Below are 539,121 nucleotides of genomic sequence, written 5' to 3'. Positions count from 1 at the left end.
TCAATTGAATCTCCCCTCAACCTCCTCTGTTCCAGGAGGTGTGGTATATCAGAGAGTGTTACAGCGAGGCGTGGTATATCAGAGTGTTACAGTGAGGCGTGGTATATCAGAGAGTGTTACAGGGAGGCGTGGTATATTAGAGGAGGCGGGAGGGTCAGGCCAGCCAAAGTACGTCACCTCCGACTGCTATCCAATGAAAACTGGTAGAAAATCTGCAGTTGTCGCCATCGGCTGTGGGCAGGATTGATTTGGATCTGATTCCGCCCGCATTTGAACACTGCTGAAGGTCACGGGCCAGGGATTGACCACTTGGTCGAGATATTGGCCGTTGGGTTGCCATGCCAACCCTTCAGGACTGACCTGGAGTCCCCAGGAATTGAAGATTAATCTCCAGGACACTGCCGCGAGCAAAAACCCAGGAGAAAAATCATCAGGGTATAACATTTTTGTTTTACATTTTCTTCAAACACTTATTAGTTATATTAATTGGAGATGGGGGGGGGGAAAAGACTGACGGAAAGTCAAGAATGATCTAATTGGGTAACAGAGTGTTCATTTTGCTAGTTTGCCGTGGGACAGTGGGGCGCCGCGAAGGTGGACATGTCGGGCTACCAATGGCGTGAGCGTGAGGAGTGGGTGGGGGGGGGGTGATTGGAGGCAGGAGGTCTTGTGACAAAACCTCCAGGAATACACCCAAACAGAATTGACGACCCTAACTGGGGGGCCCTCAGCAGCTGCAGGTTAATATTTCAGCACAAGTAAGGGAAACAAACTGGACAGAGAAAGTCCAACCAATGTCTCATAGTAACATGACCGCCATTTTGGAATCGATCCCCAAAAGCCTCAGTTCAGCCTCATTTGCTGGGTACCACATCATTTAGCAACTCTGGTTTTCTTTTTGTTATCGGTGACAAGAGTTCAGTATCCAGTTGCGATTTGTAAAATAATGTGTATATAGTAACTTTCAAGGATTTTGTACAGGATAAGGCCGTTTTTGCTTCGTTATTTTTTTTCCAACCAATTTACAAAACGTGTTTGCAGTCATACTTTTAAACTGTCAAAGCTTGGAGCTTGAATGCGATTTTTTAAATTTATTTTAAAAATAATACGAATAATTTATGCGCACCTGTACCTAACGCAAAGCTGTTGAGCCTCCGTGACCGACATGTTTAATCTCTGTATCAGCTGCTCAACAGCTTTAAGTTGAAGGGGAAAAAAAAGATGCTGACAAGTCTTGGGTAAAGGCTCGCATTAGCCGCGACTGTGTGCAGGTTTAGTACATTCATCGTTACATATGCCATGGGGCATCCATTTATTCTGCAGGGATTTTTTTACATTTAGATTCCAATCCTCTTACATGCATCAAAGGGTATGAAGGACTGGACGAGCCGATTAAGCAGCGCCTCGATTTTAAAACTTTGCTCCTTGTTTTCAAATGCCTCCATGGCCTCGCCCCTCCCTATCTCTGTAATCTCCTCCAACCCCACAGCCTCCCAAGATGTCTGCACTCCTCTAATTCTGCCCTCTTGAGCATTCCTGATTATAATCGCTCAACCATTGGTGGCCGTGCCTTCAGCTGCCTCGGCCCCAAGCTCTGGAACTCTCTCCCTAAACCTCTTCGCCTCTCTACCTCGCCTCCTTTAAGACGCTCCTTAAAGCTGACATCTTTGACCAAACTTTTGGTCATCTGCCCTAATTTCTCCTTATGTGGCTCGGTGTCAAAATGTTTTGTTTGATTACGCTCCTGTGAAGCAGCTCAAGACGTTTTGCCACATTAAAGGCGCTATATTAATACAAGTAGTTATTGTTGATGAGGCCAAGATTCCTGTTTCCATCTTCATAAAGGAACTCCATCCTAGATACAACAATCTGTTTTGCAGATGTTTAAAAGGAAGAATATTTTTTCCATCGGGCAGTAAATCGTACATAGATTAAATTTTGAGACCATGGGGAGTTTGCAGCTTCAAATATTTTGAGCTAGTATTGTGGAGCCGTGTTGGACCAACACTGTATTTAATCAGTTTATATATACTTTAGATGTAATTTTTACTTTTTTAATGTATATTTATACTCTTGCATTTAAATAAAACCCAGGTGTATTAGAATGTGACCTTTGCCAGTGACCCCTGTTTTTGTTTGTGTAAAGTCCTTACTCAACAGCATGAAACCACACGAGGCACATTCTGGGGACAAGGTCACTCTGTGACCTTAACTCTTTATTCACAGGACTCCAAAGACGATGACCCTGCGTGATCAGGTAAGGAGTGTCTCCCACAAGTTCACCCCTTGTGGTCAAGATGTGCATCTAGGTTGAGTGCATACAGTGATACAGTGGTGTTATATTGTGGTTACATACATGACAGTTTGAACACTAGGAGTTATCTTCCTAAAACTGCCACACTTGTTTTGTTATCGCTACTCCAAACCCCCCACTCTTCCCCCACCCAGTCCTTTGACATTTTTTCTTAAAGATATTGTATCCAATCGTTCAGATCCCTCTTTTAAGAGTAGGTGGGCTTGATAGTGTGACCTTAAGGGCCACAATGGGAGGGTACCCTCTCATTTTAAAATGGTTTGGATTCTACTGTACCCTCTGTTTGAAAAATAATCTGATAACCAAGGGTTCACCTCATTAACAAAGGATATAATAGCAAGGCACTCTTTAAAAGAAGTCCTGATATATGCCACACCCCACCCCTTTAAAAATGAATCAGTCCCTCCATTTAGAAAGGATCCTGGGGTCGATAATAATGTTCCCCATTTAAAAGGGTCAATGATAATGAAGTTCCCTATTTAAAAGGGTCAATGATAATGTTCCCCATTTAAAAGGGGCAATGTTAATGGTTCCCGATTTAAAGGGGTTGATGATAATGAGTTTGCCTGTTTAAAATGGTTTGATAATGAGTTTGCCTGTTTAAAAGGGTTTGATAATGAGTTTGCCTGTTTAAAAGGGTTTGATAATGAGTTTGCCTGTTTAAAAGGGTTTGATAAGGAGTTTGCCTGTTTAAAAGGGTTTGATAATGAGTTTGCCTGTTTAAAAGGGTTTGATAATGAGTTTGCCTGTTTAAAAGGGTTTGATAAGGAGTTTGCCTGTTTAAAAGGGTTTGATAATGAGTTTCTCTGTTTAACGGAGATGCACAGGATTCCGTGCTAATCTGACCTGTTCCTCACACTGCTCTCGGCTTCAATCATGCAGCCAGCTCCCTTCCTGTCGTTGCTCGGATGCCGCTGTGGAAGCTGAATGTAGCCATTGTGTGAAAGCCTGTCAGCTCCAATTGATGCTGTGAAGGGCAGAGTCTGCCCAAGAGCTGCTGTCGCCAACATAACACAAACACCTATTGTCCTCTTCACTTCTTTACGGAACTTGAGTGAGCGAATCCATTTTGAAGGAAGTGTCCCAGAGCCGGTGGTCTGAGACATCACAGAGTCTCCTTATTGTTCTGCTCGCAGCTGCCAAGTTCGAACAGTCACAACACTTTGTTGGAAGGAGTACTCACTTCAGTCAATATTGACCTTAATGTGCTTTAATGCCATGGTGTTCCTGTAAAGCTTACTTGTGAAGATCAAATGGATTTGCGGGGGACTGGGGAAAGGACTAGGTGGCACAGTGGCTTAGGACCCCGTCCCGGATTGGCACCCCACCCACCACCTTAAAGATTCACTCCCTCCACCATTGGCGCACCGTGGCTGCATGTGTACCAGCTACAACATGCACTGCAGCAACTCGCCAAGGCTTCTTCAACAGCATCTCCCAAACCCGCAACCTCTACCACCTAGAAGGACAAGGGCAGCAGCCGCCTGGGAACACCATCACCTGCAACTTCCCCTCCAGGTCACACACTATCCTGACTTGGAAATATATCAGCTGTTCCTTCATCGTCATTGGGTCAAAATCCTGGAACTCCTCTCCCTAACAGCACTGTGGGAGCACCTTCACACACAGACTGCAGCGGTTCAACAAGGCGACTCACCACCACCTTCTCAAGGGCAATTAGGGATGGGCAATAAATGCTGGCCTTGCCAGCGACGCCCACATCCCGTGAATGAATAAAAAAAAGATTGCGAGGATGAGACTCTCTACCGGCCACAGAAGTCTTCACCAATTGACTTTAAATTGCTAATCCACTCAAAAAGACACTGGGGAGGCTGATTTGGGACTCAGTTGTATCACACTGGTTGTGTGCTTGTAAAACGAATTGGCACAAAGTTAAGGTGGTCGGGCATAAATTGCAAGACCAACAGTGTGGGTCATCGATAGGGCAACTGCATTTCACTGTGTTAGGGTTACACCCCTAACCCCTGTACGTTACCTGTGAGTGCTTGATACTGACACTTGAGTGAAAAACCGGGGAGGAGAGAAAGGTGATCCATTTTACAGCAGTGACATGCGCTACCTTGAGGGGCCACAAAGATATTTTAATGCCAATGTGGTACACATTGTAGGGAAGAACAAGAAAAAACTCTCATTTCTATACTGCCTTTCATGTCCTCAAATACATCCCAAAGTGCATCACAACCAATGAATCACTTTCACTAAATATATTCAAAAGGGAGTTACATGAAGTCCTTACTACTCGGGGGATCAAGGGGTATGGCGAGAAAGCAGGAAGGGGGTACTGAAGTTTCATGTTCAGCCATGAACTCATTGAATGGCGGTGCAGGCTAGAAGGGCTGAATGGCCTACTCCTGCACCTATTTTCTATGTTTCTATAAGTGCAGCCACTGTTGCTATACAGACAAAGCTGACAACCTACATTTATATAGCACCTTTAAAATGCCCCAAGGCGCTTCACAGGTGCATTATCAAACAAAATGTAACACTAAGCCACATAAGGAGATGTTAGAACAGGTGAGGTTATCCACTTTGGCAGAAAAAATAGAAAAGTAAATTATAATTAAAATGGAGAAAAATTGCAAAGTGCTGCAGTACAGAGGGACCAGAGGGTCCTTGTTCATGAAACACAAAACATTAGTATGCAGATACAGCAAGTGATCACGAAGGCAAATGGAATGTTGGCCTTTATTGCAAGGCAGATAGAGTATAAAAGCAGAGAAGTCCTGCTGCAACTGTACAGGGTATTGGTGAGGCCACACCTAGAGGACTGTGTGCAGTTTTGGTCCCCATATTTAAGGAAGAATATACTTGCATTGGAGGTTGTTCAGAGAAGGTTCACTGGGTTGATTCCGGAGTTGAGAGGGTTGAGTAGGTTGGGCCTATACACATTGGAGTTCAGAAGAATGAGAGGTGATCTTATCGAAACATATAAGATAATGAAGGGACTCGACAAGGTGGATGCAGGGAGGATATTTCCACTCATAGGGGAAACTAAAACTAGGGGACAGAATCAGGGGCCACCCATTTAAAACTGAGATGAAAAGGAATTTCTTCTCTCAGAGGGTTGTAAATTTATGGAATTCTCCGCCCCGGAGAGCTGTGGAGGCTGGGTCATTGAATATATTTAAGGCGGAGATTGACAGATTTTTGAGCGATAAGAGAATAAAGGGTTATGGGGAGCGGGCAGGGAAGTGGAACTGAGTCCATAATCAGATCAGCCATGATCTTATTAAATGGCGGAGCAGGCTTGGGGGGGGGGGCAGGTGGCTTACTCCTGCTCCTAATTCTTATGTTTTTATTGTTGAGTATTGAAGAACTCCACGAGGCTGAGTACTGTGAGCTAAACTTAGTGTGACCTTTGTCTTCTTTATTACAACTCCAGAGTGCCTAAACAACATGGCAGCCAACCTTTTATACTGGCCCTGCATGTATGTGTGTGTGACCATTAGGACTCAAACAGTCGCGCCCACTGGTGGCAAGTATTACATAGTTACATTTATAACACTTTTATGTGACCAAAAGCTTGGTCAAAGGGGTAGGCTTTAAGGAACGACTTAAAGGAGGAGAGAAAGAGAGGTGGAGAGATTTAGGGAGGGAATTGCAGAGCTGAGGGCATTCATTGAGTGAAGTCCTTTGAGATGTTGTAATGTGATAAAATGCTAAATGAGCACATGAGCCCATAAGTCTAGGCTGACACTCCAGTGCAGTACTGAGAGAGCTTCCATTGCACTGTCAGAGGTGCCATATATTGGATGAGACGTTAAACTGAGGCCCTGTCTGCTCTCTCAGGTGGATGTAAATGATCCCATGGCACTATTTTGAAGAAGAACAGGGGAGTTATCCCCGGTGTCCTGGCCAATATTTATCCCTCAATCAACACAAGAAAATCAGATTATCTGGTCATTATCACATTGCTATTTGTGGGAGCTTGCTGTGCGCAAGTTGACTGCCTAAAGTACATCATTGGCTGTAAAGCGCTTTGAGACGTCCGGAGGCCATGAAATGCGCTTTATAAATCCAAGTCTTTCTTTAAATAATGCACATTTCTATTGCTCGAGCAGTTGGTGATGTCTTTATCAATGGCCCAACGTCTGCGTACAGGAGTCATAGATCTAAACAGTCACAGATTGCATTTCTCACCCATGAAATAAGTACTGTTTAAAGCAGAAAGAGCACCTTGTAGTTAATAACTAACCACCCCCCCGCCCCCCTTTCATGATGACTAGTTATATCTGAAGATAGCGATCATATATCATGTGAATTGGGGGTCATTTTGGATGATACTCAATATTAACTCAGCCACCTTTTCTGATTGAAGTCAATGGAAACGGAAATTGGAAGAGGCGTTTAATGGACGGTCGAGCCGATAGTGAGTGTTTCACACCAGCGCCCGAAGTCAGAATAACCATCCACCACCCTTCCCCGCCCCCCCCCCCCCCCCCCCCCATTAGCATTGATAAGGATGGGCCATGACAGCATCAGAACATTGCAGGCCACAAACTCCAAAGGGCCTTAATAATAACATGCCAGTCACCTGCTAATTGCCGCAGATATAAATTGCAGGCGAGCCACCTACAGAAATTACAGAAACTCGTGGATTTAGGGCTCAAAACACCTGGAACAGTCAACCGTCGATGCACAAGACAGCACGTGAGAGCAGCCAATCTAACAGCCCTGGTTCAGTGCCTACTGTACACAGAGGATGATAAATCCACAGTATCTCTGGTAGGTAGCCAATATGTGCTGTATTCAGGAAGAAATCCTTCCTGTGCTGGACTACTAAGGATATTTGCAGGATATTCATTTACAAGCAAAGCAAATGGACCTCCAGAAGCTAATTAGGCAGAAAGTTATGTTACTAATTAAATTGTGCTCATCCTTTAGATGACCAATTTAAGATGGAAAGATAATACCATATTATTATTATTATGATAAGGGTGTGTTTGGCTCAATGGCAGCACTCCTACCTCTGAGCTAGAGGATTGTGGGTTCAAGCCACACTACAGGGACGTGCACAAAATCTAGGCTGCCACTTCAATGCAGGACTGAGGGAGTGCTGTGTTTTGGATGAGATGTTAAACCAAGACCTTGTTGTTTTTTTTAATTTATTCATTCACAGGATATGGGCATCGCTGGCAAGGCCAGCATTTATTGCCCATTCCTAATTGCCCTTGAGAAGGTGGTGGTGAGCCGCCTTCTTGAACCGCTGCAGTCCGTGTGGTGAAGGTACTCCCACAGAGATGTTAGGGAGGGAGTTCCAGAAATTTGACCCAGCGCCGATGAAGGAATGACGATATATTTCCAAGTCAGGATGGTGTGCTTGACTTGGAGGGGAATTGGAGGTGGTGGTGTTCCCATGCACCTGCTGCCCTTGTCCTTCTGGATGACAGAGATCACAGGTTTGGTCACGTCTACCTGGTCAGATGAACGTAAAAGATTCTGCACCGTTATTTGGTAAAAGTGAAGTTCCCCCGGTGTCCTGGCTAACATTTATTCCTCAACCAACACCACTAGACACAGATTAACTGGCCATTTATAATTCATTGGCTAAGAAGTCCTTCGAGCTGTCCTGAGGATGAGAAAGGCACTATATAAATGCAAGGAAACTACTCATTTGAATTGCCAAAAAAGGGAGAAAGAACAAAAGGAAAAAAGGTAAAGATTTGCACTTGAATATAGTTTTACCATATTTCTCAAAGATCTCAAAGCACTTCATAACTTATACTGAAATGCAGCGGCTTTTTTAGTGGCCAGCACCACCCTACATATTTGGACATTTGTTTACAAGGTTATCTAGAGGTGGGAAGAGTCCCAGCCCCAGTGACTTGTCTACCTGTCCATCTCCCATCAAAGAGGCAAGCTGACCAGTCTATCATTAACAGTGTGCTGGAGTACTTTGGATTTGCCTGGCTCAGATTTCAGATCAACATATCTATCAGAATGGATCGACTCATTTCCAATTTCCCATCACTATGTATGCTATCTTGAGCCAACTTGGCCCCAAAGTGATTACACTTATTCCTTCAAGCTAGATTGGCACTGTTTGACCAATGGAGTAACAGAGCATGGAAAATAATTATGTAGTAGTTGGTTTTAGCACCGAAGGATAAGACAGATGGCTTTTTGTAGCCTCCTCTTGTTATTCCTGACTAGAGTGCAACTCCAGCACTCTTTTCTTCCCCACACCATCATCCCCTTAAACAATGCATCCGTGAGGCACTGTGGGCCATCAGCAGCAGCAGAATTGCATTCCACCACAATCTGTAACCTCATGGTCTGGCCTAATCCTCACTCAACCATTACCATCAAGCTTGGGGACTAACCCTGGTTCAATGAGGAGTACAAAAGTGCATGCTAGGAGCAGCACCAGACCCCTAAAAATGAAGTTCCAACCTGGAAAAGGTGCAACACAGGACTACATGCATGTTTAACATTGGAAACTGTAGACAGAGCTCATCAATCCAATAACAAGTGCATAGATCAAAGCTCTGCAGTCCTGCTGTATCCAGTTGTGAATGGTGGTGGACAATTAAACAACTAACGGGAGGAGGAGGCTCCATGAACATCCCCATCCTCAAAGATGGTGGAGCCCAGCACACAAGTGCAAAAGACAAGGCTAAAGCATTTACAACCATCTTCAGACAGAAGCGCTGAGTGGATGATCCATATTGTCCTCCTCCTGAGGTCACGATCACAAAAGCCAGTCTTCAGCCAATTTGATTCACTTCACATGATATCAAGAAGCGGCTGAGCGCACTGGATACAGCAAAGGTTATGGGCCCTGACAACATCCCAGTTGTTGTGCTGAAGGCTTGTGCTCCAGAACTAGCCATGTCTCTAGCCTAACTGTTCCAGTACAGCTACAACACTGGCATCAACCCGACAATGTGGAAAACTGCCCAGGTATGTCCTGTCCACAAAAAGCAGGACATATCCAATCCAGTCAATTAACGTAACCATCAGTCTACTCTCAATCATCAGCAAAGTGATGGAAGGTGTCATCGACAGTGCTATCAAGCAGCACTTACTCACCAATAACCTGCTCACCGATGCTCAGTTTGGGGTCCACCAGGCCCACTCGGCTCCAGACCTCATTACAGCCTTGGTCCAAACATGGACAAAAGAGCTAAATACCAGAGGTAAGGTGAGAGTGATTGCCTTTGACATCAAGGCAGCATTTGACCGAGTTTGGCATCAAAGAACCCTAGTAAAATTGAAGTCAATGGGAATCAGGGGGGAAAACGTTCCACTGGCTGGAGTCATACCTAGTACAAAGGAAGATGACTGCGATAGATAGAAGCCAATCATCTCAGCGCCAGGACATCGTTGCAGGAGTTCCTCAGGACAGTGTCCTAGACCTATCCATCTTCAGCTGCTTCATCAATGACCTTCCCTCCATCATATAGTCAGAAGTGGGGTGTTTGCTAATGACTGCACAGTGTTCAGTTCCATTCGCAACTCCCCAGATAATGGACATAAGAACATAAAAAATAGGAACAGGATTAGACCAGTTGGCACATCGAGCCTGCTCCGCTATTCAATAAGATCATGGCTGATCTGATTATGGACTCAGCTCCACTTCCCTGCCCGCTCCCCATAACCCTCCCTTGTCACTCAAAAATCTGTCCATCTCCGCCTTAAATATATTCAATGACCCAGCCTCCACAGCTCTCTGGGTCAGAGAATTCCATAGATTTACAACTCTCTGAGAGAAGAAATTCCTTCTCATCTCAGTTTTAAATGGGTGGCCCCTGATTCTGAGACTATGTCCCCTAGTTTTAGTTTCCCCTGTGAGTGGAAATATCCTCTCTGTATCCACCTTGTCGAGCCCCCTCATTATCTTATACGTTTCGATAAGATCACCTCTCATTCTTCTGAACTCCAATGTGTATAGGCCAAACCTACTCAACCTATCTTCATGTCAACCCTCTCATCTCCAGAATCAACCTAGTGAACCTTCTCGGAACAGCTTCCAATGCAAATATATCCTTCTTTAAATGCGGAGGCGAAAACTGCACGCAGTACTCGAGGTGTGGCCTCACCAATACCCTGTACAGTTATAGCAGGACTTCTCTGCTTTTACACTCTATCCCCTTGCCATAAAGGCCAACATTCCATTTGCCTTCCTGATTACTTGCTATACCTGCATACTAACCTTTTGTGTTTCATGCACAAGCACCCCCAGGTCCTTCTGTATGGCAACACTTTGCAATTTTTCTCCATTTAAATTATAATTTGTTTTTCTATGTTTTCTGCCAAAGTGAATAACCTTACATTTTCCCACTTTATACTCCATCTGCCAGATTTTTGCCCATTCACTTAGCCTGTCTATCACCCTTTGCAGATTTTTTGTGTCCTCCTCACAATTTGCTTTTCCACCCATCTTTGTATCATCAGCAAACTTGGCTACATTACACTCGGTCCCTTCATCCAAGTCATTAATATAGATTGTAAATAGTTGCGAACCCAGTACCGATCCCTGCGGCATCCCACTAGTCACTGTTTGCCAAGCAGAAAATGGCTCATTTATCAAAACTCTCTGTTTTCTGTTAGTTAATCAATCCTCTATCCAGGCTAATGTATTACCCATTTCCTCATGCAGCAAGGCCTGGACATAGAAACATAGAAAATAGGTGCAGGAGTAGGCCACTCAGCCCTTTGAGCCTGCACCGCCATTCAATGAGTTCATGGCTGAACATGCAACCTCAGTACCCCATTCCTGCTTTCTCGCCATACTCCTTGATCCCCCTAGTAGTAAGGACATCATCTAACTCCTTTTTGAATATATTTAGTGAATTGGCCTCAACAACTTTCTGTGGTAGAGAATTCCACAGGTTCACCACTCTCTGGGTGAAGAAGTTTCTCCTCATCTCGGTCCCTTATCCTTAGACTGTGACCCCTGGTTCTGGACTTCCCCAACATTGGGAACATTCTTCCTGCATCTAACCTGTCTAAACCCATCAGAATTTTAAATGTTTCTATGAGATCCCCTCTCATTCTTCTGAACTCCAGTGAATACAAGCCCAGTTGATCCAGTCTTTCTTGATATGTCAGTCCCGCCATCCTGGGAATCAGTCTGGTGAACCTTCGCTGCACTCCTTCAATAGCAAGAATGTCCTTCCTCAAGTTAGGAGACCAAAACTGTACACAATACTCCAGGTGTGGCCTCACCAAGGCCCTGAACAACTGTAGCAACACCTCCTTGCCCCTCTACTCAAATCCCCCCGCTATGAAGGCCAACATGCCATTTGCTTTCTTAACCGCCTGCTATACCTGCATGCCAACCTTCAATGACTGATGTACCATGACACCCAGGTCTTGTTGCACCTCCCCTTTTCCTAATCTGTCACCATTCAGATAATAGTCTGTCTCTCTGTTTTAACCACCAAAGTGGATAACCTCACATTTATCCACATTATACTTCATCTGCCATGCATTTGCCCATTCACCTAACCTATCCAAGTCACTCTGCAGCCTCATAGCATCCTCCTCGCAGCTCACACTGCCACCCAACTTAGTGTCATCCGCAAATTTGGAGATACTACATTTAATCCCCTCGTCCAAATCATTAATGTACAATGTAAACAGCTGGGGCCCCAGCACAGAACCTTGCGGTACCCCACTAGTCACTGCCTGCCATTCTGAAAAGTACCCATTTACTCCTACTCTTTGCTTCCTGTCTGACAACCAGTTCTCAATCCATGTCAGCACACTACCCCCAATCCCATGTGCTTTAACTTTGCACATTAATCTCTTGTGTGGGACCTTGTCGAAAGCCTTCTGAAAGTCCAAATATATCACATCACTGGTTCTCCCTTGTCCACTCTACTGGAAACATTCAGGCTTGGGCTGATAAGAGGCAAGTAATATTCACGCCATACGAGTGCCAGGCAATGACTATCTCCAACAAGAGAGAATCTAACCACTACCGCTTGACATTAAACGGCATTACCATCGCCAAATCACCCACCATCAACATCCTGGGGGGTCACCATTGATGAGACATTTAACTGAACCAGCCCCAGAAATACCATGGCTACAAGAGCAGGTCAGAGGCTGGGTATTCTGTGGCAAGTGTCTCACCTCCTGACTCCCCAAAGCCTTTCCACCATCTACAAGGCAAAAGTCAGGAGTGTGATGGAATACTCTCCACTTGTCTGGATGAATGCAGCTTCAACAACACTCAAGAAGCTCAACACCATCCAGAACAAAGCAGCCCGCTTGATTGGCAGCCGATCCACCACCTTAAATATTCACTCCCTCCACCACCGGTGCACCATGGCTGCAGTGTGTACCATCTACAAGATGCACTGCAGCAACTCAGCAAGGCTTCTTCGACAGCACCTCCAAAACCCGTGACCTCTACCACCTAGAAGGACAAGGGCAGCAGGCACACAGGAACACCACCACCTCCACATTTCTCTCCAAGTCACACATCATCCTGTCTTGGAAATATATCACCATTCCTTCATCGTCGCTGGGTCAAAATCCTGGAGCTCCCCTCCTTAACAGAATTGTGGGATTACCTTCACCACAAAGCCTGCAGTGGTTCAAGAAGGCGGCTCACCATCACTTTCTCAAGAGCAATTAGGGATGGGCAATAAATGCTGGCCTTGGCAGCGATGCTCACATCCTAGGAATGAATTAAGAAAATGAGATGTAAGAATAGTGAAAGTAATAGAGCAAACAACAGACAAGGAAATAGGGTGCATGAGCCACAAATTAGATGCAGAAAGAGAATAAAGAGAAGCAAAGAAAGATTAGATTAAGAGAGAGAGAAAAGAAACAGAAAGGAAAAGTAGGAATAAAAATTAAAAATGTATTAAACCTCTCGGAACAATTTGTTACCTGCAGGAATGAGACTCCACCGTTTCTGGGAGTGGCATTGCAGGAACTTGAATCTCATCCTGAAAAGGGTCCTTACATCATGAAATACCAGCCCTAACTTACTGCGGCAAGTTTAAATCGTAGTTATTGCGCAAATGCAGAAATTTGTTGACACCCATGGGAAGGTTGGGGGCGAGCTCCCATTTCGCGAGCCCAACGGCACAAATCGTCCCGGTTGAGAAAGCGGTTAAAAAAGCGTACGCAATCCTGGTCTTCATAAATAAAGGTATAGAGTACAAAAGCGTGGGTATCATCATGAACCGATATAAAGCACTGGTTCGGCCTCAACTGGAAGGAGGTGAAGGCCTTACAGAGGGTGCAGAAAAGATTTCCGAGAATGATTCCAACAATGAGGGACTTCAGTTACATGGATAGACAGGAGAAGCTGGGGTTGTTCTCCTTGGAGCAGAGAAGATTGAGAGGAGATTTGATAGAGGTGTTCAAAATCATGAGGGATCTAGACAGAATAGATAGAGAGGACCTGTTCCCATTGGCGGAAGGGTCAAGAACCAGAGGACACACATTTAAAGGGATTGACAAAAAAACCAAAAGCGACATGAGGAAAAACCTTTTTACGCAGCGAGTGGTTATGATCTGGAATCCGCTGCCTGAAAGAGTGGTGGAGGCAGACTCAATCGTGGCTTTCAAAAGGGAGTTGGATAAGTAAATTAAGGAAAAAATTTGCAGGGCTACGGGGAAAGGGCAGGGGAGTGGGACTAGCTGAGGTGCTCTTGCAGAGAGCCGGCACGGGCTTGACGGGCCGAATGGCCTCCTTCAGTGCTGTAACCATTCTATGATTCTATAACTTGTGGCAATTGGCAACTCGCGGCATATCTCTCACTCGCCATGAGTTGCTGGGTTATTTACATGTAAATAATGACGTGAGCATTTAACTTTCCCAGAAAATCCTGGGCCATTATTACTGAACTTAATTTGTGTAGAATCAACGTCAATCTCCGAGTTGCAAAAGAAAGATGTGACTATTTCTGGAACTTCCTGCAGTGTTAATGCAAGCAGCCATTTCCTGCCGATTAAAGTCTGTTAATAAATCCCTAGGTCACTATCTGAGCCACTCTCTGCCACTACATCCCACTAAATTAGTCGTTAAAACACCATAACGACTCAACAGGAAATTTCTCTTCACAATAACTCCTAACTGGGGCCAAGGTTGAAAACAGGCTGTCAGAGTCTTCGGATAGTTAAACAGGCGTGAATTAGCAGAGCTGTTCAACCTGCATCTTGTCAATTGGTGCGAGGCGCAGGTACAGATTTGTGGTAATACAAAACAAAATCCCATTAAGTAAAGTCTTGTAGTGTCCATGTGTCACACTCCCCCTTGGTCACGAGACCTCTGTCACCAAACCTTCTGTCTGGGACCAACTGTGGAGGCTTCATTTGAAAATTACTTGTGTCACAAAAAAAAATAGTTCATGGTGTATGATTGGGGGAAGGACCAGTGCATGTTTGACAGGAGAAAGTCTCCTGTCTAGGTGTCTTTGGCTCAGTGGTACCACTCTCGCCTTTGAGTCAGTAGCCCAATCCAGGGATTTAAACACAAATACCAGGCTGACATTCCGTGTTAAACCGAGGCCCCACCCTCCCGCTCGGATGAATGTAAAAGATCCCACGCCACTATTTCGAAGACGAGCATGGGAGTTTTCCCTTGCTGGTATCCTGGTCAAAATTTATCCCTCAACGAGCAACTAAAGTCAGATTATCCAGTCATTATCACATTGCTGTTTGTTGGATCTTGCTGTGACTACAACAGTGACTACACTTCAAAAGTACTTTGTTGGCTGTACAGCACTTTAGGACGTCCTGAGGTTGTGAAAGGCACTATATAAATGCACATCTTTCGTTCTTGCATTCAAGTGGAGGTACAAGGCCTAGCTGCAACTGAATTGTAGGCCTTACAAGCACTGAGCAAAGCCAGGGTAACACAGAAGCCATCTTTCAGTCAATAGAGACGACATGTCTTCGTTAAATGTTTTATGCAAACAGAAGAGGCTCCAATGCCAAACTATTTAGTACCAAGATGGCTGGACTTTTATATTTTCAAAATCACGAGCATTGCTTGAATTTTTAATTAAATAACCTAGGTGATCCATAACGAAGGCTAAGAATTATGGGCAAAGGCCTACAGGACACCACCAAGGTTGACAAGGGGCAAAATGCAATAAGTTAGAAAGTAATGATTAGGCAATGTCAAACGCTGGTTTAATAGCCTGAGGATTGTCAGAGGAAGGGAAGGCAAGAGATGCATGGGGTTACACACTTGTGGGAAAGAATGAAATAGAAAGCAATAATGTGTAATGATTTTGAGCGATGAGGCGATGGCCCGGATTTGGTTAAAGGAGTGGTGCATTTACAAGTGGTTGCTATCAAAGATCTAGGGGCCAGAACATGGTGGCCTTACCGTCGGCTGCTGCTGAGTTTTTTGGGCAGTCTCAACCTCGATGCCAGTTTCCACTAGGTCTCCCGTCGGTGGGAGGGGAGGACCGCTGGGAACCGCCCGCTGACGGCCACTAGCGCGCAAGTCACGTAAGTGGCCTCCCGTCTGCTGAGCTGGCAGATTCCTCCGGGCGAGAGTCAGTGGCAGCAGGGGGATAGACCGTTGCGTGGAGGCAGGTCTAGCCCCAACGGTAATATGAATGCTTGCAAAAAAATGTTAGTTAACTTCTTTTATTTACTTTTTTTATGTGGATGGAGTTCCCTGAAGGTCTTCCAGTGTTTTTTTTTTGTGTAAATTTTTATTTTTATGTGCTCCCCCCTCCCTGGGTCTGACTCAATCCTCCGTGGCACTTTGGCGAGGATTGCATTTGCCCCTGAGATTGAGAGCTCCCGCCAGTTGCCTCCCAGATTCACGGCCTAAGTCCCTCTTTTGCCGCCGAGCAGTCTTTCAAGGACTTTTTTTTACGAAACTCCTGCCCAAAGTACTGTCAGGTATCTCGGCGTTCCTTTGGGTGGCACTTGGGCGGAACTTAGCTTCCACCAAGTTTGGGCCCCTAGGAAGTATGGACGAAGATGGAGACTCAAAATTGTAAAACGGACTCCTAACGGCGCAGTTAGGACCCCTGATTTGCGAGGGAATGAGGCCTAACACCTGCTTCAGCCAGTGGTTAGGCCCCAATGGACTGGTTGTCATGGTTACCGGGGTAGGAAGGCTACCGACCCCATTTTTAGTTCCTCGCTGCCACGGTAATGGCGATTATCCCAAGTGAAAATCAGGCCCCCAACACTTTGGAGCTCTCCAGTGATGGAGCTTGCAGCTGACGTGGTTAAAGTTTGTGCTGATGGGGAAATGCAGTGCGTTGGGCTGACCGTAAGAAGATTGCTGCTTCAGCACATTTTTGTCTTGAAGGCCCCATCAAGCCCTCCGCCAGTTTATTGGAGACCCCGCTGTCATATGACCTCACCCGCTGTACCTTCAACCAGGGAGAAAGATTCAACAACATTTTCTGATTCCAAAATAATAATTCTCTTGGTGAAGGTAAAGATTTATGTGTGCAGTCGTTTGTTTTAAACGTCAATGCTTAAAATATTACTCCTATTAAATTTGAAATGGAAACACTTAAGGAGGTCAGGGTCCAGCTAGTTCCCACCCACATAGGGTTTTAATACTTGGCAATCGGAGAGTGGTATGAGGTGCTTATGAAAACAGAAAGAGTTAGAATTATCTACCAGATTCTATTAAAAATACATTAGCAGTTCTATGGTAAATAGTAGAATTGATATTATCTGTTTTTATTCACTTTATGAAATATAAGCTGCATCTGAACCACACACTCCGATAAATATTGGAGATCTTTATGCTGATGAAAAGTTAGCAAAAACAGATTTTACAGAGTCACCAAGGCCTTGTTAACTTCAGTGGAATTACATTAGAAGCCAGGGAATTTTCAAAGAGGGAGTCTCACCATCACAATCCTTTTTAAAGAAGGAAACTTCACTATCCCAGCTCCTTTTATAGTCTTGCTATTTCGCATGAAAAAGGCTGCGATATTGAGCAAACATGGGAAAAGTCAGAGTCAGTGCAAAGGAACATTTTAAGTAGTTGAAACCATCCATGGTTGAGACAGTGATGGGGAAAATCTTCAGGGGAAGCTAAGATGTCCTTAGAGCTGAGAAGGTTAAGGGGAGATTTGATAGAGCTGTTCAAAATCATGAAGGGTTTAGATAGAGTAAATAAGGAGACACTGTTTCCAGTGGCAGGAGGGTCGGTAAACAGAGAATATAGATTTAAGATAAAAGAACCAGAGGTGCGATAAGGAGCATTTTTTTTACGCAGTGAGTGGTTGTGATCGGGAACACACTGCCTGAAAGGGCGGTGGAAGTAGATTCAATAGTAACTTTCAAAGGGGAATTGGATAAATACCTGAAGAGAAAAATTGCAGGGCCTAGGGGAAAGGGCAGGGGAGTGGGGCTGAAGGGTTATCTTTGTCAAAGAATGGCCTCCTTCTGTGCTGCATCATTCTATGATTCTCGGGCTAGAAATTATGTTTTTGGTGATACTGGGTTTTTCCGTTATTTTACGGCAAAAATACCATTAAAAACATCGCCATTTTTTAAGGGGATAAAATTGGCAAAAGAAATGCATCCGAGGGTAAAAATCGGCGTTACACAAGGATTCGTGGTGGACACCGTGGTCCTCGCCACCTTTAGCCGAAGGCTTATTTTATAAGTCAGATTTATCTGTTTGTCTGTAACACTGCTGTGAAGCGCCTTGGGACGTTTTACTACGTTAAAGGCGCTATATAAGTAAAAGTTATTATTATTATCACTGCCAAAAATACAGGTCCTGGGAGGGGAGAAAACACAAAAAAAATTGCAAAAATAAAAAATCAGAAAACCTTCAAGATACATGAATCAATGTAAAATAATAAAAAAATAAAAACTTCAACTTATCTTTTTTGTAGTTCTTCATACCTACTGCTGCTTCTGGGGCTTCAACGCAGGCTTTTTTCAGACGTTTTTTTTTCACCCTGAGTATGGGTTTGGGGAACAGCCAATTTTAAGCAGTGCGGGTTTTTTTGGCGTTGCAAATGGTCGATCCGCTTTCCACCGATATTTCAAAACCACCATTCGTTAACTTTGGCCAATTTAGGGGGATATCTTTTAATGGCAAACCAGGCAAAATATCGCCAAAAAAACATGCACAGGGCTGGCCAATTTCTTCCTCTAAGTCCCAAAGGAGAACACCTGGCATGGTAAAGGTAAACTGCAATTTTAAATGCCAGGTTAGATGTACAGCAACATCACAATCAGATTCAATGGGCTGAATGGCTTCCTTCTGTGCTGCACCATTCTATTAATTCCATAAATGAAAAGGGGATGGGAACAACCAATGCCAACAAAGGAGATGCAAGTCCAGATAATTCTGAAATTCCACATGGAAGGACTGTATATAATGGCTTTCAAAGATGACAGGGCCGAGGGACCAAAACTTGTGTAAGATGCACCAAGCAAACAATGGGCAATTAAACAGGTGGACCATGTACAGTAGACACCTCAAGTCGCTGGAGAAATACCACCAATGATGTCTCCGCAAGATCCTGCAAATCCCCTGGGAGGACAGATGCACCAACATCCCCAGCATTGAAGCACTGACCAACACTTGATTAGCTCCGCGGGGCAGGCCACATTGTTCGCATGCCAGACACGAGACTCCCAAAGCAAGCGCTCTATTTGGAACTCCTTCATGGCAAAGGAGCCAAAGGTGGGCAGAGGAAATGTTACAAGGACACCTTCAAAGTCTCCCTGATAAAGTGCAACATCCCCACTAACACCTGGCCAAAGACTGCCCTAAGTGGAGGAAGTCCATTCGGGAAGGTGCTGAGCACCTCGAGTCTCATTGCCGAGAGCATGCAGAAATCAAGCGCAGACAGCGGAAAGAGCATGCGGCAATCCAGTTCCACCCACCATTTCCCTCAACGACTATCTGTCCCACCTGTGACAGGGACTGTGGTTCTCGTATAAGGACTCATTTTTAGAGCGGAAGCAAGACTTGTTCGATTCCGAGGGGCTGCCTATGATTAATTGAAACGGGTGGATCAATAGGAGCAACACCTCATTAGTTTAGTTGAGGTACTGCAAGATATTGGACTTCCAGAGGTATATGACAAGGTGCCACATAAAAGATTACTGCACAAGATAAAAATTCACGGGGTTGGGGATGATATATTAGTATGGATAGAGGATTGGCTAATTAATAGAAAACAGAGAATCAGGATAAATGGTTCATTCTCGGGTTGGCAATCAGTAACTGGTGGGGTGTCGCAGGGATCAGTGCTGGGACCCCAACTATTTACAATCTATATTAATGACTTGGAAGAAGGGACTGAGTGTAACGTAGCCAAGTTTGCTGATGATACAAAGATGGGAGGAAAAGCAATGTGTGAGGAGAACACAAAAAACCTGCAAAAGGACATAGACAGGCTAAATGAGTGGGCAAAAATTTGGCAGATGGCGTATAATGTTGGGAAGTGTGAGGTTATGCAATTTGGCAGAAAAAAATCGCAGAGCAAGTTATTATTTAAATGGAGAAAAATTGCAAAGTGCTGCAGTACAGTGGGACCTGGGGATCCTGTTGCATGAAACACAAAGGTTAGTATGCAGATACAGCAAGTGATCAGGAAGGCCAATGGAATCTTGGCCTTTATTGCAAAGGGGGTGGAGTATAAAAGCAGGGAAGTCTTGCTACAGTTGTACAGGGTATTGGTGAGGCCACACTTGGAACACTGCATACAGTTTTGGTTTCCATATTTAAGAAAGGATATACTTTCTTTGGAGGCAGTTCAGAGAAGATTCACAAAGTTGATTCCGGAGATGAGGGGATTGACTTATGAGGAAAGGTTGAGTAGGTTGGGCCTCTACTCATTGGAATTCAGAAGAATGAGCGGTGATCTTATCGAAACGTATAAGATTATGAGGGAGCTTGACAAGGTGGATGCAGAGAGGATGTTTTCACTGATAGGGGAGACTAGAACTAGGGGGCATAATCTTAGAATAAGGGGCTGCCCATTTAAAACAGAGATAAGGAGGAATTTCTTCTCTGAGAGGGTTGTAAATCTGTGGAATTTTCTCCCTCAGAGAGCTGTGGAACCTGGGACATTGAATAAATTTAAGATAGAAATAGACAGTTTCTTAACCGATAATGGAATAAGGGGTTACTGGGAGCGGGCAGGGAAGTGGACCTGAGTCCATGATCGGATCAGCCATGATCGTAGTAAATGGCGGAGCAGGCTCGAGGGGCCGTATGGCCTACTCCTGCTCCTATTTCTATGTTCTTATGTTCTTATATAAGATATGCAATCAACCTCAGAGCCTAAAACTCCAGGACATGTCATTGTGACCTGCTAATCATTCCTGGATCGCAATCCTAGAAAGGTCTTGTTTGGCTTTCCCAATCCTAATCGGTCTCACAAAAAACGAGAATCTTGCCAAATGGTCATGGCAGGGTCAGATCAGACCTAGAGAAGCAAAGGATACTTTTTACAGTACAGAGGAAAGGAGGGAAAGTCCTTGTGTAAATATAAGGTTCTTTCGTCCCCCAAATCAAAATAAAACAAGTGGAATATTTCTTGTCAAGTTGCTTCAAGCAAGGTATTAACACGCAATAAAATCACTACATCAACACACATGTTCTGGATTATGTTGCAACCTCCTCTGGCTTTTTTCCTTTGGTGCGGCTGTATCTCACCAAGCGGATAAAATACTTGATGCTGCTACTTGTCTGGCTCTTTATGTTTCTTACTCACATTTCACAAATTGCATGACCAGATGACTGGATTATCACACAAGGTGGACAGAATTGCTCATCTAATCACTAATTAATGTGCAAAAGGACCACAGGGAGGAGAAAACAATTGTGAAGCTTCACTCTTGTATTCTGCGACGACTCATTAGAACGATAACAACAACAACTCACATTTATATAGCATCTTTAAGGTTGCAAAACGTCCAAGGCACTTCACAGGAGCTTTATCAGACATAATTTGACACCGAGCCACATAAGGCGATATTAGGACAGGTGACCAAAAAATTGGTCAAAGAGTTAAGTTTTAAAGAGCATCTTTAAAGAGGAAGAGAGAGCAATACAGAGGCGGAGAGGTTCAGGGAGGACATTCCAGAGCTTGAGGCCTTGACAGCTGAAGGCACGGCCGCCAATGGTGGAGTGATTAAGAGGCCAGAATTGGAGGCGCGCAGAGATCTCGCAGGGACGTAGGGATAAAATCACGTTACAGTTCCAGCAGGTTTGTTGATCCTGACGTAAATACGGAGGCTCACCTGCAGTCTACTTTTTTTAGTCATCCAAGTATCCGACAGACATAGAAATCCAACACTGTGTTCAGGAGTCTCCAAACTGTGGACCCGCCTGGCTCGGTTGGCAGGTCACTTTGTCTGCCGCAGCTGACTCAGGTCCAATCTTCTGACACATCTTGGGGCCACCTCAGCCCCACTTTATTATTGCACTGATTATTATTAACATGAAGAGAGGACTGGCAAACTAACATAAAACTGAGAGTCGGGATAAATGGGTCATTTTCCGGTTGGCAAACTGTAATTAGTGGGGTGCCGCAGGGATCAGTGCTGGGTCCTCAAATATTTACAATCTATATGAATGACTTGGATGAAGGGACCGAGTGTAATGTAGCCAAGTTTGCTGATGATACAAAGACGGTTTGGAAAGCAAATAGTGAAGAGGACACAAAAATCTACAAAGGGATATAGACAGGATAAGTGAGTGGGCAAAAATTTGACAGATGGAGCATAATGCGAGAAAATGTGAGGTTACCCACTTTGGCAGAAAAAATAGAAAAGCAAATTATAATTAAAATGGAGAAAAATTGCAAAGTGCTGCAGTACAGAGAGACCTGGGGGTCCTTGTGCATGAAACACAAAAAGTTATTATGCAGGTAAAGCAAGTAATCAGGAAGGCAAATGGAATGTTGGCCTTTATTGCAAGGGGGATGGAGTATAAAAGCAGTGAAGTCCTGCTACAACTGTACAGAGCATTGGTGAGGCCACACCTGGAGTACTGCATACAGTTTTTGTCTCCGTATTTAAGGAAGGATATACTTGCATTGGAGGCTGTTCAGAGAAGGTTCACTAGGTTGATTCCAGAAATGAGAGGGTTGATTTATGAAGATAGGTTGAGTAGGTTGGACCTATACTTATTGGAGTTCAGAAGAATGAGAGGTGATCTTATTGAAACATTAGATAATGAGGGGGCTCGACAACGTGGATGAGGAGAGGATATTTCCACATAAGGGAAATTAAAACTAGGGAACATAATCTCAGAAAAAGGGGCTGCCCATTTAAAGCTGAGATGAGAAGGAATTTCTTCTCTCAGGGTTGTAAATCTCTGGAATTCTCTGCCCCAGAGAGCTGTGGAGGCTGGGTCATTGAATATATTTAAGGCGGAGATAGACAGATTTTTGAGCGATAAGGGAATAAAAGGTTATGGGGAGCAAGCAGGAAAGTGGAGCTGAGTCCATGATCAGATCAGCCATGATTTTATTAAATGGCGGAGCAGGCTCGAGGAGCCATGTGGCCGACTCCTGCTCCTATTTCTTATGGTCTTATGTTCTTACACTCTTCAGGGGTGGAATTCATTTTGGACAACAGTGCAAAACAGATGAATTAACAGCCCGTTTATACATGCAAAAGAAAAGCGTGCAGAGTTAAAAAAAAAATTTGTTCTGGGATGTGGGTGTGGCCCACCCCTACTTGACCCTGAGAAGGTGGTGGTAAGCCGCCTTCTTGAACTGCTGCAGTCCTTGTGGTGACGGTGCTCCCACTGTGCTGTTAGGGAGGGAGTTCCAGGATTCTAAGCCAGCACCGATGAAGGAATGGCCGATATATTTCCACTTCAGCATGGTGTGCAAGCTGGAGGGGAACGTGGAGGTGATGATGTTCCCATGCAACTAGAATCATCGAATCATAGAATAGTTATAGCACAGAATGAGGCCTTTTGGCCTGTCGAGCCCGTGCCGGCTTTCTGCAAGAGCACCTCAGCTTGTCCCTTTCCCTGTAGCTCTGCAAATTTTTTTCCTTCAGGTACTTATCCAATTCTCTTTTGAAAACCATGATTGAATCTGACTCCATCATCCTTTCAGGCAGTGCATCCCAGATCCTAACCACTCGTTGCTTAAAAATGTTTTTGCTAATGTCGCCTTTGGTTTTTCTTCTAATCAACTTAAATCTGTCTCCTCTGGTTCTCGACCCTTCTGCCAATGGGAACAGTTTCTCTCTGTCTACTCTGTCTCGACCCCGCAGGATTTTGAACATCTCTATCAAATCTCCTCTTAATCTTCTCTGCTATCTTCTCCAGTCTATCCACGTAACTGAATCCCCAGAACCATTCTTGTAAATCTTTTCCACATCCTCTCTAAGGCCTTCATATCCTTCTTAAAGTGCGGTGCCCAGAATTGGATACAATGTCCAGTTGAGGCCGAAACAGTGTTTTCTAAAGGTTCATCATAACTTCCTTGCTTTTGTACTGTATGCGTCTATTTATCAAGCCCAGGATCCCATATGCTTTTTTAACTGCTTTCTCAACCTGCCCTGCCAATTTGTCAAACATGACTTCCCCTTCATAAATCCATGCTGACTCTGCCTGACAGAATTATGCTTTTCCAAATGCCCTATTACTGCTTCTTTAATAATGGACTCCAACATTTTCCCAACCACAGATGTTAGGCTAATTGGTCGATAGTTTCCTGCTTTTTGCCTGCCTCCTTTTTTAAATAGGGGTGTTTTCGAATCTGCTGGGACCTTCCCAGAATCCATGGAATTTTGGTAAATTACAACCAATGCATCCACTATCCCTGCCGCTACTTCCCTAGGAAGGTCAAGGGGGTTTATCCACCTTTAGTCCCATTATTTTACTGAGTACCACCTACAGTTAGTTAAACTGACTGGTCTATTGTTGCTGGGTTTATCCTTACACCCTAGACTAAATCATTAATATATATCAAGAAAAGCAGTCGTTCTAGTACTGTCCTCTGGGGAACACCACTCTATACCTTTTACACCTGCTGCCCTTGTCCTTCTAGGCGGTAGAGATCGCGGGTTTGGGAGGTGCTGTCGACAAAGCCTTGGCGAGTTGCTGCAGTGCCTCTTATAGATGGTACACACTGCAGCCACGGTGCACCGGTGGTGGAGGGAGTGAATGTTGAAGCTGGTGGATGGGGTACCAATCAAGCGTGTTGCTTTGTCCTGGATGGTGTCGAGCTTCTTGAGTGTTGTTGGAGCCGCACTCATCCAGGCAAGTGGAGAGTATTCCATCACATTCCGGAATTGTAAAACGGGTGCCGATTTGCGAGTCCCCTTTTTGCCTGCCATCCGAGTTGAAATTTGCCCCCGTCACTTGCTCAAAGCAGCCAGCTCAGACACATCTTTCCAGTGCCGCCGAGGATGGACCCTTGCGTGGAGTGGGCCACCGTTCTTCAATTCATTGATCAGCTTGGCTCTGACTGTACAGAGATGGATTTTCTCTATAGCCTGCCAAGCAAAGCTACAAGACCCAGTGCCTGGGTGAAATACATTTGATAGAGCGTTCAATGATCTAGCCACAAATGACACAAGAACAGCATTTCCAAAAGTTCCCTAAACAGACCAGCTACCCGCTCTCCTAACTCAGGAGTGCAGCATGGATCAGAGGCTTCTAAAAAGATGCTTGAATATGTAATAAACAAAGGAGAAAACATAAGATTTTAGTTGTCTTTGTTGCAAACTAATGACCTCATTTCAAATCAAATTTTCAATATTCAGCCCCTTAATTTGATACTTTCCAATATCATTCTCTTTTGGCAAGAGATTAAAGATGACATTTTCTCTGTTGTCTCTGTTGCATCTGGGACTCCTGACTTCATCCTCTCGTGGCTCAGCAATGTTCTGTCAACAAAGACGGGTGATTTCCCTAGAAGGTCAAGATAAACATTTGTCAGATTAATAGTAAAAATGTGTAGGAGCTGAGCAGGCAGGCTTCCACATATAATGTATCTTTTATGATGTCTTGATCCCTCACTGAACTCATTTGTAGATTGCTTTGAGAAATTGGGTAACTTTGAAGGTTCTTTCCTCTCAACAATGCACCATGTTTTGGCTAAAGCCCAACGGAACGAAAGAAAGAAAGAAAGAAAGAAAGAAAGAAAGAAAGAAAGAAAGAAAGAAAGAAAGAAAGAAAGAAAGAAAGAAAGAAAGAAAGAAAGAAAGAAAGAAAGAAAGAAAGAAAGAAAGAAAGAAAGAAAGAAAGAAAGAAAGAAAGAAAGAAAGAAAGAAAGAAAGAAAGAAAGAAAGAAAGAAAGAAAGAAAGAAAGAAAGAAAGAAAGAAAGAAAGAAAGAAAGAAAGAAAGAAGATAGGATATTTTCTTTAGAACAGAGGAGGCTGAGAGGAGACTTAATTGAGGTGTATAAAATTATGAGGGACTGAGATAGAGTGGATAGGAAGGACCACTTTCCTGTAGCAGAGGGATCAACAACAAGAGGAGGGGCACAGGTTAAAATAATTGGTAGGAGGATTAGAGGGGAGCTGAGGAGAACGTTATTCACCCAGAGGGTGGTGGGGTTCTGGAACTCACTGCCTGAAAGGGTGGTAGGAGCAGAAACCCTCAACACATTTAATAAGTACCTGGATGCGCACTACAGGGCTACAGACCAAGAGTTGGAAAGTGGGATTAGGCAGGATAGCTCTTTTTTAGTCAGCACAGACACGATGGGCCAAATAGCCTCCTTCTGTGCCGTAAATGTCTTTGATTCTATGTGTCATATATGCAGACTATAGAAATACTCTCTGTGTAGTCACTGTACAGTTGCATAAGATGGAGACTTGTTTACGTGAAGTACTATCAATAAGGTTTACACTGTTTATATACTATGCTGGCACCACTAGAGGGTGCAACTGGTGGAGACTGGGGTTTCCTGCCCTGGTGGCAGAGGCTGTATAAAAGGGTAGCCACCATGCGGTCGCCTCATTCTGGAGTTACGAATAAAGGATCAAGGTCACTGCAGCTTGACTACAACACATTGCCTCGTGGAGTCATTCATAAGTACATTACAGACACAACAACTGGCGACGAGTATACGGACTTTCACGCGATTATGGCTACCTTTGGCACACTAAAAGACTTTGTAGATTGTGATGATTGGAATGCCTTCATGGAAAGGCTCAAGCAATATTTTGTGGCAAACGACCAGGCAGGGGAGATGGACGCATTGGTGGAGAAGCACAAGGCTATACCGCTAACCAGTTGTGGGCCCGAGGTCTACCGCCTCGTTAGGGACTTGCTGGCACCCATAAAGGCCAAGGATAAGACATACGATGAGCTGACTGAACTAATTCGCAACCAACTAAAACCAAAAGAGAGCATCCTCATGCCCAGGCACAGATTCTACACTCACTGCAGATCTGAGGGCCAGGAGATTGCAAAATATGCTGCCAACCTCAGGAGACTTGCAGCACCATATGATTTTTGTATGCACCTCAACAAAGCATTGAGAGACACCTTCGTTATGGGAATTGGCTACGAGGGCCTACTTCACAAGCTATTATCTGCCGACACCACAGTCAACCTGCAGAAGGCCATCAGCATCAGTCAGGCATTCATGACCTCGACCTGCAGCACAAAGCAAATTATTCATCCTGTGGACTCAAACCCGGCAAGTACTGTACACAGAATTGTGCCTTTCACAGGCAAGACTGTAGAACGTGGCTCTGCTCAGGGCAGAGAGCACAGATCTCAGAGTTCCAGAACTCAGAGTCCGCTGAGAGGTGCTAATCAAATAGCACCATGCTGGCATAGCGGAGGAAACCATAGGACTCACCAGTGTCAGTTTGCTGAGTATGTATGCAAAGCCTGTAACATGAAGGGCCCATCCAGCGTATGTGTAAAAGAAATAGGACTCACTGTCTAGCAGAGGAGTCGGTAGATGACTTTCAATCCAGCGGGGAGCATGAAGATTTGGCCAGAGAGGCAGCTCAGCCCCAAGAAGAAGTGTATGGAGTGTATGCCTGCACCATCGATTGTCCTCCAGTGAAGATGGAAGTCGAGATAATCAGCGTCCCAGTCTTCATGGAAGTGAACACAGGAGCGAGCCAGTCAGTGATGAGCCAGGGTGCCTTTGAGAGGCTATGGAATGAAAAACGACCCGAGCTGGTTCCAGTACAGGAAAAGTTGCGCACCTACACCAAGGAGCTGATCCCAGTCCTTGGCAGCACGGATGTAAGAGTAATCCATAATGGCGTGGTGCACAAATTACCTCCGTGGATTGTTGCAGGTGATGATCTAACGCTACTCGGAAGAAGGTGGATGGGGAAGATCCAGTGGAAATGGGAAGACTGCTGCACTCCAGCAATCGATGTCCCCCATGCTCAGAGGCAGAGCAAAACCTCACCTTCGATTGGGCCAGGCGCCAGAGAACGGACCTGAGGCATAGACCGTCCATCATGACTGCGTGGCAATGATCCGACCGGAACAACCTAAAAGTACCTTCCCGGCTCCAGTGGCAGGACTCCTGGGGAGGAAGATCGAATTCACAGGCACTCTTCGAGCTTTTGTGGCAGAATCGCGGGAGAGATGGATCAAGGCTGTTGACCTCGAGGACAGAGGCAAGGTGGCGTCCCTGCTGCAGCGAGGTGCAGCGAGGCTAAAAAAAAGATGGCGACGGCCATACTACAAGGTGCAACGCTGAGGGACCAACACGCGGTGTCTAACAAAGGATTTGATTGGGGTAAAGCCAGCAGGGCTCTCTTAAAGAAGACTTGCAACCAACTGAACTTAAAGAGACATTGTATGCATGGCAATCAATGTAACGAACCAATTAAGATTGTGAACAAAATGTTGTTGGAGATGTCGGTACTATTCCTAATGTCAAGAACAAAATGTTGTTGCGAGATGTCGGGAATAGAGTGTCCTCAAAAGTAGCAAGCGAGCGAATTCGGGAGGGTAAAGGCGCTGATCCTGATGCCCTGCCCCAGGTGTCCCCACAAGTTATAGGCCAGCGACCTCAGGAGAGTGAAGGCACTGATCCTGATACCCTGCCCCAGGTCTATCACACGCTGCAGGCACCCTGTGGCAATATTCGCCACGGACCTGGAAATGAAAACGGCGCCAATACGCGCAGTTGGCCGCCGTTACCCATCACCCGGGTGGAGACGGCGCAGCCCCCAGACCCAGTCGCTACCTCGGCCATGTCCAGGAGCGCAAGGTCAGAACCAACGAGTTCCCCAAACAGGACCTGGAACAGCCAGGTTCCCAACACCGTTAGAGAGTAGGCCGAAGATTCTGCAGCCCTCAAAGGAGGACAGGGAGGCCACACACATCTGTGGCTCTGCCCACCACTAGACAACGGCAAAGGCCCTGAGTCCTGGCGAGGTGAGCGAACCTAGCCCACCCCGCTAGCAGGGGGCACAGTGCCGCCATCAAACGACTAGGACCCTGTCCGGTTGCTCTGGAACCAGCATCCTCGTATACCTGTACAGAAACCTCAGTACTGACCATGACTGAACCATGAATGCAATCTACCCAATCCTGGCGCAAAACGTAACGAATGTAAGTCACTGAACCAAGGTGTCACAATACAAACTGAGAAAAAAAGGAAAAAAAATTTCTTTCTTTGTACTTGCACTGTGTCTGATCCTGTATGTAATGGGCCAGCAGCATGATCTCGCTGTGGCGGGGCAGGGGGGGGTGGTGGTGACGGGGCAGAAATGGATGTATGTAACCATGGACACACATATGGATCACACCCAGAACCCACTGGAACCTCCACTGCATCATCGAACCATCCAATCTGGTATCCACTACTCAACGTTGTAGAAAAAAGAACTTGGGGCTTAACAGGGAGAGAGCCAAGCCAAAGCACAGCCAAGGTGCAAGGGGCTATTGGCACCTTAAGTCTGGGGAGAGCTAAGCCAGAGCACACAGTGCAAAGGTAATTAGCATAAGGACTTGGGGGAGAGTGATGTTATATATGCAGACTATAGCAATACTCTCTGTGTAGTCACTGTACAGTTGCATAAGATGGAGACTTGTTTACCTGATGTACTATCAATAAGGTTTACACTGTGTATATAGTATGCTGGCACCACTAGAGGGTGCAACTGGTGGAGACCGGGGTTTCCTGCCCTGGTGGCAGAGGCTGTATAAAAGGGTCGCCACCATGCAACCGCCTCACTCTGGAGTTATGAATAAAGGACCAAGGTCACTACAGTTTGACTACAACATATTGCCTCGTGGAGTCATTCATAAGTACATTAGAGACATAACACTATGATTCTATGATTGCGCCAACACTTCTGCCCCAGTTCCTATGAATAATTATGCATAACTGCATAGATGACATTGAGCAGGGAGCCAGCCCAATGGAACAAGCAGATTTTCCAGCCAACAAATACAAGCTTGATGGATGTGCACATTCAAGGTAAGTGCTTGCATATGAGGGCAAATAACAATTTCAGATATTAGCCAAGGTGGAGCCAGAGGAGGAGGTAAGAGTGTCAGCCAGAAATAAAGTGAAAGGAAACCTAATGTGGAGGCACAAAACTGACCCCATGTTTCAGGGATGACTAAATGGGCATGAGAATGGTATGAGGCGAGTTAGCCAATTTAGCATTGAAGGGCACCCTCACCAAAGCACATTAAGGCACCATTCTTGGTTGCAGGTAAAAAGCAGGTTCAGCACTGTGTACCATGCCTGCAGGAGCTGGGAAGCAAATGGAGACGGAAAAGAAAAAAGTAAAGACTTACATTTATATAGCGCCTTTCACGACCACCGGATGTCTCAAAACGCTTTTCAGTCAATGAAGTACTTTTTGGAGCGTAATCACTTTTGTAATGTAGGATACGCAGTAGCCAATTTGCACACAGCAAGCTCCCACAAACACCGATGTGATAATGACCAGATAATCTGTTTTAGTGATGTTGATCAAGGGATAAAGATTGGCCTGGGACACTGGAGATAACTCTCTGTTCTTCTTTGAAATAGTGCCATGGGATCCTTTACATCCACCTGAGAGAGCAGACGGGGCCTTGGTTTAATGTCTCATCCAAAAGACGGCACCTCCGACAGTGCAGCACTCCCTCAGCACTGCACTGGGAGTATCAGCCTAGATTTATGTGCTCAAGTCTCTGGAGTGGGACTTGAACCCACAACCTTGACTCAGTGGTGAGAGTGCTGCCCACTGAGCCACAACTGACACACAAGAAGACAGGGCACTTGAAGTAATCTAATAAGGAAAGAGTGCCCAACATGTATGTCGTAGACAGCTCAGAGAATTGTTCTGCCTGTTTTGCATGTACTCCCCACTCATGCCAAACTTTTATGCAACGTTACAACTTTTCATTGCATAGCTGTACTTCAGGAGAACAGGCCTTCAAAATGCAATGTTGAAGTTTAAATCTTCCCTCAGCATCCAGATACTAGTGCTGGGACTAGTCAGAATTCCTGTTCCAGATCAATCCAGCTGCATGACGCAGAAGCACTTGCGGAATTTCAGGCTGTTCACGGGTGTGTCACTGCATCTATGTTCCTTCAACTTTTCAGCTGAGAGAACCAGATGCCACTTTCAGAATGTAAGGTTAAAATCACAGGTCACAGCCAGTTACCCAAAGGATCTTAGAAGTCATAAGGCATTTTATTAAGGAGCAGTAGTTCAAATATAGTCAAACACAACACACAATCAGGATAGACACAGTAGACATATGACCTTGACAAGTAGCTGGTACTAGTCCGGATCAGACAGACTGCTGGTGGCACAAACAGCTCTTCTCTGCACCATCTGATCTGAAAAGCTCTTTTATCTGAAAATCTCTTTTATTCTCTTTTTAGGGGTGGACCTGGTGTAAAATAATGGACAGGACCATTTAACCTATGATATGTCGAGTTCTTTGCAGCAACTCTTTGGTGAAACTTTCCTGTTCACATGTCTTTCCTGTTTATACTTTCTGAAGGCCCATCTCTCCTGTCCTTATCCTCCCAAGGTTGGAGTCAGACATGCTATTCTTGGCCTTCAAATGCTTGTTATCAGTTATTTATGTCCACGCAAGTAAGTTTAGCTATTGTACCATGGAATGAATCATTAAATGGAAGCCAAAAACATAAGCAAATTCTAAGCATCTATCTAGTTATTCTAACACCAGTCCGAAGAGACTTTTCTGTCTCAAATTTCTTCTTCCAATCCACGATTTCTTCCAATCTACAATTTCTTACAATAATTCAATTTCAATCTGGTGAGTGGCCTTCGCTTGTCAAGCCTCCTGTGACAGGCCCAAGAAGGTCCGATAGAATCTGTGGACCAGCTGACCTGGGTAACAGGGCTGCCCCACCACCCCGTCCCCCTCCCCAAGGGGCAGACAGGCATCAGACGCCCCACTGATGGAAAGCTCTGAGAATCCTCCTCGTCCTCAAACTCTCAGAGGGCCAAAGGGATTGTCACGGAATGCCCCTACCAGTGGGGACGGTTGTAGATTACAGTGAAACACCTATGACTGGTAGGTTGTAACAGGAGCCAAATAAAAAGAAAACAGTGAGGGAAACCGAAAGAGACCCATTAAAAAAAGTCAATGCTTTAAAAGCAATCTAATAGAAAACAAAAGATTACACTTGCCAATCCCAGAGTGAAACGGCTTTAAGAGCTATAGGGTACAGGATGCCATATCTGGTACCTGTGTGCTGACACCCTCCCCTGCTCATTATATTAATGGACACACAGGACATGTCCCAAGTTCATATATTAATGACGTAGAACAATCTTGATCAGAATACTTTCATAATCAGAATCGGCAAACAGAAATAGGAAGATGATTGTCATAGGTCAACGCAGAAAAGTGCGAAGTGATACATTTTGGTAGGAAGAATGAGGAGAGGCAATACAGGTAAGGCGTCAAAAATCCGGAAGCCTCGGCACCAAGGCCGTTCCGGATTCTGCATATTTCCAGACTTCGGAAAGGCATTCCGACATCCCGAGTCCGAAAACGCCTGGGCCAAGGTAGATAGGGGAGGGGTGGGGAGGGAAGGGGAGGGGAGGTCGGGTGGCCGAGGTATTTCTGAGAGTACGGTATTAGATGTATGGAAACTTCCACTTCCATTCTTTCATATTCTTACTAAAACTAGCCCAAAACAGGTTAACTTTATTACATTCCCAAACATGTAGCTCATTATTTCAGACTCTTTTACCAAATGACCTTTTTCGATAATTCCCATTCTGGCAAAGTAACAGGTGAGTAAGCTTTTTTTTCTTTTTTAACATGGAGCAGGTGCCGATTATTGTTTTTATTTATTTTCTGAATGTAGCTTTGTGTTATGTATTCATGCTTGGGGGTCACCAGACACCAGAGGGCGCTGCGGTCGGAGGTCATCGGACTGTACGCATGTGGCATGTGTGCTTGGTCACCTGTATATAAACTGGGTGTCTATGTCATGCAGGCACTCTTGGGCTGGAATAAAGATGGATCAGGTTGCACCTGAGTGAGTTTACAGTAACCAGACTCTTGAGCCATTACAATTGGTGACGAGGTAATTTAAGACCTTCGCATGCACAATGGGCACGGTTAGAATCCTGGAAAGATTCATGGAGGGCGAGGATTGGGCGGATTTTGTCGACCATCTGGATCAGTATTTTGTGGCCAACGGCATGGAGGCAGAGGCCTACGCAGTTAAGCGCAGGGCAGTTGTCCTCATCGTTTGTGGCCCAAAAATTTACGGCCTCATGAAGAATCTTCTTGCGCCTGTACGTCCGGCGGAAAAAGGGTACGAGGAATTGTGTACGTTGGTGGGTAACCATCTGAAGCCACAAGAGGGGATCATCATATCAAGCTACCATTTCTACATACATGTTCGTGCTGAGGGGCAGGTCATGTCAGGATTTGTCGCCGACCTGCGAAGTCTTGCTGAGCCGTGTAAGTTCGGGAACATGCAGGAAGATATGCTGTGTGACGTCTTCATGATAGGCATCAGCCATGATGCGATCCTCAGGAAGCTGTTGCCTGCAGAGACGCTGGATTTGAAAAAGGCCATCGCGACTGCCCAGGCATGCATGACGACGGATGATAATTTGAGGCAGATATCATCGACGAGGCGGAGTTCCACGGCAAGTACTGTAAACAAGATGGCGTCGTTTTCGGGCAGAGCTGCTTACGTGAAACCTGCCACTGCTCAGAGCCCACCAACTGGTTTGAACCAGATTTCACCCTGTTGGCATGTGGGGCCAACCAGTGTCGGTTTAGACAATACTCATGCAATGGATGTTCGAAAGTGGGCCATCTTCATAGGATGTGTCCACAATGGAGCAAGCGTGGTGCGGCTCACCACGTGGTTGATGAGGACCAGTTCAGAGATGGCCCGGATATGCAACCCGAGGAGGAAGTGCATGGACTGTATTCATTCCTGAGCAAGAGCCAGCCGTCGTTAATGTGAAGCTGAATGGCGTGCCTGTATCAATGGAGCTGGACAGGGGTGTGAGCCAGTCGATAATAAGCCAAAGGACATTCGACAAGCTGTGGGACACTAAAGCTGCGAAACCGAAGCTGAGTCCAGTCAATGCCAGGTTGCGTACTTACACTAAGGAACTCCTACTGGTGCTCGGCTGTGCAGCAATTGAGGTGTCATATGACAGTGTAGTTCATGAGCTACCATTATGGATCGTCCCAGGTAATGGTCCAATGCTGTTCGGCAGGAATTGGCTCGAGAAAATCAAGCTGAACTGGAATGATGTCAAGATGTTGTCCTCGGTGGATGATACTTCGTGTGCTCAAGTATTGAAAAAGTTTCCTTCTTTGTTTGAACCGGGCATTGGTCATTTTATGGGAGCCAAGGTGCAGATTCACCTGGACTCCAATGCAAGGCCTGTCTATCACAAAGCTCAGGCTGTTCCGTACATGATGAAGGAGAAGGTTGAAATTGAGCTTGACAGACTCCAGCATGAAGGGATCATATCACTGGCCGAGTTTAACGAATGGGCTAGTCCCATTAGGCCCAAGTTTCGAGCCGCGCCTAGAACGGCGCAGTCCCGACCTGGACGCCCGTTTTTCGTGCCACAAAGTGCGCCTAAAAAAACCTTCCAGATTCTCCAGCTCCCTGCAGGTCGTTTGGAGCTCGGCGCAGCGCAGCACGAGCTGTAGGGGGCAGAGCCAGGTCCCTGCACTGAAAACAGTGCCGGGATCTCTGCACATGCACGCTACAGTAGCTCCAGGTGCCCAAAACTGTGTGGGAGGGGCCCAAAGCACGCAGCCCCTAGCCCTGGCCGAATGGCCTCACTGGGGCTGCGTGAATAAGGCTCCTCCCACGCCCAGCTCCTGCTTCCTCCTGACCTGACTTGACTCCCGCTTCACGCCCCCCGCCTCTGGACCCGACCCGACCCGGCCCGACCCCCTGGACTGGACCCGACCCAACTCCCGCTTCCCCCCACCCCCCGTCTCCAGACCGGATCCGACACCGACACTGACCCGACTCCTGCTTCCCCGCCCCCGAACTGGACCCGACCTGACCTCCCTCCCCCCGACCTGACCTCCCTCTCCCTCCCTTCCCCCGACACGAACTGATGACCAGTTCTACATGCTAGCTGATGGAAAGTCGTTCACGAAACTAGATCTGACGTCAGCCTATGTGACCCAGGAGCTTGTCGACACTTCGAAGAAACTCACCTGCATCAACACCCATAAAGGACTGATTGTCTACAAAACATGTCCTTTTGGGATTCATTCGGCTGCAGCTATATTTCAGAGGAATATGGAGAGTTTACTGATGTCCGTTCCTAGAACTGTCGTATTTCAAGATGACATTCTGGTTACAGGTCGCGACACTGCTGAACATCTGAATAATCTTGAAGAAGCCCTACAGCGTCTGGACAAAGTGGGGCTCAGGCTGAAACGCTCGAAGTGTGTATTCATGGCACCTGGTCGAATTCCTCGGGAGGAAGATTGCAACTGATGGCATCAGGCCCACTGATTCGAAAACCGAGGCCATCAAAAATACACCCAGGCCTCAGAATGTGACGGAGCTGCGTTCGTTCCTTGGGCTACTCAACTACTTTGGTAATTTCTTATCCAGATTGAGCACTTTACTAGAGCCACTGCATGTGTTACTAAGAAAAGGCAACAACTGGGTCTGAGGTGCGTCTCAAGATAGAGCCTTTGAGAAAGCCAAGAATCTGCTATGTTCAAACAAGTTGCTTGATCATTATGATCTGTGTAAGCTGTTATGTATGCACTAGACCGGAATGTACCTTAATTCTGTATATACGATACCTGTACACCAGAGGGTGCTGCTGCTGGAGACCGAAGGGTCACCTGTACACTGCAGGTAACCAAGTATAAAAGGGAGCTCACCTCTTGGTGTCCTCACTCTAGGAGTTGCAATAAAGGACTACAGTCTGTACAGTTCAAATGCCAGACCTCTGCCTCATGGAGTCATTAACAAAGTGCTTACATATTTGTCTGTTGGTCAGTACAATATAAGCGTCTTGTATTGGCCTGTGATGCTTCATCATATGGGGTTGGCTGCATACTCCAACAAGCAAATGAATCGGGCAAGCTACAACCTGTTGCGTATGCTTCGAGAAGTCTGTCTAAAGTGGAAAGAGCTTACAGTATGGTAGAGAAAGAAGCTTTGGCCTGTGTATATGGGGTAAAAAAAATGCACCAGTACCTGTTTGGTCTTCGTTTTGAACAAGCCACTCATTTCATTGTTTGCGGAAAACAAAGGTATTACTACCAATGCATCATTCCGCATTCAAAGGTGGACATTGACATTGTCTGCCTATGATTACGTCATCTGTCATAGACCTGGTACTGAGAATTGTGCCGATGCACTGAGTGGTCTGCCCTTACCCACAACTGAGATGGAGATGCCTCAACCTGCAGATCTACTGTTAGTAATGGATGCTTTTGAGAGTAAAGGAACCCCTGTCACTGCTCAACAAGTTAGGATCTGGACCAGCCATGACCCTATTTTATCGGTTGTGAAACGGTGTGTACTCAGTGGTGATTGGTCTGCCATACCTATGGAGATGCGTGAGGAGACCAAACCTTACAACCATCGCAAGGATGAGCTGTCCATTCAGTCAGACTGTTTACTGTGGGGTAATCATGTAATCATGCCTAAGAAAGCTCGAGAAAAATTTGTACGTGAACTTCATAGCACTCATCCTTGTATTGTTATGATGAAGTCCATTGCTATGTCTCATGTATGGTGGCCTGGAATTGACTCTGATCTGGAATCATGCGTGCATCAGTGCAATACTTGCATGCAGCTAAGTAAAGTACCAGCGGAATCTCCGCTGAGTCTTACGTCGTGGCTATCCAAACCATGGTCATGTGTCCACATTGATTTTGCGGGCCCGTTCCTCGGAAAGATGTTTTTTGTTGTAGTAGATGAATATTCTAAGTGAATAGAGTGTGTTATTATGTCATCCAGCACATCTTTGGCTACCATTGAGAGTCTTCATATCATGTTTTCTACTCAAGGTTTGCCTGACATTGTTGTGAGTAACAACGGATCTTGCTTCACAAGTCTTGAGTTCCAGGAGTTCGTGAAACTCAATGGCATCAGACATGTGAAATCAGCTCCATTCAAGCCTGCTTCTAATGGTCAAAGCAGAACGTGCCATTCAAACGATCAAGCAAAGTATGAAACGTGTAACTCAGGGCTCACTGCAGAGATGGTTGTCATGTATATTGTTCAGTTACAGGTTAAGACCTCATATGCTTACTGGGGTTCCTCCTGCTGATCTACTGATGAAGAGAAATCTCAAGATCAGGCTTTCTTTTGTTCATCCTGATTTGAATGATCGTGTTGAAAACAGATGTCAAAGTCAGCAATGGTGTCATGATTGTATTGCTGTGTCGCATGACATCTCGGTCAACGATCCTGTTTATGTAATGAACTATGGTCAAGGTCCAAAGTGGATCACCGGCACTGTTATAGCCAAGGAGGGTAACAGAGTGTTTATCGTCGTGCTCAAGAATGGGCAAACATGCAGCAAACACCTTGACCAGGTTAAACTGCAGCATACGGATGAACTGGAACCGAGTGAAGAAGATGCAGTCAGTGACCAACCAACCAATGTTCTCTCATCACAGGACTCTGCTGACATTCCTGACTCTGAACCTTCAGTCTCTGATGTGGTCATGACCACTCCCATCAGATCGGCTACTCAGCCCTCAGTCTCAACGGACTCAGAACGCTCGCCCAGAGCCAAAGTTGAACTGAGACGATCAACTCGTGAGAGGAAAGCCCCAGACCCTCTTAATTTGTAAAAAGACTGTTGTTAAGATTTTAAAAGCGGGATGTTGTTATGTATTAATGCTTGGGGGTCACCAGACACCAGAGGGCACCAGGGTCGGAGGTTATCGGGCTGTACGCATGTGGCATGTGTGCTTGGTCACCGGTATATAAGCTGAGTGTCTTTGTCACGCAGGCACTCTCGGGCTGGAATAAAGATGGATCAGGTTGCACCTGAGTGAGTTTACAGTAACCAGACTCTTGACCCATTAAACTTTGAGGTGGGGAGTGTGTCAGGAGGCTAAGGTGGGGGGAGGTCGGACGGCTGAGGTGGGGGTGGGGGGGGGGGGATCGGAGGTCAGGCGGCCGAGGCGGGGGGCTGAGGCTGGAGGAGGTCGGGCGGCCGAGGTGAGGGGGGGGGGAGGGTCGGAGGTCGGGCGACTGAAGTAGGGGCCGAAGCAGCTGGAGGTCGGGCGACCAAGGCGGGGGGCCAAGGTGAGGAGCCGAAGCGGCTGGAGGTTGGGCCGCCAATGGCGGGGGGGCCGAGGTGGGGGGAAGGTCGGGCGGCCGAGGTGGGGGGGGGCGGGAGGGTCAGAGGTCGGGCGACCGAAGTGGGGGCCGAAGCGGCTGGAGGTCAGGCCGCCGAGGCGGGGGGCCGAGGTGGGGGGAAGGTCGGGCGTCCGAGGTGGGGGAGCGGGAGGGTCGGAGGTCGGGCGGCCGAGGCGGGAAGAGAAGGCGGGGGGCCGAGGTGGGGGGCCGAGGCGTGGGGAGGTCGTGCGGCCGAGGCAGATTTCGGAACATTTTCTGGTTTCCGGATAACCCCGCCATGGATCGGCCTGGTGTCCGGATTCCGGAACATTCCAAATTTCGGAATTCCAGATTTTCGATGCTGTACCTGTATAAACTAAAGAGTACAATCCTAAAGGGGGTGCACGAGCAAAGAGACCTGGGGGTATATGTGCACAAATCATTACAGAAAGCGGTTAAAAATGCATACAGGATCCTGGGCTTGATAAATAGAGGTATAGAGTACAAAAGCAAGGAAGTTATAATGAAGCTGTATAAAACACTGGTTTGGTCTTAACTGGAGTATTGTATCCAGTTCTGGGCACCGCAGTTTAGGAAGGACGTGAAGGCCTTAGAGAGGGTGCAGAAAACATTTACGAGAATGATTCCAGGGATGAGGGACTTCAGTTAAGTGGATAGACTGGAGAAGCTGCGGTTGTTCTCCTTAGAGCAGAGAAGGTTGAGAGGACATTTGATAGAGGTGTTCAAGATAATGCGGGGTCTAGATAGAGTAGATAGAGAGAACTGTTCCTATTGGCAGAAGTGTTTGAGAACCAGAGGACATAGAATTAATGTGATTAGCAGAAGAACCAAAGGCGTCATGAGGGAAACATTTTTTACCCAGCGAGTGGTTAGGATCTGGAATCCACTGCCAGAAAGGGAGGTGGAGTCAGATTCAATTGTGACTTTCAAATGGGAGTTGGATTCAAACCTGAAGGAAAAAAATTGCAGGGCTACAGGGAAAGGGCAGGATAGTGGGACTAGCTGAAGTGCTCTTGCAGAGAGCTGGCACGGACTCGATGGGCTGAATGGCCTCCTTCTGTGCTGTAACCATTCTAGGATTCTATGACTCTCTTCTTTGAGTAGTGGTGTGAGATCTTTAATAACCACTTAAGAAGGTAAACAGATCAGGACCATTGGATGGCACGCCCGACAATACAACATTCCCTCAGCATTGTACTCGAGTGTCAGCCTAGACTGCTGTGGGGCTTGAAGCCGCAAACTTGTGGTCCAGGGATGAAAGCGCTGCTAATTGTGCCACACATCTTCATCATCTCACACCATCCCATCTTAGAAATATATTGCCATTCCTTCATCGTCGCTGGGTCAAAATCCTGGAGCTCCCTCCCTAGCCGCACTGTGATGATGATGGTGGTGGGAGTACCTTCACCACAAGGCCTGCTGCGGTTCAAGAAGGTAACTCATCACCACCTTCTCAAGGGCAAGTAGGGATGGGCAATAAATGCCGGCCTTGCCAGTGGCGCCCATATCTCAGCAACAAATTAAGAAAATGAGATGTGAGGATAGAGAAAGAAACAGAGCAGACAACAGAGAAAGATATATAATGAATTAGTGTCAAATTAAATGCAGAAAGAGAAATAAAGAGATTGAAAGAAAGATTGGATTAAGAGAGAGAGAGAGAAAGAGACAGAAAGGAAAAGAATAAAAATTTAAAATTTAAATTTATTAAACCTCTCGGAACAATGCACTATCTGCAGGAATGAGACGCCACCATTTCAATTGTTCCCTTTTCTGGGCTGGAGAGGTTGAGCGGCATTGCAGGAACTGTGAAATACCAGCCCTAACTTACTGCGGCGAGTTTAATTCATAGTTACTGCGCAAATGCAGCAATTTGTTGACAGTCATGGGGCGGTTGGGGGCGAGTTCCCGTTTTCGCGAGGCTAACGGCGCAAAGCGTCCCAGTTGAAAAAGCGAGTAAAAAAGCAAACTTCATAAATAGAGGTAGAGTACAAAAGCGTGAGTATTATGATGAGCCGGTATAAAACATTGGTTCAGCCTCAACTGGAAGGATTTGAAGGACTTAGAGCGGGTGGAGATTTACAAAAATGGTTCCAGGGATGAGGGACTTCAGTTATATGGATAGACTGGAGAAGCTGGGGTTGTTCTCCTTAGAGCAGAGAAGGTTGAGAGGAGATTTGATAGACATGTCTGGAAAATTATGAGGGGTCTGGACAGAGCAGATGGAGAGAAACTGTTCCCATTGGTGGAAGGGTCGAGAACCAGAGGACACAGATTTAAGGTGATTGGCAAAAGAACCAAAAGCGACATGAGGAAATACTTTTTTACACAGCAAGTGGTTAAGATCTGGAATGCACTGCCTGAGAGAGTGGTAGAGGTAGATTCAATCACTGCTTTCAAAAGGAAATTGGATAAGTACCCGAAGGAAAAAAATTTGCAGGACTACGGGGAAGGGGCGGGGGAGTGACCAGCTGAAGTGCCCTTGCAGAGAGTCGGCATGGGCTCGATGGGCCGAATAGCCTCCTGCTCTGCTGTAACCATTCTATGATTCTATGATTCTATAAGTTGATAGCAGGGTCTGTGAGATGTTGGGGCTTGGATGGACATAAATTGGATAAACCACAATATACCATCCTAATAGCACATCAGGCTCCGTTTATTTCTGTAAATTCCAATTTCCCTTTTTTCTTTGGCTTGGCTTTTGAGGTTTGAGATTGTTATGCTTTCCTAAAATAGTTTTTTAGTCTTTAAAGAACATATGCCAGATTTGAATGATGAAGATCTTTCAGCTCATTTGGTTTCATCCTTCCAAAACTCCAACTCTATTTTCTTTCTATTATAGCACTGAGGTTTTTTGGCCTCAAACACCTTTCCTAGCTGCTTATTCCCGTTGGTGATCACCTTCCAATCAGATATGTGTTTGATCTTCACAATCCTAACCCTGCGCTGTCTTGTCCTGCTGTCTTGGTGCATCTGTAAGTACAGATTCAGCTTCTCTTTCTCCATCCCATTAAGTAGCTGATACATCTCTATAAGATCCCCCGAGATGCCTCTTTAACAGACGTCGCTTTTAAGGTCATTCCTCACAACTTTTTCCTCTGATATCAGAGATCGGTCTCAATCGCTCTCTTCATTTTGCCAAACTCAAAACTAACCGTGAACTGTCTTCATGAAGAAGTGTTTGTGACATTTGCTTTTTTTTAGAAATATTTGCTTGGCTCACTGCTAAGTCAGAATGTTGTGGGCTCAAGTCCAATAGAAGACTTGAGTATATATAATCTAAGGTGACACTTCAGTGAGAAAGAGCTGCATTGTTGGAGGGGTTGGCATTTGAACACAATATTAAACCATGTCTGACCATTCAGGTGGATTTAAAAGATCCGTCTTTTGGAGGAGATATTATGATGAACTTGTACCGTTGCCCTGGTATACTGTATATTCTGTGTCAGCTGTGGCTCAGTGCATAGCACTCTCACCTCTGAATCAGAAGGTCGTGGGTTCAAGACCCACTCCACAGTACAGTGCTAGTGCAGTGCAGTGCTGAGGGAGCGCTGCGCTGCCAGAGGTGGCAACTTTCGGATGAGACGTTAAAGCGAGGTTCCGTCTGCTCTCTCAGTTGGACGTAAAAGATCCCATGGCACTCTTTCCCATTGTCCTGGCCAATATTTGTCCCTCAATCAACATAACAAAAAAAACAGATTATCTGGTCATTACCATATTGCTGTTTGTGGGAGCTTGTTGTACGCAAGTTGGCTGCCGCGTTTCTCATGTTACAACTGTGACGACACTCCAAAAGTACTTCATTGGCTGTAAAACGCTTTGAGACGTTCGGTGGTTGTGAAAGGCACTATATAAATGCAAGTCTTTCTTTTATCCAATGACAATTTTTCAAAGCAGAGCAGAGAGTTTTCCTGGTGTCCGAGCCAACATTTATCCTTCAACCAACGTCACCAAAACAGGTTACCTAGTCAACCATCTCATTGCTGTCTTTGGGACCTTGCTGTGCACAGCTTGAAAAAAGATAGTGACACTTCAAAAGTAAATTCATTTACTGCGAAGCACTTTGGGACGTTCTGGGGATGTGAAAAGTACTATGTAAATTAAATTGTTTCATTCTACTTTTTATTTGGAGAAAGCGAAGATCAAAAACAGCTGTGCAGCTTTGCTGCCTTGATGATACCATGCACAGGGGAGGCAATGCTGCAATAATGAGAAGTGATCTTATCGAAACATATAAGATTATGAGGGGGCTTGACAAGGTGGATGCAGAGAGGATGTTTCCACTGATAAGGGAGACTAGAACTAGAGGGCATAATCTTAGAATAAGGGGCTACCCATTTAAAACTGAGATGAGGAGGAATTTCTTCTCAGAGGATTGTAAATCTGTGGAATTCGTTGCCTCAGAGAGCTGTGGAAGCTGGGACATTGAATAAATTTAAGACAGAAATAGACAGTTTCTGAACCGATAAGTGAATAAGGGGTTATGGGGAGCGGACAGGGAAGTGGACCTGAGTCCATGATTGGATCAGCCATGATCGTATTAAATGGTGGAGCAGGTTGGAAAGGCCATATGGCCTACTCCTGCTCCTATTTCTTATGTTCTTATGACATCATTGCACTGTGTGCTTGAAAAGAGATTTGTCAAGCACTTTGTCATGAAGAGACTGCCCAATGAAAATTGCAATGCTGTCAAAAGTCTTTGGGTTGAGCAGAATGTGCAGGTCTGTTTAGAGTTAGATTCAATGGGCCCAAATTTGGCCAGTACAGATTTCTGACGCACTCACCAGAGGTGCGCACTTTTGTAGAACTCCAAGGGCACCAAAAATCTTCGGGCCTAGTTTGGCTGCTCCCCTGTCTCTCCTCCATGGTGGCGTAGCGTGGCAACTGGATTCAGGGGTGGAGCCAGGTCCCGGTGCTGTAAACAGTGCCGGGACTTCTGCACATGCACGCTACAGTGTGCGCGCATGCACAGTAGCTCCTAGCCCCCCAGAATCTGAGTGTGTGTGATGCAGGCTGTGTGGGAGGGGCCGACGCTCGCCGTCCCTATCCCGGGCCGAGTGGCCTGCCGCACGAGGGCTACAAGAGACAGGTTTGTGGGGGGAAGAGTTTTGATGGGGGTGGGGGGGAGGGGAAGAGTTTGGGGGTGGGGGGAAAGGAAGAGTTTTGATGGGGGGGAAGGGGTAGAGCTTTGATCCGGTGGGGGGGCAAAGAGTTTTGATCTGGCGGGGGAATGGGTAGGGGGGAGAAAAGAATCTTGAAAGATTTTCCAATATTAATATGACTAATGGAGCGAGCAAGACACATCTGTTGGAATATGCATCGGAAAGAAATTTCTCATAAAAGAGGCTCAATTAAAATAATTACATTTACCACAATTAACTTCACTGGCAGTTAATTGTGAGTCTGGAAGTTATTGAAGAAGATGCCGTAACTCCCAACAACAAACTCATAACCTCTCCTGTGTTTCAGCTCATCAGCAATGCTTTGGACTTCGAGCCACCAACATATGTGTCAGTAACAGCTGTAGCTCATTAGATAGCACACTCGCCTCTGAGTCATTACTGTTGTGTATGGAGAAAGAATCAGATTGAACACAGTGAGCTCAAAGTAAAGTGTGACCGTAGTCTTTTATTGCAGGTCTCCAGAGTGCCTCTCCAACCTGTGAAGCCTCCTTAAATACCTCTGCTCCCAAGGGATTATGGGATCCTTTGGGAATCCAAGGGATGAGCCCTCTGGTGGCTGTACAGAGTAAATACAAGTTTACATATATAACAACAATCCCCCCCCACCAAAGTCAATAGTGTAACTATTTACAATGTGAGTCGATCTGGGGCCCTTCTTGCCCTGGTTGATCGTCTCGGTGTGAAAGCTGGTGTAGTTGAATCATTTGTTGGGCCCTCGCTGGGCTGCTATGCAGGTGTGTTGGGCCCTGCTGAGATGCTGTGGATGATGGGTTCTGCTTCGTGGTCAACCGTGGTGCCGGTTGCCACTGGTGTGTATGTTGGGGGATCAAAAAAGGTAGGGTCCAAGGTGGATTGCTCAGGATAGTCCGTGAATCTGAGTTTGGTTTGGTTCAAGTGTTTCCGGTGAATGAGTCCATTTGAAAGTTTGAGCCGAAACACCCTGCTCCCTTCTTTGGCCACGATAGTGCTGGGAAGCCACTTGGGACCTTGTCCATAATTTAATACAAATACAGGATCATTGATTTCAATCTAGCGTGACACTTTTGCTCTATCATGGTATGCACTTTGATGAAGCCGCCTGCTCTCTACCTGTTCATGTAGATCAGGGTGAACTAACGAGAGCCTTGTCTTAAGTGCTCTTTTCATGAGCAGTTCAGCAGGTGGGATCCCAGTGAGTGAGTGGGGTCTTGTGCGGTAGCTAAGCAGGACTCGGGATAGGCGAGTCTGCAGTGAGCCTTCAGTTACCCTCTTCAAGCCTTGCTTGATGGTTTGCACTGCTATCTCTGCCTGACCATTGGACGCTGGTTTAAACGGGGCAGATGTGACATGTTTGATCCCGTTACGGGTCATGAATTCTTTGAACTCAGCACTGGTAAAACATGGCCCGTTGTTGCTCACCAGGACATCGGGTAGGCCGTGTGTGGCAAACATGGCCCGCAGGCTTTCAGTAGTGGCAGCGGACTTGCTAGCCGACATTATCTCACATTCAATCCACTTGGAGTACGTGTCTACAACCACAAGGAACATTTTACCCAAGAATGGGCCTGCATAGTCGATGTGTACCCTAGACCATGGTTTGGAGGACCAAGACTATAAACTTAGTGGCGCCTCCCTGGGTACATTGCTTAACTGTGAGCATGTATTACATCTGTGAACGCAGGACTCTAAGTCCGCATCGATACCCAGCCACCACACGTGGGATCTGGCTATCGCTTTCATCATTACGATGTCTGGGTGGGTACTGTGGAGGTCATTGATGAAGGTTCTCTGCCCTGCTTGGGGACCACTATTCGATTGCCCCACAGAAGGCTCACTCTCAAATGCTTCCATAACCATGGCTAGATCTGCGGGCTGCGACATTTCCACCCCCGTGGTGGGCAATGGCAGCCTACTGAGAGCATTGGCGCAGTTTTCTGTGCCTGGCCTGTGGCAGATGGCGTAGTTGTATGCGGACAATGTGAGCGCCCATCTCTGGATGCGGGCCGATGCGTTGGCATTTATCCCTTTGCTCTCAGAAAACAGGGATATAAGTGGCTTATGGTCATTTTCCAATTCGAATTTTAGCCCAAACAGGTATTGATGCATTTTCTTTACCCCATAAACACACGCTAACGCTTCTTTCTCAATTATGCTGTCGGCTCTTTCAGCCTTAGACAGACTCCTGGATGCATAAGTAACCGGATGCAGTTTCCCGAAATTATTAGATTGTTGCAATACACACCCGACGCCATATGACAACGCATCACATGCTAGTACCAAACGCTGACATGGATCATAAAACACAACCAATTTGTTTGAGCATAAAAATTTTCTCGCTTTTACAAAGGCATTTTCTTGGCTTTTGCCCCAAAGCCATTTGTCCCCTTTTCGTAATAAGACATGCAGTGGTTCTAACAGTGTGCTGAGACCCGGTAAGAAGTTACCAAAGTAGTTCAGGAGTCCCAGAAACGACCGCAGTTCCGTCACATTCTGTGGCCTCGGTGTGCTCTCGATTGCCTCTGTCTTCGCGTTGGTGGGCCTGATGCCGTCCGCCGCAATCCTCCTTTCCAGGAACTCCACTTCAGGTGCCAGGAAAACACACTTCGAGCATTTTAACCTGAGCCCCATGCGGTTGAGTCGACTAAGAACCTCCTCCAGATTCTGCAGATGCTCGACTGTGTTCCGACCTGTGACCCAGATGTCGTCCTGGAAGACCACGGTGTGCAGGACAGACTTCAGTAAACTTTCCATGTTTCTATGGAATATCGCCGCCGCCGATCGGATTCTAAACGGGCATCTGTTATAAATGAAGAGACTTTTTTGTGCGTGTTGATGCAAGTGAGGCCCTTCGATGATTCCTCCAGTTCCTGCGTCATGTAGGCTGAAGTCAGATCCAGCTTCGTGAACGTCTTTCCTCCCGCCAGCGTTGCAAAGAGGTCGTCGGCCTTTGGTAGTGGTTATTGGTCCTGCAGGGATAAACGATTGATAGTTACTTTGTAATCGCCACAGATTCTGATGGTGCCGTCTTCCTTAAGGACTGGAACGATAGGACTGGCCCACTCATTGAACTCAGTCGGGGAAATTATGCCCTCTCTTTGCAGCCGGTCTAGCTCGATCTCTACCCTTTCTGTCATCATGTACAGTACTGCTCTCACCTTGTGATGGATGGGTCGCGTCCCCGGAATTAGGTGGATCTGCACTTTTACTCCTTGGAATTTCACGATGCCTGGTTCAAATAGCGAAGGAAATTTGTTTAAGACCTGGACACACGAAGTGTCGTCAGCAGGCAATTGCGCTCAGATGTCGTCCCAGTTCCAGTGTATCTTTCCCAGCCAGCTCCTGCCGAGCAGCAGGAACCATCGCCCGGTACCACCCAGAGTGGTAGCTTGTGCACCGCTCCATCATAGGAGACCTTTACGGTAGCACTACCGATTACAGGTATCAGTTCTTTCGTGTAAGTTCTTAGTTTCATGTGAACTGGAGTTAAGACTGGCCTTGAAGCTTTGTTGCACCACAACTTTTCGAAAGTCTTTTTGCCCATGATGGGCTGGCTCACGCCAGTGTCCAGCTCCATTGACACCGGGAGTCCATTTAGTTCAACATTCAGCACTATCGGGAGACAATTCGTGGTGAATGTGTGCACCCCATGTACCTCTGCCTCCTCGATCTGAGGCTCTGGTTCATCGTGATCCTCCGTGGATCTATCCTCCTCTGCAACATGGTGGTTTGCAGGTTTAACAAGCTTTGCAGCTCGCCTGCACATTCGTTGGAGGTGTCCCATTGTTCCACAGCCCTTGCAAACGTACTCTTTGAATTGGCATGAATGGAAACAATGATCACCCCTGCACCTGCCCTGTACGTTACGATTCGAAAACAACATCACTTTGTTCACAGTACTTGTAGCAGCGCTTGTGTGCTGAGAGATTTGCTTCATATTGTCACTGGAGGCAATGAACGCCTGGGCTATCACTATGGCCTTACTCAAGGTTGGGTCTCTACAGTCAAAAGTTTGCGAAGTATGGTTTCATGGCCAATGCCAAGTACAAAAAAGTCTCTGAGCATGTGCTCCAAATGTCCTTCAAATTCACAATGTCCTGCAAGGCGTCTTAGCTCGGCGACATAACTCGCCACTTCCTGGCCTTCAGAGCTTTTGTCGGTATAGAACCGGTATCTCGCAATCAGAACGCTTTCCTTCGGGTTCAAATGCTCTCGGACCAGTGTGCACAAATCGTCGTACGATTTCTCCGTGGGTTTCGCTGGAGTGAGCAGATTCTTCATGAGGCCATACGTTGGTGCCCCACAGATGGTGAGGAGGATCGCCCTTCATTTGGCAGCGCTTTCTTCCCCATCTAGCTCGTTGGCCACGAAGTATTGATTGAGTCGCTCCAGAAAAGTTTCCCAATCATCTCCCTATGAGAATTTCTCCAGGATGCCCACTGTTCTCTGCATCTTTGAGTTCGCTATCTGTATCTCATCGCCAGTTGTTGTTTATGGAGAAAGAGTCAGACTGAACACTGTGAGCTCAAAGTAAAGTGTGACCTTAATCTTTTATTGCAGGTCTCCAGAGTGCCTCTCCAACCTGTGAAGCCTCCTTAAATACCTGTGCTCCCAAGGGACTATGGGATCTCTTGGGACACCAGGGGATAAGCCCTCTGGTGGCTGTACAGGGTAAATACAAGTTTACATATATAACAATTACCACCACTGAATCCCCCACCGTCAATATCCATGGGGTCACCATTGACACAGAGCTGGACCAGCCACATAAATATTGTGGTAACAAGAGCTGTGTATTCTGTGGCAAGTGTCTCATCTCCTGACTCCCCAAAGCCTTTCTACCATCTACAAGGCACAAGACAGGAGTGTGATTGAATACTCTCCACTTGCCTGGATGAGTGCAGCTCCAACAACACAAGAAGCTCGACACCATCCAGGACAAAGCAGCCCGTTTGATTGGCACCCCATCCAAAACCTTCAACATTCACTCCCTCCACCACCAGCGCACCGTGGCTGCAGCATGTACCATCCACAAGATGCATTGCAGCAACTTGCCAAGGCTTCTTCGGCAGCACCTCCCAAACACACGACCTCGACCATCTAGAAGGACAAGGGCAGCAGGCACGTGGGAACACCATCACCTGCAAGTTCCCCTCCAAGTTACACACCATCCTGACTTGGAAATATATCGCCATTCCTTCATTGTTGTTGGGTCAAAATCCTGGAACTCCCTCCCTAACAGCACTGTGGGAGTACCTTCACCACAAGAACTACAACGGTTCAAGAAGGTGACTCACCACCACCTTCTTGAGAGCAATTAGGGATGTGCAATCAATGCTGGTCTTGCCAGCGCGGACCAAATCCAGGAACAAATTTAAAATAAAGAAGGCTGTGGGTTCAAGTCCCACTCCCAGGACTTGAGCACATAAATCTAAGCTGACACTCCAGTGCAGTGCTTAGTGAGTGCTGCACTGTCGGAGGTGCCATCTTTCGGATGAGATATTAAACTGATGCCCTGTCTGCTCTCTCAGGTGGATGTAAAAGATCCCATGGCACTATTTCGAAGAAGTGCAGGGGAGTTCTCCCCAGTGTCCTGGCCAATATTTATCCCTCAATCAACATCACTTAAACCGATTAGCTGGTCATTATCACATTGCTGTTTGTGGGAGCTTGCTCAAATTGGCTGCTGCGTTTCCCACATTACAACAGTGACTACATTTCCAAAAATCCTTCATTGGCTGTAAACGCTTTGAGATGTCTGGTGGTTGTGAAAGGCACTATATAAATGCAAATCCTTCTTTCTTTCTAAACTTTCTATTTTGGAAACTAAATCGAAAGACAGCAATCTCATCAACAGGTTTCTAGCCATCAATTTGCCCCATGATCCATTTTAGAAACACAAAATAAATCATTTTTACCTCTTTGTTAAATCATGATGACGTTGGGTCAAAGGCCATACATTGAGAAAGAACTTGCATTTATATAGCACCTTCACACCCTCAAGGCATCCCAAAGTGCTTCACGTTTGAGCAGTTAATCTGTTTTAATCAGGACATTCTGTGGCGTGCATTCTATGTACTCAAATCTCTGCTGCTCTTCTCCAAGTTATCATGGGTTCTTTTGCACCCACCTGAACAGGCAGATAGAGCCTTCATTTATCAGGTTATCTGACGGACAGCAATTCAGCACCTCCCTGTAATGCACTGAAGTGTCATAGATCATGCACTTACCTCCCTGGAGCCACAACCTTCTGACTCAGAGGTGAGGGTGCTAACATGAAGCCAAACTGACATCAGCGTTTCAGATCGCCACAGATAACTCCTTCACACCTCCCAGTGCAGCTGGCTCCTTACCAGCAGCTCCAATGGGATTATTTTAAAAGTCTTGTGCTTTATCATGTGTCCTGGCAATGTCTCAAAGCGCATCACATGCAGTAAATTACTGCAAAGAGCAGAGACTGCTATTTTTGTCGGCAATCGCAGCAGCCAGTTTGTGCACAGAAAGATCCCACAAACTGCAATGAGGTGACTGGCCGGTTGATCGGTCAAAGGGTGATGGTATTGGTTGCTGGGGGAAATGAGGAGGGAAACATACTGCTGGCACGGCACGCCCACCATCCAAGAACCAAGCCATTACCACGGAAACCTCAAGGCCAAAGGATGTGAAGTCATCGAAGGGCTGAATCCCCAAAAGGTTGATGTGATTGACATTTAAAGGATTGGTGCTCGCAGGGAGAGCTGGCCAGGAGCAAGCAGCCCTGAACTTCTGCCCACCAATTTGAATGCTGGGCTGTGATCTGCTGGTAGGGGCTCCCAGCAATTCTCACTGCTCATTGGAGCACTCGACCGAGGCATCAGACCCATCAGCTCAGCACGATAGAAAGAATGAAAGAACTTGCATTTACATAGCGCCTTTCATGACCTCAGAACATCCCAAGGCGCTTTACAGAGAATGACAGTCTTCTTTTGAAGTGCAGTCACTGTTGTGATGCAGAAAAACCGGTAGCCAAATATGCGCACAGCAAGCTCCCACAAATGGCAATGTGATCATGACCAGATCAGCTTTTTTTTCGTGGTGTTGGTTGAGGGTTAAATATCAGCCAGGGCACCAGGCAGAACTCCCCACCTCATCTTCGATATGTGCCATGGGATCTTTTACACCTACCTGAGAGGGCAGACGGGACCTCAGTTTAACGTCTCATCTAAAAGACGGCACCTCCGACAGTGCAGCACTCCCTTGGTACTGGCACTGGAGTGTCGGCCTAGATCATCCATTAGTTCCATTCTCCACATTGAACTAAATGGTGGGCTCTCAAACTTTCCACATTTTGGCCAGGGTGGATGGTGGTGGGGGGAGCGAGGATGTAGGGCGGGGGGGGAGAGAGGATGTGGGAGGTGGTGGGGGGGGAGCATTGATATCATGGGTTGGATACTGAGTTTTGCCATGACCAAGAATGTAATCATTGGAACAAAGTGGGATCCATACATGGAGCCTGTTTTTCATGGTCTTGTTTTTCAGCCCGAGTACGCCGACTACCATGAGGAAGGGAAGGGAGGCAGAGGGGAAGTTGGGACCCATGATTGAACTGTATAAAACACTAGTTAGGCCACAGCTGGAGTACTGCGTGCAGTTCTGATCACCACATTACAGGAAAGATGTGATTGCACTAGAGAGGGTACAGAGGAGATTTACGAGGATGTTGCCAGGACTGGAGAATTTTAGCTATGAGGAACGATTGGATAGGCTGGGGTTGTTTTCTTTGGAACTGAGGAGGCGGAGGGGGACGTTATTGTATAAAATTATGAGGGTCCTGGATAGAGTGGATAGGAAGGACCTGTTTCCTTTGGCAGAGGGGTCAACAACCTGGGACATAGATTTAAAGTAATTAGGGGGAGCTTTAAAGGGGATTTGAGGGCAAATTTCTTCACCCAGAGGGTGGTGGAGGTCTGGACCTCACTGCCTGAAAGGATGGTAGAGGCAGAGATCCTCACCACATTTAAAAAGTACTTGGATGTGCACTTGAAGTGCAGTAACCTGCAGGGTTACGGACCAAGGGCTGGAAAGTGGGATTGGCTGGATAGCTCTTAGTCGGCCGGCGCGGACACAATGGGCCGAAATGGCCTCCTTCTGTGCTGTAAATTTCTCTGATTCTATGATTACAAGCTGATATGTTGAGATTGTGACATTCCTACTTCGAGATCTGTTGCACAAGGTGAACAGTGGTACAGCTCAGTGACAGGACCACACGAGGGAGAAGTCGACAGTCCTTCCGAACACTTCCCAAAGTACTGCATCTAAAACCAGGATGAGAAGAAGCACGAGGATGATACAGGGGACTGTTGGGGTGCTGCATCCTGCGATAGGATACTTCTCAGAATCACACACAGATTGGGAAACCCGGGGAAAAAGGTGGCCGTGATTGATAGCTAACGGGGCTGCGCTATGGGGAATCAGTTGCTGGTTGTCAGTTCATAGCCCTACATGACTTCCCTTCCGGGATCAGCTGATTGATGAAGTGTAAAGCAAAATGTTGTGGAAGTATTCTCTCGCAGAGGGAAGGAGAAAAGGTTAACCTTGCTTTTTTGCGGGGGCGGTGTGGGAGGAATCACAAGCTGAACGTTACTGGTAAACCAATCTGTCGTCTTCTGGTCCCACACGGTATCATTTTCCACCTAGTAATGATTGCCCTGGAAGCAGATTCTCTGACACTTATTTATCACAGAGGCACCATGGCGTCTGGCTAACAATATAACTAGATGTGACACTCGAAAAATGCAGGCCCCAGCCTAGAGAATCTGCTTGCAAACTGATGTAATTGCTGCATGTGGCTCAATGTCATATAAAGAAAGAAAGATGTGCATTTATACAAACCGCCTTTCACGGTCCCAAAGTGCTTTACAGCCAATGAAGTACTTTTGGAGTGTAGTCACTGTTGTAATGGGGGAAACGCGGCAGCCAATGTGCACACGGCAAGCTCCCCCAAAGAGCAATGTGATAATGACCAGGTAATCTGTCTTTTAGCGATGTTGGTTGTGGGATCAATTTTGGCCCAGGACAACAAAAAGAACTCTCCTGCTCTTCTTCGAAATAGTGCCATGGGATCTTTTACATCCACCTCAGAGAGGGCAGATGGGGCCTCGGTTTAACATCTCATCCAAAAGACAGCACCTCCAACAGTGAAGCACTCCCTCAGTTCTGCACTGGGAGTGTCAGCCTGGTTTATGTGCTCAAGTCTCTGGAGTGGGACTTGAACCTACAACTTTCTGACTCAGAGGCGAGAGTGCTACCTATTGAGCCAATCAGCAAGCGGATCTAAATGCATGGGCCCCTCGCCACAAATATGGAAATGAGACACTAGCCTCAAAATATTCAGGCCTCCAACTGCTTTCATTGGACGTACAGTGGACAGATATCTAAATCGGCTCCTTCCAGAGAGAGAGAGAGACTTTCAACCTGTGGTCGATGCTGGGTTCAAACAACACCAACAGCAAAATATAGCATCTTTACCGTAGTACAAACATCCCAAGGTGCTTCATAGGATTGTAATCAAAATAATTTGACACCTATCTACAGAAAGAGTTATTAGGCCAGAATTGGAGGAGTGTAGAGATCACGGAGGGTTGTAGGGCCAGAGGAGGTAACAGAGGATGGGCAAGGCAATGGAGGCCATTGAACACAAGGATGAGAATTTTTAAATCCAGGCGTTGCTTAACCAGAGCCAATGTAGGTCAGTGAGCACAGGATGATGGGTGAACGGGACCTGGTGCAAGTTAGGACACGAGCAGTGGAGTTTTGGATGAGCTCATGTTTACGGAGGGTGGAAGATGGGAGGCCAGCCAGGAGAGTGTTGGAATGGTCGAGTCAAGGAGGGAACAAAGGCAGCGGATGAGAATTTCAGCAGCAGGTGGGGTGAGGCAGGGGTGGACATGCTAACCGCAAACCCCCTGCACCCACCCCCCAGTTTGTCTGGGTGACCTACTTCTAACATAGAGCTGGCATTGAGAGGTCAGTGCGCTAACCCAAGGCACCACCTAGACTCCATGAGAGAGATTCTTGGGATGGGGGGATTGTCCTATGAGGAGAGATTGAGTAAACTAGGCCTATATTCTCCAGAGTTTAGAAGAATGAGAGGTGATCTCATTGAAACATGTAAAATTCTTACAGGGCTTGACAGGGCAGATACAGGAGGAGTCTAGAACCAGGGGTCACAGTTTCAGAATAAGGGATCAACCATTTTGGACTGAGATGAGGAGAAACTTCTTCACTCGGGGAGTGGGGGTGGGGGGTGAATCTTTGGAATTCTTGACCCCAGAGGGCTGTGGATGCTCAGTCATTGAGCACATTCAAGACAGAGATCAATGGATTTTTGGATATTAAGGGAATCAAGGGATATAGGGATAGTGCAGGAAAGTGGAGTTGAGGTCAAATATCAGCCATGATCTCATTGAATGGCGGAGCAGGCTCGAGGGGCTGAATTGCTTACTCCTGCTCCTAATTCTGTGTTCTTATGAGAGAGAGAGAGAGAGTTTCACCCATCCACCTGGGCTTAGGTCAAAGTCGGGTGTTATTGTTAAAAGGGCCACGTTGTAACCCCTAGCCATTGCTCCGTCCTAGGAAAACTTATTTTGAAAAGGTGCAAAGGACAATAAAGGAACGATGCTAAATAAAACAGTGCACAGCCTGTACGGCAAGACAATGCTTGGCTGCAGTGAGCAAAATTCCATCATATCCAAACCACTTCATTTTATTAGGGTTTTATTGGTGATAAATCCAGGGAAAGAATGTATCTGCTTACCTCAGAGGAATAATGCTGCCCAAAAAATGTATTAAGATTATTTGTTAAAAGGAGATGGGTGGGGAGTGGGGGTGTATGCGTCCTGACCCAGAATAATTCAATAACATCCTGCATGCAGTCAGCAGGGAAATAATTGGAATATAAGTGGATGAGTTGCTTCAAGCATTTATTCACCAGCCTCGAAAATATTATCTCCAGCTGTCCAAGGTTACTGTGCAACTTGTCTCTCAGCGATGTCACCACGATGCATCGAATAATTTACTGTGTTTGAAAAAGAAAAGTAATTACACTTGTTTTCTCTGAGCCGTTTTTCATTTCCAAGTTGCCGTGGCGATTTTTATTGCCCTGATGTGACAGGCCTGCGTTTAACTGAACTCATTAAACAGGGGTCACTAGCTGGCTGTTGTGGAATTTATGGGGCTGACGTGGGGGAAGCTGTTGAGATAGTGACAGGACACAGCTGGAACTGGCCGTATCTCTTTCACTTTCCAATGCTGGCCCATTCCTGCTGTATCGAGCTGATGTGGGGAGCATTCCTGCAGTCCGAGACAGAATGGGGAGCTCAATGCCCTCCGCCCAGCTCCGCCCCCACAAGCTCTAAAAAGAAAGAAAAACTTGCATTTATATAGCGCCTTTCACGACCACCGGACGTCTCACAGCGCTTTACAGCCAATGAAGTACTTTTGGAGTGCAGTTGCTATTGTAATGTGGGAAATGCGGCAGCCAATTTGCACAAAGCAAGCTCCCACAAACAGCAATGTGATAATGACCAGATAAACTGTTTTTTTGTTATGTTGATTAAGGAATAAATATTGGCCAGGACACCGGGGATAACTTCCCTGCTCTTCTTCAAAATAGTGCCATGGGATCTTTTACATCCACCCGAGAGAGCAGGCGGGGCCTCGGTTTAACATCTCATCTGAAAGACGGCACCTCCGACAGTACAGCACTCCCTTAGCTCTGCACTGGGAGTGTCAGCCGAGATATATGTGCTCAAGTCCCTGAGAGTGGGACTTGAACCCACAACCTTCTGTCTCAGAGACGAGAGTGCTGCTCACTGAGCCACGGCTGACACTATAAAGAGGCACAAGGCCCCCCAATTCCTGCCTACGTGCAGTGTGGTAGAATTATGTACAAACAGGAGTGGTAAATTCGGCCCCCCGAGCCTGTTCCACCATTCAATTAGATCACGCTTGATCTGTGTCTCAACCAGCCTTGGTTCCATACTCCTTCCTTCTATTACAACAGTGACTACACTCCAAAAGTACTTCATTGGCTGTAAAGCACTTTAAGATGTTCGGTTGTGAAAGGTGCTACATAAATCTAAGTCTTTCTTTCTTTCCCAACTCCTAAGCTGGAGCTGTTTTAGTGTTCATTGCAAAACTGAAGAAGAAAGGAATACCTTCATTGTGGTTTAAAACCATTTTATAATCAATAGCATTTAATACCTCCGACCATCTATCTTGCACACTGTTTGCTTGTTCTGTCAATAATGACTGTGAAGCGAATGTCTCTAAATTGCATACTGAAAATGTAGTCCTTTAACAGAGAGGGAATAAATTATTATTTAATCTGATAGTCGTAGTACTAAATAAAGTCAAACTATTGTTATTTCTGGCTCTCCAGACTTTGTTTGTCTTTATGTGAGGATGTTATGGCCACGTTCCTGCTACCACAAAGGCTCCATTCTGAACTAGACTGGGGGGTGGGGAGCGGGTACCAGCCCCTCTGCCCACTGCCAGCCCACAAGCCAGGTACCACCTCCCCTGACCAATATTTGAGATGCAGTGGATACGGGCTCTGCCCCAAATTCCTATTTACCTCCCCCCCCCCGCCACCACCCCGCCTCCACTCCATGGGCGATCCACCCATTGTTACACCTTCTCTCCCATTAGCAATTTCAGGCCCTCACTGTCTCGGCTCTCACACGGGGAAGAGCCTTGGGGTGTCTACCATCAGAAGAGGGGAGGACATGTGAGGGAGGTGAATTCAATTGAAGTGACTTTTTTCACACGTAAAGCTCCAAAATATGATTCTGACCTACACTTGAATTCAGGAGCCTTTTTGTCCCTGTTTCGGTGCTGCCAGTGTCTAATGTCCAATGTCGGTGTCTTTCAGATGAGACTTTAAATCCTCAGGTGGATGTAAAAGATCCTATGGCAAAATTTCGAAGAAGAACAAGGGAGTTATCCCCAGTGTCCTGGGTCAATATTTATCCCTCAATCAACATAATAAAAACACATTATCAGGTCATTATCACATTGCTATATGTGGGAGCTTGCTGTGCGCAAATTGGCTGCCGCGTTTCCCACATTACAGCAGTGACTACATTCCAAAGTACTTCATTGACTATAAAGTGCTTTGAGACGTCTGGTGGTCGTGAAAGGCACTATATAAATGCAAGTCTTTCTTTCTTTCTTAATGGCCTGTCCACCTCGGTGTTCTGGTCCTACAAAGGATGAATTCTCCCACCGCTATACTTAGTCCTTCAACCAAAGAAATCTTAACCTAGGCCATTGGCATCTGCATGGGCCACATAACATAAACCCATAAGAGGCTAACTTCTTTCTAGTTGGCCCGCCCTAGCTTGATGTTCCCTCCCCTCCACCCTTCTACTCCCATCCTCCCCTTGTGCTTCATCACCGTTCAAAGCTCAAATTAGCAACCGAGTTGGGACGTTGCAACCAACAATAGCAGGCTGATCTGACTCCCAATTATAGATGAATTAATTATAAAAAAATATTATTGCATTGACATGATACTTTATTATTTCTTTGTCAAACCATCACAGCACTTCAATGAATTATATTTTGAAGTGCAGTAACTGTTGTTATGTAGACAGATGCAGCAACTATTCCCAAGTAGCAACATCTCCCAAACAGCAATGAGTTGATAGTCTAGTTAATCTGTTCCTTTTTTGGTGGTATTGGTTCATGGAGGATGCTTGTCCAGAATGCTGTGGGATACTGGGTTTCATAAATAGAGGCATACAAGCAAGGAAGTTATGATGAACCTTTGGAAATCACTGGTTTGGCCACAACTGGACTATTGTGTCCAATTTTGGGCACCACACTTTAGGAAAAATGTAGAGAGCGTGCAGAAAAGATTCACGAGAATTATTCCAGGGATGAGGGCCTTCAGTTACATGGATAGATTGAAGAAGCTGGGGTTGTTCTCCTTAGAGGAGAGAAGGTTGAGAGGAGATTTGACAGAGGTGTTCAAGATAATGCGGGGTCTAAGCAGAGTAGATAGAGAGAAACTGTTCCCATTGGCAGAAGGGTCGAGAACCAGAGGACACAGATTTAAGGTGATTGGCAAAAGAACCAGAGGCGACACGAGGAAGAATTTTTTACGCAGCGAGTTATTAGGATCTGGAATGCACTGCCTGAAAGAGTGGTGGAGGCAGATTCAATTCTGGCTTTCAAAAGGGAGTTGGATTAAAACCTGAAGGAAAATGGAGAAAAGGCGGGGAAGTGAGACCAGTTGAGGTGCTCTTGCAGAGAGCTGGCATGGGCTGGATGGGTTGAATGGTCTCCTACTGTGCTGTAACCATTCTATGATTCTCTTCTTTGAGTAGTGGTGTGAGATCTTTAATATTCACCTAAGAAGGTGGACAGATCAGGGCCATTGGATGGCACGCCCGACAATACAACATTCCCTCAGCATTGTACTCGAGTGTCAGCCTAGACTGCTGTGGGGCTTGAAGCCACAAACTTGTGGTCCAGGGATGAAAGCGCTGCTAACTGTGCCACACAAATAAGGAGCAAATCTTCCACTGACTTTGTCTCCTTCTTTGTGACTCTGAGCCAGAAGGTTGTGGGTTGATGTCCCACTCTAGAGGCTTGGGCACAAACATCTAGGCTGACGCACCAGTGCAATGCTGAGGGAGTGCTGCACTGTCGGAGGTGCCGTCTTTTGGATGAGACGTTAAAGCGAGGCCCCGTCTGCTCTCTCAGGTGGGTGTAAAAGATCCCATGGCACTATTTTGAAGAAGAGTAGGGGAGTTATCCCCGGTCTTGGCCAATATTTATTCCTCAATCAATATCACTAAAAAAACAGATTATCTGATCATTATCACATTGCTGTTTGTGGGAGCTTGCTGTGCGCAAATTGACTGCTGTGTTTCCTACATTACAACAGTGACTACACTCCAAAAAGTACTTCAATGGCTGTAACCCGCTTTGGGGCATCTGGTAGTCTTGAAAGGTGCTATATAAAATGCACGTCTTTCTTTCCTTACTATTAACACCATCACCACCAACCGATCAGTACCAACACCAAACACATCACACCTGACTGGGTTTTTATAAAAGAAAAAAGAAAAACTTCCATTTATATAGCGCCTTTTAAGACCACCAGACGTCTCAAAGCGTTTTACAGGCAATGAAATACCTTTGGAGTGTAGTCACTGTTGTAATGTGGGAAATGCGGTGCCAATTATATAGAATTTACAGGCCAGAATTTGCTGGTATTTATGCTTAACACAAACCTCCTCCCACCTTACTTTGTCTAGCATACCCTTTGATTCCTTTCTACCTAATGTGTTTATCTATCTTCCCCTTAATGGTATCTATGCAATTCGCCACAACCACTCCCTGTGGTAGCGAGTTCCACATTCTCACTCTCTCCGGGCAAAGAAACGTCTCCTGAATTCTTTATTGGATTTATTACTGACTAATGAATTGCTTCTTCCTCTAACTTCCAATCCTTCAATCCCCACAATAAGGACTTCACGGAGTTCCCGCTGGAAACCGGACACTGAATAAAGCTCAGCTTGGAATTCTAATCCAACTCCAAGTAGTCTGCAGTTATCTAGAGACTACTGGGCAAAGACACACTGCTGCCTCTCCCTTCTTTTGAAATCAAACCCAAAGACCTCGGAGGATTTAAGAGTGTGGATATTACATCCCCAGACACTGTCTCTAGTCCTTCTCACTTTGCCAAAAGTAACATTCCAGTGCAATGGAATTCGGCTGCCTGATTCTTTAAAAACCCACATTAGATCAGCGATTTGATGTGGCAACGAGCAAATATCTTGTCATAATTAGCAGGATAAACAAACAGGCTCATCGGATTTTCGCAGACCGATAATTCCAGGATAATTCATAACATACCAGACCGCCTGCCAATAATCTGCCCCTTAACGCACTTCACTGCTGCAGTGAACCAGGAGACTTGAGTCCATTTACAGCTCGAGGAGAAAATGATGCACGGAATTGGGGAAGCTTGAGGAAACCGTTATCCCATTTAGGTTCAATGATCCTGGGATTCAGGGCCTGCAGTTATTCGAGTGAAGTGTCGAAGGCAGAACACCAATCAAACGGGCTAATTAAAACTGCCACTTACATGAAGCTAACTAGAGCAAGACGGGATGGATTTTTCATTAAACACTTCTGTTCTCACAAACTCACAAATCCAATAAGGAATTCAGCAGAAACTTCTTTGCCCAGAGAGTGGTTAGAATGTGGAACTCGCTACCAAAGGGAATGGCTGAGGCAAATAATCTAGATGCATTTCAGGGAATCTAGACTGTGTACAGTTCTGGCCACCATATTATAAAAAGGATTTAGAGGCACTGGAGAGGGTGCAGAGAAGATTTACAAGGATGATACCAGAAATGAGACAGTATACCTCTCAGGAAAGGATGAGCAGGTTGGGTCACTTTTCTCTTGAAAAAGAAAGCTGAGGGGTGACCTAATAGACATCTTTAAAATTATGAAATGTTTTAACAGAGTGGATACAGACAGAATGTTTCAACGTTTGGGGAAGAGCATAACTAGAGGCCATCAATATAAGATAGTACCAAGAAATCCAATCGGGAAATCAGAAGAAACTTCTTTATCCAAAGAGTGGTGAAATGTGGAACTCGCTACCACAGGGAGTAGTTGAAATGAATCGTATAGATGCATTTAAGGGGAGGTTGGACAAGTATATGAGGGTTATGCTGATAGAATTAGATGAGGAAAGACGGGAGGAGGCTCGAGTGGAGCATAAATGCCGGAATGGACTGGTTGGGCCGAATGGCCTGTTTCTGTGCTGTAAAATCCTCTGTAATTCTATGTAAATCAGGCAAACAGCTGCCTGAAGGCTCAGTTGGTAAATGCAGTGTGGTAACTAACCCATACCGAGCAAATAAAAAAGCCTCAGATTAAATTCCCGGCCTTTGCTGTTTTTGCCAATTACAGCATTTGGGGTACAACCACTGACACAGACTGTTACCTCAAGAGATGTGAAAGATCAGGCCCGGGTATCTGCTCCTGAGTGTGGATGTCTGAATGTTAAGGAGGGGGAGTTTCGGCTCGGCTGAGATGTCCAAATTCTGGCCTCTTCAGCATCCCTGATTTTAATCGCTCCACCATTCAGCTTTTAATAGAGTGGATACAGAGAGAATGCCTTCAGCTGCCTGGGCCCAAAGCTCTGGAATTCCCTCCTGTAATATATGCACCAGTGAGTATGCTCACAGGTTTTTAGAGCTATTGTGGGAGCAGCTTAGCCACGAGAGATGTGAGCCTGGTGGAAGGAGGTGCTGCAATTGCTGCTGCTGCCTGCAACCTGAGTCTCCAGAAGAGGAGGAAGAGGCCAGATGGACAGTGGGTATCCAGGAGAGAAAGGGGAGGCCTACTGAAGCAACATCTGGCGAGGGAGGAAGAGCTGCAAACAACATTACTGCTATAGAGTTGGAGAGAGGGGAAAGAACAAGCTGCAGAAAAGAACACCATTACCTGTGTGGAAGGAGGGAGAGCCATCTACAACAATCTACAGCTGGGTGTTTTTGGTGCACTTTCCAAAAAGACTTTGATTTGTAAGTGGGGGCGGGGGGGGGGGGGGGGGGTAGGAAAGAAGATCATTTAAGAAGGCCGAAACATCGTGGGGGATGTGTAAGTGTGTGGGGTTCTTGTGTATAACTAGGCCCCACACACCACTGAAAACACCCCTCCCCCATTGCCTGGCACGGGACAGTTGGAGCTGCCTGTGTGAAGTCCTTTTTTTCCCTTAATTAACATCGGTGAGACCTGGTGGAGGACGGTGCCTGGGTAGTTTCAGCTGTCCAGGTGAAGACATCTTCTCCCCCCACCAGAAGAACATCTATAAAGACTTTTTTTTGACATCAGGAGAGTGCACCCCTGCAAGAACCCACCCAATGCTGTGAGGGGCGACCCTGCCCTCGCAGGCGCCCTCCTTCCCAACACCCCCCCACCCCTCTCTCTCTTTCTCTATCTCACTCTCTGTCTCTCCCCTCTCTCACTGAGAGGCCTCTTTCTCTTCTTTTTTAATTATTAAATTAAAACAACCGAGCAGAGGGGAAATGGTCCCTCCCCCATCGTTAACAAGCAGGGGAGAGGTGAGCCTCATTAAGAGCTCCCTCTGCTCAATTAAGGAGGCCATTAAGACCTTCAGGCCTGAGACATTGGGGTGAGTGTAGCCCTTAAAGGGACCCTGACATGGCGAGTCCATCTTCGCCGGTGGCGGGGTCAGCAAAAACGTATGAACACGTGGCAGCTGTTGCTACTCCTGCTGCCCTACCACCTTTCAGGTTATTGACCAAAAAGAATGGGGTCAAGAGCTACACTCACCCCAACATGACTATTGAGGAGTGCGTGAGGGCAATGGCTGGGGTAGTCGGCCTCTGCGGCCATTGTCGCCGATTCAAAAATGTACGGGAAGGCGGTGTTCTTCCTGGGGTCGGAGCGGGCGGTGTCCCAGGCCCTTAGTAAGGGGCTCACGGTGGGCAGGACCTTCCTGTCGGTGGATCCTCTCAAGGCCACCATGCAGAGACTAGTTATATCTAACGTCCCGCCCTTTGTTCCCGGTGAGCTTCTCCTCCCCCACCTACGTCAACTCAGGGAGGTGAGGTCAGGGATAAATCCCTTACCGCTCGGCTTCAGGGAGCTAGCCTCCGTCATGTGTTTTCCTTCCGCCACCAGCTTTTCATCTAACTGGGGTGGGAGGAGGTAACGGAAGGAGTATTTGGCGTGGTCCACGAGGGGACAGCCTAATGCATCTTCTGGACATGGGACGGCGTGCGGTGCCATGCCTGTAAGGAGGTGGGGCATGTCCGCAAGAACTACCCCATCCAAGGCAACCAAAACACCCAAAGCGGCCCTCCCATTACCGTCCACGTGTCAGGAGCCATAGATGCGCGGGCATCGTCGGGGGCTAATGACATCATGGCCTCCGGCGGGGGGGAGGGAGAGCTTCCATGCAGATGGAAGACGCGGAAGAAAATCAAACACCAGCAGGCGAGTCCCCTCAGCGGGCCAGAAAGCCCAATCATTGTGCTCGGCCCCTTAGTACCACCAGCGAGCGCGGGGCATTCCCTGCCCGAGCCCGAGCCCTTGACCATACCCGCTTCTGCGGCGAGTTTGCTACCCGAGGTCGGGCTCGGGCGTGGGCAAGAAACCCAGAATGAGGGAACAGAGGTAGAGGCCTTGGCAGATATGGAGGTCTCCCTGCCTCTGCATCCCTCCGGACACAAAAGAAGGCGTCACTCCAGGGAAACGGAGGAGGACCATGATCCCTCCGTGGAGGAGTTGGTGCCCGATGCGTGTCCTGCGTCCCCCAACACCACTCCCAACGCACGCCGAAGGCGGGGGGGAGTCTGTCCCTCGAGAGGGTGAGGCAGCCAAGGGTGTCCAGCCTGAACCTCCCGGGCAAACATAGAAACATAGAAACATAGAAAATAGGTGCAGGAGTAGGCCATTCGGCCCTTCGAGCCTGCATCACCATTCAATGAGTTCATGGCTGAACATGCAACTTCAGTACCCCATTCCTGCTTTCTCGCCATACACCTTCATCTCCCGAGTAGTAGGACTACATCTAACTCCTTTTTGAATATATTTAGTGAATTGGCCTCAACAACTTTCTGTGGTAGAGAATTCCACAGGTTCACCACTCTCTGGGTGAAGAAGTTTCTCCTCATCTTGGTCCTAAATGGCTTACCCCTTATCCTTAGACTGTGACCCCTGGTTCTGGACTTCCCCAACATTGGGAACATTCTTCCTGCATCTAACCCGTCTAAACCCGTCAGAATTTTAAACGTTTCTATGAGATCCCCTCTCATTCTTCTGAACTCCAGTGAATACAAGCCCAGTTGATCCAGTCTTTCTTGATAGGTCAGTCCCGCCATCCCGGGAATCAGTCTGGTGAACCTTCGCTGCACTCCCTCAATAGCAAGAATGTCCTTCCTCAAGTTAGGAGACCAAAACTATACACAATACTCCAGGTGTGGCCTCACCAAGGCCCTCTACAACTGTAGTAACACCTCCCTACCTCTGTCCTCAAATCCCCTCGCTATTAAGGCCAACATGCCATTTTCTTTCTTAACCTTCAATGACTAATGTACCATGACTCCCAGGTCTCGTTGCACCTCCCCTTTTCCTAATCTGTCACCATTCAGATAATAGTCTGTCTCTCTGTTTTTACCACCAAAGTGGATAACCTCACATTTATCCACATTATACTTCATCTGCCATGCATTTGCCCACTCACCTAACCTATCCAAGTCACTCTGCAGCCTCATAGCATCCTCCTCGCAGCTCACACTGCCACCCACCTTAGTGTCATCCGCAAATTTGGAGATACTACATTTAATCCCCTCATCTAAATCATTAATATACAATGTAAACAGCTGGGGCCCCAGCACAGAACCTTGCGGCACCCCATTAGTCACTGCCTGCCATTCTGAAAAGTACCCATTTACTCCTACTCTTTTCTTCCTGTCTGCCAACCAGTTCTCAATCCATGTCAGCACACTACCCCCAATCCCATGTGCTTTAACTTTGCACATTAATCTCTTGTGTGGGACCTTGTCGAAAGCCTTCTGAAAGTCCAAATACACCACATCAACTGGTTCTCCTTTGTCTACTCTACTGGAAACATCCTCAAAAAATTCCAGAAGATTTGTCAATCATGATTTCCCTTTCACAAATCCATGCTGACTTGGACCTATCATGTCACCTCTTTCCAAATGCGCTGCTATGACATCCTTAATAATTGATTCCATCATTTTACCCACTACCGATGTCAGGCTGACCGGTCTATAATTCCCTGTTTTCTCTCTCCCTCCTTTTTTAAAAAGTGGGGTTACATTGGCTACCCTCCACTCCATAGGATCTGATCCAGAGTCTATGGAATGTTGGAAAATGACTGTCAATGCATCCGCTATTTCCAAGGCCACCTCCTTAAGTACTCTGGGATGCAGACCATCAGGCCCTGGAGATTTATCGGCCTTCAATCCCATCAATTTCCCCAACACAATTTCCCAACTAAATAGGGGATGGGGAAGAAGACATGTCTGTTGAGGGGGTGGCGCGGGACCGCCGAAAGAAAATATCGCCGCCGGGTCGAGCGTCCTGGGGACCAAGACAGGCGAGGCCGAAGAGGCTGAGTCCATGCCTGGTCAGTCAAACCTCAACATCCCCCGAGATCTGCTCAAACTGGCAGAAAACGAATGCCAGGAACCCCCGCCCGCTGGGTCGGAGGGTGGTGGCGGGGAGGCTGAGGAACCCCAATCTCCGTCCCTGATGTTGACGCCGGGGGAGTTGGAGGAACTGGAGGTGTTTTTCGGCTGGTTTTCTCCATGCTCACTGGTGCCTGGGGCGGAGGGGGTCCCCCATCCGCTGCTGCTTCCCGATCCAGCATCCTAGCAGGATCCCAAGGAGGACTCCTCTGCCAACGATCCTGGGAGTGGGATCGTGACAGAGGTAGAGCCGGATAGTGCGGCCGGGCCATTCGCCGTACCTCATGGCGGTTGGTGGACTGGCGACCTCCCGGAGGAGTACAGGGACTCGGGGTGGGCGCGGGAGAGGATTTAGAGTCCATCGCTAGCAAGGCGATGGATCTCCTTGTGGCCGCCGCCGAGTCGCCCCTCATTCCTGCCAAGGAACTCCTGGATTTTTGTGGTCACCGCAATAAAGCCCAGCTGGCCCTGGACAAATGGTCCGAGCCGGCGCTGCTCATCATGTATGTCCGTGCCACAGTCAAAACCGTAGGCGCAGATAGGGCCTTATCAAATAAAGGTATTCTTAAGTTGCGCCGGCTCAAAACGTTCCTCACTGGGTTGCTGAGGGAGTGGAGGTCTTTGCACGACTCCGCTCCCTCCCCATAGTAGGTTAGTAGAAGTTGCACTATGCTCTTGTCATGAAGATAACCATAGCCAGCCTCAACATCAATGGCAGCAGAGAGGCACGCCGTAGATTTAATAATTTTTTTGCTCCTAGGGAGGGGAAATATGCCATGTGCTTCCTGCAAGAAACCCACACCGTTCCGGGAGACAAGGCCACATGACTCCTAGAATGGCAAGGAGAGGTCCACATGAACCATCTCACTGCCACTTCCTGTGGGGTGGCTAGTTTGCTGGCCCCACATTTTCAGCCGGAGATCTTGGGGGGTCAAGGAGCCTGTGCCAGGCCGCTTGCTCCATGTCATGGTTCGCCTGGGGGACGTGCTGCTCAATTTAGTGAATATGTACGCCCCCCAGCCCAGTCCGCAGCAAGTACACTTCTTCGAAGAAGTGTCCATTCTTCTAAGCTCTGTCGACGTCGGTGACTGCATCGTCCTCGGGGGGGATTTTAACTGCACCCTCGAGGTGAGGGACCGCTCCGGTGTCCCGCAGAGCATGACAGCAATGGAAAAGTTGAGGGGCCTCGTTGGGCCTTCGAATTGGTGGACGTCTGGCGAAATCTCCATCCCGACTCCAGCGCCTTCACTTGGATGAGGCCTGGAAGAGGATGGTCCAGAATCGAAGGCCTGTACATATCCCGGGTGTACGTCTCCTGGGTTCCGGTGGCTTCGATGCGGCTGGCGCCGTGCTCGGACCACCACCCGGGGGTGGGGTCCGTCCACTGGCACTGTAACAACCTGCTGCTGGAGGACGAGCGGTTCCAGGATTCGTTCCGTCGGTTCTGGTTCGACTGGAGAAGGAAGCAGGGGGGCTTCCCCTCCTTGAGGCTATGGTGGGACGTGGGCAAAGCTCACATCCGTCTTTTCTGTCAAGAGTACGTAACGGGGTCGACCAAGAGGCGGGAGGCCAGGGTGGGGCGCCTGGAGAAGGAGGTGCTCGACCTGGAGTCCCGTCTCGGTCAAGTCGTCGAGGACCTGGCCCTGTGGACAGTGTACGAAGCGAAGAAGGCCGCGCTGAAGGACCTGCAGCTTGTCGGGTCACAAGGCACGTTCGTGAGGTCGCGCATCCGGTTCCTCCGGCACCTAGACCGCGGCTCCCCTTTCTTCCACTCGCTGGAAAAAAACGGGAGGTCCATAAGCAGCTCTTGATGCTGCTGGCCAATGACGGACCTCTGATCTCGGATCCGGAGGGCATCAGTAACAGGGCTTTACGGGGCTCTGTTCTTTCCGGATCCGTCCAGCGAGGAAGCGTGCAATTTTGTGGGAGGAACTGCCGAAGGTCGGCCCGGAGAGCACCGAATATCTGGACGCTCCGCTAGACCTGGCGAAGCTGACCCGTGCCCTCGCCCGGCTCGCGAGGGAAAGTCCCCGAGGCTGGACGGGCTGACCGTGGAGTTCCACAGGGCGTTCTGGACGTCCTGGGGGGCAACTACGCACAGGTCCTGGGGGAAAGTCTGGCGACCGGGGAGACGCCCCTCTCTTGGGGCAGGGCAGTCATCGTCCTGCTGCCTAAGAAGGCCGATCTCTGCCAACTTAAGAACTAGCGCCTGGTCTCCCTCCTCAGCACGGACCACAAAATCTTCGCCAGGGTGATGTCTGCTCGCCTTGGCACCATGCTGGACCACATGATCCACCACGACCAGTCCTACACGGTCCCGGGCCGGACAATCCACGATAACATCCATCTGGTCCAGGACCAGGTCCACCATTCCCAGAGGGCTGGTGTGTCGGTCGCCTTCCTTTCCCTAGAACAGGAGAAGGTGTTCGACAGGGTGGACCACGAGTATCTTTTCGGGACTCTACGCGCTTTCGGGTTCGGGACACATTTTGTTGCCCGGATCCAACTTTTGTACGCCGCCACGGAGTGTCTAATTAAGGTTAACGGGTCTTTGATGGCGCCCCTTCACTTTGGGAGAGGGGTGCGCCAGGGATGCCCCATGTCGGCCAGTTATATGCCACCTGCGTGGAGCCTTTCCTGCATCCCTTGCAGACGAGGTTGATGGGACTGATTCTGCAAGGGCTGGGCGAGGAGGTCGTAATCTCGGCTTACGTCGATGACGTGCTCCTCATGGTCGAGAATCTCGTTGACCTGCGGAGGATGCGTGAGTGCCAGGAGATTTATTCGGCTGCATCCTCCACCAGGATCAATTGGGAGAAATGTTCCGGACTCCTGGTGGGTCAGTGGCGAGTGGACTCCCTGCCAGAGGAGCTCAGGCCTTTTGCCTGGAGCACAACCCATCTCTTCTATCTGGGAGCCTACCTTAGCCCCGACGAGGAAGCCTGGCCGGCGAACTGGCAAGAACTGGGAGCTAAGGTCGCCGCTCGCCTATGGCGCTGGACAGGACTGCTCCGAGTGCTGTCCTACAGGAGTCGAGCGCTAGTCATAAACCAGCTGGTGGCCGCTACACTGTGGTACTGGTTGGTCACTTTGTCGCCTCCCCCTGCGTTTGTTACCAAGATACAAAAGAAGCTGGTCGACCTCTTCTGGAACAACAGGAAGCACTGGGTCTCTGCTGCGGTTCTGAGTCTCCTGCTTAGGGAAGGCGGTCAGGCGTTGGTGTGCGTCGGCACCCAGGCTGCTACTTTCTGTCTTCCGACCCTGCAGAGATACCTGTACGTCGAGCACCCTCCTAGATGGTGTGCGCTGTCGACATATTTCTTCCGCCAGCAGTACTGCCTCAACTACAACACGCAGCTCCTGTTTGTGAACCTGGGAGGCATCCGGACCGCCATGTGGGGGCTGCCTGTCTTTTACCAGGAACTCATCAGGGTCTGGAACAGAGTCACCACCAAGCACAGTTCTCCACCGTCTGGAGTGGCGGCTGTCCTGCAGGAACCGCTGCTCAGGAATCCGTATCTCCATGACCGCAGTTTTAGGTGGCAGGCGGACAAGAGGGCTCGATGGCGGAGGAGCGAGCTGGATGGCGCCAGACGAGCTGACACGGCGCCTATCCTGGGCCAACGTCCGGCACGCGGCCAATGCTATCGAGTCGCTGAAAACAGCACTGGACCCTGACTCCGTTAGGTGTGTCGAGGAGGCTCAAACATGTGGGGCAATCCCGTCTGAACTGACCCCCGTCTGGATGGAATTCCTCATCGGTGCCAAGCCCTAAACCTCCCTCGGGAGCTGGCGCCTCACAACTTGAGCCTCCTCCAGAAAATCCCCTCCGTGCCTTTCAGTTCTGCGCAGAGGGGATTCCTGTACGGGCTGCTCTTGCACACTCTCCAATTTGCCATCCTCGTCTGCCGTCTGAACACGCCATGGCGCACCATCTTGCCATCCGGAGGAAGCAGGGGTCCCCAATGAAGTGCTCTCTACGTGGGAGTCCTCCCTTTATTTATTTGGGACTTGGCCTGGAGGGTATTGCATGGAGCAATCCCACGTAATAGGTTTTTAAGTCGGTTCACGGACTCCCAGGCCGCTTGCAATTTCTGCGGTCTTGAGGAGTCTGTGTTCCACATCTATGTTGAATGTGCGAGGTTGCAGTCCCTCTTCCAATACTTGAAGGGGCTGCTCCTCAAATTCTGGTTGCACTTCAGTCCCACGCTCCTGATCTTTGGGCATCCTGTGCGGAGGGGAGCGGGCAGGTCGGAAGGCCTCCTTGTAAGCCTGGCCAAGGTGGTCATCAATCGGTCCAGGCAGCGGGCGGTTGAGGGGATCGTTCGGCTCGACTGCCTGCCTCTCTTCCGCGAGTACATTCAAGCCGGGGTGTCCCTGGAGATGGAGCATGCGGTATCCATCGGTACGCTCGCGGCCTTCCGCGAGAGGTGTGCACCGGAGGGACTGGAGTGCATCATCATCCCCAACAACCAAATTTTAATTTGAACCAATATTGTTAAAAGTTAATTTGTTTAATGTGTCGGTTTTGGTGCCCCCACCTCCTTTAATTAGGAGGCACTTGATTTAAATTTGATTTACCTGGTGGATGAACTGGTAATGTATAGTGTGATTGTTAAACATTTTGCTAATAAACCACTAGTTCTTAATAGCAATGTGTTGCTATGAATTCTTAAGCAAAAACCCGTGAAGCAAATACATTACACCTCCCTTAAACCTCTCCGCTTCTCTAACTCTCTCTCCTCCTTTAAGACGCTCATTTAAACTTACCTCTTTGACCAAGCCCTAATATCTCCTTGTGTGGCTTAGTGTCAAATTCTGTTTGATTACACTCCTGTCCTGTGAAGCACCTTGGGACATTTTACTACATTAAAGGCGCTATAAAAATGTTGTTGTTGTTGTCCCTTATGGTGGAGTTGCCTGGCGATGCAGGCCCACACATGGTTACCATGGGTGTAGTACCAGAGGGCTTTTGACACCCAAGTCCAGCACGAATCATCGCCATCAGAAGGGAAAGAGGAAAAGGAGAGCAAATTAATGAGGTGGGGCCGGGGGGGGGAGGGGGAAGGAACAATGGTCCTAATTGTAAAGGACTAATTAGGCCACAGCTAGAGTACTGTGTACAGTTCTGGTCACTGTATTACAGAAAAGATGTGATTGCACTAGAGAGGGTACAGAGGAGATTTACGAGGATGTTGCCTGGACTGGAGAATTTTAGCTATTTGAGGAAAGATTGGATAGGCTGGGTTTGTTTTCTTTGGAACCGAGGAGGCTGAGGGGAGACCTTATTGAGGTGTATAAAATTATGAGGGGCCTAGATAGAGTCGATAGAAAGGATCTATTTCCCTTAGCAGAGGGGTCAACAACCAGGGGGCATAGATTTAAAGTCATTGGTAGAAGGTTTAGAGGGGATTTGAGGGGAAATGTTTTCACCCAGAGGGTGTTGGGGCTCTGGAACGCACTGCCTGAAAGGATGGAAGAGGCAGAAACCCTCAGCTCATTTCAAAAGTACTTGGATGTGCCCTTGAACTGCTATAGCCTACAGGGCTATGGACCAAGAGCTGGAAAATGGGATTAGGCTGGATAGCTCTTTGTCGGCTGGAGTGGACATGATGACTGAATGGCCTCTTTCTGTGCTGTAAATTTCTCTGATATTGTCATAGAATCATAGAATCAGTTACCATAGCAACCTCCCACATGTGATAAGGCCCAAAGGCCACAGACTGGAAAATAACAATTTTGTTAAAAATGGAGAGATTTCCAATCTGTGTGTGATTTCTTTATGCAGTGTGTTAAATAGCTGCTTGGAACTCTGTCAGAATCACCACACTGCCTCCCTGAAATCCAACCCCAAGAGAAGATTTACAAAAATTGCCTGTTTCGGAGCCTGGAGACTTGTTTTTCCAGTTTAAAGTTACTACCCTTATTATTTGCAAGAAAAAAAACCCTTGTGAGATTTATTTATACAAAGCAGAGATAACCAGCTTGTCTGTCCTCAAAGAGATCACGGCTAGGGCAGCACTGCAGGAGCTGCTCACTCATTTCGGTCACGAGACTTCCATGACATTAAGACCATCCAAAGTCCAGGGTGTCCTTGTACACCAATCACAGAACGTTAACATGCGGGTGCAGCAAGCAATTAGGAAGGCAGATGGTACACTAGCCTGTACTGCAAGGGGCTTGGAGTATGAAACTCTTGCTGCATTTATATAGGGCTTTGGTGTGACCACACCCAGAGTACCGTGAAAAGAGAAATAGAAAGACTAGAATTTATATAGCGCCTTTCACGATCTCAGGACGTCGCAAAGCACTTTACAGCCAATGAAGTACTTTTGAAGCGTAGTCACTGTTGTAATGTAGGAAACACGGCAGCCAATATGCGCACAACAAACTTTCACAAACATCAATGTGATAATGACCAGATAATCTGTTTTTAGTGATGTTGATTGAAGATAAGAATATAAGAAATAAGAGCAGGAGTAGGCCATTTGGCCCCTCGAGCCTGCTCCGCCATTCAATAAAATCATGGCTGATCTGATTGAGGGATAAATATTCGTTGTAACTATTTGTACTGCACTTTGTTTGACAGACATGCGTCTGTCAAGCCCCGCCCCCGCCATACACAGCACCTGAGGCTCCGACTCTCTTCGCCCCCCCCCACCTCCGACTCTCCCCCCGACTCCCCCCCATCCCCGACTCTACCCCCCGACTCCTCCCCACCCCCGACTCTTCCTCCCGACTTCCGACTCTTCCCCCCCCACCCCTGACTCTCCCCCCCACCCCCCCGACTTTCCCCCCCACCCCCCCGACTCTCCCCCCACCCCCCCGACTCTCCCCCCCCCACCCCCGACTCTCCCCCCCCCACTCTCGACTCTCCCCCCCGACTCTGCCCGCCACCCCTGACTCTCTCCCCCCAACCCCGGACTCTCTCCGCCCACCCCGACTCTCCACCCACCCCCGAATCTCCCCCCACCCCCGACTCTCCCCCCCCCCGACTCTCCATCCCCTCCCCTCCCTCCCGACTCTCCCTCCCCTCCCAACCGACTCTCGCTCCCCTCCCGACCCTTTCTCCCTCCCCTCCCGACCCTCTCTCCCTCCCCTCCCGACTCTCTCTCTCTCCCTCCCCTCCCGACTCTCTCTCTCTCCCTCCCCTCCCGACTCTCTCTCTCTCTCCCTCCCCTCCCGACTCTCTCTCTCTCCTTTGCCTCCCAACTCTCTCTCTCCCTCCTCTCCCAACTCTCTCTCTCTCTCTCTCTCTCTCTTCCATCCCGACTCTCTCTCTCTCTCTTCATCGACTCCTGACTATCTCTCTCTCTCTCTCTCTCTCTCCCTCCCCTCTCGACTCTCTCTCTCTCTTTCTCTCTCTCTCTCTCTCTCCCTCCCCTCCCGACTCTCTCTCTCTCTCTCTCTCTCACTCTCCCTCCTCTCCAGACTCTCTCTCTCTCTCTTCCTCCCCTCTGGATGCTCTCTCTCTCTCTCTCTCCCTACCCTCCCTACTCTCTCTCTCTCCCGCTCCCTCTCCTCCCGATTCTCTCTCTCTCACCCCACCCCCCCAGCCTCTTTCTCTCTTTCCACCCAGCCTGCCCTCCCTCCCCCAACTCTCTGCTCCCCTTTCCTCCTCCCCGCCCCCGTCGACTCTCGCCTCCCCCCCCGACTCGCTCCTCCCCACACCCCCCCGACACTCTCCTCCCCCCAGCCTCCCCCCCGACTCTCTCCTCCGACCCCTCTCAGGGGGGCCTGAGGCGGCGGGCGACGAGCAGAGAAATGACATGGGTGCCGAGAGGATGGGACAGGGAGAGAGGCTGGTGGGGAGAGAGAGAGAGAGGCTGCGGTGGGGAGAGAGAGAGAGAGAGAGAGTGAGAGAGAGAGAGAGAGAGAGAGAGAGAGATGCTGGGGGGAGAGAGACTGCAGGGGGCGCGGCTCGGGGTGGGGGTGATCGGAGGGGAGAGAGGGAACTCGGGAAAGACGGATCACGTTCTTCCAACCCCCTACAAGGGACATCGTTTGAGTGGATGAAATGCAGAAGTCACGACATTGTCACTATTCACTTCATACCCAATAAACCTGTTAACAATCCGTACACAATGCCCCATCTATGGTGGTGGTAGGCGGGGTGAAAGGATGCATTTGTGCTAGGGTAAGGCACTTTGGCTGGGGTAGGCATGCATTTGGACTGGGGTAAGGCACTTTGGCTGGTCCTTGCTGTCTTCTGGGGTGCTCTGCCCTCTGTCACTTCAGGAAGTCAAAGTGGATTGAGTTACAATTTGCAAAGTCAGTGAGACCTTGGGATGGACGGTTCCAATTACACATTCCTGTGGAACTTCAGGGTGTGGCTTATCCTCCAAGGGGACCAATCATAGACAAAGGGTGGAGCATGGTGACAATTTTTGCAGTACAAATAAATGCACCATGAATAGTGACCAGGACACCAGGGATAACCCCCCTGCTCTTTTTGGTCTCCTTACCTATGGAAGGATATTTACCTTAGAGGGACTACAGGAGGTCATGTGATGAAACCTTCAGAAATACATCCAATCAGAGTTGGCTACCCCAGGAGAGACAGACAAGCGTTTTGAGATGGTCCCTTACAGTGCGGTCTGAGGGAGCTGGGTTTCTGATGCTCGTTTTACAGCCTTGGGCAAGTCAGTAACACTGAGGCGATTGTACAGTCTCTTCAGTGGTTCTTATGAAGCTTAGATTCACACATGCCAGAAGGAGACCATTCGGCCCATCGATGCCTGTGCCGGCTCGTTGAAAGAGCGATCCAATTAGCCCCGCTCCCCCTCATTCTTTCCCCTCGCCCTTCAATGAGTTAGCTGAAAGCAAACAGAAGCATTATTTTTCATTTGAACTAGTAACACGGCAATCATTGTCAAACATTCCACACTACAAGAGAGGCTCTTGGGGCTTATTAGTCTGGTGCAGAGGTTAAGTGGCTCTAGGCAGGAATTCTTTCCAATGTCCACGGTTCTCTTACGCCAATCTAATAGGTTTCATTCTCTGTGACAATAGGAAGAGGGCCGTGCCCTCATTTGTCAGTTACGTGTCAATTACAGCGTTGACTGCCAACAGATCCCAACCATAAACTGACTACCAGGAATGCTTGAGGTTGCATGAAAGGAATTCCATTGAAATAAATTGAGATGACAATCTGCAGATGACATTTTCAGCAAAATTAACAGACACATTTTGTGTCTTACTCCTGTAGGGCAGAAGCTCATGTGGAGCACGAAGCTCATGTGTCAGCTGTGACTCAGTGGGTAGCATGCTCACCTCTGAATCTGAAAATTCTGGGTTCAAGTCCCACTCCAGAGACTTGAGCGCAAAAATCCAGGCTGACACTCCAGTATTGAGGGGGTGCTGCACTATCAGTTTTGCCATCTTTCGGATGAGATGTAAAACCAAGGCTCCGTCTGCCTGCTCAGATTGATGTAAAAGATCCCACGGCACTATTTCGAAGAACAGCAGGGGAGTTATCCTCGATGTCCTGGCCATTATTTATCCCTCAACCAACAAGATTATCCTATCATTCATCATATGCAGTCCCTCGGAATCGAGGAAAACTTGCTTCCATTCTTAACATGAGTTCTTAGGTGGCTGTACAGCCCAATACGAGAATCACAGTCTCTGTCACGGGTGGAACAGATAGCCTTTGAGGGAAGGGGTGGGTGGGACTGGTTTGCCGCACGCTCTTTCCGCACCTGCACTTAATTTCTGCATGCTCTTGGCATTGAGACTCGAGGTGCTCAGCATCCTCCCAGATGCACTTCCTCCACTTGGGGCGGTCTTTGGCCAGGGACTCCCAGGTGTCAGTGGGGATGTTGCACTTTATCAGGCAGGCTTTGAGGGTGTCCTTGTAACGTTTCCTCTGCCCACCTTTGGCCCGTTTGTCGTGAAGGAGCTCCGAGTAGAGCACTTGCTTTGGGAGTCTCATGTCTGGCATGTGAAAATGTGGCCTGCCCAGCGGAGCTGATCAAGTGTGGTCAGTGCTTCAATGCTGGGAATGTTGGCCTGGTCGAGGACGCTAACATTGGTGCATCTGTCCTCCCAGGGGATTTGTAGGATCTTGCAAAGACATCATTGGTGGTATTTCTCCAGCGACTTAAGGTGTCTACTGTACATGGTCCATGTATCTGAGCCATACAGGAGGGCTGGTATTACTACAGCCCTGTAGACCATGAGCTTGGTGGCAGATTTGAGAGCCTGGTCTTCAAACACTATTTTCCTCAGTCTGCACTGGTGCACTGGAGGGGGTGTTGAATCTCATCATCAATGTCTGTTCTTGTTGATAAGAGGTTCCCGAGGTATGGGAAATGGTCCACATTGTCCAGGGTCGCGCCGTGGATCTTGATGACTGGGGGGCAGCGCTGTGCGGCGAGGACAGGCTGGTGGAGGACCTTTGTCTTATGGATGTTTAGCGTAAGACCCATGCTTTCGTACGCCTCAGTAAATACATTGATTATGACTTGGAGTTCAGCCTCTGTATGTGCGCAGATGCAGGCGTCGACGACGACCGAGGTTGGGGTGGTCTTGGACCTAGCCTGGAGACGACGAAGGTTGAACAGGTTCCCACTGGTTCTGTAGTTTAGTTCCACTCCAGCGGGGAGCTTGTTGACTGTGAGGTGGAGCATGCAGCAAGGAAGATTGAGAAGAGGGAAGAGGGTTGAGGCGATGACGCAGCCTTGATTGACCCTGATCCAGACATGGATTGGGTCTGTAATCGATCCATTGGTAAGGATCATGGCCTGCATGTCATCGTGGAGCAGGCGGAGGATGGTGATGAACTTTTGGGGGCATACGAAACGGAGGAGGACGTTCCATAGACCCTCGCAGTTGACTGTGTCAAAGGCCTTTGTAAGGTCGAAGAAGGCCATGTATAAGGGCTGGTGCTGTTCCCTGCATTTTTCCTGCATCTGTCGTGCTGTAAAAATCATGTCCGTTATGCCCCGTAGGAGACGAAATCCGCACTGTGACTCCGGGAGGAGCTCCTCAGCCACAGGGAGAAGACAGTTGAAGAGGACTCTAGCGACGACTTTCCCAGTGGCTGATAACAGGGAGACTCTGTAGTTGTCGCAGTTGGACTTGTCCCCTTTTTTAAAGATGGTCACGATCACTGCATCTCTGAGATCGCCCGGCATGCTCTCCTCCCTCCAGATGAGAGAGATGAGGTCATGTACTTGTGCCTACAGTGCCTCTCCGCCATACTTCAGTGTCTCAGCGGGGATTCCATCCACTCTTGTAGCCTTGTTGTTATAATGCTGTCTTACAGCTTTTTCTACTTCATGCAGTGTTGGGGTTTTACTGAGGTGGTGACGGGTAGCATGCTGCGGGCTGGAGTCGAGAACATTCGAGTCATTATCGCATTGCTGAATGTGGGAGCTTGCTGTGCGCAAATTGGCTGCCGCGTTTCCTACATTACAACAGTGACGACACTTCAAAGGGTACTTCATTGGCTGTAAAACACTTTGAGATATCCGGTAGTTGTGAATGGTGCTATATAAATGCAAGTCTTTCTTTCTTCTTAAATGCCGGCAAAGACTAGTTGGGCTGAAAGGTCTATTTGTGTGTTGCAGACTTGATGTAACTGTAATGAATGTAATGACTCAAAAGGCTTGTTACTGTAAACTGCCTCAGGTGTAAATCTGATCCAACTTTATTCGCGCCCAAAGTAACCCGCGTGACATGGTACCCGCGCTTATACACCAGTGACCGCGCACGTGTGCATACAGCCCGATGACCTCCGACAGTGGTGCCCCCTGTGTCTGGTGACCCCAAGCATAAATACATCACAACATCCCCTTTCAAGATCTTAATATCAGTCTTTTTACAAATTAAGATGGTCTGGGACTTTCCGCTCACGAGTTGATCGTCTCAGTTCAACTTCAGTTCTAGGCGAGTGTTCTGAGTCAATTGTGATTGAAGGCTGAGTAACCGATCTGATGGGAGTGGTAATGATCACATCAGAGACTGGAGGTCCAGTTTCAATAATGACAGCAAAGTCCTCTGATGAATGACCATTGGTTGGTTGGTCACTGACTGCATCGTCCTCAAGCGGCTCCAGTTCATCCGTGTGCTGTAGTTTTATCTGATCAACATGTTTCCTGCATGTTTGCCCATTCTTGAGCACGACAATAAACACTCTGTTACCCTCCTTGGCTGTAACAGTACCGGCGATCCACTTTGGACCTTGGCCATAGTTCAGTACATAAACTGGATCATTGACAGAGATGTCACGTGGCACAGCAGCACGATCATGATACCCTTGCTGACACGATCAATCAAATCTGGATGAACAAGAGAGAGCTTGGTCTTGAGACTTCTCTTCATCAGTAGTTCAGCAGGGGAGACCCCAGTAAACGTATGAGGTCTGGTCCTGTAACTGAGCAGTATACAGGACAAGCGAGTCTGCAGTGAACCCTGAGTTACACGTTTCATACTCTGCTTGATCGTTTGAACAGCACACTCTGCTTGACCATTAGAAGCAGGTTTCAATGGCTGACCTCACATGTTTAATACCATTGAGTTTCATGAACTCTTGAAATTTCAGACTTGTGAAGTAAGATCCGTTGTCGCTCACAACAATGTCAGGCAAACCATGAGTAGCAAACATGACACGAAGGCTCTCAATAGTAGTTGTAGACATACTGGATGACATAATAATACACTTTATCCACTTTGAAAATGCATCCACCACAACAAAAAACAACCACAACCACAAGAAAGGGCCCGCAAAATCGAACTGGATTCTCGACCATGGTTTAGATGGCCACGACCACTCAGCGGAGATTCCGCTGGTACTTTACTTAGCTGCATGCAAGTATTGCACTGATGCACGCATGATTCCAGATCAGAGTCAATTCCAGGCCACCATACCTAATCCCTGGCAATGGCTTTCATCATGACAATGCCAGAATGAGTGCTATGTATTTCACGTACAAATGTTTCTCTGCCTTTCTTATGCATAACAACACGATTGCCCCACAGTAGACAATCTGACTGAATGGACAGTTCATCTTTGCAACGGTTGTAAGGTTTGGTCTCATCACACACTTCCATAAATATTACAGACCAGTCACCACTGTGGACACAACGTTTCACAACCGATAAAATAGGGTCATGGCTGGTCCAGATCCTAGCTTGTTGAGCAGTGACAGGAGTTCCTTCACTCTCAAAAGCATCCATTACTAACAGTAGAGCTTCAGGTTGAGGCGTCTCCATATCAGGTGTGGACAAAGGCAGACGACTCAATGCATCAGCACAATTCTTAATGCCCAGTCTATGACGAATAACATAATCATAGATAGACAATGTCAGCACCCACCTCTGGATACGGGACGATGCATTGGTATTAATACCTTTGATTTCCGAAAACAATGAACAGAGTGGCTTGTGATCTGTTTCGAGTTCAAAACAAAGACCAAATAGGTACTGATGCATCTTTTTGACCCCATACACACAGGCCAAAGCTTCTTTTTCTACCATGCTGTAAGCTCTTTCCTCCTTTGACAAACTTCTCAAAGCATATGCAACAGGTTGTAGCTTACCCGACTCATTTCCTTGTTGGCGTAGACAGCCAACCCCGTATGATGAAGCATCACAGGCCAATACAAGATGCTGACATGGATCATATTTAACAAGCAACTTGTTTGAACAGAGCAGATTCTTAGCTTTCTCAAAGGCTCTATCTTGAGACACACCCCAGACCCAGTTGTCGCCTTTTCTGAGTAGCATGTGCAGTGGCTCTAATAAAGTGCTCAATCTGGTAAGAAATTACCAAACTGGTTGAGTAGCCCAAGGAATGAACGCAGCTCTGTCACATTCTCAGGCCTGGGTGCATTTTTGATGGTCTTGGTTTTCGAATCAGTAGGCCTGATGCCATCCACAGCAATCTTCCTCCCCAGGAATTCAATTTCAGGTGCCATGAAGACACACTTCGAACATTTCAGCCTGAGTCCCACTTTGTCCAGCCACTGTAGGACTTCTTCAAGATTGTTCAGATGTTCAGTAGTGTCGCGATCTGTGAATTCCAAAAGGACACCTGTTATAGACAAACAGTCCTTTATGGGTGTTGATGCAGGTGAGTTCCTTCGAAGTGTCGACAAGCTCCTGTGTCATATAGGTCAATGTCAGATTCAGTTTAGTGAACGACTTTCAACCAGCTAGCGTGGCGAACAGGTCTTCAATCTTCGATAACAGGTACTAATCCTGTTTTGAAAATCAGTTAATCATAACCTTTCGGTCTCCACAGATCCTGACAGTGCCATCACTCTTCAACACAGGAACAATAGGACTGGCCCACTCGTTAAACTCGACCGGTGATATGACCCCTTCACATTGGAGTCTGTCAAGCTCAATTTCAACCTTCTCCCTCATCATGTAGGGAACAGACCGAGCTTTATGAAAGACAGGCCTTGCATCAGAATCCAGGTGAATCTGCACCTTGGCTCCAGTAAAATTACCAATGCCCGGTTCAAACAAAGAAGAAAACTTCTTCAAAATTTGAGCACATGAAATGCCATCCACCGATGACAACGCTTTGATATCATTCCAATTCTACTTGATTTTCTCGAAACATAGGAACATAGAAAATAGGTGCAGGAGTAGGCCATTCGGCCCTTCGAGCCTGCACTGCCATTCAATGAGTTCATGGCTGAACATGCAACTTCAGTATCCCATTCCTGCTTTCTCGCCATACCCCTTGATCCCCCTAGTAGTAAGGACATCATCTAACTCCTTTTTGAATATATTTAGTGAATTGGCCTCAACAACTTTCTGTGGTAGAGAATTCCACAGGTTCACCACTCTCTGGGTGAAGAGGTTTCTCCTCATCTCGGTCCTAAATGGCTTACCCCTTATCCTTAGACTGTGTCCCCTGGTTCTGGACTTCCCCAACATTGGGAACATTCTTCCTGCATCTAACCTGTCTAAACCCGTCAGAATTTTAAAAGTTTCTATGAGATCCCCTCTCATTCTTTTGAACTCCAGTGAATACAAGCCCAGTCTTTCTTGATATGTCAGTCCCGCCATCCCGGGAATCAGTCTGGTGAACCTTCGCTGCACTCCCTCAGTAGCAAGAATGTCCTTCCTCAAGTTAGGAGACCAAAACTGTACACAATACTCCAGGTGTGGCCTCACCAAAGCCCTGTACAACTGTAGTAACACCTCCCTGCCCCTGTACTCAAATCCCCTCGCTATGAAGGCCAACATGCCATTTGCTTTCTTAACCGCCTGCTGTACCTGCATGCCAACCTTCAATGACTGATGTACCATGACACCCAGGTCTCGTTGCACCTCCCCTTTTCCTAATCTGTCACCATTCAGATAATAGTCTGTCTCTCTGTTTTTATCACCAAAGTGGATAACCTCACATTTATCCACATTATACTTCATCTGCCATGCATTTGCCCACTCACCTAACCTATCCAAGCCACTCTACAGCCTCATAGCATCCTCCTCGCAGCTCACACTTCAACCCAACTTAGTGTCATCTGCAAATTTGGAGATACTACATTTAATCCCCTCGTCTAAATCATTGATGTACAATTCCTGCCGAACAACTTTGGACCAGTCCTGGGACGATCCATATCGGTAGATCATGAACCACACCATCATATGACACCTTGACTACTGCACTGCCGATCACTGGTATGAGTTCTTTAGTGTAAGTACGCAACTTGGCACTGACTGAACTCAGCTCAGGCTTCACAGCCTCAGTGTCGCATGCTTGTGAAATGTCCTTTGGTTCATTATCGACTGACTCACACCCGTGTCCAGCTCCATTGCTACAGGCACGCCATTCAGCTTCAGTTTAAAGATTATCGGCTGGCTCCTTCCCAATAATGAATACAGACAATACACTTCCTCTCCGGGTTGTGTTTCCGGGCCAGCACTGGACTGGCCATCATCAGCAATGTGATGAGCGACAGCACGCTTGCTCAGTTATGTGCACATTCTCTGAAAATGCCCCACTTTCAAATAGCCATTACAGGAGTACTGTTTAAACCGACACTGATGAGGCGGATTGCCCCCACAACGCCAACAGGGTGAAATCAGATTCGTACCAGTTGGCGGACTTTGAGCAGCTACAGGTTTCACATAAGCACTCGAGTAAGCCCTACCCGAAGCAGCTCCGCCAGACAACGACACGATCTTGTTTACAGTACTTGCCATGGAACTCCGACTCTTCAATGATATCTGCCTCAAATTATCATCAGTCATCGTGCATGCCTGGGCAGTCGCGATGGCCTTGCTTCTCTTCGGCCAATAACTTCCGAAGAATCACGTCATGGTTGATGCCTATCACGAAGAAATCTTGCAGCATGTCTTCCAACAAGTTCCCGAACTAACACGGCTCAGCAAGGCGTTGCAGGTTGGTGACAAAGCCCGACACATCCTGGCCCTTACCACAAACATGTGTGTAGAAGCGATAGCGTGAGATGATGATCCCCTCATTTGGCTTAAGATGGTCACGCACCAAAGCACACAAATCCCCATATTCTTTGTCCGTTGGATGTAAAGGCAAGAGAAGATTCTTCATGAGGCCATAAATTTTGGGCCACAAACGATGAGAAAAACCGCCCTGCGCTGGAACTGCATCAGTCTCTCCCTCCATTTTGTTGGCCACAAAATACTGATCGAAGCGGTCGATAAAATCCGCCCAATCCTGGCCATCCGCGAATCTCTCCAGAATTCCAATAGTGCCCATTGTATATGAAAAAGTTCTTAAGTTACTTCGTCGCCAAATGTAATGAATGTAATGACGCAAAAGATTTGTTACTGTAAACTGCCTCAGGTGTAAACCTAATCCAACTTTATTTGCGTCCAAAGTAACCCGCGTGACATGGTACCCACGCTTTTATACCAGTGACCGCGCACTCGCGCGTACAGCCCAATGACCTTGGACAGTGGCACCCCCTGGTGTCTGGTGACCCCAAGCATAAATACATAACAGTAACTATGTAACTCTTGGATAGCAGAGCTTTATTGATCTCTGTCCTATTATGTATACAAGAACTCCACGAGGCTGAGTACTGTGAGCTAAACTTAGTGTGACCTTAGTCTTCTTTATTACAACTCCAGAGTGCCTAACCAACATGGCAGCCAACCTTTTATACTGGCCCTGCATGTGTGTGTAGGTGATCATTAGGACTCCAACAGTCACGCCCTCTGGTGGCAAGTATTACATAGTTGCATACATAACATCACTCCCCCCATCCCCCTCCCAATGTGTCTTCGGTGCAAGTTATTTACAAGTTGAGGCGATCCGGAGCCCTTCGCTCCCTGGTTGATCGTCTAAGTTCAAACCCTGGCGTGTGTGAGTTGGTTGGACCATTGCTGCACTGCACCGCGGCTGGTCTGACCGGACTGTCAGGAACGGTGGGTTCATCCTCGTGATTGACAGCGAGGTCGATTGCTGGTTGGGTGTGTGTTGGTGGATCATCGATGGTGATGTCCTCTTCAAGTCGTCCCTGTTTGTCAGTAATTCGCAATTTGGTCTGACCTAAATGCTTTCTGCACGTTTGGCCATTTAACAGTTTGATTATAAACACCCTATTCCCTTCCTTGGCCAAAACAGTGCCAGCAACCCACTTGGGACCATGACTGTAATTCAGGACAAACACAGGGTCGTTAACATCAATGTCACGTGAAACAGCCGCGCGATCGTGGTATATGTTCTGCCGGTGTCGCTGGGTTTCCGCCGGTGCCGGGGGAACCCCGGTGAGCGAGTGGGGTCGCGTCCGGTAACTGAGCAGAATGCGAGACAAGCGGGTCTGAAAAGTAGCCGTCCGTCACGCGTTTCATGCTCTGCTTGATTGTTTGGACTGCCTGCTCCACTTGACCGTTAGACGTGGGCTTAAACGGAGCAGACCTGACACACTTGATGCCATTGCCGGTCATAAACCCGTTGAGCTCGACTGGCGATATGATTCCTTCACGTTGGAGTCTGTTCAGTTCGATCTCGACTTTCTCCCTCATCATGTACGGAACCGCCCGAGCCTTGTGATGGACGGGCCGTGCATCTGGGCCTAGATGGATCTGTACCTTGGTGCCTGTGAAGTTGCCGATGCCTGGTTCAAATAGCGAGGGAAACCTGCTCAGCACTTGAGCACACGAGGCGTCATCCACTGAAGGTAGTACTTTGATGTTGTTCCAATTCCATCTAATCTTTTCTAGCCAGCAGAGTTGGGCCATTGCCTGGAACAATCCATAATGATAGGTCATGCACAGCTCCATCATATGATACCTGCACTGCCGCACTTCCAATGACTGGTCTGAGCTCTTTGGTGTAGGTACGCAGCTTTGCATTAATCGGGCTCAGTTTGGGCCTTTGTGCCTTATTGCCCCACAGTTTCTCGAAAGCCTTCTGGTTCATTATTGACTGACTCGCACCCGTGTCCAACCCCATGGATATTGGAACTCCATTTAATTTGACTTTCAGCATTATAGGAGGGCTCTTGGTTGTGAAGGTATGTACCCCATACACTTCTTCCTCGGGTTGAGTTGCCTGTGCTGCGTGATCTGTGCCGGATCAATCATCATCTGCCACGTGGTGAGTCGCAGCACGTTTGCACATTCGCTGGAGGTGCCCCATTGTTGCACAGCCTTTGCACACGTAGTGCTTGAATCAACATTGATGGGCTCAATGATTACCCCCACAGCGCTAACACAGTGCTAATGGATTCACATTCACCCCCGATGGCGGACTCTGAGTCATCACAGGTCTTACAGCCGCAGACGTATAGGTCCTGCCATATGCAGTTTGGCCTGCTAGCGACGTCATTTTATGTACAGTACTTGCTGGTGAGCTTCGATGTTGAGAAGATATCTGTTTGGTGTTATCGACCATGGCCATGTATGCCTGGGCGATCGCGATGGCCCTGCTCAGGTCTCGGGTTTTGGCAGCCAGCAGCTTTCGAAGAATGACCTCGTGGCTGTTGCCCAGCACGAAAAAGTCCCGCAGCATTTCCCCCAACGCAGCTCCAAAATCGCAAGTTCCCGCGAGGCATCTCAGGTCGGCGACATAATCTGCCACGTCCTGGCCCCAGAGCGATGGTGCGTTTAAAAACGATACCTGGCCATGAGGATACTCTCCTTCGGCTTGAGGTGGTCCCGAACCAATGTGCACAACTCTGTATATTCCTTCTCCGTTGGTTTTGTTGGTGCGCGCAGATTCTTGATGAGGCCGTATATTTTAGGCCCACAGACGGTGAGGAGAACCGTCCTGCGCTTGACCGCGTTAGTGTCTCCTTCCAGCTCATTGGCCACAAATTACTGGTCGAGACGCTCGACGAAGGCTTCCCAATCATCACTCTCTATGAATCTCTCTAATATTCCAACGGTAGCCATGGTTGCGTGAAGGTTCGTATTCTGTTACTCGTCGCCAATTATTATGTGTACAAGAACTCCACGAGGCTGAGTACTGTGAGCTAAACTTAGTGTGACCTTAGTCTTCTTTATTACAACTCCATGGTGCCTAAACAACATAGCAGCCAACCTTTTATACTGGCCCTGCATGCGTGTGCAGGTGACTCCAACAGTTGTGCCCTCTGGTGGCAAGTATTACATAGCATGTTCTTTGTTGTCCTCATTTCGATTTACGTTCCGGAGGACTGAGGGTGGGGGTAGGGGTGGGGTGGTGGGGGTGGTGGTCACAATCTCAAGTTATGTAAAGGCCAGAGCTAGGTTAGATGTCAGGAGGTGGCTCGTTTCCCAGAGAATAGTGGGCCCGCGGAGCAGGCTGTCATCTCGTGTAGGGAATGCCGCTTCGCTGGGTTCCTTCAAGCGAGAGCTGGACCTGTTGTTGGTTGTGGTTGAACATTGCCTCGTACAAGAGGTCGCCGCTGTATGACATCAATCGGGGGCGGAGTGGTCGCCTGGACTAATCTCGATCGGCTAAAGGGGAGTCAGCGAGAAATTTTCCAGATTTCCCTCTCCCGGTCCCTAATTGGCCTGGGTTTTTCACCTCTCAGTAGAGGCTCTGATAGGAGAAACTGGCAGGAAGGTCGGCAACCAGAGGGCACAGATTTAAGGGCATTGGCAAAAGAACCAGAGGGAGAAATGAAAAGAAACATTTTTACACAACATGTTGTTATAATCTGAAAGGGTGTTGGAAGCAGATTCAATGGTAGCTTTAAAAAGGCAAATCCTTCCTTCCTCTCTCCCTCCCTTCCTTCCTTCCTTCCTTCCTCACCTCTCCTCCCCTCCCTTCCTCCTGACTTCCCTTTCTTTCTTTCTTCCTTCCTTCTTTTCTTCCTCTTCTCTCCTCCCCCTCCCCTCCTCTTTCCTTACCTTTTTTTCTTTCTTTCTTGCTCCCCTCCTTCCTTTCTTCCCTCCCCTTTCTTCCTTCCCCTCCTTTCCTCCCTTCCATCCTTCCTTCCTTCCTTCCCTCCCTCCCCTCTTTTCTTTCTTAAATATGTGCAGAGTTTTTAGCAGTGCAAACAGGACGGTACAACTCACTGTTGCCCATTAACACTGCTTTAAAAGCAGGAATCATTCGCAAATGACACCCCCAGTAAAACGGTGAGATAACAGAACCAGTGAGTGTGCAGATAACATTTAGGTCTGTGTAGTAATTTAAGTCAATGGATATCCTCTTTCATGATAAACGCCTATTAAGCTGACATTACTCAGAATAAAAATGGAACCATTTACTCTACACCTGTCTTATTCATGGCCAAACTCAATGCTCTGTGACAGTGCCATTCCCTTAATCTCTCCGCAACTTCTCCATTGCAGGCAGTAGGTAGCAGCCACCAGCTAATGCTCTCAACATGATGCTGTGCAGCTCTATCCATTCTCACCGACTGCTCAGCATATTGCTGCTCAATTCAACAGATAGGCATCAGCATTTACTGTTATTGTCTATCACTGTGTACAGCTAGACTTTATCAAAGACATGTTGGCAAGAGGCTAACCATCATCATCATAATAGGTAGTCCCTCGAAATCGAGGAAGACTTGCTTCCACTCTAAAAATGAGTTCTCAGGTGACTGTACAGCCCAATACGGGAATTACAGTCTCTGTCACAGGTGGGACAGACAGTGGTTGAAGGAAAGTGCCGCCCGCTCCTTCCGCTGCCTGTGCTTGTTTTCTGCATGCTCTTGGCGACGAGACTCAAGGTGCTCAGCGCCCTCCCGGATGCTCTTCCTCCACTTGGGGCAGTCTTTGGCCAGGGACTCCCAGGTGTCAGTGGTGATGTTGGATTTTATCAAAGCGGCTTTGAGGGTGTCCTCTGCCCACCTTGGGCTCGCTTGCCGTGTAGGAGTTCCGAGTAGAGTGCGTGCTTTGGGAGTCTTGTGTCAGGCATACAAACAATGTGGCCTGCCCAATGGAGCTGGTCGAGTATGGTCAGTGCTTTACCATGCTTTACATCTGACAATCATTGGGAAACATTGGGAGGCTGCCGTGCTGCCCCTGAGCAGCAAACTGCTGGGGTCTCCCGGCACTGATTCATTTTATGTTTCATATCAGGAGACACAGGAAAAGTTAAAGGGTCAGCCAAGTATTTTGCATTTTCCAGTTTTTTTTTCTAAATTGAGAAACTCAGGCCCACCGTGAAGGACACCACTTAGAAAGAAAATGAAAGACTTGCATTTATACAGCGCCTCTCACAACCACTGGATGTCCCAAAGTGCTTTACAACCAATGAAGTACTTTTAGAAGTGAAATCACTGTTGTAATGTGGGAAACGAGGCAGCCAATTTGTGCACAGCAAGCTCCCACAAACAGCAAGGTGAGAATGAAAGAAAATAAAGACTTGCATTTATATCACATCTTTCACGACGACCGGACATCCCAATGCACTTTACAGCCAATGAAGTACATTTTGAAGCGTAGTTATTGATGTAATGTAGGAAGCAACCAGATAAAATCAGATGTTTCTTTCGTGATGTGGATTGAGGGATAAATATTGGCCAGGACACCGCGGAAATAGTGCCATGGGATCTTTTATGCCCACCTGAGAGAGGAGACGGGGTCTCGGTTTAACGTCTCATCGAAAGATGGCACCTCCGATGGGCTAAAGAGAGGAGGGAAGATGCGATAAATCAAACAGCAGTGAATAGAAAGAAAAAGATTTGCATTTATATAGCGCCTTTCACGGCCACCGGACGTCTCAAAGCCCTTTGCAGCCAGTGAAGTACTAGGCGACACTAAGATTGGGTTTTAAAAGCCAGAAGACTGGAGGAAGATGGGAAAACTGAGGAGTGGAAAGGCTGCGAATGACCGAGTTAGAACCGGAGATGAACCTTGGCTTCAATGCAGCAAGGAGACAGGGAGTAAGAAGTGTGCTTAAGGAGGACATAGTTGCAGCTTCGGAGGAACAAGAGAGGCGAGCTCAGAGGAGCAATGGACAGAGTAGACATCCATCTTCTCATGTTTGCCTTGTGAAAATTGCAGCAGTATGAACAGCCTCAGGGCAGCAAAGACAAGCAGTAAATATTTCACATTTAAACCGAATCTTCCAATTTAACCGCAGGCTCCAAAGCAGGAAGTGCCACGCAATCAGAGTAAATAGCATTGCCCGACTTCCCTTTTCATCTTAATTACAGGATGTGTCGATCCCTCGGAGCAAGCCCCATCAGCTAATTAAGAATGTGTTGCCAAAAACTTTGATAAACGGATAACTGTTCGGGTAAAAGCTGGGTCCAGATTTCCTCAGACCCCCAAATAAGATCAGGCGATTTCAAATCTTCGTCTGGCCTCATCATCATAGGCAGTCCCATAAATCGAGGAAGACTTGTTTCCACTCTAAAAGTGAGTTCTCAGGTGACTGTACAATCCAATACAGGAATTACAGTTTCTGTCACAGGTGGGACAGACAGTGGTTGAAGGAAAGGGTGGGTGGGGAGTCTGGTTTGCCGCATGCTCCTTTTGCTGCCTGCATTTATTTTCTTCATGCTCTTAGCGACAAGACTCGAGGCGCTCAGCACCCTCCCGGATGCGCTTTCTCCACTTGGGGCGGTCTTTGGCCAGGGACTCCCAGGTGTTAGTGGGGATGTTGCACTTTATCAAGGAGGCTGTGAGGGTGTCCTTGAAACATTTCCCTCTGCTCACCTGGGGCTCTCTTGCCATGTCGGAGTTCTGAGTCGAGCACTTGAAACGATCATCATTGAATGGAAACCCATGAAGTGGGAGGGGCGGGGGGAGGGGATGGGAGGTGGGGAGGGGAAGGAGGGCGAGGGAGCAGAAACCCAGGAACAGAGCTGTGAGTTATCAGAACCCTCCAGGAAACCAAGTTGCAGTATTCTGACGCAAGACGGTTGGAAAAACTTCACGTATTCCCTTGAGCATAGAAGATTGAGGGATGATGGAGGTGTTTAAAATATTAAAAGGATTTCAGAGGTACGTATGGGGAAACTATTTCCTCTGGTGGGAGAATCAAGAACAAGGGAACATGATCTGAAAATTAATGCCAGGCTGTACAGGAGTGAAATCAGGACTCACTTATTTGCACAAAGGAAAGTAGAACACCCCTGTGCTCGCTGACCTACATTGGCTCCCGGTTAAGCAATGCCTCGATTTCAAAATTCACATCCTTATTTTCAAACCCCTCATGGCCTCGCCCCTCCCTATCTCTGCAATCTCCTTCAGCCCCACAAATCCCCCCCCCCCCCCCCCACCCCGAGATGTTTGCGGTCCTCTAATTCAACCTTCTTGAGCATTCCTGATTATAATCGCTCAACCATCGGTAGCTGTGCCTTCTGTTGCCAAGGCCTAAGCTCTGGAACTCCCTACCTAAACCTCTCTGCCTCTATTACCTCCTTTAAGACGCACCTTAAAACCTCCCTCTCTGACTAAACTTTTGGTCACCTGCCCTAATTTCTCCTTATGTGACTTGATATCAATTTTGTTTTCTTATTGCACTCCTGTGAAGCGCCTTGGGACATTTTACTGCATTAAAATGTGCTATATAAATACAAGTTGTTGTTGTAGAAATCTCTCTTGCAAGAAACTGTGGGTTCTGCGACAATTGGAGCTTTCAAGACTGAGACAGAGTTTTGTTAGTTAAGGGTATCAAGGGATATGGAGCAAGGGCGGGCTAACGCAGTTGAGGTACCGATCAGCCATAAACTAGTTGAATAGTGCAGCAGGCCCGAGGGGCTGAATGGCCTCCTCATGTTCTGACTGTTCCTAGTCTGGTAATGTATTTGCTACATGAGTTCTCTGCTAAGAATTCATAGCAACACATTGCTATTAAGAACTAGTTAGTTTTTTAGCAAAGGTTTAACAATCACACTACACATTACCAGTTCATCCACCAGGCTCACAACCACCTGCCTCATCGTGAATCCCCTGAACCAACTGGCTGGGGTTTTATTGAATCATGTGAACATCACGTGACTGGCTAAGCCACTCCCAACTCAACAGCTCTACAACTCTTTTGTTGCAAAACAAAATTAAACAGTTAAATCAAGTGCCCCCTGATCTGAAGGACACTCCAAACACTGTTCAAGGTGTTTTTGGGTTTTTTTTAATGTTTTTTTTTGTGGTTTTTTTTTGGGACACTAAAACCATAAATTTTACAGGTGCCCCCTATAAAAGGGGAGGGGGACACTAAAACCGGCAATAAAACAAATTAAACTTTAAAACATATAAAATAAAATTAAAATTTGGTTGCCGGGGGTGATGATGCACTCCAGTCCCTTCGGCGCCCACCTCTCGCAGAAGGCCGCGAGCGTACCGGTGGACACCGTGTGCTCCATCTCCAGGGACACCCTGGCTCGGATGTAAGCGCGGAAGAGAGGCAGGCAGTCGGGCTGAACGACCTCCTCGACCGCCCGCTGCCATCAACAGCTCTACAAACCTGTGAGCAAACTCACAGGTATGTATATTACAAGGCTTAAAAGTGAGAACAAAATGAAACTTCACAGGTTGGTGTGACAAGTACAGGGTGATCCCTCCACAGAATCTTACCATCCCCCTTCACAGCAACAAGACCAGGAACTCCCGCAGTTTGAATCAGAGAACATAAGAAATAGGAGCAGGAGTAGACCATACGGCTCCTCGAGCCTGCTCCACCATTCAATAAGATCATGGCTGATCATCGACCTCAACTCCACTTTCCCACCCGATCACCATATCCCTTGATTCCCCTAGATTCCAAAAATCTATCGATCTCAGCCTTGAATATACTCAAAGACTGCATCTACGGCCCTCTGGGGCAGAGAATTCCAAAGATTCACAACCCTCTGAAAAAAGTGTTCTTCACCTCGGTCTTAAATGGCCTTCCCTTTTTCTGCGACTGTGCCCCCTAGTTCCAGACTCTCCAGCCAGGGGAAACACCCTCTCAGCATCTACCCTATCAATCCTGCTCAGAATCTTTTTCTTTTCAATGAGATCACCTCTCATGGTGGAGGGTCTCTCTCTCTGCCAGACTCTGTCTAACAAAAAGTGGCAGAGGGGAATTGTCTATTGGATTGAGTGGGAAAGAGCTCAGTCCTTTGGAATTGTATATGATGTGAGCTGAAGGGAAATGCTCTGGTTCATTGGAAGTCTGCATTCCTTGGCTGAGACTCTAATGATATTTGGGCTGGGCAAGTCCTGCCAACTGTAATGCTCCATTTCTAAAGTGAACAATCAATAAGCAATTTGTTTTAATTTTCAAAAGTAGCCCAGTTCCTGTCACGCTCCACCGACGACAATTTAACATTGAACCACAGAACGAGATGACACTTTATTCCAGATTGTTTTGTGCTGCTCGTCATGCTCGATAAAAAAGCCCTAAACAGAAAGTTGAAACCCATTAACAAAGTCACCTCCAATCTCCTGTGTTATACCAAGAGGAGGTCTACTTTCGAGCTGTACTGTATTACAAGGCAGGAAACTCCATCATCATCAATTTCCATCTCATTTTATTCTGTTGTCAAGTGATTTAATTGTGACATTATTAATGTTCTATGGAGGGTTTAATTTTCTGCACGCTCAGGTGGACGTAAAAGATCCAATAGCACGAAAAAAGAGCAGGGGGGGTTATCCCCGGTGTCCTGGCCAATAGTTATCCTTCATCCAACATCGCTAAAACAGATTATCTGGTCATTATCACACTGCTGTTTGTGGGAGCTTGCTGTGCGCAAACTGGCTGCCTCATTTCCTACCTTACAACTACAAAAGGTACTTCATTGGCTCTAAAGTGCTTTGAGACATCCTGAGGCCATGAAAGGTGCTGTACAAATGCATCTTTCTTCTTTCTTTCTAAAGAAGTATTTGGATTTAGGAAGTCCATATAAATGCAAGTTTTTTTATTGACAAAGGGGCGGTACTAGGACTACTGCTTTTCTGGACATGGGTGTATCGGGAACAATTTCAAAATGTGCAGATGACACAAAACCTGAAAGTATATTGAACAGTGAGGAGGATAGTGATAGACTTCAATAGTTCATAGACAGGCTGGTGGAATGGGCAGACACGTGGCAGATGGAATTTAACACAGAAAAGTGTAAAGTGATACATTTTGGTAGGAAGAACGAGGAGGCAATATAAAGTTAAGGATACAATACTAAAGGGGGTGCAGAGACCTGGGGGTATATGTGTACAAATCATTGAAGGTGGCAGGGCAGGTTAAGAAAACAGTTAAAAAAGCATACGGGATCCTGGGCTTCATGAAAAGGGACATAGAGTACAAAAGTAAGGAAGTTATAATGAAGCTTTATAAAACACTGGTTCGGACTCAACTGGAGTATTGTGTCCAATTCTGGGCACTGCACTTTAGGAAGGATGTGAAGGCCTTGGAGAGAGTGCAAAAAAGATTTACAAGAATGGTTCCAGGGATGAGGGACTTCAGTTACATGGATAGACTGGAGAAGCTGTTCTCGTGGAGCGGAGGTCAGGACCAGCGAGGAGCAGAGGTCGGAAACGGTGAGGAGCGGAGGACGGAAGCGGGGAGGTCCGGAGGTCGGGTCCAGCGAGGTCCGGAGATCGGAAGCGGAGAGGAGAGGACGGACAAGGCATGGAGGAGCAGAGAGGTCAGAGCCCAGAGGTGGAGCAGCGTGGACAAGACCAAGGGAAGGCGCAGCACGGAACAATAGCGGGACTGTGAGGTCGTGAGGCTCACATTGCGTACTATGAATTCCACGTAGAGAGAGGTCCTGTGGGAAGGAGGAAGGAAGGAGGGCAGTGGGAGTATCTTTGAGTTTGTGTGTATGTATTGGCCCATGTGGCAGAGCCTGGTCTCCAGTCGTCTTGGATCCTCTTGCCACTGGACCAAGACTTTGCTCTGTCAAGCCCGTGTGGTGGCTGGTGTGCAACGGCCACCCCATGGTAAAAGAATTCACGCACAGGCATTTTAAATCCACCATTTAAAATTACTTCATCAGTCACCTGAGGACTCATTTTTCGTGTGGAAGCAAGTCATCCTCGACCCCGAGGGACTGCCTATGATGATGATGATGATGATCTCCTTAGAGCAGAGAAGGTTGAGAAGAGATTTGATTGAGGTGTTGAAAGTCATGAGGGGTCTGGACAGAGTAGATAGAGAGAAACTCATTGGCGGAAAAATCAAGAACCAGAGGACACAGATTTAAGGTGATTGGCAAAAGAAACAAAGGCGACATGAGGAAAAACCTTTTTACACAGCGAGTGGTTAGGATCGGGAATGCACTGCCTGAAAGGGTGGTGGAGGCAGGTTCAATTGTGGCTTTCAAAAGGGAATTGGATACGTACTTGAAGGAAAAACATTTGCAGGAATACGGGGAAAGGGCAGGGGAGTGGGACTGGCTGATGTGCTCTTGCAGAGAGCCGGCACAGGCTCGACGGGCCGAATGGCCTCCTTCTGTGCTGTACCCATTCTATGATTCTCTACGTTCTTTCTTTCCTTAATTGCGAAGCCGCTGGATGCTGGGAATGGGGAACTGTAAGTTCCTGTGAAGGAAGAGCTGCAGTGTTGTTCTCTGAGTTCTGCCGCAATTTTTTTGCATTGTTGCACGCTCAAAACCACTTTGAAAAGATGTGAAGCTGGCCATATAACTGTACCATTAACTCACCCTGATTTGGTACACTGCTGTGTACATTACAACAGTGACCATACTCCAAAAGTACTTCATTGGCTGTAAAGCGCTTTGAGACGCCCGGTGGTCGTGAAAGGCGCTATATAAATACAATTCTTTTTTACTTACTTTTACTGAAATAACAAAGGTGGATCAACAGATGATTGTGGCTGTGGGAGATGAGCTTGTGACTTGGTGAGGTGTGCAATCTCAGCTAGGATCCCCACAGACAGTGTGGCCTAGTGGTTATGGTGTTGGACCAGCAAATCTCGGTGTCCATGAGTTTAAATCCCACCGTGGCAAGTTAAGAAATGTATCTGAGGATCAACATTGAGGAAAAAAAGCCAGGCAAGCTACCAATTCTTGTTAAAACATTTTTTTAACTGCGTCAGGGAAAGGAATCTACCACTTTGACCCAGTAAGGTCTTCTTGTGACTCCAGTCCCACACAATTTCATTGTTTCTTCAGGGACCTAGGCAGCCGCCCAGAAGGACAGTCAGTACAACGTTTAGTAACATGAAGAGAGTTGTGGAAGCATCGTTACCACAAGAACTGAAGGTGTCGGATTTTCATAAAAACCCAACTGGTTCACTACAACAACAACAACTTATATTTAAATAGCGCCGTTAACGTAGCGAAATGTTCCAAGGTGCTTCACAGGTGATAAAAATTTGACACTAATATCCTTTAGGGAAGGAATCCTGCCGTCATCACATGGTCTGGCTGATATACAACTCCAATCCCACGACAACGTGGTTGACTGCGAACTGCCTTCTGAAGTGACCTAATGTAATGTCTGTAAGCTTGTAATGTTTGTAGCTCCACACTATGGATGTGGACGTATTGTGTACTGCAAGTGCAGGGTTAATAATAAACAGAACTAGGCAGATTTCCGGAGACTTCCGAGAGAGCTGTCTGCCATGTTAGGAATCTATGTGTGCTGTGCACTGTGAATATATCACATTTGGCAACGGAAGATGGGATTTTTCGGATGATTTAAAACTTACATTTTGTTGGTGAAGGATTCAGCCAGCCGACAGAGAGATGTTGGAAGTTTCTGTCTTTGGAAAAAAGCTACAAATCCGAGGTAAAATACAGCATATGATGTGAACAGCTAGAGATTAAAATGGCAGGTGTATTGGGACATTTGGGGGAATATAGACACGACCGGGAACGTTTTAAAGCATATGTGGATCAGCTCGAAATGTATTTCATTGCAAATAACATAATCGAAGTTCCAGACAATGCAGTCCAGAACCGGGCTGTGTTGGAACGTAAGAAAGCGATCTTCTTATCGGAGGCAGGTCCGACATTATACGAAATCCTTGTAAATCTGCTTGTGTCTGACGAGCCAAAGGACACAACGCTTAAAGAGATTTTAATGAAGCTGGAGCAGCACTATAACCGCAAACCATTAGAAATTGCTGAAAGCTATCGTTTTGGGATTCGGAATCAAAAGGCTGATGTAAGTATCAGTGATTACATTGTAGCATTAAAAAAGCTATCGATGCACTGTAATTTTAGAAACTTTCATAACCGAGCATTACGGGATCGTTTTGTTTGTGGGATGAAAAATGATGCGATCAGAAGGAAGTTATTGATGACGGATGACTTGACTTTTGAGATTGCTTGTCAGACAGCGAGGTCGATGAGCATGGCCGAACAATATTCCCGAGAATTAAATAATAATTACGGTCGTCAGTCAACCGAGGTAAATCACCTGCAGGTTCAAAGTAAAAGACGGCTATGGCCGAAAGTCTCAGAAACTGGAAATTCTAATAGAGCGTCGACGTCGTGCTATAGGTGCCTGGGACAACACATTGCTCAAAGTTGTCCGTATGTGAAGGCAGAGTGTTTCTTCTGCGGAAAGACTGGGCATCCTGCGAAGGCATGCCGACTGAAGTGTAAACCAATTTTTAAAGCTATGAGTCCAGCATTCAAAGCTATGATTAGAAATCCCAAGAGACTACATAGCATGGAAGAACAACAACAGGACGAGGAGATGTTAGAATTACACGTCATCAGGAGCACGAGGTTAACGGACAGCGATTCGGAAAGCATCAAAATCCACATAGATGTTGCGGGATTCAAGATACCAATGGAAATTGACACGGGTGCATCCGTGAGTGCAGTACCGGAGTCACTATATCATGACAAATTGTGTGATTTTCAACTGGAGAAATCCAAGATAGAGCTGCGAGGCTACTCAGGAGAGAAAATTCCTGTGGCAGGTCGTATCACCGTACCGGTGAAATATAAAGATCAATTTCAGAACTTGCCTCTAATAGTAGTGAAAGGACGAGCCTGCCTTACTAGGAAGAAATTGGTTGAGCTCACTGAAGCTGGATTGGAGTAAGAGTTTCTGTGTGGAAGCGAGATTTTCATCAACGGATGAGGTTATCAAGAAGTATCTGATAGTGTTCTGTGAAATGGGCAGTCCGATCCAAGGCTTCAAGGCAAGTGTCAGGGTACAGAAAGACGCTAGATTGGTTTACTACAAGCCACGTTCCGTACCATATGCACTCAAGGAGAAAGTTGAGCAAGAACTCAAAAGACTAGAGACTGAGAATATTATTTGTAAGATAGATCGATGTAATTGGGCTACACCCATTATTGTCGTACCTAGGTCCGATGGTAAGGTAAGATTGTGTGGTGATTATAAAGTAACCGTAAACCAGGTTCTAGAGGGTAATGTCCCCAATACATTGCCGAATATAGAAGATTTGTTCACAACACTGACAGGTGGTCAGAACTTCTCAAAACTGGATCTTACAAATGCCTACTTACAGCTTGAACTAGATAAGGAGTCCAAGTCATGTTTGACTATAAATACTCATCTAGGCCTATATCAATTTAATAGGCTACCGTTTGGAGTGTCTTCCGCCCCTGCCATATTCCAAAAGGTGATGAACCAGATTTTGCAAGGTATTGAAGGGGTAGTATGTTATTTGGATTACATACTAATTTCAGCACCAAATAGGCAAATTCATAATAACGTATTGAATTAAGTCCTCAAACGGCTAGAGAAGCACAGAGTATGAGTGTCTGCTCATAAGTGTGAGTTATTTAAAAACTCAGTGGAGTACTTAGGGTACAGAATAGACAAAGATGGTTCACATCCAACCATGGAAAAATTGGATGCACCCACTCCCAGGAATGTCACTAAACTTCGTTCATTCTTGAGTCTTTTGAACTATTATGGGAAGTTCCTACCAAATTTGGCTACAGTGTTACATCCACTGAATGAACTTTTGAAAAAACAGGTCCATTGGCAGTGATCAAAAGAATGTGATACAGCATTGAAAGAGTGTAAAAGCAAATTGGTAGAGAGCACCATGTTAGTTCACTATAACATATCTAAGGAGATTAAGCTAGCATGTGATGCCCCTCCGTATGGAGTTGGGGCAGTAATCTCTCATGTATTAAGTAGTGGGGAGGAGAGACCAATTGCTTTTGCTTCACGCACTCTCAGTGCCAGTGAGAGTAATTATGTGCAAATTGAAAAGGAAGCTTTGGCATTAATTTTTGGGGTCAAGAAGTTTCATAAATACTTGTATGGTCGTAAGTTTACCATTGTTACTGACCATAAGCCCCGAACAGCAATCCTCCATCCAAAGTCCCCAGTTCCAACATTAGTTGCAGCCCAAATGCAGAGATGGGCTTTGATTTTGTCAGCCTATACATATGATATTGAATACAGACGATCAGCTGAACACAGTAATGCTGATGCAATGTCTAGATTGCCTTCCCCATCACAAGGTACACCCGATAGGGAAGAAGTGTTTTATTTTTCATACATTGAAGAACTGCCAGTTACAGCTGAAGAGATTGGTAGAGCAACCAAACGTGATCCAGTGATGTCAAAGGTGTATGAGTATATTGCAAATGGATGGCCAAACCAGGTATCAGACAAAGATATTCATCCATTCTTCATTTGAAGGAATGAATTATCAGTTGATAAAGATTGTATCATGTGGGGTGCAAGAGTGGTTATACCAAATAAATTCGGGTCCAAATTATTCGGAGACCTCCATGACCAGCATCTGGGAATGTGTTTGACCAAGAGTTTTGCACGCAGTTATTTATGGTAGCCAGGTCTTGATAAAGATGTAGAGTACATCATGAGTCAGTGTACGACATGTCAATCAGTAAGCAAGCAACCACCACCAGTATCATTACAGCCATGGAAAAGGCCTCCCAGGGTGCGATAAAGGCTACATATTGATTTTGCTGAGTTAGAAGGACAACAATTGTTCATTGTGATTGATAGCCATTCAAAGTGGGTTGAGGTGTTTCCAATGTGGAAAATAACAACAAGTAAAACATTGGACATTTTACGAAAATTATTTTTTTCATTTGGCCTCCCTGAAGAAATTGTTTCAGATAATGGACCACAATTTCGTTCAGAAGAATTTGCACAATTCACGAGCAAAAATGGTGTGAAACATTCCAAGGTTCCACCATACCAGCCTGCTTCGAATGGTGCAGCAGAGCACACTGTACAAATTGTAAAACGTGCCCTCATAAAACAAATGTTAGATCCAAATCCAAGGAAACGACAGTTGTCATTGGATCACAAATTGGCAAATTTTTTGATTACACATCAAAATACTCCTCATACAACTACTGATAGAACACCAGCAGAGTTGTTTCTCAAACAACAGCCACGAACCAGATTCTCGTTGTTCAAGCCAAATTTGGCACAGTCCGTAGAAAAGACACAATTAAGGCAGAAAGAGAATCATGATAGAGGTGGAGTAAAAGAGAGAAGTGTGAAATTAAACCAGAAGGTGAGAGTGAAGAACCATCACCATAAATGGTTAAAGTGGTTACCAGGAAGAGTGGTGAAGATATGTGGTCCTCGCATATATTTGGTAAAGATGTTTGATAATGGACAGGTTAGAATTTGTTCATATTGATCATATTTTACCTACAGACATGGAAGGAGTTGCAGGTGGGAATGATTCAATTATTTCTGACTCATCAGATAGTTGTAAACCAGTAGAAAATCCTAAATCCAATGTACTGGAAACAAATCCAGGAGAGAATCAGAATGAAAGTCTGAGTCCGAGTCAGGAAAACAAAGAGCCTGAAGTTAGAGTGAGTTCAAATGGAAAATCAAGGAAATTCCATGGAGGAAAACGTTCCTCAGGATGAGCCTCGAATGAGTGTGAAATTTACACCATGTTTGGAAGGTTCTGTTCGAGAGCGAAGGTATCCCCTTCGAAACAGAAAACAGGTGGTAAAGTTAAATTTGTAAATATGGAAAAAAAAAGTTTATATCCTGTGTTATGTATAAACATGAAAGTTATGTATGATGTTTGTTATAATAACTTCTTCATTGAGGAGGGAGAAGTGTAATGTCTGTAAGCTTGTAATGTTTGTAGTGCCACACTGTGGATGTGGACGTATTGTGTACTGCAAGTGCAGGGTTAATAATAAACAGAACGAGGCAGATTTCCAGAGACTTCCGAGAGAGCTGCCTGCCATGTTAGGAAGCTGTGTGTGCTGTGCTCTGTGAAGATATCACACCTAGTAAACCATTTAGTTGCATCACACTGCTATTTATGGTCCAAGGAGATGGCCCACCACCACCTTCTCAGGGCAAGTAGAGATGGACAATAAATGTGGCCACACGAATACTGCCTCCACACTGAGAACAATTTTTTTAAAAATCTGTTCAACAAAAATAAAACGATGACCTCAAAAGAGTAAGTAAAGCAGAATGCAGGCAGAAAATGGTTTGCTGGTTTTCACTTTTTATTCAGCTGACAGAAACTTATCAGGTGTTCACTGACATCCATTGGCTTACTTCTCCTGAGGGAGTCAACTCTTGCTGAGGTGCAGTTCCTAGAGGCCAGTGTTTGACAGAGGTCTGAAATCAGCCTCTGGCCGAGGGAAACTGAAACATGGAGCCTACTAAAGAAAGACTTGCATTTATATAGCGCCTTTCATGACCACTGGACATCTCAAAGCGCTTTACAGCCGATGAAGTACTTTTGGAGTGTAGTCACTGTTGTAATGTGGGAAATACGGCAGCCAATTCGCGCACAAGCAAGCGCCCACAAACAGCAATGTGATAATGAGCAGATAATCTGTTTTAGTGATGTTGATTGAGGGATAAATATTGGCCAGGACACCGGGGATAACTCCCCTGCTCTTTTTCAAAATAGTGCCATGGGATTTTTTACGTCCGCCTGAGAGAGCAGATGGGACCTTGGTTTTGACGTCTCATCTAAAAGACGCCACCTCCGACAGTGCAGCACCCCCTCAGTCCTGTACTGGGAGTGTCAGCTTAGATTGATGTGCTCAAGTACCTGGAGTGGGACTTGAACCCATGACCTTCTGGCTGAGAGGCAAGAGCGCTACCCACTGAGCCACAGCTGACACTAAAAGAGACGGGAGAACATTAAAACAAAATAAGTAGATTAAAGGAGACTGATAGAGCCAAAATAAATCCTTAATCCCACGTAAAAAGGATATGTTGCACCGGTTACTGGCCAAGATGTTGCATGTTCATGTAATGCTGGTGATCTCTCAATCAATTCTTTTTTTGTAAGTTAGTTACATCGAGTTGACAGCACAGAAACAGGCCATTCGGCCAAAATGGTCAGCATAGATTTTTGTGCTCATGTCTCTGGGACTCGAACCCAAATGGCTCCGTACGCGCCCCCTCCCACCCCACACTGCAAATCCAGGATTGCTCCTGCATAAAAGGGGAAGGCACAGAGAACAAGTACTCCAGAGGCAGCAGTAGTTAACCCTTCCAATTCTCCTGCGTCGCACACGGGACGCCAGAGTATTGGGCCGTCCCGCGGATGTGCGTGTGTCTGCATCGATGCTGGTGATTCCTGGCATCGCCATCCCCTACCCTCAGAAAACCCCACAGCTGCCTGGAGATTCCCCCTCACTTTCTAGGAAAGCAAGGAAAGACATTGGCAAAACCCTAGAGAGGGAGAGGGAGAACGGAACTGTCAGAGGAGAAAAAAATACAGAAAAAGGAAAACAGAGAGCGAGAAAAGGGGAGATGAGTAAGAAAGGCTAGGAAAGATCAATAGATTAATGTCCATTGGCCATCCCGCAGCAGCCCATGTGACTGATTCCACCTTTCACTGTGCTCACTTTCCTGCAACTGGATAACTGTGGAATGCGACTTGTGGCTGAGACTTTCAGACTTGTCTCATGTTCAGAGCCCCTGGAACTGTGCACTTAGCTCTGACTCTTGCGCGTGATGCCGAATATTCAGCTCCCAATATAAACACAGGATGGGACGGGTGGGGGCTCTCTTAAACCCAAATAACTCCTGGGAGTGCTATTAACCGTGGTCACTTCAGGCCACCATCGCCTCTCAGTCAGAAGGTTCAGGGTTCAAGTCCCATCCCTGAGACTTGAGCGCATAAATCCAGGCTGGCACTCCCTGCACTGTCGGAGGGACTGTCTTTCAGATGAGGCGTTAAACCGGGGCCCCGTCTGCTCACTCGGGTGGCTGTAAAAGATCCCACTGCACTACTTTGAAGAACAGGGGAGTTATCCCCGGTGTCCTGGCCAATATTTATCGCTCAATCAACATCACGAAAAACAGATTATCTGGTCATTATCACATTGCTGTTCGTGGGAGCTTGCTGTGCACAAACGGGCTGCCACGTTTCCCACATTACAACAGTGACTGAACTGCAAAAGTACTTAATTGGCTGTAAAGTGCTGTGGTACATCCAGTGGTTGTGAAAGGCGCTATATAAATGCAAGACTCTGTTTCTTTTGACCATATCCCTCCAGTGCGCCAAGTATTTTGATTCTACCGCGGAACATAAGAATTAGGAGCAGGAGTAGGCTGTTCGGCCCCTCGAGCCTGCTCCGCCATTCAATGTGATCATGGCTGATCTTCTACCTCAACTCTACTTTCCTGCACTATCCCCATATCCCTTGATTCCCTTAATATCCAAAAATCTATCGATCTCTGTCTTGAATATACTCAAAGACTGAGCCTCCACAGCCCTCTGGGGTAGAGAATTCCAAAGATTCACCACCCTCTAAGTGAAGACATTTCTCCTCATCCCAATCCTAAATGGCCGACCCTTATCCTGAGACTGTGACCCCTGGTTCTAGATTCCCCAGCCTGGGGAAACATCCTCCCTGCATCTACCCTGTCAAGCCCTGTAAGAATTTTGTATGTTTCAATGAGATCACCTCTCATGCTTCTAAACTCGAGAATATAGTCCTATCTCTCCTCATAGGACAATCCCCCCTTATCAGGAATCAGTCTGGTGAACCTTCGTTGCACTCCCTCTATGGCAAGTATATCTTTCCTTAAGTAAGGAGACCAAAACTGTACACAATACTCCAGGTGCGGTCTCACCAGGGCGCTATATAATTGCAGCAAGACGTCTGTACTCTTATACTCAAATCCTCTTGTAATAAAGGCCAACATACCATTTGCTTTCTTAATTGCTTGCTGTACCTGCATGTTAACTTTCAGTGATTATGTACAAGGACACATAGGTCCCATGGAAATAACAGTGAGTGTATTGCCAAGACTCCCCCCCCCCCCGCCACCCCCCACCTTGCCCCTCCCCCAAGTGACATCGCGGGGAGGAGAGGAGGGAGCTCGAGACCCTGGGGCTTCCAACTCAAGGAGATTGGGCTGTAATTAGCTGTCACTTTGATCGATTGCTTCCCCTTCTGGTAATTGCGGAGATACATCATGGAAGGCAAACAGAAGGTGTAACGAAAATATTTATTTTTCTGCTTGGACTGGCAGGGTCCAAGGCCCCGGCCGACCTTTAATGGTGAACAGCGCTCCTTTCCAGACTGCGATTTTGGAGAGACTGCTCAGCATTGCCAGGCTCTCACTTTAGGTGCGAACAAGACACTGTCAGTGGGCAGCTGCTCCGCAGTCGCCCTTATGAAACACAACATAAAGAAAGCTTCAGTCGTATAGAGAAAGTATTAAAAAAAATACCCTGCCCCCCACACCAAGCTGTATAAATATATGACAGTGCTTCCAACGAATGTGTTTAATTTTGCCAGAGGTCATCTGACCAGCAAATGGAAAAATAAATTTGATTAACACTTTGAAAAGGAAAGAAAATCTTTTTAAATGGCGTGGCCGTACTTAAAGGGGCAGTTGCCGCTTTTTGACCTCTGCAGTGAGTGAATTGAAAGCGACAGTCGCTCCCAGGCTGACAGTCCATTGCAGTGCTGAAGGGGTGCTGCACTGTCGGAGGTGCTGTCTTTCGGATGAGATGTTAAACCGAGGCCCCGTCTGCTTTCTCGGGTGGATGTAAAAGATCCCATGGCACTATTACGAAGAAGAGCAGGGGAGTTATCCCCGGTGTCCTGGGGCCAATATTTATTCCTGAATCATCAGAACAAAAACAGATTATCCGGTCATTATCAGATTGCTGTTTGTGGGAGTTTGCTTTGCGCAAATTGGCTGCCGCGTTTGCCACATTACAACAGCGACTGCACTCTAAAAGTACTTCATTGGTGCTTTGGGACGTCCGGTGGTGTGACAGGCGTTATATAAATGCAAGTCTTTCTTTCCTTGCTCCCTCATCTGTTTAATTACCCTGACCTGTGGAATTCTCTTCCACAGAAAGTTGTTGAGGCCAATTCACTAAATATATTCAAAAAGGAGTTAGATGTAGCATTCGTAATTCGGTTTTTAAACCACTTTATAAAAGTAACTTTATTTTTATAGCATTAAAATATATGGGATCAAGGGGTATGGCGAGAAAGCAGGAATGGGGTACTGAAGTTGCATGTTCAGCCATGAACTCATTGAATGGCGGTGCAGGCTCGAAGGGCCGAATGGCCTACTCCTGCACCTATTTTCTATGTTTCTATGTTTTAACTAGCTTCCACTTGAATACATCTACGCTATTCACCTCAATCATTCCTTGTGGGAGCAAGTTCCACATTCAACTATTCTTTGGATAAAGACGTTTCTTCAGAATTTCCTGCTGAATTTATTAGTGATTGCCTCACATTTATGGCCCTTGATTCTGGTCTTGCCCACAAGTGGAAGCATCTTCTCTACACTATCAAACCCTTTTATAATCTTAAAGTGCTCCATCAGATCACCCTGCGCAAATTGGCTGCCGCGTTTCCCACGTTACAACAGTGACGACACTTCAAAAGTATTTCATTGGCTGTAAAGTGCTTTGAGATGTCCGATGGTCATGAAAGGTGCTGTATAAATGTAAGCCATTCTATCATTTTTTTTTAGTAAAGATCTCCAGCCTGTTCAATCTTTCCTGATAGATATAACCTCTCAGGATCTCTGAGGTTTGACCAATTTATTTCTTCAGAAGCTTTTGTGAAGAGCCAAAGTCCGCAGTACAGGACAGCACCCTGACCGAAAGGAACACGGTAATGGGAGGAGGCCAGTAAGCCCCTCCAGACCGCTCTGCCATTCAAATAGATTATGGCTGGTCCGCATGCCTCAGAAAAATCTAGCGATCTCAGTAATGAAATTGTCCCAGTGTCCACAGCTTTCTGGGGCAAGGAGAGAATTCCAGACTGCTACTACCCTTTGCTTCCTGATGTCCCTCCAGAACGGCCGAGCTCTAATTTTAAGATGTCCCCTCGTTCTTGATTCCCCACCAGAGGAAAGAGTTTCTCCCTATCAACCCTGTCGAGACCTTTTAACATCTCAAGCACTTGTCCCTGATGATACTTATTTTTTTCCCCCAACGTCCCTCCTTCATTTTCCACTATTTAGATTCTAACTAGCTGTGGGGCGCCTCTTTACGAGTGTCAAAACACACTAACTGTGTGTGTTGCAGCAGCCTTGCCAAGGTTGTGAACTCATTTCCAAGACGTACTGCTGTGCCTGCATGCCAACCTCCCATAAACTATGTCAACAGTTATTCTGTCAGAACAGAAAGCTAACTGAACTATACCTGCCCTGAAACTACCTCGCCGCCCCCCCACCACCGATTCCCTCCCTCCCCTTGCTCTGGCAGGCTCTTGCTGTCAAGGCATGAGTCAAGTGGTGGAATAAAGTGTTGAGGCCATCTGAGGTGAGTTTTGTTTTTTCCTGGCGCTCATCAACTTGAGGAGCCTTAGCATTGGGTGACGGATTACTTGGCCACTTTGCCTACTGCAGTGCATGTGTGGGGCTGTGTCCTGTCCCATAATCCTAATGGGGGGAGGGGGAGGAAGGGGGGGGGGGGGTGTTGGTTGCCTGTTGATTAAACAGGCCCCGATATTAGCCTCAGTCTGCCACGTGAGAGAACCCAGCTTGCATCGGAAAACACGCACTTTGACAAAAAAAATACATGCAAGAATAGAGGGCAGGGGTAAATCCATTAAGCTGGCCCCATCCAGGCATCATGCACACCACTGTCCTCCCTCAAAATCCCCACACCAACCCCAACTTCCAACCCCTTCCCCAGCATGCAACTTCCTGGCACAGACAAAAAAAGGAGGGAAAAAAAAACCCAAACCAATTTTTTTAAAATTCAAGTTCAGGATGTGGGCGTCGCTGGCAAGGCTGGCATTTATTGCCCGTCCCTAGTTGCCCTGAGAAAGTGGTGGTACGCCTTCTTCTTGAACCATAAGTAGAGGTTTGGTACAACTGAGTGACTTGCTGGGCCACTTCAGGGGACAGTTCAGAGTCAACCACATTGGTGTGGGACTGGAGTCACATGTAGGCCAGACGGGTAGAGGACGGCAGATTTCCTTCCTGAAAGGACATCAATGAACCAGCTGGGTTTTTATAGCAATCTGACAGCTTTGCACTCTTACTGTCAGCGGAGTTTTAAAACTGATTCCAAATTCTGAAACAGCCGTGGTGAGTATTGAACTCGAATTCACTTGGATTACGAGCCCTGTAACATAAACTATCACACCCAGTAAATTCAGTAGATACCCCTTTGAAATTCTTCTCCAACTCCCTGAGATAAACCAGTCTAGGAGGGAGGCCAACTAGATCGCAGAGAGCAAAGAGGACAAATTACACCAACTGTTTGTTCTCCTTTCAAAATATAAGGAGATTTTCATTGGTTTAACTTAGCAACAGGTAGAATCACTGCATGTTACAGTGCAAAAGGAGGCCGCCAAGCCAATCACACCTGTGTTGGCTCTCTGAAAGAGCTATCCACTTAGTCCCATTTCCCAGGCCCTTTTAATGTTTTTTTTTTCTTTTTCAACTAATTATCAACTTCCTTTTTAAAAGCTATATGGATTCAGTTTTCACCACTGTTTCTGGTAGGACATTCCATATCCTGACACAGAATGTTCGACTAACCTCTACCTCATTAGCCAGTAAAAATAGTTTATCCTCATTTCCCTTATGTGTCAGCTGTGACTCAGTGGGTAGCACTCTCGTCTCTGAATTAGAAGGTTGTGGGTTCAAGTCGCACTCCAGAAATTTGAGCACAAAATTCCAGGCTGACGCTCCAGTGCAGTGCTGAGGGAGTGCTGCACTGTCGGTGAGCCGTCTTTCAGATGAAATGTTAAACCGAGGCCTCGTCTACTCTCTCAAGTGGATGTCAAAGATCCCATGGCACTATTTCGAAGGAGGAGTTATCCCTGGTGCACTGGCCAATATTTATCCCTCAATCAACATCACTAAAAACGGATTATCTGGTCATTATCACGTTGCTGTTTGTGGGATCTTGCTGTGTGCAAAGTGGCTGCCGCATTTCCCACATTGTAACAATGACTACACTTCAAAAGTACTTCATTGGCTGTAAAGTGCTTTGGTACATCCTGAGGTTGTGAAAAGTGCTAGACAAATCAAAACTGTTCACTATTCTGAACAGTTCTTCACACCTCCTTTTAACCACCTTTGTTCGAATGAAAAAAGCCAATGGGGATAAGAAAATGGGGAGCGATGTCCAGCGGGGCTGCCGACTCACTCCCACCTGTTTTGTACATTGTCGCACAATGTCAGGATCGAACCCAACGTGGGCAGGTGAGCTCTGAACATAGGGCACTGCTGCCCTCCTCTGGAGATTTCTTCATACAACGAGTGGGAATTTTTCACTCACTGTTTCACAATTTCTGTCATAGAAAACTCCCCTCGGTTGGCAGTAGGAATTTGATTGACTTATTGTGGTACAAATAACAGCCCCATCCCAAGCCCCAGCCGCTGTTGTAAAAAATAAATTTAAAGGGACTCCAGCATCTCCACTTCAAATCCCAGCCTTATTGGAGGTCTGCTTTTGGATTTCACACTAGAGAAAAGAAAGAAAGACCTGGGGCTAGAACCTCCACTTTTTTGCATGCTTAATGCCCACTTAACGCCCATTTTACCGCTAAAATGACATATAACGACAATATATCGCCCATTTTAGCACAAAATGGAAACTGACAGGCATTTTTTGAAACTTCTCGCCGAGTGTTACTTTCCCCATGTGCTGAACGCCGGGAAAAAATATTACTGCCCATTTTTTTTGGGCGGAATCATCAGAATGAGCGAATTCAACGCAGCGTTACTTACTGCATGGATTTAACGCCGAGATTCAATAATACCACCCGCCCACTTTTTTTTGTCTGAAAGAGCATATTTACCGAAACTAGCGACCATGAGATCGGCCAGCGCCAATTTAACCACCTCGCTCACATATCACCCACAATATCGCTCGCCCAAAAATAAGCCCACAAAAAGTGAACTAACCGAAACTAATCACAGCGTTATGGACGCCATGTTCTAGATCACATGTCACGTCCTTTAAAAGGCTGCTGTGCTTCAATCTCGGCGGAGTTCGGATGTACTCTGCAGGTCGTTGGAGTTGATGTGAACATCTGTAAAAACATCTTGACCATACTGTGACCGACTGCAATTGAATAGGTGTCTTCGTCGGGACATTCCTTGTTTGTGACCAATCGGTGGAAAACAGAGAGCTACTGCGATGGGGCCTGTCCTTTCTCACCCTCTCTTGGTAACCAATTACATGCAGCAGTCTCAACATCGCTGAAGGAACGCTCCACTGCATTATGTGCCCAATGACAGACTGATGAGGAGGACCAGACGTTACATCCCCCGCAAGTACAAGGAGAAGCATTCTTACCTCGACTTGCCCAACACCACAAAGAGGTTATCACTGAAGTATGCCAGCTGATAAGGGGAGATCTTCAGCCTGCCAGCACCATCAGTACTGCACTGTCCGTCGAGGTCAAAGTCACCACGGCACTGTCGTTCTAAGCCTCGGGTTGTTTTCAGGTCACAGCTGGAGACATTTGCGGACTTTCTCAGCGTGCCATACATCACTACATTAGACAGGTCACTGAAGCCCTGTACGCATGAAGCTTCTCTATGATCAGGGAGGCACAGAGTAAGAGGGCTAGGATTCTCCAGAATTAAAAACTTCCCCAAGGTGCAAGGAGCAATAGACTGTAAGCACATCGCGATGCGGGCACCTTTTCAGGATGCTGAGGTTTTCAGGAACCGCAAGGGAGTCCACTCCCTGAATGTCCAACTGATTGTCGACCACCAGCAAATTATACTGCCAGTGAATGCTCAATTTCCGGGCAGCATCCATGATGCTCACATCCTGCATGAGAGCACTGTATCTGACTTGTTTAACAATCAGCCACAAGGTCAATACTGGATGCTTGGGGACAAAGGATATGGCCTTGCCACCTGGCTAATGACATCCCTGCATGACACCCACACCAAGGCTGAGAGGCGATAAAACGAGAGCCACAGAGCAACTCGCAATATCATGGAGAAAACCATTGGAGTGCTGAAGCAGCGCTTTAGATGCCTGGATCACTCAGGAGGTGAGCTCCAATACCAACCTGAGCAGGTAGCTAAATTCATGGTGGTGTGCTCCATGCTGCAAAACTTGGCTATCAGGAAGGGACAGGAATTACCTGACAGTCCACCTTACCAGAGAGAGGATGAGGAGGACGAGGAGGCGGATGCTGACATCGGCCCAGACAATCAGGCTGACGTTGAAGCCATGCCCCTGCCCCCCTGTAGACCGCATGAAAGGGCCCATGGTTGCATGATAGCTGCAAGAGCCTTATGTCAGGAGCTCATCAATGATCGCTTTGCCTGAAAGAATGTTGGTGTTATTTACAAGGCTGACATACTGCTGAGTGTGCAGGTGATACATCAATGGTGGGCATCACCTTGGTGACAGTTAAAGTTTAAGTTGACTGAAGCTAAGTATGATAATATCCTTTGATGTTAAGGAATCACCAGTGTGTAATGGTGCAGCTATCTGAGCCAATGCGCCACAAGGTTTTGCTAAATAAAAAACATTTAAACCGAACATTAGTCTGAAATCATCAGTATTTCGGTACAAACCAACCCTTCCCCCAATGCCTCCCCCCCACCCACGCCCACCTCTACCCCTTCCCCTCCTGACTCCAAGCCGCCTGGCCGAGGAGGTCCTCAGGCGATGCTTCATTGTGGGGGGGTGGGGGGTGAGGCCGAAGAACTACTTGGACGGATACGGGCGAGGACGGTCCAGAGGTGGGAACGTGCTCCGAGCCAACATACAAACATAGAAACATAGAAAATAGGTGCAGGAGTAGGCCATTCAGCCCTTCGAGCCTGCACCACATTCAATATGATCATGGCTGATCATGTAACTTCAGTACCCCATTTCTGCTTTCTCTCCATACCCCTTGATCCCTTTAGCCGTAAAGGTCACATCTCACTCCCTTTTGAATATATATAACGAACTGGCCTCAACAACTTTCTATGGTAGAGAATTTCATAGGTTCACAATTCTCTGAGTGAAGATGTTTCTCCTCATCTCGGTCCTAAATGGCTTACCCCTTATCCTTAGACTGTGAACCCTGGTTCTGGACTTCCCCAACATCGGGAACATTCTTCCTGCATCTAGCCTGTCCAATCCCATCAGAATTTTATATGTTTCTATGAGATCCCCACTCATATTTCTAAATTCCAGTGAATATAAGCCTAGTCGATCCAGTCTTTCTTCATACGTCAGTCCTGCCTGGGAATCAGTCTGATGAACCTTCGCTGCACTCTCTCAATAGCAAGAATGTCCTTACTCAGATTAGGAGACCAAAACTTCACATAATACTCCAGGTGTGGCCTCACCAAGGCCTGTACAACTGCAGTAAGACCTCCTTGCTTCTATACTCAAATCCCATAGCTATGAAGGCCAACATACCATTTGCCTTCTTCACCGCCTGCTGTACCTGCATGCCAACTTTCAATGAATGATGAACCATGACACCAAGGTCTCGTTGCACCTCCCTTTCCTAATCTGCAGCCATTCAGATAATATTCTGCCTTTGTGTTTTTGCCCCCAAAATGGATAACCTCACATTTATCCACATTATACTGCATCTGCCATGCATTTGCCCACTCACCTAACCTGTCCAAGTCACCCTGCAGCCTCTTAGCATCCTCCCCACAGCTCAAACCTCCAACCAGCTTTGTGTCATCTGCAAACTTGGAGATATTACACTCAATTTATTCATCTAAATCATTCATATATATTGTAAATAGCTGGGGTCCCAACACTGAACCCATGGCACTCCACTAGTCACTGCCTGCCATTCTGAAAAGGACCCGTTTATCCCGACTCTCTGCTTCCTGTCTGCCAAACAGTTTTCTATCCACATCCGTACATTACCCCCAATACCATGTGCTTTAATTTTACACACCAATCTCTTGTGTGGGACTTTGTCAAAAGCCTTTTGAAAATACACCACATCCACTGGTTCTCCCTTGTCCACTCTACTAGTTACATCCTCAAAAATTCTAGAAGATTTGTCAAGCATGATTTCCCTTTCATGAATCCATGCTGACTTGGACCGATCCTGTCACTGCTTTCCAAATGTGCTGTTATTTCATCTTTAATAATTGAGTCCAACATTTTCCCCACTACTGATGTCAGGCTAACCGGTCTATAATTACCTGTTTTCTCTCCCTCCTTTTTTAAAAAGTGGGGTTACATTAGCTACCCTCCAGTCCATAGGAACTGATCCAGAGTCGATAGACTGTTGGAAAATGATCACCAATGCATCCACTATTTCTAGGGCCACTTTCTTAAGTACTCTGGGATGCAGACTATCAGGCCCCGGGGATTTATCGGCCTTCAATCCCATCAATTTCCCTAACACAATTTCCCACCTAATAAGGATTTCCTTCAATTCCTCCTTCTCACTAGACCCTAGATTTTCAGAAGGTTATTTGTGTCTTCCTTTGTGAAGACAGAACCGAAGTATTTGTTCAACTGGTCTGCCATTTCTTTGTTCCCCATTATAAATTCACCTGAGTCCGATTGCAAGACACCTACATTTGTCTTCACTAATCTTTTTCTCTTCACATATCTATAGAAGCTTTTGCAGTCAGTTTTTATGTTTCCGGCAAGCTTCCTTGCATACTCTATTTTCCCCCTCCTAATTAAACCCTTTGTCCTCCTTTGCTGAATTCTAAATTTCTCCCAGTCCTCAAGTTTGCTTTTTCTGGCCAATTTATATGCCTCTTCCTTGGATTTAACACTTACCCTAACTTCCCGTGTTAGCCACGGTTGAGCCACCTTCCCTTTTTTATTCTTACGCCACATAGGGATGTACAATTGTTGTAGTTCATCCATGTGATATTTAAATGTCTGCCATTGCGTATCCACCGTCAACCCTTTAAGTATCAATCTCAGTCTATCCTAGCCAATTCACGTCTCATACCATCGAAGTTTCCTTTCTTTAAGTTCAGGACCCTAATCTCTGAATTAACTGTGTCACCCTCCATCTTAATGAAGAATTCTATCATATTATGGTCACTCTTCCCCAAGGGGCCCCGCATGACCAGATTGCTAATTAATCTTCTCTCGTTACACAAGACCCAATCTAGGATGGCCTGCTCTCTAGTTGGTTCCTCAACATATTGGTCTAGAAAACCATCCCTTATACACTCCAGAAAATCCTCCTCCACCGTATTGCTACCAGTTTGGTTAGCCCAATCAATATGCAGATTAAAGTCACCCATGATAACTGCTGTACCCTTATTGCACGCATCCCTAATTTCCTGTTTGATGCCATCCTCAACCTCACTACTATTGTTTGGTAGTCTGTACACAACTCCCACTAAGGTTTTCTGCCCTTTGGTGCTTCGCAGCTCTACCCATATAGATTCCACATCATCCACGTTAATATCCTTCCTTACTATTGTGTTAATCTCCTCTTTAATCAGTAACGCTACCCCACCTCCTTTTCCTTCCTGTCTGTCCTTCCTGAATATTGAATATGCCTGGATGTTGAGTTCCCAGCCTTGGTTACCTTGGAGCCATGTCACCATAATCCTAATTACATCATATCCATTAACAGCTATCTGCGCAGTCAATTCATCCACCTTATTATGAATGTTCCTCGCATTGTGACTCAGAGCCTTCAGGCTTGTTTTTTTAACATGCTTTGTCTTTTTAGAATTATGTTGTAATGTGGCCCTTTTTGATTTTTGTTCTTGATTTCTCTGCCCTCCACTCTTGCTTTTCTTCTTCCTACCTTTTGCTTCTGCCCCCTTTTTACTTCCCTCTGTTGCTGCTGGCTCTTGTGTGGTTGGCAATGGGGGTGCGGCATCTTGGGGTGCAGTGCCATGCTCCGGGACCGCTGGGAGCCCTCAGCTACCAGTGTTCCTGGCTGCCAGCCCCAGGGCCTCCTCCATCCCTTCCATGTTATATCTTATTTGTTGGACAAAAACTCAGTGCCAACTGTGCTCTTGGTTCTTAGTAGGCTTTTTGCTACTGGTGAATCTCCCTCCCACAACAGCCAGACAAGCACACACAACAGCCATACACGCTTTCAGTGCCTCTGCACTCCCTCTCTGTCTCCTCTTCTGTGCATGTCATGATGACTCTTGACCTCCTGAATCGCGGGAATCGAACGTTGTCATGTTGTTGCTAATGACGGGCACACTTTATGGCAGAAGGTCAAAAAAATTTCATATCGCTCACAGTAACGCCCATTTTCAAAAATGGAAACTAGGTGTTTTGAGAACGGGCGAGAAGCCGGCGATCTGACAAACCTTTTTTAACGCCCATGCTGGAAATAATGCCCATTTTTGGGCGATAAGAACAAAAAGGGAGGTTCTAGCCCCTGGATTTATATAGCGCCTTTCATGACCACTGGATGTGTTTAAACTCGATTTGTTTGTTACAGCTCACTAGACAGGCATTAGGACCCTGCGGGAGCTATTCACAGTTGCTGTAAACATTCTGGTTCATGCTGGTTTGGGACTCCATTTTGGGTTGTTGTTATAAAGGACACAGTTAAATTACTTTACTCCTGATTCAGTTAGTCTGTTTATTTACATACACAACATAATTTGGCAACGAGGATGACTCAAATTAACCTCCCAAACCCCGCCTTTCATTCCCTTAGTACCCCTTTCCTTCTTTCTCTCCATACCCCTTGATCCCTTTAGCCGTAAGGGCTATATCTAACTCCCTCTTTAATATATCCAATGAACTGGCATCAACAACTCTCTGCAGTAGGGAATTCCACAGGTTAACAACTCTCAGGTGAAGAAGTTTCTCCTCATCTCAGTCCTAAATGGCTTACCCCTTATCCTTAGACTGTGTCCCCTGGTTCTGGACTTCCCCAACATCGGGAACATTCTTCCAGCATCTAACCTGTCCAGTCCCGTCAGAATTTTATATGTTTCTATGAGATCCCCTCTCATCCTTCTAAACTCAAGTGTATACAGGCCCAGTCGATCCAGTCTCTCCTCATATGTCAGTCCTGCCATCCCAGGAATTAGTCTGGTGAACCTTCGCTGCACTCCCTCAATAACAAGAACATCCTTCCTCAAATTAGGAGACCAAAACAATATTCCAGGTGAGGCCTCACCAAGGCCCTGTACAACTACAGTAAGACCTCCCTGCTCCTATACTCAAATCCCCAAGCTATGAAGGCCAACATACCATTTGATTTCTTCACCGCCTGCTGTACCTGCATGCCAACTTACAATGACTGATGTACCATGACACCCAGGTCTCGTTGCACCTCCCCTTTTCCTAATCTGCCGCCATTCAGATAATATTCTTCCTTCGTGTTTTTGCCCTCAAAGTGGATAACCTCACATTTATCCACATTATATTGCATCTGCCATGCATTTGCCCACTCACCTAACCTGTCCAAGTCAACCTGCGGCCTCTTAGCGTCCTCCTCACAGCTCACACCGCCACCCAGTTTAGTGTCATCTGCAAACTTGGAGATATTACACTCAATTCCTTCATCTAAATCATTAATGTATATTGTAAATAGCTAGGGTCCCAGCACTGAGCCCTGCGGCACCCACTAGTCACTGCCTGCCATTCTGAAAAGGACCTGTTTATCCCGATTCTCTGCTTCCTGTCTGCCAACCAGTTCTCTATCCACGTCAGTACATTACCCCCAATACCATATGCTTTAATTTTGCACACCAATCTCTTGTGTGGGACTTGTCAAATGCCTTTTGAAAGTCCAAATACACCACATCCACTGATTCTCCCTTGTCCACTCTACTCGTTACATCCTCAAAAAATTCTAGAAGATTTGTCAAGCATGATTTCCCTTTCATAAAATCATGCTGACTTGGACCGATCCTGTCACTGCTTTCCAAATGCGCTGCTATTTCATCTTTAATAATTGATTCAAACATTTTCCCCATTACTGATGTCAGGCTAACCAGTCTATAATTACCCGTTTTCTCTCTCCCTCCTTTTTTTAAAAGTGGGGTTACATTAGCTACCCTCCAGTCCATAGGAACTGATCCAGAGTCGATAGGCTGTTGGAAAATGATCACCAATGCATCCACTATTTCTAATGCCACTTTCTTAAGTACTCCGGGATGCAGACCATCAGGCCCCAGGGATTTATCGGCCTTCAATCCCATCAATTTCCCTAACACAATTTCACACCTAATAAGGATCTCCTTCAGTTCCTCTTTCTCATTAGACCTTCGGGCCCCTAGTATTTCCGAAAGGTTATTTGTGTCTTCCTTCGTGAAGACAGAACCAAAGTATTTGTTCAACTGGTCTGCCATTTCTTTGTTCCCCATTATAAATTCACCTGAATCTGACTGCAAGGGACCTATGTTTGTTTTCACTAATCTTTTTCTCTTCACATATCTATAGAAGCTTTTGCAGTCAGTTTTTATGTTCCCAGCAAGCTTCCTCTCATACTCTATTTCCCCCTCCCAACTAGACCCTTTGTCCTCCTCTGCTGAATTTAAATTTCTCCCAGTCCTCAGGTTTTCTGCTTTTTCTGGCCAATGTATATGCCTCTTCCTTGGATCTAACACTATCCTTAATTTCCCTTGTTAGCCACGGTTGAGCCACCTTCCCCGTTTTGTTTTTACTCCAGACTGGGATGTATAATTGTTGTAGTTCATCCATGTGATCTTTAAAAACTCGAGGTGCTTAGCGTCCTCCCGGATGCTCTTCCTCCACTTTGGGTGGTGTTGGGCCAGGGATTCACAGAAGTGAGGTGAGAGTGACTGCTCTTGACATCAAGGCAGCATTTGACTGAGTGTGGCATCAAGGAGCCCTCGTAAAATTGAAGTCAATGCGAATCAGGGGTAAAAGTCTTCACTGGCTGGAATCGTACCTAGCACAAAGAAATATATACAAAAGCAAAACACTGGGGATGCTGGAACCTGAAATTAAAAACAGAAAATGCTGGAAATCTCAGCGGGTCAGAGACTGCTACCTCTGCGACACCCTGGACCATTCCGCAGTTACCCCCGGCACCCCCTCCCCTTCCCACGGCACCTTCCCGTACAAGTGCAGGAGATGCAACACTTGCTCTTTTACCTCCTCCCTTCCCACTATCCAGGGCACCAGATACTCTTTCCAGGTGAAACAGTGATTTATTTGTATTTCTTTCAATTTAGTATACTGTATTCGCTGCTCACGCTGTGGTCTCCTCTACATTGGGGAGACCAAATGCAGGTTGGGGGACCGCTTTGTGGAGCACCTCCATTCAGTCCGTAAGTGTGACCCTGAACTTCCGGTCACCTGTCACTTTAATTCTCCGCCCCATTCCCACTCCAACATCTCCGTCCTCAGCCTCCTACACTGTTCCAATGAAGCTCATCGCAAGCTCGAGGGACAGCACCTCTTCTTTCGTTTAGGCACTTTACAGTCTTCTGGACTCAGCATCGAGTTCAACAATTTCAGATCATAACCTCTGTTCATTTTTGGTTCCCTTTCCCACCCCCACCCCCACCCCCCCCACCCCACCCCCACCCCCACCCGATCGTATGTTTTTTTTCTCTTTGTCTCCAATGGCAGCTGATAATTATCCTGCAATTCACACCCTATCGAGACTAACCTTTTTCTAACTTCTGCCATTACCATTTCAATTCGGCCCATCATCCATTTTGTCTCTCTAATCTCTCCTGCCTTCCACCCTATCACAGACCTTCCCTTTTGTTCTTTCCTCCCCTTCCCCTTTCAGTGCTCCTTAAGAATCTGTTCATTTTGAACATTCGCCAGTTCTGACCTGAAACGTTAACTCTGTTTTTCTCTCCACAGATGCTACCTGACCCGCTGAGATTTCCAGCATTTTCTGTTTTTATTGCAAAGAAATATATTGCCGTTCCTTCATCGTCGCCCGGTCAAAATCCTGGGACTCCAAACCTGTACACTGTAGGAACTCCCTCCCTGTACACTGTGGGAGTACCTTCACCACAAGGACTGCTGCGGTTCAAGAAGGCGGCTCACCACCATCTTCTCAAGGGCAGTTAGGGATGGGCAATAAATACCAGCCTCACAAGAACGAATTTAAAAAGTGGAATCCCGAAAACCGACACCAAGCTAAAGAAGGAGATATGAGGAGGGGGCGACTTAAAGCTTGAACTAAGAGGTGGGTTTTAGAGGGCACAGGAGGAGAGAGAGCTGGAAATTGGAGAGGTTTAGGGAAGGAATTCCAGAGTTTAGGGCTTAGACGGCTGCAGGAACGGCCATCAGTGGAGGGGCATACGGAGTGAGGATGCACAAGAACTCAGACTTGGAGAAGCGCAGAGATCTTACAGGTTTGTAGGGCTGGAGGAGGTTGCAGAGATAGGGAGGGGTTGTGCCACAGAGGGATTTAAACACAAGAATGAGAATTTTAAAATTGGAGCATTGGAGAACTGGGAGCCAATGTAGGTCGGCAAGGATTGGGATGATGGGTGAGCAGGACTTGGTGAGAAATAGGATACGGACAACAGAGACTACTGCACATGTGGTGAATACGCTGCTGCAAGTGTGGAGAATAAGCGCCAATATGGACTGCTTGGGCTGAATGACCCGTTTCCATGTTCTAATTTCCTCGTAATTCTGTAACTGCATTAATGAGGTATACCCCTACTGAGTGTCATTGACAGTGTCTGTGGAGGGCAGAGGTTTATCATCTGGATTGAACCGACATGGGAGGGAGGGAGCGGGAGGGGGAGATAGGATAGCATAACAACAACTTGCGTTTCTAGAATGCTAAAGGTCCCAAGGCACTTTAGGGAGTAATGTGCAGAGCACGAGATGGGTTGGAGCTGGGAGGAGGAGAGGTAGTCCATTGGAAAGACTTGCATTTATATAGCATCTGTCACGACTACCGGACATCTCAAAGCACTTTACAGCCAATGAAGTACTTTTGAAGTGTAGTCACTGTTGTAATGTGGGAAATGCAGCAGCCAATTTGCGCACAGCAAGCTCCCACGAACAGCAATATTGGACAGGACACCAGGGATAACTCCCCTGCTCTTCTTCGAAATATGCCATGGGATCTTTTACATCCATCTGAGAGCTGACGGGACCTTGGTCTAACGTCTCATCCGAAAGACTGCACCTCCCAACAGTGCAGCACTCTCTCAGCACTGCAGTGGAGTGCAAACTTAGATTTATGCGCTCAAGTCCCTGGAGTGGGACTTGAACCTACAATTGTCTGACTCAGAGGCACATTGAGCCACAACTAACACTGTTACAGTGTTTTAGAAAAAAACAACTGCAAATATTGTGCGAGAAATGTTTGTTTCATTTAAGCAGGTTTAATGCCACCTTTTAACCCAGTCACCAGCACGCACACATCGTGTGTCACACTCCAGATGGCATCTACCCAGATTTCTCTTGGCATTGCTGCCTCAGTTAAGGGGAACCAAATAGGGAGGGGATGCATTATTCCAACTTGTGCTGCCACTCGGGAGCCCCAGTTATCGGGACTGCAAGTCACCGAGAGCCCCAGTCACTGGGAGCCACAGTCACCGGCCCCAGTCACCAGGAGCCCCAGTCACCGGGAGCCCCAGTTACCGGCCCCAGTCACCGGGAATCCCAGTCATCGGCCCCAGTCACCGGGAGTCACAGTCACCGGCCCCAGTCACCAGGAGCCCCAGTCACTGGGAGCCCCAGTTACCAGCCCCAGTCACCGGGAGTCACCGGGAGCCCCAGTCATTGGCCCCAGTCACCAGGAGCCCCAGTCACCGGGAGCCCCAGTTACAAGCCCCAGTCACCGGAAGCCCCAGTCATTGGCCACAGTCACCGGGAGCCCCAGTTACCAGCCCCAGTCACCGGGAGTCACCGGGAGCCCCAGTCACCGGGAGCAGCAGTCACCGGCTGCGCTTGCTGGAAGTTCAGGAGGGCACTGCATACAATTCTCTAACCACCTGCTCTTTGACACTCCTATCGGTCCACTCACACCCCACGTCTTGCCCCTCTCACCCAGATTTTCGATACGCGCTCCCAGGAGGTGCTACCAGGATCACGAATTGCCCATCAAATGTCCACACGGCTCCACAACATCAACAACAACTTGCATTTATATAGCATCTTTAATGTAGTAACATCCCAAGTTGCTTCACAGGTGCATAATCAAACAAAATTTGACACCGAGCCGCACAAGGAGATATTAGGACAGGTGACCAAAAGCTGGGTCAAAGAGGTAGGTTTTAAGGAGCATCTTATAGGAGGAGAGAGGTGGAGAGGCAGAGCGGTTTAGAGAGGGAATTCCAGAGTTTAAGATTATCAACAGTTATACATGGGGCACGGTAGCATAGTGGTTGTGTTACTAGACTAGTAATCCATAGGCCTAGACTAATTATCCAGAGACATGAGTTCAAATGCAACCGTGGGGATTTAAATTCAGTTAATTAAATAAATCTGGAATTCAAGAGCTAGTGCCAGTAATCATGACCATGGAACACCAGATTGTCAGGAAAAACACAACTGGTTCATTAATGTCCTTTAGGGAATGAAATCTGCTGACCTTAGCCGGTCTGGTCTATATGTGACTCCAGACCCACAGCAATGTGGTTGATGCTTAACTGCCCTCTGAAATGAACCAGCAAGCCACTCAGTTGTACCAAACTGCTACGACAAAGTCACCACATGGACTGCAGTGGTTCAAGAAGGCTGCTCACCACCACCTTCTCAAGGGCAATTCGCGATGGACAATAAATGCCGAACTTGCCAGCAATGCCCACACCCCATGAATGAATAAATAAAAAATCTTTAATGTCAACATAAAGAATTTGGGCATTCGCAAATGAGGTTATGGTTATTTATTTTGCTCAGTGGACGCCTCACTTGATACTCTAAGAACTTGCATTCATATAGCACCTTATCATTCAGTCAGGATGTTCCAAGGTACTTCACAGACGATAAATGACTTTTGAAGTGCAGTCCCTGTTGTTTTGAGGGTGAACACAGTAACCAATTCACACACAGCAAGGCCTCACAAAGAGCAATGAGTGACCAGGTAATCTGTTTTTGCGGGGTGTTGGTTGAGGATGAATGTTGGCCAGGACACTGGGAGAACCCCCTGCTCTTCTGCAAATCGTGCCATGGGAAGGTGAACATCCAGCTGAACAGAGAGATGGGCCCTCAGTGTAATGCCTCATATAAAAGACCACCAACAATGCAGCACTCCCCCAGTATCAGACTGAGGTATCCTGGAGTGGGGCTTGAACACACGACTTATCGAACTCAGAAAGAAAAGTGTTACCAACTGAGCCATCAATTCGGGTCTTTTATATCTTGCAGTACAATTCCTATACACATGTTGCGTAAATTGAGTAAGGTATACCCAGCATAACAGAAGAATCAATATTTAACATATTATCATTCCATGAAGTCCCAGTTTAAATACTGCTCCCTTTTTGAACGAGGCTATTCTAACCCCTCTCTCTTACTCCTGAATGGAATTTTTTTTAAATCTCTTCTGTGCTCTGTGATCCCTCTCTCGCCTTTAGTTTCCCCTCTCTCTCTAAAACAACTTCTGTCTCTATTTTATTGATATTACTATAGTCTGTGTTCTTCAGAGTCTTCCTTTGTTGCTCCTGCTAATCTCTGAATAGTCCATCCCCCTCACTATTCCTCCTCCTTACATCATCACCGAGTTGGAATCAAAACCAAGGGGGGGAAATTCAGCTGCTTTGCGCCTCCCATTAGCGCCTAGGGAGGTGGTAACGGGGTGCTAAGGCTATAGTGCCAGTTTAGTGCCGGCGCTAACACTTACCGTCTCAGCCTCTAGCGCCTTGCAGAGCGTGATGTCATAACTTGCGCAGTGGCCCGTTACCGCCCCCCCCCCCGATGTGAAGTTGCCTCCCGCCACCCCTGCTGTATAGCCAAGTGTCAACAACGGCAGGACATGGAGGCACTGTCACCTCAGCTGGCTGTTTGGGGAGTGCTAAAGGCGGTGGTTTTCAGGTAGGCCAAACTTTATTCTTCGCACCAGTCTAGTGCCTACTGAAAGTTTTCGATGTTTCATTGCTGTGCGATGTCCAAGCCCTTCGCTCTCGGAGAGTGTGTGGGCCTATAATGGCAGTCGCGCAGGTCGCCTTGCAATGCCGAGAAGTAGGCCCTTCCCTTTAAGCGAGGGAAGCAGCCTCTGATACCGTTAGCAATGTGCTGCACATTGTTCAGTGCTCTGCCGCTACCCGCCCGCTCTCGCACTTTTTAACGCCCTAAGAGAAGTGGTTAGCGCTTGATTTAGCACTCCACTTTTCCCTCTTGGAGCAGAAAATCATTATCGCCTGGCGATACTTGTCCGAGATTTCAGAAGTTATCGCCCCAAACGGGACGCTACGGAATTTCTAGCCCTTAAATCTTCGACTAGAACTCATTCTATCTGAGGACCTTCAAATCATGGAGCTATTTACTTCCAGCAATTTTCCCTTTGTCCTACAGTCCACAAGCTTTTAAATCCCAATCTTGCCAATATCTAATCAGCACTACTTGATATATCTTGTCTTCTCTCCTACTCTCCGAAACCTTGAGGTTCTCCAACGCGGCATTTGACCTTCACCTAAATTTCTCTATTTTAAAAAATGGCCATGCGTAAGCAAATATCAATTTGGCCGATACCTCAGACAGGCACAATAGGTTTCGAAAGGGGTCAAGTATCCCCACAGCTGGGGCTGTTTTCCTTGGAGCAGAGAAGATTGAGAGGAGATTTGATCTGGATAGATCGAGAGAAACTGTTCCAATTGGCAGAAGGGTCGGAGAAACAGAGGACACAGATTTAAGGTGATTAGCAAAAGAACCAAAGGTGATGCAAGAAAATACTTTTTTATGCAGCAAGTGGTTAAGACCTGGAATGCACTGCCTGAAAGGGTGGTGGAGGCAGACTTAATTTTATCTTTCAAAAGGGGAATTGGATAAGTATCTGAAGGAAAATAATTTGCAGGGCTACAGGGAAAGGGCGGGGGAGTGGGACTAGCTGAGAGTTGGTACAGACTCGATGGGCCAAATGGCCTTCTTCCGGGCTGTAACCATTCTATGATCCTATAATTAATGTGTCTCCGTATATATGTATCTACCTTGCCAGGTTTTACATGTTGGGTTATTCTTGATGGTTGGAAGTGGACTAGAAACAAGTCAATATCAGATTTGTGTGTTCAGTGATATGATAAAACTTTATTGACAGAAACTTTAGACATTGACTTTAGACATTGATACGAAATAATTAAATACCACATCACTGGCTGCACAGTATCAAAAAGGCAGGTGTATTTCTTAAGCCACCATATATTGAAACCAAGGGACTAAGCTTCAGAACCCGACAGTTTACATAATCTTTGGTTTAAGACCGAAAGTTTTGGTGAAATATGGAAAGGTATTAGTGAGTATTTTAGTATCATCATTAGTATCACTCTTCGACCATTGCATATTAGTTGATGCTATGCGTGAGTGTTAGGCCTGTGGATGAGAAGACACTACTGCAAGAGGATCTTGACACGAGTAAGGAATGACTCTGTGTTTGACAAATGGTATGTAACTAAGATCATTTGCACCCTCCATAAACCTGAGCTCATCCAAACCTCTGCTGCCCGGGGCCTAACTCGCATCTAAGTCCCGACAGGGGTACAGAACTGAAGGCTGTTGAAATAAGTAACAAGATCTTAGCGTTCATCGTACACCATTCCCTTAAGAGTCACGAGCAATGCCGTGCAGTGATAGCCAAAGCAAACCGGGGGTATCAGTTTGCATCGCCAAGATGATTCAATATAAAACAAACCGCATCGTTTTGTCCTTCTACAAGACTTTGATTAGACCTCACTTAGAATAAGGTGTCCAGTTTGTCACATCAAATGGTTGCCGATATAGAGGCTTTGGAATAGGTTCAGAGGAGGGCCACAAGAATAAAACACCTTAGTTACCCAGATAGACTTAACGGTAGAAGCTAGGCCCATTTACTGCAGGGATGTGTAGACTCTTGAGCAATCTGATAGGTGTATAAACTAATGAGTGGACTAGACTGTGCAAATACTGACAAATTATTTCAATTAGATCGATTAGGGAGGACCAGAGGACATGCGTGTAAGTTACACAAGGGCAGAGCTGGGTTAGATGTCAGGATGTGCTGCCTTTTCTCAGGGGATGGTAGACCTCTGGAACAAGTTGCAGTCAAAAGTGAGCTGGACCTGTTCCCTGGCAGAGATCACAGAAACCCAAAGGTAGGTGGCATACTGCATAATATAAACCATGGACAATGTCATCTCCTGGACTAGTTTGGATTGCAAATTTTTCACATTATTCCCCCGCTAAAAGTGGACTGGGATTTTTAAAAATCTGCCTTCTTGTCTCTCCCAGATTGCGCAGCTGCTGGTGGATGGGTTGTTGTGAATCATGATGCTGAAGGCATTACAGCTGTGTGGGGCTCCGTGGACCAGGTGGTCTTTTCCTGTCCATCATTACCGTTTGTTCGCACACAACATCGAGGGGCGATCGGCTGACTCAGTGGTTAAGAACGCTGTCCTGTCCTTTATTGAGACCTTCAGCTGAAGCCAGGCAGAGGGCATAGGCTAGGCAGCCTTGTGAGCTATAATGCTATTGTTCCAAGTGTGAGACTCAAGTTTAAATGTAGACCAGGCAGAATGATCGATGGCACAGTGTCCTTCCACCTCCAACATCCAGGTTCAAATACAGTCTGGACAGAACTGAAATGAGGATTTGGAAGTACAATGGGTAAGAAAAGTGCTCACTGCTCATCTAAGATGGGTCCTAACTGAATATGGAGATACTGGAGCCATGTTATCCAGCTCCTGCCAAATACCTGATCCCCTTCCCCATCTGCTCTCTAAGTTTGAACTTCAATGTCCTGTTTGATCCTGAGTTGTACTTCCTGTCCATCACCGAGAATGCTTACTTCCACATCATCCATCTCCATATCACCTCAATCCTCCACTGAAATCCTCATCCATTTCTCTGCTATCTCCAGACTTGTCTTCTCCAACAACCCTCTTCATTGGCTCTCCAAGCTCCAACCTACACAAACTCCAACCTGTCCAAAACTCTGCCAGCTCGATCCTGTCCCTCACCATGTTCCCCATGTCCATCACCTCACCAACCCCCATCCTCAATCTCTTCTATGGTCTTGCTCCAATCCCTCTTTTACAACCTCCATTCCTCCAGCCCCTGTGTGCTCCTTCGGTCCTCTGATTCCAGCCTCTTGCTCATCCCTGCTCCATCAATGATGGAACAGCAGTCTTGGGACTCCCTAACTCACCAATGCACCCCCTCTCCCCCCCGCCCCCTCGCCACACCACCTTGCTAATTCTCCAACTGCCCTTAAAAGCTTTCTTCAAACCTTTTTGTTAAGTTTGTTTTTCTGTGCTTTCAAGTCTAAAGACCCACGTCTTGATCAAATCCAAACCAGGCAGAGATAAAAGGTCAAGCGCCAAAATGATTTATTAGAACGTTAACAAAATGCCTAATTAATTGTCTCTAAATAGCAGGATTTCTTCTGAACTCATTTCCAATAAGCACGGCCATGATTTCACTACAAATAATGCTGCAAAATGGTGCTCCCATGTCTTTAGCATATCTTAAAGCCTCTGTCAGCATGGGGCCTATGCTACTTTTCCTTTTGAGTGCAAGATATCCAGAAATAATTTCCGTCACCAATTTCAGGAGTACAATTGACTATGGGTAAACCAATTTCTCAGCCAAATATATTTTGGATCTAAACGCAGAATTCATATCACAGCTGAGGAAGGCTATTCGGTTCATCTTAGTTCATCCATCCAGAATGATCCTAAAAGGTCCCCCATTGCAGCATCCAACTGGTTTTATTCAGTGCCCCTAGTTCTACTCTTGTGACTTCATTGAAAGTAATGTACAGGGAGAGATGAACAGAGAGAGCTAAATTGAAAGACAGAGAAGGACAGAGACTGAGAGGGAAAGGCAGGCAGAGAGAGATAAATGGAAACATGCATGAGGAAATCCAATGGACCAAACTATCTCCCTCTCCCCCATTCTCCTTAGAGAGTGAGAGAAAGAAACAGAAAGAGATCGACTGAAAGAAAGCTAGACAGACAGTGAGACATGAGAGAGACATATACAGTCAGACACAGACACGCTAAGAACATAAGAATTAGGAGCAGGAGGAGGCCGTACGACTCCTCGAGCCTGCTCCGCCATTCAATAAGAGCATGGCTGATCTTCGACCTCAACACTTTCCTGCCCGATCTCCATATCCCTTGATTCCTCTGGAGTCCAAAAATCTATCTATCTCAGCCTATACTCAACAATTCAGCATCCACTGCACATTGGGGCAGAGAATTTCAAACCCTCTGAGTGAAGAAATTCCTCCGCATCTCAGTCAAGAAAAAACAAGGATGGAGGCAGAGACACACAAGGTGAGAGATGGAAAAAAAAAACAGTAAAAGAGGGTGGGAGGACTTCTATTAAATAACCAGGTAACCGATGTCAGGAAAACTCTCTTGATTTTGATTTTCCACTTGACCAGGCCCCCACTAGTCACCTTGTACCAGCCAGCATGACTATTTCTTTACAAGAGTCTTATTTAACCCCTTTCTCCCAAGTTTCAGTTTTAGCTGGCTGTGCTTGTGGCCGTTACTTTTTTTTTAATCGAAAATACAATTCTTCTGGGATTCCTTCAGAATAAGGGGTCGCCCATTTAAGAAAGAGATGAGGAGGAATTTCATCTCTCAGTGGGTTGCGAACCTTTGAAATTCTCTGCCCCAGAGATTTGTGGAGGGAGGCTGAGTCATTGCATATATTTAAGACGGGGATAGAATGATTTTTGAACGATAAGGGAATCGAGGATTATGGGAAGCGGGTAGGGAAGTGGAGTTGATGCCAAATCAGGTCAACCATGATCTTATTTAATGGCTTGAGGGGCCAAATGGCCTACTCCTATTCCTATTTCTTATGTCCTTATAATTACGCCATTTATCTCATTGGGATGAGAGGGCTGTCCTATGATGAGAGATTGTGTAGATTGGGCCTATACTCTCTGGAGTTGCGAAGAATGAGAGATGATCTCATTGAAACATACAAGATTCTGAGAGTGATTGACAGGGTAGATGCTGAGAGGTTGTTTCCCCTGTCTGGAGAGTCTAGAACTAAGGGAGCATTGTCTCAGAATAAGGGGTTGGTCATTTAAAACTGAGATGAGGAGGAATTTCTTCACTCAGAGGGTTGTGAATCTTTGGAATTCTCTGCCCCAATGGGCTGTGGATGCTCAGCCGCTGAGACAGATAAAATTTAGGACTGGGGCAGGTAAGTGGAGTTAAGGTCGAAGATCAGGCATGATCTTATTGAATGGCAGAGCAGGTTCGAGGGGCCAAATTATCTATTCCTGCTCCAGGAATGTATTTTCCACCCACGCGCCTCAGCTCTTTCTGAGAATGCAGCACTTTCCATCTGAACCGTGTCTCATCCATCCACCCACCCCACCCCCTTGCTTCAGGCCTAGTCTCCCAGCCCCATCCCATTCTCGGCCAATCACCCCCACCCCATATCTGTCCAGATTTAGAATCAGCCGGTGGGCACCAAGTAACCGGCTGCTCTCAGCACATGTTCTAGTCATCCTCCTCAGCAGAAAGTCTCTAATTTCAGGGAATTATTAGTACCAAAGCAGAAATGCCAATACTACATAAAGTTAGTCCCACATTCAGCCCATCGCGGTGCACACACAACTTGCCTCCAACCTGCGCTTTAGTGATCAAAACAGTTTATTGGAAACATGTAATTAAAAACAGTGACAGTTTAGTACCTCAACACGTAACACAAATTGTACCTCACAAATAATAGGGTACCCGTCCCTTCCCCCTGCAACATTCATTATATAACCCAACGGAAAGCCCGCAAGGTGCTGGCTGCAATTATTCTCGGCACGGGCTTAAATCTTGCCCTCGAAGCGGTGATTATACGTAAGTAACCTCTGGCTTTTGACCTTGCTCATGAAGACAAACTTGCCCTCTGTCCTGCACTCTGTGGTGGTTACCTGTCTGATCGGCACCCCGCCCCCCCCTTTCCCCTCCACCCCCCCCAGGCACAGGGGCGACATATGCTGATTCGTAAAGGTGGGGGGGGGGGGGGGGGGGGAGGAGGACCACTGTTCGCTTACGATGACTTTGACTAACACCTTCCAAAGTTTTCTGTCTTCCTTTCACAAAATCGTCAATCGTGTTCAAATAAGCAGATTCACAAAAGTTCGGTCTCTTTTTGATCCTAATGCCAGGCTCAAGTACTGTCCAAGGCACTTTCTCTCAAGTATTTGTTTGCGTGTGCGTGGTATTTCCTTACAATTACTGTGCTGCCCATTCACCAGGAGTTGGATTAGATTGAGATCTGGCTGTCTCGAATGTCCAGAGCGTGGAGTGGCAGGAATTGAGTGATACAATACGGTGCCAGCTTCAACAAGCGACAGGCGTGAAGTATAGCAGCAAGTCCCAGAGGCACCAACACCTGACTACGGGGTCAAACCAAAAGGAAAAGAAGAGAAAGTTTCACTGGAGCATCACCTTCTTCAGCAACTCTCCGAATCTTCAATTAACCCTTTCCAGCCCATATATTTCCAAAAGCTAAACAATATTTCAGTCATTCTATCTGCCATTCGGGAGTGTGTAACTCAACAGCTTTGACTCTGAGGCAGCAAAGCCAAGCGCACGTCGACAAGGTGCTGCTTTGTCCGTGGGCACTGATTCAAGAGTATCTGGGCCTCAGTTACAGAGAGGTGTTATCAACTTCCCCACTTGCGATGCCAGCTTGCACTTTGAGACGTGGGTGGTTTTTGGATTATGTGAGCAACAAAGGGTTAAAAACTCTTGGCCAGCCAGCAAAGCCCTTATCCCCACACTGTCAGTCTTCAGCCTCTTCGGGCAATTGTTCATTTCGTAAAACATACTTTGACAAGAGTTGGAAAGTGGGAGAGACTCTCCCAAGGCACTAGACACATCTATCCTGAAGCCCAAAGGGACAGAGCAAGCCTCCCAAGACCCAGGAGCTTGCTGGCAATCCTAATAAGCCCTAGTACTTATTATTGCTATCCACAGCCTTGAATATAAGAAGTAATTCCTACACACTAGAACATAAAGTGATGGTTGTTAGTGTCATAGTGGTTTCAATAGTGAGGGAAGTGTCCTTTCACTCAGTGGTCCATGTAAACGTTGTGCGGAGAAGGTTGGTGCAAGACGCACCTCCGGGGCATCACCTCAGTCCTTTGCCATCGCTCCCAGGATTGTTCCATCAAATGCTTTGCTCTCTCCTTTCCTCACAATCACTGCACCATGGCGCTGCGGGGAGCCCTCTCGGCACGTGGCAGATCGTGGGTCCGGCGATTCCGTCCCTTCCGCACATCCTGCAGGTGCTTCCACTTGGCCTGCAGACCCCGGGCCGAGGGCCGCTTGTGCTTGGGCTGCTTGCTGCGCCGCCGCCACACCTGGGCGCAGATCTCGTCCACCGTCTTCAGGCTGGGGTGGTCGACCAGCTGCAGGAAGTCACGGTACCACACCTTCTGGTTGGGGAAGGCCCCCGGCGGCTCCTTGCGCAGCAGCTCGTCGGCCTGCTCCAGCCCGATCACCTCCAGCGAGATGTGCATCAGGGTCTGGGTGAAGTCGTGCTCCATGGAGTGGCAGAAGAAGGTGCCGGCATTCTTGCGCTGGATGCTTCGCAGCAACAAGCCTCGGTCGGTCTTGATGATGTATTCGTCCAGCTGAACCTGCAGGTCATAAAACACACACAACTTGAAAAGAGAATAGCTGTTCTGGACCAATTGGAAGAACAATGACTTGTATTTATATAGCGCCTTTAACATCGTAAAACATCCCAAGGCGCTTCACAGGAGCGTTATCAAGCAAAAATGTGACGCCGAACCACATAAGGGAAAATTAGGACGGGTGACCAAAAGCTTGGTCAAAGATGTAGGTTTTAAGGAACATCTTAAAGGAGGAGGGAGAGGTAGAGAGGCAGAGAGGTTTAGAGAAGGAATTCCAGAGCTTAGGGCCAAGGTAGCTGAAGGCATGGCCACCAATGGTGGAGCGATTAAATCGGGGATGCTCGAGGTCAGAATTGGAACAAAATTCTAGCGCAACTTTCTGTCTCGTCAACGGTCTTGTGTTTACGTTTTTACTTCATGAGATTCACCTTTTTTGCTACTGTAAAAACCGGTGTACCACATAATAAGGTTAGAAGGCAACGTTTTCTTGGATAAACATGATTATTAGCGCTCAAAGGTTTTAGGAAATCTGTTTGTATCAATAAGGGGAGATCACTGGTTAGGATCGGGAATGCACTGCCCGAGAGGGTGGTGGAGGCAGACTCAATCATGTCTTTCAAAAGGGAATTGGATAGTTCCTGAAGGAAAGAATATGTGCACAAATTGTTCAAGGTGGCAGGGCAAGTTCAGAAAGCGGTTAAAAAAGCATACGGGATCCTAGGCTTTATAATGGCATAGAGTACAAAAGCAAGGAAGTTATGATGAATCTTTATAAAACACTGGTTCGGCCTCAACTGGAGTAATGTGTCCAATTCTGGGCATCGCACTTTAGGAAGGGTGCAGAATATATTTCCAAGAATTATTCCAGGGATGAGGAACTTCAGTTACGTGGATAGATAGGAAAAGCTGTGGTTGTTTTCCTTAGAGCAGAGAAGGTTGAGAGGAGGTGTTCAAAATCATGAGAGGTTTAAACAGCGTAGTGAGAAACTGTTCCCATTGGCAGAAGGGTTGAGAACCAGAGAACACAAATTTAAGGTGATTGGCGGAAGGACCAAAGGCGACATGAGGAAAGACCTTTTTACGCAGCGTGTGGTTAGGATCTGGAATGCACTGCCGGAAAGAATGGTGGAGGCAGATTCAATTGTGGCTTTCAATAGGAAGTTGGATAAGTACCTGAAGGAAAAATAATTGCAGGGTACGGGGAAAGGGTGGGGGAGTGGGACTAGCTGAGGTGCTCTTGCAGAGAGCCAGCACGGGCTCGACGGGCCGAATGGCCTCCTTCTGTGCTGTAACCATTCTATGATTCTATGGTTAGGCATCAGCTGGCATACTGTGTCCAAATCTGGACACCACACTTTAGGAAGGATGTCAAGGCCTTTGAAAAGGTGCAGAGGAGATTTAGGAGAATGGTAAAGGGATGAGGGACTTCAGATATATGGGTAGACTGGAGAAGCTGGGGTTGTTCTCCTCAGAGCAGAGCAGGTTAAGGGAAGATTTGATAGAGGTTCTGAAAATTATGAAGGGGTTTGTTAGAGTAGAAAGAGAGCAACTGTTTCCAGTAGCAGAAGGGTCAGTAACCAGAGGACTCCGATTGAAGATAGTTGGGAAAAACGATCGTGGGGAGATCAGATGAGGAGAATTGTTCTTTACTCAGTGAATTGTTATGATCTGGAACACACTGCCTGAGAGAACGGTGAAAATAGATTCAATAATATCTTTCAAAGGGGAATTGGATCTATACTTGAAAAGGAGAAATTTGCAGGGCTATGGGGAAAGCGCAAGGGGTGGCGGTGGTGAGTGTGATGAATTAGATAGCTCTTTCAGAGAGCCAGCACAGCCACTATGGGCCGAATGGCCTTCTTCTGTGCTGCATGGTTCTATGGAAGGGGCTGCACTACAATCAAATTAAATTGGAATGTAAAATGGATGAGAATCAAGATAAGGAGCAACCAGAGTGGTTGCTAAGCAGATGATGTCAGAACAGGGCAACGCCTTTTTCTAAACCAATGACCAGTACTCCCAATTATTAAACTAGGTTTCCACAAAATCATTTATTTCAAATTCATTTTTGCTGGATAGCAGTCACTCACCCAATGCTAGTGGGCTTTGTAGAATGATTTAAGTGCAAGAGATGATTTCAAATGGAGATACCAATCCAAACCTTGCGGCCATCTGGATGTTTGCACATTTAACAGAAACGGCATAATCTAGCAAAGTTAGAGACATTGGGACGAGGAAAAACAAAGTGAAAGACGGGAGATTGAAAGGGATATAAAGACAGGGAGAAGCCCCGAGAGAGACGGGCGAATAGATATAGAGAGAGAGAGGGAATGAAAGAAAGAAAGAAAGGTAGAGATAGAAATAAAAAGAGATGGGGATTTGGGGGCAATTTCAACCCTCAGCAGAAACCTGGCGGGCGGGCGGTTAAAAACGCCCTGGATCGACCGAAAGCCGGTATGATCGCAACATCTGTATTTCAACCAGATGTATTGAGCAGACAGCAAGGACACATGCCCGTGAGCCAACAGAGTCTTTGTTTACATGTGCATGTTGCAGCCCAATGATATTATTGAGACCAACGCTGTTTTAAGCTGCACGGCTGCGTCCCGTGCAGCTGGTGAGCCGGCTGTTAAATGCAAAAACCGCGCATGCGCAGATCTTTGAATGGGCCGCATGACCCCACCCCACAAAACATTGATCGAGACCCGACTGTAATTTTAACTCTGGCCTGAGCAGGGGTCTGGGTGGGTGATAGAGATTTAGAGGAAAATAGAAAAGAAAGAAAGACAAATAGAAAGAGAGACAGATTTTTAAAAAGGAGAGAAAATTAGGGATAAAGTGAAATGGAGAGAAAGAACGAGAGGAAGGAAATCTGTAGAGAAGAGAAAACGGGAAATAAAGAGACACAAGAATCGAAAGGTAGCAAACACAAACACAAAGTGAGACAGAAAGAGCCAAGACTAGCTGCAAGATTACAGGGTACGGTAACATAGTGGTTATGTCACTGGACTAGTAATCCAGAGGCTTGGACTAATGATTCAAAGATGTGAGTTCAAATCCCACCACGGTAGCTGGGGAATTTAAATTCAGTGAATTAAATAAATCTGTGTAATGGTGACCGTGGAACTATCAGATTGTTGTAAAAACCCAGCTGGTTCATTAATGCCCTTCAGGGAAGGAAATCTACTGTCCTTACCCGGTCTGGCCTATATGTGACTCCAGACACACAGCAATGTGGTTGACTCTTAACTGCCCTCTGAAATGGCTGAGCAAGCCGCTCAGTTGTACCCGACCGCTACAAAGAAGTATCCTTAACTGCACAATGGACGGCAGCTGTTCAAGGCAGTGGCTCACCACCACCTTTTCAAGGGCAATTAGGGATGTGCAATAAATGCTGGCCCTTGCCAGAGAAGCCCAGATTCCAGGAATGAATAAAACAAAAGGTAACGACATGGAGGTCAAGTGGACGAGGTCTTGGGTCTAATTAGAAAATCCACATAAGGGAACAAGAAAGGTTTCAAATTCTGATGGCTTACATTTTTATTTGTTTCTGTAAACGAGGTGCATTTTGAGGTTGAGGAGTGTACAGAAATCACACACAGAAAAGAGAGCAACGCAGCTTAAAGGTCAAAATCCGATCGCTATCTGGGAATACTGGCCGGGATAGTTGGCTCTTGCATACAGATGTGGAGAATATTTTCCCGTTCTCCGATCCTAATTAACGCTTCGGGAATTGTGCGTACCTCATCTCTCGAACTTCCGGGGCGTTTCTGGAAGGTCCAGGTGACCTGGGCTTGCAGGGATTTGGGGATGCACTCCAGAAAGGTACTGCTGCCCTCCACCCCATACAGCTTCTTCTCTGTTACCCTGTGACGATGGCGATCTATTAAAAAAAATTGTCAGCAATTAAAGCGGCAACACAATGCAATCTAACAACATTGTACCCCATCCTGACTCATAGAATCATAGAATAGTAACAACAACAACAACAACTTGTATTTATATAGCAAATTTAACGTAGTGAAACATCCCAAGGCGCTTCACAGGAGTATTATGAGATTTAAAAATATTTGACACCGAGCCGCATAAGGAGAAATTAGGGGAAGTGACCAAACGCTTGGTCAAAAAGGTAGGTTTTAAGGCGCGTCTTGAAGGAGGAAAGAGAGGTAGAGAGGCGGAGAGGTTTAGGTAGGGAGGCCCAGAGCTTGGGGCCGAGGTAACAGAAGGCACTGCCACCAATGCTTAAGAATAATAAGAACATAAGAAATAGGAGCAGGAGTAGGCCATACGGTCCCTCGAGCCTGCTCCGCCATTTAATACGATCGTGGCTGATCTGATCATGGATTCAGGTCCATTTCCCTGCCCGCTCTCCATAACCCCTTATTTCCTTATCGTTTAAGAAACTGCTAATCTCTGTCTTAAATTTATTCAATGTCCCAGCTTCCATAGCTCTCTGAGACAGCGAATTCCACAGATCCACAACCCTCAGAGAAGAAATTTCTCCTCATCTCAGTTTTAAATGAGCGGCCCCTTATTCTAAGATTATGCCCTCTAGTTCTAGTCTCCCCAATCAGTGGAAACATCCTCTCTTCATCCACCCCGTCAAGCCCCCTCATAATCTTATACGTTTCAACTCTCATTCTTCTGAATTCTAATGAGTAGAGGCCCAACCTACTCGACCTTCTCAACCCTCTCATCTCCGGAATCAACCTAGTGAACCATCTCTGAACTGCCTCCAAAGCAAGTATATCCTTTTGTAAATATGGAAACCAAAACTGCACGCATTATTCCAGGTGTGGCCTCACCAATACCCTGTACAACTGTAGCAAGACTCCCCTGTTTTTATACTCCATCCCCTATGCAATCACTTGCTGTACCTGCATACTATCCTTTTGTGTTTCATACACAAGTACCCCCAGGTCCCGCTGTACTGCAGCAGTTTGCAATCTTTTGCCATTTAAATAATAACTTGCTCTTTGATTTTTTTCTATCAAGTGCATGACCTCACATTTTCCAACATTATACTCCATCTGCCAAATTTTTGCCCACCCACTTAGCCTGTCTATGTCCTTTTGCAGATTTTTTTGTGTCCTCCCATCTTTGTATCAGCAAACTTGGCTATGTTACACTCAGTTCTTCCTCCAAGTCATTAATATAGATTGTAAATACATGGGGTCCCAGCACTGATCCCTGCGGCACCCCACTACTTACTAATTGCTAACCAGAGAATGAACCATTTATCCCTACTTTCTGTTTTCTGTTCGTTAGCCAATCCTCTATCCATGCTAATATATTATCCCCAACTCCGTGAACTTCTATCTTGTGCAGTAATCTTTTATGTGGCACCTTGTCAAATGCCTTTTGGAAGTCCAAATATACCACATCAACTGGTTCCCCTTTATCCACCCTGTTCGTTACATCCTCAAAGAATTCTAGCAAATTTGTCAAACATGACTTCCCCTTCGTAAATCCATGCTGACTCTGCCTGACCGAATTTTGCTTTTCCAAAAGTCCTACTACTGCTTCTTTAATAATGGACTCCAATATCTTCTCAACCACAGATGTTAGGCTAACTGGGCTATAGTTTCCTGCTTTTATCTGTCTCCTTTTGAGCGATTATAATCAGGGATGCTCAAGAGGGCAGAATTAGAGGAGCGCAGACATCTCGGGGGGGTTGTGGGGCTGGAGAATATTACAGAGTTGGGGAGGGGTGAGGCCATGGAGGGATTTGAAAACAAGGATGAGAGTACAGCACAGAATGAGGCTATTCAGCCCATCGATCTGCGCCAGTTCTTTCAAAGAGCAATCCAGTTAGTCCCACTCCCCCGCTCATTCCCCATAGCCCTACAATTTTCTCTCCTTCAAGTATTTATCCAAATACCTTTTGAAAGCTACTATTGAATCTGCCTCCACCACCCTATCAGGCAGTGCGTTCCAAATCCTAACCACTCCTTGCATAAAAAAGTTTTCCCTCACATTGCCTCTGGTTCTTTTACCAATCGCCTTAAATCTGTGCCCTCTGGTTACCGACCCTTCAGCCAATGGGAACAGTTTCTCTTTATTTACTCTTATCTAAGCCCTTCATGATTTTAAACACCTCTATCAAATCCCCGTTTAAGCCTCTCTGCTCAAGGAACCAGTCTACTAAATCTCTTTTGTATCCGCTCCAAAGCCTCCACGTCCTTCCTAAAGTGCAGTTCCCAGAATTGGACACAATACTCCAGCTGGGGCCGAACTAATGTTTTATGTAGGCTGAACATAACTTCCTGGCTTTTGTACTCTCTGCCTCTATTTATAGATCCCATATGAGTCACATAGTGAAAAACGGTCTGGTGCAGTATCATCAAGACCTACTGTGCTGAACTTGCCTGCAGCATAAACAGAGCTATTCAGCAATGATAGAAATGGGCTACTGTACTGTAGAAGAAGTAGAAAGGCAAACAGCCAACTCCTTTCAGCTTGGTGTCTGGCTGAAAGGGGACTCCTCTGATGCATACTGCAGAGGGGCAACCAGCTAGTGTTCCTGGTCCCGATCACTCATCATTGACTCACATTGGAAAGAACATAAGAATTAGGAGCAGGAGTCGGCCATTTGGCCCTTCGAGCCTGCTCCGCCATTCAACAAGATTATGGCTGATCTTCTACCTCAATCTTCCCACACTATCCCCGTATCCCTTTAATCCCTTGATTCCCAAATATTTATGGACCTCTGTCTTTCAATGACTGAGCATTCACAGCCCTCTGCAGTAGAGAATTCCAAAGATTCACTACCCTCTGAGTGAAGAAATTCCTCCTCATCTTTGTCCTAAATTGCTGACCCCTTATTCTGAGTCTGTGACCCCTGATTCTAGACTCCCCAGCCAGGGGGAAACATTTTCTCAGCATTAACCCAGTCAAGCCCCTTCAGAATTCTACAGGTTCCAATTAGATCACCTCTCATTCTTCTAAATTCGAGGGAATGTAGGCCCAGTCTACTCGAGGGAATGTAGGCCCAGTCTACTCGAGGGAATGTAGGCCCAACCTACTCAATGGCTCCACAAATATGTGGGTATCAAGTGGGCACTGGACTGTGATTCCCGGCTAACCCTCGTTGCAGGCGTTCACACATGGGGCAATGTTCCCTGTAAGCTGTGCGGCTGCACAGCACTCCAGGGATCCCACGCAGTCGGAAAAATGCAAAAACTGCGGCGAAAAAATTACAGGGAACATTGACATGGGGGGCAATTGCAACCCAACCCGCCCATTGAGAAACTGGCAGGATTGGGTGCAAACCGCCCGATTTTATTCTCTATTGAAGTCAATAAAGTGTAATATTGGGCGGGGTGTAAAACTGACATTTCACCCCATTCCATGGGTTTCCCACCCCGCAAGTTTGGTTAGTTACCCGCGAAGACTAGGCACTTGGGTCAAGGTAGCCCATTGGCTTCCCATTGAACTCTACACCAGCATCAGCCCAAGCCATCGGAAGAAGAGTGAATTGAAGAGGAAATTAAATTGTTTTAAAACTGCCAAATGAGTATTAGCCTTTCACGACCTCAGGATGTCCCAAAGCTCCTTACAGCCAATGAAGACACTGTTATAATGTAGGAAACACGGCAGCCAATTTGCTCACAGCAAGGTCCCACAAACAGCAATGTGATAATGACCAGATAATCTGTTTTAGTGATGTTGACTGAGGGATAAATATTGGCCAGGACACTGGGGATAACTCCCCTGCTCTTCTTTGAAATAGTGTCATGGAATATTTTACGTCCACCTGAGAGGGCAGACGGGCTTCGGTTTAACGTCTCATCCGAAAGACGGTGCCTCCGACAGTGTGGCACTCCCTCAGTATTAGAGGTTGTGCTCAAGTCTTGGGAGTGGGACTTGATCCCACAACTTTTGGTCATTGAATATATTTAAGACTGAGATAGACAGACTTTTGAACGATAGGGGAGTTAAGGGTAATGGGGAGTTGACAGGAAAATGGAGTGGAGGCCAAGATCAGATCAGCCATGATCTTATTGAATGTCGGAGCAAGCTCGAGGGACAAATTGGCCTACTCCTGCTCCTATTTCTTATGTTCTGACTCACAGGCGAGAATGCTACCCACTGAGCCATGGCTGATGTACACATCTATTTCTCTTCATTGTTAATTCAGAAATGGTGTAACCCAAACAACTGGAGTTCCTGAACTCCAACCTAGAGGAGGATAATCCATATATATGATCCTACCTCCAGAACACAGAGTGTTAGGGTCTCCATTCCGCACATCCTGACGCCGAAACCGCCTGTGAAGAGACACAAGCGTTAGAAAGACTGAGCCAGTCTCGTGGACATGTCTCAAAGCTCCTTGCACAATGAATATCTTTCTGAAGTGCGATGATTGTTATGTAGGCAAATGCGACAGACAAGCTTTCACACAGCAAGATCCCACAACAGCAATTGAACGGATGACCATTTAATCTGGATTTGGTGATGTTGGTTATTTTTTTAGTGATGTTGATTGAGGGATAAATATTGGCCAGGACACCAGGAATAACGCCCCTGCTCTTCTTCGAAATAGTGCCATGGGATATTTTACATCCGCCTCAGAGAGGGCAGATGGGGCCTCGGTTTAACTTCACATCAGAAAGACCGCACCTCCGACAGTGCAGCACTCCCGCAGCACTGCAGTGTAGTGTCAGCCTGGTTAATGCGCTCAAGTCTCTGGAGTGACTTGGCAAATGAAATTCAACAGAGATAAATGTACAGTATTATATTTTTGTAGAAAGAATAGGAAGATCACTTAATACTTGGAGGGTGCGAGTCTAGGTGGGGTAGAGGAACAAAGGGATCTCGGAGTACAAATAGACAAATCACTAAAAGTTGTGACACAGGTTAGCAAGGCTGTAAAAAAGCAAACCAAGCACTAGGGTTTTTTTCTTGAGGGATAGAATTGAAAAGTAGGGAAGTTATGTTGTATCAAACCTATCAGACCTTGGTTAGACCACACTTGGAGTATCATGTACAGTTCTGGTCGCCAAATTATAAAAAGGATATAGAGGCACTGGAGAGGATGCAGAGAAGATACCAGAAATGCGAGGGTATACATAATTAGAAAATGATGAATGGCTGGGTCTCTTTTCACTTGAAAAAATAAGGCTGAGGGGTGACCTAATTGAGGTTTTTTAAACTATGGAAGGTCTTGATAGAGCGGATACAGAGAGAATGTTTCCACTTGTGGGGAAGATCATAACTAGAGGCCATCAATAGAAGATAGTCACCAAGAAATCCAGTCGGGAATTCCGAAGAAACTTCTTTACCCAGAGAGTGGTGAGAATGTGGAACTCACTACCACAGGGAGTGGTTGAAGCGAATAGTATCGATGCATTTAGGGGGAGGCTGGATAAGCATATGAGGGAGAAGGGAATCGAGGGTTATGTTGACAGAGTTAGATGAGGCTCGAGTGGAGCATGGTCTGGTTGGGCCGAATGGCCTGTTTCTGTGCTGAATGTGATCCTATGTGAGTGGGCCTTGAACAGAAAACTTTCTGACTCAAAGGCGAGAGAGCTGCCGACTGACAGTAGGGACACTGGAGTGTCCTTCCGGATGGATGAACTAGGATGGGGGACAAATGACCACCCTCATTAGTGCCGTGTGACAGTATCACGACCCACCATGGCAGTAGCCTCCCCTCTATCCATTTACCGTTTGGTGTTTGCCAGGTATCTGGTGCAAGAGTTTCCATCCCAGGCACAGTACGGATCACGGGCCAGGCAACACTCGGCACAGGCCTTCCCGTAGATGCTGCAGCGCTGTAAAGGCAGCTGGGAGATTGCTGTATCCGAGCCAATATACAGCTGTTGCTGTTTGAAAACAAAACAAAAAAGGCAGACATCTGTAAAGATTAGAGACGGGAAGGATTTAGCCGCGGTTACAAATATCAACACGATTCAGATAATTTCACAACATTTTTGCGAAGAAATACCAGCGGGAATAACAATCAGCTTCTCAGTGCAATGATTTCACAGTCAAACATCAGCTGCCATTGATTTTCTTGTCCCATAGTTCCTGGGAAAAAATGTCAAGATATTGTGCAGCCTGCGTGAATGATTGCCAAGGATGGCCTGATTTGTGCAGATACCCTTTCATTCTCCTGGCTGTGGTGTGTTCTTCAGCCCACAACAAATTTTCTTCTCTCTGATGTTACTGACCCTTGCTGGCTCTCTACCAATGCTGGACGACCGCTCGATTGGGCCACTCGGTTGGCGGGACCCTTGACAGCGAATATCCTGCCCTGACGCCCCACACACACACACTCCTCCAGTCATAGAATGGTTACAGCACAGAAGGAGGTAATTCGGCCCATCGAGCCCGAGCCGGCTCTCTGCAAGAGTGCTTCAGCCAGTCCCATTCTTCTGCCCTGTCCCCACAATCCTGAAAATGTTGTTTCCTTCCGGTACGTATCCAATTCCCTTTTGAAAGCCACAATTGAATCTGCCTCCACCACCCTTTCAGGCAGTGCATTCCAGATCCTCACCACTCGCTGAGTGAAAACGTTTTTCCTCATGTCGTCTTTGGTTCTTCTGCCAATCACCCTAAATCTCTGTCCTCTTGTTCTCGACCCTTCCGCCAATTGGGAATAGTTTCTCTCTATCTATTCTGCCCAGACCCCTCATGATTTTGAAAACCTCAAAATCAGGGGTCAATGGATGGCAAACAGTAGCAGAAACACACTGGTTATTTTTTCCCTTGTCCACTACAGGGTGTTAAAGCTAACTGTTGGGCCTAACTGTTGAATCAACCAACTGTACTGATCAAGGACCAAATCTTTGACCAACCTGACCTTCCATTGCATTTACCCATCAACTGTGTGGCATGCTCAATTAGTATAGCGGTCAAAACCAGAAGTTACATAGAAACATAGAAAATAGTTGCAGGAGTAGGCCATTCGGCCCTTCGAGCCTGCACCACCATTCAATAAGATCATGGCTGATCATTCCTTCAGTACCCCTTTCCTGCTTTCTCTCCATACCTCTTGATCCCTTTAGCCGTAAGGGCCATATCTAACTCCGTCTTGAATATATCCAATGAAGTGGCATAAACAACTCTCTGCGGCAGGGAATTTCACAGGTTAACAACTCTCTGAGTGAAGAAGTTTCTCCTCATCTCAGTTCTAAATGGCCTGCCCCTTATCCTAAGACTGTGTCCCCTGGTTCTGGACTTCCCCAACATCGGAAACATTCTTCCCGCATCTAACCTGTCCAGTCCCATCAGAATCTTATGTTTCTATGAGATCCCCTCTCATCCTTCTAAACTCCAGTGTGTAAAGGCCTAGTTGATCCAGTCTCTCCTCATATGTCAGCCCAGCCATCCCTGGAATCAGTCTGGTGAACCTTCGCTGCACTTCCTCAATAGCAAGAACGTCCTTCCTCAGATTAGGAGACCAAAACTGAATACAATATTCCAGTTGGGGCCTCACCAAGGCCCTGTACAACTGCAGTAAGACTTCCCTGCTCCTGTGGTGTATTTGGACTTTCAGAAGGCTTTCGACAAGGTCCCACACAAGAGATTAATGTGCAAAGTTAAAGCACATGGGATTGGGGGTAGTGTGCTGACATGGATTGAGAACTGGTTGTCAGACAGGAAGCAAAGAGTAGGAGTAAATGGGTACTTTTCAGAATGGCAGGCAGTGACTAGTGGGGTACCGCAAGGTTCTGTGCTGGGGCCCCAGCTGTTTACATTATACATTAATGATTTGGACGAGGGGATTAAATGTAATATCTCCAAATTTGCGGATGACACTAAGTTGGGTGGCAGTGTGAGCTGCGAGGAGGATGCTATGAGGCTGCAGAGTGACTTGGATAGGTTAGGTGAGTGGGCAAATGCATGGCAGATGAAGTATAATGTGGATAAATGTGAGGTTATCCACTTTGGTGGTAAAAACAGAGAGACAGACTATTATCTGAATGGTGACAGATTAGGAAAAGGGGAGGTGCAATGAGACCTGGATGTCATGGTACATCAGTCATTGAAGGTTGGCATGCAGGTACAGCAGGCGGTTAAGAAAGCAAATGGCATGTTGGCCTTCATAGCGAGGGGATTTGAGTACAGGGGCAGGGAAGTGTTGCTACAGTTGTACAGGGCCTTGGTGAGGCCACACTTGGAGTATTGTGTACAGTTTTTGTCTCCTAACTTGAGGAAGGACATTCTTGCTATTGAGGGAGGGCAGCGAAGGTTCACCAGACTGATTCCCGGGATGGTGGGACTGACCTATCAAGAAAGACTAGATCAACTGGGCTTGTATTCACTGGAGTTCAGAAGAATGAGAGGGGATCTCATAGAAACATTTAAAATTCTGACGGGTTTAGACAGGTGGGAACTCGGAGACACTTCCGGTGTCCCTGACGACTACGTGTGTGGGAAGTGTATCCGGCTCGAGCTCTTGACGGTCCGCGTTGCGGAATTGGAGCTGAAGGTGGATTCACTCTGGAGCATCCACGATGCTGAGAATGACGTGAGTATCACGTGTAGTGAGTTGGTCTTACCGCAGGAGAAGGGTCCACAGCCAGATAGGGAATGGAAGACCAACAGGAAGAGCAGTGCAAGAAAGATAGTGCAGGAGTCCCCTGTGGTCATCCCCCTGCAAAACAGATACACTGCTTTGAGTACTGTTGGGGAGGATGACTCATCAGGGGAGGGCAGCAGCAGCCAAGTTCATGGCACCGTAGGTGGCTCTGCTGCAAAGGAGGGCAGGAAAAAGAGTGGGAGCGCGATAGTGATAGGGGATTCGATGGTGAGGGGAATAGATAGGCGTTTCTGCGGACGCAACCGAGACTCCAGGATGGTATGTTGCCTCCCTGGTGCAAGGGTCAAGGATGTCTCGGAGCGGGTGCAGGACATTCTGAAATGGGAGGGAGAACAGCCAGTTGTCGTGGTGCACATTGGTACCAACGACATAGGTAAAAAAAGGGATGAGGTCCTACGAAAAGAATTTAAGGAGCTAGGAGCTAAATTAAAAAGTAGGACCTCAAAAGTAGTAATCTCGGGATTGCTACCAGTGCCACGTGCTAGTCAGAGTAGGAATCGCAGGATAGCGCAGATGAATACATGGCTTGAGCAGTGGTGCAGCAGGGAGGGATTCAAATTCTTGGGGCATTGGAACCGGTTCTGGGGGAGGTGGGACCAGTACAAACCGGACGGTCTGCACCTGGGCAGGTCCGGAACCAATGTCCTAGGGGGAGTGTTTGCTAGTGCTGTTGGGGAGGAGTTAAACTAATATTGCAGGGGGATGGGAACCTATCCAGGGAGACAGAGGGAGACAAAAAGGAGGCAAAAGCAAAAGACAGAAAGGAGATGAGGAAAAGTGGAGGGCAGAGAAACCCAAGGCAAAGAACAAAAAGGGCCACTGTACAGCAAAATTCTAAAAGGACAAAGGGTGTTAAAAAAGCAAGCCTGAAGGCTTTGTGTCTTAATGCAAGGAGTATCCGCAATAAGGTGGATGAATTAATTGTGCAAATAGATGTTAACAAATATGATGTGATTGGGATTACGGAGACGTGGCTCCAGGATGATCAGGGCTGGGAACTCAACATCCAGGGGTATTCAACATTCAGGAAGGATAGAATAAAAGGAAAAGGAGGTGGGGTAGCATTGCTGGTTAAAGAGGAGATTAATGCAATAGTTAGGAAAGACATTAGCTTGGATGATGTGGAATCTATATGGGTAGAGCTGCAGAACACTAAAGGGCAAAAATCGTTAGTGGGAGTTGTGTACAGACCTCCAAACAGTAGTAGTGATGTTGGGGAGGGCATCAAACAGGAAATTAGGAGTGCATGCAATAAAGGTGCAGCAGTTATAATGGGTGACTTTAATATGCACATAGATTGGGCTAGCCAAACTGGAAGCAATACGGTGGAGGAGGATTTCCTGGAATGCATAAGGGATGGTTTTCTAGACCAATATGTCGAGGAACCAACTAGGGGGGAGGCCATCTTAGACTGGGTGTTGTGTAATGAGAGAGGATTAATTAGCAATCTCATTGTGCGAGGCCCCTTGGGGAAGAGTGACCATAATATGGTGGAATTCTGCATTAGGATGGAGAATGAAACAGTTAATTCAGAGACCATGGTCCAGAACTTAAAGAAGGGTAACTTTGAAGGTATGAGGCATGAATTGGCTAAGATAGATTGGCTAATGATACTTAAGGGGTTGACTGTGGATGAGCAATGGCAGACATTTAGAGAACGCATGGATGAATTACAACAATTGTACATTCCTGTCTGGCGTAAAAATAAAAAAGGGAAGGTGGCTCAACCGTGGCTATCTAGGGAAATCAGGGATAGTATTAAAGCCAAGGAAGTGGCATACAAATTGGCCAGAAATAGCAGCGAACCTGGGGACTGGGAGAAATTTAGAACTCAGCAGAGGAGGACAAAGGGTTTGATTAGGGTAGGGAAAATGGAGTACGAGAAGAAGCTTGCAGGGAACATTAAGGCGGATTGCAAAAGTTTCTATAGGTATGTAAAGAGAAAGAGGTTAGTAAAGACAAACGTAGGTCCCCTGCAGTCAGAATCAGGGGAAGTCATAACGGGGAACAAAGAAATGGCAGACCAATTGAACAAGTACTTTGGTTCAGTATTCACTAAGGAGGACACAAACAACCTTCCGGATATAAAAGTGGTCAGAGGGTCTATTAAGGAGGAGGAACTGAGGGAAATCTTTATTAGTCGGGAAATTGTGTTGGGGAAATTGATGGGATTGAAGGCCGATAAATCCCCAGGGCCTGATGGACTGCATCCCAGAGTACTTAAGGAGGTGGCCTTGGAAATAGCGGATGCATTGACAGTCATTTTCCAACATTCCATTGACTCTGGATCAGTTCCTATCGAGTGGAGGGTAGCCAATGTAACCCCACTTTTTAAAAAAGGAGGGAGAGAGAAAGCAGGGAATTATAGACCGGTCAGCCTGACCTCAGTAGTGGGTAAAATGATGGAATCAATTATTAAGGATGTCATAGCAGCGCATTTGGAAAATGGTGACATGATAGGTCCAAGTCAGCATGGATTTGTAAAAGGGAGATCATGCTTGACAAATCTTCTGGAATTTTTTGAGGATGTTTCCAATAAAGTGGACAAAGGAGTACCAGTTGATGTGGTATATTTGGACTTTCAGAAGGCTTTCGACAAGGTCCCACACAGGAGATTAATGTGCAAAGTTAAAGCACATGGGATTGGGGGTAGTGTGCTGACGTGGATTGAGAACTGGTTGTCAGACAGGAAGCAAAGAGTAGGAGTAAATGGGTACTTTTTCGGAATGGCAGGCAGTGACTAGTGGGGTACCGCAGGGTTCTGTGCTGGGGCCCCAGCTGTTTACATTGTACATTAATGATTTAGACGAGGGGATTAAATGTAGTATCTCCAAATTTGCGGATGACACTAAGTTGGGTGGCAGTGTGAGCTGCGAGGAGGATGCTATGAGGCTACAGAGTGACTTGGATAGGTTAGGTGAGTGGGCAAATGCGTGGCAGATGAAGTATAATGTGGATAAATGTGAGGTTATCCACTTTGGTGGTAAAAACAAAGAGACAGACTATTATCTGAATGGTGACAGATTAGGAAAAGGGAAGGTGCAACGAGACCTGGGTGTCATGGTACATCAGTCATTGAAGGTTGGCATGCAGGTACAGCAGGCGGTTAAGAAAGCAAATGGCATGTTGGCCTTCATAGCGAGGGGATTTGAGTACAGGGGCAGGGAGGTGTTGCTACAGTTGTACAGGGCCTTGGTGAGGCCACACCTGGAGTATTGTGTACAGTTTTGGTCTCCTAACTTGAGGAAGGACATACTTGCTGTTGAGGGAGTGCAGCGAAGATTCACCAGACTGATTCCCGGGATGGTGGGACTGACCTATCAAGAAAGACTGAATCAACTGGGCTTGTATTCACTGGAGTTCAGAAGAGTGAGAGGGGACCTCATAGAAACGTTTAAAATTCTGACGGGTTTGGACAGGTTGGATGCAGGAAGAATGTTCCCAATGTTGGGGAAGTCCAGAACCAGGGGTCACAGTCTAAGGATAAGGGGTAAGCCATTTAGGACCGAGATAAGGAGAAACTTCTTCACCCAGAGAGTGGTGAACCTGTGGAATTCTCTACCACAGGAAGTAGTTGAGGCCAATTCACTAAATATATTCAAAAGGGAGTTAGATGAAGTCCTTACTACTCGGGGGATCAAGGGGTATGGCGTGAAAGCAGGAAGTGGGTACTGAAGTTTCATGTTCAGCCATGAACTCGTTGAATGGCGGTGCAGGCTAGAAGGGCTGAATGGCCTGCTCCTGCACCTATTTTCTATGTTTCTATGTTTCTATGACAGGTTAGATGCAGGAAGAATGTTCCCAATGTTGGGGAAGTCCAGAACCAGGGGTCACAGTCTAAGGATAAGGGGTAAGCCATTTAGGACCGAGATGAGGAGAAACTTCTTCACCCAGAGAGTGGTGAACCTGTGGAATTTTCTACCACAGAAAGTTGTTGAGGCCAATTCACTAAATATATTCAAAAAGGAGTTAGATGTAGTCCTTACTACTAGGGGGATCAAGGAGTATGGCAAGAATGCAGGAATGGGGTACTGAAGTTGCATGTTCAGCCATGAACTCATTGAATGGCGGTGCAGATTCGAAGGGCCGAATGGCCTACTCCTGCACCTATTTTCTATGTTTCTATGTTTTTATACTCAAATCCCCTTGCTATGAAGGCCAACATACCATTTGCCTTCTTCACCGCCTGCTGTACCTGCATGCCAACTTTCAAGGACTGATGAACCATGACACCCAGGTCTCGCTGCACCTCCTCTTTTCCTAATCTGCCACCATTCAGATAATATTCTGCTTTCGTGTTTTTGCCCCAAATGTCCTCCTCACAGCTCACACTGCCACCCAGTTTAGTGTCATCTGCAAACCTGGAGCCACTGAATTCCATCATCTAAATCATTAATATATATTGTAAAGAGCTGGGGTCCCAGTACCGAGCTCTGCGGCACCCCACTAGTCACTGCCTGCCATTCTGAAAAGGACCCGTTTATCCCTACTCTCTGCTTCCTGTCTGCCAACCAGTTCTCTATCCACGTCAGTACATTACCTCCAATACCATGTGCTTTGATTTTGTACACCAATCTCTTGTATGGGACCTTGTCAAAAGCCTTTTGAAAGTCGAAATACACCACATCCACTGGTTCTCCCTTGTCCACTCTACTTACATCCTCAAAAAATTCTAGAAGATTTGTCAAGCATGATTTCTCTTGTTGGCCACGGTTGAGCCACCTTCCCCGTTTTATTTTTACTCCAGACAGAGATGTACAATTGTTGAAGTTCGTCCATATGATCTTTAAAGGTTTGCCATTCCTATCCACTGTCAACCCTTGAAGTATCATTTGCCAGTCTAATCTAGCCAATTCGCACCTCATACCATCTAAGTTACCTTTCCTTAAGTTCAGGATCCTAGTTTCTGAATTGACTTTGTCACTCTCCATCTTAATAAAGAATTCTACCATATTATGGTCACTCTTCCCCAAGGGACCTCGCACAACAGGATTGCTAATTAGTCCCTTCTCATTACACATCACCCAGTCTAGGATGGCCAGCTCTCTGGTTGGTTCCTCAACATATTGGTCTAGAAAACCATCCCTAATACACTCTAGGAAATCCTCCTCCACCGCATTGCTACCAGTTAGGTTAGCCCAATCAATATGTAGATTAAAGTCGCCCATGATTACTGCTGTACCTCTGTTGCACACATCCCTTATTTCTTGTTTGATGCTGTCCCCAACCTCTCTACTACTGTTTGGTGGCCTGTACACAACTCCCACTAGTGTTTTCTGCCCTTTGGTATTCCGTAGCTCCACCCATACCGATTCTACATCATCCAAGCTAATGTCCTTCCTTACAATTGCATTAATTTCCTCTTTAACCAGCAACACCACCCCGCCTCCTTTTCCTTTCTGTCTATCCTTCCTAAATGCTGAATACCCCTGGATGTTGAGTTCCCAGCCTTGATCACTCTGGAGCCATGTCTCCGTGATGCCAATCACATCGTATCCGTTAACTGCTATCTGCGCAGTTAATTCGTCCACCTTATTCCGAATACTCCTTGCATTGAGGCACAGATCCTTCAGGTTTGTCTTTTTAACACACTTTGCCCCTTTAGAATGTTGCTGTTCTGTGAATTTCTGGTCCCTCAATGATGAGATTTCTCTTCTCAACTGGCCCACAGTACCACAATGCAAATTAAACTGTACTTAGCTGCACACTATTGTGACCAATGCTCACCATCCAGCATAAAGCTTCCATTCTTATCTTTTTTTTCATATTTATTGGTTCACGGGATGTGGGCATCGCTGACAAGGCCAGCATTTATTGCCCATCCCAAATTGCCCTTGAGAAGGTGGTGGTGAGCCACCTTCTTGAACCGCTGCAGAGCTTATGTTGAAGGTGCTCCCACAGTGCTGACTTTGTCGCAGCGATTTGGAACAACTGAGTGGCTTGCTGGGCCATTTCAGAGGGCAGTTAAGAGTTAACCACATTGCTGTGGGTCTGGAGTCACATATAGGCCAGACTGGGTAAGGACGGCAGATTTCCTTCCCTTAAGGACATTAGTGAACTAGGTGGATGTTTACAACAATCATGGAGTTTCATGGTCACCATTACTGATACTAGCTTTTTAATTCCAGATTTATTTAATCTAAGGATCTATCCTTGGCCCACCTTCCTATTTCTCATCTGCATGCTTTCCCTCGGCAAAATCATCTGAAAACACAACTTCAGGTTCCACATGTACATTGACAATGCCCAGCTCACTCACCTCCATCTCTCTCGTCCCCCCCCCCCCCCCCCCCACTGCCTCTGATTTGTCATGCTGATTTTCTGACATCTAGTATTGGATGAGCAGAAATTTCCTCCAGTTAAATATATTGGGAAGACCAAAGTCTTTGGTCCCTGCCACCAGCTCTGTCCCTAGCCACTGACTCCATCCCTCTCCTTGGCCATTGTCTGAGGCTGAACAGGAATATTCGCAACCTTGACATCCTATTTGACCCTGAGCTTCTGACCTCATATCCTCTCCATCACCAAGACCATCTACTCTGACCTCCGTAAAATCATCCGACTCCACCCCTCCCTCAGCTCATCGACTGCTGAAACCCTCATCCATGCCTTTGTTACCTCTAGACTCGAATATTCCCTCCCACCTTGCACCCTCTGTAAACATAAGCTTATCCAAAACTCCAATGCCCCTATATCCTAACTCCTGCCGTCCCCTTTAACCATCAGCCCTGTCCAGAAACATTTCGATTTAAAAATTCTTATCCTTGTTTTCAAATCTTTCCATGGCCTCGCTCCTCCCTATCTCTGCAACCTCCTCCAGCCCACAACCCTCTGAAATCTCCGCGCTCCTCCAATTCTGGTCTCTTGCACATCCACAATTTTCATCGCTTCACCATTGGCAACTGTGCCTTCAGCTGCCTAGGCCCCAAGCTCGGGAATTCCCTCCTTAATCCTCCCTGCCTTTTTCCTCCTTTAAGACGCTCTTTAAAACCTACCTCTTTGACCAAGCTTTTGGTCACTTGTCCAAATTTCTCCTTATGTGGCTTGTTGTCAAATTTTGTTTGATAATCGCTCCCGTGAAAGCACCTTGGGACATTTCACTACATTAAAGGTGGTATATAAATGCACCTTCTTGTTGTTATCCCAACTCGCCTGACAGCCCTTTGCAAGTTTACTCTGAGGGAAGATTTGCTCAGCTGGCTGTGAGTTAACAACATTGTAAACACAGCAGGAACTCTTCCTGTGGTTGTTCTTTTCTAGGGAAATTGCAAACATGTCCTTTGGCAAAGCATGCTGTGGTTCGCCAGAGATTACAGTCAAAAGAAGTCCTCTGGTGTTGCTTATCACTAGTACACAAATAATCAGGGAAACTCCCTCCCCCCCAGATCCTCCAGCAAAGCTCTCAATCAGCATCGGTCTTCTCATTTACCGGGGATCCAACCTACAATCTGTACAGCTGCAGTATAATTTCCATCCCTCTGTATTCCAGCTCTTTTGAAATAAAGGCGGATATTCCATTAGCCTCTTTAATTATATTTTGTACCTGTCCGAGTACCTCACAATAATACAAAATGGCGTGGAGCTAATTACAAGATCATTAGTCACATTATAGCGCATAAACCTAGAACTTCCGAGTCTTCAGGTTTCACAAATGCTCATTAATTCACCTTAACGGCTGTACTTGAAGTGTCCAACAGAGGGAGCCATTGCATTAGCTTGCAGATCACTATCTCCTTAGGTCGTGCGAGCTAGTTTATTTCTGGTCTCTAGGGTCATTGTGTCCGCCAGGAAACAGTGATCCTGGAAAGACGTCTTACTGCAATTCTACAGGGCCCTGGTGAGATCGCACCTGGAGTATTGTGTACAGTTTTGGTCTCCTTGCCTAAGGAAGGATATACTTGCCACAGAGGGAGTACAACAAAGGTTCACCAGACTGATTCCTGGGATGGAGGGATTGTTCTATGAGGAGAGAGTGAGTAGACTAGAGCTATATTCTCTAGAGTTTAGAAGAATGAGAGGTGATCTCATTGAAACATATAAAATTCTTACAGGGCTTGACAGGGTAGATGCAGGGAGGATGTTTCCTCTGGCTGGGGAGTCTAGAACCAGGGGTCACAGTCTCAGAATAAGGCATCGGCCATTTAGGACTGAGATGAGGAGAAATTTCTTCACTCAGAGGGTGATGAATCTTTGGAATTCTCTAACCTAGAGGGTTGCGGAGGCCCAGTCATTGAGTTTATTCAAGACATAGATTGATTGATTTTTGGATATTAAAGGAATAAAGGGATATGGGGATAGTGCAGGAAGGTGGAGTTGAGGTAGAAGATCAGCCATGATCACATTGAATGGCAGAGCAGGCTCGAGGAGCCGAATGGCCTACTCTTGCTCCTAATTCTTATGCCCTTATGAAGCTTTCGGCACTGACCCCACCACTAGGGGTGCATGCCAAAGGAAACGGAGGGTCAAAGATTGCCTGCATGGAGGTAGGGGGTGTGTCGGGTCCCCTTGGAAACAAGTGACAGGGAGCTCCACCGTCTCCGTCGTAAGGAGGCTGTTTTTTTAAACTGATAAAGCAAACCTCACTGTTACACCTTCAGGGGTCCCAGCCGCAATCCCAGGCTGGACCCAGACGTGGGCTCCACCGTTAGTAGTGAGGGAGGAGGTACACCCAGTGTGACATGGGACACCATCGCCAAGTCCCACTGAATGCATTGGGAATCCCCACAGTAATGTATTTGCTTCATGGGTTCTTTGCTTAAGAATTCATAGCAACACATTGCTGTTAAGAAATAGTTGGTTTATTAGCAAAGGTTTAACAATCACACCACACGTTACCAGTTTATCCACCAGGCTCACAACCACATGGCTCATCGTGGAACCCCCTGAACCCAACTGGCTGGAGTTCTATTGAGTCTTGTGAACATCACATGACTGGCTAAGCCACTCCCAACTCAAAGCTCTACACACCTGTGAGCATACTCACAGGTACATACATTACAGCAGCTTTGGGAGATCCCCAAACCCGAAGCCTCGCAGCACACCTCCCCCCCTCCCCCCTACCACCGCCTCGCATCAATAGCTTTGTGCAGGCCGGCTGGAATCTTTCACCCTCACAGGACATCCAGATCCTTCGGTGCAAGGCCGGGACCTGGTGTTTCCTGGTTCTGGCTTAGCTTCTGCCAGATACCTGCCAAGGATACCACAGATGTAGACTGGAACTCCAGTGCATTGTCGGAGCCCAGAAGTTTTGCACTGATGGCTACTAAAGTGCCCTCTCCTTTTCAGGTCTGTCAGACAACCAACCAGGCCGCTGGAGTTCACCCTGTGCCACCACCAATCGAGTACTGAGAGAAACTTTTAATGACAACCTTTGAGAATCCAGAAACACGAGATAAAGATTCAGCAAGGTGCTGTACTTACTCTTTTTGACGAGAGCTGCATGCTAGTGATAGGCGCCGAGTCCTGAAACAGAAGAGATCAGTGAAGTCAGCGTATGCCCAGCAACAATATCCTCAAACACCAATTCGAATGTGATCCAACCTAACCTTTGGTTCCAGGACTCCCATCACATTCTGGGGAATTCTAATGCATTCCTGGCCTCAGAGGCCGCCTATACTTGACTGCTGTAATGTATAGTTTCATAGCCAATTATCTCCGGTTTTCCTCCCGAGGTCAATTGTTACAGATCACAAAATGTCCTTGTGTAAGAAGTTGAGCCATGTGTAGGACGCTGGGTCACCTGCACACAGCGCTAGCAGTGTACACAGGATTACACCGGATATACATCACAGAAACAGGCCATTCGGCCCAACCAGTCCATACCGGCGTTTATGCTCCACTCGAGCCTCCTTCCGTCTTTCCTCATCTAACTCTATAAGCATAACCTTCTATTCCCTTCTCCCTCATATGTTTGTCTAGCCTCCTATTAAATGTATCTATACTATTTGCTTCAACCATTGCCTGTGGTAGCGAGTTCCACATTCTCACCACTCTCTGGGTGAAGAATTTTCTGCTGAATTCTCTATTGGATTTCTTGCTGACTATCTTATATTTGGCCTCTAGTCATGTGTTAATATAACATGTCAAGTATATTATTGCTGGGGTTTTAAAACTGGTCTGGGAATGTTACAATCTATCTCGTTTCATAGGTAATTTACAAGCATAAATACAGAACCAGAGAGAACATGTTCAAACCAGTGACCAATCTTTACAACCTGCAGCATATGTGTATTTGTATTAATGCGTGCCTCTAAAAACACAGACACACATTTCACCAACTTTACAAATCCCATTTCACGGATTCATTGCAGATCACCATTCCCTCCATCCGCAGCTATCCGAACTTGGACATCCATGTTCAAGGTATACTTCCTTAGTGTTTACTTCCCGGAACTTCAGTTTCGTGGAGAGACTGGAGAAGTGGGGCTGCTCTCCTTAGAGCAGAGAAGGTTAAGGGGAGATATAATAGAGGTGTTCAAAACCATGAAGGGTTTAAATAGAGTAAATAAGGAGAAACTGTTTCCAGTGATAGAAGGGTCAGTAACCAGAGGACACCGATTTCCAAGCTACTGTGTCTGTACCTCAAAGACTTGTGACTGATTCTAGTCTTGACAGAGAGGGGTTAAAAGTCTCCTAAGAGCAAAAAAGGCTAAGAGGAGATTTGACAGAAGTTTTTACAATCATGAAGGGTTTAAATAGAGTAAATAAATAGAAATTGTTCCCACTGGCAGGCGGGTTGGTAACCAGAGGACACAGATCTAAGATGAGTGGCAAAAGAACCAGAGGCGAGATGAGGAGAGCTTTTTTTACGTAGTGAGTTGTTGTGATCGGGAATACGCTGCCTGAAAGGGCGGTGGTAGCAGATTAAATAGTAACTTTCAAAAAGGGAATTGGATAAATACTTGAAGGGGAAATATTTTCAGGGCTGTGAGGGAAAGAGCAGGTGGGAGTGGAACTAATTGGATTGCTCTTTCAAAGAGCCGGCACAGGCACCATGGGCCGAATGGCCTCCTTCTGTGCGGTGTCATTCTACGATTCTGTGTGAAGATACAGATGCAGGTACAAAAGGGTCAGTTTCATTGTGTTGTATCTTACCTTGAAGACTTGCAGTTCTTCGAGAAGAAGCTCCTCCATGTTCTGCCAGCTTTCCTTTGGTACCGAGATCACTTTCAAAACTGTCCCAACATCTAAGAATTCAAAACGGAGAAACAAGATTGGAGATAGCAGCAGCTTGATGGTATTCAGCCCAAACAAAATAAAAGATCGTTCTGAGGCACCTCGCAGCCAGTTAATAAATAAACCCATACCTGTCCCGATAAACATGACGTCGTAGCGGCCATCGCCTGCGTCCACTCTGTCCACCACAATCTGAGTGAAGCTGTAGTCAACGTTGGTCTTGACCAGGATTGGCCGGTGGTTGATGGGGTTGATTGGATTGTACATCAGAGGATGGTTCCGGGCAAACAACACAACCTCGTCAGGAAACTCTTTGGTTGATTGAAAGCCCCCGAAGGTTTTGCTTGGACACTGGAGAGAGAAAAAAACAAGAGAGTCGACTGTCAGAACCTTGAGTATCTCAACCTTCGGGTACTCGAGTGTGATAGCACAAGAGAAACCCAAAGAAAGACTTGCATTTAGAGAGCGTTTTTCACAGTACCGGACGACCTAAAACACTTTACAGCCAATGAAGTACTTTTGGAGTGTAGTCGCTGTTGTAGTTTGGGAAACACAGCAGCCAAATTGCGCACAGCAAGCTCCCACAAACAGCAATGTGATAATGACCAGATAATCTGTTTTCCTAGTAATGTTGATAGAGGGCTAAATATTGGCCCAGGACACAGAGGAAAACTCCCCTGTTCTTCTTTGAAACAGTGCCATTGGATCCTTTACATCTGGCTGAGAGGGCAGACGGGGCCTTGGTTTAATGTCTCATCCAAAAGACAGCATCTCCGACAGTGCAGCACTCCCTCAACACTGCAATGGGAGTGTCAGCCTTGATTTTTGTGCTCAAGTCTCTGGAGTTGGGCTTGAACACACAACCTTCTGACTCAGAGACGAGGGTGCTACCCACTGAGCCTCAGCTGACACTTGCAAACTATTAATCTAGTGATAACTGTAGCTAGTTATCGAAGTCATGGCTCCATTGCAATAGAGTGTGATTTATTTACCACGACTGGAGAAAAAAATGAAAATGGAAATGCAACAAAGCCAGCCACATGAAATCATATACCGCATGTTCCACATCATTATCATGCTCACCCTTTTTCTAAATCATTCTTATTCTATCACGGCTGTTGTAAGGAAGGTGTGGCACTGCTCTATTCAAAGCAGGAAAGTCCCAGCTTGGGGCTACGTTGAGTTAGTTGTTTGCAGCTGGTATAGTTTAGTCAGGGAGGGAGGGGAAGTAAGCCTGGATTGCTGCTCCTCCTTGCTATCCGATGACCTGAGAAAGGCCAGTGCATGGGTAAGGGCTGAGGATAGGCTTAGGTTTGGTCGCAATGTCCCGTAAGACCACAAGCCAAGCAAACAACCCTCATCTGGGCCTACATATGAAGATTTGTCATTTAGGTATGGTACTTAATATGTCCTTACTATACAGTATAAATGCACACGAGGCCCATACTTGAGAGAAGATCACTCTGTGACCGGTTACCTTTATTACCAAGACCTCAAGAGACCGACGGTGGGTGGAGCTTCCCCTTTTATACCGGAAAGTCCAGCTTAGGAGTGTCTCCCACAAGTCACAAGTTCGCCCCTTGTGGTCAGTGTTCTCAAGGTGTACAACTTAGGTCAACTCATACATGGGTTACAATGATAGTTGAATACATGACAGTACTGAAGAACAGCCATCATCCACAGAGTTACATCCCAACATAAGGCAGCACCTTCAGAAGAAGTGGGGGAGATACCAAACTCAATGTGCCAAATGCAACAATGACAACAACAGGCTGCATTCATATTGCACCTTTATAAGGGAATGGAATACTAACGTCAGAGAAGTTAACTCCAACGATTAAGCTGGTCACCAGGAGCAGAGGGTTAGGGTTGCTGCACTAGTTGTGCGATGAACAATATCGGGGGAGGTGCTGTGGGCTCAAATCAAGCGTGGAACGATAGCAGGAAGAATGTGATAGGAGAAAGGATTGAGGGGTCATGGTTCTGGAAAAGAAGGGAAAGATAGAAGAGGGCATTACTGGATGGGATGAAGAGGATAGAGCGGAGCAGGACCCAGAAATGGCCAAAAGCAAAAATTGGGAGAGAACATAAGAACATAAGAATTAGGAGCATGAGTAGACCATTTGGTCCCTCGAGCCTGCTCCGCCATTTACTGAGATCACAGCTGATCTTCTACCTCAACTCCACTTGCCTGCACTATCCCCATATCCCTTGACTCCCTTAATATTCAAAAATCTAGCGATCTCTGCCTTGAGCCTCCACAGCCCTCTCGGGTAGAGAATTCCAAAGATTCACTACCCACTGGGTGAAGAAGTTTCTCCACATCTCAGGCCTAAATGGCCGACCACTTATCCTGAGACTGTGACTCCTGGTTCTAGACTCACCAGCCAGAGGAAACATCCTCCCTGCATCTACCCTGTCAAGCCCTGTAAGAATTTTTGTATGTTTCAATGAGATCACCTCTCATTCTTCTAAACTCTAGAGAATATAGGCCTAATCTACTCCATCTCTCCTCATAGGACAATCCCTCCATCCCAGGAATCAGTCTGGTAAACCTTTGATGCACTCCCTCTATGGCAAGTATATCATTCCTTGGGTCGGGAGACCAAAACTGTACACAATACTCCAGGTGTGGTCTCACCAGGGCCCTATACAATTGCAGTGAGTCGCCTTTATGTTAGACTCAAATCCTCCTGTAATAAAGGTCAACACACCATTTGCGAAGAAAGGATTAAGTCTGGAATGGCAGCGAGTATGAACATGCAAATAGACACAGAGAGGAATATTACAGTACGTGGACCAGTAGCAGAGAGCTGAGCATGGCAGGTTGGTGCAGGTGTGGGTTTCCTTCATTCCTCAGCTGGTCTTTGACAAACTAGCACCATGACTCTGGCACTGTGTGTCAGTTTGAACAGACACGAGACCTGCAACAAAATGGCGTCCGTAGTGCCGGGTTATGCCGAGTAGTGCCAGTCAGGAGCAGCTTTTCTCAATCGATCTTCTCGGCGAGCGATCAGCCCGGCGATGTGTGGGCGATGTGACGAAAGCTGTGGTGGGCGATCACCTCAGCGATAGCAGATTCATGTGCCGAAAGTTGGGCCGGCAATCAGTGGGTGATGCTCCGGCCCAACTTTCCACTTTTAAGCTAAAATGGGCAATAGCCTGCCTATTTGGGCGATAAATGGATGATAGCCCGGCGATCATCAGTGGAAAGTCTAGCCCTAAGTGTTGCCGCCAATGTTCCCTGTAATTTTATTTTTTGGTGCGTGGCCCCTTTAACGGGCTGCGTGGACCATTCAAACCTCCATGCGTGCGAGATTTTGCCATTGGATAGACGGCAAGGGGCCTGCACGGGACCTCCAGACCGCCGTGTGGCTGCGCAGCCCCTTAACGGGAACATCAGTTGCCGCGGCACTAGACGTGGGCCCCAGAGCGCACGTTGTCAACAAGAGCTCAAGAACTCACATCCTGTATCGGACAAGATTTTAACCCAGCTGCAGAAGGTGACCCCTTCCCTCAGGATAGATGCAGAGTGGATGTTTCCCCTTGTAGGGGGGATCTCGAACCAGGGGGCATAGTTTCAGAATAAACGGAAATGAAGAAGAATTTCTTCTCTCAGAGGGTGGTGAATCTTTGCAGTTCACTGCCCCAGAGAGCTGTGGAGGCTGAGTCATTGAATATATTTAAGGTGTTCAAGGATTATGGGGAGCGGGCGGGGAAGTGGAGTTGAAGCCAAGATCAGATTAGCCATGATCTTACTGAATGGCGGAGCAGGCTCGAGGGGCCAAATGGCCGACTCCTGCTCCTATTTCTTGGCCCAGAAATTCTGATCGAGGTCTTCCCATGGGCATACTATTGAAACATTTTTTTAAAATGCACACTTACCTAAAGGTGCTGTGCTCGCTCGAACTTCCGATCCTGAGGCCTTCACTCACTGAGCATCGGAGCGTGTGCACGTTGGGACGTCCATATGCTGGAGCTAGAGTCACATGGCTCTGGGCAGCCTATCAAGGTACAGTATTTTCTCATTCATAATAATGGGAATTCCGTAAGTTGGGATTTCCCATTATTATGAATGAGAAACCCCTCCCCCAAACACACAAAACACTAATAAAAAATAGAAAAATACACCACATATTTAAGATTCATTTAAATTAAAGTTCTTATTAAAAAATATATTTTCCTGATTTTTTAAAAAGTTTTTTTAATTATGCTTTAAAATAAACTTACCATAGTGGGGAGGGTTTTTAAACAATAAAATATGTTTTCGTATGTGTTTATTTAATTTAATTTTAATGTTTATTTATGTTTTTAAACACTTGCGCAAGATTTTTGAAGAAATTTGCTGGGCAAGATATGCGTAACTATCGCAAATCTTGCCGTGCAAGTGTCCTCGCTACCGATATGCGCGAGATTTGTCAAGCCAGAAACTTGACAGATCGGAAAAGTTGGTTTTCAGCGCATGCATATTGCGTGCTGAAAACCGGCTTTTCCGATGCCTACCCGGGTCCGTAGAACCTTCGTACGGACCCGGGACATCGGAATTTTAGGCTCAATATGCTCTTATGATCTTATGAACTCCCCGCTCACGACAGAAAAAAAAACAAAGAAAGAGTTGACAGAGGGAGCAAGAAAAGCAACATGGCAGGACGACGGGATCAAGGCAAAGTTCACAGCACTGCCAAGGCCGAGTTGACCTATGACCTACTCAGGGAACGTGGGCCACTTGAATGCAGGCGACAATGGAAAGCAAGCAGGCCGCCTCTGAAGGAAGAAGCAAGTGTGAGGATCACCTTAACTGGTGCATCTCAACCACCTCGCAATCCCAAATGTTATCCGGGCTCTGTCTTTTTATTGAGCAACCTGTCTGAAGGCCTCACTGACATGGACCATTTTAAACAGTAGGAGGAGAAAATGTGGCAAAAGAAGAAATAGTGATCAGGTGCCGCGTAGCTTGGGGTTTAAATGAGGGTTCTGAGAACCTGGGGGGGTGTTTGTGCACAAATCTTTGCAGGTGACAGGGCAGGTTAACAAAGCAGCTAATAAAACATACGGGATCCTGGGCTGTATAAGTAGAGGTATAGAGTACAAAAGTTACGCTAAACCTAGATAATTCACTAGTTCGGCCCCAGCTGGAGTATTCTGTCCAATTCTGGGCACCGCACTTTAGGAAGGGCATAAAGGCCTTGGAGAGGGTGCAGAAAAGATTTACGAGAATGATTCCAGGGATGAGGGATTACAGTTACATGGATAGACTGGAGCAACTGGGATTGATCTCCTTGGAGCAGAGAAGGCGAAGACGAGATTTGAGGCCGAATGGTCTCCTCCTGCGTTGCACTATTCTATGATCCGATGATGAGGTAGGGAAGACTGAGGGAGGGAAGGAGTTACACAGTTTTGAGCTCCTAGGAAAGAGGGAGTCAATGTGGGAGACTTTGTGGTGAGTCTTGAATTCGACAGTGTGAAGATTAAGGGTGATGGGTGAGCGTGCAGCAAAGTGGTACCAGGAGCTTAGGAGGAACAAGGGAGAAGAATTGACATTTACCGGTGTTTCTCAATCCTCCTTTATTCCTGTGTTTGCCTCTTTTGTCACCTTAGCAAACTATGGTCTGTGAATGGAATAATAAGGAAACCTCTCCATTCAGAATGTTATTGCAAAGCAAACCTTGTATACATTGCCTGCTTGAAGCCTACCTCTCCCCAATGGTATGAAAAGATAAGAACAAGGAAGGTTTGAGAGAAATATGTTAAGTGCACAAGCCATACAAATTTTGTTTGGCAACGATCCTGTGAAACGCCTTGGAATGTGTTACTATGTGAAAGCTGCTATATAAATACAACTTGTTTTTACGTATACTAGTTATCAGAAAAGCTAGTTCAATGGCACAAAATCATTCTAACATTTAGGAATAGAGGACAGGTCACTTAAATACAGTTCCCTTTTAATCTTTTAATCACAGTGTCGGCCGTGGCTCAGTGGGTAGCACTCTCGCCTCTGAGTCAGAAGTTTGTGGGTCTAAGTCCCACTCCAGGGACTTGAGCACATAAATCTAGGCTGACACTCCAGTGCAGTGCTGAAGGAGCGCTGTATTTGTCGGAGCTGCTGTCTTTTGGATGAGACGTTAAACAGAGGCCCCGTCTATCCTCTCAGGCGGACGTAACAGATCCCATGACAATATTTCGAAGAAGAGCAGGGGAGTTATCCCCGGTTTCCTGGCCAATCAACATAACAAAAACAACAGGTTATCTGATCATTATCACATTGCTGCTTGTGGGAGCTTGCTGTGCGCAAATTGGCTGCTGTGTTTCCCACATTACAACAGTGACTACACTCCAAAAGTACTTCATTGGCTGTAAACCGCTTTGACATGTCCAGTGGTCATGAAAGACACTATATAAATGCAAGACTTTCTTTCAACCTCCCCAATACCAGCACTCCCATTTTCCACACCAGTCATCATTATCCATCAGTGCGAGATTGATCAGTGGGGAGGTTTGCTTACCCATAGACCCAAAACCCAGTGGGATCGAAGCTGAGGCAAAAGGGAAAGATCCAAGCCCCGGAATGAGTGCAGTAATGGAGCGTGTGGCTGGTCCCGAGTGCCTGAGCTACCAGGAGATGATCCTTCTGGCCTCGACAAAGAAAAATACGAAACTTGGCTGCTTCCCGGCGGGTCCTGACTCTCTCCAGCCTAGCGGGAAAGGTGCGGCGAATTACCCGCTCAGGCCAGAGTTAAAATTGTGTTCGGGTCCCTGGTGACGTCACGGGTGCCCCGAGCTGCATAATTAAAGAAGGACCCTGCTGACCTAGCTGTCCATGCAGAAACCTGCATCAAAATCAGGGTCAGCGGGATCCAGGTGGCTCGAGAGCGTGTGAGTAAGATTATAGCTTCCCAGCAGCCTTTGTGTCCACCGGCGGGTAAGGTTAAAATAACATCTCATTTAAAAGACAACACTTCTCACGGTAAAGTGTCAGGCTAGATGGCTAGATTACGTATTCAAGCCCTGGAACTGAGCCTTAAACCCACCTCCTTCTGATATGAGGCAAGCATGTTACTAACTGAACAAGGTAACATCTGATGCTTTACATCCTTTGAAACATTGGTCCTGAATTCGCGGCCTCTATGGGCAGGTACAAGGCATGCACATACTCCTAGGGCCGAGCAAGTTCTGGGTTTAGGTATGTGAAGCGCATGCACCTAAATCTGGAACTTGCGATCTGTTAAGAATCCTCTTGACCGTTCGCACTCATCCGAAGTAAAAGGTCTCTGAGAGCAAAGAGTTGGGCCCAACCTCTGCCCACCGAATGCCCCTGAAATCAGCATAAGGCTTTTACAGGACAGGTAAAATACTTTTTTTTCAATAATTTAAAATTCTGTTAAATAAGTTTCGTTTATTTTTAGACCTTTTAAAATATGTAAATTTATTTTTCAAAAAATAACATTTTTGTTTTAAATATTTAATTAAATTCCATTTTGATTAATTTTAATTATATGATTTTAATTTGTTTTTAATTCTAAGCGCTTGTGTGGTTTGGGGGGTATTCTCATTCATACATTCCGTGATACGGAACTCGCCACAAGTATGAATGGGAATACAGTACCCCCTACTTTGATTGGTTGGGCCGGCCCACGTAATCCCAGGGACATGTGCGAAGCGCTTGCGTCCCTGGGATATGAGGGCCTCTGCGCAGGTCTCTGTGAAGAGCCCTAGGACGGCAAAAGTCCCAACCTCCCGGACCACCAGGTAGATTCGGAGAAATTTTTCAGGTCAGAGGCATCTGCACGGGAAGCCTACGACCGCAATTTCTGGCCATTATTGTGTAACCTGCCAGATAATTGGCAAAAGAACCAGAGAAGAGAGGAGAATACAATATATTTTTTAATACAACGTGTTGTTGTGATCTGGAACTCGCTGCCTGAAAGGGCAGTGGAAGCAGATTCAATAGTAACTTCGAAAAGGGAGTTGGAAATTTAAAATTTTGCAGGACAAAGGTCAAAGAACATAAGAACATAAGAATTAGGAACAGGAGTAGGCCATCTAGCCCCTCGAGCCTGCTCCGCCAGTTAACAAGATCATGGCTGATCTGGCCGTGGACTCAGCTCCACTTACCCGCCTGCTCCCCATAACCCTTAATTCCCTTATTGGTTAAAAATCTATCTATCTGTGATTTGAATACATTCAATGAGCTAGCCTCAACTGCTTCCTTGGGCAGAGAATTCCATAGATTCACAACCCTCTGGGAGAAGAAATTCCTTCTCAACTCGGTTTTAAATTGGCTCCCCCGTATTTTGAGGCCGTGCCCCCTAGTTCTAGTCTCCCCGACCAGTGGAAACAACCTCTCTGCCTCTATCTTGTCTATCCCTTTCATTATTTTAAAGGTTTCTATAAGATCACCCCTCATCCTTCTGAACTCCAACGAGTAAAGACCCAGTCTACTCAATCTATCATCATAAGGTAACCCCCTCATCTCCGGAATCGGCCTCGTGAATCGTCTCTGTACCCCCTCCAAAGCTAGTATATCCTTCCTTAAGTCAGTTGACCAAAACTGCACGCAGTACTCCAGGTACAGCCTCACCAATAACCCATACAGTTGCAGAAGGACCTCCCTGCTTTTGTACTCCATCCGGAGAGCAGGGGGGAGTGGAACTCATTGGATAGCTCTTTCAAAGAGACTGCATAGGCATGATGGGTTGAATGGCCTCTTTCTGTGCTGTGAGATTCTAAGAAAGATCATATCGAAAAGACTACACAAAATTAATTCTTCACTGCTTTGGACAGTAGAATAATATCTGTTGGGTATAGCTTCACTCTGAAATCTGTGACTGCCTTCACAATTAGTTCATTGGATTACTGTTACATTCGACTGGACCCTACCATTCCTGGGCGAGGATACGGCACTTTCCCCTGGTACGGCACCCACTGATAGTTTGGCCCCTCCTTGTGCGCGAAGGGTCCCAGGAAAGCTCTGCGAATGTCGTTCATGCTGTACACGCACACAGCTGAGCCTTTGAACACATTACTGAAACAAATGGCGTAAAGTGTAAAACGGTTAGGAACAATGGGACACAAGAGCAGAGTTAAAACTGAATGATTGGCAGTGTCACATTTAGCAAAAACAGTATGCTCCGTCACATTTCATCTTCACTTTTCTTCCTGGGGAATGCATGGCAACACCCCAGAGCCTCTCACTGGACCCCTGGCCACTTTGGGAGGGGGTTGGGAAGCACCCCAGATACACCCCCAGGCCTGCCGAGGGCATGTAAATCATTGGACCTTCCCCCCCCCCCTCACCCCATGGACGTTGGTTGTTTCAGTGGCAGAGGTCAGGACTTGGCACCTACACCGAAAACTGCCACCCACTGGATTTTTGGGCCTGAAATCTTTAATTTCGAACACTATAACATAAGAACATAACAATAAGGAGCAGGAGTAGGCCATCTGGCTCCTCGAGCCTGCTCCACCATTCAAGTAAGATCATGGCTGATCTGATCTTGGCCTCAACTCCACTTCCCTGCCCGCTCCCCATAACACTTGACTCCCCGATAGTTCAATAATCTGTCTATCTCTGCCTTGAATATATTCAATGACCCAGTCTTCACAGATAGCATAGAGAATTCAAAAGACCCATGACCCTCAGAGAAGAAATTCCTTCTCATCTCCATTTTAAATGCGCGACCCCTTATTCTGAAACAATGCCCCTAGTTCTAGATCCCCCCACGAGGGGAAACATCCTCTCTGCATCTTCCTTGTCAAGCCCCCTCGGAATCTTAAACATTTCAATAAAATCACCTCTCATTCTTCTAAACTCCAATGAGTATAGGCTCAACTTGCTCAACCTTTCTTCATAAGACAACCCCTTCATCTCAGGAAACATCCTTGTGAACCTTCTCTGAACTGCCTCCAAAACAAGTATATCCCTCCTTAAATAAGGAAACCAAAACTGTACGCAGCACTCCAGGTGTGGTCTCACCAATACCCTGTATAGTTGTAGCAGGACTTCCCTGCTTTTATACTCTATCCTCCTTGCAATAAAGGCCAACATTCCATTTGCCTTCCTGATTACTTGCTGTACCTGCATATTAACTTTTTGTGTTTCATGCACAAGGACACCTGGATCCCTCTGTCCTGAAGCATTTTGAAGTTTCTCTCCATTTAAATAATAATTTGCTTTTTTTATTCGAGCTTTTCTATAAGCTCGAAATTCCTCCACATGCTAGTTAACCTGCAGAACAGTCATGACCCCGTTGCAATGAGCTACATGTCACAGCCATTAGAGGAACCGGACCAGACTCTAAGCTTTTGTTGGGACCGTGTCATTTTATAAAGAAGGGAGCAAAGCCTCACCGATGGCAGTACACACCAGGAGCTCACTGCCACGTGATGCTAGTGACTCAGACACCTTTTCCTGGCGATTCCGACACGTGTTACATATCAATTCTACATTTGGGTTCCTTAAATCCCCAAACTAGAATCCTTTAGGAATCCCAGACCTAACAGTGGTCATGGTTTTTTGGTCCGGAGTGACTGCTGCCAGCGAAACGGAAACTACCAGAAGCTGCGCAGAAGCATGTCAGGTCCCAAACATGAAAAGTAACGTTCACCACAACAAACGGAGGCGCTGACAGCCATTAACAAATGAGAGTATAATAAAACGTTCACAATCTGACAACGTCCTCGTTAAGTTTTACTGGAGATTTTAACAACTCATTCTGATGAATTAATCACACCGCTGCCACTCTCTCTCTCTCTTCTCGCGTTCCTTCTCCGCACTCCCTCTTGTTTTCCTCCCCACTCTCTGTGTCGAGCGCTCCTCTCTCTATCTGTCCGCACTCTCTCTACTCTCTTTCTCAATGATCCTTTTTCCTGACGATTAAATCCTAACACCCTGTGCCTGCATTCTGTTCACCAGCCGCGTGTTCAAACCACAACAGCCAGAGGAGCTGATAATGATCAGCACACTCCGTGAGAGTACAATAAAACTGACAGTATCTTAATATCACCTTCAAGTCACATCACAGACCTCACAATGTCTGAAAATTCCACTCCTCACCTTTCTCTCTCACTAATCGGCAAAAATTATCAAGAAACCACTGGATCGGCGCACTAGATGAATTGTCTCAATCCAATTCAGCCCCTGAACTGGTTGGCACTGAATTGGTGATACCACTCACTGAGCCTTGGGTTTCCTGGTGTAAGAAATGGGAAAATGTCCCCAAATGTATTCAGGTGATGCTCCTTTGAGACTTGGATTGAGCACCTTGTTGGGACAAAGTGGCAAGAGCATGGGTCAGCATCGGAGCGTGCTATATCTAACTTGGGAGGGAGTGCCAGAGAACAATATTGAGTCCCCGAAACAGGTTGTGTCCCATGTCCCAAGTGTTAACATTCCTCGCCTTGATGAGCATAAAATCTGTCCAGCAAAGAGGAAGTCTCACAATCAGGACCCCTTTCAAAACATAAGATCTCCAGGTTACTGGCTCCGACAGTGTAGGGGAACAGGACTAGCTATTGTAATGTTTTTGCTTCATGGGTTCTTTGCTAAAGAATTCATAGCAACACATTGCTATTAAGAACTAGTTGGTTTATTAGCAAAGGTTTAACAATCACACTACATGTTACCAGTTCATCCACCAGGCTCACAACCAGCTGCCTCATCATGGATCTCCCAAACCCAACTGGCTGGGGTTTTATTGAGTCTTGTGAACATCACGTGACTGACTAAGCCACTCCCAACTCAACAGCTCTACAACTATCTTTGTTGTATCTGTAAACAAGTACCCCCTGGTTAAAGGGGGGGTCACACTCCAAAGACTTTCAGTCAAGTGCCCCCTTGTTTTTTTTTTGAGGGCAACAAAAACACAAATTATACAAGTGCCCCCTGGCTAAAAGCCGGGGGGGGGGGGGGGGAGTGGCACTAAAACCGACAAACTTAAACAAATTAAAGTTTAGACATTAAAATCAAATTAAAATTTGGTTGCCGGGGCTGATGATGCACTCCAGTCCCACCTCTCGCGGAAAGCCGCGAGCGTACCGGTGGACACCGCGTGTCCATCTCCAGGGATCAACAGCTCTACAACTATTTTGTTGTGAACAATAAAATCATTAAATCAAGTGCCCCCTGATAAAAGGGGTTGGGGGGGGCACTCCAAACACTTCCAAACAAGTGCCCCCTTGTTTTTTTTTGTGGGGGGGGGGCGGGGGAGTTTGAGAGCACTAAAAACACAAATTATCCAAGTGCTCCCTGGATGAAATGGGGGGGGGGGGCACTAAAACTGGCACAATAAACAAATTAAACTTTGTTTGCCTGGGGTGATGATACACTACAGTCCCTCCGGCGCCTACCTCTCGTGGAAGGCCGCGAGCGTACCGGTGGACACGGCGTGTCCATCTCCAGGGATAAACAGCTCTACAACTATTAACCTGTATGCATACTCACAGGTGCAGACATTACAGCTATGGTGAAGGCACATTCATTAACTGTGAATTGGGTCTGGGATTAAATGTCATGTATGTGATGAACAATGCGTCAAGTCATTGAATATGAGTTTCCCAACCCCACACAGAGAGCTTGTGGCTCGGTGTTTCTGCTGTGTGTTGCCCTCGGGTGCCGATGAGTCTGCACCAGGTGCTCTCACCTTGAAGTACTGAAGACCGTGTAGACGAGAGGGTTCCTGCGATCTCTTGTCTCGAGGAAGAAGACATCCCCTAGTGAAAAATAAAACATACAAACAGTGTTTTACTCACAGAACAATCAGCGTTTAACAAGCTTTTACAGACTGGAGATGTTCCCACTTCATGGCAAATCTTAAGTGGTCAAGGAGTAATCCAATGGATCAGATCCCCAGGACAACCCCGTTCATTAGCTTCAGCATTCTTCGACCAAATCCTGATCGCCATCCAGTGACCCCCCAGCTAGAAAGTTCCATTGTGTAGCCACCAGGGGGAGTGCTAAAGCCAGGCCATTCAGGAGTGAAACCAGGAAGAGCTTTTTCACACAAAGGGTAGCAGAAATCTGGAATTCTCTCCCCCAAAAGGCTGTGGGTCCTGGAACAATTGGAGCTTTCAAGACTGATATCAATAGATGTTTTCTTTTCCGTAAAGGTATCAAGTGACCTGGAGTAAACGCAGGTAAATGGAGTTGACCGTGAAAAGGCTTGAGGGGTTGAATGGCCCCTCATTATCACATTGCTGTTTGAGGGAGCATGCTGTGCGAAAATTGGCTGCCGCGTTTTCCACATTACAACAGCGACTACATTCCAAAAAGTACTTCATTGGCTGTAAAGCGCTTTGAGATGTCTGGTGGTCGTAAAAGGCGCTATATAAATGCAAGTTTTTCATTTTGTTTTAAAGTGCTTTGGTATGTCCTGAGATCTTGACAGGTGCTATATAAATACATTCTTTCTTTTCTTATCGACCAATTACCACAATATATGGTCTGCGATGAGTTTTTATTTCCATTAAGCCTCTGTAAAATACCATGTTTTTATGCAGTAAATGCACTGCCACTGTTGTGTCGGGTGGATGGAGAGGAGAATACTTTAAAACTAAAGAGTAAAGCTACTTACTCAGCTCATCAAAGTAACTGTCAATCCCTTCACTTCCTGGGACCGAGCAGATTAACCGAGCCTTCAGAAAGGTTGTCCACTTATTCACCAGGCTTCTCAGACCTCCATGGTCATTCTGAAATATAAATGAAACGAATTTAAGATTGGTAACGGCAGCCAAAATGCAACCCCCCCCCCACCCCCCTCAACACAAGTATCTGACATTCACACGGATAATAGTCCGTACAGTCTGACACCGTCCACAGCAGTACTGTGGGAGCCTTCCTCCAAGATGTAATGGACTAAGTGATTGTAGTACGGTGGGAGACTCGCTCAGGCAGGAGCGGGAATTGGAGAGTCAAAATAACAACTTGCATTTATATAGCACCTTTAACATAGTAAAACATAAGAACATAAGAAATAGGAGCAGGAGTGGGACATTCGGCCCCTCGAGCCTGCTCCGCCATTCAATGAGATCACAGCTGATCTTCTACCTCAACATTTTCCTGCACTGTCCCCATATCCCTTGATTCCCTTAATATTCAAAAATCTATCGATCGCTGTCTTAAATATAAATGACTGAGTCTCCACAGTCCTCCGGGGTAGAGAATTCCAAAGATTTATCATCCTCCAAGTGAAGAAATTACTCCTCATTTCCGTCCTAAATGGCTGTCCCAAGGAGCTTCACAGGAAAAGGTTTGGGGAGGAAATTCCAGAGCTTAGGGCCTGGGCAGCTGAAGGCACGGCTGCCAATGGTGGAGGGATTAAAATCGGGAAATGAACAAGAGGCCAGGAATGGAGACACGCAGAGATCTCGGAGGGTTGTAGGGCTGGAGGAGATTACAGAGTTAGGGAGGGGCGAGGCTATGGAGGGATTTGAAAACAAGGATGAGAATCTAAAATCGAGGCGTTGCCGCAAAATATGCCAATGTAAGTCAGCGAGCACAGGGGTGAATGGTGCAAGTTAGAATGAGCTCAAGTTTACGGAGGGTGCAAGGTGTGAGGCCAGGTGAGCATTGGAAATAGCTTCTGCAGTCTAGCCAAGGAACTGAAGTCCCTCATCAGTCCCTGGAATCATTCTCTTAAATCGTTTCTGCACCCTCCCTAAGGCCTTCACATCCTTCCTACAGTGCAGTGCCCAGAACTGGACGCAATATTCAAGTTTTTTTATACAAGTTCATCATAATATCTACGCTTTTGTACTCTACACCATTTGATTGTGAGACAGTGTTCCTGAATGTAAAGCTAGCTCTTTAAGCAAATTGTTTTCTTGCAGCATTCATTATCTGATGTTGAATATACCAAACCATCCGTAAGCAGACGTTAATCTTCTGTGCAAAGTCACCACACTGCTTACATTGCCGTTCAAGGACTGTTCTGCAGTGTTTTGTACCCAGTCCAAAGATTAATGCATAATTAGAATTTTCCATTCCCTACTGAGCGCTCTATTAATAACCCATGCCTTGGTCTGATTCTTTTCTGTAATAATCAGCGTTGTCCTTTCGTAGCGGTACGTTTTTTTTAAACTGAGACACCTAAATGAAGAGACTAGGCCCCATAGTTTTTAAAAAAATATTCGTTCTTGGAATGTGGATATCGCTGGCAAGGTCGGCATTTATTGCCCATCCCTAATTGCTCTTGAGAAGGTGGTGGTGAGCCGCCTTCTTGAACCGCTGCAGTCCGTGTGGTGAAGGTGCTCCCACAGTGCTGACTTTGTCGTAGTGGTTTGGTACAACTGAGTGGCTTGCTGGGCCATTTCAGAGGGCAGTTAAGTGTCAACCGCATTGTTGTGGGTCTGGAGTCACATGTAGGCCAGACTGGGTTAGGATGGCAAATTTCCTTCCCTAAAGGACAATAGTGAACCAGATGGATTTTTCTGACAATCATGGTAGTTTCATGGTCACCATTATGAATACTAGCCTTTTAATTCCAAATGTATTTAATTGAATTTAAATTCCCCTGGCTGGGATTTGAACTCACGTCTCCAGATCATTAGTTCGGAAACATAACCACTACACTATTGTACCCCAAACACCAAGGTTGAAAAGAGAAAACAGGAGGAGAGAGCTTCTTCCTTGTTGAACCTGGGGAGACCTTCAACTCCCAGGAGCAGCAAAGAGGAAAGGGTAGTGCGGCGGGGGGGGGGGGGGGGGTTCAAAGACCCATTGCATGACATCTCTGCCCCCCACCAATCCCCCCTACCCTGGCACATCTGGGATTATGTTCAGGGAACGTAACTGGGCCTGTACCTGTGGTAAATGTGTGACCCTGCGCAACTGAGGTGGCAAGGGCAATCCCGGCCTCCCGTCTCTTGTTTAACCTTCCTCTGGCTGTGGGCTTCCCAACGGAGGGGCATCTGGAGAAACCTAGCAGCAGTGGGGCTTGCCCCAGCATGCTCCATGAACTGCAGGGGTGGCAGAGGGCCCAGAGGTCAAAGGTACGAAAGTTACTACAACGTTCACCCCCCCCACCCCCACCTCTCCAGACAATCTTCAGGCCTCAGGGGGGCTCCTGTTTTTGGCCTGCAGCTGTGCCCCTATTTGCATCCCCGATCCCATTGCAAGGCCCTCAGAAAGGAGGTGGGTACGTTCCGGGGGAGTTCCCAGGGTCGGGTCAGGAAAGGCGTGGACACCTCTTCGCTCACAGGTGGCGATATCCGTCGGCCAATCCCCAGGGCCTTCGGGAGAAAATCGGCCCCCATTGATAAACCAACACATAGGGCTCCCCCTGTTGGCTCAGCTGATTACTGCAGTGAGCAGCTCAGCAATACAGGCTCATTCAGTCCCAGGTTTGATATCTGGACTGTGCAGAGATAGCTGAGCTGTCGGGGTTGCAGTCTGAGTGGTTAGGATTCGAGCCCCTGGGCTAGAGAGGGTAAAAATCATTTGGCATCACAGACTCAAAGATACAAGTCGGGAGTGCAAGTCCCACTTCAGGGACTTGAACACAAAATCTAGGCCAACACTCCCAGTGCGGTACCGAGGGAGTGCAGCATTGTTGGAGAGACCCTCTTTCAGATGAGACGCTAAACCAAGGTGGACGTAAAAGATCCCACGGCACTATTTCGAAGGAGAGCAGGGGAGTTCTGGCCAATATTTAATCCCTCAATTAACATCACTAAAACACATTAACAGGTCAGTATCTCATTGCTGTGTGTGGGAGCTTGCTGTGCGCAAATTGGCTGCTGTGTTCCCTACATCACAACAGTGACTACACTTCAAAAGTACTTCAATGGCTGCAAAGCGCTTTGGGACATCTTAAGATCATGAAAGGTGCAATATAAATCAAAGTTAATCTTTCCTTGGTTGCATCTAAAAAACCTGAGTGTACTGTATCTGTCCAACCCCCAATCTCCTTTCTCAACGACTAAGTGTGTTAATAGCAGCCTATTAAAGTCCTTACGCCAGCTGTGTGCCAGTACAAGAGCATGTTACTACAGCAATCAGCTGTCGTGCAGAACTCCAGGGACAGATCATTAGCCTCAACTATCTAATGTAAACATCGCTGTAAAGCTCCCAGCCGCGAAGGAGCCAAAGTCCCAGGTCGAGATGGAAGGCTCCTTCCCCTACACCCCTGTGATCTTCCTGGGCCTGCTTGGGTAGAGGTACTGTGCCCCAGCTCCAGCGCCAGGCGTGGCTTACCCACCCGACACAGCTGGCCAACGCGCGAGAAGGTGGACTTCCCCAGGTGCTGCCCTTCCACGGCCATTTCTCGGAAGAAGAAGTAGATTTTGTCGTCGTCCGGGTTGTCGCTCTCGGGAATCCAGAAGGATCCAACGAACTTGGGGTCTGCACAGAGAAAGACGATTACAAACTTGAAGCAGTTTTGCTTAAAGAAGGTGGGGGCGGGGAGGTGAGAGGAGGTTAGGGTGGAAGGAGCTGACGGTGAGAAGGTGTATGTTGGAAAGTAGTCCCTGCTCCTGTCTTGCTCATCGCTGCATTTAAAGATACAACTGCCGCGGGCCACTAAACCTCGTGCATTTTAAGCTCTCGTCTGCATGTCTAATTGACGACTGGGTCGTGGGCCTGTTTCAGTTCGTTACCCATAACAGCCAATGTTCCCTCTAATTTATTGTTTTGTGCACAGTCCCATTAACTGGCTGCATGGCTCACTCAAATTTTCGCGCATGCTCGGTTCCTTCTATGCGAAAGCCGGCGAGCGGCTTGTGCAGGACCTCCAGACCGCTGTACAGCCACGCAGCTTAGCGGGAACATTGCTGGGTCAGTCGGAGGCAGGTCCATGCCAATCATTCACCACGTGCCCACCCTCTACCAACCTGTCGGGAGGAAAGTGCTGGAGCCCCTCAGGCAGCTGTCAGCACCTGTGGAGAGAGTGGATAGGTTGACGTTTTTGGGGGTGGGCCCTCCTCGGAAGCCCTTTATCGGTTGCACCTTATTGCAAGGGGGTTGGAGTATAAGAGTATGAGTAAGGAAGTCTTGCTACAATTGTACAGGGTCTTGGTGAGACCACACCTGGAGTACTGTGCAGTTTTGGTCTCCTTATCTAAGGAAGGATATGCTTGCCTTGGAGGTGGTACAACCGAGGTTCACTGGGATGAGAGTACTGTCTTATGATGAGAGATTATGTAGATTGGGCCTATGCACTCTGGAGTTTAGAAGAATGAGAGGTGATGTCATTGAAACATACAGGATTCTGAGGGGGATTGACAGGGTAGATGCTGAGAAGTTGTTTCCCCTGACTGGAAGGCCAGTTAAGACTGAGATGAGGAGGAATTTCTTCACTCAGATGGTTGTGACTCTTTGGAATTCTCTGCCCCAGAGGACTGTGGATGCTGAGTCTCTCAATATATTCAAGGCTGAGATCGATAGATTTTTGGGGTCTAGGGGAAGCAAGGGATATGGAAAACGGATGGGAAAGTGGAGTTGAGGGACAAAAGCAGACTCGAGGGGCCGAATGGCCAATCCTGCTCCTATTTCTTATGTTCTTATGGTTGGGTTTGCGGAGGTGCTGGGGGAGGGGGTTGGCTGGAGGGGCGGGGCGGGGGGGGGGGGGCGCGGGGGGAGGAAGGTGGGCGGAGGGGTGGGGGAGGGCGGAGGAGGGGCGGGGCGGGGGGTTGGGGGGATGAAGGGAGGAGGGTGGGTGGAGGGGAGGAGGGGCGGAGGGCTGAGGGAGGGGCAGAGGGTCGGAGGAGAGGGCAGGGGGAGGGGACGGTGGGAGGAGGGGTGGAGGGAGGAAGGTGGGCGGAGGAGGGGGAGGGCGGGGACAGTTGGCACTCACCGTTCAGCCAGCGCGAGTCGTGTTGCTCGGTCCTGATGGAGTGACGGCGCCCGAGGCTGCGGAAGATGGTGAAATCCCGACCCATCAAATCGGTGGCCACGCCGGAGTACAGCTCCTCACCTGAGGGCAGCACACAGGAGGAAACGTTTTACTGGCGGTGCTCTTGGCTATTCTTGTGTGTAATCATCTCTCGACGCTCAGCGCTGGCATTCAACGGTACGCCATAATCGGTCGCCCTCCACCAGAGGAGCTCAGTCGCTGACTTCAAGCTTCGGCCAGGGAGCCTTCCCTCCCCCCCACCGCCCCCCCACTGAGAAATTCGGGCACCCTCCTAGCCTGATTTTCTGACCATTCTGACGTGCGCAGGGAAGGAGCTGGGGCTCCCTGCTGGAACCAATCACTCGGGCAATGATCCCCCCCCCCCCCCACCACTCGTGTCTGTGGGGTGAAGTTCAGCGCATGCCCCCCCCACCCAGAGACTCTGGGCTGTACCCACCCCCACCCACACCCCAACCCCCCCTCCCGCCATCAGCCACACGCAGCGGAGTGACGTTGTACCGTTTTCCCACAATGAGGTCCCGCTCTGGGCACCCAGCACCAGGCACCTCTTGAGATGTGTCTCAGTAATTTATCCTGCAGGTACTGGGCGGTTTCAGGATAAATATGTGGACAAGGAGGGTCATTTGATCCAACCAGAAAAACCGAACCTCGGAGGTGCCGTCTTTCGGATGAGACGTTAAACCGAGGCCCCGTCTGCTCTCTCAGGTGGACGTAATTAATCCCATGGCACTATCTTGAACAAGGGTCGGGGAGTTTTCCCCGGTCTCCTGGCCAATATTTATCCCTCAATCAACATAACAAAAACAGATTATCTGGTCATTACCTCATTGCTGTTTGTGGGAGCTTGCTGTGCGCAAATTGGCTGCTGCATTTCCCACATTATAACAGTAACTGCACACCAAAAGTACTTCATTGGCTGTAAAGCGCTTTGGGACATCCTGAGATTGTGAACGGCGAAATTGAAATGCAAGTTCTTTCTTTCAATGAATCACAGTGCCCCACTGTCCCTTAAATAATTCCAAAGGACTCGGCCCTTTTGCTTCTCGTTTGTACACTTTGGTCCTTCTGAAACGTTGAAGGTGCTGAAGACAGGTGGAGCTGCTGCCATATTTTCCTCAGCGCGGTCCCTGCCAGGCCTCTGACCACAACACTCCCCAACACACAGCCCTCCCAGACTCTTGCCAGGCATTCACCTCCCAGTCCTCCCTCGGAACTCTCCAGTACCCAGAAACCTGAACCCAGTATTCCCTAACAACCACCTACCCAGCGCCTGATCCCAACATTCAGGAACATCTAGACTCCCCACCCGCTCCCCCGAGTACAGATTTTCCCCCATCATTCAGCGCTCCCAGACCCATGATCCAGAGTTCATGACCCTAATCCCAACCCTTGACCTCCACAATTGCTTGGCTCCCGCCTCCGCACTGCCAGACCCATGAGCTTCGAGCCCCAACCCTGGCTCTCCCATCGGCTGCAACTTAGTTACGATGACTCACCGATCAGAATGGAGGTGGACAGGTGTTTGGCATCGTAAGGGCTTCTCCCCTTGCCATCTTCAATCTGGTTGAAGTCAATCCTGAACTGGTGCTCCTGCAGCGAGACACGTGAAGGGACGTTAACCACAGCACAACGAGAGCAGCACAATCATAGAATCATACCGCACAGGAGACCATTCAGCCCATCGTGCCTGTGCTGGCTCTTTGAAAGAGCTCTCCAACTAATCCCACTACCCAGCTTTTTCCCATAACTTTGCCCTTAATTTTTGAGTAATAAGGGAATCAAGGGATATGGAGATAGTGCAGGAAAGTGGCGTTGAGGTCAAAGATCAGCCATGATCTCATTGAATGGCGGAGCAGGCTCAAGGGGCCGAATGTCCCACTCCTGCTCCTAATGCTTATGTTCTTATGACCTTGCATATTAGTCCTCTTCAAGGATATGCCCAATTGCCTTCTGAACGTTTCTAAGGAACTGATTCCACTGTCCTTTCAGATAGTACGTTCCAGATCTCAACAACTCTCCATGTGAAAACAAATCTCCTCATGTCCCCTCTGGTTATTTGCCAATGATTATAAATCTATGACCCACTTTCCAGAGAAAATAGTTTCTCCCCACTAGCTCGATCAAAACCCCTTATAATTTTGAAAACCTCTATTAGGTCTCCCCTTAACCTTTGCAGGAGTAACAAGGAGATCTACCAGAGGACCAGTATCTCCTGTGATTTTTGTTGGTGCAGCACTGCCCATTTAAGGGACTGCACGGCCCATTCAAAATGCCGCACATGTGCAGTTTTGGTATTGAACAGCCGGCACACTGGCTGCGCGGGAACTCCCGTGCAACTTGCAGCGAATGTTGTACAGAACCCCCCCAAAAAAACACATCCCAACCACATACTCTAAATACAATCCAGGTAAAGCTGCAGGAACCAACTCACAGAGCTAGGAAGATGTGGCACTCTTTACTGCTCATTATCACATTACTGTTTGTGGGAGCTTGCTGTGCGCTAATTGGCTGCCGCGTTTCCCACATTACAACAGTGACTGCACTCCAAAAGTACTTCATTGGCTGTAAAGCACTTCTGGATGTGCTGAGGTTGTGAACGGCGCTATATAAATGGAATTACTTTCTTTCTGAAAATAGAACATGTTTTTGGCTAGAACTCCTTTGGAAGAACCTAGGGGGGAATTGCCCCTCGACCCGATTGGGGGCGATAACCTTCTGGGGCCGGGACTTTTATCGCCCGGCCCAGAGACCCTGCGCCCCCACCCCCGACGGGGAATTAGGCCGTGCGCCCCTCGAAGGAAACGGAGCGCTGCCTCCGGCGTTCTGCTTCCTTGGAGGGGCACTCCCGGGGCAGCAGCGTGGCACTGAGTCCAGCGACTCGCTGAGAAGGTCAACACTATGTGGAGCATCCGCGTAACGCTGCCGTACAGCACGCCGCTCGCCTACCATTAATGGGGAGGACCGCTGTGCACTCTGCAGACCCTTCAGTGGCCACCACTGGGACACCTGGAACGTGATCGACCAGCCCAGCACTCAAAGCGGAGTGCCATTTTCAGCCCGATCCAAGTGGTGTCCGACAGATTAAAATGGTGGCCCAGGGTGCTAAAGGCGTGCTTCTGTTGGTGTGGGGCTGGGGTTTGGGGGGCTGAGGTGTGGGGGGGGCTGGGGTTGTCGGGGGCTGCGGTGTGGGGGGGCTGGGGATGTTGGGGGCTGGGGTTGTTGGGGGCTGGGATGTGGGGGGCTGGGGTGTGGGGGGCTGGGATGTGGGGGGCTGCGGTGTGGGGGGCTGCAGTGTGGGGGGCTGGGGTTGTTGGGGAGCTGGGGTGTGGGGGGGCTGGGGTTGTCGGGGGCTGGGGTTGTCGGGGGCTGGGATTGTTGGGGGCTGGGGTGTGGGGGGGCTGGGGTTGTCGGGGGCTGGGGTTGTCGGGGGCTGGGGTTGTTGGGGAGCTGGGGTGTGGGGGGGCTGGGGTTGTCGGGGGCTGGGATTGTTGGGGGCTGGGGTGTGGGGGGGCTGGGGTTGTCGGGGGCTGGGGTTGTTGGGGGCTGGGATGTGGGGGGCTGGGGTGTGGGGGGCTGGGATGTGGGGGGCTGCGGTGTGGGGGGCTGCAGTGTGGGGGGCTGGGGTTGTTGGGGAGCTGGGGTGTGGGGGGCTGGGATGTGGGGGGCTGGGGTGTGGGGGGCTGGGGTGTGGGGGTGCTGCAGTGTGGGGGGCTGGGATGTGGGGGGCTGGGGTGTGGGGGGCTGGGATGTGGGGGGCTGGGGTGTGGGGGGCTGGGATGTGGGGGGCTGGGGTGTGGGGGGCTGGGGTGTGGGGGTGCTGCGGTGTGGGGGGCTGGGATGTGGGGGGCTGGGGTGTGGGGGGCTGGGATGTGGGGGGCTGCAGTGTGGGGGGCTGCAGTGTGGGGGGCTGGGGTTGTTGGTGAGCTGGGGTGTGGGGGGCTGGGGTTGTTGGGAGCTGGGGTGTGGGGGGCTGGGGTTGTTGGGGGCTGGGATTGTTGGGGGCTGGGATTGTTGGGGGCTGGGATTGTTGGGGGCTGGGATTGTTGGGGGCTGGGATTGTTGGGGGCTGGGATTGTTGGGGGCTGGGATTGTTGGGGGCTGGGGTGTGGGGCAGCTGGGGTTGTTGGGGGCTGCAGTGTGGGGGGCTGGGCTCTTGGGGACTGGGGTGTGGGGGGCTGCGGTGTGGGGGGCTGGGATTGTTGGGGGCTGGGGTGTGGGGGGGGCTGGGGTGTGGGGGGGGCTGGGGTGTGGGGGGGGGCTGGGGTTGTTGGGGGCTGCGGTTGTTGGGGGCTGCGGTGTGAGGGGCTGGGGTTGTTGGGGGCTGCGGTGTGAGGGGCTGGGGTTGTTGGGGGCTGCGGTGTGAGGGGCTGCGGTTGTTGGGGGCTGGGATTGTTGGGGGCTGGGGTGTGGGGGGGGCTGGGGTGTGGGGGGGGCTGGGGTTGTTGGGGGCTGCAGTGTGGGGGACTGGGGTGTGGGGGGCTGGGGTTGTTGGGGGCTGGGGTTGTTGGGGGCTGCGGTGTGGGGGGCTGGGGTTGTTGGGGGCTGCGGTTGTTGGGGGCTGGGATTATTGGGGGCTGGGATTGTTGGGGGCTGGGGTCTGGGGGACTGGGGTGTGGGGGGACTGGGGTGTGGGGGGGCTGGGATTGTTGAGGGCTGGAATTGTTGGGGGCTGGGATTGTTGGGAGCTGGGATTGTTGGGGGCTGGGATTGTTGGGAGCTGGGATTGTTGGGGGCTGGGGTCTGGGGGGCTGGGCTCTGGGGGGCTGCGGTGTGGGGGACTGGGGTGTGGGGGGGCTGGGGTGTGGGGGGGCTGGGGCTGTTGGGGGCTGGGGTGTAGGGGGCTGGGCTCTGGGGGACTGCGGTGTGGGGGGCTGCAGTGTGGGGGGGTGTGGAGGGGCTGGGGCTGTCGGGGGCTGGGATGTGAGGGGCTGTGCTCTACTCTCTCCCACAGCAGCACCCACCCACGAATGCGGCCCCGGGGTGCAGTTACCGCAGCCTCGAGGCAGACGGTTGTCGGGGCCGGAGAAAGGCGCAGAGCTTCGATGAAAGGAAACAGCAGGAGGAGGAGAAATGGAAATTAAAAAGCAAAAATCGAGCCACCTGGACTATATTCAAGGGACTGGGGCAATCTGGGTTTAATATAATAATGAGTAGATGGTTCTGGTACCCATCAGGAATGTTCCTCGAGCTGACTTGGATGGAAGTAAATGGTTCTGGAATCCGTCAATTTAATCCCGAGACATCAGAGTGACAATTTTCTCTGTTTTCCTGTCAGTCTCCTCTCTATCGTTGATGTAGAGGCTCGCCACATTGAAAGTGCTTTTATTAAGTGACCACTTGTGTCTGTTTACACTATTGTGCTCTCCGGGGTTTCTTGACTGCTGCACATCAGAGTCATAGAATGATACAGCACAGAAGGAGGCCATTCGGCCCATCATGCCTGTGCCCACTCTTTGGTAGAGCTTCCCATTAGCCCCACTCCCCCCTGCGCTTTCCCTGCAAATTTGTTTCCCTTCAAGTATTTATCCAATTCTCTTGTGAAAGTTATTATTGAATCTGCTTCCACCGCCTTTTCAGGCAGTGCATTTCCGATCATGACACTTCGCTGTGTTAAAAAGAAAAATGTTTCCTGATGTTACCTCTGGTTCTTTTGCCAATCACCTTTAATCTGTGCCCTGTGGTTACTACCCCTCCTGCCCCAGTTTCTCCTTATTTACTCTATCAAAACCCTTCCTGATTTTGCACACCTCTATCGAATCTCCCCTTCACCTTATCCACTCGCCGGTGCTCTTGCTTGAACTGCGCGGGGGTCTCTGGGCGTTGCTGGCCCCTGACCCCAGTGTCCCTGGCACCTGACCCCAGCGTCCCTGGTACCTATCCCCAGCACATCCCTGGCACCTGACCCCAGCGTCCCTGGTACCTAGCCCCAGCACATCCCTGGCCCCTGACCCCAGCGTCCCTGGCACCTGACCCCTGAACCCAGCGTCGCTGGTACCTGTCCCCAGCACATCCCTGGCACCTGTCCCCGGCGTCCCCGACCTCTGACGCCCCTGGCACCTTACCCCAGTGTCCCTGGCCCCTGACCCCAACGCCCCTGGCCCCTGACCCCAGTGTCCCTGGCGAAGCGGCACTTGTGGGCAACCGTTGCCCATGGCGACACTCACTCCACTAGCCCCACCCTGAAGCTAATGCCATCTGAAGGGTGGTCAGTTATCGGGCAATGCCAGATATCACATTCAGCTAATCGATGCTAATGCGGCCCGCTTGGTGAGACGAGCTTTATCCGCACCACCCACCAGCTCGCTTTAAAGCCCGATGTTAAAACCTCTTCGCCTCTCTCTCCTCCTTTAAGCCACTCCTTAAAACCTACCTCTTTGACCAAGCCTCTCCAAATATCTCCTTATGATGGCTCGGTGTCAAATTTTGTCTGATTTCGCTCCTGTGAAGCACCTTGGGATGCTTTACTATGTAAAAGATGCTATATAAATGCAAGTTGTTGTTGACGTCACCAGATTTGCCTCTTTTTTTTTTGAAGGTTGGCATGCAGGTACAGCAGGCGGTTAAGAAAGCAAATGGCATGTTGGCCTTCATAGCGAGGGGATTTGAGTACAGGGGCAGGGAGGTGTTGCTACAGTTGTACAGGACCTTGGTGAGGCCACACCTGGAGTATTGTGTACAGTTTTGGTCTCCTAACCTGAGGAAGGACATTCTTGCTATTGAGGGAGTGCAGCGAAGGTTCACCAGACTGATTCCCGGGATGGCGGGACTGACCTATCAAGAAAGACTGGATCAACTGGGCTTGTATTCACTGGAGTTCAGAAGAATGAGAGGGGACCTCATAGAAACGTTAAAAATTCTGATGAGTTTAGACAGGTTAGATGCAGGAAGAATGTTCCCAATGTTGGGGAAGTCCAGAACCAGGGGTCACAGTCTGAGGATAAGGGGTAAGCCATTTAGGACCGAGATGAGGAGAAACTTCTTCACCTAGAGAGTGGTGAACCTGTGGAATTCTCTATCACAGAAAGTTGTTGAGGCCAATTCACTAAATATATTCAAAAAGGAGTTATATGAAGTCCTTACTACTAGGGGGATCAAGGGGTATGGCGAGAAAGCGGGAATGGGGTACTGAAGTTGCATGTTCAGCCATGAACTCATTGAATGGTGGTGCAGGCTAGAAGGGCCGAATGGCCTACTCCTGCACCTATTTTCTATGTTTCCATGTTTTTTCAAAGCAGGTGTCACCTGTTTGATCGAAGATCCCCGCCTACATTACGGACAAGGAACTCCTGCACATTCAGGAATAGCAGTGATATTTAGCGGGAAAAAAACGAGAGAGCGCGGAAGCCAAGAGCAGTGGGGACAATTCCACAGGAAAGTCAGCTGGTGTCCTGATCCCTCACCCGAATGGCCATTCACCAAGTGTAAGCCCAGGCAGTGAAGACTGATGTGGCATTTGACCGTACAGGGCAATCACATCACAGGGTAGCGATCAGAAGAAAGCACCTTGGCAGGTTAATCTCCTCCTGAGCCCAAGGGCAACATTGCCAGCTGTAGCACCCAACATAATGACTGAAGCTCGACACCATCCAGGACAAAGCAGGCCGCTTGATTGGCAGCCCATCCACCACCTTAAACATTCACTCCCTCCACCACCGGTGCACTGTGGCTGCAGTGTGTACCATCTACAAGATGCACTGAAGCAACAGGCCAAGGTTTCTTCGGCAGCACCTCCCAAACCCGCGAACTCTACCACCTAGATGGACAAGGGCAGCAGGTGCATGGGAACACCATCACCTCCAGGTTCCCCTCCAAGTCACACACCATCCTGACTTGGAAATATATCGGCGGTTCCTTCATCCTTGCTGGGTCAAAATCCTGGAACTTCCTCCCTAATAGCACTGTGGGAGCATCTTCACCACACGGACTGCAGCGGTTCAAGAAGGTGGCTCACCACCACCTTCTCAAGGGCAATTAGGGATGGGCAATAAATGCTGGTCTTGCCAGCAATGCCCACATTCCAAGAACGAATAAATAAAAAATCAGCCAAGCCCAGGGATTGAACCTGGGAGCTTCTCGCAGGCATGGCTCAGTACTGTACCGAATGGGGCCTTTACCCACTCGACCATTGAGGGAGCTGCACCAGAGCTTATGGTTCCATGAGGCTGGACTGGGCCTGAGCCTGCGTCCCAGGGATGAAAGCAGCAGTCCTCAAACTGCTTGCACTAATCCCACCAGAGCTTTGGGTTGGTTTCCCGCTAATGATTTGCACAATTTGTCACAGCCTCTGATACTGACAATTGCTACCACATTTTCAGGTGTGGTTTATTGTAGGACCATAAAACCAACTGAGCATTTGGGATCCTTGTGTTGCAGGCTCTTTGCGTTATTTGCTCTACATCATATTGTCCATCTGGCTTCGCCTCAAAGTTAGATGGTCGTGGGTTCAAATCCCACTCCAGAGATTTGAACACCTAATCCAGGCTCACGTTCCCAGTGCAGTGCGGAGGGAGGGAGTGCTGCACTGTTGGAGGTACTATCTTTCGGTTAAACAAAGGCCCCCGTCTGCCCTCTCAGATGGACGTAAAAGATCCCATGACTCCATTCAAAGAGCAGAGTAACTCTCCGGTGATTGGCCAATGTTTATCCCACAACCAACATCACTGAAGAAGAAATGAGCTGGTCATTATCACATTGTTTTTCTGTGGAACCTTGCTGTGCGCAAATTGGCTGCTGCGTTTCCCACATTACAACAGTGACAGCACTTCAAAAGCACTTAAATGGCTGTAAAACGCTTTGGGATGTCCTGCGGCAGAGAGAGGCACTATATAAATGCAAGTTCTTTCTTTAAACAGAACATAGTAAACCAATCCTTGTAATGACAGACAAGACGCCTTAATGAAATACTTGGGCGGCATAACTATAGTCATCCTAAAAATATTATGGCAGTTACAGGCACGTTTGTTTGCTCAACATCGTTGTGCAGTGCCCTAGGTATGTAATGGGTGAGTTGCACAGCAGACATATTATTTGGCTATAAAGGGAGGAAGGTAGCACAGATTCTGACACTTGTCAAATAGCTGGTGAAAAGCTGAGGACAATGTGAGTCATTGTTCTCCCCTTCACAAATTTCCTTGCCTCATCTCAGCAAGCTGCTGAGGGTTTGACTGAATACCCAAGCTACAAAGCGAATTGAATCGCATGTTGGGTTCATTTTAGTTCATTCACAAGCGTCATGTGTCAACCTTTTGGGTTGTCAACTGGGTGGGGGGCCAAATGAACATGGTGAACCTGCACAGCAGCCAGCAAGGGGGCCAGAGTGGTACAGGAACCCAGTTAAATTAGCCTTGGCAATGCTTTGGATTACTTTCGTAATGGGTATTCTCTGATCCTCACACAAGTAAAAGCATCCAGCCATCTGTGAGGGGATTTGGGGAGGGATTGGAAGACATCCAGTTCTATAGCGCCTTTCACGACCACCAGACGTCTGTCTCAAAGCGCTTTACAGCCAATGAAGTACTTTTGGAGTGTAGTCACTGCTGTAATGTGGAAACGTGGCAGCCAATTTGCACACAGCAAGCTCCCACAAACAGCAATGTGCTCATGACCAGATAATCTGTTTTTGTTATGTTGATTGAGGGATAAATATTGGCCAGGACACCGTGGATAACTCCCTGCTCTTCTTCGAAATAGTGCCATGGAATCTTTTACATCCACCTGAGAGGGCAGACAGGGCCTCGGTTTAACATCTCATCTGAAAGACAGCACCTCTGACAGTGCAGCACTCCCTCAGCACTGCACTGGGAGCGGCAGCCAAGATTTTTGTGCTCAAGTTCCTGGAGTGGGACTTGAATCCACAACCTTCTGACTCAGAGGCGAGTGTGCTGCCCACAAGCCACAGCTCGCACTAGACAGAGAAAATTTGAGAGAAATGGCTTCCGAGAAAGAGGGAGAGTGAGCAACAAAGAAAGAGAGAGAAAGAAAGCGGGCGAGAGAAAGTGAGAGGAAGAGAGAGAGCGAACCCCTGCTGTAAATAACTAAGTCATCATCATCATCATCATAGGCAGTCCCTCGGAATTGAGGAAGACTTGCTTCCATTCTAAAATTTGAGTCCTTAGGTGACTGTACAGTCCAATACGAGAAACACAGTCCATGTCACAGGTGGAACACAAAGTCATTGAAGGACAGGGTCGGTGGGGAGTCTGGTTTCCCTTCCACTGGCTGCGCTTGGTTTTCTGCATGCTCTCAGCGACGAGACTCGAAATGCACAGCACCCTCCCGGATGCACTTCCTCCACGTAGGGCGGTCTTTGGCCAGGGACTCCCAGGTGTCAGTGGGGATGTTACACTTTATCAGGGAGACTTTGAAGGTGTCCTTGTAACATTTCCTCTGCCCACCTTTGGCTCATTTGCCCTGAAGGAGTTCAGAGTAGAGCGTTTGCTTTGGGAGTCTCGTGTCTGGCATGCGAACAATGTGGCCTGCCCAGCGGAGCTGATCAAGTGTGTTCAATGCTGGAGATGTTGGCCTGGTTGAGGACGCTAACGTTGGTACGTCTGTCCTCCCAGGGGATTTGTAGGATCTTGCGGAGACATCGTTGGTGGTATTTCTCCAACGACTTGAGGTGTCTACTGTACATGGTCCATGAGTCTGAGTCATACAGGAGGGCGAGTATTACTACAGCCCTGTAGACCATGAGCTTGGTGGAAGATTTGAAGGCCTGGTCTTCAAACATTCTTTTCCTCAGGCAGTCAAAGGCTGAACTGGTGTACTGAAGGCGGTGTTGAATCTCATCATCAATGTCTGCTCTTGTTGATAAGAGGCTCCCAAGGTATGGGAAATGGTCCACGTTGTCCAGGGCCGCACCGCGCATCTTGATGACTGGGGGGCAGTGCTGAGCAGCGTGGACAGGCTGGTGGAGGACCTTTGTCTTACTGATGTTTAGTGTAAGGCCTATGCTTTCATTCGCCTCAGTAAATATGTTGACTATGACTTGGAGTTCAGCCTCTGTATGTGCGCAGATGCAGGCGTCGTCCACATACTGTAGCTCAACGACAGAGGTTGGGATGGTCTTGGACCTGGCCTGGAGACCAGTAAGACATCTCTGGTTGAGTTCCTCAGGGGAGATTCCAGGCCCAACTCTCTTTTAATGCTCCAATGCTGGACCTTGCCTTCATCAGATCAGAAGTGGGGATGTTCGCTGATGATTGCACAGTGTTCAGTGCCATTCGCAACTCCTCAGATAATGGAGCAGTCCATGCCCACATGCAGCAAGACCTGGACGACATTCAGGCTTGGGCTCGTAAGTGGCAAGTAACATTTGAATCACACAAGTGCCAGGCAATGACCAACTCCAACAAGCGAGAGTCTAACCACCACCCTTGACATTCAATGGCACTTCCATCGCCGAATCCCCCAACATCCACATCTTGGGGGTCACCATTGACCAGAAACTTAACTGGACCAGCCACATAAATACTGTGGCAACAAGAGTGGGTCAGAGGCTGGGTATTCTGTGGCGAGTGCCTCACCTCTTGACTCCTCCCAAAGCCTTTCCACCATCTACAAGGCACAAGTCAGGAGTGTGATAGAATACTCTCCACTTGCCTGGATGAGTGCAGCTCCAACAACTCTCAAGATGCTCGACACCATCCAGGACAAAGCAGGCCACTTGATTGGTGCCCCATCCACCACCTTCAACATTCACTCCCTCCACCACCGACGCACCATGGCTGCAGTCTACAAGATGCACTGCAGCAACTCGCCAAGGCTTCGCCAAACCCGCGAACTCTACCACCTAGATGGACAAGGGCAGCAGGGGCATGGGAACACCACCACCTGCAAGTCGCACATTATCCTGACTTAGAAATTTATCGGCATTCCTTCATAGTTGCTGGGTCAAAATCCTGGAACTCCCTCTCTAAACACTGTGGGAGCACCTTCACCACATGGACTGCAGCGGTTCAAGAAGGTGGCAGCTCACCACCACCTTCTTGAGGGCAATTAGGGATGGGCAATAAATGCTGGTCTCTTCAGCGATGCCCATATCCCAGGAATAAATCGATTTTGTTTAAAGTGAGATATGAAGAAACCAGGCTTTATTTATCAATGAGTTCACGGATGGTATTTCTATAGTTATACATGGAGAGTAGATGATAGACATCTACCTAAACAAGCTTTTGTCTGGCAACCTGATGCCATAAGGCTCCTTGGCAGACTGAGGACTAATGCACAGAACAATCTTTAGTGGTTCAAATTCCACTATAGAACCCTGAACACGCAGGGCTCGAAAAATTTGAGACAATGTCACCACCTGAGTGCTGTTTTTACATAAGAACATAAGAAATAGGAGCAGGAGTAGGCCATATTGCCCCTCGAGCCTGCTCCGCCATTTAATACGACCATGGTTGACCCTATCATGGATTCGGGTCCACTTCCCTGCCCGCTCCCCATACCCCCTTATTCCCTTATCGGTTAAGAAACTGTCTTAAATTTATTCAATGTCCCAGCTTCCACAGCTCTCTGAGGCACAGAATTCCACAGATTTACAACCCTCTGAGAGAAGAAATTCCTCCTCATCTCAATTTTAAATGGGCAGCCCCTTATTCTAAGATTATGCCCCCTCGTTCTAGTCTCCCCCATCAGTGGAAACATCCTCTCTGCATCCACCTTGTCAGGCCCCTTCATAATCTTATACGTTTCGATAAGATCACCTCTCATTCTTCTGAATTACAATGAGTAGAGGCCCAACCTACTCAACCTTTCCTCATAAGTCAACCCCCTCATCTCTGGAATCAACCAAGTGAACCTTCTCTGAACTGTCTCCAAAGCAAGTATATCCTTTCTTAAATATGGAACCCAAAACTGCACGCAGTATTCCAGGTGTGACCTCACTAATACCCTGTACAACTGTAGCAAGCCTTCCCTGCTTCTATACTCCACCCCCTTTGCAATAAAGGCCAAGATTCCATTGGCCTTCCTGATCACTTGCTGTACCTGCATACTATCCTTTTGTGTTTCATGCACCAGGACCCCCAGGTGCTGCTGTACTGCGGCACTTTGCAATCTTTCTCCATTTAAATAATAACTTGTTCTTCGATTTTTTTTCTGCCAAAGTGCATCATCATCATAGGCAGTCCTTCAAAATAGAGGAAGACTTGCTTCCATTCTAAAAGTGAGTTCTTAGGTGACTCAACAGTCCAATTACAGTCTCTGTGACAGGTGGGACAGTCAGTGGTTGAAGGAAAGGGTGGGTGGGACTGGTTTGCTGCGCGTTCCTTCTGCTGCCTGCACTTTGTTTTCTGCGTGCTCTCGCCGATGAGGTTCGAGGTGCTCAGCGCCCTCCCGGATGCACTTCCTCCACTTAGGGCGGTCTTTGGCCAGGGACTCCAAGGTGTCAGTGGGGATGTTGCACTTTATCAGGGAGGCTTTGAGGGTGTCCTTGTAACGTTTCCTCTGTCCACCTTCCAGCTGGACCCTCGCTTCTCGCTCCCCACGGACGACTCAGCTGCACCAAGCGACTCCCGGCGATCTCAAAGTGCATGACCTCACACTTTCCAACATTATGCTCCTTCTGCCACATTTTTGCCCACTCACTTAGCCTGTCTATGTCCTTTTGCAGATTTTGTGTGCCCTCCTCACACATTGTTTTTCCTCCCATCTTTGTATCATCAGCAAACTTGGTTACGTTACACTCAGTCCCTTCATCCAAATCATTAATATAGATTGTAAATAGTTGGGGTCCCAGCACTGATCCCTGTGGCACCCCACTAGTTACTGATTGCCAACCCGAGAATAAACCATTTATCCCGACTCTCTGTTTTCTGTTAGCGGTGGGCGTTAGGCACGGCCTCAAAGTCTTAAATTCAGTTTTAACGCCCAAAGATGAGAGAACAGCGCTAAAAAGTGGCGTTGCACACTCATCCTGGGACGGAAGCTCAGGAGGCCGACTGAATTTCCCGATGGGAGGCTTCCGTCACGTTAGAAAAAAAACAGGAAGAAAAAAAAGAACTAAAACTTCTCTGATCCACACACACACATCCCCACTCTTAAAATTAATGAAAACATGCAGAAATAAATAAAGAGAAAAACGTACCTTTCTTTCTGGGCGATTCCGCCCAAGAACCGCTCTTTATCCATCACTTTTTTCAAGCTGTACGGCAGCCATACAAAGCAAATATCGCAACAGATGCATCAAATAGGCGTGTTACGCTGGATGAGGTCACCACGCGGGTGACGTTAGCCAGTGCAGCTTTGCCTCTTGGCACCTCTGCCAAGGAGCCGACTGAATTTAGGGCGTGGCTTCGACCCCGCTTACCGTCGACAGTAGGCCTTTGCTGCCCGTTTGCCACTTCTTGTGCGCGGTAACAGGCGGCGTCCACAACCGAATTTCGACCCCATAATCTAGGTTGATACTTCAACAACGACTTGTATTTATATAGTGCCTTTAATGTAGTAAAACTTCCCAAAATGCTTCATAGGAACGTTATCAAACAAAATTTGACACCAAGCCAGGAAAGGAGATGTTAGGGCAGGTGACCAAAAGCTTGGTCAAAGAGGTAGGTTTTAAGGAGCATCTTAAAGGAGGAGAGAGACAGAGGTTTAGTGAGGGAATGCCAGTGCTTTGGGCCTGGACAGTTGAAGGCACAGCTGCCAATGGTGGAGTGATGAAAAACAGTGATGCACAAGAGGCCTGAATTGGAGGAGTGCAGAGATTTCAGAGGGTTGTAGGGCTGGAGGAGCTTACAGAGATAGAGGGGTGAATCCATGGAGGGATTTGTAAACAGGGATGAGAATTTTACATTCTTCAGTGCGCAACTGAGGGAGGTATCATCTTGTGTAGATATAAAAGATCCCATGGCATTATTTGAAGAGGAGCAAGCAAGTTTTCCCCGTGTCCTGGCCAACATTTATCCCTCAACCAACAACACTATAAACCAAAATGTGGTCATTTGTTTCATTGCTGCTTGTGCGACCTTGCTGTGTGCAAATTGGCACATTTCCCTACATTACAACAGTGACTACAAAAGTACTTCATTGACATTAAAGTGCTTTGGGACTTGCTGAGCTCTTTGTGAGCTATAAACAAGGATGCTCTCATCCTCATACCAGCAACATCATCATTTCTCAGTGTGTCTATATGAAACAATTTGCTTGTTCCTTATGACGTTTTTTTTTAATTCGTTCCTGGCAAGGCCAGCATTTATTGCCCATCCCTAATTGCCCTCGAGAAGGTGGTGGTGAGCCGCCTTCTTGAATCACTGCAGTCCGTGTGGTGAAGGTTTTCCCACAGTGCTGTTAGGGACGGAGTTCCAGGATTCTGACCCAGCGATGATGAAGGATCCAAGTCAGGATGGTGTGTGATTGGAGGGGAACTTGGAGGTGGTGCTGTTCCCATGCGCCTGCTGCCCTTGTCCTTCTAGGTGGTAGAGCTCGCGGGTTTGTGAGGTGCTGCCAAAGAAGCCTTGGCGAGTTGCTGCAGTGCATCTTGTAGATAGTACACACTGCAGCCACAGTGCGCTGGTGGTGGAGGGAGTGAATGTTGAAGATGGTGGATGAGCTGCCAATCAATGTCCTGAGAGTTGCTGGAGCTGCACTCATTCAGGCAAGTGGAGAGTATTCCATCACACTCCTGACTTGTGCCTTGTAGATGGTGGAAAGGCTTTGGGGAGTCAGGAGGTTCGCCACATTTGGAGGGAGAGGTCCAGGATGAAATGGAGGTGGGCAAATTAGACAGAGGAGGGGCAGGAGAGAAAGAAGAGTCCAGACAAACAGTTGGCCTTGGTGCCTCAATACACAGTTAGGCATCACACCCAACCAATGGGCAAGTGTCCCAGGCGGCAGTGTGCATTCCCAGAATCTGCCATGGTGCACCTGCTTTTAAGGTTGGGACTTCCTTTGCCCTCATTGCTGGTATCTTCCTTTCATACTTTCACAGCTGCTGCAGAATCTGCCCTTGGAACTTGGTATCGAAAACTCGTCTTACTTTGTCTGGCGCTTTCTTCTCAATATAATTGCCTTTGGCAATAGTAATAGAGTAATGTAGTAATAGAGTCAGGATGGTCAGTGAGAGTGGGATCAGGGTGAGGGTTAGGATCAGGGTTGGGGTCAGGATCGGGGTCATGGTTATAGTTAGGGTTAGGGTCAGGGTTGGGGTCAGCAACGGGGTCAGGATCAGGGTCATGGTTAGGATTGGGATCATCATCGGGTTCATGGTGGGGGTCATGGTGAGGGTCAGGGTCACTGTCAGGGATGTCAATGCGACTGGCATTGGGTCAGGACAGCCGATGGGACCAGAATCAAGCTTAGGGATGTCAGATGGAGCGGGATTAGTGTCAGAGGGAATAGATTAGGATCAGTGGGAATGGGATTAGGGTCAGTGGGAATGGGATTAGGGTCAGTGGGAATGGGATTAATGTCAGTGGGATTGGGATTAGGGTCAGTGGGAGTGGATTAGGGTCAGTGGGATTAAGATTAGGGTCAGTGGGATTAAGATTAGGGTCAGTGGGATTGGGATTAGGGTCAGTGGGAGTGGATGAGCATCAGTGGGATTAATCTTAAGGTCAGTGGGATTGGGATTAGGGTCAGTGGGATTGGGATTAGGGTCAGTGGGATTGAGATTAGGGTCAGTGGGAGTGGATTAGGGTCTGGGAGTGGATTGGCGTCAGTGGGATTGGGATTAGGGTCAGTGGGATTGAGATTAAGGTCAGTGGAATTGGGATTAGGGTCAGTGGGATTGGGATTAGGGTCAGTGGGATTGGGATTAGGGTCAGTGGGAATGGGATTAATGTCAGTGGGAGTGGATTAGGGTCAGTGGGATTGGGATTAGGATCAGTGGGAATGGGATTAATGTCAGTGGGAGTGGATTAAGGTCAGTGGGATTGAGATTAAGGTCAGTGGGATTGGGAATAGGGTCAGTGGGATTGGGAATAGGGTCAGTGGGAGTGGATTAGGGTCAGTGGGAGTGGATTAGGGTCAGTGGGATTGGGATTAAGGTCAGTTGGAGTGGATTAGGGTCAGTGGGATTGGGATTAGGATCAGCGGGATTGGGAATCGGGTCAGTGGGAGTGGATTAGCGTCGGTGGGAGTAGAATTAGGACAAGGCACTCATTTTATCCAGTTTAAGGAAAGAATGTTAAATATTCCTGACAGGATTGGAACCTAACTCCGTCTTGCTGCCGCTCAACCTTTGGGAACACTCTGACTGGATGATGGTCGTTGTGGAAATTCACTAGATCCACTTTACAACTGGAAGCGCCTGATAGCCAGGAGGTGGAGAGATCACAGCAGAAGCACTGAGGTCAGAAACACCCAGATCAGCAGCAAAGCAGCTGCCAACAGCAACACACACACTGCACTCTGGAATGCATCAGTTGCATAATCACAAGCATGTGCTTTATCTATCTATATATATATATATGTACATATACACCCATCCAGATAAACATGGAGAGCAGCACATAGACACATACCACATACATCACTCACATACACACACTCACATACACTCACTCACATACCACATACATCACTCACATACCACACATACATGCACTCACATACACACACTCACATATACTCACATACATCACTCACATACCACATACATGCACTCACATACACACACTCACATATCACATACATCACTCACACATACCACATAAACATTATTGCACACAATGCAGACATGCGCAGATCCACATGCACATGTGCGTGAGGACGCACTAACTGCATTTTGATCGTCCTTTAAAGCACCACTTTACACAGATTGCCTTGGGGTGCCAGGTCCTAAAGGATAAACATCTGTGCTAAAATTTGTCATTATTATTACGAATCGCCTCAGTTCCTGGAAAAACGCAGACATTTTTTTTCCGACCTGCTCTTTTCTGTTGTTACTGTAACTTTCCTTCATTCCAAGGGAGACTGGGGCCAGAGCAATCGTTCACATCACGGATAAAACAAAAAATGCCGGGAAGTGCAGACAGATGCTGAAAACCAGCACGCGCTCTATAAACGTAATAGCATTAAAAAACCACCGGAGGGCAGCACTCACGTCCAATTTGTTGCCAACCTCCACATAGGCACAGGCTGGGTGGAAGGCCCCAGTGCCACAGCTGTACAGGTGGGTCCGGTTGAAAGGATGCAGCACTTTGATGAAGTTGGCGCAGTCTGCCTGCAACAGAAAGGAAAGACAGACATCAGACTGTAATGTAGTTGCTTCATGGGTTTGTTGCTTAAGAATTCATAGCAACACATTGCTATTATGAACTAGTTGGTTTATTAGCAAAGGTTTAACAATCACACTACACATTACCAGTTCATCCACCAGACTCACAACCACCTGCCTCATCGTGGATCCCCCAAACCCAACTGGCTGGGGTTTTATTGAGTCGTGTGAAAATCATGTGACTGGCTAAGGCATTCCTAAATCAACAGCTCTACAAAGCTGTGAGCATTACACAGATGATTGCCGACGCTGTGCACCTCAACCCCAATGCACAGAACCGTAAAAGATAGGGGCAGGAGTCGGCCATTCGGCCCCTCGAGCACGCTCCGCCATTCAACGAGACCATGGCTGATCTTTGACCTCAAATCCACCTTCCCGCTTGATCCCCACATATCCCTTGTACAAAAGCGAATTGCTGTGATGTTGGAAATCGGAAATAAAAACAGAAAATGCTGGAAAACAATATGACCTCATGTAATTCAACTCTATTTAGGTTAAATAATTTGGGGGGTGTTTAGTGGCAGCACAGGTTGTGCACGGTCCATCAAAAGGAGTTGGTTTGAGACGAGCCTTCATAGAAAGGCCTTAGATAGGGTGCAGAATAGATTTACTAGAATGGTTCCAGGAATGAGGGACTTCAGTTACATGGATAGACTGGAGAAGCTGGGGTTGTTCTCCTTGGAGCAGAGAAGGTTGAGAGGAGATTTGATAGAGGTATTCAAAATCATGAGGGGTCAGAGTAGATAGAGAGAAACTGTTCTCATTGGCGGAAGGGTCGAGAACTAGAGGACACAGATTTAAGGTGATTGGCAAAAGAACCAAAGGCACCCAAGAATCTATCGATCTCATTCCATATATCGACATAGCGCAGGAGGAGGCCATTCAGTCCATCGTGTCTGTGCCGCCTCTTTGAAAGAGCTCTCCAATTAGTCCCACTCCCCCCACTCTTCCCCCATTGCTCTGTAAATTTTCTCCCTCCAAGCATTTAATCCAATTCCTTTTTGAAAATTACTATGCCGACCACTCTTCTAGGCGGCGCATTCCAGATCATAACAGCTCGCTGAGTTTTTAAAAAATTCTCCACCACTCCCCTCTAGTTCTTTAGCCCGTTACCCTAAATCTGCATCCTCTGGTTATCAACCCTCCTGCCAGTGAAAACAGTTTAAAACAAACAGCAGTACTTATCCACTTGGCTTCTGGACTATTTGTTCAAGTTGTGATTGTCCCCTTGGGTACTGCTGTATCGCTCAGATCAAACAGATGGGCGAGAGCTCGGTTGGAAGCCGCCCATTCGTGAGGCTGACAGACTATCTCACAGGGAGCGGAGGCCTGAACCGCTCTGAACTGGCTTCTCAACAGAAAGTGTCTGCCAAGTGAGAGGCAATTGTACATCGGCGCTATTCAAATCGAAGAACCTATTTTCCCCTCACTATTTATCATAGCGCAGGGGAGAGAGGGTGTCAGAATTCTCCATTCATAGAACTATGACCGTCATCCTACTTGGGACTTTGATGGAGATGGGGGTTACCTGCATCTAAAAGGCACAAGTCAGGAGTGTGCTGGAATACTCTCCACTTGCCTGGATGAGTGCAGCTCCAACAACACTCAAAAAGCTCGACACCATCTAGGACAAAGCAGGCCGCTTGATTAGCACCCCATCCACCACCTTAAACATTCACTCCCTCCACCACCGGCGCACCGTGGCTGCAGTGTGTACCATCTACAAGATGCACTGCAGCAACTCGCCAAGGCTTCTTCGGCAGCACCTCCCAAACCTGCGACCTCTACCAGCTAGCAGAACAAGGACAACAGGCGTATGGGAGCACCACCACCTCCAAGTTCCCCTCCAAGTCACACACCTTTTGACTTGGAAGTATATCGCCATTCTTTCATTGTCGCTAGGTCAAAAACCTGGAACTCCCTCCCTAACAGCACTGTGGGAGTATCTTCACCATATGGTTCAAGAAGGCAGCTCACCACCACCTCCTCAAGGGCAATAAATGCTGGCTTTGTCAGTGATGCCCACATCCCGAGAAATAATTAGAAAAAAAATAAATCCAAAGCTTTTTTTTTCTGTATTTGACTAAGGATGTCCAGACAAGCTTCAAGTACCCCGATTTTCTATTTAAATGATACAGTTCAGTTCCTTCTCTTTTGAGAAGTGTCAGCTGTGGCTCAGTGGGTCACACCCTCACCTCTGAGTCAGAAGGTTGTGGCTTCAAGTCCACACCAGCGACGTGAGCACATAAATCTAGGCTGACACTCCAGTGCAGTGCTGAGGGAGCGCTGCACTGTCGGATGTGCCGTCTTTCGGATGAGACGTTAAACCGAGACCCTGTCTGCCCTCTCAGGTGGACGTAAAAGATCTCATGGCACTATTTTGAAGAAGAGCAGTGAAGTTATCCCTGGTGTCCTGGCCAATATTTATTCCTCAATCAACATAACAAAAACAGATTATCTGATCATTATCACATTGCTGTTTGTGGGAGCTTGCTGTGCACAAATTAGCTGCCGCATTTCCTACATTACAATAGTGTCTACACTCCAAAAGTAATTCATTGGCTGTAAAGTGTTTAGAGATGTCCGGTGGTTGTGAAAGGCGCTATATAAATGCAAGTCTTTCTGTTTTGATGCCCAAACAGGAGTGGCCAATGAACATACAACGCGTACACAAGGCCGTTCGCACCTCAATGTAATTCAAGGAGAAATGGTGGAGTTAATAATCACAGCCACTTGTTTTCCAGCTCTCATAGGAAAAAATGGGTGGAATCTTGGAACCCGATCCCCAAAAACACATAAAAAAATCAAGGAATTCCATGTGATAAAAATGGAATTCAGCCTAAGTCAGCCAGGGGACCCATTGATGATATATTATTACACGGTTTCAAAGTGTTACAGTGAGTTAATGAGGATATAAAGGCCGGTACAGTGTTGGAATTAAACTTCAGGCTCACAGGCTGAAGCCTGGCCCCAAGGCTGACCACATCACCACCTACACTGTGCGCTGAAATTATACTCTTATGAATTTTGTGCTCATTAAGGTAGAGGATGTTAGTGTCAGGGAGCGAAAAGAAAGAAAGAATTTGCATTTCCATAGTGCCTTTGCTGACTTCAGGATGTGGCAAAGTGCTTTAAAGCCAATGAAGTACTTTACGAGCGTGGTCACTGTGAGCGTAGTCACTGTTGTATCATAGGCCACATTGTCCGCATGCCCGATACTAGACTCCCGAAACAAGCACTCTACTCGGAGCTACGTCACGGCAGGCGAGTCCCAGGAGGGCAGAGAAAACGCTTCAAGGACGCCCTCAAAGCCTCCTTGAAAAAAATGTAACAACCCCACCGACTCTTGGGAATCCCTGGCCCAAGGCCGCTCAAAATGGAGGCGAAGCATCCGAGAAGGCACCGAACACTTCGAGTCTCTTTGCTGGGAGCACGCTGAAGCCAAGTACAAACAGCGGAAGGAGCGCATGACAAACCAAGCACCTCACCCACCCGGTCCTTCAACCACTGTCTGCCCCACCTGTGACAGAGTCTTTAAGTCTCTCATTGGACTCATCAGTCACCTTAGAACTCATTTTAATGTGAAAGCAAGTCAACCTCGACTCCGGGGGACTACCTGAGAAGAAGAAGATTGCAGGGAAGGAGTGGGATGGCATCAAGTAACTCCAGGTCAGGTCTAACAGTCAGATGCAGAATGAAGCCTGGAACATGTGCCTCACCCAGCCTAAGGCACGGCCATCAATGGTGGAGCAATTAAAATCAGGGATGCTCAAGAGGCCAGAATTAGGGGAGCACAGATATCTTGGGGGGGGCGGGGGGGGGGGTAGCTGTGGGGCTGGAGGAGATTACAGAGATAGGGACAAACGGGTTCATTTAAAATTGTGCCCATTGCAGTAATTCTACGCCATCTCAAAATGTTCAGCTACAAAACCACCAGGCTCCCACTGAGAACACCAGTCAGGAACTCATTGCAGAAATACACTGCGTGCCGTGCTTATAGTCAGAAAATAAACTCTGGAGTTCAAGGCCCGAGAGGGGCACATGACGTACAACAGCGCAAATCTCGGAATAGATGTATCCCCTAGACGATACATGTTCAAAAGAAGAGCCCATATTGGAAGTAAGCTCTATCCGAAAGCTTTCCTCATGAATGGATATCTTTGACACTTTGCACCTGGACCGTGAAACTGTTTGACTGAGGGACAGGATGGTTGGCATATTTCTGGAAGCAGTACAAAGAATTGTTGCTCTTGCTGGTCTTTGTACAGGCTGGAGCATTTCGGGCCGGTCCGACCAGCGAGGCCTAATGCTTGGCTTCACCTCGTTCTGGCTCGCGTTTCTTGGTATGTGACCATGCCCCTAGCCCTCTTCTTCAAGCGCCTGAAACTGTGGGAGGCTTTTTATATCTTGAACACAAAAATTACAAGCATGTCATCGGGAGAGTGGTTCGAACGTGGTACTCGCTTGCACAGGGAGTGGTTGAGGCGACTACCATGAATACGTTTAAGGGGAAGCTCATCATCATCATAGGCAGTCCCTCGAAATCGAGGAAGACTTGCTTCCACTCTAAAAATGAGTTCTTAGGTGACTGAACAGTCCAATGCGGGAATTACAGTCTCTGTCACAGGTGGGACAGACAGTGGTTGAAGGAAAGGGTGGGTGGGACTGGTTTGCCGCACGCTCCTTCCGCTGCCTGCGTTTGGTTTCTGCATGCGCTCGGCATTGAGACTCGAGGTGCTCAGCGCCCTCCCGGATGCACTTCCTCCACTAGATAAACACACGAGGGAGAAAGGAATAGAAGATTACACTGACGTTAAACCAAGGCCCCACCTGCCCTCTCTGATGAATGTAAAAGATCCCCCATCACTGTTTCAAAAGAGCAGGGGAGTTATCCCCAGTATCCTGGGCTAATATTTATCCCTCAACCAACGTCACTAAAGAACAGATTATCTGATCATTATCACATTGCTGTTTGTGGGAGCTTGCTGTGCGCAAATTGGTTGACATGTCTCCTACATTACAACAATGATTATACTTGAAAAAGCATTTCATTTGCCAAGGCCATAAGCTGTGGAATTTCCTCCCTAAACCTTTCCGCCTCTCTAACACTCTCTCCCTCCTTTCAGGTGCTCCTTAACACCTACCTCTTTGACCAAGCTTTTGGTCAGCTGTCCCAATATCCCCTTATGTGATTCGGTGTCAGATTCTGTCTGATAATCGGTCCTGTGAAGCGCCCTGGGACATCTTACAACAACAACGTGTATTTAAATAGCACCTTGAATGTAGTGAAACGTCCCAAGGCACTTCACAGGAGTATTGAGATGTTAAAAAATTTGACACCGAGCCGCATAAGTAGAAATGAGTGCAGGTGACCAAAGGCTTGGTCAAAGAGGTATGTTTTAAGGAACGTCTTGAAGGAGGAAAGAGAGGTAGAGAGCCGGAGATGTTTAGGCAAGGAGTTCAAGAACTTGGGGCCTAGGCAACAGAAGGCACAGCCACCAATAATTGAGCGTTTACAATCAGGGATGTTCAAGAGGGCAGAATTAGAGGAGCGCAGACATCTCAGGGGGGTTGTGGGGCTGGAGGAGATTATAGAGATAGGGAGCGGCGAGGCCATGGAGGGATTTGAAAACCAGGATGAGGATTTTGAAATCGAGTTGTTGCTTAACCAGAAGCCAATGTCGGTCAGCGAGCACAGGGATGATGGGTGAGCGGGACTTGGTGCGAGTGAGGACTAGATTAAAGACGCTGTATAAATGCAACTTCTTGTTGAGGAAGAGCAGGCAGTAACCTTGGCAACAATCATCCTTCAACCAACAGCACCACAAACTGTTCATTCATCTCACTGCCCCAGCCTTTGACGAGCTTCCCTTTACTACACCATTTTGTTTCCCATTTCCACGGCACGACACACATCTTCAAGTCCCACTCCAGGGACTTGAGCACATAAATCTAGGTTGACACTCCAGTGCAGTGCTGAGGGAGTGCTGCACTGTCGGAGGTGTTGCCTTTCGGATTAGACATTAAACCGAGGCCCCTTCTGCCCTCTCGGGTGGATGTAAAAGATCCCATGGCATTATTTTGAAGAAGAGCAGGGTAGTTATCCCGAGTGTCCCGGTCAATATTTATCCCTCAATCAACATAACAAAAAACGATTATCTGGTCATCATCACATTGCTGTTTGTGGGAGCTTGCTGTGCGCAAATTGGCTGCCGCGTTTCCCACATTACAACAGCGACTACACTCTAAAAAGTACTTCATTGGCTGTAAAGGCGCTATATAAATGCACGTCATTTTTGCTTTCTTTTTCTACAAGAGCACGTCTATTTGAACATTCCAAGGTGCTGAGTTCAAGGAAGCCCTGCCCAGTCATTGACAAAGCAATAGATGTCCAGAGTGGGTGATTGGCTCACTCACCAGTGGGATGTGTTTGGGGCACCATCGGTGCTTCTCCAGTCACCGCTGCTCCACCCTTGGCCCTTCAGCCGGATCAGATTTTATGGCAGGCGATTTTATGACGGAGTACATGTTTGCACATTGCAAGCTGCTGGAGTAATTCAATCCCCATGTACAGTACCTGCTGTCGCTAATAATTCATCTCAGAGCCCTTGGCTTTTAATCCTAATAGTCCCTTGGCCCTAGGGGAAGAGGCCAGGCCTCAGATTTCATTGCGAGGTTATCGTTTAAAGACGCTGTCCCTTTAACACCCTCCGATTCTGTCTCTTCTCTCTGGCTGCTGCAGAATCAGTCCTCAAAAATATTAAAAGCTCGGGTTGGTAGAAGGGATGGGAGAGACGATGGCCGTGAAATCATGCTCAATGTGGTTGTGTGGCATTCCCCTTGCCTGCTATTTTAACTGAAGGGTTACCCCACCAATTTTACTTTTGAGGTCGATTGATTGAGCAGGGGAATGCTCAATGTAGCTCAGTGCCGCAGCTTAGGCTGGGCGACCTTTCTCCAGAGAAGAGGTGACCTGACAGAGGTCTTTAACATGACGAAGGGGTTTGATAGGTTCGATGTAGAAGATGTTTCCACTTGTGTGGGGGAGTCCAAAATTAGGGGGCCATCAATATAAGATAGTCACCAATAAATCCAACAAGGAATTCAGGAGAAGCTTCTTTACCCAGAGAGTGGTGAGAACATGGAACTCGCTGCCACAGGGAGTAGTTGAGGCGAATAGCAGAGATGCATTTAAGGGGAAGCTAGATAAGTACGAGGGAAAAAGGAATAGAAGGATATGTCGATAAGGTGAAATGAAGTAAGGTGGGAGGAGGCTTGTGTGGAGCATAAACACCGGCGTGGACCAGTTGGGCTGATTAGCCTGTTTCTGTGCTGTAAATTCTATATAGTTAATGTACTCAGCAATGTAAATCCCAAGATTGGAAGCGTACGAGATTGCAACTATCATCCTCTCTTTGCCCCACCACCTCAACTGGTTTAGATAAACAGCAGTGACTGCACTTCAAAATACCTCATGGTCTGTGATGCACTTGCTTTGTGATGTGGTATCTCAGGAATCTTCTCCAGCCCTCCGACCCTCCGAGATCTCTGCACTCCTCCAATTCTGGCCTCTTGCACATCCCGGATTTTCATCGCTCCACCTTTGATGGCCGTGCCTTCAGCTGCCTAAGCCCTAAGTTCTGGAATACCCTCCCTCAACCTCTCCACCTCGCCATCTCTCTCTCCTCCTATAAGACACTCCTTAAAACCCACCTCTTTGACCAAGCTGTCCTGATATCTCCTTATGTGTCTCGGTGTCAAATTTTGTTTGATAACGTTCCTGTGAATTGCGTTGGGATGTTTTACTTCGCTAAAGGCGCTATGTCAGCTGTAGCTCAGTGGGTAGCACTCTTGCCTCTGACTCAGAAGGTTGTGGATTCAAGTCCTACTCCAGCAACTCGAGCACATAAATCTCGGCTGCCACTTCCAATGCAGTGCTGAGGGAGCGCTGCACTGTCGGAGGTGCCATCTGTCAGATGAGATATTAACCCAAGGCCTCGTCTGCTCTCTCAGACAGACGTAAAAGATTCCATGGGACTATTTCAAAGAAGAGCAGGGGAGTTATCCCCGGTGTCCTGGCCAATATTTATCCCTCAATGAACATCACTAAAGCAGATTATCTGGTCATTATCACATTGCTGTTTGTGGGAGCTTGCTGTGCACAAATTGGCTGCCGCATTTCCCACATTACAACAGTGACTATACTCCAAAAAGTACTTCATTGGCTGTAAAGCGCTTTGGCACATCCAGTGGTTGTGAAAGGCGCTATATAAATGCAAGTCTTTCTTTTCTTTTTATATAAATACAAGTTGTTGTTGCCGCTTTGGGTCATTCTGGGAATATAAACATGCACTATATAAATGCAATTTGTTTCTTTCTTCAAAAACATTTGTGGAAGATAAGATCTGTTCTTGTTGCGGTAGAATGGCAGGGAAATGAGAAGAAATGGACGGGATGGGATCAAGTGACGCATATTCCCCATCTCTGTAATCTCCTCAAGCCCCACAACCAGCCCCGCAACCCCCCCGAGATGTCTGTACTCCTCTAATTCCACCTTCTTGAGCATCCCTCATTATAATCGCTCAACCATTGGTGATCGTGCCTTCTGTTGCCTGGGCCCTAAGCTCTGGAACTCCCTGCATAAACCTCTCCGCCTCTTTACCTCCCTTTCTCCTCCTTTAAGACGCTCCTTAAAACCTATCTCTTTGACCCAGCTATTGGTCACCTGTGTTAATTTCTGCGGCTTGGTGTCAAATTTTTATCTAATAATACTCCCGTGAAGCACCTTGGGACGTTTTACTACGTTAAAGGTGCTATATAAATACAAGTTGTTGGTGTTGGTAGGACTAGCAAGTTGTTGGGAAAACTGAAGTGTATTTAGCTTGAACACTGTTGTTGGGTTTTTTATTGCCCCTTATTTCTTTTGATTTATAAAAAATATATTCGAAAGCATCAAGTGCTGACAACAGAAATATTGCTGAGACAACCCCTTGGTGGGACTCACGCTCCTTTCTGGAGTAAAACACTTTCCCTTTATTCAATTGTTCCCTTAAGCCAACCTGATAGAAACGTGACGGGAAAGCATGAGGAGCAGAGCGCATATTCCCATTAAATGTGCGTACTGTAATATCACATCTATAAATTAAACAGAGCCCCACTCAGCACAATAGTGCCCGTGATTATGACGCTCGTAAAAATGTTCTATATAACTCATCAGATTTCACTCCGCTCTGCGGGTAGTTCTCAGCTTCATGCACTCTCGCTCTCGGTCACTGAGCATCCGTGGTCATTAAGTTATATTTCTCATGGTTGGATTGCCAGGTAGAGCCAGGATAATGTTATCTCCCCCAGCTCATGCTGAGCAGGTATGTTCCCATTAGTTCCCAACGTGAAGCCGGCATTCTTTCAAAAACACTTGCCTGTCTTGTCAGCATAGCATTGATCAAGGTGAAGCATGCCTTTCAGTGTGGACTAGTAACCCCTGGTAACAGTGTGGATGAGTGGGTAGCACTCTGGCCTCAGGGTCAGAAGGATGCGGGTTTGAGTCTCACTTCGGAGGCTTGGGCATGTAATCTAGGCTGACACCTCAGTGCAGATAGTGAGGGAGCCCGTTGCACTGCCGGAGGTGCCGTCTTTCGGATGAGGCGTTAAACCGATTCGGGCGGGTGTAAAAGATCCCATGGCACTATTTCTAGAAAGATTTGGATTCATATAACGCATTCCACGACTACCAGATGTCTCGAAGTGCTTTACAACCAATGAAGTACTTTTGGAGTGTAGTCACTGTTGTAATGTGGGAAACAGGCAGACAATTTGCGCAGAGCAAGCTCCCACAAACAGAAATGTGATAATGACCAGAAAATCTGTTTTTTTGTTATGTTGATTGAGGGATAAATATTGGCTCCAGGACATTGGGGATAACTCCCCTGCTCTTCTTCGAAATAGTGACACAGGATCGTTTACATCCACTTGAGAGAGCAGACGGGACCTCAGTCTCATCCAAAAGACGGCAGCTCCGACGGTGCAGCCCTCCCTCAGCACTGCACTGAAGTGTCAGCCTAGATTTTTTTGTGCTCAAGTCCCTGGAGTGGGACTTGAACACACAACCTTCTAACTCATAGGCAAGAGTGCTACCCACTGGGCAGAGCAGCGGAGTTCCCCCTGTTATTCTAGTCAACTTAAATCTACAGAACTAAAAAATACAGATTATCAGGTCATTATCTCATTGCTGTTTGCAGGAGCTTGCTGTGCGCAAATTGGCTGCTGGGTTTCCCACAATACAACAGTAACTATACTTCATTGACTGTAAAGTGCCTTGGGATATCCTGGGATGTCGTGAAAAGTGCTATAGAAATGCAAGTTCTTACTTCACCGTTCTACAGGCCTCTCAGGTTTACCCCTCAGAGGAAAATAAAGCAGATCTAACTCAAACGTATGCGAACGCAACGGAGGAGGCTTGGCCACAGGGCGGAGCGTAATTTTGCCACTGGCTTTCAATGCAAGGAGCATTGAAAGCCAGTGGCATTAAAGATTTGTGTGCACAACCTTTGGACCAGTATTGTTAGTCGAAGCCCACCTACAACTGCTCCCCTCCTCGCCGCCCCCTTGTCCCCAAGATGTATTGTGCTCAGAGCTAATGGAACCTGAAGGGAAGGTAACATAGCGAAAACCACTACATTTTTGATGGGCGGGAAAATATATTCAAGTAGAAAAAGCTGATCCCTGGGAGTGATTAGAGTCTAGCCAAGGGGTTCAGACGGCTTGTGGTCTCAGGGAATCCCACAAGTTGACAGGATGGTGATTGTTCGACAGAAGCGTCAAACAACCAACTCTACCGACGGGTATGAACCCTGGCCTCCCTCCTCTGGGGGCTCCGTGCAGCAACATGGTAAACCCACCTATTTTATATATAAAGAACATGTTGAATCATTTTGCCCAGTATTGCTTGTTGGAAGCCGCACCTATGTCCGTCATTCTATCTCCGACAGACTGCGATCTTGTGTCATTCGTGCCATTCACCAAAACACGGCGGATCCGAGACTGAGTGAAGCTCAGCCCAGCTCGTCCACTTGCCGATAGCTCAGCTTCTGCTGGCAATCTGAACCATTTTAACTTCCTTCCTACTGCCAACCCACATTTCTCTGCACTTCACTGATCAGGAATTGGTCCAATTTGCGTGCCAGCCGTGGCTCAGTGGGTAGCATGCTCACCTCTTGAGTCAGAAGGTTGTGGGTTTGAGTCCCACTTCAGAGACTTGAGCACAAAAACCTAAGTTGCCACTCCAGTGCAGTGCTGAGGGAGTACCACACTGTCGGAGGTGCCGTCTTTTGGATGAGATGTTAAACCAAGGCCCTGTCTGCTCTCTCAGGTGGATATACAGAGGCTGAAATTGCCCCTCTCCGTGGCCGTCTGAAAGTGTGCGGAGTAGGCGTCGTTGCCACTGGCAACTCTTTGTGTTGGTGCACTCCGTGTTGGTGGTGGTGCGTCCGACTTAAAGGGGAGGTGGCGCTGCTGGCGACGCCATTTTATTTTTTATTGTCGGCTGACTGCCAGGTCGGCCCGACAGTTATACCCCACCTGGTTCGGCCGAGCCACCAACAGGCAGCCCGGCACCCCCTTTTGGGTGCCAGGCCACTGGCCCGGCCGAAACCCTCCCTGGTGGCCCAGCGAACCTAATTAAAAATATGCAGAGCCCGCATCGGCCCTCCCCTTTAACTGAAGGGGAGAGACGCCGTGTTGTGTCGGCATGGCGCTGATGAGCGGTTGGGGTGGCCGACCCGGTGGGAGGGCAATTCCGCCCCGCGGCCTCCACAACATCCACCCCGAGCGGAAAAACAACTTCAAAATGCCGAATATCGACGGCGTCTCCGCTGCATGGGTTGCGCAGAGAAAAGGTTTAAAAAACGGAGGGCACTATTTCGAAGAAGAGCAGGGGAGTTTATCCCCGGTGTCCTGGCCGATATTTATCCATCAATATCACTAAAACAGATGACCTGGTCATTATCACATTGCTGTTTGTGGGAGCTTGCTGTGCGCAAGTTGGCTGCCGCGTTTCTTACATTACAACAGTGACTACACTTCAAAAAGTACTTCATTGGCTGTAAAGCGCTTTGGGACGTACTGAGGTTGTGAAAGGCGCTATATAAATGCAAGTTCTTTCTTTCTTTGAAGTTTGCCCGGCAGTAGCCAAAACACAGGAATGTTTTTCTACCTCTGAATTCTCATCCCCTTTCAGCTAAAAGAGGTCAATCTAGACAAGTACGAAACTCTATACTGTAATCAAACGGGGTAAAAATGGTTACCTGGGGCTAATTGGCAGCGTAATGTAGCCATCATCTGCTAGTGGAAGGCACTGTGCAATTAACCCAGCTAAAAGCAAGCTTGACCCGTGAGACAATTGAACAAACTCATTTCCCAATACATCTAAAACGTGCCTGAGTACTGCTGACATCTCTTGGCCTGGGTTAGCTGGGATTAATCAGTAGTAGCTTGGAAACATAGCAATTAACTGATGCTGCAGCTGCAACCTATTTTTTTCTTGGCATTCGAGTGCATTAAACCAGAGGCAGCCTCACAGCGCAGGATGCTGCTCAGCTCCCACATGTAGCCACCACTGCCACGCAGCGAGGTCCCGCATGCCAGTGTCCCACACACACACACACGAGCTGAGAGGCCACACTTCACCACCATCTACAAGGCACAAGTCAGGGGTGTGATGGGATACTCTCCACTTGCCTGGATGAGTGCAGTTCCAACAACACTCAAGAAGCTCGACACCATCCAGGACAAAGCAGGCCGCTTGATCGGCACCCCATCCACCATCTTCAACATTCATTCCTTCCACCACCGGCGCAATGCTTCTGCAGTGTGTACCATCTACAAGGTGCCCTGCAGCAACTCACTTCTTCAGCAGCACCTCCCAAACCTGCGACCTCCACCGCCTAGATCATCATCATCATCATCATCATAGGTAGTCCTTCGGAATTCAGGAGTGGACATGCTTCCACTCCTAAAGTGAGTTCTTTGGTGGCTGAACAGTCCAATACGAGAGCCACAGACTCTGTCACAGGTGGGACAGACAGTCGTTGAGGGAAGGAGTGGGTGGGACTGGTTTGCCGCACTCTCTTTCCACTGCCTGCGCTTGATTTCTGCATGCTCTCGCCGTTGAGACTCGAGGTGCTCAGTGCCCTCTCGGATGCACTTCCTCCACTTAGGGCGGTCTTTGACCAGGGACTCCCAGGTGTCAGTGGGGATGTCGCACTTTATCAGGGAGGTTTTGAGGGTGTCCTTGTAGCTTTTCCACTGCCCACCTTTGGTTCGTTTCCCGTGAAGGAGCTCCGAGTAGAGCACTTGCTTTGGGAGTCTCGTGTCTGGCATGCGGATTATGTGGCCTGCCCAGCGGAGCTGGTGGAGTGTGGTCAGTGCTTCAATGCTGGGGATGTTAGCTTGGACGAGGACGCTGATGTTGGTGCGTCTGTCCTCCCAGGGAATTTGTAGGATCTTGTGGAGACATCGTTGGTGATATTTCTCCAGCAACTTGAGGTGTCTACTATACATGGTCCATGTCTCTGAGTCATACAGGAAGGCGGGTATTCATAGGCAGTCCCTCGAAATCGAGGAAGACTTGCTTCCATTCCTGAAATGAGTTCTTTGGTGGCTGAACAGTCCAATACGAGAACCACAGACTCTGTCACAGGTGGGACAGACAGTCGTTGAGGGAAGGGGTGGGTGGGACTGGTTTGCCGCACGCTCTTTCCGCTGTCTGCGCTTGATTTCTGCATGCTCTTGGTGTTGACACTCGAGGTGCTCAGCGTCCTCTCGGATGCACTTCCTCCACTTAGGGCAGTCTTGAGCCAGGGACTCTCAGGTGTCAGTGGGATGTTGCACTTTATCAGGCAGACTTTGAGGGTGTCCTTGTAGTGTTTCCGCTGCCTACCTTTGGCTTGTTTACCATGGAGGAGCTCCGAGTAGAGCACTTGCTTTGGGAGTCTCGTGTCTGGTATGCGGACTATGTGGCCTGCCCAGCGGAGCTGATCGAGTGTGGTCAGTGCTTCAATGCTGGGGATGTTAGCCTGAATGAGGATGCTGATGTTGGTGCGCCTGTCCTCCCAGTGTAGGTATTACTACAGCCCTGTAGACCATGAGCTTGATGGCAGTTTTGAGGGCCTGGTCTTCAAACACTCTTTTCCTCAGGTGGCTGAAGGCTGCACTGGCGCACTGGAGGCATGGTTAGATCTCGTTGTCGATGCCTGCTCTTGTTGATAGGAGGCTCCCGAGATATGGGAAATGGTCCACGGTGTCCAGGGTCGCGCCGTGGATCTTGATGACTGGGGGGGCAGTGCTGTGCGGTGAGGACAGGCTGGTGGAGGACCTTTGTCTTACGGATGCTTAGCGTAAGGCCCAAACTTTCGTATGCCTCAGTAAATACATCGACTATGTCCTGGAGTTCAGCCTCTGTATGTATGCAGACGCAGGCGTCATCCGCATACTGTAGCTCGATGACAGAGGTTGGGGTGGTCTTGGACCTGGCCTGGAGATGGCGCAGGTTGAACAGGTTCCCACTGGTTCTATAGTTTAGTTCCACCGAAGCGGGCAGCTTGTTGACTGTGAGGTGGAGCATGGCGGCGAGAAAGATTGAGAAGAGGGTTTGGGGCGATGACGCAGCCCTGTTTGACCCCGGTCCGGACGTGGATTGGGTCTGTGATGGATCCGTTGGTAAGGATCACAGCCTGCATGTCGTGGAGCAGCGGAGGATGGTGACGAACTTTTGGGTGCATCCGAAACGGAGGAGGACGCTCCATAGTCCCTCGCGGTTGACAGTGTCAAAGGCCTTTGTAAGGTCGAAGAAGGCCATGTATAAGGGCTGGCGCTGTTCCCTGCATTTTTCCTGCAGCTGTCGCGCTGCAAACATCATGTTCTTTGTGTCCCGTAGGGGACGAAATCCGCACTGTGACTCCGGGGGGAGCTCCTCGGCCATGGGAAGAAGACGGTTGAGGAGGACGCTAGCGACACCATCCAGGACAAAGCAGGCCGCTTGATCGGCACCCCATCCATCACCTTCAACATTCACTCCCTTCACCACCGGCGCACCGTGGCTGCAGTGTGTATCATCTACAAGGTGCGCTGCAGCAACTCACTTCTTCGGCAGCACCTCCCAAACCTGCGACCTCCACCACCTAGAAGGACAAGGACAGCAGACGCATGGGAACACCAGTACGTGCAAGTTCCCCTCCAAGTCACATACCATCCTGACTTGGAAATATATCGGTCGTTCCTTCATCATCGCTGGTCAAAATCCTGGAACTCCCTCCCCAACAGCACTGTGGGAGTACCTTCACCACACGGACTGCAGCGGTTCAAGAAGGTGACTCACCACCACCTTCTCAAGGGCAATTAGGGATTGGCAATAAATGCTGGCCTTGCCCAGCGAGACCCACATCCCAGGAACAAATGTTTTTAAAATTAGTGAGAAGATCTGCTCCCTCTTTGGAGACAGGAGTCATCAGTCCAGGCTGCACCTCACACACCTCTGAGATGCCATTCTTTAAAAGTAGAGACGGCAGATTCCCTGTAGCATAGAATTAGGGTTGGACTTATTCCTGGAGAGTTTTTTTCCATTTGTTCCTGGGATGTGGTCATCACTGGAAAAGCCGGCATTTATTGCCCATCTCTAAATTGCCCTCGAGATGGTGGTGAGCCGATTTCCTTCCCTAAAGCACATCAATGAACCAGCTGGGTTTTTAACGTCAATCCGCTAGTTTCACAGTCATATTAGCTTTTATATTCCAGATTTATTTAAATTCCCCAGTTGCCGTGGTGGGATTTGAACTCGTGTCTCTGTGAACTGAGGTCCTCCACCTTGGGAAAAAAAAACAGTAAAAGGGAATATTATTTGAATGGGGAGAAATTACAACATGCTGCGGTGCAGAGGGACCTGGCGGTCCTTGTGCATGAATCCCAAAAGGTTAGTTTGCAGGTGCAGCAGATAATCAGGAAGGCGAATGGAATGTTGGCCTTCATTGCGAGAGGGATGGAGTACAAAAGCAGGGAGGTACTGCTGCAACTGTAAAGGGTATTGGTGAGGCCGCACCTGGAGTACTGCGTGCAGTTTTGGTCACCTTACTTAAGGAAGGATATACTAGCTTTGGAGGGGGTACAGAGACGATTCACTAGCCTGATTCTGGAGATGAGAGGGTTACCTTATGATGATAGATTGAGTAGACTGGGTCTTTACTCGTTGGAGTTCAGAAGGATGAGGGGTGATCTTATAGAAACATTTAAAATAATGAAAGGGATAGACAAGATAGAGGCAGAGAGGTTGTTTCCACTGGTCGGGGAGACGAGAACTAGGGGGCACGGCCTCAAAATACGGGGGAGCCAATTTAAAACCGAGTTGAGAAGGAATTTCTTCTCCCAGAGGGTTGTGAATCTGTGGAATTGTCTGCCCAAGGAAACAGTTGAGGCTAGCTCATTGAATGTATTCAAGTCACAGATAGATAGATTTTTAACCAATAAGGGAATTAAGGGTTACGGGGAGCGGGCGGGTAAGTGGAGCTGAGTCCACGGCCAGATCAGCCATGATCTTGTTGAATGGCGGAGCAGGCTCGAGGGGCTAGATGGCCTACTTCTGTTCCTAATTCTTATGTTCTTATGTCTCTGGATCATTAGTCCAGGCCTCTGGATTACTGGTCCAATGACATAACCATGATGTTATAGTACCCCGTTAGGTGGGAGGTCGTGTCGTTACAGGACCTCCGACCTCCAACCACCCTGCCTCAGTCAAACAACCTGTTATCCCCATCTCCAGTAATATCAGAACTAATAAACAAACTACAAAGAATGCATAAAGAGAAGGAAGGACAAAAGAGTTTGTAAAATGGAAAAGGGATGTTGGGTGGGTGGGGGTGATGTTATAACCAATAGATAACATGTTGGGAAGTGCGGGCGCAATATCATGATGCTAAAAGAAATCTTACAACAACCTTGACTGTTACCATAGTGACGAGGGTAGATTTTCCTCCGTGGTGCCTGTTCCGAGGAAATAGCGGGCCCCATTTCTCCTTCCCTAGGCCATTTGCCCAGCCTGCGTATGCTCCAGGCTCAAGCCTGGCACGGATTTGGGCCAGGAGGTCCTTGGGGAAGCACAGTTTCGCTCCTGGCCAAACATCAACGTGCGAGTGCCGGTAGGCTATTCGGCTGTGGTGAGCATCATCGCTGTGCCCAATCTGGTCCTCATCCAATATTTTCAGACAACAACAGCAACGCGCATTTATACAGCACCTTTAACATAGTAAGACGTCCCAAGGACCTTCACAGGAGCGTTATCAAACAAAATTTGATGCCGAGCCACATCAGGTGATATTAGGGCAGGTGACCAAAAGCTCGGTCAAAAAGAGGCAGGTTTTAAGGAACGGCTTAAAGGAGGAGAGAGAGGTAGAGAGTCGGAGAGGTTTAGGCAGGGAATTCCAGAGCTTAGGGCCTAGATAGTTGAAGACAAGGCCACCAATGGTGGAGATGCGCAAGTGGCCAGAATTGGAGGAGCACCGAGATTTCGGAGGGTTGTGGGGCTGGAGAAGATTATAGAGATAGGGAGGGGCGAGGCCATGGAGGGATTTGGAGGAGCACAGAGGTCTCGGAGCACTGTAGGGGGTTACAGAAATAGGGACACCATTCCAGCAAGATTCACTGCATAGAACTCACAACTTTGACTCTTTCCGCTCTTGCCTCAGTGCTCGGACAGTATTGTTTGGGTTTCACATCATCTTTTCCATCTTATATTAAAGACCTTGCATTTATATGGTGCTTTTCACAACCTCAGAATGCCCCACAGTGCTTTACAGTCAATAAAGTACTGTTTTTGGAAGTGTGGTCACTGTTGTAATGTAGGAAACATAGTAGTCAATTTACGCAAGCAAGCTCCCTCAAACAGCAACGTGATAATCACCAGATGAACTATTTCAGTGATGTTGGTTGAGGAATAAATATTGGCTGAGGAATAAATATAAACACCGGAGCGAAGTGCCCTGCTCTTCTTCAAAATAGTACCATGGGATCTTTTACGTACAGCTCAGAGGACAAATGGGGCCTTGGTTTAACGTCTCAATCAAAACGACGGCACCTCCAACAGTGCAGCGCTCCCTTAGTAATTGCACTGAGGTGTCAGCCTAGATTACATGCCCAATCTCTGGAGTGAGACTCAAACCCACAATCTTCTGACCGAAGCCAGAGTGCTACCCACTGATCCACACTTAGTAACCAGGGGTTACTAGTCCGTAGTCCTTCATTGGTTGTAAAGCGCTCTGAGGCATCTGGTTGTCTTGAGAGGTGTTATGTAAATGCAAGTCTTTCTTTCTTCTTTCTAATCAAGCACTAACCCCATTAATGTGGTCAATGCAGCAAAACAAAAACATTGCAAGGGGGCAAACAAATGCAGTGTTGCCTGGTGCTGTTGATACGTGCATGCAGTCAACCCACGTCATCGTGTTGCCTCAGTGAGTAAAACAATCAGACTGAGAAGGGATCAGTCATAAAGAGCGTGAGGGAAAGCCACCAGCAGCTGAGTCTGGGAACATACAGGGCCAAAGCGACAGCCACCCTTCTCCCATTCCAGGCAATCGGCAGCCTACCAAACACTGGATCGAGGTTGTGTAGCAGAGAAGTCACTATGGACAACAGGCCGTGCCAGTCAAGTTACTGACTGAGCAGCAACACTCCCTGTGGCCTTTGCCGATGTGGGATTCACTGCCTCCTCTGTTACAAAGCATTTTGTAAAAAGTTTATTTTTCAGAATTTTACGTTCATTTGATGCAGAGGAGATTTGACGGAGGTGTTCAAAATCATGAAGGGTCTGGACAGAATAGATAGAGAGAAACTGTTCCTATTGACAGAAGGGTTAGGAACCAGAGGACAGAGATTTAAGGTGATTGGCAAAAGAACCAAAGGTGACATGAGGAAAAACCTTTTTACGCAGCGAGTGGTTAGGTTCTGGAATGCACTGCCTGAGAGGATGGTGGAGGCAGATTCAATCGTGGCTTTCAAAAGGGAGTTGGATAATTACCTGAAGGAAAAAGATTTGCAAGGCTATGGGAAAAGGGCAGGGGAGTGGGACTAGCTGAAGTGCTCTTGCAGAGAGCCGGCCCGGGCTCGATGGGCCGAATGGCCTCCTTCTGTGCTGTAACCATTCTATGATACTATGTTGGTACATCTGTTGTCCATTTAGCCTCTGCTGCATTTTGAAGGGCTTTGATACAATGAGCCAGTTATGTTCTGGCACAGTAGTATTTATATACTGGTACATTAGTGCTACCCCCTTCCAAAGCATTAAATTTAAAATATACGTCCATCATCCTCAAATCCCTCTGTGGCCTCGCCCCATCAACCTCTGCAACCTCCTCGGTCCATTGAATCCAGCCACCCCAACCCTTGGCTCCATCCTTGATTGACAGAGGGGGCGAAATTGTCCCGCGCCCGGTTTGGGGCGCATAACTTAAATTGATAGAAAATTTAGCGCCCGGCGAGATGGGCCGCTAAATCGCGCGAATTGGGTCCCTAGAGGGAAGAAAACACTGTGTGGGGCGGTAGCGGGGCGTGACTCTCAGCATCGCGCTGAGCACATCAGTGAGGCACTGAGGACACCTGTGCCACACGGATGTGCTGCGCCACGCTGACGCATCACAACGTCCCGCGCCTTCAGTTAAAGGGGCAGGCCATTGCGAGCTCTGCAGCCTCTTTCCTGGCGCCCACTGGGTCACCAGGGAGGGTGTGGGCTGGGCCAGCAGCCCTGCACCCATGGGGGTCATGGGCTGCATGTTGGCCACCATTGTCCCCGCCTTGGTTCGCGTAGCACGTTGATTTATAATAAAAATGAATTAGGGTGGGAAGAGGATCGTGTGCAGCATATTCTGGTATGGACCAGTTGGGCCGAATGGCCTGTTTCTGTGCTGTATATTCCATGCACAACACTTCCATCTCTCCCCTTCATTCTCGCTCGACCACCTTCAAAAACCTTTAAAAATAACATCTTTTAAACCAATTTTTTGGTCACCTGTCCTGGCTCATGTTCCAGGCCTTGTTGCCTGTTCCTTTTATCTTTTTTCCGACCTCTCTGTAAAGTGCCTTGGGGATGTTGTCCATGTTACCGGTCTATATAAATGCAAGTTGCTGCCTGTCACACATCAAACGTCACATTGTAGCGCATTCCCCTAGTCACTGAGTAGCATCCCAGGAATCTGCTAGTGCGAACAACAAACATCGCAGAAATCTTTTGTCAGCTTCCACTGTATTTACAATGGTCTGCATTGTAAATTCTCATCCTTGTTTTCAAATCCCTCCATGGCCTCACTCCTCCCTATCTCTGTAATCGCCTCCAGCCCCACAACCCCACAGATCTCCGCGCTCCTCTAATTCAGGCCTCTTGCGCATCCCCGATTTTCATCACTCCGCCATCAGTGCCCAGGCTCTAAGCTCGGGAATTCCTTCCCAAAACCTCTTTGCCTCTTTCTAGTCCTTTATCTGTCTCTTTGACCAAGCTTTTGGTCACCTGCCCTAATACCTGTGTGACCCGGTGTCAAATATTGTTTGATAATCGCTCCTGTGAAGCGCCGTGGGACGTTTTATTGTGTTAAAGGCGCTATATAAATGCAAGGCATTATTGTTGCATAACTGCAATTTGCACTCACAGAGGTTTCTAATACCATATAGATGTTAATTTGCTGTTCATTAGAGGGTAATCTCACCGTCGTTCTGATTTTATGTCTGGAGAACATTTGGGAAAGTGTAGCTTCAATTCTGGACAAGCTTTTAATTCTATGGAGTCTACAAGAGCGCGACTGACATGTTGCAACAAAAACAATCAAATTACACTTAACCACGATAACTGAATATGATGACATCAATCGCCTCGCAACAAAACCACATGCATCTACTTAATGTTAACAAAATCTGATGAAGCATATTTGATCCAAAAAGATTTGTCGTGATGAAAAACGTCTCATCACAAGTACGCTCGCCTCCAAAAAAAACCTTTTCATCGTTCCAAAGGCTCCAATTTCAGAAATGGAGAGCGGCAAACTGGCTGCGAAATGTGCACGTTTCAAACCTCATCGTGGTCGAAAAACCTTTCCTTGAATTTTTCCTGAAGTGCACCGTCATTAAGGAAAGAAGACACCGACTTTATGGCGTGGAAGGTTCCAGAGAGAATCCATTCAAATGGTGGAGCAAAAAATAACAAACAGAGGTGCCGCACTCTCACTGCAGAGGTCAGTCAGCTCCTCAGGTAGCACCCATCTCTGCCCTCCCTCCCCCCACCCCCCCCCATGAAAGAACATGATATGCATTGTTTACGATGGATCATTTTCAACGGTGAATATGTGTTAAAAGCTTGAAATCAATACTAAACTGCTGGATGTCCTGGCCTTTGCTCTCCGAAGACAGGAAAGCTAAAGACTTCAAAGAAGGGAGGTGAAATGCCACATCAGTGAGGATGAATTCCTGTCACTTACAATCCAGCCCTTAAGTGCTCAGTTGCGTTACCTGGTCCTCCAGACTGCACTTTGATGTCAATATGTGGATGGAGCAGAGATAGTGAGACGTAAAGATTTTTTGAAAAGCGGAAAAGACCATTTCGTTCAACAAGTCCATAATGTTTGACTGATTTCAATCCCACCGTCTCGCCATATCTGTCAATCCCTTCTCTCTTTGTGAATGCTTCTGACTGACTCTTGAATCTATTTGTAACATTCCATTTAGAGTCCTTCCCCCTCACTCACAAAAGTAAAGCGGAAGGGGGGGGGGTGGGGGTGGGAAGGAGAAACATTCAAAATGCGAGCGATGGGTGGCACGAGGGGCACTGAATATTGGAGCTTTGACATGTTGTGCCAATACAATGGAGGAAGGGACATGTCCACCATGGTCTACATTCTGAGCTTCTGATCTCAGCTGTGGTGACATGGAAAGGCAACAAAGCAGGTCAGGAAAGGTCCCCTTCATAAGCACCAATAACAAATGCCAGGATGTTCTTGAGCTAACTCCTAGCAACCAGCAATGATGCAGCTGGGGTTGCCGTGGAGACCGTCTTGGGTTCAGAGGCACCTGTTGTCCCGTAAGGAGTCTGAGCGTCTTCCTTGGATGGGAGTTGGCTCCCGCGGCCCCATAGCTACCTGTACGACACAGGGCTGGAACAATAATATCTTCGCATGATCTGAGCCAGATATTCGTGTCTTTCACAGGTATGCTCCTTCAGTGTCTCCAAAAGGTGGATCGAGCAAACAATTGGTGGGATGAGGCCAAGTTTCAATTGTTAAGCTGGTTTATTTCTCTACCACCAGTTGTAATCAAAACTCACATTTTCCACTCAGCCAGCTTTTTTTTAATCCCCCACATAAAAACAATAATGAACATGCCACACTAGTTTCACCTGGTCAGACCACACCTGGAGCACTGTGAGCTGTTCTGGGCACCACACCTTAGGGAGGATATATTGGCCTTGGAGGGAGCGCAGCATCGGTTTACCAGAATAACATCCGGACTCCAAGGGTTAAGATATGAGTAGAGATTACACAAAATAGAGTTGTATTCCCCAGGATTTAGGTGATCTGATCGAAGTTTTCAGGATATTAAGGGGAACAGATAAGGTAGAAAGAGAGAAACTATTCCGACTGGTTGAGGCATTGTTTAAAAATTAGAGCCAGATCTTTCAGGAATGAAATGAGGAAACACTTCTACACACAAAGGGTGGTAGAAATTTGGAACTCTCTTCTGTAAACGGCAATTGATGTTAGATCAATTGTTAATTTTAAATCTGAGATTGATAGATTTTTGTCAGCCAAAGGTATTAAGAGATTTGGGCCAAAGGCGGGTAAGTGGAGTTAGGACACAGATCAGCCATGATCTTATTGAATGGCGGAGGATACTCGAGGGGCTGAATGGCCTACTCCTGTTCCTATGTTCCTATTTCTCACTGGTGGACTATCTCACTTGCATTTTCAGAATTATCTGTAGAAGCGCTGTCAATAAGATGGTGTTCTCTGGCCTTAAGCCCAAGGGGGAAACCTCCTCTCCCTGCCATTTTCTGCCTTTGCATCTCTCGGCTTATCTCCGGTATCAGCTCTCCGTCAAACCAGCTCCCCTCCCCCACCCAAGAGTGGATTCCACCAGCCTACCTCGGCGATGGGCCCTACTGAATTCAGACGAAGGGAGCTGCCCTCATGTGAGTGATCACTCCACGTTGACCTACCCTCTCATTGTTGCAGCGTGTTGGTTCAGCCACCCTGTCTGAAGTCTAATACAAAAGCAAAATACTGCAGATGCTGGAATCTGAAATAACAACAGAAAATGTTGCCCACCTCAGCAGGTCAGGCAGCATCTGTGGAGAGAGATGGAGTCAACGTTAACTCTGTTTCTCTCCACAGATGCTGCCTGACCTGATGATGATTTCCAACATTTCCTGTTGTTATTTCTGTCTGAAGTCTAGCCTGGTCTTCTGTCCTATGAATTTAAACCCACATCCCTGTCCCATGACAGCAAAGTGAAGCTCAACAATAGCATTTTTAACATAGATAAATGTCCCGAATCCGGACTTCCGAAAACCGGAATTGTACGAAAACCAGACATTTCGGTAAGCGGTGAAGAGCAGAGGATCAGCGGGCGGCATGGTCCAAAGTCCGGCAAAACCCAAAATCTGGCACGCATTCGGTCCCGAGGATTCCGGATTTCAGACGTTGTACCTGTATATATATATATATATATATCTTTTATTGAAACCTATAAATTCTTAACAGGCTTGACAGGAGAGATGCTGAGGTTGTTTCCCCTGGCTGGAGAGTCGAGAACTAGGGGGCAGGATAAGAGGTCGGCCATTTAGGACTAAGATGGAGTTGAGGTAGAAGATCAGCCGTGATCTTATTGAATGGCGAAGCAGGCTCGAGGGGCTGTAATTCTGCTCCCAATTCTTACATTACACCAAGGGCCCCTCACAATGATACAGTCAAAAAAATCCCAAAACATGACAGCAACATTGGCAGAAGCTCTGTTGGCCACGGAAGGTCCAGTAGCAGGAAATTGGAGAGAAAAATAAATGCGGAAAGGTAAACAGCATGAATTACGCACCCAATAAAACAGTTGACGAACCTTCTAAAAGTCAATCAGAACACTAGAATGAAAGATTATGCACAAACATACAAATGTCATCACACAAACCTAGGACTGTGACTCAGTGAAACCAGTCAAACCTCCAGTTTCCTTTACTTTTGCTGCTTGTTTGGCTTGCTCTGAATTGTTCTGGGTTACAGTTAAGCCACATTGAACCAGCCGAAACTTTACAAAACAGAGCTGCAGGGATGAAGAATGCATCACTGGAACAATCAATGAGGTAAGTTTTGTTCAAGAAAGGGAGTTTAGACATTCAAGATATTGAGCAGAATTTTCCTCTTTTGCCAGTCGCGGCTCAGTTGGTTGCACCCACGCCTGAGTCAGAAGGTTGTGGGTTCAAGTCCCACTCCAAAGGCCTGAGCACAAAATTCCAGGCTGATACTCCAGCGTTTCCTATGTTACAACAATGACTACATGCCAAAAGTACTTCATTGGCTGTAAAGCACTTTGAGACGTCCAATGGTCATGAAAGGCGCTATATAAATACAAGTCTCTCTCTTTTTCTTTCTTTCTTTCTTGTGCAGTACTGAGGGAGTGCTGTTCTGTCGGAGGTGCCACCTTTCTGATGAGACATTAAATCAAGACCCCGTCTGCTCTCAGGTGGACGTAAAAGATCCAATGACACTATTTCGAAGAAGAGCAGGGGGAGTTCTCCCCAGTGTCCTGGGGCCAATATTTATCCCTCAATCAACAGCACAAAAAAGAGATTATCTGGTCATTATCACGTTTCTGTTTGTGGAAGCTTGCTGTGTGTGAATTGGTTGCAACTTTTGCTGCATTGCAACAGTGACTACACTTCAAAAGTACTTCATTGACTGTAAAGTGCTTTGGGACGTCCTGAGGTCATGAAAGGGGCTATATAAATGCAAGTTCTTTCTTTTACTGTCTTAGCCAACAGTATCCTCTCTTCCCCCATCAATGTACCATGTATGATATTTTTTTGAACCTATGTTAATTTAATGGCTGTGCTGAACATCATCTCTAGCTGATGCCCAGAGAGAGTTGACAGCCACTGGAAAATAGGACATCGCGCATCCAGTAAAAGCTCTGCACAAATAGTACCAGAACTGCTTCTTCCTTGACTTCACCGAAATATCACCTCAGCCTGCGATGGGAAAAGCCTCCAAAGACCACACATCAAAAATACAAACTGCAAATGGCCCTGAAATTATAAACTTAAAGGAAAAACGGAACTGCCAGAGTTAAATTGGAGTGTTTGCGTTGATGAGGGAAGAGGAGCTGGTGACAGGTGGCTTTGCCCCTCACAATATAACTTTTTTTAGCATAGGTGTCAAGGTCAGAGGTGTTAGTGTTGAAGAACATAAGAATTAGGGGCAGGAGTAGGCCATTCAGCCCCTCGAGCCTGCTCCGCCATTCAATGAGATCATGGCTGATCTTTGACCTAACTCCACATACCCGTCTTTGCCCTGTTAATCCCTTGGCCCCAGCCAATTAGTGCACAGCAAGGTCCCACAACAGCAACGTGCCGAAGATACCAAAGGCAAATTTTCATCCCATCTCGACTGGATTAAAATGCAGGTCCCAGTAATGAGAGGACATTGTTCCAGGCTACTATACCACCCAGTTCCTCTGCTCTTCTCGATGTATGTCTTCAATTACAACCCCTAACACAAAAAGCACTTTCAGTAAATGGGTTCCTGGTGTCTGTGGAGCACAACTTTATAGATAGATGCCAGGTCTTCACTGGTCCTTGTACCTTCAGGCAGTCAATTCCAAACCACCATCAGATCTGGGATTGCAGGTAACGTGGGAAAGTATCACAGTACCAAAGCAATAATTTAAAAAAACACACTATCAAGAATGGCCAATGGAATAAAGTGAGACCTAACAGAATATACGGCTTTTGTGGGCACATCAGCATTAATCGTTATCTGAACCCATAATATGAACGGCGTCGGCACCGTCTGTGTTTATAAACAATTACGCTAACTGGCAACAGGAGCGACTGGTTAAGCATTGAATCCCACAAGATAGTTTTGTGCATTTTTCTCAGTAAAACAACCTGGTGAGGGGCCATTGCTTGTGCTTCAGATCACCACCAGAGATGGAATAGTGGAGGTGGTGAGGAAAAGCAAGCAGTTGCTCTTAGATGCCGCAAAGTTTGGAGAAGTGGGAAGGAGACGGCTTTAGTGTTAAATAGCAACTGATGGGAAATAACGGTGTCTTTTCGCAAGAAATAGGAGCAGGAGTAGGCCATTTGGCCCCTCGAGCCTGCTCCGCCATTCAATAAGATCATGGCTGATCTAATCTTGGGCTCGGCTCCACTTCCCTGCCCGCTCCCATAACCCTTGACTCCCTTATTGTTCAAAAATCTGTCTATCTCCACCTTAAATATATTCAATAACCCAGCTTCCACCGCTCTCTGGGGCAGAGAATTCCAAAGATTCACCACCCTCCGAGAGAAGAAATTCCTCCTCATCTCCGTTTTAAATGGACGACCCCTTATTCTGAAACTATGCCCCCTAGTTCTAGATTCCCCCACAAAGGAAAACATCCTCTCTGCATCTACCCTGTCAAGTCCCCTCAGAAACTTGTATGTTTCAATGAGATCACCTCTCATTCTTCTAAACTCCAATGAGTATAGGCCCAACCTACTCAACCTTTCTTCATAAGAAACTCCTTCATCTCAGGAATCAACCTCGTGAACCTTCTCTGAACTGTCTCCTATGTAAGTATATCCCTCCTTAAATAAGGAGAGCAAAACTGTACACAGTACTCCAGGTGTGGTCTCACCAACGCCCTGTACAGCTGTTGCAGGACTTCCTTACTCTTATACTCTATCCCCCTTGCAATAAAGGCCAACATTCCATTTGCTTTTGTAATTACTTGTTGTACCTGCATACTAACTTTTTGTGTTTCATGTACTTCCAGGTCCTTCTGTCCTACAGCATTTTGTAATCTCTCTTCATTTAAATAATAATTTGCTTTTCTATTTTTACTGCCAACGTGGATAACCTCACATTTTCCCACATTATACTCCATCTGCCAAACCTTTTCCCACTGACTTAGCCTGTCTATGTTCCTTTGTAAATTATTTGCATTCTCCTCACTCCAGGCCACTGGTACAGAATCATGTGTCAACAAGACACGTTCTCCCTCGCCTCCCCTACACCTGGTTGATTTCTCGGAAAGCTCGATGCGTGTGTAGTAAGTGACATCATTGGACTGGACGAAATCCGGAAGTCACGACACTGCTACTATTCACTTCATACCCAATAAACCTGTTAACTACACACAATGCCCCATCAATGGAGGGGAGGGTGGGGGAGGAGGTCAGGAGCCGGGGGGGAGCGGCGGGTTTGAGGAACTTGGGAAGGGGGAGGTCGGGAACCAGGGGTGGTGGAGGGGAAAGTCAAGAATGTGGTGGTGGGCTCGGGAGGGGTGGCGGGGAGGGAGAAGTTTTTAAACCCACAAGGCTGAGCCCTGTCTGCTCTATGTGTGCTCTGTTCTGTCAGAATGGCTCGAATTACACTTTGCAATAAAGGCCAACATTCCATTTTCTTTTTTAGTACTTGATTACTCAAGCAGGCAGGATCTAATTACACATTCCAGATAAACTGCTGGGTGTATCTTGTCCTCCAAGGGGACCAATTAGAAATCAGGCCTTGTCCTCCAAGACGACCAATCAGAAACCTAGGGACCAAAATTGCCCCTTCCAATCAGGAAAGCGGCGGTCATGAGGCGGCGCAGAATGGCCACCGACTTGCCGCCGGGGGGGCTGCCATCTTGTAAATTGCCCTTCCTTAGGAGCGGAGTGGTGTCCGGGACGGCTCCGCCCATTTTCCCGCCGCAGCATGCATGCACCGACCCCTTACCCCCTCGCAAAATTGCCTCTTATCCGAAATTGCCCCTTATAGGAAATTGCCCCTCCCGAGTGTCGCTGCCGCAGACCAGTGCCCCCGACAATTTTTGCTTTCTGTGCACTGTGTGTGAAATGGCAGTGCGGCTGCCATGAAAAGGGGAGGTGGCACTGACGACATGTTTTTTATGTTGGCCGACTGCCAGGTCCGGCCAATAATTATGGGCACGAGCCACCAACAGGCAGCCTGGCATCCCCTCTTGGGTGCCAGACCACTGGCCCGGCCAAAACCCTCCCTGGTGGCCCAGTGGACCTAACTAAAATGAATGCAGAGTTTGCAGTGGCCTTCCCCTTTAACTGACGGGGTGGGATGTTGTGGCGTGCCAGCGCGATGACGTCAGCAGCCCAGCGCTGATGATTGACAGCTGCGGACACTCTGTCCCGCGCCCACTTCCGCCCCGCTAGTGATGGTCACGCCCCTCCGCCCCCACTTTCGCCCCATGGTGAGACCACTTCCACCCCGCTCGGGAAAAAAAACAAGAAGAGCTGAATTGAGACAGATTGGCTGCCGCATCCATTGTGGTGGCCAGAACACTTCAAAAACCATAGACGCGTCCCATTTCAGGCGGAGGTGAATTTCTACCCCCTGGTGTTGGAAATAAACGTGACCTAGTATCTCTTTATGTGACTCGGTGTCAAATCTTATTGTGAAGCGCCGTGGGACGTTTCCTTTGTTAACGGTGCTATATAAATACAAGTTGTTGTTGTTGTAGAATGTAGAAGGAAAGATAGGCTGAGGGAGGTGAGGATTCCCAAATTCAAGCCTTGAGGAATAATGAATTGCAGTCGGAGATAAGTCTTATTTCAACACATCGAGGAAACAATTAGGAGCAACGGTGTGTAGGGAGGTGTATTTGCAGTTTGGTCAGAACAACAAAGGAACTTGCCAGAGACCACACACCACTAATCACATAAGCATCAATAAAATTGAGGGAAACAATGTTGTGATAAAGAGAGTGAGAAAGAGAGAGGGAACAAGACAGACACACACACACAGGTTTTTAAAGACAGAAACCACACTCAAAGGTTAGAACAGAGAGGAGGACAGGGATGTACAAAGGTGGCTGTAATGTATGCACCTATGAAGATGCTCACAGGTTTGTAAAGCTATTGTGCATTATTTGAAGGGGTTGCTCCTCGATTTCTGGTTGCACTTCAGTCCCACGCTCCTGATCTTTGGACACCCTGTGCGGAGTGGAGCGGGCAGGTCGGAGGGCCTCGTAGGACTGCTCCTGGGCCTGGCCAAGATGGTCATTAACCGGTCCAGGCAGAGAGCGGTTGAGGGGGTTGTTGAGCTCAACTGCCTGCCTCTCTTCCATGGTTACGTTCGCACCAGGGTGTCCCTGGCGATGGAGAACGCGGTGTCCACCGGTATGCTCATGGCCTTCTGCGAGAGGTGGGCACCGGAGGGACTGGAGTGCATCATCATCCCCGGCAACCAAATTTTAATTTGATTAAGTTTCCGTAAAAGTTTATTTGGAAATGTGTGGGTTCTAGTGCCATTGCCAAAGGGGGGGGGCGGGGGGGCGCTTGATTTAATGTTCTGCTAAAATAGTTGTAGAACTGTTGCATTGTGAGTGGCTTAGCCAGTCACGTGGTGTTCACAAGACTCAATAAAACCCCAGTCAGTTGGGTCTGGGTCATCCACGATGAGGTATGCAGTTGTGAGCCTGGTGGATGAACTATTAATGCGTAGTGTGATTGTTAAACCTTTGTTAATAAACCAACTGATTCTTAGTAGCAATGTGCTGCTATGAATTCTTAAGCAACGAACCCCTGAAGCAAACACAGTGGCAGAGGGAGAGAGAAACAGAGGCTGTAGTAAAGAGAAAGTAAGAGAGACACTCACAAAGGTCATGCCGGGGAGCGAGAGGGATACATTGAGTGTGGAAAGAATCATAATGAAGACAGAAAGGGCTGGGATAGAGAGAAAGAGAAAAGCAGAGAGAAAGGTTGCATGATAGAGAAAGGCAAGAGGAGGAGGAGGAGGGTGACATGTTGTTCTATAACCTGCCCTACCCAAGTGAAAGGCCTCCCAGATATGGGGGCAATATTCAGGGTGACAGCACTGCCCATTATATCGGTGAATTTGCTGCTCATTTCAACACATATGCAAATCACCCTGTGTCTTGTCACTTTGTTTTGATCCAGACGATTGAGTCAGAAACCCATTATCGGGCTTGCCAAGTGAAAATCAGCAGCAGCAGCAGATACACTGACCCACCGAGGGGAAGAATCCGAGAGTCAATCCCATGAAAGAAAGGCTTCAGGGAAACTGGCTTTTCACATGAAATTAGCAACAATTGAGGTTTTCACAAAAAGAGCATTCCGGGGAAAAAAGGGGAGGGGTGGGGGGAGGGGCGTGGCTGATTTACGGCACAGATTAATGCGTAAAAGGCACAAAGGCCCTTTTATGTTGGGCCATCATTTAATTGGGAAATCTGGGAACCAAACTCCTGGCCTTCAATCGAATCAGTGTAAGTAAAACTTGGTCCCGTAGTCTATGAAAACCAGATTGCAAACCATAAAAACCAGGTATCAGTTCGCAGATGCTGCAATCCCAAGAATCCAGATTTTTTACAAACCGGGATAAAGTTGCTGCAGATGTTGTATTTGAGTTATTGTGCAATGGGATTCTATCACAGTGGCCTTAGTTACTATAGTCCGACCAAATAGGTGCACCTGAAGTCGAGCACAAATACAGTCCCCACCTCGGGTGTGTTGCTGCTAACGTGATTTGCCCGCTATACAGGGTGGGCGGTTTAGAGAGATAGAGCTATTATTATTATTGAACAAGACTGTAGCTAATCCCTAGGCCTGTCAGCCGTGGCTCAGTGGGTGCCCCTCTCCTCGGAGTCAGAAGGTTGTGGGGGTTCGAGTCCCACTTCAGGAACTTGAGCACAAAAATCTTAGCTGACACTCGCAGTGCAGTGCTGCGGGAGTGCTGCACTGTCGGAGGTGCCGTCTTTCGGATGAGTCGTCAAATCAAGGTCCTGTCTGCTCTCTCACGTGGATGTAAAAAATCCCTTGGCACTATTTCGAAGAAGACAAAGGCAGTTATCCCCGGTGTTTCCTAGGCCAATTTTTATCCCTCAATCAACATCACTAAAAAACAGATTATCTGGTCATTATTACATTGCTTTTTGTGGGAGCTTGCTGTGCGCAAATTGGCTGCCACCTTTCCTACATTACAATTAGTGACTACACTCCAAAAAGTACTTTATTGGCTGTAAAATGCTTTGGAAGGTCTGGTGGTCGTGAAGGGCGCTATATAAATGCAAGTCTTTCTTTCGTTTATTGAAGCTGTATCCCCAAACCACATAGAGGAAGATTAAGTGCACAAGGTAATTGGACCTTAACCCGAAACGACTTACTTATGACCATGTTTGTTATTGCAGTCAGCGGTGAGTGGTCCAAGCTGTAACCCGACCTCAGTTCGAGGTGATTACGTAAAAGGAAGAACTTGCATTTATATAGCGCCTTTCACGACCTCAGGACGTCCCAAAGTGCTTTTACAGCCAATAACAACTTTTGAAGTGCAGTCATTGTTGTAATGTAGGAAATGAGGCAGCTATTTTGCACACAGCATGATCCCACAAGCAGCAATAAGATGAGCGACAAATTAGTCTGATTTTGGTGGTGTTGGTTTCGGGAAGAATGTTAGCCTGGACAGCAGGACAATTACCTTTTATCCTCCCCCAGTGAGTACTGTGGGATTTTTTCCCAATCCACTTGAACTACAAAAAGACTATCATCTCATATGGAAGCCAGCATGGGCTCCTCAGTTGCACACTGAAGTGTCAGCATAGGTTACATGACCATAACCTACCACAGGGCTTGAACCTATATAACCTTCTAACTCAGAAGTCGGAGTGCTACTCACTGAGCTATGCATAGTTATGCTACCCCTTGGCAATGATGCAAAGCAGCCTTGGATGCACATCAACATGCAGCGGCTTAAACCCACAGCTAAGCCTATAGCTGAAGTTGGGGGTCCACTTGACAACATTTGGCTCTGCACTAGTATAACACCAGTCTCAAGTTCAAAGACAATTTTAAGAAGTTTTTTTAAGAATAGGCAGGGGGGGCGGGGGGGGGGGTGAAATTGGGCCTCCTGATGGCTTTACGACCGGGCAGGACGATGACATCGATTCTCGCCATATTCGGCGGGAGTTTTATGGTGCTACGGCATTGCACCCCAACCTCTTTCGCCCGGAGATCGTGATGCCATCGGCGAGCGTATTGCCGCGGACCCGAAATTGCCTTCCGCCCCCTGCAGCATCGCCGGGCGTAAACCACTGGCAGCCTCAGGAGGCGTGCATCGGCCGGCCGCTTTGAGGGCGATGCTTAAAGGTGAGGCGGCCGAAATAGTTTAAAAAAATACCTTTTTTCTGCCAGCTTTTTTCGCGGGTTACTGCTCGCAATAGACCAGCCTGGCCCTCTACTTGAATATTGGGCTGATCGTGCTGGATCACCACTCCCTTGGTGGTCCAGGTAGGTACTTTTTATTTTGCAGAGCCTGTGGCGACGGCCTGTCCCTTTAAGGGAAGGAAGGAGCCTGCCAACGTGGCAGTGCTGCACGGCCCAGTGTGCAGCGATGCTCCATCCACCACCCGCCTGCTGCCCATCGCGCTCAAAGAAATACGTGATCAAACCTGCTTCTTGGAGCGGAAACGCCAAACTTTTTTAAAGTTTGAAATAGTTAGCGCCTGGCGCTAAGTTTTCAAACTTTTAAAAGTTAGCGCCCCAAATGGGGCGGAGGCGAATTTCAACCCAAAGGTTCTTTAACCTTTGAAATGCTAGGAAAGAGCGACCCCGCACGTCGTTTCTCTGCAACATTAAAGGTTTGTTGTTTCTCCGAGCTTTGTCGATGGAGATAGTGGAGTCCGCTACCGACGGCATAATGTGGGCCTGGTAACTCCAGTTCACAGATACCAGCCTGAGACCAATATCTGTGGGAAGAGTGTTTAAGAGTGTCAGTGAGTGTCTTCTGCACATGGGCCTTCCAATGGACTTGCGCTAGACCAGCTTTGTTTGCTGGTCACCCGAGTACGCCCCCTCTCAGGATGGAAGTGCGGCGCAGTCCTGAGTTGACCGTCTCCATGCCTATTATGGGATGTTGCATCACGCTCTGTGGTACTCCTGCAAGTAAACACTTTCACATAGAAACATAGAAAATAGATGCAGAAGTAGGCCATTCGGCCCTTCGAGCCTGCACCGCCATTCAATAAGATTATGGCTGATCATTCCCTCAGTACCCCTTTCCTGCTTTCTCTCCATACCCCTTGATCCCCTTAGACGTAAGGGCCATATCTAACTCCCTCTTGAACATATCCAATGATCTGGCATCAACAACTCTCTGCGGCAGGGAATTCCACAGGTTAACAACTCTCTGAGTGAAGAAGTTTCTCCTCATCTCAGTCCTAAATGGCCTACCCCTTACTCTAAGACTATGTCCCCTGGTTCTGGACTTCACCAACATCGAGAACATTCTTCCCGCATCTAACCTGTCCAGTCCTGTCAGAATCTTATACGTTTCTATTAGATCCCCTCTCATCCTTCTAAACTCCAGTGAATAAAGGCCCAGTTGATCCAGTCTCTCCTCATATGACAGTCCAGCCATCCTGGAATCAGTCTGGTGAACCTTCGCTGCACTCCCTCAATAGCAAGAAGGTCCTTCCTCAGATTAGGAGACCAAAACTGAACACAATATTCCAGGTGAGGCCTCACTAAGGCCTTGTACAACTGGAGTAAGACCTCCCTGCTCTTATATTCAAATCCCCTAGCTATGAAGGCCAAAATACCATTTGCCTTCTTCACCGCCTGCTGTACCAGCATGCCCACTTTCAGTGACTGATGAACCATGACACCAAAGTCTCGTTGCACCTTCCCTTTTCCTAATCTGCCGCCATTCAAATAATATTCTGCCTTCATGTTTTTGCCCCTAAAATGGATAACCTCACATTTATCCTCATTATACTGCATCTGCCATGCATTTTTCCACTCACCCAACCTGTCCAAGTCACACTGCAGCCTCTCAGCGTCCTCCTCACAGCTCACACCGCCACCCAGTTTAGTGTCATCCGCAAACTTGGAGACATTACACTCAATTCCTTCATCTAAATCGTTAATGTATATTGTAAAGAGCTGGGGTCCCAGCACTGAGCCCTGCCGCACTCCACTAGTCACTGCCTGCCATTCTGAAAAGGACCCGTTTATCCCAACTCTCTGCTTCCTGTCTGCCAACCAGTTCTCTATCCCATGTCAGTACATTACCCCAATGTCATGCGCTTTGATTTTGCACATCAATCTCTTGTGTGGGACCTTGTCAAAAGCCTTTTGAAAGTCCAAATACACCACATCCACTGGTTCTCCCTGCTAGTTACATCCTCAAAAAATTCCAGAAGATTCGTCAAGCATGATTTTCCTTTCATAAATCCATGCTGACTTGGTCCGATCCTGTCACTGCTTTCCAAATGCTCTGCTATTTCATCCTTAATAATTGATTCCAACATTTTCCCCACTACTGATTTCAGGCTAACCGGTCTATAATTACCCGCTTTCTCTCTCACTCCTTTTTTAAAAAATGGTGTTACATTAGCTACCCTCCAGTCCATAGGAACTGATCCAGAGTCGATAGACTGTTGTAAAATGATCACCAATACATGCACTATTTCTAGGTTCACTTCCTTAAGTACTCTGGGATGCAGACTATCAGGCCCCGGGGATTTATCGGCCTTCAATCCCATCAATTTCCCGCCTAATAAGGATATCCTTCAGTTCCTCCTTCTCACTAGACCCACTGTCCCCTTGTACATTTGGAAGGATATTTGTGTCTTCCTTCGTGAAGACAGAACCGAAGTATTGGTTCAATTGGTCTGCCATTTCTTTGTTCCCCATTATAAATTCATCTGAATCCAACTGCAAGGGATCTACATTTGTCTTTACTAGTCTTTTCCTTATCACATATTTATAGAAGCTTTTGCAGTCCAATTTTATGTTCCCTGCAAGCTTCCTCTCGTACTCTATTTTCCCCCTCTTAATTAAAACCTTAGTCCTCCTCTGTTGAATTCTAAATTTCTCCCAGTCCTCAGGTTTGTTGCTTTTCCTAGCCAATTTATATGCCTCTTCCTTGGCTTTAACACTATCCTTAATTTCCCTTGTTAGCCATGGTTGAGCCACCTTCCCTGTTTTATTTTTACTCCAGACAGGGATGTACAATTGCTGAAGTTCATCCATGTGATCTTTAAATGTTTGCCATTGCTTATCCACCGTCAACCCTTTAAGTATCATTTGCCAGTCTATTCTAGCCAATTCACACCTCATACCGTTGAAGTTACATTTCCTTAAGTTCAGGACCTTAGTTTCCGAATTAACTGTGTCATTCTCCATCTTAATGAAGAATTCTACCATATTATGGTCACTCTTCCCCAAGGGGCCTCGCACAACAAGATTGTTAATTAGTCCCTTCTCATTACACATCACCCAGTCTAGGATGGCCTGCTCTCTGGTTGGTTCCTCGACATATTGGTCTAGAAAACCATCCCTTATATACTGCAGGAAATCCTCTTCCACCGCATTGCTACCAGTTTGGTTTGCCCAATCAATATGTGGATTAAAGTCGCCCATGACTACTGCTGTACCTTTATTGCACACATCCCTTATTTCTTGTTTGATGCTATCCCCAACCTTACTACTACTATTTAGTGGTCTGTACACAACTCCCACTAGCGTTTTCTGCCCTTTCAAATTCCGCAGCTCCACCCATACCGATTCCACATCATCCAAGCTAATGTCCCTCCTTACTATTGCATTAATTTCCTCTTGAACCAGCAACGCCACCCTGCCTCCTTTTCCTCTCTGCCTATCCTTCCTAAATATTGAATACCTCTGGATGTTGAGTTCCCAGCCTTGGTCACACTGGAGCCATGTCTCCATGATGCCAATTACATCATATCCATTAACTGCTATCTGCACAGTTAATTCGTCCACCTTATTCCGAATACTCCTCGCATTGAGGCACAGAGCCTTCAGGCTTGTCTTTTTAACATACGTTGCCCCTTTAGAATTTTGCTACAATGTGGACCTTTTTGTTTTTGTTTTTTGCCTTGGGTTTCTCTGCCCTCCACTTTTACTATTCTCCTTTCTATCTTTTGCCCTGGATCTTTTTCCTTGCTCCATCCGGCAGGGCAGGGCTGAGAGCAGGCAACACCCGGCCAGACTGAAGCAAGTCCAAACCTCAAGCGACCTTGCAGCTGGGACTTACTGCTCCCTAGCCACACAGACAGAATGGCCGAGCCTCTCACACGCACAGAGACACACATACTAACACACACACACAGACACGCGCACACACATGTGCACACGCTCACCTAGACACACGCACACACATACAAACACACACAGACACATATGCACACACACACATACAAACACACACATAGGCACACACATAGACACGTGCACACATGCACCTAGACACACGCACACATACACAGACATGTGCACACACATAGATACACACACACACACACATGCATATGCACACGCACACACATAGATACACACACAGACACACACGTAGACACACGCACATAATCACGCGCGCGCGCACACACAGACACACACACACTGCACACACTCACACACACTCACACACAATTTGTTTTTAAGTGATCAGTGAAAGCGGTTTGATCTTAATTATCAGTGAAAGCAACTCCGCAAAAATGGGGAAGCCTGTCTTCAATTATTTTTTTGGCTGCGGTTAGTTTCTCTGGTAGTTTCGCTTTGCTTTGTTGGTTTAGCTTCACTGAATTTCTTGGGATGACATCACCGTGCCACTCATCTGATCAATCTCCAGCAACCTCGTGTAATATTGGAATATTGGCTCTTCCCGGCATGCGTTTAAGTGAGAATTTCCACCCGCGCACGTCCCTGCTGCCCGCGTACATTGACCGAGTGTCACCGTCCACAGGTGCCACCCAAGTGAGAGCCACCAGGGAGGCGGGGGTAGAGCCAGAACCAGGGCTGGCGTGGCTGTGGCACGTAGCAGCTCACTGAGGCATTGGGTGTGAAATGGGAGTTGCTGCATCAATAATTTCTTTCTCTCTTTCTTGCTTTCTCTCTTTCTGTCTTTCACATGTAAATGGCTCCATCAAGTTGCAGACGCGCTGTGAAGAATTGAAGGGTGAAGGAGGAATGGGGCGGTGGGGGAAAGGGAGGAAAGGAGGAAGGATTTCGGGGGTGGTAAACAGGTTGCTCCTGTGTGTAATGTATTTGCTTCATGGTTTCTTTGCTTCAGAATTCATAGCAACACATTGCTATTAAGAATGAGTTGGTTTATCAATCACACTGCACATTACCAGTTCATCCACAGGCTCACAACTGCATAGCTCATCGTGGATCGCCAGAAACCAACTGGCTGGGGTTTTATTGAGTTTCGTGAACATCACGTGACTGGCTAAGCCACTCCCAGCTCAACAACTCTACAGGCCTGTGAGCATACTCGCAGGTGCATACATTATACTGTGCATCTGCTAACAAGCGTGGAAGCTGCTTGTGGTAAACATGGATAATTTCCCATACCTCGGGAGCATCTTATCAACAAGAGCAGACATTGACGACGAGATCCAACACCGCCTCCAGTGCGCCAGTTCAGTCTTCGGAAGCCTGAGGAAAAGAGTGTTCTAAGACCAGGCCCTGAAATCTGCCACCAAGTTCATGGTCTACAGTAATATCTGTCCTCCTGTACGGCTCAGAGACATGGACCATGTACAGTAGACACCTCAAGTCGCTGGAGAAATACCACCAACGATGTCTCTGCAAGATCCTGCAAATCCCCTGGGAGGACAGACCTCGACCAGGCCAACATCCCCAGTATTGAAGCACTGACCACACTTGATCAGCTCCGCTGGGCAGGCCACATTGTTCGCATGCCAGACTCGAGACTCCCAAAGCAAGCGCTCTACTCGGAACTCCTTCACGGCAAACGAGCCAAAGACAGGCAGAGGAAACATTGCAAGGACACCCTCAAAGCTTCCCTGATAAAGTGCAACATCCCCACTGACACCTGGGTGTCCCTGGCCAAAGACCCCCCTAAGTGGAGGAAGTGCATTCGGGAGGGCGCTGAGGACCTCGAGTCTCATCGCGGAGAGCATGCAGAAATCAAGCGCAGGCAGCAAATAGAGCGTGTGGCAAACCAGTCCCACCCACCCTTACCCTCAACGACTATCTGTCCCACCTGTGACAGGGACTGTGTTTCTCGTATTGGACAGTTCAGCCACCTAAGGACTCATTTTTAGGATGGAAGCAAATCTTCCTCGATTCCGAGGGACTGCCTATGAATGGTAAAGGGAGTTCACACAAAGTAATATAAAAATGTTTCACCATCGGTAAATGTAGAATCCCAGGACTAACAGCTTCTATGGTAGCTGTTCTTTATAATGCGAGCGAAAGGCGGTCGAGGAAACAATGGTGTGGTCGAGGCTGAGGCAGGAATTCTGCGGGCAGTTTGTTATGTGAGCACGAGAGAGCAACAGCATAAAGCGAATCCCTAACTCAGGAGATCAGGAGAAAACGCAACTAAAGTCAGTGTGGAATGCTACAAAAATGCCAGCTGACGCAGGCCCGAAAGCACTGAGCACGCCAAACCTTTCACCAAGTAAAGAATTAGCAGGCTGTGACAGCGACGAGGCCAGCAGGAAGATTCCTTGAAAAGATTCACAGATAGTGTAAAATAATCACCATGGGAAAGCGATGAGAGAAAACAGGGGATAAAACATCAAACAGGCTCAAAGTGGGCAGCTCTAGTCAATAGACCCTTTTAGATGACATCACGTATTGATGCTATCTCAGCTGTCACATGATCGGTGCTGATTTAACTCAACATTTTGTTGTAATGTTTTTAGAAAGGAAGATTGCATTTATATAGCGCCTTTCATGACCTTCGCATGTCCCAAAGCGCCTTACAGCCAATGAAGTACTTTTCAAAGGGTGGTCACTGTTGTAATGTCGGAAACGCGGCAGCACCGGTGTGATAATGACCAGATCATCGTTTTTTTAGTGAAGTTGATTGAGGAATAAATATTGGCCAGGACACCCGGGATAACTACCCCGCTCTTTTTCAAAATAGTGCCGTGGGATCTTTTACCTGAGAGAGCATACGGGGCCTCGGTTTAACGTCTCATCCAAAAGACGGCACCTCTGACAGTGCAGCACTCCCTCAGTGTTGTACTGGAGTGTCAGCTTAGATTTATGTGCTCAAGTCCTTGTAGTGGGACTTGAACCCACAACTTTCTGATTCAGAGGTAAGGGTGATGCCCACTGAGCCACTTCTTAACTTTGCAGTCATTGACGCAGGAGGACAATTTCAGGGATCGCCCCATGCTTCTTTGCGGCACACTGGGTGTCAGCTTGGCTCAGGTGCTGCTGATGGAGTGCTACATTGCCAGAGGTGCTGTCCTACAGTTGGATCATCGAATCATTGAATGGTTACAGCACATCACAACTTCACCTGCGCTCCCGTGCTAGGGCCCCAAGATTCAGGGTTAGCGCCCTAAGAGCAGTGTGGAATGCTTCCCTTCATACTCCACTCCGCTCTTGGGGCACTAAAAGTGAATATCCCGGTTGGTGGCGGTAAACATTACCCAGCGCTAAAGTTAACGCACAGGCGGTGTCACCACCTTAAACCGGGCTAGTAGCAATTTTTAGCCCAGTTTTTTTTTGATTTTGCTGCAGATCCCTAAAATGGCATAGGATCGCGTTGCTAGGAGGCGTGAGTGATGAAGAGTTAACAACTAATCCGCTGACTTCAGTAAAATAAGGAATCGGCAGAAGTAGCACAGCGAGTAGCCTCGATGCATTTGGATTCTCTGCTGAACTACCAGAGTGGGCTTCACCACAGGCCTCACTACTGAACTACCAGAGTGGGCCTCACCACAGGCCTCACTACTGAACTACCAGAGTGGGCCTCACCACAGGCCTCACTACTGAACTACCAGAGTGGGCCTCACCACAGGCCTCACTACTGAACTACCAGAGTGGACCTCACCACAGGCCTCACTACTGAACTACCAGAGTGGGCCTCACCACAGGCCTCACTACTGAACTACCAGAGTGGACCTCACCACAGGCCTCACTACTGAACTACCAGAGTGGACCTCACCACAGGCCTCACCTTTGCTGAACTACCAGAGTGGGCCTCACTGCTGAACTACCAGAGTAGGCCTCACAACAGGCTTCACCTCTGCTGAACTACCAGAGTGGGCTGCACCACGGCAGGTAACACCTGCCTGCATATTACGTTCCAGTCCCTGGGAGAAACCATCGTTAGAAGACTTAACGTTTAGCCTGGGAATCTTGGCATGGGGAGAAGAGGGGCTACGAGAACTACAATGATGAACAGTGAAGTCATCTTCAACCGGGTTAATCAACAAAAGGATTGGAAGTTACTGATGGGTCATGTGCTCTGTACTTTAGAGATGTAAGGTCATACGCAGACAAGGGATGATCAGGATACATTGGACATGCCATATAAGGACATTTTGTTAAGAGATTATTAAGAAACAAACGTATATAAATCAAGTGTATTGTAACGGGAACTTGGATTTGACTCAGAAGATTGAACTCAAGAGCTGTAAACTCCAGAGACATCGTCTCACCAGCCAAGTTTGCTTGGTTTTTAAGTACTTTACCTTATGTGAGGTATTAACGCTACAAATAGGTGGAACTTTGCTTGTGAGCATAGTGTCCTGCTGTTATTGAATTTGTGTCAATAAGCTGTGCTTAGTCAACAGCATGAGGGTGCTGGATGCCAAGTATGTTCGCAACCTTAGTGTCATATGTGACCCCAGGGTGAGCTTCCAACCCATATTCACGTCATCACCTGGACCGCCTATTTCTACCTCTGGAACATCATCCAACTCCGCCCCTACCTCAGCTCATCTGCAGTTAAAACCCTCATCCATGCCTTTGTTGCCTTGAGACGAGACCATTCCAAAGCTCTCCTGGCTGGCCTCCATCTTCCATCCTCCATGAACTTGAGCTCATCCAAAACTCTGCTGCCCATGTCCTAACTCGCACCAAGTCCTGTTCACCTTTCGGATGAAACATGAAACACAGGCCCTCTTCTGCTCTCTCAAGTGGATGTTAAAAGATCCCACAACAAAATTCGAAGAAGAGCAGGGGAGTTATCACCGGTGAACTGGCCAATATTTATCCCTCAACCAACACCACGAAAACAGATTATCTGGTCATTATCACATTGCTGTTTGTGGGAGCTTGCTGTGCGCAAATTGGTTGTCGTATTTCCTACATTACAACAGTGACTACACTCCAAAAGTACTTCATTGGCTGTAAACCGCTTTGTGACGCCTTGAGATCATGAAAGGTGCGAGATAAATGCAAGTTCTCTCTCTCTCTCTGTATATGAAGGCACATCAGAGCAGGAGTAGGCCACTCAGCCCTTCGTGGCCTATTCTGCCATTCAATGAGATTGTGGCTGATCTGTATCCTAACTCCATCCACCAGCCTTGGCTCCATATTCCTTACTTAGCTTGGCGAGCAAAAATCTATCGATCTCAGATTTAAAATTTCACAGGGCTTTTCCCATCGTGGTGGTGGAATAGCCACAGAAACTCTGGATGAGCCACAGAGCTGGTCTGGAAGGGCGGGTGAAGCAGACTCAATTCCCTTTCAAAAGGGAATTAGATAAATACTTGTAAAGGAAATATTTGCAGGGCTGCGGGGAAAGAGCTAGGGCTAGTGGGACTAATTGAATATCTCTTTCAAATAGCCAGCACAGGTACGGTGGGCCGAATGGCCTCCTTCTGTGCTGCAAGAGCCTCCTCCAACCCCTCTTCTTCTAACCCTATCAGCATATTCTGCTATTCCTTTCTCCCTCATTGTAATGTATTTGCTTCGGGGGTTCTCTGCTTAAGAATTCAGAGCAACACATTGCTGTTAAGAACCAGTTGGTTTGTTAACAACGGTTTAACAATCACATTACGCATTACCAGTTCATCCACTCGGCTTACCACTGCATACCTCATCGTGGATGACCCAGACCCAACTGACTGGGGTTTTATTGAGTCTTGTGAACATCACGTGACTGGCTAAGCCACTCACAATGCAGCAGCTCTACAACTATTTTAGTTGTGCACTTTAATCAAGTGCCCCCTGGTTAAAGGGGGGGCACACTCCAAACACTTTCAAACAAGTGCCCCCTTGTTTTTTTTTTTGAGGGCAATAAAAACACAAATTATACAAGTGCCCCAGTACTAAACCCGACAACTTAAACAAATTAAACTTTAGCAACAGCTCTACAAACCTGTGAGCATACTCACAGGTGCATACATTATGTACTTACCTAGTTTCCCCTTTAATACATCTGCACTATTCGCCTCACCCACTCCTTGTGGCAGCGAGTTCCACATTTTTACCACTCTCAGGGTAAAGAAGTTGCCCGTGAATTCCCCATTAGTGACTATCCTATCCTATAGGCCCTAGTTCTGGTCTTCCCCGCAGGTGGAAACATCTTCCGTTACCTTAAACCCTTTCATAACCTTAAAGACGTCCATCAGGTCACCCCTCAGCCTTCTCTTTTCTAGATTTACAAGATTCTAAGTTCACCTCGAACAAGTGCAGGCCTCTGCTGCATTCTTTTGCAGTGAATCTGTACCACGCAAGATGTCGACCTCCCGCCTGCCCTCTGTGTCACCGACCAGCTCAGTCTAGGAACACTACTTACAGTCACATTAATCAGCTTCCTGGAAGTTCGAGGTATCATTCCCCCGTCCCACCCCCATCACCAGATGCACGTGTCCTCAAGCAAGCAGCTGTCTCTTACGTGCTCCTCCCTAGCATGCAGCCTGCTCTGTAATGGGATGAGCTCATTCACCAGGATTGCAGATTACCTCCCCCATGCCCCCTACCCCTCCCCCACACCGCCACCACCAACCTCAAGTGTAATGTCTGGCAGGTGGCATGCAGCAGAATAAGCCGAGAGCATGGATGTTACTACATTCAGCTGTGTAGGCCCCAGAGCTGCAAGTCATTAATTTATGTCTGTAGCTTTGCACCGTGCTAAGTGAGACTAACATAGGTCAACCAGGAGATTATGTTACACCAGGGGCAAGACATTGACATCTCTAGCTTTTAAAGGTCACAAACAAGAACTATCGAAGGCCTGTAGAGGCAAGTAGAATGACCTTCCAGGATGGGGGTCAAGGGAGTAAAGACCCCAAGATTCAGCAAGATGCAGTGAGGTGACACAATGAGCTGAGTAGTCCAAATGGCCTCCTCATCTGAGACTCGGTGAGCAGCACATTCGCCTCTGAGTCAGTAGTTCATGGGTTCAAGTCCCACTCCAGAGACTTCAGCAAAAAGATCTCGGCTGACACTCCCAGTGCAATGCTGAAGGAGCGCTGCACTGTCGGAGGTGCCGACTTTTGGGTGAGACCTTAGACCTCGGCCCTGTCTGCTCTCTCAGGTGAACATAAATGATCTATGGTACTACCTCGAAGAGCAGGGAAGTTATCCCCGATGTCTTGGCTAATATTTATCCCTCAATCAACATCACTAAAACAGATTATCTGGTCATTACTGCACTGCTGTTTGTGAGAGCTTACGGCACGCAAATTGGCCGTCACTTTCCCTATATTACAACAATGACTACACTTCAAAAGTACTTCAATTGGCTATAAAGGGCTTTGGGATGTTGAGAGGTTGTAAATGTCATGTTTGACAAATTTGCTGGAATTCTTTGAGGGTGTAACGAACAGGGTGGATAAAGGGGAACCAGTGGATGTGGTGTATTTGGACTTACAGAAGATTTAACAAGGAGCCACATAAAAGGTTACTGCACAAGATAAAAGTTCACGGGGTTGGGGGTAATATATTAGCATGGATAGAGGATTGGCTAACGAACAGAAAACAGAGAGTTGCGATAAATGGTTCATTCTTGGGTTGGCAATCAGTAACTAGTGGGGTGCCGCAGGGATCAGTGCTGGGACCCCAACTATTTACAATCTATATTAACGACTTGGATGAAGGGACTGAGTGTAATGTAGCCAAGTTTGCTGACGATACAAAGATGGGAGAAAAAGCAATGTGTGAGGACACAAAAATCTGCAAAAGGACATAGACAGGCTAAGTGAGTGGGCAAAAATTTGGCAGATGGAGTATAATGTTGGAAAGTGTGAGGTCATGCACTTCGGCAGAAAAAAAATCAAAGAGCAAGTTATTATTTAACTGGAGAAGGATTGCAAAATGCTGCAGTACAGCAGTACTTGTGCATGAAACACAAAAGGTTAGTATGCAGGTACAGCAAGTGATCAGAAAGGCCAAGATGGATGCAGAGAAAATGTTTCCACTGATGGGAGAGACTAGAACTAGGGAGCATAATCTTAGAATAAAGGGCCACCCATTTAAACCTGAGATGAGGAGAAATTTCTTTTCTCAGAGGGTTGTAAATCTGTGGAATTCGCTGCCTCAGAGAGCTGTGGAAGCTGGGACATTGAATACATTTAAGACAGAGATAGACAGTGTCTTAACCGATAAGGGAATAAGCGGTTATGGGGAGCGAACAGGGAAGTGGAGCTGAGTCCATGATCAGATCAGCCAAGATCGTATAAAATGGCGGAGCAGGCTTGAGGGGCCATATGACCTACTCCTGCTCCTATTTCTTATGTTCTTATGTTCTTATAAATGCAAGTCCCTTTTTTACTTTCTTAACTCAAATGAGTCCAAATATTCAGGCAGCTAATGGAAAGCCAGAAGTTTGCAGCCTGAAATCTGGACAATTGCTGCCTATTGTCCCAATGTGCTATAATTCAAACCTATAAAAGCTGAAAATCCATCACCCTATCAACTGATCCACAGCCAGTGTGTGGGAGAGGAGGCACTGCTGGAAACCCTAAATATGCAGAAGATGCTTTCAGTAGAAGGAGACACAAAAGGGGATGAGGGGAAATATTTTCATCCAGAGGGTGGTGGGGGTCTGGAACTCACTGCCTGAGAAGGTGGTAAAGGCAGAAACCTTCATCGCATTTAAAAAGTACTTGGATGTGCACTTGAAGTGTCATAACCTACAAGGCTACAGACCAAGAGCTGGAAAGTGAGATTAGGTAGATAGCTCTTTGTCGGCCAACATGGATACGATGGGCTGAATGGCCTCCTTTCGTGCGGTTTGGTTAGGTTTGTTGATTTTTTTTTCTTTATTCATTCACGGGATGTGGGCATTGCTGGCAAGGCCTGCATTTATTGCCCATCTCTAATTGCCCACAACCGAATGCTTGTTAGACCATTTCAGAGGGCAGTTAAGAATCAATCACATTAATCCAAGGAGAAGGGCATTGTAGCAGGTCATGGAGCATCTGCGTAGCCCCCTGGGACTGCCCCAACGGAAGTGGAGCACCGGAGACAGCGCTACACTGCCTTTGAGGGGCGCACGGCCCAATTCCACGTCGGGGGTGGTACTTCCGGGTCGGGCAATAAAAGTCTTGGCCTCGGAAGGTTACCGCCCCCAGTCGAGGTGAGGGGCAATTTCTCCCCCTTAAAGTTCTATGGGGGGGGGGGGGGGTTGAGGGGTGGCAGTGGGGAAATACCCGAATGTGAAAGGTTGGAGAGCTAGGGTCGGGTATCTGCAGCACCGCACAGCTGCGGGTCAGTGAGCTGGTCAGGTGGGAATGAGTGTAGAGTCTTTTCAGCTGCACTTCTTAGTTTCACACCGCACTATTTGTACAGACACTGGATGGTGGCAATCGGTTAAGAAAGAGAGAGATATCGTGTTATTCCCTCACATGGTGGGAATTGGATCCCTGATGAAAACATGTTCAATTAACAATAAATTGAAATGTCTTCTGGAACAGCTGAGGACTTGAAGTTCAGGCAACACATGGATCAAAAAAGTCCCTCCCCCCCTCCCCCTGCAGCTCTGCCTGCAGCTGGGAAAGATCCCCATCGCTTCAGCCTTTTCAAGCAGCACTGCCCCCGCCCCCCAATCTTTCCTGGGAATCCCACGCATATCTTCGTTCGGAAGAAAAGCAGACCAATCCAAACTGCAGAGGGGTGCGGGGGGGGGGGGGGGCGTTGAGCAGAGAGAGAGAGAGACAGGCCGCAGGCAGTGAAAAACATCTTGAACCCTTCGAGCCCTCAGCCTAAGATAACTTGCATAACATCACTCAGGGGAATCAAGGGATAAGGAGATCACGGGAAAGTGGAGTTTGAGGTCGCTGATCAGCTACGATCTTATTGAATGGTGGAGCAGGCTCGAGGGGCCGTAGGGCCTACTCCTGCTCCTAATTCTTATGTTCTTATATAGGGTCTGTCATTCACTATAATAGATACAGGTTCTGTTATTCACTATAATATATCATCCACATAGGTAGTCCCTCAGAATCGAGGAAGACTTGTTTCCACTCCTGAAGTGAGTTTATTCGTGGCTGAACAGTCCAATACGAGAACCACAGACTCTGTCACGGGTGGGACAGATAGTCGTTGAGGGAAGGGGTGGGTGGGACTGGTTTGCCGCACGCTCTTTCCTCTGTCTGTGCTTGATTTCTGCATGCTCTCGGCGTTGAGACTCAAGGTGCTCAGTGCCTTCTCAGATGCACTTCCTCCACTTAGGGCGGTCTTGGGCCAGGGACTCCCAGGTGCCAGTGGGGATGTTGCACTTTATCAGGGAGGCTTTGAGGGTGTCCCTGTAGCATTTCCGCTGCCCACCTTTGGCTCATTTGCCATGAAGGAGCTCCGAGTAGAGCACTTGCTTTGGGAGTCTCGTGTCTGGCATGCGGACTATGTGGCTTGCCCAGCGGAGCTGATCGAGTGTGGTCAGTGCTTCAATGCTGGGGATATAAGCCTGAGTGAGGACGCTCATGTTGGTGCACCTCTCCTCCCAGGGGATTTGTCGGATCTTGCAAAGACATCGTTGGTGATATTTCTCCAACAACTTGAGGTATCTACGGGACATGGTCCATGTCTCTGAGCCATACAGGAGGGTGGGTATTACTACAGCCCTGTAGACCAAGAGCTTGGTGGCAGTTTGGTCTTCAAACACTCTTTTCCTCAGGCGACCGAAGGCTGCACTGGCACACTGCAGACGGTGTTGGATCTCATCGTCGATGCCTGCTCTTGTTGATAGGAGGTTCCTGAGATATGGGAAGTGGTCCACGGTGTCCAGGGCCGCGCCGTGGATCTTGATAACTGGGGGGACAGTGCTGTGCGGTGAGGACAGGCTGGTGAAGGACCTTTGTCCTATGGATGTTTGGCGTAAGGCCCATGCTTTCGTATGCCTCAGTAAATACGTCGACTATGTCCTGGAGTGCGCAGACGCAGGCATTGTCCGCGTACTGTAGCTCGACGACAGAGGTTAGGGTGGTCTTGTATCTGGCCTGGAGACGGCGCAGGTTGAACAGGTTCCCACTGGTTCTGTAGTTTAGTTCCACTCCAGCGGGGAGCTTGTTGACTGTGAGGTGGAGCATGGTGGCGAGAAAGATTGAGAAGAGGGTTGAGGCGATGACGCAGCCCTGTTTGACCCTGGTCCAGACGTGAATTGGGTCTGTGATGGATCTGTTGGTAAGGATCGCAGCTTGCATGTCGTCAAGGAGCAGGTGGAGGATGGTGCCGAACTTTTGGGGGCATCCGAAGCAGAGGAGGATACTCTATAGACCTTCACGGTTGACAGTGTCAAAGGCCTTTGTAAGATCGAAGAAGACCATGTTTAAGGGCTGGCGCTGTGCTATGCATTTTTCCTGTAGCTATCGCGCTGTAAAAATCATGTCCGTTGTGACCCGTAGGGGACGAAATCCGCACTGTGACTCCAGGAGGAGCTCTTCGGCCACGGGAAGAAGACGGTTGAGGTGGACACTAGCGACGACTTTCCCAGTGGCTGTTAGCAGGGAGATTTCCCTGTCGTTGCCGCAGTCAGACTTGTCCCCTTTTTTAAAGATGTTCACGATTACTGCATCTCAGAGTCCCCGGAATGCTCTCCTCCCTCCAGATGAGAGAGATGAGGTTGTGTATTCGTGCCAGCAGTGCCTGTCCGCCATACTTCAATGCCTCAGTGGGGATTCCGTCCGCACCCGTAGCCTTGTTGTTTTTGAGCTGCCTTATGGCTTTTTCTACCTCGTGCAGTGTTGGGGTCTCACTGAGGTGATGGCAGGTAGCATGCTGCGGGATGGAGTCGAGAATACTCGAGTCAAAGGCAGAATCTCGATTGAGGAGATCTTCGAAGTGCTCCTTCCAGTGGGCCCTGACTGCCTCGGTGTCCTTGATGAGTGTTTCCCCCCAGCAGTGGGGTGGGGCCTTGGGTGTTTGGCCTGTAGGTGGCTTTGACTGCGATGAAGAATCCTCGCACATCATGGTTGTCGGCCATTTGCTGTATCTTCTGTGCTTTCTTCATCCACCACCTGTTCTTTAGGTCCCGGGTTTTTTGTTGGACCTCAGCCTTGAGCCATCTGTAATGCTGTTTTGCTGTTCCCGCATTGGATTGTTGTTTAAGGCTCAGAAATGCCCTGTGCTTGCAATCTATTAGCTCTTGGATCTCCTGATCATTCTCATCAAAACAGTCCTGGTGTTTACTGGTTGAGTAACCAAGTGTCTCTTTGCAGGCACTAGTTATGGAGGCCTGGAGGGCGGACTAAGCGCTGTGGGCATTCTGCGTCTCGGGATTGTCAAGGCACACTAGGTTAGCTGTGAGGCGCTGGCTGTATAGGGCTCTCTTAGCTGGGTCCTTAAGTGCTCCGGCATTTACTTTTTTGCGGTACTCTTCTGCTGTCCCCTCCGTTTTGGAGCTATGTTGATGTCGATGATGGATCGGATTAGGCTGTGGTCCATCTAGCAGTCATTGGCACCTGTTATGACACGGGTGATGTGCACATCCTTGTGATCCCTGGCTCGTACGATGACATAGTCAAGCAGGTGCCAGTGTTTGGAGCGAGGGTGTTGCCACGAAGCCTTTTATTTGTCCTTCTGGCGGAACAAGATGTTGGTGATGACAAGTTCGTGCTTTAGACATTTTGTCAGTAGGGTACCGCTAAAGTTGGCTTTTCCTATCCCCTGTCTGCCAATCATGCCCCCCACCAGAGGTCTGTGTTCTTGCCGACCCTGGCGTTGAAGTCACCGAGGAGGATCAGTTTGTCGCCCACGGGGACGCAGGACAGGGATTTTGAGAGGTTGGAGTAAAAACCCTCTTTGGCCTCATCAGTTGCATTGAGTGTTGGGGCATACGCACTGATGACTGTGGCACACTGGTTCCGGGATAAGGTGAGTCGAAGAGTCATGAGGCGTTGGTTAGTCCCGCAGGGGGAGTCTTTGAGGCGGTCAACCAGCTTGTTTTTGATGGTGAAGCCAACTCCATGGAGGCGCCGTTCTTCTTCTGGTTTCCCTTTCCTTGTTCCTTGAGCTGGCCTTCCCCTGCCCGCCGGGCCTCGCTTAGGGCAGCGATGTCGATATCAAAGCATCTAAGTTCCCGGGCAACTATGGCGGTGCGGCGTTCCGGCCTGTCGCTGTTGGGGTTGTCCATGAGAGACCTGATGTTCCAGGTCCCGAACTTCATGTTAGAGGACTGGAAGATGCCTGTGCACGAGTCCTTTTAACGTGGAGTGGTCATTGCACACCAGCTACCACACGGGCTTAGCTGAGCAAGGTCTTGATCCAATGGCAAGGGAGTCCAAGATGACTGGAGACCAGGCACTGCTGTATGGGTCTAGTTGCCTGCGGCGAGATGTTGGCCGCTGGCTCGGCGCTGGGTAGCACCCTTGGTGGTAGGTGATCCGAGGCCTGGTTGGGGACAGGCATTGAGAGGGTCAGTGGCCCACCGGGGTTCAGGGTGGGAGGGCAGGGGGGGTCACAGCCATGGTTCTCACCATGTATTGGAAGTGTAGAAGAGGCCAGGTCGCCAGTGGGGAAGGAGAGCTCCAATCAATGCTGAAGGAGGAGGGGAGGCCAGTCGCTGACGTGGGAGAGGGGGACTCGGTACAGGCTCTGCCATTCACAATAATGTATACAGGGTCTGTGATTCATGATAATATATACAAGGTGTGTCATTCACTATAATATATACAGCGTCAGTATGTTGTTAAAACATTACATAACCAAATAAGAACCCTTCCCCTCGAATCCCTCATTCAAGTCACAGTTTATGGTACTGGTAACTTCACTACATCAGGAGGGTTTGACATCCATTGTAGACGTCCAACACTGTAAATAACTCTCAGTATAATTGTGTGTGTGCCCATGCAAACTATTGAATAAATCATGCCTGAACTGCCAATCTGTTCTCGGGATGACATTAAAGGCCTCGTTTATTGCCCATCCCTAGTTGGTGGGCCATCTGCTATAGCAATTGTTTTTAATAAAGAAATAAAAGATTTGCATTTATATAGAGCCTTTCACGACCTGAGGACGCCCCAAAGTGCTTTACAGCCAATGAGATACTTTTTGATGTGTCATCGCTGCTGTAATGTCGGAAATGCGGCAGCTCCAACAAACAGCAATCTGATCTTGACCAGATAATCTGCTTTAGTGATGTTGACTGAGGGATAAATATTGACTAGGACATCGGGGATAACTCCCCTGATCTTCTTCGCAAAAATAGTGCCGTGGGATCTTTTACATCCACCTGAGAGGGCAGACAGGGCCTCGATTTAAGGTCTCATCCGAAAGATGACACTTCCAACAGTGCAACACTCCCTCAAGCGAAGTGGGTCACTAGGGCTACTTCAGAGGACATCAAAAGTCAACCACATCTTCTTCTTCGGCAATCCCCCGGAGTTGAGGATGGCTTGCTTCCATACTAAAATTAGTTCTAAGGTGACTGATGCCAGGTCCCGAACTTCATTTTAGAGGGTGGAAGATGCCTGTGCGTGAATTCGTTTAACGTGGGGTTGCCGTTGCAAACCAGCCACCACACGGGCTTGACAGAGCAAGGTGTTGGTCCAATGGCAAAGGGATCCAAGACGTTGGAGACCAAGCTCTGTCGCATGTTCCTAGCATACGCACACACATAATCCCACTGACTCCCTCCCTCCCTCACGTCCTCTCTCCCTGGTTTTAAGAGATCGCAGTGTAGGTGAGCACATTGATCTTGGAATAGCTTGTGTACACTGGAATAAGAGGCTAGAGGTCACATGAGCATGGTGTGGTTCATAGTACGGGACTGGAGTCACATGTAGGCCAGACCAGGTAAAGGTGACAGGTCCCCTTCACTGGTGAACCAGTTGTGCTTGGTACAACAATCCGATGGTTTCCATGGTCATGTATTCCTGGTCTGACATACACACATGATTGAAATACACATTATGCACATCTGGGTTTGTCCAGCTGTTACTTTTTATAATATCCGGGCGAACAGTCTTAAATATTGCTTCTATTAAATGCAGAAATTAGTAGGGCCAAGATTCCAGTCACATGTCCAGAGAAACGGCTTGGTTTCCCGGCCTGCTGGCGATGGTTGGCTGCCATTTTAGATTTAAAGGGATATCGTTGTCTTTCAATTTGTTCTCACCACGTGGGCAATGCCACATTTATCGGCCAGCTCTCTTTGCCCAGACAACGGAATAGCTCGCTCGGCCACTTCAGCGGGCATCAAGAGACAAGCACACAGTGTGGGCTGGAATAGGCCAAACCGGGTAACGGGCGGATTCCATTCACTGAAAGGAGATTTCGGGGGAATTTGTTGGATTTTCACCACAAATCCAACAGCTTTCGTGGTTATTGCTTCTGCTGCCAACCCTCGAAAATGACTACATTTCTTGAGGCACAGTCACCAGAAAAACTACTGCAGCGCGAACATGGTTTTTCAATACGTGCAGCCAGCATGAGATGGTGGCAGCCAACAGTGTGTCCGTGAACACTGTAAAGCTACTCATTTCTGCTGACACAGACTTATGTTATATTCACGAATGCCAGCAGTCCCCGATTTCCCTCGATTATTAATTGCCAGTCACTTTGCCACCCCTAACCAAAGTCCCAGCATTCCCCGAGGCCTCTGGCACCAGTTTGTCAGCTGATTAACAACAACAGCATGCATTTCAATAGCACCTTTAACACAGTAAAATGTCCCAAGGTGACTCAGGGGCGTTATCAAATAAAATTTGGCACCCAGCTACACAAGGAGACAGTAGGATAGGTGACCAAATGCATGGTCAAAGATGTAGGTTTTAAGGAGCGTCTTAAAGGAGGAGAGAGGCAGCAAGGTTTAGGGAGGGAATTCCAGCGTTTGGGGCCTCGGCAGCTGAAGGCACGGCCACCAATAATGGAGCGGTGGAACTCAGGGATGAGTAAGAGATAGAAAGACTTGGATTTATATAGCGCCTTTCACAACCACTGGACGTCTCAAAGCACTTTACAGCCAATTAAGTACTTTTGAAGTGTAGTCACTGTTGTAATGTGGGATAGTTGGCAGCCAATTTGTGCACATCAAGTTCCCACAAACAGCCATGTGATAATGACCAAATAATCTGGTTTTTTTTGTTATGTTGATTGAGGGATAAATATTGGCCAAGACACCGGGGATAACGCCCCTGCTCTTCTTCGAAAAAATAGTGCCGTGGGATCTTTTACATCTACCTGAGAGAGCAGACGGGGCCTTAGTTTAGCGTCTCATCCAAAAGTGCAGCACTTCCTAGGTGTGTGAATTGGAGCAACGCAGAGATCTCAGAGGGTTATAGGGCCGGAAGAGTCACTTTAGTTTCAACCAGAAGTGTGTGTGTGTGTGTGTGTGTGTGTGTGAGAGAAGTGTTGGCGCTCTGCCATTGTGGTGTGGAAAATCACAAAATGTCTTTCTAGTCAACACATACTCTGCCCACCTGGTTGTTCAAAATTAGAGGCTTAAGCAGATTGAAAGAGCAGTGAGCAGACTGCTGCCGACAGCTTTGTGATGGGCATGAATAGTGGGCGGCAGTGAATGGGAAATAGTCCAACTTCCTAACACCACTGGAATGTACTCCATGCCCAGCCCAAAAAAGACATTTTAAATTGACAGATATTCGTCATGGTTTTCAGGTGTAATTACAGTTTATAATTAGGCCTGGAAAGGCCCGGGGGCCAAGTTACTTTCTAGCTTTGATTGAGCTTGTCAGCCCATGAGTTATATTAACCTGTTACACGTCCCCTCCACTCTCATCCCACCTTCCCCCACTTTGCCCCCGCTCCCTATTCCACTGCCCACCACCCCTGCAAGCACCCCTCTTTCACTGATTTCTTGACGGATGTTTTTCCCCACTCAACTGACTCACACCTCATCCGTGCAAAAAGCTGCATCATGTTCCTCGCTCACGCAGTTCAAGACTCCCGATGGGATGCTCACTCTCCTCTTTCACACCAAACTCTCCCGTCCTCGATAATCCTCGACCCTCTCTTGTTGAGTGCAATTCCATTCAAGACTTAAAAAAAAAATTAATTCATGGGTGTGGGTTTCGCTGGCAAAGCCAGCATTTATTGCCCATCCCTAATTACCCTTGGTGAGGTGGTGCGGTGCCACCTTCTGAAAAACTGAGTGACATAAGAGCTTAAGAAATAGGAGCAGGAGTAGGCCATACAGCCCCTCGAGCCTGCTCCGCCATTTAATATGATCATAGCTGATCCGATCATGGACTCAAGTCCACTTCCCTGCCCGTTCCCCATAACCCCTTATTCCCTTATCGGTTAAGAAACTGTCTATCTCGGTCTTAAATTTATTCAATATCCCAGCTTCCACAGCTCTCTGGGTCAGAGAATTCCACAGATTTACAACCCTCTGAGAGAAGAAATTCCTCCTCATCTCAGTTTTAAATGGACAGACCTTTATTCTAAGATTATGCCCCCTAGTTCTAGTCTCCCCTATCAGTGGAAACATCCTCTCTGCATCCACCTTGTCAAGCCCCCTCATAATCTTATACGTTTTGATAAGATCATCTCTCATTATTCTGAATTCCAATGAGTAGAGGCCCAACCTACTCAACCTTTCCTCATAAGTCAACTCCCTCATCTCCGGAATCAACCTAGTGAACCTTCTCTGAACTGCCTCCAAAGCAAGTATATCCTTTCTTAAATATGGGAACCAAAACTGTATGAAGTATTCTACGTGTGGCTTCACCAATACTCTGTATAACTGCAGCAAGACTTCCCTGCTATTATACTCCATCCCCTTTGCAATAAAGGCCAAGATTCCATTGGCCTTCCTGATCACTTGCTGTACCTGCATACTAACCTTTTGTGTTTCATGCACAAGTACCCCCAGGTCCCGCTGAACTGCAGCACTTTGCAAATTTTCTCCATTTAAATAATAACTTGCTCTTTGATTTTTTTTTCTGCCAAATGCATAACCTCACACTTTCCAACATTATACTCCATCTGCCAAATTTTTGTCCACTCACTTAACCTGTCTATGTCCTTTTGCAGCTTTTCCTCCCATCTTTGTATCGTCAGCAAACTTGGCTACATTACACTTGGTCCCTTCATCCAAGTCATTAATATAGATTGTAAATAGTTGGGGTCCCAGCACTGATCCCTGCGGCATCCCACTAGTTACTGGTTGCCAACCAGAGAAGGAACCATTTATCTCTGTTTTCTGTTGGTTAGCCAATCCTCAATCCATGCTAATTACTGTGACTTGCTGGGCTACTTCAGTGGGCAGTTAATAATCAGGCACATTGCTGTGGGTCTGGAGTCACATTTAAGCCAGACCCCAGGTAAGGTTGGCAGATTTCCTTCCCTAAAGGACATCAGTGAACCACATGGGTTTTTATGGTCACCATTACTGATACTAGCTTCAACATCGCTTTCTTATCTGGGGGGGCATTTCGAATACCATTCTCACGTAATCGTGGACAACATACAAGAACGAGCTTATTGTGTGCTAAGATAGTCGCTGTCACCTATAGCCTCCAAACTGTCTGCCTGTCAAGTCTCTCTCTCTCTCTCCTTTTCATCACAACCTTTTTTGTGTCACTGTGTCGCATTGATACTAGTCAATAATCCTCAGTACTTTCCTCTCTTATTTCTTCATCGCTTCAAACATACCTTACATACTTTGCCTCCTCCCTGCCTTATGATGATAGATTGAGCAGACTGGGTCTTTACTCGTTGGAGTTCAGAAGGATGAGGGGTGATCTTATAGAAACATTTAAAATAATGAAAGGGATAGACAAAATAGAGGCAGAGAGGTTGTTTCCACTGGTCGGGGAGACTAGAACTAGGGGGCACAGCCTCCAAAAACGGGGGAGCCAATTTAAAACCGAGTTGAGAAGGAATTTCTTCTCCCTTAGGGTTGTGAATCTGAGGAATTCTCTGCCCAAGAAAGCAGCTGAGACTAGCTCATTGAATGTATTCAAATTACAGATAGATAGATTTTTAACCAATAAGGGAATTAAGGGTTACGGGGAGTGGGCAGGTAAGTGGAGCTGAGTCCGCGGCCAGATCAGCCATGATCTTGTTGAATGGCGGAGCAGGCTCGAGGGGCTAGATGGCCTACTCCTGTTCCTAATTCTTATGTTCTTATGTTCTACATCCTCCCCATCTTCTACTCCAATTCATTTTCTCACAAAGCTTCAAAACAGTGGTGACAGGGTGGATGCTGGGAGGTTGTTTCCCCTGGCTGAGGAGTCTACAACCAGGGGCACAGTCTCAGGATAAGGGGTTGGCCATTGAGGAGAAATGTTTTCACTTATGAATCTTTAAAATTCTCTGCCCCAGAGAGCTATGCATGCTCAGTCGTTGAGTATATTCAAGACAGAGATTAATAGATTTTTGGATAATAAGGAAACCAAGTGAAGTGGGGATAGTGCAGGAAAGTAGAGTTGGAGTTGGAGTTGGAGGTAGAAGACCAGCCATGATCTCATTGAATGGCGGAGCAGGTTCAAAAGGGCCGAATGGCCTACTCCTAATTCTTATGTTCTTATATAATCCTTACCCCCTCCCATCAGTTTTTGTCTACAATTGGCAAGCTTCGAATACCCAAGTTTAACATCACTACTTGATTTAACATCCCAACTTCTGTCTGAGGCTGAACCAGACTGTTCACAACCTTGGTGTCAGATTTGACCCTGAAATGAGCTTTTGACCACATATCCGCAGCAGAACTAAGACTACCTATTTCCACCTCCATAACATTGCCCGTTTTCACACTTACCTCAGCACATCCGCTGCTGAAGCCCTCATCCATGCCTTTGTTACCTCTAGACTTGACTATTCCAACGCACTCCTGGCTGGCCTCCCACATTCTACCCTACATAAACTAGAGATGATCCAAAACTCGGCTGCCCATGTCCTAACTCACACCTAGTCCCACTCAGCCATCATCCCTGTGCTCGCTGACCTACATTGGCTTCTGGTTGAGCAACACCTCGATTTCAAAATTCTCATCCTAGTTTTCAAATTCCTCATGGCCTCACCCCTCCCCATCTCTGTAATCTCCTCCAGCCCCAAAACCCTCCGAGAAGTCTGCGCTCCTCTAAATTTTCCCTCTTGAGTATTCCTGATTGTAATCACTTAACCATCGGTGGCCGTGCCTTCTGTTGCCTCGGCCCCAAGCTCTGGAACTCGCTCACTAAATCTCTCCGCCTCTCTACCTCTCTTTCCTCCTTCAAGACGCTCCTTAAAACCTACCTCTTTGACCAAGCTTTTGGTCTCCTGTGGCTAATTTCTACTTATGCGGCTCGGTGTCAAATGTTTTATCGCATAGTACTCCTGTGAAGCGCCTTGGGACGTTTCACTATGTTAAAGGCGCTATATAAATATAACTTGTTGTTGATTTACATTGTCTTTTCAATCTTAGTGTTTAAAATTCTCATCCTTGTTTTCAAATCCCTTCCCGGCCTCGCACCTCCCTATCTCTGTAATCTCCTACAACCCTCTGAGATCTCTGCGCTCCTCCAATTCTGACCTCTTGCGCATTCCTGATTTTCATCACTCCACCATTGGTGGCCGTGCCTTCAGCGGCCTGGGCCCTAAGCTCTGAAATTCCCTCCCTAAACCTTTTCGCCTCTCTACCGCTCTCTCCTCTTTTACGATGTTCCTTAAAGGCTATCTCTTTGACCAAGCTTTTGGTCACCTTTCCTGATATTGCCTTGTGTGGCTCCGTGTCAAATATTGTTTGATAATCGCTCCTGTGAAGCACCCTGGGATGTTTTACTGCGTTAAAAGGCGCTATATAAATGCAAGTTGTTGTTGTTGGTGTCCGACAGCACGAGCCTTGACCCTTCACCTAGGTTTCTCAATTTGGGAAAAAATCCTCCCAGTAACCATTAGCAACAAGGAATGGTGAGCAGCCAAATGTTGAGGAAATGTTAAGACCTTTCCACAGTCCTTATCAGAACTCAAGCATGGCACAATGCAACCAGAAAGTTCTGGAAACTATCCTCAGTGAGGCAGCAGTTAGAACGGCAAACAAACGAAACTTCCTTTCCTAGTTGTGCAGCAAAACATGTCTCATACCCTCCGTGATAACACAGTCACAACACTCTCTTCAACTGTTAGAAATACGTTCTTAACTCACACCAAGTCCCGTTCACCCATCAGCCCTGTGCTCGCTGACCTACACTGGCTCCCGGTTAAGCAACGCCTCAATTTCAAAATTTTCAGATCCCTCCATGGCCTCACTCCTCCTTATCTCTGTAATCTTCTCCAGCCCCACAACCCCCCCGCCCCCCCCACCCAGAGATGTCTGCGCTCCTCTGATTCTGTCCTCCTGAGCATCCCTGATTATAATCGCTCAATCATTGGTGGCTATGCCTTCTGTTGCCTCGGCCCCAAGCTCCGAACTCCCTGCCTAAACCTCTCTGCCTCACTACCTCTTTTTCCTCCTTCAAATTGCACGTTGAAACATACCTCTTTGACATAATTATGCAGCTCGGTGTCAAATTTTTATTGCATAATACTCCCGTGAAGTGCCTTGGGACATTTCACTACATTAAAAGGCGTTATATAAATACAAGTTGTTGTTGTTAACACTTGGTTGATCTTTTTGGGTATATACTACGCGTGCAACAAATTGAGAAAGTGGAGCTGTTGGTGTGGAGGAATGGCTGTGGGGATGGTGCGGGGGAGAAGGGGGGAGGTGTCCTTTCCAAGCGGGGCACAAAAGACCGCTAGCTGTTGGCGGTAACCACAGGCTGTCGATCAAACGGTGCGTCGAGACAATCCGAAGCGGCCGTACTCACGTGCAAATCCTTGCCTGCCCAGTTGCACTCTTCCCTCCACTCCACAGGAGCTGGCCAGTAAATCTGCAAGATAAGACAACCACGGTGAGCTCAAATGAAGCGGCAGCATGTCGGTATGTCAGGTCATGAACCCTCGTGTCAGGGTCCATGGCCCAAGGTTAGAAACAGTAGCCTGCGCGATTAGACAAAGCCATTTCAGAATCATAGGACGACTCTGGCAGCAGAAAGTTAACCCTCCAATTCCTGCAGGGTCCTTCACGTGCACCAATAAAATGCATTAATTCTCTCACATCCGGCACGATGTTGTGTGTGCATGTCTCGCTGGCAACTTCAATCCCTGCTTAGTACAGACAAGGTATTAGCAACTGAATCATATCTGCTACTGTATAGCTCACATGTGTTATATGTTTCAGTGCTGTCACATGCACCTATACCCTGTAAACTAGGTAAGAACATTAGCAGTAGAATATTCAATCCCTCAAACCCATATAGCCTTGAGATAAAGAGGCACATTTTAACCTCACCATGCTATAGGAGTCTATATATATGAGCGGAACAAGCAATTAGAACAGGAGTAGGCCCTATGGCCCCTGGAGCCTGCTCCGCCATTCAATATCATGGCTGATCACCGACTCAACTCCACTTTCCCGCCCGATCTCCATATCCCTTGATTCCCCTAGACTCCAAAAATCTATCTATCTCAGCCTTGAATATATTCAGAGACTCAGCATCCACAGCCCTCTGGAGTAGAGAATTCCAAAGATTCACAACCCTCTGAGTGAAGAAATTCCTCCTCATCTCGGTCTTAAATGGCCTTCCCCTTATCCTGCGACTGTGCCCCGAGTTCTAGACAGTCCAGCCAGGGGAAACAGCCACTCAGCATCTACCCTGTCAATCCCCTTCAGAATCTTGCATGTCTCAATGCAATCACCTCATTCTTCTAAACTCCAGAGAGTACAGGCCCATTCTACACAATCTCTCCTCATAGGGCAGCTCTCTCATTCCAGGAATCAATCCAGCAAACCTCCATTGCACTGCTTCTAAGGCAAGTATATCCTTCCTTAGGTAAGGAGACCAAAACTGTGCACAGTCCTCCAGGTGTGGTCTCACCAAGGCCCTGTACAATTGTAGCAAGACTTCCTTATTGTTATTCGCCAATTGAGGAAGTAGCATTTGCCCAGTAGCTCTGGTCTCCTGTATGAAGGGCCTGGGCCTCTGGTAAGAAGGGTACGGGTTCCCTGTCCAAAGAACGAGGAGCTCCTATCTGATGAATGGGCAATATCTGCACCGAGGCTGGTTTTCACATGGAGGGGGTGGGGCCGGAGAGAGAGGGGGTACATGACTAACAAAACATGGTCTTGTGCACTGGGATCATTAAATGAAAGAAAAGACTTGCATTTATATAGGACCTTTCACAACCTCAGGGCACCCAAAAGTGCTTCAGGGCCATTGAAGTACTTTTGGAGTATAATCACTGTTGTAATGTAGGAAACGTGACAGGCAATTTGCGCACAGCAAGCTCCCACAAACAGTAATGTGATAGATGACCGGATAAAACTTTTTAGTGATGTTAATTGAGGGATACATGATATCTAAGAGACTGGGGATACCACCGCCACTCTTCGTCGAAGTATTGGCCATGGAATCTTTTGCGTCCACCTGAGAGGGCAGGCGGGGCGTCGGTTTTAACATCTCGTCCAAAAGACGGCACCTCTGACAGTGCAGCACTACACTGGGGTGTCAGCTTAGATTTTTGTGCTCAAGTCCCTGGAGTGGACCTTGAACCCACAGCCTTCTGACTCCGAGGCGAGGGTGATACCCACTGAGCCAAGGATTAGGTCAGAAAACATTGCTAAATCCACTCAATGCTGGGTTAATCAGTCATTACAATGGGATGGGAACCAAAGCGCACTCAACAGCATTACATAATAAACCCAGGAGACCGCATTAATGCACAACACATCTTCCACAGTGGAGCAGTGGTGGTGAAGGGAATCAATGAAATGCCTACTGGCAAGGCTAAGGATCGCAGAACAATTACTGGCACAAAGTTGAAATTGGCAGCAAATTTGCTCTTTGAAAGTTTGCTCTGATCTTTTCTGTCAAAATACATGATGTCACGGTCAACAAGAGCAGCCATCTGGATGACGAATGCAGTGAATGCTTGAACAGGTTTGCTGGCACTGAAACGAGCTACCCCCCACTGTCCTCCCTATCCTCGTCGGCCTGCCCTCCAATGGACTATAATTCACCCTCGAGACTGCTCACAGTAGTGTACTATAGGCTGGTGAGATCAGACTAGATTGACAATCCCCATTAGGCAGTGAGCTAGACCTTAATATATATTAATGATTTAGACAAAGCAATTGAATGTAATATCTTCAAGTTTGCAGATGACACTAAGCTGTGAGGAGGATGCTAAGAGGCTGCAGGTTAGGTGAATGGGCAAATGCATGGCAGATGCAGTATAATGTGGATAAGCGTGAGGTTATCCACTTTGGTGGCAAAAACAGGAAGGCAGAATATTATCTGAATGGTGACAGATTAATAAAAGGGGATGTGCAACAAGACCTGGGTGTCATGGTACATCAGTCATTGAAAGTAGGCATGGAGGTACAGCAGGCAGTTAAGAAAGTAAATGGCATATTGGCCTTCATAGCGAGAGGATTTGAGTATAGGAGCAGGGAGGTCTTGCTGCAGTTGTACAGGACCTTGGTGAGACCACACCTTGAGTATTGTGTACAGTTTTTGTCTCCTAATCTGAGGAAGGACATTCTTGCTATTGAGGGAGTGCAGCAAAGGTTCACCAGACTGATTCCCGGGATGGCAGGGCTGACATATGAAGAAAGACTGGATTGACTAGGCTTATATTCACTGGAATTTTGAAAAATGAGAGGGGATCTCATAGAAGCATATAAAATTCTGACGGGATTGGACAGGTTAGATGCAGGAAGAATGTTCCCGATGTTGGGGAAGTCCAGAACCAGGGGTCACAGCCTGAGGATAAACGGTAAACCATTTAGGACCAAGATGAGGAGAAACCTTTTCACCCAGAGAATTGTGAACCTATGGAATTCTCTACCACAGGAAGTTGTTGAGCCCAGTTCATTGGATATAGTCCAAAGGGAGTTAGATGTGGCCCTTACAACTAAAGGGATCGGGCGTATGGAGAGAAGGCAGGTGTGGGATACTGAAGTTGCATGATCAGCCATGATCATATTGAATGGTGGTGCAGGCTCGAAGGGCTGAATGGCCTGCTTCTGCACCTATTTTCTATGTTTCTATGTTAAGGGTGATAGTGTCAGTCATAGCTCAATGGGTAGCACCCTCACTTCTGAGTCAGAAGGTTGTGGGTTCAAGTCCCATTCCAGAGACATTTGAGCACAAATTCTAAGCTAACACTCCAGTGCAACGCTGAGGGAGCACTGCACTGTTGGAGGTGGCGTCTTTTGCATGAAATATTAAAACCGAAGCCCTGTCTGCTCTCTCTGGTGGATGCAAAAGATTCCATGGCACTGTTCCGAAGAAGAGCAAGGGGAGTTATCCTAGTGTCCTGGCCAATATTGATCCCTCAACCAGCATCACGAAAAAAACAGATTATCTGGTCATTACCACATTGCTGTTTTTGGGAGCTTGCTGTGCTCAAATGGGCTGCCCTGTTTCCTTCATTATGACAGTGACTATACATCAAAACATACTTCAGAAAGTTGTTGAGGCCAATTCACTAAATATATTCAAAAAGGAGTTAGATGAAGTCCTTACTACTAGGGGGATCAAGGGGTATGGCGAGAAAGCAGGAATGGGGTACTGAAGTTGCATGTTCAGCCATGAACTCATTGAATGGTGGTGCAGGCTCGAAGGACCGAATGGCCTACTCCTGCACCTATTTTCTATGTCTATGTTAAATTGGTCGTAAAATGCTTTGGGACATCCTGAGGCCGTGAAAGGCGCTATATAAATGCAAGTCTTTCTATTGGGGTGAATGTTCACTTCTGCAGCTGGTCAGGTGAAGGGCAATGGCGTATCTGCTGCCCGTTTTACACGGCACCATTTCCATTGATGTCAATAGAAATTAAAATTGAGCGGGGTGTCAAACATCGGCGATCAAATTGCTTGTTTTCCGCTCGATGCTGCACGTGAAAGTCCACCCCAGTGTGAGCAGGCGTGTCCCTCCCAGTGATAATCCAGTAAAGTTTAATCCTATGGCTCGAGACCGTGGCTGGCCAGAGAGGAATTTCCCCAGATTTTTTTTCCTCAATTGGCCTGGGTTTTTAATCTGGTTTTTGCCTCTCCCAGGAGATCACATGGCTCCGGGTGGGGTGGAATATAGAATGTTTCGGTGCAAGGGGCGGACTGGTTGGGCTGGATGCTCTTTACCTTTCCACCATTGTTCATTGTTCATAGGTTTATATGTAACCTTCAGTGCTGTTGACTGAGGGCCGTGCGGCTCTTTGTCGACCGGTGCGGACACGATGGGCCGAAATGGCCTCCTTCTGCGCTGTAAATTTCTATGTTTCTATGTTTGCATGCATGTGTGCCCCTGTGAATGTATGCCCGCATGGACAAGCACCCATCAGTGCGGTTGTGCATGGGTGTGCATGAATGCACTTGATAGACTGATACTGATAACTACCGCCCCACCTCCAACCTTCCTTTCCTCTCCATAAACATGTTGCTGCTTCCCAAATTCATACCCATCGTTCCCATCAGCTTTCCACTCTGGCACAGCACAGAAAAGGTCACAACCAAAGTCACAAATGACCTCCCCTCCCAACTATGACCATGTCACATTATCCCTCCTCCATCCCTCTGCAGCCTTTAACATGGTCAACCATCATCTTCCTCCAGCACCTCTCATCCACTGCCCAGCTCAGTGGCACTGTCCTCACTTGGTTCTACTCTGACCTATCCGATCATCGCCAAAGCTTCTCTTCCTGCCCCATCATCGTCACTACGAGAGTCCCCCAAGGATCTATCTTTGTCCTCCTCTTCCTCAACTACACGCTGCCCCTCGACAATAACATCTCCAGACCAGAGGTCAGCTTCCACGTGTACGCTGACCCCATCCAGCTCGACCCCTCCACCACCTCTCTCAACCCCTCCACCACCTCTGAATTGTCAGACTGCTTGTCGAGCATCCAATTTTGGATGAGTGACAATTTTCTCCAGTAAAGCATTGGGAAGACTGAAGGTATCATTTTCGGCACCCACTACAAACACCGTTCCCTTTGCGATACATCCCATCACCCTCGCCAGCCACGGTCTCGAGCCGAACCGAACTGTGAGCAGCTATCTGCATTCGAGCTGAGTTTCCGACCCCATGTCCTCAAAGACAGCTGGCTTCAACCTCTGTGACATCACCCACTTCTGCTGCTGCTGCCTCAGCCCATCTGCTGCTGAAACCCTCATCCATGTCTTTGAATAACCTCAATGACTAATGTCTCCAAGTTACAGGTCAAGAAACAAACCGTCATAAGAAACATAAGAAATAAGAACATAAGAACATAAGAAATAGGAGCAGGAGTTGGCCATACGGCCCCTCGAGCCTGTTCCGCCATTCAATAAAATCATGGCTGATCTGATCATGGACTCAGGTCCACTTCCCTGCCCGCTCCCCATAACCCCTTATTCCCTTATCAGTTAAGAAACTGTCTAAATCCGTCTTAAATGTATTCAATGATCCAGCTTCCACAGCTCTCTGAGGCAGCGAATTCCACAGATTCACAACCCTCTGAGAGAAGAAATTTCTCCTCATCTCAGTTTTAAATGGACAGCCCCTTATTCCAAGATTATGCTCTCTCGTTCTAGGAACAGGAGTAGGCCATTTGGCCCATCGAGCCTGCTCCGCCATTCAATAAGATCATGGCTGATCTGATCTTGGCCTCAACTCCACTTCCCTGCCCGCTTCCCATAACCCTTCACTCCCTTTGAGTGCAGAGGGCAGCTTTTGGCTTAAATTTAAAGCCTGGCTATAGATCTTTCTTAACATCATTGGATGTATTCAAGAGGGAGTTAGATATGGCCCTTACAGCTAAGGGGATCACGGGGTATGGAGAGAAAGCAGGAAAGGGGTACTGAGGGAATGATCAGCCATGATCTTATTGAATGGCGGTGCAGGCTCGAAGGGCCGAATGGCCTACTCCTGCACCTATTTTCTATGTTTCTATGCAATTCCAATTCCGTTAACACTGCTCACTCCGCAAACGCTACTCAAAACATGAAAGCTTCCTTTGAGCAGCGAATCAACTCTCTCAGCTGCCCTGTTAGCCACTTTCCAGATTTTCATAAATACTCATTCTGATCATTCTTATTGAGCAAAGCCTCAATTTAAAAATTATCATCCTTGTTTTCAAATCCCTCCATGGCCTCGCCCTGCCCTATGGGCTCAATTTTCCCCAATGCCATTTTTTGGCATATTTGAAGTGTTACGCCCGGTTTTTGGGGGCCCGAATACGCCAAAAAAAAGTTGAAAGTTTCCCCGTTTTAACTTGTGAATGTGGCCCAGTGCACAGTGTCCTTAAGTTCTGTGGATGGAGCCTAAGATCGGGTTGCCAGGGTAACGAGTTACACACTGCGGGCTGAGACTGGAAAGTGAAACATATAAAACATCTGGCCAGCTCACAGCAACCTGCACAAGCACCTTGCACATTGCAGCTATTTAAGGCAGCAGCTTACCAACATGAAAATATTATAGAGACTTTGTGCCAAAAGTCTATCCTGTAAACTGTATGAATTGGAAAGGCCCCCCTGCTGGTGCCCCGTGCCGCTCCTAGCCCGGAATGAAAGGCCTCCCACCCACGGAGCCGATGACGCTTCCAGACCTCACCGAATGCCCCCCCCCCCCCACCCCCCCACCACCCTCTCTGATGCTGCTGTCTGAGCCATGGAACTGGATCTTCTGCGCTGATTCTCTTAACAAAAATGGGAGTTGGTCATAGAAACATAGAAACATAGAAACATAGAAAATAGGTGCAGGAGTAGGCCATTCGGCCCTTCTAGCCTGCACCACCATTCAATGAGTTCATGGCTGAACATGCAACTTCAGTACCCCATTCCTGCTTTCTCACCATACCCCTTGATCCCCCGAGTAGTAAGGACTATATCTAACTCCTTTTTGAATATATTTAGTGAATTGGCCTCAACAACTTTCTGTGGTAGAGAATTCCACAGGTTCACCACTCTCTGGGTGAAGAAAGTCCTCCTCATCTCGGTCCTAAATGGCTTACCCCTTATCCTTAGACTGTGTCCCCTGGTTCTGGACTTCCCCAACATTGGGAACATTCTTCCTGCATCTAACCTGTCTAACCCAGTCAGAATTTTAAATGTTTCTATGAGGTCCCCTCTCATTCTTCTGAACTCCAGTGAATACAAGCCCAGTTGATCCAGTCTTTCTTGATAGGTCAGTCCCGCCATCCCGGGAATCAGTCTGGTGAACCTTCGCTGCACTCCCTCAATGGTCAAAATTGACGCGGGTGGCAGGTTACGCCCCGAATGAGGTAAAAAAATTCGCAGCCTAAAACAATTGTATCTATGTGAATTACACTGATGCAGAAACTTTGGGGAAACTTGGAGATTTTAATTTACTCCAAAAAAAACAGTACACACCAAAGCATCTTGGGATGTTTTACTGTGCTATATAAATATAAGTTTTTGTTTTTAAAAGTGTCAAAAGACAATTCTTCAACATCTCTCTGTGAAGGCAATGCTGGTATTTTGTGATTTCAGTGATTGAGCCGTTCCAGGGTCCTCCAATGGAACTAGCCTGTTGCAGGACTTGGCGCCTTTAAAGGGACACCGCCTTCAAGGAACGGTGCTCATTGAACAATATTTCTGAATACACAACACTGATGAGAATTACATCAAATTACCTGATTGCATCGCTGGCTCATGACAACCATGAGAACCACTTTGCCCTCCTCCAATAAAAAAGGTTTGTCAAACACCTCATCACTTTCAAAGGTCTTCAGCGCAGGGAGGAGGAAAGGGCCAAAAAAAGGTTAAGTGCAGTTTTTTCAATGTCATGAGCATACTGCAAAAAGATGGGAAAGAGAGAAGGCTTCATTCCCAGTCTCTATTGAGTTATCTCATTTAATCTGGGACAGTGATAGAGGTGCTGTATTTGGCCTCACCAACAACAACTTACATTTGTATAGCACCTTTAACCGAGTAAAACGTCTCAAGGCGCTTCACGGGAGCATTATCAAACAAAATTTGACACCGAGCCACATAAGGAGGTATTAGGACAGGTGACCAAAAGCTTGATCAAAGAGGTAGGTTTTAAGGAGCATTTTAAAGGAGGAGAGTATAATATAGCTCCATCTAGTGGACTACTGTGGTAATGCAACTGCTGATGTAAATACAATAAAAGTCACCTGATGTTTATAGAGAGGGAGAGGTAGAGAGTTGGAGAGGTTTAGGGAGGGAATTCCCAAGCTTAGGGGCTTGGCAGCTGAAGGCATGGCCACCAATGGCGGGCGAAGGAAATGGGCGATGCTCAAAAGGCCAGAGTTGGAGGAACACAGAGTCCTTGGAGGGCTGGAGGAGGTTACAGAGATAGGGAGGGGCGAGGCCATGGAGGGATTTGAATATGAGGATGAGAATTTTAAAAATGAGACGTTGCTGGACCAGGATCCAATGCAAGTCACAGGGGTGATGGGTGAACGGGATGGTGCGGGTTAGGATAGGATCAGCTTCAGCACTCCTGGCATAGGAAAGGGAAAATTCAGCCAGGTTTCCCATTCCTGATCTTTATACACTGACTTCTTCTGGACAGTGTGTGGATATGACAAGATCAAACCGCAACTGTGGAATCTCTGATAGTCAATTATCTTCCTACACTCACAAGCTCATACATGAAGAATAGCTGTTAGGCTGAAGTACCAAAGGGCAGTCATCGTCCCTGGAACAACACCTCTTGCAAGTGTCCACATCTTCAGGGGAGTAGGGAAGAAGACTGAGAAAGTTTCTGAATTCCAGATTCCCCTTCTTTTCTATGTCCCAGATCTTCACCAAGGAATCGTGCATCACTCGTGAGAAAGTTGCAGTACTTTCCTGATTATCTCTGGGCTTCTTTCGGACTTGAAATATTTAGTGATGCTTTGTTTATTTTGGAACCAAAAACAGACAGACAGGAGAAAAACACAGGAGTGTGTATGTATGTGAGGGGTGGGGGGGGGGGGGGGAGGCGGGGAGATAGAGACAGTGAGAGAGAAGACACAGAGAGAGACAGACAGACAGAGACAGAGCGAGAGAGACAGAGAGATAGACACAGGGAGAGACAGACAGAGAGAGACAGGTAGAGAGAGAGAGAGACAGAGACAGAGAGATAAAGAGAAACAAAAAGTAAATAAGAGATGTGCTGAGATAGACCCCAAGGGTAAAAATGGGCGAGAGGGAGAGAAAGAGTGAATAAGGAAGGGTAGGGGGTTAAATTCAGCACAGAAATGGTTGAAATGTTGCCTGGTACCAGCTCTGACCTCAGCTAAGCGACATGGCAGGCTGGTGTCTGGTGATTCAGATGAATGCACACACTATGGCCCATCAGCACCATTTTAATTAGGAGTGGAATGCGCCCCCATCCATCAGTCTGAGCAGTGGACAGAAACATCAGGGTCTCAGCCGCGACACCACCCTATTAATTAGAGAGAGAGATATATGTGAAACGCTGAGCTCTTTAACTTGTGGAACGGTAGCGTGATATTCCACACGGGAGGAGAACTGGGAGTGTAGTTTCTACTTATGAGGGGGGGGGCGGAGGACGCAAATCAGGATGGTTTATTGGAATTCTCCCTTCCCCCCAGCCTCCCCCCGGCCCTATCTGCATCACAGTATTTGTGACAAAAAAAGCCAGGTTAATTAACTGCAACAAGAATCTGTTCCTTATTACAACAGAATTATTTGGCTGCCGTTTCGGAAAAAAATGAGCTCATAAAGTTTAAGCAAATATACATTTAAGAAGGAACATATCACATTCCCTTTTAAACACTTCCTTTCACGTGGTAGCACCCTCACCTCTGAGTCAGAAGGCTGTGGGTTCAAGTCCCACTCCCGAGACTCAAGCATAAAAATCCAGGCTGACACTCCAGTGCAGTGCTGAGGGTGTGCTGCACTGTCGGAGGTGCCGTCTTTCAGCTGAGACATTAAACCGAGGCCCAGTCTGCTCTCTCAGGTGGCCGTAAAATATAGAACCATAGCAACATAGAAAATAGGAGCAGTAGTAGGCCATTCGGCCCTTCGAGCCTGCACCATGGCTAATTCACAGACCTCCATGTCACTATTTTCAAGAAGAGCAAGGGTGTTATCGCCGGTGCTCTGGCCAATATTTCATAGGCAGTCCCTCAAAATCGAGGAAGACTTGCTTCCACTCTAAAAGTGAGTTCTCAGGTAGCTGTACAGTCCAATACAGGAATTACAGTCTCTGTCACAGGTGGGACAGACAGTGGTTGAAGGAAAGGGTGAGTGGGGAGTCTGGTTTGCCACACGCTCCTTCCGCTGCCTGCGCTTGTTTTCTGCATGCTCTCGGTGATGAGACTCGAGAGGCTCAGCGCCCTCCCGGATGCTCTCCCTCCACTTTAGGTGGTCTTGGGCCAGGGATTCCCAGGTGTCGGTGGGGATGTTACACTTAATCAAGGAGGCTTTGAGAGTGTCCTTGAAACGTTTCCTCTGCCCACCTGGGGATCGCTTGCCGTGTAAGAGTTCCGGGTCGAGCACTTGCTTAGGGAGTCTCATGTCGGGCATGCGGACAATGAGGCCCGCCCAACAGAGCTGGTCAAATGTGGTCAGTGCTTCGATGCTGGGGATGTTGGTGCGTCTCTCCTCCCAGTGGATTTGCAGGATCTTGCGGAGGCAGTGCTCGTGATACTTCTTCAGCACTTTGGGTGCCTGCTGTACATAATCAACGTCTCTGAGCCATACAGGAGGGCAGGTATCACTACTATCCTGTAAGCCATAAGCTTGGTGTCAGATTTGAGGTCCTGGTCTTCAAACACTGTCAGGTGACCGAAGGCTGCGCTGTCACACTGGAAGCAGTGTTAGTCAGCGATGTCTGCCCTTGCTAATAGTAGACCTCCGAGGTATGGAAAATGGTCCACATTATCCAAGGCCGAGCCATGGATTTTGATGACCGGGAGGCAGCGCTGCGTGGCGGGGTCAGGTTGGTGGAGGAACTTTGTCTTATGGATGTTTAGCGTAAGGTCCATGCTTTCGTACGCCTCGGTGAAGGTGGTGACGATGTCTTGCAAGTTTGGCCTCTGAGTGTACGCAGATGCAAGTGTCATCCATGTACTGCAGTTCAATGACAGAGGATGGGACAGCCTTTGATCTATCCTGGAGGTGGAAAAGGTTGAACAGGTTCCCACTGGTTCTATAGTTTTGTTCCACTCCAGCGGGGAGCTTGTTGATTGTGAGGTGGAACATTGCAGTGAGGAAAATCGAGAAGAGCATTGGTGCGATGATGCAGCCCTGCTTGACCCTGTTCTGGATGTGGATTGGGTCTGTGATGGCTCCGTTGGTCAGGATCATGGCTTGCATGTTGTCGTGGAACAGGCGGAGGATGGTGACGAACTTTTGGGGGCAGCCGAAACAGAGGAAGACGCTCCATCGTCCCTCATGGTTGATACTGTCAAAGGACTTTGTAAGGTCAAAGAAGGCCATGTATAAGGGTTGGTGCTGTTCCCTGCATTTATCTTGCAGTTGTCACGCCGTGAAGATCAATACCGTTGTACTCCATAGTGGATGGAATTCGCATTGTGACTCTGGGAGGAGCTCTTCAGCCACAGGGAGAAGATGGTTGAGGACGATTCTTGCAATGACTTTCCCAGTGGCCGACAGCAGGGAGATTCCTCTGTCGATGCTGCAGTCGGACTTATCCCCTTTTTTGAAGATGGTCACAATTACGGCATCTCTGAGATCTCCTAGCATGCTCTCCTCCTTCCAGTTAAGAGAGATGAGGTCATGCATTCGTGCCAATAGTGCTTCTCCGCCATACTTTAGTGCCTCAGTGGGGATTCCATCTGCTCCTGATGCCTTGTTCTTGAGCTGACGGATGGCCTTTTCTACCTCGTGCGGGGCTGGGGTTTTGGTGAGATGGTAGCATGCTGCGGGATGGAGTTTTGAACACTCGTGTCGAAGGCAGAGTCTCGGTTGAGGAGATCTTGAAGTGACCTTCCAGAGGGTCTTGACTGCCTCGGTATCCTTGATGCGTGTCTCCCCGTTCTTGGCCAGCAGTGGGGTGGGGCCTTGGGCCATAGGTGGACTTAACTGCGCTGATAAATCCTCACACGTCATGGTTGACGGCCAACTGTTGGATCTCCTGTGCTTTCTCCACCCACCATATATTCTTTAGGTCACGGGTTTTTTGTTGGACCTCGACCTTCAGCCACCTGTGGAGCTGTTTTGCTGCTCCCGAGTTGGGTTGCTGCTTTAAGTGCACTTGCGGCTTGGTTTATTGGCTCCTGGATCTTCTGGTCATTCTTATCAAACCAGTCCTGGTGTTTCCTGGTTGTGTGACCGAGCAGGCGTTGGTTATGGAGGCCTTGAGGGCAGACCAGGCGCTGTGGGCAATCTGCGTCGCGGGGTCATCAAAGGTCGCCAGGTTGGTAGTGAGGCGCTGGCTGTATAGGGCTTTCTTAACTGGGTCTTTGAATACCCTGGTGTTGATTTTTCCCTCAATCAACAATATTTATCCCTCAACCAACATCATTAAAAGATTATCTGGTCATTATCACATTGCTGTTTGTGGGAGCTTGCTGTGTGCAAATTGGCTGCCGCATTTCCTGCATCATAACAGTGACTACTACACTGCAAAAATAACTTCATTGCCTGTAAAGCACTTTGTGGACGTGAAATCCAAATCATTCTTTTTTCTTGTTGTGTTACTGAGACATAGAGTAGGTCCCAGGATCAATGCCAAATCCTCGCTGACGGGGCTGGCCTCAGCCTGCTTTGTGGTGAAGACAAATACCTCGTCTAGGGTCCTGCTCCCAGCTTTTGTTGAGACTCCCGTGTAGGACGCTTGGGTGTGACAACCACCAGCATGGAAAGAGTTGGACCCAGCTACGCATCACCGTGGTGAAGCAACGATCCACGCTGTCTTGGATAAGGAGTCAGATTGGCTCAATGGTACTGCTCTCATCTCCTATTCACAAGGCTGTGGGCTCAAGCCCCACTCCAGGAATGAATCTAGGCTGACACTTCCAGGGTGGATAAAGGGGAACCAGTGGATGTGGTATATTTGGACTTCCAGAAGGCATTTGACAAGGTGCCACATAAAAGGTTACTGCACAAGATAAAAGCTCACGGGGTTGGGGGAAATATATTAGCATGGATAGAGGATTGGCTAATTATCAGAGAACAGAGAGTCGGGATAAATGGTTCATTCTCGGGTTGGCAATCAGTAACCATGGGGTGCTGCAGGGATCAGTGCTGGAACCCCAAATGTTTACAATCTCTATTAACAACTTGGATGAAGGGACCAAGTATAATGTAGCCAAGATTGCCGACGATACAAAGATGGGAGGAAAAGCAATGTGTGAGGAGGACACACAAAATCTGCAAAAGCACATAGACAGGCTAAGTGAGTGGGCAAAAATTTGGCAGATGGAGTATAATGTTGGAAAGTGTGAGGTCATGCACTTGGCAGAAAAAAATCAAAGAGCAAGTTATTATTTAAATGGAGAAAGATTGCAAAGTACAGCAGTACAACAGGACCTGGGGATACTTGTGCATGAAACACAAGAGGATAATTTGCAGGTACAGCAAGTGATCAGGAAGGCCAATGGAATTTTGGCCTTTATTGCAAAGGGGATGGAGTATAAAAACAGGGAAGTCTTGCTACAGTTGTACAGGGTATTGGTGAGGCCACACCTGGAATACTGCATGCAGTTTTGATGTCCATATTTATGAAAGGATATTCTTGCTTTGGAGGTATTTCAGAGAAGGTTCACAAGGTTGATTCCAGAGATGAGGGGGTTGACTTATGAGGAAAGGTTGAGTAGGTTGGGCCTCCAATCATTGGAATTCAGAAGAATGAGAGGTGATCTTATCAAAACGTATAGGATTATGAGAGGGCTTGACAAGGTGGATGCAGAGAGGATGTTTCCACTGATGGGGGAGACTAGAACTAGAGGACAAAATCTTAGAATAAGGGGCTGCCCATTTAAAACTAAGATGAGGAGAAATTTCTTTTCTCAGAGGGTTGTGGATCTGTGAACTTCGCTGCCTCAGAGAGTTGCAGAAGCTGGGGCATTGAATAAATTTAAGACATAAATAGACAGTTCTTTAAACAATAAGTGAATAAGGGGATACAGAGAGCAGGCAGGGAAGTGGACCCGAGTCCATGATCAGATCAGTTATGATCTTATTGAATGGCGGAACAGGCTCGAAGGGCTGTGCGGCCTTCTCCTGCTCCTATTTCTTATGTTCTTATTACTGAGAGAATTCCATCTTTCAGATAAGGTGTTAAACTGAAGTCCTGCTGGCCCATTCAGATGGACGCAAAAGATCCCGATGGTAAAATTCAGAAGAAGAGCTCCTTCCTCAACCACCACCACCAAAAAACAGGTTAACAATTTGCTGTTTGTGGGATCTTGCTGTGTGAAAAATTCCATTGGCCTTCCTGATCACTTGCTGTACCTGCATATTTTCCCACAAACAGCAATGTGATAATGACCAGATCATCTGTTTTTTTTGTTATATTGACTGAGGAATAAATATGTACTGGGGAGAACTCCCCTGCTCTTCTTTGAAATAGTGCCATGGGATCTTTTACGTCCACCTGAAAGAGCAGGAGGGGCCTCGGTTTAACGTCTCATCCGAAAGCTGGCAACTCCAACAGTGCAGTAGTATCAGCCTCAATTTTTGTGCTCAAGTTCCTGGTGTGGGACGTGAATCCACAACCTTCTGATTCAGAGGTGAGTGTGCTGCCTACTGAGCCACAGTTGACATAAGAACAGTGTTTGCACTTCAAACGTACTTCTCTCAATGTGAAGTACTTTGTGATGTACGAAGCAACTGATAATGCAAGTTATTTCTTACTTGGGGGGGCAGGTGCCCATCAATCTCGACCCCAACAAGAATCAAGGTGGCTTGAACAGTGCAAGGAATAAAAGGGGAAGAATGTTGTGGGGAAAATGTATGGATTGTGTAAGCAGATTTTCTCCACACCAGAATCAAAACTTTTTAGATCTTCTGCTAACCAATGTTAAGAAAGTTTTGCTCACCCTTGGAAGTTCTCATTGTCTCCTTCACCTCCCTAATTACAACTTAACTCATTAATCAGCATCTTTCAGAAGATCTGGCTCTTTGCAATTGAGTAATAGACTTGACTATTCCAATGCATGCCTGGTCGGCCTCCCACGTTCTACCCTACATGAACCTAAGGTCATCCAAAACTCGGCTGCCCATGTCCTAACTTGAACCAAGCTCCATTCACCCATCACCCCTGTGCTCGCTGATCTACATTGGTTAAACAACGCCTCAATTTCAAAATTCCCATCCTTGTTTTCAAATCCCTCCATGGCCTCACCCATCCCTATCTCTGTAATCTCCTCCAGCCCCACAACCCCTAGAGTTGTCTGCGCTCCTCAGGGCCGAAATTGGCCATCACTGGAAACGGGGCACACCTACCGTGTTTCGTCTGTTTTTACTGCCACAGTTGCTGCGGTGACCTCTTGGGCGAAATTCTGTTTTTTGGCTTTTTTTTCAGCGGACCGGAAGTTGGCCATAATGGGGGTGAATGTGCGGCAGTGAGCAGAAGCTCGCACAATAGAGGGGCGGAAGTTGACAGGTGGGCGTAGTGTCCGCCGCTGTCATTCATCAAGATTTTTTTGGCGGAGTTTCGCCTTCGGGGGGGTGGGGTACATCAGCAGAGCGCACTCTGATGAAGCACTTAGGACGGATCAGCAGCAGCGGAGCAGTAGTGGGGGGAGCGGCTCACCGCCGGGATACCGCAGGAGTGGAATTTTCGAAATGGTGGCCATTCCACGAAAAATCGGCGGTCATTGCATGCCGCAGCGTGGCCGCCGATTTCCGGTAGTAACAGGCCTTAAGGACGGTGCAATTTCGGCCCCCTCTAATTCTGCCCTCTCATACATCCCAACTATAATCGTTCAATCATTGGTGGCCATACCTTCAGCTGCCTTGGCCCCAAGCTCTGGAATTCCCTCCCTAAACATCTCCACCTCTCTTTCCTCCTTTAAGGTGCTCCTTAAAATTTACCTCTTTGACCAAGCTTTTGGTCATCTGCCCTAATTTCTTTTTATGTTGCTTGGTGCCAAATTTCTTTGAATTCCTGTGAAGCACTTTGGGACATTTTACTGTGTTAAAGGCGCTATATAAATACAAGTGGTTGCCATTGTTGTTAAGCCCTCAGACAGGCCAGATACAGTTTACATGAGCCTTAATCACCTTCTTTTCATGTTTGCTGATGTTGTCCAGGTTGAGAGCGATGAGGTAATTCTTTGCTCCTACAAATAATTGGCCTCGCTCCTCGTCCAGCAACAGAGTATTGTAACAGCACGAATAATTCAGCTGGTAGGTGACAACTCCTCGGGAAATCAGATCTGAAAGGAGAAACGCATGGGTCAGCTCCTATGTCAAAAGACAATTAGCATCATGCACTGGATATTATCAATCTATTTTTGAATTAGTTTGCACGCAAATATGTAATTTATTACATGTATCCCGGGGTGAAACTATGCGTAATATTGGCGGACAATTTTTCAAAAGTGTTTTTGGGTGAAAGTTCATTGCAATCTATTTTAACAGAAGGGTCAATGTGTGGGTTGGAGCACCATTAAAATAACCAACACAGGAGGGTCGGCAACCAGAGGACACCGATTTAAGATAATTGGCAAAAGAACCAGAGGGAAGGTGAGAATTTTGTTAACGTAGAAGAGCCAGCAGAGGCACGATGGGCTGAATGGCCTCCTTCTTTGCCGTATGATTCTATGACAATAGCCTTGGTGTGGAACTTTGTCCAAAAGTCTTTGGAAGTTTGCTGATTGAGCATCACACTCTACAGATACTGGCCTCAGACTGATAGCCGTACCATAACTGAAATTTAATGCAGAAAAAAAAATAGAAGAAATGTATACAGGTTGAAACTCCCTTATCCGGCACCCTCGGGATCTGGCCTGTGCCGGACAAGGGGAGTGTTAAATTGGATGGTACAGGTACTGAGCAAGGAGATATCGGGGCTGAGTGGCTTGGGGCTGGCAGTGCGGCAGAGAGAACGTTGGGGATGGGGGGGGGGGGGGGAGGTGGTGGATCGCGGGGTCAGGCCAGTGATTGCGAGAGTCGGCAGCGAGGAAGGACTTCAATTTGTTCATGTCGAGGTTCTGTGCATGTGCTACCCGGTGGCCGGGAATGGCACCGGACGAGGGGTGGTGCCGGATAAGGGAGTCCCGGATAAGGGTGGTTCAACCTGTACTTTACGAATGGTGTTGAAATAGCTGAGGATGAAGTCAGAAGAGTCTTAGTACACTAGACGCTGAAACATGTCCAACCAAGGCAAAGCAATCAATACAGCCAATAGGATGTTGAATTACAGAACCAAAACAGCAGAGTTTAATTCAAAGGAGATCAGATCAGCCTGATCTCATTGAATGGCGGAGTAGGCTCGAGGGGCCAAATGTCCTACTTCTATTCCTATTTCTTATGTTCTGATTTAATTATCAAACTTTTTGGGCTCTAGTCAGACCGCACTTCAACATAACAAAAACAGATTATCTGGTCATTATCACATTGCTATTTGTGGGAGCTTGCCGTGCACAATTTCGCTGCCGCATTTCTCACATTACAACAGTGACTACATTCCAAAAGTACTGCATTGGCTGTAAAGCGCTGTGAAAGGTCCGGTGGTTGTGAAATGTGTTAGAGAGGTGGAGATGTGTTTCTTTTTTAATTTAAATACTGCGTCCACCTGGTCAACAAAAGTACAAAAGCCAAGAAGTTATGTTAAACCTTTATAAATCACTGGTTAGGCCCCAGTTAGAGTATTGTGCCCAATTCTGGCCACCGCACTTTAGGAAGGATGTCAAGGCCTTGGAGAGGCCCATCGTGCCTGTGCCGGCTCTTTGAAAGAGCTATCCTATTAGTCCCACTCCTCCTCCTCTTTCCCCACAGCCCGACAGTTTTCTCCCCTTCAAGTATTTATTCAATTCCCTTTTGAAAGTTATTATTCAATCTGCTTTCACCGCCCTTTCAGGCAACGTGCTCCAGATCACAACAACTCTCTGCGTTAAAATAAATTCTCATCTCACCTCTGGCTCTTTTGCCCATTATCTTAAATCTGTGTCTTCTTGTTACCCACTCATCTGCCAGTGGAAACTGTTTCTCCTTATTTACTCTATCAAAACCTGTCATGATTTTGAACGTGGCAATTAAATCTTCCCTTAGCCTTCCCTTCTCTAAAAAAAATGTTACTTCATTGGCTGTAAATTGCTTTGGGACGTCCGGTGGTCGTGAAAGGAGCTATATAATTCTTTAAGGAAAACAATCCCAGCTTCTCTGGTCTCTCTGCATAACTGAAGTCCCTCATCTCAGGTGATCTCATTGAAATATACACAATTCTTACAGGGCCTGACAGGGTAGATGTTTCCCCTGGCTGGGGGGTCTAGAACCAGGGGTCGCAGTCTCAGAATAAGGGGTCAGCCATTTAGGACTGAGATGGGGAGAAATTTCTTCACTCAGAGGGTGGTGAATCTTTGGAATTTTCTACCCCAGAGGGCTGTGGAGGCTCAGTTGTTAAGTATATTCAAGACAGGTTTTTAAAATTAAGGGAATTAAGGGATATGGGGATAGTGCAGGAAAGTGGAGTTGAGGTCAAAGATCAGCCATAATCTCATTGAATTGCGAAGCAGGCTCGAGGGCTCATATGGCCTACTCCTGCTCCTATTTCTTATGTTTTTATCCCTGCTACCATTCTAGTAAATCCCCTCTGATCTTGTCACTACAGCATGGGTTTAAGGATCATTGATGTAACGTTTTTGGAACATTGAATAGTTACCAGGGAACATCCCTGAGGTATACATTCACCTCTGAACCAACAGGATATGAGACTGCTAACCTTGTAAGGGGAACCCTCCCTATCCCGCATTCACTGAGCTTTTCCTACAGTAGCGAATCATTTTCACAACTGTCCTGGGACTGTGGCTCTCTGTAATTGTAATCCTATAATGCTCAGGCCATGGAAGCTATTTGCCGGAAACCCTTCGGCTTATGGCTTTATAATGAATTATAAATGTTTTTTAAAAAATAGCGTAAGTTATTAATGAGAAACTCTCAGCAATTTATCTTTAAGGCACACGAGTTTACGTTCGACATTTAATACAATCAAATGGTGGTTCAATGTTGCAATTGAGCACCGGGCTAATTCAGACTAAAGGAATCAGTCTGCACGATGGAGACTGGAGGTGGAGGGTAGTTATTCCTCTATGATTTGATGCTGGCTTATTAGGAAGTGTCAGAGCGACGTATGAATAGTTCACTTGTGCACATAAGTAGTGTGACAGGATCACGTACAATAGGAATGTTCCTTTATTCAGTATATACCTTAAAGGCTAAGGGAGGGGATATTCTGTGGCATTGCAAACCACCCCTTCATATCACACACAGCACTATCCTATATTGTGTGGCTATGGCTACATAGAAACATAGAAACATAGAAAATGGGTGCAGGAGTAGGTCATTCGGCCCTTCGAGCCTGCACCACCATTCAATAAGATCATGGCTGATCATTCACCTCAGTACCCCTTTCCTGCTTTCTCTCCATACCCCTTGATCACTTTAGCCATAAGGGCTATATCTAACTCCCTCTTGAACATATCCAATGAACTGGCATCAACAACTCTCTGCGGTAGGGAATTCCACAGTTTAACACTCTGAGTGAAGAAATTTCTCCTCATCTCAGTCCTAAATGGCTTACCCCTTATCCTTAGACTGTGTCCCCTGGTTCTGGACTTCCTCAACATCGGGAACATTCTTCCAGCATCTAACCTGTCGAGTTCCGTCAGAATTTTATATGTTTCTATGAGATCCCCTCTCATCCTTCTAAACTCCAGTGAGTACAGGCCCAGTCTATCCAGTCTCTCCTCATATGTCAGTCCTGCCATCCCGGGAATCAGTCAGGTGAACCTGCGCTGCACTCCCTCAGTAGCAAGAACGTCCTTCCTCAGATTAGGAGACCAAAACTGAACACAATATTCCAGGTGAGGCCTCACCAAGGCCCTCTGCAGTAAGACCTCCCTGCTCCTATACTCAAATCCCCTAGCTATAAAGGCCAACATACCATTTGCCTTCTTCACCGCCTGCTGTATCTGCATGCCAACTTTCAATGACTGATGTACCATGACACCCAGGTCTCGTTGCACCTCCCATTTTTCTAATCTGCCACCATTCAGATAATATTCTGTCTTTGCGTTTTTGACCCCAAAGTGGATAACCTCACATTTATCCACATTATACTGCATCTGCCATGCATTTGCCCACTCACCTAACCTATCCAAGTCACTCTGCAGCCTCTTAGTGTCTTCCTCACAGCTCACATCGCCACCCAGCTTAGTGTCATCTGCAAACTTGGAGATAGTACATTCAATTCCTTCATCTAAATCATTGATGTGTATTGTAAATAGCTAGGGTCCAAGCACTGAGCCCTGCGGCACCCCACTAGTCACTGCCTGCCATTCTGAAAAGGACCCATTTATACCAACTCTCTGCTTCCTTTCTGCCAACCAGTTCTCTATCCATGTCAGTACATTACCCCCAATACCATGTACTTTAATTTTGCATACCAATCTCTTGTGTGGGACCTTGTCAAAAGCCTTTTGAAATCCAAATATACCACATCCACTGGTTCTCCCTTGTCCACTCTACTAGTTACATCCTCAAAAAATTCTAGAAGATTTGTCAAACATGATTTCCCTTTCATGAATCCATGCTGATTTGAACCGATCCAAATGTGCCGCTATTTCATCTTTAATAATTGATTCCAACATTTTCCCCACTACTGATGTCAGGCTAACCAGTCTATAATTACCCGTTTTCTCTCTCCCTCCTTTTTTAAAAAGTGATGTTATATTAGCTACCCTCCAGTCCATAGGAACTGATCCAGAGTCGATAGACTGTTGGAAAATGATCACCAATGCATCTACTATTTCTAGGGCCACTTCATTAAGTACTCTAGGATGGAGGCCCCGGGGATTTATCGGCCTTCAATCCCATCAAGTTCCCCACCACAGTTTCACGCCTAATAAGGATTTCCTTCAATTCCTCCTTCTCACTAGACCCTCGGTCCCCTAGTATTTCCGGAAGGTTATTTGTGCCTTCCTTCGTGAAGACAGAACCAAAGTATTTGTTCAACTGGTCTGCCATTTCTTTGTTCCCCATTATAAATTCACCTGAATCTGACTGCAAGGGACCTATGTTTGTCTTCACTAATCTTTTTCTCTTCACATATCTATAGAAGCTTCTGCAGTCAGTTTTTATGTTCCCAGCAAGCTTCCTCTCATACTCTATTTTCCCCCTCTTAATTAAACCTTTTGTCCTCCACTGCTGAATTCTAAATTTCTCCCAGTCCTCAGGTTTGCTGCTTTTTCTGGCCAATTTATATGCCTCTTCCTTGGATTTAACACTATCCTTAATTTCCCTTGTTAGCCACGGTTGAGCCACCTTCCCAATTTTATTTTTACTCTGGATAGGGATGTACAATTGTTGAAGTTCATCCATGTGATCTTTAAATGTTTGCCATTGCCTATCCGCCGTCAACCCTTTAAGTATCATTCGCCAGTCTATTCTAGCCAACTCACGTCTCATACCATCGAAGTTACCTTTCCTTAAGTTCAGGATCCTAGTCTCTGAATTAACTGTGTCACTCTCCATCATAATAAAGAATTCTACCATATTATGGTCACTCTTCCCCAAGGGGCCTCGCACAACAAGATTGCTAATTATTCCTTTCTCATTACACATCACCCAGTCTCGGATGGCCAGCCCGCTAGTTGGTTCCTCAACATATTGGTCTAGAAAACCATCCCTTATACACTCCAGGAAATCCTCCCCCACCGTATTGCTATCAGTTTGGTTAGCCCAATCTATATGTAGATTAAAGTCGCCCATGATAACTGCTGTACCTTTATTGCAAGCATCCCTAATTTCCTGTTTGATGCTGTTCCCAACCTCACTACTACTGTTTGGTGGTCTGTACACAACTCCCACTAGTGTTTTCTATCCTTTGGTATTCTGCAGCTCCACCCATACCGATTCCACATCATCCAAGCTAATGTCCTTCCTTACTATTGCAAAGTACACAATCGAATATAAATTCATTTTTAGCATGGTCTTGTCAGTGATGGAGTATTCAATCGAGGGGATTCAAAATCTCACCTATTTGTCTCCAATATGTCTCTATCCTTCATTTTTGTTCTATCCACATATATCTATACATAAAAATATGAGAGACAGGAGCAGGAGTTGGCCATTCAGCCCTTCGGGCCTGCTCCACCATTCAACAGGATCATGTCTGATCTTCTACCTCAACTTCACCTTCCTGCACTATCCTCATATCCTTTGATTCCCAGAATATCTAAAATCTATCGATCTCTGTCTTGAATATACTCAAAAGACTGAGCCTCTGCAGCCTTCTGGGGCAGAGAATTCCAAAGTTTCACCACCCTCTGAGTGAAGACATTTCTCCTCATCTCAGTCCCTTACTTTATATTCCTACAAGATTAGTTTCTGTGTTTAAGACCCGGAGATGCTAGATCAGAGGACAGAGGGGGAAGAGGCAGGGGCGGGGGAGGAGGGGCGTGGGGAAAAGAGAAGGCAATAGGTCAGTTGCAATGTGCATTAATCTCAAACTGCGAGCTACCCCCTTCACCATTGATTATTTGGAGCTCGACTCCCCATGTTATGGGAGCTTCAGGTCAAGGGTGGTAGGTTGCATGAAATGAATGGCCTGTGCGGTTACTTTTTCATGCTAACTTGGTCAGCGAGGCAAATGGAGACCATTTACTGACCCAAACCAATATGGAAGTCTATGTAAAGTCATCATAGAATAGTACAGCACAGAAGAGGGCCATTCGGCCCATTGAGTCTGCGCTGCTTCCCTCAAAGAGCAATGCAGTTAGTCCCACTCCCCCCGCTCTTTCCCCATATCCCTGAAATTTTTTTCTCCTTCAAGTATTTATCCAATTCCCTTTTGAAGGCTACTATTGAATTTGTATCCACCACCCTAACAGGCAGTGCATTCCAAATCCTAACCACTCATTGCGTAAAAAAGGGTTTTCCTCATGTGGGCATTGCTGGAAAGACACACACACACATCCATACACACACACACACACACACACATCCATACACACACGCACACACATCCATACACACACACACACACATCCATACACACACACACACACACACACATCCATACACACACACACACACACACACATCCATACACACACGCACACACATCCATACACACACGCACACACATCCATACACACACGCACACACATCCATACACACACACACACACACATCCATACACACACACACACACACACATCCATACACACACACACACATCCATACACACACACACACATCCATACACACACACACATATCCATACACACACACACACATCCACACACACACACACACACATCCATACACACACACACACACACACACATCCATACACACACACACACACACACACACACACACACACACACACATCCATACACACACACACATCCATACACACACACACACACACACATCCATACACACACACACACACATCCATACACACACACACACACACACATCCATACACACACACACACACACACACACACACACATACACACACACATCCATACACACACACATCCATACACACACACATCCATACACACACACATCCATAGGAACATAGGAATTAGGAACAGGAGTAGGCCATCTAGCCCCTCGAGCCTGCTCCGCCATTCAATAAGATCATGGCTGATCTGGTCGTGGACTCAGCTCCACTTACCCGCCCTCTCCCCGTAACCCTTAATTCCCTTATTGCTTAAAAATCTATCTATCTTTGACTTGAAAACATTCAATGAGCCAGCCTCAACTGCTTCCTTGGGCAGAGAATTCTTTCTCAACTCGGTTTTAAATTGGCTCCTCCGTATTTTGAGGCTGTGCCCCCTAGTTCTAGTCTCCCCCACCAATGGAAACAACCTCTCTGCCTCTATCTTGTCTATCCCTTTCATGATTTTAAATGTTTCTATAAGATCACCCCTCATCCTTCTGAACTCCAAGGAGTAAAGACCCAGTCTACTCAATCTATCATCATAAGGTAACCCCCTCATTTCTCGAATCAGCCTAGTCAATCGTCTCTGTACCCCTTCCAAAGCTAGTATATCCTTCCTTAAGTAAGGTGACCAAAACTGCACGCAGTACTCCAGGTGCGGCCTTACCAATACTTTATACAGTTGCAGCAACACCTCCCTGCTTTTGTACTCCATCCCTTTCGCAATGAAGGCCAACATTCCATTTGCCTTCCTGATTACCTGCTGCGCCTGCAAACTAACCTTTTGGGATTCATGCACAAGGACGGCCTTCCGCGAGAGGTGGGCACCGGAGGGACTGGAGTGCATCATCACGCCCGACAACCAAATTTTAATTTGATTTTACGTTTTAAAGTTTAATTTTGTTTTAATTGCCGGTGCTTTTAGTGTCCCCCTCCCCTTTTATAGGGGGCACTTGGAAAAATGTGATTTTAGCGCCCAAAAAAAAAACAAAAAGAAAAAAGAAAAACAAAAAAAAACCACAAAAAAAGGAAAAAAAGGGGCCTTGAAAATGTCTGCTGTGTCACCCAGGCGGGTGGCACAGTTTAATGTTTATGTTTTTTTTCAGGTAAACTCAAAAGAGTTTCATGCACAAGGACCCCCAGGTGCCTCTGCACCACAGCATGTTGTAATTTCTCCCCATTCAAATAATATTCCCTTTTACTGTTTTTTTTCCCAAGGTGGATGACCTCACACTTTCCGACATTGTATTCCATCTGCCAAACCTTAGCCCATTCGCTTAACCTATCCAAATCTCCTTGTAGCCTCTCTGAGTCCTCTACACAACCCGCTTTCCCACTAATCTTAGTGTCATCTGCAAATTTTGTTGCACTACACTCTGTCCCCTCCTCTAGGTCATCTATGTATATTGTAAACAGTTGTGGTCCCAGTACTGATCCCTGTGGCACACCACTAACCACTGATTTCCAACCGGAAAAGGACCTATTTATCCCGACTCTCTGCTTTCTGTTCGCCAGCCAATTCTCTATCCATGCTAATACATTTCCTCTGACTCCGCGTACCTTTATCTTCTGCAGTAACCTTTTGTGTGGCACCTTATCGAATGCCTTTTGGAAATCTAAATACACCACATCCATCGGTACACCTCTATCCACCATGCTTGTTATATCTTCAAAGAATTCCAGTAAGTTAGTTACACATGATTTCCCCTTCATGAATCCATGCTGCGTCTGCTTGATTGCACTATTCCTATCCAGATGTCCCGCTATTTCTTCCTTAATGATAGTTTCAAGCATTTTCCCCACTACAGATGTTAAACTAACTGGCCTATAGTTACCTGCCTTTTGCCTGCCCCCTTTTTTTAAACAGAGGCGTTACATTAGCTGCTCTCCAATCCGCTAGTACCTCCCCAGAGTCCAGAGAATTTTGGCATACACACACACACAAACACAACCAGCTTGGACTGATGTCTCCTCCAATTTCTCTCCCCATTCCTGGAAAGACAAGTGGCTTGTGCTCACGTCTCCTCTCCCTTTACCCACCTTTGTTCCATATTCCTTGATACCCTTACCAAACAAAAATCTATCGATTTCAGTCTTGAAAATTTCAATTAACCAAGTATTTGGGGGAAGCAAGTTCCAGATTTTCAATTATCCTCATGTGGAAAAGCGCTTCCTCATTTCATTCCTAATCAGCCTGGTTCACATTTTAAGATCATACCCCTCTTGCTCTGGAATCCCCCCCATTAGAGGAAATCGTTTCTCCGTATCTACTTATAGAATCCCTTCGTCAGTTTAACAACCTCGATGAGTTCTCCCCTCAACCTTCTAAACTGAAGGGAATACAAGTCAAGGATATGCCAGATGAGAGGTCATCCAAGATCCAAGAAAGACCAGAGTATTTCCTTAATGGTGAGTGTCTGGGAACTACAGAGGAGCAATGGGATTTGGGTGTCCAGGTACAGAAATCACTAAAACCTAGTGCACAGGTACAAAAAATAATCAAAAAGCTGAGTTAAAATGAACCCCGTAGCTTCTGTTCATGTGTGATACATGTTAAACCATTGTTGCTATCCAACAAAAGCAATGGGTGAGGACACAGGAAATCCAGAACCACTCAGGCCTCTGAAAATGACCTCTTCTCGACAAAGTGTTTATCAAAACGTGTGCATTTTCCAGTGGGGTAAGGTAGCGTGCCTTAAGGATTATGAGTGCATAAACAAGATTTAAAAGGGCATTCTCTCTTGGGTAAATGGGAGTTTATCTGACCTGGGCATGCAAATGAGTGGAATAATGTGATGAGCAATGCCGTTGCCCTGGGAACCAAATGTGGCAAAATTATTTTAAGAGCAGTTTTCAGGGTGGGCAGTTCTTAGAACTCATTTTGTTTGGAAAAAACCCCCCAGTATAATGACGATAGCTTTTTAAACAGCTTGGGGTAGAGTTTCTGTCTCAAATTGCACTGGTGAGATTAGAGTTCAAGTTCCTTCAAAAATTCATTTGCATAATCACAAACAGAAAATCTTCCCTGAACCACGGGTAGCATAAGAGAGCTTTCTTCCCTCCGTCAGAAAGTATTTCTTGATCTATGAGCGGTGACCTGGTGCAGCTTTATTAATACAACTGAAAATGGGTTCATCGCCAAAATTAAGCATTTTTCAATCGATCCTCCACCTGTGAGATACCTGATTTATATTCACTGAAAATTATTTAAAAAAAAACTAGACTGAACCATTTAATAGTTTCATATTTGTATGCACTCGTCAGTTTCTCAGTAAATTAAACGAGCACGATTTGAAGAGCGTTCCCAAACCAGCACAATCCGGCCATTTTGACCCGGGGGGGGGGGGCGTGGCCAATTTTGGGGGCGGGGCCTGATTCGGCGAACTGAATTTTGAACCAGTGGAAATGATCACGGAAAAACGCAAACTAAGTGGTTTGGGGCGTGACTCACTAACGTTTCCAATTCCCCGATCTTTTGCGCTGGTTCAGCCGATTCCTCACTTTTTCGTAGCGATTTATTACAACAGAGTGGATTGCTAGGCCATTTCAGAGGGCAGTTAAGAGTGAACCACATTGCTGTGGGTCTGGAGTCACATAATAGGCCAGACTGGGTAAAGATGGCAGATTTCCTTCCCTAAAAGGACTTTAGTGAACCCTATGGGTTTTTACGACAATCCGGTAGTTTCATGGTCACTGATACTAGCTTTTTAATTCCAGATTTATTTAATTTACTGAAGTTAAATTCTCCCAGTTGCCGTGGTGGGATTTGAACTCATGTCTCCATATCATTAGTCCAGGTTTCTGGATTACTAGTCCGGTAACACACCATTCTGCCCAGATTATGCTGCTATCACTGGGGCTAGCAAGTATTCGCACTGTGTAGCCACTCAGTGCTTTCAATAACACGCACTCGTAGCCTGATGTTCAACTAGCGGTTGCACACAAGGGGGAGGATAAGTTATAAATCACATGATAAATTGTCTGAGTGTTCTCACTCGACACTGAACTTGATCAGGGTTAGCCTCAGAAATATTTAACTAAAATCATTTTTCCTTCACTCTTATCACCGGGAGAGATTTTGCGCCACTGAATCAATACCAAGGTAGCCCTACACATGAATTCCTAAGTGACACAATCACTTTATCTCGGGAGCAAAGTTTCCTGCTGTTCAATCTCAAAGCCCTGCATTGCCCATGTACATAAACACTAGCTGTCTCCTCGGTAACTAAGGGTACTGACAAGTGTCGAGTGCCTTCAAGTTTCGGCAGATTTGTTTCCCTTATTTTTTTTAAAAACATTCCGATTTTTAAAAATTATATTGCCACTTCACTCTGTCGGTCTGTCAGGAAATGGGTAATTTTCAGCTTTTTGCCTTAAGCACTTCCAGTGCACAGGTTCGGGCTTTCAACTGCGGTTGGCCGTATTGCTGGAGGTTTCATCACATGACCTCCTGCCTCCAATTGCCCCGGCCCCCCCACACTCCCGCCATTGGTCGGCAGAAATGTTCATCCCCGCGGCGCCATGCTTTCCCACGTCCAATTGGAAAGCGAACCGACTTTCCATTAACCGATTGGATGATTCTCGACTCTCTGTCAAATATCTTTCCCCCCCCCACCCCTGATCATTTCATAACTAGTAAACAAAAATGTCGAAGGAAAATCACAGGATTGTTTTAATGCCTATGATTTTTCTCCCACCTTGCTCTCCAGCAGATTAATCTTCAGTTCCTTGAGACTCCAGGACAATCCTGCAGAGTTGGCAACTGGCACAGATCAGACACCTCGATTTAAAAATTCTCCTCCTTGTTTTCAAATCCCTCCATGGCCTCGCCCCTCCCTATTTCTGTAATCTCCTCCAGGCCACAATCCCACGAGATGTCTGCACTCCTCCAAAACTGGACTCTTGAGCATCCCCAATTTCAATCACTCCACTATTGGTGGCCGTGCCTTCAGCTGCCTGGGCCCCAAGCTCTGGAACTCCCTGCCTAAACCTCTCCGCTTCTCTATATCTCTCTCCTCCTTTAAGACGCTCCTTAAAACCTACCTCTTTGACCAAGTTTATGGACACCTGCTCTAATATCTCCTTTGTGGCTCGGTGTCAAATTTGATGAGTTATAATACTCCTGTTAAGTGCCTTGGGACATTTTACTACGTTAAAGGTGCTATATAAATAAAGATTGTTGGTGAGTAATGCACCCTCTCTTTTCTTAAATAAATGAACCTAAGTGAAGGGCCAAGGCTGGACAAAGAGCTGGATAGAAGACATGATGCACCACAAGGTGGAGGACATGCAACACCAATCTTGGAGGCTTTTTTCTAATTAGTTCGCAGGATTTGGGTGAGACTGGCACCAACACATTTATAGCCCAACCCTAGTTGTGAGAGCATTCAGAGTCTACCACGTAGAGTGGACCAGTCACCACGTAGAGTGGACCAGTCACCGCGTAGAGTGGACCAGTCACCGCGTAGAGTGGACCAGTCACCGCGTAGGCTGGATCAGTCACCGCGTAGAGTGGACCAGTCACCGCGTAGAGTGGACCAGTCACCGCGTAGAGTGGACCAGTCACCGCGTAGGCTGGATCAGTCACCGCGTAGAGTGGACCAGTCACCGCGTAGGCTGGATCAGATAGGGAGGCAGGACATTAAAACCCAGCTTGTTCACTAATGACAATCCAGCAGATTTCAGGATTTTATTTGTAAGTCTCAGGAACTAAAGGCAATGAGTACTGCATCTCAGGAACGATATATTGGTCTTGAGCGGGTGCAGCACAGATTTGCCAGGATGATAGCAGGCTAAAAAGGTTACATTTATGTGGACAGGTTGCATAAACTGGACTTATATTCACTTAAGTATAGAAGATTAAGGGTAATCTAATTGAGGTTTTTATGATGATTAAAGGGTACTCGGGTAGATAGAGAGAAACTATTTACACAGAATAAGAGGAGATAACTAACCTATTAGAGCGAGGCCATTCAGGGATGATGTCAGGAAGCACTTCTTCACAACAAAGGGGAGTGGAAATCTGGAACTCTTTCCCCAAAAAGCTGTTGAGGTTGGGGGGGTCAATTGAAAATGAAAAGCTGAGACTGACAGATTTTTGTTAGGCAGGGTATTAGTGGGTATGGAACCAAAGCGGGTAGGTGGAGTCACAGTACAGATCTGCATTATCTAATTGAATGACGAAACAGGCTTGAGGGGCGAAATGGCTTTCTCCTGTTCTTATGACAAGTTAGTTGCAGAAGACACAAGGAGGCAAATTGTCTTACAAGGCACCAGCCCTTTAAAAACATTCCCGAGCAGTTGCCTGCAGAATCTGCCAACTTTCGCGGTGCAAGGGTGAGGAATCTTGGCAGTGTGTGCGGCCATTACAGGTGCCCAACATAAAGTACCACGACACACAACAGGAGCATCACTGCAGCAGTGAGCCTGCATGGCTTTCAGCAACAGAGTGATTTCAGTAACGAGGAATGGCACAAGTTAAGGACTCTCGATATTCCTCCCCTTCGATTTAACTCCGCAGACCACTTCCCACCTCCCCGCCCCACTTCTAGCGGTGAAAGATTTCGATCTTGGTCTGGAGATGCACAGCCATGAACCCGTGGATAGTTCCACGGTTTTGCGGTCTTTCAGGAGCACCCTTTGGCTTTTAAAGATAGTTTTCAATCTGTTCCCTTCTTTACTTCACCAATTGTGGGCTACCCTCAACTGCTGTGCAGAGCTGCCATACATACACAGAGGCAGAAAAACACAGGCTGCTTTTTGTTAGCCATCCGCCCAGTCTGGAGCTTTCAATGGCTTTCCCTTCATAAGAGCTCCCTCACATCCCCACAGTGGCCATTTCTGTTAAGCGTCTTTCATCTGACACGGTAATTAGCATGTTGAGACCAATTAAGCGACACGAAGGGTCAATTAAGACTGATCTAATTATGGGGGAGGGGAAACCCCATTCAAAAGCTCGCAATCCACTTCACACAGAAAGGACGAGCAACGTAACTATTTTTACACCTCTTTCTATACTCGACACTCAAGTAGGGATTACACCGCAATCCCTTGTCTTTAACCTACTCTGCAATATAAATGCACAGCTGCGGTTTCACTTCCATGCCCCCATAATCATAGTCAGTCCCTTGAAATCGAGGAAGACTTGCTTCCACTCCAAAAGTGAGTTCTCAGGTGACTGTCCAGTCCAATACAGGAATTACAGTCTCTGTCACAGGTGGGACAGACAGTGGTTGAAGGACGGGGTGGGTGGGGAGTCTGGTTTGTCGCACACTCCTTCCGCAGCCTGCACCTGATTTCTGCATGCTCTCGGTGACGAGACCCACCCCCACACTACCCTCTCCCCCAACTTGTTCTTTTCTCTCTTGAAAAAGACTAGGCTTTTAGACACTGTCTTTCATGACCTCAGGACATCTCAAAGCACTTTACAGTCAATGAAGTACTTTTTGGAGTGTAGTCATTTAGGAACTGCAACTGTTAATTTGCACATAGCAAGCTCCCACAAACAGCAATGTGATAGTGACCAGATAATCTGTTTTAGTGATGTTGATTGAGGGCAGCGCTGCTCTTCTTCAACAGCACCTCCGACAGTGCAACATTCCCTCAGCACTGCACTGGAGTGTCAGCCTAGGGTTTTGCACTCAAGTCTCTGGAGTGGGACTTGAACCCACAGCCTTCTGACTCAGAGGGCAAGAGTGCTGCCCACTGAGCCACAGCTGACACACAAGAAATGGAGAACCTGCAGCCCATTGCTTCACGGAGTTGCATATTAGTTAAACTCTGCAATGGTTTGTAAAATCCAGCCTTTTCCTGCTGCACTTGAGCCATGTACGTGTTCCATTTCCTCAATAAAGTATCTGCTCCACATCGATAAATGAAATCAGACTCTCTTCACGTGGATTGCAAGCCGTCTCCACTTATTTGTCAGCCTTTCTCTATCAGAAGCCAAAAGAGGCACAGCTGGTATAGATGATAACCGTGGTAGGAAGCAAAGATGCTCCAAGGGGATATTCTCAGCTGATGTCACAATCTGCATCTGTTCCACTGTTTGAGTGAGGAAATGGGAGGATATGCAGGGCCCCAACCGGGAATTCATTTCAAAACTAAAAAGGATACATTATCTTACCATCTTGCACCACTGATCCCTTCAGATGACGGGACAGTGAAGGGAGTTTCCGACAAACTGAACTTCACCATTGGGTACACGCTCAATAACTCAACCAAATAGGACAAGGCCGATCAGCAGTAGTAGGAAGTGCAGAGGGGAGTGGAAATCTCACACTCTCTCCCCGCAAAAAACTGTTGCGGCTAGATCATTTGAAAATGTCAAAACCGTGACTGTTAAGATTGTTGTTCAGCAATGGGATTAAGGGTAACGGGACCAAGGCGGGTGGATGGAGTTACGATACAGATCAACCATGGTCTCATTGAAATGGCAGAGCAGGCTTGAGGGGCTGAATGGCTGCCTCATGTTCCTATGTTAGCCCAGCAGACTTTTGCTGGTGGGATGGGGGGTTCAAATCCAGATGGGATGAGAATTACTCCCTGTGATGGCTGTAGCAGCCTTACGTGGGATGAGTTTCAAGCAGTCTCGCCACAGGGGAGTGGAGCGATGAAGCGCTCTGGCCTCAGTGTTGCATGCATCTCCATGATGATCTCCTCTGTTTGGCATTTGTAGCAAAACGGTCAATGTGTCCTGTTGGGGCCGGGTTTATGATTTTGCTGGAAGTAGCGGCGGGAGGAAGCCTGCACAAATCCAATTTACGATGCCACTTTCCCCAAACCATTTTCCCAATGGGTGCACGTGCAGGTCAACAACAATAAATTTATATAGCACTTTTAACATAGTAAAACGTCCCAGGGTGCTTCACAGCAGTGTTATAAGACAAAACAAATACATTTAACACCGAGCCACATAAGAAGAAATTACGGCAGATGACCAAAAGATTGGTCAAAGAGGTAGGTTTTAAGGAGCATCTTAAAGGAGGAAAGAAAGGTAGAGAGGCGGAGAGATTTAGGGAGGGAGTTCCAGAGCTTGGGGCCCAGGCAACAGAAGGCACGGCCACCGATGGTTGAGTGATTATAATCAGGGATGCTCAAGAGGGCAGAATTTGAGAAGCACAGACATCTCGGGGAGTTGTGGGGCTGAAGGAGATTACAGAGACAGGGAGGGGCGAGGCCATGGAGGGATATGTAAACCAGGATGAGAATTTTGAAATCGAAACGTTGCTTAACCAGGAGCCAATGTAGGTCAGTGATCACAGGGGTGATAGGTGAGCGGAACTTGGTGCGAGTTAGGACATGGGCAGCCGAGTTTGGGATGACCTTGAGTTTACGAGAAAGCTACCCATCATTACTTTAACTACCTGTGACAGTTGTCCCAAAATGAGATCCTCAGAATAAGTACCATTCTAACAATTCCTTCACCTCCGTTAGCTTGTTGCATATCTGATAAACTGCAGATCCACAGAAGATGCACAACAGGTTAGGCAGGAGGACGGTGTCAAACGTGAGCAGCAGAGGACGTTAAATGTGGAACGTTGGTCAGAGGTACACACCGAAAATGATTACGGTTTAGAGGTTGCATGGCTGTGGAAAAACGATTACGTTTCCATTCCTGCTCGCCATCGGACACTCGTTGAACGGAATTGGCTGTAAAATGGCTTAAATCAGCCACTCGCTCGCTCAATGAGAAATGACAAAGATTAAAGTAAGCCCTTTCAACGTTTTAATCACTCTCCAGCCTCACAGGGATTACTCCCCAACTCAAAGTAACTACAAACCTGACGTTATGCAGACTCTGCTGTTTGCAACTCACATTCCAGATGGACGGAAAGTAAAGTGTGCTGGGCCAGATATGTGGGAAGATTCCACGACCAAAAGCTCTTAAAACAGAACGACAAGAGCCAACAGATCTCCACTCTATGGACCTGGGTCCAGTAAAGTAGAATATTATGGCCTGCTCTGACAACGAGCTTCATCTCGACTACTGGCAGGGCCACCAGATTGATTATTGAGTACACCGGGTGATTGATTATTGAATGAGGTCGGACAGTAGCTATTCAATGAGGCTGATGATTGATTATTGCATGAGACGAGAGATTGGTTATTGAATGAGGTTGGGGATTGAATCTCGTGAACATCACGTGGCTGGCTAAGCCATTCACAGTGCAGCAGCTCCACAAACCTGTGAGCGTGCTCAGAGGTGCATACCTTACAGTCATGAACCTGCATTGCACCTTTTCTAACTCTTTAAATAATACAATTCAACCAACCACTAGAACCTGAAAACTAACCAAAAATATTTAAGAAAATCTAACAAATCAAATCAAAATTTGGTTTCCAGAGGTGATGATGCACTCCATTCCCTCTGGTGCCCATAGGTCGCGGAAGGCCTCGAGCGTACCGGTAGACACCACCTGCTTCACCTAGGTTGGGTACTGATCATTGAATGATGTTGGTAGTTGATTATTGAATGAGACTGATCATTAACTATTGCCTTTACTGCAAGGGGGATAGAGTATAAAAGCAGAGAAGTCCTGCTACAACCGTACAGGGTATCGGTGAGGCCACACCTAGAGTACTGCGTGCAGTTTTGGTCTCCGTATTTAAGGAAGGATATACTTGCATTGGAGGCTGTTCAGAGAAGGTTCACTCGGTTGATTCCGGAGATGAGGGGCTTGACATGAGGATAGGTTGAGTAGGTTGGGCCTATACATACTGGAGTTCAGAAGAATGAAAGGTGATCTTATTGAAACATATGATAATGAGGGGGTTCAACAAGGTGGATGCAGAGAGGATATTTCCACATAGGGGAAACTAAAACTTGGGGACATAGTCTTAGAATAAGGGACTGCCCATTTAAAACTGAGATGAGGAGACATTTCTTCTCTCAGAGGGTTGTAAATCTATGGAATTCTCTGCCCCAGAGAGCTGTGGAGGCTGGGTCATTGAATATATTTAAGGTGGAGATACAGATTTTTGAGCAATAAGGGAGTAAAAAGGTTATGGGGAGCGGGCAGGGAAGTGGAGCTGAGTCCATGATCAGATCAGCCATGATCTTACTGAATGGCGGAGCAGGCTCGAAGGGCCAAATGGCCTACTCCTGCTCCTATTTCTTATGTTCTTGTGTATCGATATTGTATCCACAGTTAAGAATAAGAAGTTCTCTGACTCTTTTCTCTGAGCGAGAAACATTTTTGTGATTGACAGTGATAAATACACACTGTACCTTTTGAAGCTCTGCAGTTTTTTCTAGTTTGTTACTAGCTGAACTTAATAACAATTGCCACAGTTGCTATAGTAACCATTAGTAAGGTGGAACTCAGGAGGCAAAGCAACTGGACAGCCAGAGGTTCAAGCCCCAGTGCAGTTTATCTGCTTCCTACCCAGACAGACACACACTTCACTCTCCTTCAAGAGCAAAGGCTCTTGTCTTCTTCTATTTAACTTATGCTGTTCTGGCCATTGTTTCTCCAAACTTTGCTCTTGATCTCCCCAAGTTTCAAATAAGCCATCCCAGACATTCTTCCTCCTCTCTGCATCCTCACGTGCACTATGAGTGGCTTAGCCAGTCACGTGATGTTCATACGGCTCTATAAAACCCCAGTCAGTTGGGTCTAGGTCATCTGCGATGAGGTATGCAGTTGTAAGCCTAGTGAATGAACCAGTAATGTGTATTGTGATTCATGGGTTAAATTTTTGTTAATAAACCAACTAGTTCTTAATAGCAATGTGTTGCTACGAATTTTTAAGCAAAGAACCCATGAAGCAATTACACAGCACCTGCTATCTCCAATTAATTATTTCTCAAGACCGGATTACTCTATTTCTGCTAGCTTTCTGTTGACGCACTCCCAGGCATCCCAAGAAAATATTGACACATTTTGTTTCCCAGCCCTAGCTTCTGAAAGGCAGTCAGCTACCTGAAGAAAAATGTTTGGTTATTAAAAGTACCAGAGAATCTCCTGCAGCCTCGCTCACATTTTGTTGGGAAGGATTTGTGTGTCTTTTTGCTGCATTTGTTGCAATGGGTCTAAAAGGTGAACAGACCTGGGTGACTCTCACCACCATATCATCATCATCATCATCATAGGCAGTCACTCGAAATCGAGGAAGACTTGCTTCCACCTAAAAGTGAGTTCTCAGGTGACTGTACAGTCTAATGCGGGAATTACAGTCTCTGTCACAGGTGGGACAGACAATGGTTGAAGGAAAGGGTGGGTGGGGAGCCTGGTTTGCTGCATGTTCCTTCCGCTATCTGCGCTTGGTTTCTACATGCTCTCGGCGACGAGACTCAAGGTGCTCAGCGCCCTCTCGGATGCTCTTCCTCCACTTAGGGCGGTCTTTGGCCAGTGACTCCCAGGTGCCGGTGAGGATGTTGCATTTTATCAAGGAGGCTTTGAGGATGTCTTTGAAGCGTTTCCTCTTCCCACCGGGGCATGCTTGCTGTGTAGGACTTCCCAGAGCGCTTGCTTTGGAAGTCTCGTGTCGGGCATGCGTACAATGTGGCCTGCCAAACGGAGCTTGACGAGTGTGGTCAGTGCTTCGATGCTGGGGATGTTGGCCTGAGCGAGAACACGGACGTTGGTGCATCTGTCCTCCCAGTGGATTTGCAGGACCTTGTGGAGACAGCGCTAATGATACTTCTCCAGCATAGCACCACTACTGGTGGGAGGACTGAATAACAAGTGTTAATGTTGGCTAATGAAAAAAAGACTTGCATTTATATAGCGCCTTTCACATCCATCGGATGTCCCAAAGCGCTTTACAGTCAATGAAGTACTTTTTGAAGTATAGTCACTGTCGTAATATAGGAAATGCAGCAGCCAATTTGCACACAGCAAGCTCCCACAAACAGCAATGTGATAATGACCAGATCATCTGATTTTAGATGTTGACTTAGGGATGAATATTGACCCAGGACACAGGGGATAACTTCCCTGCTCTTCTTCGAAATAGTTCCATAGGATCATTCACGTCCACCTAAGAGAGCAGACGGGGCCTCAGTTTAACGTCTCATCTGAAAGATGGCACCACTGACAGTGCAGCGTTCCCTCAGTGCTGCACTAGAGTGTCAGGCTGGATTTTTTTGCTCAAGTCTCTGGAGTGGGACTTGAACCCACGACTCAGAGGCGAGAGTGCTACCCACTGAGCCACAGTAATAGAAGCAGGTGTACCATTGCCACAAAAGCATTACTAAATTGTGACATTAGGTCTAACAAAAGGGCCGAAATTCAGGGTCTCAAAGAAACCCGTTAATGCCCATTTGCAGCGGCCTATCCTAAAAATCGAATGGCCGCCGCTTTGAGTTCAACAGGCCAACCCGATCTAAATTCGGGTCGGGGATTTTTCGGCCTGGACCCCATTTCACCCGAGTGGTTGCACTGCCAATGAAAGCAATAAAAAAAGCAATAAAAATACTTGCCCATCGATTATCACCTGAACTCGTCGATCCCCCACCGCATTGTGCCCCCAGCAGGTTTTTCTACCGGTGCACCATCTCCGCACTGTGCGCGGCCCGGCAGCATGGCAGCCCTTAAAGGGGAGGGCCCATTGCCACGGCAGCAATGCAAACATTTTTGCCGACCGACTTGCCGATCATCCAGCAAAATACTGCCCCCGAGATTGACTGGGCTGCCCACTCTTGGGTGCCATGGCGATGGCCTGCCTAAACCCTCACTTAGAGCCAAAGTTAAAAACCGATTGAAACTCTCCCCTTTAACGGCGGGGAGAGAGTGTGGTGACGCACACGCGCTGTGACCTCACCACGACTCCACCGCTGATTGGCGGTGGCGGAGGGCCCGAACGATCCATTTTCAGCCAGTCAGCCTGGCTTTGAAGCTAAGACCCACCCCCATTATGATCCATTTCCTGTAGGACTTTGAAAAAATTTCAAAAGTCCTGAAAATGGATCTACTTACCGCACCAGGAGTTCCAGCGGTGAGTACCACTCCAAAACTCCTAGGTGCGCCAGCTTTCTGGTGCACCTGAATTTCGACTCCAAAATTTTACTGCAATTCTCCGGTCCTCCTGGACCGTGGCGTGGCGCAGCGCAGTCTTCCTGGGGCGGAGCAAGCTGCAGGTGGGTGGGGTTAAGCCCCTGTGTGTCTGAAGACTGCCGGCTTCATTGCGCGTGCGCGTTGCAATGTGCGCGCCTGCGCAATGGCTCAGCAGGGCGTTTTTCCCCAGTCTGTTTCAGAATGGTGTGGGTACCGAGGAGGGATGGAGGAGCGTGGAAAGGGGGCACTGGGGAGGTGATCGGTGGGGGAGAAACATGGGGAGGTGATCGGTGGGGGAGAAGCATGAGGAGGGATGGAGGAGCGAGGCAAGGGATGGAGGAGCGCGGCAAGGGATGGAGGAGCGTGGGTTGGGGAGCACACAAAATGATCGAACTGCCGGAGGAGAGAGCAGGGGTGCCTCCGTCCAGCCTCTCCCCCCCCCCCGCCCGCGTTTAGCCCCCCCCCACGCATTCACCCCCCCCACGTTCAACCCCCACCCCCCCCGCACCCCCACCCCCCACAACCCCCCCCCAGACACCCCCACTCCTACCCCCCCATCACACCACACACCCCCACCCGCCCCACACCCATCCCCACCACCCGAGCACACACCCCCAGCACACCCCCACACCCTTACCCCCCGTCACACCCCCCCCACCACACACCCCCACCCCTCACTGTCAGATACAGAGAGAGAGAGAGAGAGAGAGAGAGAGAGAGAGAGAGAGAGAGAGACACTGGCAGAGATACTGACAGAAACACCTTCCCTTCTCATAAAGGTAGGACTTCTATTTTTTTTTATTGATTGGTTGCTATTACTTTGGTCTTGGTGCTTTAGGTGCAGGGTTTCTTCTATTTTTCATTAATTAATTACTTATTAGAAACATAGAAACATAGACACATAGAAAATAGGTGCAGGAGTAGGCCATTCAGCCCTTCTAGCCTGCACCGCTATTCAATGAGTTCATGGCTGAACATGCAACTTCAGTACCCCCTTCCTGCTTTCTCGCCATACCCCTTGATCCCCCGAGTAGTAAGGACTTCATCTAACTCCCTTTTGAATATATTTAGTGAATTGGCCTCAACTACTTTCTGTGGTAGAGAATTCCATAGGTTCACCACTCTCTGGGTGAAGAAGTTTCTCCTCATCTCGGTCCTAAATGGCTTACCCCTTATCCCACTTACTTGAGTGTTAACGGCACATTTATGCTGTTATGACCATAAAACACCAGTCCAGTATAGGGAGGCCCCTTCTGCACTGTGCTGGTGGAAGTGAGATCTCCACAGGCTGGTGGTTTCACTTTGGTGTTGTGTTCACGAGGTTGATTCCTGGGATGAAAGGGTTGTCTTCTGAGGAAAGATTGAGCAGGTTGGGCCTGCACTCATTGGAGCTTAGAAGAATGAGAGGTGATCTTATTGAAACATGTAAGATTCTGAGGGGGCTCGACAGGGTAGATGCTGAGAGGGTGTTTCCTCTTGTGGGGGGAATCTCGAACTAGGGGGCATAGTCTCACAATAAGGGGTCACCCATTTAAGATGGAAATGATGAGGAATTTCCTCTCTGAGTGTCGTGAATCTTTGAAATTCTCCACCCCAGCGAGCTGTGGAAGCTGGGTCATTGAATATATTCAAGGCTGAGATAGACAGATTCTTGAACTATAGGGGAGTCAAGGGTTATGGGGAACAGGCAGGAAAGTGTTCAGGCCAAGATCAGATCAGCCATGATCTTATTGAATGGCAGAGCAGGCTCGAAGGGCCATATGGCCGACTCCTATTTCTTATGTTCTCATGTGGTGCCAGCTTCAAAAGCCAAAAAAACAAACTTGCCCAATGCAAAGGGGGGAAATGGGTAATGCACTTCAAGCCTTGAATTATAGAATGATACTGCACAGGAGAAGGCCATTCGGTCCATCGTACCTGGAGATTTGGTACTAGCTGAACTTAATAACAATTGCCACAGATTATTGAATTAAGGTAGATTCGGAGTTGAAAGTCATCAATTCTTGAAGGGTACCTGCCATATTGACCACACCCCCACCCACACCCCACCCTAGCATATCCCAGCACTGTTGGTGTTTCTCTTTAGAATATAATGAAGGGTCAAGGCTCACGATGCAAGACACCATCTAAGGAAAATAAGGTTAAGTCAGTACAGTTCTGGTCGCCACATTACAGGAAAGATGTGATTGCACTAGAGAGGGTGCAGAGGAGAGTTACAAGGATGTTGCTTGGACTGGAGAATTTTAGCTATGAGGAAAGATTGGATAGGCTGGGTTTGTTTTCTTTGGAACAGAGGAGGCTGAGGGGAGAACTTCTTGGGGTGTATAAAATTATGAGGGGCCTAGATAAGAATGGATAGGAAGGACTTGTTTCCCTTAGCAGAGGGGTCAATAATCCGCAGGCATAGATTTAAAGTAGTTGGTAGAAGGATTAGAGGGGAGATGAGGAAAAGAATTTTCACCCAGAGGGTGGTGGGGGTCTGGAAATCACTGCCTAAAAAGTACTTGGATGTGCACTTAAAGAGCTGTAACTTACAGGGCTATGGACCTAGGACTGGAGGGTGGGATTAGGCTGGGAGCTCTAGTTCGACTGATGCGTGTCGTAATTTTCTATGATTCTATGATTCAAGCAGTAATAGGTGGTTGCCAGCAAGTCTAGGTTTAAAAGTGTCTCAGGATTGTGGCAGGGTAGGGAAGATTGAGGGACAAATGGAATTCTTACGGAGAACGACTTGAGCAGGAGATTGTTACGAGTTTTGGATTCAATCTCCTTGAAATATCTCATGAGGTATTTATTTTTAACTTGTTAATGTACTTGCTTTGTAATTTTTTTTAATGTATAGAATCATAGAATGACACAACACAGAAAAAGGCCATTCGGCCCATCATACATGTGGCGGCTCTTTGAAAGAGCTATCCAATCAGTCCCACCCCCCCCTGTAATTTTTTTCCCCTTTGAGAATTTCAAAAATTCCCTTTTGAAAGTTACTATTGAATCTGCTTCCACCGTCCTTTCAGGCCATGCCTTCCCGATCACAACAACTCACTTTCCTCATGTCACCTCTAGTTTCTTTGCCTATCACGTTAAAGAAGAACATAAGAATTAGGAGCAGGAATAGGCCATTTGGCCCCACGAGCCTACTCCGCCATTCAATAAGATCATGGCTGATCTTCTACCTCAACTCCACTTTCCTGCACTATCCCCATATCCCTTGGTTCCCTTAATATCCAAAAATCTATGGATCTCTGTCTTGAATAGACACAAAGACTGAGCCTCCACAGCCCTCTGGGGTAGAGAATTCCAAAGATTCACCACCCTCTGAGTGAGGAAGTTTCTCCTCATCTCAGTCCTAAACGACCGACCCCTTATTCTGAGACTGTGACCCCTGATTCTAGACTCCCCAGCCAGGGGAAACATCCTCCCTGCATCTACCCTGTCAAGCCCTGTAAAAATGTTGTATGTTTCAATGAGATCACCTCTCATTCTTCTAAACTCCAGGGAATATAGGCCTAGTCTACTCAATCTCTCCTCATAGGACAATCCCTCAATGGCAACTATATCCTTCCTTAGGTATGGAGACTAAAACTGTGCACAGTACTCCAGGCGTGGTCTCACCAGGGACTTATATAATAGCAGTAAGACACCTTTACTCTTGTAATAAAGGCCAGTAATAAAAGGATAATAAATCTTGGTCCACTCGTTACCGACCCTTCTGCCACTGGAAGCTCATCTCCAAAACCTCAAAATAAATTCAACCTTTGCTCAGCTTGCCACTCAGAACAGGTTGTCCCGCTCAGCGAGAAGTTCCAACACAGTCACACTTGCTTCAAGGCTCCGTTTGATGTTGTCACTTCACTGTAGCAATCTGCAGCTACAACCCCCACTACCACAACCACACAGAGTGCTGATCTCAAAACTCCCTCTTTATAAAGAATGTGCGGAGAGCGCCGAGTTAAGCTGGCGGTATGTGCGAAAGAATTAAAAAATCTGCTGGCAGACAACAGAGTCCTATTAAATAGGAATGTGACAGCTGCTGCCAGCAGCTGGCTCCCTATCCCGTTGTTAATCTCCATTCTTAAGCCATTGGGTCCGCGTCAAGACTCCGAATCAGTGCTGAATTGGGAGCAGCGCTGAGGGTCCCCAACTGCCCTAACTCTTTCCGCATGGAGCCCACATAGCCAGCAGACTGAGTAGACTCCCCCGGCAACCCCCTGTGCTTCAGTGGGTAGCATTCTCACCTCTGGAGCAGAAGTCCCACTCCAGAGACTGGAGCGCATGATCTCGGCCGACACCTCAGTGCAGTTACTGAGGGTGCGCTGCACTGTCAGAGGTGCCGTCTTTCGGACGGATGAGAGCAGGAGAGTTCTCCCCGGTTGGTGCCCTGGTTAAAATTTATTCCTCAACCAACGTCACTAAAACAGATTATCTGGTCATCCATTCCATTACTGTCATAATGACCAGATCATCTGTTTTTTTTTAATGTTATTGTCATATATGTATACTCTGTACATACTATGCTGGTACCACTAGAGGGTACAACTGTGGGAGGCCCAGGCAGCAGCTGTATAAAAGGCTGGTCACCAAATTGCTGCCTTGCTCTGGGTTACAATAAAGAGACTAAGGTCACAGCAGTTCAAGCATAGCACTAGGCCTCATGGAGTTATTCTACAGATAAGTAGAGACATATTAACTGGCGACGAGAACAGATCACGGATTACACGCAGAGATGGCTGCCGTTGGTAATTTAGAAAAGTTTACAGAGGGTGAAGCCTTTACTCGGGTTTCGCTGGCCTGGTATCGCTTCTACACACACCACCGCACCGAGAGTCAGGATTTAGCGGAATATGTCGCAGACCTACGAAGGCTCACGGAACCGTGCGAATTTGGCAAACTCCTCAACAATGTGTTGCGGGACGTTTTTGCAACGGGACGGGACGTGAAGCAGACCATCACTTTAAGCCAGGCGCTCATGACCTCGACATTGAGATTCTCCCAGAGTCAAAACTCACTGGCAAGTACTGTGCAGGAAATAACTGTTGATCAAAGAATTAGTCCGACTCAGAGTCCGGCAAGGGGTGTAAATATGCATCGTTTAACATGCTGGCATTGCGGGGGTAACCATCGGGTCCGTCTGTGTCCATTCAAACACTGTGTGTGCAAAGGCTGCGGCCAAAAGGGCCACCCACAGCGAATGTGCAGAAGAACTGCGACTGGTAGAGGAGTCAGCAGGAGGTTCCCGATCTTGCAAGGATCATAAAGTACAAGCTAAAGAGGCGACTCAGCCTGAGGAAGCAGTGCACGGGGTGCACACCTTCACTACCAAAAGTCCCCCCATGATGATGAAAGTCAAGATAAATGGCATTCCTGTTTCCATGGAGTTGGACACGGGGGTGAGTCAGTCACTTATGAGCCAGAAGGCATTTGAGAGGCTTTGTGGGACAACAAAGAACAAAGACCCAAGCTGAGCCCGATTCAGACAAAGTTGTGAACTTACACCAAGGAACTGATCCCATCCTCGTCGCCAGTTAATGTGTCTCTACTTATCTGTAGAATAACTCCACGAGGCCGAGTGCTGTGCTTGAACAGTGCAAACGTAAAAGTATCCTATGATGGACAAATACACAAATTGTCACTGTGGGTTGTACCAGGCGACGGGCCAACGCTGCTTGGCAGAAGCTGGATGGGGAAGATTCGGTGGAACTGGGAAGATGTCAGAGCACTATCTTCAGTGGACGATGCTTCCTGTGGTCAAGTGCTGAGCAAGTTCTCATCTCTATTTGAACAGGCATCGGCAAATTCACAGGCGCCAAAGTGCAGATCCACTGGGCCCCCGAGGCACGGCCTTTTCATCACAAGGCTTGAGCGGTCCCTTGAGGGAGAAAGTGGAGATCGAATTGGACAGACTTCAACGCGGGGGAATCATCTCACCAGTCGAATTCAACGAGTGGGCTAGCCCGATTGTTCCGATACTTAACAACGATGGCACAGTCAGAATCTGCGGCGACTACTAGGTAACGATCAACCGAGTTTCATTACAGGACCAGTAGCCGCTACCCAAAGCCGATGATCTCTTTGCGACATTAACAGGGGGAAAAGCATTCACCAAGCTGGATCTAACCTCTGCTTACATGACCCAGGAGCTGGCTGAGTCGTCGGAAAAATTAACGTGCATCAACACACACAAGGGACTGTTTTTGTATCACAGGTGCCCGTTCGGGATCCACTCAGCTGCAGCCATCTTCCAAAGGAACATGGAGAGTCTGTTGAAATCGGTTCCATGTACCGTTGTATTTCAGGATGACATCCTAATCACTGGTCGCGACACCACTGAACATCTGCACAACCTGCAAGAGGTTTTAAATCAACTAAACAGAGTCGGATTCTGGTTGAAACGATCCAAGTGTGTCTTCCTGGCGCCAGAGGTAGAATTCCTGGGGAGGAAGATTGCGGCAGACGGCATCAGGCTCACGGACTCGAAGACAGAGGCCTTCAAGAATGCACCCAGACCATAAAATGTAACGGAGCTGCGCTCGTTCCAGGGATTCCTCAACTATTTTGGTAACTTTCTTCTAGGGTTGAGCACCTTGCTTGAACCGTTGCACAAGTTGCTACGCAAGGGAGACAACTGGGTTTGGGGTCAAAATCAAGAGGCTGCCTTCAAAAAGACCAGAAACTTGCTGTGTTCGAACAAGTTGCTTGTATTGTATGACCCAAGCAAACATCGAGTTTTAGCATGTGACGCGTCGTCGTACGGTGTCGGGTGTGTTTTGCGGCAAGCAAATGTAGCGGGCAAACTCCAACCGGTTGCATATGCGTCTAGAAGTCTATCCAAGGCCGAAAGAGCCTAAAGTATGGTCAAGAAGGAGGCTTTGGCCTGTGTCAATGGGGTAAAAAAAATGCACTAGTATTTGTTCGGACTCAGATTCGAGTTAGAAACCGACCACAAGTCCCAAAGCTCACCGTTTTCGGAAAGCAAAGGCATAACCACCAATGCTTTGTCGCAAATCCAAAGATGGGCATTAACACTGTCAGCCTACGATTATACGATCCGCCACAAGCCAGGCACTGAGAACTGCGCCGCTGCCCTCAGGCAAGGGGTACTGAGGGAATGATCAGCCATGATCTTATTGAATGGTGGTGCAGGCTCGAAGGGCCGAATGGCCTATTCCTGCACCTATTTTCTAAGTTTCTATGTTTCTATGTCCAACCTACCTCATTACCAGTCTGTTTTTAGCTGGATGCAACAATAATTATCTTTTAATGGTAACAATTGAGGAGACACCAGAAAAGCTGAACAAACATATTTTCCTAAACAGTTGTCAATCCTTTGAAGGCTTCCTTAACATAACACATCCATATTGCATTCAAAAAGAATACTGAAAATCTTATTTTGACTCGATAGACACGGCAAACGCAGTTCAGCTCAGTAATAACTTATAATTTATGATGCAGACACTGGAGAATTGCCTATTGAGAGGAATCCATGTTGTCCTGTGTGTAAAGTTAAAGAATTCTTTTACAGAATTATCACTGATTTACATCGACAGTTTAGTCAACACTTTTTCTTTTGAGTTTACACAGAGAGGGACCTTCGCCCCACTGTCAGAATGTCTGTGCCTTTAATTTAATGGAATGGGCTGTGCTCAGAGCTGCTCTGATTAATTTTAGCACCAGAAACAAAGGGAAAACTTGTTTACGCAGCGAGTGGTTAGGATCTGGAATGCACTGCTTGAGAAGGTGGTGGAGGCAGAGTCAATCATAGCTTTCAAAAGGGAAATTGGATAGGTACCTGAAGGAAATAAATCTGCAGGGCTATGGGGAAAGGACAGGGGAGCGAGACTGGCTGAAGTGCTCTTGCAGAGAGCCAGCACGGGCTCAACGGGCCGAATGGCCTCCTTCTGTGCTGTGCTGATCTTATCGAAACATAAAAGATTATGAGGGGGCTTGACAAGGTGGATGCAGACAGAATGTTTCCACTGATGGGGGAGACTAGAACTAGAGGGCATAATCTTAGAATAAGGGGCCACCTATTTAAAACTGAGATGAAGAGAAATTTATTTTCTCAGAGGGTTGTAAATCTGTGGAATTCGCTGCCTCAGGGAGCTGTGGAAGCTGGGACATTGAATGGATTCAAGTCAGAGATAGACGGTTTCTTAACCGATAAGGGAATAAGGGGTTATGGGGAACGGGCAGGGAAGTGGACCAGAGTCCTTGATCGGATCAGCCATGATAGTATTAAATGGCGGAGCAGGCTCAAGGGGCTGTATGGCCTACTCCTGCTCCTATTTCTTATGTTCCTATGTAACCATTCTATGATTATAGAGATGGGGAGAAATTCAGATTTCAGAGCTATTCTCTTATTATTGTCAAGAGATTTCAGTGCCATCGGTAATGTATTTATTTGCTTCATGGGTTCTTTGCTTAAGAATTCATAGAAGCACATTGCTACTAAGAACCAGTTGGTTTATTAACAAAGGTTTAACAATCACACTACACATTACCAGTTCATCCACCCGGCTCACAACTGCACACCTCATCATGGATGACCTAGACCCAACTGACTGGGGTTTTATTGACTCTTGTGAACATCATGTGACTGGCTAAGCCACTCTCAATGCAACAGCTCTACAAACCTGTGAGCGTACTCACAGATGCATACATCACACTGGGAAATGGGCCTTCAACGTTTACTGCCCAGTGTCAGGATCAAGCAATCCATTTCCTTCAAGTGAGAACTGCTCCTGTTTCTGGCTTGGGCAGAAACAACCTCGCACAAAAGGTAGGTGTTGTATTGGATCACATTAATCTGGGCCAGAGTGATCTCCTGAACTAATTATGATCACCTAAAGGGTCCGGAGAGGAATTGATCAGTTTTTTCCCCCTCCCTAATTGGCCTGGGTTTTTAAATCTAGTTTTTCACCTCTCCCAGGGGATTACACAGCTTTCAGGTGGGGTGGGGAGTGTCTGTATTGTGATGCACAAGGCATTGCAGTTGTGTGGGACAGGCTGGATGGACCAATGGATCTTGTAATGTATGCACCTGTGAGTATGCTCACAGGTTTCCACCGGTACGCTTGCGGCCTTCCACGAGAGGTGGGCACCGGAGGGACTGGAGTGCATCATCACCCCCGGTAACCAAATTTTAATTTGATCCAAGTTTACTGTTAAAAAATTGATTTGTTTAATTTGTCGGTTTTAGTGCCCCCCTTTAATCAGGGGCACTTGATTATTGTTTGCAACAAAATAGTTGTAGAGCTGTTGAGTTGGGAGTGGGTTCGCCAGTCACGTGATGTTCACAAGACTCAATAAAACCCCAGTCAGTTGGGTTCAGGAGATTCTCGATGAGGCAGGTGGTTGTGAGCCTGGTGGATGAATTGGTAATGTGTAGTATGATTGTTAAACCTTTGCTAATAAACCAACTAATTCTTAATAGCAATGTGTTACCATGAATTCTTGAGCACAGGACCTGGGCAGTCACTTCAGTGTGGGTGTGCTGCACTGTGAGAGTTGCTGTCTATCGGATGAAATGTTAAACTGTTCAAGTGGATGTTAAAGATCCCACAGAAATACTCGAAGAAGAGCAGGGAATATCTCCCAGCATCCTAAACCGACATTCATACCTGAACTAAAACAGATTAACAGGTCATCTGTCCCCTTTACTGTTCGTGCACAAATCGGCTGTTGTGTTTGCCAACATAACGACAATAACTGCTCTTCAAAAGTAATCCATTGGCTATGCTGTGCTTTGGGTTGTCTTGAGTTCGTTATGGACACTACATAAATGCAAGCTCTTCACTTGAGTGTCAGCTGTGGCTCAGTGGGTAGCACTCTCACCTCTGAGTCAGAAGATTGTGGGTACAAGTCCCACTCCAGGGAGTTGAGCACATAAATCTAGGCTGGACACTCCAGTGCATTGCTGAGGGAGTGCTGCACTGTCAGAGATGTAAAAGATCCCATGGCACTATTTTGAAAAGAGCTGAGGAGTTATCCCTGGTGTCATGGCCAATATTTATCCCTCAATCAATATAACAAAAACAGATTATCTGGTCATTATCACATTGCTGTTTGTGGGAGTTTACTGTTGCGTTTCCCACATTACAACAGTGACTACACTCCAAAAGTACTTCATTGGCTGTAAAGCGCTTTGAGACGTCTGGTAGTCATGAAAAGCGTTATATAAATGCAAGTCTTTCTTTCTTTAATCAGAATGTGACTTCAAACCCCATTGTTGGGTCAGAGTAGAGAGAGCTTATGTCGCACAATTTAATTTAAACACAAAGGTGACTTAATTGCAACCTTGGGTAGCTGCCAACCACTTTATACCAGTGTTACATTGCCACTCACAACAGCCATCCCAGTAGCCTCTCTAAGTAATACCGCCAATGAATTAAGGGCAGTTTAATGTCGTGAGCTCACCATACCACAAAGGATTGTGTTTAAACTGGCCAAATCATTTTACTGAGGACCATGCAAGCTGGCAGAAATAACATGTTATTATTCCATGGCTGGACGGAAACCCAAGAGCCAACGTCAATAGGTCAATGTTGTAATTCCCTGCTCTGCATCGTCCCCGCCGAGTATACGTATTGAAATAATATCAGTATCCACAAGAGCTGAAGAGCCTGATGCGGCGGATGGGAATGGAATTGGAGAGGCCTGGATAGGGTACCAAAGGCACAAAGAGGAGGATTTTCAGCAACTCTTTAAAAGCAGGGAAGGTTTAAAAGCAGGGAAGGGTGTGGCAATCATGAGAAAAGTGGTACAGAATTCCAGAGGGCAGGAGTATAGTTTAGTATATTGATCATCCATCCAGCTACCTGTACTGCTTTGCTCCTTCAGTGTCAGCTGTGGCTCAGTGGGTAGCACTCTCGCCTCTGAGTCTGTAGGTTCAAAACCCACTCCAGGAACTTGAGTACAAAATAATCTAGGCTGACACCCTCAGTGCAGTGCTGAGGGCGCGCCGCACTGTTAGAGGTGCCGTCTTTCTGATGAGACATTAAACCGTGGCCCTGTCTGCTCTCTCAAGTGGACGTAAATGATCCCATGACACTATTTCAAAGAAGAACAGGGGAGTTATCCCCATTGTCCTGGCCAATATTTATCCCTCAATCATCATAAAAAAAACAGATTATCTGGTCATTATCACATAGCTGTTAGTGGAGCTTGCTGTGTGCAAATTGGCTGCTGGGTTTCCTACATTACAACAGTGACTACACTCCAAAAGTACTTCATTGGCTGTAAAGCGCTTTGAGACGTCCGGTGGTCGTGACAGGCGCTATATAAATCTAAGTCTTTATTTTTTCCCCCTGTCCACCAAGCCAAACCTCCCAACCTGACACTGAACCCCTATGTTCCTCCCTCCCCTCACCCCCCACCCCCATGTCCTCTCTGTGCCATGGGACATGCCTCCTGCTCCCTTGACCCCATTCCTACCTAACATCACTTCCTGGTGGCCATGCCAACTGCCATTGTAAGTGGTTTCTTCACATCAGCCACAGTCCCCAAAACTTTCAAAACTGCCATCATCACTGCCCTCCTCGACAAAAGCCACCTTGGCGCAACTTCATCCTCCTGCCCCTCCCCGCAGGATTTGATATAGCCAGCCATACCACTGTACTCCATTATCCAGTTAGGTGGGACTGCCCTCACTTGGTTCCACTCTAGTATCATAGTATCAATGCATTTAAGGGGGGCTGGACAAACATATGAGAGAGAAGGGAATAGAGGGTTATACTGACAGAGTTAGACGAGGAAAGACGGGAGGAGGCTCAAGTGGAGCATAAACACCGGTATGGACTGTTTGGGCCGAATGGCCTGATTGTCATATATCCTATGTATGTAATCCTATGCACTCCTATGGTTGAATAGCCTGCCAGTGCCAACATTCACTGTCTGGCCACAGAGGTGAAGAGCTGGGGAGGTACCAGAGGAGCGGACAAGGTTCCCCTGAAACAGTACTCTAAAGTGAGCCACTGCCCGCAGGAAGCAGAGGAGCAAAAAGGAATAAAATGGTGGGGGGAGTGGGTGGGGGGTCAATATTACATTTTCTGTTCTGAGAACCCACAAAAACCAAGGCAGCGTATCCCTTTGCTCCCTCCCTCACTCCATTCTCCCAAAGTCGCGAGAGTTGGCATAAAGTGTTAGTGTGTCTGACCCCGGAAGGACAGGGTGTTTCACTACGCGTCCCTTATAAATGGAGTAAACGGGCTGAATTTAATACTGAAAGTCAAGTCTCTTCTAAATATTTAACAGATTAAAGTGAGGGACGACGTGACCAAGTGTCTGTACCCAGGGGAATAGTTGCAGCCTCTATTACAAAAATCTGATTGGGTGAAAGTGTCCATTAATGCAACCTCGGGAAAGCCCACAACAATAGCAGCTCCACAGGATCCATTTCACTCAAGGTTTGCAGTTCAGATTGATCTCCGTGGTGTTGACAGTAACCCGACGCTGCTCGCTTAGCTGCGATCGACAGAAGCTCGTTGCTGCGGGTCTACGATGAGAAATATTTAGTCTGGTGTCACATACCCTCTATAACCATGCTGGAGTGGCGACTCTGGCATGGTGTGATGTGAAGCACAGTGAGTTGCAGAAGGAAAGCAATGTCCCCATCAGTTCACCAGTTAATGGTTCTACAATCAGTGTATTATCATTATCATCATAGGCAGTCCCTCAAAATCGAGGAAGACAGTTCAGCGCTCCCTCAGTACTGCCCCTCCGACAGTGCGGCGCTCCTTCAGTACTGCCCCTCCGACAGTGCGGCGCTCCCTCAGTACTGCCTCTCCGACAGTGCGGTGCTCCCTCACTACTGCCTCTCCGACAGTGCGGCGCTCCCTCAGTACTGCCCCTCCGACAGTGCGGCGCTCCCTCAGTACTGCCTCTCCGACAGTGCAGCGCTCCTTCAGTACTGCCCCTCCGACAGTGCGACGCTCCCTCAGTACTGCCCCTCCGACAGTTCAGCACTCCCTCAGCATCATCATCATCATCATAGGCAGTCCCTCAAAATCGAGGAAGACTTCCTTCCACTCAAAGTGAATTCTTAGGTGAGTGAACAATCCAATACAGGAATTACAGTCTCTGTCACAGGTGGGACAGACAGTGGCTGGAGGAAAGGGCAAGTTGCCGCATGCTCCTTCCGCTGCCTGCGCTTGCTTTCTGCATGTTCTCGGCGACGAGACTCGAGGTGCTCAGCGCCCTCCCGGATGCTCTTCCTCCACTTAGGGCGGTCTTTGGCCAGGGATTCCCAGGTGTCGGTGGGGATGTTGCATTTTATCAAGGAGGCTTTGAGGGTGTCCTTGAAATATATACACATGGACGGTCTAACAAACTGTTCATTGCAGAATATAGACATGAGGTTTAAAACCTCCAACACAAAATTGATGATGTGGTACGGTAGCATCGTGATTATGTTACAGGACTAGTCATCCCGAGGCCTGGACTAATGATCCAGATAGCGAGTCAAGGGTTATGGGGAGCGGGCAGGGAAGTGGAGTTGAGGCCAGGATCAGATCAGCCATGATCTTATTGAATGGCAGAGCAGGCTCGAGGGGCCAAATTGCCTACTCCTGCTCCTATTTCTTATGTTCCTATTTCTTATGTTATGTAGAAAGATGTTAATTCAAATCCCACCACAGCAGCTGGAGAATTTAATTCAGTTAATTAAATAATGCTGGAATTAAAAAGCCAATATCAGTAATGAAACTATCGGATGGTTGTAAAAACCCATCTGCTTCACTAATGTCCTATAGGGAAGGAAATCTGCCATCCTGACCCGATCTGGACTATATGTGACTCCAGATCCAAAGCAATGTTAACTGCCCTCTGAAATAGTCAAGCAAGCCACTCAATTATACCTGACCGCTACAAAGAAGTATCTTTAACAGCACAATGGCAGTTCCTTCACCACACGGACTGCAGCGGTTCAAGGCGGCAGCTCACCACCACCTTGTCTAAGGCAATTCGGGATGGGCAATAAATGCTGTCCTTTCTGGTATCTATCTATTTATTGATAAACTATTGAAGAATAACATCAACAACTTGCATTTATGTAGCACCTTTAATGTAGTAAAATGTCTCAAGGCACCTCACAGGAGCGTTATCAGACAAAGTTTGACACCAAGCCACATAAGGAGATAGTAGGTCCAGGGTCACTATCCGACCATAGTCATTGGTCCTCCTAAACTGTGAGTAGCCCCCCTCATACTCTGTCTTCTCCCTAGTGTATTAAGACCAGGACAATACCACATGGTCTGCTAATCTATATCATCATTTCCTAGGATTTAAAAAAATGGTATTCCTTGCCTCCCTCAGTCTCCACTCCACCTACAATCTATAGGTTTTTACAATTGAAGTTTAGCACCACCTAACCACTATTTGGTTTAACTCCTCTTCTATCCCACTCTTTTGGACTTTGTTGGTGTCCTGTACTATGGGCTTCTGCCCTTCACCCAGGCTTCCGTTAATAATATGGTTAATTAAAATGAATTTATACGATTTTACATGTTCATCTTATTGAAACATGTAACATCCTTAAGGGCTTAACAGGGTAGATGCGGAGAGGTTGGAACCAGGGGTCACAGTCTCAAAATAAGGGGTCGGCTTTTAAGACTGAGTTGAGGCAGAATTTCTTCACTCAGAGGGTTGTGAATCTTTGAAATTCTCCACTTCAGAGAAATGTGGATGCTGAATCATTGAGTATATTCAAGACTGAGATCGAAAGATTTTTGGACACGAAGGGAATCAAGGGATTATGAGGATATGGTGGGAAAGTGGATTTGAGGTAGTAGATCACCCATGATCTTATTGAATGACAGAGTAGGCTCAAGGGGCCATATGGCCTGCTCCTGCTCTTATTTCTTATGTTCTTATGAATTATAATAATTATGCACAGCATGGACTAAACAATCTCAGCTCTGAGCATCTCTGAGATCCAGCTTGAGTTGTGGATGGACAAATGCCAAATTTGCAATCTAAACTGTGGCTTTTCTTAATTAGTTTCACTGTCTCCGAAACCAATGCTCATTTCATCAGATATCCTCAAAAAAAATTCTGATTCATCCATGGGAATTGCGGCCAAAGCAAAAGTCCCAGATTCCCAAATGGCCATCAATATGTTGTTAGGTGCCAAGGATTATGGGTAGATGATGTCAACGAGGGCTTGAGATCCTCGGCAAAAATCCTCCCCAGGACATCATCGGCTTTGATCTCTAAATGGGAATGAGGTCTTGGCACAAACACTGTGTGTCAGCTGTGACATTTCACCCAGAACTCCTATCAAGAGCAAGATTTGCCATCTTAGATACCTTGAATGGCGAAGGCAGAGGATCTGCCTTAAAACAGTAACTACACTACCAAAACAAAAGTAATTAATTGGCTGTAAAGCATTTTGGGAAACTTTGAGGTGGTGAAAGGTGTTACAGAAATACAAGTCTTTTTGCCCTTAAATCAGCAAGAAGCAGACACAATAACGAGAATGGAGGGAAAACTGGTTAATTGACTTGGAGCAATGACTTAATTCCTGGGGCTATTCAACAGGAATAACAACTTCCATTTAAAGGTTGCCATTCATGTCGAGAAACATTCCACTCCTCCCTTAAGCCGCAGAATATGGATGGAATTCAACCACCAAAAATACCTCTTTATGCAAGCGGCCAAGGAGAAGCTGGGAGCTTGGGGCCTCTCCTCAGCTCCTTCACCCCGCTGCCATTAACATGTGAACAATGGTGGGCAGGAAAAGACCCTCTGGTCCAACCAGCCTGTCCCACACAATGGAGATTCTTGTGCATCACAATATATGAACTTCGCACCCTATCAAAAAGCCATGTGATCTCTGTAAACTCATCTAGCCCTGCAGGCCTCCGAGATCTCTGCACTCCTTCAATTCTGGCCTCTTGCGCATCCCCGATTTTAATCACTCCACCATTGGCAGCCTTGCTTTCAGTTGCCTGGGCCCTAAACTCTGGAATTACCTGTCCGCATCTCTACCACTCCTTTCTCCTTTAAGACGCTCCTTAAAACCTTCTTTTCCGACCAAGTTTTTAGTCATCTGTCCTAATATCTCCTTACCTGGTTGGGTGTTATGGAATACTCTCCACTTGCCTGTGGCACCCCATCCACCACCTTAAACATTCACTCCCTCCATCACCAGCACACCGTGGCTGCAGTGTTTACCATCTACAAGATGCATGCAGCAACCCGCCAAATCTTCTCCGGCAACACCTCCCAAACCCGTGACCTCTACCACCTAGAAGGACAAGGACAACAGGCGCATGGGAACACCACCACCTCCACATTCCCCTCCAAGTCACACACCATCCTGACTTGGAAATATATCGGCCGTTTCCTCATCGTCGCTGGGTCAAAATCCTGGAACTCCCTCCCAACAGCACTGTGGGAGTACCTTCACCACATGGACTGCAGCGGTTCAAGAAGGCAGCTCACCACCACCTTCTCAAGGACAATTAAGGATGGGCAATAAATGCCGGCCTTGCCAGCGACGGCCACATCCCAGGAACGAATATTTAAAAAAATCTAAATGCAAGTTGTTGTTGAGGTGAAACGTGGAGCTAAGTGGTACATGGAGACAGAGTGGAAGAATAAAAAATATATATAAAACATAAATATAAAAATGGGCAAATCTGCAGCCAGAAGGATTTATCTGCTACATTCCTTGTTTCCTTAGTTTCCAAAAAACTTACTTAACTTGTGATACTAAAGCAGCATTTTCATTGCTGATCTGTTTAACAGACACCCTCCGGTCTGTAAATAAAGGAAGGTGGAGTAACACAATCAGCTCATTACGACACTCAACACATCTGTCGCTTACATTTTGTAACCGTATATACAGTTCAGATGACGACCCACATGCTCAGTACTGGAGCAGACATCCGGTCTTATCACAGTGCAGACCCCTGCTCCAGTGGGGGTGGGGGCGAGTATAGACTGAGTTTTAAAGCCCCGAAGTTCCCGAAGCTCCAGTATTAAAAGTAGCTAAAGATGTGTCCCCCGAGATACATGCGCTCTTCTAATTCTGCCCTCTTGAGCATCCCTGATTATAATCGCTCATTGGTGACCGTGCCTTCTGTTGCCTGGGCCCCAAGCTCTGGAACTCCCTCCCTAAACTGCCTCTCTACTTCTCTTTCCCCCTTCAAGACGCTCCTTAAAACCTACCTCTTTGCCCAAGCTTTTGATTATTGTGCTAGTTTGTACTTAAGCAGCTCGGTGTCAAATTGTTTTATCTCACAATACTCCTGTGAAGCATCTTGGGATGTTTCACTACGTTAAAGGCGCTATACAAATACAAGTTGTTGCTGTAGCAACACCAGGGTCTAGAAATTCCGCTGCGCCCCATTTGGGGCGGTAACTTTTGAAATCTGAGAAAAGTTGGGCGATAATCCTTTTTTGATCCTGGGAAATTCAGCTTTACCCCTTCCCTTCGGGCGCCAAAGTGTATGAGGGGGCGATAGTGGCAGAGCGCTGAACAATGTGGAGCGCATTGGTAAAGGCATCAGAGGGAAGGGAAGGGCCAGTGATGGTTTGCAACATTCTTCTTCTTGGTTCAGGGGACCTCCGCGACTGCCATTGCTGCACCTGATCACTCTCAGAGAGCGGAGGGCTTGGATATCGCACAGCAATGAAACATCGAAAACTTTCAGCGGGCACCAGACTGGTGCGAAGGATGAACTGTGGCCTACCTAACCACCACCACCTTTTAATTATCACTCCCCAAGCGGCCAGCCGAGGTGACAACGCCTCCTCTTGCTGCCGCTGTTGTCGGCCGGCGATGCAGCGATGGGGGGTGGCGGGGGCGAATTTCACATCCAAGGCACTAACAGGCCACTGCGCACTTGGTGACGTCACGATCGGTGAGGCACTAGAGACCCAGGTGGTGACCGTTAGCGCCAGCGCAAAACTGGCAGTAATGGTTCGCAGGCATCGCTAAATTTGCCACGCCTGGTCGCTACCCCTAGCGCCCCATTACCGCCCCTCTTCCCACACACTAACGGGAGGCGCAAAGCAGCTGAATTTCTGCCCCTAGGCCTTTAAAGAAGATGAATGGAATATTTAAATATCCTAACCACAATACTACCCCTGCCCGCCACCTCCAGCCATCCTTTGCCTCGACACTTGTCCTGGTCACCACTGGAAACATGCTAGCCTAGAAATTCCTGTGGAAGCTCCCTGGGGGCATATCTGAGGAAGGGCCTACCCACAAATGCGCTGTGATCCCATCACAAATCCTGGGGTAAGCGGGGGCGAGGTCAAATTCCGGGCAGGCGCGCACTCGATTTTCGGCGCTAGGGGTGCCCGCCTCAGTGCTGGGGGTGGGTCGGGGCGGGAAGGAGGAATTTGCTGCAACATTTGCTCTGCTGGTCAAAGATCCCCCTTAAAAAAAACCTGAGACATATCTTCCACTTTCCCAACTGCAATCGAAGGTTCCGCGATCGATTTCCAAAGGGAAACTGGACGTTGTAAATTTTGCTGCCCCCACCTCCCGCTGCAAGGATCAGGCCCTGACAAGACTCGTGCATCTGCTTCATGCATTGCATATGGGGCAAGGCGGGTGGAATCGGAGGGTGACGTTTTCCCACCACCCCTTCCTCTTTCAGTCAGGTCTACATGGAAGGGGAGGTGGGCGTGAGAAATGCCCGCTCAACGTCTGTGCAACAGTTTACTGCGTGCAAAGAAAAGGGGTGAACAGCTGGCATTACCCACCCCAAATTTCACCCCCGCCTTCCTAGACCGCGTAATTATTTCAGGATTATTGGTGGGGGGGGGGGTTTGGGTTAATTTTCTTCCATCTCCTTCTCTCAATTTTGTTTTTTTTATTCGGTCTGGGATGTAGGTGTCACCAGCAAGGCCAGCATCTATTGCCCATCCCCAATTGCCCTTGAGAAGATGGTGGAAAGAAGATGGTGGTGGTGTTTCCATGCACCTGCTGGCTTTGTCCTTCTAGGTGGTAGAGGTCGCGGGTTTGGGGGGTGCTGCTGAAGAAGCCTTGGCGTGTTGCTGCAGTGCATCTTGTAAATGGTACACACTGCAGCCACGGTGCGCCGGTGGTGGAGGGAGTGAATGTTTAAGGTGGTGGATGAGGTGCCAATCAAGTGGGCTGCTTTGGCCTGGATGGTGTCGAGCTTTTTGAGTGTTGTTGGAGCTGCACTCATCCAGGCAAGTGGAGAGCATTCCATCACAATCCTGACTTGTGCCTTGTAGATGGTGGAAAGGCTTTGGGGAGTCAGGAGGCGAGACACTCGCTGCAGAATACCCAGCCTCTGACCTGCTCTGCTTACCACGATATTTATGTATTGAGGGAACGATTCCACAGGCATTGGTTGGGCACCCGCAAGTATCTTGCCCAAGTGGCCAGCGATCGTCGGTGAGCCTCATGGGTCATCACTGGATTACAATTGGGAGCAGAAACCCTGACTAATTCTCCCTCCCGACCCAGGTGGGGCTCTGACCAACTGTAGCACCCCATGTCTAAGCACAGCTAACTCACCGCGGGCCAGGAAACGAACTTGGGAGGGCAGACCCTTCTGGTCTGCATTAGATCTTCTACGGTAGGGTTACAGGAAGCGGGGCAGTGGGATTAGTTCTGAAGTGCGCTGGTAAAGAGCTGGCACAGATGCAATGGGCCGAATGGACTCCCCTCTATGCTGCAAGCCTCGATCGTGCTCACTGCCTTAGGCTAGGCCATTGGGAGAACTGCCAAAAACATATATACACTGGTTGCAGTCCATAAAAAGCACACCACTTCCTCTACATACACCTCCTGCCAGCGTGCCACACATCACTGCCTCTTGATGCCATTAACGACCCTCCACAATCTCTCTATTCAACTCCGAACAGCTCTCCATAAATTTAAGCGGATTATAAAACGTAAAATCCCAAAGCAATCTGTTAAAGACATACCGCCATCAAACACAGAGTCTATTCAGTGCTTATAAAAGCCAGATATTCTTTTTGACACGAGGCTGAACACACACACACACAATGAAATTTTGTGCCGCCAAGATCTTTGACATGAACTGCATCACAAAGTTTGGCAAACAAAGAGAAGCGATTTGTCAAATGTTGGCCCCCGCCACCATCCCTCCCCCCACAAACCCCTCTCCCACCCCAGTAAAGGCGGTGGCCCTTTAAGGCGGAGGCACAATCTCAGAATTGAGATAGCGTGTGTACATATACACACCTCGTGCTTTGTTCCAATAATTTACGACAGCACCTGTTTGGTAACTGGAACCGAGATATCTGTTACAAAGTTCCCAGGCCCAGAATATGCACCTAATCCCCCAAAACCCTACTGCAAGCTCAAGAAATGAAGTTGGAGGTGGATTTTCTATAACACTAGCGGGCCTCCCACTTGCAGACGGAGCAGGGTGTGTGGGGAAGGGGTGGGGGGGGATGGCGGGGTCGGGCAGATTTTCACACTTGCCGCCCAGTCTTCGTTCCCCGCGACGGAAATTAAACATCGAGCGGTTGCCATGGTGACCCGCTTCACGCCCAGCTGCCTAGTGGTCCAATGGACACCCTAAAGGGGATCGCAGCTGGGTTGCTGGTGATTGGGATGCATGCTCCTTTAATTAAAGAGGCTCACACCTCTCTGCATCGGCATGCTCGAAATGCTGGCGTTCAGATCGGTGCTGGGGGCAGGTGTGTCAGCTGTGGCTCAGTGGGTAGCATGCTTGCCTCTCTGAGTCAGAAGGTTGTGAGTTCAAGTTCTCGCTGCAGAGACATGAGCACAAAATCTAGACTGACACTCCAGTGCAGTGCTGAGAGAGCGCTGCACTGTCGGAGGTGCCATCTTTCAGATGAGACGTTAAACCGAGGGCCCGTCTGCTCTCTCATGTGAATGTAAAAGATCCCACAGCACTGTTTCAAAGAGGAGCAGGGGAGTTCTCCCTGGTGTTCTGGCCAATATTTATCCCTCAATCAACATAACAAAAACAGATTATCTGGTCTTTATCACATTGCTGTTTGTAGGAGCTTACGGTGCGCAAGTTGGCTGCCACATTTCCCGACAACATTGACCACACTCCAAAAGTACTTAACTGGCTGTAAAGCGCTTTGGGACGTCCGGACACCATGAGAGGTGCTGCTGTAAAGGGATTTCATAGGACACGCTCTCTGCAAGGACCACCCTCCCCCCTTCCCCGGCCCACGGGAGAGTCAGGACTTGGAAACACCCCCAGGGAAATTCTGACCTGCTGTTTTGCAAAGGAATTTATTTGGACTCCCTCTCTTGTCCCCTCATGGAGAAGGTGCACGGAATCTCATTGGAGAAAGATCCCGAACGCCATTTTACTATCTGCCATTTTTCCAATCACCTTCTATTTGTTTGTTGCTGATACCAAGCTCTGCACTCTAACTTTAGATTTCGGACAAATTCAGTGCGTCAATCCAGGAATTCCTTTGCTCAGAGGAACAGTTCATCTGGCAAACAATGATTGTAATACCAAACCCTTCAACCAATTACCGTGTTTGATTGAGGATGAGAGTCAGTCCATCAACAATCATGACTAGAATTTAGTTGCAAGACTTGACAGTCCTGAGCCGCTCTGCATCCCAGTTAACTCTTTCAGTCCCGTTACAACTGGAAAGCCGGCAAAACACCTTGCACCCAACCTCGTCCTCGTTTGACAGCACTAATTCACACTGGTGTGCGGGGTAATTCTACCACAACACTGCATAATTATAGTTACATATATGAAATGTTAGCTGTGGCTCAGTGGGTAGCACCCTTGCCTCTCAGTCAAAAGCTTCTGGGTTCAAGAACCACTCCAGATACTTGAGCACAAAAATCCAGGCTGACACTCCAGCTGCACTGTCGATGGTGCCATCTTTTGGATGAGACATTAAACCGGGACCCTATCTGCCCTCTCAGGTGGATGTAAAAGATTCCATGGCACTATTTCGAAGAAGAGGAGGGGAGTTATCACCGGAGGCCTGGCCAATATTTATCCCTCAATCAACATCACTAAAACAGATTATCTGGTCATTAACACATTTGCTGTCCAATTGTAAGCTGCTGACTTCTAGGCGATACGGGCACCCGCTGGAAACAGGCGTTAGGCAGCTTGCAAATGCAGAGCAGGGTCCCAGCGTGTGTTGTAGGGGCAAAGCTTGTTTCTTAAAGGGGCCACTGGAAGCCGCTCAAAAAAAAGTAAAAAAACATTTTTTTTTTAAATGGATTTCATTTCTATGGAGCCAGAGGGTGCAGATGTGTTCTTCCTGGCTCCACAAAAACACTGCAGGTCACCCTGCCAGCCCTAGGCTATTATTCGTTCATGGGATGTGGGCGTCGCCAGCAAGGCCAGCATTTATTGCTCATCCCTAATTGCCCTCGAGAAGGTGATGGTGAGCTGCCTTCTTGAACCGCTGCAGTCCGTGTGGTGAAGGTGCTCCCACAGTGCTGTTAGGGAGGGAGTTCCACGATTTCGACCCAGCCCCCGACCCCACACCCCCTTCCCCCCCATCCAACCACCCAATAGTTTTGTCTCCCCACCCATTCAAGACCGGCGTGCTCGGGACAGGGGCCAGCGGGAATTCCTCAGGCTCAGACAGGCGAGCAGCATCGCGATGCCTTATTGGCCTCCAGCTGCTGGCGAAGGATGTCCAGGGACCAATTTTGAATGGGCCTTCATTTAGGGCCTGGGTTCGGAACGGGCCGCCCTGTAAGGGGAGGCTAGACAAGCACATGAGCGAGAAGGGAATCGAGGATTCTGCTGATAGATTTAGATGAGGAAAGATGGGAGGAGGCTCGAGTGGAGCATAAATGCTGGCATGGACTGGTCTAATGGCCTCTTTCTGTGCTGTATATCCTATGTAATCCTATATAATCCACCATGCCAGGAAAACTGGCATGATATGAACTTCTTCCCCCTACATTACGTCTTTCATATGGGACGTTAAACTGAGGCCCTGTCTGCTCTCTCAGGTGGACATAAAAGATCCCATGGCACTATTTTGAAGATGAGTTTTCCTTGGTGACCTGACCAATATTTATCCCTCAATCAACATCACAAAAAAAACCAGATGATCCGGTCATTATCACATTGCTGTTTGTGGGAGCTTGCTGTGCACAAATTGGCTGTGACCTTTCCCACAGTACAACAGTGAGCACACGCCAAAAAGTACTTCATTGGTTGTAAAGCACTGGAGAACGTTGAACGTTACTATATAAATGCAAGTCTGTCTGTGTCTAATTGAAAATAAAGTCTGTTGGGGATTTCTATTCCCCCTGGCGTTTCTGTCACAAATCAAAGACGTACTCGTGCTACCGGCAGCCTGAGAGGGTCAGTGGGACGCACTTGCTGGAATAAATAACCGAGGTGTCTCAGCCCAGACTCCTCGCTAATAGATTTCACCCCACAAGCGCGCCGCTAATGAATTTCTCAAGGGGGCGTTGGGAAAGCGACTCACCGTTGTAGGACATCTTCAGCCTGGGGTTGCTGTTGGCCATCCTGCCCTGGACTCTCAGGGTTGGCAAAGTGAGCAGCTGCAGCAACAGGCACTTCCACACAAGGGCCATGGTTCCTCTGCACGGCAGGCGAGACCCCCGCAGACACGTTACAAGTCAGAGCCCCCGCTCACACAGCCACTCTCCTGAAAAGTGTCACAGAAGTTTAGAGTCAATTACACCGTCCTTCTAGGTTCGAGCAGACACTCAAAGCGGGGCACAGGTACAACTGTGAGGAGCACCCGCACAGTGGGGACAAAGTTACAGCGAGTCCCCTCCCTTCACCAGGTAGAAAACATAAATATTCAATTTTGCCAAGTAAAATCCAACCTATTCCGTTTCCAATGCGAGCGGATCACCAGCGTGCTTTTAAACACACACACACACAGCTTTACTTTATAGACTGTCCACGTTCTGCATAGCAACAGTTCCTGGAATGCACTTTGAAATCCCAGCTCTCTGGAGTGGTTGTTAGCAGTTGAACAGGTACAGGAGAAGTGCTTTATTTTATTGTCCCCACCCAACCTTCCCCTTTCTCCTCCCCTCTCTGTGTTACCTGCAGTCAGCGTCAAACTGTTGACAAGGGCTGCCCGTGCTCGCTCTCTCCTTCCTCACATTCTTGATATCCTTGGCTTGGCTGCCAGCACCTCAGTGCACAAGCCTAACAGCAGCAAGCCCGCCTCTGCTGAGGTCCACACAAGAGACGCCAGCAACAGAGAAAGGGAGGGGTGAAGTGCAAGAGAGAGAGGGTGGGAGAGAGAGAAGGAAGGAGGGAGAGAGAGAGAAGGAAGGAGGCAGGCAGCATGGAGAAGAATAAGGAACAGACTAGAAACGCTTTTCAACTTTCCAAAGCATCGCTGCCAAGATATTTAATCTCCCCTCTGTATTCAGCTCTCCGCAGGACAGTTAAGGGGTTGTCAGATGTGAATCACAATAGTGAGTCGAGCAACACTGCTTCCCTCTCTCTCCCTCTCCCTGAAGCTCGACAGCACCACACAAACTGCGGAATAAATTACACAGTCGAGTGACCCATGTCAGGCACACACCAGGCTAACGGTATGTCGTGCTAAGAGATCACTTGCCCCCTCACCCCCTGGAGTCGAGGGGGGGGGGGATGTGGGGGACCCACAGAGAGAGAGATTCTTGTTTCTCTGTCACAAGCAGAAAAGTGTGGGTGTGAAGAGTCACTGGACTCCGACATTTGTGATTGTGACAATGGAGAGCCAGCTACTCTGAGGTCGCAAACTTGACAGCATATTATAGGGGTCAGCACCTTCTCCTCAGTACATCAGAGATTATTGCCCATTACTCCTGCAAAATTTATTTTTAATACTTTGCTTTGCCTCCGCTCCTGCCTCAGCTCATACATGCCTTTGTTACCTCTAGACTTGACTATTCCAACTCACTCCTGGCTGGTCTCCCACATTCTACCCTACGTAAACTAGAGGTGATAGAAAACTCGGCAGCCCATGTCCTAACTAGCACCATCCCACTCACCCATCACTCCTGTGCTCGCTGCTCCCGTTTAATCAATGCCTCGATTTCAAAATTCTCATCCTTGTTTTCAATTCACTCCATGGCCTCGCCCCTCCCTATTTCAGTAATTTCCTCCAGCCCCACAAACCTCCGAGATGTCTGCGCTCCTCTAATTCTGCCCTCTTGAGCATCTCTGACTATAATCGCTCAACTATTGGTGACCATGCCTTCAGCTGCCTATGCCCTAAGCTCTGGAACACCCTCCCTAAACTTCTCCGCCTCTCTACCTTTCTTTCCTCCTTTAAGACACTCCTTAAAACCTACCTCTTTGACCAAGCTTTGGGCACCTGCTCTAATTTTCCTTATGCGGCTCGGTGTTAAATTTTTGTGTCTCATAACACTCTGTTAAAAGCTCTATATAAATACAAGTTGTTGATGTATGCGAGGAAATTGGGGGGCAAAAATAAAGAAAAAAAATCAAAGGAATAAATTTTTAAAATATTATTAGACATAGATTTAAAGTAATTGGTAGAAGGATTAGAGGGAGTTGAGGAGAATCTTTTTCACCCACAGGGTGGTGGGGGTCTGGAACTCACTGCCTGAAAGGGTAGTAGAAGCAGAAACCTTCATCACATTTAAAAAGTACTTGGATATGCACTTGAAGTGCCGTAACATACAGGGCTACAGACCAAGAGCTAGCAAGTGGGATTAGGCTGGGTAGCTCTTGGTCGGCCGGCGCAAACCCGATGGGCCGAATGGCCTCCTTCTGTGCTGTAATTTGTTCTTATGCGGCTCTATGTCAAATTTATTTGTTTTATCTTTTAACACTCCTGTGAAGCACCTTGGGGCATTTTACTATGTTAAAAGCACTATATAAATACAGGTTGTTGCTGTAACCTTCTATGATTCTATTCTAGGACATTATCCTTTTGTTAGGGCTCAGGATTTTTACAGTCGCCTCCCCAGTGCAAGTGCCAAGTCATTAAATATATTAGCTCAGTTCAGCTGGTAGCTCTCTCGCCTCTGAGTCAGAAGCAAATCCCATTGCACACTTGACATTGCAATCAGGGCTGATATTTCAGAGCTAAGGGAGATGCCCGCTTCTATCCGGCAATCTGCTTTCTAATTTAACCCTGCAAATCCTGAATCTCCTTCGCCTCTCTTTCTCGAACAGTCCTTTCCATCAGACAGTATCTGTCAAAATAATTACTAGACCGAGGAGGCCTGGGTTAAGTGTACAAGTGATTTTCCACACTTATGAAGGGCCAGTAAGGTACATGTACATAGCGGTATGCTCATTTATAAGGGTAGCGCGCCCTTTTATACAGGACGACAGCTCAGGGCTGCTCAGTGAGTTTGGATTATTCTACTCATGCAGGTCAGACCCTAACAGAGTGAATAACTTGCATTTCTATAGCATCTTTCACATCCTGAACACATTCCAAAGTGCTCCACCGCCATTGAATTACTTTTGAAGTGTAGTCACCATTGCTACCTCAGCAAATGCGGCAGCCAATAAGAACATAAGAAATAGGAGCAGGAGTCGGCTATTTGGCCCCTCGAGCCTGCTCATGGCTGATCTGATCCTGGCCTCAACTCCACTTCCCTGCCCGCTCCCCATAACCCTTGACTCCCTCATTGTTCAAGAGTCTGTCTATCTCCACCTTAAATATAGTCAATGACCCAGACTCCCCAGCTATCTGGGGCAGAGAATTCCAAAGATTCACCACCCGCTGAGAGAAGAAATTCCTCCCCATCTTGGTTTAAATGGGTGACCCCTTATTCTGATACTATGCCCCCTAGTTCTAGATTCCCCCATGAGGGGAAACATCCTCTCTGCATCTACCCTGTCAATTAGTGCAAAGCAAGGTCCCACAAAGAACAAATGAGATAAATGGCCAGATTTCGATGATGTTGGATGACTGTTGGCCAGGACACTGAAAGAAGTCCCCTGCTATTTCTTCCAATAGTCCCGTGAGATTTTTTATGTCCATCCGAACAGGCAAGCAGGGCCTGGATTTGACGTCTCATCCAAAAGATGGCACACCTCTGACAGTGTGCTCAATCTGTAACTAACGAGCACTTACAATGGTGGGGAGGTGACTGTAAAATCCTCAACCCTAACAAAGTATCATAATTTTTAATTTATTCCTTTAATTTCGTCTTTATTCATACTCCAAATTTCCTTGCCCCGCCGTCGCCCCAAAGCTACTGACTCCTGCTGCAATTGGATGCCAACATTCATCCAACACGGGTGCCAGGCACACTCTGGCACCACACCCGAGTGGCCACTTTTATTCCTGTGTGATTCTGGACCGTAAGTATTGGCAGCTGAGCCCAATCCTCTCTTCAATAACAACAACAACTTTTATTTATATAGCACCTTTAACATAATAAAACATCCCAAGATGCTTCACAGGAGTATTATGAGACAAAAAAATTTGACACCGAGCCACATAGGAGAAATTAGGGCAGATGACCAAAAGCTTGGTCAAAGAGGTAGGTGTTAAAGAGCGTCTTAGAGAAGGAAAGAGGGGTGGAGAGATTTAGGCAGGGAGTTCCAGAGCTTACAGATAACAGAAGATACGACCACCAATGGTGGAACGATTATAGGAGCACAGATATCTCGGGGGTTGTTGGGTTGGAGGAGATTACAGAGACAGAGAGGGGCGAGGCCATGGAGGGATTTGAAAACAAGGCTGAGAATTTTGAAATTGAGAATTGGGGCATTGCTTAACCGGGAGCCATTGTAGGTCGGCGAGCACAGGGGTGATGAGTGAGTGGGACTTGGTGCAAATTAGGACATGGGCAGCCAAGTTTTGGATCACCTCAAGTTTACAGAGGGTAGAATATGGGAGGCCAGCCAGGAGTGCGTTGGAATAGTCAAGTCTAGACCCAATGTCCAGTCGCACTCACTGCCAGCAGGGATCGTCAGATAGAGATCAGGATCAGGGGGGCACTGGATGGAAATCAAGTGAGGAAACCTGTTCTGATTTTTCCCCATCTCTAGCCCCCCAAAGGCACAGAGGCTGCAAAGAGCACCCAAGCTGCCTCTGTGGAAGGGACAAGTGCATAGTCTGATGAGCAAAGGGGGCAGAATACCAAAGAAAACATGCTGCCGGCACAACACGCCACCCCCAGGATTCATCCCTTTTCCCAAGCTGTTCAAAATTGAATAGAATGGAGCCACTCCATTATGGGGGGCAGCCATTCCCCATATTAACCATCATGATTTCTAATTTGTTTCCCCTGGCTGGAGTGTCTGGAACTAGGGGGCATAGTAGCAGGATAAGGGAAAGGCCATTTAAGACAGAGATGAGGAGGAATTTCTTCACTCAGAGGGTTGTGAATCATTGGAATTCTCTGCCCCAGAGGGCTGTGGATGCTGAGTCTCTGAGTATATTCAAGGCTGAGATCGATAGAATTTTGGGGTCATGGGGAATCAAGGGATATGGGGATCAGGTGGGAAAGTGGAGTTGAGGTCGATGATCAGCCATGATCTTATTGAATGTCGGAGCAGGCTTGAAAGGCCATGTGGCCTACTCCTTCTCCTAATTCTTATATATATTATTGGAGGAGGTACTTTGTATGGAAACTACACTCCTTACACTTTTCTTGCCTCTAAAGTTATGACAGACAACTGCTCCTAGAATGTCTGAGTGATAAAACCTCGCCTCTGAGGCACCGTCACTGCCCACAGGAATTGTATCCCACCAAGTGTCAACTCCTTCAGGAGTACAGCATTAGAGGGGGGGGGGAAATGGTGCTGTGTACTTTCACACTGGCTGAGATTATCAGACTTGTTAACCGAATTCTATCTCTGCACCTCGACAGAAATGCTCTCTTCCAATCTGCTCGAGTTATCGGCGAAAAGAACTTTCCATTGAAATTCAACGAAGCAGAATTGAGAGATTTAAGGAAAATAAAATGGCAATCTTTGGTGGAAGACGTGACGTAATTCTTTAAATATTGATACCCGCAAAAAAAAAAAGAGTTTAAGAAATGAGAAGAATTCACAGCTGGACCTCAAACAGGCCGATTCGCACTCAAACAGTTGCTCCGTAATTGTGTCGTTAGCTCCCAGATGTTTCAAATAACCTCTACAGATGTGGGAGCGAGATCAAAGATTCGTTTTTAAGGCAGCGTGCCTTGAGGTTTGCAACAGAATTATTTGGTTTACAACATATCAGCGGGAGGTTTACAACAGACCCCCGCCCTGCACACCCTCCCGAATGATATTCTTGTCGCACAGCAAGCCTTTCGGGGAGCTATGGGAGGGATCAGGACCCATGCGCTTTATGTGCTGGTACTGCTGGTGCCTGCATTTCTTCCTGGCTGTTCTTCTCCAAGACCATCAGGCACCCAGGGGAACAAGGAGCAGAGGTCAGGGATTTGAATGCACAAACCGCACGTCCCTCCAATTGATGCCGACTGGGAAATCTTTATCCTTGTTACAGATGTTACTTTGTTTCTCTTATAGTTTGTTTCTTTCACCACAGGGACTGCAACAGTTCAAGGCGGCGGCTCATCACCACCTTCTCGAGGGCAATTAGGGATGGGCAATAAAGGCTGGCCTTGCCAGTGACGTCCACATCCCGTGAATGAATTAAAAAAAAACAATTTTCTCTGGTGGGGAGAATCCAGAACAAGGGGGCGTAATCTTAAAATTAGAGCTAGGCCATTCAGAGATGATGTCAGGAAACACTTCTTCACACAAAGGGCAGTGGGAATCTGGAACTCTCTCCCCCAAAAAGCAGCTGAGGATAGGGGGGGGGGGGGGGGGGGGGGTCAATTGAAAATGTCAAAACTGAGGTGGATAGAAGTTTGTTAGGCAAGGGCATTAAGGGTTACGGAACCAAGGCGGGTAGATAGAGTTAAGGTACTACTACTAGGCAATCCCTCGTAATGAGGATGACGCTCTTCACACCAAAAAAGATGGGCTCACAGGTGTTACATCTTAAAGGAGTGGAAGAAACCTGTGCGTGGATATTTTTAATGTGTGGTGGCTGTTGCACACCAGCCACCACACGGGCTTGACAGAGCTAGGCCTTGGTCCAGTGGCGAGGATGACCATACCCATCATCATAGGTGGTCCCTCGAAACGAGGATGACTTGCTTCCACGCCAAAAAAGGATAAGTTCACAGGTGTTCCAATGAAGGACCTAATATTCCAGGTCCTGAACTACATCCTGAAGGGGGGGGTGGGGAAGATGCCTATGCGTGGATTTTTTTAATGTGTGGTGATCGTTGCACACCAGCCACCACATGGGCTTGACAGAGCTAGGTTTTGGTCCAGTGGCAAGGATTACCCACGACAACTGAAGACCTGCTCTGCTGCACGGACCTAGTGCGCACACATATCGCAGTGTGGGCTGGCCCCTGGCCCCGAACTCACGCCTCTCCTGGGCCCCGATCATGTCCCTCCACAGTCTCTCGCTACTCCTTCGCCCCGACCTCACCGCTCCTGCTGTATCTGCCCACGCTCCAGTCACCGACATGGGCCTTGATGACGTCACTCTTCGCTGTCGTCGTTGCTCTTGCTGCTCCCTGAAGTAGTATGCCTCCACGCTGCTCCCGGGCTGCTGCTTGCTGCTCTTTTTATGGCCCCGACCTGCCGCTGGTGTTCTCACGCAGGTCGGGGCCCCCACTCTGATGATTATACAGTCCAATTATGAATGGCGGAACAGGCTCGAGGGGCTGAAGCCCTGATCTTTAGATGTTTGAGCAGTACTTTAAGAACATAAGAATTAGGAGCAGGAATAGGCCATACGGCTCCTCGAGCCTGCTCCGCCATTCAATAGGATCGTGGCTGACCTTTCCACCCGATCACCATATCCCTTGATTCCCCGAGAGTCCAAAAATCTATTTGTCTCAGCTTTGAATATACTCAAAGACTCAGCATCCATATCCCTCTGGGGCAGAGAATTCCAAAAATTCACAGCCCTCAGTGAAGAAATTCCTCCTCATCTCAATTCTAAATGGCCGACTCCTTTATCCTAAGACTGTGCCCTTGAGTTCTACCCTTTCAAACCCCCTCAGAATCTTATATGTTTCAATGAGATCAGATCTCATTCTTCTAAACGCCAGAGAACAGGTCCAATCTACACAATCTCTTCTTTTAATTACCAATAGATACAACTAGCCTCAGCACCTCGGGAGAAGGAGGGTTAAAAAAACAAGTTAACAATGGTTAGTACACCAGATCACTATGCAGTGATGACTTGCTGGAAAGCCCATTCGCGCCGTTGTTGCACCAGGACAATATTGAACCTCCACAATTAAAGTGTAGAGGAACAGAGGGACCTTAGAGTGCATGTCCACAGATCCCTGTAGGTAGCAGGCCAGGTAGCTAAGGCGGTTAAGAAGGCATATGGAATGTTTGCCTTTATTAGCCGAGGATTAGAATACAAGAGCAGGGGGTTATTATGGGAGAAAGAAGGCGGTGGTTATAGGGTGCACGCTAGTTAGGCTGCAGTTAGAGTACTGCATGCAGTTCTGGGCTCCACATTACAGGAAAGATGTGATTGCACTAGAGGGGGTACAGAGGAGATTTACAAGGTTGGAACAGAGGAGGCTGAGGGGAGACCTAATTGAGATGTATAAAATTATGAGGGGCCTAGGTAGGGTGGATAGCAAGGACCTATTTCACGTAGCAGAGGGGCAAACACCAAGGGGACACAGATTTAAAGTAATTCGTAGGAGGTGTAGAGGGGATTTGAGGGGAAACTTTTTCACCCAGAGGGTGGTGGGGGTCTGGAACTCACTCACTACCTGAAAGGGTGGTAGAGGCAGAAACCCTCACCACACTTAAAAAGTACCTGGATGTGCATTTGAAGTGCCTTAACTTACAGGGCTAGGACTGAGAGCTGGAGAATGGGATTAGGCGGGATAGCTCTTTGTTGGCCGGCGCGGACACAATGGGCTGAAATGGCCTTCCTCCATGCTGTAAATTTCTATGATTCAATAAAATTGCCTGAGAGCACCTCACCGTTTGGGAAGGCACATGAAGAGTGACCACTGGGGGTGAGGTAGTGGAAGGCAATCGATGGCTGTGAAACTGAACACCAGTTTGGAGTTCAGTAGAGAAGGGGGGAGCTGGGAAGGAACAACCACCAATGGACCAAATCTGTTGATCAATAAAATCAGTGCACACCCGATAACCACCACCCTCTTTCTCCCATAATGAACAAAATCGGCAGGTGGAGTGTACGAAACAATCTCACTAAACCAGTCCGCCCTGTAGCCAGCTCCTCCTGACACGCTGCCACTAATTGCTGGAACAACAGCAACAAACAGCAGTCCCTTGTATACCAAGTGACAAGATCCTCCCAGCAAATTGCTCAAATCACACTGACACGCAGGTGAAACAGATCCCGAGCCAGCGAGATTAACTGTAGCCTCCGCGTACTTCAGCTCCTCAGCTGCCTTCCATTAAAACTGGCAGCACGACTGCAACTCAGCAAAACATTCCTCTATTTTCCACAACACCAAGCCAAAACTAGCAGAAGCCGCACACACACAAAAAATAAATCCAGCAAAGATTTCAGTACACGTCTCACTCTCATCACAGAGCTCACTGCATTAGGACCAGCACCGAGCTGATAAATGAGAAGGTGCAAATTAATGGGAGAAAACAAAAACATGAATGAATTCTTTAATCCGAAGGTGTGAACTGAGTAATGGGGAATTGGTCAATGGAATCTGGAATTCCCTTCCTAAACCTTTTTGCCTCTCCTCCTTTAAGCCACTCCTTAAAACCTACCTCTTTAACCAAGGTTTCGGTCACTTACCCCAATATCTCCTTATGTGGCTCGCTGTCACATTTTGATTGCTAACACTTCTGTGACGAGTCTTGGGACGTATCACTACATTAAAGGCGCAAGGCATCTTTCGGATGAGACGTTAAACCGAGGCTCCATCTGCTCTCTCAGGTGGACGTAAAAGATCCCATGGCACTATTTCGAAGAAGAGCAGGGGAGTTATCCCCGGTGTCCTGGGTCCAATATTTATCCCTCAATCAACATAACAAAAGCAGATGATCTGGTTATTATCACATTTCTGTTTGTGGGAGCTTGCTGTATGCAAATTGGCTGCCGCGTTTCCCACATTACAACAGTGACTGCACTCCAAGAGTACTTCATTGGCTGTAAAGCACTTTGAGAGGTCCGGTGGTCATGGAAGACACTATATAAATCCAAGTCTTTCTGTATATAAATGCAAGAAGTTGTTGTTGTAACTAACTTGACTGATATCAATTACACAGTTATTCCAGACTCACAGCAATGTGGTTGACTATTAACTGCCCTCTGAAATGGCCTATCGAGCCACTCAGTTGTCACCACCACCTTCTCAAGGGCAATGAGGGATGGGCAATAAATCCTGGACTTGCCAGCGACGCCCACAACCCAGGAACATTAAAAAAAAGTGGATTCAGAAATGAATGAGGTGATCAGCAGCTGATTGGGATCGGACGTCATTGGCCATCCTGCTTGCCAATGAACACCGTGTTTATTGATTGTGTAAAAGAAAAATAAGACTTGCATTTTTACAGCACCTTTCATGACCACAGGACGTCCCAAAGCACTTTACAGCCAATAAAGTGTAGTCACTGTTGTAACGTAGGAAACGCGGCAGCCAATTTCTGCGCAGCAAAGCAATGTGATAATGACCAGATCATCTGTTTTAGTGATGTTGATTGAGAGATAAATAATAGCCATGTCACCGGGATAACCTCCCCGCTCTTCAACATAGTGCCATGGGATCTTTACATCCACCTGAGAGAGCAGACAGGGCCTCGGCTTATCAGAAGGAAAACACCTCCGACAATGCAGCATTCCCTCAGCACTGCACTGGAGTGTCAGCCTAGATTTTCATGCTCAAGTCTCTTGAGTGGTTCTTGAGTCAACGATCTTCTGTCTCAGAGGGTGAGAGTGCTACCCACTGAGCCACGGCTGATACATGTAATGGATGGCAAAGTGAGTATTGAACAATGGATGGGAAAGTGATCATTGATTGAGTAATGGACGGGAAGGTGATCATTGATTGAGCAATGGATGGGACAGTGATCATTGATTGGGAAGTGGATGGGAAGATGATCATTGATTGGGTAATGGACGGGAAGGTGATCGTGGATTGGGCAGTGGTTGGGAAGGTGATCATTGATTGGGTAATGGACGGGACGGTGATCATTGGTGGGGAAGGTTAGTTAATCTATTTTAATATTTTAACTTTAATTAGCAGAGTTGAGGCTGGTGCTTCTATGATATTATGATGCTGCTACATGTCACGTCGCTCACTGCATGTCTGCCTGGCTTTATTTATGTTCTATGTCTTTTAAAATAGATTAGATTTATTTGCATTTATCCTGGTTTCCAACCACGGTAGAAAAGGAAAAGACATCCAAGCCCAGGCCAACTGGGTAAATTCTATATCCAACAGGGGCCTGATGTGCACGCCTGTATTTTCTAAGTAAACTTCCATGTATTAAACAGGAAATATATCTGAAAGAAAGAAAGACTTGATTTATATAAAACCTTTCACAAGTTCAGGACATCCCAAAGTACTTTACAGCGAATGGAGTACTTTTGGAGTGTAGTCACTGTTGTAATGTAGGAAACGCGGCAGCCAATTTACGCACAGCAAGATCCCACACACAGCAATGTGATAATGACCAGATAATCTGTTTCAGTGATATTGATTGATGGATAAATATTGGCCAGGACACCGGGGATAACTCTCCTGCTGTTCTTCGAAATAGTGCCATGGGATCTTTTACGTCCACCTGAGAACAGACTTGGATTAAAGACTCATCCGAAAGACGGCACCTCCGACAGTGCAGCACTCCTTCAGCACTGCACTGGAGTGTCAGCCTAGATTTTTGTGCTCAAGTCCCTGGAGTGGAACTTGAACCTACAACCTTCTGACTCAGAGGCAAGAGAGCTGCCAACTAAGTCACCGCAAAGACGCTATATTTGTCTGAATTATCATGTAATCCTCAACGCTTCGAGAGTTCTGTACTCTTACCAATGACTCTTGGTTTGTTGCTTGTTCCTTTGAACCTGCTTGGGAATTTAGGAATTGTGTGTGAAATTCTTTCGTGTGGTGACATCATGAGGTTCCAAGTCCAGCAGTTCCATGAATAGGGAGTGCCAGCCACAGCTCCGTTTCCTGACTGATGTCACCGGAATGGGATTTCATTACATGATCGCAAGTGGAACTCAAAGCACAAGTTCTGCTCCCTTCCACACCCAATTGTAAAGCATAAAGTGGCTCAGTGGTTATAACTCTCACCTTTGAGTCAGAACGTTGTGAGTTCAAGTCCACTCCAGAGACTTGAGCACAAAAGTCTAGGTTGACACTCCAGAGTAGTGCTGAGGGGGTGCTGTCTTTCGGATGAGAAGTTAAACTGAGGCCCCGTCTGCTCTCTCAGGTGGGCGTAAAAGATCCCATGGCACTATTTCGAAGAAGTGCAGGGAAGGTGTCCTGGCCAACATGTATGCCTCAATCAACATTTGTAAAGAACAGATTATCTGATTATTATCACATTGCTGTTTATAAAGAACAGATTATCTGATTATTATCACATTGCTGTTTGTGGGAGCTTGCTTTGCGCAAATTAGCTGCTGTGTTTCCTGCATTACATAAGAACATAAGATATAGGAACAGGAGTAGGCCATACAGCCCCTCAAGCCTGTTCCGCCATTCACTAAGATCATGGCTGATCTGATCATGGACTCAGCTCCACTTCCCCGCCCGCTCCCCATATCCCCTTGTCCCCTTATCGTTTAAGAAACTGTTTATTTCTGTCTTAAATTTATTCAATTCCACAGATTTACAACCCTCTGAGAGAAGAAATTTCTCCTCATCTCTATTATAAATGGGCGGCCCCTTATTCTAAGATCATGCTCTCTAGTTCTAGTCTCCCCCATCGGTGGAAACATCCTCTCTGCATCCACCCTGTCAAGCCCCCTCATAATCTTATACGTTTCAATAAGATCACCTCTCATTCTTCTGACTTCCAAACAACAGTGACTACACTTCAAAAGTATTTCATTGGCTGTAAAGTACTTTGAGACATCCGGTGGTCGTGAAAGGTGCTATATAAATGCAAATCTTATTTTTCTTTCTTTCATAAAACACAATGTAATAAGGGGAAAAACATTTTTATTTCAAAATATACTTTAGTGAAAACTGAGCATACAGATATCTCCCTTTGATAAAAATAAGTATTCATTTAATGATTCAGTGACTGACACTCCCAGTGCTGAGGGAGCGCTGCACTGTCGGAGGTGCCGTCTTTCAGATGCGATGTTAGACCGATTTAAGCTTAAAGAGGTTTCCGCACTGTTTGACGAATGCACGTGTCATATAGCATAGTCACCATGCAGGAGACCATGCAATGCAATCTACTGTTTGTTCCATTGTGTTAATAAATACCCAGATTTGATCCCAATGAACAGTCTGAGAGAGAGGAGCCTACATTCTTTGTAGTTACTGACATGGCACAGATACGGTAAGGAGGGAGTGTCACAGAGGAATGGGCCACATCATTGCATTTACTGTATCTGAGACTCGAGGCTAATGGGATAATTAATCTTTTTTTGACAACCGTTGATTTTGAAGGGAATCAGTCTAAACGGTCTCGACCAAGGTTCTAGTAGACACGACTAAAACTCCTCACAAGCTGCAAGAATACTTTGTGTGTGAAATGGAAATGTCATACAATAGCGTATGGACTATTTACCCGAGGGCAGAGGAAACTTTACTCCCAACCTAACCATCTTAGACTCAGCCGTGGCTCCATGTGTAGCACTCTCGCCTTCTCAGTTGTGGGTTCAAGTCCCAGGGACTTGAGCGCAAGATCTAGGCTGACACTCCCAGTGCTGAGGGAGCGCTGCACTGTCGGAGATGTCCCGTCTTTAGCCATTAAACCGAGGCCCCTCTGCTTTCTCAAGTGGATGTAAACGATTCCACAGACACTGGTCAAAAAATAGCAGGTGAGTTCTCCCCAGTGTCCTGGCCGTTTTGAGGAATATTTATCCCTCAATCAACATAACAAAAACGGATGATCTGGTCATTATCACATTGCAAGTTTGTGGGGCCATGCTGTGCACAAATTGAGTTTCCTACATTGCAAAACTGACTACACTTCAAATGTGCTTCATTGGCACTTTGCGACATAGAAACATAGAAACATAGAAAATAGGTGCAGGAGCAGGCCATTCAGCCCTTCTAGCCTGCACCGCCATTCAATGAGTTCATGGCTGAACATGAAACTTCAGTACCCCCTTCCTGCTTTCACGCCATACCCCTTGATCCCCCGAGTAGTAAGGACTTCATCTAACTCCCTTTTGAATATATTTAGTGAATTGGCCTCAACTACTTTCTGTGGTAGAGAATTCCACAGGTTCACCACTCTCTGGGTGAAGAAGTTTCTCCTCATCTCGGTCCTAAATGGCTTACCCCTTATCCTTAGACTGTGACCCCTGGTTCTGGACTTCCCCAATATTGGGAACATTCTTCCTGCATCCAACCTGTCCAAACCCGTCAGAATTTTAAACGTTTCTATGAGGTCCCCTCTCACTCTTCTGAACTCCAGTGAATACAAGCCCAGTTGATCCAGTCTTTCTTGATAGGTCAGTCCCACCATCCCGGGAATCAGTCTGGTGAATCTTCGCTGCACTCCCTCAATAGCAAGAATGTCCTTCCTCAAGTTAGGAGACCAAAACTGTACACAATACTCCAGGTGTGGCCTCGCCAAGGTCCTGTACAACTGTAGCAACACCTCCCTGCCCCTGTACTCAAATCCCCTCGCTATGAAGGCCAACATGCCATTTGCTTTCTTAACCGCCTGCTGTACCTGCATGCCAACCTTCAATGACTGATGTACCATGACACCCAGGTCTCGTTGCACCTTCCCTTTTCCTAATCTGTCACCATTCAGATAATAGTCTGTCTTTCTGTTTTTACCACCAAAGTGGATAACCTCACATTTATCCACATTATACTTCATCTGCCACGCATTTGCCCACTCACCTAACCTATCCAAGTCACTCTGCAGCCTCATAGCATCCTCCTCGCAGCTCACACTGCCACCCAACTTAGTGTCATCCGCAAATTTGGAGATACTACATTTAATCCCCTCGTCTAAATCATTAATGTACAATGTAAACAGCTGGGGCCCCAGCACAGAACCCTGCGGTACCCCACTAGTCACTGCCTGCCATTCCGAAAAGTACCCATTTACTCCTACTCTTTGCTTCCTGTCTGACAACCAGTTCTCAATCCACGTCAGCACACTACCCCCAATCCCATGTGCTTTAACTTTGCACATTAATCTCCTGTGTGGGACCTTGTCGAAAGCCTTCTGAAAGTCCAAATATACCACATCAACTGGTACTCCTTTGTCCACTTTATTGGAAACATCCTCAAAAAATTCCAGAAGATTTGTCAAGCATGATCTCCCTTTCACAAATCCATGCTGACTTGGACCTATCATGTCACCATTTTCCAAATGCGCTGCTATGACATCCTTAATAATTGATTCCATCATTTTACCCACTACTGAGGTCAGGCTGACCGGTCTATAATTCCCTGCTTTCTCTCTCCCTCCTTCTTTAAAAAGTGGGGTTACATTGGCTACCCTCCACTCGATAGGAACTGATCCAGAGTCAATGGAATGTTGGAAAATGACTGTCAATGCATCCGCTATTTCCAAGGCCACCTCCTTAAGTACTCTGGGATGCAGTCCATCAGGCCCTGGGGATTTATCGACCTTCAATCCCATCAATTTCCCCAACACAATTTCCCGACTAATAAAGATTTCCCTCAGTTCCTCCTCCTTACTAGACCCTCTGACCACTTTTATATCCGGAAGGTTGTTTGTGTCCTCCTTAGTGAATACTGAACCAAAGTACTTGTTCAATTGGTCTGCCATTTCTTTGTTCCCCGTTATGACTTCCCCTGATTCTGACTGCAGGGGACCTACGTTTGTCTTTACTAACCTTTTTCTCTTTACATACCTATAGAAACTTTTGCAATCCGCCTTAATGTTCCCTGCAAGCTTCTTCTCGTACTCCATTTTCCCTGCCCTAATCAAACCCTTTGTCCTCCTCTGCTGAGTTCTAAATTTCTCCCAGTCCCCAGGTTCGCTGCTATTTCTGGCCAATTTGTATGCCATTTCCTTGGCTTTAATACTATCCCTGATTTCCCTAGATAGCCACGGTTGAGCCACCTTCCCTTTTTTATTTTTACGCCAGACAGGAATGTACAATTGTTGTAATTCATCCATGCGGTCTCTAAATGTCTGCCATTGCCCATCCACAGTCAACCCCTTAAGTATCATTAGCCAATCTATCTTAGCCAATTCATGCCTCATACCTTCAAAGTTACCCTTCTTTAAGTTCTGGACCATGGTCTCTGAATTAACTGTTTCATTCTCCATCCTAATGCAGAATTCCACCATATTATGGTCACTCTTCCCCAAGGGGCCTCGCACAACGAGATTGCTAATTAATCCTCTCTCATTACACAACACCCAGTCTAAGATGGCCTCCCCCCTAGTTGGTTCCTCGACATATTGGTCTAGAAAACCATCCCTTTTGCACTCCAGGAAATCCTCCTCCACCGTATTGCTTCCAGTTTGGCTCGCCCAATCTATGTGCATATTAAAGTCACCCATTATAACTGCTGCACCTTTATTGCATGCACTCCTAATTTCCTGTTTGATGCCCTCCCCAACATCACTACTACTGTTTGGAGGTCTGTACACAACTCCCACTAACGATTTTTGCCCTTTAGTGTTCTGCAGCTCTACCCATATAGATTCCACATCATCCAAGCTAATGTCTTTCCTAACTATTGCATTAATCTCCTCTTTAACCAGCAATGCTACCCCACCTCCTTTTCCTTTTATTCTATCCTTCCTGAATGTTGAATACCCCTGGATGTTGAGTTCCCAGCCCTGATCATCCTGGAGCCACGTCTCCGTAATCCCAATCACATCATATTTGTTAACATCTATTTGCACAGTTAATTCATCCACCTTATTGCGGATACTCCTTGCATTAAGACACAAAGCCTTCAGGCTTGCTTTTTTAACACCCTTTGCCCTTCTAGAATTTTGCTGTACAGTGGCCCTTTTTGTTCTTTGCCTTGGGTTTCTCTGCCCTCCACTTTTCCTCATCTCCTTTCTGTCTTTTGCTTTTGCCTCATTTTTGTCTCCCTCTGTCTCCCTGCATAGGTTCCCATCCCCCTGCAATATTAGTTTAACTCCTCCCCAACAGCACTCGCAAACACTTCCCCTAGGACATTGGTTCCGGTCCTGCCCAGGTGCAGACCGTCCGGTTTGTACTGGTCCCACCTCCCCCAGAACCGGTTCCAATGCCCCAATAATTTGAATCCCTCCCTGCTGCACCACTGCTCAAGCCATGTATTCATCTGCGCTATCCTGCGATTCCTACTCTGACTAGCACGTGGCACTGGTAGCAATCCCGAGATTACTACTTTTGAGGTCCTACTTTTTAATTTAGCTCCTAGCTCCTTAAATTCTTTTCGTAGGACCTCATCCCTTTTTTTACCTATGTTGTTGGTACCAATGTGCACCACGACAACTGGCTGTTCTCCCTCCCATTTCAGAATGTCCTGCACCCGCTCCGAGACATCCTTGACCCTTGCACCAGGGAGGCAACATACCATCCTGGAGTCTCGGTTGCGTCCGCAGAAACGCCTATCTATTCCCCTCACCATCGAATCCCCTATCACAATCGCGCTCCCAATCTTTTTCCTGCCCTCCTTTGCAGCAGAGCCACCTACGGTGCCATGAACTTGGCTGCTGCTGCCCTCCCCTGATGAGCCATCCTCCCCAACAGTACTCAAAGCAGTGTATCTGTTTTGCAGGGAGATGACCACAGGGGACCCCTGCACTATCTGAGGACGTGAAAGGCACTATATAAATGCAAGTCTTTTTACTTAAACTGGAAGAGCCCAACCCTGGACACGGTTCAGAGACAAAAGTCCCATTCTCCTATACTCCCATCCACTAAATGAGTCATGATGGTGAGCCACTCTCTTCAAAGAAAGGATCCTGAAGGCAAAACTCGCTTTAATTAAGGCAACAAAACCTCTTTAAATGAAGAAATCTCAGGTCACAATCTAAATGAATGACTGAACTTGCAGTCAGTGCAGCATGAAATTCCAAGGACCTTTAGCCAAATTACATAATGTCGCAGGTATTTAGTAAGTTTATGGTTATATTTTGCCAACCATTTGATTGATAGGTTCCAGGTCAATCTATCACTCAAAGCTACCTCGCTAATAGGTTTGAAATGTTGTGGACTTTCACGATTGGGTGGAGTTTCTTTCATGTTGATGGTGACTGGCGCTGGGATATGGCTCACTGATACTGGTAGCCCTCCTGTACCCCAATTTAGTGATTATTCTTTCTGAAAATGCCTCTATAATTAATTAGTCAGCCATAGTTGTGTATCACGACCAAGCCCAGCCCTGTCCTCGCCGCACATGCACACGTTCCGGCAGAAATGACTGGATAGCGATCTTGACTCATTCCCTCCATCCTCTTCTTCCCAGCCTAAAAAAGAAAGAACTTGCATTTATATAGCGTCTTTCACAACTTCCGGACGTCCCAAAGGGCTTTACAGCCAATGAAGTACTTTTGGAGTGTAGTCACTGTTGTAATGTAGGAAACGTGGCAGCCAATTTGAGCACAGCAAGCTCCCACAAACAGCAATGTGATAATGACCGGATAATCTGTTTTTGTTATGTTGGTTGAGGGATAAATATTGGCCTGGATACCAGGGATAACTCCCCTGCTCTTCTTTCGAAATAGGGTCGTGGGATCTTTTATGTCCTCCTAAGAGGGCCTTGGTTTGTCTTAGCTGAAAGACGGCACCTCTGACAGTGCAGCACTCCCTCAGTACTGCACTGGGAGTGTCAGCCTGGATCATGTGCTCAAGTCTCTGGGGTGCAGCTTGAATCTTCTGATTCAGAGGCGAGAGTGTCACCAACTGAGCCATGGCTGTCAGCAAGGAAAAATTCTGCTGGGGGATTGTCAGCAAAATATCTCCAAATTCTAAAGCGCAATAGTACACTTCCAATCAGTGCCCTGGATATTCTGACCATTTTAATAGTTTACTGAGTTTCTCTTTTTCAGAAGGAATAATGATGGCCATCTTATCAAATGCATATTTCAACATCTCTTTCCCCTTCCACCCCACCAAGGGCTTCTAATGAAGGTATTCCTTGGCTGCTGCTGCTACTGATTTTCTGTGCCTTCTCTTTGAGGTTGGGCATATGCTATTGGAATGGGCCCTGCTGATTGCTGGCCTGCCCTGGGCTGTGGAAGTGAAAAGAGTTTTTCAAGGCTGAGCCAGCCTCCACTCTATGTTTGGCTGCACTCGGAGACCCTGATCGGTTCTGATCCTGGAGTGGAGGTGGGTGGGGGGGGGCGGGGAAATGAGCAGGAAGAATTTGATGCCGACGCTGGCGGGAATGTCAGCCCCTCCGAATCATTCGCTGCCTTTGAAAGTCCTGCTGCTGTGAGCGAATTACTGGCCAGTTAATCCATCAATCAAAGGTCCTGTTTGGGAGCGGAAGCTGGTGATTGGGTCACTGTGCGAGATTCTCACCTTTGGTGCTCTTGTAAAAATTATTTCAAACAAACGTTTATGTAAAAAAATACACAATCTCCAGCAACGCAGTATTAATGTTGGAATCCCAGGGGTTGGATGTCCGCGGCAAAAGATCGGAGGAGGAATCCCCAGTGAATATTCAACCCACTTAATCTCTCCTGATTTCTAAAAATTCAATCGTGGGATGTGGCCGTCGCTGGCAAGGCTGGCATTTATTGCCCACACCTAATGACTGTGCTACGGAGTGAGCAAGCACAGGTCTGTGCATCATGGGATAGCTCTGGATGAACAAACATTTGATCTCAGCCGTTCAGAATACCAAGCATACAGCATCATGACTGCAGCCAGCTGTTTCTTAAATGATCCAGTTTCCTGGTTTTTCCTGGAAACCCATTCCAGATGTTCATCGCCTTCAGTGCAAAAAGGCCACTTTCTGACGTCTGTCCTGAACTAAAGGTCATGGATTCAAGTCCCACTCCTGGGACTTGAGCACAAAATCTAGGCTGCCAGTACTGAGGGAGCACTGGCCAATATTTATCGCTCAGCCAACATCACTTAAACAGATTATCTGGTCAATATCTTTATTGTGGGGCCTTGTTGTGCGCACGTGTCTCCTTGATAGAAACATAGAACATAGAAAATAGGAGCAGCAGTAGGCCATTCGGTCCTTTGAGCCTGCACCGCTATTCAATATTATCATGGCTGATCCTCGATCTCAACACCATATTCCCGCTTTTTTGCCATACCCCTTGATGCCCTTTGTGTCTAGAAATCTATCTATCTCCCTCTTAAATATATTCAGTGACTTGGCCTTCACAGCCTTCTGTGGTAGAGAATTCCACAAGTTCACCACCCTCTGAGTGAAGAAATTTCTCCTCATCTCCGTCCTAAATTTCCTACTCCCGTATCCTGAGACTGTGACCCCTTGTTCTAGACTTCCCAGCCAGGGGAAACATCCTCCTCGCAACCAGTCTGTCCAACCCCTATATTACATCAGTGCCTACAGTTCAAAAGTACTTCATTGGTTACAAAGTATTTGGGATGTTCTGATGTTGTGAAAAGCACTATGTAAATACAAGTCTTTCATTCTTTAATGTGCTCTTCATAACCTGAAACTGTGCTCTCTTGTCCTGGTGAATCTGAAAGTACGGTTTCAAAGATGCTTTCTCTGGTGAGCAATGACCAATAGTATCCCCGAGATTTTATAGAGGACCTGGATTTGAGAATACAGAACAGTGTATTCAGGTTTTCAGGTACCACTAAGCTAGAAGTCACCCCTGTGCTCGCTGACCTACATTGACTCCCGGTTAAGCAACACCTCGATTTCTAAATTCTAATCCTTGTTTTTAAATCCCCCCATGGCTTTGTCCCTCCCTATCTCTGGAATCTCCTCCAGCCTCAAAACCCCCCCGAGATATCTGCGCTCCTCTAATTCTGCCCTTGAGCATCCCTGATTATAATCACTCAACCATTGGTGGCCATGCCTTCTATTGCCTAGGCCCCAAGCTCTGGATCTTCCGCCCTAAACCTCTTCGCCTCTCTACCTCTCTTTCCTCCTTCAAGACGCCCCTTATAACCTACCTCTTTGACCAAGCTTTTGCTCACCTGTCCTAATTTCTCAGTGTCAAGTTCATTATCTCTTAATACTCCTGTGAAGCACCTTGGGATGTTTAGATGGACAGAGATTTAAAGGCCCATGTACATAAATCATTAAAGGTTAGCTTTCGGGAGAAAAAAGACACTAATGAGATGTTGAGCTTCATTACATGTAGTCTTTAAGATTATGAAAGGGTTCGATAGGGTAAACGTAGAGAAGATGTTTCCACTGGCAGGGAAGATCAGAACTAGGGGCCATAAATATAAGATTGTCACTGATAAATCCAATAGGAAATTCAGGAGAAACTTCTTTACCCAGAGAGTGGTGAGAATGTGGAACTCACTAGCACAGCAAATGGTTGAGGCGAATAATATAGATGCATTTAAGGGGGAGGCTAGATAAGCAAAGGTAAGGAAGCTAATGCTGATAGGTTTAGATGAAGAGGGGTGGGGAGGAGGGTTGTCTGGAGTAACAGCCGCATAGACATGTTGGGCTGAATGGCCTGTTTCTGTGCTGTACATTCTTATTTATTTATTAGTTCATGGGATGTGGGCATCATTGGCAAAGCTGGCATTTATTATCCATCCCTAATTGCCCTTGAGAAGCTGGTGGTGAGCCGCCACCTTGAAACGCTGAGTGGTGATGGTACTGCCACAGTGCAGACTTTGTTGTAGCAGTTTGGTAGAACTGAGTGGCTTGCTGGGCCATTTCAGAAGGGCAGTTAAGAGTCAGCCAAGGGTTAAGTCATGGCAGGAGAGCTCGGACACATGTTATGCTCCTCCTGTACTATGTGGGAACTCAGGGACGCATCCGGTGTCCCTGATGACTACGTGTGCGGGAAGTGTATCCGCCTGCAGATCCTGACGGACTGCATTGCGGTACTGGAGCTGCGGGTGGATTCACTTTGGAGCATCCACGATGCTGAGAATGACGTGAATAGCACGTTTAGTGAGTTGGTCTTACTGCAGGTAAAGGGTACACAGCCAGATAGGGAATGGAAGACCAACAGGAAGAGCAGTGCAAGGAAGGTAGTGCAGGCGTCCCCTGTGGTCATCTCCCTGCAAAACAGATACACCGCTTTGAGTACTGTTGAGGGAGATGACTCATCATGGGAGGGCAGCAGCAGCCAAGTTCATGGCACCGTGGCTGGCTCTGCTGCACAGGAGGCCAGGAAAAAGAGTGGGAGAGCGATAGTGATAGGGGATTCAATTGTAAGGGGAATAGATAGGCGTTTCTGCGGCTGCAACCGAGACACCAGGATGGTATGTTGCCTCCCTGGTGCAAGGGTCAAGGATGTCTCGGAGCGGGTGCAGGACATTCTGAAAAGGGAGGGTGAACAGCCAGTTGTCGTGGTGCATATAGGTACCAATGATATAGGTAAAAAACGGGATGAGGTCCTACAAGACAAATTTAGGGAGCTAGGAGCTAAATTAAAAAGTAGGACCTCAAAAGTAGTAATCTCAGGATTGCTACCAGTGCCACGTGCTAGTCAGAGTAGGAATCGCAGGATGGCTCAGATGAATACGTGGCTTCAGGAGTGGTGCAGAAGGGAGGGATTCAAATTCCTGGGACATTGGAACTGGTTTTGGGGGAGGTGGGACCAGTACAAACCGGACGGTCTGCACCAGGGCAAGACCGGAACCAATGTCCTAGGGGGAATGTTTGCTAGTGCTGTTTGGGAGGAATTAAACTAATATGGCAGGGTGATGGGAACTTATGCAGGGAGACAGAGGGAAATAAAATGGAGTCAGAAGCAAAAGATAGAAAGGAGAATAGTAAAAGTGGAGGGCAGAGAAATCCAAGGCAAAAAAAAAGGGCCACTTTACAGCCAAATTCTAAAGGGGCAAAGTGTGTTAAAAAGACAAGCCTGAGTGCTTTGTGCCTCAATGCAAGGAGTATTCAGAACTGCGCAGATAGCAGTTAATGGATATAATGTGATTGGCATCACGGAGACATGGCTCCAGGGTGACCAAGGCTGGGAACTCAACATCCAGGGGTATTCAGCATTTGGAAGGATAGACAGAAAAGAAAAGGAGGCGGGATGGCGTTGCTGGTTAAAGAGGAAATCAATGCAATTGTAAGGAAGGACATTAGCCTGGATGATGTGGAATCGGTATGGGTGGAGCTGCGGAATACCAAAGGGCAGAAAATGCTAGTGGGAGTTGTGTACAGACCACCAAATAGTAGTAGTGAGGTTGGGGACAGCATCAAACAAGAAATAAGGGATGTCTGCAATAAAGGTACAGCAGTAATCATGGGCGACTTTAATCTACATATTGATTGGGCTAACCTAATTGGTAGCAATGCGGTGGAGGAGGATTTCCTGGAGTGTATTAGGGATGGTTTTCTAGACCAATATGTCGAGGAGAAGCTGGCCATCCTAGACTGGGTGATGTGTAATGAGAAGGGACTAATTAGCAATCTTGTTGTGCGAGGCCCCTTGGGGAAGAGTGACCATAATATGGTAGAATTACTAATTAAGATGGAGAGTGACAAAGTTAATTCGGAAACTAGGGTCCTGAACTTAAGGAAAGATAACTTCGACGGTATGAGGTGTGAATTGGCTAGAATAGACTGGCAAAGTATACTTAAAGGGTTGACGGTGGATAGGCAATGGCAGACATTTAAAGATCACATAGATGAACGTCAGCAATTGTACATCCCTGTCTGGAGTAATAATAAAACTGGGAAGGTGGCTCAACCATGGCTAACATGGGAAATTAAGGATAGTATTAAAGCCAAGGAAGAGGCATATAAATTGGCTAGAAAAAGCAACAAACCTGAGGACGAGGAGAAATTTAGAATTCATCAGAGGAGGACTAAGGGTTTAATTAAGAGGGGGAAAATAGAGTACAAGAGGAAGCTTGCAGGGAACATAAAAACTGACTGCAAAAGCTTCTATACATATGTGAAGAGAAAAAGATTAGTGAAAACAAACGTAGGTCCCTTGCAGTCAGATTCAGATGAATTTATAATGGGGAACAAAGAAATGGCAGACCAATTGAACTAATACTTCGGTTCTGCTTCATAAAGGAAGATACAAATAACCTTCCGAATGTACTAGGGGACAGTGGGTCTAATGAGAAGGAGGAACTGAAGGATATCCTTATTAGGCGGGAAATTGTGTTAGGGAAATTGATGGGATTGAAGGCCGATAAATCCCTGGGGCCTGATAGTCTGCATCCCAGAGTACTTAAGGAAGAGGCCCGAGAAATAGTGGATGCATTGCTAATCATTTTCCAACAGTCTATCGACTCTGGATCAGTTCCTATGGGCTGGAGGGTAGCTAATGTAACCCCACTTTTTAAAAAAGGAGGGAGAGAGAAAACGGGTAATTATAGACTGGTTAGCCTGACATCAGTCGTGGGGAAAATGTTGGAATCAATCATTAAGGATGAAATAGCAGCTCATTTGGAAAGCAGTGACAGGATCGGTCCAAGTCAGCATGGATTTATGAAAGGGAAATCATGCTTGACGAATCTTCTGGAATATTTTGAGGATGTAACTAGCAGAGTGGACAAGGGAGAACCAGTGGATGTGGTGTATTTGGACTTTCAAAAGGCTTTTGACAAGGTCCCGCACAAGAGATTAGTGTGAAAAATCAAAGCGCATGGTATTGAGGGTAATGTACTGACGTGGATAGAGAAGTGGTTGGCAGACAGGAAGCAGAGAGTCGGGGTAAATGGGTCCTTTTCAGAATGCAGGCAGTGACTAGTGGAGTGCCGCAGGGCTCAATGCTGGGACCCCAGCTCTTTACAATATACATTAACGATTTGGATGAAGGAATAGAGTGTAATAACTCCAAGTTTGCAGATGACACTAAACTGGGTGGCGGTGTGAGCTGTGAGGTGGACGCTAAGAGGCTGCAGGGTGATTTGGACAGGTTAGGTGAGTGGGCAAATGCATGGCAGATGCAGAATAATATGGATAAATGTGAGGTTATCCATTTTGGGGGCAAAAACACGAAGGCAGAATATTATCTGAATGGCGGCAGATTAGGAAAAGAGGAGGTGCAACAAGACCTGGGTGTCATGGTTCATCAGTCACTGAAAGTGGGCACGCAGGTACAGCAGGCGGTAAAGAAGGCAAATGGTATGTTGGCCTTCATAGCTAGGGGATTTGAGTATAGGAGCAGGGAGGTCTTAATGCAGTTGTACAGGGCCTTGGTGAGGCCTCATCTGGAATATTGTGTTCAATTTTGGTCTCCTAGTCTGAGGAAGGACGTTTTTGCTATTGAGGGAGTGCAGCGAAGGTTCACCAGACTGATTCCAGGGATGGCTGGGCTGTCATATGAGGAGAGACTGGATCAACTGGGCCTTTATTCACTGGAGTTTAGCAGGATGAGAGGGGATCTCATAGAAACATATAAGATTCTGACGGGACTGGACAAGTTAGATGCGGGAAGAATGTTCCCGATGTTGGAGAAGTCCAGAACTAGGGGACATAGTCTTAGGATAAGGAGTAGGCCATTTAGGACTGAGATGAGGAGAAACTTCTTCACTCAGAGAGCGGTTAACCTATGGAGTTCCCTGCCGCAGAGAGTTGTTGCTGCCAGTTCGCTGGATATATTCAAGAGGAAGTTAGATATGGCCCTTACGGTTAAGGGGATCAAGGGGTATGGAGAGAAGGCGGGAAAGGGGAAGTGAAGGAATGATCAGCCATGATCTTATTGAATGGCAGTGCAGGCTCGAAGGGCCAAATGGCCTACTCCTGCACCTATTTTCTATTTTTCTATGTTTCTAACCACATTGCTGTGGGTCTGGAGTCACATATAGACCAGACCGGGAAAGGGTGGCAGATTTCCTTCTTTAAAGGACATTAGTGAACCAGTTGGGTTTTTCTGATAATCCGATAGTTATATGGTCACCATTACTATGCACCATACTAGCTTTTTAATTCCAGATTTATTTAATTAACTGAATTCCCCCAGATGCCATGGTGTGATTTTAACTCATGTCTCTGGATTATTAGTCCCATAATATAACCACTATGCTACCGTACCCCTATGTAAGGAAATACTACAGTCGTTACACAAAATTCTGGTGAGACATCTTTTGGAAAATTCTGTTCACTTTGGGAACTCCATGTTAGGAAATAATATTCTTGAAAGCCGTATATATAATATATATATATATATTACATATTATATATACAGGTATATATGATGAAACTGTTGCTTTGTCAAAGAGCTATGCCTCAGACAACACATTAAACCAAGGTCCCATCCGTCTGGTACAGTTCCCATGGCAGTATGCTAAAACAAAAAAATAGTTCTCATCGGGTCCTGCCAACCTTCCTCGCTCAGCCAACATCGGCAAAAGAAAACAACTTAACTGGTAATTTATCTCATTGCTGTTTGTGCAATCCTGTTGAGCACAAGATGGCCGCTGTGTTGCCTAGGCAAAAGTTGCCGCATTTGAAAGGGTAAGTTATTCTGTACTAAATGCTTGTTTCAGAGATGGTTATAAATTCAAGTCTCTCTCTCTCATTTCAGATTTTATTTAACGCTCAGTAGCAAAAGAAATGCCAAAAAGACTGGAGATAATGGGATAACAGGGCTTGACAGGGTAGATGCAGGGAGGATGTTCCCCCTGCCTGGGGAGTCTAGAACCAGGGGTCACAGTCTCAGAATAAGGGGTCGGCCATTGAGGACTGAGATGAAGAGAAATTTCTTCACTCAGAGGGTGGTGAATCTTTGGAATTCTCTACCCCAGAGGGTTGTGGAAGCTCAGTCATTCAGCATCTTCAAAGACAGAGATCGATAGATTTTTGGATATTAAGGGAATCAGAGGATGTGGGGATCAGGCAGGAAAGTGGAGTTGAGATCGGTGATCAGTCATGATCTCATTGAATGACGGAGCAGGCTCGAGGGTGCCAACTGGGCTACTCCTGCTCCTAATTCTTATCTTCTTAACTACAAGAATGTTACTCACTGCCTAGTCTGTGCTGCTCTGCCAAAGAAAGGAATGTAAGGGAACTTTCCACGCTCGACATAGATTGGAGCGCTGCCTCTCATTAACAAATGAGCAAACTTTTCATTCTCGGATACTCCATCACCCTTAGCTTACAGATCCAACACGAAGCAAAGCTGCGATAAAGTTGCATCCTGATATTTTTCTCACCTCGTTGACCTTACTCATACTGCAGAATACAATCTCTGAAGTTATATTGTATTAACAAACCGGTTGCTGTGCAACAAGCGGAACACGATACTAGAGAGACTAACAGCCGAGTTTCCTTCTCCATTTTAAAGCAAAATAAAATACCAGGAGTTACTTCCATCTGTTCATACAGTACAGCCAATTTATTCAGAGGATCACATCTTCAGTGCAGCCTAACAACCCAGTCTTTGGGCTCAATTTTTCCCAAGCCTGTTTTTTGGTGTATTGCTAGATTTACGCCCGTTTTTCCGGGCCAGAAATGCACCAAAAATATTTGTCCAAAGTTTCCCCGCTGTATTTTTCTAATTTGGCACCGCGCAGCCTGTCCAGTTGCCTCGGGGGGTGGAGCCTGCTGTCTGAGCTGAAAAAATGATGCCGCACCTTCTGCGCATGCGCAAAAAAAAAGGATGTTTTTGACGTGTTCCCAATGGGCGCGCATGCGCAGTACAGCTCCGGGTCTGCAATTGGCCATTTTTAAAGAGCCACTTGTGTGTGTGAGAACTTTGTGTGCTGTGTGAGAGCATTGGAAAAATTGGAGCTGCAATACAAGATGCAATGCTGTGCAAGGAACAAGAATTTCTTACAGGATGAAGTGGAGGCACTAGTTACTGTGGTTGAGGCCAGATGGCAGGAGCTGGACACCAGCAGAGGTCACATAAAAGTTCCACCCAAAGAAGTGAAGAAACGCTGGAACCAAGTTGCAGAAGATTACTGCGCAGTGGTGACCATCTCAAGATCTGGAGGCCAGTGTAAAAAGAAGTGGCAGGACCTTGGTCAAGTAGTTAGTGTAAGTAATATTTTCATTTATTCAATGGAATTACAATTGTAAATTTGACCAGCTGTATATGTCCCACCCAGTAGAACGATACCCTCTCTAAAAAGTTATGTTTTCATCTTTGCAGAGGAAGGTAGCACATAACAAAAGGGAAAGAACTCGAACAGGAGGAGGCCCGGTAAATCTGCACCCATTGACACCCTTGGAAGAGAGGTCGCTGCTTTGATGGGTCCTGCCTGGAGATAAGCAACCACCACTGCACAAGCTGGGCCCACACTCGAGGGAGAGGCTAAGTCCTGCAAATTCAGCAGTCTGGCTTTGCTAAATGTTAAGTACTGTGCGGGCTAGCCATGCTTCAGTTCCTGGGGATGTCTTCGTCAGTTACACTTCGGGTGATGCAAAATACTATCATTCATTGTGGTCCTTCAAATCAACTTGCTGCCTGCGCTGTGTGAGCCTACTCATGCCACCCTCCTCTGCTGCTAACCATTTATCTGTTCTGTTATATTTTGCAGAACTTGAGGCCAACCCTGACGATGCAGAAGAAGATTCAGACACGGACGAACCTGAAGAGGATAACACCCTCCAGACCAAGAGCATGGGAGTGAGGGAAGGGGGAGGGGATAGAGATGGATGAAACCCCCACTGTTTTACTGACTTTGGAGGAGGTGCAGGTGCCGCCCATTGAGGTGCCAGCCTCTTCCATGACTAGTGGTTTGAGTGTTGGTGGGACATTCCATGGATTCCTACTATCCTTTTTTAAAAAAAATTTTCGTAGCCAATCTTTCCAATTCTTTGTCAGATCACAAACGCCAGAGGTCACCTTGCACACATCAAGGATCACCCTGCGCTAATGCTCTTAGCCAAAAGGCCTAGAGCCCAAGCACCGTTCCTGGAAGTACTGCAATACCAGGTTCATGCCATGGAGGTGGATGGGTCAGCAACCCCACACACCTCCGTGGAGGTGGATGGGTCAAGCCACCCCACCCACTAATTACATTAATGGAGTGGAAGCCTTTTCTGTTCTTGTACATCTCGGAAACCTCCAAAGGTGCTCGCAAGGCGATGTGGGTACAATCAATGCAACCCTGTACCTTTGGGAAGCCAGTAATCCTGGAGAGGCCCACAGCCTGTCACGCATTGCCTGGGCAGTCATGGGGTACTTTATGTCGTCATTCCTCCAGGCTGTCACCTGCCAAATTGCAGACATGTGTTGCATGTTGAGAAATGGCACACATATCCCCAGTTTTAGCTTGAAACAATCCTGAGGCATAGAATGAAAGTGCAGCTGTAACCCTCACTTCAACTGACAAAGCAGTCCTCCTGACATTTCTAGGTTGCAGGTCTGCTTTCAGCAACTCACAGATCTCAGTTACAACTTCTTTGCAGAAACGCAGCCTTCTGACACAGTCTGCATCACTCAGGTGCAGGTACGAATGCCTGTCTCAATATACCCGACGTGGGTAAGGCCTCCTGCCCAGCACCCACAGGTTCCTCATGTGATGACATTGAACCATTTGTCTCCTCTGTAGCACCATGATGCAGAAGGCTCGCACAAGGTATGGCACACCCAGGTCTCAGCAGTCTTGTGACTTCCCCCCCCCCCGCCCCTCCAGGCTCATTTGCTGCCTAGTGCAGTCTTCCGTACAGCACCTCCTCCTACAACCCCGGGCTTGTTTTGCAGCAGAGCCCCATGCCTGTGTCCGGGCAAGGGGCCTACTCTGCCAGCCGATGCAGTGACCCTCCAGCCCTGTTTGAAGACGTTCGGTGGTGGCAAGTGAATAAAAAAACAATGAAAACTTCCATGTACTCTGTTGAAATGTAAAAAAATGTCATGGATATTTAAAGTGTTCTTGACTCCCTCCAAAAACTTTGATGAAAAACAATAGCGTCTTTCTGCGCCGATTTCTCAATGTGCGCTGCTTTCTGTTAACTCTCCAGAAGGTTTTTCGGGAGTGGCTAGATACGCCGACCTAGCAGAAATTTTTGGGGGCCAAACTGTAAAAAAATCATCAAAACAGGCGCAGACATGACGTTAAAAAAAAAACTAACGTAAAAAAATCGTAACTAACTCAGTTATGCCGCCTCAGATTCCTGGGGGAAACCTTGATTTAAATACCTACCTACGCCAAAAAAAACGGCGCGCACAAAAAACGGTGCAAATGACCGGGGAAAATTGAGCCCACAGTCACACAGCTGTCACTCCATGCAGGTGAAAGACTGCAGTTGGACGGGATGGATTTTCAGACAGCTGCCTAAAACTGCAATTAGGCCCCTTACATATGTAAATGAGGGGCCTGATGCCAGTTTGAGGACCCCCGCACACCCCCCCCCCGACTCTGCCAAATTGGGCAAAGTGAGATGGAGCAGGCATCAAAAGATCTGTTTAAAAAACATTGCCATGAAGGCAAGAGGATCAGCAATGCTCCTCCAATCCCGATCACCCCACCTCCCCTACCATTGCCAACTCCTCCCCCCTCCCCGCAACCCAAAATCCATCAATTTAAAACGGACAAAGTGCCTGTGGAGGTGCAACAGGCACCTGTGTTTATACACTGCACAGATTAACTGTCCCAGCACCGATCCAACAGTCTGTTTCTTTCCTATACAGATACACTGTGCAGATATAGCAGTCCTGTATATAGACGACCTATACTGCAATCCTATATATATAGGGCAGCGTGCAGCGGCCCAGCCTGGAAATCGGCACGGTCCCGGCTTGCAAGACCCTCAGCAGGCCGGGGCCATTAGAGTGAGCAGCGTGCGGCCGCATACCACTGCAGGGAGGAGCGCGGTGCTGCTGCAGGAGGGCGATGGCTGATTGCGGTGTGGGCAGGTACAGCAAGAATGGCAAGGTCGGGGGCGAAGGAGTGGCAAGAGTTCATAGAGGGATGTGATCGGGGCCCAGGAGAGGCGAGAGCCCAGGGGCAGCACGGGCCAGCCCACACTGCGATATGTGTGCGCGCTAGGTCCGTGCAGCAGAGCTGGTCTCCAGTCGTCTTGGTTAATCCTTGCCACTGGACCAAGACCTAGCTCTGTCAAGCCTGTGTGGTGGCTGGTGTGCAATGGCCACCACACGTTAAAAAAATCCACGCACAGACATCTTCCACCCTTCAAGATGTAGTTGAGGACCTGGAATATTAGGTCCTTCATTGAAACACCTGTGAACTCATCCCTTTTCGGCGTGGAAGCAAGTCATCCTCGCTTCGAGGGACTGCCTATGATGATACACACACACACACACACACACACAACAGATACTGCTGTCCCGTATCTATGTGTGTCTATAAACAGGTGTAATGTCCCGAATCCGGAACTCCGTAAATCGGACATTTCGGCGAGCGGCAAGGAGCAGAGGAGCGGCGAGGTCCGAAACCCGGCAAAACCCAAAATCCGGTATGGACTCAGTCCCAAGGATTCCAGATTTCAGATATTGTACCTGTACATATATTTATATACTCAACAGGTACTGCAGTCCTGCATAATGTTCCCTTTAATTTTTTTGGGTGCATAGATCCTCTAAGGGGCTTCACGGCCCAATCAAAATACCTCGCATGTGTACTTTTACCTATTTAAAAGCTGGTGAGCCGGCTGCACTGGAGCTGCAGAGTGGCCGCGCTGCTTAAAGGGAATACTGGTCCTGTATATATTCGGCAAATATAACAGTGCTATCTATATATATATATACATGACAGATACTGCAGTCCTGCATATATACATGGCACATATAACAGTCCTATATAAACGACACATATAACAGTCCTATATACAAGACATATATAACAGTCCTTATACACGACACATATAACAGTCCTATATATATCACGACATATATAACAGTCCTATATATATATATATACATACACACGACACATATAACAGTCCTATATATATCACGACATATATAACAGTCCTATATATATATATATATATATACACGACACATATAACAGTCCTACGTACACGACATATATAACAGTCCTGTATATATACACCACAGGTATAACAGCCCTGTATAGAGACAACAGGTGCAAGTGTTGTCTATAAACACCACAAAGCTGTAACAGTCTGGTGTACACAACAATCCTCAGCAAGTACCAAATTAATAATCCAGAAAAAGAAACATTATTTACTGAGCAGGAATTTGGCATCTCACACCACACCCGACAACCTCTGGCTTTTTACCTCAAGTCAACCTCTGTCCGTGCCTGGTTCTGAATCGACTTGGAATCTAGTCATGTGTAATTAAACTGCTCCGCGATGCTGCCCAGATTTACTGTTGTATACATTGCAGAACAAATTGGGTCCCTGCAAAGACTTGCTGGCACTTAGGAATATGCCAAGAATCCAGGGGTGCATTTAAGTGGCTGAGAGTAATTTCTTTTATTGATTATCTCTGAAGGAATTCTGCTAAATATTACAATACAGTCATTGTGTTCTTGCGTGATTAAGATTTACTCAGTGCACAATGTCAGTGGCTGGGTTTAAGAGCTAAGCTTGATGTTGAAAGGATTCATATACCAGTCTCGGTGCCATTGTTGGTGGGGCTGCCCTGTATAGGTCACCCATGTAGCCTTTCGATCAAGTAAGACTTGTGCTCCAGAACTAGCCGCGCCTCTAGCCAAGCTGTTCCAGTACAGCTACAACACTGGCATCTATCCGACAATGTGGAAAACTGCCCAGGTATGTCCTGTCCACAAAAAGCAGGACAAATCCAATCCGGCCAATTACCGCCCCATCAGTCTACTCTTAATCATCAGCAAAGTGATGGAAGGTGTCGTCAACAGTACGATCAAGCGGCACTTACTCACCAATCACCTGCTCACCGCTGCTCAGTTTGGGTTCCGCCAGAACCATTCGGCTCCAGACCTCATTACAGCCTTTGTCCAAACATGGACAAAAGAGCTGAATTCCAGAGGTGAGACGAGAGTGACTGCCCTTGACATCAAGGCAGCATTTGACCCAGTGTGGCATCAAGGAGCCCTAGTAAAATTGAAGTAAATGGGAATCAGGGGCTAAAATCTTCACTAGCTGGAGTCATACCTATCACAAAGGAAGATGGTTGTGGTTGCTGGAGGTCCATCATCCCAGTCCCAGGACATCGCTGCAGGAATTCCTCAGGACAGTGTCCTAGGCCCAACCATCTTCAGCTGCTTCATCAATGACTTTCCCTCCATCATAAGGTCAGAAGAGGGAATGTTTGCTGATAATTGCACAGTGTTCAGTTCGATTCGCAACTCCTCAGATAATGAAACAGTCCATGTCCGCATGCAACAAGACCTGGACAACATTCAGGCTTGGGCTGATAAGTGGCAAGTAACATTTGCGCCACGCAAGTGCTAGGCAATGACCATCTCCAACAAACGAGAGTCTAAAGACCTCCCCTTGATATTCAACAGCATTACCAGTGCCGAACTCCCCACCATCAACTTCGTGGGGGTTACCATTGACCAGAAACTTAACTGGACCAGCCACATAAATACTGTGGCACTAAGAGCAGGTAAGAGGCTGGGTATTCTGTGGAGTGTGTCTCATCTCCTGACTCCCCCACGCCTTTCTACCATCTACAAGGCACAAGTCAGGAGTGTGATGGAATACTCTCCACTTGCCTGGATGAGTGCAGCTCCAACAACACTCAAGAAGCTTGACACCATCCAGGACAAAGCAGGCCGCTTGATTGGCACCCCATCTACAACCTTAAACATTCACTCCCTCCACCACCAGCTCACCGTGGCTGCAGTGTGTACCATCTACAAGATGCACTGCAGCAACTCGCCAAGGCTTCTTTGGCAGCACCTCCCAAACCCGCGACCTCTACCACCTAGAAGGACAAGGGCAGCAGGCGCATGGGAATAGAAGGGTATGTTGAAGGGTGAGCCCTCCAAGTTACACACCATCCTGACTTGGAATTATATCGGCGTTCCTTCATCGTCGCTGGGTTAAAATCCTGGAAGTCCCTCCCTAACAGCACTGTGGGAGTTCCTTGACCACACGGAGAGCAGCGGTTCAAGAAGGCAGCTCACCACCACCTTCTTGAGAGCAATTAGGGAAGGGCAATAAATGCTGGCCTTACCAGCGATGCCTGCATCTCAGGAACGAATATAAAAAAATTGCTGCATGGTCCTACATCCAATTGGGTGAAATAACATTAGACAGGGATACTAAGTACATAGACTGTGCAATGCAGAAACAGGCCTTCGGCCCAACTGGTCTGTATGCTTCACACGAGCCTCCTCCCACCCCTCTTCATCTCACCCTTCAACATATCCTTCTATTCCTTCATCCTCATGTATTTATGTAGCTTCCCCTTAATTGCATCGATGCTAGTCGCCTCAACTACTCCCTGTGTTAGCGAGTTCCACCTTCTAACTACTCTCTGGGTAAAGAAGTTTCTTCCTGAATTCTCTATTGGATTTATTGGTGATTATCTTATATTTATGGTGTCTAGTTTTAGTCTCCCACAAGTGGAAACATCTTCTCTGGGTCTACCGTGTCGAGATTGACTGGAGCACCGATGGTGACTCCCTCTAACTAGAGAACCGATGGTGACTCTCTCTAACCAGCGAACCGATGGTGAGACTCTCTCTAACTAGAGAACCGATGGTGACTCCCTCTAACTAGAGAACCGATGGTGACTCCCTCTAACTAGAGAACCGATGGTGACTCCCTCTAACTAGAGCACCAATGGTGAGACTCCCTCTAACTAGAGTATCGATGGTGAGACTCTCTCTAACTAGAGCACCAATGGTGCCTCCCTCTAACTAGAACATCGATGGTGAGACTCTCTCTAACTAGAGCACTGGTGGTGACTCTCTCTAACTAGAGCACCGATGGTGAGACACTCTCTAACTAGAGCACCGATGGTGAGATTCTCTCTAACTAGAGCACCGATGGTGACACTCTCTAACTAGAGCACCGATGGTGAGACTCTCTCTAACTAGAGCACTGATGGTGAGTCTCTCTAACTAGAGCACCGATGGTGACTCTCTATAACTAGAGCACCAATGGTGAGATTCTCTCTAACTAGAGCACTGATGGAGACTCCCTCTAACTAGAGCACCGATGGTGAGACTCTCTAACTCGAGCACCGATGGTGACTCTCTCTAACTAGAGCACCGAGGGTGACTCTCTCTAACTAGAGAAACGATGGTGACTCCCTCTAACTAGAGCACCGATGGTGACTCCCTCTAACTAGAGCACCGATGGTGACTCTCTCTAACTAGAGCACTGATGGTGAGACTCTCTCTAACTAGAGCACCGATGGTGACTCCCTCTAACTAGAGCACCGATGGTGACTCCCTCTAACTAGAACACCGATGGTGACTCCCTCTAACTAGAGCATCGATGGTGACTCTCTCTAACTAGAGCATCGATGGTGACTCCCTCTAACTAGAACACCGATGGTGACTCCCTCTAACTAGAGCATCGATGGTGACTCTCTCTAACTAGAGCATCGATGGTGAGACTCTCTCTAACTAGAACACTGATGGTGACTCCCTCTAACTAGAGCATCGATGGTGACTCCCTCTAACTAGAACACCGATGGTGACTCTCTCTAACTAGAGCATCGATGGTGAGACTCTCTCTAACTAGAGCACCGATGGTGACTCTCTCTAACTAGAGCACCAATGGTGACTCTCTCTAACTAGAGCACCGATGGTGACTCTCTCTAACTAGAGCACCGATGGTGACTCTCTCTAACTAGAGCACCGATGGTGACTCCCTCTAACTAGAGCACCGATGGTGACTCTCTCTAACTAGAGCACTGATGGTGACTCCCTCTAACTAGAGCACCGATGGTGACTCTCTCTAACTAGAGCACCGATGGTGACTCCCTCTAACTAGAGCACCGATGGTGACTCTCTCTAACTAGAGCACCGATGGTGACTCTCTCTAACTAGAGCATCGATGGTGACTCCCTCTAACTAGAGCACTGATGGTGAGATTCAGTCATTAATTGGAGCACCGATGGTGAGACTTCAACTTCAATAAACTGAATGCTGGCACCACTGGTAACGCAGAATTCCAAATCCGTGAGCCTGTAGGTGGAATCCTGCGATCCCAGGTTCCCAGTCAGGAGTCAATAGCTGCAGGGAGCGTTGGTCAGAAAATGGGGGGTAAGTAAAATGTTGCAACCCTAAAGCTGACCCTTCCCCCATTGAGTCTGGCTTTTCCACTGGCACCATAGCACCTCGGAACCGCCCTTCCATTGACTCACAAACCAAATTTCACAAGTCCAAATATGAATTCCGACTTGTGGTTGAGGAAGAGTGCATTACAACAGTATGCCATGTTGTGTTTAGTATATTTTGTAAACATTAAGGGATGTTCAAGTCTAGAGTTTCCAATTGGCATTATATTAGCCTCCAGGGTTAAAGGAAAAAGAAAAGGCTTGTAGTTATATAGCGCCTTTCACGACCACTGGACGTCTCAAAGCGCTTTACAGCCAATGAAGTACTTTTGAAGTGTAGTCAGCAGCCAACTTGCGTACAGCAAGCTCCCACAAACAGCAATGTGGAATCACCAAATAACCTGGGTTTTTTTGTGATGTTGATTGAGGGATAAATATTGGCCAGGACACTGGGGATAATTCCCCTGCTGTTCTTCGAAATAGTGCTGCAGGATATTTTACGTCCACCTGAGAGAATAGAAGGGGCTTCGGTTTAATGTCACATCCAAAAGACGGCACCTCTGACAGTGCAGCACTCCATCAGCATTGTACTGGAGTGTCAGCCTAGATTTTTGTGCTCAAATCTCTGGACTTGAACCCACAACCTTCTGACTCAGAGGCAGGAGTGCTATCCACTGAGTCAGGGCTGACACTAAATGAATGATAATCAGGTACTCCAGGCTATGTGGTGCTAATGAGCTAGCGGCATCTAGTGGCAAATCATCGACAGTGCAACAACCAATGATTTTATCCAAGGACAGACTATCAAATGTGCACACCTCATATCTTTTGTGACATCCAGTTGGAGCATCAGTTGCTTCAAATGGCTTGAGCTACCATTGGCTGCTTCCCTGATATTTACTTCATACCCCATTTTTTTGAATCAAAAATTAAAGCAAAGTTGCCCGTGTCTTTCATTAACAATATCGAGGGCAATAGGCAGCTGGCTGGATTGAACAGATTGTAATTCACTGAAGGTGTTCTGTCCCGTAACATAAATCATATGAAGAGCAAAGACCACACCTTTCATGGACATCAGTAGAACTCTGTGATTGAATTACAGCCTTTAACGCTCGGCTGAATGCTGTTATTGTAAACATTGAATCGCTTTTTAGAAAAATGCTTGTGTTTTTAAGTTTGCATTTTATTTTAAGAGATTCAGTAGGCATGCCATTGAGGTGGCAAGATAGAAGGCAAGAAACCTGATTGTTGGATGGACCAGCACTCTTTCTTCTTCAAATTAAGAATAATTACCAGCCATGTTTATTCACCACCCTCCCAGATTCCTCCAGTTACAGCCCAGCATGAGCTGTGGATTTCAGATGGGACGTTAAACCAAGGCCCCATCTCCCCCCTCAGGAGGACGTAAAAGATCCCACGCCACTGTTTTGAAGAGCAGGGGAGTTCGACCCAGCGTCCTGGCCAATACTTATCCCTTAATCAACATCACTTTTTTTAAAAAACATGCTCATCTGATCATTATGTTTATTGCTGTTTGTGGGATCTTGTTGTGCACAAATTGACACACAGTGACAGTGACTACACTTCAAAAGTACTTCATTTGGCTGTGAAGCGCTTTGGGGATGTCCGGAGGTTGTGAAAGGCGCTATGGAAATGCAAGTCTTCCTTTTCTTTATTTCTCTGCCCCTTTTAGCAATAATGCGGCGTAAGTGACTGGTAGGCAGGAAGTGATGCTTCAAGAGACATAACTGTCTTTCCACTTCGACCTCTCCAGTTGGAAGGCCTTGCCTCTGCGCAGTGTTCCCTTGAATGGCTGATGACATTCTCTCGAGTCAGGGAACAAAGCTCACACAACACGCCCAGTCCCACTTTCCTTATTCCGCTGTTTCCAGGTGAGTTCTTTAAACATTGACTCAACTCCTCCCTCCAATGGTCCAGTGAGTCAATACAGTGCGTGGCATGGCACATGCGTCATAAAGATAGGAGGTTGCAGGTGTGACTCCTCGTCTCTGCTCGTCATTCTCAATCAGGACAGAGCTGGGGGGTTGCCACAAACAGCAGTACCTAATTTCTGCTCAACCAATACTGGATATCGGACAAGCAGTCTACCATCAGCTTTAGGTATGTGAGTCCTACAAAACACAAGTGTCCACATAGATATGGAGAACCATAATATAAGATGGGAGAGGCTTTGGTCAGTGGATTAATTGAATGAGGGCAATAAATTAAAGAGTATCCCTTAGACACCAATATCTGACCTCCTGAAAGGTGTAGGTTATTCGGGAGAGGAGCGTGCACCAATGGGGTTACAATGTCACATTACCATTTGCATCATCAAGCACAACAACAAGTTGTATTTATATAGCGCCTTTAACGTAGTAAAACGTCCCAAGGTGCTTCACAGCAGTGTTATAAGACAAAACAGAGAAATTTGACACCGATCCGCATAAGAAGAAATTACGGCAGATGACCAAAAATTTGGTCAAAGAGGTAGGTTTTCAGGAGCGCCTTAAAGGAGGAAGGAAAGGTAGAGAGGCGGAGAAGTTTAAGGAGGGAGTTCCAGAGCTTAGGACCCAGACAGCTGAAGGCACGGCCACAGATGGTGGAGCAGTTATAATCGGGGATGCTCAAGAGTGCAACATATGAGGAGCGCAGACATCTCGTGGAGTTGTGAGGTTGAAAGAGATTACAAAGATAGAGAGGGGCATAGTCATGGAGGGATTTGTAAACAAGGATGAGAATTTTGAAATCGAGGCGTTGCTTAACCGGGAGCCAATGTAGGTTAGCGAGCACAGGGGTGATGGGTGAGCGGGACTCGGTGCGAGTTAGGACACAAGCTATTGAATTTTGGATAACCTCAAGTTTGCGTAGGGTAGAATGTGGGAGGCCAGCCAGGAGTTCATTGGAGTAGTCAAGTCTAGAGGTAACAAAGGCATGGATGCGAGTTTCAGCAGCAGATGAGCTGAGACAGAGGCGGAGGCGGGCAAAATGTTACGGAGGTGGAAAGAGGCGGTTTTAGGTATGCCACGGATATATGGCTCATTTCAGGGTTAAATATGACGCGTAGGTTGCGAACAATCTGATTTAGCCTCAGATAGATGCTAGGGTGAGGGATGGAGTCGATGGCTAAGGAACGCAATTTGTGGCGGGAACCAAAGACAATGGCTTAGGTCTTCCCAATATTTAATTGGAGAAAATTTCTGCTCATCCAGTACTGGATATCGGACAAGCAATCTGACAATTTAGAGACTATGGAGGGGTTGAGAGAAGTGGTGGAGAGGTAGAGCGTACATGTAGAAACTGATGCCGTGTTTTCGGATGATATCATCAAAGGGCAGCATATAGATGAGAAATAGGAGGGGGCCAAGGATAGATCCTTGGGGGATATCAGAAGTAACGATGCAGGAATGGGAAGAGAAGCCATTGCAGGAAATTTTCTGCCTACGATTAGATAGATAAGAACAGAACCAGGTGAGTGCAGTCCCACCTAGCTGGACAACAGTGGAGAGATGTTGAAGGAGGACAGAGTGGTCAATTTGTCAAAGGTTGCAAACAGGTCGAGAAGGACAAGGAGAGATAGTTTACCAAAAGAAAGTTAGCTCAAATTTAAAAAGTATATGTTCACAGGAAATCCTGAGAGCAAGTTAAAAGTTTGCGTTGTGGGTCAAGAGCTCTCCCTGCAGGAGAATATGGCTCCATGGAACTAGCTGATCTGAGAGGTAATCAAAGGGAGAACCCCGTTATCCCCCGGATCACCCTCATTCATCTCCCGGTGACCTGTTTCAGAACAGGACTGACACAGATATGACATTATCCCTCGGTGCTGCTTGGCACAGGGAGGCACAGGAAAGGGGGATGGAAGACAATACTTTAAAAGCCAATGAGAAGCCTCGCCATTAGCTGAATATCACAAGGTATCGGCCATGACTCAGTGGGTAGCACTTTCATCTCTGAGTCAGAAGGTCGTGGGATCAAGTCCCCACTCCAGAGACTTTGAACACAAAAACATAAGCTGACACTCCAATGCAGTGCTGAGGGAGCGATGCACTGTCGGACGAGACGTTAAACTGAGGCCTCATCTTCCCTCTCGTGTGAACATTAAAGATCCCATGGCACGATTTCGAAGAAGAGCAGGGGAGTTCTAACCAATATTTATCCCTCAACTAACTCCTGAAACAGATTATCTGGTCATTATCACATTGCTGTTTGTGGGAGCTTCTGTGCACAAATTGGCTGTGCGTTTCCTACATTACAACAGTGACTAGACTTCAAAAATTACTTCATTGGCTGTAAAGTGCTTTAGGACGTCCTGCGGTCATGAAAGGTGCTATATAAATGCAAGTTCTTCCTTTCTATCTCCAAATATGTTTCCGGTTGCACAAGTTCAATGAGGCAATACTATGTCCAATTAGGCAAAGTATTTTTATCTGCTTAAGAGACTGTAAGGTAAATTTTATGAATGCACACTCCCATGTGGAGCCTCACCTATTGGATGCCCATATTGGAAATTTGCGCGACCAGCACGATATTCCATCCATTAAAATGAATGGAGGCAAAACAATTACCTTGGCTTTAGCATTCATAGTAACACATTGCTATTAAGAACTAGTTGGTTTATTAACAAAGCTTTAACAATCACACTACACATTACCAGTTCATCCACCAGGCTCACAACTGCATGCCTCATCATGGATCCATTAAACCCAACTGACTGGGGTTTTATTGAGTCTTGTGAACATCACGCGACTGGCTAAGCCACTCACAACTCAACAGCTCTACAACTATTCTAAATTAACTTTAAATCAAGAGCCTCATTAAACCTATGAGAATAATCACAAGTGCGTATATTACATTAGGCACTCCCAGTGGGCATGGCTCCATGCTGGGAATGGGCATAAGATTCGCCATCATACTCTCACCAAAGAGAAGTGAACAGGCAAACTTGCCGATAGAAGCTCCGAGGGTCGCTGCGTGACCTGTGCTCCATTGACCGCTGTGATTGCAGGATAGGGAGAGGCAAAGTCAACAAGTGTTGCCAATACTGATCGCTAGCCGGTGACTCCCGCTGCTGATTTCTTTTTAATTCATTCATGGGCCCCGGGTGTCACTCGCAAGGCCATCATTCACTGCCCATCCCAGAGCAATTGAGACCAGACTATGATCCCCGCCAACAATCAAATGCCCTACCAAAATGCATTACATAGGCTCACGTATGAAGAATAGTCGCTCGGGCACAATACCAAAAGCCCAGTGAACAGGGAAGTGTACCTTGACAAAGCACAGCTTACGTGCTACTTGCTCCAACTTGCATTGCCTCTATATAGCTGAGTGTTCGTTCTATGTCAGATCCCAGGTCTGCAGCGACGAGATGTATATTTATTGACTTGAGACTGCTGTATTCAGGTAGCAGAGTAATTTTCTTTGTGCTTGTGTACCATCACGCAAAACTGCCCAGCTGTGCTTCCTACGCTCCGGAGGACATGGGAACACTTATAGTTCAATTATAAACAGTTACCATCAGGCGTTCAAATGGTTACAATGAGGATCTTTCAGCTCTGATTACTTTGCTTTTTCGACAAACATTGAATTCCCTCGAGGGCGACACGGTCTTTCAATAATAACACCATCACTTCAAAGCCCGACTCGTCTTGAAAGGAGAGCCAGTGAGGACATCGCCTGCTCGAGTCCGCGAAAGCAATGCACCTTGGGAATAAGCAGGCCAAAGTAAGAACGCTTCCATTCATTCAGATGGACGTCAAACTTGTTGGAAGCACATCGGTGGTTTTTGTGCGGTCTAAATCGACTAGCAAGTTCTGGCGATTTGCAACTCGCGACCGTACCTCTCAGTGCCGTGAACTGGCTGTCCAATTTGTGCATTGATAACACTGTGCGTCGTCAACACACCAGACCCAGCTCCATAACTGGGACGCTTGTGTTGAGCTGTGCAATCATTTAGCAACTGTGCTGAGTTATATAATTACTAGAGAAAAATAGCTGATGCATGTTTGTGCTCAGGTCCCACTCCAGGGATGTGAGCACAAAAAAATCCAGGCTGACATTCCAGTGTAGTGCTGAGGGTGTGCTGCACTGTCAGAGGTGCCGACTTTCGGATGAGACCAAGGCCCCATCTGTACATTCAGGAGGACGTAAAAGATCCCATATTTTGAAGAAGAGCAAGGGAGTTATCCCCAGTGTGCTGGCCAATAGTTATTACTCAATCAACATCATAAAAACAGATTATTGGGTCATTATCACATTGCTGTTTGAGGGAGCTGGCTTGTGCGCAAGTTGGCTGCCGCGTTTCCCACATTACAACAGTGACTACACTCCAAAAAGTACTTCATTGGCTGTAAAGCATTTGGAGACGTCCAGTGGTCGTGAAAGGCGCTATATAATTGCGAGGTCAGAGCTGCAGGGATTTTGCCCAGATTAAGAGGTCGGAAATGCTGGAGGAATAGTTGGAAGTCATCTTGTTTCAGTTAAATAAGAAAGCCCACTGATGTGGGGAGGCATGGCGGGTTCTTTATTTTGTATCATTACGCAAACGTAGGTTGTACTGTTTGAATACACTCCATTCATCCCTCAAACAGGCTGCCGCATTTCAGGATATCTTTGGCCATTTTTCCACAGCAAGGATGTCGTGTTTCAAAAAGCACAGTGTATTCTGACAAGTTTAAAACAGAGGCTAGGGCAATGGGCAGCTAAGTTGTTGATGAACCAGCTTTGCTGTTGGTCCTTCATGGATGGTAAACAGTTCATTAGCCTGTCTCAGTCACCTCACAGCCAATGTATTGGAAAGTCCTGGATCCACTTCTTTTGCTATCACAGAGAGATGTACGATACAGACTGGGGCACTGGCTGTGACATAACTTTTGGAAACAGAATACTGTGCAGGCAATTAGACGTTCGAAAAGAAAGCTACCAGTCTTTTGCCCAGAGTAAGCGGTTAGAAATGCCAGAGGAAAAGTTAGAAGTTAACTTGTTTAAGAATATAAGAATTCGGAGCAGGAGTAGGCCATTCGGCCCCTTGAGCCTTCTCCGCCATTCAGTGAGATCATGGGTGATCTTCCTCCTCAACTCCACTTTCCTGCACTATCCCCATATCCCTTAATTCCCTTAATATCCAAAAATCTATCGATCTCTGTCTCGAATATACTCAAAGACTGAGATTCCACAGACTTTTGGGTAAAGAATTCCAATGATTCACCACCCTCTGAGTGAAGAAATTTCTCCTCATCTCAGTCCTAAATGGACGACCCCTTATTCTGAGACTGTGACCCCTGGTTCTAGACTCCCCAGCCAGGGGAAACATCCTCCCTGCATCTACCCTGTCAAGCCCTTTAAGAATGTTGTATGTTTCAATGAGATTACCACTCATTCTTCTAAACTCTAGAGAATATAGGCCGAGTCTACTCAAACCTTTGTTCAAAAAGGGAGAAAGGGATAGACCAAGTAATTACAGGCCAGTCAGCTTAACCTCAGTGGTGGGAAAATTATTGGACCAAATCCTGAGGGACAGGATAAATCTTCATTTGGAAAGACATGGATTAATCAAGGATTGTCAGCATGGATTTGTTAAGGGAAGGTCATGTCTGACCAAATTGATTGAGGAGGCAACCAGGAGAGTCGATGAGTATGATGTAGTATTTCTGGATTTTAGTAAAGCTTTTGATAAGGTCCCATATGGCAGACTAGTCACGAAAAAAAAGCCCATGGGATCCAGCGCAAAGTGGCAAGTTGTTCCAAAATTGGCTCAGAGGCAGGAAACAAAGGGTAATCGTTGATGGCTGTTTTTATGTGACTGGAAGGCGGTATCCAGCGGGGTTTTGCGGGGCTCAGTGTTGGGTCCCTTGCTTTTTGTGGTATGTATCAATGACCTGGACTTGAATGTTGGGGGTATGATTAAGCAGTTTGCAGATGAAACTAAAATAGACTGTGTGGTTGATAATAAAGAAGAAAGCTGCGGACTGCAGGAAGATATCAATGTACTGGTCAGGTGGGCGGAACAGTGGCAAATGGAATTCAATCCGGATAAGTGTGAGGTAATGCATTTGGGAAGATCTAACGAGGCAAGTGAATACACATTAAATAGTACAACACTGAAAAGTGTAGAGGAACAAAGGGACCCAGGGGTGCAGGTCCACAGATCCCTGATGGTAGCAGGCCAGGTGGATAAGGTGGTTAAGAAGGCACATGGAATACTTGCGTTTATTAGTCGAGGCATGGAATACAAGAGCAAGGAGATTATGCTGGAACTGTATAGAACCCTGGTTAGGCCACAGCTGGAGTACTGCATGCAGTTCTGGTCACTACATTACAGGAAAGATGTGATTACATTGGAAAAGGTGCAGAAGAGATTTACATGAATGTTGCCTGTACTGGAGAATTTTGGCTATGAGGAAAGATTGAAGATGCTGGGTTTGTTTTCTTTGGAACAGTGGAGGCTGAGAGGAGACCTGATAGAGTTGTATAAAATTATGAGGGGCCTGGATAGAGTGGATAGGAAGGACCTGTTTTGCTTGGCAGGGGGTCAACAACCAGGAGCATAGATTTAAAGTAATTTGGTGGAGGATTAGAGGAGATATGAGGTGAAATTTCTTCACCCAGACGGTGGTGGGGGTCTGGAACTCACTACCTGAAAGGGTGGTAGAGGCAGAAACCCTCACCACATTTAAAAAATACTTTGATTTGCACATAATGTGCCCTAACCTACAGGGCTATGGACCAAGAGCTGGAAAGTGGGATTAAGCTGGATTGCTCTTGGTCGGCCGGCACGGACATAATGGGCCGAAATGGCCTCCTTCACTGCTGTAAATTTCTATGATTCTATTAATCTCTCCTCAAAGGAGATTTACCTTAAATAAGAGAACCCACTGATGTGGGGAGGCATGGCGTGTTCTTTATTTTGTATTGTTACGCAAACATAGGTTATACTGTTTGAATTAAGGCATTTAAGCATAACTGTCATTCTGTATGTTTACCTTATTAAGAAATAAAGCAGGTTTTCAATTTATATCAGGTCTCATTAAGCGCCTTGGGTCGTGTTACTACGTTAAAGGCGTAATATAAATACCAGTTGTTTTTGTTATCTCATCGAATGTCTGCTCAGTTCACCTTCGGAGAAATTGAAGAAATATATATCCAAGCAATAAAAACATCCAGTCCAGGTCAGGAGGAGGTATTATTATTACATCCCCGGTTTATGTTATTGTGCAAGTAGATACAAGACAGTGTGAATCAACTCCCATCAAAATTAGATGCCCGAATCACTCATAGGAGTGAGTGACGCCACTGAGCCCGAGAAGGCTTTTTACAGCAGACCCAAATTTGTAACAGGCGTACATTGGTCTCTGTTACTATTATTGCTAACTCAGGGGAGTGTCTCCCCTCTGAGTCAGATGGTTGTGAGTTTGAGTGCCTCTCCGGAGACCTGAGCACAAAAATCTAGGCTGACACTCCCAGTGCAGTGGTGAGGGAATGTTGCACTGTCGGAGGTGCCGTCTTTTGGATGAGACGTTAAACCAAGGTCCCGTCTGCTCTTTCAGGTGGACGTAAAAGATTCTGCGGCACTATTTCGAAGAAGATCAGAGGAGTTTTCCCCGATTTATCCCTCAACGAACATCACTAAAACAGATGATCTGGTCATTAGCACATTGCAGTTTGTGGGAGCTTGCTGTGCGTGAATTGGCTGCTGTTTTTTCTACGTTGCAACAGTGACTACACTCCAAAAATACTTCATCGACTGTAAAGCGCTTGGAGACGTCCAGTGGTCGTGAAAGGCACTATATAAATGCAAGGACAAGGCTGCAGGGATTTTGCCCCGATTAAGAGGTCGGAAATGCTGGAGGAATAGTTGGAAGTCATCTTGTTTCAGTTAAATAAGAGAACCCACTGTGGGGAGGCATGGCGGGTTCTTTATTTTGTATCATTACGCAAACGTAGGTTGTACTGTTTGAATACACTCTATTCATCCCTCAAACAGGCTGCTGTATTTCAGGATATCTTTGGCCATTTTCCACAGCAAGGATGTCGTGTTTCAAAAAGCACAGTGTATTCTGACAAGTTTAAAACAGAGGGTAGGGGCAGTGGGCAGCTAAGTTGTTGATGAACCAGCTTTGCTGTTGGTCCTTCATGGATGGTAAACAGTTCATTAGCCTGTCTCAGTCACCTCATACCCAATGTATTGGAAAGTCATGGATCCACTTTTATTGCTATCACAGAGAGATGTTCGATACAGACAGGGGCACTGGCTATGACATAACTTTTGGAAACAGAATTCTGTGCAGGCAGTTAGACGTTCAAAGAGAAAGCTAAAAGGCTTTAGCCCAGAGTACGCGATTGGAAATGCCAGAGGAAAAGTTGGAAGTCAACTTGTTTAAGAACATAAGAATTGGGAGCAGGAGTAGGCCATTCGGCCCCTCGAGCCTTCTCCGCCATTCAATGTGATCATGGCTGATCTTCTACCCCAACACCACCTTCCTGCACTTATCTCCATATCGCTTGATTCCCTTAATATCCAAAAATCTATCTTGAAAGACTGAGCCTCCATGGTACTCTGGGGTAGAGAATTCTAAAGATTCACCACCCTCTGAGTGAAGAAATTTCTCCTCATCTCAGTCCTAAATGGACAACCCCTTATTCTGAGACTCTGACCCCTGGTTCTAGACTCCCCAGCCAGGGGAAACATCCTCCCTGCATCTACCCTGTCAAGCCCTTTAAGAATGTTGTATGTTTCAATGAGATTACCTCTCATTCTTCTAAACTCTAGAGAATATAGGCCGAGTCTGCTCAAACCTTTGTTCAAAAAGGGAGAAAGGGATAGACCAAGTAATTACAGGCCAGTCAGCTTAACCTCAGTGGGAGGAAAATTATTGGACCAAATCCTGAGGGACAGGATAAATCAGTTGGAAAGACATGGATTAATCAAGGGCAGTCAGCATGGATTTGTTAAGGGAAGATCGTGTCTGACTAACTTGATTGAATTTTTCGAGAGATAACCAGGAGGGATGATGAAGGTAGTGCGTATGATGTAGTGTATATGAATTTTAGCAAAGCTTTTGATAAAGTCCCACACGGCAGACTGGTCACGAAAGTAAAAGCCCATGGAACCCAGGGCCAAGTGGCAAGTTGGATCCAAAATTGGCTCAGAGGCAGGAAACAAAGTGTAATAGTTGATGGGTGTTTTTTGTGACTGGAAGGCGGTATCCAGCGGAGTTCCGCAGGTCTCAGTAGTGGGTCCCTTGCTTTTTGTGGTATATATCAATGACTTTGACTTGAATGTTGGGGGTATGATTAAGAAGTTTGCAGATGACACTAAACTAGGCTGTGTGGTTGATAATGAAGAAGAAAGCTGCAGACTGCAGGAAGATATCAATGTATTGGTCAAGAGGGCAGAACCATGGCAAATGGAATTCAATCCGGATAAGTGTGAGATAATGTATTTGGGAGGTCCAGCAAGGCAAGTGAATACACATTAAATAGTACGACACTGAAAAGCGTAGAGGAACAAAGGAACCTTGGCGTGCAGGTCCACAGATCCCTGATGATAGCAGGCCAGGTAGATAAAGTGGTTAAGAAGGCATATGAAATATTTGAATTTATTAGTCGAGGCATGGAACACAAGAGCAAGCAAGATATGCTTGAACTGTATAAAACACTGGTTAGGCCACAGCTGGAATACTGCATGCAGTTCTGGTCACCACATTACAGTAAAGATGTGATTGCACTGGAAATGGTGCAGATGAGATTTACATGAATGTTGCCTGTACTGGAGAATTTTGGCTATGAGGAAAGATTGGAGCTGCTGGGTTTGTTTTCTTTGGAACAGAGGTGGCTGAGGAGGTGTATAAAATTATGAGGGGCCTGAATAGAGTGGATAGTAAGGGCATGTTCCCCTTGGCAGGGGGCCAACAAGCAGGGGCATAGATTTAAAGTAATTGGGTGGAGGATTAGAGGAGATATGAGGTGAAATTTCTTCACCCAGACGGTGGTGGAGGTCTGGAACTCACTGCATGAAAGGGTGGTAGAGGCAAAAATCCTCACCACATTAAAAAAATACTTTGATATGCACTTTAAGTGCCGTAACCTACAGGGCTACGGACCAAGAGCTGAAAAGTGGAATTAGGCTGGATAGCTCTTGATCGGCCGGTGCAGACATGATGGGCTGAAATGGCCTCCTTCGGTGCTGTAAATTTCTATGATTATATGAATCTTTCCTCATAGGAGATTTAATTTAAGTAAGAGAACCCACTGATGTGGGAAGGCATGGCGTGTTCTTTATTTTGGATCATTACGCAAACATAGGTTGTACTGTTTGAATTAAGGCATTTAATCATAACTGTCATTCTGTATGTTTATCTTATTAAGAAATAAAGCAGGTTATCATTTTATATCAGGCCTCATTAAGCGCCTTGCGTTGTATTACTAAGTTAAAGGCGTTATATAAATACAAGTTGTTGTTGTTATCGCATCTCATCAAGTGTCTGCTCAGTTCACCTTTGGAGAAATTGAAGAAATATATATCCAAGCAATAAAAACATCCAGTCCAGGTCAGGAGGAGGTATTATTTTTACATCCCCGGGTTATGTTATTGTGCAAGTGATACAAGACAGTGTGAATCAACTCCCATCAAAATTAGATGCCTGTATAACGCGTAGGAGTGAGTGAGGCCACTGAGCCCGAGAAGGCTTTTTTCAGCAGACCCAAATTTGTAACAGGCGTACATTGGTCTCTGTTACTATTATTGCTAACTCAGGGGAGTGTCTCGCCTCTGAGTCAGATGGTTGTGAGTTTGAGTGCCTCTCCGGAGACCTGAGCACAAAAAGTTAGGCTGACACTCCCAGTGCAGTGGTGAGGGAGTGTTGCACTGTCGGAGGTGCCGTCTTTTGGATGAGATGTTAAACCAAGTTCCCGTCTGCTCTCTCAGGTGGAAGTAGAAGATCCCGCGGCACTATTTCGAAGAAGATCAGAGGAGTTTTCCCCGATTTATCCCTCAACCAACATCACTAAAACAGATGATCTGGTCATTAGCACATTGCTGTTTGTGGGAGCTTGCTGTGCGTGAATTGAACATAAGAACATAAGAACATAAGAATTAGGAACAGGAGTAGGCCATCTAGCCCCTCGAGCCTGCTCCGCCTTTCAACAAGATCATGGCTGATCTGGCCGTGGACTCAGCTCCACTTACATTCCCGCTCCCCATAACCATTAATTCCCTTATTGGTTAAAAATTGGCTGCTGTTTTTTCTACGTTGCAACAGTGACTACACTCCAAAAATACTTCATCGACTGTAAAGCGCTTGGAGACGTCCAGTGGTCGTGAAAGGCACTATATAAATGCAAGGACAGGGCTGCAAGGATTTTGCCCGGACTAAGAGGTCAGAAATGTTGGAGGAATAGTTGGAAGTCATCTTGTTTCAGTTAAATAAGAGAACCCACTGTGGGAAGGCATGGCGGGTTCTTTATTTTGTATCATTACGCAAACGTAGGTTGTACTGTTTGAATACACTCTATTCATCCCTCAAAACAGGCTGCTGTATTTCAGGATATCTTTGGCCATTTTCCACAGCAAGGATGTCGTGTTTCAAAAAGCACAGTGTATTCTGACAAGTTTAAAACAGAGGGTAGAGGCAATGGCTAGCTAACTTGTTGATGAACCAGCTTTGCTGTTGGTCCTTCATGGATGGTAAACAGTTCATTAGCCTGTCTCAGTCACCTCATACCCAATGTATTGGAAAGTCCTGGATCCACTTTTTTTGCTATCACAGAGAGATGTTCGATACAGACAGGGGCACTGGCTGTGACATAACTTTTGGAAACAGAATACTGTGCAGGCAGTTAGACGTTCAAAGTGCAAACTACCAGGCTTTTGCCCAGAGTACGCGATTGGAAATGCCAGAAGAAAAGTTGGAAGTCAACTTGTTTAAGAACATAAGAATTGGGAGCAGGAGTAGGCCATTCGGCCCCTCGAGCCTTCTCCACCATTCAATGTGATCATGGCTGATCTTCTACCCCAACACCACCTTCCTGCACTATCACCATATCCCTTGATTCCCTTAATATCCAAAAATCTATCGATCTCTGTCTTGAATATACTCAAAGACTGAGCCTCCATGGTACTCTGGGGTAGAGAATTCTAAAGATTCACCACCCTCTGAGTGAAGAAATTTCTCCTCATCTCAGTCCTAAATGGACAACCCCTTATTCTGAGACTCTGACCCCTGGTTCTAGACTCCCCAGCCAGGGGAAACATCCTCCCTGCATCTACCCTGTCAAGCCCTTTAAGAATGTTGTATGTTTCAATGAGATTACCTCTCATTCTTCTAAACTCTAGAGAATATAGGCCGAGTCTGCTCAAACCTTTGTTCAAAAAGGGAGAAAGGGATAGACCAAGTAATTACAGGCCAGTCAGCTTAACCTCAGTGGGAGGAAAATTATTGGACCAAATCCTGAGGGACAGGATAAATCAGTTGGAAAGACATGGATTAATCAAGGGCAGTCAGCATGGATTTGTTAAGGGAAGATCGTGTCTGACTAACTTGATTGAATTTTTCGAGAGATAACCAGGAGGGATGATGAAGGTAGTGCGTATGATGTAGTGTATATGAATTTTAGCAAAGCTTTTGATAAAGTCCCACACGGCAGACTGGTCACGAAAGTAAAAGCCCATGGAACACAGGGCAAAGTGGCAAGTTGGATCCAAAATTGGCTCAGAGGCAGGAAACAAAGTGTAATAGTTGATGGGTGTTTTTTGTGACTGGAAGGCGGTATCCAGCGGAGTTCCGCAGGTCTCAGTAGTGGGTCCCTTGCTTTTTGTGGTATATATCAATGACTTCGACTTGAATGTTGGGGGTATGATTAAGAAGTTTGCAGATGACACTAAACTAGGCTGTGTGGTTGATAATGAAGAAGAAAGCTGCAGACTGCAGGAAGATATCAATGTATTGGTCAAGAGGGCAGAACCATGGCAAATGGAATTCAATCCAGATAAGTGTGAGGTAATGTATTTGGGAGGTCTAGCAAGGCAAGTGAATACACATTAAATAGTATGACACTGAAAAGCGTAGAGGAACAAAGGAACCTTGGCGTGCAGGTCCACAGATCCCTGATGATAGCAGGCCAGGTAGATAAGGTGGTTAAGAAGGCATATGGAATATTTGCATTTTTTAGTCGAGGCATGGAACACAAGAGCAAGCAAGATATGCTTGAGCTGTATAAAACACTGGTTAGGCCACAGCTGGAGTACTGCATGCTGTTCTGGTCACCACATTACAGTAAAGATGTGATTGCACTGGAAATGGTGCAGATGAGATTTACATGAATGTTGCCTGTACTGGAGAATTTTGGCTATGAGGAAAGATTGGAGCTGCTGGGTTTGTTTTCTTTGGAACAGAGGTGGCTGAGGAGGTGTATAAAATTATGAGGGGCCTGGATAGAGTGGATAGTAAGGGCCTGTTCCCCTTGGCAGGGGGTCAACAAGCAGGGGCATAGATTTAAAGTAATTGGGTGGAGGATTAGAGGAGATATGAGGTAAAATTTCTTCACCCAGACGGTGGTGGGGGTCTGGAACTCACTGCATGAAAGGGTGGTATAGGCAAAAATCCTACCACATTAAAAAAATACTTTGATATGCACTTTAAGTGCCGTAACCTACAGGGCTACGGACCAAGAGCTGAAAAGTGGAATTAGGCTGGATAGCTCTTGATCGGCCGGTGCAGACACGATGGGCTGAAATAGCTTCCTTCGGTGCTGTAAATTTCTATGATTATATGAATCTTTCCTCATAAGAGATTTAAGTTAAGTAAGAGAACCCACTGATGTGGGAAGGCATGGCGTGTTCTTTATTTTGGATCATTACGCAAACATAGGTTGTACTGTTTGAATTAAGGCATTTAATCATAACTGTCATTCTGTATGTTTATCTTATTAAGAAATAAAGCAGATTATCATTTTATATCAGGCCTCATTAAGCGCCTTGCGTTGTATTACTAAGTTAAAGGCGTTCTATAAATACAAGTTGTTGTTGTTATCTCATCTCATCAAGTGTCTGCTCAGTTCACCTTTGGAGAAATTGAAGAAATATATATCCAAGCAATAAAAGCTTCCAGTCCAGGTCAGGAGGAGGTATTATTATTACATCCCCGGGTTATGTTATTGTGCAAGTAGATACAAGACAGTGTGAATCAACTCCCATCAAAATTAGATGCCTGGATAACTCGTAGGAGTGAGTGACGCCACTGAGCCCGAGAAGGCTTTTTACCGCAGACCCAAATTTGTAACAAGCATACATTGGTCTCTGTTACTATTATTGCTAACTCAGGGGACTGTCTCGCCTCTGAGTCAGATGGTTGTGAGTTTGAGTGCCACTCCGGAGACCTGAGCACAAAAATCTCGGCTGACACTCCCAGTGCAGTGGTGAGGGAGTGTTGCATTGTCGGAGGTGCCGTCTTTCGGATGAGGCATTAAACCGAGGTCCCGTCTGCTCTCTCAGGTGGATGTAAAAGATCCCGTGGCACTATTTCAAAGAAGAGCTGGGGAGTTCTTCCTGGTGTCCTGGGCCGATATTTATCCCTCAACCAACATCACCAAAACAGATTATCTAGTTATTGTCACATTGCTGTTTGTGGGAGATTGCTGTGAATGAATTGGCTGCTGCTTTTCCTACTTTGCAACAGTGACTACACTCCAAAAAGCGCTTTGGGCAGCATTGAAGGAATGATGCCTTCCTTCGGGCAAGGTGTTAATCTAAGGCTCCGCCTACCTGTACCACTGGTTCAGGTAAAGGTTAACGATCCCATAGTTTTCTTCAAAGAAGGAGCAGGAGGATTGCCTGGCCTCAATTCTCCCTTAAATACCACCGTGAACAAACAAATGAACTGTCCATTCATGTAATGTATTTGCTTCATGGCTTCTTTGCTTAAGAATTCATATCAACACATTGCTATTAAGAACTAGTTGGTTTATTAGCAAAAGGTTTAAGAATCACACTACACATTAGCAGTTCATCCACCAGGCTCACAACCACCTGCCTCATCGTAGATCACCTGAATCCAACTGGCTGGGGTTTTATTGAGTCTTGTGAACATCATTTGACTGGCTAAGTCACTCACAATGCAACAGCTCTACAAACTGTGAGCATATTTACAGGTGCATACATTACAATTTATCTCAATGCTGTTTGCGGGATCCTGCCCCGCACAAAATGGCTGTTATGTTTGCCTACATTAACAACAGTCACCGCACCTCAAAGTAATTCATTGTATGTGAAGAACTATGGGATGTTCCTGAGAGATGTTATAGACTGATATAAAAATACAAGCTGGTTTTTTTTGTCCTGGATAGGACAGTGGTTTTTAGAGTAAGTTGTCTTTTTAAACCTAACATAGTCATCGACTTCAAGAAAACATAGACAGGCTGGTCTAATGGGATGGCAGATGAAATTCAATGCTGAGAAGTGTGAGGTGATGCATTTCGGTCGGAAGAATGAGGAGAGACCATACAACAAGTACAAATTGTATTTATATAGTACCTTTAACGTAGTGAAATGTCCCAAGGCACTTCACAGGAGTATTATGCGATAAAAATTTGATCGAACTGCGTAAGTAGAAATTAGCGCAGGTGGCCAAAAGCTTGGTCAAAGAGCTATGCTTTAGGAGCGTCTTGAAGGAGGAATGAGAGGTAGAGAGGTGGAGACATTTAGGGAGGGAGTTCCAAAACTTGGGACCTAGACCACAGAAGGCACGGCCACCAATGGTTGAGCGATTATAATCAGGGATGCTCACTAAATGGTACAATTTTAAAGCAGGTGTAAAAACAGAGAGACCTGGGGGGGTGTTTGTGCATAAATCTTTGAAGATGGCAGAACAGGTTAACAAAGCAGTTAATAAAGCACATGGGATCCTGGGCTTTATGAATAGAGGCATAGAGTACAAAAGCCAGGAAGTTATACTAAACCTATATAAAACACTAGTTTGGGCCCAGCTAGAGTATTGTGTTCAATTCACGAAGGAAGGACATGAAAGCACTGGAGAGGATACAGAAGAGGTACTAGAATGGTTCCAGGGATGAGGGATTGTAGTTACGTGGATAAACTGGAGAAGCTGGGGTTGTTCTCCTGGGAACAGAGAAGGCTAAGAGGAGATTTGATAGAGGTGTTTAAAATCATGATGGGATTAGATAGAGTAAATAAAGAGAAACTGTTTTCAATGGCTGAAGGGTTGATAACGAGTGGGCACAGATTTAAGGTGATCGGCAAAAGAACCAGAGGCGACATGAGGAAAATTTTTTTACGCAGCGAGTGGTTAGGATTTGGAATGCACTGCCTGATAGGGTGGTGGATACAGATTCAATAGCAGCTTGAAAAAGGGAATTGGATAAATACTTGAAGGGGAAAGCATTTCAGGAATATGGAGAAAGAGCGGGGGAGTGGGACTAACTGGATTGACCTTCAAAAGAGCCGGCACAGACTCGATGGGCTGAATGGCTTCCTTCTGTGCTGCACTGTTCTATGATTCTACAAATCAGGTGCTTTTCAAAAAAAACCGAAGTGCATTTACTCTAGTTAATTGAATGCTTATGATTTGGAGACATCACTGGGTATTAATGATTTCAAGACACTTCAACAAGTGAATCAACACAGAAAAATGTAACCTCAATCCCCTCCCCCCAACCCCCCCCAACCATCCCCATTCTACTCTTTCAGAATTGGGAAAAGATGGTGATCCTATCTAACGCAATGCACGGTAAGGGGGAGGAGTTATTTTCTGAGTACTTATTGGCAGGGAAGTGGATGTGAGTCCATGATCAGATCAGCCATGACCGTATTAAATGGCAGAGCAGGCTTGAGGGGCCGTATGGCCTTCTTCTGCTCCTATTTTTTATGTTCTTATGTTCTTATACTCAGAGGAGTTCCCAATATCTCTCTCTAACAGACACATAACAGACCATATACAGTAGACACCTCAAATCGCTGGAGAAATACCACAAACGATGTTTCCGCAAGATTCTACAAATCCCCATGCAGGACAGATGCACCAACATTAGCATCCTTAACCAAGCCAACATCCCCAGCATTGAAGCACTGACCACACTCGATCAGCTCCGCTGGGCAGGCCACATTGTTCGCATGCCAGACACGAGACTCCCAAAGCAAGTACTCTACTCGGAACTCCTTCACGGCAAACGAGCCCAAAGGTGGGCAGAGGAAACGTTACAAGGACACCCTCAAAGCCTCCCTGATAAAGTGCAACATCCCCACTGACACCTGGGAGACCTTGGCCAAAGACTGCCCTAAGTGGAGGAAGCGTATCCGGGAGGGCGCTGAGCACCTCGAGTCTCGTCGCTGAGAGCATGCAGAAATCAAGCGCAGGCAGCGGAAAGAACGTGCGGCAAACCAGGTTCCCCACCCACCCCTTCCCTCAACGACTATCTGCCCTACCTGTGACAGAGTCTGTGCTTCTCATATTGGACTGCACAGCCACCTAAGAATTCATGTTAAGAGTGGAAGCAAGTCTTCCTCGACTCCGAGGGACTGCCTATAATGATGATGACTCACATCGTTGCGCTCACTCTTTCAAACAGACTCAATGAAAGGGTCTGTGTTAAATGATTAGAGGATTCAGGTTAACGTGCACAATAATGAAAGGGTTCTTGTCCACTTATGTAATTTATTTCTTGCACCAATTTCCCTCTGCAAGCATTAGTCTTTTCAGTCCCCAGCTCTCCACCAGCTCTGTTGACCCCTGCACTGCCTCTGTGTTGCCAGGCTGTTTGTCCAACATCCATGAAATTGCCTCCAATTAATCACTGGGAGGAGCAAAGCATTCTCCGAAAGCAGCCACGATCGCAACATCTGCAATTTTCACCTGCTCTCCTGAGCAGGCAGCAAGGACGCCCACCCGGAGCCAACAGAGGGGTCCTTCTTCACATCTGCATGTTGCGGCCCGATTACATCATTGAGACCCGGCTGTAATTTTAACTCAGGCCCGAGTAGGGAATCCAGCGGGCATTAAAATGGGGGCCAGCACGTGCAGTAACATGGCGGTGATGCACTGAAAAAATGCAAAAAAGGGTATTTTTGCAAATTTATGCCTGATCCCCACATGGCAGTGTCGCAGGCAGAGGTTAAAGAGAGAAAGAATATATAACAGGCAGTCAGCACGCACAATGGGAAAAGACAAGTTTTGGCCCAGGATTTTCTACACACTGAGTGGGTGACTGAGCAGCAGAGACCCACCTAGGTGTAGAATGAATCTCATCGTGGGAAAGCAGACGATAAGGACTGAACAACGTTGAGACGCGGATGGGTAGAAGTCAAGAGGCCCATTGTCCTCAATGGGAAAGGGAAGGTTGGGAGGTAATGTGATCGTTATTTATAGGATTCTAAAGGGACTGGATAATGTTGACCATGACAAGCTGTATCGCCTTGTCCAGAACAGGAAAACCACAGGACATTGCCTGCGCTTGAACAGAAGAGGGGGAGGGTGGGGGGGAAGGAGGAGAGGGTTGGTTAACTGCAAAATGAATCTGTGGAATCAATTGTCAGTGAGTGGTCAGCCTAAGGAGCAGGTTCCCTAGGGAGGCGGTGCAAGCAGTTAGTATCGATTCATTCAAATGCAAATTAATAGATTTCTTTCAGCAAATAAGTAATTTGAGAGGTAACGTGGTAAATGGGAGGAAGAGGTGACATTGGATCTGTGGTTCCCAAAGCTCTCCACCATCGGGGGTTTTCCCTCATCTCACGCCAAGGTCTATTGTGCACTAACTGACAGAGAGTGATCGCCATGATTAGTCACTAACACTGTATCATGTGACTACCTAGACAGTAGGTGAATTAGACGGACCTCGATTTTTCTCTGACTAGCTGTTCCTATTTTCCTGTTGCCAGTAGGGTTGCCAACCCTCCAGGACTGGCCTGGAGTCTCCAGGAATTGTAGATTAAACTCCTGGGCGCTGCTGAGAGCAACCCTGGACAAAAACCACAGGGGCATTAAAAAAAAAGTTCTTTCAATGCACTTTATAAAAACGTTGGTGATGGGAAAGAAACAGCTGTTTGACTGAGAGTCAAGAATCATCCAATCGGGTAACGAAAAGACTGTTGGCTTTCCGATTGGGCCTGGGAAGGCGGGGCGCCACGAGGAAGGACATGTTGGGTGACCAATGGGGAGAGTGCGGAGGCGGGGTATTTGGAGGGAGGAGGTCATGTGATGAAATCTCCAGGAATACGTCTGACCAGAATTGGCGACATTAATTGCAAAAGGGGCATTTAGAGAAGGGGATTTATAACTGAGTTTGTGTGGCAGGCAGTTTCTCAAACTCCACGCAATATTTTTTTGCAAAATATTTCGCAGAAAACAGAGACAAACCCCACCAATACTAATGTTAGGAAGTAGAGACATTGGAAAGAAAAAGAAACAAAGACTTCGATTTATATAGCACCTTTCACGATCACCGGACATCCCAAAGCGCTTTACAGCCAATGAAGTACTTTTTGAGTGTAGTCACTGTTGTAATGTGGGAAACATGGCAGGCAATTTGTGCACAGCAAGCTCCCACAAACAGCAATGTGATCATGACCAGATCATTTGTTTTGTTATGTCAATTGAGGGATAAATATTGGCCCTTGGAATAGTGTCATGGGATTGTTTACGCTCAACTGCGATGGCAGACGGGGCTTCAGTTTAACATCTCATCCGAAAGACAGCACCTCCGACAGTGCAGCACTCCTCTGGAATGTCAGCCTAGATATATGTGCGCAAATTCCTGGAGTGGGATTGAAGCCACAACCTTCTGACTTAGTGGCGAAGGTGCTACCCACTGAGCCACAACTGACACTGTAAATAGGAAATCCCTCATCCTACATCACCGCAGGGAGGCTCAGAAATAGTTGACCACACAGCTGGGCTTGTAACTAAGATTACAGGACACAAGCGGTCCATTTAGAAAATGAATGAGCTGGCCGATATCCCAGGGTGGGTATTTGCAGTCTACCTTTTCCTCGTGTTTTCTTTCCAAACAGATTGCCACCTTTTTATTTCCCTGTGGCAAACCGCAGCGGCTAATGACAAGCTCGATTTAAAGGGGACGTGTCACGATTGCTGAAACCTTGCACGGGTGCGACAGACGGCGGTGAGGCCAAGGGCCTGTTCAGGGTGTTCAGTCCAGTGCTGGTAGCCGTCCTCGGAAATTCTGAAGCAATGGTCCTTTCGTTTCCTCATAGAAAAGGTGCATCACCTTGGGTATTCCCACTGCTGACAGCCAGGACCTGGCCAGGTCCAGAATAAACCGGCCAGAGCCAAACTGGTTCTTGCTTGTATACACTGGGAATGCAGCAAGTCCGGCTGGTCAGTTCAACCGTGTCAACAAGGGCAGTAACAAGCATGGTAAAACTACAACTTCAACTTGCATTTATATAAAAAGAAAGACTTGGATTTATATAGCGCCTTTCACAACCACCGGACATCTTAAAGCGCTTTACAGCTAATGAAGTACTTTTGGAGTGTAGTCACTGTTATAATGTAAACACAGCAGCCAATTTACGCACAGCAAGCTCCCACAAACAGCAACGTAATAATGACCAGGTCACCTGTTTTTTTTGTTATGTTGATTGAGGGATAAATATTGGCCAGGACACCCCTGCTCTTCTTTGAAATAGTGCCATGGGATCCTTTACGTCCACTTGAGAGGGCAGATGGGTCCTCGGTTTAACATTTCATCCAAAAGACAGTGCAGCACTTCCTCAGCGCTGCACTGGGAGTGTCAGCCTAGATTCTTTTGTGCTTAAGTTCTGAAGTTGGACTTGAACCCATAACCTTGTGACTCAGAGGTGAGAGTGCTACCCACTGAGCCACGGCTGACACTTATATAATGCTTTTAACGTAATAAAACATCCCAAGGAGCGTCACACGAGTGTTATAAAATATGTTTCTGACACTGAGCCATATAAGGAGCTGTTAGGGCAAATGACCAAAAGCTTGGTCGAAGAGGTAGGTTTAAAGGAGCGTCTTAAAGGAGTAAAGGGAGGTAGAGAGGCGGAGAGGTTTAGGGAGGGAGTTCCAGAGTTTAGGGCCCAGGCAGCTGAAGGCACGGCCACCGGTTGAGCGATTATAATCAGGGGATGTTCAAAAGGCCAGAATAGGTGGAGTGCAGTGGTCCTGGGGGATTATTGGGCTGGAGGAGATTACAGCGATAAGGAGGGATTGAAATTAATTACGCTCAGCGCCCCCAGGAAAAATGAACCTTACTGAAGGAAACTGCATACATGTGGGCATCAGATAAGGGCTGTGATGCCCCCTGTGGTATAATAGCCTGACAAACTCACTGTTTAAGTTAACGGGTTAATAATGGCCACATAGATAATGTACCACATAGCTGCCAGGACCTGTGGGACAGACCCCAGCAGTGGCACCACGTAGCTGTCAGGACCTGTTAAAAAGGCAAGTTTGGGACTGATACCAGGAAATTGTTCACACAAAGAGTAATCGACACATGGACAACACATGAAGGGTTTAGACAGAGTAAATAAGACAAAACTGTTTTCACTGGCAGGATGCTCGGTAACCTGAGGACAACAGTTAAGCTCATTGGCAAAAGAACTAGCGGGTAGATGAGGAGACAATTGTTTACGCAGCGAGTTGTTGCGATCTGCAAGGCACGGCCTGAAAGGGCAGTGGAAGCAGAATCAACAGTAACTTTCAAAAGGGAATTGAAAAGGGAAACAATTATGGGCTATGGGAAAAGAGCAGGGGTGAGTGGGACTAATTGGATTGCTCTTTCAAAGAGCCGGCACAGGCACGATGGGAATATCGGCCTCCTTCTGTGCTGTATCAGTCTATGGAGTGGACTCCCAGATACAGTGATGGAGCCAAACTGGATTCATTTAAGAAACAACTGGATACTGCAATGGATTAACCAAAATGGGTCACCTGTTGTTTTAGTGTGATCACCAGCCCATGGAAAAAAGAGAGGAAAGAAAGACTGACATTTATATAGCGCCTTTCACAACCACCGGACGTCTCAAAGTGCTTTATAGCCAATGAAGTTCTTTTGAAGTGTAATTGCTGTTGCAATGTAGGAAACATGGCTGCCAATTTGCACACAGCAAAGTCCCACGAACAACAATGTGATAATGACCAGATAATTGGTTTTAGATAATCCAAAACTCGGCTGCCCGTAACCTAACTCGCACCAAGTCCCACTCACCCATCACCCCTGTGCTCGCTGACCTACATTGGATCCCGGTAAAGCAAAGCTTCGATTTTAAATTGTTGTCGGTATTTTCAAATCCCTCCATGGCCTCGCCCCTCCCTATCTCTGTAATCTCCTCCAGCCACACCCCCGCGCCCCCCGAGATGTCTGCCCTCCTGAGCATCCCTGATTATAATCGCTTAACCATCGGTGGCCGTGCCTTCTGTTGCCTAGGCCTCAAGCTCCGGGACTCCCTGCCTAAACCTCTCCACCTCTCTTTCCTCCTTCAAGACCCTCCTTAAAACCTACCTCTTTGACCAACCTGTGCTAATTTTTACGAAATTGTTTTCAATCTCATAAATACTCCGTGAAGCGCCTCAGAACATTTCACTACGTTAAAGGTGCTATACAAATTCAAGTTGTTGTTGTTTAGTGACATCAATTGAGGGATAAATATTGGCCAGGACACCGGGGATAACTCCCCTGCTCTTCTTCGAAATAGTGCCGTGGGATCTTTTACATCCACCCGAGAGAGCCTCGATTTATCGTCTTATCTGAAAGACGGCACCTCCGATAATGCAGCACTCCCTCAGCACTGCACTGGAGTGTCAGCCTAAATTTTTGTTCTCAAGTCTCTGGAGTGGGACTTGAACCTACAACAGTCTGACTGAGAGGTGAGGGTGCTACCCTCTGAGTCACGGCTGAATGGAATGGGATTGAGGTGGAGTGGGTCACACTTCTGTGTGCCTCTTTGAATGTGATTATTGGCACGGGTTTAAGAGAAGAATTCCGGCCCACCCTCTCAGCTTCAGAGCACGGGGAGGCCTTAATGAAGGGGGAAGCAAACAGAAAGTGGATGCACTGCCCTATCTTTCATCCTCAGCCTCTCAACAGCTCTAGTGATTCAGAACAAACCTCCTCCCCGCATATTCTATCGGGTGGATAGCTCCTGGCCCCCAACCATGACTGTCGGAGAAGCCACTTCCCTTAAAGGTGGGGTGGGGGTGGAGGGGGATTTACCAGTTCTTGTACACCACCTAGTGGACTATCCCAGAATTGCAGCCACAGAGTGCCTTGGAACAGAGTGCCTGCCCCATCTGTGATGCGGGGAGAGGTCCTTGAGACTAAAATATGCATCATAAAAAAGTGCAAGAATTGAAGGAGGATCTACTTTCTTTTACGGACCGTGAAGGATTTGGTTTCTATACGGTGCATGTTACATACAAAACTGAGGAAGGGGAATGAAGTTAGTCAGCACTACAAACACTGGAGGAATCGCACTGGAAATGGTCCAGGTGAGCACAAAGTCAACTCCAGATAAATATGTGTAGAATCCCAAGTGTATCATGTTGGCCTTGGCCCAGTGGTACGTCTGAATCAGAAGGTTGTGGGTTCAAGTCCCACTCCAGGGACTTGAGTGCATAAATCTAGGCTGACACTCCCAGTGCAGTGCTGAGGGAGTGCTGCACTGTTGGAGGTGCTGTCTTTTGGATGCGATATTAAACTGAAGCCCCGTCTGCTCTCTCATGTGGACATTAAAGATCCCATGGCACTATTTCGACGAAGAGCAGGGGAGTTATCCCCGGTGTCCTGGCGAATATTTATCCCTCAATCAACATAACAAAAACAGATTATCTGGTCATTATCACAATACTGTTTCTGGGAGCTTGCTGTGCGCAAATTGGCTGCCACATTACAACTATAGAAATGCAAGTCTCTCCTTTTAAACATGTGTTGTCAAGGGGAGGAATCACCTTCCAGTGTTACTCTCTCTATTGCTCTTTCACAGAGTGTTGCTATTGGGCTGGCCGGAGGGTCAATATGCCGGAGGGTCAATGGGCCGGAGGGTCGATAGGCCAGAGGGTCAATGGGCCGGAGGGTTAATGGGCCGGAGGATCAATATGCCGGAGGGTCAATGAGCCGGAGGGTCGATAGGCCGGAGGGTCAATGGGCTGGAGGGTCAATACGCCGGAGGGTCAATGGGCTGGAGGGTCGATAGGCCAGAGGGTCAATGGGCCGGAGGGTCAATACGCCGGAGGGTCAATGGGCCAGAGGGTCGATAGGCCAGAGGGTCAATGGGCCGGAGGGTTAATGGGCCGGAGGATCAATATGCCGGAGGGTCAATGAGCCGGAGGGTCGATAGGCCGGAGGGTCAATGGGCTGGAGGGTCAATACGCCGGAGGGTCAATGGGCCAGAGGGTCGATAGGCCAGAGGGTCAATGGGCCGGAGGGTCAATACACCGGAGGGTCAATGGGCCAGAGGGTCGATAGGCCGGAGGGTCAATGGGCCGGTGGTTCAATACGCTGGTGTATCAATGGGCCGGAGGGTCAATATGCTGGAGGGTCACTGGGTTGGACTGTCGATAGGCCAGAGGGGTCAGGGGTTTGCTAGGCTGGAGGGTCAAAAGATTGGACGGCCAGTGGGGGGGGGGGTCAATGGGTCAATAGATTGGACGGCCGGAGGGTCGATAGGCCGGATGGTCAATAAGTCGGAGGGTCGATAAGCGCCCCAGACTGCAGCTCTCGGGCCGCCCCAAGCTGACAGGCATGCAGCTGCAGCTCCTTTCAAAAGCTGGGTGCCAGCATTGGCAGGCGTGGCATGCAACTGTCAATGGATTGGCTCCATTCCAATTGGAAAGTAGCAAAGGTCCTTGGTGAGGCCGGGCAAACTAAGGTTCGATGTTGCCCTGTTCCGGAGGCTGCGTGTGGGATACAGAGCGTGAGAGATCAATTAGTTCACCTCGAACGTCAGCCCTCTAGAACTCCAGGTGTAGAAAGAAAAGAAATAAAGAACTTGCATTTATATAGCGCCTTTCAAGACCACCAGACATCCCCAAGCACTTTATAACCAATTAAGTACTTTTGGAGTGTAGTCACTGTTGAAATGTGGGAAACGCGGCAGTCAATTTGTGCACAGCAAGCTCCCACAAACAGCAATGTGATAATGACCAGATAATCTGTTTTTGTTATGTTGATTGAGGGATAAATATTGGCCAGGACACTGGGGATAACTCCTCTGCTCTTCTTCAAAATAGTGCCATGCGATCTTTAATATCCACCTGAGAGCAGACAGGGCTTCGGTTTAACGTCTCATCCAAAAGACGGCACCTCTGACAGTGCAGCACTCCCTCAGCACTGCATTAGGAGTGTCAGCCTAGATGTTTTGTGTTCAAGTCCCTGGAGTGGGACTTGGACCCACAACCTTCTGTCTCAGAGGCGAGAGTGACACAGCATATACAGTATACCAGGGCAACAGTATAGAATGGCTTTTTTTTAAAAAGGTACCCAGAGTGGCAAGGGTACATGTAATGTCTACAGATGAATTAATCGCATTCTGCTATTTCTTATGAGCTGAACAATGGATTATTTCCACCGACGTTTTTAACTATAAAGTGGTCAGTTATTTCACTACAGCATTCCATAAATAAGCAACAACTTGCATTCAGAGAGCACCTCAGCATTTTTGAGATTCTGAGCCGTGCACAAACCCCTCCTTGTACCTGAAGCTCAGCTGTGGGTACAACAGCGGGTAGCACCCTCACCTCTGATTCAGAAGGTTGCGGGTTCAAGTCCCACTCCAGGAACTTGAGCACAAAAATCTAGGCTGACACTACAGCGCAGCTCTGAGGGAGTGCTGCACTGACGGAGGTGCCATATTTCAGATGAGTCACTAAACCGAAGCACCGTCTGCTCTCTCAGGTGGATGTAAAAGATCCCACGGTGCTATTTCAAAGAAGAGCAGGGGAGTTATCCCCGGTGTCTTGCCCAATATTTATCCCTCAATCAACATCACTGAAACAATTTAGCTGGCCATTGTCATACTGGTGTTTGTGGGAGCTTGCTGTGCACAAATTGGCTGCCGCGTTTCCCACATTACAACAGTGACTGTACTTCAAAAGTACCTTGTTGGCTGTAAAGCGCTTTGAAACATCCGGTGGTCATGAAAGGCGCTATAGAAATGCAAGTCTTTCTTTCTTTCTTCAGCAGGTCAGAAACAGTCAAACCACTGGATGTCTTTACAAGGTAGCCAGAGGCGAGTGTGTAGTTTCACCTCTAATCAACTGCAAACCAGCTGCCGGGATCGTGGACCCACCAAGGTGTGAGTGAGCCTCGTCCAGTTCTGTTAACTGAACGGCAAGTGGCCTCTCCGCATTTTGCTCACCATTGCACAGGGTGGGCACCAATGGTCCCTTTAATTTACTTTCTGGTGAGTGGTCCCTTTAAGGGGCTGTGCAGCCTATTCAAAATACCGCGCGTGTGCGTGGTTTCCCCTATTTAAAAGCTGGTGAGCCGGCTGCACGGGATCTCCAAAGCCCTACGCCATTTAAAGGGGAAACATTGGTCGCCACGGAGATCCCCGTGCACCGTGTCAAAAGCCAGACGGCAGCAGGAGATGGGACTCCTCTCCTCACTCAAGTCCACCCCCTGCCAGATCTCACCCGGGGTAGCTCACAATCCTGCCAGGAGTCACACTGTCTTTTTGTTTTATTTACATGCGCTCCGCGACGGACGATTAACTGTAAACAGTCGGCAGTGGTTTGACTGAAACGTACAACATTTTTACAGAGCGTAACAGGGTAGATGCAGCAAGGATATGTCCTCTGGCTGGGGAGTCTAGAACCAGGGGTCGCAGTCTCAGAATAAGGAGTCGGCCATTTAGGACTGAGATGAGGAGAAACCTCTTCACTCAGAGGGTGGTGAATCGTTGAAATTCTTTACCCCAGAAGGCTGTGGAGGCTCAGTCTTTGAGTCTATTCAAGCCAGAGATCGGTAGATTTTTGGATATTAAGGGAATCAAGGGATATGGGGATAATGCAGGAAAGTGGAGTTGAGGCAGAAGATCAACCATGATCACATTGAATGGCAGAGCAGGCTCGAGGGGCCGAATGGCCTACTCCTGCTCCTAATTCTTACATTTATTCGCTGAACCAACTGTAACAATGCAGGGCAAAGCAAACTCCGCACCATGCTCTGCAGTCTGAACTGATTCTCTTTCTCTCACTCTCGGTGATCAGCAAACAGACTCACATCAAACAAATGCTGCAGCTCCCTACCGAAGCAGGATTTCATACAGGCAAGTAACACCCTCCCAATTTGTCTTTCTCCTCAAGAATATCTTTCAAACACTGACTGACAAGAGTATGGCAACTTTCAGCTCATTTCAGAGGCAAAATCAGCTGGCCAGCCACTTCGCAGCGATGTTTCTATACACTCGACTCTGACACACGACCTGCAAAATGTAAATACGTCCTTCAAGACTGTCAAAACACAGATGATTTAAAGATAAAACAGCAGGGGGAAAAAAGTAACAATATTATTCACTTAACTGCACGGGAAGATCCATCAATATCGCCGTCTCGCTTGCCCTCGCCTCAAAGCAAGCTCGTGCTTCCAGTTAGCGCACGGGACTGGGGCGAAGAGCTAAGGAAAGAGGCTTTAGATTGTGTGGGGGGGGAGGAAAGAAATCAACTTTTCTTATTTTGAGAACGTATTCTCAATGGGACAAAACAGAACCACACACACACACACACTCACACTCACACACACAGGCAAGTCACAAATCCCAGCCAATGTCCTCAACGACAGCCAAGTCTGAAGGGACCTGACTTGGGTCCAAGGCAGAGTCATTGAGAGATTAACAAAACCACACACACAGACACACACACAAAGATGTAGGAGTGCCTTAGGGCAGGGATGGTCCAGAGGTGAACTATCGCTGCCTTTTGACTGGCGTATTTTGAAATCACCTGGTCACTGGAGATTAGCGAAGTGCAAATAGAGAACAACAACTTTATTAACCCCTTGGAGGAACCGCAAGGGACTTGAGCACAAATAAATCTGGGCTGACATGCCAGTGCAGTGCTGAGGGAGCACGGCACTGTTGGAGGTGCCGTCTTTCGGATGAGACTTTAAACCGAGGCCCCGTCTGCTCTCTCAGGTGGGCATAAAAGATCCCGTGGCACTGTTTTGAAGAAGAGCAGCGGAGTTATCTCCGGTGTCCTGACCAATATTTATCCCTCAATCAACATAACAAAAAAAACAGATTATCTGGTCATTATCACATTGCTGTTTGTGGGAGCTCGCTGTGCGCAAATTGGCTGCCACGTTCCCCACATTACAGCAGTGATTACACTTCAAAAGTACTTAATTGGCTGTAAACCCCTTGAGACGTCCAGTGGTCGTGAAAGGCGCTATATAAATCCAAGTCTTTCTCTTTCTTTCTCAGACTCTGGTGGCACAAGAGTAATTAGAATTTCTATCACCCATTGCAAATTCTGGCCACTATATGAGAGCAAACAGCAGTTTGAACTCCAGTGCTGTCCTTCTCATCACTAAGTGAGGCCAGCAACACCTCCTCACCAGTCAAAGCACCATCAACACTGAAGGTGAGTGGCTGGCCCCTAATTTCGGTCACTGATCCTGTTCACTCTCCCTGACTCTAGTCACCCTCCATCCTCTGATCCCTGTCACTCTTCCTTCCACTGCCCCTGTGTCCTTTCACCCTCCGTCCACTGTCCCCTGAATCTGCCTACCCACTGATTCCAGTCACCCTCCGTCCTCTCTCCCCGACCCTGACTCTAGTCACCCTCTACTCACTGCCCCTGACTCCCCTTCGTCCACTGCCCCCTGTCTCCAGTCACTCTCAGCACAGGGGCAGCACTCCCCCAGCACTCCCTCAGCACTCCCTATACTCATTGGAGTTCAGAAGAATGAAGGGTGATCTTATCGAAACATATAAGATAATGAGGGGGCTCGACAAGGTGGATGCAGAGAGGATATTTCTACTCAGAGGAAACTAAAAAACTAGGGGGCATAGTCTCAGAATAGGGGGGCCATCCATTTAAAACTGAGCTGAGGAGGAATTTCTTCTCTCAGAGGGTTGTAAATCTTTGGAATTCTCTGCCCCAGAGAGCTGTGGAGGCTGGGTCATTGAATATATTTAAGGTGGGGATAGACAGATTTTTGAATGATAAGGGAATAAAGGGTTATGGGGAGCGGGCAGGGAAGTGGAGCTGAGTCCATGATCAGATCAGCCATGATCTTATTAAATGGCAGAGCATGCTCGAGGGGCCAGGTGGCCTACTCCTGCTCCTATTTCTTAAGTTCCAGCACTGCACTGGGAGTATCAGCCGAGATTTTTGTGGTCAAGTGAGGGACTGAGGGAATGATCAGCCATGATCTTATCGAATGGTGATGCAGGCTCGAAGGGCCGAATGGCCTACTCCTGCATCTATTTTCCATGTAAGTTGCTGGAGTGGGACTTGAACCCACAACTTTCTGACTTAGAGCTGAGAGTGCTACCCACTGAGCCACAGCTGACACCAGTATAAAGATTAGGGGTGATTCCAACATTTCCCCAGGATATGCTCTCGGTGTGCGCCACTCCCACTGGGAGCATCGATTCACAGAATCACTGGTATGATATAAATCAAGTCTCTTCTGATCACTTGATGCCATTGATTGGATAAAGAATCCAGATATCTATTCGTCCATGCTTCCAGACTGGAGTACTCCAATCCTCTCCTGACTTGGCCTCCCATCCTCCTAATCTTCACATTGTCGAAAATTCTGCTGCCCTTATCCCAACCCATCATTCCTATCCGCACTGAGCTGCAGGATCCAGGTCTCCCAAGGTCTCATATTTAAAATTGTCACCCTTGTGTTTGAATCCCTCCATGACCTCACCTATCTCTAAGAAGGCACCTCCGACTGTGCAGCATTCCCTCAGGACTGCACGGAAGAGCCAGCCTAGATTATGTATTCAAGTCTCTGGAGTGGGGCTTGCACCCAAATCGTTCTGACTCAGAAGTGAAAGTGCTACCATTGATCCACAGCTGACGCGGATACCAGACTAATGCACCATTACTTTAGGACTGGGGGCATAGTTTCTATTGATTGATTAAACGCATTCTGCTATTCCTTATGAGCTGAACAATGGTTAATTTGCACTCACATTTTTAACTATAAAGAGGGAAGTTATTTCACTATAGCATTCAGTTAAGAATTAAACAATTTGCAATCATATTGCAATCGAGCACCTCCCAAACCTGCGACCTCTGCCACCTGGAAGGACAAGGGCTGCAGGCGCATGGCAACATCACCACCTCCACCTTCCCCTCCAAGTCACACACCATCCTGACTTGGAAAGATATCGCCGTTCCTTCATCGTCAAAATCCTGGAACTCCCTCCCTAACAGTAGTGTGGGAGTACCTTCACCACACAGACTGCAGCGGTTCAAGAAGGCGGCTCACCACCACCTTTCCAAAATTCATTTGTGGGATGTGGGCGTCACTGGCAAGGCCAGCATTTATTGCCCATCCCATAAATGAATTTTTAAATTACACCTGTTCAATTTTGTTCGCTAATGCTCCTGTGAAGCACCTTGGGATGTTTTACTACATTAAAGGCGCTATATAAATGCAAGTTGTTGCTGTTATTCTTAACACATCCTCAGGACAGCCCGAGGCACTTCATAACCACTGAATTACTTGCGCAGTACCATCACTGAGGCTTTTTTAGGCAAACGCTGGAACCAATTTAGGCACGGCAAGGTCACCCAAAGAGTAGATGAGGTGATTGAACAGCTAACCGGTTGTTCTTCCCTCAACCGAGACCACCAGAAAAAAAATAGTCGGCAAATTAAAACCTCCTCATCCATCTTTTCTCAGTCCCTGCCCCGCTTCACATTATTCTGGAGATGCCGCACAGTCAGCAGCATTGCCTGAGGGAGTTCAACCAATAAATTCATTCAGTTTATTTGCAATACTCCGTGCCTTTGCATTACTTGTTGTGAATCACATCGACCTGAAAGCAAGCTGCCCCTGGATAATCAAAACACTGCACACACAATGCAAACCACTGAGGCAGCTAAAGTCTTCTACCAGGAATTTCAGGACAAAAAGTTTGTAATGCTGTGAATTAGTGCAGCTATTGTCCTGGGATTTAAGGGAAAAATCTTCTGAATGCCATCCAGCCTCATGGGTATTCCACAACCAGACAATAGGATCTGAGACAGGCGTTGGGGAAGCTTCTATAGAAAGCTAGTATTGCTGCTGAAATTCAACAGGCAGTGAGAGTCCCGTCAAGCCCTTGTTAATTGCTAATCGGTTACAACAAATAAGTTCTAATTCCTCGTTCTTCCAGTTGCTTTGAAAACATAAGCAAGGCAGGTATTTGCTCACTACAAACATCACCACGTTATTAACCTTCCCCCAGATAGTGTCAGCTGTGGCTCAGTGGGCAGCACACTTGCCTCTGAGTCAAAAAATTGTGGATTCAAGTCCCACTCCAGGGACTTGGGCACATAAATCTAGGCTGACACTCACAGTGCAGTGCTGAGGGAGTGCTGCACTGTAAGAGGTGCCGTCTTTCGGAGGAGACATTAAACCATCTGCTCTCTCAGGTGGATGTAAATGATCCCGTGTCACTATTTCAAAGAAGAGCAGAAGAGATATCCCTGGTGTTCTGGTCAATATTTATCCCTCAATCATCATTGTCACATTGCTGTTTGTGGGAGCTTGCTGTGTGCAAATTGGCTGCTGTGTTTCCCACATTACAACAGTGACTACACTCCAAAAGTACTTCATTGGTTGTAAAGTGCTTTGAGACATCCGGTGGTCATGAAAGGTACTGTATAAATACAAGTCTTTCTTTCTTTCCACTCTCCTCATCCCACCATGCACTGCTTGGCTAGTGAACCATGCTCAGCCTGAAACATGCGCCATCTATTTTGTGCGACACGCACAGCTTGATTCATTCCCTTCCTCCCGCTCACTGTTACATATACAGTCTGCATCAGAACAATTCTCATTGAGTCGCCTATTACATTCATTGCACAACCACACCGCGATTTTAAAATTGTTATACTTGTTTTCAAATCTCTCCATGGCCTCGCCCCTCCCTATCTCGGGAGTTCAGCCATGAACTCATTGAATGGCGGTGCAGGCTCAAAGGGCCGAATGGCCTACTCCTGCACCTATTTTCTATGTTTCTAAGGGCCCAAGTTTCCACACGCGCCTAGAACGGCGCAGTCCCGACCTGGACGCCCGTTTTTCGCGCCACAAAGTGCGCCTAAAAAAACCTTCCGTATTCTCCACCTCCCTGCAGGTCCTCTGGCCCTCGGCGCAGCGCAGCAGGAGCTGTAGGGGGGCAGAGCCAGGTCCCTGCGCTGAAAACAGTGCCGGGACCTCTGCACATGCGCGCTACAGTGGGCACGCAAGTGCAGTAGCTTCAGGCGCCCAAAACTGTGTGGGAGGGGCCGAAGCACGCAGCCCGTAGCCCTGGCCGAATGGCCTCACTGGGGCTGCGTGAATAAGGCTCCTCCCACGCCCAGCTCCTGCTTCCTCCCGACCCGACTCGACTCCCGCTTCCCACCCCCCCCCCCCCAGCCGACCCGAACCAAACCTCCCTCCCCGACCCGACCCAACGCCACCGACCTGTAAATCTGGTGCTGGGGACAGGCCCTGCCCGAAGTCTCGGGCCCGGCCCGTTCAGCCTTCGGTCCCGACGGCAAACCGCTGCCTTTCACACAGGTAGGAACATGGTTTATTTAATCTTTTCTTTGCTTATAAATGTTTATTCAGATTGGATTTATTTGTATAATGGATTTATTATAGAATTTAATGACTTCCCTTCCCCCCCCCACCTCGTTCTGGACGCCTAATCTGTAACCTGCGCCTGATTTTTTAATGTGTAGAACAGGTTTTTTCAGTTCTACAAAAATCTTCACTTGCTCCATTCTAAGTTAGTTTGGAGTACGTTTTCACTGTGGAAACTTTGAAATCAGGCGTCAGTGGCCGGACACGCCCCCTTTTGAAGAAAAAATTCTGTTCCAAAGTAGAACTGTTCTACCTGCCTAGAACTGCAGAAACAAAAATGTGGAGAATTGCGATTTCTAAGATAGTCCGTTCTCCACCAGTTGCTCCTAAAAATCAGGCACAAATCATGTGGAAACTTGGGCCCTATGTTTCTATGTTTCAATTTTCTTTGTCTCCTAGGATCGTTCCTCAAGCTGATTGGTCATGATGAAAACCTGCTCGGAGGGGGTGCTACTAATGTGATCATAGGTAAGCCTAGCATGAGCCAGGCACCTTCATCACGGAGTGGGCAAGATACAACTTGAGGGAAGGGAACTTCTATCCATGATGGAAGCACTGCTGGGGTAAGATCCTACCCGTGGACACATTCTATGGTTTGGATCCAATCTGCGAAGGTCACACTCCATGGGTAAGATCCAATGAGTGGGCACACAGCATGGGTAAGATCCTACCGGTGATGGAGACACTCCAGGGGTAAAATCCAATCTGGGAAGGTCACAGTCCATGGGTAAGGTCCTATCTGTGAAGGTCACAGTCCATGGGTAAGGTCCTATCTGTGAGGGTCACAGTCCATGGGTAAGGTCCTATCTGTGAGGGTCACAGTCCATGGGTAAGGTCCTATCTGTGGGGGTCACAGTCCATGGGTAAGGTCCTATCTGTGAGGGTCACAGTCCATGGGTAAGGTCCTATCTGTGAGGGTCACAGTCCATGGGTAAGGTCCTATCTGTGAGGGTCACAGTCCATGGGTAAGGTCCTATCTGAGAGGGTCACAGTCCATTGGTAAGGTCCTATCTGTGAGGGTCACAGTCCATGGGTAAGGTCCTATCTGTGAGGGTCACAGTCCATGGGTAAGGTCCTATCTGTGAAGGTCACAGTCCATGGGTAAGGTCCTATCTGTGAGGGTCACAGTCCAAGTGATCTGGAAGGCACTGCCTGAAAGCAGATTTTACAGTAACTTCCAAAAATGAATTGGATATATACTTGAAAAGGAAACATTAGCAGAGCTATGGGGAAAGAGCAGAGGAGTGGGACTAATTGGATAACTCTTCCAAAGAGCCGGCACAGGCACAATGGGTGGAATGGCCTCCTTCTGTGCTATGAGATTATCTGGTTAACTGTGGAGAGGACAATCAGTGACTACAAGAGGACATACTGATTAATACATTTAATGCAGAGAATTGTGAGATGATACTTTTGGGAGGAAAAGTAAGGAGAGGAAATTTTTTTTTAATCGCATAATACACCTGTGAAGTGCCTTGGGACATTTCACTATGGTAAAGGCGCTATATAAATACAAGTTGTTGTTGTTGTGCACAGCAAGCGAGCCCCAGGTGGGCAGAGGAAACGTTTCACGGACACCCTCACAGCCTCCTTGATAAAGTGCAACATCCCCACCGACACCTGGGAATCCCTGGCCAAAGACCGCCCCAAGTGGAGGAAGAGCATCCGAGAGGGGCCTGAACACCTCGAGTCACGTCGCCGAGAGCATGCAGAAAACAAGCGCAGGCAGCGGAAAGAGTGTGCGGCAAACCAGTCCCACCCACCCTTTCCTTCAACCACTGTCTGTCCCACCCGTGACAGAGACTGTAATTCCCGTATTGGGCTGTACAGTCACCTGAAAGCAAGTCTTCCTCGATTCCGAGGGACTGCCTGTGATGATGATGATGATGATGATGATGATGATGATGTGCACTCAAAGGTAAAACTTTAGAAGGAGCAGAAGAGCTGATAGGCTCAGTGATCTTGTGCAGCCCACAAGAGTGACAAAGTAGACTTGACTAATTCATTAAGGCTAGCTGGTGGGAAGCCCCGGCAGTGGCCTTCGGGAATCTGGCAAATTTATCGTGGTGTTGCCACTGGCTTCATGAAACCCATGAGTTAGAAGCTAATGGCAACAGCACAGCACTAACGCCAATATAAAAGGTTTTAAATCTGCTTTTAGAAAAAAGTTCCTTCATCAGTGAGGGAGCCATTTGTGCTTCATGGTGTAATAATAGTAATTGACTTAAAGTGTGTTATACATTCTCTCTATTGAGGAAGTCATAAATAATGGATGACATATAACGGTCACGGTCGACTGAAGGTTTTTTTTGGCATCAACGAGGTTTTTTAGGTGTTCTGCAATTTAAAAACATGCTCCGACAAAGCAGGAAGGAACATATCGTACTGAAAGGGTCAAGACCCGTCCCGGGCAATATTGCTGTCGATCAGCTCCGATGGACAGGCCACATCGTCCACATGCCCGAACTAGACTCCCAAAACAAGTGCTCTAATCGGAGCTCTGACACGGCAAGCGAGCCCCAGGTGGGCAGAGGAAATGCTTCAAGCGCATCCTCAAAGCCTCCTTGAAAAAGTGCAACATCCCCACCGACACCTGGGAATCCCTGGCCCAAGACCGCTCAAAATGGAGGAGAAGCATCCGGGAGGGTGCTGAGCACCTCGAGTCTCTTCCCCGGGAGCAAGCGGAAACCAAGTGGAAGCAGTGGAAGGAGCGTACGACAAATCAAGCACCCCACCCACCTGTCCCTCCTGTGACAGAGACTGTAGGCCCGGCATTGGACTCATCAGTCATCTGAGAACTCATATTAGTTTGGAAGCAAGTTACCCTCGACTGCGAGGGATTGCCTAATAGAGGGAGAGAGTGAGATTTCCGGCAGCAGTGAATCTCAAGGTGCTTTTATATTTCGCTTTGGCCGCTGGCCTCAGTAGCTTGGGTCACCCTGGAGCCTGTGGCCACATGGGGATAGATCCGACAGATAGCTTGACCATGATGATGGCGGGGAAGGCCCATTTACCACTGGTGCTTCCTGGCTGCTGCCAGCCTCACTGAGGTCAGTCAGCGTGCTGCTGCAGCCGCGTGTGCATTTGACGGATGGGGCGGGACGCGGTGCCGCGATGTCACTGCTCCGCGATATGCACACTGGCCAAAACATCACGGCCAGACCCTGCGCAACCTATGGGAGCCCCCCTACAGTGTGTCTGGTCGTGAGCACTACCAGCTCTTTCCCTGTGGGAGGCACACAGAAAAAAGACTCGTGGCTGGCTAATGGAAAACCCAGCCTGTAAAGTTGTTGAAGATACATTTTGTCGGTTAACCACAAACCACAGACTTTCTTTGCTGTCTGCTGGTAAGACAAAGAACTGATGTAAGACTGAAAAAGCTGACAACGTTAGATTCTGCACCAGCAAACTGACAAGAGGACCCTTTTATGGTGGTCTCGGAAGCCATAAGACTAAGACAAAGAATATTGCTGTAATCGACCAGACTGTTCTCAAAACTCTATGAAAAGAATGAGCTGTGCTTTCGTCCGGAGAGGCAACAAGATGAAGACAAGGAAGAATCGCTTTGGTAGACACTGCTGGCCCTCCCCAGGACAATGGTCTGGTCAAGTCGCACTCTGAACCGCGTTCCACAGTTGTGAGTATGACTTAGTGATGGTCCTTACTGATCCAGACTTTTCGCAACCTTGGCGTCATATTTGATCCTGAAATGAGGTTCTGACCACATATCCTCAGCATAACCTATTTCCACCTCTGCAACATCGCCCGTCTCTGCCCTTGCCTCGGCTCATCTGCTGCTGAAACCTGCATCCATGCCTCTGTTACCTCTAGACTGGACTACGCCAATGCATTCCTGGCTGGCCTCCCACATTCTACCCTACGTAAACTAGAGGTGATCCAAAACTCGGCTGCCCATATCCTAACTTGCACCAAGTTCCGCTCACCTCTCACGCCTGTGCTCGCTGACCTACATTGGCTCCCAATTAAGCAATGCCTCGATTTCAAAATTCTCATTCTTATTTTCAAATCTCTCCATTGCCTCACCCCTCCCTATCTCTGTAATCTCCTCCAGCCACACAACCCTCCGAGATATATGCGCTCCTCTAATTCGGCCCTCTTTAGCATCCCTGATTATAATCCCTCAACCACTGGTGGCCATACCTTCTGTTGCCTAGGCCCCAAGATCTGGGACTCCCTGCCTAAACCTCTCCGCCTCTCTACCTCCTTTTCCTCCTTTAAGATGCTCCTTAAAACATAACTCTTTGACCAAGCTTTTGGTCATCTGCCGTAATTTCTTCTTATGTGGCTTGGTGTCAAATCTTTGTCTTATAACACTGCTGTGAAGTGCCTTGGGACATTGAAAATGTAAGTTGTTGTAGTAATGTACTGAAGTTCTGGGCTGTTGTTATTCTAGAGAGGTCTGGGTATATATTCAGACGTTTGCATAAAGAAAGCTGCAGTCTGGCAAATTTCCCTACCCTATTTATTTTGATTCATGGAACACAGACTATAATGAGACATGTTGCAATGATCTGGTTACCATAGAATACTTGGCAAATGACTTCAATCCTGGATTTAATGGGATCTCGAACAGTCAGGAAAGATTTAATCTGTGTCCAACATGTAGCAATGCTGCAAACCCATTCTTACATGCTTACAATTTTGATACATAAAGGGCATGGGGTAAATCATTAAACCATCCCTCCCATGCTGTATCTTGGTCACTCTCAGCACTGGCTCAGTGAGTAGATTGTTTGCCTTTGAGTCAGAAGGGTGTAGGTTCAAGTCCCACTCCAGAGACTTGAGTGCTAAAATCTAGGCTAACACTCCCAACATAGTACTGAGGAAGTGCTGCACTGTTGGAGGTGCCGTCTTTCAGATTAGATGTTAAACCAAGGCCCTGTTTGCTCTCTCAGGTGGATGTAAAAATTTCAATGGCATCCGCTGACCTACATTGGCTCCCTGTTAAACAACGCCTCAATTTCAAAATTCTCATTTTTGTTTTCAAATCCCTCTATGGCCTCGCCCCTCCCTATCTCTGTAATCTCTTTCAGCCTCCCGCCCCCCGAGATATCTGCGCTCCTCTAATTCTGCCCTCTCGAGCATCCCTGATTATAATTGCTCAACCATTGGTGGCCGTGCCTTCGATGCCTAGGCCCCAAGCTCTGGAACTCCCTGCCTAAACCTCTCCGCCTCTCTACCTCTCTCTCCTCCTTTAAGACCAAGCCTTTAGTCACCTGCCCTAATTTCTCCTTATGTGGCTCGGTGTCAAATTTTTGACTTATAATACCCCTGTGAAGCACCTTGGGACGTTTCGCTACGTTAAAGACGCTATATAAATACAAGTTGATGTTGTAACTTTATAAATCTGATTTGCCCCATTGAGTCAGGAACCCCCTGCAAATGCAAGATTCACAGTTCCTGAGTTGCCATTAGAGGATGATTGACGCTTATTGCAGTTAAAAGATGATAGATAGACAGAAAGAGCAAACAAGCATTCTGCGTTACCGTGCAAGGCCCAGAAAACAGTCTCTCCCCCCAGGCCTCTGTGTTGGTGTGCGATACTTTTGGAAACATCTTGAAAGGTCATGTGTTTTAACGAGATAATTCCCCGACATACCTCAGAGACAGGTAGGGGGGGAATGCACTGGCCCACCTTACTAGCATGGAGTCAGAAAACCAGTTCCAGCTGTGATGTGATAGCTGATGATCGATGGTGTTTAAGTGGTATTTTATAGCCAAACACTCAACATAATCACAAACTCCAGAGCGGGCTGTGGCCCAGATCAAAGGTGAGAATGGACAGATAATGGAATGTTTTAAGTCAACAGCAAACAAAGAGATGTCTAAAATGTACAGTCACTGCAAGTCCCTTGATATATATTTTTTAAATGACAGATTTAATTACACTATTTACAGATGGAATGCTTGTGGAGAAAAATTTTAAAATGTACTCTGAATTCCTGCTCGTTTTAAGAACATATAAGAAATAGGAGCAGGAGTCAGCCATTTGGCCCCTCGAGCCTGCTCCGTCATTCAATATCATAGCTGATCTGATCATGGGCTCAGTTCCACTTCCCCGCCCGCTCCCCATAACCCTTGATTCCCTTATCGCTCAAAAATCTGTCTATTTCCATCTTAAATATATTCAATGACCCAGCCTCCATAGCTCACTTGTGCAGAGAATTCCACAGATTTATGACCTTCTGAGAGAAGAAATTCCTCCTCATCTCTGTTCTAAATGGGCGACCTCTTATTCTGAAACTAAACATTTTAAAATGTGTTAGCTACTGTTCTTAAAGATAGAAAGACTTGGATTTATATGGTGCCTTTCACAACCTCAGGATGTCCCAATTTGCGCAAGCTCTCACAAACAGCAGTGTGATAATGACCAAATCATCTGTTCTTAGGTTTGGGTTGAAGGATAAATATTGTCCATGACACCAGGATAGCTCCCCTGCTCTTCTTCGAAACAGTGCCATGGGATCCTTTTGCATCCACCTGAGAGGGCAGACAGAGCCTCAGTTTAACGTCTCATCTGAAAGATGGCACCTCTGACAGTGCAGCACTCCCTCAGTACTGCACTGGACTGTCAGCATGGATTTTATGTTGAAATCTCTGGAGTGGAATTTGAACCCACGGCCTTCTGACTCAGAGGGTGAGAGTGCTACCCACTGAGCCCAGCTGACACACCTGCCCCCAGCACTGATCTGAATTCCAGCTTTTCGAGCATGCTGAGGCAGGGCTGTTTGTCAGTTTGAAGCTGTTGTGCCATCAGGTCCATTAGAGGCAGTGAGAACTTGTACATTCCAGTGGTTGTAGTAGATTTGAGCACAAAATCTAGGCTGACACTTCAGTACAGTGCTGAGGAAGTGCTGCACTATCAGAGGTGCCATCTTTCGGATGAGACCTTAAACCAAGTCTGCCATCTCAATAAAAGATCCCACGACACTCTTTTGACGAGCAAGGGAGTTCCTCCCTGGTGTCCTGGCCAATATGTATTCCTCAACCAACACTTAAAACCAGATTATCTGGTCATCTATCACATGGCTATTTGTGGGATCTCGCAGTGCGCACTTTGGCTGCCACATTTCCTACATTACAACTGGGTCTACACTTCGAAAGAGAACTTCAGTGGCCGTAAAGCGCTTCGGGACATCCTGAGGTCGTGAAAGATGCTATAGAAGTGCAAGCTTTCTTTCTATTCTGTGCAGTTCTCTTGACTTGGGAAGAGTATAAAGCAGGTTTCTGGAGGAGAGGTGCTGGGAGGAGAAATCTCATGAAGCATTGTCTTGAAAAAATTGTTCTGAACTGTTTGTCAGTTTTGTCTTGGTCAGACCAACCGGCACTTTAAAAAATATTATTCCTGGGATGTGGATATCGCCGCGAGGCCAGCATTTATTGCCTATCCCTAATTGCCCTTGTTGGTGGTGGTGAGCCGCCTTCTTAAATACAACTGAGTGGCTTGCTGGGCCATTTCAGAGGACAGTTAAGAGTCAACCACATTGCTGAGGGTCTGGAGTCATATATAGGCCAGACTGGGTAAGGACGGCAGGTTTCCTTCCCTGAAGGACATTAGTGAACCAGATGGGTTTTTACGACAATCCGGTAGTTTCGTGGTCACCATTCCTGATACTAGCATTTTTATTCCAGATTTTTAAAATTTTAATTTAATGTCATTAAATTTAAATTCCCCAGCTGCCATAGTGGGATTTGAACTCATGTCTCTGGATTATTAGCACAGTAACATAACCATTATGCTACCATACTTACTGTGTTTTATAGTCTTTTGAACATTCTTGAACATTCTTAGTTCAACTTAACTCTATTTATTTGGGAGATCTCAGACAGCCATGTGGAGCTTTAAGATGGCATTCCTTCACAGACCCTCTCTCTCTATACTGCTCCCTATACCTCCTAGCTAGAGGGCACTATACAATATATCGATACCTCTGAGCTAGAGGGTGCTAAACATTATCTCATTACACCTTTCCTTTCATAAGAAACAAAAATGAATTAAAGTTAGCTTCAATATAAACGGGTAGTTAACTTTTTATGAGTACATGTATTAAACAACTACAAGTTTAACAAACAACAACAAAACTTTTGTCTTTTTAATTCTTTATCCAAGTGTCCATGATTTTTTATTTCTGTACATAGTGCTTCAGGTATTTTGGTGTTGTGCGGATTCTGTTGCTTCACCTCAAACTGGTTGTTTCAGTGGTGTTCTGTGCACTGATCGCTTTAGTCCTTTTATCAGTGCTCTGAGGGGAAATATCAGGCAACATATCCCTGATTTCACGCGTTGTCGTTGAAGTGCTGTTTTACGTGTTAGTTGGCTGTGTTGGTAGCAGATCGTCTGTGAGTGTCACTGAGATCTCTGGAGTTTCAATGAATGTCTCAGCGCTCTTTCTCAGATGTTTCCTATTTCTGCGATACTCACGGCCATCTTCTGTAATGACCTGATATGGCCGAATGCCGACTTGTTTCTGAACCTGAGCTTTTTGGCACTCTTTGCTTTCTTGCGTTTGTTTCAGTCTCACTGTTGTAGTAGTATGCTTGTTTGGCATGGTTCCTTTCTTTGTTGATGATGACGTTGTGTATGATTCTTGGTTTGGTTAGTTCGTTTAGTTGGAATGTTTGTCTTTGTGCGGCGACCGAGCAAACGTTGTGCTGGCGAACTATCAAGGCCTTCAGTTGGTGTGTTTCGCCAGATGAGAAGGTTCATGTAGAAGTCACCATAGTCTTTCTTTGTCTTCTTGATTAACCGCTTTGCGAGTTTAACCCCATTCTCAACCTTTCCGTTGTTTTGTGGATATTCTGGTGAGCTTGTTGCGTGATCGAATCCATATTCTGTGGCAAAGTTTGTGAACTGTTGTGAGTTGAAGGGAGGTCCATGGTCGGATTGAACCTTATCTGGAATACTGTGGTTAGAGAAGAGTTTATTGAGGTGTTTGATGATGACAGTGGCATCTTTCTTTCCATGCAGATTGTCTATCTCAAAATAGTCCAAGTAGTAGTCCACTGTGCATCAGTAGTCTTTGTCATCGAGTGTGAATATATCACAACCAATCTGTTCCCACGGTCTCTGAGGGAGGTCTTGACTTATCAATGGTTCTTTTGGTTGGCTCAATTGATAGTTCTTCAATGTTTCACACTTTGAAACATAGTCTTTTATGTCACTGTTCAGTCCTGGCCAGTAAACGGATTCTCTGGCACGTCGAGGAGTGCTCTCAACGCCAGTGTGAGCAGTATGAAGTCGCCGACAAATGTTGGATCTCAGGGAATTTTGGTATGACGCAGCGATAGCCTTTGAAGACTATGTCATCCTGCGTTGTGAGTTCGTCACAAACTTTTAATTATGCATGCGTTTCAGGCGGGCATTCATGTGTCGTTTCTGGCCATCCCGTTATGATTTGTTGTATGACCAGCTGTAGTGTCCATAGCATGATCTTGCAACCATATACATATTGATGGTATTGTTTCATTCCGAAGACTTGACCAAGCAGCTCCTTTTCGATTTGAGAGTATCGCGTTTCTGCTGGAGTGAGCACTCGGCTCGCGTATGCAATTGGTTGTCCCTGTTGCAGAAGGACGAACCCAAGACCCTTGCTCGAAGCATCTCCTTAACCTTCAGTTGCAAGTTTGTGGTCAAATTACTTGAGCACCGGAGAGTCTGTCACGTGTTGTTTGATAGCTTCAAACACTTTGTCTTGTTCTTCAGTCCATTTCCAGAGGCTCACTGAGATCTGAAAGATCCGGCAAGAATTGTGCGAGGTACTTTGTCATGCCGACAAATCATTGTACACCTGTGACATCCTGCGGTTTCTGTATTTCATTGATTGAGACCACTTTGCTTGGTTCGGCTTTGAGTCCATCATTAGACAGTATGTATCCCATGTATTTCATTTGGGAGCTCTTGTATTCAAACTTATCAAAGTTAAGTTTGATGTTTCACCCTATGCATTTCTGAATGAATTTGCGTAAGTTTGCATTATGATCGTGATTGGCCTCTAAGTGTCTCACCGCGTCCAGTAATCAAGATATCATCTGCAATCTTGTAGACTCCATCTAGACCCTCGAGGTTCTGGTCTAGCTTTTGCTGGAAGATTTGTGGGGCAGGACTGATGCCAAATGGCATTCTGCAATAGAAATTCAGGGAACAGCACCAACCCTTGTATATGGCCTTCTTTGACCTTACAAAGGCCTTTGACACTGTTAACCGCGAGGGACTATGCAGCGTCCTCCTCTGTTTCAGCTGGCCCCAAAAGTTTGTCGCCATCCTCCGCCTGCTCCACGACAACCTGCAAGCCATGATCCTGACCAACGGATCCACCACAGACCCAATCAACGCCCGGACCAAGGTCAAGCAGGGCTGCGTCTTCGTGCCAACCCTCTTCTCGATCTTCCTCGCTGCAATGCTCCACCTCACACTCAACAAGCTCCCCACTGGAGTGGAACTAAACTCTAGAACCAGTGGGAATCTGTTCAACCATCGTCGCCTCCAGGCTAGATCCAAGACCGTCCCATCCTCTTGTCGTCGAACTACAGTACGCGGACGACGCTTGCGTCTACGCACATTCAGAGGCTGAACTCCACGTCATCATCAACATCTTCACTGAGGCGTATGAAAGCATGGGCCTTACACTAAACATCCGGAAGACAAAGGTCCTCCATCAACCTGACCCCACCACACAGCACTGCCCCTCAGTCATCAAGATCCACGGCGTAGACCACTTTCCATACCTCGGGAGCCTACTATCAGCAAGGGCAAGGACGACGAAGTTCAATACCACCTCCAGCTTGCTAACGCAGCCTTCGGTTGCCTGTTTGAAGATCAGGCCCTCAAAGCTGGCGCCAAGCTTATAGTCCACAGGGCTATAGTGATACCCGCCCTCCTGTATGGCTCAGAGACATGGACCATATACAGTAGACACCTCAAATTGTTGAAGAAATACCACCCGCGTTGCCTCCACAAGATCCTGCAAATCCTCTGGGAGGACAGACGCACCATCGTCAGTGTTCTCGATCAGGCCAACATCCCCAGCATCAAAGTACTGACCACACTCGACCAGCTCCGTTGGGCGGGCCACATCAATCGCATGCCTGACACGAGACTCCCAAAGCAAGCGCTCTACTCGGAACTCCTACACGGCAAGCGAGCCCCAGGTGGGCAGAGGAAATGTTTCAAGGACACCCTCAAAGCCTCCTTGGTAAAGTGCAACATCTCCACCGACACCTGAGAGTCCCTGGCCAAAAACCATCCTAAATGGAGGAAGAGCATCCAGGGGGGCTCTGAGCATGCCAAGAGCATGCAGAAATCAAGTGTAGACAGTGGAAAGAGTGTGTGACAAACCAGGCTCCCCAACCCCCCCTTTCCTCCAACGACTGCCTGTCCCACCTGTGACAGAGACTGTAATTCCCATATTGGACTGTTCATTCACCTGAGAACTCACTTTTAGAGTGGAAGCAAGCCTTCTTCAATTTCGAGGGACTGTCTATGATGATGGATGATGGATGATGATGATATCGATATCGTCCCTAAGGAGTCTGGAAGGTCGTGTGGTAGGAGGACTCTATGTCTAGTTCACATTGCAAGAAACCCTCCTTGCAGTCTGCTTTAGTGAAGACCTTTACATTTGCCTACAGTGGCAAGATGTCATTGATCACAGGAAGTGGATAGTATCCACGTTTCAGGTGTTGAGGGTCGATACATACTCGTATCTTTCCATTTAGTTTTTGTACAGTCACTGGACTGGATAGCTAGTCCATCGGTTCGACAACTTTCATGATGATTTGTCGATTTTCCAAACGATCAAGTTCCTCATTTAGCTTTTCTTTGATCGCTATTGGCACCCGTCTGGGTGGCATTACAGCTGGTGTCGCTGATTCATTAAGTTCAAAGTGAACTGTCCCTGGCATGTGTCCAAGTTCCTTAAACACATCCGGATACTCATTATTGACATCAGTTTTTGACGCTAGCAAGATATTTGCCTTGTTCGTAGTTTGAGATTCGGGTGGCTCATTTACCACCGTGATATTCTGATGCTGCACTTTATCAGTTGCAGCTGTTGAGCAGTGCGTGAGCCAATTGGTGGTGCACTTTGGCCCTCAATGATCACAAAGGACACAACGTACTTTTGCTTGTTCTTTGTATTTTCCAGTGGCACATTACAAGTCCCTACCACTGGAATGGTTGCATGGTTGTCATATAGTGACAGTATTTTCTTAGATTCTTTAATCTTTAAACGTTTTGGTAAGTATCTAAGAGGTAGCACAGAGCATGTGGCCCCACAATCTATTTGCATTTTTACCATTTGACCTTTAATGGAGAAGGTAGCCATAATCTTGTTAGGATACTTTCTGTCAGCTTTGTCCTTGATTGTGCGATCAACTTTACCAAGCAGCTTCAAAATCAGAATCATAAGTCTCTTCATATAGTGCATGAACTTTTGGCTTGCCCTTATATTTAGGGTTATGTGTAGACATCTGCCTTGATCCACTTTGTCTGCAATTTTGAGAAAAGTGATTTAGTTTGCCGCAACTTGTGCAGGTCTTCCCATATGCTGGACATTTAGTTTTTGACAGCTCATGTATTTTGCCACAATATCTGCAATTGTTCGTGAACTCTTTGTCTGTGAATTCTTTCTTTGTGGGTCGGGATTTCTGTCTGACAGCTTTGACATCTTCAGAATCTGTTTTAGTGAGCTTCATGGATTTCATTTGTGCAACTGTGGCCTCTGTAGCTTTACAGAGCATCACACATTTATCAAGTGTTAGGCTTGATTCTTGCAACAGCCTCTTACACAGAGTGTTATCAGATATTCCGCAGACTATGCGATCTCTGATGAAATCATCCCTCAAATTTCCAAAATCACATGACGATTCTAGCTCTCTCACTTTCATGAAATATCTATCAAACCGCTCGTCCCCTTGTACACAATTGTTAAACTGGTACCGTTCATAGATGATGTTGGTTTTACCTTTACAGTGCTCATCCCAGAACTTCAAAATAATCTCAATTTCCTGCTTGTCTTCCTCTGATTTAGAGGGAAGATTATTGTAGATATCTAGGGCATCGCTGCCAATGGCAGTGATAAACATTGCAACCCTAACTCTATCTGGTTTTTCCACAATATTCGTGATAATTGCATAGTTGTCCCACAGCTGAGTGAATTTTTTCCAGTTGGCTTTCAAATCGCCAGGCACCTGCAATGGAGGTGGGAGAGGAATGTGTGCGAGAGTTGGCACCGTGGTGGTCATGATAGCTCGCTACAGTTTAGGACTTTGAGCTCAAATACCCAGAGGACTAGAATAAGACCAATAATAAAATATCGTGGCCAAATAATTGTAGAAATACTTTTTCAATCGAGGCTCTACACTAACTTATGCCACTTTAAGTTTACTTTATTAATGCCTCTAGATTATTTTACAAGCTTTTGATTATTTATCGCCCTTCACGGATCCGCGCGCGATGTGTAGGAAGCACGCTCTGCACTGCACTGCTTAACGTCAATTTCGATCAGCTCGAAAAAGTCTTACAGTTCCAATATTTCGGTCGCAGATGCGTTCAACGAAAAATCGTAAGTCTCCACTTCTGACACCATGTATTTTATAGTCACTTGAACACTCTTATTTTCAACTTAACTCTATTTATTTCAGATAGCAATGTGGAGCTTTAAAATGGTCTCCTTCACAGATCCTCTCCCTCAATACAGCTCCCTATATCTCCTAGCTAGAGGGCGCTGTACATGATTTCGTTACACTTACCATTATCCATCCATCTTTCCACACTTAGGAAATGTAACCACGAAACCTTCTGGTCAGGGTTGTTATCTGTACCAGTTTTGTCCCAATAGTTCTAACATTGTGAACCTGATACGAAGTCTAAAGCAGAATTGGCCAGTTAAATATTAATGTACTAACACATTCAACAGCAAGGCGAGGATCAGAACTAAAGCCATAATCCAATGCCTTGCCCCACCTCTACTGGAACACCCCCCAACCTCCACCCCTTCCAGTCTGGACTGGACAAAGGTTGACAGCACTGCTTCTAACAAAGATCCTTTTCAAACTATTCATCCCTGGTCTGTTTTGAACTAGTGTTACTTGGGATCTGTGCCAGTCTTATGCAAAGTCTATGAAAAGACTCATAAAAAGAAAGAAAGACTTGCATTTATATAGGGCCTTTCATGACCACCGGACATCTCAAAGCGCTTTTCAGCCAATTAAGTATTTTTGAAGTGTAGTCCTGTTGTAATGTGCGAAACGCGGCAGCCAATTTGTGCACAGCAAGCTCCCACAAACAGCAATGTGAAAATGATCAGGTAAACTGTTTACTTGTTATGTTGATTGAGGGATAAATATTGGCCAGGACACCGGGGATAACTCCCCTGCTCTTCTTTGAAATAGTGCCATGGAATCTTTTACGTCCACCTGAGAAGGCAGACAGGGCCTCAGTTTAACATCTCATGCAAAAGACAGCACCTCCAACAATGCAGCACTCCTCCCTCAGCACTGCAGTGGGAGCGTCAGCCTAGATTTATATGCTCAAGCTCCTGGAGTGGGACTTGAACCCACAACCTTCTGACTCAGAGGCAAGAGTGCTACCTACTCATCATCATAGGCAGTCCCTCGGGATCGAGGAAGACTTGCTTCCACTCTTAGCATGAGTTCTTAGGTGGCTGTACAGTCCAATACGAGAACCACAGTTTCTGTCACAGGTGGGACAGATAGTCGTTGAGGGAAAGGGTGGGCAGGGAGCCTGGTTTGCTGCATGCTCCTTCCGCTGCCTGCGCTTGATTTCTGCATGCTCTCGGCAACCATACTCGAGGAGCTCAGCTCCCTCCCGGATGCACTTCCTCCACTTAGGGCGATCTATGGTCAAGGACTCCCAGGTATCAGTGGGGATGTCGCACTTTTTCAGGGAGACTTTGAGGGTGTCCTTGTAACGTTTCTTCTGCCCGCCTTTGGCTCGTTTGCTGTGGACGAGTTCCGAGTAGAGCGCTTGCTTTGGGAGTCTCATGTCTGGCATGTGAACTATGTGGCCTGCCCAGCGGAGCTGATCAAGTGTGGTCAGTGCTTCAATGCTGGGGATGTTGGCCTGGATGAGGACGCTAATGTTTGTGCGTCTGTCCCTCCAGGGGATTTGCAGGATCTTGCGGAGACATCGCTGGTGGTATTTCTCCAGCGACTTGCGGTGTCTACTGTACATGGTCCACGTCTCTGAGCCACACAGGAGGGTGGGTATTACTACGGCCCTGCAGACCATGAGCTTGGTGACAGTTTTGAGGGACTGATCTTCAAACACTCTTTTCCTCACAGCTGACACACTATGAAGTGCAACTATTGACACAAACACCACGAATCCAGGAGAGATACATAGACTGCAGCACAGAAAGAGGGCATTCAGCCCAACAGGTCCATGCCGGAGTTTATGCTCCACATGAGCCTCCTCCCATCCCTCTTCCTCTCACCCCATCAGCATATCGTTCTATTTCTTTCTCCCTCATGTGCTTACCCAGCTTCCCCTTAAATGCATCTATGCTATTTGGCTCAACTAGTCCTTGTGGTAACGAGTCCCACATTCTAAAGCACTCTTCGGGTTAAGAAGTTTCACCCGAGTTCCCTATTGGACTATCTTATATTTATGGCCCCTAGTTTTGGCTCCCCCCCACTCTCCCCGCCCCACCACTGGAAACATCTTATCTATGTCTACCACATCAAACTCCTTTTACAATCTGAACCACCTACAGCAGAGCAAGTCAGGGAGCTGGCAGCAGTAAGCAGCCCTGTAAAACCTCAGCACGTTCTCAAACAAAACAAGCAGGAATTTACTCCCCTTTGCATGTCAGCACGAGTCTTGTGTTATCAATAACCCTTAGGGTGGGGAGGTAGGTGGGGTGACTAAGGCACCACCTGCCCCGATCAACAGCCTGGGTAACACAGAGGTCAAAAGTGTGGGGGGAACAGTCGAGCCTCTCGGAGAGCCTCCAAGGTGATGTAAGTGTTCAGCAAGTCAAGAGCTAAGATTGCACCAGCTCCTAATCACAGTCTGTCTGCGCTGAGGTCAAAGGGTACAAGGCAGCTAACACCATTCACTCTGCTCTCTAACTGCAGCTCTGTCTACCTACATACCAGGCTGGGAGCATCCATGAGGAACTGATATCAAAGGTGCAGAATGCAGGGCAACCATCCCACACCAATGTCTGGAAAAGGAGGACCATTCAATTCCTGCAAGATCATCAATTCCAGCCGAACCTTCCCTCCCTACTGGGATTACCAAGGAACTCCAATATTGTCATGGCGACCCATTTGACTACTGCAGTGACACTGAACTCCACTGGATTTCCCCAGTGAATCACCTCAACTCCAACACGAAAAGAAAAAAAGAAAGAAAGACTTGCATTTATATAGGGCCTATCACAACAGCCAATGAAGTACTTTTGAAGTGTAGTCACTGTTGTAATGTGGGAAACGTGGCCGCCAATTTGTGCACAGCAAGCTCCCACAAACAGCAATGTGATAATGACCAGATAATCTGTTTTTTTGTAATGTTGATTGAGGGATAAATATTGATCAGGACACGAGTAGGAAGTCAGTGCCTCTACTGCTAAGGCTCTTCCAAAGACAGTGTCTAAACATAAATATACTCAGTCAGTGATGACTCGGGTGTCAGAAAAAACACTGAAGATCACGCAGTCAGAATCATCGAATGACACTGCACAGGAGGAGGCCATTTGGCCCATTGTGCCTGTGCCGGCCCTTTGAAAGAGCGATCCAATTAGTCCCACTGCCCTGCAATTTTTTCCCCTTCAAATAATTATCCAAATCCCTTTTGAAACTTGCTATAGAATCTGCTTCCACCGTCCTTTCAGGCAGCGTGTTTCCGATCATAGCAGCTCGCTGCGTAAAAACATTTATCCTCATATCATCTCAGTGTCAGCCATGGCTTGGTGGGTAGCACACTCGCCTCTGATCAGAATGGTTGGGTCCCACTCCAGGGACTTGAGCACATAAATCTGGGCTGACACGCCAGTGTAGCGCTGAGGGAGTGCTGTACTGTCGGAGGTGCCGTCTTTCGGATGTTAAACCGACGCCCTATCTGCTCTCTCAGGTGGACGTAAGGGATCCCATGGCACTATTTCAAAGAAGTGCAGGGGAGGTATCCCTGGTGCCCTGGCCAATAATTATCCCTCAATCAACAAAAAACAGATTACTAGAGATTATCACATTGCTGTTTGTGGGAGCTTGCTGTGTGCAAATTGATTGCACTTCAAAAAAATGTACTTCATTCTCTGTAAAGCACTTTGAGACGTCCGGTGATCATGAAAGGCGCTATATAAATGCAAGTCTTTCTTTTTAATACCTCCTTTATTCCTGAAGAAGATTACGAGGGGAAAGGAATCACCTCTGTACTGTTGTTTTTTTAACTGCTTTAAACAGCTCGGTTTGACACACCTTTATTGTGGAGCATTGACTCACAGACCCTTTTACAGTTTAACTGTTTGGACTTTTGACAGTGCTATTTAGATGAGACTAATTTGGATAATATCACAAACCATCCTTGAGAGTCTGAGGAAAGCACAGCTCCCCGGGCTGAGTTTGAAACTGGAGCCCTATTTACAATAGGGCTATAAATCTTGATTCTTCTCAAAATTCAAAACGCACTGCGCAAATGGTGACATTCGCTGTCCTCCATCTTGAATTTATGTGAAAATAAACTCTTATAATAACTCATACCGTGACACCAGGCTTTGAGATTCAAACTTATCAAACTAACAGTTGGATTTTTGTTTCTCATTAGTCGATTTTCTATCCTCGGAATACAAGTGTATTGGATATCCTTACCCAGAGTGCTGTGCGCAATGCTGGTCTCCACATTACAAAATAGAGGCACTGGAGAAGGTGCAAAAAAGATTTACAAAGAATGACACCAGAAGCGAGAGGTGATAATTATCGGGACAGACGGAATAGCATGGGCTCTTTTCTCTCGGAAAGAGAAGGCTGAGGGATGACCTCAAAGAGGTCTTTTAAATTATGAAAGAAATTGTTTACACTTGCAGGGGCATCCAAACCTAGCAGCCATAAATATAAGATAGTCATCCAATAAAGAATTCAGGAGAAAACCAGAGAGTGGTTACAATGTGGAACTCGCTACCACATGGAGTGGTTGAGGTGAATAGTGTAGATGCATTTAAGGGGAAGCTGGATAAGTACATGAGAGTGAAAGGAATAGAAGGATGTGCTGATAGGGTTGGATGAAGTAGGGTGGGAGGAGGCTCATGTGGAGCATAAACACCACCACACATCCGTTAGGCCGAATGGCCTGTTTCTGTACTGTAAATTCTATGTAAAATCCAAACCAATCAAATCTCTACACAATTAATGGAAGTTGTTGCAGGCTGGAGAGGCGTCCCGTAATTCCATGGCCATTGGGCCGTACTCCCTCTGTAACGCACCGTATGCAGGAAACCGGACTAGGGTGTAGATACAATGAGCCCAAGGATTGTACTGTGGCCTGTTTGTGGGACGGAACCTCTGACCACCCCGAGCATGGTCATTGTAATGTATTTGCTATGTGGGTTTGTTGCTTAAGAATTCATAGCAACACATTGCTATTAAGAACTAGTTGGTTTATTAGCAATTCTTTAACAATCACACTACACGTTACCATTCAGCCACCAGGCTCACAACCACTTGCCTCATTGTGGATCCCCTGAACCCAACTGGCTGGGGTTTTATTGAATCTTGTGAACATCATGTGACTGGCTAAGCCACTCCCAACTCAACAGCTCGACAACTATCTTGTTTTATCTGTAAAACAAATGTAAATCAAATACCCCCTTATTAAATGGGCATTAAAACCGGCAATTTAAACAAATTAAACTTTAAGCTTTAAACGGTCCAATTAAAATTTGGTTGCTGGGAGTGATGATGCATTCCAGTCCCTCTGGTGTCCACCTCTCGCGGAAGGCCGCGAGCATACTGGTGGACACTGCATGCTCCATCTCCAGGGATGCCCTGGCTCGGATGTAAGCACGGAAGAGAGGCAGGCAGTCGGGCTGAATGACCCCCTCGACCGCCCGCTGCCTGGACCGGCTGATGGCCCCCTTGGCCGTGCCCAGGAGCAGTCCTAGGAGGAGGCCTTCCGACCTGCCCGCTCCCCTCCGCACAGGGTGCCCAAAGATCAGGAGCGTGGGACTGAAGTGCAACCAGAATTTGAGAAGCAGACCCTTCAGATATTGGAAGTGGGGCTGCAACCTCGTACACTCAACATACACATGGAACACAGACTCCTCTAGACCGCAGAAATTACAGCCGGCCTGGGAGCCCGTGAAACGACTTAAAAATTTATTGCATGGGACTACTTCGTGCAACACCCTCCAGGCCAAGTCCCCAATAAATAGTGGGAGGACTCCCGAGTAGAGAGCACTCTACTGGGGACCCCCCCTCCTCCGGATGGCAAGATGGTGCTCCATGGCGTGTCCGGACAGCAGACAAGGATGGCAACGTGGAGAGTGTGCAAGAAATCCCATCCACGCAGAACTGAAAGGCACGAAGGCGATTTCCCGGAGGAGGCTCAATTGAGGCACCGGCTCCCAAGAAAGGTTTCGGAACTTGGCGTCAATGAGGATTTCCATCCGGACGGGAGTCAGTTCGGACGGGATCGCCCCACGTGCTGGAGCCTCCTCGACACACCTAATGGAGTCAGGGCCCAGAGCAGTTTTTAGCGACTCAATGGCATTGGCTGCGCGCCGGATGTCGGTCCAAGATAGGCGCCGTGCCAGCTCCTCTGGCGCCATCCAGCCCGCTCCTCCGCCATCGAGCAGGTCTCTGGCCCTGGTCACCTTGCCTGGTCACCTCTTGTCTCAACAGCTCTACAACTCTTTTGAGAGAGAACAATAAATAAACATTAAATCAAGTGCCCCCTTATTAAAAGGTGGGACACTCCAAACAGTTTACAAGTGCCTTTTTTTTTGTGGTTTTCTTTATGTTTTTTTTGTGGGTTTTTTTGACACTGAAACCACAAATTATACAAGTGCCTCCTATAAAAGGGGAGGGGGACACTAAAACCTGGCAACAAAACAAATTAAACTTTAAAACATATAAAATCAAATTAAAATTTGGTTGCCGGGTGTGATGATGCACTCCAGTCCCTCCGGCGCCCACCTCTCGCGGAAAGCCACGAGCGTACCGGTGGACACCGCGTGCTCCATCTCCAGGGACACCCTGGCCCGGATGTAACAACGGAAGAGAGGCAGGCAGTCGGGCTGAACGACCCCCTCGACCGCCCACTGCCTGGACCGGCTGATGGCCCCCTTGGCCATGCCCAGGAGCAGTCCTACGAGGAGGCCTTCAGACCTACCGCTCCCCTCCGCACAGGGTGCCCAAAGATCAGGAGTGTGGGACTGAAGTGCAGCCAGAATTTGAGGAGTAGCCCCTTTAAATAATGGAACAGGGGCTGCAACCTCGCACATTCAATAAAACCATGGAACACGGACTCCTCCAGACCGCAGAAATTGCAGGCGGCCTGGGAGCCCATGAACCAACTTAAAAATTTATTGCACAGGACTGCTCCATGCACCAACCTCCAGGCCAAGTCTCCAATAAATAGCGGGAGGACTCCCGCGTAGAGTGGACTCCATCGGGGACCCCTGCCTCCTCCGGATGGCAAGATGGCGCGCCATGGCGTGTCCGGACGGCAGACGAGGATGGCAAGGTGGAGAGTGTGCAGGAGCAGCCCTTACAGGAAACCCCTCCGCGCAGAACTGAAAGGCAAGGAGGGGATTTCTCCGAGGCGGCTCAAGTTGTGAGGCGTCGGCTCCCGAGGGAGGTTTCGGGGCTTGGAGGTTTTGGGATGAGGAATTCCGTCTGGACAGGGGTCAGTTTGGACGGGATCTCCCCACGTGCTTGAGCCTCCTCGACACACCTAATGGAGTCAGGGCCCAGCGCTGTTTTTAGCGACTCGATGGCATTGGCCGCGCGGCGGATGCCGGTCCAAGATAGGCGCCGTGCCAGCTCCTCTGGCACCATCCAGCCCGCTCCTCCGCCATCGAGCAGGTCTCTGAACCTGGTCACCTTGCCAGACATAACCCTCTCGTCTCAACAGCTCTACAGACCCGTGAGCATACTCACAGGTGCATACATTACAGCCATCTTTGATAGGAGGTGGAGGATGCAGGCCCAAAGGGGAGAATCCCTACTTCGGAAGTTCTCATACCCCGGACCTACAGAGGGTCCGTTGCATGGCCAGACCACGCGTACCTCTCCAACAACCAACAATGGTGGAGCTCACCTGGAAGTCCAGGCCAGGATCATGACCTGGACCGTCGAAGATTTGAAGATGGATAAGAAAGAAGGAAAGCAAGAAAGAAAAAAAAGACTAGCATTCATATTGCACCTTTCATAACCTCAGGATATCCCAAAGCACTTCACAGCCAATGAAGTACATCTGTTGTTGAAGTATAGTTATTGTCATATTGTAGGAAACATGGCAACGCACAGCAAGATACCATAAACAGAAAATTAGATTATATGACCAGACAAGCTGGATCTACTACTAATTATTCCAGTTTCCTATCTGCTTATTACCCAAACTACACACTCTGAGCCTCACCAATGCATAAATGATATAAAACCCCTATATTAAATACAGAAAGTGCCAGAAATAGACAGCGGCCCCAGTCTGCATCTGAACAATGCAAAGATGGGGTTCATCATAAAACATTTTCTCTATAACAGGCCCATCACTCCAACACTGACAGACGTATCACAGGACCTGACAGAAGAACCACAGCCCTTCAAATTACGCCATGGGATGTCTGAAGTCGGAGGCATTAATCCACCTCTGCTGCAATAGTGGGGAGAGAAATTTGAGCTGAAAGTGTTATGTGTTCACACACTCGTATCTCACAACATAATTTCAAGGCCATAAAATATGGAATGCAAAAAAAGGCCCATTTGGCTCGTGAACCATGTATAACCTGCTTTGTCATGGACTCTTACCCAACTTATTTAATCTCCTGCAAAAGCTACAACTTTCAAGAAACTAAAACACTATCAAGTTTCCCCTTGACCCTTGAAGGTGATCAAAAAATATTTACCAATTGAACGTTTCAGCCCACAATATTCAGCCATTCCCCAAGATCAATGGTCTCAGCAACACGGAACACCAGATTCAACTCTGCCTACCTAGATATACATTTAAACCAATAAAAGAAACACTTGTATTTATATAGCGCCTTTCACAACCACAGCATGTCCCAAGGTGCTTTACAGCCAATGAAGTACTTTTGAAGTGTAGTCACTTTTGTAATGTTGGAAACGCAGCATCCAATTTGCGCACAGCAAGCTCCCCCAAACAGCAACAAGATAATAACCAGATCATTTGTTTTTATTTAAGTGCTGTAAGTTGCAAACACCTGGGTGAACTCCTCTGCTCTTTTAGTACCACAGGATCTTTTGCATCCACCTGAGAGAGCAAACGGTGCCTTGGTTTAACGTCTGATACAAAAGACAGCATCTCCAACAGTGCAGCATTCCCTCAGTACTGCACTGGGACTATCAGCCTGGATTTTGTGCTTTAGTCTCTGGAGTGGGACTTGAACCCATAACCTTCTAACCCAAAGGCAACTGTGCGACCCACTGAGCCACAACTGATAAATGCATGCTTTAGCATTTGTAAGGCATCGGGAAGAGGTGGAGTGCAACCAAGAGTATTTAATGAAATGAAACCAGAAGTAGAGGAGCTGTAGCAGGTCACTGAACTCAGGGGTCGAGGCAAAGGATCAGAAATCAACTTCTTGTTAATACAGTTTACAAAAGTCTGATGTATGATTGATAATAGGTTAATGTTATATCTATTTTGCAAAAAACATTGTAGTCTATGGTAAATAAAGCAATACAATGTATCTAGCAAGGCTGAAGGCAATACTTACAGACCAACATAGATTCATGAAAGGCAATTCATGCCTGAGCGATTTATCGGAATTCCATGAGGATTTAACAGCATTAGAGGATAATGATGGATAATGGGTTATGTGGCAAATGGTGTGTCTTAACGTTCATAAAGCGGCTAAGTTGCTTCACAAAGAATGCATGGTTAAAGTGAGAGCTCCTTATGATAAAACTAGAAGTCATAAGTCAGGTTCCTAAATTGGCCAAATCCTAACCTAGGGCTGGTGGACAATGGTCATTATTATAAATATCAATAATATAATAATACAAATGCAACCGCTTTCTTTCTTAGAAATAAGTTTTTATTTTGAAGTTTGCATTGTCAAGTGCCAGTATCACACTTTCCCGTGGATTAGTCCTGAAATCTTTGCTGTTCACAATGTTTAGAATGTTGATGCGGAGCGACTGAAATGAAAGGGCAGGAATTGCGAGTCCCCGTTGCTGGTACGCAGCCTCACTAAACACAAGCACGGGTCGGAAGAAAGGCTACAACTTTGTGATGCTGATTCTGCACCCTGAGCCCATGCCCAGTCTGGTCTGCACCTTCAGCAGATCTGCAGAGCCTTTGCCCTCCAATGTCTAAGTTTGTGGACAGACGCACCAACGTTAGCGTCCTTGATCAGGCCAACATCCCCAGCATTGAAGCGCTGACCACACTCGATCAGTTCTGTTGGACGGGCCACATTGTTCACATGCCTGACACAAGACTCCCAAAGTAAGCACTCTACTCAGAACTTCTACACGGCAAGTGAGCCCCAGGTGGGAAGAGGAAATGTTTCAAGGACGCCCTCAAAGCCTCCTTGATAAAATGCAACATCCTCACTGACACCTGGGAGTCCCTGGCCAAAGACCGCCCGAAGTGGAGGAAGAGCATCCGGGAGGGCGCTGAGCACCTCGAGTCTCGTCGCCGAGAGCATGCAGAAAACAAGCGCAGGCAGCGGAAGGAGCGTGTGGAAAACCAGACTCCCCACCCACCCTTTCCTTCAACTACTGTCTGTCCCACCTGTGACAGAGACTGTAATTCCTGCATTGGGCTGTACAGTCACCTGAGAACTCACTTTTAGAGTGGAAGCAAGTCTTCCTCGATGTCGAGTGACTGCCTATGATGATGATGATGGTGGGAAAGCCGGATGTTCACAGGAAGGGGATAAAAAGTCAAGTCTAAAAATTATTGTGGCCAGAATTAGGGGTTCAACACTTTAGTACTCTGTTCCCCTTTGCCCCGAATTACATCGAATGCACGGCACAGAAACAGGCCATTTGGCCAAACAGGTCCGTGCCGGTGTTTATGCTCCACACGAGCCTCCTCCCACCCCTCTTCATCTCACCCTATCAGCATATCCCTCTATTCTTTTCTCCCTCATGTGATTATCTAAATTCCTCTTAAATGCATAAGAACATAAGAAACAGGAGCAGGAGTAGGCCATTTGGCACCTCGAGCCTGCTCCGCCATTTAATAAGATCATGGCTAATCTGATCATGGACTCAGCTCCACTTCCTTGCCCGCTCCCCATAACCCTTTGTTCCCTTATTGCTCAAAAATCTGTCCATCTCCGCCTTAAATATATTCAATGACCCAGCCTCCACAGCTCTCTGAGGCAGAGATTTGCATAGATTTACAACCCTCTGAGAGAAGAAATTCCTCCTCATCTCAGTTTTAAACGGGCGGCCCCTTTTTCTGAGACAATGACCCCTAGTTTTAGATTTCCCTGTGAGTGGAAATATCCTTTCTGCATACATCTTGTCGAGCCCCCTCATTATCTTATAAGATCACCTCTCATTCTTCTGTACTCCAATGTATATAGGCCCAAGCTGCTCAAAATATCTTCATAAATCAACTCCGGAACCAACCTAATGAACCTTCACTGAACTGCCTCCAATGCAAGTATATCCTTCCTTAAATACAGAAACCAAAACTGTATACAGTACTCTAGGTGTGGCCTCACCAATACTCTGTACAGTTGTAGCAGGACTTCTCTGCTTTTATATTCTATCCCCCTTGCAATAAAGGCCAACATTCCATTTGCCTTCCTGATTACTTGCTGTACCTACATGCACAAGGACCCCCAGGTCCCGCTGTACTGCAGCACTTTGCAATTCTTCTCCATTTAAATTATAATTTGCTTTTCTATTTTTACTGCCAAAGTGGATAACTGCCACATTTTCCCACATTATACTCCATCTGCCTAATTTTTGCCTACTGACTTAGCCTGTCTATATCCCTTTGCAGATTTCTTGTGTCCTCCTCACAATTTTCTCTCCCACGCATCTTTGTATTATCAACAAATTTAGCTACATTACACTCAGTCCCTTCATTAATATAGATTGTAAATAGTTGAGGCCCCAGCACCGATCCCTGCGGCACCCCATTAGTTACTGTTTGCCAACTGGAAAATGACCCATTTATCCCGACTCTCTGTTTGCTGTTAGCCAATCCTTTATCCATGCTAATATATTACCCCCAACCCCATGAACTTTTATCTTGTGCAGTAACCTTTTATGTGGCACCTTATCGAATGCCTTCTGGAAATCCAAATACACCACATCCACTGGTTCCGCCTTAGCCATCCTGCTCGATACATCTTCAAAGAGCTCCAGAAAATTTGTCAAACATGATTTCCTGTTCATAAAACAATGTTGACTCTGCTTGATTGAATTATGCTTTTCCAAATGTCCTGTTACTGCTTCCTTAATAATGAACTCCAGCATTTTCCCAACGACAGATGTTTGGCTAACTGGTCTATAGTTTCCTGCTTTTTGTCTGCCTCCTTCTTTAAATAGGGGCATTACATTTGTAGTTTCCTAATCTGCTGGGACCTCCCCAGAATCCAAGAAATTTTGGTAGATTACAACCAATGCATCCACTATCTCTGCAGCAATTTCTTTTAAGACCCGAGAATGCAAGTCATCAGGTCCAGGGGACTTGTCCGCCTTTAGTCCCATTATTTTACCGAGTACTACTTCTTTAGTAATAGTGATTGTATTAAGTTCCTCCCTCCTTATAGCCCCGTGATTATCAATTATTGGGATATTTTTAGTGTCTTCTATCATGAAGACTGATAGAAAATATTTGTTCAATGTCTCTGCCATTTCCCTGTTCCCCATTATTAATTCCCCAGTCTCATCCTTTAAGGGACCAACATTTACTTAGGACACTCTTTTCCTTTTTATATGGACCTGTAGAAACTCTTACTATCTGTTTTTATATTTTGTGCTAGTTTGCTTTCATAGCTCTTTATAGCATCAATGCTATTCGCCTTTATTGCTTCTTGTGGTAGCGAGTTCCACATTCTAACCACTGTCAAGTTCTGGAACTCCCTTCCTAAACCACTCCGTCGCCCTACCTTCTTTCCTCTTTTAAGACGCTCCTTAAAACCTACCTCTTTAACCAAGCTTTTGGTCATCTTCCTTAATTTCTTCTTTTGTGGCTCGGTGTCAAATTTATCTGTATTATCTTGTAACACTGCTGTGAAGTGCCGTGGGACATTTTACTACATTAAAGGCACTATATAAATAAAAGTTATAATAATAATAAAGACGTTTCTCCTGAATTCGCTATTGGATTCATTAGTGATTATCTTATATTTATGGCCCCCAGTTTTGTCTCCACACAAGTTCTCCCCACATCTTCTCTTTCTCTCCCTATCAAACCCTTCTATCAATTTGCTCTTTATCAGGCCACTCCTCAGCCTTCTCTTTTCTAGTGAAAAGATAACCCAGCTTGGTCAATCTTTGTTAGTTACAACCTCCCAGTTCTGGTATCATCCTTGTCAACCTTTTTTGCTTCTTCTCCATATATTCTTTTTATAATATTTCATTAATTCAGTAGAGATGCAATTCATTTAAAATAAACATCTGCATTTAAATAGCAAACTGAGGAACTACATAGGAAGGCATTAAGCATTTATCTTCCAACATCACAAACAGTAATTTCTGGGTTGCAGACACTATGGACATGAAATACAGATATTTATAATATTTATGCAGTATATTACAATGGTGGGAAATATTTTAAACTCATCATACTTGCCCCTTTAAATACCATGATAAAATGTCAGCTGTGGCTCAGTGGGTCGCACTCTCACCTCTGAGTCAGAAGGCTGTGGGTTCATGTCCCACTCCAGAGACTTGAGCACAAAAATCTAGGCTGACACTCCAATGCAGTGCTGAGGGAGTGCTGTATTGTTGGAGGTGCTGTCTTTTGGATGAGACATTAAACCAAAGTCCCGCCTGCCCTCTCAGGTGGACGTAAAAGATCCCATGGCATTATTTTGAAGAAGAGCGGGTGTCTGGTGTCCTGGCCAATATTTATCCCTCAATCAACATAACAAAAGAAAAACAGATTATCTGGTCATTATCACATTGCTGGGAGCTTGCTGTTTTCAAATGAGTGGCCGTGTTTCCTACATTACAACAGTGATTACACTCCAAAAGTGCTTCATTGGCTGTAAAGCACTTTGAGATGTCTGGTGGTCATGAAAGTCACTATATAAATGCAAATCTTTCTTTCTTTCTTTTCCTGTTGAGTTGACCTGGGAATTAGCGATGTTCACGATCCTGCCAACATTCCAACATAAGAATAAGGCTCAGGTCCAGGCAGGCTCAACGGCCTCATTATGTGCACATTGCACTACTCCGACAGCGTTAGCTCCACAGTGAGAGAGGTCAAGTAAGTGAGAAAAAAAGTTTTCGAACACCTACATAAATATCAAGGATTTTTGGTTTCCATCAAATGCTCTTTTCTGATTTCTGTTTGTTTCCAACATTATTTCCCACAGCTTAGCTCAGTGATGCAAATAATCTAATCGTGCTCTTGACCTTGAGGGAATTCAGCTGAGTATTAAAAGAAATTGTTCGAACATTCACCTAATTGCATCATGAAGGAGCCTTTCCTCAGACTCAGCAGTTTCTCCTTAATATATTACTAAGAAACTCCCTGTAATACAGTTCTTGAAACTCCCTGGCCTAGAAATTGGCCTCCTCAGTGCCCTCCCGTTATCGCCTCCGGACGGACAGGGGTGTGGGGGGTGGGCGGCGATAACGGGTGCTAATGACTTACCGACCGGGCGTGGCGAGAAGATCAACTCTCACCATATTTGTCGGGAGGTTTACGGAGGCGGTATGGTGTTACGCCCTGATCTCCTTTGCCCGGAGATTGTGATGCCTTCGCTGTGCGGCCCCAAACTTGGGTTCCGCCCCCTGCAGCATCCCTGGGTAAAAACATTGACAGCTGAAGGCGGGGCTCATCGGGAGGCCGGGTGCTTCAGGGGTGATGCTTAAAGGCGAGGTGGACAAGGTAAGTAAAAAAAAAATTGAATCCTCTGATTGATTTGTTTCCCCCCCATTTGTTGCACGCAATCGATCAGCCCGGCGCTCTGCCGCAGTGCTTTGGGCTGATCGGGCCGGATCACGACTGCCATCAGGGAGAAGGTAAGTCTTCTTTTGCAGAGCCTGCAGTGATGGCCGTCCCTTTAAGGAAAGAAAGAAAGAAAGACTTGCATTTCTATAGCGCCTTTCATGATCGCCGGATGTCTCAAAGTGCTTTACAGCCAATGAAGTACTTTTGGAGTGTAGTCACTGTTGTAATGTGGGCAACGCGGCAGCCTATTTGTGCACAAGCAAAGCCCCACAAGCAGCAATGTGATAATGACCAGATAATCTGTTTTTTTGTTATGTTGATTGAGGGATAAATATTGACCAGGACACTGGGGATAACTCCTCTGCTCTTCTTCAAAATGGGATCTTTAACATCTACTTGAGAGAGCAGATGGGGCCTCGGTTTAACATCTCATCAGAAAGACGGCACCTCCGACAGTGCAGTGCTCTCTCAGTACTGCACTGGGAGTGTCAGCCTAGATTTACGTGCTCAAGTTCCTAGAATGGGATTTGAACCCACAACTTTCTGTCTCCGAGGTGAGTGTGCTAACCACTGAAGGAAGGGAAGGTGCCTACCAATGTGACAGTGTTGCACAAGTACCGCCCCACCTGCTGCCTCTTGCGCTCCGGGAAGGAAGGAAGTAGAGTGCTTGATATCGTGCTTCACTTCCTTCCTGGAGCACAAATGGAGAATTTTTTAAGTTTGAGAACATTACCGCCTGGTGCTTATTTTCCAAATTTTTAAACATTAACACCCCAAACGGGGTGCTGCCGACTTTCTCCCCCGCGTATCCACCACCGCAATGGCAGAGCCATTCAATGGAGGGCAGAAAGATGAGCATGGCGTTACGCAACAAATCAAAACAAAAATTGAAACACGCACACCACACCGTTCCTGGAGTGTCTGCTCGGAGTAATAATACAATTCAACTTTTTAATAGACATTTAGAATATTCCTTGGCATTTAGTCACAGAAGCAAATTGCAAAGGGTCCTTCCAACAGTTACTTTACAGGTTTAGTTTGTGTCTGCGGGGCACATACATCACACACACGTAGACACACACACACGTAGACACACACACACACACATAGACATACACACACACACACACACATAGACACACGTGTGCAAACACACACATGTACACACGCACACACCAGAGTATCAAAACAGATGTAAGAAAAGTCCATTCAAATCCACCTCCCTTCATTTAGATCCTGGCCCCGTACAGAACATGTTCAATCTCCTTTCTGCCTTGCGTCCAAGACTGGAGGAAAGACAGGAATTATAAGTGGTGAAATGAATTGAAATGCATAATTATCATGATTACGAATGCATATTTACTAGATGGAAAGGTATTGAAAATATGGCTCAGTGGAGTTTGGCTTAAGGCTTTTGACTAACCAGTCACCAAACTATTCTGGGTAAATGTGATTCGATGCACTCGGTCATGAATCTCTCCTTGCTGGATGTTGCTCAGGCAAAAGCACACAAAAACTTCAAAAGAAAAATAAGTTATTCAAAGAAAGAAAGAAGTTGCATTTATATAGCGCCTTCCACATTCTGAGGACATCCCATAATGCAGCAGCCAATTTGCGCACAGAAAGTTCCCAAAAACAGCAAAGGAGATGGGCATTGGTTGATGGGTGAATACCGCACAGGGAGAGGTGCCTACCCTTCTAATAATGACATAGGACCTTTAGGTCCATCTGAACAGGCAGACGCAGGGCCTTAGTTTGAGTTACAGTGTCAGCTGTGGCTCAGTGGGTAGCACCCTCACCTTTGAGTCAAAGGGTTTGGATTCATGTCCTACTCTAGGCTAACACGCCAGTGCAGTACTGAGGGAGTGCTGCATTGTCGGAGGTGCCGTTTTTTTGATGAGACATTAAACCGAAGCCCCGTCTGCTCTCTCAAGTGGACGTAAATGATCCCACGGCACTATTTCGAAGAAGAGCAGAGGGGTTATCCCCGGTGTCCTGGCCAATATTTATCCCTCCATCAACATAACAAAAAAAAGAACAGATTATCTGGTCATTGTCACATTGCTGTTTGTGGGAGCTTGCTGTGCGCAAATTGGCTGCCACGTTTCCCATATTACATCAGTGACTACACTCCAAAAGTACTTCATTGGCTTCAAAGTACTTCAAAGCGCCTTGAGACAGCCAATGCTCGTGAAAAGCCCTATATAAATCCAAGAGAAAAACATTTTGGGGGGAAACACTGCCTCCCACCCCTACTTCATCTCGCCCCATCAGCATCACTGCTCCTTTAATGTTTTATTTTTGGTGCGCAGTCCCTTTAACGGGCTGTGCAGCCCACTGAAAAAAAACACACACGCGCGCAGCATCTCCATTCAATAGGCGGTGAGCTGGCCGTGCCGGATAAAGTCTAACGTTTGACATTTAACATCTCATCTATAAGATGGCACTTCCAACAGCGCAGTAATGAGGGAAGTTCTGCGCTGGAGTCTCAGCCTAGATTTTGTGCCGAGGTTGTGGAGAGGAACTTGGAATCTAGGACCTTTTGACTGTGAGCCAAGAGCACTACCAACTGAGCCAAGCTGGCACAACTGACAAGTAATGTCAGTGGATTTATTACAGTGAATGGCCAAAGAAATGCAATGCAGCACTTTTTTTATATATATATGGCATGAAATCCTTGAATGACTCTTGAATCATTTTAGCAATAAAATGTGTATCACCAGGAAACATTCCAAGTTTCTACAGGTGAAAACAGGCAGTCATTTGTGGGTCGTCTCCCTGACACTTGCCTACTCGGGAAAGTTCCAAATCCAGGATGAAGGGGAAGGGCAGGGAAATGGGATGAGGGCAGACAGCGGCAAGCATCACATTTTAGCCATCACAACTCCTGCGTTTTACTTCATCCTGAGCAATGTCACAGGAGGCCTGCTAAATGCATTTTATCTATACTCCAGCCAGGGTTCTATAACCTCACTCGACATCCATCTTCGTCTTTCTCTACTTAACTGATGCAGAGCATTCCTCCTCTGATCTTCTCTCATTTCTTCAGCCCAAGCTAGATTTACCAGAATGGTACCAGGGTTGCGGGACTTCATTTACATGGAGAGACGAGAGAAGCTGGGGCTGGTCTCTGTCTTTCGGTTAAACCAAGGCCCCGTCTGCTCTCAGGTGAACGTAAAAGATCCCATGGCGCTATTCGAAGAAGAGCAGGGGAGTTATCCCTGGTGTCCTGGCCAATATTTATCCCTCAAATAACATAACAAAAACAGATTATCTGGTCACTATCACATTGCTGTTTGTGGGAGCTTGCTGTGTGCAAGTTGGCTGCTGCGTTTCCCACATTATAACAGTGACTACACTCCAAAAGTACTTCATTGACTGTAAAGCGCTTTGAGACATCTGGTGGCTGTGAAAGGCGCTATATAAATGCAAGTCTGTCTTTTTCCTTAAAGCAGAGAAGGTTAAAGGGAGAGTTAATAGAGGCATTAAAAGTCAGGATGTTTTTTGATAGAGTAAATAAGGAGAAACTGTTTCCAGAAGGGTCGGTAACTAGAGGATGCAGATTTAGAGCAATTGGCAAAAGAACGAGAGGGGAGATGAGGAGAATCTTTTTAACGCAGCGAGTTATGATGATCTGGAATGCACTGCCTGAAAGGGTGGGGGAGCAGATTCAATAGTAACACTCAAAAGGGAATTGAATAAATACTTGAAGGAGGACAGGGACATGGGACTAATTGGATATCACTTACAAAGGGCGGCACAGGCTCGATGGGCTGAATGGCCTCCGCCTGTGTTCGATCATTCTATGATTCAATGATTCTAAGCGGCCAATACTCCATCCAAAATGCTCGTAATAGCTTCAGTTTCTCCTTCGTGAGTTGATTCATTATTTATGATAAGAGATGGGGAGGTACTTCCCGACATTCTGACAGTGTTATCATGGATTCCCACCTACGTGGTATAAAATGGGCTGTCTTCAAAACCCACGAATAAGGTGGTAAAGATAAAAATTAATTTAACTATGGCGCAATGGCATGCACCACATTTCAAATTGCATCTAGGTTTCATCATTGGTAGGACATTACTTAGGGAGTCGTATCTGCGCACCTCAAATTGCTGGAGATATACCACCAACGATATCTCCGCAAGATCCTGCAAATCCCCTGGGAGGACAGACGCACCAACATCAGTGTTCTCGATCAGGCTAACATCCTCAGCATCGAAACACTGAACACACTCGACCAGCTCCATTGGGCGGGCCACATAGTCCGCATGCCCGACACAAGACTCCCAAAGCAAGCGCTTTACTCGGAACTCCTACACGGTAAGCAAGCCCCAGGTGGGCAGAGGAAATGATCCAAGGACCCCCTCAAAGCCTCCTTGATAAAAGTGCAACATCCCCACCGACACCTGGGAATCCCTGGCCAAGGACCGCCCTAAGTGGAGGAAGAGCATCCGGGAGGGCACTGAGTACCTCAAGTCTCGACGCCGAGAGCATGCAGAAAACAAGCGCAGGCAGCAGAAAGAGCGTGAGGCAAACCTGTCCCACCTACCCTTTCCTTCAATGACTGTCTATTCCATCTGTGACAGAGACTGTAGGTCCCGTATTGGACCGTACAGCCACCTGAGAACTCATGATTAGAGTGGAAGCAAGTCTTCCTCGATCTTGAGGGACTGCCTATGATGATGACCTGTGGCTTGAAGGTCTTTTGGTAGCTGCCACAATATGTTGGTTGTCCACTGAACATGACTGGACCCAACATTTAAGATATAGGCAAATTTGCTGTTCGTGCCTTATTCAACGTCAAATTCAACATTTACTGTCTGTATATTTTCTACAAGATCCCAGATCCACAATGAAGGACAACATCAGGATGGAAAGAGCAGAGGGAAAGACAGCTTAAAGATCGATACCATCAAGAACTAATGTCAAGATGGCACTCGGTTTGCGGTTTAAAACCAGTGCATTAAGGGAGGCCAAGTATTCCACAGCTCTGAGATCTTGGAGAATGAATGAGGGCAGTGGTAGTGTTGCATGTGACATGATGAGGGCAGATTGCACAGACTAGGCTTGCATTTTCTTGAGTATGGAAGATTAAGGGGGGATCTAATTAAGGTGTTGAAGATAATTACCGTAGTTGATAGGGTAGACAGCGAGAAATTATCTCCTCTGATGGTGGAGTCCAGAGGTAAGGGGATGGAGTATTGGGAATTTAGAATCATTGAATCATAGAATGAGCACTGAAGGATGCCATTCGGCCTATCGTGCCTTAAAATGAGAGCTCGGCCATTCAGGGGTGATGTCAGTAAACACTTCTTCACACAAAGGTTAGTGGAAATCCGGAATCTCCCCCCAAAAGTTGCTGAGGCTGGGGGGATCAATTGCAAACTTCAAAACTGAGATTGCAAGATTGTTGTTAGTTAAGGGTATTAAGGGTCATGGAACCAAGGCGGGTAGGTGGATTTAAGATACAGATCAGCCATGATCTCATTGAATGGCGGAACAGACTCGAGGGGCTGAATGGCCGACTACTGTTCCTATGTTTCTAATGTGTCTTCATTTTCAACAAACAGCATGCAGGAGGAGGAGGAAGAGCATGGAGGATGATGTATTGGGAGGCTTGGCTCCTGGTTATCTGTTTGAAATTAAACTTTCCAGTAAACTGTGCAGCATTGCCCCTTTAAAAGTTAAAGGTGTGGACCCCACTGGCCAGCTTTTCCCAGAGGAGGACAGTTTCAGTGACAGATGTTGTAGCCAGACATGGCATTGATCTCTACTCTGTGTTCCCGACAATCTGGTTGTCTGGTTGACAGATGGCGAGGAGACTAAGTGCACATTCCCGAAAATTAGCCAACCTGCAAATTCTTTACAGTATCTTCAGTATGAAGGCTGCCATGAAGATAATAATGACATGTGTAGCCCAGTAGGTTAAAGTACAGTTCTTCCACCTCTGGTTTTAAATCCCGCTCACCCTGGTGGGACACATGCTTCCTTTCTCTCTGTAAGGATCGGACATGAAATGAGCCTCTGCACAAACACTGTCCGCAATTCAACATCAGTTGATCGTCTCCCTGTTGCAGCTAATGGAAGTGTTGCACTTGTGCAGTAGGGCAGTGCTTTCAGACCTCCCTGTGTGGCAGGAGTCCCGGAAATAATGGCACACGGTCAAGCACCTTCTGCAAATACTAACGCTCCCCTGAAGACCCCTTGTAAATACTGACACACTCCCAGAGACCCCCTGTAAATACTGACTCACTCCCGGACACCCCCTGTAAATAGTGACACACTCCCAGAGACCCCCTGTAAATACTGACACACTCCCGGAGACCCTCTGTAAATACTGACACACTCTCGGAGATTCCCTGTAAATACTGACACACTCCCAGAGACCCTCTGTAAATACTGACACACTCCCAGAGACCCCTTGTAAATACTGACACACTCCCAGAGACCCTCTGTAAATACTGACACACTCCCAGAGAACCCCTGTAAATACTGACACACACCCGGAAGCCCTCTGTAAATACTGACACACTCCCAGAGAACCCCTGTAAATACTGACACACTCACGGAGAGCCCCTGTAAATACTGACACATTCATAGAGACCCCCTGTAAATACTGACACACTCCCAGAGACCCCCTGTAAATACTGACACACTCCCGGAGAACCCCTGTAAATACTGACACACTCCTGGGGACCCCCTGTAAATACTGACACACACCCGGAGACCGCCTGTAAATACTGACATACTCCCAGAGACCCCCTGTAAATACTGACACACTTCCAGAGACCCCCTGTAAATACTGACACACTCCCGGGGACACCCTGTAAATAGTGACACACTCCCGGAGACTCCCTGTAAATACTGACACACTCCTGGAGACCCCCTGTAAATACTGACACACTCCCAGAGACCTGCTGTCTGTAAAGGAGACTTCACTCTGAATCTAACCTGCAATACCTAAACTGGGAGGGATTGACTGAAGGCAACGAAAGTGTAATATTTTATATAAAAGAAAGTATATAATTTTATTTCAATGTGCTATTATATGCTGGGCATGGAATAGAATGGATTGCAGGGAACATAAGAACATAAGAACATAAGAATTAGGAACAGGAGTAGGCCATCTAGCCCCTCGAGCCTGCTCCGCCATTCAACAAGATCATGGCTGATCTGGCCGTGGACTCAGCTCCACTTACCCGCCCGCTCCCCGTAACCCTTAATTCCCTTATTGGTTAAAAATCTATCTATCTGTGATTTGAATACATTCAATGAGCTAGCCTCAACTGCTTCCTTGGGCAGAGAATTCCACAGATTCACAACCCTCTGGGAGAAGAAATTCCTTCTCAACTCGGTTTTAAATTGGCTCCCCTGTATTTTGAGGCTGTGCCCCCTAGTTCTTCTCTCCCTGACCAGTGGAAACAACCTCACTGCCTCTATCATGTCTATCCCTTTCATTATTTTAAATGTTTCTATAAGATCACCCCTCATCCTTCTGAACTGCAACGAGTAAAGACCCAGTCTATTCAATCTATCGTCATAAGGTAACCCCCTCATCTCCGAAATCAGCCGAATGAATCGTCTCTGTACCCCCTCCAAAGCTAGTATATCCTTCCTTAAGTAAGGTGACCAAAACTGCATACAGTACTCCAGGTGCGGCCTCACCAATACCCTATACGGTTGCAGTAGGACCTCCCTGCTTTTGTACTCCATCCATAGAAACATAGAAAATAGGTGCAGGAGCAGGCCATTCAGCCCTTCTAGCCTGCACCGCCATTCAATGAGTTCATGGCTGAACATGAAACTTCAGTATCCACTTCCTGCTTTCACGCCATACCCCTTGATCCCCGGAGTAGTAAGGACTTCATCTAACTCCCTTTTGAATATATTTAGTGAATTGGCCTCAACTACTTTCTGTGGTAGAGAATTCCACAGGTTCACCACTCTCTGGGTGAAGAAGTTTCTCCTTATCTCGGTCCTAAATGGCTTACCCCTTATCCTTAGACTGTGACCCCTGGTTCTGGACTTCCCCAACATTGGGAACATTCTTCCTGCATCCAACCTGTCCAAACCCGTCAGAATTTTAAACGTTTCTATGAGGTCCCCTCTCACTCTTCTGAACTCCAGTGAATACAAGCCCAGTTGATCCAGTCTTTCTTGATATGTCAGTCCCGCCATCCCGGGAATCAGTCTGGTGAACCTTCGCTGCACTCCCTCAATAGCAAGAATGTCCTTCCTCAAGTTAGGAGACCAAAACTGTACACAATACTACAGGTGTGGCCTCACCAAGGCCCTGTACAACTGTAGCAACACCTCCCTGCCCCTGTACTCAAATCCCCTCGCTATGAAGGCCAACATGCCATTTGCTTTCTTAACCGCCTGCTGTACCTGCATGCCAACCTTCAATGACTGATGTACCATGACACCCAGGTCTCGTTGCACCTTCCCTTTTCCTAATCTGTCACCATTCAGATAATAGTCTGTCTCTCTGTTTTTACCACCAAAGTGGATAACCTCACATTTATCCACATTATACTTCATCTGCCACGTATTTGCCCACTCACCTAACCTATCCAAGTCACTCTGTAGCCTCATAGCATCCTCCTCGCAGCTCACACTGCCACCCAACTTAGTGTCATCTGCAAATTTGGAGATACTACATTTAATCCCCTCGTCTAAATCATTAATGTACAATGTAAACAGCTGGGGCCCCAGCACAGAACCCTGAAGGCCAACATTCCATTCGCCTTCCTGATTACCTGCTGCACCTGCAAACTAACTTTTTGGGATTCATCCACAAGGAACCCCAGGTCCCTCTGCACCGCAGCATGTTGTAATTTCTCCCCATTCAAATAATATTCCCTTTTACTGTTTTTTTTCCCAAGGTGGATGACCTCACATTTTCCAACATTATATTCCATTTGCCAAACCTTAGCCCATTTGCTTAACCTATCTAAATCTCTTTGCAGCCTCTCTGTGTCCTCTACACAACCCGCTTTCCCGCTAATCTTTGTGTCATCTGCAAATTTTGTTACACTACACTCTGTCCCCTCTTCCAGGTCATCTATGTATATTGTAAACAGTTGTTGTCCGAGCACCGATCCCTGTGGCACATTACTAACCACCGATTTCCAACCCGAAAAGGACCCATTTATCACGACTCTCTGCTTTCTGTTAGCCAGCCAATTCTCGGTCCATGCTAATACATTTCCTCTGACTCCGCGTACCTTTATCTTCTGCAGTAACCTTTTGTGTGGCACCTTATCGAATGCCTTTTGGAAATCTAAATACACCACATCCATCGGTACACCTCTATCCACCATGCTCGTGCTATCCTCAAAGAATTCCAGTAAGTTAGTTAAACATGATTTCCCCTTCATGAATCCATGTTGCATCTGCTTGATTGCACTATTCCTATCTAGATTTCCCGCTATTTCTTCCTTAATGATAGCTTCAAGCATTTTCCCCACTACAGATGTTAAACTAACCGGCCTATAGTTACCTGCCTTTTGTCTGCCCCCTTTTTTAAACAGAGGCGTTACATTAGCTGCTTTCCAATCCGCTGGTACCTCCACAGAGTCCAGAGAATTTTGGTAGATTATAACGAATGCATCTGCTATAACTTCCGCCATCTCTTTTAATACCGTGGGATGCATTTCATCAGGACCAGGGGACTTGTCTACCTTGAGTCCCATTAGCCTGTCCAGCACTACCCCCCTAGTGATAGTGATTATCTCAAGGTCCTCCCTTCCCACATTCCCGTGACCAGCAATTTTTGGCATGGTTTTTGTGTCTTCCACTGTGAAGACCGAAGCAAAATAATTGTTTAAGGTCTCAGCCATTTCCACATTTCCCATTATTAAATCCCCCTTCTCATCTTCTAAGGGACCAACATTTACTTTAGACACTCTCTTCCGTTTTATATATCGGTAAAAGCTTTTACTAACTTTTTATGTTTTGCGCAAGTTTACTTTCGTAATCTATCTTTCCTTTCTTTATTGCTTTCTTAGTCATTCTTTGCTGTCGTTTAAAATTTTCCCAATCTTCTAGTTTCCCACTAACCTTGGCCACCTTATACGCATTGGTTTTTAATTTGATACTCTCCTTTATTTCCTTGATTATCCACGGCTGGTTATCCCTTCTCTTACCGCCCTTCTTTTTCACTGGAATATATTTTTGTTGAGCACTATGAAAGAGCTCCTTAAAAGTCCTCCACTGTTCCTCAATTGTGCCACCGTTTAGTCTGTGTTTCCAGTCTACTTTAGCCAACTCTACCCTCATCCCACTGTAGTCCCCTTTGTTTAAGCATAGTACGCTCGTTTGAGACACTACTTCCTCACCCTCAATCTGTATTACAAATTCAACCATACTGTGATCACTCATTCCAAGAGGATCTTTTACTCGGAGATCGTTTATTATTCCTGTCTCATTACACAGGACCAGATCTAAGATAGCTTGCTCCCTTGTAGGTTCTGTAACATACTGTTCTAAGAAATAATCCCGTATGCATTCTATGAATTCCTCCTCCAGGCTACCCTGTGCGATTTGATTTGACCAATCGATATGTAGGTTAAAATCCCCCATGATTACTGCCGTTCCTTTTTCACATGCCTCTATTATTCCCTTGATTATTGCCCACCCCACCGTGAAGTTATTATTTGGGGGCCTATAAACTACGCCCACCAGTGACTTTTTCCCCTTACTATCTCTAATCTCCACCCACAATAGTTCAACATTTTGTTCATTAGAGCCAATATCATCTCTCACAACTGCCCTGATATCATCCTTTATTAACAGAGCTACCCCACCTCCTTTCCCTTCTTGTCTATCTTTCCAAATTGTCAGATACCCCTGTATGTTTATTTCCCAGTCTTGCCCACCCTGCAACCACGTTTCTGTAATGGCCACCAAATCATACCTATTTTAATGATTTGTGCCGTCAACTCATTTACTTTATTTCGAATGCTGCGTGCGTTTAGGTAGAGTGTTTTAATACTAGTTTTTAAACCATGATTTTTAGTTTTGACCCCTCCTGCAGCCCCTTTATATTCATACATATTGTCCCTTCCTATCACCTTGTGGTTTACACTTACCCCTGTGCTACTCTGCTCTGTTGCCTCCTGCCTTTTGCATTCTTTCTTGGGGTCCTGTTCATCTGAGCTCTCACCCACTCTAACTAGCTCAGAGCCCTCTCCTGTGTTTGGAATACTCCTTGCATTGAGGCACCGAGCTTTCATGCTTGCCTTTTTATTACACTTTGACCCTTTAGAATTTTGCTGTACACTGGCTCTTTTTGTTTTTTGCCTTGGGTATCTCTGCCCTCCACTTTCACTCATCTCCTTTCTGTTTTTTGCTTTTGTCTCCATTTTGTTTCCCTCTGTCTCCCTGCATTGGTTCCCATCCCCCTGCCATATTAGTTTAACTCCTCCCCAACAGCACTAGCAAACACTCCCCCTTGGATATTGGTTCCCGTCCTGCCCAGGTGCAGACTGTCCGGTTTGTACTGGTCCCACCGCCCCCAGAACCGGTTCCAATGCCCCAGGAATTTGAATCCCTCCCTGCTGCACCACTGCTCAAGCCACGTATTCATCTGAGCTATCCTGCGATTCCTACTCTAACTATCACGTGGCACTGGTAGCAATCCCGAGATTACTACTTTTGAGGTCCTACGTTTTAATTTAGCTCCTAGCTCCTTAAATTCATCTCGTAGGACCTCATCCCTTTTTTTACTTATATCGTTGGTACCACAATAACTGGCTGTTTACCCTCCCTTTTCAGAATGTCCTGCACCCGCTCTGAGACATCCTTGACCCTTGCACCAGGGAGGCAACATACCATCCTGGAGTCTCGGTTGCGGCCGCAGAAATGCCTATCTATTCCCCTTACAATTGAATTCCCGATCACTATCGCTCTCCCACTCTTTTTCCTGCCCTCCTGTGCAGCAGAGCCAGCCATGGTGCCATGAACTTGGCTGCTGCTGCCCTCCCCTGATGAGTCATCCCCCTCAACAGTACTCAAAGCAGTGTATCTGTTTTGCAGGAGGATGACTGCAGGGGACCCCTGCATACCTTCCTTGCACTGCTCTTCCTGCTGGTCTTCCATTCCCTATCTGGCTGTGGACCCTTCACCTGCGGTAAAACCAACTCGCTATACGTGCTACTCACGTCATTCTCAGCATCGTGGATGCTCCAGAGTAAATCCACCCTCAGCTCCAATTCCGCAACGCGGACCGTCAGGAGCTGGAGGTGGATACACTTCCCGCACACATAGTCGTCAGGTACAGGAGGAGCATATCACGTGACCGAGCTCTCCGAGTATCTTCGGTGTGCGCACGCAGAAATCAAGCGCAAGCAGCGGAAGGAGCGTCCGGCCAATCAGGCTCCTTGCCCACCCTTTCCCTCAACGACTATCTGTCCCACCTGTGACAGAGACTGTGGTTCTCGTATTGGACTGTACAGCCACCTAAGAACTCATGCTAAGAGTGGAAGCAAGTCTTCCTCGATCCCGAGGGACTGCCTATGATGATGACTATCAGAGGGCACTGCGTTGGGAGACTTGAGGGTCACCTGCATAGGTGTGCAGGGCCCAGTATAAAATGCTGCCCTCCAAGCTTGTGCCTCACTCTGGAGTTACAATAAATAGGATTAAGGTCACAACAGCTCAAGTACAATACTAGACCTCGTGGAGTCATTCATAAGAGTATTAAAGATGTAACAACTGGCAACGAGATTTCGAACTTTCACGCAAAAATGACTAATGTTGGTGCATTAGAAAAGCTCTCAGAGGGTGAAGATTGGGAAGCCTTTACATAGCGGCTCGACCAATATTTTGTAGCAAACGACCTGGTAGGCGATGATCCGGCCACGTTGGTAGATAAGCGCAGAGCTATTCTGTTGACCAGTTGTGGGCTCGCGGTCTATGGTCTCGTCAGGGACTTGCTTGTATCAGAAAAAACAATGACCAAGTCATACGAGGAGCTGAAAGTGCTAATTCGGGACCAACTCAAACTGAAGGAGAGCATCCTCACGGCCAGGCATCGATTTTATACACACCGCTACCCGAGGGCCAGGAAATTGCGAAATACACTGCCGGCCTCAGCAGGCTGGCAGGACCGTGTGAATTCGGCGCATCCCTCGCTGATGCGTTGTGGAACATCTTCATAATTGGCATCGGTCATAAGGCCCTTCTTCACAGGCTACTGTCTGCCGAAACCAACGTCACTCTGCAGAAGGCCATCAGCATCAGCCAGGCATTCATGACCTCAAGCTGCAGCTCCAAGCAGATGATGACTCACTCTCAGGACTCAAAGCCGGCAAGCACTGTAAATAGAATGACGCCTTTCACAGGCAGAACTGTTGAACGTGAATCTGCCCAGGGCAGAGCATACAGGCCCCTGAGTCCTTTAACTCAGAGTCTGTCGAGGCTTACAAACGTAAGTCGAGTAGCACTATGCTGGCGTTGCGGAGGTAATCACAGGGTTCATCAGTATCCATTCAGAGATTATGTGTGCAAAAGATGCAGCACAAAGGGCCACCTCCAGCGAATGTGCAAAAGAGCTGTGACTCACCATGTGGAGGAGGAGTCAGCAGATGGCAAGAATCCAGTGCGGATTACGAGGCGATGGCTAGAGATGCAGCTCAGTCCCAGGACGAAGTGTATGGAGTATATACCTGCACCACAGATTGTCCTCCAGTGATAAATGGAAGTCGAGATAAATGGCGTTCCAATCTTCATGGAAGTGGACACGGTGGCGAGTCAGTCAGAAATGAGCCAGGAAGCCTTTGAGAGGTAATGGAACGATCAAGCTGAATGACCCAAGCTGGTCCGGTTCAGGCAAAGTTGCACACCTACACCAAGGAACTGATATCAGTTGTTGGTAGTGCGGATGTAAGTGTATCCCATGATGGCGCGGTACACAATTTATCATCGTGGATTGTTTCAGGTGATGGACCAATGCTACTTGGAAGAAGATGGATGGAGAAGATTCATTGAATTGGGAAGACTTCATCCCTCCAGCGATCGATGTCCCCCATGCTCAGAGGCAGAGCAAGCCCCCACCTTCGGTTGGACCAGGCACCGGAGAGCAGATCCGCGCAGCCCCCGAGGCACAGACCGCTCATCACGACTGCGTGGCGATGATCTGGCCGAGACGACCCGAACGCACCTTCCCGGTTTCAGTGGCAGGGCTCCTGGGGAGGAAGATTGGATCCAAGGGCACCTTCCCAGCTTCAGTGGCAGAATCCCTGAGAAAGAAGATCATGGCAGTCGACATCATGGACAGGGAAAAGATGACGTCCAAACAACGACGTGCAGCGCTAATGAAGCAATGACACGTGGTTCCACGCAAGGAAGACGATTGGGGTGATAGTAAGGCCATTTTAAAGGAGGCCAGCAACCCGCTATTTTTGAATGAACTGCTTGAAATTGGTAACCAATGTAAAAGTCCAACTGTAACGAGCAAAATGTTGTTGAGCGATGTCGGGTGCAAATTGCAATCAGCCAATGTAGCGGGTGAACACCTAACGGTCGTATACAGGTCCAGCGGGCTACCCAATGCTGTAGCCTGCGTCCCCGGGACCAGAACGATGTATCATAATGTGTCCCCACTGACACAAGTAGTCAAGTCGCAGAGTAAACGATCCCCGGAGAGCAGAGGCACCGGTAGCGATACCCTGCCTCAGATCGGTTTAACATTGCAGGCACCCGATGGCATGAACAGCCACGGGCCAGAAACAGTAAACTGTGCCTATGCTCGCAATTGGCTACCGTCGCCCACCACCCGGGTGGAAAAGGCACAGCCCACAAACCCACTCACCACCACGACAATGCCCAAGAGCAAAGGGTCACCCGCAACGGCTCCTCTGAATGGGACCTGGACCAGCCAGGCTCCCAAACTAGAGAGTGCTCACAGCGGTGCCCTCAAGGAAAGCGAGTCAGTCGTCCCCTGTGAACTGCTGGACAAGATGAGGCAGCCTCACCGTTGCTTAGACGAAACGCTCACTCACTCAGACCGCTTCCCAGCGAGCAGCAGCGACACTGTGCAAACAAAAAGGACAGGGAGGTCACAGACACATCAGCTGTCTTTGGGCCTGCCCAACACAAGGAGTAATGGCAAGAGGCCTGAGCTCCGGCAACTTGAGCAAAATGAGCTCACCTCGCCCACAGACCCACTAGCATGGGGCGCTGCGCTGCCACCAGACGACCCGATCTCATTCGGCCGTGCTGGAACTAGACTGTCCTCGTGTACCTGTACTGATATACCTGCACTGATCATGTAAATGTACAACACAACAAGAAACACAACTGTAATCCACCCAACAAATACCAAGATGTAAATGTAAAACCCATGTGATGAACTTGAATGCAACTTGCATGTAACGGGCCATTAGCCTGATCTCTGTGTGGGGGGAGAATGGAGTAGTCATAGACTCACAACCAGAAACCACGGGGACCTCCACTGGCAACAAATCTCACTACCAACCCACCCGAGCTAGAAGTGACCCTCCAATGGTCAAAGCCCAGGTCACCGTCAATGTACGAGTCAATTTGCATTAAAGACTTGGGGGGAAGTGATGTCATGTATGTAGACCATGTATACTAACTGTGTAGTTACACAAAGTGTGCCACCAGAGGGCACTGTGGTGGGTGACCTGAGGGTCACCTGCATAGGTGTGCAGGGCCCACCATGCTTGTGCCTCACTCTGGAGTTACAATAAATGGAACTAATGTCACAACAGCTCAAGTACAATACCAGACCTCGTGGAGTCATTCATAAGAGTATTAAAGACATAACAACATCCATTGGAAGAAGCTTCTGCTACATAAGGATCTCATGATGGGCTGGATTTTCGGTTCTGCTGATTTCGGGGCGGTAATGGCGACGGGACGGTAAAGTTTGCGCCCGGGAACAGTTTGAGCCTCAGTCAGCAAAATTCACCAGCTGGGCTCTGAGTGTGGGGCGCTGGGCCGGCTGAGCAAGTGATAATCCCGAGCTAAACAGCCGGCCTCGGAGCACTCTGAGAGAGGCCTGGGGCCGGGGGGAGCGGGGGGGGGAAACCTGAAAAAAAACACTCCCAATAAGTAACTCACGCTGCCACAATATAAATCGCAAAAATAAATAAATAAAACCAATCACACATCCCCGAGGTCGACATTACTTACCTCACTTGCACCGTTACAGGTTGGACTGCCCGCTTTCACAGGCGGTCTCAGCATGGCGCTCGACAGCACTCTACGGATCGGGCGGCTGCCAAAAATCGAGCCGGTGTCGCACCCAGGGGCGTTGCACACTGGTTCGCCTCTTCTGGGCGGTAATGCTCTGCGCCCCGTCGAAGCCGGCGCCGAAAACCCCGGCGGGGCGCTGGAAGGTGGCCGACCTCCCGGAAGTGCTTACCACCGCCATTGCCGCCCCTCTGGGCCGAAAACACAGGCAGTGACAAGCCGAAAATCCAGCCCACATAATATTAAAATAAGGAGGAAGTGACAGCATGTCAGAATGAGGAGAGGCAATATAAAGTAAACGGTACAATTTTAAAGGGAGTGCAGGAACGGAGAGACCTGAGGCTGTACATGCACAAGTCTTTGAAGGTGGCAGGACATGTTGCAAAGGCAGTTGAAAAATTATCTGAGATTCTGGGCTCTATAAATAGAGGCATAGATTACTAAAACAAGGAAGTTATGCTGAACCTTTTTTAAAGGCACTGGTTAGGCCTCAGCTGGAGTATTGTGGCTAATTCTGGGCACCACATTTTGGGAAAGATGTCAAGGAAAGATGCCCAGGCCTTGGAGAGGGGAGAGAAGAGATTTACTAGAATGGCAACAGGGATGAAAGACTTCCGTTACACAGAGAGACTGGAGAAGCTGGGTTTGTTCTTGTGGTGTCCCTGCACCTTACTACAAATTCACACGAGGCATGTACTGCAGACCTCCCCTTTTATACCTGGAAACCCAGGTGAGGAGTATCTCCCACAAGTTCACCCCCTGTGGTCAGGGTGTGCATTTCTAGGGTATAAGTACAGTGTACAGGAGTTGCATGAAGGTTACAGTTACATGAAGAGTACCGTTGCATGATGCTTACATACATGACAGTTCTCTTTAGAGCAGAGAAGGTTAAGGGGAGATTTGATAGAGGTTTTCAAATAATGAAGGGTTTTGATAGAGTAAATAAGGAGAAACCGTTTCCCATGGCAGAAGGGTCGGTAACCAGAGGACACAGATTTAGGGTAACTGGCAAAAGAACCAGAGGCAACATGAGGGAAAAAAAATGACTCAGCGAGGTGTTGTGATCTGGAACGCACTACATGAAAGGGTGGTGGGAGCACATTTAAGAATAACTTTCAAAAGGGAATTGGATAACTACTTGAAGAGATAAAATTTGCAGAGCTATGGGGAAAGAGCAGGGGGAGTGGGACTAATTGGAGAGCTCTACCAAAGAGCCGGCACAGGCACAATGGGTTGAATGGCCTCCTCCTGTGCTGTAACATTCTTTGATTCTATGTCAACGTTTGGCTCAGTTGACAGTGGAAATCTGGAACTCTCTTCCCCCAATAAGCTGTTGAGGCTAGATCAATTGAAAGTTTTAAGACTAAGATTGATAGATTTTTGTTAGCCGAGGGTATTGAGGGATATGTAACTAAGGCGGGTAAATGGAGTTAAGATACAGATCAGCCATGATCTAACTGAATGGCGGAACAGGCTCAAGGGGCTGAATGACCTCCTCCTGTTCCAAAGAAAGCATTCCCGCCTCCAAGTCAGAAGTGTAGTGTATTTGCTTCATGGATTCTTTGCTTAAGAATTCACAGCGACACATTTGCTGTAAAGAACTAGCTGGTTTATTAGCAAAAGTTTAACAATCAAACTGAACACTACCAGTTCATCCACCAGGCTCACAACTGTACGCATCATTGTGGAGAACCTGAATTCAATTAACTCAATTATTGAGTCTTGTGAAGATGACGTGATTCTGGCTAAGCCACTCAGTGCAACAGCTCCACAAGCCTGTGATTGCATACATTACAAGAAGGTTGTGGGTTCAAGACTTACTCCAGGAATTGAGCACATGCTGGAGATATAGGAAAACTTTTTATAAGTGCAGGTTTTCCATGTTTGATTGCAAAGCTAATCACCACACCACAACCTAAGCCCCCACCCCCACACCAGACATAAGATTCCAACGTAGTTATGTGGCATCTTTGGTTACACCTAAAAATGGATAAGGAGGGGAGGGATGGGGAGGAAAGGGATAATTCAGGAGGGTAAGGTCTGAGTTTTGCTCAGCGGTTTGTAAAAATTCATCACAAATATAAATTTAATCATATCTCCACAACAGTAGGCAAAATGAATAATCAGACTTTTGCTGCCAATATTACATCTTAAGACTACACAAAAAAAAAACAAGCTGACCAGTTGGAAACTGGAAGGATAGCAAGCTAATAATTCATCTCAAGGCTTTTGTGCTCCAGGCTCAACATCAGCCTCCTGACGTTAAGCCTATGGGCGAGAATTTGCAGCGGCTCACCGCTAGGTTTCTCGGCGGTATTGGCGGTTGTGGGCGATAACCGGGCCGGCGAGAAATTCCCCAGCTGAGTTACACCGGTGGTTTCAAAGTACCGCTGGGGATCAGACCGCCGGCGTGCACCGTCCACAGATCACCATGGTGTGATATTTGGTTCAGCGGTGACCCGTAGGTAAGTATTAAAAAAAAATGCCCACGAGAATCAGCAATAAAAAGCTAAGTAATTGTTTTTTTACGCATTATTTTAAAATTCTACTGTAGTGATTTAAGTTAAAAGAGTCCTGAGAATGTTTTTATGATTTTTTTATGTTCTGTTTTAGTGTTTTTCTCCTCCTAGGCCCAACCAGCAGCCTCGGGGTAAATTTTTAGTGAATTTTTAAATTATCACCATTTTCTTTAAGAATCGACCCTAAATTCCACTTCTTCGCCGAAAATCGGGGTGACACGCCCATTTTTTTTGCTAGGCGGATTTTTTTTCTTTTTTGGGGGGAAGTTTTCACCGGCGATACTCGTGGTAATCTTAGCGGTCTTTTGGGCGGCAATCGGAAATTCTAGCCCTTTGTGTTTTAGGAAGGGGAAAATAATGGGACATATGAGTTGCTGCACCTGTCTACAAAGTGATAAAGCGACAGGCATAGTTCATGAGACAGGCCATAAACACAGGTGGGTCTCTCGGACAGCCTCAGCCCATAGTGTTGTCATCTTTACTGATGGGCCTGAGATGTCTTATCGTGACAGGTCCTTAAGTTTCATCCAGAGCGTTCTTGCACAAAGGAATCCTGTTAGTGCCTCAGACATTCATCATTTTGAGAATGTGGCCAGTCCACTAACTTTGGCAACAGGCAAATGCGCTAATGCAAGAATTTGTGCGTCAGATAACAATGGCCAATAAATCAATAAACCAATAAGACAGCACCATGCAAGGTTAAAGTCAGAGCTAGGAGGGGCGATGAATCAGTCAAGTTCATTTAGCCGAGTGCAGGCTGATGTAAGAGAATTATTTTTGTCTTTCAAGCCTTTTACTGCAGAACCACTTCTGGTAGAATCTTGCGAAGACACCAGATCTCTGAAGTCAGGTTTGCAACATTGCCGCTCTGATATCAGGGAAAGAAAGACTTCCATTTCTATAGCACCTTTCACGACCACCAGACGTCTCAAAGCGCTTTACAGCCAATGAAGTACTTTTTGGAGTGTAGCCACTGTTGTAATGTGGGAAACGCGGCAGCCAATTTGCGCACAGCAAGCTCCCACAAACAGCAATTTGATAATAATCAGATCATTTGTTTTTTTGATTTATGTTGAATGAGGGATAAACATTGGCCAGGACACCGGGGATAGCTCCCCTGCTTTTCTTCAAAATAGTGCCGTGGGATCTTTTACTTCAACCTGAGAGAGCAGACGAGACCTCGGTTAAATGTCCCATGTATTGTTTTTAACTGATGCGCAAATTCTTGCATGAGTGCATTTGCCTGTTGCCAAAGTTAGTGGACCAGAGGACCAGCCACATTCTCAAAATGATGAATGGCTGAAGCACTAACAGGATTCCTTTGTTTAAGAATGCTCTGGATGAAACTTAAGGACCTATCACGATAAGGCCCATCAGTAAAGATGACAACACTATGGGCTGAGGCTGTCCGAGAAACTCATCTGTGTTTCTGGCCTGTCTCATGAAATCTGACAGTCGTTTTAATCACTTTATGTGCAGGTGCAGCAACTCATATTTCCCATATTTTTTTCCCCTCCAAAAACACGACAGCGCAGCACTCCCTCTGCACTGCATTGGGAGCATCAGCCCACCAATGGTTGAGCGATTATAATAAGGCATGCTCCAGAGGGCAGAATTAGAGGAGCCCAGGCATCTCGAGATGTGGGGTGGGGGGGGGGGGTTGTTGTGGGGCTGGAGGAGATTACAGAGATAGGGAGGGGTGAGGGCCATGGAGGGATTTGAAAACAAGGATGTGAATTTTGAAATCGAGGCGTTGCTTAACCGGGAGCCAATGTAGGTCAGCGAGCACAGGGGTGATGGGTGTGCAGGACTTAGTGCGAGTGAGGACATGAGCAGCCGAGTTTTAGATCACCTCTAATTTATGTGGGGTAGAATGTGGGAGGCCAGCCAGGAGTGCGTTGGAATAATCAAGTCTAGAGGTAACAAAGGCATGGATGAGGGTTTCAGCAGCGGATGCTTGAGTACAGAACAGGTCTGCAAAAGCAACCACCATTTTCTGCTGGTCCTGAAATATCACCAACAAAATGGCTGACATGGCATATCATCTGACGGCCATTTTGGATGCAACAGCCTGGACAAGACTGAATAATTGTAGACAATCATAGTATTCTAATTAATAAGTAATTAAGGATAGGGGTGAAAGCTCTGGCGAGGGAAAGTAGAAGAAAATAGGAAGACTTGCATTTATATAGTGCCTTTCATGACCTCAGGACGTCCCAAAGTGCTTTACAGCCAATGAAGTACTTTTTGAAGTGAAGTCGCTGTTGTAATGTGGGAAATGCAGCAGCCAATTTGCGCACGGCAAGCTCCCACAAACAGCAATGTGATCATGACCAGATCATCTGGGTTTCCTTAAGTGACATTGGTGAATGTTGGAAGCTGTGAATGTGAATGCAGAGGTGCAACCACCTTATATAGAGTTCGGGAGATGTGGGGTTATGTTACCTTATCCCCTCCCCACGGACAGGTGGTCCTTGCCCACCTGGGCAACGAGCGTAGGGGCCAGTAGTATAAGTCAGGTCTGCTGGCTCTGCAAAGCAGGTATCTTTCACAGGTTGCAGCCAATGCAGTGACACTGGGGCCCTCGCCTGAAGGGAAGCCCACCACCTGCTTCCTCGCAAACTTGGCGGTGTGGCTCAGCTGGAAAACGCTCTCGTCCATCCTCTTGGTGAAAGTTTTGAACACGTCGACCCTTCTCTCCAGCTCCTGCAGGTCGAGGGGGCTCTGTGGGGTGCTGAGCGTCAGGAGGAAGTTGCCCCCCACCATGTCGTCCTTCTCAGATTTCCTCTTGTCCTGCTTCCAAGCCTTCTCGTCGTTGCAGGTGAGGAAGTGCTGGAAGGCGTCACAGTGGGCCAGCACCGGGCGGCTCGTCATGTGGTTCATCCACAGGGTCAGCCCTTCCTTCCACTTGGAGATGAAGTCCTCCTCGAAGTGGCCGGGGGCTTGCTTCTCGGTGATGTGGAGCACCGAGATGACGGGGAACTTCTCCACCAGCCGGCCGTACAGCCAGTCGAAGTGCTTGTAGCGCCGGTTGACCGGGCACTGGGTGTGGCTGGGCACCAGGCGGTACGAGATGTAGCTCTTGATGCCCTTGAACTTGGTCCACTTGGTGGGCTCGTCGATGGAGCAGGCCAATGGGTAAGGATTCTCCTTCCACTTGGGGCCATACAGGCCGGCTGTCACGCAGATCTTGTTGCCGTCCTTGACAAAGCTGGCCGCCTCGCCCAGGATGAACGCCTCGCCGCCCGACTTGACGAAGGTGGAGAAGCGGTTGAGGTTCTTACTGACTGTGTCCGTGCTCTTGGAGGAGGAGGCGGCGGCCGAGGAGGAGGAGGACACCGACCCCCCGACATTCCGGCCACCAGCCCCCGTGCTCACTCGATAACGGTCCGTCCCGTCGAAATCTGAGAACCTTCCGCCGTCGCAAAACTCACCTGCTGCCCCCGGACAGCGGCTCGTCCGCCACCGTCGAGTTATCGTCCCAGTCATCGTGGTCGCCACTGCCTGACACCTGGTGCTGCAGCCCTGCCAGTACCAGCCCCCCCTCCCGAAGTTGCTGGGGGGCTGAGGCAGCACCGGGCTGTCGTAGCCGCCAGTCGGCATGTTGGTATAGCGGGAGGCGGGGGGGTGGGGGGCTCAGCGGCACCGGCATCGATACCGGGTGCAGCGGCGTCCCCACTCCCAGCCCGCAGGATGTGCACGTACGAGGCCGGGAAGAGGCCCCTGTGGCTGTGCCTGTTGGCCCCCTCCAGCCAGACCTCGATGTCGTGCTCGCTGTACACGGCCAGCACCTTGTGCTCCCGCACCGAGATCTCGTCCACATTCTCGCTCTGGAAATCATACAGAGCCCGAGCCTGGAGCGCCATCGTCCCGCCGTCTACTCCCGGCTCAGCTCCGCTCCCGGACCCCGCGGTAACCCCCCACCCCCTAAACCCTCCCTCACGCCGGTCCCAGCTCCCCCTCACACCGGCTCCCCCAGACCCTGAACTCCCCCTTCGCCCCCCCCCGGACCCCCTCACTCGAGGGACGGCTACACGAGGTCTTCCCTGGCCGGCTGCACTTTCCCCTGTCGTTCTGTGATTTTTAAACAATCTATGTTTGCATTGGGGCCCACATCCTCTAGTTACGCCACTGGGTGTAATGTAATTGCTTCATGGGTTCTTTGCTTAAGAATTCATAGCAACACATTGCTATTAAGAACTAGTTGGTTGATTAGCAAAGGTTTAACAATCACACTACACATTACCAATTCATCCACCAGGCTCACAACCACCTGCCTCATCGTGGATCCCCTAAACCCAACGGGCTGGGGTTTTATTGAGTCTTGTGAACATCACGTGACTGGCTAAGCCACTCCCAACTCAACAGCTCTACAAACCTGTGAACATACTCATAGGGGCATTCATTGCACTGGGTAACTGGTCCCTTGGGCTCATTTGAAGAGTACTGGTTGAAAGTCCTCTTGGGCTGTGGCAGTAAACGGGCAGTATTGCATTGGTCGTCCATTATATGCCCGCTTGATATTCAGCTCTGTTTAATTTACTGGAACTGGAAATCAGGCGAGGACTATAAGGGGGAACAAAACGTTGCGGCCCATTTTACCCTACTTTCAAAGACCAAATTCAACCTCTACGTTTTTCCGCAACGGAGGCCATGTTTATGTGGACCTTAAATAAGGTTTAAACACATGATCAGCTTAATGCATTTCACTCCACCCAAGGATTCCTGTCCTGGTGGAGATGCACCAGATATGTCTACACAGCACACAGATGTCCCATGCTCTCCAAACGGATGGCACTGCCATTCCATGGACAGGACATCCCAGGAACGGTAGCATAGTGGTTATGTTGCTGGACTACTGCCCTGGACTAATGTGAGTTCAAATCCCACCATGGCAGCTGTGGAATTTAAATTCAGTCAATTAAATAAATCTGGAATAAAAATCTAGTATGATTAATGGATTGTCACAAAAACCCATCTGGTTCACGAATGTCCTTTAGAGAAGGAAATCTGCCTTCCTTACCTGGTCTGGCCTATATGTGACTCCAGACCCACAGCAAAGTGGTTGACTCTTAACTGACCTCTGAATGGACTAGGAAGCAACTCAGTTGTACCATCACCATTGGGTCAAAATCCTGGGACTCCCTCACTAACAGCACTGTGAGAGTACCTTCACCACATGGACTGCAGTGGTTCAAGAAGGCTGCTCACCATCACCTTCTCAAGGGCAATTAGGGATAGGCAATAAATGCTGGCCTTGCCAGTGACGCCCACATCTCAGGAACTAATATTAAAAAGAACCATGAGCACAGCTACTGAACTGCTTTCCTAAGGGCTTTCACCGCAGTTTTGATTTCTTACCTGTGTACAAGCTCTTTAACAACTCACAAGGTTGTTTCCTTAAGAATTCAATTTGCCAAGAAAATATTTGCCTTCTTCAGAAATGCCACTGAGCAGGATTTCAGCTTCCCAGTGATCCCGATTGACTCCCATCCCCGCCCACAGGTGCCTTGTTCTGAAGCTGAATCTTCTCAGTGTTGAGATCATATGAAACAGCACAGAAAGAGGCCATTCGGCCCATTATGCCTGCGCCGGCTCTTTGAAAGAGCTATGCAGTTGGTCCCATTACCCTGCTCTTTCCCCAGAGCTTTGCAATGTTTCTTTTCCGGGTGTCCTGGTCCAATATTTATCCCTCAATAAACACCTAGGAAACAGATGATCTGGTCATTATCACTTTGATGTTTGTGGGAGTTTGCTGTGAGCAAATTGGCTGCCGCATTTCCCACATTATAACCGTGACTACATTCCAAAAGTACTTCATTGGCTGTGAAGCGCTTTGGGACGTCCTGAGGTCGTGAAAGACGCTATATAAATAAACAAGTCTTTCTTTTTCTTTCTTTTCAAGTTTCTATCCAATTCTCTTTTGAAAGTTATTCTGGAATCTGCTTCCAGATCATTCCAAAATTCTCATCGTAACGATAGATGTATTAACCATTTACACGTTTCTGGTACGTTTTAACACAGAGTTTTGTATCCAAGCACGTAAGCGAATCTAGAAATTATTGGTTTATTTTTCAAATAAATCACAGTCTAAGGATAAGGGGAAAGCCATTTAGGACCGAGATGAGGAGAAACTTCTTCACTTGTGAACCTGTGGAATTCTCTACCACAGAAAGTTGTTGAGTCCAGTTCGTTGGATATATTCAAAAGGGATTTAGATGTGCCCTTATAGATAAAGGGATCAAGGGGTATGGAGAGAAAGCAGGAATGGGGTACTGAAGTTACGTGATCAGCCATGATCATATTGAATGGTGGTGCAGGCTCGAAGGGCCGAATGGCCTACTCCTGCACCTACTTTCTATGTTTCTATGTTTCTATGGTAATATTTGAGTGGAGATTCAATCTGTTACTTTTGATGTTCCCCTTCCTTTACCCTTCCTACTGTAGTTTGTGCGAAGGGCCAATAATAATTAAAGGACTTGCAAAGTGCTTGTGTGGTACTGCCTGGCTGTTTGAACACAAATTTCAAACTGGGTAGCAGTGATGATTTGGCCCAGTTTGTCACCCAGCAACGGAAGAAAACCACATTTCCTGACCTCAGTTTACAGCTAGATTCAGATATAGGCCACAGCTGGAGTACTACATGCAGGTCTGGTCACCACATTACAGGAACAATGTGATTCCACTAGGGTACAGAGGAGATTTACAAGGATGTTGCCTGGACTGGAGAATTTTAACTATGAGGACAGATTGGATAGGCTCGGGTTGTTTTCTTTGGAACAGAGGAGGCTATGGGGAGACCTAATTGAGGTGTATAAAATTATGAGGGGCCTGGATAGAGTGGATAGGTAGGACCTATTTTCCTTAGCAGAGAGGTCAATAACCAGGGGGCATAGATTTAAAGTAATTGGTAGGAGGATTAGAAGGGATTTGAGGAGAAGCTTTTTCACTCAAAGGGTGGTGGGGATCTGGAACTCACTGCCTGAAAGGGTGGTAGAGGCAGAAACCCTCATTGCATTTAAAAGGCACGTGGATGTTCACTTGAAGTGCCGTAACCTGCAGGGCTACGGACCTAGTGCAGTGCTGGAAAGTGGGATTAGGCTGGATAGCTCTTTGTCGGCCGGCGCAGATACGTTGGTCCAAATGGCCTCCTTCCGTGCTGTAAATTTCTAAGATTCTATGATCCAAACGGAATTACATAGTATTTACAGCACAGAAACGGGCCATTCGGCCCAACTGGTCCATGCCGGTGTTTATGCTCCACTCGAACCTTCTCCCACCCCTTATCAGCCTAACCTTCTATTCCTTTCTACCTTGAGTGTTTATCCAGCTTCCTCTTAAAGGCATTCATACTGTTTGCCTCAAGTATTCCTTGTGGTAGCGAGTTCCACATTTTAACTACTCTTTCGGTAAAGGATTTTCTCCTGAATTCCCTATTCAAGAGAGCCCCAACCTGGGCCGTATTTCCTGATTGTTGCAACCTCTTAGTTCTAGTATCAATCTTGTCAATCTGTTCTGCACTTTCTCCAATGGCAGATAGTTGAATAGCGCAAGGGCCTATGTCCACTTCCGGGTGAGATTGCTGACCATTCAGGACATTAGGGAAGACAGCAACTCCCAGCAATCTGGTCTCAGGCTAACTCTGTCTCTTTATTTGAAAACTGAGAGAGGTACGAGCGTGGGTGGAAGGTTGGAAGTGGATAAATTTAACTAGTGTCAGCTGTGGCTCAGTTGGGAACACCTCGACTCTGAGTCAGAAGGTTGTGGGTTCATAGTCCCACTCCAGGGACTTCCTGCTGGTTTCACAATGTCGCTAACACGTAGTGAGCGAGGAATCTTCTCGCTCGTTTCACGCTGTTACCAACACGTAGTGTGTGGGGAATCTCCCCATTATGTTTACTATGCACTCACAGGAATGTTGCTAACATGCAGAAACATGCAGATTACAACTGAGAGATTCCCAAGTAGCCTGCTCAAAATATAAGTGTCCAGATCAAAACCAAACTAGTACGGCTTATAATTATTGTATTTTCAACAAAACAAGAATAGTAGATGTGGTCTTAGCCTGACGCAATCCATTTGAAAACTTTTCCTTTTTCATTGTAATGCTAAAGAGTAATTTCCCTTTTTCATTTTTTGCCTTCAGCCACAATGCTCCACAGTTCTTTAACTGGCCGGGCCCCAGACACTCCATCAGGAGAATTGTAGCCTCCAGCGAGAATTGAGCAACCGCTGCACCACTGGGAAATCTGAAATTCACACTGGCCGCAACAAAGCCCCGTTTATGTGGAGCAGCCCAACGTCCAGGCAGCCCCTCTTTATTACCCGATGGTGCTGAAATCAATAGCTTCACAACAAACACACCAGTCACTTTGAAACTTTAGCCACCTTAAGAACTCTGCTCTAAATTGCGGCATTCCCGATTAATCACGCCGATCGCAGGGAGACGTGCATGCACTCTCCCGTCTCTGAGTACCTGGAACATTTGAGAAACCCTTCCTCTGCCTCCTCTACCCCACCTCCAACCCACTGCAATCAAGATTTCTGTACAACAAGCTTGCCTGTGTTGAAGAGCAAGGGAGTTATCCCCGGTGTCCTGTACAATATTTATCCCTCAATCAACATCACAAAAACAGATTAGCTGGTCATTCATCATCATCATCATCATAGGCAATCCCTCGAAGCGAGGATGACTTGCTTCCACGCCAAAAAGGGATGAGTTCACAGGTATTTCAATGAAGGACCTAATATTCCAGATCCCGAACTACATCTTGGAGGGTGGAAGATGCCTGTGCGTGGATTTTTTTAACATGTGGTGGCCGTTGCATACCAGCCACCACACAGGCTTGACAGAGCTAGGTCTTGGTCCAGTAACAAGGATTAACCAAGACGACTGGAGACCAGCTCTGCTGCACGGACCGAGCGCGCACACATATAGCAGTGTGGGCTGGCTCGTACTGCCCCTGGACCCTCGCCTCTTCTGGGCCCCAGACTCACGCCTCTCCTGGGCCCCGGTCACTTCCTTCTACAAACTCTTGCCGCTCCTTCGCTCCTCCTGTTGGGCCTGCCCGCACTGCAATCAGCGACCTGACTTCGCAGCCGTCGCCCTCCTGCAGTGGTATGCCACCACACACTGCTCCCTCTGATGGTCTTGCAGGCTGGGACCGCACCGATTTCCGGGCCGGCCCGCCACACACTGCTCCCTCTAATACAGCCTTTCAATCACAGTAACCGACTGACCGGCCGGCCGGCCAGCCGGCCTCCCTCCCTCCAACATCAACAACATCACATTGCTGTTTGTGGGAGCTTGCTGTGTGCAAGTTGGCTGCAGCGCTTCCCACATCACAACAGTGACTGCACACCAAAAGTACTTCATTGGCTGTAAAGCACTTTGAGACATCCAGTGGTCGTGAAAGGCGCTATATAAATGCAAGTCTTTTCTTTCTTTATGATTATATGAAAAAAATGAAGTTCAATCATTTAATAGTATCATTCTCTTTATGTTTGCAACATATTTGCAAATGCCATGGTTTTTCAGGAATGATCCTGATTTTCAACTGTCAAGAAAAATTCCTTTGCTGCATCTCAAAGGAACCTATCCTTCTCAAACTCCAATGGTACTGCACTTCACTGAGCCAATCAACCTCCTCAGTTTCTGTTCCTTCCTTCCCCTAGTTTTAATTTCCAACTCCACCAGGGTCTCATGCCTGTTCCTCCATCTCCTTAAGAGCTTTTCCCATTCTCCTTTCCGCTCACCTCTCACATCACAGGAAGGGAAATCATGGAACGAGAAAAGGCCATTCAATACCACGTATAAACTATCCTTTCAGAAATTCCACACCACTTCAAAAATCTTTGTTTGAATATGCCACAAACTTAAAAAATGACCAAACCAAATTGCAGTCTAGCCCCACATTTCTTATTATTCAACCCAAGATTATACTCCCGAGACAACCTACGTTCCACTTCCAATCCTGCCCCAAAACAGCAACCATCATCTCCAAGGGAGTAATTTATCACTGCAGGTTACACTTATTTCTGTAACCTTCAGTCCTACGCCCAACCAATTCTTCATCTAAATCATTGACAGAGTTAAAGCAAAACAGCATCAATTATTTGTCCCAAGGGACCTGTTCCAGTTATATCTGGAACTTTGCAGGAAAATAAATCTTTGATTTCACTTGTACCTGGCTAATTGTGAACCCAGGTCTTCTAGTTGTATACTTTGTCCAAGTCACTTTGCCTAATCCATATCTACATTCTCCATTCCTGTCATCATTTGAAAATAAAAACACCTGGATCATGTCTCCGTGTTTCTCTGAGGAAAATGTGTTCAGTTTTCTGAGTCTCTCCTCATCGAGTCCCAGGAAAGCATTCAATTCTGAGCCAGCTTCCAGCAGGCCTGGTTTGTGGTGATACCTCTATCCCCCAAAACAGTAGCTGTGTCCATAGATACATTTATGTGAGTATCAGATCCTTTAAATATTATAGTGAACTGCAGAACCTGTATATATTATAGTGAATGGCAGACCCTGTATATGTTATAGTGAATGGCAGACCCTGTATATACGATAATGAATCACAGACTTTGGCGTAAGAACACCAGCGGCAGGTCAGGGCCATAAAAGAAGTGGCGTGGAGGCATACTACTTCAGGGAGCAATGCTAGCTGGTGCAGGAGGGCAACAGCAGCGAAGAGTGGTGGTCGGTGATTGGAGCGTGGGCAGATACAGCAGGAGCGGCGAGTCGGGGCGTAGGAGCGGCAAGAGACTGTGGCGGGACATGATCAGGGCCCAGGAGAGGCGTGAGTTCGGGGCCAGGGGCCCAGGGCCAGCACGAGCCAGCCCACACTGTGATATGTGTGCGCACTAGGTCCGTGAAGCAGAGCAGGTTTCCAATCATCTTGGATAACCCTTGCCACTGGACCAAGACCTAGCTCTGTCAAGCCCGTGTGGTGGCTGGTGTGCAATGGCTACCACACGTTGAAAAAATCCACACACAGGCATTTTCCACCCTTCAGGATGTAGTTCGGGACCTGGAATATTAGGTCCTTCATTGAAATACCTGTAAACGCATCCTTTTTTGGCGTGGAAACAAGTCATCCTTGTTTCGAGGGACTGCCTATGATGATGACGATATATTAGCGTGAATGACAGACCCTCTATATATCACAGTGAATATCAGACTCTGTATATATTACTGTGAGAATCAGGGTTCCTGTTTTATTATGGTAAGGTGGACCCCTCTTTGTATTATTTCACAATGATAAGCCAATGTTGTTTTTCCAATTGTGAAACTACTTATATTATTGGAAAAAGTGTTGTAATTCGTAGCCTCCGCTCTGCAGAAATAAAAACAAGTAATTTCAAGTGTAACCTCTGGCAGCACAAGGGAGTGCACTGCGGCACTACTGCGCGAGTTTGACCATCTTTCAGCATATTACAGTGTAATGGCACGCTCTGCTGTTTTCTTTGGCCTGAGTTTTGAGCACATGACGTCTGAGGAACTTTAATGATTAACAGTCACAGGGGGACAATTGTTTTCTGGGATCTGTAGCCACGTGCCCAATGCAGTTAGCACCTCCTCTCAAATCTGTGGAGAAATGAATTTTTTTTTCTGTTCAAACAAAAAGCAGATTCACAATTTTGTTTCCTCGAGGTGTTTCAGAAGGAATCTGTGTCATGCTTCTCCTGGAAAAACAAATCGTAATTGTTATATATGTGGACTTGTATTTACTCTGTACAGCCACCAGAGGGCTCATCCCCTGGAGTCCCAAGGGATCCCATAATCCCTTGGGAGCACAGATATTTAAGGAGGCTTCACAGGTTGGAGAGGCACTCTAGAGACCTGCAATAAAAGACTAAGGTCACACTTTACTTTGAGTTCACAGTGTTTAGTCTGACTCTTTCTCCATACACAACAACTGGCGATGAGATGCAGATAGCGAACTCAAAGATGCAGGGAACAGTGGGCAACCTGGAGAAATTTTCGGAGGGAGATGATTGGGAAACTTTTGTGGAGTGACTCAACCAATACTTTGTGGCCAATGAGCTAGATGGGGAAGAGAGCGCTGCCAAACGAAGGGCGATCCTCCTCACCGTCTGTGGGGCACCAACATATGGCCTCATGAAGAATCTGCTCACTCCAGCGAAACCCACAGAGAAATTGTACGACGATTTGTGCACACTGGTCCGAGAGAATTTGAACCCGAAGGAAAGGGTTCTGATGGCGAGATACCGGTTCTACACATACAATAGGTCTGAAGGCCTTTGTCACCGAGCTAAGATGCCTTGCAGGACATTGCAAATTTGAAGGACATTTGGAGCACATGCTCAGAGACTTTTTCGTACTTGGCATTGGCCACGAAACTATACTTCGCAAACCTTTGACTGTAAAGACCCCAACCTTGAGTAAGGCCTTAGAAACATAGAAAATAAACATAGAAAATAGGTGCAGGAGTAGGCCATTCGGCCCTTCTAGCCTGCACCGCCATTCAATGAGTTCATGGCTGAACATTCAACTTCAGTACCCCATTCCTGCTTTCTCGCCATACCCCTTGATCCCCCTAGTAGTAAGGACCTCATCTAACTCCTTTTTGAATATATTTAGTGAATTGGCCTCAACAACTTTCTGTGGTAGAGAATTCCACAGGTTCACCACTCTCTGGGTGAAGAAGTTCCTCCGCATCTCGGTCCTAAATGGCTTACCCCTTATCCTTAGACTGTGACCCCTGGTTCTGGACTTCCCCAACATTGGGAACATTCTTCCTGCATCTAACCTGTCTAAACCCATCAGAATTTTAAATGTTTCTATGAAGTCCCCTCTCATTCTTCTGAACTCCAGTGAATACAAGCCCAGTTGATCCAGTTTTTCTTGATAGGTCAGTCCCGCCATCCCTGGAATCAGTCTGGTGAACCTTCGCTGCACTCCTTCAATAGCAAGAATGTCCTTCCTCAGGTTAGGAGACCAAAACTGTACACAATACTCCAGGTGTGGCCTCACCAAGGCCCTGTACAACTGTAGCAACACCTCCCTGCCCCTGTACTCAAATCCCCTTGCTATGAAGGCCAACATGCCATTTGCTTTCTTAACCGCCTGCTGTACCTGCATGCCAACCTTCAATGACTGATGTACCATGACACCCAGGTCTCGTTGCACCTCCCCTTTTCCTAATCTGTCACCATTCAGATAATAGTCTGTCTCTCTGTTTTTACCACCAAAGTGGATAACCTCACATTTATCCACATTATACTTCATCTGCCATGCATTTGCCCACTCACCTAACCTATCCAAGTCGCTCTGCAGCCTCACAGCATCCTCCTCGCAGCTCACACTGCCACCCAACTTAGTGTCATCCGCAAATTTGGAGATACTACATTTAATCCCCTCATCTAAATCATTAATGTACAGTGTAAACAGCTGGGGCCCCAGCACAGAACCTTGCGGTACCCCACTAGTCACTGCCTGCCATTCTGAAAAGTCCCCATTTACTCCTACTCTTTGCTTCCTGTCTGACAACCAGTTCTCAATCCATGTCAGCACACTACCCCCAATCCCATGTGCTCTAACTTTGCACATCAATCTCTTGTGTGGGACCTTGTCGAACGCCTTCTGAAAGTCCAAATATACCACATCAACTGGTTCTCCCTTGTCCACTCGACTGGAAATATCCTCAAAAAATTCCAGAAGATTTGTCAAGCATGATTTCCCTTTCACAAATCCATGCTGACTTGGACCTATCATGTCACCTCTTTCCAAATGCACTGCTATGACATCCTTAATAATTGATTCCATCATTTTACCCACTACCGATGTCAGGCTGACCGGTCTATAATTCCCTGTTTTCTCTCTCCCTCCTTTTTTAAAAAGTGGGGTTACATTGGCTACCCTCCACTCTATAGGAACTGATCCAGAGTCAATGGAATGTTGGAAAATGACTGTCAATGCATCCACTATTTCCAAGGCCACCTCCTTAAGTACTCTGGGATGCAGTCCATCAGGCCCTGGGGATTTATCGGCCTTCAATCCCATCAATTTCCCCAACACAATTTCCCGGCTAATAAGGATTTCCCTCAGTTCCTCCTCCTTACTAGACCCCCCGACCCCTTTTATAACCGGAAGGTTGTTTGTGTCCTCCTTCGTGAATACCGAACCAAAGTACTTGTTCAATTGGTCCGCCATTTCTTTGTTCCCCGTTATGACTTCCCCTGATTCTGACTGCAGGGGACCTACGTTTGTCTTTACTAACCTTTTTCTCTTTACATATCTATAGAAAGTTTTGCAATCCGTCTTAATGTTCCCTGCAAGCTTCTTCTCATACTCCATTTTCCCTGCCCTAATCAAACCCTTTGTCCTCCTCTGCTGAGTTCTAAATTTCTCCCAGTCCCCAGGTTCTCTGCTATTTCTGGCCAATTTGTATGTCACTTCCTTGGCTTTAATACTATCCCTGATTTCCCTTGATAGCCACGGTTGAGCCACCTTCCCTTTTTTATTTTTATGCCAGACAGGAATGTACAATTGTTGTAGTTCATCCATGCGGTCTCTAAATGTCTGCCATTGCCCATCCACAGTCAACCCCTTAAGTATCATTCGCCAATCCATCCCAGCCAATTCACGCCTCATACCTTCAAAGTTACCCTTCTTTAAGTTCTGGACCATGGTCTCTGAATTAACTGTTTCATTCTCCATCCTAATGCAGAAGTCCACCATATTATGGTCACTCTTCCCCAAGGGGCCTCGCACAACGAGATTGCTAATTAATCCTCTCTCATTACATAACACCCAGTCTAAGATGGCCTCCCCCCTAGTTGGTTCCTCGACATATTGGTCTAAAAAACCATCCCTTATGCACTCCAGGAAATCCTCCTCCACCGTATTGCTTCCAGTTTGGTTAGCCCAATCTATGTGCATATTAAAGTCACCCATTATAACTGCTGCACCTTTATTGCATGCACCCCTAATTTCCTGTTTGATGCCCTCCCGAACATCACTACTACTGTTTGGAGGTCTGTACACAACTCCCACTAACGTTTTTTGCCCTTTGGTGTTCTGCAGCTCTACCCATATAGATTCCACATCATCCAAGCTAATGTCCTTCCTAGCGATAGCCCAGGCATTCATTGCCACCAGTGACAATATGAAGCAAATCTCTCAGCACACAAATGCTGCTGCAAGTACTGTAAACAAAGTGATGTTGTTTTCGAATCATAACGTACAGGGCAGGCTACACATACCTGCAGCTGCACGTCCGGAGATAACTCAGAGTCCACCATCAAGGGTGATGAATGCAAGGCCATTAACACCTTGTTGGCGCTGCGGGGATGATCATCATTTCCATTCATGCCGATTCAAAGAGTACGTTTGCAAGGGCTGTGGAACAATGGGACACCTCCAACAAGTGTGGAGGCGAGCTGCAAAGGAACCTGTAAACCACCACGTTGCAGAGGAGTACAGATCAACGGAGGATCACGCCGAACCAGAGCCTCGGATCGAGGAGGCAGAGGTACAGTGGTACACACATTCACCACGAATTGTCCCCCCGATAATGCTAAACGTTGAACTAAATGGACTCCCGGTGTCAATGGAGCTGGACATGGGCGCGAGCCAGTCCATCATGGGCAAAAAGACTTTCGAAAGATTGTGGTGCAACAAGGCCTCAAGGCCAGTCTTAACTCCAGTTCACATGAAACTAAGAACTTCCATAAAAGAACTGATTCCTGTAATTGGTAGTGTTACGGTAAAGGTCTCCAATGATGGAGTGGCGCACAAGCTACCACTCTGGGTGGTACCGGGCGATGGTCCCACGCTGCTCGGCAGGAGCTGGCTGGGAAAGATACGCTGGAACTGGGACGATGTCCGAGCGCATCGCCTGCTGACGACACTTCATATGCCCAAGTCTTAAACAAATTTCCTTTGCTGTTCGAACCAGGCATCGGGAAATTCCAAGGAGCAAAAGTGCAGATCCACCGAATTCCAGGGGCGCGACCCATCCATCAGAAGGTGAGAGCAATACCGTACATGATGAGAGAAAGGGTAGAGATCGAGCTCGACCGGCTGCAAAGAGAGGGCATCATTTCACTGATCGAGTTCAGCAAGTGGGCCAGTCCTATTGTCCCAGTCCTCAAGGGAGATGGCACCGTCAGAACCTGTGGCGATTACAAAGTAACTATCAATCGTTTCTCCCTGCAGGACCAATACCCACTACCAAAGGCCGATGAACTCTTTGCATTGCTGGCGGGAGGAAGGATGTTCACGAAGCTGGAACTAACTTCAGCCTACATGACGCAGGAACTGGATGAATCATCGAAGGCCCTCACCTGCATCAACACGCACAAAGGTCTTTCTGTTTATAAAAGATGCCCATTTGGAATCCGATAGCGGCGGCGATATTCCAGAGAAACATGGAAAATTTACTGAAGTCGGTCCCGCATACCATGGTCTTCCAGGACACCATCTTGGTCACAGGTCAGAACACAATCAAGCACCTGCAGAACCTGGAGGAGGTTCTTAGTCAACTCAACCGCGTGGGGTTCAGGTAAAAATGCTTGAAGTGCGTTTTCCTGGCGCCGGAAGTGGAGTTCTTGGGAAGGAGAATTGCGGCGGACGGCATCAGGCCCACCAATGCGAAGACGGAGGCAATCAAGAACGCACCAAGGCCACAGAACGTGACGGAGCTGCGGTTGTTTCTGGGATTTTTGAACTACTTTGGTAACTTCTTACCAGGTCTCAGCACACTGTTAGAACCACTGCATGTCTTACTACGAAAAGGGGGCGAATGGGGTTTGGGCAACAGCCAAGAAAATGTCTTTGTAAAAATGAGAACATTGTTATGCTCAAACAAATGGCTTGTGTTGTATGATCCATGTAAGCGTTTGGTACAAGCATGTGATGCGTCGTCATATGGCGTCGGGTGTGTATTGCAACAAGCTAATGATTTCGGGAAACTGCAACCGGTTGCTTATGCATCCAGGAGTCTGTCTATGGCTGAGAGAGCCTACAGCATGATTGAAAAAGAAGCATTAGTGTGTGTCTACGGGGTAAAGAAAATGCATCAATATCTGTTTGGGCTAAAATTCGAATTGGAAACTGACCATAAGCCACTTATATCCCTGTTTTCTGAGAGCAAAGGGATAAATGCCAACGCATCGGTCCACATACAACTACGCCATCCACCACAGGCCAGGCACAGAAAACTGCGCCGATGCTCTCAGTAGGCTGCCATTGCCCACCACGGGGGTGGAAATGGCACAGCCAGCAGATCTAGCCATGGTTATGGAAGCAATTGAGAGTGAGCAATCACCCATCACTGCCTGGCAGATTAAAACCTGGCAAGCCTCTCGTCAAAAGCTGTGTGCTTCACGGGAGCTGGTCCAGTGTCCCAGTGGAAATGCAGGAAGAGATAAAGCCATTCCAGCAATGCAAAGATGAAATGTCTATACAGGCAGACTGCCTTCTGTGGGGCAATCGAGTAATGGTCCCCAAGAAGGGCAGAGACACCTTCATCAATAACCTCCACAGTACCCACCCAGGCATCATAATGATGAAAGCAATAGCCAGATCCCACGTGTGGTGGCCCGGTATCGATGCGGACTTAGAGTCCTGCGTTCACAGATGTAATACATGCTCGCAATTAAGCAATGTACCCAGGAGGCGCCGCTAAGTTTATGGTCTTGGCCCTCCAAACCATGGTCTAGGTTACACGCCGACTATGCAGGCCCATTCTTGGGTAAAATGTTCCTTGTGGTTGTAGACGCGTACTCCAAGTGGATTGAATGTGAGATAATGTCGACTAGCACGTCCGCTGCCACTACTGAAAGCCTGCGGGCCATGTTTGCCACACACGGCCTACCCGATGTCCTGGTGAGCAACAACAGGCCATGTTTTACCAGTGCTGAGTTCAAAGAATTCACGACCTGTAACGGGATCAAACATGTCACATCAGCCCCATTTAAACCTGCATCCAATGGTCAAGCAGAGAGAGCAGTGCAAACTATCAAGCAAGGCTTGAAGAGGGTAACTGAAGGCTCACTGCAGACTCGCCTATCCCGAGTCCTGCTTAGCTACCGCACTAGACCCCACTCACTCACTGGGATCCCACCTGCTGAACTGCTCATGAAAAGAGCACTTAAGACAAGGCTCTCATTAGTTCACCCTGATCTACATGAACAGGTAGAGAGCAGGCGGCTTCATCAAAGTGCATACCATGATAGAGCAAAAGTGTCACGCTAGATTGAAATCAATGATCCTGTATTTGTATTAAATTATGGACAAGGTCCCAAGTGGCTTCCCAGCACTATCGTGGCCAAAGAGGGGAACAGGATGTTTCGGGTCAAACTTTCAAATGGACTCATTCACCGGAAACACTTGGACCAAATCAAACTCAGATTCACGGACTATCCTGAGCAACCCACCTTGGACCCTACCTTTTTTGATCCCCCAACATACACACCAGTGGCAACCGGCACCACGGTTGACCACGAAGCAGAACCCATCATCCCCAGCAGCCCTGCAGGGTCCAACACACCAGGCAGCCCAGCAAGTGCAGCTGCACAGCAGCCCAGCGAGGGCCCAACAAATGATTCAACAACACCAGCTTTCACACCGAGACGATCAACCAGGGCAAGAAGGGCCCCAGATCGACTCACATTGTAAATAGTTACTCTATTGACTTTGGCAGAGAGTGTTGTTATATATGTGGACTTGTATTTACCCTGTATGGCCACCAGAGGGCTCATCCCTTGAAGTCCCAGGAGATCCCATAATCCCTTGGGAGCACAGGTATTTAAGGAGGCTTCACAGGTTGGAGAGGCACTCTGGAGACCTGCAATAAAAGACGAAGGTCACACTTTACTTTGAGCTCACAGTGTTCAGTCTGACTCTTTCTCCACACACTACAGTAACGATATTGGGAACCTGACACCAGAATAACACCTCAGCCTTCCTTTACATCGACAGCATTGCCTCCCTCATGCACCAACATGTCCGAGGTGTCAGCTGTGGCTCAGTTGGTAGCACTCTCATCTCTGGGTCAGAGCTGGTGGGTTCAAATTCTTCCGTTCCCTTTTAAAAGCTATTGTGGATTTGGTGTCAATTGTAGCCTCTCTACTACTGTCCAGCTGAGAGCACAGAACCTGTTTTTATTCAAATATTTTTGTTAAAATGGATACATTTATATATTTTAAAGAAAGAAAAGTTAAAGATGATTCTTTGGGGGCGGAGTTGCCCCGCGCCCCTATTGGGAGCAGGAACCAGCTGGGGCCGGTAATTCCTGAATTGGGCTTACTGCCTCACAAAGGAAGTGGAGTGCCCTCCCCTTTAAGTAGTGCCCCGAGACCGGATGTCGGGCAGCTTCGCGACCCACGAAGTTGGCGTTGACAACCCCTCTCACCAGCTTTGTGGCCCGCGGGGCAATTTACCCCACTGGGTGGTGAGGGGTTGTGGTGCACGGCGATGACATCGTCGCCGGTTGCCAGCGGCATGGAGCGCGGAGTGTGGCGTTGCCATGACAGCGCCACCGCTAACTCCCGGGCAATTTCCCAGGAGCCGGTAGTACCCCCCTCCCCCAGGCGAACATTCTCCTCCACCCCGTTATCACTCCCTCCGCCCCCGCCCCGCCCCCTCCCCCCAGAGGTACTAACAGGCCTCTAAAAAAGGAACCATTTCACTCCCTTTATATTTTACAAAATAACCACCAGGAGACAGTAAACATGGATTATGTACCAATTACACTGATGATCCCCAGTGTGTGAGAACACTTTAACCTTTCAAGGAATACCGCGATCATTGATCTCTGAATCTTCCTGTTTTCTTCCTCCTAAACTCCGTCCTACACACTGCTCCTTCTCGTTGCATCCTCGTAGTGTTGAAATCAGGACTCTTCACACTATCTCCTACTCTAACTTACCCATTTCCAGGATCTCCAAATTGTGGATCTCCTCACCTCTCTCCACCTTCCCATCCTCCGACAATCTACGGGCTATGAAAAGCCAACCTTGGAGTCGCTCGATCTGGCTTCATTTCTCCCGTAGTGGGAGATTTCCATTTAGAAAAGAAAGACTTGCATTTATATAGCACCTTTCACTTCCCGAAAGGACATGAGTGAACTAGTTGGTTTGTATGACAATCCGGTTACTATTACTGATATCAGCTTTTCATCGGCAGAATTTTTTTCAAATTGATTTGAAATTCCTAAATGGCTATGGTAATATTTGAACTCGTGTTCACTGGATTATTAGTCCAGTAACATTTTCTTCTTCTTAGGCAGTCCCTCGGAGTCGAGGATGACTTACTTCCACACTAATATGAGATCTCAGGTGACTAATGAGTCCAATGTGGGACTTACAGTACAGGTGGTTGGAGGGATGGGTGGGTGGGGTGCCTGGGTTGTCGTGCGCTCCCTCCACTATTTGCGCTTGGCTTCCACATGTTCCCGCTGTGCCAGTGCAGCCTTCGGTCGCCTGAGGAAGACCAGGACCTCAAACCCGGCACCAAGCCCATGGTCTACAAAGCAGTAGTGATACCTGCCCTCCTATGTGCTTCAGAGACATGGACTATGTACAATAGGCACCTTGAAGCACTGGAGAACATAAGAACATAAGAATTAGGAACAGGAGTAGGTCATGTAGCCCCTCGAGCCTGCTCCGCCACTCAACAAGATCATGGCTGATCTGGCCATGGACTCAGCTCCACTTACCCGCCCGCTCCCCATAACCCTTAATTCTCTTATTGGTTGAGCCTGCAAACCCATTAGCAGGATAGGCGCACCAACGCCAGTGTTCTGGCTCACAACTTGTGTTTATATAGCGCCGTTAACGTAATACCTGTAAAAACGTCCCAAGGTGCTTCATAGGAGCGATAATCAAACAAAGTTTGACACCGAGCCACATAAGGAGATATTTGGACTATGACCAAAAGCCTGGTCAAAGATGTAGGCTTTAAAGAGCATCTTAAAGGAGAAGAGAGAGGTAGAAAGGTATAGAAGCGGAGAGATTTAGGGAGATAATTCCAGAGCTTAGGGTCTAGGCAGCTAAAGGCATGGCTGCCAATGGTTGAGCGAAATCAGGGATGAGCAAGAGGCCAGAATTGTAGGAGCACAGAGATCTGGGAGGGTGGTAGGGGTGGAGGTAATTACAGAGATGGGGAGGGGGCGAGGCCATGGAGGGATTTGAAAACAAGGATAAGAATATTAAAACTGAGGCATTGCCAGACCGTGAGCTAATGTAGGTCAGCGAGTTTTGAATCTCAGAGCATTCAAAATAGTACGGGTAGGAAACACTCAAGAGGGCAGACGGGTCCTCAGTTTAATGTCTCATCTGAAATACGGCACCTCTGTCAATGCAGCACTCCCTCAGCACTGCACTGGAATGTCAGCCTAGATTTATGTGTTCAAGTCTCTGGAGTGGGAATTGAACACACAACCTTCTGACTCAGAGACAAGGGTGCTGCCCACTGAGCCACAGCTGACACAAAAATCGGGGACAAATATTTGAACAATATAAGTGAACGGTGCATGGCAATTGGACGACATGGATACCTCTTTCAGACCATTGGTACGGCTGCCAATGGAGGCCCAGTCGCGAATAAGGGGTGAAATGGACTCCATTTGTGGTGCAAATTCCCATGATTCCATAATTTACCTCAGCAATCCTGGACTGGGGAGGGTGGCTGAAATAAAAATAAGCCAGGGTTCCCACTTGCCAATACCTAGTTTCTGCATAAGTAACAGCGACTGCACTTCAAATTGGTTGGAAAGTTAATGGGCCCGAAATTGGTGCACTCACTGCCCACTGCCGCCAGCATTACTCTGCTCAAACTGCAACTTTCGACGTGGCCTAGAGCGGGCAGGAGAGGAGAGCCGCCGGGAAGCGCCCACTGACGGATGGCCGATGCGCGTAAGTGACCTCCCGCCCGCCAAGAGGCCAGATTGGTGCAGGCGGGAGTCGGCGCAATGGACCGCTGTTCTGATCTCAACGATAAGTGTGAAGATGGGAGAAAACAGGTTTGTGACATTTTTTACATTTATTTCTTTACAGGGACTTACCTGAAGGCCGTCAGATGTTTTTTTTAATGCTTTTTATTGTCCTCTGTGGGCCCGATTCCATCCTCAGCCGAACTTGGGTGGCAAGCACCTCTGCCGCCAAGTATGAGAGCTCCCGTCGGCTGCTGCCAAGTGCGGTTACTCGGACAAGGCTGAGGCCAATGGATAGAAAGTTTTGCATTTATATAGCACCTTTCACGACTACTGGACGTCCCAAAGTGCTTTACAGCCAATGAAGAACTTTTGAAGTTGTAATGTGGGAAAAGCAGCAGCCAATTTGCACAGAGCAAGCTCCCACAAACAACAATGTAATAATGACCAGATAATCTATTTTAGTGATGTTGATTGAGGGATAAATATTGGCCAGGACACCAGGGATATCTCCCCTGCTCTTCTTCGAAATAGTGCCATGGGATCATTTACACCCGCCAGAGAGAGCAGACGGGGCCTCGGTTTAACGTCTCATCCGAAAGATGGCACCTCCAACAGTGCAGCACTCCATCAGCATTGCACTGGAGCATCTGCCTGGATTTATGTGCTTGAGTTCCTGGAGTGGGTCTTGAACCCACAACCTTCTGACTCAGAGGCAAGAGCACGAACCACTGAGCCACAGCTGAGACTGACAGCTGACAACGGAGCTGTAAGAGTCAGTGCCTTCGGGAAAGGAGGGAGTTAAAAAAAAACAATGAACCAATAAAATAAAAACACACTCAAAGCAAGTCGAAAAATAATCCAGATCCTGGTAAAACCATTTTCTGTGCAACTGTTGAGAATTCCCTCCGGCCCCAGGGGCAGAGAGTTTACAAACGTGGCTGCCAGCCAGAGAGATTTGACTTCTTAGCCTCAGCGCTACGGATTCCAACGGTACAAGTTCCCAGCCGTGCCTGGGAATACACCACTGTGTTAACATGGGGCCATAGAAACAGAGCAGGTTTCTCGATGATTGCTCAGAGGGTTTTATTCCTAACAACGTGGGGTTTTTTCCCCCCTCGTCGTCGTAATAATGAACAGCAGTCTTTGATATCAAATCTGTTTATAATCTGCACCAGGTTCAATACTGCTTCAAATTTCCTCTTTAGAATAACATGCATCAAAACCTTGTTGGATCTTCAGGGTAGCGTTTGGCAAAGCAGGGAACACTCGGGATTAAAAGGCGTGATTTCATCGGAAATGTAACTGTATTACTGTATTAATACACATTCCTTACAAATCCTTTCTGCAACTCCTCAAATTCTCCCCCTGCTAGACATGCCATACCTTTGATGAAAGAATGTGCCACCTGATCTCGTATAAAGCGTCTGCTAATGTTATTCTTGTGTCAACCATTATGAGGCTCCATCTGCGGCTAACCCTGGAGACACCCACCTCTTATTGTCCCTCATAAACCTCTTATTATCCCCCTTATGTCTTGCTCCATCATCCCTTTTGTCATTAATGTTGTGTTCCTAACACAGATGAGACTGCACACAGGAAGGTTAAAGTAACAGTGACCTCAGTCGTTAATAAGACACTCCAGAGCGAGGAACAGGCCTCAGGGGCCGGCTTATATACAGTGCTCCCAAGGGATGCTGGGATCCCTTTGGACTTCAGGGGATGCACTCCCTGGTGGCGGAACATGGGAGTGCATGCTTTACAAATACACAACATCACTCCCCACCAAAGTCAAAGTGAAAACTATTTACAAGGTGAGGCGGTTGGGAGCCTTTCTTTCCCTGGTGGACTGCCTCGGTACAAATGTTTGTTCTGCTGTGTTGGCTGTGCCCTCGCTGGGCTGGCGTGTTGTTGGCCCTGCAGGGCTGCTAGGTGAGCCTGGCCTTGCTGGGCTGTTGGCGTGATGGGTTCAATTTCCTGGTCCGGCGTGGTGTAGTTGATCATTTGGGTGTGTGTTGTGGGCTCAGAAAAGGTGGTGTCTGCTGTGAGTTGTTCAGGGCAGTCTGTGAACCGCAGCCTCATTTGGTCTTGGTGCTTTCTGCAAATTTGTCCATTGTCTAGCTTGACTACAAACACCCTACTCCCTTCTTTAGCTATCACCGTGCCCGTGATCAACCTGGGACCATGTCCATAGTTTAGCACATACACAGGGTCATTCAGATCAATTTCCCGTGACACAGTGGTGCGATCATCGTTTACATTTTGTTGCTGCCGTCTGCTCTCTACCTGATCATGCAGGTTGGGGTGAACCAGCGAGAGTCTGGTTTTAAGTGTCCTTTTCATGAGTAGCTCAGCCGGGTGCAACCCTGTGAGCGATTGAGGTCTCGTGCGGTAGCTGAGCAGTACTCGGGACAGGCAGGTTTGTAGTGAGCCTTCTGTGACTCGTTTATGGCTCTGTTTGATTGTTTGTACTGCCTGCTCTGCCTGCCCATTGGAGGCTGGTTTAAACGGGGCCGAGGTGACATGTTTGATCCCATTGCGGGTCATGAATTCTTTAAATTCGGCACTGGTGAAACATGGCCCGTTGTCACTGACCAGTATGTCAGGCAGGCCGTGGGTGGCAAACATGGCCCTCAGGCTTTCAATAGTGGCGGTGGCGGTGCTTCCCGACATTATTTCACATTCAATCTATTTTGAAAAAGCATCCACCACCACCAGGAACATGTTAGCGAGAGATGGGCCCGCATAGTCGACATGGATCCTCGACCATGGTCTGGAGGGCCAGGACCACAAACTTAGTGGTGCCTCTCTGGGCGCGTTGCTCAACTGAGCACACACGCTGCATTGCCGTACACAGGACTCTAAGTCAGAGTCGATACCGGGCCACCACACGTGGGATCTGGCTATCGCTTTCATCATTACTATACCCGGGTGTGTGCTGTGGAGATCCGAGATGAACGTCTCCCTGCCCTTTTTGGGTAGCACTACGCAGTTACCCCACAACAGGCAGTCTGCCTGAATGGACAGCTCGTCCTTTCGCCGCTGGAACGACTTGATTAGCTATTGCATTTCAGCGGGGATGCTGGCCCAGCTCCCATGCAGTACACAGTTTTTTACTAGGGACAGCAGAAGATCTTGGCTGGTCCAAGTCCTAATCTGGCGGGGCGTGACTGGTGATTTATCATTTTCAAACACTTCCATGACCATCAACAAGTCTGCGGGCTGCACCACCATCAACAAGTTTGCAGGCTGCGCCATTTCCACCCCCGTGGTGGGCAATGGTAGCTGACTGAGAGCATCCGCACAGTTCTCAGTGCCTGGCCTGTGGCAGATTGTATAGTTATACGCTGATAGCGCAAGTGCCTACCTTTGTATGCGGGCTGAGGCATTAGTATTTATCCCCTTGTTTTCAGCGAACAGGGATATGAGGGGCTTGTGATCGGTTTCCAGCTCAAATTTGAGGCCAAACAGGTACTGATGCATTTTCTTTACCCTGAACACACACTAATGCCTCTTTCACAATCATGCTGTAGGCCCTCTCGGCCTTAGACTAGCTCCTGGAAGCATAGGCGACAGGTTGCAACTTTCCCGCAACGTTAGCTTGTTGTAATACATACCCGACTCCGTACGACGACGCATCACATGCGAGCACAAGTCTTTTACACGGGTTGTACAATACAAGCAGTTGGTTGGAGCATAAAATGTTTCTGGCTTTCTCAAAAGCAATTACTTGTTTTTTTCCCCATACCCAGTTCTCACCTTTATGCAATAACACATTTAGGGGCTCTAAGAGGGTGCTTAACCCCGGTAGGAAGCTACCAAAATAGCTGAGGAGTCCCAGGAACGACCACAGCTCCGTGACGTTCTGTGGCCTGGGCGTGTCCCTGATAGCCTCTGTCTTGGCGTCTGTGGGCCGAATGCCATCTGCCGCGATCTTTGTTCCACAGCTCTTGCAAACATACCCTTTGAAGCAGCATGAATAGGCTGAATGGAAGCCTCCACAACGGCAACAAGGTGTGAATTGCCTTGCAGTCATCATTTGTTGCGGACTCTGAGTCATCTGGGTCACCTGAGGCCTGCTGGTAGTTGCAGACTCGTGGTTTCTGCCCTGTACCTTTCTGCTCGCAAACACAATTCCAGTTAATTAATGAACATTGCTCACACTTGTGTGCTGAGAGATTTGTTTGGTGTTATCACTGATGGACATAAACGCCTGTGCTATCGCAATGGCCTCACTGAGGGTCGGTGTCTCCACAGTCAAAAGTTTTCGTAGGATGGTCTTGTGGCCAATGCCCAGTACAAAAACGTTTCTGAGCATTTGCTCCAGGTAGCCATCAAACTCACATTGTTCGTCATGTCGCCTTAGCTCAACGACGTAGCTCGCCACTTCCTGACCTTCAGATCGCTGGCACGTGTAGAGCCGATACCTCGCCATCTGCACGCTCTCCCTTGGGTTAAGATGCTCCCGAACTAGTGTACACAGCTCCTCATATGACTTATCTGTGGGTTTCACCGGAGCCAGAAGATTCTTCATGAGGTTGTAGGTCGGTGCCCCGCAGACAGTGAGGAGGACTGCTCTCCTTTTTGCAGCGCTTCCTTCTCCGTCCAGCTCGTTGGCTACAAAGTACTGGTCTAGCCGTTCGACATAGGCTTCCCAGTCCTCACCCTCCGAGAACTTCTCCAGGATGCCCACAGTTAGTTGCATCTTTGCGTTGGATTCGTATATTCGTTGCCAGTTGTTGTGTTCCTAACACAGATGAGACTGCACACAGGGAAGTTAAAGTAACAATGAACAACAGTGATTACACTTCAAATGTACTTATCTAAGCTGACACTCCAGCGCAGCACTGTCAGAGCTGCCGTCTTTCAGATGAGATGTTAAATCGAGGTCCCGTCTGCTCTCTTACGTGATGTAAAAGATCTCATGGCACTATTTTGAAGAAGAGCAGGGGAGTTATCCCCAGTGTCCTGGCCAATATTTATCCCTCAATCAACATCACAAAAACACAGATTATCTGGTCATTATTACATTGCTGTTTGTGGGAGCTTGCTGTGTTCGCATTGGCTGCTGCATTTCCTACATTACAACAGTGACTACACTCTAAAAGTACTTCATTGACTGTAAATGCTTTGAGACATCCAGTAGTCATGAAAGCGCTATATAAATCCAAATCCTTCTTTTACTTCATTGGCTGTAAAAAGCTTTGGGACATCCTGAGGTTGTGAAAGGCGCTAATGAAATGTAAGTTATTTTTTTCTTTCCTTTCTTATTTAATCACTCCTGCCAACCCTATCACACACTTTTCCTTTTGTTCTTGCCTCCCCTACCCTCCCCCTTTCCCTACCCCTCTACTTGCTTAAATCATCATCATCATCATCATAGGCAGTCCCTCGGAATCGAGGAAGACTTGCTTCCACTCCTAAAGTGAGTTCTTTAATGGCTGAACAGTCCAATGCGAGAGCCATAGACCCTGTTACAGGTGGGACAGACATTCGTCGAGGGAAGGGGTGGGAGGAGCTGGTTTGCCATGCGCTCCTTCCACTGCCTGCGCTTGACCTCTTCACGCTTTTACGTTGTGATTCGAAGAGCTCAACGCCCTCCCGGATGCACTTTCTCCACCTAGGGCGGTCTTTGGCCAGGGTCTCCCAGGTGTCAGTGGTGATGTCGCACTTTACCAGGGAGGCTTTGAGAGTGTCCTTATACCGTTTCCGCTGCCCACCGTTGGCTCATTTACCATGAAGGAGCTCCGCATAAAGCATTTGCTTAGGGAGTCTCGTATCTGGCATGCGAACTATGTGGCCTGCCCAGCGAAGCTGATCGAGTGTGGTCAGTGCTTCAATACTGGAGATGTTAGCCTGGATGAGGACACTAAAGTTGGTGAGCCTGTCCTCCCAGGGAACCTGCAGGATCTTGCGGAGACATCGCTGGTGATATATCTCCGACGACTTGAGATGCTTTCTATACATCGTCCATGCCTCAGATCCATACAGGAGGGCAGGTATTACTACAGTCCTGTCGACCATGAGCTTGGTAGTAGGTTTTAGGGCCTGGTCTTCACTCACTCTTTTTCTCAGATGGCCGAAGGCTGTACTGGCACAATGGAGACAGTGTTGAATCTCTGCATCAATGTCTATTTTGTTGATAAGAGGCTCCCGAGATATGGGAAATGATCCACGTTGTCGAGGGCTGCGCCGTGAATCTTGATGATTGGAGGGCAGTGCTGTGCGGCGGGGACAGGCTGGTGGAGGACTTTTGTCTTATGGATGTTAAGCGTAAGGCCCATGCTTTCATATGCCTCAGTGAATACATTGATTATATCCTGGAGTTCAACCTCAGAATGTGCGCAGATGCAGGCGTCGTCCGCATACTGCAGCTCAACGACAGAGGTTGGGGTGATCTTGGACCTGGCCTGGAGGCGGCGTAGGTTAAACAGCTTCCCACTGGTTCTGTGGTTTAGTTCCACTCCAGCGGGGAGCTTGTTGACTGTGAGGTGGAACATGACGGCGAGGAAGATTGAGAAGAGGGTTGGAGCGATGACGCAGCCCTGTTTGACCCCGGTCCGGACATGAATTGGGTCTGTAATGGATCCGTTGGTAAGGATCACGGCCTGCGTGTCATCGTGAAGCAGGCGAATGATGTTGACAAACTTTTGGGGGCATCCGAAACGGAGGAGGACGCTCCATAGACCCTCATGGTTGGCAGTGTCAAAGGCCTTTGTAAGACCGAAAAAGGCCATGAAAAAGGGCTGGCGCTGCTCCCTGCATTTTTCCTGCAGCTGTCGCGCTGCAAAGATCATGTCTGTTGTGCCCCATAGGGGACAAAATCTGCACTGTGATTCCGGGAGGAGCTCCTCGACCACAGGGAGAAGACGATTGACGAAAACTCTAGCGACAACTTTCCCAGTGACTAATAGCAGAGAGATTCCCCTGTAGTTGCCGCAGTCGGACTTGTCCCCTTTTTAAAAAATGGTCACAATCACTGCATCTCTCAGATCTCCCAGCATGCTCTCCTCCCTCCAGATGAGAGAGATGAGGTCATGTATCCATGCCAACAGCACCTCGCCGTCATACTTTAGCACCTCAGCAGGGACTCCATTCCCACCCGTAGCCTTGTTATTCTTGAGCTGTTTTATGTCTTTGCCTACCTCGTGCAATGTTGGGGTTTCACTGAGTTGGTGGCGGGTCGCATGCTGCGGGATGGAGTCGAGAACACTCGAGTCAATGGTAAAGTCTCGATTGAGGAGATCTTCAAAGTGATCCTTCCATCGGGTCCTGACAGCCTTGGTTTCCTTGATGAGTGTTTCCCCGTTCTTGGCCAGGAGTGGGGTGGGGCCTTGGGAGTTTGGACCGTAGGTGGCCTTGACTGCCGTGAAGAATCCTTGAATATCGTGGCTGTCGGCCAGTTGTTGTATCTCCTGTGCTTTTTCCATCCATCATCTGTTCTTTAGGTCCCGGGTTTTTTGTTGGACCTGAGCCTTGAGCCATCTGTAATATTGTTTTGCAGCTCCCGAGTTGGGTTGTTGCTTGAGGCTCAGAATTGCTTTGCGCTTGTGATCTATTAGTTCTTCAATCTCCTGATCATTTTCATCAAACTAGTCCAGATGTTTTCTGGTTGAGTGACCAAGTGTCTCTTCACAGGCACTGGTTACAGAGGCCTGGAGAGCAGACCAAGCGCTATGGGCATTCAGCATCTCAGGCTCATCAAGGCACGCCAGATTGGCTGTGAGCTGCAGGCTGAATAGGGCTCTCTTAGCTGGGTTTCTAAGTGCTCCGGCATTAACTTTTTTACGGAACTGCTTCTGCTGTCCCCTCTGCTTTGGGGCAACGTTAATGTCGATGATGGATCGGATTAGGCGGTGGTCCATCCAGCAGACGTCAGCTCCTGTCATGGCGCGGGTGATGCGCACATCCTTGCGATCCCTGGCTCGGATACTTGCTTAAAACTTGTTGTATCTCTAACTTTTTTCCAGTTCTGACGAGAGGTAATCGACCTGAAACGTTAACTCTGTTTCTCTCTCCACAGAGGCTGGCTGACCCGCTGAGTGTTTCCAGCATTTTCTGCTCTTATTTCAGGTGTCCAGCCTCTGCAGTGTTTTGTCTTTGTCTTATTGTCCCTTCCTCCCTTTGGAGTAAGCAACTTGCCTTTGCCCAGTGATCCCCTGGCAGCACACTCGATAGTAACCAGTTGCCAGGTTCCAGCTTTCAGCATCCTACCCTTCCCACGGCAATGTGCACTGGCACTTCAAGTTCCACTCCAGAGACTCAAGCACATAATCCAGGCTGACACTCCAATGCAGTGCTGAGGGAGCGTCGCACTGTCGGAGCTGCCGTCTTTCAGATGAGATGTTAAACCGAGGCCCCATCTGCTCTCTCAGGTGAATATAAAAGATCCCATGGCACTATTTCGAAGAAGAGTCAGACTGCTTGTCCGACATCCAGTTCTGGATGGGAAAAAATCTTCACTGAAGCCATTGTTTTAAGTCCCCACCACAATCTCCAGTCCCTAGCCACTGACTGCATCTATCTCCCTAACACTTGTCTGAGGGTGAACCAGACTGTTCGCAACTTTGGTGTCATATTTGACCCTGAACTGAGCTGCCGACCACATATCCGCAGCATAACTAAGACCACCTGTTTCCACCTCCATAACATTGCCCATCTCCACCCTTGCCTCAGCTCATAAGAACATAAGAAATAGGAGCAAGATAAATTAATGGCTGATCTGTTTGCTGAAACCCTCATCCCTGCCTTTGTTACTTCTAGACTTGACTATTCCAACACACTCCTGGCTGGCCTCCCATATTCTACGCTCTGTAAACTTGAGGTCATCCAAAACTTGCCATCAAGTCCCGCTCACCCATCAGTCCTATGCTCGTCGACCTACATTGGCTCCTGATTTCAAAATTCACATCCTTCTTTTCAAGTTCTTGCCCATCACAACCTCTAAGCTCCGCCAGCCCCACAAGCCTCCGAGATATCTGTGCTCCTCTAATTCTGCCCTCTTGAGCATCCCTGATAAAATAAAAAAATGTCTCCTCATCTCACTTCTGGTTGTTTTGCCAATTATCTTCAATCTACCTCCTCTGGTTATCGACCCTTCTGCCATTGCAAACAGTTTTTCCTTATTCACTCTACGAAAACTCTTCCTGATTTTTAACACCTCAATTAAATCTCCCCTTAATGCTTTCTGCTCTAAAGAGAGCGAGGTTGCAATTCATGAAGATCTCTCACCTTGACAAATAACGATATTCACAAAACAAAAATGTAAAAAAAAGAAAATTGGAATTTTTGCTTTTTATTCCAAGGTAGACCAGACCACTGGAGGCGCGCGGCAGCTGTGACATGATAGAGGGAGCAGAGCTGGAACAAATTCAGTTTCTATGACGTTGATTCACCTGGGGTTCCATGGCCTCCAGGCAGACTTTCTTTTGATGCTCTCACCAAAATAGGCTATTACTGAAAAACGGTCATGTAATCTTAATACCAGATGCAAGCAAAGTGTATCTAGGATATCCTGTTAGCAAGCTAAGCCTGGTAACATCCCAATGATATTGTTATGGTTGTGCCCATTGAGGTGAGAGGTGAAACGGGGTAATAGAATAATTTGCCATCTTTTGCACCCAGCATCAACATCAAGAACTACCATGTCAGGTATAGCACAGGAGAAATGTGCAAATGTTGTTATTTAAGAGAGTAAGGTGTAGGGTCGAAGGCCAAAGTATAGCACATACCGAGGTCAACAAGAATGCTGATAATCCAGAGAATGTGCGTTCAACTTAAAATCTGGAAAGATAAAGCTAGTACCAGTAAAAGTGACCAGTAAAATTGTATCAATGTGATATAACTCTGGCACAAATGTTATTGGTACTACATTCAGAATGTAAATATAAGAACATAAGAAATAGGAGCAGGAGTAGGCTATACGGCCCCTTGAGCCTGCTCCGCAATTCAATACGATCATGGCTGATCCAATCATAGACTCAGGTCCACTTCCCCGCCCGCTCCCCATAACCCCTTATCAGTTAAGAAAATGTCTATCTCTGTCTTAAATCTACTCAATGACCCAATTTCCACAGCTCTCTGAGGCAGCAAATTCCACAGATTTACAACCCTCTGAGAGAAGAAATTCCTCCTCATCTCAGTTTTAAATGGGCGGCCCCTTATTCTCAGATTATGTCCTCTAGTTCTAGTCGCCCCTATCAGTGGAAACATCCTCTCTGCATTCACCTTGTCATGCCCCCTCATAATCTTATACATTTCGATAAGACCACCTCTCATTCTTCTGAATTCCAATGTGTATAGGCCCACCTACTCAACCTTTCCTCATAAATCAACCCCCTCATCTCCGGAATCAACCTAGTGAATCTTCTGTGAACTGCCTCCAAAGCAAGTATATCCTTTCTTAAATATGGAAACCAAAACTGCATGCAGTATTCCAGGTGTGGCCTCACCAATACCTTGTATAACTGTAGCAAGACTTCCCTGCTTTTATACTCCATCCCCTTTGCAATAAAGGCCAAGATTCCATTGGCCTTCCTGATGACTTGCTGTACCTGCATACTAACCGTTCGTGCTTCATGCACAAGTACCCCCAGGTCCTGCTGTACTTCAGCACTTGGCAATTTTTCTCCATTTAAATAATAACTTGCTCTTTGATTTTTTTTCTGCCAAAGTGCATAACCTCACACTTTTCAACATTATACTCCATCTGCCAAATTTTTGCCCATTCACTTAGCCTGTCTATGTTCTTTTGCAGATTTTTTGTGTTCTCCTCACACATTGCTTTTTCTCCCATCTTTGTATCATCAGCAAACTTGGCTACGTTACAAGTCATTAATATAGATTGTAAATAGTTGGAGTCCCAGCACTGATCCCTGTGTTACCCCACTAGTTACTGATTGCCAACCCGAGAATGAACCATTTATCCCGACTCTCTGTTTTCTGTTAGTTAGCCAATTCTCTATCCATGCTAATCTATTACCCCCAACCCCGTGAACTTTTATCTTGTGCAGTAACCTTTTATGTGGCACCTTGTCAAATGCCTTCTGGAAGTCCAAATACACCACATCCACTGGTTCCCCTTTATCCACCCTGTCCATTACATCCTTAAAGAATTCCAGCAAATATGTCAAACATGATTTTCCTTTCATAAATTCATGCTGTCTCTGCCTGACCGAATTATGTTTTTTCCAAATGTCCTGCCACTGCTTCTTTAATAATGGACTCCAACATTTTCCCAACCACAGATGTTAGGCTAACTGGTCTATAGTTTCCTGCTTTTTGTCTGTCTCCTTTTTTAAATGTGGGTTTTACATTTGCGGTTTTCCAATCTGCTGGAACCTCCCCAGAATCCAGGGAATTTTGGTAAATTACAACCAATGCATCCACAATCCCCGCCGCAACTTCTCTTAAAACCCTAAGATGCAAGCCACCAGGTCCAGGGGATTTATCTGCCTTTAGTCCCATTATCTTACTGAGCACCACCTCCTTAGTGATTGTGATTGTGTTAAGTTCTTCCCCCCCTATAGCCCCTTGACTATCCACTGTCGGGATATTGTTAGTGTCCTCTACCGTAAAGACTGATACAAAATATTTGTTCAGAGTTTCTGCCATCTCCATGTTCCCAATTACTAATTCCCCGGTCTCATCCTCTAAGGGGCCAACATTTACTTTAGCCACTCTTTTCCTTTTTATATACCTATAGAAACTCTTGGTATCTGTTTTTATATTTTGTGCTAGTTTACTTTCAGTCTATCTTCCTTGACACTACATTGACACTGTAACTAAAGCTACAGCTGTCAGATTATCATAAAAAACAAACTGCTTCACTAATGAGCTTTAGGGAAGAAAACCGGCCCATGTGCGACCTATATTATCCATCTGAACAGGTAGATAGGGCCTCTGAGACAGCCTGGTCCACTCCTCAATCACCCCAACACCTCCTCCCCTTCCCACGGCACCTTCCCATGCAAGTGCAGGAGATGCAACACCTGCCCTTTTACCTCTTCCCTTCCCACCGTCTAGGGCCCAAACACTCCTTCCAGGTGAAACAGCGATTTACTTGTACTTCTTGCAAATTAGTATACTGTATTCACTGCTCACGATTTGGTCTTCTCTACATTGGGGAGACCAAACGCAGATTGGGTGACCACTTTGCGGAACACCTCTGTTCAGTCCGTCCGGGTGACACCGAGCTTCCAGTCGCCTGTCACTTTAATTCCCCGCTCTGCTCCTACTCTGATCTCTCTGTCTTCAGCCTCTTACACTGTTCCAATGAAGCTCAACGAAAGCTCAAGGAACAGCAGCTCATATTTCAATAAGGCACTTTACAGCCTTCTGGACTCAACATCGAGTTCAACAATTTCAGACCATAACCCCTGCCCCTGTTTTTTTCCCACGGCAGCTGTTGATGATTCTGCCATTCCCATTTACACCTCATCCTGACTCATCTTTTGTTTCTTTACTTGCCCCATTACCATCTCCATTTGCTTTGCACCAACGTCCCTTTTGTCTTTTAATCTCTCCTGCTTTCCACCCTATCACAGGCCTTCCCCTTTGTTCTTTCCTCCCCTCCCCCCTTTCCCTTTCCCAACACTTGCTTAAACATCTGTTAGATCTCTGACCTTTTCCAGTTCTGACAAAGGGCCATCGACCTGAAACGTTAACTCTGTTTCTTTCTCCACAGATGCTGCCTGAACTGCTGAGTATTTCCGGCATTTACTGTTTTTATTATAGACAGGGCCTTAGCTTAATATCTCATCCAAAAAAAAGTAGCTAACCCAAAAGGCAACTCGACCTATCCAGTCTACCCTCATCATTTGAAGCCTCGGCACAGACTGTTCTCACAGACCTTACACCGGCCTACTCACAGCATCCTTCCACATCCTTCCCCAATCCACTAATCTATACCTTTTCATTTTTTTGATGTGTCAGTTGGCATTGGGAGATGGTCAGGGTGGCAGTACTACCAACGGGTCAAACGCATTGGGACTCCACCAGAGTTTTCACTCCAACATTTAACAAAGCAAGGGTCAATTTGAAGCACTGGAATTTCAAGCATGCCATGGCAAGTTTAGAAGGAAATGGTTACAACAACAACTTGTATTCATATAGCACCTTTAATGTAGTGCAGCGTCCCAAGGTGCTTCACAGGAGTGTTATAAGAAAAAACAAATAAATTTGACACCGAGCCAAATTGCGGCAGAAGCTTGATCAAAGAGGTAGGTTTTAAGGAGCGTCTTAAAGCAGGAAAGCGAGGGAGAGAGGCAGAGAGGTTTAGGGAGGGAATTCCAGAGCTTGGGGCCTTTGAAACAGAAGGCAAGGCCACCAATGGTTGAACGATTATAATCAGGGATGCTCAAGAAGGCAGCATTAAAGGAACGCAGACATCACCGAGGGTTGTGAGGCTGGAGGAGATTACAGAGATCGGGAGGGGCGAGTCCATGGAGAGATTTGTTAACAAGGATGATAATTTTGAAATCGAGGCGTTGCTTAACCGGGAGCTAATGTAGGCCAGCGAGCACAGAGGTGATGGGTGAGCGGGACTTGGTGCTTACTTCCAGAAAGAGAGTTATGCCAATGAATCGCTTAGAAAGGAATGATCAGACTTCTTGGAGCAATCTAGAAGGAACCATCTATGAAGACTAACATAGTTACCACTGACCAGAATTTGCTAACTTTGATCAAATGTGTTCGCGTGGTTTCTTCATCTGACCTCCTGCCTCCAACTGCCCCGCTCCCACGCTCTCACCATTGGTCGTCCCACACCAATTGAAAAGGAAATGATTCTTTGCAACTGGATTCGACGATTCTTGACTCTCAGTGAAGCAGCCTATTTTTTTCCCCATCACCAATTTTTTTATCACTAATGTGTTCAAAGAAAATGAAAAAAAGCCTCAGAACTTTTGTTTAACACCCCTGTGATCTTTCTCCTCGGTTTTTGCTCGTCCTGGAGATCAATCTTCAATTCCTGGAAAATCCTGGCCAGTTGGCAGTCCTACACTGAATTTTTCCATTGGGATAGTGTCACACCAGTGTAGCATCAAGCATTTGAATTTCATTTGAGTGTGGTGACGAAGTGCTGGACTTAGGGCAGGGTGTTTTGAGTCCCACTTTGTATTGAGAATATGTTCCTCAGCACTAAGCCAATATAAAAAGAAAAACTTGGATTTATATAGTGCCTTTCACGACCACCAGACATCTCAAAATGTTTTACAGCCAATTTATTTATTTTTTGAAGTGTAGTCACTGTTGTAATGTGGGAAACGCAGCAGCCAATTTGCACACAGCAAGCTCCCATAAACAGCAATGTGATAATGACCAGATAATCTGTATTTTTGTTATGTTAATTGAGGGATGAATACTGGCCAGCACACTGGGGATAACTCCCCTGCTTTTCCTCGAAACAGTGCCATGGGATCTTTTACGTCCACTTGAGAGAGCAGAAGGGGCCTCATCCGAAAGACGGCACCTCTGACAGTGCAGCACTCCCTCAGCACTGCACTGGAGTGTCAGCCTAGATTTTTTTTGTGCTCAAATCCCTGGAGTGGGACTTGAACCCACAACTTTCTGACTCAGAGGCGAATGTGCTATCCACTGAGCCTCATCTGACACTGTGTGACATTTAATGCGGGCTATCGCTTTGACGACAGTTATAAAAAAAGCATAAAGTGCTGGATAAACGGTGCAGATCAATCAGCATCGAAACGAGAAGCAACAGATTAACAATTTGGGTGGTTCCCTCATTTAAAGCAACCGAGAAAATACGAGGTAATTATCCTGCATATATTTCCCACATTTTCTGTTCTCGGTTCTGATTTCCAGCATTCCCACTTTTTCAATCTCTCCTTGGCATTTGTTGTTATCGTCAACGGGGACACGGATTTGGAGGAGTTCCCAATCCCAGTAATGGCGACATACTCATTTGAAACGAAGCAATCAAAAAGAAAGAAAGACTTGCATTTATAAAGCGCCTTTCACAACCACCATACGTCTCAAAGAACTTTACAGCCAATGAAGTACTTTTTGGAGTGTAGTCACTGTTGTAATGTGGGAAACGCAGCAGCCAGTGGGCGCACAGCAAGCTCCCACAAAGAGCAACGCGATAGTGACAACATAATCTGTTTTTGTTATCTTGATTAACCCCAATCATTAACCTCAGGTTAATTATGAGCTGCTGATATTCGGGCAAATCAGAGGTGAAATAGCAGGTGCACGGGGTGCCCCATGCATATTCCCATGGCCAATCAAGGGCCCAAGGCATCTTCGAACAGTACATTATTGCCACATTGCATTGTCGGCTTCCAATGTGACAATGGGGGGGATTGTACCATTTAACAATGCATTGAAGCCCAAGGGCAGCCTTTGCAAAATCAGGAGTATCATGGTTAGTAAACGTTTCACTCGGGTCTCCATTCACTCCTTAAACTTGTATGGTTTCAGCTCCAGCCGTAACAAAGTCCGGTCTGTCTGTGGGTCTTTCCTTTGGGGTCCAATCAATCTTTTAAAAAAAAATAAAACAATGCTGTGTTACAGTAAAGGGCACCTTACAGAGAAAGAGTAATATTCAAGGACACAATTGGTCTGGTATCAGAGTGAAGAGCACAGAATAGGGGCAGATCATTGTTATTTTAAAATGTTCTTTTCGCTTCACTTTCTGCTAATTGTCTCTCCGTTCCCATCTCACCCGAAGAGATTCACCAGCACTCAATATCCACTCTACCAGCAAAATGTACCATCGACAGGATGCACTGCAGCAACTCACTCAAACAACAACAACATGTATTTATATAGTGCCTTTAACATAGTGAAACGGCCCAAGGCGCTTCACAGGAGTGTTATGAGATAAACATATTTGACACCGAGCCGCATAAGTAGAAATTAACACAGGTGACCGAAAGCTTGGTCAAAGAGGTAGGTTATAAGGAGCATCTTGAAGGAGGAAAGAGAGGTAGAGAGGCAGAGCAGTTCAGGCAGGGAGTTCCAGAGCTTGAGTTCTAGGCAACAGAAGGCACGGTCACCAACGGTTGAGCGATTATAATCAGGGGTGCTCAAGAGGGCAGAATTAGAGGAGCGCAGACATCTCAGAGGGGTGTGGGGCTGGAGGAGATTACAGAGATAGGGAGGGGTGAGGCCATGGAGGGATTTGAAAACAAGAAAGAAACCTCCTTTGATAGTGTCTAACAGATGCATGCAGGAGAATGGCAGTCAGGCCTATCTCAGCTCCCAAACACAAAGTGAAATGACTCTGCTAAAGCAAACTATTGAACAGAATTATCATTCCTAATTATTTTACCCTCCTCCTCTGGGTATACACAGGAAGGATGTATCAGCTGCCTCGGGCCTTAAGCTCTGGAATTCCCTCCCTTCTACACTCAAGGGAATACAAGCCTAGTCTGTGCAACCAGTCCTCATAATTTAACCCTTTTAGCCCCGGTATTATTTTAGTGAATTTACTCTGCACCCCCTTCAAGGCCAAGATATACTCTTGAGGGATCCCACAACAACAACTTGCATTTATATAGCGCCTTTAACATAGTAAAACGTCCCAAGGCGCTTCACAGGCATGTTAGCAAACAGAATTTGACACCGAGCCTCATAAGGAGATGTTAGGATAGACAAAGAGTTTAAAGGAGAATCTTCAAGGAGGAGAGAGAGGTGGAGAGGATTAGGAGGGAATACCAGAGCTTGGAGCCTCGACAGCTGAAGGCACGGCCACTGTAATGTATTTGCTTCATGGGTTCTTTGCTGACGAATTCATAGCAACACATTGCTATTAAGAACTAGTTGGTTTATTAGCAAAGGTTTAACAATCACACTACACATTAACAGTTCATCCACCAGGCTCACAACCACCTGGCTAAGCCACTCACAATGCAACAGCTCTACACACCTGGGTGCATACATTATAGCCACCAATGGTGGAGCGATGAAAAAAGGGTCATACTGCAGCCACTGTTCTACTTGCAACCTACTCCACGTGTTGGTAACTCTCAAACTATTAGCTTTAACGAAGGCAATTCGAGATTGGGGGATGGGGGTGGGCAGTGGGCCCTTGTAGCACGGGTTTTAGATAGAGAAAAGTACTTTGGAGGGTCGAAGTTAGGGCCAGAAGGGGCTTAGACAGTGGGAGGGGAAGTTTGAGGGAGAGAGAGTTGAAGGATGGCAGCAGATGGCCAGAGGAAGGATTGTTCGGAGAGATCTCCCTAGGGAGCTGCTATCCCATCACCATCCCATCAATAAATAAACTCCACAAGACAAAGGTCCTTCACCAACCTGACCCCGCCACACAGCACTGCCTCCCATCAAGTCATCAAGATCCATGGCATGGCCCTGGACAACATGGACCACTTTCCATACCTCAGGAGCCTATTAACAGCAAGGGCAGACATTGACACCGCCTCCAAGGTTCAACACCACCTCCAGTGCGCCAGCGCAGCCTTCGGTCGCTTGAAGAAGAGAGTGTTCGAAGATCAGGCCCTCAAATCTGGCACCAAGCCTATGGTCTACAGGGCTATAGTGATACCCGCCCTCTTTTATGGCTCAGAGACGAGGACCATGTGCAGTAGACACCTCAAATCGCTGGTGAAATACCAGCCGCGATGCCTCCACAAGATCTTGCAAATCCCCCTGGGAGGACAGACGCACCAACATCAGTGTTCTTGATCAGGCCAACATCCCCAGCAACGAAGTGCTGACCACACTCGACCAGCTCCGCTGGGCGGGCCACATTGTCCGCATGCCGGACACAAAACTCCCAAAGCAAGCGCTCTAATTGGAACTCCTACGCGGCAAGCGAGCCCCAGGTAGGCAGAGGAAACGTTTCAAGGACACCTTCAAAGCCTCCTTGCTAAAGTGCAACATCCCCACTGACACCTGGGAGTCCCTGGCCAAAGACCGCCCTAAGTGGAGGAAGAGCATCCAGGAGGGCGCTGAGCACCTCGAGTCTCGTCGCCGAGAGCATGCAGAAACCAAGCGCAGGCAGCGGGAGGAGTGTGCGGCAAACCAGGCTCCCCACCCACCCTTTCCTTCAACCATTGTCTGTCCCACCTGTGTCAGAGACTCTAATTCCCGTAATGGACTGTATAGTCACCTGAGAACTCACTTTTAGAGTGAAGCAAGTCTTCCTCGATTTCGAGGGATTGGCTATGATGATGATGATGATCTTTAATGAGCTGACATGTAAACAGTATTTACAGAAAACCACCCAATAAGCAGGAACAAAAGAGACCCTTAAGTTCAGTCAAACTACTATTCGTGTAGACACTAAAGTGCCTTGGGCTTAGGAGGCTACAGACTCAAGACACGCCCAGAAACTGGAGAGCTTTTTTCTTTCAACCCTACCACACCCCCAGTCCTAAAGAAGGAATCAGGGTTGGGTATGATTCGATAGGCACCAGCTGCGTTCCAGTCAGCCAGTCAAGGGTTAATGGAGCATAAATGGTCCACGCAGCCCATCCAGCATGGGCCATATCAAGTAATGCAGCAGCGTTAACGACAGTGATGAGGCATTTAAACCCTTGGTATAGGCTCCTGACATAGATGGGGTGTCTAAAACCAGGGGCCATAAATACAAGATAGTCACTAATAAATCCCTGGGAAAATTTATTGTTAATTCTTTCATGGGCTGTGGGCATCAATGGCAAGGCCAACATTTTTTGCCCATCCCTAATTGCATTTGAGAAGGTGATGGGGAGCCACCTTATAAAACTGAGTGGCTTGTTAGACCATGTCAGAGGGCAGTTAAGAGTCAACCACACATTACTGTGGGTCTGGAGTCACATATAGGCCAGAGCGGGTAAGGATGGGAGATTTCCTTCCCTAAAGGACATTAATGGTTTTTATGACAATCCGGTAATTTCATAGTCACCAAATACGAGCATTTTAATTACAGATTTATTTAATTAACAGAATTTAAATCCAGCTGCCTTGGTGCGATTTGAACTCGTGTCTCTGGATCAAGGCCCCGAAATTCACAGTCCGGGGAAGGACTGTTACTGCCTGTTTGCGGCGGCCAATCATCAAAATCGAATGGCCACCACTTTGGGCTCGACTGGCCGCCCCGACATAGGTTGGGCCCGGGAGGTCTTGCAGCGGTGTGGGCCATCGACGACTCTCGTGGCGGTGTGGGGCTTGCGGCAGTAGTGACCTGCTAAAAGTGCGCACCACTGCCACTCCACCCCCGGACCCATTTACAGCGTGAAGAAGCCGACGCTTTAGCTGACGGCGCCCCCGCCAACTTTTAGGGCCATGCAGAGTGGCAGAGATCTCGGAGCCTTGGGAACGGAGAGAGACAAGAAGGAAGATCCAAACCTGAGGATGTTCAGCACAGAATCCACACACAAGGGGAGAGAGAGGGGGAAAGAGAGAGGGTGAGAGAGGGAGATTGAGAGGGTGAGAAAGAGAGAAAGGGAGGGAGAGAGACAGTGGCATAACTAGAGGATGTGGGCCCCAATGCAAACATAGATTTTTTTTTAAAATCATAGGACGACAGGGAAAAGTGCAGCCGGCCAGGGAAGACCCAGCGCAGCCATTCCTCAAGTGAGGTGGTCTGGGGGGCCGAAGAGGGAGTTCAGGGTCTGGGGGAGCCGGTGTGAGGGGGAGCTGGGACCGGCGTGAGGGAGGGTTTAGGGGGTGGGGGGTTACCGCGGGGTCCGGGAGCGGAGCTGAGCCGGGAGTAGACGGCGGGACGATGGCGCTCCAGGCTCGGGCTCTGTATGATTTCCAGAGCGAGAATGTGGGCGAGATCTCGGTGCGGGAGCACAAGGTGCTGACCGTGTACAGCGAGCACGACATCGAGGGCTGGCTGGAGGGGGCCAACAGGCACGGCCAGAGGGGCCTCTTCCCGGCCTCGTATGTGCACATCCTGCGGGCTGGGAGTGGGGACGCCGCTGCACCCGGTATCGATGCCGGTGCCGCCGAGCCCCCCACCCCCCCACCTCCCGCTATACCAACATGCCGACTGGCGGCTACAACAGCCCGGTGCTGCCTCAGCCCCCCAGCGGCTTCTCCCTGCCAGCCTGCCCCGTCGCCAGCACTTCTGGCCCACGCCTCTCGCCCAAACAGGCAGCTGCTGCGGCGGTCTCGGGGGGCCTGGTCCTGGCGGGGCTGCAGCACCAGGTGTCAGGCAGTGGCGACAACGACGACTGGGACGATAACTCGACGGTGGCGGACAAGTCGCTGTCCGGGGACAGCGGGTGCGGGGGCGGAGGCGACGGCGGAAGGTTCTCGGATTTCGACGGGACGGATCGTTATCGAGTGAGCACGGGGGCCGGCGGCCGGAATGTCGGGGGGGTCGGTGTCCTCCTCCTCCTCCAAAAGCACGGACACAGTCAGCAAGAACCTCAACCGCTTCTCCACCTTCGTCAAGTCGGGCGGCGAGGCGTTCATCCTGGGCGAGGCGGCCGGCTTCGTCCAGGACGGCAACAAGATCTGCGTGGCAGCCGGCCTGTATGGCCCCAAGTGGAAGGAGAATCCTTACCCATTGGCCTGCTCCATCGGCGAGCCCACCAAGTGGACCAAGTTCAAGGGACTCAAGAGCTACATCTCGTACCGCCTGGTGCCCAGCCACATCCAGTGCCCGGTCAACCGGCGCTACAAGCACTTCGACAGGCTGTACGGCCGGCTGGTGGAGAAGTTCCCCGTCATCTCGGTGCTCCACATCACCGAGAAGCAAGCCCCCGGCCGCTTCGAGGAGGACTTCATCTCCAAGTGGAAGGAAGGGCTGACCCTGTGGATGAACCACATGACGAGCCGCCCGGTGCTGGCCCGCTGTGACGCCTTCCAGCACTTCCTCACCTGCAACGATGAGAAGGCTTGGAAGCAGGACAAGAGGAAATCCGAGAAGGACGACATGGTGGGGGGCAACTTCCTCCTGACGCTCAGCACCCCGCAGAGCCCCCTCGACCTGCAGGAGGTGGAGAGCAGGGTCGACAGGTTCCAAACTTTCACCAAGAGGATGGACCAGAGCGTTTTCCAGCTGAGCCACACCGCCGAGTTCTCGAGGAAGCAAGTGGTGGGCCCCCCTTCAGGCGAGGGCCCCAGTGCCACTGCATTGGCTGCATTGGCATAGTTACAGTACTGGAGAGAGAGAGAGAGAGAGGGAGAGGGAGGGAGAGGGAGAGAGAATGGGACGGAAAGGGAGAAGGAATGGGAGGGAGAGAGAGAGAGAGAGAGGGAGAGAGCAAAAAAGAAAGGAGAAAGAGGTAGAAGTGAGGAAAGAGAATGAGAAACAGAATGAGAATGTTTGTTAGGGAGCGAGAGAAATAGAGAGAGAGAAAAGGGGAAAAAAACAGAGAGAGAGAAATAGAGATCCCGAGATTCACAGAGTGAAATCTGAAATCTCAATCCAGGGGCGCAGACTGGAAACGTCGCCCCAGCTCAGCATTCCGAGTGGTAACCCATGGGAATGTGTTCCACCTCCGCCGCCTCCAGGCTAGACCCAAGGTCGTCCCATCCTCTGTCATCGAACTACAGTACGCGGACGATGCTTGCGTCTGCACACACTCGGAGACCAAACTCCAAACCATTGTCAACACCTTCACCGAGGAGTACGAAAACATGGGCCTTGCACTAAACATCCATAAGACAAAGGTCCTCCACCAACCTGACCCCGCCACACAGCACTGCACCCCCGGTTATCAAAATCCACAGTGAGGCCGTGGACAACGTGGACCATTTTCCATACCTCGGGAGCCTACTGTCAGCAAGGGCAGACATTGATGATGACATCCAACACCGCCTTCAGTGTGCCAGCGCAGCCTTCGGTCATCTGAGAAAGAGTTTTTGAAGACCAGGACCTCAAATCTGGCACCAAGCTTATGGTCTACAGGGGTGTAGTGATACCCGCCCTCCTGTATGGGTCAGAGATATGTACTATTTCCGGCAGCCACCTCAAAGCACTAGAGAAGTACCACCAACGCTGCCTCTGCAAGATCCTGCAAATCCAAAAGGGAGGACAGACGCACAAACATCAGTGTTCTCGTTCAAGCCAACATCTCCAGCATCGAAGCACTGACCATGCTCGACCAGCTCCATTGGGCGGGCCACATCGTCCGCATGCCTGACACGAGACTCACAAAGCAAGCACTCTACTCGGAGCCTCGACACGGCAAGCAAGCCCCAGATGAGCAGAGGAAATGCTTCAAGGACACTCTCAAAGCCTCCTTGATAAAGTGCAACATCCCCACCAACACCTGGGAATCCCTAGCCCAAGACCGCCCATGTGGAGGAAGAGCATCGTTGCTGAGAGCATGTAGAAAGCAAATGCAGACAGCGGAAGAAGCGTGCAACAACCCAAGCTCCCCACCCACCCTTTCCTTCAACGACTATCTGCCCCACCCTGTGACAGAGTCTGTAGGACCCACATTGGACTGTTCAGCCACCTGAGAACTCACTTTTAGAATGGAAGCATCCTCAACTTCGAGGGACTGCCTATGATGATCTTACACGTGCCTAACCTGCGACTTCGCCTCAGTGTCTCCCCTGTGACTACCTCATGGGTCTGGGAAGGCTGCTGTGTTCCCTGTGTGGAAGCTGCAGATGTCCTTCTAGGATGCCCTTTAGCAGCTTTGGGCCTGGAAGGGCCGGCTGGAGACTGGTTAACACCCTCCTGGGAGAGTTCAGTCTGATTTGGCTTGGGTGATGCCATGCATGGAGACACTGGCAGAGTGACAGGTCTGAGGTCAGGAATTCTGCGAGTCCGAGGGAATGCATTATCCATATCCTGGCCCGAGGAGCCTCAATAACCCACCGGGCAGCACAATACCACCACCGCCAATCTGAGGGAGCTCAGGTCGGTGTTGTGGTGCCACACCAGAAGGTCCCCCCTGGCCTGTGGTAGACCCAGCCACGAAAGCAACACTGAGGTTTTGGGGGGCATCCGGCTGAGACTGCATGCGAGCAGCCACAGTCTGAAAGCCACCAGATATGACAGCACTTAGACGCTCCGTCGACTCTTGCAGAGCCGTGGACATCCTCTCCAAAGCAGCACCGATACACTCGGTCCCTCGCGCCTATACTGCAATGGCAGCTGCCACATCACCCTAAAGGTGAATCTCCCATGGGAATAACACCTCAATTAAGACTTCAAACTTTCAGCTTTGAAGGGCTAATAAGATTGGAACACTTTTTTGTGGTCAAAAAGCTGAATTTGGATCCAATGGCCGCCCCGCAAACCTTGCGGCACTAATCGGGGAAAAATGACCTTAACACCACCAGCTTTCTGGCTGCACTGAATTTCGGCCCCCATTAGTCCTGTCCTCTGGATTACTGGACCTGTAACATAAGCACTGTGTGACCGTATCCCATAACCACCGTGTGACCGTATCCCATAACCACCGTGTGACCGTATTCCATAACCACCGTGTGACCGTATCCCATAACCACCGTGTGACCGTATCCCATAACCACCGTGTGACCGTATTCCATAACCACTGTGTGACCGTATTCCATAACCACCGTGTGACCGTATCCCATAACCACCGTGTGACCGTATCCCAGAAACCACTATGTGACCGTATCCCATAACCACCGTGTGACCGTATCCCATAACCACCGTGTGACCGTATCTCAGAACCACCATGTGACCGTATCCCATAACCACCGTGTGACCGTATCCCATAACCACCGTGTGACCGTATCCCAGAAACCACTATGTGACCGTATACTATAACCACCGTGTGACCGTATCCCAGACAGTGCTTAGAATGTGGATCTCACTACCGCATGGCGAATAGTATAGATGCATTTAAAGGGAAGCTCGATATATGTACACGAGGGAGAAAGGAATCGAAGTTTATGCTGATAAAATAGGATGCTGCTGATGAGGAGGCTCGTGTGGTGTATAAACATTGGCACAGACCAGGTGGGCTGAACGGTTTGTTTCTGTGCTGTAAATACTACGTAATTCTATGGTATACACAGCGTGAGCATCATCAGAGTGTCAGTCAATGGAAGTAATGCTCGCAGGTCCTTATATGAAGCAATTTGTTACTTTAGGAGTGGAGGAACGCAGCCAACCCACCACCGTGTCTCCATGGCAACCAGCGCCGCCCAATCTCTGGGGGTTATGGCCACTTCACCGCCTGGGCCATAACCTGGCACAGTGGGTGGCCTACCCGCTGTGGAACCCGCCCGATCTTCATCCCATTGATTTCATTCCTCATTTGCCCAGGGAGTCACTCAGAAGAAGCAGTTGAAGAGGTGCCAAGTTAAAAAACAAACAGCCAGGCATCAAGGGGAAGCAACTGGGCAAATCACACTGGTAACATTCACAGAGCGCACAACAGATCAAATAGGTGCGTTGTGCTCGATGTGAACATAGTGCTAAGTATTTCTTTGTCAGTTGTGGCTCAGTGGGTAGCATTCTCGCCTCTGAGTCAGAAGGTTGTGGGTTCAAGTCTCACCTGAGGGACTTGAGCACATAAATCCAAGCTGACACTCCAGTGTAGTGCTGAGGGAGTGCTGCACTGTCGGAGGTGCCCTCTTTCAGATGAGACGTTAAACCGAGGCCCTGTGTGCTCTCTCAGGTGGACGTAAAAGATCACATGACATTATTTCAAAGATGAGCAGGGGAGTTATCCCCAGTGTCATGGCCAATATTTATCCCTCAATCAACATCTCAAAATCAGATTATCCAGTCATTATCACATTGCTCTTTGTTGGAGCTTGCTGTGCGCAAATTGGCTGCTGTGTTTCCTACAGTGCAACAGTGACTACATCCCAAAAAGTACTTCATTGGTTGTAAAGCACTTTGGGGAATCCTGAGGTCATGAAAGGTGCTATATAAATGCAAACCTTTCTTTCTTTCTGATTGTACCAGAATAATACATTAGCCCAGCAAAAGAGGGGCATTGATCATAACTGCTGAAGTGGTCGGGAAAGTGAAGCAGAAGAAGGTGTTACAGGCAGTTTATTCCGTAGATGTGCACAAGAGAGTTCAGGTATAGGGAAACTAGCTTTCCAGGCACGTCTTTGTAAGAGGGCTGTAGTTAAATTAAATAAAAAAATATTTCCAGGTTGGAAGCACAGGTGCACGTTCTTTCTTATGCACTCTCTCATAGCTCTGGCTGTCTTTTCTTGCTCGTTCCTCCGGCTGCCTGGGCCCTAAGCTCTGGAACTCCCTGCCTCTCTACCTCCCTCTCCTCTTTTAATGTCTCATCTGAAAGATGGCACCTCCAACAGTGCAGCTCTCCTGCAGTACTGCACTGGGAGTGACAGCCTGGATGTTTGTGTCTAAGTCCCTGGAGTGGGATTTGAACCCCAACCTTCTAACTCAGAGGCAAGAGTGCTTCTCACTGAGCCACGGCTGACACAGAAAGGTGGAGGATTGAGATTAATTGGATAACTCTTTCAAAGAACCAGCAGAGGCACGATGGACTGAATGACCTCCTTCTGTGCTGCAAGTTTCTATGAGATAAACACTCAGGAACTCTGCACTGCTTTGCAGTCCCAACATAACTCATAATTAATACATTCGATTCACCTCCCACAGCAATTTGCAATAAGCTCACATATAAGCTCCTTATATCTCCTCTACAGTTGGTGTCCATTTCCTCTACTAATAGTATATATCTCCATTACTAATGATGTGAGCCCTGTGCAATACACCTGCCAGCAGAAGATTTTACACAGGGTAGCGGAATCCACCCTTTGACTTGCGCTGCTTCAAGGCATTCGTGACATTCCACTGAACTCAGCACTGTTTACTCTGACCGCCAAGTAATTTCACCCTTCATTAGGGAGAAATTGGAGTAAATTGGATGGAAATAGCCTGTGGAAGTGTAGAGAGACTGAAGTACAATTAGGAACAAGAGTGTGCCCCAGAGTGAAACACAAGAGAGACAGAACAGTTTATACTGGGGAAACCATCTCACTGATGGATCAGCTGTATTTTGACTCAGAAACACGATTGGCTTTAAATGATTGCTAATGGGTCGTTTCTTTAATATTGAGGAAGAATGTAGACTTTGAAGTTCCTCCAAAGCCTTAGTATGGAAAGGCCTGCTACTATATTTAGTTGTCTAAAGCAGAAGGTTTTATCCAGCTATGGCTCAGTGGGTAGAACACTCATAAGAACATAAAAAATAGGAGCAGGAGTAGGCCATTTGGCCCCTCGAGCCTGCGCCACTGTTCAATAAGATCATGGCTGATCTGAACCTGGCCTCAACTCCACTTCCCTGGCTGCTCCCCATAACCCTTGACTCCGCTATCATTCATAACTCTGTCGAAGTCTACCTTAAATATATTCAATGACCCAGCCTCAACAACTCTCTGGGGTAGGGAATTCCAAAGATTCACCACCCTCGGAGAGAAGAAATTCCTCCTCATCTCCATTTTAAATGTATGACCCTTATTCTGAAACTATTCCCCCCTAGTTCTAGATTCTCCCACGAGGAGAAAAATCCTCTCTGCATCTACCCTGTCAAGCCCCCTCAGAATCTTATACTCGCCTCTGAGTCAGAAGGTTGTGGGTTCAAGTCCCACTCCGGGGACTCGAGCATATAAAATCTAGGCTGACACTCCGGTGCAGTGCTGAGGGAGTGCTGCATTGTCGGAGGTACCGTCTTTCAGATGAGGCGTTAAACCAAGGCCCCGTCTGCCCTCTCAGGTGGACGTAAAAGATCCCAAGATTAGTGAAGACAAATGTAGGTCCTTTACAGACAGAAATGGGAGAATTTGTAATGGGGAACAAAGAAATAACAGAATAATTAAATAAATACTTTGGTTCTGTCTTCATGGAAAAGGACACAAATAACATCCCAGAAATGCTAGGGAAGCAAGGGTCTAGTGAGCAAGAGAAATTAAAGGAAATTATTATTAGTAAGAAAATAGTGCTGGAGAAACTAATGGGACTGAAGGCCGATAAATCCCCAGGGCCTGATGACCTGCATTCCAGAGTACTAAAAGAGGTAGCCATGGAAATAGTAGATGCATTGGTTGTCATTTTCCAAAATTCTATAGATTATGCAACAGTTCCTGCAGATTGGAGGGTGGCAAATGTAACCCCATTATTTAAAAAAGGAGGGAGAGAGAAAACAGAGAACTACAGATCGGTTAGCCTAACATCAGTAGTAGGGAAAATGCTGGAGTCTATTATAAAGGATGTGATAACGGCACACTTAGATAATATCAACAGGATTAAACAAAGTCAACATGGATTTATGAAAGGAAAATCATGTTTGACAAACCTACTGGAGTTTTTTGAGGATGTAACTAATAGAATAGATAAGGGAGAACCAGTGGATGTAGTGTATTTGGCTTTTCAGAAGACCTTTGATAAAGTCCCACATAAGAGCTTAGTGTGCAAAATTAAAGCACATAGGATTGGGGGTAATGTATTGGCATAGATTGAAAATTGGTTAACTGACAGGAAACAGAGAGTAGGAATAAACAGGTCTTTTTCGGGATGGCGGGCAGTGACTAGTGGGGTACCACAGGGATCTGTGCTTGGGCCGAGCTATTCACAATATATATAAATGCTTTTGATGAGGGAACCAAATGTAATATTTCCAAGTTTGCTGACGACACAAAACTAGGTGGGATTGTGAGTTGTGAGGAGGATGCAAAGACGCTGCAAGGCAATTTAGATAGGTTGAGTGAGTGGACAAACACATGGCAGATGCAGTATAACATGGATGAATGTGAAGTTATCCACTTTGGTAGGAAAAACATAAGGACAAAGTATTATTTAAATGGTGATGGTTTGGGAAGTGTTGATGTACAGAGGGACCTGGGTGTCCTTGTACACCAGTCATTGAAAGCAAACATGCAGGTGCAGCAAGCAGTTAGGAAGGCAAATGGTATGTTGGTCTTCATTGCAAGAGGATTTGAGTACAGGAGCAAGGATGGCTTACTAAAGTTATATAGGGCCTTGGTGAGACCGCACCTGGAGTATTGTGTGCAGTTTTAGTCTCCTTACCTAAGAAAGGATATACTTTCCATAGAGGGAGAGCAGCGAAGGTTCACCAGACTGATTCCTGGGATGGCAGGACTGTCGGATGAGGAGAGATTGGGTCGACTAGGCCTGTATTCACTAGAGTTTAGAAGAATGAGAGGGGGTCTCATTGAAATGTATAAAATTCTGACTGGGTTGGATAGACTGGATGCGGGGAGGATGTTTCCCCCGGCTGGGAAGTCTAGAACAAGGGGTCACAGTCTCAGGATATGGGGTAGGAAATTTAGGACGGAGATGAGGAGAAATTTTTTCACTAAGAGGGTGGTGAACCTGTGGAATTCTCTACCACAGAAGGTTGTGGAGGCCAAATCACTGAATATAGTTAAGAGGGAGATAGATAGATTTCTAGAAACAAAAGAGTTCAAGGGGTATGGGGAAAAAGCAGGAATATGGTGTTGAGATAGAGGATCAGCCATGATCATATTGAATGGCGGTGCAGACTCAAAGGGCCGAATGGCCTACTACTGCTGCTATTTTCTATGTTTCCATGGCAATATTTCGAAGAAGAGCAGGGGACTAATCCATGGTGTCCTGGGGCCAATATTTATCCCTCAATCAACATAACAAAAACAGATTATCTGGTCATTATCACATTGCTGTTTGTGGGAGCTTGCTGTGTGTAAATTGGCTGCCGCGTTTCCCGCGTTTCCAAAAGTACTTCATTGGCTGTAAAGTGCTTTGAGACGTCCGGTGGTTGTGAAAGGCGCTATAGAAATGCAAGTCTTTCTTTCTTTTCACGTCTGCGTTGAGTTAACTAACCTTAGCCAGAATAGCACATCGGATGCTTAGTGCCTGCTTCTGATTTCCATCCATGGTCACCCGCTGTAAAGGGCACACATGTGATCAAATATCAAATTAGATGCAACACAAACGGCTCCAAAAAGGAGTATTTGACAGAGGCACCAATTCGGTCATTCAGCTTGTTGTCAATCCACCGCAGACAATTACCACTAATTCCACAAGATTGTATCTTGTAACGAAAGCTTCTTGTGAGGTATCTTATCTTTCTGAAAGTCCAGGTAGACAATGTCTACCCTCCTCTGCTAACCTGGTGACCTCTTCAATCAAATTGGTAAAGACAGGGCCTTCTTTTCCAGAGGCCCTGTTGTGCGCCCTCGATATGACCCTGTCTCTCTCTCTCATATAGGGCAATCCTAATGATTCCCTTGAGCATCTTATCTTTTGCTGACATCAAGCTGATGGGCCTATCGTGACCGCTTCTGTCTTATCCTCCTGTTTACAAATTGGAACTAGGCTGGCCTTCTTCCAGTCCAAGGGAGCAGTCCCAGACTCCAGGGAGCCTTTACAAATACGGCCAAGGGGCTTAGACAGCACCATTTCCATCTTCTTAAGGACCCTCGGGTGGATATAAGAACATAAGGAATAGGAGCAGGAGTAGGCCCTTGAGCCTGCTCTGCCATTCTTTAAGATCATGCTTGATCTTATTCTGCAACTTCACTTTATCGTCATAGCCCCATACCCTTTCATTCCTTTGTGTCAGCTGTGGCTCAGTGAGTACCACACGCACCTCTAAATCAGAAGATTGTGGGTTCATAATCCCACTCTAGGAATCTATAGCACAAAAAATCTAAGCTGACTCTCCAGTGCAATGCTGAGGGAGTGTTGCACTGTCAGAGGTGCCATCTTTCAGATGAGATGTTAAACCAAGGCCCTGACTGCTCTATCAATTGGACATAAAAGATCCCACAGCACTATTTTGAAGAAGAGCAGAGGAGTTATCCATGGTGTCCTGGGCAATATTTATCTGACATTCAATATAACCAAAAATAAAGATTATCAGGGTCATTGTCACATGGCTGCTTGTGGGAGCTTGCTGTGCGCAAATTGGCTGCTCCGTTTCCTACATTGCAACAGTGACTACACTCCGACAGTAATTCATTGGTGTAAAATGCTTTGCAACGTTCAGTGGTCATGAAAGGCGCTGTATAAATCCAAGTGTTTCTTTCTTTAGTGCCCAAAAAGAATCCATCTCAGTTTTAAATGTACTCAATGCCTGAGAGTCCACAGCCCTGTGGGGTAGCCCCAGATTGGCATCAGGCCCGATCGATTTTAAACAATACAGTCCCCATCTGCGAATGCAAGTTGCCCACTATACGCGATGGCCAGTCTAACGAGGCAGCGTTAACATTTTAAAATCATTTCAATTATAGCTGCCAGAGAAAGGATGTTTAACATTCACGCGGCAGCATGTGATAGCGATAGTTGAACATTAATAAAAACAAACAGATGGAACAAACACAACAGGCCTGCCAGTACCTGAATGAGAGCAGATGGGCTGATGTCCTGGATGACCACACATCTGGACATTACTAAATTAACTGCAGACAGAAATGATTCAACGTGTGATTCCATCTGTTTCATTTAAGCGGATAGGCCGTAAGCACAAACTCACTGGAAAGATAAAGGAGCCGAAATAGTGAGGCGCTGGGTTTGGGGCGGTCAATTCGAATGATCTGGTATGTTAGCAGCGGGGCTGGAAGTGCCGGCCCTGTGGGGGGGGGGGGGGGAATTGGCCTCTTGGAGGCAAAAAAATGCTGGGGGCAGTAACGGGGCAGTCGCGGGGCGTACCGCTGAGTGCTGTGCGTGCGCCGGTGCGCTAATCGCAGGGCGTGGCACAAAGGCCCCTTCGTGTGCCGAGCCCCGGGGGCAGTTCCGGGTGGGGGGGGGGGGGGAGCGCTCTGGCTGCTGCGCCCAGATGAAAACCGTTTAGCACCCTATGTGCGCATCCCGGAGGCACTGACGGGTCTTTGTCAGATGTGCATTTTCTGCCCCAAAGTGTTCTCTCCCTGTGCTTCAGTCAGTCTGTCTGAAATAAACGGAACATTTAAGAAGTTGCAACTTCAAAATTGATGTTAACATAAATGCATAATGATTATTGCTTTTTTGGCCGATTTAAGTGACTGCCTGTTTTAAGCGTGGATAATGTAAGTGGTGGGTAATGTATCTTCATCGATTGTAATATTAGCAATGTTACTGTTAACAGCACCATTTCGTGCTGTCAGTTGTGCATCATATTCACAACAAATGCTCAAAACCATGAGGAGTCTGGACAGAGTAGATAGAGAGAAACCATTCCTATTATGTATGTACGCACCTTTGGTAATGACTCCACGAGGCAGGGTACGGTACTTAAACTGTGTAGACTGTAGTCCTTTATTTGCAGCTCCTTGAGTGAGGACACCAAGCTGTGAGCTTCCTTTTTTACTGGGTTACCCTTAGGTCTCCAGCAGCAGCACCCTCTGGTGTACAGGTAAGGTGTGTACAGTATAAAGGTACATTCAGTGTTACAGACGTCATACAACAATACACGCATGCATACATAACAACACTCTCCCCCTAAGCATTTTTCAAGTCCTTATTATAATGACCTGGGGAGGTGATCAGTAGTGGGCTATGGGAGGTTGTGGTGAGGGTTGTGTGGGTGCCAGGTGTGATCCCTGTACTTGAGGCTGGCCTCATACATTCCCCTCCCTCACACACAGACCATGTGGGTGTCACTGTTGTGGGATCCCTCAGTGGGGTAGCCATTGCAGCAGTGGGTAGGGGGCATACTCTGTGATGTGGGTAATTGTGTGGTGCTGGGCAAGGCCACAGGACTGTGTGGGCTCCTTGTCCTCCAATTGGGGTGAGAGTCTGGTCATCCCAGGGTTTGCCAGGAAAGCTGGAGGGTATTGGCCTCTCGCTCCTGGTGTTGGCCCTGGTGGCCAGGGGGTGTAGTGCTGGTCTGGGGCAGGTTGCCATTGGTGGTGGCTGTGCTGCCCATTGACCACTTTCCCTGTAGTGGGTCTGCTCCCACTAGGTGTGTGTGGGCCCTTCCTGGGTCATCACATTTGTTCCAAAGGCCCAGGCTACATGGTCTGGTAGCCAGCTGGACCTGGGGGTCTCCCACGGGGGGATTCCTCTAGCATTTGCTTGGTTCCTGTAGAGCCCAGTGTCCTTTAACAGTGTCCTACCTGTATACTTGACACCTTGGCTCTGATCATACGTAGTTGAGTCTACATTATTGACTGTCTTTACATTGTTAATTACAGCATTTGCAGCACTTTTTTGTATCATGGTCTCACCAGACACGGTTACATTAGGCATTTCAAACTCTCTGTCATAATCATCAAACATAACAAGCTTGTTCTTAACCTTACTTACACAAGCATTCATTTCATTTTTCACATTAGTTACACCAGCATCACAATTCATGGTTACATTATCATACTTGCACCCTTTTACTGCATTTTTAGCTTTAAAGTCCCTGTCATCATTAAGTTGAAACTGTCCCTTCCTTTAAATTTTTTTGGTTACCGGCCTCCTTTAAGGGAGCCTTCCAATCCGATTGGCCGCTCGGTGCCACGTGTCGCTCCTTCAACGCTGCCCCTCGTGGTCTGGCCGCGGCCATTTTGATTGCAGGTTCTTCTCCTCATGGTGCGGCCGCAATCTTCTCGCTCTCCTCCAGGTAGGCTGTGGTGGTCTTTTCTTCCTCAGGTTCGGCCATGGACATCGGGAGTCCATCATTCTCAACGATGTTCACCTCTTGGAGTCCTGCCCCAGCCCGGAAGGTGAAGTTTGGGTTTTCGGTCCTGGAGATTTTGCCGCGATATTGTGGAGTCGTCACCACACAGTTGAGCTGGAAGGTGGGATCTCTAGATGCAGCGATGGATACATGTTCGATGTCGATTGCTGGAGCCCGGAGGCGCCACTTCGACCGACTTAGACCGGGTTCATCCAATTTCTTCCCAGCATCGTGGGACCATCGCCGGCAATGATCCACAGGGCGAGTTTGTTCAACACGCCGCCCTGGGAGACCTGGACGTCCACGCTGCCAACGACCGGGATTTTACCTTTGGTGTAGGTGAGCAGCTTCGCTTGGACAGGAGACAGTTTTGGTCGATTGGCAGGATTTATCCAAATTTTTTCAAAGGTCGTTTGGCTCATCAAAGACTGGCTCGCCCCTGTGTCGATCTCCAGAGAAACTGGGACTCTGTCAATGTCTACTTCCATCGTCCACGGAGAACTTTCGTTGGAGCAGGTATAAATTCCATACTCTTCTTCCAGGGTTTGAGCAGCTTCATCTTCATCTGTGTCGGAGCCCCGGTGATCAGCCAATTCATCGGTGGCATGGTGAGCAAAGCTTTTTCTGCACATTCTTTGAAGGTGCCCTTTCTCTTTGCAGCCTTTGCATGTATAATCTTTGTAGCGGCACTGGTGGGCCCTGTGGTTTCCTCCACAGCGCTAGCACGGGGCCAGCTGGTTTGCTCAATGTGGCGGACTCAGGGTTGCGGGACTCGGGCAGCATTTCGGCCTTTAGAAGTGTCCATGAGGTGCACTGCATTCGTCGGTTTAGAGTCCTGGGTCAGTATTCGCCTGGAGTTGCCGGCCGAAATCATGTAGGCCTGGCTCACTTGAATTGCTTTCTGCAGGGTGACTGTGATGTTTGCAGAGAGCAATTTGTGTAGGAGGTCCTCGTGGCTGATTCCGATGACAAATATGTCCCTTAGTGCTTCATTTAGGTGGTCGCCAAAGTCACACAGTGCAGTCAGTCTTCTAAAATGTGCAGCATACTTAGCAATTTCTTGGCCTTCGGGTCGCCGGTAAGTGTAGAACCAGTGCCTGGCTGTGAGGATGCTTTCTTTTGGTTTTAGTTGCTCCTGTATTAGTGTTACAAGTTCCTCATAGCTCTTGGTGGTTGTCTTCTCCGGGGCTAGCAAGTCCCTGATGAGACAATGGATGGTGGGCCCACAACTGCTAAACAGGATGGCCCTGTGCTTTTTCGGTCATGTGTCCCCATCCAGGTCGTTGGCTATGAAGAAATGTTCCAATTTTTCTACAAAAACGTCCCAATCTTCCCCATCGGTGAATTGCTGAAAGTTGCTGAGATTCAACATGCTGAGCGTGCAGTTCGTGACCTCGTCGCCAGTTATTATATATGTAGGAACCTTTGGTAATGACTCCACGAGGCAGGGTATGGTACTTAAACTGTGTAGACTGTAGTCCTTTATTTGCAGCTCCTCGAGTGAGGACACCAAGCTGTGAGTTTCCTTTTATACTCCCTTTTAGGTCTCCAGCAGCAGTACCCTCTGGTGTACAGGTAAGGTGTGTACAGTGTAAAGGTACATTCAGTGTTACAAACATCATACAACAATACAAGCATGCATACATAACAGTTCCCATTGGCGGAAGGGTCAAGAATCACTGGATACAGATTTAAGATGATTGACAGAAGAACCAAAGACGAGATGAGGAAAAACTTTTTTACGCAGCGAGTGGTTAGGATCTGGAATGCACTGCCTGAAACGGTGGTGGAAGCAGACTCAATCGTGGCTTTCAAAAGGGAATTGGATAAGTACCCGAAGGAAATAAATTTCAGGGATTACGGGGAAAGCTCAGGGGGAATGGGACTGGCTGAAATGCTCTTGCAGAGAGCCGGCACAGGCTTGATGGGCCAAATGGCCTCCTTCTGTGCTGTAACCATTCTGTGATTCTAGCAACTTGCATTTATATAGCACTATTAACATAGCAAAATATCCCACGGCGCTTCACAAGAGCATTATCAATAAAAAATATTTTTGACACTGAGCCACAGAAGGAGATATCAGGACAGATGACCAAAATCTTGGTCAAAGACGTAGGTTTTAAGAGTGAAGACGATGCAAAGTACTCATTCAGTATCTCCGTCATCCCTCGAGAGTCCTTTCTGATCTGTCTTTGAGCATCTTTCAATGACCCAATACAATCTTTGATGGTCCTCGTCTGACTCTTCACCTTTTCCCATTGCTACCACAGTTGTCCACAATTTTCTTTTACATTATCTTTTAGCTGATCTAATAGCAGCCCGAGTTATATTTAGCGGGTTGGGATAAGTGTCTTTGTTTTTGCTGTGTGTCTATGTATTTTCATTTGTATAACAAGGTCTGCAAATGAATTACACTGTATCGCTCCCTTTTGCTTCCTAATGACTGGTTGCAGAGTAGAGAAAAAAAGACTTGCATTTATATAGTGCCTTTCATGACCACCGGATGTCTCAAAGCACTTTACAGCCAATGAAGTATGTTTTTGAAGTGTAGTCACTGTTGTAATGTAGGAAACGCAGCAACCAATTTGCGCACAAGCAAGTTCCCACAAACAGCAATGTGATAATGGCCAGATAATCTGTGTTTTTGTTATGTTGATTAAGGGATAAATATTGGCCAGGAAATCGGGGATAACTCCCCTGCTCTTCTTCAAAATAGTGCCATGGGATCTTTTACGTCCACCTGAGAGGGCAGACGGGGCCTCGGTTTAACGTCTCATCCGAAAGACAGCACCTCCGACAGTGCAGCACTTGCTAAGCACTGCACTGGAATGTCAGCCTAGATTTGTATGCTCTGGAGTGGGACTTGAACCCACAAGCTTCTGACTCAGAGCTCATGCCCTCCTTCTGTCTCAGTGCTACCAAATGTGCCAAGCTGAAAAGTGATCACCTGACTACCAAATATGGATTTCTACTCCTGGCCTCTGACTGGGCCCTTGTCCTGGAGTTAAAGTGAAACTGTTCAGAAGCACAAACAGTTTAACGGAAAAAACACTGCAATTGCGAACAACCTAAAATAAAAATAGAAAACCTTGGATAGGCTGAGAGAGAGGCGACTGGGTAAAGTGCTGGAGACAGCCTCTTGTCCAGCATGGCAATGTTCCGATAAAGAGTCTCGCCTTTTTTCAGACGCTGAGCAATCTGCGCATGTTTCCAGAACCTTCTGTTCGGTAGGAAGAGCCTGAATTGTCTCAGCAACAAGCAAACCCATACTGCGCCTCAAGTTATGAAATAAATCTAGTTTCAGGTCAATACAAGGACATGCTAAAGACACATTAGCTGCGAGGAAGCGTTACCAGGAATTAGTTAATAGGAATGTTATCACTGCAATAATAAAGTATAAGATTAAGGTAATGTGGACACCATATAACACACTGTCAGGAGGGACCAACTGCAGCAAAACCAAGTGGGGTAAAATAGTTGTGCTACGTCCTAATAAAGCAATCAGCAATACTGAACACCACTTTTCTCCCAGATAGGGGCTAAAAGACCCCATACATTATAAAAGTTAATCTTGATGACAGGCAGTTTTTTTCTCACTAACTCACTTCACTTGGGAGTATTGGCTGCCGTGTTTCCTACATTATATCAGCGATGACAAGTACATCATTGGCTGTAAAGCACTTTGGGACATCTTGAGGTCGTGAAAGGCGCTATATAAATGTAAGTCGGCACGGGCTCGACTGGCCAAATGGCCGCCTTCTATGCTGTAACCATTCTGATTCTAAGTCCGTCTATCTTTATGTACAAGGACCTTATTATGACAGTAATGAAGACACCCATCCTTTTCTGTGAAAAGCCACTAGGATCATATACATTCATAGAATGATACAGCACAGAAGGAAGCCATTCGGCCCATCGTGACAGTGCGGCTCTTTGGTAGAGCTATCCAATTAGCCCCACTGCCCTGCTCTTTCCCTAGCCCTGCAATTTTTTTTCCCTTTAAGTATTTATCCAAATTCCTTCTGAAAGTTATTACTGAAACTGCTTCCACCGCCCTTTCAGGCAGCGCATTCCAGATCATTACCTTGCATTCTTTAGCCAATCACGTTAAATCTTTCTCCTGTGGTTACCGGCCCTTATGCCACTGGTAACAATTTCTCCTTCTTTATTCTATCAAAACCCTTCATGATTTTGAACAACTTTATTAAATGTCCCCTTACTTTCACAAAACTGAGGCAGCAGTGTAAAAATCCCGATTGTTCGAATTTTTTAAAGGAACAGTGTCGCTCAGATATTCTCCTGTTTTTGAACACGAGGGGGAAGCCAGAACGCAACTGGTGGCATCTTCCGATGATGTCACCAGGATTGGAGAATTTTAACTATGAGGAAAGATAAGATAGGCTGGAAAAGAGGAGGCTGAGGGGAGGCTTAATTGAGGTGTGTAAAGTTATGAGGGGCTTAGATAGAGTGGATAGGAAGGACCTATTTCCCTTAGCAGAGATGTCAATAACCAGGGGGCATAGATTTAAAGTAATTGGTAAAAGGATTGGAGGTGAGTTGAGAATACTTTTCACCCAGAGGGTGGCAGGGGTCTGGAACTCACTGCCTGAAAGGGTGGTAGAGGCAGAAACTCTCAACACATTTGAAAAATACTTAGATGTACACTTGAAGTGCCGTAACCTACAGGGCTACAGACCAAGAGCTGGAAAGTGGGATTAGGCTGGAAAGCTTTTTTTTGGCTGGCACAGACACGATGGGCCGACACAGATATCGCTGCTGATGTTCACTGCTACCCATCAATTCTTCACATGTCTAAAGAGCTAAACAGTGCATTAGCACTCAGCGTTCTCCCTACTCCTGGGAAACATATTTTGCTCATTGCAAACTTTCGCAAGCGCTGTTATTGATTATCTTAAGTTTTTGTTGAAACTACTTTCAAAACTGATTTGCAACTCATACATCACATCTCCGACCTCAGCACTGTGGGCCCCCTGTGCACAGGAACATGGTAAACACGTTTCTCCCAAGGTGTTAGCTAAGGGTCATTGCCCCTTTAAATGGTGTCAAGCGTGATAATGGTGTGGCGTTTATGTTAACAGAATGGGCTGGTTGAAGGTCACTGCACAATAGAATTTAGCAACACATGCTGGATTTCCATGCCCTGTTAACTGTTTTGATTGAGATCATTTGTAACTTTTGCAAAAAAATATCCTTCAGGCAGTTTGCACACGAAGAATACCGATACAGGAAAATCCCAGCGCAGGAGCAGCACTCAGTACTGAACTCCCAACCAGTGCCACTCTCCCCAAATTTGGAAAGGAGACAAATGAAAAATCTTTGCCAGTCCAGTTCAGAGCAAACATGTTTAGAAGGAAAAAAAAAACAACTGGCTGAAAATTTATTTAAGACAAACACACTTCTAGTATGTTTTCAACAATTGCGTGTGGAAATTTATACAAATGTGGTGGTATTTCTTCAGGACCTCTACTGCGGCCTACTTAATTACTGAGAATCCAAAACTCTACGTGGTCGAACCAAACAAACCCAAACGTCCGATTCAAATCCAGTCAGGTTATCCTTACATAAGGGACCACTTTTCCAAAAGTTTATTGTTTAGTTTTTTTCCATTTTTTTCCTACCCCAATAGCAACAACAACAACTTGTATTCATATAGCGCCTTAGCATAGTGCAACGTCCCAAGGCGCTTCACAGGAGTATAATGGATAAAATATTTGACACTGAGACGCATAAAGGAGAAATTAGGGCAGGTGACCAATAGCTAGGTCAAAGAGGTAGGTTTTAAGGAGCCTCTTGAATGAGGAAAGGAAGGTAGGGAAGTGGAGAGGTTTAGGCAGGGAGTTCCAGAGTTTGGGGCCTAGACAACATAAGGTATGGCCACCAATGGTTGAGCGATTATTGTTATGTCTGCAATTACCATCAAAATGACGAGGGTGTACTAAGGAGAGCCTGATTTTGAGTGCTCGTTTCATTAGTAATTCTGCAGGGGGAACCCCGGTAAGTGAGTGGGGTCGTGTCCTGTAGCTGAGCAGTACCTGGAACAGGCGGGTTTATAAGGAGCCTTCTGTGACACGTTTCAAGCTCTGCTTTATGCTTTGGACTGCCCGCTCTGCTTGGCTGCTGGATGCGGGCTTGAATGGGACAGATTTGACATGCTTGATGCCATTACGGGTCATGAATTCATTGAATTCCGAGCTGGTGAAGCACAGACCATTGTCGCTGACAAGAATGACGGGTAAGCCACGGGTGGCAAACATGGCCCTGAGGCTTTCAATGGTGGCTGTGGACATGCTGGATGCCATTATTGCACATTCAATCCATTTGGAGTAGGCGTCCACAACAACCAGGAACATCTTTCCCAGAAAGGGGCCCGTATAATCCACATGGATCCTAGACTATGGTTTTGAGGGCCAGGACCAGAGACTAAGTGGAGCCTCCCTAGGAGCATTGCTCAGTTGTGAGCATGTGTTACACTGGTGCATGCACGACTCCAGGTCTGAGTCAATGCCGGGCCACCAGACGTGGGGCCTGGCGATAGTCTTCATCATGACTATGCCTGGGTGGGTGCTGTGAAGGTCACGTATGAAGCTTTCCCTGCCTTTCTTTGGCAAGATAATGCGGTTGTCCCATAAGAGGCAATCTGAATGGACTGACATTTCGTCTTTACGACAGTGAAACGGCTTGATCTCGTCTTGCATGTCTCTAGGGATTGCTGACCAGCTTCCATTGAGTACTCAACTTTTTACCAGGGATAGCAGAGGATCCTAGCTGATCCAGGTCTTATTTGGCAGGCCTTTACAGGGAACCCTTCGCTATCAAAGGTATCCATGGCCAGTAGCAGGTCTGCAGGCTGCGCTATTTCCACCCCGGTGGTGGGCAACGGTAGTCGGCTGAGAGCATCGGCGCAGTTTTCAGTGCCTGGCCTGTGGCGGATCACATAGTCGTAGGCAGACAGTGTTAGTGCCCATCTTTGGATTCGAGACGAAGCATTGGTGTTTATGCCTTTGCTTTCCGAAAACAATGAGATTAAGGGCTTGTGGTCCAACTCTAACTCGAACCGGAGTACAAACAAATATTGGTGTCTCTTTTTTACACCATAAACACAGGCTAAAGCCTCCTTTTCGACCATGCTGTAGCCTCTTTCTGCCTTTGATAGGCTTCTGGACGCATATGCAACCAGTTGGAGCTTGCCCACTGCATTGGCTTGCTGCAAAACACACCCGACACCGTACGACGACCCATCACATGCTAAAACTAGACGTTTACATGGGTCATATAATACCAGCAACTTATTCGAACACAGCAGGTTTCTGGCCTTCTCAAAGGCGGCCTCTTGATTTTTACCCCAAACCCAGTCGTCTCCCTTGCGTAACAGCTTGTGCAATGGTTCCAGCAAGGTGCTCAACCCTGGAAGAAAGTTACCGAAGTAGTTGAGGAGTCCCAGGAACGAGCGCAGCTCCATTACATTTCGTGGTCTGGGTGCATTCTTGATGGCCTCTGTCTTCGAGTCCTTGGTTTGATGCCGTCTGCCGCAATCTTCCTCCCCAGGAATTCTACCTCTGGCGCCAGGAAGACACACTTGGATCGTTTCAACCAGAGTCCAACTCTGTTTAGTCAACTTAAAACTTCTTCCAGGTTGTGCAGCTGAGCGAACCCCGAATGGACACCTGTGGTACATGAACAGTCTTTTGTGCGTGTTAATGCATGTTAATTTTTTGACGACTCAACCAGCTCCTGGGTCATGTAAGCGGAGGTTACATCCAGCTTGGTGAACGCCTTTCCCTCTGCTAATGTCGCAAAAGGCATCGGCTTTGGGTAGTGGGTACTGGTCCTGTAACGGGACTCGGTTGATCGTTACCTAGTAGCTGCCGCAGATTCTGACTGTGCCATCGCTAAGTACCGGAACAATCGGTTTGGCCCACTCGTTGAAGTCTGTCCAATTCGATCTCAACTTTCTCCCTCATCATGTAGGGGACTATTCAAGCCTTGTGATGAATGGGCCGTGCCTCGGGGACCTAGTGGATCTGTACTTTGGTGCCTGTGAAGTTACCGATGCCTGGTTCATATAAAGATGGGAACTTGCTCAGTACTTGAGCACAGGAAGCATTGTCCGCTGACAATAATACTATGACATCATCCCAGTTCCACCGAATCGTCCCCATCCAGCTTCTGCCAAGCAGCGTTGGCCCATCGCCTGGTACAATCCACAGTGGCAGCTCATGTGCCTCTCCATCATAGGATATTTTTATGTTCGCACTGCCAATAACTGGTATCAGTTCCTTGGTGTAAGTGCGCAGCTTTATCTGAATCGGGCTGAGCTTGGGTCTTTATGCTTTGTTGTTGCCCCACAGCCTTTCAAATGTCTTCTGGCTCATAATTGACTGACTTGCCCCCGTGTCCAGCTCCATGGCTACAGGAACGCCATTTAATTTGACTTTTGTCATCATGGGAGGACTTTTTGTGGAGAGGGTGTGCACCCCGCACACTGTTCTCTCTGAGTTGCCTCTCTAGCTTGTCCTTTGTGATCCACGCTGGATTAAGACTCTTCTGCTGACTCCACTGCCATGAGGTGAGTCGCAGTACGTTTGCACATTTGCTGGAGGTGGCCCCTTGTTCTGCAGCTTTTGCACGCATAGTCTTTAAATCAACATTGATGGGCCCCATGCTTACCCCCGCAACACCAGCATTGTGCTAATGATTTCGCATTTACACCCCTTGGCAGCCTAGCAGCAGCAGACATGTAGACACTGCTCTGTACAGTTCTTATTAGTTCAACAGTTCTGCCTGCAATCGGTGTTATTTTACATACAGTACTTGCCAGTGAGCCCCAATTCTGGTAGGAAGTCATCTGTATGGTATCGCGAATTAGTTCAGTCAGCTCATCGCATGTCTTATCCTTGGCCTTCATGGGTGCCAGCAAGTCCCTGACGAGGCGGTAGACCTTGGGCCCACAATTGGTCAGCAGTATAGCCTTGCGCTTCTCCGCCAATGTGTCCGTCTCCCCTGCCAGGTCGTTTGCCACAAAATATTGTTCGAGCCTTTCCGTGATGGCATCCCAATCATCACCCTCTGCGAAGTCTTTTAGTGTGCCAAAGGTAGCCATAATCGCGTGAAAGTCCGTATTCTCGTTGCCGGTTGTTATGTCTGCAATTACCATCGAAATTACTCCCCACAAGGCCTTGTACTGTGAGTAAGAGCTGTGTGACTTCAGTCCATTTAATACGACTGCAAAGTGAGGAGCAGCATGGCTGACTGCCTTTTATATCCCCCTGCACCCCAGGGCAGGAAACCCCTGGGCATCGTGGTACATCGTGCATAGTTACATGGGGAATACAAAGAGTTTGCATACATGACATCTATAATCAGGAATGCTCATGAGGGCAGAATTAGAGGAGCACAGACATCTCGGGGGTGTTGTGGGGCTGGAGGAATTTACAGAGATAGGGAGGGGCGAGGCCATGGAAGGATTTGAAAACAAGGCTGAAAATTTTGAAATCGAGATGTTGTTTAATGGGCAGCCAATGTAGATCAGTGAGCACAGGGGTGATGGGTGAGCAGGACTTGTTGCGAGTTAGGACACGGGCTGCCGAGTTTTGGATCACCTCAACTTTATGTAGGTTAGCATGTGGGAGGCCAGCCACCAAGAATAAACAGTTTACTGCTAACTCATTGTTTTTGTTGTCTATTTGGATGAGACGTTAAACCCTATAAGGTGGACGTAAAAGATTCTATGGCACTATTGGAAGAAGAGCAGGGAAGTTATCCCCGGTGTCCTGGCCAATATTTATCCCTCAATCAGTAGCACGATCAACAGATTATCTGCTCATTATCACATTGCTGTTTGTGGGACCTTCGCAAACTGGCTGCTGCGTTTCCTACATTACAACAGCAACTACACTACACAAAGTACTTCATTGGCTATAAAGCTCTTTGGGACATGCCACCGTCATGAAAGGCGCTATAGAAATGCAAGTTCTTTCTTTTTCTATAAGCAAAATAGCTGCATAACAACTGTAACTGCGCTTTCAGGTACTTCATTGGCTGTAAAGCACTTTGAGACATCCGGTGGTCGTAAAAGGCGTTATATAAATGCAAGTCTTTCTTTCCTTTTCAGGCAGTGCATTCCAGATCACAACAACTCGCTGCGTAAAAAAAGATTCTCCTCATGTCACCTCTGGTGCTTCAGCCAATTACCTTAAATCTGTGAGTTGCCCTCACTAGATGCAAGAGCCAGGCTGAAAATAGGTTAAGCTTTAAAATGAAGTGTGATTCAACGGTGATCTCAGTTTAAGTACTTTCACATCAGCCAGGAGAGTCATTTTACACTGTAGCATTCGCTGTATAACTTTTGAATTATATTTTGAAAGTGGGGCAAATAGCTTCTGGACACGTACTCCTCAAGTTCACATGGCAATGTTCCTTTAACTGGCTCTTGGCTGCCACGATTATGTAACTATTTCCCGTTGGCAAGGCTTGTTGCATATTATGCAGTTGACAGTTCAGGAGAATGTTCCCAGAGGCTCCAAGAATGTATTAAAGACATACTCCTCCAGTGATGTAGTACAAGTGTGAAGAAAATATGCTCTCGTATTTTACTTTAGACTGTGTTAATACATTCAAAATACATTTAACATTTGGTAGATGGAGTTAAGATCATCATCAGAGGCAGTCCCTCTGAATCGAGGAAGACTTGCTTCTACTCCTGAGGTGAGTTCTTTGGTGGCTGAACAGTCCAATACGAGAGCCACAGACTCTGTCACAGGTGGGACACATAGTTATTGAGGGAAGGGGTGGGTGGAACTGGTTTGCCGCATGCTCTTTCCGCTGCCTGCACTTGATTTCTGCACTCTCTTGGCGTTGAGACTCGAAGTGCTCAGTGCCCTCCCAGATGCACTTTCTCCACTTAGGGCGGTCTTCGGCCAGGGACTCCCAGGTGTCAGTGGGGATGTCGCACGTTATCAGGGAGGTTTTGATGGTGTCCTTGTAATGTTTCCGCTGCCCACCTTTGGCTCATTTGCCGTGAAGGAGCTCCGCAAAGAGCACTTGCTTTGGAAGTCTCGTATTTGGCATGCGAACTATGAAGCCTGCCCAGCAGAGCTGATCGAGTGTGGTCAGTGCTTCAATGCTGTGGTTGTTAGCCTGGACGAGGATGCTGATGTTGGTGTGCCTGTCCTCCCAAGGGATTTGTAGGATCTTGCGGAGACATCGTTGGTGATATATCTCCAGCAACTTGAGGTGTCTACTGTACATGGTCCATGCCTCTGAGCCATATAGGAGGGCAGGTATTACTACAGCTCTGTAGACTATGAGATTGGTGGCAGTTTTGAAGGCCTGGTCTTCGAACACTCTTTTCCTCAGGTGGCCGAATGCTGCACTGCCGCACTGGAGGTGGTGTTGAATCCCCTCATCAATGTCTGCCTTTGTTGATAAGAGGCTCCCGAGGTATGGGAAATGGTCCACGTTGTTGAGGGCTGTGCTGTGGATCTTGTTGACTGGGGGGGCAGTGCTGTGCGGCGAGAGCAGGCTGGTGGAGGACCTTTGTCTTACGGATGTTTAGTGTAAGGCCCATGCTTTCGTATGCCTCAGTAAATACGTCGACTATATCCTGGAGTTCAGCCTCAGAATGTGCGCAGATGCAGGCATTGTCTGCGTACTGTAGCTCAATGACAGAGTTTGGGGTGATCTTGGACCTGGCCAGGAGACGGCGTAGGTTAAACAGCTTCCCACTGGTTCTGTAGTTTAGTTCCAGCGGGGAGCTTGTTGACTGTGAGGTGGAGCATGGCAGTGAGGAAGATTGAGAAGAAGGTTGGGGCGATGACGCAGCCCTGTTTGACCCCGGTCCGGACGTGGATTGGGTCTGTTATGTCTTCAGTTGCTCAAATAATGAGTCACGAGACAATGTGTTGTGCTTGAACTATAGTGACCTGAGTTCATTTAATGTAACTCCAGAGTGAGGATCAGACATGGTGGCCTGCCTTTGAAACTAGGCCTGTATAGGTAACCTACAAGTCTCCCACTGCAGTGCTCTCTGGTGGCACACCTTGTAATAGTACAAGCAGTAACCATGTAGGATACATGACATCACTCTCCCCCAAGTCTTTAGTGTAAATCACCTTTGCATTGACTGTGCTCTGGGCTTAGCTCTATCTGGTTGACCCTTGGAGGGTCGTTTCCATCTTGGGTGAGTAGGTGGTATTTCATTGGCATTAGAGTTGCTGGTGGTTTCTGTTTGTGCATCCATGACCACTCCATTCTCTCCCCCCCACCCCACACCGCCCCCCCCCCCCACCCCCGCCATACATACAGATTGTGCCGTTGGCTCATTACATTCATATGCATTCAAGTCCAAAAAAAAATTGCATTTATAGTAATCCTTTCGTGGTACCATGGTGAGTGAAGTACATTTGAATGATGAAGTACATACTTGGAATATACTTGGAGTCAGTGCTGGGGCCAGCACCGGTGCGTGAGGACAAACTAGTGCCAGAACTGCTGGATGGTGTCCAGGTAGTCTGGTGGTGGTGCGGTGCCCAGTGCTGGCAGTGGGAACCCGGTTGGTTCAAGTTGAGGAGCAGTCATCTAGCAGTGTACAGGGAACTGCTGACTCGCTTGTCTGGGCGTTATTTGGTTTGGGATCCTGGCTGGTCCCAGTCCCATTTGGGAGAACCGCTGCGGGTGACCCTTCATTCCCAGGTGTAGCCTTGGTGGCGATAGGGTCTGGGGGCTGTGCCTTAGCACAGTTTGCTCTTTCAGGCTCGTGGCAGTTGGTGCCATCAGATGCCTGAGAGGTGGAGCCGATCAGGGGCAGGGTATCGATACCGGTGCTGTTGCCCTCCTGAGATCGCTTGCTCTGCAGCTTGTATTTATTAGCTGCTTGTGGCCACACTCCGTGGTGCATCACCCTGGTCCCAGGGACGCAGGCTACAGCATTGGGTAGCTCGCTGGACCTGTTTGCCCGCTGCATTGACTGTATGCAGTTGAAATCCTACATCGCACAACGTTTCATCACTTATCGTAAATAATCTGTAGCTCCAATCGCAATCGCGTGACTTTTCCTTGCTTATTGCATGTACACAACTCTGATCATCAATTACATATTTTACATCTAACTCACAGTTGCTGTTACATTGATTGAGAGTGTGGAGCTGTCCCTTTAAGTGTTGTGAGTTGTGGGCTTCCTTTAAGAGGGCCTTGCTATCTTTACCCCAATCCTCCTCTTCGCTTGGTGCCACGTGTTGCTCCATCAGCGCTGCACCTCATGGTCTGGCTGCCGCCATCTTTTTCTTCGGCGTCTCACCTCGTGGTCTGGGCGCCATCTTTCATCCATCCATGATATCGACTGCGGTGATCCTCTTCTCCCCGGGTTCTGCCACCGAAGCTGGGAAGTCACCTCTGGATCCGATTTTCTTCCTCCGGAGTCCTGCCACTGGAGCCTGGAAGGTGCGTTCAGGTCGTCCTAGCTGGATCATCTCCACGCAGTCATGCCTCGGGTGCTGTGCTAGTCTGCTCTCTGGTGCCGGATCCAACCTCAGGTGAGGGCTTGCTTTGCCTCTGAGCGCGGGGGACGTCGATCGCTGGAGGGATGAGATCTTCCCAACTCCAATGGATCTTCTCCATCCACCTTCTCCCGAGTAGTGTTGGTCCATCACCTGCAACAATCCACAGGGGTAACTTGTGCATCGCGCCGCCATGGAGTACTTTATATCCGCACAACCAACGACTGGGATAAGTTCATTGGTGTGGGTGCGCAGCTTTGCCTGAACCGGGACCAACTTGGGTCGTTCAGCCTGATTGTCCCATAGCCTCTCAAAGGCTTCTTGATTCATTATTCCATGAAGGCTGGAATGCCATTTATCTCGACTTCCATCCTCAACGGAGAACATTCGGTGGTACAGGTAAACATGCCATATACCTCATCGTGGGGCTGAGCTGCCTCTGTGACTATCGCTTCATAATCCGCGCTGGATTCATGGCCATCTGCAGACTCGTCATCAACACAGTGAGTCATGTTTCTTTTACACATTTGCTGGAGGTGGCCCTTTGTGCTGCAGCCTTTACATACATAGTCTTTAAAACGGCACTGGTGAGCCCTGTGATTCCCTCCGCAACGCTAGCATGGTGCTACTCGATTAGCCCCCCTCGGCAGACTCTGTGTTAAGGGACTTGGGGGGCCTGTTCTCTCTCTCCGAGAAGGTTCGCGTTCTACAGTCCAGCCTCTAAAAGGCGCCACTCTGTGCACAGTACTTGCCTGGTTTAAGTCCTGAGGATGAGTCATCCGCCTAGAGCCGCAGGTCGAGGTCATGAATGCTTGGCTCACGAAGATGGCCTTCTGCAGTGTGACTGTGGTATCCGCAGATAGTAGCTTATGAAGAAGGCCCTTATGGCCGATTCCGATGACAATGATATCCCGCAGCGCTTCGGTGAGGTGGTCGCCGAAATCACACGGTACCGCCAGCCTCCTGAGGTCTGCAGCATATCTCGTGATCTCCTGGCCTTCGGGCCGTCGGTGTGTATAAAACCGGTGTCTGGCTGCAAGGATGCTCTCTTTGGGCTTGAGTTGTTCTTGGATCAGCGTTACAAGCTCCTCATATGTCTTGGTCATTGTCTTCACTGGTGCCAGCAAGTCCCTGACGAGACCACAGACAGTGGGCCCACAACTGGTTAGCAGGATCGCTCTGCGCTTATTAGCCAGTGTGGCTGGATTGTCGCCTGCCAGGTCGTTTGCTGGAAGAAATGGTCGAGCCTCTCCACAAAGGCTTCCCAATCATCACCATCGGCAAACTGCTGCAACGTACCAAGGTTAGCCATTTTCGCGTGAAGGCCCGTAATCACGTCGCCAATTGTTATGTCTTTAGATGCTCCATGTGGCAATATGTTGTGCTTGAACTGTAGTGACCTTAGTCCATTTAATGTAACTCCAGAATGAGTATCACACATAGTGGCCTGCCTTTTATACTAGGCCTGGCACACCTGTACAGGTAACCTACAAGTCTCCCACTGCAGTGCCCTCTGGTGGCACACCTTGTAATAGTACAAACAGTAACCATGTAGGATACATGACAGGGTCTGTAATGGATCCGTTATTAAGGATCACGGCCTGCATATCATCGTGGAGCAGGCGAAGGATGTTGACAAACTTTTGGGGGCATCTGAAATGGAGGAGAACGCTCCATAGACCCTCGTGGATGACAGGGTCAAAGGCCTTTGTAAGGTCGAAAAAGGCCATGTAAAAGGGCTGGCGCTGCTCCTTGCAGTTTCCTGCAGCTGTCGCAATGCAAAGATCATGTCCGTTGTGCCCCGTAGGGGACGAAATTCGCACTATGACTCCGAGAGGACCTCCTCGGCCACAGGGAGAAGATAGTTGAGGAGGGCTCTAGTGACAACTTTCCCAGTGGCTGATAGTAGGGAGATTCCCCTGTAATTGCCGCAGTCGGACTTGTCCCCTTTTTTAAAGATGGTCACATCACTGCATCCCTGAGGTCTCCTGGCATGCTCTCCTCCCTCCAGATGAGAGAGATGCTCTCGTATTTTACTTTAGACTGGGCTAATACATTCAAAATACATTTAACATTTGGTAGATGGAGTTAAGATACAGATCAGCCAAGATCTAATTGAATCGCTGATTGCAGTGCGGACAGGCACAGCTGGAGGGGCAAAGGAGCGGTGAGAGATTGTAGAGCGATGTAATCGGGGCCCAGGAAAGGCGTGAGTTTGGGGCCCAGAAGAGACAACGGCCCTGGGGCAGCACGGGCCAGCCCACACTGCGATATGTGTGTGCACACTAGGTCCGTGCAGCAGAGCTGGTCTCCAGTCATCCTGGTTAATCCTTGCCAGTGGGCCAAGACCTAGCTCTGTCAAGCCCGTGTGGTGGCTGGTGTGCAACGGTCACCACACGTTAAAAAAATCCATGCACAGGCATCTTCCACCCCTCAGGATGTAGTTCGCGACCTAATATTGTTTGGTATTGTTTCAGTGGTGCTCCAAATTGCCAGTACTGTACCTCGCACAATCGTACAAAAATGTTGTCTCGGGTTGTGTGAACCGTGGCTCAGTGGGTAGCACACTCACCTCGGAGTCAGAAAGTTGTAGGTTCACAGTCCCACTCCAGGGACTCCAGCACATAAATCTCGGCTGACACTCGGAAGGAGTGCTGTCGGAGGTGCCGTCTTTCGGATGAGACGTGAAACCGAGGTCCCGTCTGCTCTCTCAGGTGGACGTAAAAGATCCCGTGGCAATATTTCGAAGAAGAGCAGGGGAGTTATCCCCCGTGTCCTGGCTAATATTTATCTCTCAATCAACATATCAAACAGCAGATTATCTGGTCATTATCACATTGCTGTTTGTGGGAGCTTGCTGTGTGCAAATTGGCTGCAGTGTTTCCCACATTGCAACAGTGAACACACTTCAAATGTACTTCATCGGCTGTAAAGTGCTTTGAGATGTGCAAACAGCCGTGTTCTGCTATTCAATTAGATAATGGCTGATCTGTATTTTAACTCCATCTATCTGCCTTAGTTCTGTAACACTCAATATCCTTGCCGAACAAAAATCTATCAATCTTAGTTTTGAAATTTTCAATTGACGCCCCCCCCGCCAGCCTCAACAGCTTTTTGAGGGAGAGAGTTCCAGATTCCCACTCCGCTTTGTGTGAAGAAGTGTTTCCTGACATCACCCCTGAATGGCCTGGCTCTAATTAGAAGGTTACGCCCTCTTGTTCCGGACTCGCCGCTAGAGGAAATAGTTTCTCTCTATCTACCCTCTCAACTCCTTTAATCATCTTAAACACCTCATTGGAGGTGGATCTTACTCAGTCTCCCTCACGTCACAGAAAACCTTCCGTACCACATCCCTGTCCAACCTGTAGCTTTAAACTCTCTACGAATACAATAGGTTATCAGATATTATAAGTACATGCTGGCATGGGAACTGCCACATTTCAGAAAGGTCAATCTCCAGTTCAAAAGAAAAGATTGCTTTTTTTGCTCTTGAAGCAGGACTAACGAGACAATAAAACTCCCAGCTCACACACACACATTTCATTGGTACTCATTACTTCATGACTCAGTTATGATCCGCACTGGCTTTCAGTCAAGTTCAGCACACTTGTTCCATCAGTTTAACCAGATGTGATCGACACCACATGGCACTTGTAAAGTCCTGTCCCCTCAGTACAGATTCACACGAGGCATGTAGTGAAGTCAAGGTCACTCTGGACCTGCACCTTTATTTCAAAGCTCTGGAATGCTGCACTTGCCTGAGACCTGTCCTTATATACCTGTCTCTTGCAAGTGCACCCCTGGTGGTAAGGTATGCTGGTGGTTACAGGTCATATCTTATTACACTCATGTATAGCATGTTAGGATACACTTATATATAATAATGTAAGATATATGACATCACCCTCCCCCAAGGTCTTATTGTCTTTATAGGTTCAGTCTCTCAGGTGGTCTACGCTCTCGCGTGGAGCGTCTGGTTGTGGTTCAGTTGTTTGCCTTGGTGTCTGTTTTTCTTTGGGTGTGGTTGCTGGTATCTCGCCTGGGCTGTCTGTTTCGATTGGTGGGATTGTTGTTGACTCGCCTGGGATTGCCCTTTCCTCAGGTTGTTCCCTCTGTCTGTCCACCAGGTGTGGTACGAGTTCCACATTGTCGTCTGCCTCTGGTTCCGCAGTGTTGTTGGTAAATCTGCTTTTGACTTGGTCTACATGCCTCTGGCAGGTTTTGCCATTGTCCATTTGTACTACCAGTAGCCGGTTTCCTTCCTTGCTCGTTACTGTCCCTGCAAGCCATTTGGGACCCCTGCCATAGTTTAGTACAAGCACTTTGTCCCCTATCTCATTCCATCTCCCCCTCGAATTTCTGTCATGGTACTCAGTCAGCTTACGGCGCTTTGCCTCAACGATTTCGTGCATGTCTGGGAGGATTAATGAGAGCCTTGTTTTTAAAGTCCTTTTCATCAACAGTTGTGCGGGGAGGATCCCAGTCAGTGAGTGCGGACGAGATCTGTATGCCAGCAGCAATCGCGACAGGTGACCCTGCAGCGTGGGACCTTCGATTTTAAGCATGCCTTGTTTAATGGTTTGCACTGCTGTCTCCGCCTGGCCGTTGGAGGCCGGCTTGAACGGTGCCGTCTTGACGTGATTTATGCCGTGGTCAATTATAAAGTCTTGGAATTCTGCGCTGGTGAAGCACGGACCATTGTCACTGACCAATATGTCAGGGATTCCGTGCGTTGCAAACATGGTTGCGAGGCTCTCCACAGTGGTGGAGGTTGTGCTCGAGTTTAAAATGGTGCATTCGATCCACTTTGAAAATGCATCTACAACTACGAGGAACATTTTGCCCATGAATGGGCCCGCATAGTCTACGTGCACCCGCGACCACGGTTTGGTAGACCAGGGCCAGGAGCTCAGTGGAGCCTCCCTGGGGGCATTGCTGAGTTGGGCACAAATGGTGCACCTTCGGACGCAGAGCTCCAAGTCCGCGTCAATACCAGGCCACCAGACGTGGGATCTGGCTATGGCCTTCATGAGAACGATCCCCGGGTGCTCGCGGTGGAGCTCCCGGACAAATGCCTCTCTGCCTAGCAGAGGCATGACTACTCGGCTGCCCCACATCAGGCAGTCTGCTTGGAGTGATAGCTCATGCATGCGCCTGTGAAAGGGTTTTAATTTCTCGGGGCAGGCATCACGAGCCTCTGCCCAGTCACCGGTTAGGACACATCTTTTTACTAAGGATAACGTGGGGTCGCTGGCCATCCAGGCTCTGATTTGGCGAGCCGTCATGGGCGAACCTGTGGACTCAAAGGCATTGATTGCCATGACTATCTCACAGTCCTGTTCGTCAGACCCTTCCGTGGTTGCCAGGGGTAGCCTGCTGAGCACGTCGGCACAGTTGTCTGTGCCTGGTCTGTGCCTTATGGTATAGTCGTAGGACGCCAACACGAGTGCCCACTGTTGAATTCGCGCTGAGGCGTTGGTGTTTATTGTCTTGCTCCAGATAGGAGGGACGTGAGGGGCTTGTGGTCGGTTTCTAATGCGAACTTGGCCCCGAAAAGGTATTGGTGCATCTTTTTGACACCATACACGCATACGAGCGCCTCCTTCTCTACCATTCCGTACCCGCGCTCCGCCCGCAAAAGTGACCTGGAGGCATAAGCTATGGGTTGTAATTTGGCCACACTATTGACATGTTGCAAAACGTTCCCGACTCCATACGCTGACGCATCGCATGTGAGAACTAGCTTTTTACCTGGGTCAAAGAAAGTCAAAACACTGTTGGAACACAGAAGATTGCATGCCTTATTGAAGGCGCGTTCCTGGGCGTCCCCCCAAAACCAATCGCACCCCATCCTGACTAGCATGTGGAGAGGCTCCAGCAGCGTGCTTAAGTTCTGCATAAAGTTCCCAAAGTAATAGAGTAGCCCGAGAAAGGCGCGCAGTTCTGAGACATTCCGGGGCCTGGTTGCCAGGCGAATTGCTTCTGTTTTGGACTCTGTTGGGCAGATTCCATCAGCGGCAATCCTTCTGCCCAAAAATTCAACCTCAGGTGCGAGAAGCAGGTACTTGGATTTCTTGACTCATAGGCCTACCCGATCCAACCGCTTTAGTACTTCCTCCAAATTACGGAGATGGGAGTCGGTGTCCCTGCCCGTGATAAATATATCGTCTTGAAATACAACCGTCCCAGTGATGGACTTGAGCAGACTCTCCATGTTGCGCTGGAATATGGCAGCAGCCGACCTGATGCCAAATGGGCATCGATTGTACATGAAAAGGCCTCGATGTGTGTTGATGGTGGTGAGTAGCTTGGATTCCTCGGTCAATTCTTGCGTCATATACGCAGATGTGAGGTCTAATTTTGAGAAAAGTTTACCTCCAGCCAATGTGGCAAATAAGTCCTCCGCTCTGGGCAGCGGGTACTGGTCCTGTCGGGAGACTCTGTTTATGGTAGATTTGTAGTCCCCACAGATTCGTACGGATCCATCAGGCTTCATGACTGGGACAATGGGACTTGCCCAGTCGCTAAATTCCACAGGTGATATAATGCCTTCCCGCAGAAGCCTGTCTAGTTCGTGTTCAATCTTTTCCCTCATCACATAAGTTACAGCTCTGGCCTTGTGATGGACCGGTCTAGCATCCTGTGTAATGTAGATTTTGACTTTGGCCCCTTTAAAAGTGCCCACACCTGGCTGAAAGAGATGTTCAAATCGCTTTATAACTGTTGAGCAGGAGGTCCGTTCCTTTAATGACATAAGGACATAAGAACATAAGAATTAGGAACAGGAGTAGGCCATCTAGCCCCTCGAGCCTGCTCCGCCATTCAATAAGATCATGGCTGATCTGGCCGTGGACTCAGCTCCACTTACCCGCCCGCTCCCCGTAACCCTTAATTCTCTTATTGGTTAAAAATCTATCTGTGACTTGAATTCATTCAATGAGCTAGCCTCAACTGCTTCCTTGGGCAGAGAATTCCACAGATTCACAACCCTCTGGGAGAAGAAATTCCTTCTCAACTCAGTTTTAAATTGGCTCCCCTGTATTTTGAGGCTGTGCCCCCTAGTTCTAGTCTCCCCTACCAGTGGAAACAACCTCTCTGCCTCTATCTTGTCTATCCCTTTCATGATTTTAAATGTTTCTCTAAGATCACCCCTCATCCTTCTGAACTCCAACGAGTAAAGACCCAGTCTACTCAATCTATCATCATAAGGTAACCCCCTCATCTCCGGAATCAGCCTAGTGAATCGTCTCTGAACCCCCTCTAAAGCCAGTATATCCTTCCTTAAGTAAGGTGACCAAAACTGCATGCAGTACTCCAGGTGCGGCCTTACCAATACCCTATACAGTTGCAGCAGGACCTCCCTGCTTTTGTACTCCATCCCTCTCGCAATGAAGGCCAACATTCCATTCATCTTCCTGATTACCTGCTGCACCTGCAAACTAACTTTTTGGGATTCATGCACAAGGACTCCTAAAAGAGTTTCATGCACAAGGAGGCAGAGACTGCCTGGCCTAATGAATAAGGTGTCTGACTTCGATTACAATCGCGACGTTATCAGAAAGTTGCAGGTTAATGTCCTGCTGCGGTCAATTAGTTTGCTGCGTGAAACTTTATCAGCAGCAGAGTGGCGCAGCGGAAGCGTGCTGGGCCTATAACCCAGAGGTCGATGGCTCGAAACCATCCTCTGCTAATTGCAATCTTTAATGTGGGTGCAGCCAACACTTGCACTGCAACTAATCCCAGCCTTGACAAGAACCCAAAAGAGTTCATGCACAAGGACCCCCAGGTCCCTCTGCACCTCAGCATGTTGTAATTTCTCCCCATTCAAATAATATTCCCTTTTACTGTTTTTTTTCTCAAGGTGGATGACCTAACACTTTCCGACATTGTATTCCATCTGCCAAACCTTAGCCCATTCGCTTAACCTATCCAAATCTCTTTGCAGCCTCTCTGTGTCCTCTACACAACCAGCTTTCCCACTAATCTTAGTGTCATTTGCAAATTTTGTTACACTACTCTCTGTCCCCTCTTCCAGGTCATCTATGTATATTATGACATGGCATGGACATCATCCCATTTTCAGTTTAGTTTTGCCAGCCAGCTTCTCCCCAGCTGTGCTGGGGGATCTCCGGGGACAATCCACAGGGGAAGTCTGTTCACTGTCCCTTTGTGTGTGACAGAGAGCATGGTGCTGCCGAGGACGAGTATGATTTCTTTGGTATAGGTCCTTAGTTTGGTGTCGTCCCTTGTGAGTTTTGGTCTGTCTCTTTTATGCGGCCACAGTTGAGCGCCCATGAGAGATTGACTCGCTCCCGTATCCAGCTCCATGTTGACAGATATCCCATTGAGTAGGACCCTCATCATTATAGGAGGCGTCCTGTTGTAGGAGCAGCGACCATTGATCGTGTTGACCCGCTGTACACGGTGTCCCGGGTACTATCCCCACCGTCTTCTGGTCCGCTTTCCAACCCATCCGATTCGTATACCAGCCGAGTTGCCATTTTTTTGCACATGCGGGCCAAATGCCCTGTATATTCACAATTTCTGCAAACAGCCTGCTGAAATCGACATCCCCTTGACGAGTGCCCACCCCCACACCTCCAGCACAGACCTGTTCCATTGTTCAAAATGTTTCCAAAGAATGAGCTGCGTCTGGCTGATCTCTCTTGAGCTTCTCTCAGTTTGTCGTTGATTGCTCGCATTGTGGGTTGATGAGGTGTGAACGGCCATTCCTGTGGCCCTTGATGGCTTCTGCCTGCTGTCAAGAGCCTGTACTCCCGGTTTTGTCTGTGTGTGGGGGTAGCAGTTTGTTTAGTGCTGTGAACTTCTTGTTCCGATATTTTGTTAGTTCTCGATTCTTCTTCCCCTACCAAGAATGTCTGTGCAACCAGTGCTGCTGCCTCTAAGGTCAGGTTCTTGGTCTCTATGAGCATTCGGAATATGCCTGCGTGGCCTATTCCATCAATGAAAAAGTCTCTCAGCATTTCTCTCCTCAGTTCATCGGAGAACTCACATCAACTAGCCAATCTCCGAAGTTCCGCCACGAAGTCGGGTATGCTCTGGCCCACACAACGTCTGTAGTTGTAGAACCTGTGTCTGGCCATGTGTAGGCTGCTCGCTGGTTTCAGGTGGTCTCTTACCAGTGTGCTCAATTCTTCAAACGACTTGCTTGCTGGTTTCTCGGGTGCCCACAGATCCTTCATTAAAGCGTATGTTTTCGAGCCACAGCTGGTCAAGAGATGGGCTCTTCTCTTGTCTGCCTTATCGTCGCCTAACCAGTCTTTGGTTACAAAGCTTTGCTGGAGCCTTTCTATAAAGTCCTCCCAATTGTCTCCCACATTGTACTTTTCATCTGATCCGTTGTTCACCATTCTGTGGATTCTGTAATCCCATAACTCGTCGCCGCTGTAAAGTCCTGTCCCCTCAGTACAGATTCACATGAGGCATGTAGTGAAGTCAAGGTCACTCTGGACCTGAACCTTTATTTCACAGCTCTGGAATGCCGCACTTGCCTGAGACCTGTCCTTATATACCTGTCTCTTGCAAGTGCACCCCTGGTGGTAAGGTATGCTGGTGATTACAGGTCATATCTTATTACAGTCATGTATAGCATGTTAGGATACAGTTATATATAATAATGTAAGATACATGACAGCACTGACATTAACACTGCATCCTCCCCAACTAGTAACCCGGTAACGACAGAAGCAACGCATTTCACTGCTCCAACCCAACAAGACAGCCTCTTCCTTCCAGCTCCCATCTTGTTATTGAACATCTCTCATTGCCCTTCCCACCTGACGTAGGCTGCTCCCCTCCACACAGGCCCCTCGCCTGGCCCTCCAGAGAAACCGGTTGGCCAGGAAACAGGAGAATGGTCTTCTTTGAATGATGCCAATGGATGTTTATCGCTGAAGCAGGTGGTCAGTTAATATCCCATCCAAAAGATGGCACCTCTGACAATGCAGTGTGTCTGCTAGATTAAACGCCCAAGTCCTGGCACGGGGCTTGGTCATGCTTCTTTGGCCATTGTGCCTCCACAGGAAAGACTCTGACAGGAGCAAAGGCTTGCCTAAAAGGGGTCAGCTGATCTTCCAACCCCATTATCTGTAATGTACAGGTTAAACCTCCCCTATCCAGAACTCCCTTATCTCGAACCACCCCTCATCCAGAACCTTTCCCGGCCACTGAACAAATTGAACAAATTTAAGTCCTTTCTCGCTGGCGACTCCCGCAATCGCTGGCCTGACCCCGTGATCCACCCCACCCCCCTCATCCATGATTTCTCTGCCGCACTCCCAGCCCTAAGCCAGTTAGCCCCGATATCCCCTTGCTTAGTACTTGTACCATCCAATTTAACGTGACCAGCCCTCGTCCGGAAAAATCCGTTATCCAGAACAGGCCAGGTCTGGAGGATTCCGGATAAGGGAAGTTCAACCTGTATCTGCTTCAAGGGTTCTTTGCTTAAGTATTCATAGCAACACATTGCTATTAAGAACTTGTTGGTTTATTAACACAGGTTTAACAATCACATTACACGTTACCAGTTCATCCACTAGGCTCACAACTGCATACCTCATGTGGACGACGTAGACTCAACTGGCTGGGGTTTTATTGAATCTTGTGAACATCACTTGACACAAAACCACTCACAATGCAACAGCTCTACAGCTATTTTAATAGAACATTAAATCAAGTGCCCCCTTTTGGCAAGGGCACTCGAACCCACAAATTTCTAAATAAAACGGAAACTTAAATCAAATTAAAATCTGGTTGCCGGGGGGGGTGAGGCACTCCAGTCCATCCGGCACCCACCTCTCACGGAAGGTCGCGAGCATACCGGTGGACACTGCGTGCTCCATCTCCAGGGACACCCTGGCGTGAATGTAGCCACGGAAGAGAGGCAGGCATTGGGCTGAACAACCCTTTTTCTCTTCTATAACAGTGAGTAACTTTTAACATTGTTGTTGCCAATTTAAGTGTATCTAAGGGTTAAGTCATGGCAGGAGAGCTCGGTCGGGTGTTCTGCTCCTCCTGTACCATGTGGGAACTCAGGGACGACACCAGTGTCCTGACGACTATATCTGCAGGAAGTGTATCCACCTCAAGCTCCTGACGGTCCGCGTTGCGGAGTTGGAGCTGAGGGTGGATTCACTCTGGAGCATCCACGATGCTGAGAATGACGTGAGTATCACGTGTAGTGAGTTGGTCTTACCGCAGGAGAAGGGTCCACAGCCAGCTAGGTAATGGAAGACCAGCAGGAAGAGTAGTGCAAGGAAGGTCGTGCAGGAGTCCCCTGTGGTCATCCCCCTTCAAAACAGATACACTGCTTTGGGTACTGTTCAGGGGGATGACTCATCAGGGGAGGGCAGCAGCAGCCAAGTTCATGGCACCGTGGCTAGCTCTGTTGCACAGGAGGGCAGGAAAAAGAGTGGGAGAGCGATAGTGATAGGGGATTCAATTGTAAAGGGAATAGATAGGCATTTCTGCGGCCGCAACCGAGACTCCAGGATGGTATGTTGCCTCCCTGGTGCAAGGGTCAAGGATGTCTCGGAGCGGGTGCAGGACATTCTAAAAAGGGAGGAAGATCAGCCAGTTGTCGTGGTGCACATTGGTACCAACGACATAGGTAAAAAAAGGGATGAGGTCCTACGAAACGAATTTAAGGAGCTAGCAGCTAAATTAAAAAGTAGGACCTCAAAAGTAGTAATCTCGGGATTGCTACCAGTGCCACGTGATAGTCAGAGTAGGAATCGCAGGATAGCGCAGATGAATACGTGGCTTGAGCAGTGGTGCAGCAGGGAGGGATTCAAATTCCTGGGGCATTGGAACCGGTTCTGGGGGAGGTGGGACCAGTACAAACCGGACGGTCTGCACCTGGGCAGGACCGGAACCAATGTCCTAGGGGGAGTGTTTGCTAGTGCTGTTGGGGAGGATTTAAACTAATATGGCAGGGGAATGGGAACCAATGCAGGGAGACAGAGGGAAACAAAAAGGAGGCAAAAGCAAAAGACAGAAAGGAGATGAGGAAAAGTGGAGGGCAGAGAAACCCAAGGCAAAGAACAAAAAGGGCCACTGTACAGCAAAATTCTAAAAGGACAAAGGGTGTTAAAAAAACAAGCCTGAAGGCTTTGTGTCTTAATGCAAGGAGTATCCGCAATAAGGGGGATGAATTAACTGTGCAAATAGATGTTAACAAATATGATGTGATTGGGATTACGGAGACGTGGCTCCAGGATGATCAGGGCTGGGAACTCAACATCCAGGGGTATTCAACATTCAGGAAGGATAGAATAAAAGGAAAATGAGGTGGGGTAGCATTGCTGGTTAAGGAGCAAATTAAGGCAATAGTTCGGAAGGACATTAGCTTGGATGATGTGGAATCTATATGGGTAGAGCTGCAGAATACCAAAGGGCAAAAAACGTTAGTGGGAGTTGTGTACAGACCTCCAAACAGTAGTAGTGATGTTGGGGAGGGCACCAAACAGGAAATTAGGGGTGCGTGCAATAAAGGTGCAGCAATTATAATGGGTGACTTTAATATGCACATAGATTGGGTTAACCAAACTGGAAGCAATACGGTGGAGGAGGATTTCCTGGAGTGCATAAGGGATGGTTTTTTAGACCAATATGTCGAGGAACCAACTAGGGGGGAGGCCATCTTAGACTGGGTGTTGTGTAATGAGAGACGATTAATTAGCAATCTCGTTGTGCGAGACCCCTTGGGGAAGAGTGACCATAATATGGTGGAATTCTGCATTAGGATGGAGAATGAAACAGTTAATTCAGAGACCATGGTCCAGAACTTAAAGAAGGGTAACTTTGAAGGTATGAGGCGTGAATTGGCTAGGATAGATTGGCGAATGATACTGAAGGGGTTGACTGTGGATGGGCAATGGCAGACATTTAGAGACCGCATGGATGAACTACAACAATTGTACATTCCTTTCTGGCGTAAAAATAAAAAAGGGAAGGTGGCTCAACCGTGGCTATCAAGGGAAATCAGGGATAGTATTAAAGCTAAGGAAGTAGCATACAAATTGGCCAGAAATAGCAGCGAACCCGGGGACTGGGAGAAATTTAGAACTCAGCAGAGGAGGACAAAGAGTTTGATTAGGGCAGGGAAAATGGAGTACGAGAAGAAGCTTGCAGGGAACATTAAGGCGGATTGCAAAAGTTTCTATAGATATGTAAAGAGAAAAAGGTTAGTAAAGACAAACGTAGGTCCCCTGCAGTCAGAATCAGGGGAAGTCATAACGGGGAACAAAGAAATGGCGGACCAATTGAACAAGTACTTTGGTTCGGTATTCACTGAGGAGGACACAAACAACCTTCCGGATATAAAAGGGGTCGGAGGGTCTAGTAAGGAGAAGGAACTGAGGGAAATCCTTATTAGTCGGGAAATTGTGTTGGGGAAATTGATGGGATTGAAGGCCGATAAATCCCCAGGGCCTGATGGACTGCATCCCAGAGTACTTAAGGAGGTGGCCTTGGAAATAGTGGATGCATTGACAGTCATTTTCCAACATTCCATTGACTCTGGATCAGTTCCTATGGAGTGGAGGGTAGCCAATGTAACCCCACTTTAAAAAAAAGGAGGGAGAGAGATAACAGGGAATTATAGACCGGTCAGCCTGACATCGGTAGTGGGTAAAATGATGGAATCAATTATTAAGGATGTCATAGCAGTGCATTTGGAAAGAGGTGATATGATAGGTCCAAGTCAGCATGGATTTGTGAAAGGGAAATCATGCTTGACAAATCTTCTGGAATTTTTTGAGGATGTTTCCAGTAGAGTGGACAAGGGAGAACCAGTTGATGTGGTATATTTGGACTTTCAGAAGGCTTTCGACAAGGTCCCACACAAGAGATTAATGTGGGATTGGGGGTAGTGTGCTGACATGGATTGAGAACTGGTTGTCAGACAGGAAGCAAAGAGTAGGAGTAAATGGGGACTTTTCAGAATGGCAGGCAGTGACTAGTGGGGTACCGCAAGGTTCTGTGCTGGGGCCCCAGCTGTTTACACTGTATATTAATGATTTAGACGAGGGGATTAAATGTAGTATCTCCAAATTTGCGGATGACAGTAAGTTGGGTGGCAGTGTGAGCTGCGAGGAGGATGCTATGAGGCTGCAGAGCGACTTGGATAGGTTAGGTGAGTGGGCAAATGCATGGCAGATGAAGTATAATGTGGATAAATGTGAGGTTATCCACTTTGGTGGTAAAAACAGAGAGACAGACTATTATCTGAATGGTGACAGATTAGGAAAAGGGGAGGTGCAACGAGACCTGGGTGTCATGGTACATCAGTCATTGAAGGTTGGCATGCAGGTACAGCAGGCGGTTAACAAAGCAAATGGCATGTTGGCCTTAATAGCGAGGGGATTTGAGTGCAGGGGCAGGGAGATGTTGCTACAGTTGTACAGGGCCTTGGTGAGGCCACACCTGGAGTATTGTGTACAGTTTTGGTCTCCTAACCTGAGGAAGGACATTCTTGCTATTGAGGGAGTGCAGCGAAGGTTCACCAGACTGATTCCCGGGATGGCGGGACTGACCTATCAAGAAAGACTGGATCAACTGGGCTTGTATTCACTGGAGTTCAGAAGAATGAGAGGGGACCTCATAGAAACTTTTAAAATTCTGACGGGGTTAGACAGTTTAGATGCAGAAAGAATGTTCCCAATGTTGGGGAAGTCCAGAACCAGGGGACACAGTGTAAGGATAAGGGGTAAGCCATTTAGGACCGAGATGAGGAGGAATTTCTTCACCCAGAGAGTGGTGAACCTGTGGAATTCTCTACCACAGAAAGTTGTTGAGGCCAATTCACTAAATATATTCAAAAAGGAGTTCGATGAAGTCCTTACTACTAGGGGGATCAAGGGGTATGGTGAGAAAGCAGGAATGGGGTACTGAAGTTGCATGTTCAGCCATAAACTCATTGAATGGCGGTGCAGGCTAGAAGGGCTGAATGGCCTACTCCTGCACCTATTTTCTATGTTTCTATGTTTCTATGTTTAACCCTCTCGACCGTCCGCTGCCTGGACATGTTAATGGCCACCTTGGCCATGCCCAGGGGCAGTCCTATGAGGAGACCCTCTGACCTGCCCGCTCCCCTCCGCACCAGATGCCGAAAGATCAGGATCGTGGTACTGAAGTGCTGCCACAAATCGAGGAGCAACCCCTACAAATAAGGAAATAAGGGCTGCAACCTCACACATTTAATATAAACATGGAACATGGACTCTTCCACACCACAGAAATTGCAGGCGACCTGGGAATCCGTAAACCAACTTAAAAACCTATTTCATGGGAGTGCCTGTGAAAGCGATCATTTATATATCACCTTTCAAATCTCCGGACGCCCCAAAGTGATTTACAGCCAATGAAGTACCTTTGAAGTTTGTTACAACCAATTGCGCACAGCTCCCACAAACCACAATGTGATAATGAATCATAGAATGATAGAATGGTTACAGCACAGAAGGAGGCTATTCAGCCTGTCGAGCCCGTGCCGGCTCTCTGCAAGAGCACTTCAGCCAGTCCCACTCCCATGCCCTTTCACCGGTGCCCTGCTTTCTTCAGGTACGTATCCAATTACCTTTTGAATTTCATGATTGAATCTGTCTCCACCGCCCTCTCAGGCAGTGCATTCCAGATCCTAACCACTTGCTGCGTAAAAAAGATTTTCCCCATATCGCCATTGGTTCTTCAGCCAGTCATCTTAAATCTGTGTCCTCTGGTTCTCGACCCTTCTGCAAATGTGAACAGTTTCTCTCTATCGGAACTTCTTTAGTAACCTCGATCAAATCTCCTCTCAACCTTCTCTGCTCCAAGGGAAACATCCCCAGCTTCTCCAGTCTATCCACATAACTGAAGTCCCTCATCCCTGGAACCATCCTCGTAAATCTTTTCTGCACCCTCACTTATGCCTTCACATCCTTCCTAAAGTGCGGTGCCCAGAATACTCCAGTTGAGGCTGATCTCATGTTTTATACAGATTCATCATAACTTCCTTGCTTTTGTACAATATGCCACTATTTATGAAGCCCAAAATCCTGTGTGGTTTTTTAACCGCTTTCTCAAACTGCCTTCAACAATTTGTGCACATATACCCCAAGGTCCCTCTGTTTGTGCATCCCCTTTAGAATTGCACCCCTTAGTTTATATTGCCTTTCTTCGCTCTTCCTACCAAAATGTATCACCTCACATTTCTGCATTAAATTTCATTTGCCATGTGTCTGCCCATTCCACCAGCCTGTCTACGTCCTCTTGAAGTCTATCACTATCTTCCCCACTTTTAACTATACTTCCAAGTTTTGTACCATCTGCAAATTTTGAAATTGTGCCCATGCCCAAGTCATTAATACAAGAACACAAGAACATAAGAACATAAGAAGGCCCCTCGAGCCTGTTCCGCATTTAATATGATCATGGCTGATCTGATCATAGACTCAGGTCCACGTCCCTGCCCGCTCCCCACAACCCCTTATTCCCTTATCGGTTAATAAACTGTCTGTCTCTGTCTTAAATTTATTCAATGGCCCAGCTTCCACAGCTCTCTGAGACAGCAAATTCTACAGATTTACAACCCTCTGAGAGAAGAAATTCCTCCTCATCTCAGTTTTAAATGGGCAACCCCTTATTCTAAGAATATGCCCCCTAGTTCTAGTCTCCCTTATCAGTGAATCCTCTCTGCATCACCTTGTCAAGCCCCCTCATAATATTATACGTTTCGATAAGATCACCTCTCATTCTTCTGAATTCCAATGAGCAGAGGCCCAACCTACTCAACCTTTCCTCATAAGTCAACCCCCTCATCTCCGGAATCAAACTAGTGAACCCTCTCTGAACTGCCTCCAAATCAAGTATATACTTTCTCAAATATGGAAACCAAAACTGCACGTAGTATTTCAGCTGTGGCCTCACAAGTAGCAAAACTTCTCTGCTTTTATACTCCATCCCCTTTGCAATAAAGGCCAAGATCCCATTGGCCTTCCTGATCACTTGCTGTACCTGCATACTAACCTTTTGTGTTTCATGCACAAGTACCCCCAGGTCCTGCTGTACTGCAGCACTTTGCAATTTTTCGCCATTTAAATAATAACTTGCTCTTTGATTTTTTTTCTGCCAAAGTGCATGACCTCACACTTTCCAACATTATACTCCATCTGCCAAATTTTTGCTCACTCACTTAGCCTGTCTATGCCCTTTTGCAGGTTTTTTGTGTTCTCCTCACACATTGCTTTTCTTCCCATCTTTGTATCATCAGCAAACTTGGCCATGTTATACTCACTCCCTTCTTCGAAGTCATTAATATAGATTGTAAATAGTTGGGGTCCCAGCACTGATCCCTGCGGCACCCCACTAGTTACAGATTGCCAACCTGACAATGCACCATTTATCTCAACTCTCTGTTTTCTGTTCGTTAGCCAATCCTCTGTCCTTGCTAATATATGTCAAGAAAAGAAGTGGTCCGAGAACAGAGCCCTGGGGAAGACCACGGTATACCTTCCTCCAGTCTTAAAAACAACCATTCACCACTACTCTCTGTTTCCTGTCACTTAAGGAAGACACAAATAACCTTCCAAATGTACTAGGGGACAGTCGGCCTAGTGAGAAGGAGGAACTGAAGGATATCCTTATTAGGCGGGAAATTGTGTTAGGGAAATTGATGGGATTGAAAGCCGATAAATCCCCGGGGCCTGATAGTCTGCATCCCAGAGTACTTAAGGAAGTGGCCCTAGAAATAGTGGATGCATTGGTGATCATTTTCCAACAGTCTATTGACTCTGGATCAGTTCCTAAGAACTGGAAGGTAGCTAATGTAACACCACTTTTTAAAAAGGGAGGGAGAGAGAAAGCAGGTAATTATAGACCGGTTAGCCTGACATCAGTAGTGGGGAAAATGTTGGAATCAATCATTAAGAATGAAATAGCAGCGCATTTGGAAAGCAGTGACAGGATTGGACCAAGTTAGCATGGATTTATGAAAGGGAAATCATGCTTGACGAATCTTCTGGAATTTTTTGAGGATGTGACTAGCAGAGTGGACAAGGGAGAACCAGTGAATGTGGTGTATTTGGACTTTCAAAAGGCTTTTGACAAGTTCCCCCACAAGAGATTGGTGTGCAAAATCAAAGTGCATGGTTTTGGGGGTAATGTACTGACATGGATAGAGAACTTGTAGGCAGACAGGAAGCAGAGAGTCAGGATAAACGGGTCCTTTTCAGAATGGCAGGCAGTGACTAGTGGGGTGCCGCAGGGCTCAGTGCTGGGACCCCAGCTCTTTACAATATACATCAATGATTTAGATGAAGGAATTGAGTGTAATATCTCCAAGTTTGTGGATGACACTAAACTAGGTGGCGGTGTGAGCTGTGAGGAGGACGCTAAGAGGCTACAGGGTGACTTGGACAGGTTAGGTGAGTGGGCAAATGCATGGCAGATGCAGTATAATGTGGATAAATGTGAGGTTATCCATTTTGGGGGCAAAAACACGAAGGCAGAATATTATCTGGATGGCGGCAGATTAGGAAAAGGGGAGGTGCAACGAGACCTGGGTGTCATGGTTCATCAGTCACTGAAAGTGGGCATGCAGGTATAGCAGGTGGTGAAGAAGGCAAATAGTATGTTGGCCTTCATAGCTAGGGGATTTGAGTATAGGAGCAGGGAGGTCTTACTGCAGTTGTACAGGGCCTTGGTGAGGCCTCACCTGGAATATTGTGTTCAGTTTTGGTCTCCTAATCTGAGGAAGGGCGTTCTTGCTATTGAGGGAGTGCTGCGAAGGATCACCAGACTGATTCCAGGGATGGCTGTGCTGTAATATGAGGAGAGACTGAATCAACTGGGCCTTTATTCACTGGAGTTTAGAAGGATGAGAGGGGATCTCATAGAAACATATAAGATTCTGATGGGACTGGACAGATTAGATGTGGGAAGAATGTTCCCAATGTTGGGGAAGTCCAGAACCAGGGGACATAGTCTTAGGATAAGGGGTAGATCATTTAGGACTGAGGTGAGGAGAAACTTCTTCACTCAGAGAGTTGTTAACCTATGGAATTCCCTGCCACAGAGATTTGTTGATGCAAGTTCATTGGATATATTCAAGAGGGAGTTAGATATGGCCGTTACGGCTAAGGGGATCAAGAGGTATGGAGAGAAAGCAGGAAAGGGGTACCGAGGGAATGATCAGCCATGATCTTATTGAATAGTGGTGCAGGCTCGAAGGGCCGAATGGCCTACTCCTGCATCTATTTTCTATGTTTCTATGTTAGCCAATTTCGTATCCATGCTGCCACTGTCCCTTTTATTCCATGGGCTTCAATTTTGTTGGCAACCTATTATGTGGCACTTTGTCGAACGCCTTTTGGAAGTCCATGTATACCACATCAACCACATTGCCCTCATCAACCCTCTCTTTTAACTCATCAAAAAACTTAATCAAGTTAATTAAACGTGATTTGCCTTTAACAAATCTGTGTTGGCTTTCCTTAATTAGTCCACACATGTCCAAGTGACTATTAATTTTGGCCCTGATAATTGTTTCCAAAAGCTTCCCCACTCCCGCGGTTAAACTGACTGGCCTGTAGTTGCTGGGAGGTGTTACTACAGTTGTACAGGGCCTTGGTGAGGCCACACCTGGAGTATTGGTCTCCTAACTTGAGGAAGGACATTCTTGCTATTGAGGGAGTGCAGCGAAGGTTCACCAGACTGATACCCGGGATGGTGGGACTGACATATCAAGAAAGACTGGATCAACTGGGCTTGTATTCACTGGAGTTCAGAAGAATGAGAGGGGATCTTATAGAAACGTTCAAAATTCTGACGGGTTTAGACAGGTTAGATGCAGGAAGAAGGTTCCCAATGTTGGGGAAGTCCAGAACCAGGGGTCACAGTCTAAGGATAAGGGGTAAGCCATTTAGGACCGAGATGAGGAGAAACTTCTTCACCCAGAGAGTGGTGAACCTGTGGAATTCTCTACCACAGAAAGTTGTTGAGGCCAATTCACTAAATATATTCAAAAAGGAGTTAAATGTAGTCCTTACTACTCGGGGGATCAAGGGGTATGGCAAGAAAGTAGGAATGGGGTACTGAAGTTGCATGTTCAGCCATGAACTCATTGAATGGCGGTGCAGGCTCGAAGGGCCGAATGGTCTACTCCTGCACCTATTTTCTATGTTTTCTATGTCTATGTTTATCCTTACAACCTTACACCCTTCTTTGAACAAGGGTTCAGCATCTTCAATTCTCCAATCCTCTAGCATCATCCCCGTATCTAAGGAGGATTGGAAGATTATTCCACCTTTATTTCCCTCAGTATCCTAGGATGCATCCCATCCGGTCCTGGTAACTTGTCTATATTAAGTACAGCCAGCCTTTCTAGTTCCTCCTCTACCAGTTTTTAATCCCATCCAGTATCTCCACTGCCTCCTCCTTCACTATGACTTTGGCAGCATCTTCTTCCTTGATAAAGACAGATGCAAAGTACTCATTCAGTACCTCAGCCATGCCCTCTGCCTCCATGCATAGGTCTCTATTTTGGTCCCTAATCAGACCTACCCCTCCTCTTACTACCCATTTACTGTTTATATACTTTTGGATACTTTTGAAGACTTTTGGATCCCCTTTTATGTTAGCTGCCAATCTATTCTCATATTCTCTCTTTTTTCCCCTCTTATTTCCTTTTTCACTTTCCCTCTGAACTTTTTATATTCAGCCTGATTCTCACTTGTATTATCAACCTAACATCTTTCATATGCCCCCTTTCCTTGCAAATTTGCTCCGCTATATCCTTCCCACTAGTTGGCGGCCTATAGAATATAACTAGTAGTGCAATAGCACCTCTATTGTTTCTCAATTCTAAACAAAAAGATTCCTCCAGGACATCATTCCTCTCCAGCACTGTAATGCTCCCCTTAATCAATACTGCCACCCCACCTCATTTCTCTCCTACCCTATCCTTCCTGAACACCTTATACCCAAGAATATTTAGAACCCGATCCTGCCCTTTTTTGAGCCAGGTCTTCATTATCACCACAACATCACATTCCCGTGTGGCTATTTGTGTCTGCAGCTCATCGACCTTATTTACCAAATAATGACCAGATGTTCAGTTTTAGTGATGTTGATTGAAGGGATAAATACTGGCCCCAGGACACTGGGGATAACTCCCCTGCTCTTCTTCGAAATAGTGTCATGGGACCGTTTACGTCCACCTGAGAGAGCAGATGGGACCTTGGTTTAAATGTCTCATCCGAAAGACGGCACCTCCAACAGTGCTGCACTCCCTCAGCACTGCACTGGAGTGTCAGATTGGATTTTTGTGCTCAAGTCTCTGGAGGGGACTTGAACCCACAACCTTCTGATCCAGCGGTGAGGGTGCTCCCACTGAGTCACAGCTGACACTGTGATACAAATAGGCGCCCTTTGGTCAGCATTTCAAAGTCCTGCAAAAAGCATAGTAAGTCGAGAACTGCTTTACAGGAATGTACTTTTTGCGAAGGAACTAAAAACACAGCGAAGCTCGACTCACACCCGGATATTGGTACCTAGCATGTTGGCACCTTCAAGTGACATTCCTCATTTGTTATTGAAGGACGGCTTTAACCCATTAACACTAGTAAAAGGAGAACGGTCAAACAAATGTGTTAATATTTTAACTTATTAACATCGTAGCTTACATAGGAACGGGAGTAGGCCATTCCGCCCCTCGAGCCTGTTGCACCATTCAATTAGATCAAGGCTGATCTGTACCTCAGCTCCATATACATAGGATTACACAGGATATACAGCACAGAAACAGGTAATTCGGCCCAACCAGTCCATGACGGCGTTTAAACTCCACTCGACTCTCCTCCCGTCTTTCCTCATCTAAATCTATCAGCATAACTCTCTATCCCCCCATCCTCATATGCTTATCCAGCCTCCCCTTAAATGCATCGATACTATTTGCTTCAACCACTCCCTGTGGCAGCGGGTTCCACAATCTCACCACTCTCTGGGTAAAGAAGTTTCTTCTGCATTCCCTATTTGATTTTTTGGTGACTAGCTTATATTGATGGCCTCTAGTTATGCTCTTCCCCACAAGTGGAAACATTCTCTTTGTATCCACTCTATCAAAACCTTTATTAATTTTAAAGACCTCAATTAGGTCACCGCTCAGCCTTCTTTTTTCAAGAGTAGAGTCCTAGCCTGTTCATCCTTTCCTGATATGTATACCCTCACGTTTCAGATATCATCCTTGTAAATCTTCTCTGCACCCTCTCCAGTGCCTCTATATGCTTTTTATAATATGGCAACCAGAACTGTACGCAGTACTCCAAGTGTGGTCTAACCAAGGTACGTTCTGTACACCTTCTACCTCCTTTTGTAGTGCACGCACACTCCATACATCATTTATTTCTCCTTGGAGAGTATTCGACTTCCCTTCTTCCCATGAATGAGGAGTTCTGACCCATTTGAATAGGTACTTAGTGACTGAACCTTCCGCAGATCAAATGTACTCTACAATTTAAAGTAAGAGTCTACTTGTACTTGGCACGGCTACATATCCATGTTAAATTAAACCCTGTATTATAGTTTCTCTTTTTACTGGTTAGTAATTTTCAACTTCTCTACATTGGGTCTCAGATATCCTTTGATCTTTGTACAAAGCTTGAGAAAATAAATACATTTTTAAATCATTAGCGTTAATTCTGGCACAGTCATTATATTAATGATCAGGTTGTCGTAATTCCTTCCCGCACAACATAAAACGCTTTGTTACACAGTCTACACACTCGGCCTCAGCCCCTTTGAAGAATTACTCTTGCTGAATTTTCAGAACTTCCTATTAATCCAATAGGGAATTCGGGAGAAACTTCTTTACCCAGAGAGTGATGAGAATGTGGAATTCGCTGCCACACGGTATAGTTGAGGCGAATAGTATAGATGCACTTAAGGGGAAACATAGAAACATAGAAAATAGGTGCAGGAGCAGGCCATTCAGCCCTTCTAGCCTGCACCGCCATTCAATGAGTTCATGGCTGAACATGAAACTTCAGTACCCCCTTATAGAAACAATGAGAAAGAAAGGAAGAAAGAAAGACTTGCATTTATATAGCGCCTTTCACGAGCACTGAACATCTCAAAATGCTTTACAGCCAATGAAGTACTTTTTGGAGTGTAGTTACTGTTGTAATGTGGGAAACGCGGCAGCCAATTTGCATACAAGCAAGTTCCCACAAACAGCAATGTGATAATGACCAGATAATCTGTTTTTTTGTTATGCTGATTGAGGGATAAATATTGACCAGGACACCGGGGATAACTCCCCTGCTCTTCTTTGAAATCGTGTCATTGGATCTTTTACGTCCAATTGATAGAGCAGAAAAGACCTCGGTTTAACGTCTCATCAAAAGACGGCACCTCCGACAATGCAGTGCTCCCTCAGCCTCCGCAAGATCCTGCAAATCCATTGGCAGGATAGGCACACCAACGTCAGTGTCCTTGCTCAGGCCAACGTCCCCAGCATCGAAGCGTTGACCACGCTCGATCAGTTCTACTGGACGGGCCACATCGTCTGCATGCCTGACACGGGACTCCCAAAACAAACGCTCTATTCGGAGCTCCGACACAGCAAGCGAGCCCCAGGTGGGCAGAATAAACATTTCAAGGACACCCTGAAAGCCTCTGTGAAAAAATGCAACATCCCCATCAACACCTCGGAATCCCTGGCCCAAGATGGAGGAAAGGCACCCGGGAAGGTGCTGAACACCTCGAGTCTCTTCGCCGAGAGCAAGCTGAAGCCAAGTGTCGACAGCGGAAGGAGCGCACGGCAAACCAGGCACCCCACCCACCCGTTCCTCCAACCACCATCTGCCCCACCTGTGACAGAGACTGCAGGTCCCACATTGGACTCATCAGTCACCTGAGAACTAATTTTTAGTGTGAAGCAAGTCATCCTCAACTCCGAGGGACTGCCTAAGTAAGTAAGCTTCCTCAGTACTACACTGGAGTGTCAGCCTAGATTTTCTGTGTTCAAGTCTCTGGAATGGGATTTGAACCCACAAGCTTCTGACTCAGAGGCGAGAGTGCGACCCACTGAGCCACAACTGATACATGAGGGGAAAAGGAATAGGCAATGATCCCACTAAAGTGCGAGCGCGGCTGTGCAGTAATCTGAAAGTTCCCGCGCAGGCCGCTCACCGGCTTTTACATTGTGAATGCCGCGCATGCGCAGAAATTTAAAGGGACAGCGCATTAAAAGGAACAGGCCACGCAGATCAAAGCGCAGTTTACTGGGACCATCGGTGATAGGGTGAGATACGTAGGGTGGGAGGAGGCTCATATGGAGCATAAACACCACATGAAGCAGTTAGGCCGAATGGCCTGCTCCTGTGCTGTAAATTCTGTAATTCTGTATAATGGTATCATTGGAGCAGAAAGAGCCCGCACATTGGAGGCCAGTCATGCCTTCAAGCCCGAGGTGGTGGAGTGGGAGGAAAGAGAAAAGAGAGAGAGGACCAACGAAGTCAGATTAAAAGTCAGGGTTTAACTGTAACCCCAGTGTGATACATGTGCCAATTTTCAAAACAATTCACCAACATCTGGCAACTTACTTTATCCAGTAATAAATATGGCTCTGAGTTTCCCCTGTGTTTTCTGGTGTTGAAGTACCGTAATCTGGGCAGGCAGAGGTAGACATTGGGTTGGGACTCAGTTCGGCCAAGTCCTTACCCCTTTTTCCACCTGTCAAAAAGTCCAGCCAAATGGTGGGGTCACGCGCTTAACTCAAATGGTTGCGGGATCTCGTGAGGCCTTGCCAGTAAGGGAGTGATGTCGCACAATGTCATTCTAACCATTCGTGTCTTTGCGCCGATTGGGATTTTCAAATTTAATAGGTCAAACTGTTCCTACTGCATTCGATTTGAGAGATGATAAGTATCAGGAAAGATTGAACAGGATGAGGCTCTTTTCACTAGAAAAGAGAAGGTTGAGGGGTGACCTGATAGAGGTTATCTTTAAGATAATGAAAGGGCTCAATAGGGTAGACGTGAAGAAGATGATTCCATGTGGGGAAGATTAAAACTAGGGTCCATAAATACAAGATAGTCATAACAGGGAATTCGGGAGAAACATCTTTACACAGAGAGTGGTTAGCATGTGGAACACGTTACCACAGGGAGTTGAGGCGAATAGCATCAATGCAATTAAGGGGGAGCTAGAAAAGCGTAGGAGGGAGAAGCAATAGAAGGATATGTTGATGGGGTGAGATGAAGAGAGGTGGGAGGAGGTTCGAGTGGAACATAAACACCGGCACAGACCAGTTGGGCCGAGTGGTCTGTTTTCTGTGCTGTAGAGTCGATCAGAGAGCGATCAAATAATATAGAAAGCAGCCCATAAAACAAAAACGGCACTTAAAACAAATCATTTTTTAAAGCTCTTCCGAAGATCCTGCAGACCACTTGTACAATGGTAACAACACAGATAAATGGGAGGTATTACATTTTGGTAGGAAGAATAGGGAGGTCATTTATTACTTGGGGATGTGAGTCTAGGTGTGGTAGAGGAACAAAGGGATCTCGGAGTACAGATACACAAATCACTCAAAGTTGCGACACAGGTTAGCAAGGCCATAAAAAAAGCAAACCAAGCACTCGGGTTTATTTCTAGAGGTAGGAGGGAAGCAGGAAAGTTATGCTAAACCTGTATCAAACTTGGTTAGACTACACTTGGAGTACTGCATACAGTTCAGCCATATTATAAAAAGGATATAGAGGCACTGGAGAGGGTGCAGAGAAGATTTACCAGGATGGTACCAGAAATACGAGGGTAGACCTATCAGGAAAGGATGAACAGGCTGGGTCTCTTTTCTCTTGAAAAAAGAAAGCTGAGGGATGACCTAATAGAGGCCTTTAAAATTATGAAAGGTTTTGATAGAGTCCCTACAGTCCTGACAATATCCCTTGTGGATGCTTCTAAGACCAGCTGTTCCCCCCCGCCTCCCCTCCCCTCCTGTTCCTTCTGACTATTGGTCGCACATGTTAGGTGCATAGAAACAGTTTCTTAGTGACCGATAGAAAGCCTTAATCCTCACAAAGATACATCCATCATTCTGAAGGATAATTACCTGTTTCTTTAAACTCCTGCAGGGAAATGAGCCTCAACCAGCTACAATTCAGCAATCACAGCGGAACAGGTTCAGCAGTGTACAACGCAAAGGTCAAGGAAAGCCCTACCCCCAGCCCCCACCTCCCCCAAACTAATGTACACACGTACAAAAAAAGCAAAGCTAATTAAATAGAATATTTCTGCTTCCCTCCCTTCGCCCTTATCACTGTTTTGCATAACTTCTGATAAATGCACAACACTCCCGCCCTCCCCCGGGAAAGATCCCTTTACAAGTTAGGTAGAATTTACAAGTGTGCCTAATAGCAGCTCCCTTGCTTTTCAGCATGTCTCTGACAGTAGTTATTGCACTCGCTGGCAACAATCTAACAGTACGGTTTAGAGCACGTTTAGCCATGGGGCAGAGGCTGCACACCTCTACCCAGTTGCCCTCCCACCCAGTTGCCTTCCAGTCATTTGGAAGTAATGAAAATGTGGTCTTGACATTTAACACACAGAAAAAGCATAAAGATACAAGGTCTGATGTTTAAGTACCTACTTATTTGTAAGCCGGGACAGCAGGTGATGTAGCCTTTGACGTGCCCATTGCCCTTCAACGAATGCAGTTAGTTCTTGGAAAGGAGAACTGAGATGGGGTAGGGGTTGGTGGGGGTTGGTGGGGGTGTGGTAATTGTTGATGGTGGCTCCAAAATGAAGCTGTCAATCGTCTGTAGACATTGTATGTCATCGAGGGCGTACTGCCAAACAGAATTGTGTCTCCTTTGCTCTCCCAGCTGAACCGCAAACTCTGCTTTCTCTATCGGCAAAACAAATGTTTCCACCCAGCAGCGGCAGGCTAGTCACAAGTCTTCCATTTAACTCTTTGCGCGCCAAAACGTTTTTATTTTCTCCCTGGTCAGGTGCTGAATCTCCTGTAACACTGATATGGCAAGACTTTGCAGTCACCAAATATTGCAAGTGGCCATAGTTCACCTTTTTTCTAACCCAGGAACAAAGCAAACCCAAATGAATCGAACGGAGCGGCACAATCTTAAAGAAAACCCAACTTTCACCTTTCGCATCTGGGGTCCTAACATAAATCTAGGCTGACACTCCCAATGCAGTGCTGAGGGAGTGCTGCACTGCCGGAGGTGCTGTCTTTTGGATGAGACGTCCAAAAGAGGCCCCATCTACTCTCTCAGGTGAATGTAAAAGATCCCATGGCAGTATTTCAAAGAAGGGTTATCCCCGGTGTCCCTCAATATTTATCCCTCAATCAACATCATTTAAAAAAAACATATTATCTGGTCATTATCACATTGCTGTTTGTGGGAGCTTGCTGTGCGCAAATTGACTGCCGCGTTTCCTACCTTACAACAGTGATTACACTTCAAAAGTACTTCATTGGCTGTAAAGCACTTTGGGATTCCCTAAGGTTATGAAAGGCACTATATAAATGCAAGCCTTTCTTTTTAAGTGAACCCAGATTGATGGACATAGAGCTGGGCCAGAAATGTTCTTTACCTTGGTGGGTCGTGACCCCGCTACTGGCTCCATCCCACTGTAGAAAATGAACTTACCTTAATGGGGCCTATTAAGCCCGCCCAGCATGTTACCCTGCCCAATAAGATGGAGAGGGTCTGGTGATGTCAGCCATGACGCCTTTTCAGCCGGGATCCTTAAAGGGACCATGGCCATATTAGATTTTAAGTTTAATCTAACCTAATGGGTGTTGAATCTTTACTCTACAATAATATAATAAAAGTTATATATGAGTGACAAAGAAATATTTAAATAATATTATCATTAAGTATTATGACACCATCTAGAAATACGATCAAGAACATAATTTTAAAAACTACATCAATTGGGAATTATTGGTATTTTAGTCACAAATCTATAGGCTTTTGTATCAGTAACTGGTACAAATAAAAGATTTGTGTGTATAGGTTATACAGGTGGCACGTCCCAAATCCGGAAACCTCGGGACCGAGGCCATTCCAAATTTCGGGCATTTCCCGTATTTCGGGACGTCTTTCTGATGTCCCAAATCCGGAAATGTCTGGGCCGAGGTGGGGGGGTGGGGGAGGGGCGGTGGCGGCGGAGGAGCGGGGGAGGGTAGTCCGGCGCCCAGCAGGGGAGATCCCGCGGCGGAGCGGGGGGGTGGGGTAGTGGGGGAGTGTAGCGGTGGGTCTGGATTTCGGAATATTTTCCAGATTCCGGACGGCCCGGTGTGCTGATTCCGGAACATTCCGAATTTCAGAACTCCGGATTTCAGACACTCAACCTGTACATAAAATTAAGCAGATTTTAAATGTGGTGGACTTCCAATCCTTTGCAAGTTCAGTGGAAGAGCTGCGGAATCCCTGACAAACAGTGTAAGTGGTGCTGACAGTATGTTTCTGGGATTTCTGCAGCTCTTCTGTTGAAGTTAACAACAGACAAGTGAGGGAACCTCCACAAAAATTCACCCTAAAGTCTTAGACTGAAAAATTAAATTAGTTATATTCAGGAACTGGAAGCAAGTTGAACCAGTGGAATGAGTATTGAGAATGAAATTGTCACGGTTGATGACTTGATTTAATGTGTAACTGGACAATCACAGTGTACTGTGAGAAAAACCTGACTAGAAATAGCACAAACATTTATTTAAATGGCATATGTCATTTTGTTACGGTGCATATCATTTCACTGCAGTTCCTGTGGAGTTGGAAAGCAACAGCCGAGAATGACCATCCAAAGCAGCACTTACATCCCTTCATAAATTACTGAATTAACATTTACCAGTAGCTTTTCAAGTAGAACAGAATCTCCATCAATCTGTTAGCTGATGCAATCAATATGTTTTTATTTTGGTTTGTTTTCCAGGTTGTCAACTAATCAACCGTGGAGCAATGGCCACGGAGCTCCCGCCTCAGGCTAATAGACATGGTTCCCGAGCTGCGTGAATCCCCGTGGCCAATCAGGGAAATTTAAAATGTAAGTGAAAAAAGACTCTTAAGTGCCTGTTAACTAACTGATAATGATCTCAATTGGGTCCCCTTGCGCTGCAGTTCGGATCGGCTCCGCGATGACAGACACGGGGGAAAGGCGCGCGGGAGCGAGATGATGGTGGGTCCCCGAACCACTGTCAAAAATAACAACTTTCCCACCCAACCTGCCACCGATCGTATATGCTTCCAGCCTGGAAAATTCAGCCCCTGGTTTCTATTAACTCACACATTTACACACTTGTAGGCCGCGATTTCCCTTACCTTGGAGGATTGAAGGCGGGAGATGGTGGCGGCAGGTGATGACCCGCTTCTGCGGCGATCCCAGCCAAAAAGGAGATTTTACTGTTAAGGGCCTTGTTAGGCCCGCCCTGCGCGTTTCCCGCTTCAATTAATGGGAGCAGGTCTGCTGACGTCACCGCATGACGCTATTCTTGACGGTTTATTTAAAGGAGCCATGGCCCCGTTTGCTGACAATTCATTTCCCACGTGTTAGTCTGCTGTCAGTTAGTGCAGGTGTGAGTTAGTGCAGGTGTGAGTTAGTGCGGGTGTGATTTAGTGCGAGTGTGAGTTAGTACAGGTGTGAGTTCGTGCAGGTGTGAGTTAGTGCGAGTGTGAGTTACTACAGGTGTGAGTTCAAACGGGTGTGATTTAGTGCAGGTGTGAGTTAGTGCGGGTGTGAGTTAGTGCGGGTGTGAATTAGTACAGGTGTGAGTTAGTGCGAATGTGAATTAGTACGGGTGTGAGTTAGTGCGAGTTTGAGTTAGTACAGGTGTGAGTTAGTGCGAGTGTGAATTAGTATGGGTGTGAGTTAGTGAGTTAGTACGGGTGTGAGTTAGTGCAGGTCTGAGTTAGTGCGGGTGTGAGTTAGTGCGAGTGTGAGTTAGTGCGGGTGTGAGTTAGTGCGAGTGTGAGTTAGTGCGAGTGTGAGTTAGTGCGGGTGTGAGTTAGTGCGAGTGTGAGTTGGCTCGGGTGTGAGTTAGTGCGGGTGTGAGTTAGTGCAGGTGTGCGCTATGTCCTTCAGCGATGACTGCCTCCATCACCTTGTGGAGAGAGTGAGAGGACGTAGGGAGGTTCTGTTCCCTGCAGATGGCAGGAAGAGGCCGCCTCAGCAGACAAAGGCAGCAGGGCTACAGGTAGCCCAGAAAATAAGAAACACATCAGTAGTGCCTCGCACCTGGGTACAGTGTTGTAAGAGGTTCAGTGATCTGAGATCTGGAAAAGTGAGTATAAAGCAACACTTACTTGATGCAGCTGTGCCTGTCCTCACAACCCCACCACTGTGCATTGCTAACCATACTCCTGCATAACATTGCTCAACCCAAGATCCCTTGGACCTTAATCCATCCCTCCCCCTCTATTTACATTATCAGGCCCCCCCATCTTACTTTCCATCCCTCACACTCAGACTCATCATAATGCAAGAATAGCAAGTAACAAGACAAAAAGAGGCAACTTGGTATCACCAAGCTACTCGATCAAAGTCTCTCTGCAAAGCTGTATCCCATTCCATAAATGATGCTCCTTCCATCAGTCTCATTCAACCTTCTCTTCTTTCCCTCCTTGCGGGAAAAGATTGTGCACAATAAGAGGGAGAGGGAGAGAACGGGAGAACGAGAACCCATGTATCATCTGACCAATGCGGAGGAGGCAGCACAGGACCTAGCTGGTGTGGTGGAGATCCCGGAAGTGGGGGACGGAGAGAGGGGCTCAATAGAAGAAGCTGGCGACAGAATTATTCATACAATTGCATGCCTTTCACCATTCATCCACATGGGGTGTGATGAGAACAGAGAAATGAATCGTCATGATGTGTATAATGGTATGTGCCTGCACTTGACATCTCATTTATGTAACTCTCCCACAGGTCCATCTGGAGCCCGTCCCCCGCCCCCGCTCCCGTCCCCCATTCCCCGTCCCCCATTCCCCGTCCCCCACTGACCAGGAGGAACAGCAAGATTCCTCAGAGGAGCCTTCTGCCTCTGAGGATGCAGCATCACCTCAGACAGCGCAACCCAGCATCAGCACAGGGACGCACACCTCGGCGGGTCCATTGCCACGTAGAGTAGTGTTGTCAGCTACTGTCTCACAGATCACAAGTGAGCCACAACACATGGTGGAGATACTGACAGCAGTGGAAAATCCTCGTCGGAGGGCGCAGGAGTCTCCTAGCTCTGCTGGGCTCTGTGCAGACACGGAGCCCCGGGGAGCCATCCAGGAAGATGGTGATCCTAAAGCTGCAGGAATAAGTGCAGGAGACTCTGATTGGTTTAGCAACCGCGGTGACTATGAGTGTGACGAGAGTGGAGGAGGATAGATGGTCATCTATGGAGGAGAGAAACCAGAGGCTCATCAACGTCCTTTCTAGGAGGGATGTCAGTATAGACGATGGCCCCACTGAAGTACAGCAAGGTGCTCGCCAGCTCCTTGCTCGCAGGACAGTGCGGGAGGCCTATGAGAGGGATGATGGTGGGAGGGAACATGTAAGTAGTGGCTCCTCTGCAAGGGCTCCAATTTTCACCCCCTTGCCAACCCCTCGGGCAGAGCTCCAGATGCCTTCCCAGACAGTGATGGCTGGGTCCGCTCTGCACAGTCGCAGGAGGAGCAGACATTGGTGGGGCCCTCACAGGCTCCCAAAACTCAGAGAATGACCGCCAAAGGTGTCTAAGCAGGTGCAGCAGGGAGGTGAGGAGGCTGCCTCTACCTCTGCTGAAGCCACAGGGATAGCACCACGTAGAAGCACGCAAAAAAGAAAGATCCCACATAAGTAGTCACAAGGGTATTCACTCTCATTGCCACGATCATGTTCAGGTAGCTCATCCTCTGCCTGTAGACCCTGTTCTGGGGGTAATGACTCCGGCGTGGTGCGGAATATCCCTGTGATAATGCCCTCCGCCCTGGGCTCAGGGGAAGGTTGGCACTCCTGTTGTTGCTGCTGGTGTGGCTGGTTCTGCTGCTCCTGCACTTGTTCCTCATCAGACTCTGAGGACCAAGGTGTGAGAGCATAAACCATCCCCATCTTGGTTGTTCTTCTGCCAGATCCAGTTGAGTTGGCAGAACCAAACTGGCACTGGTGAGAACGTTTCTTACAATCTTACAGTAAACAGAGTTCGCCACAAACAACTCCAACCTGTGTGAGGCTCAAAGTACTCTTTTCAACACTGGAGTCTGCAGCTTCTGACATTGGAAAGTGAACAGCTGTGAAATGGTACCTTTTATACCACTTTTGCAGCTGTCACTTATTGAAAGTAATGGAGTCATGGAGAACCCGACTCCACAGACCTGGCGTGTTCCCAAGCAAAGCTGTCAAAAGGTTGGTAAAATTGTAAGTGCCTGCTTTTAATCCTCATAAATAGCATTTAAGTACTTTTTAATGATATTAATTGCCTGTCCCGCCGCTTGCTGTCGGGTCGGCTATCCAAATGCCAACCTGACAGTTGTAAAACTCACACGGAGGCGGGTTCAGAGCGGGATCCCAATCCACTGTCAATCAGCCCCATTTTAACAGCGGGCCCGCCTCCAAACCCACGCTCGCAGGGCGTGGTAAGATTCTGGCCGTAGAGTGCCACGCATCTCTCTCTCTCTCTCTCTCTCTCTGTCTCTCCCTCTGTTTCTCTCCCTCTGTTTCTCTCACTCTCTTTCTAAACTTATTGTCAACTCAATTCCTTTTGGCCACTAGACAAGAGCACAAAACAATCCCTATTTTGGCATCTGTCGGCACGCCTATCCAAATTCGACGAGGACAGAGGTTGAGATGAGGAGAATTTTTTATTCGCAGCGAGTTGTTACGAGCTGGAATGCGCTGCCTGAAAGGATGGTGGAAGCAGATTCAATTAATTTGTAAGAAGGGAATTGGATAAATACTTGAAAATAAAACAAATGCAGGGCTACGGGGAAAGAGCAGGCGAAGTGGGACTAATCGGATCGCTGTTTCAAAGAGCCGGCACAGGCTCGATGGGCCAAATAGCCTCCTTCTGTGCTGTAAGATTCCATGACTGCTGCTGTGGGAAATGCAAAGGTCTTCTGTGATTAGAGCTGTGACCCATTTATGGTATGGGATAGACATTGCACCTAATCTGTACTACACATGCTTAGTGATGGCTTTAGATGAAGAAAGTGTAAGAATGTTTTTAAAATTTAGATAGAGTAAATAAAAATAAACTGTTTCCAATGGCTAAAGGGTCGGTAGCCACAAGGCACAAATTCAACGTGATTGGCAAAAGAACCAAAGGTGACATCAACTCGAGGGGTCCCGAAGATACATAGGGGTCGAAATTCGGTATCGCCCCGTTTGTGGGCGGTAACCAAGTTGAGGAGGGACTTCCTGCGCCCGGCGTGCAAATCCCGCCCCAGCCGCCAGATTGGTGTTACCGCCCCCGAAAGGAAGTGAAGCGCAATGTCAGGCACTCCACTTCCTCTCAGAGGGTGGGACTGGGCCTCTCCATGTCGCGCTGACACGAGCACAGGACCCTCCCCTTCCATTAAAGGGGAGGGCACGCTGTGAGCTCTGCTATGAGATGAGGGGCCTCCACTAGGCTGCCAGGGATGAGGGGTGCCGTGGCTGCAGCCCGGCAATGAAGCGGAGTGCCGGGCTGCACCATCGCGGCACGGACCCCGCGAAATACAGCACGAAAGGCCGGACCAGCAAGTCGGACGGCAGAAAAGGATGGCGCCGCGCACCTCCCCTTTAATTTTCGCCCCGCGAGCGGAGTGCAGACCGGTTCGCCCACAGCGGCCTCACGGGGCGCTGCCCAATTTCCGCTGCGGGGCAAAAACGGGCCTCTGCGCACGGCGGTGACATGATCATGGTCGGCGCAGCGGCCCAGGTGCTACCAGCGGGAGCGGGGCGCTGCAGGTCTTGTACCTCTGCCAACTCACGTGCAATTTACCCCCTCCGGGAGAAAACCCATTTGCACCCCATTAGCGCCCCCCGGAGGCGCTAACGGCAGGCGTGCAGGAGCAGAATTTCGCCCCCATAATATATTAAATAATGGATTCCGGGTGGTGGTGGATGTGATTCACAGACTGGAATCTAATTCGAGCGAGTCGGAAGACATTTTTTAGTTTATAAAGATGAACTGTGCAGGCTAGGTTTAGACTCAGGATTCGGAGAGCTTTTGCTATGATCAGGTGAGCAGGTCAAATATGACTCACTTGTTTGAGAAAAGATGACCTTTTCAAAAATCTATCAGGAGGCCGCTCCTTCTCTCTTTAAGTGGTGGGGTTTAGAACGATAGCCGTGTTACCGATTTCCAATTTATGTCATCCAATCAACAGTCTGTCCTTGTTTCACACAATGTAAAGTAGTGTTTGTATAACACAGTGTTTATTTGGTAAAGCTAGGTTATATTCTCCACACTTTATCACAAACCTTCTCAGCATTCAAGGTATTCACACTCAGTTGGGTGCTACAAGGCTGCCTTCTGATCAAACTAAGTGCATTACAGCCGGGTTCAAACACTCACTCAGAATACAGGCTTTAGACTTTGCAGGAACTGATGAAAATTAGGCTTTGACGCAATAAGATGACCCACAGTCAAATATCCTCAGCGTCAACACTCCCACCGGAAAATCGGCCATGTAGGTGAGGTACTATAGGGCAGGCAGTACTGGTGCCACGCCATGGCAAGGTACCATAGGGCAGGGAATACTGGTGCCACACCATGGCAAGGTACCATAGGGCAGGGAGTACTGGTGCCACACCATGGCAAGGTACCATAGGGCAGGGAATACTGGTGCCACACCATGGCAAGGTACCATAGGGCAGGGAATACTGGTGCCACACCATGGCAAGGTACCATAGGGCAGGGAGTACTGGTGCCACACCATGGCAAGGTACCATAGGGCAGGGAGTACTGGTGCCACACCATGGCAAGGTACCATAGGGCAGGGAATACTGGTGCCACACCATGGCAAGGTACCATAGGGCAGGGAGTACTGGTGCCACACCATGGCAAGGTACCATAGGGCAGGGAGTACTGGTGCCACACCATGGCAAGGTACCATAGGGCAGGGAATACTGGTGCCACACCGTGGCAAGGTACCATAGGGCAGGGAGTACTGGTGCCACACCATGGCAAGGTACCATAGGGCAGGGAATACTGGTGCCACACCATGGCAAGGTACCATAGGGCAGGGAGTACTGGTACTACACTAGGTCCTGCTCCTATTTCTTACATTCACACCATGCAAAGGTACCATGGACAAGCCAATCCCAACACCAACTCATGCAAATGTGCGCGAGGGCAGCCAATACGGACACCACTCATGGGAAGGTACCATGGATACTAATAGATACCACACCCTGTGACAGTCTAACCGAAGGAGGGGAGATTTTAAAAAAACAGGCGAAAACCGGAAACAACAAAAACTTCAAACAATTGAGTTCACCGTCTAACACTGTTTCCCAGCACCCACTGGCAGGAACCCTCACCCACCAGCACTGTGCCCACGGTTTTCCGATATGCGCTACCAGTTGGTATGCTTTCCCACCATCAGCACACACTGGGAAAATGACCCTCAACATTTCTTGCCCACTTTGGCCCTGATTTTAACTCCTGGTGGATTCCCCACTCGGGCCTGAGTTAAAATTACAGTCGGGTCTCAATTATGTCATCGGGCCGCAACACGCATATGTAAAGAAGGACTCCACTGTTGGCTCGCGGGCGTGTATCCTTGCTGCCTGCTCAGGAGAGCAGGTTAAAACAGCAGATGTTGCGATCATGGTGACTTTAGGACAGGTAAGAGCCCGGGCGATTTTAACCGCCCACCCGCCAGGTTTCTGCTGAGCGAGTCGGGTTAAAATTTCCCCCGAGTGCCTGACAGCATTAACTTGTAACACTGTGAATTGTCATCTGGTATATTCATATTACATGAAACATAGACCAGCTCCATTTTGTAAAAGGCAACATTCTCCACACAAATCATGAAGAGCGAGGGGAAGCCCGCACTGGTGTAGCCACTAAATGCGTATGTTTGAACAGTAACAGGAAGCTTCACGTTTACTTTTAAATACTTTTTGTGTTGTTCGCAGGTGTAATGTATGCACTTGTGAGTATGCTCACAGGTTTCATTCATTCATAGGCAGTCCCTCGGAATCGAGAAAGACTTGCTTCCACTCTTAGCATGAGTTCTTAGGTGGCTGTACAGTCCAATACGAGAACCACAGTCTCTGTCACAGGTGGACCAGACAGTGATTGAAGGGAAGGATGGGCGGGGAGCCTGGTTTGCTGCATGCTCCTTCCGCTGCCTGCGCTTGATTTCTGCATGTTCTCGGCAACAATACTCGAGGAGCTCAGCGCCCTCTTGGATGCACTTCCTCCACTTAGGGCGGTATTTGGCCAGGGATTCCCAGGTGTCAGTGGGGATGTTGCACTTTATCAGGGAGGCTTTGAGGGTTTCCTGTAATGTTTCCTCTGCCTGCCTTTGGCTCGTTTGCCATGGACGAGTTCCGAGTAGAGCGCTTGCTTTGGGAGTCTCGTATCTGGCATGCGAACTATGTGGCCTGCCCAGCGGAGCTGATCAAGTGTGGTCAATGCTTCAATGCTGGGGATGTTGGCCTGAATGAGGACGCTAATGTTTGTGCGTCTGTCCTTGTGGGTCTTGCGGAGACATCGTTGGTGGTATTTCTTGAGGTGTCTACTGTACATGATCCATGTCTCTAAGCCAAACAGGAGGGCGGGTATTACTACGGCCCTGTAGACCATGAGCTTGGTGACAGTTTTGAGGGCCTGATCTTCAAACACTCTTTTCCTCAGGCGGCCGAAGGCTGCACTGGCGCACTGGAAGCGGTGTTGGATCTCGTCATCAAAGCCTGCTCTTGTTGATAGGAGGCTCTCGAGATAAGGGAAGTGGTCCACGTTGTCCAGGGCCGTGCCATGGATCTTGATGTCTGGGGGGCAGTGCTGTGCGGCGAGGACAGGCTGGTGGAGGACCTTTGTCTTACTGATGTTTAACGTAAGGCCCATGCTTTCATATGCCTTGGTAAATACGTCGACTATGTCCTGGAGTTCAGCCTCTGTGTGTGCACAGACGTAGGCGTCGTTCATGTACTGTAGCTCAACGACAGAGGTTGGAGTGGTCTTCAGCATTAACAAGAGACAAGTCAGATGAAGATTAGAGAGTTTGTGCTATAGAGTTGCAAATAGATGGACTAAACTGCAACCCACCAGCAGTTAATGGTGAGCTGCTTTAACCAGGAACTGGGTGAACGCCTGTTTATGAAACCAGAAATGTGAGGTTATACCTAACAAGAAAGGAACAGGCTGCGTCTCTTTTCACTTGAAAAGAGAAGGCTGAGGGGTGACCTAACAGAGGTCTATAAAATCCTGAAAGATTTTAATAGAGTAGGCACAGAGAGAGTGTTTCCACTTGTGGGGAAGAGCAAAATTAGAGGCCATCAATATAAGATAGTCACCAAGAAATCTAATAGGGAATTCAGAAGGAACTTCTTTACCAAGAGAGTGGTGAGAATGTGGAACTTGCTACCACAGGGAGTGGTTGAAGCGAATAGTATAGATGTCTTTAAGGGGAGGCTAGACAAGTGAGGGAGACGGGAATAGAGGGTTATGCTGATAGAGTTAGATGAGGAAAGATGGGAGGAGGCTCGAGTGGAGCATAAACGCCGGCATAGACTGGTTGGGCCGAATGCCTGATTTTGTGCCGTATATCATATTTAACATTGGTAAAACTGATGGTTCTAGAGATAGATTTAGATGGAATATTCTACAGACCAGCACAGCCCCAGTCATGTTAGGACCATCAAATATGAAATGCAGCCAGTCACAGGGTTGAGGTTTATTCATCACCTCAGGATCTGCCTCAGTTTCCTCGGCTCTGGGGATGAAAACGTTTCTGAGTTTTCTCATTCGACGGATCAGTACTCCTCCATGTTGAACGTCACTTAGACAAAGCACTGAGGGAAGCAAGGGCATAGCACATACTGTGGGTGGGAGCTTCACATTGTCCATCACCGAGAGCAACTCATTCGGACCAACTATCGCAGCTCCAGGACATCAGGGGTTGCTCAGAGGTTTCTCAGATGGTTCATCAATGGCCATCCCCACGTCAATAGCTCCAGGGGAGATGAAGACCTTCATAGAATCATAGAAAATTACGACCCAGAAGGAGGCCATTTGGCACATCGTGTCGTACTGGTCGACAATGAGCAACCCAGCCTAATCCCACCTTCAGCACTTGGTCCGTAGCCCTGTAGGTTACGGCATTTCAAGTGCACATCCAAGTACTTTTTAAATGTGGTGAGGGTTTCTGCCTCTACCACCCTTTCAGGCAGTGAGCTCCAGACCCCCACCACTGTTTGGGTGATTTTTTTTCCCTCAACTCCCCTCTCATCCTTCTACCAACTACTTTATATCTATGCCCCCTGGTTATTGACCCCTCTGCTAAGGGAAATAGGTCCTTCCTATCCACCCTATCTAGGCCCCTCATAAATTTATACACCTCAATTAAATCTCCCCTCAGCCTCCTCTGTTCCAAGGAAAACAACCCCAGTCTATCCAATCTTTCCTCATAGCTAAAGTTTTCCAGTCCTGGCAACATCCTCATAAATGTTTCTGCACCCTTTCTAGTGCAATCACATCCTTCCTGTAATGTGGACCAGAACTGCATGCAGTATTCTAGCTGTGGCCTAACTAGTGTTTTATACAGTTCAAGCATAACCACCCTGATCTTATATTCTATGCCTCAGCTAATAAAGGAAAGCATTCCACGTGCCTTCTTGGCCAAAGTTTTTTCTTGGGCTCAGAAGGGGCTGGGGGCACCTCAGGCAGCTCTGCCTTCCAGGCATCGCCGAAGTCTCCGAGGTTCGGAATGTGTTATATATGTAAACCGGTAAATACCTTGTTTAACCACCAGAGGGCTCATCCCCTGGAGTCCCAAGGGATCCCACTTAAGGAGGCCTCACAGGCTGGAGAAGCACGCTGGAGACCTGTAATAAAAGACTAAGGTCACACTTTACTTTGAGCTCATGGTATCTGATTAGACTCTTCATTCATACATAACAGAATGGGTTCTCCAGCTCTGCACGAGAGCAGAGGATTTTCTGCTCAGTCTCACTTAGGAACAGGAGTAGGCTTTTCGGTCCCTCGAGCCTGTTCCGCCATTCAATGAGATCATGGCTGATCTGTACTTCAACTCCATTTGCCCGCCTTGGTTCCATATTCCTTAAAACCTTTGTGACAGCGGCGATGGCCCCCGCCCCCCGCCCCCCCCCCCATATACATCAGGGCCCCTGACTCAAAAACAGAATATGATTTACAAAGAGCAGCCCGGGTGCCTTTAATCCATTCCTTTACTGAGCATTGTGTATTTGGACTTTGAACTTTTACAGTCAAACGGTAACCGCAAGCGCAACCACCAGAGAGACCCTTTTAAGAACTGCAAGATTTATAGGATCTGTGATTGGTGTTTTATTTCCCATGCAATTTTGAAGAAAAAAGTAATGGTTCAAACAGCGAGTCCTAATGGAAACAGTTAGGGGAGTTAGTGAGCCAACAGGGCAAGGAAGTGGAACTAAAATCAACTAAGCTATTGATGCTTTAATGGCCTTGTCGTTAGGGCTGCGTGGGATTATTCACGCCCCTTACATCACAGGGCGCCGTAACTCCTCCAAGCCAATTCCCTCAGCAATGTCATCAGCATTCAATCTATAATCCATTACAAAATCTTACATCAGTCCGCACTTCCCGTCAACTTTTGCCATTATACATTCCTGCATCCACATTTATAATGGGAGCAGCGAGGTAAACCAAGCCCACTGTAATTACACCCGCCTGTTCATGCTGTGTCAGCTGTGGCTCAGTGGGTAGCACTCTTGTCTTTGACTTTATGAAAGTTATGGGTTCAAGTCCCCTCCAGAGACTTAAGCATACAAATCTAGGCTGACGCTCCAGTGCAGTGCTGAGGGAGTGCTGCAATGTTGGAGGTGCTGTTTTTCAAATTAGACATTAAACCGAGGCCCCATCTGCTCTCTCAGGTGGATGTAAAAGATCCCATGGCACAACTTTGAAGAAGAGCAGGGAGTTTTTCACAGTGTCCTAGCCAATATTTATCCCTCAGTCACCATAACAGAAACAGAATATCTGGTCATTATCACATTGCAGTTTGAGGGAGCTTACTGTGTGCAAATTGGCCGCCACATTACAGCAGTGACTACGCTCCCAAAGTACTTAATTTTTTCTTTCTTTTGAAAAAGTGACGCAGTGCCACCAGTGGCAGGAGTATGTAATTGCTGTGTCAAAATTTACAACGGAAGTTTCCATTGTAAATGTTAACTTGTAATTTATAACAGCAACTTTCAGTTATATAGTGCCTTTAATGTAGTAAAACATCCCAAGGTTCTCCACAAGTGCATAATCAGGCCGAACAATTGAGATTGAGCCAAAGAAAGAGGCAAAAGGACAGGTGACCAAACGCTTGGTCAAAGTGGTAGGTTTTAAGTGGCTTCTTAACGGAGGAGAGAGAGGTAGAGAGGCGGAGAGGTTTGGGGAGGGCATTCCAAAGCTTAGAGGGCCAGACGACTAAAGGCACGGCTGCCAATGGTGGGGCAAAGGAAGTGGGGAATGCAAAAGAGGCCAGAATTGGAGGAGCGCACAGATCTCGGAGGTTATTGGGCCAGAGGAAGTTACAGAGATAGGGAGGGGGCGAGGCCATGGAGGGATTTGAACAGGAGGGTAAGAATGTTAAAATTGAGGTGTTGGTGGGGCAAATATTAAAATGAAGACATAACGTATGACTATAAAGTGGTGTGCAAGTTACATCTGTGCTTGCTGGTCCAAATCTCCTCAGGTCTCCACCATGGGAAATCGACTGGTGTACAAAATAGACACAAAGCTTAAGAATAGACGGTGAAAAAAATTGTCGTCAATCGGAGTCCCTCTGGGCCACACTATTCAAGTGTCGTTAATTTGGTGCGATATTTACTAATTTTGCTTTGCAAATGACTCCCGTTTTTCCCTCTTAACAGCTTGACTCAGTTCCATAAGGTGGATGTTCCTAAATCCGTGCTCCAGTCACAAAACTTCGCCACTTGTGAGCGTACCTTGAGCACAGAACCTCGGCACGGCCCCATGAGATTCCCCATCCATGGCCCTCCTCACCGGAATTCCCAAAGCCCGCTCCAGGTGTAAGAGACTCTGCACCAGACAGAGAAAACATAAAATCCACCTTTAGACGACCTTGCAAATCTTTCATATAAACATAAGAAATAGGAGCAGCCATTCGGCCCCTCGAGCCAGCTCCGCCATTCAAAGAGATCATGGCTGACCTTGTAGAATCATAGAAATTTACAGTACGGAAGGAGGCCATTTCGGCCCATCGTGTCCACGCCAGCCGACAAAGAGCTGTCCAGCCTAATCCCACTCTCCAGCTCGTGGTCCATAGCCTTGTAGTTACGGCACTTCAACAACAACTTTTATTTATATAGCGCCTTTAATGTAGTAAAACGTCCCAAGGCGCTTCACAGCAGTGTTATAAGACAAAACGGATAAATTTGACATAAGAAGAAATTACGACAGATGACCAAAAGCTTGTTTAAACAGGTAGGTTTTAAGGAGCGTCTTAAAGGAGAAAAGAGAGGTAGAGAGGTGGAGAGGTTTAGGGAGGGAGTTCCAGAGCTTATCCAGGTGCACATCCAAGCACTTTTTAAATGTGGTGAGGGTTTCTGCCTCACCATCCTTTCAGGCAGTGAGTTTTAGACCCCACAACCTTCTGTGTGAAGAGATTGACCCTCAAATCCCCTCGAAACCTTCTACCAATTACTTTAAATTTATGCCCCTTGGTAGTTGACCCCTCTGCTAAGGGAAATAGATCCTCCCGATCCACTCTATGAAGACCCCTCAGAATTTTATACACCTCAATTAAGTCTCTCCTCAGCCCCCTCCGTTCCAAAGAAAACAAATCCAGCCTATTCAATTTTTCCTCATAGCTAACTCAACTCCACTTGCCTGCATTTTCCCACCTTAAACCTCGCTCCTAGCGTTTCTCCCAATCTTGGAAGTGGTTTGTTCCATTTGATTTTTTTGGGACATAGTTTTATCGTCGAAACCAGAGAGGAAAGGGAGGCGCCAACGAGCTACTCGCGTGATTAATGTGATTATTGTGCGTACAGACTGCAGACTGCAAGCCACTGACATTTTATAAAACAAAATGAGGCCCGAGGAGCACAGGACTGTGGGACTGAACACACGGCACTTGGCTGGATCTCTGTCTGCGCAAGCCAGCAGAAACACGAGTCGAGCGGTTATACTTGATAAAATAGTGTGTCAAGTTGGATGGGGAGGAGAAAGCCGAACCACTTTCTTCTGCCACATGCTCATGAACTCTATCTATGCCTCAGTTGCAATGTCAACAAAATGTGATTGAATCTTGAATCGCAGCCAGTTGAATGTAAGGTTACTGGTCCAAAACCTTCCTGGCAGATGTCCCAGGAGAACAATTTGAAAGGCCTTTACAACTCATGTTCTCAGATGTTGCAGCCTAATTTTTCAATATTTACAGGGCATCTCATGCCAGTCCACAAGAAGCTGAATCCAGAGTCTTTCTGTTAAGTCATTATTATTCTCCAGATATGTAGCGCCAATGTGTCACCTTTGCTCTACCCTACCGCACATGTAGCTGCCCCTCTCACTGCAGACTTGGCTTTGCCTTTGGCTCTGAATTACCACCCCCACCACCGTCACCTTCTCTCTTCTCCATCCCCCATTTCCTCCCACCCTCCCTTCTCCGTCAATGCAAGCGGCCCAACATTCCTGGACCTCAAATTCATGACCAGCCCATGGAGGAGAGACAGGCGTTGGCACCTTGTGCATAAAATGTTAATGATGCCTAATTTCGGGCTGGCCTCAGGCCTCTGAATTGGGGCACAAGCTGCCTGCACATCTCACCCGAGTCTGCAGGCCCTGAGGGATTGGATTACCATGCTTCTGTGTTAAAAAGCAAGACTTACATTTATATAGCGCCTTTCATGACCACCGGATGTCTCAACCAATGCGCTTTACAACCAATAAAGTACTTTTGGAGTGTAGTCACTGTTGTAATGTAGGAAACGTGGCAGCCAATTTGCACACAGCAAGCTCCCACAAACAGCACTGTGACAACGACCAGATAATCTGTTTTTGTTCAGTGGATTGAAGGATAAATATTGGCCAGGACACCAGGTATAACTCACCTGCTCTTCTTCAAACTAGTGCCATGGGATCTTTTACGTCCACCTGAGAGAGCAGACAGGGCCTCAGTTTAACATCTCATCTGAAAGACAGCACCTCTGACAGTGCAGCACTCCCTCAGCACTGCACTGGAGCGTCAGCCTAGATTTTAGTATTCAAGTTCCTGGAGTGGGACTTGAGCCCACAACCTTCTGACTCAGAAACAAGAGTGCTACCCACTGAGCCACAGCTGACACAACCTTAGTACAGCATGACAAGAATATGCTTTTCCTCTTTATTCAATTTTCGATTGGGATTCTTTGCAGCTGGGAACACCATGTGAGAGATTAAAGTTACCTCAATATTATTCAAATAGTCATCAATTGCATCTCACAAGAACCTCCAGAATGGTCCCAATTACACATGCCAGATTAACTGGTCTATAATTATCCGGTTCCTGATTCAGTCGTTCTTTAAATATTGGGATTACATGGGCAATCTTCCAGTCTTCAGTACAGCTCCAAAAAAAAGAAAGACTTGGATTTCTATAGCATGTTTCACGACCACCGGATGTCTCAAAGCGTTTTACAGTCAATGAAGTACTTTTGGAGAGTAGTCACTGTTGTAATGTGGGAAACGTGGCAGCCAATTTGCGCACAGCAAGCTCCCACAAACAGCAATGTGATAATGACCAGATAATCTGCTTTTGTTATGTTGATTGAGGGATAGTTAATTGGTGATGAACCAGTTTTGACCCCCCACCCCCTCCGCCCCCCACTCCCCCCAACACCGGCATCTCCTCCAAGACCATGAGCATCATGATCTCCTCTGCGAATGATATTTTTGAGCAGATGACGGGTGGGGCTTCCCTCCTGGCCCATTGCAACAAGCGCTCGACCCATCAGTGGAGATACAGACCGCTGTGGGCCTGCTGCTCATTGAGAGAGATGGCCAAGTGTGGCCATGTCGAAAGGGACAAAAGCTGTGACCATGTACACCAACCAAGTAAAACTCCGCCGTGTGCTTAAAAAAAGTAACTTGCATTCACTACTGGGCTTTCCCCCAACATTTTGCAGCTTGTGAAGACCACTGGAGCCAGCCTGTCGGGTTTCTCATGACTGTTCCTTTGAGTTGAACTCTATGTGTGTGCTTGGAGTTGTACTGAAGACTGGAAGATTCCCCATGTAATCCCAATATTTAAAGAAAGAGTGAAGCAGGAACCGGTCTAATTACAGACCAGTTAATCTGACATGTGTAATTGGGATGGTTCTGGAGAGTCTTGTGAGATGCTATTAATGACTATTTAAATAGTAATGAGGTAACTTTAATCTCTCGCATGCTGTTCCCAGTCAGAAAGAATCCCAATCAAAAATTGAATATGTTATGTATATAATAACTCAAAAGACTTGTTGCTATAAACACACTCCGGTGTAAACCTGGTCCACTTTATTCGCACCCAAAGTGCCACAAGACATGGTACCAGCATTTATATACCAGGGCCCACACACACGCGCGTACAGCCCGATGACCTCCGACAGTGGCGCCCCCTGGTACCTAGTGACCCCAAGCATCAATACATGGCAAATACAGAGAAAAAGCATGTTCATAAGAACATAAGAACATAAGAAATAGGAGCAGGAATAGGCCATACGGCTCCTCGAGCCTGCTCCGCCATTCAATAAGATCATGGCTGATCTGATCATGGACTCAGCTCCACTTCCCTGCCCGCTCTCCATAACCCCTTATTCTCTTATCGTTTAAGAAACTGTCTATTTCTGTCTTAAATTTATCCAATGCCCCAGCTTCCACAGCTCTCTGAGGCAGCAAATTCCACAGATTTACAACACTCTGAGAGAAGAAATTTCTCCTCATCTCTGTTTTAAAAGGGCAGCCCCTTATTCTAAGATCATGCCCTCTAGTTCTAATCTCCCCCATCAGTGGAAACATCCTCTCTGCATCCACCTTGTCAAGCCCCCTCATAATCTTATATGTTTCGATAAGATCACCTCTCATTCTTCTGAATTCCAATGAGTAGAAGCCCAACCTACTCAACCTTTCCTCATAAGTCAACCCCCTCATCCCCGGAATCAACCTAGTGAACCTTCTCTGAACTGCTGCCTCCAAAGCAAGTCTATCCTTTCATAAATATGGAAACCAAAACTGCACGCAGTATTCTAGGTATGCCTCACCAATACCTTATATAGTTGTAGCAAGACTTTCCTGCTTTTATACTCCATCCCCTTTGCAATAAAGGCCAAGATACCATTGGCCTTCCTGATCACTTGCTGTACCTGCATACTGTCTGTTATGTCTTGGATAAGGAGTCAGACTAGCTACTGCAAGCTCAAAGTAAGTGTGACCGTACTCCTTTATTACAGATCTCAGAGTTCCTCTCCAGCCTGTGAGGCCTCCTTATATATAGGTGCTCCCAAGAGATAGTGGGATCCCTTGGGACTCCAGGGGATAAGCCCTCTGGTGGTTAGACATAGTAATTATAGGTTTACATACATAACACTATCCTTTTGCATTTCATGCACAAGTACCCCCAGGTCCTGCTGTACTTTGCAATCTTTCTCCATTTAAATAATTACTTGCTCTTTGATTTTTTTTCTGCAAAAGTGCATGACCTCACACTTTCCAACATTATACTCCATCTGCCAAATTTTTGCCCACTCACTTAGCCTGCCTATGTTCTTTTGCAGATTGTTTTGTGTCCTCCTCACACATTGCTTTTCCTCCCACCTTTGTATCGTCAGCAAACTTGGCTACGTTACACTCAGTCCCTTCTTCCAAGTTGTTAATATAGATTGTAAATAGTTGGGGTCCCAGCACTGATCCCTGCGGCACCCCACTAGTTACTGGTTGCCAACCAGGGAATGAACCATTTATCCCTACTCTCTGTTCTCTGTTAGTTAGCCAATCCTCTATCCATGCTAATATATTACCCCCAACCCCGTGAACTTTTATCTTGTGCAGTAACCTTTTATGTGGCACCTTGTCAAATGCCTTCTGGAAGTCCAAATACACCACAGCAACTTGTTCCCCTTTATCCACCCTGTTCATTATATCTTCAAAGAACTCCAGCAAATTTGTCAAACATGACGTCCCCTTCAAAAATTCATGTTGACTCTGCCTGACCGAATTTTGCTTTTCCAAATGTCCTGCTACTGCTTCTTTAATAATGGGCTCCAACATTTCCCCAACCACAGATGCTAGGCTAACTGGTCTACAGTTTCCTGCTTTTTGTCTGCCTCGTGTTTTAAATAGGGGCGTTACATTTGCAGTTTTCCAATCTGCTGGAACCTCCCCAAAATCCAGGGAATTTTGGTAAATAACAACCAATGCATCCACAATCCCTGCCATTACTTCTCTTAAGACCCTAGGATGCACAC

The 539,121-nt window shown here is 47.2% G+C and overlaps 1 protein-coding gene, 1 non-coding gene and 2 pseudogenes across 4 annotated transcripts; 2 read left to right on the top strand and 2 right to left on the bottom strand.

The window, feature by feature from the left end:
* Positions 1–124,739: 124,739 nt before the first annotated feature.
* sema3b (sema domain, immunoglobulin domain (Ig), short basic domain, secreted, (semaphorin) 3B) lies at positions 124,740–518,628 on the bottom strand. 3 transcript variants are annotated; one of them, XM_070895588.1, is made up of 18 exons: positions 518,600–518,628; positions 306,921–307,103; positions 262,101–262,255; positions 245,697–245,759; positions 187,359–187,478; positions 170,809–170,902; positions 169,253–169,372; positions 167,660–167,802; positions 164,036–164,150; positions 163,106–163,175; positions 159,345–159,489; positions 150,599–150,818; positions 150,387–150,478; positions 148,713–148,754; positions 136,412–136,569; positions 134,957–135,012; positions 130,486–130,625; positions 124,740–126,745 (listed from the first exon to the last, which is right to left on the bottom strand). In XM_070895588.1, exons 2-18 carry the CDS (start codon positions 307,027–307,029, stop codon positions 126,305–126,307), a joined length of 2,283 nt encoding a protein of 760 aa, XP_070751689.1. In that variant the 5' UTR covers positions 307,030–307,103; positions 518,600–518,628; the 3' UTR covers positions 124,740–126,304. The 3 variants fall into 3 exon arrangements, with proteins under 3 accessions (XP_070751689.1, XP_070751687.1, XP_070751688.1); XM_070895586.1 differs by lacking the exon at positions 518,600–518,628 and adding an exon at positions 372,256–372,534; XM_070895587.1 differs by lacking the exon at positions 518,600–518,628 and adding an exon at positions 307,514–307,618.
* LOC139276776 (sorting nexin-18-like) lies at positions 424,634–428,455 on the bottom strand (annotated as a pseudogene).
* On the top strand, positions 466,186–523,884 carry LOC139276775 (sorting nexin-18-like; annotated as a pseudogene).
* trnai-uau (transfer RNA isoleucine (anticodon UAU)) lies at positions 500,108–500,179 on the top strand. The gene has a single exon. It is a non-coding gene; the product is annotated as a tRNA-Ile (tRNA).
* Positions 523,885–539,121: the final 15,237 nt, after the last annotated feature.

The sequence above is a fragment of the Pristiophorus japonicus genome, chromosome 12 (assembly GCF_044704955.1).
Source record: "Pristiophorus japonicus isolate sPriJap1 chromosome 12, sPriJap1.hap1, whole genome shotgun sequence".
Taxonomy (NCBI): domain Eukaryota; kingdom Metazoa; phylum Chordata; class Chondrichthyes; family Pristiophoridae; genus Pristiophorus; species Pristiophorus japonicus.
This window is presented reverse-complemented; position numbering and strand designations above follow the sequence as displayed.

Coding starts and splice junctions, on each gene's coding strand:
- sema3b (XM_070895588.1), bottom strand. CDS start 307,029: ATGGCCCTTGTGTGGAAGTGCCTGTTGCTGCAGCTGCTCACTTTGCCA. Junction 164,151..167,659: donor GCGTTGGCCAGCTGTGTCGG/GTGGGTAAGCCA, acceptor TTTATATTTCAG/AATGACCATGGAGGTCTGAG. Junction 163,176..164,035: donor CAGTTACTTTGATGAGCTGA/GTAAGTAGCTTT, acceptor ATTTTTCACTAG/GGGATGTCTTCTTCCTCGAG.